Source organism: Antechinus flavipes, chromosome 6 (assembly GCF_016432865.1).
Source record: "Antechinus flavipes isolate AdamAnt ecotype Samford, QLD, Australia chromosome 6, AdamAnt_v2, whole genome shotgun sequence".
NCBI classification, from domain to species: domain Eukaryota; kingdom Metazoa; phylum Chordata; class Mammalia; order Dasyuromorphia; family Dasyuridae; genus Antechinus; species Antechinus flavipes.
In genome coordinates, this window is record NC_067403.1 from 222,400,089 (window position 1) to 222,976,804 (window position 576,716).

General features: G+C 35.9%; 2 protein-coding genes and 1 pseudogene across 7 annotated transcripts; 2 read left to right on the top strand and 1 right to left on the bottom strand.

The window, feature by feature from the left end:
• Positions 1 to 8,960: 8,960 nt before the first annotated feature.
• On the top strand, positions 8,961 to 9,323 carry LOC127539604 (LYR motif-containing protein 1-like; annotated as a pseudogene).
• Positions 9,324 to 185,076: 175,753 nt separating this feature from the next.
• On the bottom strand, positions 185,077 to 284,863 carry KIF18A (kinesin family member 18A). 4 transcript variants are annotated; one of them, XM_051964355.1, is made up of 18 exons: positions 284,748 to 284,863; positions 271,230 to 271,308; positions 268,412 to 268,781; positions 266,115 to 266,272; positions 265,335 to 265,439; positions 264,565 to 264,675; positions 257,551 to 257,748; positions 255,764 to 255,940; positions 252,087 to 252,161; positions 251,753 to 251,865; positions 242,662 to 242,824; positions 237,084 to 237,248; positions 229,712 to 229,833; positions 227,570 to 227,805; positions 195,428 to 195,884; positions 193,945 to 194,052; positions 189,919 to 190,028; positions 185,077 to 185,636 (listed from the first exon to the last, which is right to left on the bottom strand). In XM_051964355.1, exons 3-18 carry the CDS (start codon positions 268,734 to 268,736, stop codon positions 185,485 to 185,487), a joined length of 2,775 nt encoding a protein of 924 aa, XP_051820315.1. In that variant the 5' UTR covers positions 268,737 to 268,781; positions 271,230 to 271,308; positions 284,748 to 284,863; the 3' UTR covers positions 185,077 to 185,484. The 4 variants fall into 4 exon arrangements, with proteins under 4 accessions (XP_051820315.1, XP_051820316.1, XP_051820317.1 ...); XM_051964356.1 differs by lacking the exon at positions 284,748 to 284,863 and adding an exon at positions 277,164 to 279,066; XM_051964357.1 differs by lacking the exon at positions 284,748 to 284,863 and adding an exon at positions 272,875 to 273,024.
• A 171-nt stretch (positions 284,864 to 285,034) lies between these two features.
• On the top strand, positions 285,035 to 465,946 carry METTL15 (methyltransferase like 15). Of its 3 annotated transcripts, none has more exons than XM_051966581.1 (6): positions 285,035 to 285,339; positions 290,210 to 290,497; positions 377,465 to 377,601; positions 433,016 to 433,207; positions 438,457 to 438,635; positions 464,432 to 465,946. In XM_051966581.1, exons 2-6 carry the CDS (start codon positions 290,228 to 290,230, stop codon positions 464,875 to 464,877), a joined length of 1,224 nt encoding a protein of 407 aa, XP_051822541.1. In that variant the 5' UTR covers positions 285,035 to 285,339; positions 290,210 to 290,227; the 3' UTR covers positions 464,878 to 465,946. The 3 variants fall into 3 exon arrangements, with proteins under 3 accessions (XP_051822541.1, XP_051822539.1, XP_051822540.1); XM_051966579.1 differs by lacking the exon at positions 285,035 to 285,339 and adding an exon at positions 285,362 to 287,331; XM_051966580.1 differs by lacking the exon at positions 285,035 to 285,339 and adding an exon at positions 287,643 to 287,733.
• The last annotated feature ends 110,770 nt before the right edge of the window (positions 465,947 to 576,716 follow it).

Sequence of the window (576,716 nt, forward strand, 5' to 3'; positions counted from 1 at the left end):
AACCCCTCAGAGTTTCTGGTCCAAACAGAAACAATTGTTAAGTAGAGTTGCTGCTTATGGGATGGGCTATTTCCCTTGACCATCTGTGGGAGCTTTCCTATAGAGGTAGATGACCAGAGGAAGGGGATACTGTGTAGAGCAGTGGTTCTCAAACTTTTGTTTTCAGTATCTTTATCCTATTAAAAATTATTGAGGATCTCTCCAAAGTGTTTTTGTTTATCTGGATTATATTTATAGACATTTACCATATTGGAAATAAAAACTATTTTTGAATTTGTAGACCCTCTAAAAGGGTTTCAGAGACCCCCAGGATTCTCTAGACCATATTTTGAGAACCACTGGTGTAAGAGTATTCATATAGTCAGTAAGGGATTAAATTAAAGTTACCTCTGAGGAATCTTACTGCTGTAAAAGTCCATGATTCTTATGCCTCGCCACAAGTGGCTTTAGGATCAGAGATAGAGAGCTAGGTGACCATTCGGGTCAATCCTCTGCTGTCCCCACTTTCTCTGCCTCCCCTCCCCGAGGTGACTCCAACTTTTTTCCAGTTGCCTCTCTCTAATCTTCTTCAATTAGATGAGCATCGATTCAGTATCTGCTCTGTATAAAATATTGTATGTACTAGACAGTAAAGATACAAACTAGGTCTCTTTGTGTCCAGTTTCCTTAGATATTATTCTATGTTAGCTAAGTTGATAATTTATCTATATTCCTCAATCTGTATTCCTCTCAGACTAATATTTACTTTTTAAATGTGGGTCTGTTAGAAACAAAAATGTTTTAACCCAAAGGAGGAATGCTAAAGATGAGAATTTCAGAACCCATGGAGGGCCTATGAGAAAGATATTTGGGGGTAAGCCGGTCTTGTGGTCTCCTTCGATTTGAGGACCTGGCTTTCTACATCACCAGGGGCAGCTCTAGGAAAAGAGGCCCAAACTCCTTCCCTTGTTCCATCCATGGCCCCCGTGGCTGATGGAAGCTTGGCAGATATCCCTGGGTGAGCAGATAAAAAATGGGCTGGTGAGCCAGTGAGGAGGCGGATGGACAGATGGTATCCACTTATCTTTACTTATTAAGGTTATGATTCAGGGCCGGAAAGACCCAGTGGGTTTAGACCTGATTAGAGTTTCCCTGGCGAATGTACATTTGTCAACATTCCTGAAAAAGCCACTCTCCAGGTTCTGGGAGGAAGAAGAGCACCCGGTTAGGAATTTACCATCATCACTGTTGGAAAAGACCTACTCCCCCCAATCCCAGGTGTAAGGGAAGCTCAGAAAGACCCAATTAGCCCATCACAAACTCTGTCAGCCCTGGCTAAACTATAAATACTATGAAAGGCCAGGCACTCTTTGGGAGCTGCAACATGAGACAAATCCATCCACATAATCTCAGAGGTCTCTAAATCCCTCCCAGAGGTCACCAGTCACAACCCAGATTCCATGTGGGGGTGGAGAAAGTTGGGGCTGAATGACCTCAGTGAAAAGAATAATAACCCAAACTGCTCTAGATGTTCTGAGAGAACACATTTGGCCATTAAAAAAGATCCAATTTAGATGATTTAGGATACCATCCAAAATGGTGGTGGATTTTGGGACAATGGGACATTTAGAAAAACTAACTAGAAGTTGTAGCAAAATTGGGAGTCAGTGGGAGATAAGGGGGATCTAATATGGATGAATAATTGAACTGTCCTTTGTGACTTTAACCTGTAAATGATTTTAGAATCTGAGTTGGAAGGGAGGCCATCTAATTCAATTGTGACTTAACAACAATTCCCTTCCTAGACTTCCAAATGAATGGTCATCTATGTTCTTGAGCTCTATGGCAAAAGAGAACCCTCTGCCTCCTGAAATAGTAGATTCCACTTTAGAATAGTGCTAATTGTTAGAAACTTTGTTTATTTATTCACTGATCCATAATCTACATATCAGCAGCTTCCAGCCATTATTCTAGTTTAGCCTTTGAAGACCAAGCAGAATAAATTTCTTCTGCTTTCTATAGGACATTCTTTTAAATGCTCAAAGCTATCATGTCTCCTATTAATTCTTCTCTTCTCTGATTAAACATATACAACTTCTACTGATTTTCATGTGCTTTAATCTCAAGGCTCTTCATCCTTCTTTACCCTCTTGATATTTTTCACCTTGACAACGCTCTCTCTAAATTGTGAAACTGAAGATTGAACGAATCCTTCAGATTTTGTCTATTATTGCCTATTATCACCCCAAATCTGGGCACTCTGCCTCTATTTGGATAGTCTAAAATTGATTTCCATACCACATGTTGACTCGTGTGAAATTTGAAATCCATCAAAATTTCCTGTATTGTCTTCAGATGAATTATTGTTTGGTCCTATTTCCTCATCATATACTTGAGAAGTTTTTGTTTTATTTTGGATATAAGGATAAAACTTTATATTTTTTCTCATTTCAGTTGTGGATGACTCTTCATGACCCCATCTGAGGTTTTCTTGATAAAGATACTGGAATGGTTTGCCATTTCCTTCTCCAGCTCATTTTACAGATGAAGAAAGCAAATAGGATTAAGGGACTTGCCCAGGGTCATAGTTAATATGGTGTCTGAGGCTATATTTGAACTCGGGTCTTATTATCTCCAGATCCATAACTCTGTCCACTGAGCTACTGACATTTTCAATGTCTGACCATGTTCTAAGTATTTCTCAGCCACCTTCACGGCCATCAGAACAAATTCTTCTCATCCATCCATTCCCCTGGGGGAATATCTTCACATGCTTGGGGTAAATGGGCTTGAGAGAAGCTTGTTGTGGTTCATTTCAGGGACCACATTATAGGAAAGATATTGATAAGCTAGGAAGTATTTAGAAAAGGACAATCAAGATGTTGAAGGGTTATGACACATTGGGTGATGTGACAGCTGCCTTCAATACTGGAAAAATGTCCTAGAGAAGGGGGATGAGATTTGATCTTCTTGTCTCTGGGGACAGAATTAGGAGAAGTTGTAAAGAACCAGACATGATGGACCTGTAGCCAAGAATAATTTCTTAATCACTGGGGCTATCCCAAAGTGGAATGGGCTATCTGGACAGATGGTGAGTTTGTTCTTAGTAAATATTTCTAACCACAAATTAGATAATTATTTTTTGAAAGGATACTTTCTTATGCAGAGGTAGGATGGGCTATCACATTGTAGACACTAATTGTATATTTGCCTGTTGAGATAAATTCCTTTGAATTGAATGACCTCTTGCTCCCTTCCATTTCTGAGATTCAGTGACTTGATAGTGAAGCTCTAACCTTAAGAGTGACAATACATATGCTGTAGATATTGAACTAGAGTTAGAAAAAAAGTTTTAAAGTGATTTTATCTCTTTGTGCCTCAGTTGCCATTTCCTTCTCCAGCTCATTCTACAGATGAGGAAACTAAAGGAAATAGGGTTAAGGAACTTGCCCAGGGTCATACAGTTAATAAGTGTCTCAGGCTGTGTTTCAATTCAGGTCTTATTAACCGCAGGCCCAGAGCTCTATCCACTGAGCCATCTAGCTGCCTCACAAAATACATAGTTAAATAGGTTCAAAATTTGTTGAATGAATGGGAATATCTACCTTAACATTTCTTCTTGGATTAGTTTTGCTAGAACAGAAGATTGTGAAACTTTGAAAGGAAAAGAATACTATACAGAAGGACAAATATAAGGCAGTGTTGCACAGTGGCAAGATGTGTTTGGAGTTGGGTTCAGATACCATTCTGTTACTTACTTCCTGTGTGACTGTGGGCAAATCCTTTATTTCTTCATCTGCAAAATAAGTGATAAGACTATATTCTGAAAAGTCCTTTTAGTCCCAAGACTCATGATCCAATGTAGTAATGAGAAATGTCATTTTTGCCATTTAACTCTTAGAAAGATGCTATTTCAGGCCAGCCCTTATAAAGAAGGAAGTTATTAGAAGATATCTCCCATTATACTTTAAGATTTGTAAAACACTTTTCTCATCAGAGCCCAGAGTAGTTTAAGTGCCATTTCCCCCATTTTACAAATGAGGAAACTGAGGTTCACAGAGGATTCTTGTTGGTAATTATATAGCTGGTTAAGTTTCAGATTCAGACCTGGCATTTCTGACTTTAAACTCCTTGAGCTGTTAAATTGCTATCCTTGTAACCTCAGGCCTTGGTGCATAGTGTTTGACAAATTCTAATTGACTGGTACAAGTTCAGCACTCTTTCTAATATATCACTAATATGTCTAATCTAATATGTTACTCAAATAGAAAACAATAGGTGGGATGGGTATGAATTGATACTGAAACACCAAAAAAAGGTGTCTGGAAAACCACTTTTTCATCCTTTTCCTTCCTTTCTGTTCGTTCTTCACATATTTTAACTCACTGGATGAATGTAAGCTATCAAGGTAATTCTAGATATCTCTAGATTTAGAGGGAATGTCAAAGGTTATCTGGTCTGATCCCTTTCTTTTCTAATAAGGAACTTATTAGAGAGATATATTACTTGCTGAGGTCACACAGTGGTGAACCATCAGAGAAGAATTTGAACCCAAGTTCCCTGCCTCCAGAGCCAATAGCTTTTTTTGAGTTCTACTGGGGAAATGCAAGTCACTAATGAGTTCCTTGTTTGCTCATTATCAGTCTTGTTTATTGAGCTAAGGAAGAAGACATTCCTCTAAATACTCCCTACCTCCCACATCCTGGGAATCTTACCCAGTCTCAAATGGGTTATGTGATTCAGCTGGACATGTCTAGAAGCACTCATTAGAAAAGACTGATTCCCCCCCACCCTCCAAAAAAAACTAGCTATCATCACTAATAATCCCATAGCCAGTGGCCAAGACCCTCCTAACAAGAGTGTAGGTGACAAAGTCAGACTTGGGTTAGACATGAGATGACTCTGGGGTGAGATAAGGCTGGTGTGTGTGTGTGTGTGTGTGTGTGTGTGTGTGTGTGTGTGTGCTCAGCCACTCTCACCAGCCACTTCAGTGGCTTCCCTGGAAGGCTAATTAAGCAAGCCTACTGCTTTCATCAGGAAACAGTGCCAACGCAGTCCCAGCCTTACAGGAAAAATGCCCCAGTGGTGCAATGGGCTCAAAAGTGAAGGAGAGGCCAGAATCTCGGTGGCATAAAGTGGCCAAGAACTCCATCTCACCCACGCTGGTTGGGTCTTGCCAACAGTGTCTCAGCCGGAGCTTCCGGGACCTCTAACTGGAACGCTGAAAATGTATTAGGGGAAGGCTCAGACTTCCTTGTGATACAGACAGAGATTATTGGAAGGATGTTAGCGCAAACCACCGTGCTTGCTGCCCCAAGCTTCCCCTCAGCTCAATTAAGGCAGAGTTGGGCATTTCCTCATTGCTGAACCCACCCTGTCTCCTTCTCTGCTCTCCTGAGCATTGCTGTATGGTAAAAGGAGATCAGAAGTCTTTCCTCTGGGGTTAGGCTGGGAAGAAAAGGGAGCTAGGCTGGAAAGAGAAATCTGCCTCTCTCGGGCTAATGGGAAGCCTGCTCACCCCAGAAAGTACCCCAGAGTTAGGGGGAATAGCTTGTTCCATGGCAAACAATTCCTCTTCCCCAGAAGCCAAGAGAATCCCGAACTGTTTTCATCAATATCAGTCAACAAACATTTACCAAGCAACTATGATGGACAGATTCTTTTGCTAAGCACTGCGGGGCACAAATTTTTAAAAAATAGTCCCTGCCCTCAAGAAGCTTACTTTTGAATGAGGAAGACAACAAATATATAAACAGGTAAATACAAAATATATACAAAGTAGATATAAGGTAACCTTAGAAGGGAAGGCAACTGATGTGGGGAGGGAGGAGTGTATGAGAGTTAGGGACAGGAAAGGTCTCCCCACAGAAGGTGCCACATGAATTGAAACCTGAAAGAACCCAAGGATTCTAAAAGGAGGAAAGGAGCATTAATGCTAAGGATAGCCAGTACAGAGGCATGGAGTCTGGAAATGCAGAGTTGGGTTTGAGGACTAACAAGTAGTTATTACTATTCGGTATTGCCGATGGCATGCTCTTTACCTAATAAAACTCATTCTAGAGTTTTACAAAAATACTTTTTAGTCTTTTTGGAAGGAAGGAATGGCTTCAGGCCTGTGAGATTTGGGGGTTCTTCCAGTGTGGAAATTCCCTCTATTAACATCCCTTGGCCTTATTAATACATGTTCATAAAATTGTCTTAAAGCATTTCCTAGGAGCAGCATGCCTAATGCAAAGGGGTACAGAGACAATATGTGTTAAGAGGCAAGACTTTAAACCCAGAACTTCCAGGCTGGTCTTTTCTATCCATTCTAACCCTAAACCCATCATCATCATCATAACAGCTTACATATGTATAGCACTTGATAATTTCAAAGCAGAGACAAAATCTCCTTTGATCCACAAAAAATTTGGGAGCTAAGAGAGGAAGACATTTATCCCCATTTTATGGCTGACAAAACTGAAGCTCAGAAAAGTCCAATGTGGTCAAATGGCTAGTGAGTGGTAGGATAGTAGAATAAGTATGGCTTATGGAAAAGAAGGATTACTAGGATTCAGATAAAAGGGACAAAAAGAAGTCCATTATACAGATGAGGAAACTGAAGTTTAGAAAAATTAAATAGCATGGTAGAAGAAATACTAGATTTAGAATCAGGGGTCTGGGTTTGAATTCCAGTTCTACTTGTATAGTTTAATCAAATCATCTCACTTCCCTTAGCCTCACTTCTGACCCCTTTTTTCTGCTTCCCCAACTATCCTTTTAGTTGAGGCCTTCAACATCACTCTCCTAGATTATTGTAGCCACCTTTGAATTGCTTTCCCTGAATCAAGTCTCTCAGTGTTCCAATCCGCTGCTGTTAAAGTCATTCTCCTAAAGTGTTGGCTCGACCGTGTCTCCCCTCCTCAAGAAATTCCAAAGGCTCCCTATTGCCCCTAGGATAAAATATAATTTTCCCTGTTTAGCTATTAAAGTCCTTTACAACTTTAGCTTCAATAACTATTGCTTCTTATGTTCCTCCCACTACTTCTCTATCCCTATGCCTCTGCATGACTAGAATGGATTCCCTCCTTTCTTCCATCATCTCAAAGACCATCTTCTACATGAAGCTTTTTTTGATGATTCTTTCCACCTATTATTGCATTTCCTCTCTAACTATCTGGTATTTACCACCTTTGTTTTAAGTTTCAATAACTTAAAACTGCACTTAAAATTTAGGGACATCATATATTAGTATCAAGTAGATGGTGACATAATGGATAGAGTGCTGGGCCTAGAGTTGGGAAGACTGGATTTCAACCAATCTCAGACATTTACTAGCAGTGGGAGCTTGGGCATGTCACTTAACCTAACAGCATGTACCTTTCAGAATTGCTCTGATGATCAAATGAGATATTTTTAAAAGCACTTAGCACTTATCTTGTTGCTGTTGTCATATTGTACTTTTAACACCTCACACTTTGATTTTCTAAGATAACATCCTTGGACCTGATGAATTGTCCTAAAAATTACCCTGCCTCCTCACTCACAGGTTATCATGAGACTTAATGATGTCTTCTTAGAGAATTTACTACCTGTGTGGACTCAGTTTCCTCACCTGAGATTGAACCTGCTCACCACTAAGATCCTTTTTATCTCCATGAGCTTATGCTTAGAATACAATAAACACTGTAAAATACATATTTTCTCCCTTCCCTTGTTGATATTTATGCTATTTATATATATGTATATACATATATACATATATAATTATACATATCTACACACATATTCATATATATGTACATACACAGTTTGTCATCTCATTTTACACATTAGAAAATTGAGGCAGAGATTAAGTGACATATAGTGTCACACAACTAATAAGCATCTGAGGCTAGATCTGAATGTCAGTTTTCTATCTACTCATTATTCTTAGTTCTAGCATCAAGGCTAAGCAAAATAAGTCTAATCCTTTTTCTACATGACCTTTCAAATGCTTAAGAAGAGCTTTCAGGCTCTCCCCAAAGTCTTCCCTTCTCCAGGCTAAATATCCCTAGTTTCTTCCAACTGTCATTGGTATAATCTTTCCCTTTGTTGCCCTCCTCCAGAGGTTCTCCAGTGTACCAATGTCGTTGCTGTCACTTATTTTATAGATGAGAAAAAGCAGGTTTAGAAGGGAGGAAGAAGCTAGCTCAAATCAATTAGAACCCAAGTTCCAATCCAGTGTCCCTTTCATCATGCTCCTTCCAGCTATTGTTCACCAATTTCCCATATGAATCTGATATCTGGGTTCACGGTACCTCAAGTCCAACTTCAAGCAGTTGACTTAACTCAGTCTAAAGTCCTATTGATCATGATACAAAACCACGACCCCTTTTGACTGGTCACTGGAAATAATAGGATTCCAAGTGAACAGAGTACATTTAAGAGCCAAGATGTCCAGAGAAACACCTGGAAGACTCACTGACACATACTCTTGAGTAATCTTCTGTTACCAAGGATGGTTGAGAGGTACCTGCTTATTTCCTTTCCAAGCAGCAGCTGAGGGAACTGCATTGGTCTTCAAAAACCAAGACCACCACCTGAAGGGTAGAGCTCAGAATATAATTAGTACATACTCTTTGGATCCTGTCCTTACTTATTCAAAGTGTAAACTATATATCCTCAATGTGAAGAGGAGTGTGGGTCTGCTAGGCTCCGTAGCCTTCCAGGTGTAGGAGGTAAGATAAATCCCTCTCATGGAGGAGGGACTAAGATGGCTACTCGCAGCCAATATGAGGGAAGTCAGGTGGGCATAAGATCATGGAGATGGAAGGGACCTTAGTGGTGAGCAGGTTCAATCCCAGGTGAGGAACTGAGTCCACACAGGTAGTAAATTCTCTAAGACATCATTAAGTCTGATGATAACCTGTGAGTGAGAAGGCAGGGTAGCTTTTAGGACAATTCATCAGGTCCAATGATTTATCTTAGAAAATGAAAGTATGAAATGTCATAAATACAATATGACAACAGCAACAAGATAAGAAGTACTTAGCCTGTGTTGCAGAATGTTCAAGCTTCCAAGGAGGTAGAATGTGGAGGACATTGGAGGACACCATCAGAGAAAAGCCATACATTATAGATGAAGCCAGAATATTTTCCAGAAAAACAAAAATTTTACCGATTCAGAACTAATTAAGCAATGTATAGATGAATGCACAGCAAGAATTGAAATAGGATCCTATTATTAGATTCCATATCTATGGTCAATTTACCTGCCTCCAATGACCCTTACTCCCTTACAAAGTCATGGACTTCAAACCCAGTAGAAGTTAAGCAAACTTTCCAAACCATTCTAACTCAGATCTCACAAAGAAGTTTCTTAGTCTGAGAAATAGGCTCTATATATGAACTGTGGGCTAGGCAGGGCTTGAGCACAAACTAGATGATAAATCTTTTCTCCTTGGTTTAAATCCTGGCAAAGCAAAGGAGGACAAAGAATATAGAGTCTTTGATATAATTTTTCTTTTTTTTTTAAATAACTTTTTATTGACAGACCCCATGCCAGGGTAATTTTTTACAGCATTATCCCCTTGCACTCACTTCTGTTCCGATTTTTCCCCTCCCTCCCCTCCCCCCCTCCCCCAGAGGGCAAGCAGTCCTATACATGTTAAATAGGTTACAGTGATATAATTTCTCTTAAACACTCGAAGATTTGGTCCTTAATCTCATAAAACCAATTTATATGTCCTTGAATTTATCAGTCACAGTGTTGCTACTAGATAGGAATATGCTAATTTCCAAAGATCATTCCTAATCATGATCTTAGTAACATCTTAGATGAAAGTCTGAATGTAGCAATAATGGAAGTTAAATTTTAAAAATGATAGCTGGATATACAGAGGAAGCTGGAGAGTAGAGACATGGCAGTACCTGTTAGCAGCTTTTCTTGGAAATTCTTAAAATTATTATGACAATCAGATACTAGCTTGAGACTTGGAAATCTTTTTGAACTTCATTTTGTTTTGTGTTTAAGTTATGGATGCATTTAAAATAAGACTTTTGATGTTTTAGTTGTTCTACTGATAACCCTTTTTGGGGCTCTTTTGACTTTTCAATGATAAAATTTTCAATACTATTCAATAATAGACTAGTTTCTCCTTTATGACTTACCTAAGTAATCATCTATACTCTAGTCCTATAACCCCCTTAATGGCTAGCGGAAAAGATCATAGTTTTTCAGGAAAATTTTGGGGAAGAGGAAAGGATCCCAATCTTTCAGGAACTGATGTAGTATATTTAATTCTGTCCATAAAATGCATATGATGTACAAACAAATTCTAAAACAGGTGATTTATAATTCTGGCTTCAAAGCTTTACTGCAAACATACTCTAATAGGCAAAAGTAATAGCTAGTTCTAATTGACAATACAATTGGAATCTCACAAGCAGAAGAATATGCTGTATAAATTATAAGGCCAGCCTGATCTTAAAATTATGTACAAATGGGAAAAGGATAATCTAGATCAAAGGGAGAAAGCACTATGCCTTTGCTGTAAGACAGGGAAAAAACCCCGCTGAGAGTCCCTGTATATCAGTGTTATCTTTTGTGTTCAAAGATGATTAAAATGTTCAATTAAAAATTGTTTATAAAAAAAGAAAATGAAGGTGTGACTATATAATAAAATCTCCTTTATTCAAAGCTCCAGAATGCTCATATAACTGAAATATGCCTGCAGATGCTCATAGTTCAGAGCACTGACCCTTAAGTCCTACAAAATCCTGTATGATGTGACTGCATGCCTTTGGAATCATCAGAGATTTATACTATCACTATACTAGAGAGTTGAAAGATGATGTCAGATATTGGATTGCTGAACATCCATTTTTGAGCTGAAAGGGACCATGGAACAGGAAATCTAGAACGTTGAGACTGGAGGGGCTCTTAGCAAATAAAATATTGAAACTAGAAGGTAACTTAGAACATTAAATATCAGAGCTGGAAGGACCTATTGGACTTAGAAGGGCTCATTGGAAAAAAGAATATGGATTGTCAAATATAGAAGGAACCAAAAGGATCATTTGTTTCAAATCCTTCAATTTGCAAATGAAGAAAATGAGTCTCAAGCAAAAAAAAAAAAAAAAAGCTGCAGAGAAAGTATATTAGGACTCTCCTACCTTCCAGTCCATTGCTTGTCAAAGATAACATTCTGGCTCTATTCTAGAATGTTTTATTGCCTTTTAATTCTTTGAAAATGAGCAGTTCATACATGACCAATCCAATCCAATAAACATTTATTAAGTACTCGATGACCTTTGAACTCTAAATCTATGATCCTTCAATCCTGCTGTGTGTCTAGTATATGCTAAGTAAAATGAAAACTGGTACTTTTCTCAAGAAATCTCTATTCTACTGGACATAGGTGCCAAATCTTTAATCAACCAGAATATTTAATTAACTAGAGCATTTCCTTCCAGGACCATTCTGCATGAGAGGTTTTATGTGTGCATTTGTATAGGTAGAAAAAAAGGAGGAGGAAAGAGAAAAATCAAAAGGAGAAGGGGAAGGGAAAAATAGAGAGAGAGGGAGAGGGAAAGAGAAGGGGGAGAGAGAACAAGAAAGAGAGAGATAGAGAAGACAAAGAGACAGAGAGAGGGAGACAGAGAGAGGGTGGGGGAGGAAGGAAAGAGGAAAGAGAGACCCACACAGAGATGCAGAGAGAGGCAGAGAGCAGAGAGAGACAGAGAGGGGGAGGAGGGAGAGACAGACAGAGACACAGAGATGCAGAGACACAGAGAGAGAGAGAGATGCAGAGAGAGAGAAATAGAGATGCAGAAACAGAGAGAAAGAGAGAGGGGAGAGGGAGAGACAGAGCAGAGGGAGAGAGAGAGAGAGAGAGAGAGAGAGAGAGAGAGAGAGAGAGAGAGAGAGAGAGCGAGAGCGCAGAGGAGAGGGGGAGAAGAGAAAGAGGGAGAGAGTAAGAAAGGAGGGAGGGAGAAACAGACAGACAGACAGATAGACACACACACACACACACACACACACACACACACACACACACAGAATGGGGAGTGAGGAGAGACAGTCTCTTCCTGCTGGCTTTCTCAATACTTTCTAGATCGTCTAAATATATTTAAGAGAGACAGAATGGTACAGCAGACGGAACGGAGGGCACGTTCTGGGTTCAAGACTCCCGTTGGACACATACTGGCTGTGTGACTCGGCAGGGTTCTGGGCAGCTCTCTAAAACTAGCCAAGAAGGGGACAAATAGCCCTTGGAGGGGCCATTTTCTCACCCTGTAGGCCCCCTTCCCACTGAAAACAAAGACGTAGCCCCTGTGTCACCATGGATCAGCACTGCTTCTTTTGGAGGTCCCTGGGCCTGCAGCCCAGCCCTCCCCTCCTCCAAGAGCTGACCCCAGCTCCCTCCCTCGCAGACCTCCCTCTTCATCCCCTCTTCCCTCAGAGCTCAGAGGCAGCTCGGGGCGAAAGGGCTAATGCACTAATGAAATTAGCCCACGTTGGGTGTCAAGCAGCCAGCCGGCTTGTCTGCTGGGGTCAGCGGCCAGCGGGAGGCCCCGCATCGGATCGTGGCTCACTTCCCGGCACACAGCTGCCGCGCTGGAGGATGTATAAATGTTTCAGTGTTAGTACTGGGAAACCACATGAGGGAGCATTTGGCGAATGGAAATGCTTTCCTTGTATCAGTGTCAGGAAGGTGAGGGAACCAAACCAGAGGCCTCACAGTGGTGGAGAAGGGATCCGAGGCCGGGGAGTCAGAGTCCCGGGGGGAGCTGTCCGCCCAAGACCAGGTCCTGCCTGCTTCTGCTCCCCTTGGGGTCCTGGGGAAAGCCTGAAAGCAGAGCTGCTGGAGAAAATGTAGTGTGTGTGTGTGTGTGTGTGTGTGTGTGTGTGTGTGTGTGTGTATGAGAGAGAGAGAGAGAGAGAGAGAGAGAGAGAGAGAGAGAGAGAGAGAGAGAGAGAGAGAGAGAGAGAGAGATCTCCAAGGACCTATTCCTCTTTGCCCCCCTTTCCAGAGACACCCCCAGAATGGGGGAGGGGAAGAAGTTCAGAATAGATCATCCCCGAGCCTCCTTGTCAGTTCTTAGTCTAAGGAAGTCAGAAGGAACCTGGTTTAGATTTTTGCTTCCCCAGTGAGTCGCACCTTGTGGCCATTCTTCCTTCTCATTCGGCACATCAGAAGTGCTTTGGGCTCTGGAGAACATCACAGAGACCTCAGACTCTCTGGTAAAACATTCACTGGACCAGCTGTCCGAAGTGAGAGTGAGGGTCTCTCTGAAAGCCCTGTGGTGGAGGAAGGAACTGATTAAGAAGGCTCCCCTTTTTAAATAAGGGGAGGGGAGATTATGGTTCATAGATCCCAGCTGGAAAGGACCTTATTTCATTCACTTCCCTCTTTTTACAGATGAGCAAATTGAGACCCAATTAGGTTAAGGAACTTGCTCAAAGTAACACAGATGTTAAATAGGATATTCAGGATCTGAACCTGGATATAGGGCGCTTTCTAGTACCCCGTGGTTGTTCCCCAATTCCTAAAAGGTCCCTTCACTGAAAGACGGAGTTCTAACCATTTCCTTTTCATAAAAAAGATCCAAGTTAGTTAGTTGGTTGATGTTTTCAAAGATGCTGGGAAATAAAAGTCATGGGGGTTAGTAGGAAGAGAAATGGTCAGGTGTAAAAGGAGGAGGCAGATGGGAAGAAAAAGTCAAGGAGAAAGTTCCAAATGAGAGTGGTGGAGATGGCTCCTGTTTTCAGGCTCTCATAGAAATTTGGCCCATCCTGCGTCCTGAGTGGAAGGCAATAAGAAGTCATTTGGGGGACTTGCCCTGGCTCCATATCCTAAAACCACATGTCTCAGAAAGCCTTCGATGCCTGTTGAGAGCCTATCTGGTCAGCTCGCTAGTGGAAAAGGGAGGGATAAATCATGTAGATATTTTAAGGGGCTTGAAGATCCTAGCTTGACTATCCCAACTCATAAACCTGACCACTCCCTTCCCACACAAGAGAAGCAGGATGCACTCACTAGTGAAGTTTATCAATCAGTCTAAATTGTATTGGGTTTCTCCTCCCCCCTCCCTCCACATGTGGGGCAACCAACTTGTTATCTGGAAGTAGGATAGTGGAAATCTGGGGAGACATTTGAAGGGATGCCCTGGGTTTTATTTTTTATTTTTAATTTTTTTAGCAGGGGGGAGGGAGAAGGGATAGATGTGTGGGCATGATGTCTCTGTGAGATTTCTCAGGAAATGTAGCCACTTCATCATTTGGGTTACAATCAAGCCAGCCAAACTAGGCTTGGTGTTTCTCATTATTCCCATCTCCAGAGAGCACGTATCCTTAGGTTGGCTCCAGTAAATTGGACTTTAAAAGGTAAATGTAAATTCTAGTGTTAATTTATTTAAAGTAAATTATTCAAAAAGTCATATGTCAGCAAGCTTCCTTTTGTGGCACTCTATTAATGTCTTCCTTAAATACAGTGAAGCCCTCTCTAAAAGCTGTTTTATGGATCCAGGAAATTATTACGAAGAAGTGCTTATTGTAAAAGACGGCTTAGTAGTTGGGTTCAATTAGGGAGAAAACCAGGGTCAACAGAAGCCCGATGTGTGAAATAATCCTAATAACAGAGATGCTGGAGGAGAGATTGAGGCAAAAGTCCGTGTGAACAATATGGAGATACATGAGCTGGAAGGAAAGAATAGAGAAACGAAGATTATCACGCTAAGTTTCAGTCCTTCAAGAAAACCTGAGGGCAAGATTTAGATGATGACTTGCTTTGGTGGCATCTAGGCTAGGAAAAAAAATATAGGAGTTGGGAAGCCAAAGTCCCAAATTCTAGTATCTGCCTTGATATATAATCTTTGCTGAGTCACCTACCCCTTGTTTCCTGATCTATAATCTTTATCTCTATATTTAAGGATGTCCTTAGCTTTACATAGGGCTAATAATGCTTGCCTTTTGAGGAACATTCAGTGGACATATAGCAAACATGCAAATGAGAAAATGGATGCTTAAGTGTTTTCAGATTTTAAATGAGCTGGGAGAATGTATGATAGGGTTACCATCCGTGCTTTGCTATTTCACAGTTGATATTAAATCTTCATTACTGCTGGGAAGGGAAGAATTGAGAAATGGAATACATTCATCAGACCATTCCTTTGCAAGATTCACCTCCTCCTCTACGAGAAGCATTGGAAGGCTTGAATGAAATGATCCAGAGTGAAATGAGCAGACTATTCACAAAAACTACAATAACATCAATAACAACAAAGTCCAATGTTGTATGATTCTAATGGTCTAAGAGGCTCACTGATTGATTTTCAGCTCTAAATCTATGATTGAAAGTTAGTTTCTTCAAGAGGAAGGCAGATCACTTGCCTTCACTGAGACCTTTCTTCCCTAGTAAAACAGGAATAATAATCCATGTGCTACTCTCCCTTTGGAAGGAAGGCTTAGATGATTTTCTTTTTTTTTTTTTAAATTAAAAAAATTTAGTTGACTTTCAAGAGCCATGAAAGTACAGAGGGCATTGTGACCAGAGAATAGTCCATTTCCACAACCTGAAAATAGCTTTAATGAGCAAAAAGCAGGAATCCCAGGCTTTTTTGCTTTTTTTTTTTTTTTTTTTTTTTTTGCAGGAGGGAACCCCCTTTCTGGGTTTACTGAATCCAAAAGATGATAAATGTCTTTGGCCAGGTGTTTCTTCCTGCAAAGTGATGGGTCAATTCTCATCCTTCATTAAGACACTATCTGGGGTGGGGGGGGTGATAATCAAAAGATCATAGATCGGGAACTTGAAGACTTAAGAGTTTATTGAGTTCAAATCCCACATCTTACATATGAGAAAACTGAGGCTGAGATTAAATAATTCACAGCTAGTAGGAAGGGGATTTGACAAAGAGATGTCCATCAATTGGGGTATGGCTAACTAAATTGTGGTTTATGATGGTAATGGAATATGATTGTGTGATAAGAAAGGAAAAGCAGGATGATTTCAGGAAAATATGGAAAGACTTACATTAACTGATGCATAGTGAAATGAGCAGAACCAGGAAAATGTTGTATACAGAAATAACAATGTTGTTAGATGAAGAATTGTGAATGACTTGACTACTCTCAGCAATACAATAATCCAAGACAGTTCCAAAGGACTAGTGATAAAACATACTATCTGTTTTGAGAGAAAGAATTGATATTGTTGAATACAGAGTGGTGTGCTATTTTTCTACTTTCTTTTATTTTTTTCCCTTTATTCAAGTCTTCTTGATTAATGACTAATATGGAAATGTTTTACATAATTGCACATGTATCTGATCACTGTTTAGGGGAAGGGGAGGAAGCATAATGCTCTAGATGCAGTAGGTGCTTAATAATTGGCAGATGGTGAATGAATATATATATATATATATATATATATATATATATATATATATATATATATATATATATATATATATATTATATATATTTAAAGTTTAGTGTTGGCCCAAAAATATATGGAAAATTTATACATACAAACACACATATGTATACACACACATGTAAAAGTTTAATAAATGAAAACTGCTCTAAGACTTTTGGGATACCCTGTGTGTATACAATTTATTTGCATGTATATTTCTATGTATGTATAATAGATATATTTATCTTATATTTATTTTTATAAATATTTTATTTCTATAAATATCCAAATAGCTTTGTTTTAATTATATGGTTTTACATATAAGCATATATAAACACCTACAATTTAAATATATTCATATAACATAATTATTACTCTAAATGTAAAATTATTTTTATAGTAATTATTTTTATATATATTTTTAATATTTATATTTACATATATTTACATTACATACATTACATTTACATTATATTACATACATATATTTATATTTACATATATATGTAATTTTTATATTACATGTATTATATATTATTATTTGTATCTCTATATTCCTTTGATTTCAGCAATATAGATAACATTTGATGTGGGAACTCCCTTCACCACTCCAGACTGAGGGGTGGCTAGATGGTACAGTGGATAGAGTGCTGGCCCTGGAATCAGGAGGATCTGAATTCAAATATGATCTCAGACACTTAACACTTGACTGTATTAAGCCCCTCTTTGTACCAGGTATATAGGCAATAGAAATACAAATATAAAAAATAAAAGAATCTATATTTTCAATGATATATTAACAGGAGAAAACAAGTATAAAATATTCAGTATTTGTTAATAAGAACTATGAACTGGGAGAGAGGAGTTCAAATCTTGGGTCCAATACTTACTAACTGTGGGAGATGGAACAAGTAGTCTCAGCTCTCTGAATCTCATCTTATGCTCCATGAAATGAGAACAAGAGCAAGTACATTATGTACTTCACAGGATTGTTGTGGGAAAAGCCCTTTGGAAACTTTAAAGTACTTTGTAAATTTGAGTCAACAAACATTTATTAAGTGCTCAGTGTATGCAAAACACTTTGCATGAGCTATTCAAAGATGAAAAAATGCACAGTATCTGCCCTCAAGATTTTTATAGCCCTAGAAGAGAGAATATGGCATGTACACAAATAAATAAATGAGGAAGGATGGGGGCAAAAGAGAGACCAGCAAAGTGAAATTCAAGAAAATTTATTATTTTTGCCTAAAAAGATCAAGGAAAATTTCATGAGGAGGTGGTACTCGAGTAAATATTTGAAAGAAATATGAGTTATTATTATCATTTTAATGATCAAATAAATATGACTAATATCAATTCCTATATAATCCTGGGATAAATTGTAGCATTTAATTCTATGCATAAATTGGCTTCAGTAGATTATAAAATCATCCCTAGACAGATAGGGGCCTATATTCTTTTTAAATACTACTACTAAATATTAATAATTCTTGGGGCCTCTGCCCCAAAGGGATTGAGTCATTTTCTTTTGATGATCTTCCCAGTTGCAAATTTGACAATATCAGTGAATTCACTGAAGGTTCTAAGCTATGTTTGGAAGGTCAATTAGCTAGATGTTGTCAGTATAAAAGTTAGCAGTGAAATGATTAAGAGTTCCTAATATTTACCAGTTTATGGAAGCTGTTTTGCCAGCTTTCACTCCTCTCATATCATATGTAGATGTTTGGGAGAGCAGCAATTTGTGCATAGCCAGAAGAATTCAGATCAGAAGTTACCAGCTCTTCCGTACCCCTATAGTTTTATTAAATGAAGCTCTGTAGTGCTATCTTCCAGAGGTACTATAAAAGTTGAGAGAGAATTACTCACCCTAAACCACATATCAAGTGTCTATGTATGGAAAGGGAAAATATTCCTGGTGCAGAAGCAAACTGCTCAAAAGACATATTTAGATTGAGAGAACCTGCTGTGTTGACTGGGTGCTGTAAATGGATCTGATTCACAAAAAAGCTATAATAACCCGAGGCTATGGACTAGTTTACATTATAATTGGAAACATTTCTTTGAGAGGAAATGACTGCTAAAAAGTTGCAGTTCAATGAATGACAATAATAACTTAGTGAATAAAGCAGCAAAGAAAGGAGGCCAGAACATGACATTAGCAGCTTGCTCCACAACAGATCAGCAGATGATATTAGCAGTAGCCGTGGTGACCAAAAAAAAGGTATTCTATCTGGGACACAACCCTGGGTTATTATGTTTTTTCTTCTATTGATGGCATAGGGATCTGTGGGAGAGTTTGCCCTTATTTATATTAGGAAAAGAGAAAGATATTTTTCTTTGTTGTTTACCTTGATATTCTGTGTAATTAAACACTTTTGCTTGGGTCTGGACAAAAAGAAGTATGAGTGATGGTTTTGAATAGATATTGACCCAGAGTACCTTGAACATTGATTTAGCTTTCAGGTACCCACAATGAGGCAGAATCCAGGGAACAGATAATAAAACAAGGTCAATACGGTATTCACCTGGCAAAAAGAATTAATTACTTTCTATGTACGTGTCATTGTTTTTATAATGTAAAGCTTCCCCAAAGTGGATTGGGCTGCCTTGGAAGAGAGTAAATTGTCCATCTCTAGAGGCCTTCTAGTAGAGACTGAACAACTATACTTGTCCAAAGCATAGCAGAGAGAATTTTTATTCAGGATTAAATGAACCTGCGGTTTTTCAGCCCTGAAATTTTATGATTCACTGATTCTATGACCTCAGTCTTTGTATAATTTGAGATACATATCAGATATACATATCAGAACATAACAGTTTACTTTTGTTTTATCATTTGAATGCTGCTTTGAAGACAGTAATAATAATAGCATTTATATAATTATATTATTAAAGTTTGAAAAAATTTCATTTTACAGATGAGGAAATCGAGGCAGAAGTTAAATTATTTGCTCTGAGTCATATAGCTAGTAATGTCTGAGGCTGGATTTGAATTCTGTCTTCTTGACTCCAAACTCTAACCACTGTGCCTCCTAGTCATTTAGACCTGGACAAATTTGTGAAGCAGGACAAGCCTGTCTTTGGGGTTCTAGGTGGTACCCGCATCCCCAGTCTCAAGGTATCCAGTGGCTTCATGTTGCCAAGGGCTTCCCTTTGTGGCCCTTCCTTCCTCCTTTGTCCCCAAGTCTGCTCTCTGGGACAGGCTGGTCAGAACTTCAGGAGGAAACAGTTAAGATGATAGCATAGAGTGGGATGTAGATAGATTGTTGTTGAATCATTTCAGTTGTGACCTCATTTGGAGTTTCTTTGGCAGAGATAGTGGGATGATTTGCCATTTTCTTTTCCAAATCATTTTGTAGATGAACAAACTGAGGCAAACAGGGTTACGTGACTTGCCCTGGGTCACATAGTTAAGAAGTGTCTGAGAGCAGATTTGAACCCATAGAAATGAGTCTTCCTGACTTCAGACCAGGCACTCTATCCACTATTTCACCACTTGGCTGTTCATTGGATGCATATTAGAAATCAATAATCGAACTTCTTCATTTTATAAGTGAGGAAACTGAAGGCTTAAGGAGTTATTTTTCCCAGTGTTGTGCAATTTGTAATATCAGAGATTTGAACCCATATCCTATGACACCACCATTATTTCTAATGCTACATATTTGAATTGTCAGTATGCCTCAAATCATGATACGTAGACTGCTTCCTTCTCCACTTATGGTGTGGATTTGCAAAATTCTTCGTCACAACAATCCTATGAGGAAAGTATTCTCATTATCATCATCATTAATATTATCGATATGTTATAGTAATGTTATGTAATATCGATATGTTATATATTATATATCATAATGGTAATGTTACATAATAATTATTAATATCACACTGTGGCATTAACTTTAAATTATTATTCAATAATAGTATCTATACCACAGGAATAACATTATAATTATCATAGTATTATATATACCATCAATTATAATGTAATGCTACAGGAAATTATAATTAAATTATTATTAATAATACTATTTTTATCAGGCCTTTTATTTCTTTGGCACTCAGTGAAAACTTATCGTTGCAGACTTACATCTTCTTTCAAATTTATCCTTGGATAATGATACTTAGATTATTGAGAGGCTGGTCAATTGTCAAGGACTGCACAGAAATAGGTGTCCTATATGGGACTTGAATCCAGCTCTTCCTGAGTCATTCACCAGTTCTGAATCTATCTCAAGTGTTTTCATGTCATTCAAGTGTTTTCCTTCGTTATACAAAGGAGCAAACTGAGGCTCTCGAAATTGAATCAGCTTGCCCATGTTCACATAGCTAACAAGAATAAGAGGGAGGATCTGATTCAAAAGTTTTTCTGATCTTAAGTTCTATTGTGTCATCCTACATATCTGTGCCGTAGCTAAGAATCAATCAAAACAACTATCAAGTAATCAACCAGCTCTCATTAAGTTTTTATCATGTTTCTAGCACATTCTAGGCAGAAATCAAATAGCTTCTGCTCTCAATGAGCTTACATAAGAGCAACAAGCACTAAAGGGAAGACCTGAGTTCAAATCCAGCCTCAGATACTAGTTGTATGACCCTGGGTAAGCCATTAATTAGATCTGGTTTTGTTTCTGTTTCTTCAACTATAAATGGGCATCATAATAGTATCTACCTCCACGGATTGTTATGAGAATAAATGAGATATTTGTAAAGTGTTTTGTAAATTTTAAAGGATAAAATTACTATTTACTAATGATGATGATGATAATGATAAATAATAATAATTATTATATCTCAAAGTCTGGTCCTTGGATTCTGTCAACAATTTGCAGAGGACTTTCCAAACAAAATATACCCAGACTTACTCTGTCTGAAACCTTATATATTACCCAATCCCTCACTTTACAGAAGAGCAAACCAAGGCCCAGATTTCTCCCACAAGAGAGAGGTCTCAAGCCAAGTCTCTTTGACTCCTAATCCACTGCTTTTCCTACTTGTTTACTATGCTTTTAAATAAAAAGTCCATTTTCAATCCATAAGAATCTTCCAAAATGAATCTCGTTTGACCTCCCTTGTAGCTACATTCATTACTAGATGAATCATCCACTCTGGTGTTCCCTAAGTTCTAAGTCTGTTTATTGGTCTATCATTCATATGGCTACATAACCCTATTTAAAAAAAAATCCACTTCCTTTTCAGCATTTTTCTCCTCCCTGCAAAAACCCACTTTTCCAGATGGCCTTCACTTTTTGCCATATGTCCACGCTACCTTCAGCTTTTTGATCTTTGCCGACTCCCTTTGCCTCTATTTTTTTCTTAGTATAAATGACACCTTCATGTCTATTGATTCAACCACATTGCCAAAGCTTTTCTCATCTGCTTTCTTTAGGATTCAGGTTTCACACTCACAGGTACCAGTCTTTAAATAGTGATTAACCTGGAGTCATAAACTTGAGGGTCTTGACTATGGCAGAATGGGGCTGAAAGTCTTTGATCTCTTTTTGGTTGCTCCATCCCCCACCTCCAACATAAACCAACTCTTTGAAGTGATGCTCAGCTTTTCTGAAAATGACAAAACGGGACCAGGCTAGGTAGAAGTTTTGAGTAGGGATCATCAGGGAGAGACTAGTTAGAGACAAGAATTTTTCTGGAAGCTTGATTTATAAAGGCTGGTCCTAGTCAATGACGATCAGGTTCAGTGTCTGTAATAGGAGTAGTATCATAGAGTAAATGGTTAGTGGACCAGTCTCCTATTTAACAATACTGGGATTTAAGTCCAGCATTTGACACACATGAACTGCATGACCATGAATGAGTTATATAACCATTTAGCACTTTGAGCATTTTTCAAAGACTAAAAGTTTCCCTAGGAGTTGCCAATATGAAATGGTGAGGGAATTTTTCATATCAATGTTGATAAAAAGCATATAGACACAAACCAAAAAAAGAACTGCCTCCAAACCCCAACCCAAAACCTAGACAATAATTGAAGTTGAAAGCCAGCATTCTCTATTTTGACTGTCAATTTCAAAGTGGCAACCCCAAACCAATGTTTGTTCTTTTCTCTTCCAAAAAAAAAAAAAACAACCAAAAACCAATAACCCCAAAACCAATAACTTTAAAAAAATTTTCCAGACATGATATGAAATGATATTCAGGTTCATTTGGTACAATCCAAAACCAAAAATATCTGCCTTCTTACATTACACCAAGAAGTACTCCTAGGCTCCCAGTTGCTCTGGCCTGAGTCTGGTATGATGTAAAAATCAAACACACACACATCCCTAGCTCAGCATCTATAGCCAATAACCCTGAAATCCCAACCCACACTATGGAATATTTCACACCATGATTTAACAGGGTCCAAAGTTGGGAAAAGTTTGCTTGTTTCCAAGCCTACCGGGGCAGGGATAATGAGAAGGGTGTTTTTTGGTAAGGAGTGACTCAGTTCCCTTTGCCATATAACTCAAACCTCCTCTCCTAGCTAAGTAAACTCTGTATGGATGAGAAGCAGTGAAGCCCTTGTTAATTTCTACAGATAATGGGTGCTCCGTACAGAGGGCAGTCCGCCCAAACTGGTCAGGGGCATTCCCCAATGCCCAGTTTCAGCATCTCAACTTGCCAGTAGGTGGCAGAAAGTCAAAAAATTTTAAATTCTCTTTTGCTTTAAGGAAAGTCCAAATATCAGAAGTCAATCTCCGATACTCTCCCCACATCTGTATGAGATTAGAAACCAGGAGGGAAGGATTTGTGGAGGTGATGGATCACTTACTTGGATTTACCATGTTTTTAAGTCATTTCATCCATTTTCCCCCTGAGGGTGTGAGGGATCCTGGGGTATAAACCATTTGATCCATTTTCTTATTTTTACAACTTGTCATAATAATCGAGGCTGTATTGCTGGGGCTTTCTCTGCCTCCAAGCTTGGGGGAGCCACACCTTTCATCATTGGTCCACAGGCACCGACTTTTTGAACTTGACCATTTCTGAGAAACTAAGGTACAAGTTCTGTCTGTACAAACTATGATGTGTTGACTAGCAGATGTTTGATTTCTTTCTTTTTTAAGGTTTCTTTAAAGAGAGATTTATTTCTCTAAGAGTCTAATTGACAATGTCTTCAAGAAAAGAGACTAGGATGTCTGAAAATTCATATTTCAGGCTGTGGGGGTGGAGGGGGAAGAACTAAAATAAAGTGTTCAAAATAAATGAAGTCCTAGAAGATGTGAATTGTATGTTCCCAAATGGGATCAGTCTACAGAACAGGAATATTGGCAACATGCAAACTATGATTTTAAGAAATGATAAAAATTAAAACAGTTTTTCTCTTCCTGTGTGATCTGAAGGAAAAGAATACCCTTTCTGTGCTTTATTTTCTGTAAGACAAATACAATACTAGCCAGTGGATTTTCTGAACCCAAGAGAGAGAAAATGAATTGGTTCTGTGTAACTTCAAATTTCTCCAGTAAAGATAGCAATATAAAATTTTTTTATCATAATCTCAGTGTTATCCTTGACTCTTCACTCACATTTCTCATCCCCAATCTGTTGCCAAGTTTTATATTCACCTTGACAACTTTCCTAGAAGTTCCCTTTTCTCCATTCATACAGATGCCACAATGGTACAGATCCCCATCACCTCATGCCCAGATGATTGCAATTCTAGACCATCTTCTGCTCTACCAAAAACTGCCAAAGCAATTTTCCTAATGCATATGTGAAGTCATGTCATCACACCCCAACTCGGTAAACTCCAGAGGCTCCCTATTACCTCCAGGATCAAATATTTGAGGCATCTGAAGCTACGTTTCTAGTTTTTTATACTTTGCTGTCCTCCACATAGTCCATAATCCAGCTTCATTGGTCTTTCTTTTATTCTTCATACAGGACATTCCTTCTCTTCCACTTAGAACCATAGGTCTTTTGACTGTCACCTGTCCCCTGTGCTTGAAATATACTTCCTCCTCATCTCTAACTCCTGGTTTTCCTGATTTTGTTCAAGACTCATTCAAATTCTACTTTCTGCAGGAAATTCTGGTATTTCCATATCACCTCCACACCTACAAAATATACTTATAGTAGCTTTTTTTTATAGTGGCAAAGAATTGGAAACCAAAGTGGAAGGAGTAAGTTCCCATAAATGAGGGAACAGATGAACAGTTAATTCATGTTCGTGTAATAGCATAAGAAATGACGAAGAGAATGTTTCAGAGAATCCTGGGAAGACAGATGTGAACTGATACAGAATGAAGTGAGCAAAACTAAGAGGACAATTTATGTAAAAACAAAAAGCTTATTAAAAAAAGAAGTAACTCTGAATCACTTAAGAACTCTGATCAATGCAATGACTAATAGTGATTCATAGCACTAATAATGAAACATGCTAGCCATTGCTTGACAGAGCTGGCTCAGGATGTAGAAGGAAACATACACATGACCAGTGTAGAAATTAGTTTTGCTTGATGATGAATATTTATTACAGGACTTTTCTTCTTCAGTTTGTATGTGGGGAGGAGGAGAAATTAAATGTCTGTTAATAAAAAAAAAGAATAAAATAAAAGTTGGAAAGAAATGACAACAACAACAAATGATTATTTGTTGAGCCCTTGTTAGTTTGAGGTTTGAGGCTTACAGAAAACTATGTCATATGTAGTCCCTGCCTTAAAGAAGCTTACAATGTAATTGGGGTGACAAGATATAAAAGACAGACTTAGTAGTTCAAGACAAATGAAACAGAATGTGATGAATTGTATAGTTAGGAAATTCTATAGGAATTCAGAAGGGGGAGAAATCATTTTCAGGGAGAGAAGAAGGGAATAGTATTCATGAAGAAGGCAGAATTTCAGCTGATCTCTGTAAGATAATTGGCATTTTGAGAGGCTATGAGAGGTAGACTTTATAGGTAGATGAAACAGGAAAAGGTAGAAAAGCCAGAGTACATCTGGGGAATAGTGAAGAAACCAGTTTAGCTCAGACAAGACTGGCTCAGTGGATACATTTTTCATTTGTACAAAAGGGGTTTTCTCTTTATAGAAAATTCCCTATCAGATTCCTTTAGGGTTTTTATAATCACATTTAAAGTATATTAACCAGGGGTCTTCTAGTAAATGTTTAATAACTTGATGTCCAGAAGAAAAAAAATATATGACACACTTATAAATCTAATCTGCTTATTATTTGATCCATCATTTTTAGGAATATAAATCAGCAAAACAATAAGTCATACTTGGATGTGTAAGATTTTCTTATGAGGATCATGATTGCCCAATCTGCAAGAAAATGCCTTATCTGCCATTGAGGCAGAGCTCTGAGCCATGTCACTTTCTTAAAGAATACATGGTTCTCTCTAATCAAATGGACCTCAGATCTTCCTCATGATCTGAGATGCATCCTTCTTCCAGGGCCTTATTTTTATAAGACTTAATACCAGATTTGATACTTGAATATTTTAGAGGAGTGACACAAAATTCAGAATCCCATTGGGTGATAGACATTGCTTCAAGGACTAAAAATGATGCATCAGTTAGATATGTTATCTTAGCAGAATGGTCATAAGCTGTTGACCTGCTCATGTTGGACAAGGCTGTGATCCAAAGGTACAAAAATAAATTGGGGGACTTTCCAAAGAATCAAAGTATCCCACCCATACTAGATTTAGACATGGAATTTGAGCAAAATAAGATGGAAATCTTTGTCAGTATTCTTGTGGTTGCATAAGGGAGTCTTATTGTAAACATTATAATGGTCTTCTACAGGAACCAATTTTATCTAATTATCCCTGTATGATTTATGTAAAATATCATACTGATTAATATTGATTGTAATAGAGGACTCCAAATTAATTATTTCCCATGTTCTGATTTCTGAGGTATAAATGATAATTACACTACAAATTTAACAATTGCCTTTTAGGTAGCAGACCAAGCAGCCTCAGCAGACCATTGGATTAACACACAAATTCAGGATCACTTGAATATTTGATTGTGTCTAGAGAAGTACTGAGGGGGAATTTCAGATGGGAAGGGTTGGTCAACCTGAGTTTGGGAGAGTTGAGCCAAAAGGGTATCTTGTTGCCAATGGGGAGCCCAACCAGATGTGTTGGGGTGGAGATAGGAGCTGGTAGCTAGGGCAGGGTAACCAGGCCTTTGGCCCTTAAGTGTTAACATCACTTGCAGTACTCCTGAAGCTTAGAAACAACAGAGATGAGTACCTGCTTGGCAAGAAAAATTAATGAGAAAATAAAGCCACCAGTTGGTCCACAGTTTTTCCATTTCTTAGAACTGACATCATTGGAGAGTTCCTCCCAGACCCCCAGACTCAACCCTACCCTATTTTTCTCCACTCCTTAGAATGACTTCCTCTGAATGATTTTGGCCATTTTCCCCTAATTATTGCTCTGCCATTTTCCCCTAATTATGGCTCTGCAATAATTCCCACATTAGCTGGGCAAGAGCAGAGCCCAGCAAAGCTTCAAGACAAGAGGGTCCAGCTTCTCTTCATCCATTTCCCTAAAATCCTTTGTCTTTGTCTTTATCATAGTCTATGTCCTATGATATTTATTTTGTAGACTATACTGTATTCTCCCTCATTAGATTGTAAGCTTCCCAGGGACAGAATCTGTTTGTTTTTTTTTTTTTCCTTTTGCAACCCCAGTTTTTGAACATTGCCTTGGGCACAGTATAAGAACATAATCAACATGTGTTGAATTAGGGTGACATGAGTGTCCCTGGTCTAATGTAAACTGGCACCCTTCCTTCATGTACCATTATTTGCCAAACACTTCATCTTCTCCTGGATCCCTTTGTCTCCTTTGCCATCTGGGACCCTGTCCTAGACTGTTCATTAAATTTCAGTAGATGGAGACCCGAGCAGGTGTGTCTCCTTGGCAACATGCTGACCCATCCATTCTACATGATTCCATGATGGATGTGAAGCTGAGAATTAGCATGGCTAGTATTAATTAGGAAGAACAGAGGATAACCCTAGTCTGAGCATGTTCTGCTGATTTTGAAGACTCTTGTCAATCTTCACAGTGCCCTCCTTTAAATGCTTGATCTTCTGACCAACTGGACTGCTAGCAGTGTTAATCTCATCCCATACTCTCCCCTCCATGTTTTTACATGCTACTCCCCATTCCTGGGGCACACTCCTTTAGTCCCAGATCAGATGTCGTTTTTGAAATAATTCTCTTTCTTTAAGGCCCAGTTTTGGTGCTATTTCTCTAATGAAGTTATCCCTGATTCTCCACAGCTAAAAATGACCTCTTCTCACCTTACCTTTCTGGATGCTCTATGAAAGAACACCGAATCTGGAGTCTCACGACAATAGTTCAAATCCTCCTTCTGCCTTCTCCCTATACCCCTTTACCATATTACATGTATGACTTTGGGAAAGTAACTACTGCCTCTGAGACTCAGTTTCCTCATCTGCAAAATGAGAGGATTCTGCCTGTATGATTCCTCAGGTCCTCTCTAAATCTAGGGTATTCTTACCTTATATTATATTTATCTGTGGACTTGTTGAAATCTTCTCCACTCTCTTCAACAATGAGATGATTCAGAGCAGTTCCAATGATCTTGTGATGAAGATCTACACCCAGAGAGAAGACTATGGGAACTGAGTGTGGTTTACAACATTTTCATTCTTTTTGTTGTTGTTTGCTTGCATTTTATTTTCTTTCTCATTTTTCCTGTTTGATCTGATTTTACTTGTGCAGCAAGAGAATTATATAAACATGTATGCACATATTGGATTTAGCATATATTCATAGCATATTTAACATATATTGGATTACGGGCCATCTAGGGGAGGGGAGGGAAAATTGGAACTCAAGGTTTTGCAAGGATTAATGTTGAAAAATTATCCATGCATATGTTTTGAAAATAAAAAGCTTTAATTTAAAAAAAGAAAAAAAAAGAAATCTTTCCCACTTTCATAAATATAAGCCTCTTGAGCAAGGACTATTCCCTTTTTCAAGCTTTAGATTCCCAATGCTTTAATTGACTATATCAATAACCAAACAAATAAAAACCATATGATCATCTCAATAGATGCAGAAAAAGCATTTGATAAAATCCAACATCCATTCCTAATAAAAACACTTGAGAGCATAGGAATAAATGGACTTTTCCTTAAAATAGTCAGGAGCATATATTTAAAACCATCAGTAAGCATCATATGCAATGGGGAAAAACTGGAACCTTTCCCAGTAAGATCTGGAGTGAAGCAAGGTTGCCCACTATCACCATTATTATTTAATATCATATTAGAAACACTAGCCTCAGCAATAAGAGTCGAGAAAGATATTAAAGGAATTAGAGTAGGCAATGAGGAAACCAAACTATCACTCTTTGCAGATGATATGATGGTATACCTAGAGAACCCCAGAGATTCTACTAAAAAGCTATTAGAAATAATTCATAATTTTAGCAAATTAGCTGGCTACAAAATAAATCCCCATAAATCCTCAGCATTTTTATACATCACCAACATAACCCAACAGCAAGAGATGCAAAGAGAAATTCCATTCAGAATAACTGTTGATACCATAAAATATTTGGGAATCTATCTACCAAAGGAAAGTCAGGAATTATATGAGCAAAATTATAAAAAAGTCTCCACACAAATAAAGTCAGACTTAAATAATTGGAAAAATATTAAGTGCTCTTGGATCGGCCGAGCGAACATAATAAAGATGGCAATACTCCCTAAACTAATCTATTTATTTAGTGCTATACCAATCAGACTTCCAAGAAAATATTTTAATGATCTAGAAAAAATAACAACAAAATTCATATGGAACAATAAAAAGTCGAGAATCTCAAGGGAATTAATGAAAAAAAAATCAAATGAAGGTGGCCTAGCTGTACCTGATCTAAAATTATATTATAAAGCAGCAGTCACCAAAACCATTTGGTATTGGCTAAGAAATAGATTAGTGGATCAGTGGAAAAGGTTAGGTTCACAAGACAGAATAGTCAACTATAGCAATCTAGTGTTTGACAAACCCAAAGCCCCTAACTTCTGGGAAAAGAATTCATTATTTGATAAAAACTGCTGGGATAATTGGAAATTAGTATGGCAGAAATTAGGCATGGACCCACACTTAACACCATATACCAAGATAAGATCAAAATGGGTCCATAACCTAGGCATAAAGAACGAGATTATAAATAAATTAGAGGAACATAGAATAGTTTATCTCTCAGACTTGTGGAAGAGAAAGAAATTTGTGACCAAAGATGAACTAGAGACCATTACTGATCACAAAATAGAAAATTTTGATTACATCAAATTAAAAAGCCTTTGTACAACCAAAACTAATGCGAACAAGATTAGAAGGGAAGGAACAAACTGGGAAAACATCTTCACAGTTAAAGGTTCTGATAAAGGCCTCATTTCCAAAATATATAGAGAACTGACTCAAATTTATAAGAAATCAAGCCATTCTCCAATTGATAAATGGTCAAAGGATATGAACAGACAGTTTTCAGAGGATGAAATTGAAACTATTACCACTCATATGAAAGAGTGTTCCAAATCATTATTGATCAGAGAAATGCAAATTAAGACAACTCTGAGATACCACTACACACCTGTCAGATTGGCTAAGATGACAGGAAAAAATAATGATGAATGTTGGAGGGGATGCGGGAAAACGGGGACACTGATGCATTGTTGGTGGAGTTGTGAACGAATCCAACCATTCTGGAGAGCAATTTGGAATTATGCCCAAAAAGTTATCAAATTGTGCATACCCTTTGATCCAGCAGTGTTTCTATTGGGCTTATATCCCAAAGAAATACTAAAGAAGGGAAAGGAACCTGTATGTGCCAAAATGTTTGTAGCAGCCCTGTTTGTAGTGGCTAGAAACTGAAAAGGAATGGATGCCCATCAATTGGAGAATGGCTGGGTAAATTGTGGTATATGAATGTTATGGAATATTATTGTTCTGTAAGAAATGACCAGCAGGATGAATACAGAGAGGACTGGCGAGACTTACATGAACTGATGCTGAGTGAAATGAGCAGAACTAGGAGATCATTATACACTTCAACAACGATATTGTACGAGGATGTATTCTGATGGAAGTGGATTTCCTTGACAAAGAGACCTGAGTTTCAATTGATAAATGACGGACAGAAGCAGCTACACCCAAAGAAAGAACACTGGGAAACGAATGTGAACTATCTGCATTTTTGTTTTTCTTCCTGGGTTATTTCTACCTTCTGAATCCTATTCTCCCTGTGCAACAAGAGAACTGTTCGGTTCTGCAAACATATATTGTATCTAGGATATACTGCAACATATCCAACATATATAGGACTGCTTGCCATCTAGGGGAGGGGGTGGAGGGAAGGAGGGGGAAAATCGGAACAGAAATGAGTGCAAGGGATAATGTTGTAAAAAAATTACCCTGGCATGGATTCTGTCAATATAAAGTAATTATTAAATAAAAATTAAAAAAAAAAAAAGATTCCCAATGCTTAATGCCTTACACAGGTTTTTTTTTCCTTTTATGGGGAACCCCAAGTAAGGAATTCTCTCCATGGATGCTGACTGGCAGCTAATTTGTAATAACTAGTCTTGAAGAATTGCGGGGCCATTGAGAAATTATGCAAAGTCTAAAAGTCAGTATGCATCAGAGGAGAGATTTGAACTCAGATCTCCTTGACTCCAAGGTGTATTGTCTAACTACTTACTCTCACTGTTCACATAGCAGATACTTAATATGTGCCTGCTGAATTTGGTATTTTTTTTTCAGTGTAGATTTATTTATCATTTTCGTTTCTGAAATGATCTAATTTTAGAGATGTGACCAGTGTTCAGGGCTGCCTATATTCAGACTAACTGAGGGAATTATCAGCTAATGGGCAAAAATGACTCAGTTGGAGGGAACAACAATTTAGAAACAAGTTTACTTCCAAACACTCCTAAATATTAGAGTGACCTCAAGGAATGGGTGATGCAAGCTGTGCTTTTAACTGCAGGACAATGCTGTATCATTCCCCTCAGTGAATAGGCTCTTGTTTTCCCAACCTTTTTCTTTTGAAATCTTCCAAGATAGTAAACGTCATGTGTTTTCCCTCTGGATGAGGAAGATTAATTCATTCTTTATTTTTATTAAGAGTTTGCTCATTGCTGAAGATAGTGTTTGGTTAAAAAAAAAAAAGCCCAGTACATAGTCATTCTAGTGTCTTTTTAGCTATGTTAACCTCCCTAATCAAGTCACTTAACTCTGTTTGCTTCAGTTTGCTCAACTATAAAATGAGCTGGAGAAGGAAATGGCAAACCACTCCAGTATTTTTGCCAAGAAAATCCCAAATGGGGTCCCAAAGAGTTAGATACAACTAAACAACAATAACTAGCTAGTAAGACTTTGGAAGGGATTGTTTGATAAGCTAAATATATCTGTTATATAATAGGTTTAGGTGTAGAGATAGTACTGATCTTGGAATTTAGGAAGACTTACATTAAAATGTTATTCCTGACACTTTTTTTTTTTTACTATGTGATTGTAGCCAAGTCACTGAATTTATCTAAGCCTCAGTTTCCTCATCTAAAAAATGGTTACAAAAATAATTAGTACTTGGCTCACTGGGTTATTGTGAGGGTTAAATGAGATAAATTGTGTAATGTACTTTGCCAAATTTAAAACATTGTATAAATCTGTTGCTATGTTTTTAAATACTGTATCATTTTGAATTTAGTTTATACTTCTCCCAAAACCTAATATAAAAAATCTAAGTGCAGCTTTTAATTTGTCTTCTAGTCAATAGTACATATTTTTAAATATGGCAATTTTTTGTCATCATCTTTCAGTGACCACCAGATATCTGTGATACTCTCTGTGTGTCTGTGTCTCTATATGTAGACGTAGATACAAACACATTTATGAGCACATGTATACATAATATGTATATGTATACATGTGTTTACTGGCTCTCATATATCCTTCCAAAATGGGTCTTATTTTAGGGGTGTCATCTATATTTGAAGATGGCTTATATTTGGACTGCTATGGTAGGCAAAAATGGGACAAATGAAGATGACTGTTGCCTTTGCACCAAACAGGAACCAAGTTAACATCTGCATTGGAGAGATAAGCAGAAGCTCATTCACTGCAAACCCATTCATCTTCAGGCGCCCTGTGGGAAAGGCAAAAGAAGGAGCAGACATAGTTCTTGCTCTCGAGGAACTTCCGTTCTAAGTTGGGAAGATGATATATACATGTGCAATTGCTAGAAAATGAGACAAAGTAAAAAAGAATTCGGCACCAGATTGTACCTGATGGAGACTGTCAATGCTCTAGGAATTATTGAAAAGCAATTCTCTGCAGCTGTTGGAGTCTCTCTGCAGTGAAGAAAGAGGATTTGCTTCTATTCTCCTACTTTTAACTCTGTTCCACCAGCATGCACATTTGGGTAAATCATGGGTTTGAGGAGGCTGTGTACTATCTACCTCTGAATTATACCGAGTCTTTTTTTTTTTTTTTTTTTTACTTTTGCAGAACAAAGTTCCTTTCTAATATAGAGCACGGTACTATGTATATAGTAGGTGTTCAATAAATGTCCCAGAATGGAATTGTTTATTGAGTACCTATAGTGCTTGAGCCAGAATTCATCAAATTCACACAATATGCTCCACCCCACTGTAAGAACATGGCATTGGTACAATTCCTGAACCACTATCTACTGATTCTGTAATAACTTTAATCATGAATCTTCTCACTTTCTGTTTGAATTACAATTTATTTTTCATGGAGAAGTCATTGTATCCACAGTCTGGATGCGAGTAAAATTAGTAGCAAACTGGAAGTGCTGAAATGGGAAGAAGGGGAGGAAGAGGAGAATCCAAATACCAGGTAAGGGCTTGGGCTATCCCTGCTTTTATCAACTATCTCAGTGTAAAAAGACATGTGCTCTTCATAGGTCTACTAGCAACAGCTGCTTTTCTGCCCCATAGCTCAACTGGTAAGAAGCATCATAGCTTCTGTCATTGGTAATAGGTTTCTGTTCCCTTTCAAACAATATTTAATCCAGATGAGAGAAAATGAAAGATTTTTCATGCTTTTTAACATTATTTTATCTGAGACCATTAAAAATCACAATGCTACTTACTGCTTCAAGGGACAGCCTTATTTTTGCTGAATTCATCTGATTTTATTTTCTGGTTTTCAGATTTTTTTTCTTTCTTATTTTTGTTGATTTCATCTGATTTTATTTTCTAGCCTCCAGATTTTTTCTTTCTTATTTTTTCTTCTTGTGAACACATGATATTCTCATCAAGTTTCCCTCTGACAGTCTTCACACTCTAAATTTTTTTTTACCTATAGATGTGGGTATGGGGAGGAACTACAAGGGAAAGTATATCAGTCCTCTTAATTAGGCACATGACTTGGTTTTCACATGTGTGCTCCATCATATCTCATACAGATTTATTCCAGATTAATGCAACTGGGATAGATATGAGATCTGGTCTAATTTGTTCCACTGTGTGAGTTAGTCTCATATCTGAAATGAGTGTTGGTCAGTGATATCAAACTCAAGTAAAAATAGGAGCCACTAAACAAGCCTAATAGCTATATATTGACTTAGAAAATTATATATTAACATTTACATTCTACCATATTTTTATTTATTTTCTTAAATATTTTCCAATTACATTTTAACCTGGTTCCAGTAACATTCTGGAAATGTTGTGGACCATGTGCCTGTCTGACACCTTTGGACTCAATGATCTCACATGGCTAACATTGTATGTTTCTAAGAATACACTTTTGAAAATTAATCTGCATTATTAACATGAACTCCGCAAAATATTTTTAAACACAAAAACATAGGAAAAAGGATACAGGCTGAGAAAACATAATATGAGCCAAAAAATACTTCCTCAACTAGTTTTATCTTTTTAGAAATTTACAGAATTGAGAGGTCGGGTGCCACAAACAATAGAATCTATAGGATTTTACAACTAGAAACAATCTTCAGGGTTATGTTGGCCAAAAATGAATATGTACGATAATTTCTTCAACAGGTGGTCATCTAGCTTTTGTTAGTGAGGGGAAATTTATAAATGTCCTGAGGCATCCCATTCCTCTTTGGGACTGCTCTCAGTGGAAGTTTTTCCTGACCTCTTTTAAACAAATATCCCTAAACTGTAAACTTAATCTCTTTTCCATTTGACATTTCATTCAATACTTAAAGACAGCTCTAGTGTCTTGAGTGTCATCTTTTTTTGGCTAAAAATCCTTAGCTTCTTCAATCAGTCCTCATGTGGCAAGAACTTCCCATCCTCCTCAGGATGATCACCAGCTGAGAAGTGTCCTTCCTAAATATGGCATCCAGAACCGATCCAAATATTCCACATGTGGTCTGAAATGCTATTCTTTTGTAAATCTAGAAAATCATTCCGATTCAAATATCAAACCAAAGAACAATTATATTCATCTCCATTTTAAAAGAAAATGTCCCGAGTGGTAGAATCCTGAAGATGAATATACCATATTACCTAATTTTATTTCAAAAATTAAAAAAAAAAAAGAAAATCTCATGCTTACTCTCTCTCTCAACCAGACAAGACTTGAGTTGTTCTGAGTAAGATGTCCATGTTCTCTGTAGCATGAGCTGCTATTGGCTTAAGTCCAGGTGCTGGACTCAGCGCTTGTGGCCAAGCTGTCGAGCTGAGCAAGTTAAAAAGGAAAACCATGGCCCCGTGACTTTAGAGAGCTGCTATTCCTGTCAGAGTCCAAGTCATTGTGCTGTTTATGATGGGGAATGAATTATTTAAAGTTCAGTGTCAACTCACAAGTCTGTGGGCTCTGTGGTAGCTAAAATTAAGTACTGTGTGCTGAATTCTGGACCTGGGACTCCTGATTTCCATCTACATTGATTACTTTCAGAAAAGAACAGGGAGTCAGGTTAAATTTCACATCATTTCCCCTTTCCTTCCAAGCTCTTCTCTCAAACGTGAGCTCATGGGTTGTGACGTTTGGAACAGGAATTAAAACAAGAGGGTTAAAATCCGTTCTGTCATTCAAGACCAACTAAAAGGAAGAATTATAATTAAGGCGGGAAAACAGGGTCTTTGTATCAGGATGCCAATATTTAGAAGAGAAAGAAAATTGGAAGGCTCTCACCTGTTAGGCTCTCAGGAGAAAAAACAATATCTAGTAGCTTCCCATTTTAACTAATTATTCTTGCTCAGCTTAGCTAAGTGTTTTTATGTTGCTGAAGGACTTCAAAGGCTATTAGGACCCTCCAAATATCGATACCTTGAGACAAAGTCCAAGTAACCTCATCTTAGTTATGGTTCTACTCTCCCTTATTGGCTAGATGGGAGTGGCCAAGTGGAGGCAGTCAATGGCTGAGCTACTAATATAGAGAGGAAAAAGAGCTCTATGCTGAAACAAGGAAGCTCAGGAAAAAAAAATATCAATTACAAAGAGAAGGCCAAGGATCAGACCATAGATTTGAGCAAAGGGAGTTGCCCGTGACTGAGACAGGAAAAAAACAAGTAAGTACATTTAGGTTGGTTTTAAATAGCTGGGAGGGATGAGACAACTTCTGAAACTAAAAGAAGACAAGTCTTTATCTGAAAGGTTAGTAACCCCAGAGACCCAGAATGTGGGTGCTTTCAATGCTCTGGGTTTCTCCTAAAAAAAAAAAAAAAAGAAAGAAAGAAATTCATTTTTGAACACAATATCCAAATCCAGTGACATTGTTGGTCTACAGGCTTTAGCAGAGATGTAATGGACCAGAGTTAGGTTAAAGGATGGTGTCTATGAACTCTGACCCAGCCAGTTTGGATTTGTGTGTTTGGTTCTGGAGCTCAAACTTTTTTGAAGGACATTGGCAAGTTGAATAATATCAGGAGGACGACAGCTGAGCTGGTGAAGAGTCTTGAGATAATTCGCTTCAAATAGCTGGCCCTCTAAACCAATGTACCTGCTTATAGCTCCCCTCTTCGACATCCCCAACAAGAGGCTGTCCAGTTGGCCTGGAAAGACCTCAAGAAAAGGCCCCTGGTTGCCCTCTATGGCTAGTATCTGAGGACCATTTAGAAAGCAGAAAATGATCATGAAGTAGACAGAAGTAACCATTGGATTAGTTATAGAAGATCTGTCATACTTGCCTCCCATAATGACAAAATCACAAATTCCTGCAGTACAGAAGAAAGTTATATATACCCACCATCATCACTTGACCATGAATTCCATGATTCCCCTATTTATAGGTACTTTCTGCCTCAAATTAACTTGCATTTACTTGTCAGAGTAAATGCAGTCTCCTCCCCTGGAATATCAGCTCTTTGAGTATGGGGAGCATTGTTGGGATTAGTGGGGTCAGAGCTCGCAGAAGTAGGCAGGGCCTAGACTATTGAACACCCAAACTAAGGAGTCTTGATCTTGAATTTATAGGCAAGGGGGAGCTAACAGTGTTTAAGCAGGGGAGAGATAAAAGAGACATTTCACAAAGATTAAGTGGAAATGGGATGGGGGAAGAGGGGAGAGATGGGAGACCAGTACTTGGTACCAATTGCAATAATGTGATTGGATCAGCTGATGATTCCTGAAGAAGAAGAAAAAACACCGGAGCCTTTGGATAATATTGAGAATGGACCCCTGAACCTTCCTTACCCTGTCACAATGAGGAGATAGAAACATTATCTGCTTAGCAAGGCTCTAACTAGCTTTCAAGTACCCCCCAACCTAGGTAAGAAAGTCTATATGGTGAATCTGTATGACACCAGAGATATTGATAGGGTCCCTTTCAGGGGAAGAGAAAAATTTGATCTGGGATTCACCTGTGGCTGTCAGAGGGGAAAGTGTTAGCTCATGAATAATTCAGAGTGAATTAAGAAACTGAGAGTGTCCTCTGCCCTGAAGAGACTTGGTAGGGACATATCAAACTCCAGATGCAACAGAGCCAGGCTGGAGTGTCATGCCCCCTGAAGCTGGCCCCAGGCCACCTCACCCTGCCCATAGCAGCGATTCTGAAAGTAGAAAGTCAGTGGAAAGTTGAGGGGTAAGAAGCAAGAAAGAGTGCTGGGAAATGAAATTTCCTGGTGGGAAAAGACCTTGCTCAGCATTGGGCAATTTTGCCAAGCCCAATTTCAGCCCCCAGAAACTCTTCTTCTGTTCCTAATCACTTCAGTTTATGAACACAACAGATGGTCATTTCCCAGGGCCTGGTTTTCCAGACAAAGGCCCTGCTTGTTCATGAAGAAATAACTCAGTTACAAATAATACTTCCCTTTCGAATGTCCAGAGCTCTTTCCAATGAGGTCCCCCTCCCTTCATTTTGCAAGCTTTTAGGCATTATAAAACCCAGAGACACGTCGAGATGACCAGACTCAGAATCCTAGGTTTGAATGCATGGCTTAACTTCTGAGAGCCTCAATTTCCTTGTCCGTAAAATGACCTCACAGGACCAGTGCCTGAAATGCTTCCTTCTCATGGAAGCCCTAGCTCACTTATAGACTTGGCTCTAGGGCTTCCCTTTGTTATCAGTCTCCTAACTCTGTTATCCTGTAAGAGTGGACTCTTACATTCTATCCTTCATAAGATAGGTTCCAGCCTCATTTCATAAGACTTCCTATTCACAGACTGCATTCCCAACAAAACGGCCTCCGTGATGCTCCCCACGTATCCCCCTCTTGCTTCTGCTCATTTGTTCAGATGACGGCACTCCTCTCCTGCTGTGCCCCTCTTAATATCTTTTGCATCGTCCAAGCTCGGCTCAAAGATGATACTTTTATTTTTCCTAGATGTTAAAACTCTTTCCTTCTTCAAACTGTCTTGAATTTATTTATGTATTTGTATGTTGTATTCCCCAGGAGGAGGTAGGCTCTTGGAAGCTAGAATTTGATTCATTTTTATCTTTGAATCATCCCTAGCATTTACCATGTTGCCTGGATCATAGAAAGTACTTAATGAATGCTTGTTTATTTGAACTCACTTGAGGAATTTGTTTGTAGACATTAAAGCACTTTATAAATGTTATAATTTTAGTACTGGTATAGTAGAGGATGTTCTCAAAATGAGTTAGAATCAAGGCCATTTCTAAAATGATTATAAGCTCTTTGAGACCAGAAACTGAGACTTATTTTTCTTTGCCTCTCTCAATGTACATCTCAGGGCCTTTCAGATGATAGATTCCCTCCCAACCATTCCTACTTACTTAATAGTATTTCCCCCAATTACAGGTAAAGACAGTTTTCAACATTCATTTTTATAAGATTTTGAGTTCCAGATGCCCAAAGGGCTATCAAACTATGCATACCCTTTGATCCAGCAGTGCTACTACTGGGCTTATATCCTAAAGAGAGCTTAAATAAGGGAAAGGGACTCACATGTGCAAAAATGTTTGTAACAGCCCTTTTTGTAGTGGCAAGGAACTGAATGAGTGGATGCCCATCATTGGGGAATGGCTGAATAAATTATGGAATATTATTGTTCTGTAAGAAATAACCAACAGCATGATTTCAGAGAGGCCTGGAGAAACTTATATGAACTGATACTAAGTGAAATGAGCAGAACCAGGAGATCATTATACATGGCAACTACAAGATTATATGATGATCTATTCTGATGGATATGGCTCTCTTCAATAGTGAGGTGATTCAGGCTAGTTCCAAGGGTCTTGTGATGAAGAGAGCCATCTATACTCAGAAAGAGGACTGTGGGAACTGAGTGTGGACCACAATATAGCATTTTCACTCTTTTTGTTGTGGTTTTCTTGTATTTTATTTTCTTTCTCACTTTTTTAAACTTTATGATTTGATTTTTCTTGTGCAGCAAATTAGTTATACAAATATGTATGCCTATATCAGATTTAACATATTTTTTTGCCATGTTTAATATATATTGGATTACTTGTCATCTAAGGGTGGAAGTAGGGGAAGGAGGGGAAATTGGAACACAAAATTTTGCAAGGGTTAATGTTGAAAAACTATCCGTGTATATGTTTTGAAAATAAAAAGCTTTAATTAAAAAATAAAGATTTTTTAATTCCAAATTTTTCTTTTTCCCTTCCTTCCCTCCTCCTTTCCCAAGACAGCAAACAATCCAATATAGACTATACATCATATACAGTCATGTTCAACATACTTTCATATTAATTTTGTTGTGAAAGGAGAATCAGAACAAAAGGAAAAAAAAACAAGAAAGAAAAAAAAATCAAATTTTTAAAAGTGAAAATAGTATATTTCAATCTGCATTGAGATACTAGATTACAATGTTCATTTATTGCTGTTTTGCATATCAAATCTATTCTACTTGATCCACCAGTCTTTATCTTAGCCAATATCAGATAGTTTTGATAATTATTGCTTTGTAATCTAGTTTGAAATCTGGTACAGCTAGACCATCTTCCTTCATGGTTTTTTTTTCCCATTGATTCCTTTTGTCCTTCCAGGTGAATTCTGTCATTTTTTCTAGCCCTAGAAATTTTTGTCTGTGGTAGTTTGATTAGTGTGGCAGTAAGCTGCTGTAGTTGCTGTTACTGTTCATTCTTCCTTCTTGAAGAAGACTAATGATATCAGGAACATGATTATCTTGACTTGAGGTTGTGTGGGATTTGAGTGAGGGCGAGCTGCAGAATGTCATCAGCCTCACTCCCTCCTCCAGAATCATGAGTCCAGTGGCAAGAAATTAATTTAGGTAGAAGTGTTATTTTTATTATATTTGCTCAGTCTTCTCACGAGCAATTGATATTACTCCAACCAGCTTTATTTGTTTGAAAAGTGCTTGCTAATTGTGTTCACATAGTTCAGGATTTGTCTCGACCAGTAAATTCCCAAGCATTTTATATTGTCTACTGTTATTTTAAATGAGATTTTTCTTTTTGGATTTTATTGGTAATATATTTACAAAGAGTTGTTAAGAAAAAGTGGACATAAATCTTCTGAAACAAAAACCAGGGCAATCTCTAACCAGGGCTTCCAAGGGCTTTGCATATAATAACTCATTCAATACTTGTAAAGTATTTTACAAGGTCTTAGGGTAAAAGGGAAAGTATAGAACTTACTTGGAAAGTATAACTCCTCAGTTTTATTTTCATTATACTCCTCTCAACTTTTTTCACACATCCTAAGGTCTTCCCACCGTGTTGCTAATGAAGCTGCCCAGCTGTGTTTTGAGAACCGCTATTATAGATCAGATTGAGTCATTTGATGATTATGTAGTTGGAATGAGAATGTATGGACTCTTGTCTTTTTATACCGAGGCAAGAGCTTGGTTCTGGATAGTCCTATGTAACCATTCTGGGAGTCAGAGACTTTTTAATATCATTCTTGTGTAGGCAGTTTTGTATAGTGGCTAGGATGCTGAAACTGGAGTTAACGTGTGAATCCTGACTCAAACTAGCTATGTAATCCTGTACTAATCACTTAACCACCCAGCCTCAGTTTCTGTGTATATAAAATGGGAATACTAATAGCATAAGTCTCAGAGGGTTGTTAGAAGGAGCAAGTGAAATGTTTTCTTGTAAAACTTAAAACACCACCAATTTTTAGTGGAAAAGCTGTTTATCTAATTGCATCAAGTTTATTGAACAGAAGTTAAAATTTTGATCTTGTAGTTTGGATCGAATTAAAGCCATTCAGTGTTGTGTAGAATAGGTACCCATGTTTCTATCTCACAGTTCAGGACCAGTCCCATAAATATTATGCTCATTCCCCACTCCACATCTCTGCTCATTATATTCTATCTACCTAGAAACTTGCCCATTCCTTATTTGATCAATGATTTAGAGTCAAAATTGATCTTTGACCTCATTAGTTTATACATTCTACTCTCTTATTTTTATAGATCAATTTTAAGTAAATATTTATTGAGTGTTTACTATACGAGTTGGACACTGGTCCTCTTGGAGAGTATAAGAGAGTATGTAACTAAGTAAGGTAGTATAATGGATATAGTGTTGCTCTAGAGTCAGGAGGACCTGAATTCAAATGTGAGCTTAGAATTTACCTGGGCAAATCATTTAACTTTGTTTGCCTCAGTTTCCTTATTTGTAAAATGAGCTGGAGAAGGAAATGGCACATCACTGCAGTATTTTTTGCCAAGAAAAATCCAAATGGGGTCATAGAGAATCAGCCATGACTGAAACAATTCAAGACCAACAAAATAAAGTGATTTTTACAAACTTTAAATAGCAGACCCCAAGTCATCTAACTCTAATTCTTGGGTTCCTGTACTCTTTCTTGTCCTTCAAGCCTCATGTCAGACCCCAAGAGGAGCAGCATGATAGAATAGGCTTCACTTGGAGTAAAAATACTTGGGTTTATATCTTGACTCTGCCACTTAATTTATTGGGTAACTCAGATAACTCTGTGTACCTCAGTTTCCTCATGTAAAATCATGGGGCTTAACAATTCTAAATCTACGATCCTGTGACTTACTTACCCTCTCCAATTTGGAAGCAACCAAGTTCTCAAATAATACATCTATAATCTTGGAGTCAGTCCCTGCCCTGGCTGGAAGTATATGAATAATAGAACCCAGATCTTGTCTATGAATCAGGTTCCCATCAGCCACTAACCCACTTAGCCTCAGCTTTCTTAGATATAAAAATGAGAATAATAATAATAATTATTATTACAACTTCATAGGGTTATTGTAAAGATCCAATGATTCCTTATGGATCTAAACTAGCTTCTTTCAGGTTTTTCCTCCATGCCGTGCCTTCTGGCTACCTTAACCTGTAGGTTACCCACTGAGTTACATCAGTACTGGTTCCTATTGTTAAATACTGCTAACTACAGATCCCCATCCCCATGCCTGGTTCTCCTAATCGCAGACTCTGTGTGATGACCAGCTCTTCCACCACCCACAAGCCTAGCATGACACCCCACCCCCTCCAAGAAGCCTTTGCCAAGGACTCAGGCCCACACTGATCTCTCCCATAGCACTTAGCAGCTCCAGCACACAATTTAGCATAATTTATAACCCACATACCGTCTTACATTCTTTCCCTAATTGTTTTGTGTGTTTGTCTTGTCTCCCTGGCCAGACTGAAAATGCTTCAGAAATAAGGATGGTGTGCCTTCTCTGTCTCTTGCATTCCCTGCTCTCAGAAACTAGCAGAGTTCTGAGCACACAGTAGGAGCTTATTAAATACTTGCTAACTCCCTTCCTATCTCCTTCCCCCATCAGACAGTTGTTCGGAAGCCTCTCCATGGCTGAACATCAAATGGATCATAAAGCAGAACTCCCTTGGCAAGACAGATTTGGTTGTGGTTTTGTGTTTTGTGTTTTGTGTTGTTTTTTAAATACAGAAGGATGGGGAGAGAGAAAGGAAAGAGACTTGGTTTTACTGGAAGTAAGGGGGATTAGCCAGGTTGCATCACTCAGTACAGCTGACCACTCCCAGAAGGGAGACATCCAAAATGTAAGATATAGAACATTAAATATTGAAAATCAAAGTTAAATATTAAACTTTATATGAAATATTAATTCCAATAAACAAATCCAATGGGGGGGTGCTTTAAAAAATTAGGACCAGGACACAGCGAAGGAAGGTAGCTCTAGAGAGTGTTGACCATTGCCCCTTCTTTCCCAGTGCTATTCATCTGCAAGGGGTCCACCCATCACATGATGGTGCAGAAAAGTCCCAGAGAAAGAAAACCTTTTATAACTCTTGATCATAAAACTCAAGTCTTTCCTGCAAAACAAAATACAGTGGAGTATTTCAGAACTGCCACAACTTAGCCACTCATGGCAAGTGAGAAGCAAAAATAGAGTGAACAGGAGGAAAAAATGAGATCTCTGAGCCCCTGGGGTAGGAACTGAATCTTTGTTTGCACTGTGTAGGGCTTCTCCAGCAGAAATAAATAACAAGGAATATAAAAGGAGCTAAAACAATGGACTCCCTTCTGCTGATGTCAATGGATACTTTGCCAAAGTAAAGATCAAAAATCAGGCACATGAAATAGAACTAGGGGAGCAGAGAACTGGAATTTTTGAATTTAAGAGGTCATCTTACTAAGGTTTGGTGATTCATGCAATATGCAGAGCCTAAGTACCCAGTCATATAATGACTTAAGCCTTATAGGATTCCAAATCATTCTCAATCATATAAATGGAGAACTGATTATAGTCACAAAATTTGGGATTGTCAGAGTACTTTGAGGACCAATTAGTCCTAAAAGAGCTTGAATAAGATTCCCCTCTATGATATTCCCAACAAGTAGTCATTTAGCTTTATCATGAAGACCTTCTATGAAGGGGAAGGTATTCCCTCCCAAAACAATCTTTTGGAAAGATCAATTGAAAAAAATTGTTAATTACTCACTGTATGCTAGACATTGTGCTAATTGCTAGATATCCAAAGATTTAAAAAAAATGAAACAATGTCTGCTTTTGAGCTTACATTATATTTTCCTTGTTCAACTCATCTTTCTTATATCAAAATTTATTTCATTTATTTATGTGTTTGACTTGTCCATCAAACCAGCTCTGTCTGTATCTCTATGTTTCTAACTCTCTATGGTTTATGCCCCATATTGGATTGCAGTCATAGAATCACTAAATCAAAGATTTAAGGGGGCCATTTAGTTCAGTCCTTGTTATTTTATAGATATGAAAACCCAGATGAGGTTATGAAAAGTCAGCCACAACTGCAAAATGATAGAATATTGACTGCTGTCTTAGTTCTCAAGCTAAAATCTTGATTGTATTTTTATTTCACTTCCCAAACTTAGCATAATGGACATTATCATTATAAATGGTATTATATATCATATAATGGGTATAAATGTAGATCAGCATATATTTAATTAAGGTTTGTAGAATAAATAAAAGAAAAAATGGTACTCATTGGTAAACTTTAATAATCTATTGAGTTATCATTTAAGATTTCAAAGGTCTTTAGATGAGTTGTGGATTTTAGTTTCAGGATCTTAACAAATTCATCAATATGTTATTTTCCTTGGCTTATGGGAAACTGTTTTTCTAAACTGAGAGGTAAAAATCAGAGTGAAGCCAGATTCTTTTTGGTAACTGCATTAAATGCTAAGAACCTAGATTTGTGACCTCTGGAAGGAAGCTTTTAGCTGAGTTGGCTCTCAGGTCATGACATTATAAAAGACCAATTTGTCTCTCTTTAAGCTTTGGGGATGAAGCAAGACCTAGAGAGTTAGAAAGTAAGTGCCCTCTCTCTTCCCTCCCCAATCCCCAACACACATAAGGTACATAACTTAAGGTCCAGGAGAAAACCAGCACCTGGGTTAGTTCCAAGGTGAAGGGTCAGTAAATTTAAAACGTGTGCTCCCTGTCATTCTTTTGCAAAATATGTGAAAAGCTGAATAGGTTTGGAACAGGTCAGGGCATAGGAAGTATTGAGATAAGACACCCAAGTCTATATTAGCCCTTGAGGCAGCCAGGGTAAAATACCAGAAGATGATGAAGGAACAAGAATAATTTAGCTGGAAGGACGATCTTCACATGAAATTAGCAAATATGAATGGAGAAATGAGTGCCGATGGGTAGCATAATTCTAACCACATGGAAGGATTAGCTGATAGAGGATATCAGGTAACTACCTCAAGTACTAGTCAATCAGAAGATAGCTTGGAGCAAAATATGATTTAAGGTAAACAAGGTAAGATGGAACCGCAGATGAATAAAGCAAACTCCACTTCACTCAAACCATTTTTTCTTTCTTTCTCCTGTGTCACTCCCATTTTCATGATGACACAATTGTTTTTCCTTCCCTACAGTTCTATTCTATTACTTTGTCAAGGTATAAAGATGACCCTGGGTTTTTGAAAGTGACTTCTAGCTCTGGTTGGTCCTACTAAGTTGGAAAGGTTTTGATGACAGATTCAGTGAAGGACTCTGTGTTTGTTACTGTAGGACTAGAGTAATGGAGTTTAGAGAAGCTGATCAACAAATTGACCATAATGAAATGACTTCTTTTTAGCCATGACAAATCAGGAACTGTTTACCAACTCTTAGAGCAGTTGTGATACATATTGGTGGAATGAGCCCCATATTATTAACTGAGACTTTAATATATTGAAATATTTTGTATTGGATTTTCTTTCAAATGTGTTTGTGTTTCTGTTGGGATTTGTTTGAAAATATCCTATTTTCACTTTTTTTTCCTCTTTTTGTTCTGATTTTTCTCTCCCAACATGATACATGTGGAAACATGTAAAAATGAAGTACAAGTATAGTAAAAAAAAAAAAGTTTTTACATGTAATTGGGGAAAATAAAAATAATTAATTAATTGAATGATTAAAAAGAAACACAGAGACTAACATGACTAAGAAATCAAACAAAAATTAGGGGGGGAATCTCCAATTTTTAATTGTTATAATTCCATACTTGACAAAAAAGGGCTCCTAGAAACCATATAGCATAGTCCCTTTATTGTACAGATAAAAATATAACTAAAGACCATATACCTTGTTAATGGCAGATGGGGGATTACAACTGATATTTCATGACTCCTACTCCAGTTGGCTTTCCAATGGGCAATGTTTTCTCTCCTGCTAAGGAATACTATAACCTGTTGAGATATACCATCCCACATCCTATTGATCATTCTCAATCATGTATAGTGCATGGGATTGAAATTACCCAGAAATATCTTAACTATAGAAAAATGTGTCTTCCCTAATAAATCACAAATAGGCCATAGACAAAGTGCTAAAAGGACTCTGATCATTTCACAATAATCATGCATACAAAGAGGCTGAAAAACTTGATCACATGTTTCTATCTTTATAACACCTCCTATGTATACCCTCATTTCTCCTCTGATGCACCTTCATGCAGGCCCTTCTCACCTCCTACCTAGACTATTGCAATAGTGAGTCTCCTTATCTCAAACTACTCCCCATATTGAAAGCTGTCCTTCACTCTGCTGTCAAATTGATCTTCCTAAAGAGCAGGTCTGACCCTTCAATCAAATCCAATATCTCCAGAATCAATATGAAATCCTCTGCCATTTAAAGTCTTCCACGACCTGGTTCCTTCCTATCTTTCCAGGCTCCTTACCTTGTTCACTATCTCCTCAATCCCATGTACTCTTGGAACCATCAATACTAACATCCTGGCTGTTCCTTGCACCAGCCCCTCCATCTCCTGAAATGGTTCTCACCATTTTCATCGACTGTTCATCATATCTGGAATTCTCCTTTTCCTTCTTTCTGCCTTTTAGCTTCCTTGGCTTCTGTCAAGTCTCAGCCAAAATCCCATCTTTGACAAAAAAAAATTTAGCCATTTTTCCTTAATTTTAGTGTCTGAGACTACTCTCGATTTATTGTGTAGGTATCTTATTCATAATTATTTGCTTTCTGTGTCTGTCTTTTTTATCTCCAAAGATTGGCACAGAACAGACACTTGAGAAGAGCTAGTTGATTGACTTGACACACACAAGAATTGTCTATAAATTATTAGGTGAGGTGAAAAGAGAATAATTTTTAGACACTGGAGAAAATGGGACTTTTCTGCACATCCCTGAGGAGGAAATGCCTGGGGAGGAAGGAGAGGCTTCTCTGGGTCCTTTCCCTGTCTCTATCTTAATCAGAAGAAAGCCTTCCAGATCCCAAGAGTCCAGAGGATACTTGACTTCCCAGCAGTGCCTAAAGGTCTTTCTGGACACAGTTAATAGGAGTGGCTGCAACTGGAGCCAAGAATAAAGATAAATGCAGATTTATATGCTTAAAGAGTACTTCCTGCACACCCTATGAATGAGAGAACAAGTAAGAGTTGTCAATGATCCTTCTGCCACATTCACTCTCTAAGCTGAGGCTCTGAACTTGCTCTAGATTCTCTTTATGTACTTGTGAGAGTGTTTCTCAGACTTTTTTTTGGGGGGAAGGGTATTTTTGTACCAACTGTTTTAATTGAATCATCCTACTAAATACCCATTTTCTAAAAAACTACTTAAGGATATTCACAGCTAATAAACTTTTGGGGAAACATAACAGTGAGGGCTTAAACTGATGGCCCTAGAGATTGTCCCCTCTAGAATCTTGGAAGGGGTGTTGGGGCGGGATAGGGAGAGATATAGTTAGCATAGCTCTGGGGTCTCAACTTATCAGCAGGAATGAGACTTGAGAAAAGATTCCTAAGGAAAAAAATAAAGGGTCTCTCTGTGAAATCTCCATCAACCACACCGCCTATATATGCAAGACACTTTCCTTAGCATGTGCAAAATATAGACTTACTCCCAGGGGACCCAGTTTCCAAGCAGACTATATTGTGTGAATGTGGTCATTCACAGACATGACCCAAGATAGAAAATACCTAGGAAACAGTACAACAAGCTAAAAAATACATATTCTGCAGATTAGCAGAAAGGATCTTATATACTATGTAGAAAAAAGACTGAAGGAAGACTATGGTAAAGAAACAAGATCACTATTCTACTGGATCTCCCTTTGCCAACATATTATGGGAACAAGGTCATAATTTTCTTTATTTGTAAAATGAGATTTTTATGTGATTAATAATGAATCAATAAGCATTTTAAAGTGCCTAATATGTGCCAGGCTTCATATGTCAGACAAATATAAAACCTTTCTCCAGGAACTTATAAATTCTATCCTATGGCCCTTCCCACATGGAGATTAGCTGAATCTTTCTCTTGTCCTCAATGACAAAGGCCAAAGTTCTTTCCAACCCTAATGGATTTCCAGTCTATGACTGTACTTGGTTTCCTTGCTTGTGTTGGTGAGAAGGCAAAGAATAAAATGGGTGGGGGTGGGAAGCAAAGATTCTTTTATTTTGCTTTATCCTGAAAAGAATGTATATTTCATAGAGATGGTTCAAGCCAAAGTATCCCAGGTGTGGACTCCAGCTCCAGGAAGGCATAGTGTGGGTAACTTGGTAAGCTCACCAGGTGCTCTTTCTTAACCACAAACATTTATTAAATATGTGCCATGTTGGGGAATGGCTGAATAAGTCATGGTTTATTAAGGTAATGGATTAATATTATTCTATAAAAAATGATGAACAAGCTGATTTTAAAAAGGCCTGGAAAGATTTATGTGAATTGATGCTGAGTTAAGCAAGAAGGACCAGGAATACATTGTATACAGTAACAGTAAGATTGTGTGATGATGAACTATGAAAGACAGTTCTTCTCAGTGACTCAGTAATCCAAGGCAATCCCAATCAACTTTGAATAGAAAATGCCATCTGCATTTTTCTCTCCTAACAAGATTTGAGTATTTAAAAAGTTAATATACACGTATAACCAGAAAAAACCCAATTAATAAAGGGAGGCAATGTCTACCATGTGTAAAGTGAGACTCGGCATAGTACAACAGTTAGAGAGCTGGTTGACCAGAGTCAGGAACAGGTACAGATTCTACCTGACATAGATTTGTTGGATCCTTGGTAAGTCAGCCTCTGAGTGTAATGAAGCAATTCTCTAAAGCTACAGGAAGTTGCTGATCTGGTCTGGTAGAAGGAGTTTCCTCTCTGTCAGTCAATAAGCATTTATTAAACATTTACTGTGCTCTTCATGTCAGGGACACAAATACAGAGAGAAAGATAATGCCTTCCCTGAGGGATCTTGCATTTTAACATGGGGAAGGCACCCTTACAGGAGACATGATGGTGAAGTTTGGGAAATGACTACTCTTAGCACTTTATCAAAATGGACATTCTAGGAGGGATTCACAAGTGGGAGAAGAGCAGAGGGAAAGAAAGTGCCACATGCTGCTGACCCCCAGTGAAATCATAGATTTAGGCTCTCCCTCCCCCCAAAAAAAAATTTATGCTAGGCACTGGGACTATAAAGAAGAAAAAAATGCCTGGAAAGAAATTATACTCTGTAAGGGGATGTTCTTCAATCGTTTCAGTCCCCCATTTGGGGTTTTCTTGGCAAAGATATGGAGTGGTTCACCATTGCTTTCTCCAGCTCATTTTACAGATGAGGAACCGAGCCGGGTGGGCGGGTGATGAGGATGTGCATATGGCAAGATAAATAAATAGAAAACATATAGAAAATAATTGAAAATGAGAACATTGTCTGGGAGAAACCTGGAAAGTCCAGGATAGAAGGTAATAGTTGAGCCATACTTTGAAGAAAGCTGGAGATTCCAATTAGGTTAAAGTATTTTCTCTAGCAAATATGCCTATGAGGACAGCAGCACATTATTAACCAAGTAGAATTCATAGGGATGGGACTCCTTATTTGACCCTTACGGGAGACCAAGATGGAAAGAATGGGCTACAGGACAGAGGGAACAATGATCCAATAGGATCTTCCCTTAGAGCTGTTCTACTTACATCCCAATGGAGTGTAAGCTCCTAGTAGGTGCTTAATAAATGCTTGTTGAATTGAATTTTTTAAAGCATCAGCTCTGACACCAGAGAGACTTTGTTCAGATTCTGCCTCTGATATTAACTGCCTACATGATTTGAGGCAAGTTTCCTCCCCATCTTCTGCCTACGTTTCCTCAACTTATTATTTTTTTGTCTTTTTTTCCTTTCTTTCTTTTTTGGAGGCAATGAGCTAGTAAGTATCTGAGGTAGGATTTGAACTCAACTCCTATTTCAGGACCAGTGCTCTATCCCATTGCACCACCTAGCTTCCCTACTTTAAAGTGAAAGTCTTTAGACTAGCTCAAGAGTTTTAATCCTTTTTGTGTCATGGACCCTTTTGGCAGTCAGGTAATACCTGTGTACCCTTCTCAGAACGATGTTTTTAAAGAATTGATTTATTAATTTATATCATATTTTTACTTAATATTAATTTAATTATATCATATCTATATATTTATTTATAATGAAATAAAATAATCTATAATTACTTATAAAATATATATTTATTATAAAATAATATATATTTTCTTATAAAATCTATATCTAATTATATTATTTTTATATTTATTTAATAGAAAATAAATATGTATTTACTCATAAAATATATATTTAATTATATTGTTATTTATATATTTATTATAAAATATTATATTTATTCATTATAAAATCTATATATAATTATATTATTATTTATTATAAAATAAAATAATATATTTTTATAAAATATACATATAATTATTATTTATTTTAAAATACTTATAAAATCTATATCTAATTATACTATTATCTATTTTAAAATAAAATAATATATTTACTTATAAAATATATATCTAATTATTATTTATTTTAAAATAAAATATTTGTTTATAAAATATATGATTATATTATTTATATATATTTTTAAAATAATAAAATAATATATTTAATTATTATAAAACGTAGATTTAATTATATTATGATTTAAATAATTCCATTTGAAGTCAATGGGAAAAAAAAAGATTTAATTTGTTTTTCCCCTCCACAGTCCCCCTGGTATCTATCCATTAGCCTCTTCAGTGTCCATGAACTTTTGGAGTACATGAGCTTTGGGTTCTTCCTGCTGAAGATGTGTATACATGGGAACTATCTGATGAACTCAAGTAAGTGCCCACCCGATCCAGAGCGGGCACAGTGAGAAACCTGCCTGTGGCAAAGTGTCCCCTCTCGGATCAAGGTCAGCCTGGGTAACATGGAACAATGACTCCCTCATCTCTGGTACTTGGGAAACAGGATGTTCTTGGCCAGAGGGTAATAGGGCCAGCCTTTCTCCCATCCCTCTTAAGCCTCTGCTCAGGTCCAGTCATTCCTGGAAAACCGGCTTGGCAGTGATTAAAGCTCTCGTTTAAGGCAGATCTCTTCAGGTGGAACAAATGCGTGGTCCAGGAGCCCGGGCTGGGGGGCTGGACAGGGGGCGGGCAGAGGCCCAGGGCCGGGCGAGCCTGGCGTCTCATTGGCAGCGGCGGCAGCGGCAGCAATGGGCCATAAATCGCGGAGGCCTTCAGCCGTGATAAATAACCGCCGATGTACTGCCTTGCCAATGGAGGTGTCAGCCAGTCAATTAGCCGGAGAAATAACATTCTTTCCCCAAGGGTGGATGCTCCAGCCTTTCAGCACCACTAACTCAAATGTCAAACAAGCTGTAACTGCCGCGGAGAACAGGAGCCAACTTTAGGGCAGCACCCGCCCAGAGCAGCCTTTACTTTGGCTGGCACTGGGTCCCGGGGCGTGTGAACTGAGGGCTGAGGTTGAAAGTCGCCCCACACACACACACCCTCTCACCAGGCTGCCGAGGGTACCTGGCTCCAAATGACCCAGCTGGGCTGCAGCCAGCTCCTACCTTTGCCCACCACCGCCAGAGCCAGTTGGAAGGCCTTCCCGGTATCTTAAAGGCAGCACATCAACTGTCAACAGCAATGAAATGAAGCCGTACTTATTAGTATTTTGAGCCCTGCCAGGAAGCAATTAATTAGGCCTTTCAGATTCTCCTCCTCACTCTCCCTCACACCCCCTTTAACTCTGGAATGCGGATCGGTGCCCTCTGCAACATTCCAGGACCTGTCGGGGGCCCCACCAGGTGTTTGCCTCCCAGAGCCATTTGTACTCAATGCCAGTTGGGGCAGTTCCCTTGGCAAGAGCCACTGGGCTATGGGAACTGACCACCTCAGGGAAAGTTCGTTGCCAAGAGATTCAGTGGGTCCATTCAAGAAGACGGGTCCGTGGGTTTTTATATATTTTGAGGGTCATGGATCCCTTTGGCAGTCTGGTGAAGCTCATGGACCACTTCTCACAATATCATTTTTAACTGCTTTGATTATAAAGTAAATCAATTGTATTGAAATATAGGTATTGAAATATTTGGAAAATTAGTTAATCGTCTCTGGGTTAAGAGTCTCTGACATATACCATCTTCCGAGTGGTCTTTGATTGCAGCTAGGAAGGGTCAGTTGGTTTTTTTTTTAACAAAGGAAACCAACTACATTGGTTTCAATATATCAAATCTTGATATTTTGTCAAATTTATCAAAATAAAAAAAACCTACCAAATTCAAGGTCTCCTGGATTAAAAACCCTACATATATGATCATGGACTCTTTGAAACTGAGGATCAGAGCTCCTGACATGCTAGGTATAGTAGGGCTGGATTCATAGGTAGAGTGGAAATTAAGGCTGTTGATGAGAAACTTGCCAATGATGAAGGAGCCATGGAGTCAGAGAGATAGAGTGTCTTAGGTGATGGTTGGTATCAGAGCTCAGGAGCCTTTCCAAGATGGCACATCCCTCCTTCATGATGGCGTGGGGAAAGTTGTGGCAACTTTCTCTCATGCACGGGGTGGTGGCAGCTGGCCTTGGGGAACACACCCAACCAGCCCAGCAAATCCTGTCAGTATTGTTGCATGCCCTTGCCTGTCCCTTTCTACAACCTCACCTGCTGTGTCACTGGAAATCATCCCTCATACAATCTCTGACAACAAAGGTTGCCAACCTTTATTCTAAAACATTCTCTTCTTTTATCAAACATCTTGCTAGGAAGCTGGCCCAGTGGTCAATCCTCCTGAAGAGAGGCATTTAGTGCAGCATTGGACCCAAAGACCAAAGACTTGGGTTTTGAGTTCCACTCCACCTAAGTGAAACATTGAACCTGAATTTGCCTATCTGTGAAAAGGGATCAGTAATACATTATTTGTATGACCTGCCTCAGAGCAATCTTGCTAGGAAAAGGTTTGTAATATGGTTTTGAAAAATGAGCTACATAAATGGCAATATTGTAATTCTACTGTTCTCTATCCAGGTAGAATATCTAGAGTACTGGACTTACTTTTAGGTTTCCTATCATAGGGAGGATATTAACGAGAGAGAGAGAGAGAGAGAGAGAGAGAGAGAGAGAGAGAGAGAGAGAAAGAGAGAGAGAGAGAGAGAGAGAGAGAGAGAGAGAGAGAGAGAGGAGAGACAGAGAGAGATCATAATCTTAGTATCATAAATTCAGAGCTGAAAGAAACCCACAGGCCATCAAGTCTACCTACCCTTTCCCTCATATAGATGGGGAAAATGAGGCACAAAAAGTGACTTTTCTAGAGCCATCCCACTATTAAGTATCTGAGAGAGAATTTGAACCCAAGAGTTCCTGATTTCAAGTCCAGTGCTCTATTATTTCCAACTGCTTCTGTGATGGTTGAGTGCCTCTAGATTATGCTATTTAGAGATTGATTAAAGAAATTAGAATTATTTAATTTGGCTCTCTAGGGAAGCTGGATGGCATAATGGATAAAGTGCCAGGCTTGGAGTCAGGAGGATCTGAGTTAAAATCTGGCCTTAGATACTTAATAACTGTATGACCCTAGGCAGATCACTTTACCCTATTTATCTCAGTTTCCTTCTCTGTAAAATGAACTGGAAAAGGATCTGGTAAACCAGATTAGTATCTTTGCCAAGAAAACCCCAAATAGGGTCATGGAGAGTGTGACAAGACTAAAAAATGACTCACACAGGAGAAGAGAAGACTTGGGGAAAGGAGGGGTGTGTGGAAGGGGAGAATAAGTGGAAGATGATAGTTGTCTTTAGGAGTTATTATATAGAAGGTTTTGATTTTTTTTTCTGCTTGACCCCTGAGATCATAACTAAGATTCATGGTTAGAAGTGGCAGAGGAACTTTGGCTTGATATAAAAAAATGTCCTACCAATTAGAGTAATCAAAAATGGAGAAGTTTTCTTCGGGAAGTCAGTCAAATTATTATTAAATTATTAATTTAATTATTAAATGCTTGCTGTGGGCCAGATAACAGTTTTCCCCCCCTTCAAGGTAAAAACTTCTGAGGGATGCTAGAGCAAGGATTCTTAATAGTGTGGATTTGAGAAGGTACAATCTCTTCACATGTGTTAACTCATATGCAAAGAAAATCCCTCTAATTTTTATGGCATAGAACATTCAGCCAACGTCTTTATACTCTTCTATTTCTTCTTTCTGGATTAATTTTGCTCACTCAGTCTGTACTCACACTGGCAAGTCTACAGTTCCCATAAGAAATATTCATACCACTACAACACATTTTTATTGTTATAGGGATAAATCTGGCGAGGATAATATATTCTTATTTCTTACAGCTATAGGTCCTGAGCCTCCATTAGTGCATTTCCCACTTAACAAATCAACCAAAAGAAGACCATTTAAAAAATTTCTTAATATCTTTTTATATCACCTCAATTTTCCCCCATATCATTCCTCCTCCCTCTTTCCAAAAGGCCATCCTTTATAACAAAAAAACTTTAAAGAAAAAAGAAAAGAAGGAAGCAGAGGAAAAAATCAATACCACTGATTAATACATTTAAAAAAATCTGACAAATACAATATTCCATATCCATTGACTTCCCACCTATACAATTACCTCTGAGTCATGAATATTCAATAAATAGAAGACAAAACAAAATGATCAAAACAACATTCTATCTGCAATTTTTTAAAAAGGAGGCAAAGTAAAAATGATCAAGACAAAAATTAAACACAAGGCATATTCTCCCACCAGTGTACATAGTATTGGGAGTAAGGACCCAAACTATGTAGAATGCATAAGAGACATGTAATCTACAACAACTTCCAACTCTGGGATTTAGACTTGATGTGCTTGGTTTCAGGAACAAGCTGAAGCACAGGTTACTGCTAGGTGGAATCACTGGGACTCTTTACTTTTTGAAGGCACCAGCTGCAGCATTCCTTATCTGAGCTGCTAAGTTAGTGTTATGTTTTTTAAGTCAAAATAGAAACTCTAAGCCTGACACTGCAGAGCTTTTCTGGTTCTACTCCTTCGAGTGGATTTTGACAGGCTCCCATCACTCATGTAGTAGATGGCAATTCAGGGAAAGGAAAAGGTAGAACTTAACTCCCAATAGTTAGCTCTTCCAAACACCAAAATTTTCTTCCAATCAGCTCTTTTTTAAGAAGCAAATCTTTTCCTCTAATCAATTCTACTGAAAATCAGACGCCAGTTCGCTCCTTAAGGTCTTGACATGAAGCAGCTCCGAGACACCTTCTTGGATCCAATTCTGATAACCTATCAGATCATTCAGAAGTTTGTCCTTGAAGAACCTATTACTCCAAAGGAGAGTCTTTTGTGTAAAATGATTTATTTCTATCTTAAATTGAGAAAGTCACTCTTCTGTTAGCCAAGCCATAAACTGGAAATATACCCGTAGCCATTAAATAGGTTCCAATTTTTAATCTCTGCTTTTGTCAATTGCATGTAAATTCGATACAGAGAAAGAGGACACTTTAGTTGTCTTTATTCTGAATGAATGTCTTTTTTTTTTTTGGTAGTCTGCAAACTCAATAGAAATCAACAGTGTGGGGGACTTCTGGCCAAGATGGCAGAGAGGAAATACACTGCTGTGTAACCTCCGTGTTTTTCTCTCACTATCCATTTCATTTCATGCCTCTGAATTAATGCTCGACTGAAAAAAAACATACAATTACTTACCAAGAGAAACCATCCTTGAGACTCGTCAAGAAAGGTCTGTTTTGCACGAGGGCGGGACGGTATTTAAATCGGAAGCAGTCTGCGGGCAGCAGCTGCAGCGAGAGCACAGATAGCAGTGCAGAGCCGAGTAGAGCGGAGAGGGGGTGGGGTGTGATCGCAGCCGTCTCTGCGGGGAGAGCTTTGCTACAGGATTAGATACTTTGCTCCGGCAGCAAGTCAGCAGCCCAGCAGAGAAGCTAAAAACACCGGGGGTGAAGAATACAGCCCCAAACAGCTGGAGTCTCTCGGGACCTGGCCACCCCTCCCCCACAGTGTCTCAGCACGCTGGGATCTCAGAGCGCAGGTGCCAGCACAGTAGGACCCGTGCCTCACGAATACCCTGCCCCTCCCCCAAAGAAAGCAGCCTCCATTCAAGGATTTTTTTTCTTCTGTTTCTTTGATAGTTTGTCTTTGATTATTAGACAGAATGAGCAAGAAGCTGAAAAAGAATTTAACCCTTGACAGCTTCTATACAGAAAAAGAGCAGACTCCAAATCCTGAGGAGACTAAAAACAAACAGTCCCCAGGTGAATCCCCAAAGGAGATCATATGTTCCTCAGTACAGATGAATCTCATGGAGGAAATTAAAAAGGCTCTCACAAGGGAGCTAGAAGAAAAATGGGAAAAGGAGAGGGAGACTTGGCAAAAGCAGAGTGAGGCTCTGCAAAAGGAGAGGGAGGCTTGGCAAAAGAGCCTGGAGAAGTCAGTTAAAGAGAGAGTGGATAAAGAAACCAAATCCTTGAAAAATAGGATTGGTGAACTGGAAAACAAAATTGGCGAAATGGAAAAAAATTCCACAGAACAAAAGAACTCAATTGGACAATTAGAAAAAGATCTTAAAAAAGTGAGTGAAGAAAATACCTCACTGAAAATCAGGGTCGAACAATTGGAATTGAATGACTCGAGGAGACAAGAAGAATCAGTCAAGCAAATCCAAAAAAATCAAACAATGGAAAAGAATGTGAAATACCTTCTGGGGAAGACAACAGACCTGGAAAACTGATCCAGGAGAGACAACCTGAGAATCATCGGACTTCCAGAAAAGTATGATGCCTGGACACTATTTTCCAGGAAATTATCAAAGAGAACTGCCCAGAAGTCATAGAAACAGAAGGTAAAATAGACATTGAAAGGATTCATCGATCACCCACTGAAAGGGATCCTAAAATCAAAACACCAAGGAATATAGTGGCCAAATGCCAGAACCCTCAGGCGAAGGAAAAAATACTGCAAGCGGCTAGAAAAACCCAATTCAAGTATCAAGGAGCCACAATAAGGATCACCCAGGAGTTCCTGATTTCAAGTCCAGTGCTCTATTATTTCCAACTGCTTCTGTGATGGTTGAGTGCCTCTAGATTATGCTATTTAGAGATTGATTAAAGAAATTAGAATTATTTAATTTGGCTCTCTAGGGAAGCTGGATGGCATAATGGATAAAGTGCCAGGCTTGGAGTCAGGAGGATCTGAGTTAAAATCTGGCCTTAGATACTTAATAACTGTATGACCCTAGGCAGATCACTTTACCCTATTTATCTCAGTTTCCTTCTCTGTAAAATGAACTGGAAAAGGATCTGGTAAACCAGATTAGTATCTTTGCCAAGAAAACCCCAAATAGGGTCATGGAGAGTGTGACAAGACTAAAAAATGACTCACACAGGAGAAGAGAAGACTTGGGGAAAGGAGGGGTGTGTGGAAGGGGAGAATAAGTGGAAGATGATAGTTGTCTTTAGGAGTTATTATATAGAAGGTTTTGATTTTTTTTTCTGCTTGACCCCTGAGATCATAACTAAGATTCATGGTTAGAAGTGGCAGAGGAACTTTGGCTTGATATAAAAAAATGTCCTACCAATTAGAGTAATCAAAAATGGAGAAGTTTTCTTCGGGAAGTCAGTCAAATTATTATTAAATTATTAATTTAATTATTAAATGCTTGCTGTGGGCCAGATAACAGTTTTCCCCCCCTTCAAGGTAAAAACTTCTGAGGGATGCTAGAGCAAGGATTCTTAATAGTGTGGATTTGAGAAGGTACAATCTCTTCACATGTGTTAACTCATATGCAAAGAAAATCCCTCTAATTTTTATGGCATAGAACATTCAGCCAACGTCTTTATACTCTTCTATTTCTTCTTTCTGGATTAATTTTGCTCACTCAGTCTGTACTCACACTGGCAAGTCCACAGTTCCCATAAGAAATATTCATACCACTACAACACATTTTTATTGTTATAGGGATAAATCTGGCGAGGATAATATATTCTTATTTCTTACAGCTATAGGTCCTGAGCCTCCATTAGTGCATTTCCCACTTAACAAATCAACCAAAAGAAGACCATTTAAAAAATTTCTTAATATCTTTTTATATCACCTCAATTTTCCCCCATATCATTCCTCCTCCCTCTTTCCAAAAAGCCATCCTTTATAACAAAAAAAATTTTAAAGAAAAAAGAAAAGAAGGAAGCAGAGGAAAAAATCAATACCACTGATTAATACATTTAATAAAATCTGACAAATACAATATTCCATATCCATTGACTTCCCACCTATACAATTACCTCTTAGTCATGAATATTCAATAAATAGAAGACAAAACAAAATGATCAAAACAACATTCTATCTGCAATTTTTTTTAAAAGGAGGCAAAGTAAAAATGATCAAGACAAAAATTAAACACAAGGCATATTCTCCCACCAGTGTACATAGTATTGGGAGTAAGGACCCAAACTATGTAGAATGCATAAGAGACATGTAATCTACAACAACTTCCAACTCTGGGATTTAGACTTGATGTGCTTGGTTTCAGGAACAAGCTGAAGCACAGGTTACTGCTAGGTGGAATCACTGGGACTCTTTACTTTTTGAAGGCACCAGCTGCAGCATTCCTTATCTGAGCTGCTAAGTTAGTGTTATGTTTTTTTAAGTCAAAATAGAAACTCTAAGCCTGACACTGCAGAGTTTTTCTGGTTCTACTCCTTCGAGTGGATTTTGACAGGCTCCCATCACTCATGTAGTAGATGGCAATTCAGGGAAAGGAAAAGGTAGAACTTAACTCCCAATAGTTAGCTCTTCCAAACACCAAAATTTTCTTCCAATCAGCTCTTTTTTAAGAAGCAAATCTTTTCCTCTAATCAATTCTACTGAAAATCAGACGCCAGTTCGCTCCTTAAGGTCTTGACATGAAGCAGCTCCGAGGCACCTTCTTGGATCCAATTCTGATAACCTATCAGATCATTCAGAAGTTTGTCCTTGAAGAACCTATTACTCCAAAGGAGAGTCTTTTGTGTAAAATGATTTATTTCTATCTTAAATTGAGAAAGTCACTCTTCTGTTAGCCAAGCCATAAACTGGAAATATACCCGTAGCCATTAAATAGGTTCCAATTTTTAATCTCTGCTTTTGTCAATTGCATGTAAATTCGATACAGAGAAAGAGGACACTTTAGCTGTCTTTATTCTGAATGAATGTCTTTTTTTTTTGGTAGTCTGCAAACTCAATAGAAATCAACAGTGTATGATATAGTAGACCAAAATTCTAATTGATTTAGATTATGTTGAGTCTTGATCTGAGTGGGTAGTAATGCCTCCAAAAAATGGGGGTAATAATAACACATCTATTGGTGAAGTTATTGTAAAGATAAAATAATATTTGTAAAGTAGTCTGCAAACCATAGAGATTGATCAATGTCATCTCCTTTGTATTCTACTTGTCACCTCCTTCCATAGTGTAATGTTCAGTTCTATTGATGACAAAACAAGAATATCCATTGGAAAGTGATCTGGTTGGTGAAAAGCCTTGAGTGTGTGCTCTGAAGATTGGTTGAATAAATAGGGATGCTTCATTTAGAGAAGAGAAGTCTTAGGGGAAGCATGGAAGTATTTGAAAAGTTATCCCTGGGATTAGACTTGCTCTGGTTGGCCCCAGAGGGCAAAGTCAAGAGTTTGGAGGGCTGGGGAAGTGGGGTGGGAAGGAGGGGAAGATTTTGGCTTGATGGAAGGAAAAACTTCTTAACAATGAAAGCTGTCTAATTATGGAATCGAAAAATGCCTCCGGAGGCAGTGGATTTCCCCTCAGTAGGAGTTTTCAAATAAATGATAACTAACCATTGGGTACACATATTATAGTAAGGGTTCCTATCCAGGAAAGGGTGGACTAGGCAGCCTTTGAGTTACTTTCAATCCTGAAACTGGGTTATTTTGTGATTCTAAGGTTTGGAGAAGTTAAATGATTTGCTCCATCCATGACAGGAAGGGACATTGAAGATCACCTAGTCCGATACTTCATTTTACAAATGAGAAAATTTAAGCCAAGAGAAAGGGATTTTTTTTTCAAAGTCATACTACTAGTAAATATTAGGAGAACTCAAAACTAAATGAATCGACAGAGATTGAATGTTTTTCACCATACAAGGCAGCTTTCTGGATAGGGATAATTCTTGAACTTCCCCCTACACACACACACACACACACACACACACACACACACACACACACACACAGAGTCAACTAACAAGTATTTCTTAAGCATCTAACATATTTCAAGCACTGTACTATACTGGTATTGAAAGACAAAAATGATAAAATCACTGCCCTCAAAGAGTTTTTAAGTTCTCTCTGAGGAGACAACGTATACATAGTTAAAAGTAGATTTAAAGTGCACATTAAGTAAATATAAAATAAAACATGGGAATCACTGGCTGGGCCCCAATACTGCTCACTCATGAATTATGTGGGAACAAGTGAATCAATCTTTCAGCTTCTCTCTAGATCAAAGCTAAACAATCACCACCCCCTCAGTCTGTCCCTAGGCTGGTCAAGACTCTTATAGGGACTTTGGTAAGATGAAGATAAAGAGAAGAATTGGAATGATGAGGATCAAGGAACCGTTTCCCTTCCTGATCCCTCTATCCCCAGTCTCACACATGAAAGCTTTCCTGATCTTTCTAGCTATGGGTGCAGGAGTCAGGGAGATATGGATTCAAATCATACTTAATAGTTATGTGACACTGGGCAAGTCACTTTATCTCTCTCCTTCAGTTTCCTTATCTATAAAGTGGAGATAATAAATGCACCTACTTCCAAGGGTTGCTATGAGGACCACATAACATCTCTACATAGCTATATAGATATATATAAGTACTAGATATAGTACTTTGCAAACCATAAAGCATTATATAAATGCTATCTATTATTGTGTTCCCCCAAATTATTTTGCATTTACTTTGTTTTTATTTTGCACATACAAAACTTCTCCTCCAACAGTTATTTTGTATATTTTTAATTTATTCTTTATTAACGTTTTTTTTCAAAACATACGCATAGATAATTTTTGACATTCACGCCTGCAAAACCTTGTGTTCTAAAAATTTTCCCTCCCTTCCCCATCCCTTCTCCTAGACAACAAGTAATCCAATATATGTTAAACACGTGTAATTCTTCTATGTTTTATATATGTTGTATAAGTGCATTTTGTCTTCCTTTTAGATTGTAAGCTTCTCGAGGGCAGGCACTATTTCACTTTTTCCCTGGCTCCCCTAGTACTTATCACAGTGATTGGTTCATCATAGGAACTTGATGAATGTTGATTTGACAGATCAGGGTCAAGTCATGTTTTCCCTTTTTCTTGTTTCTGAAGATGAGGCCTTATATCCTAGACATCTCACTTTGAAAGGCTTTTGAGGATGGGAGGTGACCAGGAAGTCCCATAGATATATGGGGCCCAAGTAAACAATGTCTCATCTCTTTGACACATGGTGCTTTTATGCTTTCAATTCCAAGACATTTTCTGAGAAACTTGGAGACCTGTTCAATAAAGTCTTTGTGGTATGTAAATAGGGAAGACAGAATCAGAGATAACAATCAACCAATAGAAAGCGAGATAGTAGAAAAGGGTCTCCATTCTGCTGGCAAGAGAGAGAAGAGAGGAAAGGAGAGAGGAGGAATGAAAGAAAGAGAAAGGAGAGAGACACAGAAAGACAAAAACAGAGATAGAAAGAAATATAGATATTTACTAAATATAAATATAGACATATTCATAGATATTTACTAGAGATAAAAACTAATTTTGAATTTGTGGATCCTCTGAAAGTATTTCAAAGACCCCCACAATTATCTGGACCCTACTATATATAATTCTTATTAATATTCACAAGTGAGAAGTCCATGTCTCAGGGAGAGGAAGGGGATTTGTCCATGCTCACAAAGTTCAGTTTCAGAGGCAGATCTGACCTCAGCTCACTACAGACTGGATATCAGTTAACTTTCCCATAGATTCTTTTCCTCTTCCCACTTTCTCCATGTTTATGTTCACAACTAGCATCCTCATCCAGACCTCCATGACCTCAAGTAGCATTTATACAATGCTTTAGGATTTGAAAGGTACCATATCTCTGTACATATATACATCTACATAGCCATCTAGAAGTGTTATATGGACCTCAGGAGGCATCTATTTCTCTGAGGTTACAAGGAAAAAAGAGGAAAGCCCTTCCCTTACAAAGTGCCTTTTGTAAGCAGGAGAGAAATTGGAGAAAAAAGAGAGAAAAGGAACAGACTCCTGTCGACTCCCCACTCCCTAACACCTCGACACCCTCCTGCTGGGAACAGCTCCCAGGCGAACTCGGAGAGGGGAAACAAGAGAGGGGAGCCTGTCTGCTTGCCTCTCCCAGAGTCAGGGAGGGATGTAAAATAATCAGATGCCAGTGGGTCGGTATCGCTTTGCAATGATTGCTTTGTGGGGTTGTGTCAATAGGTGAGGAAGTTGAGTTTCAGCCATGAAACTTTAGCACGCTGACACAGTGGCCCTGAACAGACATCAGTCTCTGGTTACAGCCAGGGATGACCTCCGACCTGATCTTCTCCCTACCATATACCCCTCCCCTGCTTCTAGCTTTTAAGAAATATTACTGGAGACATCCCCTGAATTTGGGGGTTACAGCTCAGGAAAGAAAGACCATTGAGGGTAGTCCAATTTTACCCTTCTCTGCAGTGAACATTGGTTTGGTTGACTGACTGTTGCTTTATTGGGAGAGATCTTATTACATTATCACATGTTCTTAATCTGTGAATTTAGGTTAAAAATTTTTGATAAGTATATTTTAATATAATTGGTTTTCTTTGTCATTCGCTGTATTTTATTTTTAATATAAAGAGACTAATCTGAGAAGGGCCCATAAGTTTCCCCTAACTGCCAAAGAAAGGGTCCGTGTCATCAAGATTAAGACTTTTGCAGGAGACGGAACTCAGTTTGATGGTGGTGGTAATGAAATAGTGGTTTGAAATAAGTTAGCTTTGAATAACCCATTGAGCATTACAGAGCAATTTCCTTACCAATCCCGACAAGTGGGGCAAGCATTATAACCCCCATTTTAAAGATGAAGACATAGGTTAAATAGGAAGTTATCCACTTGGGAAGGGGGGATGTGGGATTCTACATCTCAGTCTTTTGATGTGAAGAAGGAAGGAGCTCATAATCATTGGGATGCTCTCCCTCCTGCTCTGGTAAACATCTTGACTCACTAGAATCTCTTGATAGCCCCAAGATCATCCTACTGGGTACTCTAGATAAAACAAAGGAGAGATTAACAGGCTGTATGACCAGTCAGTGGGAAAGGTACAATGAGTAGCTCAGGAGAAAGAACACTGCATTTGGAGCCTGGATTAGAGCCCTAGTTTGGAACCCGTGTGGTCTCAGTTTCTCCACCTGTAAATGAGGGGTTGACCCTCATTTGTGACGCCTTTTAGCTCTAAATGTCCGATCCTCCTCCACCAGCTCAGCCCTTTCTCTCCCCAGCTGCTCTTTCCATATTCAGCTGTCCACGTCATCCACATTTTGGCAGAAACTGGAGAAACAGGGAGTGAGGGGCAGAGATGACTGATCTCTCAGGTAGGTGTGTGTGCACATGGAAGATGCCATCTTGATAAACATCATCTCACAGCTGTGCACATGATCTGTCAGCAGGTCTGTTTGGAGATTTCTTCACCACCTGGGGATTTCCTAAACTCCCAGAACTCAAGAAAAAATTTCTCCTAGCTCACCTTCCTAATATCATTACTGGGCTAAAATAATATCTTTTCTTACTTATGAGGTGGCTCATTCTCTGGATCATAAAGTACATGACCCTGAACAAGACCCTAGATATAATCTGGTACAACTCTCTCATTTTATAGAGGTCAATTTACTAGCCTCTGATCACCCAGCTAGTCGGTAATTGAGCCAGGATTCAACCTCTGTCTCTAAATACAGTCTTCTTTCCACTATATCATTTTGCTTTTTTTTTTTTTTTGTCCAAAGTCTCAATTTTCTTTAAAATATCTCCTTCAAAGAGTACTAATGGCAATTTCCCTTCCCCATGGGCCATCTTTGTTAACTTGACCATTGAACAGAGTAGCTGATAAAGAAGAAATCTATCTCAGGTATGGCCCCCCTCTCTTCCTCTTTCCCCAAATCCACAATAGATATTCACTGAGTTTTGAACAGTTCCTTATGATAGTAGTAAATTTATGAGCCATTCTTTGCCCTACACACAAATACACAGACACACACACTGGATTCCAAGTACAAGTGACAACTGCCAGCCCGTCAGAGCCAAATATCTCAAAATAAAATTCAAAATTTCCTTTATGTCTTTGTGTTCTTCCAGATTTTGTAGGTATATAACCTGCTAGGATGAGTATTGGATAGAGTAATGAACTTGAAGTTCTTAAGATCTGTGATCAAATATTTACTTGCTATATGATTCTGGACAAGTCCCTTAATCTGAAGTTTTCCTATCTGTAAAATGTGTGCCTTAAAAATTCCTACCTCCCAGAGTTGTTGTAAAGATCATATGAGATAATATATGTAAAGCGCTCTGCAAACTTTAAGTGCTATATAAACGCTTACTGATTGTATGTGTATATGTGTGTGTGTTTGTGTGTAGAGAGATATATCATTGTGCCTTTATGATTTGTACTTATTTGTTAAAATACAGGTGATCCAGGGAACTCTGAAGCATCTTTCTTACCCCACATGTTCCGTGTCTTTTTCCTGTTTCATAATCAGTGATTTTACCAAGCTGACAGTTCCTTCTGCTCCCCCCCTTAATCCCAGCAAGAAGATGGATGGTTACCGCCCGTCCTACAGCATTGTGAGTGTTTTCAATATATGAATCAACACAGACAAACAGCAGGCCCGCCCAGATCAAAGGTCCCTTTCTTCCTCTTGTTATCCTCTGCAGCCAGGTATTTTTGGAGGCAGCTGGGAGAACTATTACCACTTGGAGTGATGGGGGGGTGGGGATGGGGGAAAACACCAAAGTCCTGAATAAGTCATGTCTCTTAAGTCCAGAAGCCATGTTGGAGCCTTCCAGGCTCCTGGGCTCCTGTGATCACGACTCGTGGCTTCTAAGCAATTGTAGAGGTACTAGGAAAATAATATGAATATTGATGCTATTTCTCCGATATCTGAGAGGCTCCGAACTGCACTTACAACTTAGATTATTGTTCTCATACTGTCTTTAATGGAGGATAATCAGCCACTGGGTCGGCACAATAGATATTCACTGAGTTTTGAACAGTTCTTTACGACAGCAGAAAATTTATGAGCCATTCTTTGCCCTACTATTCCCTCCCCCCTCACTTTAGCCCCCCATCATGTTCATTCATTGTCAGTGTGACAGCAAAGTGCCTGACTGAGGAGCAATTACCCAGAGCAAATGGATTCGCAGCAGATTCAAAGAGATTGATAACAATGAGTGCAGACGTACATTATTAGGAAATTAAAGTGGAAATCAAGCAAGAATTAGAAGGGGAAACCTTTGAGTCTAAAATATTTAATTGACATAATTACCTATTAAAAATATTTTTGAACATTCCCTTCCTGTCCTGATATTGGAACAATTCCATTGACCAGTAGGCAATTAGAAGAATGATATGACCATTGACCCCTTAAGATGTTCACCCAGAAAGAAAAGTTAGGATGATTTGTTAATCCCCGTGCTAGGATTTCCATTTATTAGAATTACAAACGTTTTTTGACAATCTTTCTGTTGGGGTCTTGGGTACCATTTAGTCTGATTAGGAAACCTTTAACTCTATCATTCAACTCAACACTTAGTAGACACTATATGTCAGGGAAGCAAAGATTAAAAAAGAAAGAAAGAACTAGTCTCTTCCATCAAGGACCTTATAATCTATTAGAGGAGACATGATAAATTCACAGATAGGTAGGACCTAACTATATGTTCCACAAATGAGATGCTCCATTTTTCGACTCTGGGCTGGGTATTTTCTCTGTCCCCCATCCTGGGAATTCTCGCCCTGCCTGGCTTCCTTTAAGCCATCTATAATTCCCACTTCCTCAAGAAACCTTCCCCAACCTTTCTTGCCTTTGCTCTGTTAATGATTTCCTATTGATCCTACAAATAGCATGCTTTGTATATATTTGTTTGTTGTTCCTTCTCTCCTCCACCCTCATTAGATTACAGGGTTCTTATAGAGAGGGACAGTCTTTTATCTTTTTTTTTTTTTAATCCCCTGCACTTAGCACAATGTCTGGCACACAGTAGGTCCTTAATAAATGTTCATTGATAGGTAGAGAGTAGGGAAGGCTATAGTGAACTCCCCCACAAAATTTTGAGGAGGAAGAAAGTACTCTCAGTTGGATTTTTATCAGGGGAGGCTTTATAGAAGGATGATTCTTGGAGGAGCCTTGAAAGAAAAGCAGACTTCAAATAAATGCATCATGTGCCTTTTATATGTGGTATACTGTGCTGGATGGTACCCCTCTCAGAGCTCATAGAATCTGGCTGGGGGAGATGGGACACAGACAACCTCAAGGGCAGGAACTATTTAATTTTTATCTTTTTTTTTCTTTTCAAGGCAATTAAGGTTAACACAGGATCACACAGCTAGTGAATGTCAAGAATCAAGCCAGATTTGAATTCACATCCTCCTGACTCCAGGGCCAGTGCTCTATCCACTGTGCCATTTGGCTCCCCCCTTGTCTTTGGGTTCTTGCTAAAACTTAGTGCTATTCTTTGTAAATAAAATGTACTTTGGTTTTTTTTGGATTGAATAAAAAATTAGTTGACCAATGTGATAAGTGTCAAAGGAGCAGAATGGACAGTAAAAGATAAACAGAATAGACAGATAGGTAGATAGATAGGTAGACAGACAGAAAAACAGAATAGATAGACAGACAGACAGATGCAGGGGATGGATAGACAGATAGAAAGATAGATAGATAGAAAAATAGGATAGATGTTCAGCTATTTTTAGTTGTAGATGGCTCTTCGTGACCCCATTTGGGGTTTTCTTGACAGAAAGTGGAGTAGTTTGCAATTTTCTTCTCCAAAGTATTTTGTAAGTGAGGAAACTGACACAAACGGTTAACCCTATTGACTTGCTCTGGATTACACAGCTAATAAGTGTCTAAATTCAAGAAAATAAGTCTTCCTGACTCCAGGCTGGAGAAAGAGGCAAGGAAGACTCCATCAGCAGCATGGCCTGGCTTAACCCAAAATAGAAAGATAAGACAAATGAGATATATGGATAGATAAGAGAGAGAGATAACTGATAACATACATGAGTATGTATGTATTCAGAATTTACTTAGCCACCTGCTAAGTTCTGGGCAAACAAGTAAAAGCAAGAATATAGTCGTTGTATTCAGGTAGCTTACATTTTAATGAGGAAAGACAAAATCTAACAGGGAATTGGAAAGAAAGGTTATTGAAGCTTTAGCAGAAAGTTATCAGAAAGGCTTCATGGAGGGGGTAGAGTTTGAGCAGGGGTTTGAAAGATGAATAGGATTTGGATACCGAGGTTGTATAATGCTAAGTAAAAGGCTTGAAGTGGGATGTCCAAGGTGTGTGTAGCTGGGTCTGGAATGAAATTCCCATCTCTCCAGGGTTTTACTTAAGGTTTCCTCATGTTTTTGCTCACAATAACCCTTTGATTTAAACAGTCTAGATTTATTATCCTTATTTTCCAGAAGAGGAAAAACAAAGCTAAGTGACTTGATCATGTTCAACTCTCAATTTCGAAACCAAGTTTCCAGGCTCTAGATAACATGGGCTTCCCTGTATTACCTCTTTAAAATTTAAAGCCTGTCAGGAGAGAATAGAGAATTGAAAAAAGAGATCTAGAACCCTTTGCAACATGTAAACATTTCCCTTTTTCCATTCCCAGAGCCACCAATTTGTTTTTATTTGACTAGAGCATGGACTCATTTTATCCTTACTTTGAAAGTGAAATCTCCTTGGTAGCTGACAAAGTTATGTGGGTGTTGACAGCTCCAGTCCTTTGGATTTTATTGGGATCGGTGAATTACTATCTCTATTTATTGAAAAAGATAACTTTCTACGAAGGGACTTTAAGGTGGGAGAGTGGAGGACTAGGCTAGGTGAGTGGAAAGGAAAGGGGACAAGCATACTCAAAGGGAGGACATCTGACAATTCTGACAAATTCAGATTTTTTTCTTTTCTGTTCACCTAAATCACAAGTGTATACCTTTCCTTAATTTCACACAAAAAGCTGTAAGCCAATAACCTCAGACAAAAGCAGAATCAGGAACAGAAGATAAAAAGAGGCTTGGGGTCAGGAAAAACTTCCCAACAATAAGAGGTGTCTAGAAGTGAAATAAACTATCCTAGAAGGTAATGGGGGTTCCAGGCAGAGGTTGGATGACCACTTGTCAGATTCATCATTGTAGGGATTCTTTTTGGGGTGTGAATTACCTTCAAAACTCAAAATTTCTCTGAGTCTGTGATTACTGAAAGTAATTGTGAGAGAATTTCTCCAAATGCTTGAGTAAAGTAGAATAAGAAACCAGTCTCCAACAAAGGAACCAGGATGATTTTTTTTAAAGCAGATACGGAGATGCTTAATTATTTACTGTATTATAGTATTAGACATAACGCTTGAAAGCTTCAATAAATAAGCATAATGGGCTCCCTTTAAAAATGTATTGGTTGACAATTTATTTACGTATGTATATGAACATTAGGTTATACTATAGCTTGTCTGTCTTCTCTTGGAGGAAAAGTACTTGATGGGAGACCTTAATTAGAGCAGGCAGTTAAAAGTATGCCTTTCTCTTTGCTCACTAAATACAGATCTTTTTTCCCCCTCACACATTGTATGGTCTGTACTTTCTATAATTATGCTGACCACATAGCTATTTCTTATTTGTAAAATAGTTGATGTTGAGAGACTGTTTTTTTAAGGGTCAGAAACAATGAAAATGAGAATTAACAATGTAAAGATATAAAGTAGAATTGCTTCTCTGTGGTTGTGGGGGATCTGTTTTTACTGTTAGGGAAAAGGCTCCAACCTGTGCTAAATATATGGCTTGCATCTCTCTTATAATTAATGATTTAGAGCCATCTTTGACATGGTTGTTTATGGTCTGAAATTCTTCTTTTAAGAACGGTTTATATACAGCTTTGACTACTTGTCCATTGGGGAATGGTACTTGGTTTTATACATTTTCAGGTCCTTATATATCTTGGCTATTGGGATCTTATCAGAAGTATTTGATATAAAGATTCTTCACTCCCCAAACCCCAAACTGACAGTATTCCTTCTTATCCCAGTTGCATTGATTTTATTCATGCAAAAACTTTTCAATTTCATGTAATTGAAATTATCTATTTTATCTTTTGTGATTGCCTCTATGACTTATTGTCAAGAATTATCTTCCTAAATGATCAGAACCAGGAGATCATTATATACCTCAACAATGATACTGTTTGAGGATGTATTCTGATGGAAGTGGATCTCTTCGATAAAGAGAGCTAATTCAGTTTCAATTGATCAAAGATGGGCAGAAGCAGCTACACCCAAAGAAAGAACACTGGGAAATGAATATAAACTGCTTGCATTTTTGTTTTTCTTCCTGGGTTATTTATACCTTCTGAATTCAATTCTCCCTATGCAACAAGAAAACTGTTCGGTTCTGCACACGTATATTGTATCTAGGATATACTGTAACCTATTCAACATGTAAAGGACTGCTTGCCATCTGGGGGAGGGGTGGAGGGAGAGTGGGGAAAAATCGGAACAGAAGTGAATGCAAGGGATAATGCTGTAAAAAATTACCCTGAATTGGTAATTACCAATAGAATTACCATGAATTCTATCAATAAAAAATTATTAAAAAAAAGAATTATCTTCCTAGCCAGAGCTATATAAGGTCTGATTTCTTCTGATTTTTATTTTATGGTCAATATCTTAAATTCAGGTTTTATGTCCATTTCCAACTTATTATAGTATATAGTTTAAAGTCTTCTAAATCCAATTTCTGCCAAACTGGTTTCCAGTGTTCCTATGTCTCCCCTCTTTCTTCTCCCTTTCACTCCCCTAGACCCTAGTCCTCTACTCTCTCATCTTCAAATCCCTTCATGTGAAGTTATTTTCTTTTAATAGAGAGATAGCAATTCATTGATCCCAACACAGGTGAAAGTTTCTCTTTAAAAAGGTCAAATCAGAAAAAAAAATTTTTGGCAATACTCAACAATAATTGTTCTGAAATACTACTTTAAGCACAAAATATGTGAGTGATCTAATTGAGTAACAAATCCAAGGTCAGCTACAAGATACTAGGAATTTGATTCAATTCAATTTGATTAAATAATATTCATTAAATGGCCAAGAGAGAAACAGTTTGATATAATGGACCTTGAATGTTATCTAGTTAAGCCCCCTCGTTTTTTCAAATGAGAAAAAATAGGTCAGAATAAATTAAATGACCCCTTTAGTCAGCCAGGTAATAAGTGGCAGATATGAATTTGAACCAAGCTACTCTCATTCATGAGAGTCAGGACTCTCCTCTCCATCCCTCTCCTATCTCTCCTTTTGCTGACCCTCACTTTACCTCCTCTAAAAAATGGGGGTGTAAATAGCACCTTACTCTCAGGTTGTAAAGATTGAAGGAAATAATATCTGGAATGTACTTTAGAAACTTTAAAATACTTTATTGTCATCTCTGTCCTCAAGAAGCCTACAGTGGCGAGGGAGAAGAGAGGCATATTAGTCATAAAGACACTTATCTAGATAATGCTGCTTAGAGAGCTAGTGAATGAAATACACAGGGGAAAGGGAAATAAACATTCTAATAGCACCCACTAAATACCATGCACTATTTTATCTCTTTTGATCCTCACAAAAATCCTGGAAGTAGGTAGGTGCTATTATTACCCCCATTTTTCAGTTGAGAAAAGTGAGACAAACAGAAATTAAACTTGTTTGGGGTCACATAGCTAGTCAGTACCTGGGACTGGATTTGAACTCAGGGTGTTCTTTACTCTATGTCAAGGCTCTCTCTCTTGTATCACCAGTTGCTTCCTATAAAATATTACCTGTAGAACCTACCTCACTATTTTTTTAAAATAAATGTCAAATGAGAACATGAATATAAAGCATTTTGAGAACACAAATCTAGCCATCATTAGCTGAGTTAGTTGTTACTTTTATAGAATGACATGGGAAAGGAAGGTTTATATATAAATACATAATATATGAACTCCTACTTACAATGGTATTTTCCTCACAACAATGTTATAATGCAGACAGTGCAATTATTAACATTCTCCTTTCACAGACTGGGATCCAGAGAGGTCAGTACACATTGGAGATGGGATTTAAACTTGGTTTTCCAATTCCAAGTCCAGTATTCTTTCAATCCTACAAAGAGTTTACTCCCAATTAATAATCATTTATTGAGCATTTAATGTGTGCTAGGTACTGTGGAAAGCACTTGAGACATAAATACAACGAATGAAATGATCCTTACTTGCAAGTTTTACATTTGAACAGGGGAGACAATAAGGAAATATATGAGCATGTACAGAAAAGGAGGACAAAACCGAAGTTAGTTTGACAAGGTATTAGCAGTTGAGGAGATTAAGAAATTTATTAAATAGAGCTGCATCTTGAAGGACAAGAGGGGAGGTCAGCCATTCCAGAAATGGGGTACAGCCAGTATAAATATTTGGAGAAAAAAGATAGAGTATTTGGTGGAAGGAACAGAGAGGAAGTCAGTTTAAATAGATCAAAAAGGATATGGAAGGGAGAGTGATTTTATATAGATAGATAGATAAATAGATACACACACACAAATGTATAAGATAGTGGGGAAGGGTTTTAAAAGCCAAATAGGTGAGTTTGTATTTTTTCCTAGAGACAATAGGGGCTCACTGCTGTTCATTGAGCAGAGGAGTGACAGACAGGGTCAGATCTGAGCTTAAGGAAAATCACTGGCAGCGACATAGAGGAGGGACTGGAGTCGGGGCAAGGAAGCCAATTAGGAGGTGATTGCAATAATCTAGGCAAGAGGTAATGAAGGCCTGACCTAAGCTGTGTGAGTAGAAATAAGGAGGCAGATGGACAAGATGCTATAGAGATACAAATGGAAAAATTTAACAACTGGCTGATTATATGGATTTAGAGACAGTGGGAGGGTCTAAAACGATGCCAAAGTTACTAATCTGAGAGACTGGAAAAAGTTGGTGCCTTCAAGAGAAATAGGGAAATTTGGGAGATGGACAGGTTAGGGGTGGGGTGGGGTACGAAGGTAGTAAGTTCTGTTTTGAACAGGTTGAGCTTGAGATGTCTCCTGAACATCCACTCTGAAAATGTCCAACAGGCATCTGGTGATGTGGAAGTAAAACTAAGGAAAGAAATTGGGGTGGTAGACCTGTGAGTTGCTGGCATAGAAATGATAATTAAACCAATGGAGGCTGATGGGATCACCAGGAGAGAAGAAGGAGGTCTAAGACCCAGCTGTGAAGAACACTTACAATTAGGGGGATTAAACGTGATAACAATTCAGCAAAAAAGACTGAAGAGGAATGGAAAGATAGGTGGGAAGAGAAACAGGAAAAAGTAGAAACAAGAGAGAATATACAGGAGTGCCATATGCTACAGAGGTTGGGAAGTATGAGGGCTGAGAAAAGACCATCAGATTTGGCAAATAAAGGATCATTGGTGACTTGAGAGAAGGCATTTTCAGTCTAAAGATGACATCAAATATGATATTCTATTGATGAGTGAATAAGAGGAGGGGAAACATCCAAAGTATGTAACTTTTTAAAAGAGTTTGGCTGAGAAAAGGAGAACTAGAAGATGATAACTTGATGGGATGGTAAAATCTAGTGAAATGTTTTTGGTTTTGTTTTTAAAGCATAGGAGATTGGTCTATTTAAAGGAGTAAGGAAGGAATAAAACCCAGCAAAGAAAAGCTGCTATGTAGGTACACGGCTCGGTGCTCCAAGATCTAATGTAACCTGGTAGTCAGGCTAAGATCAGTGTGATTAATTGCTTTCAACATGATGTAACTGCCTATGGGCTTGTAGCCTATGTTACACAGTCAATTAACTACAAGACATAATCATTGGTGATGTTATTTATCGCTGGCTATGGCCAAGTCATCTAAAAAGTGAGGCACAGAAAAGGCAGGGAGATCCATCATGTTCTGTCCCTTAGGGCAGAGAAAACAGAAATACGATGGAGACCACCAGTTCTTACTTTGTCCCTGTGCCAAAATGGTATATGGGGCTAATGGCCCTTCATTTCAGAGGGGTTAAAAGGACTCCAAGCTTTCACAATTCATATTCAAGGTCAACTCAACAAAAAAATTATATCATTATCACCACCACTACCATCCTCATTATTATAGCTAGCATTTCTATAGCACTGAAAGGGTTGCCAAGCACTTTCCAAATAGCATGTCATTTTATCCTTACAGCTACCTGGAAGGGAGATGCTATTGTTATCCCCATTTTACAGATATGGAAACTGAGGCAGACAGAGGTTAAGTTGGAAAGGACCTAAATGTAGTTAAATGTAGTTAAAGCTACATTTAAACTCCTTTATCCTGAGTTTACTCTTCACAGGATTCTACATTGGATGCCTGAAAGCCTAGTCTTACTGAAAAATCTGGTTCTCTTCCCTCCATGAACTTACAATCATGCTGGCAAGATGAGCCATGAAGTTGTACAAAGGAGTTCCTGGAAATTTGGGGGATTTATTCAAAACCATTAATTCACTGGAGATCCTCCAATCAGGTGCACAAATAAATATGTGACATCTTAGAAAGGTAATACTTGCAACAAAGGGCAAGTTAAACAACAAAGGGTTAAATTAACCACAGGCTCATCTCTACTCCTGTCTTGCCTCATTCCTGAATTTCTATTTTAGCTAGGAAGCCCAAAGTATGTCAGTGATTTATCTGGTGGATAACTATTCTAGCCTCAGTGCCCAAAGTACTGTATTTCAGCCTGGGAGGGCTGGCCGTGAGTCTTGCTACTTCCTTTTAGGATAAGGTAAGGAGAAACATCCACTGTTGATGTGCTGGTACCCTCCCAGGCAGATGCTTCATATCTCTAGCATTGCTCTTAGGTCGGTGTAACTCCCCGTGTTCTATTCTCTATTTCTGACTATTATTTTTTATAATTTATCCTCCCTATTGTCAAATAACTCTTAAGAGAACCTCCCAATAATTAAAAATAATTCTTGTGCAAGAAGCATTCATCACTTAGTGACATCCAAAGCATTAGCTTCTGGAGATGTAGTTTTGAAAGAAAAGGTGGAGTAGATGTGACCCCTCTTCCACTTCAATGTCTTAACAACCTACAATTTCATTGGTATGGCTATTTTCCCCCACTAACACAGTTGCTAACTCTTGTATAACTTAACAGAAAGCATTTGAAAGCTGCTGTGGATGAAAAAATTTTCATAATTATGAACATTTTCATAAATAATTCAAGGCCATAACAGAAGAAATGCAACGAGATTTTATATGATCCATCTCTATGATACAAACAATAATTGCTATAAGACCTCAAAAAAAGGGAGATATCAATTTGGTCTGGGGCAGCCAGGAGCAGATTGATGGAAGAAGAGGGATTTCAGCTGGGCCTTGAAGAATGAACAAAATTTAGATAAACAGGCAGGGGGTTGGGGTCGTTAGGAAGGGCTTTCTTAGTGGCACACTGCAGGATTAGCAAAGATTTGGAGGTAGGAAAACACTGGAGCAGACCAGTTTGAGCTGGTGGTTCCATTGGGAAATAATGGGAAATCATCTTGAAATATTAAATTGGAATCATTTTGGAGAGCCTTGAATATCAGGCAGGGGAATCTGGCCTTTATTTTGTAATATTTTGTAAGGTAAAGAGAAGTTCTTGAAGATTTTTGAGCAAGATCTAAAGATCCTGTGTCAGAAGATTTGTGTGGGGGGGCAGAAAAGATCAAGATTGATCAAGAATCAAGGAGATTCTTGTCTTGCTTAAAGTGATAAAGGTGGGAAGGAGCTGGATAATCATACCAGGTGTCAGATTGAACTTTTTCAGGGTCACATTACTTGGCAGAGACTGAACAATCAATAACCATTGCCTCCATTACTGTCTTCTGTGTTCAATCGTGGGCCTTGCAGTAGAGGGAATCCATAAGAGATGATTACTAATACTCTGGGAAGATAAGGGGTCTCTTCGTTAAGGGCTGGCATCTTATTATATATTTGACAGTCCCCCCCTTGACCAGAGTACCTAGAGGCAAACATTCAATTAATATGCTTCTGGGCTCCAAAATATGGTCTATTCCAACTATCCAGAAGCTCTTCTCTCTCCTTCCCTTTCCTACCCTATTCACAGAACCAAGATTCTTCTTTCCTTTACCCAGTACTGACAAGTAGACAGATGTGTATGTCAACTCTAATTTCATGTCAATCAATACTTGAGCTAAAGAAAAAATGAAGCGTTTCAGAATTGCCCAAGGAATACCTCTTTCCAATGAGAGGAAAAAATTTCTTCATCCTCCTTCAGCAGGAATTAGGGAAAGGCAACTGAGATTTAACTTGAGGGCACTAAAATTTAATGGGGGTACTATTAAACAACATAGAAACAACAGAGGTTAGTATTTACTTACAAAGAACAGTTAAAAATAGGAAATTTTTTAAATGACAGCTTTTCCCCCTAACCACCCTAAGTTGAAGAAGGGGGTATGCTGGTAAATGTTTAAAACTTGCTCTTTGCGGGGACAAATATAAACAGGACACACTTTTAAGTTTAATACATATTATAAACATTTTCTCCATCCCTTTTTTTAAGTCTTGACAATCAACAAAACAATAAACAAGCCTTGATTTTTAGCATTTGCACATTTCTAAGGCACCGGTGCTTTCATGGAAAATTGGACAATCCCTGCTGTCCTGTTTGAGCTGGCTCCAGCACATGCCTTTGTGGAGCCCTCCCCAGGGTGACCTCAAGATGTCCTTGAGCGTTGGCAGGACATCTCCCTCCCCTACCACATTGAATAAGGGGCATTTTACAGCACTTATAAAAATCACTGTTTCCAAAAAAAAAAAAAGTCAAGAAAACCAGGAAAGTGAGATCAATATCCCTGGGAACAATCCCCTTGAGGAAAAAATAAATAGTAGCAGTCCCCAAGTATTTCCCCAGGGGCTGTGTTTGCTGTTTGACCACTTCATTTTTCTTGGTTGATGTCCAATCTTCCCCTCAGACTAACACAAACAGGCCAGGTGTTTTCTCTCCGTACCAAATGACCTATAAGTGTTTTTTGCATGTGTTAGTTCAGCTCAACTGGGGTTACTGATGAGGAGGAGAACCAGAGTGGGGGTGGAAGAAGGGAGGGCTATTCTTGGCCCCTTAAAAAGCCTCAGGAGGAAGCCCTGATTTTTTCCATCTTTGGGCACATCTGGTCTGGTCCACGGAGATTTTTACTTTGGAGCTGGCCTGAACAAATCACCCTGCCTCGCCCCTCACCTGTCCCCCTCTCCCTTGAGCTCCCAGGATATCTGTATCCAGGTGAAATCAGGTTAAAGAGAATAGCAAGGGCAGCCTCGAAAGGAATAAGACAGAAAAAGGAAGCCAGTGTAAACGTGGAGAGGATCAGAGACAAATAGTGGCAGATTGGTTTATGGGCTGCTTTTCATACCAGCTGATAGAAGCAGCCTTCCTGCCCCAGTCACCTGAAGCAAGATCAATGTCCTTACTTCTGACCTTGACTTACATGAGGCAAAACTCAATTTTTCAGCATGAAACCCCTTAAATGAAGAGAAAGGTTGGACAGAAAAGCCAGTGAGATGGGATCTGCGTCTCAGACAATATTTCAGAAGACTCTTGCCATGTCAAACCACTCACCTCTCTTGCTTTTGACAAACCCTTTGATTTGACCCCTCACCACCTTATTTCCCCACTAATTTCAAGCCAGGAACATCCCACAAAGGCAGCGGGAAGGAGAAAGGGTAGAGAGAAAAAGAAGGGTCTAAGATATTTATGATCTCACTTTCAAGATCCCACCAATAAATTTCTGAAAATGTTGTTGTTTCCTAAGTCTGAATATAAACTAAAAACATGCCTTCCTGGTTTTCTTTTTAATGACTATTTCACTGAGATTTTGAAATGGCCTCGAGCAAATTTTTAAAGCAAGTCAAATTCCTATTCCCTGCCTTCCTGCTCCCCTCTCTGCACCTTGCACTCTTATGACTGCTATTAATCCTCCTGGTTATTTGGAAGTAGAAGCATCCCAAGAAAGGCTGCCCTTTCCTACAGGCTCTAGACTCCGAATTCTCAATTTCTTCTCCTTTGCCCCATTCTAAAGTCCTCCAATTTTACTGCTCTAACAGCTTGGAAATATCTAATATCAATCATTTATACCTTAGTATGAATTACTACATTTCATAGCAATGATAGTAGTTGTGGATTCTCCATAGAGGTTCCTTGATGATGACATGATGATTAATTTATCAATTCCATGAGTTCCTCTTCTTTCATGGTTCTGAAATCAGTGTGAAAGATTAACCCTGTCCCAACAATTAAATCCCCAACAAGTCGCTACCTAAATCCAAAGTCCAAATAGTTGTTTCTTATCAGAATCCAAAAAAACAAAAATAAAAACCATACAGACCCAGAATAGATACAAGCCACAGCAAATTTTAATAGGAAAAACTACCTCCTGTCGTAGGCTTCTTTGCATTTTGCTGCAAATTTGCATTGGCTTTTTCCAAAACAGTTTCTCTTGCAGGCTAAGGCAAGATGACCAAGTGTTGATTTAATTTGGACATTCTTAGCTGTAGAATTTTTTTATCTCTTCATCTTTTACAACTGATAACAGCGCCGCATTAGTCATTGGAAAGCAGATTCAGTGTTTGTGTGTGAATGTATGTGTGTTTTTGTTTTTTATTTGGCTTTGCCAGGATCATAATCAAAGCCTTCCCAGAATTACAGAACACTCCAGGGATAGAAGGACCAAGAATGTGCTGGGCTAAGCGAGAGCCAATAACCTTACCCCTGGAACTTAGTTGGGTCCCTGAGCCTTTCCATCTGCAAAAAAGAACAAAAGATTTTTGGAGGCAAGAAACCGAGGGATTATAAACCTTAAAAACCCTTGGCAACTTTGCTAGAAGGGTACTGATCCAAATGGAAACTGATTGAAAGCAGTTAAGTATGTGGAAATTAAGCCTCCAGCTTTACAGTGTCTTGGATCTTAATTAGGTCACTAATAGAGATGTATCCCTCACTGATCAGGAAATATGGTTCAAAACACATATTTAAGCCTGAGGCCTTTGCTAGCTGGGACAACAAGAGTTTGGCACCTGGGCAAGGAATTTCTTCTGCAGAAGAAATGTTTGTCCAACTAATACAGAGCTGGAAGGTACCTCAGTGACCATCTTTTGGGTTCTGTTTGCAAATGTGATTCTGACTATAAAATATCCCCATGAGTAGTCATCTAGCCTCTCTTTGAAGATTCCCAATGAAAGAGAGCCCATCATCTCCCAATTTTAAAATTGGTTCTAATTGTTGGGAAGAATTTCCTGATGTCAAACTTAACTTGACTTTTTATAACTTGCACCCAAATATTTGAAGACGGTTATTATGGCACTTCTGAGTCTTCTTTAAGTAAAAAAGTACCATTTCCTTCAACTGATCCTTATATATTATAGACTCAAGATCCTTCACCATCTTCATTACCCTTCTTTGGATCCTCTTTGGATAACTTATCAGTGTTCTTTCTTAAACTGGACCATTTAGAACTGAATATAATAATCCAAACATGGTCTAAGAGCAGGTAGGGTAGAAAAGATATATTATTTCCTCATTCCTGGAAACCACAGCTCTTGATACAGTTCAAGATTGCACTAAAGTTTTGTTTGTCGCTGCTGCTGATTTCTACTGAATTTGCAGTCTACTAAAAAAACAAAAAACCCAGTTCTTTTCCAGCCAAATTATTGCCTAACTATATCTTCCCCATTCTGTATTTATGAAGGTGACATTTTGAACTCAAGTATAAGATTTTATATTCAACACCATTTCATAATATTCAGCCCAATGCTCTAGCTTGCTAAGATGCTTTTGGATACTAATTCAGTCATCCGGGGGGTTTGTTATCCCTTCTCCTTTTGTTTCCTATGTGAATTTGAGGAGCATATTACTGTAAGCATATCACTATAAGCATAAACATACCAAATGCTATTATTGAAAAATTTATGAGAATGTGAAACATGGCTTCAGAAATTTAGGAACAGAAAGGTAACGGAGGGCTAAATAAAGGGCAGCTATTAGAGACCCTTTATCAAGCTAACATTGATCCACTAGAGACTATTCTTTAGAATCTAGTCCATTCAACCAGTTCTAAATCCATCTAATGGCATCATCATTTAATTCAATTTTTAAATATATTTTATAAAAATAGGTTGAAAAACTTCATCGAATGCTTTGCTAAAATCTAGAGAACTATATCATTAGTATTTTCCTAATCTGTTAGTTTAAAAGCCTTGTCAAAAAAAAAAGAAATAAGATGTATCTGAAATGGCCTATTCTTGATCAAGCTGTGCTGTCTCTTTGCAGTCACTGTTTCCTTTTCTTTCTCTTTAATTATCCATTCTAGAAATTTCTTATGATGGAAAGTCTAACTCATTGACTCAATATATTTTTAAAAGATTTGAACAGAAGATGAAAGTAAGTGCAAATACAGAACATAATTGTTCTGTATGTTGCCAAATCAGTAGACTCAATTCTGTTCCTCCCTTTCGAAATAAGGACAATATTTGCCTTCCTTAATGTCTCTCCCATTTCTTAGAATATTTCAGATATCACTGATAAAAGTACAACTATGCAGGACACCATTCCTCTGAGCTATTGACTTGAATTTACCAAGATCCTCTCCTATTACTAATTTGTCTTGTGAATGAATGAAGAGGAAGAAGGAAAATAAGCATTTATTCAGCACTTTCTCTGTGCCAAGGACTGTTATAAGTACTTCACAAGTATTATTTAATTTGAGTCTCCAATAATCTTGGGAAGGAGTTATTATTATTTTATAGTTGGAAAACCAAGGCAAACAGAAGTTAAATGCCTTAGGGTCACACAAACGTTTGAAGCTGGATTTGAATTCTAGTCTCTTTGTTCCCCCTTTTTTTCTAAGCCTCTTTGTTCCCCCTTTTTTTTCCTAAGACAATTGGGGTTAAGTGACTTGCCTATGGTCACCCAGCTAGGAAGTGTTAAGTGTCTGAGGTCATATTTGAACTCAGGTCCTGTTGACTTCAGGGCTGGTGCTCTATCTACTGAGCCATCTCGCTGCCCCAAATTCAAGTCTTTCTTAATCCAGACCCAGCCTTCCATTCCCTATGTCATCTGGCTATCTCTACTTTTTCTTTGCTGTAAGGTATCCTTATCCTATCCACCCTAAATAGCAGTCCTGCCTTTTTTTGTCTTTTCCTCCAACATAGCATAGAAAAATATTTACCTTTTTGTCTTGTCTTTTTTTTATCTTACTCTTTCTTACCAGTCTCAGTGAACTTGTGAACTTTTAACACTTTTCATATTATTTTTATAGAACTATGCCATAATCTTATAATTAAGTTCTGTATTTGCACTTAATTCCATCTTTTGTTCAAATCTTTTAAAAATATAAGTTGGATTCTCAGTCTTTTTATTGTTCACTTGGATTTTGGTTTTTTACTCATTTACTTTCTTTTTCGATCTGATTTCTCATGTGCAGCATGAGAACTGTATAAATATGTTTATACATATTGGATTTGACATATATTTTAACATGTTTAACATATATTGAATTTAAGGGAGGGGGTGGGAGGAAGGAGGAGAAAATCTGAAACAAGGCTATGCAAGGGTCAATGTCAAATTATCTGTGCATATATTTTGAAAATAAAAAGCTTTATTAAAAATAAATAATATTTATAAGTTGGTTGGGGAATACCCTGTCCATTCTTATTAATCTTTTTGGACAATTTCTCTTTTTCTTCTCACTGGAAATGTTTCCCTTTGTGTCTTCAGAATTTTTGAGAATTTACCATTTCTCTTAGGCTGACTTCCCTTATATAATTTTAGTCCATGGCACATACCATATCTTACTTCTGAACTTTTAAAAACCTATTCCATGAAAATCTAGGATGCATGTAAATTTATGCCTGGATTCTCTCTCTTTTTGCATCACAAATTCCACAAGCAGGGGGGTCACTTTCACCCAAGGTACCCATCATTTCCACCCCATACACAGTTACTCTTTGCAAGTGAAAATCAGATCCCGAATAGAATTTCTCCTTGTTCCTCCATCTTTTTGCAGAACAAAGTGATCACTAAGACAAGTCAGGAAAATTATTAGTTGCTTTACTTTTGGCAGAAAGAGAACTTGAACAGATGTCCAAATAATTGAAGTCTCTTGTCACTCCTATATCATGTACCAGGCTTGTGATGTTTGCTGAACTTCTCATCTATTTCCTCTTTCTGCCCAGGTGGTCTGTATTGCATTCTAGGGACAAAGTCAATTCTGCTTCTCCCTCCCTTGATCTTGATCCCACTGCACTACACTGCGTTCCCTTCTCGGTTGTCTGGTTCCTGGATTTCCTCACAGGAATATACTGTGATATATACAATGCTGCTCCCTTTTCCAGCTTATCCTTCACTCAGTTGCCAAAACAATCTTCCTTCTGTACACATAAGACAGAGAATCAGAGCTAGGAGGGACTTTACAGGCTATCTTTCAATTTAAGGATGTCTGATCATGTTACACCTTGCCATGAGTGTTCTAGAGAACAGCTCCGCTGTGCTCAGACATGCTAACACACTCACTTCACAGCGAGTATTTACCACTCAAAAACTGCTAGTGGCTCCATGTTGATTTTTCAGTCATATTTCAAGACCCCCTTTGGAGTTTTCTTGGCAAAGATACTGGAAGGGTTTGTCTTTTCCTTCTCCAGCTTATTTTACAGAGGAGGAAACTGAGGCAAACAGGATTAAGTGACTTGCCCAGGGTGGGTCACACAACTAGTAAGTATCTGAGGCAGCAATTGAATTCACATATTTTCTGAATCCTGGGCTACCTATTCATTATAGAATAAAAAACAAACCACAAACAACAAATAAAAACAAATCAAAAAAGCACTTACATTCAAGGCTGTCTAGAATCTGACTCCAGCCCACTTTTCCTGCTATCTTGCTTAGACACAATGCTCCAGCAATTATTATTAATTCTTGCCAAACTTGTCCTTTGTTTTTTCCCCTCCAAATATGAAAAGCAATCTGTCCTTTCATGCCTGAAATCCCTCTTCTATGGTTCAGCCATAGAGCTTAGAGATCCATCCTCCTTCTCAACCCAGCTCAAGTATCATCTCTTTTGGGAAGCTTCCCTTGGAGCCCCAGCTGAAAGGAATTGCTCCCTCTTCAGATTTCCCTGGAATACTTTGGATTACACTCTATGGGGGAGTGTCATATCCATTTGCCTCAATGGACTATCAACTCCTTGAGAGCAGAGTCTTTGTATCCTAGCACTTTGTATCCCAGAGTAAATGCCTGTTCAAATGAATTTCTTGATGACATTAGGGTTGCTGAGTTACCTGTGGTACCCACCTCAGCCATCGGGTGATATGGACAGTATGATGTGGATATACTTGGGAGGGGATTTTCGATCCTGCTACAGGCGGTACCCAGACAGTAACTTGCCTGAGGGTCCGGGGAGGAGGAGTCTGGGAGTTTGCACAGCAGAGGGAGAAAATTAGAATATTGGAAAATAAGATTAGATACAGTTGTGTTGGAGATTGGCCCCATGGTAGACTACGGTATGGGGAGATCCATCTTCCCAGGCTCTGATTGATTGATCCCACAACCCCCTAACATCCCTCAACCCCATATCAACTTGTCCAACTGCTTAGAAACCTTAAAGCACCATATAATGGTGACAATATTAATAGAATGCCTCAGGTACTTTCCAGCTCTTACATTCTAAGAGCTAATGAAATGAACCTGGACTTGACCTGCTTGAATCTTGGAAGAACTCTCCAGAGAGCGTTGAACAAAACAGAAGGGGGTAGGGGATGGGTTTGCAGATAGCACAGAGCCCGATGCATTATTAGGTGACTGATGTATAATTGTTGAATGGAATAAGGTGGACGGAATAGAATTAGTTGAGAAGGAAAGCCTTCTAGACAGAGGCAGAAGAACTCAGAAGGCAGAAGAAGTGCTCTGCTCCTGGGAGGTTGGAAATGCTTAACAGGAGGCAGCTAGAGATTGATTGATGGACTAGCACCTGGGATCCCAGTTGCTAATAGCAACAAGGGCAAAGAAAGGGCTTAGTTCCACTGAACCAGGGAGGAGAAGGCATGCTGAACATGTTAGTAATGAGATATGGCTCTTTAGGAGGGTGTGGAGCAGAGGCGGACTGGAACCACTTGCAATCTTTGGGAGCTGAGAGTCACTGGCCAATAGGCATAGGGAAAAGGAGAAAATAAATTCTCCTTCTCACATTTCCCCTCTTTCTTCAAATATGGCTCCTTTCTGACACATAGGCTTAGGGACAGCTACAGCAAAATAATTAAGATGGGGTATCCCTCCTATTTCCATATTCCTTCTATTTTGGTCCCAAAATCTCATCTCTCAACCTCTAAAACCATTCTCCCTGCTGCAGTGTTTCTCCGGGTATGCTCTATCCTTCCTTTCCCTAATCAAAATTGCCCAGCCTTTGTCTCATTCCTTCAGGGCTACCCACTTTGATGAGCTAACTGGATAAATTTATTCAACATAAGTCAAGAAAAGCTTAATGGGAATGAAGGAGAGTTCAAAGAATCATGGTAATTAGAGCTGTAGAGGACTTTAGAGAACATCCCTTCCATCCTCCTGGTTTTTTAGACAAGATAACAAGGGCTCTTGGGTGGGGAAAGAAATTTGTTCAAAGTCACTGAGGTCATTAATGGAAGAACTGAGAAAGGAGTTCAGGTCTCCTGCCTTCTAGACCAGGGCTTTTCTTACTTGTCAAGACTCTTAGTTCACATGAAGAAGTGAATGAATGGGATTGTGTAGCCAAGTCAGAGGGATGTTTTAGAGAAATCCTATCATGAGTCATTAGGTCAATGGCAGTCTTTCACCACCCACTGCTTGACCCCAACATTCAAAGAGAACCAGAAGCTTGAGAATGGGCCAGAGGGGAAAAAGAGTCTATGAAAAAGGATAAAAGCAATCAGAAAACCCAAGTGACTTACTTAATTCCATTTATCTTTTTTTCTGAGGCCCCTAAAGCTCTAGAATCTGGTGAATTTTCTCTTCACTTAGTCTTGATTTTAGGTTTACAATGATGTGTCTCTGTACCATGGCATCAGCAGCTACCATCTGGATCCTGGCCTTCCAACCCTATAACCCTGTATTCTATCTAATGAACTTTCTCCTTGTCTAGTCAAGATCTTAGATCCACTGTGCCATTCCACTTTCTGGTCATTTCAATGTCATTCCATTGCACAGATACTATCTTTCCACTTCTAATTCTAGCTAAATGTATTTTCTTCCCATTTAGAATATAAGGTCTTTGAGGGTAAGAACTGTCTTGTATGCTTGCATTTGTATCTCCAGCATTTACCATTGTGCTAGTATATTGTAAATGTTTAATGAATATGTTTTTCATTCATTAGTCCACTGTCAATATCTATTTTAAAAAAGAGTTTAGATTACATAACCTCAAAGACCTCTTTCTGCTTTGAATTTCAATGATCTAGGCCATTGGATCTAAAGTAAGAGTTCTTAACCAGGAGTCTGAATCTTGTGTTGTCATTTTTTTAATATTGTAATTGTATTTTAATATAATTGGTTTCCCTTGTAATCCTATGTCCTTTATAATATATATATATATTATACACACACACACACACACACACACACACATATAACTGCATTATTCTGAAGAGTTATAGAACTAGTATTTATTAGACTATCACAGGAGTCCATGACACAAAAAAGGTAAAGGACTCCAGATTTGAGGAAACAGTTTTACTCCCTCCTTTTAGTAATTTTTAAATCCATTTTATTTATTTGTTATCTCTCCTGTTAGATTATAAATCTAACCATTTTTACCCTTTCTTTGTATTCCCAGGGATACAAAATGCCTGGTCCATAATAAGCATTTAATAAATACTTATTGATTGATTGACTCCTGGGAAGATGGGTCTCAACTATTTTCCATCTTTCTCAAAGCAAATTTGCATTAGGAGAGATATGACCTAGATGAAGAATCAAAGAATAACTTTCTCACTGAAATAGTTGTTATGGGTTCTTCTATTCATCATCATGAAGAGATGCTAGTTATGTTACTGGACCTTTTGTGTGCATATTTAAAGCCCAAATGGATAGCCATCTGTCAGGATGGTTGAGGAGGTCTCTGATGGCAAGAGGAAACAACATTAGAGACAGACCATGACAAGCATCTCCCAACTATAAAAGGAAGATGGGAAGGAAGAGTTCAAATTTGAGAATGATAAAAGCTAAAAAATCCTTGGCCAAAACCAAAAATGAACAAACAAAAAACTGAGAGGAAAAGCTAACAATTCATTGGTGGCAAGTTTATGGAAAGAGTTTCTCCTTTGAAATTATTTAATGAAGGGAATGAATGACACGTCACTCTGGGGGAGGCTGAGAACACTATACTCCTTAGTCAATGAGAGCTTCTGATATTGGACTTTGAAGCTCAATGGTGGGCCAGTCAAGTCACAGCAGTCATCCGTTGGTCTGCACGTGTTTTTGTAATTATCCTGTCCAGCTACCACATGCATTTCCTTCTTGTGGCTATAACCACAATGGAAACAAAGGCCCAGGGATCCAATGAGTCAGCTCTGTGAAGGGCCAGAAGGGGAACAATGAGGGATAGCCAAGGGGGATTTGATATAATCTAAAATCCATCTAGAATCTCCTTACTTTATAATGTGTACCTATCCAGTGGGTTCTTTGGTTTATTGTTTCTCCAAGGGGGTTGGGGGCAGGGAGGAAGAAGGCAAAGGAAATGAGGAACATTCTCAGATGAAAGAGAAGTGGTTTCTTCTTGTGTATTTATAAAGATAAGTTTTTTAAAGTGAGATTTGTTTGATGGTGAGTCATCCTCAACATTTGATGGATATGAATCAGATGACCTTCCCTGGCAGCAGATACTGAAGAAAAAAAACAAACAAAAAACTATGGACTAAAGTTTTCTGATTGTTCAGAAGCCTTCAAAGAGTTCTCAAAGGCAATATCATTAGCTATATCATCATCTATCCTCAGTGGTAGCTTTTTAATCAACTGTTAAAAAATAGCAGCAATATGACCAAACTCTCTGGGAAGGACAGACTTGAAAAGTAAGGGGAGGGAATAGCTACCTGAAGACTTACCCTGACTGAACCTCAACTTAAATGGGATATTGGTCTTTCCATCCTTCCTTTCTTCCATTTTGGCTTCAGCTCTTCAATGATTCTCCTTTACTCTCACTTAGTCAAGATAGGGAAGTTTCTCTCAAGGTATTCAACTTACCAAGAGATAAACATGCAGACCCAGCATCATCATTCTTAGAGTCCAAATAAATTTGCTAAGACAAAATATATAACCTCGTTACTCATCCTGCTTCCCCCCAGCCTACTTCAGGTACTTATAACTTCATGCCCAGAAGTATTAGGATAGTCTCCTGTATTCCACCTGTGACTGGCTTGCTTTTTCCCTATGAACAGCATCTCTCAGAAGGTTTTCACATTATCTAGTTCATGAGTCATGGCTCGTGAGGGAGAGGGTTGGAGTTTCTCCAAGGATCCCATGAATAACCAGTGGAAGTCTTTGAGTTTGAGATTTCCAAAAACAAATGTTAGTGACATGAAGCTATAGAGACCATCTTTGTCTTGGCTTGCTCATGTACTTGGTAAAGAAATATCCCTTTTGGCTATCATACTCTTTGACCCAGCAGTGTTTCTGAAGAGCTTATACCCCCAAGAGATCATAAAGAAGGGAAAGGGACCTGTATGTGCAAAAATGTTTGTGGCAGCCCTCTTTGTAGTGGCCAGGAACTGGAAACTGAGTAGATGCTCATCAATTGGGGAATGGCTGAATAAATTATGGTATGTGAATGTTATGGAATATTACTGTTCTATAAGAAACAATCAGCAGAATGATTTCAGAGAGGCCTGGAGAGAATTACATGAACTGATGCTGAGTGAAGTGACAAGGACCAGGAGATCATTGTACATGGCAACAAGAAGATTATATGAGGATCAATTCTGATGGATGTGGCTCTCCTCACCAATGACATGATTCAGGCCTGTTCCAATGATCTTGTGATGAAAAGAGCTATCTACACACACAAAGAGACCATGGAAACTGAGTGGGGTTCACAACATAGTATTTTTACTCTTTTTGTTGTTACTTTCTTGCTTTTTGTTTTCTTTCTCATTTTTTCCTTTTTGATCTGATTTTTCTTGTGCAGCAAGATAATTGTATAAATATATATACATATATTGTGTTTAACATATATTTTAAAAATGTTTAACATATATTGGATTACTTGCAATCTAGGAGAGGGGTAGGGGGAAGGGGGAAAATTTGGAACACAAGGCTATGCAATGTTAAAAAATTATTCATGCATATGTTTTGAAAATAAAAAAGCTTTAATAAAAAAATAAAAAAGAAAAAGAAAAAAATAATCCTTTTCATTAGCAGAGAAGCCAAATGAAATGAACAGTGAAATGAGGGAAGAATCATCCAACGGAGCTTAGGAAGAGTATAGTAGAACAGCAATAGGACCTTACAGGTGTGAGACCATGAATAAGAATATCAACACCCAGTACTGGTAGACCATAGAAATCTTTCAAAGCTCTAACTGCAGGAGTTAATGAGTTTGGCATTTAGCCTCTGAACTTTCTAGTTCTTTCTTCCTGGAGAATCTTCCTGAGATGAAGTTCTACTCTATTGAAGGAAAAGGGAAGAACTGAGATAATTATATTTCTAAAATGCATGAGTTTTTCCCCCTACATTCTATTACCCTTTAATATAATTAAATGAAACTGTTTATTAAGATGCTTTGCTTTTTACTGACAGCTATGAAAGGAAGATGGGAATGGCTAAGTAGGTGGGCACTGAGCAGAGAAATTTTGATTGGTGGATACACAAATATACTTATAGACATCATGTTAAATCTAGAAAGGTTATGATGGAATAGAACTAATGGGTGAGTGATTAATTGTCCTGAGAGGACAAAGCAAGTCGATTGATGCTCACAGCATTCCCAGATGGTGGTCACACCCCTAACTCAATAACTCAATATACATGTATATGTGTGTGTGTATATGTGTATGTATATATATATGTATATATATATATATATACATATATATATAATTTAATATATATTTTTAAAATGTTTAACATGTATTGGATTACTTGCAATCTAGGAGAGGGGTAGGGAGAAGGGAAAAAATTTGGAACACAAGGCTATGCAAGGGTCAATGTTAAAAAATTATTCATGCATATGTTTTGAAAATAAAAAAGCTTTAATAAAAAAATAAAAAAGAAAAAGAAAAAAACTCCTTTTCATTAGCAAAGAAGCCAACTGAAATGAACAGTTAAATGAACTGGAATATATATATATATTCCTACTACTAGTAGTACTAATATTAGTACTACTATTACCTCTGCTACAACTATTAACTATGACTACTACTATTACTACCACTACTATCACTACCATCACTATTACTGCCCTTAGTTTTAGGACTTCTATTCCTACCATTATACCACTATAGATGTAGGGATGCACTACTATTGCTTTCCTAAGGTCATATAAAAGAGAGCTAATATAATTTTTTGGCTTTAAGGATCTGTTTTCCATCTTTGACATGTACAAATTTGCATTTTGCCTTTTAATTGATGGGGGTTTTTTTTGCCTGGGATTGATCTTGCTCATCATGTCACTCTCTTCTTCAAAATGTTCAGTATTCTTTAGGGACTACTGGGGAATAAAAGCCAAACCCCTTGGGGACCATGTATGCTCATGATATTTGAGGCTATCCAATTTACAAATGAAAAAAATTGAGGCAGGTTAGGTAAAATCTTCTGTAAATCTTAATCTATAAAATAGGGATTTGAACTCACGCTATCCTTCCAAGATCCTTTATGAATCTAAATCTATGATTCTTTAAAATATGACCCCAAAGAGGGAATGGGCTGTTTTAGGAGAGAGTTGGTCCAGCAAGGGATGGATGGTGACTTGTCACAGCAGGAGCAAAGATCTCATGTCACAAGCATTCTGGGTTATCCATTAGTCCCTTCTTGTGCTTAGATCCTGTGCTTTTGTATACAGGTCTGCCCTGATAGACCCAAAATAAATGTTAATTCCAAATTGGATGACTTGACGAAAAGTTCTAATTCAGTCCCATCCCAAGTCATCATTAGTTGAGAGCCAATGTATATTAAGTCCAATTTACAGGCTTATAGGATTTGGGAGCTGGATGAGAGTTCATTTAGCACAGTTCCCATCACTGTTATTCAAAGTGAAAGCATCCATCCAGGATCCCAGAGCTAGTTAGTGACAAACAGGAAGAATCTGTAGAACTAATGTTTTCCTGCCCAACGTTATCACGTTATAGCACTAAGTAGTATGGAGTATTACACATCTATAATATGAATGCAGCGATATGTACACATCCGTGTGATCTTACCCCAGAATAAGTGTTCAGGGATCCCTTGCTGCTTCTAGGAGCGCCCTAGAGTGGATGAATCAGAACCTCCGAACTCACTTTGGAGACATCTCTTTAGACCAGAGGAGGCTTTTGTTTGATCCTTTTCCTGGCAAAGATAGAGCTAGCCTCAACACTTGAGGTAGATGGGAGGAATATGGGAGGGCTCTTGTCCTAGGAGTGCAGCAATCAATATTTCACTCTGATGTTTACAAGCAACCAAGCATGGTGAGCTAACATGGGTTAAAATATTTTTCTCAATGAACTCCTCTCTTCCCTCTCTATCCCAAACTCTCCCCTCCTCTGGTCTAACACAGGTAAAAAAACATCATCAATGAACACTTTTAATTGTTTCAATTACCGCTCCTAGAAAGCCCAGACTGTCTCTTGTAGTAACCCTTCCCACTGGCTCCATTCAGGAGGTCTGGAGGCAGGTTGCTAGTAACTGATGAGATCTCACAGGAACCTCAGGAATTGAAGTTAATAAAAGAGGGGGAAACACAGATAAATAATTTACCACCTGAGCAACATCAAGAGATTTCTGGGATTAAGATTCAGGAAATTCAAAAGATACAATTTAGACAATAAAGATAATATATTACACAATTATCATCCAATTGGCTTCAGCCTCATTCCAGACCCTAGAGCCTACTTTTCACATCATTACCCGGCTGCTCTCTCTGCCTCTCTGGCTTAATCAGAGAGCAAATAGGCCCGTATTTCCTTCCACCCACTGCAGCAGAAATGATGTCTTCCGTGAAACCTGAATTCCCTCTTAAAACAAAGCAAAACAAAAAACAAAAACAAAATCTCATTGATTCTTCTACATTGGGAGGGAAGGGAGAACAGAAGCAAAAAAGAAGAAGGGGGGGCAGAGAAGAAAAGACTAGAACTTTTCATATTATTTTAAATTTTATTTATTTAAAAAGAAAAAAAACTAGAAAGAAAACCCAATAAACAGAGTAGCATCATCTTCTGCTCAGTACCCCCTACTATTCAAGCCTTTGGGAAATGTACATGTCATCATTGTTGCCAACTTAATGGGAGCTTAGACTGGGATTGGCCAAAAGACCACCCAAATTTCCGAAAACCTTAAATCTCATTTTCTTTCCATCTAGAAGAGATAATGTTCTTAAACAGCTCCGTGCAGGGGGAGACAACGGAAGAGGAACATTTATAATGGGACTGAGTGGGCTTGAGGCTCATAGCTCCTACTGACTTTAATAAGAATCTCACAGCCAAAATCCCACACACTGTGAATGAGAAGTTAAAGGCCATAGGCAGTAACGACACAGAATAGAACTCAATCCGGTGGAACAAACTGCAGGGAAGTAATATTAAGACTGTATATCTGGGATCGTGGGATTTAAAGCAGAGAGAGACCTTTGAGATCCACTTGTCCAAGTCCCTCCTTTTCCTATTAGGAAATTCGAGAGGTCTCAGTAAGGTTTGGTCCCTGGGAATGACCTTTCATGGCTCAGAGGGTAGAGCAAAAAGAGCTGTCTGGATTTGGGGTCAGGGAATCTCGGTCGCATCCCAACTCTGTTGTTTACAATTAAGTAAAATGGAACAAAACATTTTATCTGCAAAATGATGGGGTTCCATTAGATCAAGGGTTCTTAAGTTGAGGTGCATGAAAAAATTTCAGGGAAGGAATGAGAGATCTGAAATTCAGAATGTTAAAGTGGCTCATCTATGGAATATATTTGAGAGATAGGATCCCACATCAAGTCTTGACTCAAAGTCCAGTGTTCCTTCCATTACATAATGATAACAATAAGATGAGGAAATTGGCTGTGCCCCATTTGTGAACTCCTTTGATTTGTCTTTCTGAGCCCTGTCAGCACGATAAAGTAGAAAACATGGCTAACCCAAAGGGTTGTAAAATTGTGCATACTCTTTCATCCAGCAGTCTCACTACTGGTCTGTGTTCCAAAGAGAACATAAAAGAAGGGAAAGGACCTACATGTGTAAAAATGTTTGTAGCAACTCTTTTTGTGGTGGCAAGGAATTGGGAAATGAATAGATGACTTTCAGTTGAAGACTGGCAGGATAAGTTATGGTATATGAATGTAATGTAATATTATTGTTCTATAAGAAATGATCACCAGTCTGATTTCAAAAAAGCCCAGAAAGACTTGCATGAACTGATGCTAAGTGAAGTGAGCAGAGCCAGGAGAACACTGTACACAGCAACAAGATTAGTGATGATCAACTCATTTAAACAATGAGATGATTCAGGACAATTCCAATATACTTGAGATGGAAAATGCCATCAACATCCAGAGAGAGAACAAAGAAGACTGAATGTGGATTTCATCTTTGTTTGTTCATTTTTTCTTTCTCGTGGTTTTTTCCCCTTTTGTTCTGATTTTTCTTATACAGCATTATAAATATGGAAATATGTGTAAAACAATTATGCACATTTAATTTATATCAGATTGTTTGCTGTCTTGGGAAGGGGAGGTAAGGGATGGAGGGAGAAAAAATTGGAACAAAAAGTCTTATAAAAATGAATATTGAAAACTATCTTTATATGTATTTGGAAAAATAAAATACTACTAAAAAAAAAAGAAAAAATATGACAAGTAATAGTGAGTGTGGTCCTAAAGGCCTGAATTCAAATATTGTCTCTGAACATAGCCACATCATTTACCCTCCATGAACTTCACCATCCCTAACTACAAACTGGGAATAATATTACCTGTACCTCTCCAATTAATTTTGAGGATGATTACTCAATGATGCTTCTAACACATCTTAAAGTGACATATAAATGTCAGATATTACTATGAAGCTCCCACCTTCATCCTCATGTACTGACTGTGTTCCATGTATGGAATGTATTCCCTTTTTCCTCTCTGTCTCTTAGAATCTCTCCAGTTTCCTTCAAAGCTCAGCTTATGCCTTACCTTCTGCAGGAAGCTTTTCTTGACCTCCCATATACTCATCTACTTACATGTAGCATGTAAAGCTCTTTGAGGACAGCAATTATTTTTATTTTATCCTCTTATTCTCATTAGACATTAGTACAATCAATGAATCAACAAATGAATATAAGGGGATGACTGCCGTACACTATGGTAGATGCGAGAGATAAGATGAAAAAGTGAGATAGTGTTTACCCTCAAAGACCTTATATAACAGTTCTAAACAAATAATTTTAATTATAATGGATTGGATTCTCCTTTTGGATTATTTTCTTAGCTGACTTCTTGGTTACTTGACCTGAGGATGAAAGCTAAGTATTTTCCTAGGTTAGAAGGGGGAAAAAAGTAGATTATCAAAGGCTAAGTCTTGCAGCCAGGTAAAGAGTTTTCTGAATCCTGCCCAATTTGGAAATCTGAACTTCAACAAAGAACATAGAAGAAATGTCAAGGAGGCAGATGGAAGCCAAGACCATTCTTTCTTCACCCCCAAATCCCAAGGGATTAGTTTCATCATCATATCATGGCCCCTTATAGGAAAAGCCAAAACATAAATCCTCAGAGCTGTAAAAAGACTGGGGAAGTTAAGCTGGCCTGTATTTGAAAGTTTCATTCATGGAATCTCTCTGATCCTGAGCAGCTTCAGTCAACATCTTGATCCCTCACACTTCCCCACCTATAAAAATAAGACTCGTGCCTACATTCTGCTGTTTACCTCCAAGAGAGAACAAGGAAGTTGTGGGGGTTACCCTCAGCAAGCATTTATTAAGTCCCTGTTGTGTCAGACATGTGCCAAGGGCTGAGGATTCAAAATCAAAAGTAAGGAGTTTGTAGTTTGGGGATGAGTCCCAAAGTGACCATGAACATACATAGAGATCTATAGAGGAAATGGACCCAAGATTAGCTCCAAGCCCTTAAGAGAATGTTGCTGTGAAGCAATAGGATGACCTTTGGCTAAAATAACCTTACTGATGAACCTTACTATCTGGCTCCCTACTCCCATCATCACCAATTGCCTCGCCATGATTCTTTTGATTCTGGAACTACAATCAAGTCAACTCTACCATATTTGGGAGGGAGTGTAGCTATTGATGACCCTGTGGTCCCACTCACCATTCCTGTGATGGTACCAAATTATTCCTCCTTGACTACTATTCTTCTATGACATCCACAATGGAATGGAAGCTCCTTAAGATTAGTCATTGTTGTGATTTTATAAGACTATATTTTTCCCAGTACATTTTGATGTGTTGGGTTTCCTCTGTTCTTTTTTCCTGCTTGGAATAGCTGTGCTGTCTTCCCACTGCTTATATATGCATGTTGTTATTTTTCAATTGTTTTGTCATGTCCAATTTTTCATGGCCCCATTTGGGGTTTTCTTGGCAAAGACACTGGAAAGATTCTCTAGCTCAGTTTACAGATGAGAAAACTGAGGCAAACAGGATTAAATGGCTTGCCTAACTGGGATCAGATAGCCAGATTTGAACTCCGGAAGATGAGTCTTTCTGACTCCAGACCCAGTACTCTATCTACAATATGTGTATACATACACAGAGAGATAGATGTAGATATATTGATATAAATAGCTATATAGATAAAGATAATTATTTCACTATATTGTTTTCCTTTATATTCCTATGTATTTTATCTTTTTAACAACCTCTTTCTGAAAAAGAAACCACTGGACAAAAAGTAGCAGAGTCTTCTCCCTCACAGCAGAAACGTTTGATGGTAAAAAATTGGCATTCAGGTCTTGTTTTCTCAGAGCAGAACTTGTAACTTAAAACCTCTTATTTCAGAATTCTTCAACCTTCTACTTAAACATTCCCTTCTACATTAAATTTTATCTTTCTCTCCCTTTGTCCTACACCACCCCCAAAAATAAAAAACAAGCAAAACTAGGTGGTATATTTTATTTTAACCAGACCTATGACTTTATTTTGAGAGCTCTCAGGAAGGAACTTCTAATAATTCAGATTCCTACCTAAGTGTTGTCTGGGTGACTGAGAGGTTAAATGTCCTATTCAAGGAGCCCCATCAACAATGTGTTTAAGACAGGACTTTTATCCAGTTCTCCCAATTGGAATCAGCTCTCAAGCTACTAGATATTTACTTATTTATGGATTTATTGTTTCCCCCCAAAGAAGTAGAAACATCTTAAGGGTAGGAATGGTTTCATTCTACTCACTGGTTCTCTACATGTATTTAACAAAGTGATTGGCACATGGAGCTTAAGAAATGCTTGTTCATTGACTAATGAATTCATTTCAGCACCATCAAAGAATGAGTGTTCGTACAATCTGGGTCTCCTCTGTTTGGGGAGAGATGAGAGAGGGAGAGACATAATTCCATAATGCCCTACTTGGAATAGTCATAACTGCTTCTAGTCCTGGGAGAACCAGTGTTCTGCCCCCACTGAGTTCAGAGGAGTGGATTCCACACATTTCAACTTTCAGAGTCCTTTTCTAAACACCTCCATCCTTCAATGAATAACTGAAGGAACTTATATTGAGGGTCTCATGTTGTAACAAAAATGTCCCATCAAGAATCTAGACACTTTGGAAGGTGCCTTAGGCATGGTCTCAAAGACTTGGAGGTCCTGTAGTGGACTCTGTTCTATAGTTTGACAATGGTCATGATAAGACATCTTTAGAAATACATGCTATTGAATGCACACTCTCTTTGCTGAGCTAGGTTCTGAGATCTTGCTCCCAGCCCCATCTATAGTAAAAGGAGCTCCTCAAAGCCCAATTATAGCCATGAACCATTCTACTTCCTACTAAGGGCACTCCCCAGAGATGTGGTCATCCTCCTTCCCTCCCCCTTCCCACCATCCTTCTAAATCCTTTTACAAATAGTCCGTTCATTGGCAGAGGGAGAAAATAGTTGGGGATGTTTCTCCTGCTCTTTCTTCTTGTTTTTCCTTTTAGATAAAGGGCCTTCTCCAGTATCTCTTATCTTAGGTGCCAAGAAATAAAAAATGTACTCTTGACAGCACTTGGTTGATGATGGCTCTTGCTTGGGGACCAGAGCCAGGACCTGGACCATTAACCTCCTTGTTCAGGCCCACTGTCACTACCACCCCACAGGAGAGGCTACAGCTTTATTGCCTACTTCCTGAAAATGGCTCAGCACTTAGGCATTTTTCTGTTGCACCAAGGTTAAAGTTAAATTAATTTCCATTACCTCCAGTCATAAATCACCAGCAGCCATCCATGGATGAAATTCCATTCAGGAGACTAAAGTCCTTCTTGGATCCCACATTCAGACACTCTAGCTTGCCCTTAGTCAACTTCCCTGCTTAGTGTTCAATGGGCAGGTCCCCAAATCAATAGGTTCAGGTTCAAGGATGGCCTATGAAATAGGAAACAGCTCCATAAGCCTGAAACAGGAAGCTAGGATGACTGTCATTGAGTTTAGAGGGGGTCTCCTTCCTCTCCTTCCAGTCTCAGACCCTGTTTAGTTTCTTAATAGGGCTCCCCTTGACAGAGTGATTTAAGAGACTTATCCCCAAGTAATTAATCCCTGATACCATTTACTAATCTCCAAACTTAGATCTGGAAGAAAGCTTTTATAATTTTTGTGTGTCTGTGATTTTCATAGCTAATGATTCTGATTTTTCCCCCAAATCTTGAATTATTATCAATTCAGAGATACAGGCCAAGATAATGAAGAAAGGAAACAGCAAAGTACAGAGTCATAGAAACAAATCTGAGGAGAGTTTAAAGTTCTGTGATGACTCATATTTAGCAGAGTAATGTGTAAAGAATTTCAATCAGAGAAGCAAATGGAAAGAATGGAGAAGGAGAAAAGAGAAGAGGTATGAGGGGGAGGCAGACAAGGGAGGGGAGAGCACAATCACAGAATATTCAATTCAATTCAACAAAGTATTAACTAATTCTTGTGTGCCTGGTCCAATGCAGAGGATTAGGGATACTCAAGATACTCCCATGTATCCATAATTTCAACTATATAATGATTCTCTCCAAAGATGTAGATCGTGTACTGGCTGAATGATTTTTGTCCATATCCTCTCATAAATTTATTCCTAAGAGATCCACTCAACATGTTGGGATCTTTCTTGCTTCCTTTTGATATGGAACACATGGGATGTCCACCTGTTATCCTTTATTCCTGCCAAATGACTAATCTTCTTTTTCAATCATGCATTTCCTTTATGACATCCTTTATTTCTATTCTTCTTTGATACCTTTTCATCATCACATGTTACAGCCTATTCACACTCATCCCCTCCTGCATTTAATTTTGAATTCTTTGGAAACTGTGATGTTTTATGACCTACAGCCACATTTCTAACAAGTTAAAAACATGAGCCTTTGTATCTGGGATAAGTTAGGTATCATTAAAGAAACTTTGTAATTTCCTAAAGATAATGTATCATATTTCCCTTCTGTTTAACTTTAGGACTAGATTGTTATCCATTTTTCAGGTCTGTCCCAGACAGATATGCAAAAGGACAAATTATAGATTTTCCATCTGATTGTGTGTCATAATTTGGATGATAAGCATTTTTCATCCATTTGGTTTTCCTTGTGTGGATGATCACACCACACTCTTTTGAATAATGGTGGATTTCATCTGAAAAACTCTGCAGTGTTCCAGGACTTTATGTCATTGTTATATAGGGACATGAAGATGTGATTATCCCCCATAGAAGGTATGAGGCAAATTATTAAAAGTTTATTTGAATTTGGACAGAGAATATGTGGAACGATGGAATATAGAATAATTCCTGAAAAGATAGGTGGGAACCATATTGTTAGGGTGAGTATTTTGTATTTTATTTTAGAGGCATGAAGATTTTGGAGTAGAGGGGTAACATGTTTAAATTTATGCATTAGGAATATGAATTTAGTAAATCAGTGGAGAATTAATTTGAAGGGAAGGGTGTGGAATTTTCTAATGATAACTGACATTTATGTAGCTTTTTTTGTTGCTTATTTGTTTTCAGTTGTGTCTGACTCTCTGTGACTCCATTGGGGGTTTTCTTGGTAAAGACATTGGAGCGATTTGCTATTTCTTTCTTCAGTTCATTTTACAAAGGAGAAAACCGAGGCAAACAGAGTCAAGTGATTGCTCAGGATCATAGTTAGTAAGTGTTTGAGGTCAGATTTGAACTCAGGAAAATGGGTTGGACTGACTCTAGGTCCAGTGCTCTGTGCACTATGGCACCACCTAGCTACCCGTGTTTGCTAAGCACCTTACATACATTCTCATTTGATCATCACAATAACCCTGGAAGGCTGATACTTGCAGAGATGAAAGCTGGAAGGGACCGTGATGATGAACCAGGATAATGCTTCATTTCACATATAAAGAAAGAGGCTGAGTCCTAGGAGGAGAAAGAGTTTTCCTGCTGGTCAGACCAGTACTTGATGGCAGATTCATGATCGTCCTCTCTCTCCTGCCCCCTCTTTCTCTTCCTTCCTTTTTCTTTCCTTCCTCCCTCTTTCCTTCCTCTCTTCCATCTTTCCACCACCCTGAAAAACAGAAGGGATGAAGAGCAACCATTTCAAACTATCCCAGTTATCAGTAGCCTTCAGAGCCTAGCACTTTTAAGAATCTGGGAATCCTACATACGAGTGATGAAAATGGACATACTCTGGTTATTAAATCCGTTCCCTAGTTCCTTGTTATTTGTGTACCAGGAAAGTCAGCAGGCTACAGTGAGTAGAGGACCTGTATTGAAGTCAAGAAGACCTGATTAAAATGCAACTTCTGACTCAGCTGTGAGTCTATGGTCAGGTTAGTCTCTTCCAGGAAATCCTTTAAAACTAAGTTACAAATGAGTTGCTGATCTATATTGATGGAAGGCATTGTCATACCAGGAATAAGCTACTCAGGTGAAATCATAGGTCCTGTTTCTTTTTCTTTGTTTCTCTTTTTCTTTCTTCCTTCTTTCTTTTTCTTCCTTCCTTCTTTCTTTTTATTTCTCTTCCTTCCTCCCTCTTTTCTTTCTTTTTCTTCCTTCCTTTCTCTTTCTTTCTTTTTCTTCCTTCCTTCCTCTTTTCCTCTCTCTCTCTTTTCTTTCTTTTTTCTCTTTCTTTCTTTCTTTTTCTTTCCTTATTTCTTTCTTTCTTTCTTTTTCTTCCTTCCTTTCTCTTTTCCTCTCTCTCTTTCTTTTTCTCTCTTTCTTTTTCTCTTCTTTTCCCTTCTTCCTTCCTTCCTTCCTTTCTTTCTTTCTTCCTTCCTTCCTTTCTTTCTTTCTTCCTTCCTTCCTTTTTCTTTCCTTCCTTCCTTCCTCTTTTCCTCTCTCTTTCTTTTCTCTTTCTCTTTTTCTCTTCCTTCCTTTGTTTTTTTCTTTCTTTCTTCCTCCCTCCCTTCTCCCTCCCTCTCTTCCTCCCTCCCTTTTTTCTTCCTCCCTCCCTCCCTCCTTTCCTCCTTCCTCTCTTCCTCCCTCTCTTCTTCTTTTCCTCCCTCCCTCCCTTCTTTCCTGCCTTTTTCCCTTTTCCCTTTCTCCCTCCCTCTATCCCTCCCTTCTTCTTTTCTTTCCTTCCTTCCTTCCTTTCTTCCTTCCTTCTTCCTTCCTTTCTTCCCTCCTCCCCCCTCCCTCCTTCCTTTCTCTTTCTTTCATTTTTATTGATTGTTATTTTGTTTGGGTTGCACTTTCATAGGAATGAGGTTCTGGAGATGGATAATTTCCTTTTTGCTAATGAGCTAGGTATCAAACTGAATCCATTTTTGCTTCTAAGGTTTCCTACATTCAAGTCTCCATCTCTGAGCAATAATGCATCCCGTTATCCTTGCATTCTAGCCTCCATTCAACTTCTCATCTTATACAGACACAGAGTCTAATCTTAAATATAAACATTCTATTCTTAAGTACAAATCTCAATTCCAACTACCTGGGTGGGAGAAGGCCAGTCTGAATATTTTTAAATAAATGAAGTTTTATTATTTTCAAGTTAGCCCTCCTTCCCCCACTCCTTTAACTGCCAACAAAGTGTTTCCAAGTAGAACTCCCTGGGGGCCTGCTTTAATGAATAGTTAAAACTTGCAATTAGCAGCATTCAAACAAAGGATATTGAGGAGTCCTTTAAAAGTTTGCCCTCCTAAACAGAGGAAAGATATTCCATCAATCTTGTTGGCCCTATTCAATTGCTTAGCCAGCCCTATTTTCAGTATTAGCAGTACCAGGGTCACTTCGGTCCAGGCCAAATGATTACAGTTTCCCAATAAATGGAGTTCAGATTAATGAGGCTTGACTAGATTGCTACAGAAGGAGAATCTATAACTTCCTACAGTAAAAAAAAAATCATTACTATAGGGGTTTAATATTTAGAAAAGACCTTACACATGTTACCTTATTTATTCCTCCCAACAATCCTGTGGAGACAGGGGTAATTTTTTCCCCCTCATTTTACATAAGAGAAATTTGGGACACAGAAATTTGGATTAGTGACTAGACAAAATTCGAACTCAAGATCTCTTGGACTCCAAATTGAGTACTCTATGCTCTGGACCAAGTCAGCTAAGCAGTGTAGTGTATGGGTCTACAGTCCCATAGATCTGAATTCCTTCCTCTGACCAGCTGTGTGATCTTGGGCCAATCAATTAATTCCCTCAGTTTCTTCATCTGTAAAAGGAGCTGGAGAAGAAAATGTCAAACCACTTCAGTGTCTTTGCCAAGAGAACCCCAAAATGAGTCATGAAGAGTCAGACAAGCTTGAAACAAGTGAACAACAAAACAACATCTATGAATATACCTTGGTCCCTAATTGGGTTCAATGTTTGTGGAAACTTTTCCTAATTCTAACTTAAATTCCCTTAATAGATATCAAAGCCTATTTTATCAGGGAAGTGGAATTCCACCACACCCTCAAACTACCATGTATTTATTATATCTAAAAATATCTATATATCTATATACATTTATTTAATATGTATATATATCTATATTACCACGTATTTATTATTTCTTCCTTCTTCTTCTTCCTCTTCCTTCTTCTTCTTCCTCCTCCTCCTCCTTCTTCTTCTTCCTCTTTCTTCTTTTTCCTCTTCCTTCTTCTTCCTCCTCCTCCTTGTCCTTCTTCTTCTTGTTCCTTCTTCTTGTTCTTCCTCCTCCTCCTTCTTCTTCCTCCTTCTTTTTCCTCTTCCTTCTTCTTTTTCCTCTTCCTTCTTCTCCTCCTCCTCCTCCTTCTCCTCCTTCTTTTTCTTCTTCTTTCTTCTTTCTTCTTTCTTCTTCTTCTTCTTTTTTTTTGAATTAAGTGACTTGCCCAGAGCTACACAGCTAGTAAGTGCCAAGCTTACATTTGAACTTCAGTCCTTCTGCTTTCAGGGCCAACACTCTCTCCACTGCACCATTTATCTGCTCCTTTTTAAAAAAATTTTGTACTCATTTCTATGCTTAATTTTGTTTCCTTGATAAGAAGTAAACTCCTTGAGACCATTGGCAATTTCATTTTCTTCTCTGGATCTTTCCAGCACCTAGGACAGTGTTGACACATTAGTGGGGTTTTTAAAAAATGCTTTTTGATTAATTGAATGATTGATTTATTTGCCCCTCAGGACTAGAGAAAAACTTCAGGAAACATCATTACACTCAATTAAGGCAATGAAACACAGAAAAGAAGCATGTCAGGGCCATTTGAGAGGTCTAGTAAGACTCCAAAATGACTTCCCAGTGGAAGTGGCCCTTAAACTGCAAATAATTAGTAGACTAGCTAGCATTTTTATAGAGCTTTAACATCGATAAAGCACTTTACACGTATGATTAAGTGAGGTAGGTGCCATTTTATAGGTGAGGAAGTTAGATGATTCTCCCAGTCCAAAGTCGAGAAGCCAGTGTCTAAGGAGAAATTGGAATTGAGCTCTCTCTGATTGCTTCTCGAAAGAAATAGAAATGTAGAATATCTTGGTGCAAGAAATGGCCTGAGCACAGACTGCCAAACAGTGAGAAATCCAAGTTGGCAGAAAGTGGAATTCTGTAAGACAAGACTGGAAAGGCAATTGGAGCCCTCTGTGCATGAAAGGAGATTAGCTCCCTAAGTGGGAGAACTGGGTACAAACCTTTGTCACTTACTAGTTGTGGGACATTGGACAAATTATTTAATCTTCTGGGCTTTAGTTCCTTCTCTGTAAAATGGAGAGTCTGAAGTGGATGATCTCTACTGAAGAGTTTATGTCACATTAAGGAATTGGTATTCCCCCTGCCCTCATTAAATAATAGGGAGCCAACAGAAAGTTTTTGAAGATAGTACTGATTCAGAAAGATCAACCTCTGAAGAATATGACTGATGACAGCTGAAAATGCAAAAATAGATGTGCTGTGATGAAAAATGGATCCCCTCCAACCACAACATGCCCATCGGCTCACTTTTATTTATTGTTAGAGAGGCAGACATATTGTAGTGAAATCAGACAGTCGATAAACATTTATTAAGTGCCTACTGTATGTCACAAGTATTGTGCTGAATACCGAAGTTGGAGTCCTGTGTATAACCTGACTACTTTAGGCCTCAGTTTCCCATCTTTAAAATGGTTGGAATTAGATGATCTATGACCCTAAAAATTAGCACTTGAAAGTGTACTTTCATATATTATTTAACATTCTTGATTGAATAAGTCAATCAACTTCTCTCTTAAAAGGATCTCATGCATAATAATTTAATTGTATAATTTAATTATTTATTTAATATTTAATAATGAAGGAGAGAATGCAAGTATTATCCTTTGGGCCAAGGGTGTGCTTATTTTTAGTGTAAGCATTTACATCCTGGAATCAGCAAACACTACAGATCAGGACTGATTCATCTTCCTCATTGTTTGGAGACAATTGGAGTTAAGTGATTTAACAATACACAGTTAGTAAAAGACTGAGCCTTTATTTGAACTCGGATCCTCCTAACTCCAGAACTAGCAATCTATCCACTGTGCCATGTCACTGCCTAGACGTTAGAAAATGATGAGAAACTTAAAAGTGTGGACTGTCCGTCTGGTTGTTAAACATTTTATCATCACTATCACTTTAAAGATGGGGAAACTGAGGCTCAGGGAGATTTAAGTGACTTACTTGCACAGCCAGAGAAGAGGCAGAACTAGAGACTTCCAAGTCTAAATCTATCTCTTCTCTTTACCATTATTGTAAAAGTTGGAACACTCAGAATGAAATGACCATATAAGCTGTTGCAGTGATGAAAATCCTGGATTCCAAGGAGCATGTGGACATTAGACCAAAATGAATGGCTGAAGGTAGAGAACAGAGGAAGTTGGGGAAGGCAAAAGGCAGGGCAATGCATATCCGCAGGGACCCTTAGAATAGGCAAGCCTTTAGTTTTTGAGTCTTTTCTTAGTTTTCTTAATGTAAACCAAGAATGGCAGGGGAAAGGAGGGCAAACTTTAGTAGAAGGGGCAGGGAAAACAAATTCATAGCCTGGAGCTCAGTGCAACATAGGTTAAATAAAGAAATGGAGAACTAGAATTCTGGGAAATCCCCTAGGAGGTCAGGGAGCTCTCATTCTCCCTCCCCACACCATGCCTAGAGAAGAGCACTATTTAATTCTGTAGTGAAGAGGAGGGAGAGCATTTATATAGTAGTTAACCATATAAATACTTTTATAGTAGGGAACATCTATAGAAAATTCTTGGAGATGAGAGATGGAGGATCTCATTTGGAGAACAACCAGGAGGTTAGTGTCACTGGACTAAAAATGATGTGTCATGGATTAAGATGTAAGAAGACTGGAAAGATTGGAGGGGCTGAGTTATGAAGGATTTTGAATGACAACAGAACATTTTGCATTTGCTCTTGGAGGACATTGAAAACCCCTGGAATTTATTGAGTAGGAGAGTGACTTGATTGGACCTTCTTTCTGGGGGAAATCACTTTAATGACTGAGTGAAGGATGGATTGGAGTGGGGAGAGATTTGAGGCAAGCAGACCCCCCAACTCCAGCAGGCTATTGCAGTAGTCCAGGAATGAGATGATGAGGGTCTGTACTAGAGTAGCAGCAATGTCAGAGAAGAGAAAGGGATAAAGAGATGTAGCAAAGCTGAAATCAATGGACCTATAGAGGATAACAGAAAGAGAGACAGAGAGACAAGAGAGGGAGAGAGAGAGAGAGAAAGAGAGGAGACAGAGAGAGAGAAGAGAGAAAAAGAGAGGAGAGAGAGAGAGAGAGAGAGAGAGAGAGAGAGAGAGAGAGAGAGAGAGAGAGAGAGAGAGAGAGGAATCCAGAATAACTGCTACCCGATAGTATGAAATTCAAATTCCTGCTCCAGCATGTTGACTTATAAAACCACAAACTAGCATTGTCTATGTTGTAGTATATTTTTGTGTATTTTATTAAACAGATTTGGAAGTTTTGTGGACAGCAAGTACGAGTTTCACATCTCGGTACATTGTTGATTAAATAACCATCCCTAAAAATGGCTCTGATCACATCACTTCTCTTAAAAAACAAAAGACAAAAAACAAAAAACCCCTTCCCTTTTGTACAAAAGAAAAGCCTCCTAAAGAAAGAATCAATTCTTGACCCTGTCATTCTGAGACCTTCCACAATAGGAAGATCTCATATTACCCACCTTTCCTTCACATTTTCTGTTTTAGCCAAACTGGACTGATTCCTCCCTCTTCTTACAGGCCACTCTCCCACCTCCAGTCCTTTGCTCTCACTGTTCCCCTTTTTCGGAATAGTGTGCCCCAGCCCCACCCTGGCCCCACTTCCCTCCTCCTTTCTCCACCTCTCCCTTCAAGCCCCAGTTCAGATGCCTTCTCTGACCTTCCCAGGTAAAAATGATCTCTCCCTCCTCCAATTTCTCAGAGCCCTCTGGCCAGCTCTTGGTGACCTATCACATTCTGTTTTGTACCAGACTGATCTGTTTATGAAAAGATGTTATCCCTTCTCCTTCTTCCTTCCCCTCACATTAGACTGGAAGCTTTTCACCTGTCAAGACTGTCATTTTTTTTTAACCTTTGTATCTCTATATTCAATAGTCCATGTTTGCTGAATGAATGGAATGAATCAGCTAATTAAGGTTGTTCATAACAAGAGTTAACCTTGATGTGGTTTGCGAAATGCTTCACATGTGCTACCTCATTTTTAACACCGTGATTCTCTTTGCTTTGCCATGATAGATACTAACCAAACTGGACCTGAGAAAGTCAAGATTTCTTCAGGTCTGTAATTTTATCAGTGTGAGAACTCCACTGATGCAAAAGTGCCTTTTTATCCTGTGCTGCTGCACTTCTTCATGAACTACAGATCTTTTCAGGTCATCCACCTAACATGGTTGGAGTCTTCGGCTGCATTCTTGATATCAAATAAATAATAATGGTAGAAGTAATAACATTGTAATAACATGTTTGAACAGCACTTTACAAATACTTCCTTTTATTCTCATAACCTAGTATTAACCTATTAATATTATTATATATTATATATACTTATCATACATAGTAATATTAATAGGTTATATGTGATATGTTAATATTATTATAGATTATATACACTTATCATATATAGTAATATTAATAGGTTATATGTGATATATTAATAAGTTAATACTAGGTTATGAGAATAACCTATGAGAATAGGTTAATTGTATCTATTAACCTATTATGTTAGTATATATTATACATTATGTATATTAAGATGTTAGCATAGATTATACCTTATGTATATTAATCTATTATTCATTATCCTCATTTTACAGATGGAGAAATTGAGGAAGACAGTTTAAATGACTTACCCAGAGTTACACAGCTAGCATCTAAGATGGGATTTGAGCTTAGCAGTTAGGTGGCTCAGTGGATAGAGGGCACTGGGACTAGAGACAGGAAAACCTGGGTTCAAAATCAGCCCCAGATACTTACTGGTTCCGTGGTCCTCTCACTGTTTGCCTTAAGCCACCCAGAAGGAAATGGCAAATCACTGCAGTAAATTTGCCAAGAAAGTCCCATGGACAATATTGGTGTTCTGTGGTCCGTGATCATAAAGAGCTGGACGTGACTTGTGGGAAAAGGGGACTTTCCATTAGTTCCTGTCCCTCCTTCTCTGTACCTGATTGGACAGTCACCTCTCATGTGCACCTAACTCACACTTGTATGAATCAAGGGACTCCTGCCTTTCTCCCCACTGGTGTTAGGAGACATAGAAAGGTTCTTCCCAAAAGAAGCTATTGGACTAAGCCTCATTACTTGGTTATAAAGTGGATTGGCAAGAGTTTCAATTTCCTCACCTACCAAGGACTGTCTGTAAGGTAGCTTCATGGGAGAGGAGAAAAGAGAAGGGAGAAAAGACATTGATTTTTAAAACCACCGACCTCAGACAGGGGAACCTTCAAAATGCCCCCCAAAGGGTTCCCCTTCCCCAAGGATGCTCTGTGAGCCCCAGATCTTCCCAGGTCCCCTTCCCCATTTTCCAAAGTTTCTACCCAAGGCTCCAAAACACACTGCGGATAGTTGGGGCCTGGAGGGGGACATCCCCTCAGGCAGAGTGGAGCTCAGAACCAAAACAACGGGGAAAACAAATATTCCCTCTCTAGTCTTTCTGTGGAGGGATTTTCCTTCCTTCCACTGCACCTAGTCTGTCCTTTGTTTCTGCTCCTTCTGGGGAACCCACCCTCCCTTTGAGCTGCCTCTATGGGACCCCAGGACGCCTGATGAAATGAAACCCACACCAGCAGAAGCGAGCACCAGGCGCCTGGCTCTCTGGCCCTTTTAATCTAATCACTGGCCTATTAATATAATAGCTCCCCTCCTATCTTTTCAGCAACCCAGGACTTCTGAAGCCATTCAACAAATGCTCCAGACCAATAACACTCACCCCACTGTCTGGGGGTTGAAATCTGATAGCAGCCCAATGGGTCTATTTTACAACTTGGTTTACATCTCAACAAGGTCCTTCAGGCTCAGGTTTACAGGGACAGTTGCCTGTCAGGGACAATCTGTGACATCCCCCTAACCTTTATCCCACTTTTCACGTCCCAGGGCTGCTAAAGCCAGGATAGGATCACAGGATTACTTTTCAGGTGGAGAACAGGATCTGCAAAGCCTGACTTCCAAATGAGACCAGCTTTGTTTCCCTCCAGAGCAGAAAGCGGCTGCCTCTTGACCCCTCAGAGGCCACTGGTTCATGTCCTCCCTGGGTGAAAGTGGGGAGCCAGATGGATGTTTCAGCTAATTGGTCAGCCCAGCTCTGGGTTCCAGTTGGCAAACACAGGGGAGCCTCCCAAAGTCAAGCTTCCATGGCCCCTGGGATCTGTCAGGCCCAGGGGAAAAGAGGGATCCAACAGAAAAGTGGACAGACTTGAAGTCCTGTCAGCCAGGGGGCAAGGGCCTAAAGCAAACCAGCCCACAGGGACATTCCAGAAGAAGGAGGGCTCACTCTAGCTGGGGAACTAGCCCAGATGCCAGCCATGGTACTACGGAAGTAGTACGGAAGGGAATTGGACCGAGTCAGAGAACCCGGCTAGAAATCTTGTCTGCTGCCTGTGAGACTTGAGCCTCTCTGGGCCTCAGTATTGCCATCTGTAAAATAAAGCCAGACTTTATGCTCTCTGGGGTCTAAATCTGTGGTCCTATGTTTCTTTCAGTGATGCATGATGGAGAAAGCCCATTGGGAGGGGGGGCTGGTCCTGAAGCTTAGTATATTGGTACTCAATACTGATCATAGAATTTTAGGTTGAAAGGGAAACAATACTACTGATTTCTGCCCTTGGGGCAAGAGGCAGAAAGGAGTCCAAGGCAAGAGGCCTGAAATCATCCTCAGTTAATTCAATTAAGATGGATCCAATCAATCGAAATCAGTCGAGGCATCCAGGTGGTATAGTGGATTGAGCTCTAGGCCTGAAGTCACTAAGATCTGAGTTCATAACTGACCTTAGATACTTATCTAGTTGTATTATTATTATTAGTTTTATTAGAATTAATTAGATTAGTATTATTAGAAATAGAAAGGTGGCCAGTTTGGCTGGATTAATGATTCATGAAAGTGAAAAATGGAGCAAGGAGGATACAAGAAAAGCTCTTGACTGGAGGAAAAGGCCAGGGATGCAGAATGGCTTCCCTAGGAGAAGCAAGAGGGATTTGGGTAGCTTCCTTTATTCAATTACTTATTCTTGCTAAGGAGAAGTAAGGAAAGTCAGGATAACCAAGGCACAAGTTCTACCTCTGATATATAGTAATTGGCTGAGCCAATTAACATTTAATTTCCTAAAATGCAGAGAAAGCACCATTTGCATTGGTAAAGGAAAACTGACACCTCAAGCTTCTTAAAAGGATGAAATCACAGGCCTGGTCCCTCCTCCTCCCCTTCCCCCTAAACTTTCTAAATAGATATTTTTGAATTTATTCGATTAATATTTTAATAAAACAAAATTCCCGACCATTACTACATGACAATGATTCCAAACAGAAATTTCCTTCTGAATAAATAATAATGCATGATGAATAACATAAACGTAGAATCTATATGCCCATAAAAAGTTAATATCTGTCAATAATATAAAAACTATGAGAGCACCATTTGCAAAGCACAGTTTTCAGGGTTTCCATGCTACAAAAAGGCTGCAATTTCTGTCAATGTCCTTTAAATTTCAGAGCTCTGTGGCAAGGCCCTAAGTGTCTCATTTTACTTATGGCTTTTTAAAAATCTTAACTCTAATTTGACCAGGAATTCTCTTCTACAACATCCTGGACATTCTTTTCTTGAAGACTAACAGCAATGGGGAATCTGCTAATATTTCTTCCATGATAGATATCAGAACCTACTTTGTCTTATAGGCCCCATTTGATCCAGTCAGTCTCTGATGAAAAGGCAGCCCTTTTTCTTGACAAGACCCATCTACATATATCCTTTGCCTTCTCCAAGGTCCTTTACAGATTGTCATGACAATGAACATCTCAAATTTTAGCTACCTACTGGCTCCTTCTTTGCTCCTTATAAACCTGCCTAGATCTCCCCCATTTTTAAAAAGCCCTCACTAAATCCAATCCATCTCTCAAGTTATCATCCTATATTCCGTTTCTTTCTATAGCCAAACTCTATAAACTGCTATCTACATTCACTGCCTGTACTTCTCTCTCTTCTCAACTCTTTGCAATTTAATTTACAATCTCATTGCTCAACTGAAATGATTATTTCTAAAGTCATCAATGATCTCTTAAGTGCAAAATCAATGGATTTTTCTCCATTGTTATCCTTCTTGACCTCTCTATAGCATTTAACACAGTTGCCCACTCCCTCTTCCTGGACAATCTCTCTTTTTTGGGTTATTGAACCCTTTCCTGTTTGCCTTCTTTGAACATCAAGAGTTTAATTCTGGTCCTTCTTAGAATTATGCCATCCGACTCCTCGTAGCCCAAATCCTAGTCGTGACTCTTGAGAACCTGACCTGGTTGTCATACCACTTGAATCTATGTATGACAGTGATTTAAATTACTCTGAAAAATGCCCAAGGCAGACTAGTCAGAGATAATTCAAAAGACAAACTAAGAATCAAATATGATCAGAGAATCATACATTCAGAGCCATAAGGGATTTTAAAGATCATAGAGTCCAGTCCTGCATTTTGTAGTATTCTTCTGACACCTTCCCACTTTGTATCCAATAGAGGAACATTGTTTTCCACAGTGATTTCCCTTCCTCTATCATCGAGTCTCAGCTATCATGAATAACAAAATAAAGGTACCACTGGAATGTTTAGGGAACACTAGCACCTCTGGTGGGAGGGCTTGCTGAGATCCAAAAAGGGCCCCTTTTTGATGATTACCTTTTACCCAATTCGGTATTTAAGGATTTAAAAGCTTATCATATGGAACTGATATTAAATAATCTAATTGGTTCTTTTTAGTCCCAAAGGACAAAATTAGGAAAAAGATAAAATTTTCAAAGAGGTAATTTTGGCTTGATATCAGTAAAAAAAACTTTCTAATAATTAGAATGGTCAAAATATGAGATGCTTTAGAAGAATTCCCCTCTTTAGAGGTCTTTTAAGTAGAGTAGGTGACCACTTGTTGGATATATTTTAATTGAGGCTCCTTCCAGCTCAAAATATTGTTAAAGTTCTATGATCTGTGGTTCTCCCCAGGGACATAAACAGAAGGATGAAATTATGACTTTCCTAGTCCATTTGATTCCTATCAGCAGCACTAGAAGGGAACAAAGGCAAAACCAGTGACAAAAGTAAGATTTCACATTATTTGTATCTTACTCCAATGCCTTCCTTTGCTGAACACAGACCATCTGGTGCAGAGAAATAAGAGGCAAGTCCCAGGTCATCCTGATCACCATCCATCACCATAGTTTTCAGGACCCCAGGAACATTCCTGACATGAAAGAGGCAGCCTGAAATCTATCAGCTGACAAAGAATGAGTCCATTCATTCATTCCGCCATGGTTTGAGCCTCAGCCTTGAATCTCTCTACTTTATTCCTGGATGTTATCTGCAGAAACTAGCCAGTTGGCTTCCCTGAATTAACCCCAATGTCTTTGTGGCTAGAATGCTCTCTGAGTTGAGGGACTTGCAATAATTATTCTCCTTTTTCCCAACTGTTGCTTTATTGCAAACTCAATCTCCTTATTAACAGATTTTATTAAATGAAAAATTTTAAGGGATTAAAATAAAAACTTCCATCAGAAATTCTGTAGGTGAAAAAACTTTTTGGTGACAATATCAAGTGCCAATAAAGCTAAATTATTTGATATTAACTAGCTTCAATAAACATTAAGTAATTAGGCACTTGGACATATAAAGACAAAAATGAAAATTATTCTTGTTCTCAAAGAGTTGATATTCTCTTTGGGAAAATATTATGTATAAATTTTTATGTATTCATTTTGTGTTTATGCTGAATATATTTTATTGTTATATAAGCAGACGAGTTGTTCTGAGGAGGTTGAGGAGGCTTTTTGGAACAATGGAAAGAGCTGAAGATAGAGGGCACAAGTCTGAACTGCTGGTTCTTCTCATTAGCTATGATTCTGAATAAGGATCTTGAATAAGTTGCTTCCTCTTAGTGGGACCAAGATTGCTCATTTATAAAATGAAGGAATTGACCTTTGTAATATCTTCTGCTTCTATGAATATATGAATGAGGTTTTTTTTTTAAGAAGAGGAAGAGAACATTAAAAACTTTTTATTAAGAACCTACCCTTGAGACAGCTAGATGGCATAGAGGATAGAGCACTGGTCCTGAAGTCAGGAGGACCTGAGCTCAAATCTGGCCTCAGACACTTAATAATTCCTAGCTGTGTGACCCTGGGCAAGTCACTTAATTTCAGTTGCCTAAGCAAAAAAAAAATTGCTTTATATTTAAAGGGACCTGTATGAGCAAGAATGTTTGTGGCAGCCTTCTTTGTAGTGGCCAGAAACTAAAAACTGAGTGGATGCCCATCAATTGGAGAATGGTGGGTAAATTGTGGTATATGAATGTTACGGAATATTATTGTTCGGTAAGAAATGACCAGCAGGATGATTTCAGAAAGGCCTGGAGAGACTTACAGATTGATGCTGAGTGAAATGAGCAGGACCAGGAGATCATTATATATTTCAGCAATCATTTCTGATGGACATGGCTCTCTTCAACAATGAGATGAAACAAATCAGTTCCAGTAGAGCAGTAATAAACTGAACCAGCTACACTCAGCGAAAGAACTCTGGGAAATGAGTGTGAACCACTATGTAGAATTCCCAATCCCTCTATTTTTGTCCACCTGCATTTTTGATTTCCTTCACAGGTTAATTGTACACTATTACAAAGTCTGATTCTTCTTGTGCAGCAAAATAACTGTTTGAACATGTATACATCTATTGTATTTAACATATACTTTAACATATTTAATTTATATTGGTCAACCTGCCATCTGGGGAGGGGGTGGGGGGAAAGAGGGAAAAAATTGGAACAAAAGGTTTTGCAATTATCAATGCTGAAAAATTACCCATGCATATATCTAGTAAATAAAAAACTATAATAATAATAATAATAAAAGAACCTACCCTGTTAAAGGCAGAGAATGTTACTAGTTGCTATAAAGTTTAGATAATAAATGGACCCTGCCCTCATTGAGCTTATAGTCTAACAAAGGGATATCACCAGGGTGTGCTGGTAAATACTGAATTCTCTAAAAAATCCCAATGCTTTTCAATTTTAATTTATAATATTAACATTTTCTCCATCACCTTCTGAAGTTTAGATAATCAATAAAATGATCAAACCCTGATTTGTTGTGCTTGCCAGTTTTTTTTTTGGGGGGGTTGTAAACATTCTTACTGAAAATATAATAATTGGAATGTTCTTGCACACAAATATTGTGGAAAGGAGGGAGTAATGAGTATTCCCATGTGACTTAAGCAGATAATAGAAGAAGAATAACATAAATATGGAAAAATAGAGAGAGAATAGATTGTAGAGAACTTTGAACTCCAGGCAGAGAAGTAAGCCTCATTCAATAGTAATAGGGAACTACTGAAGTATTTTAAACAGAGAAGTAATGATATATTAAGATCCATGGAAAGGAAGATTAGAATGACAACAGCCCCCCTAATCCTCTAAAGTGTATTCCTTCTCAACTTTGTGAATACTGACACTTCACAATGGATCCAGTCATCCAAGGGTCTTTGGAATTATTCCCTCACACTCACTCATCTCATAGAATGACAGAGATTCAGAGAGGTAATTTATAGATTCAGTTTGGAATGACTCCTGTTATTCAGTCATTTTTAGTCATATTTGACTCTCTGTGACCCCATCTGAGTTACACTGGAATAGTTTGCCACTTCCTTCTCCATTTCATTTTATGGAAGAGGAAACTGAGACAAATGGGGTGAAATAACTTGCCTAGTGTTACCCAGCTAGTAAAAGTCTGAGGTCAGGTTTGAACTCAGGAAGATGAGTCTTTCTGACTCCAAGCTCAGCATTCAGTCCACTGTGGAGCCACGTAGATGTCCCTGGAATGAATCTTAGAGATCATTAAGTCTAACTCCGCCATTTTGCAAAACAAGATAGTAAGTTCCCAGGAAGAGAACACAGCTTGTTTGGAGAAACGAGAATCTGAGAATTAGAAGGGACTTCAGATATCATTTTTATCTATTTAAGGATTTAAAGGCTTATCGTATGGAACTGATAATAATCTAATTTGTTCTTTTTAGTCCTAAAGGACAAAATTAGGAAAAACAGATAAAATTTGCAAAGAGATAATTTTGGCTTGATTTTGATAAAAAATTTTCTAATAATTAGAATGGACCAAATACGAGATGCTTTAAAAGAGTTCCCCTCTTTAGAGGTCCTTAAGTAGAATGGGTGACCACTTGTTAGATATATTTTAACCACCAGATGAAGGAATCTGCTTCTTCAGTGTCACTACTGGTTGTCTCTAGTCCAGTCTTTAGATGATTTGAGATGTCACCATTAGGGTACTCATTAATTGGCCAATCCATGATCATCAGACTCATAGGAGGTCAGTGATTTGCCCAATATTACAGGCATTAAAGGAGCTAAGCAGGGCTTGGGCCTGGGTATTCTAATTCCAAATCCCATGCCCTTTCTTTTTCTTTTTTTTCCCCTAATCCCATGCTATCATAAAGATGATTTTTTTCCTCTCCCTTTCTTTGTGTATCTAGCAATTAGCACAGTGCCTGGCATAAAACAAGCTCTCAATAAATGCTTATTGCCTGACTAACTGAAATTGGTGTTAGATTGGCTGGTTTCTGAAGTCTCTCAGATCTCAAGGATTTTATGATTGAGGCAGGGCATGTGTTTCCACACTCATAGCCAGAGAGAGTGTTGCATTTGCCCCCACAAACAGTGACACACAGACTCAGCATACGTACCCTGTGAGGATGCCAAGAGGTGAGGGACCAATGGCAATGTTTTAAAGGAGATAACCCAAGTGGAGCACCAACACTATGCAATAGTAGCTGCTATCTCCATCATTATCATCCCTCGTCATTATTGTTCCCAGACTCGGGGACCCAGCCCTCCCCTGGCAATCTCTGTCCTGATTGAAATCTGTCTGTTGTCTGATCAGCTCCAGGGGTGGGAGGACAAAGAGAATGAATGATCAGTGAGATATTGTTAGTCATTCCCCAGCAGTTCTGGTAAATGTTGGGTAGGGAAGATATCCTATTAAAAAAAGGCAACAGAACCATCCCAGACCTTGTGGCTTTTAGAAAATCTCTCCAAATCCTTCACTGGAGGAAACCGAGGACCAGAGAGACAACAATGGCTTGCTCTGAGTCGCCTCAGCAGCAATAGCAGAGTTGGGATTTGACCCAGTTTCTTTGACTTTTTCTCTCTAGTCTACCTCAGTAGGAGTTGGAATTCTGATTACAGAATTCTATCCTCCAAGAGCTGAAGTTCACTGGTAAGCTTCAGGCACAGATCCACTGTTGGATTCACCATAGATGGTGAATTGGGAGGGATTCCCAGAGGGAATTCAGTTGCCTGAGGTCATCACACAGATTTTCTAACTTCACATCCAGTCTCATATTGGGTCCCATGATGAAAGACTTTGCTTTATAAATACATCTAATAGGCAACACCAGTTGCTAAAAGTCAAGGAGATCTAGTTTCTGATCTTGACTCTGCCATTAACTTATTGTAATATTGGATATATCAATTTCCTATTGCCTTGTTTTCTTTATCTGTAAATTGGGAAAAAATAATGACTTCTTAATCTATCTCAATGAGTGAAAGTTCTTGCAGAGATCTATTTCAGAACAATGGTAGAGCCTGAAATCATGTTGAAAGAAGTTGAGGAGGGAATACCAAGTGAGGAGATCAAGTCAATGAGTCTAAACCATTTTTAATAAGAGTTTTGGCAGGGAGGAGAAAGAATGAGTGAATGAATGAAATTAAAAAAAAAAAACACTTAGTAAGCATTTACTATGATATGTCAAGCACTCTGTTGTATGCTAAAGAAACAAATAGAAAGTTGAGATTGTCTCTAATGTTAAGAACATTACATTCTACTGGGGAAAACCACATGAATAGGAGGATTCACCTACAAAGTAGATGGCAATGTCTGAGGTCTAGAGAGCATAGAAGCAGGATAGATGTCAAAGCTTTGGAGTTCTTTAGAGTTCAGTAGCAGGGTGGATGGTAAAGCCTGTTGGTCTGCCATGTTTCTGGAAGACTTGTAGACAATGACTCTGCATTCATCAAAGAGATATGGATGCCTGTAGTGTCCTTCTGGAGGCCCCATGTTTGGCGCCAAAATGTAATGTTGGGGCTAGCTTTCTCAAGAATCTCTCTGGAGTCTGTGGTCTGAGATCGAGCTCAATTACACTCTCACTTAAGTCTCTTTTGAGTCTCCTTATTTCAAGTCCTCTCAGCCCTTGTATACCTTAGTACAATTACATACTAATCATGTGCCAACTATAGAACTATTACATCACCATATTAAATATATGTGAACTAGAGAATCATCATCTCATCAATCAAACTGAGTTAACACCCTGTTGTAAGTGTCTTTGTAAGTATACTTTTCTTAGAGTTCCCCAATATCTACGGTCCTCTACAGATACCATGTCCAGCATCCTAGTATGGGGTCTGACACCATTCCAGAAGGTGAGATTTGGAGGAGTGGGAAGAAGAAATAGGCTGGAGTCCCCAATAAGGTCTCTAGTAGGATATGATCAGCTCTGCTCTCTGGTGCCTGGAGATAGATGGGCAGAATAAGGCTCTGGGGCAACATTCTAACATTGGAAACATTTTGGGAAAAAAAAACTATAAAAAGAGAGGCTCAATAGTCCAGCCATTCTGGAAAATAATTTGGAATTATTCCAGAAAAGTCACTAAATTGTTCATAACCTTTCACCTAGAGATTTCACTACTGGGCATATAGTGCAAGGAAGTAAAAGACAGAAAGGCTCCTAATATACCCAAATTTTCATAGTAGTACTTTTTTGTGATATCGAAAAACAGGAAACAAAGTGAGTACCCATTGGTTGGGCCACAGCTGAACAAATTGTAATATGCAAATATAATGGAGTATTCCTGCCCTGTAAGAATCAATGAATATAAGAGAGTCAAAGAAACATGGGGAACACTTACAACATCTGATGCAGAATGAAGTGAAAAGAACCAGGAAAGCAACATGTAAAATGTCTACAATAATACAAACAGAATGCTAATGCAAAGGGAAATTGAACGATTGTATGACTAATCTTGATGATAATAAAACACACAGCCCATACTTTTCAGTAGAAATAGAGGATACTACAGGTGTGAAATGTTATCTGCACTAGGAGGCTGGGGTTGGGCTTGTTATTTTTACAACAGGGGTGGTTAATGTCTTATTATAGGGGTGGTAAGTATAGATCCAGATATAAGCCTGACATAAAACCAAAAATCATTAATAAAAATGATTTTTTGCAATACAATTTGATGGAGGTAGGATGTCATCAAGGGAAAGATTTTTATTTGTTTGTTGGGATGGAAGATGCATAAGCATGTTTATAGACTAAAAGAACCCAGTGTAGAGGAAAAGATTGAAAGTGAATTTAAGTAGATGGCTGATGGAGAAAGTCCCAGTTTATTACTATATTCAGTAAGTATCTTTTAACTGTTGACAATATGTAAATCCATATGCTAAGTACTTTAAATGCAAAGATGAATAAAAATACAATTCCTATCTTTGAGGAAAAAATCAAGGAAACAATGCAATTATCACACACATACGTTCCATATCTTATGATTCAAAGGAGCACATAAATGCTTTAAAAAGGTGGAGAAAAAAGTACATTGAAAGACACAGAAGAAGTTTCATAGAGAAAGTGGCAAGTGAAGTAGGGACTTTAGGAATGGGAAGGATTTCAATTGTTTGAAGGATGTTCAATTGATAGAAAGATGCAGAGGGAAGAAAGGGAAAACATTCCCGGGTCTGAAGAGGGTGTGAATAAAAGCATGGAAGTAGGAGTCGGTGGGTGTGGAACATTGCATAGGTTGTCAGATTTTTTTTCAATGTGTTGATCAATTTTGCTGAATTTTCTTTCTTTTCTTCTTCCTATATTTTTAAAATCTTCATTACAAGGGGTAGCTTTCTGGGAAAGGAGAGAGAAAGATATAGAGAAATTTAGGCAGTGTAAAGATAAAATAAATCAATAATGATCTCTTTTTTAGAAGCCTGGAGGTGGGAAAGAGAAAGGAAAAAAAATGGAATGGCAAGTAACCTGATTTGACTACTGCACAGAGTGGAGTAATATTAGGTAAGAATGGGATGGTAGACTTCAGCTAAATTGTTAAGAGCCTTGAATATGAGGATATCTGCAAGTATTTATTAAATACCTACTATGTGCTGGGAATTGTGCTAGGCTCTCAAGATACAAAGAAAGACAAAAAATAATCCCTGCTCTCAAAGAACCCCAATTCTAATGGAGAACCTCATAGTGTAATGGAGGAATGCACAGTTTAATGGTTAAAAACTAATTTCTTTTTTAAAAATTTCTCAATAGTATTTTATTTTCCAAATATATGTAAAGATAATTTTCAGTATTTGTTTTTTAAGACTTTATGTTTCAATTTTTTGTCCCTTCTCCCCCTTCCCAAGATAGCAAGCCAAATATGTGCAATTCTTTTAAACATCTTTCCATATTTGTCATATTGTGCAAGAAAATAAAACCAAAAGGGAAAAAGCCATGAGAAAGAGAAAAAAAACAAATAAACAAAAAGTAAAAATACTATGCTTTTATTCATGTTCATCCTCTCTAGTTCTCTCTCTCTGCATGTAGATGGCATTTTCTATCCCAAGTCTATTGGAATTGCCTTGAATACCATTTTGATGAGAAGAATCAAGTCCATCACAACTGATCATCACATAATCTTTTTTTAAAAATATATTTCTTTCACTTTCTTCCTTTTTTTTTTTCTTAGCTGAGGCAATTGGGGTTAAGTGACTTGCCCAGGATCACACAGCTAGGAAGTTTTACGTGTTTGAGGTTAGATTTGAACTCAGGTCCTCCTGACTTCAGGGCTGGTGCTCTATCCACTGCAGCCACCTAGCTGCTCCCTGATCATTACATAATCTTGTTGCTACTATATACAATGTTCTCTTGGTTCTTCTTGCTTCACTTAGCATCATGTTATCAAAGTCTTTTCAGATTTTTATGAAATCAGCCTGCTCATCATTTTTTATAGAATAAAAATATTTCATTACATTCATATACTATAACATTTTTAGTCATTCCCCAATTGTTGGATATCCATTCAGTTTCCAGTTCTTTGCCACTATAAAAAGGGCTGCTACAAACATTTTTGCACACATGGGTCCTTTTCTCTCTAAAAGCTCATTTCCAACAGTTCTCAGGCCTTATAAGACTCAATGACTTTAGGAAACCACTGAAGGATTTTTAAAATCAGAATAAGTGAGGTGGGGATAGAACAATGGAATGGGGGGAACAACATGAATCAATCATGAGGCTATTTGTAGTGGTCTGGGGTATGGGCTAAGATGATAACAATGGGATGAATGGAAAAGTTAGGATAGGAGACATGAAAGACATAATATATCAAGGTTGAATAAATAAAACCTTGTAGCTAATTGCCTGTGAAGAGTGAGTTCATTTGAGAGTTACATTTTTAACTCATCCTTTTGGTTTAGTCTTCACATCCAATTCTAATGTATAACTGATCATCCTTTATGCAAGCACTGAGAACTACCTGAGGGAAAAAGTTCCTCAGTTCTTCAGCATCTGTCTTCCTTCACCAAGAAGAACTTTTCAACAAAAATTATAGAAAAGACCCAGAGGAACCTTATTTTCTTTCAGGCAAGGAATGCTACCATAATGCATAAACACACACATACATACATACATATACATATACATGTATGTGTGTGTGTGTGTATATATATATATATATATATATATATATATATATATATGTAATATGCTACCATAGACCTAGTAGACTTAGAGCTGGAAGAGAATTTGGTGATTGCATAATTCTATTTCCTTTATTCTCCAGAAGGAGAAAATGAGGCCCAGGGAGGTTATAATTTGTCCAAATGTCTATAGGCAAAATGGCATTGGGATCTAAACCCATGATTGGACTACAAATCTAGAACTCTTTTCGTTATAGATCCTTTGATCACAAAGCCTTGGTATCAGATTTTTTTTTTTTGTCTCTTTCTACTTCACCTTCTTCACTTCACTTCTTAATTAGGTATTCCAACTAGTGATTCCTACTTAAGCCTCCAGCATGTCAAAATAACATCTCAGGAAAGAAAGATCACAGATTTTAAATGTTCTGAAAAAATGGAGAGGAGACGATGTAGAAACTACTAAACTAATAAATTTCTATTTTGGCAGCCTTAGTAATATCAAATGGGCGATGATCTGGGGGCATCTCCTAGTGGAGGACTGTATGAAAATTCCTTCTTGGGAAAGGGCAATAAGAGACCACCAGTGGACCCAGATACAAACATATACTAAGATTCTTCCTTTATGCCTACTGATAGAACATCCAACTCAAAGACAATATTTGCAAAAACATTAGCAACTTTCCTTTCAAGAATTAAGACTTTCCTAAGTCCTAAGAGTGGTCAATCCATTTTTAGTTCATCTGAGATGCAAATGGTAAGAAAATAATTTTGCTATGGAATGTTAATCCCTTTCCTGCCTCCCCTCACTTGTCCCCCAAAGAAATGAGATAGTGCCTATTTAGAACATCTTAAGAGTATCATATGCTAAGGTGTAGTAACTTGCAATCAATACCTGTAATTTGATGATTGTGTAATGAAATCCACCCACCTGAATCTGATCATATTTTTTTCAGGGTAGACTAGACTAAAAACAAACAGAGTTCTTAAGGTTTGGACAGTACGGGAGACAATATTCAGCCAGCTGAGACAAATGATTAATTTTTTGATGGGTGATCAACATACCCAAACAATGTTTGAATGGTGAGTGGATACTGTCAGATTCGCTACTGAGCTGAGAAATGGAAATTCACTCATTCAACAAGTGTATTTTTTTTTAATTTTTGTTTTTGACATGGCTCCTATGTGCAAGCACTTATTATGAGTTCCAGAGTCAGTAAGGCAAAATGAGCTATGCACAGAGTCAAGGAAACATGACATAGATTGCTACAAGTATTGCTACAAATATGTCTGAATATAGAGGACTTTCTACTTTGCCGTTTAACATTGTGCTGGTGATACAATGGATAGAGTGCTGTGTCTATGATTCAAATTTAACCTCAGATATCTTCTAGCTGAACCTGGGCAAGTCACTTAACCCCTGTCTGCCTCAGTTTCCATGACTGTAAAATGGGGATAATAATTGTACCTACTTTTCAAAGTTTGTGAGAGGGTTTGATGAGATAAAATCTGTAAAAAATTGAGTGGCACAAAATAGGTACTATATAAATGTCTATTCACTTTTCCTCTTTTCCCCTCCTTGACCCTACAATTTGAGCATATTCCTAGTAGTTGAGAAGTTGATTTTTCTAGACTCAAATATTTTGATCTTCCTAGCTAGTAAACATAGTAGCTTTTTATGGTCAGAATCTTTTTCTATTGTTTATTCATTTTTCAGCCTATTACATTAGTTTTTAATTTTTTGTTAAAGTAGAGCTGTTTCCAAGATGGAGGGTGCAATGTCCCAAACTTCAGGATTTTGTGCTACTGTTTTCAGAGATACTTCAAGGGACTTGTACTGTGAGTCAGCATTGCTACCCAGATCTGAGTATGGGCAAAGCAACAGTCCTGCCACAGTGCCAGCAGAGAGGCTCCTGCCATGTCCCCCTGACCAGCTGTTCCGGTCACCCACCTGGGTGCTAACATCTCCAGAATCTGCCAATTGCTGCCACGGGTAGTTACCATGGCACTCCTGCCTTGGCTGTTGATTCAATGGCTCCTAAAACCCCCTCCTGGGCTGGGATTTCCCCCATGTCCCAGTACATCAAACCTTTCCTGCTTTGTGGGCCGACAGGTCTCAAGATTGCTGCCAGTGCCATTAATTTAGAGACCCTATGCTCTGTTCCTGGTTTTGTGGGGCCCAGGCTATGCTGGTGTGGGCCCCCCACACTCCACGATAGAGCTCCAGATCCATCCCAATGTCACAGACCCCTCCTGCTGACCTTCCAAGCCGCCTTCGACTGGAAAATTGTCCCACTCCATCTTTCTGTGGGCTCTGCTGCTCTAAAATTTGTTTAGAGTCATTATTTAAAGGTATTTGGAGGGATCTGGGAGAATTCCAACAAGTCCCTACCTTCACTCTGCCATATTGGCAGAGTGAAGTATTTAAATTTTACATTTTTCCTGTTCTAATTCTTTTTACTAAGTTTGGCCCAATGTTCTAATCTAAAATACTGACTCTCTTATCCTGTGGGTTAGCTATTTTTTTTCCCCCAGTTTTGTGTGATCTGCAATTGTGATAAGCACGTCATCTGCATAGCTGTAGGAGTCATTGATAAAAATGCAAAATTTCAAGGGACCAAACACAAATCCCTAAGGTCCTTCATTAGAGATATCCTTCCAGATATCATTAGTGATTATTCTTGGATTTGTGTAGCTATGTCTAGGGCAGCTAGGTGGTACAATGCATAAAATTGTCCAGAAAATCTGAGTTAGAATTGTTCCTTAGATACTTGTTGTGTAACCTAAACTTTCTCTTCCTCAGTTTCCTCATCTGTAAAAATAGAAATATTAACAATAGCAGTCATCTCACAGAGCTGTTGTGAGGTTTAAATGAGTTAACATATGTAAAACACTTTGTGTCAAATGCTATATAAATGCTACCCACAAATGCTAACTAGTTATTAGTAGTATAGATATTGTTTTCTCCTGATCTACTAGCTTAGTAAACTTGGTGATCATTGCTTCCTTTTCTAAAAGCTTACCAACTAAATCTTAAATGCTATATTTTAGAATCTTGCAGAAAGTTAAAGATAAACTCACTCTCTTATAGTTTCCGAATTCCACTCTTTCCCCCTTCCCCTCTTTTTTTCTGAAAGCTGGAAAGAAGGAAACAAGTATTTATTAATGATCTACTATGTGTCAATCACTATGCTAAACATTTGACAAATATTATTTTATTAGATTCTGACAATACTAGAAGGCAGATGCTATTATTATCATAATCACTATTCTACAATTGAGGAAACTGAAGTAAACAGAGGTTAAGTGACTTGACCAGTGGCATTCAGCTAGTAAGTTTCTGAGATTATATTTGAACTTGAGTTTGATTTCAGACCCAGGACTCTATCCACTGCTCCATGCAGCTGCTTCCTGATATCTTTCTTCAATTCTGTAGCACCGTTTTTATTCTCCAAAATCTTTAAAAAATCAAGGGCTTTGACTATATAACATTTACCTGTGTCTTCAGTGCCTAAGAACATAATTTGTTTGTATTTAATTCTTACATCATCCCCTTCACTAGGGTGAATCTACACTAAATAAAAAATGCATTTGGAGGATATAAAATGGCATTTTTTTTCAACCCCAACCAATTTCCTTGTTAAAGTTTAATTGGGACTCAGAGCTCAAAATGATTAACTCTACATGCATTTCTATAAATTGGCTCTTAGTTACATTGCAGTCCAAAGAGCTCTGATATAGGAAGACTTATTCATCTCCGAGGTTCCTTTCAGCCCTATCATGCTGAGGATTCTTAGTGGGAAGAGGTAGCATATGCTATAGAGTATGTGACGTCTCCAGTTTATAAAATCTGTTTTGATAGAAATTGTTGTGTAAATGGTAGCCAGACATTGGATGCAAAAAAATCATTTTTAAATTAAATGCATATGGTTGAACCCTAAATCCTTCTCCTTGCCTAATGAAGACAAGGTTTAAAAGATTTCTCTTCTCATTTCTCATATTGGAGACAGACTTTCTTTTCTATTTCCTCCCTCCCCTGGCTACTAGAGAATGTAAAATACTATGTAAAGTCAGGTATCTTTTCTTTAGCTTTGCCATTTCTTCTGAAAATTGAAAAGTTTTGATGCAAGTTTCAATAACATCAGAAACCAGAACAGATGTTAACATTTAATATTAAACTTCAATGTGATCCCTTCTGGTATCACTAATGATTCTTAGTTGTCTCAAATTTTATAGTCAAGCAAAATCATTCTGACATATTTTGAAATAATAGAACATATTGAAATTATATATTATTATTTCAAAAGAGAATATAGCAGGGAGAGATACACAAAGACAGTGAGATGAGTCTTCTGTTATCTCTTGTCAGTCATTTTAATCATAAAGAGTATATCCTTGGGTGAAACCTCATTTATTCTTCCTCATTGATCAGAATCATAATGATTTTTTAAAAAGCTCATATATTGATATACTTACCAGAGCAAAAAATATAAACTTTATATGGACCATAGGATTCTAGGAAGATAGTAGAATATTTCCTTCTAAAACAATTTAAAATAATGCCTCAGAGTGAACTTTTGAGTGACAGAAATAATTAAAAGTTGAAGTAAAGCAGTTCTCCACCTAAAACAACTTGGAAAGACTTTTGGAAAGACCCAATTTTCTGGGGATGTGGGTCTGGCCTGAGTGAAGTGCAGATACCTCTGGGTAAATGAGCAAAAAAAAAAGTGGGATGGGGGAGCTGGGTCCAAAGGCAACCTCAGCTTCAGGAACCTTCATTCCACAGTATGGGGATCAGACAGATGATCAGGGAAGATTGTAGGGTCCTCCATGGCATGCAGGACCCAGATGCATTGACTAAACATGGTCCTGGACTGTGGCTATAGGGGAGGAGGAATGAGCACATGCCAGTGAGTTCTGTGTTCACAGAGGCAGGGACTCTGCTGGCTGTGACCACTCATGGTCTCACTAGTTTTGATTCCAGGATAGAAGAGTGAACCAAAGTTTGCAGCCATGGGAATGACCACAGAGAGCAGGAGCATTTGCAGCAACAGCTATCCTGGGAGATCTGGTTGTGGCTCAGCAGTAGAGAGGAGTACCTGAAGTGAGACCCCTACATAGAGTTCAGAAAATAACACAAAAAACCTGGAAGTTTGAGACATTATCCCTCATATCTTGGAACTAAGGCCCTACTCTAACACAAAGTTAATAGTTAAATAAGCTGCTAAGAAAAAAAAAAAGAACAGTGAAGTCAAAAAATTATTTCTACTTCAAAGAAAAATGTAAAATGGTCAAAAGCTCAAAAATAATTTTTGGAAAAGCGTAAAAAGTACTTTTGAAATCAAGTAAGAGAAGTTGAAGACAAATTAGGAAAAAAAATAAGAGTAATACAAGAAAATTATGGAAAAAATCAAACAATTAGAAAAGGAGATACAAAAATTTACAGAAGAAAATGATTTATTAAAATTAGAATTTGGGAAGGAGAAGCTAATGACTTCATAAGGCACCAAGAAATAATAAAACAAATTCTAAATAATGAAAAAGTAGGAAGAAATGTGAAAAATCACATTAGAAAAATTAACTGAGACAATACAATAATTTATTTGACTACTTTCAGGTTATGATAAAAATAATCTAGACATTATTTTTCCAGAAATTATTAAGGAAAAATGTCCTGAAGCTTTAGATCTAGAGGGTAAAATAGAAATGGAAAAAAAAATCAGTCACCACCTAAAAGAGATCGAAAGATGAAAACTTACAGGAATATCATGACTAAAGTTTGAAGCTACCAGGTCAAGGAGAAAATACTATAAGCAACAAAATAGAAATAATTTAAATACTATAGAGCTACAATAATGATAACACAAAATTTAGCAGCATCTGTATTAAAAGACCAAGGGCACAGAACAGGACATTCAGAAGAGCAAAGGAGTTGGCTTTGTAACCAAGAGTAATTTATGCAGCAAAACTGAGTATTATACTGTGTGGAAATACATACTGAATAAAAGAACCTTCAGATTCATGGGGAAAAAACCAGAACTGAATGGAAAATTTGACCTACAAGAATCAGGAGAAATATAAGAAAGTAAAAAAGAAAGACCAATTAAAAGGGATTTAATTAGATCAAACTGTTTACTTTTTATATGGGAAAATGTTATCTATCATTTTTAAGGATGTTATCATTACTAGTGTAGTTTGAAAAAGCATATATATAGATAAAAGGCTTGGGTTAAATTGAGTATGATGAGATGATCTTAAAAATATAATTAGGTAGAGAAAGGTAAAATAGAGTAATTATCTTATATAAACAAGGTATAAATGGAAGAACTATTACAGGGAACAGCAGGAGGGAGTGGATAGCTGATAATGCTAGAACCTTATTTTCTTCAGAACTGGGCTAAAGTAGGAATAATATATTTAGAAAGTTCCAAAAATCTTCTTAACTTACAGAGAAATAAGAGTATAGGGAATAGGATAAGGAAGGGACTCTGAGAAGAGGTGCAGATTAGGGAAGTGGTAGTCAGAAATAAATTAGACATCTGAAGAGAGATAGCATAAAAAGAAAGAGAGAGTGAGGAAAAATAGGATGTAGAGAAATACACATCTAGTAATTATAACTGAATGTGAATGGGTGAATCCCCCCATAAAATGGAAATAGTAGAACAGAAACCAGAATCTAACAATGTCTTGTTCACCAGAAACACATATAAAATTGAGAGATACACATAGGGTCAAAATAAAGTGCTAGCATAGAATTTATTATGATTCAGCTGATGAAAAAAAAAAAAAGGCAGGGGTAGCAATGATGATCCTAGAGAAAGTAGAACTAAAGTAGATTTAATTAAAAGAGACAAATAGAGATACTACATTAAGATAAAAGGTAACATAGAAAATGAAGTATTATCAATACTAAACCTCTAAGCATCAAATGCCATAGTATTTCAAATTTTTAAAAAGAAAAGCAAAATGAATTACAAGAGGAAATAGAGAACAAAACTATAATAGTGATTTAATGCTTTAATCTTTCCCTCTCAAAACTAGATGAATTTAAGTGAAAAATAAATATTAAAAAAGTCAAGGAGATGAATAGAATCTTAGATTATCTAGATATGATAGATATCTGGAGAGAACTGAATAGGAATAGAAAGGAATATACTTTTTTTTTTAGTAGTACATTGTATTTTTACAAAATTTAGCTATATATAAGGGCTTTATATTTTATAGTTAAATGTAGAAAAATAAAAGTACTAAATGCATCCTTTTTATATTATAATGCAATAAAATTATATTTATTAATATGTTAATTATATTATTATATTATATTAATTTAAAATAAACATACTAGAAATTTATTCTATCTAAGAAGTAAAATGGAAATGTTTGTTGTTTATTTTTCATCCTAAATCTATAAAATTAACTCCAATATGGGACAAATCAGGCAAATTAAATGATAGTCAGAACATGCTGCAACTAAGAGTATGAGATTGAAATCAGAAGCTTTAGGGTTCAAATCCCAGTGTGGCTATGTCATTTTGTTTTAAGTTGTTTTCTCTTTGGGGGCCTCAATTTTCTTTCTAAGATTTCTTCCAGTTCTAAATCAGTGCTCCAAATACCTTTACTCATGCCATTGTTCTCTTCTTTCTTCCATTTCACATGGAGAATATTTTGTTTTATCACTTTGGAATCATAAGTACATTATCTTTTCCCTTCACCAACATTTTTTCTTTGCTCAGAGATATTTACACATTCAAAAATCTATGATTTTACCAATAAGGTTACTCCCTTGAATAGTGTGAACTATTTCCAATTCATGCATTGCAGGATGCCGGATTTTCAACAAGAAGCAACCTCAGCAGCCTTTGATTCCAACCCATTCATTTTACCAATGATGAAGTGTATTCACTGCACCAAACTGCCTTTCAACCTATCCAACACTTGAATGCTCCCTCCTATCAATCCTCCATCAGGGATTAACCCAGGGAGGTGCTATAGTCAACTTAATACCAAATCTTAGACTTGCTAGGTAAAATTTCAGTGCAAGCATTTATACCTCAGAGATTGATAAACTTTAGAAATCAAATTTTGATTTATTGTTTTTTACTATCTCCACTTAATAAAAGTAATGGAGAAAATGTTAATAGCATGAATTAAACATTAAAATGTGTCATTTTTTTTCAGAGTGTTGGTTGTTAAACATTTATGAGCATACCCTTGAATTCACTTCATGTCTTTTTCTTGAACTGTTGACATTGCATGGAACACTTTCTACTGGTCATCTCTTGCTCTCCCAAACTCATATCCTTTGCTAATCATATATTCCTTTGATGATATCTTTTGCCTGTATCTTTTGAAACTCTTCATTAGTCATACATTGCAGTCTGTTCACACCCCTCATGGATCCCTTCATTGTCTTTTTTGGTGACCTGAAAATTTAAATCCATGGAGTCTTCCATATTGTTCATTTCCCAACCACATAAAATCAAGATGAGCTTTTGTTTCAGGAAGAAGCTTGGGGTTATTAAAAAGTATTATGTCATTTCCCAAGAAGTAGATAAAGAAATGTTTCAATCAGATGAAAACCTCGGCCCAGAGTCATAAGAAAGCAGACAACACCCTGGTTTCACATGAACCTAGGTTAAATCTTGAAGGTTTATGAATAATTAATACATTTTATGACTCATTTTACCCCTATTGGGACAATCACACTGGGAACCTTTGAATTTAGCTTATTTCCATGACATTGGAGCCTGCTTTTTTACTAACAACCAAAATTCCTAATCAGCATTCAAGCCTAAAAGGACTTGAGAGGTCATTTCATGTTTTGCCTTTCTTTATCTATAGTGAGTTCTAATTACATATTTAGAACTAGACTCTTCAAAACATTAAGACAGGATTGAAATACTTTCTCTAGTGGGTAAGAGAAGGAACAAATCCTTTTATAAATATTATTCATTACTATAGGAAAATACCAGATGAAGAAATCCCCCCTCCCAATGCAAGTTGGCTCAATTTATGCAATATTTTGCCTGAGAAAGTTAACTAGACCAACTTGAAGCCAAATGAGTTGCCCAAGAACACAGCCAGTACATATTGGTAGTAATCTTTGAATTCAGGTCTTTCTAGTTTTCAGGTCAGTACATTATGTCCAAGATGTCAAGCACAAAACCCACAATACTCCTGAGTGAGAGTAGAACTAGATTAAAATATAATTGGGAAACACTTAACACAACAAATATAAATTTAATAAAAGACATAATATTATTTGGATTGGGGTGTTTTTTGGTACGTATTTTTCTTATGTATAGTCCAGTTTCTACTTGAGTTTGGCAATGTCCACTGTTATATTACCTCTCCATTTTTAAAGAAATGCAAATATTATGTATTTCTTAAATAGCCTGCCCCAGCTTTCTAGTTGTATTTAATACTCTTCACCTTTGAGCTCTCCACACAAGCTTCACTATTCATCAACTTTCCATTCTTCCAAAAGTCCTTGACATTGTCCAGTAATTCAGTATCAGAAAATATCATTTAATCAGAGGAAATGACATTAAAGAAGAGGTATTGACTTAAGATTTGCCAGTTGCTATGCCCTAAGGACCATGGGACTTTCCCATTTGACTTGCAACTGAAACCTTGTCCCTTTCCTCCCACTGAAGTGGGAGTTTTTTGGGAGCTACTGGATACTTTTCATTTTGTATCTGAGCATATAGATCAATGCTTTGCATATAATTAAATCATTAAGCCCATAGCTTAATGAATATTTATTTCATTCATTTTCTTAAACTCCTCGTTTTTGATCACCCAAGTCCTTATCGAAGCCTTACCCATCATGTAAAGGACAATTCATATATCATCTTTTCCAGAGAGTCTTCTCTGATTCAACCAGGTTAGGTATTGACCTTTCCAGTCTTTATAGGGCACTTTGCTTGTGCCTGTCTTTGGCACTGACCACATATTAGTTTGTATTAGTGATTGTTTGTGTGTGAATGTCTTATTGACTGTAATATCATTGAGAAGAAGTAATGTGGCTCCTGTAAATTCTCTCTGTCCCGTGACTAACAGGTCTGCACAGGCTTTATCCAAGTTACTTTAGCCTATGTGATTAAAGAGGTTGATCAGATAATTTCAACATGATGTCCATCTAGCTATATACCTGGATTCTTATTGTGCTATATAACTATAGGTCTTTGATCATTCTTATGTGTCAACTTTACTGTTGATTTTTTATTTGCTTTTGTGCTTTAACCACTTTCCAAACCCGATCTCTCTGTTTCCTTTTCTTGCTAGCATGATCCGCTAGATCATAACCTATAAGCACCCTTAGATCATTTTTGTTCTAATGATCATTATTAGGAAGAGCAATCCTTTGGCTAGGGAGTAACCAAGTATGAGAAATGTGCAAAAGCATTGCCCCCCAAGTTGACTCTTAGTCCATGAAGACAGAGAAGGAAGGAACCTGAGAATTCACCTGTTCTAACTCCTTCGTTTGACAGATGAGGGAACTGAGGCTGAGAGTAGGGAAAGGATGTTGATCCAAAAAGGTACAAATCCTAAGAAATCCTAAGGTCCCTAGATTCCCAGATTGTCACCAGTTTCATAGCACTGCCCTTACCTGAGCTTCATTTCCCTAGTTCTAGTGATTTACCTAGGTTCATTTATCCTAGGCATTTTATTCTCTGATGATAAATTCTATTATGTCCTTTATGGAAAAACCAAAGGAGATGGAAAGCTGCCTGCTGCTTCCAATGGCTTACCTTATGAGCCTGTATTCCACCTCTGCCCAAAGTGATCTTTCTGCTTTGACCAATCTTAGGATTCTCATGATCTATACATGAGAATAAATTACTCATTTGGGGCAAATGTTTTGTCTCCCTTGGGCCTATAGGATTAGCATTAAGTTTATAAGTCTCCAAATGGTCACAGGTAAGACCCTGAATAAGTCACCTTCTCTCTGGAAGTTTGTCTTTTATTTCTCTAGAAAAAAATAAGGGGCTCATGAATGCCAAGAGTTCCTCTGTAATCTGAGCATCTGGTTTCAGCTAAGCTATTCACATGTGTCCTTACATACAAGTCATTTTACTCTATTCAATTTCCAAAACTATGTGATGAGAGGGATTGATCAAATAATTTTGAAACTTCCTTCTAGCTATATACTTGTGCTCCTACTATGTTATATAGCTGTAAACCTATATATAAATGAGGCTGTAGGTCTTTTCCTATGATCATACAAAATGCATTCTAGAAAAGAATAAGCAATTTCTTCTTTAGGCAACCCTTTGAGATCCCTTCCAGTTTTGACATTCTAAGCTTCAATGGTAAGAACATGTCTCACTCCACTGGCTTTTGTATATTAGCTCTTGCTGTGTTTTTTGCCCCAGATATGATTCAAAGTTCATCCCACCTTTTTTTTTTTTAATGGCTCTGATAACCTCATGAAAGGGTAATGAACTTTCAAGTGTCTTGGCAGGCAAGGAAAGCAGACTTCTTCATATGTATATAGGCAGGCAATGGGGAGGGGAAAAATGTAATGGGGGACTTGTGTGTATGCACATAGCATCTGGAACCAATGTCCTATATTACAAATGTATATTTCATGAGGAAATTTGTTTTTCGTGACTATACATCTTTGTTATGAGTTTTGTTTTTCTTGCCTTCTCAATACAAATTGAGATCTAAAAATAAAATTGAATTTTAAAATTTTTTAGAAAAGGAATTAATTTTTAAAATGTTTATTTCATTAGCCTGATCATGGACAGCATAGTGAAACAGAAAGAATTAAAACAAGAGTGAGGGACATCTAGGCCCAAATTCTAATCCTTTGAGTATGGAAAAATCACTGCCCAGTTCAGGGCTCCCTATTTTCTCCAGAATCAAAGGAAAATTGATGGGTTCTAGAGAATAGTTGATCTCCACAGTCTTTTCTACTTCTAACTTTATGAGTTTAAGGAATATTTTAGACTAATAAGCTACAATTGGAATTGTATGTTTATTTTCAATATAGTGCTAAGAGTTTCACTCATACCCAAAATGAATATGATCACAGAAAGTCTGGACATACCGATTTTACCAATTAACAGAGTATTAAGTCTAAAAGAATTTTCCTAAGTCAGTTAAAGAGGATTATGAGACTTTGGGACATTGGGGGAAGGCTGATGATGCCATGATATAATACAGGAAGTGTCTTGGGATACTTTCTGGCCATCAGAGAAAGACAGGGGCAAGTCAGGGAATGAGTCTACTGGTGGAAATCTACAAGTATGGAAGCTGAAAAATAATTGCGTGAGCAAGAATTGGTCCTTAGGGGAATACAATTTCTCTAATCTAGCTAATCTTCAATTTCCTCATCTATAAAATGAGGGGTAGTAAGGTAATTGGTGTCTGAGGGCTCTCTAAGCTCTCTATGAGAGTCTATGATCTATTTTTTATTTTTATTTTTATTTTTTTTTGCTACTGCTACCTATTATCTTCTTTCCGTTCTGCAAGATTTATTAATCTGATAGCACAAAGTAGACAACTCTATTCACTACAGATACCTGCAATCAATTTTTGGCTCTGATATTTGCTACCTGGGAATCCTTAATAAGTTATTTAATCAAACCATGTTTCAGTTTCCTCACCTGAAAAATGGCCTCTTAGGATGCTCTGAATTCTAAATATGATTTTATGAAAATATGGGTGACAACACTTCACTTTCTCAGGAAAGAAGAAAACCACAATATAGAGTAAATGTGAGCTGTTAGTTTATCATTATTTATTTCAGCAGAACGAAGGGACAGAGGGCTGGGTAATATATGTAAAGCGAAGGGGGAAGTGAGATAAGCTGATCTGTGTGAGCTAGAGGAGTTTGAGATCTTTGTTACATACAATCACAACTAGTTCTTGAGAAAACTGTGACTGGAGTTTATCACTTTCTTTTCTTTTTTTTTAATTTCATGTAGTTATTTTTTTTAACATTCATTTAAAAACTTTTGAGTGCCAAATTTTCTCCCTCCAACCAACCCCTACTCCACCCATAGAAAACAGAAGAATATGATACTGATTATACATGTGAAATCATGTACAACATATTTTTGTATTTGCCATCTGTTTTTAAAAAAAAGCCAGGAAAATAAAGGAAAAAAGCACTTCCTTTCTTGCCAAAGTTCATCTCAAAGTGTCATAACTTCTTTCCATTTCTTAGTCACCTTCTCCACCTTTCAGATACCAAGGATCCCAGGAATCTCCTCTCCCCATGATCCATCTTCTCATGGCAGGCTGTCCTGTTGGAAAGAACATTTCAGCCATAAAAACTCATCCTAGGGAAGTGTAGACTCATAGATTTTCCCAATCAGAAGAGACAACAGAGGCTACACCTGTCTGAACAGGAATCCCCTTATTAACATCCCCAGGAAGAGGTCACCTGGCTTCAACTTGAAGCCTTCCTAGGATCTGGAGGCTCAATACCTCCTGAAGGGCTCCCACTGCATCTCAGTGGTTCTGATCCATATCTAGCCACTGCACCCGTACAGCTCTGGAGGGGAAAGTGAGGCAGATGACCTTGCTCAGCCCTCCCTCCCTCAAATCCAACTCACTTGCATGTCATGGTGTCACCTCCCTGATGTCATTATCTTAGAGAATGAAGGACTAACAATCATGTGTTAATCGTTGTGTGATTAGCTTCCCATTTGGGGACCCAACTACCAACACAGATCTTCTTTTCCTTCTTCCTTCTTCCTTCTCTTCCTTCTCTTTCTTTCTTTCTTTCTTTCTTTCTTTCTTTCTTTCTTTCTTTCTTTCTTTCTTTCTTTCTTTCTTTCTTTCTTTCTTTCTTTCTTTCTTCTTCTTCCTTCCTTTTCCTTCCTTCTTCTCTTTTTCTCTTTTCTCTATCTTTCTTTTTCTCTCTTTCTCTTTATTTTTTTTCTCTTTTCTCTTTTCTCTTTCTTTCTCTTTTCTCTCTTTCCTTCCTCTCTCTCTCCCTTCCTTCCTTCCTCTTGTCTCTCTCTGTCTCTCTGTCTCTCTCTCTCTCTCTGTCTCTCTCTGTCTCTCTCTCTCTCTCTCTCTCTCTCTCTCTCTCCTCTCTCTCTCTCTCTCTCTCTCTCTCCCTGTCTATCTCCCTTTCCCTCTTCCTCTCATTTCCCCCTTCCCTCCCCATCCCCCCCTCCAATTATCCTGATCTATATATTGCCACTGGATCCAGATGAAAAAATGATGTAGGGGACCTTGCCCAGCCCTCCCTCCCTCAACCCAGTTCATTTGCACATCATGGCATCCCCTTCCTGACATGTTTTAGAAAGGACAAACAGACAGTAACCACCACCTCCTGAAGCAGCTCATTCTGTACTTGAAGATCTCTGTTGATAGAGAGTGACTGAATGATCTCTTGACTCCCAGAGAACAATGTTTTAATGGATCCTGAGGTGAAAGGGGTCTGAGATCATTTAGTCAAACCTCATTCTACATATGAGGAAAGCGAGGTGACATGACATCACATAGACAGTAATTATCACAATATCATACACCTTGAACCGGAAAGGACTTCAGCACTTATCTAACCTGACATCCCTCATCCTCCCCCCATTTTACTGATGGGAAAACAATCCTGGGAGAGAGAGTGCCTTGTCACTCTATATACACAAGTGTAATGGGCTGAGGCTGTTAATATATATGCTATATATTAATAGTGTATGATCCAATTACTATTTAGCCTCACGTGCTTGGGACCTCAGTGCATCAACTCAAGCCTCAGCCCATTACACACAAATATCAGAAGTGGGTTTTGAACCAGATCCTCACCTGTACACTGTCCACCATGCTCTGCATTCACCATCTCACTCCTCAGTTTCCCCATAGTAAGAATAAAGATAAAAATCCTTCCCCATCTGCTTCAAAGAATTCCGTGATAGGAAGGGTGAGGGCCAACACTTGTGAGTTTCTCAGTAAGAGGAACTCCCAGGTGAAAAAACTCCCTTCATCAGTGTTTATTGGCACTCTCAACAATCTGTAGTTGCACAGAAGAATCAAAGAAAGGAAGCCCACAGCCTCCCAAGCGCAGCCAAGCCAGATTAAAATGTAATTGGAAATATTTAACAAAACAAATAAAAATACAAGAAAAGAATAAAGTTACAGCTTAGAACTAAATCAGCATGCAGTTTTTGTGTTCCCATTAGTGGTCTCCATTTCTATTTGAATTTGACATCACTGACTCTAGTGCTGAAAGGTTAAGGAACTTGTAGGAGATCACAGAGGCAAGTATCAGGGTCAGAATTTGAACTCAAACGTTCCTGAGTCTGAGCAGCAGCATTCGTGACGTAGTAGACAGAAAATCTGGCTGGGAGTCGAGAAGATCTGGATTCAAGTCTTGCCTCTCTTACAATGGCTGTGCGACCTCTGGCAAAGCACTTGATTTCTGTTTTCTAGATAACTATGTTGAACATTATAGGATCTAGACCCTGGAGGGACCTTAAAGACCATGTCACCCAAGCTTCCCATTTTACATATGATGAATTTAAAGCTAAATGATTTGCCCAATGATCCACAGTTGGTGGGTGAAAGAGGCAAGATTCAAACCAGGCAGCTAGATGGTGCCATAATGGATGGAGTGCCTAGTCTCGAGTCAGGAAAACTCAGCTTCACAAGTTCAAATCCAGCCTTATACATTTATTAGCTATGAGACCTTGGGCTCTTCACCCTGTTTGCCTCAGTTTCCTTATCTGTAAAATGATAGGAAATGTAAAATGAGAAGGAAATGGCCAACATCTCCAGTGCCTTTGTCAAGAAAACTCCAAATGGGGTTATCAAGGGTTGGACAGGACTGAAAAATGACTCAAGAACAACCAAAGGACCACTTCAAACCCTCAGTTCAATATTCTCGACTGTACCTTTCTGTCTCCTGTTTGAGTCGGACCAAATTTAAGGCTGCTTCTGAAGCTCCACCATCGCTCCCCCTCCCGCTACCCCTCCCACATGTGTTTTCACTAAAGCATACTTTATAGATAATGAGTTTACAATGAGCCCATTATTTATCCCCACAACCTTGAAATGAGAAGAACCCTGACTATACACCAATAACAAGCATCTGCTCGGCGTGTACAGTGTATTCTCACTCCGGAGCGTAGCCACCACACTGTTAGCTGTTAGCTCTCCATAATTACACACTGTAGACACATAATTACATGGAATTACACTAATTACATAAATACACTATGATTATCTGAAAGTTAACATTTAAGGAACACACAAAAACGATGTGATGGTCGGGAGGTAAACCTGATTTGGGCAAGGGAGGGGGGGAATGTAGAGAAATTTGAGTAATATTATTAAACTGAAGCTAACACCAGGGATTCTGGGAGCCTCATTCCAAGACAGACATGAAGCATCCTAGAAGGTAGAAGGTGACCTTTCTATCTCTTCCTTACACAGGTCTCACTTGTGATGACCTCAGAGGATCCAATTATGTTCACTTTCTCTGTTAACACAACGGATTAGAAAGGACATTTGGTTTGGAAACAATATCTCTGTTTTATCCCAACACCCACAGACACATGACATTTACAGACTGACTGATAGTGGATGCAGGATATGGCTCAGGGAGTTAGTGACACACTTGCCACTCCATGGGGGCAAGGTCAAAGCAATCCAGAAGACATGTCAATGGCAGAATTGTAGTATTGCTTCCCTCACTCACCCCAGAACCATAGCTGTAACTAAGAATCGTGGCAAGTGAGGGAAAACACCCTAAAACATGTTCTCCAATCAGTTTTAAAGAACAAATTAATCTGGAGGTGTTGGGGAGAAAAATCCAGGGACAAGGTCCTTGGAAACCTCAAGGCTACTGCTAGAGGAGCACATCTTGGTGGGGTGGAATAGGAAGCTTGCTAACGGGTTTGCTTCCAACAAATCATTCTTGTTAACTAACTTGCTAAGCTTAGTGGTTTCTACCTGGTCAAAGTATTATAAACCATTGATAAATTTTGGTATACCCAAGCACAGCCTTGATCACCCAACTCTGATTATAGCTCAGCTAAAGGGGAAATTTCAGAAACCATATATTTTATTCTACACATTGGGATTCAGCTTACTTTGAGTGCTGGTCTCAAGCTTAATGTTTCAAACACATGCATTTGGAATAGAATGAAATAAAAGAAGTTTTATAAAAGAGTATACAAAAAAGGAAGATTTGCTTCACTCCAGAGAAGCCAAGAATCTCAATGTGTAAAATAATCCTTTTTGGTTGCAGAAATCTGCATGGACAGAGCTGTAACTACGTGGAGTGATCCAGGGTGCCAAAATTTAGCAGAGGCTATATAGGATGGTGGAAGGCATACTGGACTGGAATTAAAGAAGCATTACAATCTACTTTGTTGCCTCCCTCTGAGAACCATGAGAACTAAGGACCATCTGACTTGCTGCCAAAGCCTTCCACCTGGTATCTCCCCCATTAGAAAAGGGGGCTCTCTGAGAACAGGATTGTCCCGCTCATTTATTTTATTCCTCATGCTTAACACAGTGCTTTGCTCAAAGTTAACACTTAAATGTATTTTCATTCATTCATTCAACAATTTATTCATCCATCCATCCGTTTATTTGATAGATGAGGAAGCCATAGTTCAGAATGATTTGTCTAAGGTCATTTCACAAAAGAAATGCAGAACTAGAATTAGAAACAAGCCTTTTTAAATTCTACCTTCCATGTATATAGAAATTTAATTAGACAACAAGGATTCCTGATCCAGAAGAATTCATCCAAATTTCTCTTAAATTTGGAGCATTTCTCATGCATTTTGGGAGTTGGTTTATAGACCATTAATCACCGGACAGAGCTCTGGCAGAGAAAACCCAAGCTCAAACGTTAAAAGCAATTGCCAATTGAAGATTCATCAAATGGTGATAATACATCTCTGTTAGTTTAATGTAAGTCAATAGGAAAATGGGATTCAATTTATAACAGCTCTAGGAAATGAAGCATTTCAGGAATGGATATGTCGTTTGGAACACGATACATCTGGGTGGTATCATTAAATTAAATCCCATCTGATGGACAGGGAGGAACATTGGATGATGTCGTGGGTAGAATGCTGCATTTATAGCATCAAGAAGATCGAGTTCAAATCCTATCTCACTCACTGTGTAACTTTGGGCAGGTCACGTATCTCAGCCTGTTTCCTCATCTATAAAATTAAAATGATTATATATCTCAGAGGATAAGTGTGAGGATTGAATAAGATAACATGTAAAATCACTGTGCAAACCTTAAAGTGCTATAAATTGCTGCTGCTACTACTGTTTCTACTACTATTATTGCTGCTGCTGCTACTATTACTATTACTATTATTGTTGCTGCTCTTCCTCCTCCTATTACTATTACAATTACCATTATTGCTGCTGCTACTAATAGTAATATTATTTGCTAATAATTGCTGCTGCTGCTACTATTGTTACTATATGTTGTTACTATTATTGTTGCTGCTACTATTACTATTATAACTATTATTATTGCTGTTGCTGCTAATATTACTACTGTTGCTATTATTGCTATTACTGCTGCTCCTCCTTCTATTACTTTTACAACTATTATTATCACAGCTGCTACTAATATCACAATTATTGCTGCTGCTAATATTACTACTACTATTGCTGCTGCTGCTGCTGCTATTGCTACTATTACTATTATTGCTGCTGCTACTATTACTATTATTTCTATTACAATTATTATTATTGCTGCTGCTAATATTACTACTATTACTATTGCTACTACTGCTGCTCCTAATACTTTCACAACTACTATTATTGCAGCTGCTATTATATTGCTGCTGTTATTATTACTACTAGTAGTATTACTAGTATTCTGCTACTATTACTATTATTGCTGTTCCTACTACTATTAATATTATTGCTGCTGCTATTATTGCTGCTGCTACTAATATTACTATTATTAGTGCTGCTGTTCCTCCTTCTACTACTATTACAACTACTATTAATGCAGTTGCTACTAATATTGTTATATTGCAGCTACTATTATTACTACTACTACTATAGCTTCTGCCACTACTACTATTACTACTACTATTATTGCTGTTCCTACTACTATCATTATTGCTGCTGCACTGTTCCTCCTCCTATTACTATTACAACTGCTATTATTGCTGCTACTACTCATATTACTAATATATTGCTGCTGCTGCTACAAAAATTCCTCCTCCTCCTCCTTTTACTACTACTACTAGAAAAGGAAAGAGGAAAATGATATTTTATCAGGTACCATCACTGATGTCAGATAGATTTTTAAAGGACATTAGAACCAGAAGAAATCTTGGAGATCATCCAGACCGTCCCTCTCATTTTCAGGTGAGGAAACTTGAGATCTGGACAAGAAGCTGGGGCTCTTGGCAAAACTTTGTGGCAAGACTTCAAGCCAGATCTCCTGATTTCCAGGACAAAATCGGCTCTCTAAAACCAAGCTTCCCTCCCAAAAGCCTCTGTGGAAAAAAGACGAAGTGATAAAAGTGTCATTATCCTTAATTGGCATAGGAGAAAGATGAGTTGGTTACCTCAAAGCTACAGAGTTATGAGATGTCAGAGCCAAGATTTGAACCCGGCTCTTGTGACTTCCATCTGTGCATTTCTTCTGCACTTGGGCAGGGTGACACAATTCTTTCTGCCACATTTCTCATTATCCCAGTCAGCAAATGTCACAAAGCTATGGGGCTTTTCTTTTCTTGATAAAACAAAGCAATGAAACTCCCAGTGGAGTTATAGCCCCAACAAACTATGTCATCTCTTCGAGTCTCAGTGTTTTCATCCGTAAAATGGGGACAGTAATAGTTGTCTTACCTATTTGCCAGGCTTGTGGTGAGTTTGCTCTCTGGATTGTAAGGAAGCTCATTTCCTCTCTGTTTTTGAGGCCTCCTTCTAAAGTCAGGCATTCTCAGACTGACAGATGGAAACCCCTCTGGACTAGGGAGGTGGACTTCATTACTGAGACATCTATTTCATTATGAATAGTTGTCTAGACATAAAAGAGATCACAGGGCAAATTTTAGGCCTGGATCAGTGAGCTCCATGACAATAGCAGGTCTCAGAACAATTGTCACCCAGAAACCACATGCTTTCTGGATCCGATAATTATCCGAGTGTTCTTGGGATGTTTTCAGGCCAGTGGATTTCACTGGTTTGGGCTCCAGTTGCCATCACAGATTATCCTTAATAGGGCCTTCACTCAATCAGCACTCAGTTAACTCATTCCCCCCCCCCCCCCCAAATTCAATCATGTCCAACTCTTCCTGATTTATCTGAGATTTTCTTGTCACAGATATTGGAGTGGTTTGCCTTTTTCTTCTCATTTTACAGATAAGGAAAATGAGGTAAATAGAGTTAAGTGACTTGCCCAGAGTCACCCAACTAGTTAAGTATCTGAGACTGGTTTTGAACTCAGGTCTTTTGTCCAATGGGCCACCTAGCAGTAGATCATAGACCACGGCTAATTCTGAACTGAAAGCCTGTCTCTCTTGGTAGGTCCCCCCATAGTTTATCTTCCACTGAAAGGCTTTCTGAAAATGCAGCCATATCTGTGTCACAAGGAAGAAATCCTAATGGGACCCAGTGGCGGTACCACTTAGGACTATGGGAGTTAGGATATGAAGGGAGTTTACAAACTGTCAAGCTGAGAGATTTTTTAATTTTTTTGTATCATGGATCCCTTTTTTTGCCTAGTGAAATCTATCAGTCTTTTTATAGACCAACATTTTTAAATAATTGAAAGAAATGCTAAATTTCAGTTAAAGATAAGAAGGAAAAGAGAAGCAATATTTTTTCCCACTCAAATTCACAGATACCTTCTATATACCACCCTGCCCAGAAATCTGTCCCTAAATCCCAAGTTAATAATCATTGGCTTAGTCCAATTATCTCAGGTGTACAAATCTGAGGAATACAGAGGGGCTTGTTTAAAGTTACATTGCTAATAAATAGTAGGGCCAGGATTTGAACAAAGAACAGAGATTTCCTGATTCCAATTTATTTTTTCTTTTTTTTCCCTCTTCTTCCCTCTCTCTCCCTCCTTCCCTCCCTCCCTCCCTCCCTCCCTTCCTTCCTTCCTTCTTTCCTTCCTTCCTTCCTTCCTTCCTTCCTTCCTTCCTTCCTTCCTTCCTTCCTTTTCCTCCCTCATCCTAGAAGTATGATGTTGATTTTTTCTCTTTCTTTCCATCCTATCTGATGTTTTTCTTTAATTTAATTGTACTGTGGTTTGTACAATGATTAGAGACCTGGATTTAGATTTAGTAAGACCTAAATTCAAATCCAGCCTAGCTGTGTAGCCCTGGACAAATTATTTAACTTCTGCTTCTGTTTTCCTCATTTGTAAAATAGGGATTGTTATGAGAATCAAATGATGTAATATATGTAAAGCATTTTATAAATCTCAAAGTATATTTAAATCTATTATTATTATTTTGCTTTCAGCTCAATTAATTAAAATATAAGCAAACACTAAAAAGATTAGACAGTATGCTTCCCCAAAACAAGGAAAATAATAGAGAGATGATTGTTTGTCCTTTATTCTCCAAGAGGACCTGTGGCATCTATTGCTATGGCACGCAAATGAATTGGATTAAAGTTGAGGGAAGGCTGTAAGTCAATAGTCTCACTTTCTCCTCTGGAACCATGTGGTTCCAGTGGCAAGATATAGAGCAGGATGACTGAAGATGACCTTTAACAGAAATGGTATTTTATGATGGATAATGGAAATTACACAATGTCTTGCACATCATAGGTATTATATAAATGCTATTTTTATTTTTATTTATTCTATTTTAAAAAATTATGGCTTGTTAAAATGGCAGAGAGGTGGTGCAGTGGATAGAGCACGAGCCTAAAATTAGGAAAAACTGAGTTCAAATCTGGCCTTAGACACTTACTAGCTGCGTGTTGCAGAGCAAGTACTTTACCTCTATTTGCTTCAGTTTTCTCAACTGTGAAATGGGACTAATAATACCTCGAGGGGCTGTTGTGAGGATCAAATGAGATAATCAAATGAAATAATATTTTTAAATTACTTGGCATAGTACTAGGTACGTAGTAGCCATTCTATCTATCTATCTATCTATACTAGCTAATATTTTTTTAATTAATATTTTTAAAGGAATAGAAGGCTGATATCTGGAGGGGCTATTGTGAGAACCTAATGATATAATCAAATGAGATAATATTTGTAAAGTACTTAGTATAGTGCCTGGTACATAGTAGGCACACACACACACACACACACACACACACACGTATATACTAGCTAGTATTTTTTAAAATTAACATTTTTAAAAGAATAGAAGGCTGATTGTTCTAATTTGAACAAGATAATGTCAATACTATAAATTGCATTTAGGCAATATTAGTTTGATTTTACTTATATAAACTGTCAGTATTCCCAGGCACAGACCTGTTCACTGATGATACTGTGGAAATCCATGAATTTCTGGTAGCCATGATTCTGGTAAAAACAGTTCTCATGGCCCTAGGAATCAAAACACAGAATTAGTCTCAACTCTTTCATTTCTTAGCCATATGATTTAGGGAAAAACTCTTTACTCCTTTCTTTCATTACCTCATCTTCCCAATGGGTCAGTCCATTGGATTGTAGTCCATCTTACAGAGCATGTGTAGAGATAAACTGAGCTACTTCAACTTTAAGGGATGGAATTTTCCTTGGAAGCAAGGGATTAGATGAAAAAAATTTTTTTACCACTATGATTCATTATTCCATTCCATTATCATAAACATTAAAAAAATCTGCCTCCAATATTGCTGTTCTTGCAAAGGACATGAAAAGAAGGATCAATTATGAGAGAGAGGACTGTAGGAACTGAGGGTGGATCACAACATTGCATTTTCATTCTTTTTGTTGTTGTTTGCTTGCGTTTTATTTTCTTTCTTATTTTTCCAGTTTGATTTGATTTTTCTTGTGCAACAAGCATATGTATGCATATATTGGATTTAACATATATTTCTATCATGTTTAGTGGATTACTTGCCATGTAGGGGAGGAATAAATATATATATATATATATATTTTTATATATATATAATATATATATATATATATATATATATATATATATATATATATATATATATAAAAAATTGGTCTTGGTCACATTAAACAAGCAGTAAAGATTTCCAATTTTGAATGGATTCATCCATCACTTAGTATCCACCACGTCTGTCTGTCCATCTTTCTTTCTTTCTTTCTTTCTTTCTTTCTTTCTTTCTTTCTTTCTTTCTTTCTTTCTTTCTTTCTTTCTTTCTTTCTTTTTTCTTTCTTTCTTTCTTGTAATAAATCCAAGGGCTTAATGAGGTTGAACATATTTAATTTTCAAAAGAAAAGAAAAGAAGCAAACTCATGCTCATTCTTATCCTGCCATTCTCTTGGAACGAAGGAATATTGCCTCTAGAAACTTTCAAGTCTTTTCATTGTTGCTTGTACTCATAAAGAGAATGAGTCTCTCTTAGTGGAAAACACTAGATCAGGAAGCATATCCAAAAGAATAATTTACATATAACTATGTCTAACTTTTGGCTCAGAACCACAAACTCTGAGTTTATACAGACTTGGTTCAATCTTGAGGTTGAAATGAGATAACATATGTGAAATGCTTTACAAACCTTAAAGCCATATATAAATGCCAGCTTTGTGAATATTATTTGAAATTGTTTTTCCCCCTTCATACGATGTATGAACCCAGAGTTTTACCTAGTAACAGGAGAATTTGTCTCCTTTTGCTCCCCACTCAAGGTTTTCTCTAAAAACATTAGGAGTTAGTCTATATCTAAATCTTCACCAAAAAAGGGTAAAGGTCTCAGAGCTCCCATGCAAGCATTCAGGCTAATAAAACATTTAACATAGGAAGGGCTCTTTTTGACTTAACAAAAAAATCCAAAGACTGATACCTGAGTCCACAAATAGTAAAGAAATTTCCCTTCTCTCTGCAGTGAGTATCGAGAAACCTATATAGAATTCCATACTTATAGTACAACTGGTATATTATAAACATACTTCTCCCCAAAGAAAAAGCACTGAGTTTCTAGAGAGCCTACCATTTCCTCTAGCAATATTCTTACCATCTGGTAGAGATCATACCTACAGGACTTTATTTTATCCTTTTCATCTCTGTAAATTCCTCTCTGGAGCTCATCATCCTGAATGGTGATTATCCCATCTGCCCACCATTTCAGGCATTTCATGCCATAAGCATGCTTCTTTTAACTCTCTTTTTTCACCTTCTCAACTATGTCTTTATACTATCACTATTCTCTACTACCACAATATTTTCTAGGTCTTAAATGAGCAAGTCAAGTCTAGAGCAAAGAGCCCCATCTTGTCCACCATATTCCCTTTTTCCATTTCTTTCTTATTAGAATGTAAGCTTCTTGAGGGAAGGAGCTATTTGCTTTTCTATTTTGCATTCCCAGTGTTTAGTACAATGCTTGGCAAGCACTTAGGACTTAATAAGTCCTTTCCCGTTCATTTCACAAAATTGAATAAACCATGGAACTCATGATAACAATGAAAAACAAAGTTTTGTTTTTGTTTTTGTTTTTCTTAATGTCTTGGTTTTTGACTCTCCTTGGTTCTGGAATATTTCCCCTCTACTGCTTCTGGCTCACAGAGTTAAAGTTCCTGGACTGGCCCAAGAATCTCTTCCTGTTCAGTCATTTCCCCATTTTGACTCTGACCTCTGAAGTTATGTATTTCTCTAAAATATATAGTTCCCTTGGGGGCCAGGTATTTGTTGTTGTTTAGTAGATTCAATCATGGACATGGCTCCCTTCAACAATGAGGTGATTCAGGCCAATTTCAATGATCTTGTGATAAAGAGCACCAAGGAAGAGAGAGAGGACTGTAGGAACTGAGGGTGGATCACAACATTGCATTTTCATTCTTTTTGTTGTTGTTTGCTTGCGTTTTATTTTCTTTCTTATTTTTCCAGTTTGATTTGATTTTTCTTGTGCAACAAGCATATGTATGCATATATTGGATTTAACATATATTTCTACAATGTTTAGTGGATTACTTGCCATGTAGGGGAGGAACTGGGGTAAGGGGGGAAATTGGAACACAAGGTTTTGCAAGGGTTAATGTTGAAGAATTATCCGTGCATATATTTTGAAAATAAAAAAGCTTTAATTAAAAAAAAAGAAATACATACATTTTAATCATACAAAAAATAGTTTCAATCATGTCTCACTCTTTTTGACTTATCTTTTTCTTTTTTTGTTAGTGGTGGTGGGATCTTGGTAGAGTTACTGGTGTAGTTTGGTATTTTCTTCTCCAGTTCACTTTACACTTTACAGGAAACCGATAGATTTTGCCCAGGCTCACACAGCTAGTAAGTGAGTCTGGATTTGAACTCAGACATTCCTGACTTCAGGCCCAGATCTCTACCCAATGTACCACCTAGTCATCATAATTGTGTTAAGTACCAAGGATTCAAAGAAAGACAAAAATAGTCCCTGCTTTCAACAGTCTAACAGCAGGGGAACAATGTGAAAGTAATGATGTATAAACAAGATAAAGGCATTGGAGAGCATCCCTGAGGGAAGGTTTCAAATACAACTTGCTCCTGGCACTCTCTCATGGGTAAATGGTCATCAAACTCCATCCCTGACACTTCTTCAGATACTTGTGGATAGTTATCAGGTACCCTTAAGTCTTCTTACCTCTACATAAAGCATTCCAATCACCTTTCAGGATGGTTTCTACCCTTCTTGTCCATGCTCTTCTGGATTGTTCTGGATTCTGAATTAAATCAGAGTATATAGAACAATGTTATCTCTCTGCACCGTCTCTGCAACTCAAGAACATGTCAACCATTTGGGGCTATTTCAAATCGTTGACTTTTATTGAGTTTTGTTTTCATGTGAACTGTTATATGGCCACTCCTCCCTCAGACTATATGTATGATGTTCGTTTTTTAAATTGTAAGTGAAGGATTTCTTGTTTATACCTATTAAATTTCATCTTACTTTAAGTCAACTGATTGTCTGGTCTGTTGAGATCTGGACTCTGTTATCCGTCATGTTAGTTATTTCTTCCAGATTCATGACCTCAGTAAACCTGATGAATATACTATCTCTGCCTTCATCCTAATCATTAATGAAAATATTCAACTGTAGACCAAGAATGTAAGAATAAATACTTATGGCACTCCAGTAGAGGTCTACCTCCAAGTCAAAACTTTTTAAACTGTGGGATCACATAACTGAATGTGGAAATCATAAAATTATGATTTATTACCAATAAATGTTTGATTTGTATACCTATTTTATATACCTGGGGTTACAAAAAAATTCTTACAAAAAGGGATTGATGAGTAGAAAAATCTTAAGAAGTCCTGCTCCAAGACAGATATTAATTTATTAATGATTCTTCTTTGAGTCTAGTCATCCAATAATTTCCAAATCTACCTAATCATACTATCATCTATTAGTATCCATCAATCTCATCTTATAGTGGGAGAGACTGTTAAATTCTTTAGTGATATTTCAATATACAGTGTCTACAGCATTCCTCTGACTTTCTGACCCTATCAAAAGATGAAATGAGATTATGATGACTGTTCTTGATTAGCTCATGGAGAGCTTGGTGATCACTCATCCTCTTTGTTAATGTTCAGAAACTATCCCTCATCAATATATTGTAAAATTTTGTTAAGAACTAAAGTAAAGTTCATTGGTCTATATCAATCTAATCATTTTTAGTCACATGTTTAAAAAATTAAAAATGTTATTCCCTAGCCTCTTTCCCACTTTATTTACCAGATTTAGTTCTGAATCACTTTCAGATGTTTATAAAAAAAAATCAAGCCCACTCATAAAAGAATAAACATTTGTCACCATCAAGATTATTCAAAAGATTTTGTTTTGGACCTTGGCTGTTCCTCAGGAAGAATCCAAACAGGCTTTGAACAGCATTTCTCAGAAATGGATAGGCTCCCAAGGGTACATCTTTGAAGGTCAACTCTCTGGATAATGTAAGTGATGTGTTTGTTAAAACCTCAGACACATTACCTTGTAGTCACATCTCAAGGAATCCAGGTTGTACAAAGCCAAATGTAGTTTAGATGAAGGATTAGAGATAAATTATTCATCATTTTAGCCTAAATCCCATGGAATCACAACCAGCAAAGGCACAAAACTCAGTGGGATCAATAAGTTGGAAAAAAAGGAAGCATGAAGTATGGAACTGTTGATTACAGTATTTGGTCTATGTGTACTCTCATTAGGTTGAGTGTTTAAGGACATGAATGAATAAATGAATGAAAATATTTCCTTTTCTAAAACTTAAAGTATGGTTCACTACAGAAAGATTGTGAAATTCTCGAGTTTTCTCCAAGAGATTGGTTTTATTCCATCTGAATTGCTGAAATATGACTTTTTCATTGTTAGCTGCTTAGAATTATATTTAAGAAGCAGACTAATATCATGGAAAGAAAGGAAAGTATAAAAGTATCTGTATGTGTGTGTGTGTGTGTGTGTGTATACATAAACACACACACACGCGCCCACATATATTTTTTTTACTGTCATGCTGTAATTTATATTCAGCAGCCCTATTTTTCTGGAGTTGAGTTAGAGTATCTTTCCTGAACACAAAGTGTTTGTAAGAAATTTAAATTACAAACTTCAGATGTTGTAGAAGTTTTGGACATTGAAATTATCATTCTGTAGCCTTTTTATAAGCTAGATAGCTTGTGCTGTAGAATATTAGCCAGATTAAGGGAAACGATAGGTACTCCTTCAAAATCAACAGGTTTAAAGAATTGGTCATTGGCCCCACTTACTGGTCATACTCACAGGTCACATTAATCACTATTTGGTTTCATGGCAGATGTGGAGGAAGTGGAGTATCTAGATTCCAAAAGAGCACCAGAACACAGAGAAGGATCACATTTCACATACATTCAACTTTAAGACAAACAAAAAAGAGATTTATGTAGATCTGAAAGCAATAAGGATGAAAAATACAGTGCTAGCTATCAAAACCACTGGTGTGAAACCAGATTTGAAATTTTTCCTACAGTTTTCTTAATTAAATTTCAACATTACAAAGCCGGCCATGCAAGGGATTCCTCTCAGAATACCACTGCATAATTTAGTGTAATGCTGTTTGAGCGTGAACATTTAAAACATTCACATGTACCCACACCCACCATTTTTACTCCCCCTTAAAACATTAAAAGCAAATCTAGGTCTAGGATCCCCTCATAGTCTTCTCATCACAGAGATTCTGAGCCCCTGGCTGCAGAAATGAATAATCCTATCAACCCATTCCCCTATTCTGATATTCATCAACCCAACTCCCAAAAAATCCCACTCCAGATCTACCCAAACCTCTCTTCCATTGTGCTCTTTGGCATACCTGTTCCATAGCAAAAAAAAAAAAAAAAAAAAACACAAAATAAAACCTTCCTTTTATCTCAAACTTTTCCCTTTCTCACTTCTTCCATCTTCTGACTTCCTCTCCTTAGCACTACATCCTCAGCCTCCTTTCTAGTTCTCATGGCCCTTTCACTCATACCCCTCATCAGGGAAGGAGCCTGAATACTCTTTGCTTCCCATTGCTCTTCCTTTTCTATCATCACTCAGCAACTTCTCCTTTGAGGGTGCTATTCTAATTTATAATTTAATACATATCCTAGGAGTCATTATCAATTGACCCTCAGAACATAATCTTGAGTCGCAGTCTTTCTCTCCTTCTCAACCACTGCCCTCATATTAAGGGACTTCAACATACATACTAGTATTTTCCTCAAAAATCCCAACTTCCCCATTCCTTAATTTTCTCATTTCTCATGGTCTGCTCCTTTACTCTACCAGAAGAGATAGTAATAACATTGATTTTCCCATAAATCATAGATTTTCTACACATCATAACATTTTATCATTCCATCTTTCCCTTTGCCTTTTAACATGCCAAAGAACATCTTTGTTCTGTTTTCTCATTTCTCCACTCAATTCTTTCTTAGTCTATTCTCCTCCCTTCTCTATCTCAGCCTCTTAGTGAATTGGTTTGATGTTACCTTATTCTCTACCTTCAAAGGCCTTGCCCCCTTCCCTATCAGCTGAGCAAGTCTTGCCAAATCTAAGAGCCATTATTAAATTTTCCTGGTGAATATTTATGCCTCAGAAATTGGCAGATCCTACAATCAGGTGTTGATTTACTATTTTTTTTTTGATTGTCTACATTTAAGGAAGTGATGGAAAAAAGTGTTAATGATGCCGATTAAACCTTTTTTATTATGAGTATTCATTATGATGATATCTAGTAAAAATTTCATTCCCAAATTTAAAATAAATACATAATTTTATTTTCCCTCAAATTATATGTAAAAGCAATTTTCAACATTTGTGATTTTTAAGTTTTGAGTTCCCAATTCTATTTCTTTTTTCTCACCTCCCTTTTTCCTGAGACAATAAACAATGTGATATAGTTATACATGTGCAGTTATGTAAAACACTTTTACATTAGCAATTATGTTCAAGAAACTTGAGAAAAAGAAAGGAAAAAAGCAAGGAGGGAGGGAGGAAGAGAGAAAGAAAGAAAGATAAAGAAAAAGAAAGAAAGAAAGAAAAGAAGGAAGGAAGAAAAAAAGAAGGAAGGAAGGAAGGAAGGAAGAATGGAAGGAAGCAAGGAAGGAAGAGAGAAGAAAGCAAGCAAGCAAGAAAGGAAGAAAGGAAAAAAAACATGTTTCAGTCTGTATTCAGATGATTTTAGTTTTTTCTCTGGAAGTGAATAGCATTTTTCACCATGAGTCCTTTGGGATTGTCTTGAATCATTGTATTGCTGAGAATAGCCAAGTCATTCATAGTTGATCATTATACAATATTGCTGTTACTGTGTACTATCCTGGTTCTGATCACTTCACTTTGTTTCAGTTCACACAAATCTTTTCAGGTTTTTCAATGCAGATTAAACTTTAAAAAATTCCCGTTTTCTGAGAGCCCATTGTGAAACATTGATTACCACACCACTGGATAACTCCCATCATCGATTATTACTTTTTTTTTTTTTTCTATTCACATGATGGAGAATATCATTAACCCATGCCGATTGGGTCCGCAACAACTTTATTTTATGAAATCTCAACTGTGTCCAGCAAGAAAATCCTTTTAACCTCTCTAATTAATTTATTCTTTCACTTGCCACAGCAGCTTTGCTAAACTTATTTCCCCCATTAGAGTGTAAGCTCCTTGAGGAGGAGTTTTTTTTTTCTCTTTTCTTTCTACCCTTAGTGCTTAGCATGGTACCTGGCATGATAATCAGTGTTTGCTGAGTTTGATTGATTCATTTGAAACAAGATCATGCCCTTTACATCCAGGATGATGTTCCAGGAGAAGGGACCATTTTGACTTTTGTCTTTATGTCCCCCAAAACTTGCATGGTACTTGACACATAGAAAACACACGATAAATATTTTGTAAATTGAATGTGAAGCAATCCACAAAGGATGTTGAAAAACCTTGTATGGAACTTTGAGACTGGATAGGGCAAAGAATCTTAGCATGGAAAGATCTGAGAATTAGAAGATCCATATTTGAGTTTTTCCAATGACACTAACTGTATGATCTTGGACAAATCATTTTACTTCACTAAGCCTCAGTTGTAAAGTAAGAGAATAGTGGAAGGCTTCCTGATTTTAAAATTGTAAAATTTAGGTTTAAATTCCAGTTTGCTTTTTATTTCCTATATTCCTTGGGCAAGGTTCTTCTCTGTGTTTCCTTTCCTCATATTGATATCAAGGGTGACTTTTAGGGTTCCTTTTAGTTCTAAATCCAAGGATTAGACTATTGCTAGATGGGTCTCCTCCAACTCTTACACCTCTCCCACCTGAGACAGTTACTGAATTTCAGAGTAAATTATCAGCAAAAACTACAAATTTGATTTATTATTATTTAAATAATTGTCTAAATTTAAGGAAGTGATGAAGAAAATGTCACTAATGCAGATTAATAAAAGAGTATCCCGTGTGCATTATTCCCTCCCCCCCCCACAAAAAATGGTTATTAAATGTTAATCAGCAATCAATGAGGTTTTTTCCTCTTTCTTACCATCAAGTCATTGATTCAACCTTCTTTCCTAACATGCTGCTTGCCTTTGGTGCTGGACTATATAGATCCTAAGAGCAGCCATTCATCTTTCCAAATGCTCTAAAGATGAAAAGCAATTACAGATTTTTCTACCAATAATTTGTGCGTTGTTTCCCTTTGTACTTATTTTAGTGTCTGACCAGCACTGCTTCTGGCAGAAAAGAAAAACAGGAAATGAACTGAAATCGTTATTAGTGTTGGAAATAACAAGTTTTTAAGGTGTTGGTTCCCAGGTTTAATAGACCTTAGCTGCTCCAAATGAGATGAAGGGAGACTTGCCAACGGAAGGAAGTGACTGAAAGAATTTCCTCACATTTGGTTTGAGCATCATGGGAAAAAAAATTCTCAGAGTACTTGTGTTTTATTTGTTTGTTCTGATTGATATGTTTTGTTTTACCTGACCCGATGGCAAGAGTCTCAGGAATAGTCATCCCCTAGTCCTTACCAACTCTGCTTCCAATCCTGTCCAACCCAGAAGTCCATGCAAAGTTCTGTCTTTGTGTGCAGGGATCCACCATCCCTGCAACCATTAATGCCACCTGCCAACCAACTGCAACCAAGAGAAAAGGCAAATCAACCTAACCAGAGCAGCTGCCTGAGGCAGAGTCAAGAGCCGGCATGTGGCAGGCAAGCTGAACTTCCACCGCCTTGACCATCAGATCATCATTTCCCTCAGATATCAGTGGAAACATCTCAGGACCTCATATCCAAGGGTCCCAGACCCCTGCTTCTGGGCAGATAGACAATGGATGGGTAGATAGATGATTGATAAAGAGATAGAAAGATGAGTAGAGGAATGGATAATTAATGAATAGATGAGAGATGGACAGATAGGTGGATAAAAGGATGGATAGATAAAAAGGTAGAAGATAGATATATGTGAATATACACAAAGAACATGAGAGCAAGCATTTATTGAGTGTTTATTATAGGTAGGAGCTTTGCCAAGCTCTGAGCAAAAATATAAGCTAGAAAGATAATGCTTACCTTAAGGGGCTTATCTTATAATGGGAGGAGGTAGAAAAGTTCAGAGAATAAAGAGTATAGTGGAAAGTAAAGTAAACTTGGATGACACAAGAAGAAAATGAAATGATGATATTCAAGAAATTTCCTCAAAAAGAGCCTCACTAACCCATCATTTCTCTATATTCTTTAAGGGCAATGAATAGTGTGGAAAAATGGAAGGGCCACTAGTTTAGGAAGCAGAAGATCTCAGTTCCAATATCTTTTCACTTACTATTTTGTGGATTCACCAATGAAATATTGTCAATCAATCAATATGGATTTATTAAGTGTCTACTATAAAGCAAGCACCGTGCTAAGGGCAGTGGGATAAAAGGCAAAATAAAGTCCCTGCTCTCAAGGAGCTTCTTAGCCTACGGAGAGATGCCAAGTGAACAACCATGTACAAACAAACCCTATGCACTATAACAATGGAAGGAAGGCACTGGCATTAAGGGGGATTGATGTTGCTCTGGATTTACATCTTCCACATGGCCTTCCATTGCCTTTTGTGATATGGCAATTTTGGCTTCTGAGCGTTTTATGGTTTGTACATAATCTTCATAGAGTGTTCTGGGTGCCTGTAGTAAAGTTACTCCCCTGGTTCCAGGGGGAAATGTTACTTAATTTCCTATGCTATCAATCTTTCCAGATGGAGGTTCCAGTTATATATCCCTGGGAAGATTGTATAATCTCTCTGAATGTATTTTCTTACCTGCCAAACAATTATACCATATACCTCATGAGGTTTTGGTGACAAAAGAGCTTTGCAGAGTTTTAAGTCCTATTGAAATATAAACTAGTGATAGTATGTCCCAGTGCATACAGAGGTGCCAGGATACAAACCCACTGAGTATGGCAAGCTCTTTCACTATTCAGTCTTTTGAGCAACTCTTTAAGTCTAGGATTTGCTGAGGAGTCAGCCTGCCTTGGTAAGAGAGTGTCTCACCGGAAGTTTCCTATATCAACAAGCCAGAAGTTCACCAAGTAGACCATCAAAGGTCTTCCACTTATAAGACGGAGAAGGCTTTCCAACTTACATTATTTATCAGATCACATCAGATCTAGAAATCAAGAACCCAATTGTATTTAGTCCTCAAGATCTAAACACAAGAAACCTATCATCACTCAAGTGTTAATGAATGTTAAATCTTGGCTTTTAATGTTGTCATTGCACAGTAAAAGGGGGAAAAGCAAAGAAAACAAAACAAAACAAAAAAAAACAACTTAGATCTCTGACTGAAGATCCTTTCAGGAAAGATATGGAAGAGCTCACATTTTCCAACTCTGATTTTTTTTTTTTGAGGCAATTGTGATTAGCTAGTAAGTGTGTAAGGCTGGTTTTAAACTTAGGTCCTCCTGACTCCTGTTTTTCTATGATTGGTTGAAAACCCAGGGCTTCTTAAATCTCTTCTGCTAATTTTGTTTTCATTAGAAAATGCATGGTTCTCCCCTAATAAACCTCAGTTTCCTCATTTATAAAGTAGGATAACATTACTTTTAAGATCTATCTGACACAGTTGTTGTAATGGTGTTTTTAATTCAATTGAATTATGGGTTCTTGTATAATAGAAAAGTGTGGAAGGCTCTAAGTTCTCCTTCCTATCTCCAAATCTGATCCTTCTCCATGATGGCGAGCAAGCCGCAATACAAGAATTTAGAAAAGAAGTCCTATGGCCAGAAGTACTTGATTAAAGCCAGCTTTCCTCTCATAGCCACTGTCAAGATTATTGATGGATAAGGTTTGGTGTGGTTTTCATTGGGGCAATTAATTTCTAAGTTCCTGAAAATCTCTCCACCTTACCTGTCATTGATTACTATGCACAGCTGGGGCAGTCGTCCCCAGTGAACTCACCAAAAGAACCATTTTGGTCTCCAGCAGAGGCATATGTGGATGTGTTTCTCTGCTGCATTAGCACGAATTAAAAAGTGGTAGAGATGTTTTTTTCACTTCTTAATCCGATTCAGATAATGAAAGGAGGTTTTTAAGGAGATCCATGGGGAAAAAAAAGCAATAAGAGGAATAAATTGGTTTATTTCTTGGGTAGAGATGTAGGCCAGTTTTTAAAACTATTTGTTTCTAGAATATAGTGGAAAGAGTAGATTTAGTGGTAAGCAATATAGATTTGAATATCTCAACTTGACTTCTACCATATCTGTGACTTTGTTATTAAAAAGCTCAGCTTTCCCATCTGCAAAACAGAGATGAGAATTTCCATACTTACCATCCTTGATTGCTGTGAGCATCAGTTCAATTCAACAGACATTCATTAAATGGTGATTATGTGTAGGGCACTGTCTAGCCATTTAGGATATAAAGATAAAAAAAAATCTTCCTTCCAAGAGTTTACATTTTAGAGCTGGAGTTCTTAAAATTGGAATGGGGTTTATTAGGTCAGAGTCCATGAAGTTGATTACATCTTTATTTTCATTAACCTCTGAGTGAAATTGAGCATTTCTTTCAATTATGAGTGAGCAACAAACTATGGCAGTATTGAGTTTCATCAGGTTGCCAAAGGGGTCCAAGAATAGGTTAATAAGCCTTTATCTGGAAGGAATCACAGAATTTTAGAGCAAAAAATGACCTTCACAGATATTTATTTCAACCCAGACTTGAATAAGCCTTTCTATTGTAGTAACAGTAGTAGTAGTAATAGTAGTAGTGGTAGTAGTAGTAATACTAACAGTAGTAGTAGTAATAGTAGTAGTTGTAATAGTAATAGTAGTAGCAGTAGTAGTAGTGGTGGTAGTAATAATGGTAGGGATAGTAGTAGTAGTAGTAGTAGTAGGGTATTGGTAGTAATAATAGTAATAGTGGTAGTGTAGTGGTAGTGGTATTGGTGTTGGTGGTGGAAATAGTAGTAGTAGTAATAGTGGTAATAGTAGTAATAATTATTGCTCATTCCTGCCCAACTCTTCATGACCCCATTTGGGATTTCTTTGGCAAAAATACTAAATACTAAATACATAGTCATCTGATCTCTGCTGGAAGACTTTTAGTGAGAAAGAAATCACTACTTCCTAAGGCAGTCCATTCCTCTTTTGAATAGTTCTAATTGTTGGAAAGTTTTTCCTTATATCAGACCTAAACCTGCCTCTCTGCAACTTTCTCTTACCAGTACTGTCAAATGCCCACTGAGTTTTCCTTTCTCTAGGCCAACCTGGCCTACTTCCTCCAGCTAATTCTCAACTCAACATGGCATGGACTCAAGACTTTTTGCTATCATAGTTGCTCTTCTCTGGACATTTTCCAACTTATCAATATTCTTCTCAGATTATGGCACCCAGAACCTAACACACTTCTCCAGGTGTGGCCCTACTAGGGCATACCAGAGGGTGAATATTACTTTATTATTCTTGGAAACTATGACACTACTTTTAGCATAGTCCAAGATTAAATGACCAGATTTAGCTGCCATATCTACTCTTGACTCATAGGGAACTCTTGGTCCACTAAAACAAAAACAAAACCCCTTAGAACTTTTTCAGAGATTGTTTAAGCATGTCTCTTCCACCTAGTACTTGTAAGAGAGAAATGACATATGTACACAAATCACCCTAAGGCAAATGAGAAAATGATTAAGTCTGTGGAAAGAGGGGATTGACAGCTTTTAAGGAAGGAAGAACCACTTCTGGCCCAGGGGATCAGAGAGTCATCATGAAGGTTACTTTTTTTTAAGCTTCTTTTTTTGGTAGGTTTTTATTTTCAAAATATTTGCAAAGATAGTTTTCAGCATTTCATCCTTGCAAAACCTTGGGTTCTAAAATTTTCTCCCTCTATTCCTCCACCCAATCCCCTAGACATCAAGTAAGCCAATATATGTTAAAGATGTACAATTATTCTATGGAAATATGTATATGTATATGGAAAACATTATGTTGTACAAGAAAAATCAGATCAAAAAGGGAAAAAATAACAAACAAAAAGCAAGCAAAAAAATGGTGAAAAAATTATCTTGTGATCCATATCCCTCTCCCTGGGTACAGATGGCTTTCTCCATCACAAGACCATTGGAACTGGCCTGAATCACTTCATTGTCAAAAAGAGCCACATCCATCATAATTGATCATTGCATAATCTTGAAGTTTCTGTGTACAATTTTCTCCTCTTCTACTTACTTCTTGCAAGTCTCTCCAGGCCTTTCTGAAATCCTCCTGCTGGTCAATTTTTTACAGAACAATAATATTCCATAACATTCCTATACCAAAAATTATTTAACCATTCCCCAACAGAGGGACATCCACTCAGTTTCCAGTTCCTTGCCACTACAGAAAAAGCTGCTACAAACATTTGTGCACATGTCGGTCCTTTTCCCTTACTAATGATCTCTTTGGGATACAGACACTGCTGGATCAAAGAGTATACACAGTTTGATAACTCTTTGGGTAAAATGCTCTTCAGAATGGTTGGATCAGTTCACAACTCTACCAACAATGTATTAGAGTCCCAGTTTTCCCACATTTCCTCCAACATTTAATATTATCTTTTCCTGTCATCTTAGCCAATCTAAGAGGTATGTAGTGGTACCTCAGAGTTATCTTAATTTGCATTTTTCTGATCAATAGTGATTTAGAGCATTTTTTTTTCATATGACTAGAGAAGACTTTAATTACTTCATCTGAAGAGTCTGGTCATATCCTTTATCCATTTATCAATTGGTAAATGGCTTGTATTCTTATAAATTTGAGTCAATTCTCTATATATTTTAGAAATGAGGTCTTATAAGAATCCTTGGATGTTAAATTTTTTTTCTCAGTTTTCTGCTCCCCTTTTAATCTTGTCTGCTTGGTTTTGTTTGTACAAAACTTTTAAATCTAATATAATCAAAATTGTCCATTTTTCACTTCATACTGTACTCTAGTTCTTCTTTGGCCATAAATTCCTTTCTTCTCCACAGATCTGAGAAATAGACTATCCTTTGTTCTAATTTGTTTATAATATAACTTTTTATGTCTAAATCATGAACCATTTTGACTTTATTTTGGTATATGGTATTAGGTGTTGATCAATGCCGAGTTTCTGCTTTATTTTTCAATTTTTCCCAAAAGTTTGTCAAATAGTGAGTTTTTATCCCAGAAGCTGAGTCTTTGGGTTTATCAAACACTAAATCACTATAATCATTGACAATTGTGTCTTATGAACCTAACCTATTCCACGGATCAACTACTCTATTTTTTAGGCAGTACCAAATGGTTTTGATGACCACTGCTTTAGTATATAGTTTTAGGTCTGGTGCAGCTAGGCCACCTTAATTTACATTTTTTCATTAATTCCATTGAAATTTTTGACTTTTGTTCTTCCAGATGAACTTTGTTATTTTTTTCTACATCTTTAAAGTAATTTTTTTGGCAGTTTGATTGGTATGGCACTGAACAATTAGATTAATTTAGATAGAATTGCCATTTTTATTATATTAACTCAGTGTACCCATAAGCCCTTGATATCCTTCCAATTGTTTAGATTTGTCTTTATTTTTGTAGAAAGTGCTTTGTAATTGTGTTCATATGTTCCTGACTTTGTCTTGGAAGGTAGATTCCCAAATATTTTATATTTTCTACAGTTATTTTAAATGAGATTTCTCTTTGTATCTCTTGCTGCTGGACTTTGTTGGTAACATATAGAAATGCTGATGATTTGTGTGGATTTATTTTATATCCTGTAACTGTGCCAGGATCGTGAATTGTTTTTAGTAGTTTTTTAGTTGATTCTCTAGGATTCTCTAAGCATACCATCATATCATCTTTAAAGAATGATAATTTGGTTTCCTCATTACCTACTCCAATTCTTTTAATTTCTTTTTCTTCTCTTTTTGCTAAAGCTAATATTTCCAATACAATATTGAATAGTAATAGTTATAGTAAGCAATCTTATTTCATCCTTGATCTTATTGGGAATGCTTCAAGTTTATCCCCATTATATAAGATGTTTGTGGATGGTTTTAAATGGATGCTACTGATCATTTTAAGGAAAACTCCATTTATTCCTATGCTCTCTGTGTTTTTAATAGGACTGGGTATTGGATTTTGTCAAGTGCTTTTCTACATGTATTGAGATAATCATATGATTTCTGTTAGTTTGGTTATTGACATAGTGAATTATGCTAACAGTTTTCCTAATATTGAACCATTCCTGCATTCCTGATATAAATCCTACTTGGTCATGGTATATTATCCTGGGAATGACTTTCAGTAATCTCTTTTCTAATATTTTATATAAGATTTTTGCATCAACATTCATTAGGGAAATTGGTCTATAATTTTCTTTCTCTGGTTTCATCCTGCCTAGTTTAAGTAATCTGGAAAATCTGTATATTTGTAAGTATCCATCTACTTCACTTAGATTATCAGAGTTATTGGCATATAATTGAGCAAAATAGCTCCTAATTATTACTCTAATTTAATTTTCATTGATGGAAAGTTCATTCTTTTCATTTTTGATGCAAGTAATTTGATTTTCTTTTTTCCTTTTTCTAATCAAATTAACTAAAGGTTTATCTATTTTGTTGGTTTCTTCCATAAAACCATCTCTTAGTTTTGTTTATTAGTTCAATAGTTTTCTTACTTTCAATTTTATTAATCTCCCTTTTGTTTTCAGAATTTCAAATCTGTTATTCAATTGGGGGTTTTTAATTTGTTCTTTTTTTTAGCTTTTTTAGTTGCATGCCCAATTCCTTGATTTTCTCTTTCTCTATTCTATTCAAGTAAGCATCTAGAGATATAAAATTTCCCATAAGAACTACTTTGGCTGGATCCCATAAAATTTGGTATGTTGTCTCATTCTCTTGGATAAAATTATTTGGATTTTGAAGGGGAGCGAAAGATATCAAAACTCAGCTGTGGCCATTCACAAGGCTCTTCCTGCTTTTTAATGTATCTCTAGTATATGGAGGAACTGATCCTTAACCCAAACCTGTTGAAGACATTGCTTAAATCATTTGTCCAAAACTAGTCTGGTCACACTTAAAGAAAAACCTAGTCTTTTTATACAGGGTTGCTCTAAAACTAATCATTGATACCCAGCTGGAAATCATTGACAGTTACAGCTTACATTTATATCCTTGTGGTTTACAATACTCTTTCCTTTAAATATCCAGTGAGGAAGGTATTGAAAACATCATTATGGTCAAGTCTGGATTAGTGTGAATAATGAATCCCATGAAGTGGATATATGGGATTGAACTGCACTACTCAAAGTTATAATTATACAAATCTTAGTGAGTGACTTCAATCTATTGGAAATACAGAATTCAAATATTAAAACTACTTTGTAAAATTATCATTCACATCAATCAGGACCTAGCTGCATTCCCATTTAATGAATAAGCAAACTGAAACTCAGATTAGATGCTTTGGTCACCCAGGTCTTAAGTTTTGTCAGGAATAGGATTAGAAGCCAAGTTTTCTTCATATGATATTTTGAATGATATTGTAGTATTTTACCCCATACCCTTTGCTTACATATATATATATATACATATATGTGTGTGTGTGTTATAAATAGGTAGATACAATTTTTATTTATTTGTCCATTTATTTATTAATTTGCTTATTTATTGTTTACCTATTTATTATTTGTTGAAGAACTTTTGGGGCTTTGATCAAAGTCAGTTAGCCTAAAAGACATTTATACTTGAGCAAAAAGTAAATGAATGAACATTGAAAGATAGGTTTGAATTCTCTTCCTACTGGAGGATTTTCTCAGCAATCTCTTTGGGGAGATCATTTCCTGATGATCCCAATGTCTTATTGTTAACATCTGTCTGAAGGAGACAATAACATGTGCAGAACCTTTTAGCTCATGCTGAAAATGTAATAATCAGCTCTGGGAGTCAGCACCTCTGCCACTGTATGCCAGCCACCATTCTAAGCATTCAAAAAAAGGCAAAAACCAATCCTTTTCAAGGAGTTCCCAGTCTAATGGCAGGAGTAGATATTCAAGTAACATGTGTTGAATAAATGGATGAATGTGTGAATTTAATTCTCAGTTTTCCTGTCGGGTGCAATTCCAACATCATCATTTCAGTTTGCTCTTCAGTTAGTCTCTGAGAAGCAGGATTTCCCAGAATTACATTTAAGAAATGTAATTTCAAGAAGGAAGGATAAACAACAAACCTCTGGAATACCAGTGGATTAGGATTCTCTCTCTTTACCCCATTCTTAGCTCCTTTGTGTTTGACAGGAACATGCTGAAGAAACACAAAAGACTCTTTTTTTGGTTCATTTCAAACAAGGAAGAACAATCTTCTCACCTCACCAAGAAGGGCATAGAGGAGCCTGGGGCAAGGGATTCCTTGTGGAAGCTGTAACTTTTTAAACATGCTTCTCCATCACATACATCCCACCCTTCACCCCCTGCCGAGTTTGCTTGCTCCCTCCTGGTTTTGATAAAGCTAAGCATTGCCTTGGCTGCATAATTGATAACAGTAACCATTTCAGATTGAAATGACAAAATGTGGCAGTTTTTACACTGATCTGTTAGTTTGTGTCAAGTGAAGGATGGGAAATTCAAACAATCAATGAAAAATTCTCCTGACTAATGAAAATTTGTGAATAGGGCTGGCAGATAAGTGAATTCCTGTTGAAGAACAGAATTTTATATATGTATATATACACACAAATACACACACACACACATATATATAAAACTATACACACATATGTATGTATATGTTAAAGAACATCATTGTGGGAAGGAACTTTAGAACAAAGACTATCAGAGTTAGAAAGGATTTTAAAACAGAAAATACATATTTTTTTTCAGGTTCTCATTTCCAGGAAGTGAACAGGGAGCTTGGACTGGTTTCCAAGAGCAGACTATTAAAATTTCAGTGTGAGAATTTGCACCTCAGAAATTACTGTCAACCTGAAAATCAGAACTTAATTTATTATTTTGCTAATTATCTCAACTTAAAGTGATTGAGAAAATGTCAATAATATATATTAAATTTAGAAGTATGTCATTTGTATATATATATTGGAGAGCTGGTTGTTAAGTATTTCCTTTTGCCCCTTTGAGTTTCTAGCTAGAACGCACCTAAGAATCTAGACTGAAGAATAGAGAATATCAGAGCTAGAAAATGTTAAGGGACTTTGGAGGTGATTGAGTCTAATACTATCATTTTATAAATGGTGAAAGGGAAGAGCAGACAAGAGAGCAGATTTTTGCCAGAGAGCAAGTGGTAGAGTTTGAACTTGAATCCAAGTCATTTGATTGACACAATCCAGGGCTACTTTCACCACATCACTCACATCTCCATTAAGTAGAAATCTGTGGTATCTCTAAAGGATGAAGCAGCTCTAAAGATCACAAATACAAACAGCTTAAAAAGAACTTCCAGAGAAGAGAACTCAACGTGAAGAAACTTAAATTTGCATGGTAAATGGGCAACTTGAATGTACAGGTAGTAACACTCTATGGGTAATAGCTTATCAACAGAAACCAATTGCTCCCAGGTGCAACATCAAGATAACATTTCATATCAGCATCAAGATAAGGAGTAGAAATTAAACAGGTGAGTTGATAAGAGGACGACTGTCATTGAGCCACCTAGAATTTGTTTTTTTTTTACTCACTAGGGAGTTTGGCCTATGGGTCATATTCTATTTTTTGAGAAATAGATGTATGTAGAAGTATTAGAACTTGAAGAGATCCTAAAGATTACATAGTCCAAGGTATTCATTCTACAAAGGGGAAGACAGAGAAAAAGTGACTTACATTTACAAAGATTAAAAAAAATGGAAAATGACAAATGTTGGAGAGTCTATGAAAGGACAGGCACACTAAGGCAGGGATGGATGGAGGAACTAGGAAATATTCCAGTCATTCTGAAAAATAGTTAGGAGTTATATTTCCAAAGTCCCTAAAATATGTATACCTTTTGACTCAGTGATATCTAGGCCCATACCTGAAAGAGATCAAAAAGAGAGGAAAAGAACCTTATGCACAAAAAATTTTATAGGATCTCTTTGTTATGTCAAAGAATTGGAAACTAAGGGAAAATGACGGCCATCCTATTAGTTGGGGAATGGCTGACTAAATTAAGAAATATAAATGTAAGAGAATATTATTGCCCAGTGTGAAATGATAAAAAAATTTCAGAGAAAAAAAAAGTTTCAGAGAAACCTAGGAAGAGTTTATGAAGGGTGAAAGGAGCAGAACTAAGAGAATAATTTAATAACACTATAAAGATAAACTTAGAAAAGCTTAAGAACTCACATCATTACATGACCAACCATGATTCCAAAGGACTGATAAGAAAGAAAACTACTCCCCTCTTTAGAAAGGTTAGTGGTCCATTGGTCAATAGAGTTTTCTCTCCTCGAGTGACTTTGTCTACATGGATAGACAAATATGACCCAACTGGAGGAATACACACACACACACACACACACACACACAGAACTTAAATGCCATCCTCCAAATAAATGAATCTATAAACAGCTGGATCCATAGCAGAGTCACAGAAAGAAAGGCACTAGGTGAAGGGGATTGCAGTGTCCATGTGTCTAAGGTGGTTTACCACATAGGAAATCCCTTTCCATTCCTATTAATTTGCCCACCCTCTTCCAGCAGAGTGACAGGACCTGATCAGAAACACCAAACACTTCTCATTCTGTCTCCTTTTTTCAAACAAGGAGGGCAGGGATACCTTCTAGAAGGCTCAGAGTGTGGGTGAGTATCTCTGAATAGTAACTTCTTTCTCCCTACATTCAACTTATAATAATAAACAAAGGCATGAAATAAAGTATTAAATATCAAGTGAATATTAAACAACAAACCAAATTACATGCTCTACCTTTGGGGGAAGAGGCAAAGAAATTGTTTCAGAAAGGCATGTATCAGCATCGCCTAAAATGGAGTCCAACTTTTGTAAGGAGTCCAAACTTTACTTTAATCTCTCAGTCTCTTATCAGAGGGGAGGGGGGGGGAGAACAGATTAAAAAGCACATTTGGGAAGGGAAAAAACAGGGAGGAGCTGGGCAGAGACCCCAGTTGAGACTATTTGTGTATATATGGGGGAGGCTGGCACCATAAGGGGACAAGTAGAGGCAAGCTGGGGGTGGGGAAGAAATAGGCTATGGAAGCAGGGGAAACTAATGAATATGTTGGCTGTCTAGGTTGGCAAGGAGGAAAAGGGGAGAAAACTAGAGCACCATTTCTCTCATCCCACTGAATACTCTAATTACTTGTCTCCCATTGAATTGTGGCCAAAAAGGAAAGAGAATGAACAATGCTCTTAAAATTATTACATTCATTGAAATACAAGGCAGTGTAAGTCCAAAGAATAAGGATAATATTCATTTATCAAAAAGTAGAATTTTAGGTAAAATAATAAGATAAAAAATAGAATGAAATGCTCTGATATGTGCCTTTTTATCAATGAGAGGAAGCATGGTGGAATGGAAGTAAGCCAGTGGCCCTGGGTTTGATTCTAAACTCTACTGTCAGTGAGCCATGTGACCTGTGCAAGTCTTTCTTCAGTTTCCTTTCCATTCAATGGGAATAATGATGATGATGATAATTAACTTTGCTTAACTCAGATGTTTGAAAATTCAGATAAAATAATACGTAAGCTCTCTCTTTAAATTTTGACTAGATGATTTTTGAAGTCTCCTTCTTGGTGTGTCTAAACATTTAGGTTAAAGTACTTTCCATGGTGCTTATTTTAGTACTTCAAAAAATCTTTGCCTTGATCCATATGGTTAATCCCAATATTCCAGACTTTTAGTACATAGTTATCATGAGTTGTTATGGCCTGAAATTTTTTAAAAAGCTCACTAACTTTAGTATAAACTTCATTTGGGCAGATTGGAAAACACACAAAATCTACCAAATCTTCCTACTTCAAATAACTTTCATTAACAGCATTTCTTAAATACTTACTATATCTTATTCCCCGTGTGAAGTACTAGAAGTATGTGTCCTGAAGGTGCTCACATACAATTGGAGAATTTATGTAAATAGATTAATCAAGTAGGGAATGGACACTAAGATCAAGGCATAATAAGGAAAGTTAGGGTAGAGTAATTGAGCCTTGAAAGAAGTAATAGGTTCTAAGAGGAGAATAGGAAGAAAAACATTCCAAGTTTGGGGGACAATCTTTACAAAAGGACAGATGTAGAGATGAAACACTGAATTTGGGGTAAAGTTAGCAGGCTGATTTGGCTACATTCTATCATTCAGTCTGTGAAGGGGAGGAATATGTACTAAATCTGGAAATGTAGGATGGAGAAAGATTGTGAAGGGAAGAGTGACTCCAAAGCTAGGGATGGAATGGAGAACAGAGTAGAGTATAGAGAGACCAGAGTTCATGGGGATGTGGAGGGAGAGATGGAAAGATCACAAAGGAACTTCAGAGAACTTGATTTTGAGGTAGAATAGCAATGAATAGAAGTGATTGATTGTCAAAGAGGTACTTGTTAGTTAATGATGAAATCAATGGATTAGATGAATGAATGAGAAAGCATTTTTTATGCACTTATTACATGCAAAACACTATGCTGCTGGGGTGCTACGCTGGGGGTACAAATGGGGAAATTAAGACAGTCCCTGCTCTGAAGGAGCAGTCTCATAAGGTTCATATGAAAAGGACCAGTAGGAAGTTGCAAAAGTGGTTGGGAATGCATCATCTTTAATGCTTTTAATGTCAATAAAACCTCTTAGGTTTCTGAAATTGGAACTTATGACAATGACTTTCATAATGAGAACTTTCTTTTCCAGGTTTCTAGCGGCTTTTCAGGAAGTGGGAGCTCCAGCAGCTCTAGAGACAGTTGCTATGCCCCATCTCCATAAGAGTTGCTTCTTTGGATGATGGGAGCAGATTTACAGGCCTGAGGATAACAAGGGTGTGACTATCCCCGGGGCTGTTGGGCTGTGTCAGTGTCAGTGGGGCAGTGGTAGGTATTTGAGAAATACCTGTGCCCATTCTCCCCAAGGATTGCTCTGGCACATGATGGCTTCCAGGGCCAAGCTGGAATCTGTGTCTGAGAACCTGGTGAGGTGAAAAGAGCTGCTATTGTGAGGATAGATATCAGGATGCTAGGATAGATCCATTAAGGTCTAGAGAAAGTTCATCACTTTTCCAATTGTAATTGAATGTCATATTCGTCATCAGTCCTCTGGAATTAGGGCTGACCAGTTGATCAGTTGGAGGTCTTTCAAAGTCATTTGTTTTCACAAATGTATTTTTATATACATTGTTCACCTGGAACAAGAGGAGGTAGTGTATTTCTTGTGGCTGTGGTCCATGTTTTGGATGCTCTTCCTCCTAATCTCTGTTCTTTAGAATCCTGATCTATCACTGTTTAACTCAAATGCACCCACTGTTTATATTGGGTCCTTCTTGATCTCTGTTCCTACAGTGCCCCAATAATTAATTTGGTTTTACTTTGCAAACAATTTAAAGTTACTGTTGAGTATTTAGGCTATTCCTTCCTTCCTTCCTTCCTCTCTTCCTTCCTTCCTTCCTTCCTTCCTTCCTTCCTTCCTTCCTTGCTTCCTTCCTTCCTTCCTTCCTCCCTCCTTCCTTCCTTCTTCCTTCCTTCCTCCCTCCTTCCTTCCTTCCTCCTTCCCTCCCTCCCTCCCTCCCTTCCTCCCTCCCTCCCTTCCTTCCTCCCTCCCTTCCTTCCTTCCTTCCTTCCTTCCTTCCTTCCTTCCTTCCTTCCTTCCTTCCTTCCTTCCTTCCTTCCTTCCTTCCTTCCTTTTTTTCTTCTTTCTTTTTGTTTTTATTTTCTTTTGCAGAAGATATCTTGGGGCTTTACTGGCTATATTTCTTTCTTAAGGACCATGCCTTAAACCAAAATCAATCTGATTCTCATTGGTCACCAATTCTAGGCCAAATCCCCTTTAGTCATTTTTTGGGTACCAATTGACTCAGATTGAACATAAATAGCAGTCACTTTTGCTTTGGCCAGAAACCCTGAGTGAGGACCTTCTCTTTCCAGATTTATTTATTTTTGACTACATGAAAGACGAAAATCTTTGACTCAATTGTTATTCAGTCTTAATCACTGAAGGGGTGCGGCCACAAACAAACTGAGACCTGTTGAAGATCTTAGCTTAAAAAGCCCTAGGTCTCCCATTTCATCCAGGGGCCATCTCTTTTGAATTTTAGTCTGGTGTTATCAGCTCTGTGTTGCCTATCTCTCTTTATAATCATCTCATCTGAACATTTCTGAGGTGGAATGTAAATCTCCCCCACCTTCCCAATTTCTGTTGAGGTCACCCCGACTCTGAATCATGCTTAACTCTTCCCTATTTACCCAGAGTCCTGACAGTGGGGAAGTGGCTTCTCCTCTGAGCCTCAGCATCTAACTGACAAGGATTCTGTGAGTATCCAACAAGATCACGTCTGTAACAGGACTTTGTAAACCGTAAAGCTCTCTATAAACATTAACTGCTTTTTATCCTTAAGCGTCTCACTTTCAGTTATATCAGGCAATGAAAAGAAGAAAGGAAGGAAAGATAGAAGGCAGGAAGGAAGAAAGGAATGAAGGAAAGAAGGAGGAAGGGAGGTAGGAAGAAAGAAGAAAAAGAAAGGAAGGAAGGAAGGAGAGAAGGAGGGAAAGGAGGGAGGAAGGAAGGAAGGAAGAAAGGAAGAAAGGAAGAGAAGGTGAGAAGGAGGGAAAGAGGAAGGAAGGAAAAAAGGAAGGAAAGAAAGAAGGAAGGAGGGAAGGAAGGAAGGGAGAGAGGGAAAGAGAGAGGGAAGGAGGAGAGAAGGAAAGAAAGAAGGGGAGAAAAGAAGGAAGGAAAGAAGGAAGAAGGAGGAAGAAAGAAGGAAGAAAGAGAAAGAAAGATGAAAGGGAAAGAAATAAGCATTTACTAGATGCTTGGTATGTGCCAAGCACTGCTTTGATAACTATTATTTCATTTGACATTCACCATTTGAGAAGTAATTACTATTAATATCATCCCTATTTTATAGTTGAGGAAATGAGACAACTAGTGCTTGAGATTTGCCCCAAACCACACAGCTAGGTAAGTGTCTAAGATCACATTTGAACTCAGATCTTGACTGCAGGCCCTGTTCTCCATCCACTGCATCCTCAGTGGATGCTACCCTTGGGACAAGATGCAGAGGCTGTGTTTGAGCACGCTGGGGTAGGTGATTTCTGGCTTACCTAAGAACACTCTGTGCTACTTTACCATCGCACCCAGTCCCTGGGAAAGTTTCTCAAGCCGATCACAGACACTCAAGTGGCCCAGCCTGCAGGCATTTTGTGCTCAGGGTGAGATTGCCCCGTGTGGTCCTGGGCAAATCCAGAGAGTAGCCATGACATGTGTGGGAAGCAGCTCCCACTGGACTCTGGGCTGGAGAGGCTGATGCCCAGTGACCTCCCTGGCATTGCTCAGACCTCAAAGGGGTGGCTGAGCGGGGGAGAGGAAGGACTCACTCCCCCCTGACTCCAGGTCTGCCCCAAGCTGGAACTATCTTCTCCTTTAAAAGGGAGAGGAGAGCCCTGGGGAGGAGCAGACAAAGGGAGAGGTGAGGAAGACTATAAGTAAGCAGAGAGAGCTTACCAGACCTGAAGAGCAGGGGGAACCAGACGGGGTTCTTTTGGTTTCACAATGAGCTGGACTCACTTCCCATGGATATCTTCCACTCCCCCTCCCTGTGCCCCGTCCCATAGGAGAAGCAGACATAGAGTAAAAGGTAGGTAGAGTATGGGATGGGGCACAGGGTGAGATGAATCTAGATTGGAATCAGATAGTTGAATAGCTTTAGATTGTAAACTCTTTGAAGGCAGTAACAGTCTTTCTTTTGTTAATTGTTTCCTCAGCACTGAGCTTGGCCTGTCATAGGTGCTTGATAAATGTTCATCCAATTAGAGAGCCTTGAATGCCAAAATGTATTTGGTAGGCGTTGAGGAGCTATGGAAGACTTTTTTTTTTTTTTTTTTTTACTTAAAACTTAAATAGAAAAAAAATAGAAAAAAGAAAAAAAGAAAAAGAAAAAACATTGTTATGTGCATAGCAAAACATAAGAAAGGATTCACAACAGGTAATAATTTCTCTTTCAAGAAGAGCATATAATAATAAAACATATTGTATTCAAAATTATGAATCTTTTCTTTGCTTCCTTATAGGTTTTCTTCTGTTTTCTGCTGTGCACTTTTTACCTTATTCATTTTTCCCCTTTCTTCCGCTCTTCTGACCCAAACAGGCTATAGTTAAACTTAGATATATTTATGTTTATATATTTTAAATATACATATATACATACCTATATTATGGAAGACTCAAGCAGAAGAATAATATGATTAGAGCAATGCATTAGGAAGATTATGTGGGCACCTGGGAGAAGGATAGACTGGGGAAGGGAAAGAACAAAGCCAGGAAGTCTACTTAGGTAATTATTATAAAACTCTAGAGTAGAGGTGATTAATTAAGAGCAGAAATAGTAGAGTTGGAAAGGAAGAGTGATTGATTATGGGAGGAATCAATCGTTGGATTCTAGATCTAGAACTGGAAGAGACTTCAGAAGTCATTTAGCTCTCTCTTTCCATATAGATGAGATAGCTGAGGCCTAAGTCAGTTAAGAGTCACATAGATGCTAGTAATAAGAGAGAGGAATCTGAGGTGGTCAGATTGGGCGAGTGGGAGGAAGGTGGAATCATCAGAATAGATAAGGAGTCAGTCAGAAAGTATTGAACAAGCCCTTCCTATGAGTCATATAGTAAGTGCTATATTAGTCTTTTCTTCTTCCTTCTTCCTTCTTCTTCGTCTTCTTCTTCCTTCTTCTTCTTCTTCTTCTTCCTTCTTCTTCTTCTTCTTTTTCTTCTTCTTTTCTTCTTCTTCTTCTTCTTCTTCTTCTTCTTCTTCTTCTTCTTCTTTTTCTTCCTTCTTCTTCCTTCTTCTTCTTCTTCTTTTTCTTCTTCTTCTTCTTCTTCTTCTTCTTCTTCTTCTTCTTCTTCTTCCTTCTTCTTCTTCTTCTTCTTCCTTCTTCTTCTTCTTCTTCTTCTTCTTCTTCTTCCTTCTTCTTCTTCTTCCTGTCATTCTTGTTGTAGTTGTTTTTCTTCGCTGCAAGATTATTATTTATCATCTGTCCTGGCACAGTGTTATGCATTTATAACATTTATAAGATGCTTTATAATATTTTTTGAAGTTAAAGATTTGTTAGGGAAGGTGAATTCAATTTTTCATATTCTAGGTTTGTCACACTTTGCCTCATTGGACCCTAGTTTCCACATTTGCAAGGTGAGTTTAGGAGGTGAAAAAGAGTTAGACTGGTTGATATATGTTCCTTGAGAACAAATAGTTTTATTTTTGGTCTATGCATCTCTAATATTTGCCTAGTACACAGCAAGTATTTAATGAATGTTGAACTGAGTTCTAGCTCTATGAGATTCAATTAGAAAAACTTGGGGGGGGGTACACACACACACACACATTTGTAGCTCTTAGGATCAACCAATAAACATTTTTAAAGAACCTACTTTATGCTAGCACTAGAATACGAAGACTAAAAAAATGGAGTGGTTCCCATACTTCTTACATTCAATAGGAGAAAAATACATAATAAAATAATATGCAGAAAACAAGAACAGAGCATAAGCATAAAGTGAGTAGAAAGGGAGTGCTATCAGTTGGAAGAAATCAAGAAAGCTTTCATGTTTTAAAAAAAAGTAATGATGGTGAAGAAAGTGAAGATGAAGGTGAGAAGGAGTGAATTCCAGGCATTAATATATTGGTAAATGTTTACCAAAGAGACTTCTAAAAATATATCCATAACACACTTTTAAGCTTATTCTGCATTATATATTCTTTCTCTATCACTTCCTTAAATCTAGACAATTAATAAAATAATAAATCAAGCCCTGATTTGTGGAGTTTCCTGATCTCCAACATATAAATACCCATACTGATGACAATGGGCTAGCCAGCCAGTTTGAGCTTTCCCCAGGCTGTCCCTCATTCTAGGCATGGAAGACAGTCACAGTAAAGTCATAGAGATGGATGTTGGAGTATTTGAAAGAATACTTTTTGGTAGGACCAAAAAGTATGAGAAGAGGAGGGAAATCCTCCTACTCTCCATAGTATTCCACTAAGCAGTAACTCCTAAAATTATTTAACAAAATTCTTGTCTCAGTATCTCAGTTGTCAGTTGCTCAAGGGCTTGAGTCTGTTGACTGTATATTCTACATAAGACTTCCCCCTCCCTCCTCCTTCCTCCTGCACCTCCAGCAGTGCTAAGTGATGAGCAGATGGTTAATAAATACTTGTTGATTTGATTTCTCCTGGGGAGGAGGGCAACACTTATCGGAACAGACACAAATGCATTGTCCATCTAGTCAAGTCAACCTGAGCTCTTAATAAGTATGGAAATGGCTTTACAGATTGACCTTGGGTCCAACTTCCATTAATAAGTAAAACCAGATTTAAAAACAATTACTGCCTTTTTTTAAATGGGTAATGCCCACCTACATGCCTAAAAGAGAATTAAGTAGCTCTCCCACTCCATTTTTTTCTAACGACATCTGGAAAAAAGTCATTTCACAAGGTAGTGTGTTCTGGTGAGTAGAGAACACTTGCAGAGAGTTAGGTTTGTGTTCTACTCTCAACTCCACCAACTCAAAATCTCCTTTCTGTCTCAGGCTCACTGTCTGCAAAATGACAGAATGGATACCCATCTTTACCTCAGGATATACATTCCTTACTGCAAAGGATTTTTACTTTTATATTTTATCTTGGGCATTTTGAACATTGGTACATCTTTTTCCAAATGATTGTTATTTTTTTTTAAACTTGGAAAATAAAATGACATTTAAAAAAAATTAGGTGTGGCTTGATGAATATTTTTCAAACCCCAGTCAAGGCAGACTTGGTGTGGGGGGGAAGGAGCTCAGGATCAGAAATCAGGAGATTGGCTGCTCCTCATGGGTGGTATATTCTCTTATTTTTTCTTCTTTTCATCCCTCATTTCCTTCACCTCTCAGATGTATAATACCCCTCCAATTTATCCTATATGTTTCTTGTTTGTAGATAATTGTTTACCTATTAGGCTGTGAGCTCAGAGCAAGGACTGTTCTTTGTGTTTGTTTTTTGCTTTTTGGGGGTAGGGTATCCTCAGTGCTTAGAACAGTGCCTCACATAGAGCAGATACTTAATAAATGCTTTTTTACTTGAGACTTTTTCTAATTCCCACTGTCTCCCCTTCAAAGGTACCTTATATTGCTTTATATGTATCTTGTAAATAGTGGTATATAACATCCCCTCTGGGGCCAGTCCACCAGTCTATACTAGAAACACCCAGTTGGGGTGGCTGACTACTTCTACTTTCAGGGTTCTATTAAACAACACGGAAGGACTGTCTTTTTTTTTTTTTTTAAACACTGTCACTCCTGAACCTCCTTGATAATCAGCCAAACTTATTAGCTTTTCAGCAAAAGGTATTTACTAAAGTGATATAGCAAAAGTGATTGGTACCAAACATTTCATCCCCGAAGTCTGTGGATGTTCTCCTCCATAAATATATATAGAGTTAGGGGGAAAAGTAGACTTAAATTTAGAATACTAGTAGGGTGGTGAGGTAGACGTGTAGAAAATACACAATGAGTAACTTCCCAGTTTCTGGTTACTTTTCTCTCTTGGTGTAGTTCCTATAAAAGTGCTTTTTTTTCTTTTTAAACATCAAGTAGAAATCTGCCTCTTTGATTTTTATTTTTTGTTTCTACCCTATGGGGTCAAGCCTAAAATATCTACCTTTTCCACATGATCCATACTTGGAGGTAACTATCTCATCTCCCTGGAGTTCTCCTTTCTTGGAGAACATTCTGAATTCTTTTAGTCACTGACAGTCCATTTATAATTGTTTCTGTGGAATTAACTGCCCCATGGAACAACATTTTGCCCAAAGGTGGGTTTTCATGAAACAAAATAATGACCTAAGGTAGGATCTGGTTTTCTACCTCTAGTTAGCCCATGTCACTCTTCTGCAGATTCTCTGAAGACTGAATGGAGGGAAAATAGTGAGATGGGGGAGGGAAATGGAGGAAACTTATGTAGCAGCAAATTTTATCAGGGACTTTCATTGTAACATAATATGTCATGATGAGATCTGTTCAACAGGAGTAGAATTAGATTTGTTCTGTGACTCCACATGGCAGAATCAGGAGTAACAGGTTAGATGCAAGTAAAAACAGGGCAAATACAAGAAACATAATCTTCTTAAAAGTTGTCCAATGGTGGAAAGAACTGCTTTAAGTAGTAAATTTCCCTATCACTGTTTCCATTTGAAAGATTAAAAGGGTACCACGAAAACAGATAAAAAGACACAGAAAAAGGAGAATGGCATCAAATATCCAAGAACTGGTTCTATAGAGAATTGAATTAGAAGGTATGGGACCTTGGCTGTACCTCTGATCAGCTGCAGATGTTAGACCAATCTCTTCTACTTGTTAAGGATTCAATTTCCTTCTCCTTAAAATGAGAGGATTGTATTAGCTGTCTCTGAGGTCTTTTCCAGTCATAATAGTCTATGATTGACTAAATTTTCAAGCAGAAATCAATGACAACTTTTTAGAAATGTGGTAGAAAAAATTCCTGAATTAAAAGGGAACTGGAATAAATGTCTTAAATCATTTTATCATTAGGGTTCTATCAACTAAGCTGTCTTTCAATCATTTTGTCATTAAGGTTTTGAAATCCTGAGATGTGAATATTGACTTTGAATAAGAATTGAACTCCAAAGGCTTTTCCCAATTAAATCCTTTAGTAAGCTAGCTGTTTCATTGAGGTTTTGTAGCAGGTTGAGGCAGAAAGAACATTAGCTTGCCATATGCCTCATGGATATCATTGGATCTCTTTGGGAAGAACCCAAAACAACAATATTGTCAACAATAATGATAACAATATCCTTGTGCTTGGTGCTGGCTCAAAATGAAACAGTCCCTGCCCTCAAGGAGCTCCTATTCTAACAGGGGAGACAACATTCATATTTATAATCTAGGGAGAGGAACTGGACTTGTGGTTTCATTGCTATGGGGAAATCCCAGATAAGAATGCCAGTGTATACCTTTTTTTCAATGTGGAATCTTTTCTCTGGAATACTGAGAGATTAAATGATTTGTCCAGAGTCCTTTGGAAATTATGTGTCCGAGGTATGACTTGAAGCCAGGACTTAGTGATTGTAGGGCTAATTCTTTATCTGTTACACCATGCTACCTTATACTTTCTCTGAGTATTAAAATCAAATCAATATGACCATTGTCTCTGGAAGGGATAATTAGTGATTCCCCTTCTCTGGCAACCATAAATTTGTCTGCATTACCATTCCTATTAGACTGCAAGCTCCGTAAAGGCAGGAATTGTTTTGCTTTTAAATTTGAATTCCCAGTACTTAGTACTGTACCTGGTACATAGTAAGTACTTATGAAATGCATTTCATTTAGTCATTCATTCATTCATTCTTTTGATCTTGCTTGAATTTAGCTTGCTACTTATATGACATGGGGCAAGTAGTTGTGGGTACTCATTCTGTTCAACCAACATCTGTATCAATAAATTACATGAAGACATACATTGCATGTTTATTTGTTTGTTAAGGTTCTGAAACTGGAAGGATCCCCAAAGATCTCTGAAGGCTCAGAATGTTAGACTGAATAAGGTAAAGTGGAATTTAATAGGAATGGCTGTAAAGTCCTTTTTTTGTTGTCATTTTTCAGTTGTGTCTGACTCTTTGTGATCCCATTTGGGGCGGATATATGCTGGGATATCTTTCTATTCACTTTACCACTTGGCCATCCCGTGTAAAATCTCGTGTTTGGATTTTAAAAATGCACAAGTTCAGGGCCGGGGAGGTATGGGTTGCATGGGAGCATATGCATAGAATTCTAGTTACTGAGGATTGAGGCTGGGGGCTCTGTGAGTTCAGGAGTTCTGAGCTGCAGAAGGCTATAGACACATTTGCAATCTGTATACTGAGCTCCAGGAGCAGAAAGCTATGATATTCTTCTTCAAATATATGAAAACTTATATGGAAAAGGATTTGGATTTATTTGGCCCAGAAGAAAAGCCTGAAAGCAGTGGATGAGGATTGCATGTACAGATACTGTTTTCAGCTCAAGAGAAGGGGGAGAAATGGCTTTCTGGTGGTGTTGTTCTGGTGGGGGACTAGGAGGTCTTCCCTATCTTTGGGGGGGTTCTTCAAGTGGAGGATTAATGACCAAATGTTGAACACATCGTATAGGGTTCCTTGCATGGAGCAAGTGCTAGATTATGAGGATCTTTTCATCTCTGAGATTGTGTTATTCTGTGAGCAAATGTATATGGAGATATTGGATTACAGCATAAACCTCAATCTATAAATAAATTTATCCAAAGGTTGAATTTACATGGAACAGATAAATGAAGTAAAATTGCTTGTTTGTGTGATAGAGTAGACTAATACGTGTTGTTACCAATTAAATTGTGACCAAGTAACCATTATTCTAGGTCATTATTGTATTATCTTGACATTATTGGAAACTGCAAAGTGTAAAGTTACACATTTTTTAATTAAACAAATTGAATGATTAGAAAACAATTCAGCATTTAAGGGGAAAGAGGGGAGCTTTGCCAAGAACAGCTTAGCCATATATTCCTCTGCCCACTCAGGGAGAAATAAATGGCACGTACCTCTCCAGTTATATGACTCACTCGTTACCTGTGAGATAGAGAACATATGACCCAGACCACTCTGGGGGTGTCAGAGCATATTTTCCAAAGCTAATTGCTAGAAATAAGTCAACCTCCTTATTGTCAGCAATAATCAAAAAGAAATACATGGCAGTCTTGCCATTTGTAGAGCCTCTGAAATTTGTTCTCCTGAGTTGTTATTCTCCTGGTCATAACTGGGCAATGCTAAGCAACAATGGAACTTGACTTCTGATATTTCAGTGATGGGGTTCATCCCTCGTGTCCAATCAGTTTCCAAGTCTTGTCAATTCAATCAGCCACGTTTCTCAAATTGGTCCCCTTCTTTTCACTTACAGGACTGCCTTGTTAATTCAAGCTCTCATTACCTCTCATCTGGACCACAATAATAGTCTCTTAATTGGTCTCTCTTCCATTCACTCCATCTCCAATCTTTCCTCCATATAGCAGGCAAAATAATCTTCCTAAATGATGTCTGACCAGTCACTTCTGTGCTCCCTATTGCCTTTAGGATAAATCATAAACTCCTTGGCGTGCCATTGAAAGTTTGTGCCAATCTGGAGACAGTCTAAGTTTTCAACACTCTAACAAACCTCATGGTTTTAGGTGGTATTTGCCAAAGCAAGGTCTTCAAATGAAGAAGGGGACGGTACCAGAGTACTGTGTGCTAATGGGATCACACGTGGAAATTTGTACTCAGGTTTGGAGATTGCATTTTGAAAAAGACATTGAAAAATCTAGATGTTCAGACAAAGGAGAGCAGGAATGAGGTCAGAAGTAATGTTTTTGTTTGGGAAGTTTGGGAAGTCACAGAGATGGTCTTACTGGAAACAATGGGAGTGTTGGTTTAGTTCCCTGATAAAATAAGTGGAAGAAGGAAAGAGAAAGGGTAATTCTGAGGCAGCAGGGCAGATGAGGTGGAAAGATGGTAGTATTTTAGCATGGTTTCATTTGACCCTGGTGAGTTAATGGACTTCAAGGCTCAGCTCAGAGGTATCACCTGCTCCTTAAATTTTACCCTGATCCCCAATTCCCAGTTAATGCTCTCTCATTTTTTCTTTTGTTTATAGACTTGTATCCCTTCTCTACCTTCTCCCAAATACAAGCTTGAGTTGGCGACTGGATTTGTATCCTCAGTGCCTAAGGGAGAATAGGAGGAATGTAATATATTTATGTGCAATTGGGCTGTTGAATTCTACACTATTCACATGGCTAAGTAGAACATGCTACACAGAAAAGTAATTTTATTATGCTGCATGAAGATATGTTGAGTTTCTAAAATCCCATACAGGCAGGCCACTGAACCACATAAAAATCAAGTGATGTCATTTAAAAAAAAACAAAACAAAACACTCATAGGATCATCAATTTAGAGTTGGAAGGGAACTGAGTCACATTCTAGTTTGTCCACCTTCATTTTATATAATTGTAACAATAATTAGCATTTACATAACACTTAGATGTTAGCAAACACTTTATAATTATATTTTTTCCTCAGAGCAAGCCGTAAGGTAGGTGCTATTCCTAATTGAAATCTTGCCCCTGGACCCAGATGGCTCTGGAGGAAAAAGTGAGGCCGGTGACCTTGCACAGCCCTCCCTCCCTCGGATCCAGTCTACGTACATGCCATGACAAATCTACCTCCATAATGTCATGGTCCTCTTCAAGAACAAAGGACAGACAATGTCTGTGAGGAGGAGTAGAAGCTGCCCAGTTGAGGAGCCAAATGGAATTGGTCAATTGGACATCACAGCTTTTTCTATTTTTCCTTTCCTTTCTCTTTCCCTTACCTTCCCCCATATAAGAAAGTTATACATTTTTAAATTAAACAAATTGAATAATTAGAAAACAATTCAGCATTTAAGAGGAAGAAGGGAGTTTTTCCAAGAATAGCTTAGCCACATAGTCCTTTGCCCATTCAAGGAGAAATAAATGGCACGTTCTCCAGTTTTTGACCTTATTTATACCTTTATCTATGGGTGCTCTGCCCAAAGCTGTGTAAATTTGGATCACTGAAACCTTTTAAGGTATCTTGAAGTTATAGGCTAGAACTGTGCCATAAACCCAAATCATTCTGGCTCTCATGACAATAGATCCCAGGCCAAGCCATTGTTTAGGCCCTGACTGGCTCAGAGTGAATTTAAATAGTAATTATTTCTGTTTTGGCCAGAAACCCCAAAGGTCTTCCCCTGAGTGTGTATGCATATATGTATGTATGTGTGTGTATATATATATATATATATATTAGGTAAAAGAAGCCTTTCTCTGCCTCATTTCTTACCTAGCCTTAATCACTGATTGGACATTGTCTCAGTCAAACTGAGACCTATTAAAAACCTTCATTTAAAAAGGCAAAGGTCATTCACTGCATCCAGAGTCATCTCCACTGATCCTGATCTATATTTGGCTACTGGATCCAGATGGTTCTGGAGGGGAAAGTGAGGCAGGTGACCTTGCCCAGCCTCCCTCACTTAAATTCACTTCCTCGTACATCATGGCATCCCCTTCCTGATTTCAAGGTTCTCTTAAAGAACAAAGGACAAACACCACCCTCTGTGAGTAGGAGCAGCTGCTCCACTGGAGAAGATATCATATATCCCCATTTTATATATGAAGAAATAGGGTGAGTGACTTGCCCAGGATCACACAAGGAGGAAGTGTCTGGGACTATATCTGAACTCGGGTTTTCCCCACTCAGAGCTAAAGCTACTAAGCTAGCTAGAAGCCTCAATATACACCAAAATATTTTAGGGAAACAAAGGAAAAATGGAGACAAAGCATCCATTAATCAGGCAATGGATAACAAAGTGTAGAATTTGAATGTAATAGAATATTATTACTGTGCCAAAAAAAATGACAGGTATGAGGAAGAATTGTATGAACTGGAATCATGGAGAACAGAACCAGGATAGATACCCAAGGGACTGTAATAGAAATTAAAACAACACAAAAATGCAGCTGATCTAATGGACTGACCAATGCTAGTCCCAGAGGATGAATGAAACAGTGCTAGAGGAAGGACTTCAGCTACCCAGAAATGTCAAATTTGATCACATAGTTGGTTGGTTGGTTTTCTGCATTAAGAAGGGCAGTATGGGGATAGAGGGATGGGAAGGACATCAAGCAATAACTGTGGTATCACAACAGAAATCACTGACTTTTTCTAAACCATCATTTTCATTTGGTTGAGTTCTGAGTAATGTCTTTATATATCTGATTAGCCCCTTTACAGAAACTTTTTGTGGAATCTGGTCCCTTTTTTAGATAATGGAGAGTCTTGAAACCTATATAAATCATCAATATGACTATTATGATGATCAATAGTTAAAGGTCTAGCTTTCCTCATCTGACTTTTTTTTTTTTGCCAAGTTTGCCATTTGCCAAGGATGATTCATGCCGTGTATTTTGTGTAGTTCAATTACACTAAACAGGACATTCTGTCACTGTTTCCCCACCTGTAAAATGAGGATTAGGTTACCTGAGGTCTCTCCTAAACATGATTTTATGAAATTAAGATCTACGTTCAGTAATAGCATGCCATCAATGGTTTTTTTCACACATTTCTTTTTAATGATGCTTCCTTTTAATTGAAAAATATTCAAAATCCAAGCCACCTGCATGGCTGAGTCATATTATGTTGTGCAATATTATGTTACATCCCATCTGGTATAATGTAACATGAGAGGGCACAGTGTTCTGGGATTCCATTTAAACATGGGTTCCAAGTATAGATCATCTCTAGATGTTATCATTCAAGTTACCTCGGAAAGGTGGCTCAGCAGTGACCTTTAATATTGCCACCTCAAAGGTAAACATTTATAAAAATACATATTAGATTGAAAATGCTTTCCCCTTCCAAATGTTAAAAAATTATTGGCATTCATTTGAGGAACTTGTTAAACATCTCGAAATTCACTACTAGTATTTGGAATAAGCCTTAAGGCAACTTCTGTTTACAGACAAAGTCTGTACGATATCCAAATACCACTGTGATGTGTTTATAGTTTGCAAAAGAATTAAATATCAAGCCCTGCCTGTTGGGTGCCTTTCTAAATGAATATTAAATATATGTGCATGTATATGCATATGTACATGGACATATGTTTGTGTACACACACACACACTCATTTCCAAAAGATTTTCATATCTAGTGGGTTTTCTTTCTAACTCACTTTTAGCTGATGAGGGACCCTCTAACGGTCCTAAGGTCATTGCTGGAAGTGCTTGTTTTTGCAAATGAATTTGACCTGAAAATATCTTTGAAAATTAACTAGCTCAGCTTAGGCTTTTGATCCGTGATGTTCAACCACTGACAGATGGAGAATTTTGAAGTGAGTTCCAGCTAGTTCTGACAGCCATCACTTCCCACCATCTCTTAGTGAAAAATTAACTTCCAATAGTAGCGAGGTTGGGATAGGGGGAGGAAAGCATTGATGAAACATATCCAGTACCTACAGAAGATGTTTAATATCACGAACTTATTATCACGAGCATCAAGAACTATGTTCTTTTTTTGGGAGGATGAGTTGAGTTGAGACAAGTGCTATATAAATCCAGAGGCTCCCTTGCGAGTTGAGACTTTAAGAACTAGAAAGCAGTATTGTAGAGCATGTCATCATTTACAAGCTTAAAGAAGTCATTCTAACAAAAGGAGTCCAGTAAACCCCGGCCCCCCCCCCCCCCCCTCCTCCCCCGTCAGAGAATCTGCTTCTCTGGTTCAGGTCCATTTAAAGGTAAAACTTTGAAAGGTTCCTTTGGAATGGGACCCTGAATGTACATTTCTTGATGTACTTACCTGTTAGGGCTGAAAGTCGGGACATGAAATATCCTCCTGTCCATTGAGAGAGGTGGGAGAGGAAATGGCTTGTCAAAAGTGAGCAGATGGGTCTCATTTCACTCATTTGAGCTGAATTTATCAGTTACTCATTAAGTACCTACTGTGTGCAGGCGGCTACATTGTGCACAGGGGACGATGCCTTTTAGAAAGGGCATGTTCCCTGATCTCGAAGTGTGGTCTAGGAGATGTTAATCATGCTTCCATCTGCATAGCATTATAGAGCTTATAAAGCACTTTTTTCCACAGCAATCTTGTGAGGTGAGATCCTGGGATTACGCTAGAAAGGTCCAGTGAAAACATCAGATCCAATTCTTGGATTTTACAGATGAGGAAACTGAGACTGAGAGCAGGTAAGTGGGAGTTCAACATCACATTGTGAAGTATCGGCCTCTGGCCTAGAACTCATACCTTCTGGCTGCCTACTTAATCAGATTTGAAAACCACAGAAAGGTTTGCTTATTTAGTTGGTTTGCCAGGAGAGGCTATCAGATGTACCTAAGTAAAATTTTAACAATTTTGAAGGAGAAGAGTCATAGGATTTGGAATGGATAGATTCCTTAGTCCATCAGCTCCTTATTCTATAAAAGATATACAAGGTTAAATGACGTTATTGTTCAGTCATTTCAGTCACATCCAACTCTTTGGGACCCCTCTGGGGTTTTCCTGCCAAAGATAGATACTAGATCTCTACAGCAACTTCTCCAATTTATTTGACAGATGACAAAACTGAAGTAAACAAGCCTTAGTGACTTGCCCAGGGTCCCACATTCAGGTCTTCTGGATTCCACATCTGTCACTATATGCACTGCACCACCTACCTACCCCAGTAATTTAGGTTATTATAGGGAAAATAGCTATACCAAGTTTTGAACCCAAGCCTTTTCACAGACGTCCAGTGTTCTTTTTACTATATCCATGGTCTAGACCAGTAGTTCTCAAACTTTTGTTTCCAATATCTTTATCCTATTAAAAATTGAGGATCTCTCCAAAGCATTTTTGTTTATTTGGATTATATTTATAGACATTTACCATAGTGGAAATAAAAACTATTTTTGAATTTGTAGACCCTCTAAAAGGGTTTCAGAGATCCCCAGGATTCTCTCCAGGGGTCCTCAAACTTTTTAAATAGGGGGCCAGTTCACTGTCCCTCAGACTGTTGGAGGGCCGGACTATAGTAAAAACAAAAACTTTTTTTTGTGGGCCTTTAAATAAAGAAACTTCATAGCTCTGGGTGAGGGGGATAATCGTCCCCAGCTGCTGCATCTGGCCCGCAGGCCATACTTTGAGGACTCCTGCTCTAGACCATACTTTGAGCACCACTGGTCTAGGAAATGAATATAGTGAATATAATTTACAACTTGCTGTATAGAAAAGGGAGATATTTGAAAACAAATGTAAGATAGAAAAGATTTAATTTTAAAAAGAGGCATTTAAAAAAATGGCTAGCCATCCATTAAAAAATCCCCCCAAATTTCTTTGACAAAGAGACCTGAGTTTCAATTGATAAATGACGGACAAAAGCAGCTACACCCAAAAAAAGAACACTGGGAAACGAATGTAAATTATCTGCATTTTTGTTTTTCTTCCCGGATTATTTATACCTTCTGAATCCAATTCTCCCTACGCAACAAGAGAACTGTTCGGTTCTGCAAACATATATTGTATCTAGGATATACTGCAACATATCCAACATATAAAGGACTGCTTGCCATCTAGGGGAGGGGGTGGAGGGAGGGAGGGGGAAAAAAATCGGAACAGAAACGAGTGTCAATATAATGTAATTATTAAATAAAAAATTAAAAAAAAAAAATCCCCCCAAACTTGACATATAAGCTCAACTTCAGAAGATGCTTCCCCATTCTCTTTTCTCTTCTATTTGAGAATAGGGATAATTTTGATTTTTTTTTTTTTTTTTTGTATTTACATTCCTAGTGCTTAGTACAATGCCTGTACAAGTGCCTAGTGCAAAGGCACTTTATAAATGCTTGTCAACTGACTCCCAATTTTAAGCTTCTGCTAACTTGGCCTTCTCTCTGGTCCTCACAGAATTCCCCTTCCCCTTCTTCTATCTTCTATCTATCCCCTGTACCTGGAACACACTCACTCTCTTCTCTACTTCAAGGAGCTATTACTTCCTTCTTCATGACTATAGCACTACCTTTGACATGAAACCTTTCTTAATCCTTCTAACTATTGGAGCTATCTCTTCAGGGATATGTGAATAAAAGGTCAATACTTAGTTTCTTTGGGGAAAACAACATATAACAAGCTTTTAAAGGCTGAATCTGCATCAACATTTTTCTCTATTACCTTAAGTCTAGACAATCAACAAAATTATAAATCAAGTCCTGATGTGTAGTATTTGCTGATTTCTAAGGTATAAATGCTCACACCAATAATTTCATAATCAGAAATTCCCAAGTGACAAGACTTGGTTCTAGTATACTCCTGACACTCTCCCAGGCTAATTTGAATTACCAACTATCCTGTGTCAATTAAAAAATTCATTCTGTATATATTTATATATGTACATGCTAAAGTTCACAACTGAATATAAGATTTTTAAGAAAAAAAATTTTTTTTTTGGTATTTGTAGCCCTGTGTGCCTGACATTTAATAAGCATTAACATTAGGGTAGTCCTATTATTTTCCCTCTCCCTTTTCTTTCTTCACTTAAGATTACCTAAATAAGAAAAAAAAAAGCCCATAATATCCTCTTCCATCTTATTGAACTTCCTCTATGATGGATGAAAAATTGGATTATGGGATATTTATTTCTTCTTCTCTATTAGAATGTGAATATTTCTTCTTCATATGATTCCTTTCAGTTGGTTCAAAAATATTTATCTAAGTGTTTCTTGACTCTCATGTTTGCACTGTAGAGATTCTATTCAGCTTTGGCCTTTTTTCTAGAAATGCTTAGAAGCCCTCTATTGGCTTAAAGTTCCATTCTCCAGTTATCTTTGGTTATAAACTTTTACCTTTTGTATGATCACATTCCAAGTTCTCTTCTCCTTTTAAAATGGTAGCTGCTGACTACTGATTTATTTTTGTACATTACTTTTTTCATATGCTGTATTCCAGACAAACTAGACTATTACTTTCCTCCATATATATCCATTTCCCCTATCTATAGCTTTGGAGAAGACTGTACTCACTGATTACTTTCACTTAATAGAATTATTAGCATAATTCTGATCCTGATAGCTGCTAGCATATTCTCCCCTGCAAAATTCTTTGCATCATTTACTATTCTACATACATGTGGCTTATTCCCAATATAAGTTCTCCGCGGATGACAGTTTTGTTTTTGTCCTTGTATCATTAGGAAAGTAATATTAAGTAACTAATATTGTTACTTTAATGTTTGCAAAACCTTTTATCTTTTTTATCTTATATACATTTATCTTCCCATATTTTTATAGTAGGTCCTTAAATAAATATTTGAGTTGATTAAAGGATGAAAAAAAGGCTAAATTATATTATTATTCTTATTTATTAAGTTAGAATAGCTATGGCTACATTCATAATTTCCACCAATTTATGTTGAGGGGAATACTTCATTTTGCAACACATTTTGTATGGCAAATATTTGCCAACTTTAGTTGCTGAAAAGCTTATTTGCTGGCAACCACTCCAAATAAGGTATATTGAGAAAAATTATTATTGGTCCTAAATACCTTTAGGTGAACAAATATATGTCTCTAGCTAAAGACATTCAAGAATAAGGGTTCTTAACATTTTCTGGTAGATCCCTTTGGGAGTCTGGTAAAACCTATGGACCCCTTTTCTCAGGATAATTTGAAGGAAGAGGTAGAGTCAGGATGTCAGAGTAAAGAAGATTTGGCTGAGCTCTCCTTCAAAGCTCCAAATAAACACCTTTGAATAATGACTCTAAACTAATTCAAGAATGGCATAACCCATAAAAAGACAAAGTGAAATCATTTTCCAGCCCAAGACAACTTAGAAGGTTGGCAGGAAAGGTCTGTTGTACCAGGGGAAGAAGAAGCACAGTCAGTATAGACTGGCTTCAGCCCGCCAGGAGCAGACCTCAAGATGACCGAATCAATGGCAGCAGTGGTGCTTTCCAGACCTTTCAGCCTACAGATGCTAAGGGAAGACAAATCAGATTTACAGGAGTCCCTTTGGTGGTACCAAGACAGGTCTCTGTTGCATTTTCTATACTTGGATATAAGTCAGTGTCAAGGTAAGCTTGCAGGCTCAGGAGAGGTGGAACCCTAGTTCCAGGGTTGAAAAGAGAGCTTGGGGGTCATCAGAAACCAGTGTCCAATACCAGAGAATAGTAAATATGCCTCTCTCTAGATCATACCACCTTGGAAAAGTCAAAATTTACAGGTCCCCAGAATTACTTCTCAACAGCTACATAAGAAAATCTGAAGTTTGGGACAATGCCTCTTCCCCTTGGGAAGCTTAGCCCCACTTTAGCAAAGAGTTAAACGCTTAGAAAGAGACTAGAAAATGAACAAACAACAGAAAAAATTTGTCACTATAGTGACAAGGAAGATCCAAACACACAAGATGACATATAAAGTCAAAATTCTTGCATCCAGAGCCTCAAAAAAGATATGAATTGTTCTTAGGCCGTTGAAGAGCTCAAAAACATTTTAAAAATTAAGAGAAGTGGAAGAAAAATCGGGAAGGTGAGCGACGCAAAAACAAACAAACAAATAAATAAATAAAAAGGAGCAACAGTTTGATAAAGCCTGAAAAATATGAATAAAATAACACCTTAAAAAACAGAGTAAACCAAAATGGTTAAACAAAACAAAAAAACCACAGAAATCTACCGGGAAGAACTCCTTAAAAAGCAGATAGAAAAAAGAGGTACAAAACTCCACTAAAGAAAATAATTTCTTTAAAGTCAGAATTGGGGTAAGTGGAAGCCAATGATTTAGTAAGACACCGAGAAACAATACAACACTATTAAAGGAATGAAAAAAAAAATGAAAAAAAAAGTGAAATATTTCATTGGAAAAAACAACTGAGAGAATAATGGAGACTGAATGTGGATCATAATATAGCATTTTCACACCTTTTTTGTTATTTGCTTTTTATTTTTTTTTATTTTTTTTTTCATTTTTTCCCTCCTTTGATCCAATTTTTCTTGTGCAGCATGATAATGTGGATATATAGTTAGAAGAATTGCACATGTTTAACTTATACCAGATTACATGCTGTCTAAGGAAGGAGTAGGAAGGGACAAAGATTTGGAATAAAACGTTTTGCAAGGGGGAAGGTTAAAAATGATCTTTGCATGTATTTAAAAAAATAAAAAAAAAACTATTAATATTAAAAAAGAAAACAATTAAAATATTATGAAACCATAGTCAGGACAACATAAAAGTTAGCAGCTTCAACAGCTTTGGAGTGCTTAGAATATTATATTTGAGAGGGTTAAGGAGCTAGGATTCCAACCAAGAATCACCTACTCAGCAAAACTGAATAAAATCCTTCAGAGGGAAAAATGGAAATTCAATGAAATAGAGGATTTTCAAGCATTCTTGATGAAAAGATCAGTGCTGAAGATAAAAAAATCTGATTTTTAAATACAAGATTCAAATAAAAGTTTCAAGAGAAGCATAAAAAAAACCAAACAACAACAACAACAGAGGTTTGATAAGATGAAACTGTTTATATTCCTACATGGGAAAATGCCAATTATAACTCCTAAAGATTTTCTCATTCTTAGTGCAATTAGAAGTATACATAAACAGAAGAGGTGTGAGTTGAATGTGATAGTAGATTATCTAAAAAAAATAAAATTAAATGATGAGGGGAAAGAAAGGTAAAATGAGATAAATTCTGTGACATATAAGAGGCTTGAAAGAGATTTTAAGTGGAGGTGAAAATGGGAGAAGGGGATAGAGAAGCACTTGATCCTTACTTATTGGAATTGTCTCAGGCAGAGAATATACACACTCAGTTGGGTATAGAAGAAATTTATCTTACCATACAGGAAAGTAAGGAGAGGAAGGGGAAAAGAAAAAGAGGTGAGGAGCTGAGAGAAGAGGACAGTTTGGGGGAGGTTAAGTCAGAAGATGGAAATCAAGCTGAACTATTTAAAATTCTAAAAGATGATGCTGTTAAAGTGCTGCACTCAAGATGCCAGCAAATTTGGAAAACAACAGGAGCCAATGGACTGGAAATATCAGTTTATCTCCCAATCATAAAGAAGGGCAATGCCAAAGAATGTTCAAATTAGCCAAAAATTGGGCTCATTCTATAAGCCAGCAAGGCTATGTTTAAGATTCTGTAAGCTTAGCTTCAGCAATATGTGAATGAAGAATTACCAGAAAAACAGGCTGGTTTTCAGAGGCACAGGAACAAGAGACTACATTGCCAACATTTGCTGAATACTAGAGAAAGCAAGGGAGTTCCAGAAAAAAGACGTCTACTTCTTCTTTATTGACTCCATTAGAGCCTTTCACGGTATGGATCACAACAAAATGTGGCAAGTCCTCAAAGAGAGAGGAGTGCCCAGATCATCTTACTCGTCTTCTGAGGAACCTGTATGCAGGCCAAGAAGTGACAGTCAAAACCTAACATGGAACCACTGCTGAATTTAAGACTGGGAAAGGACAAGGTTGAATATTGCCATTTTATTGACTTATATGCAGAGTATATGATGTGAAATGCCAGGCTGGATGAACCAAAAGCCAGAATTAAGGTTTCTGGGAGAAATAGCAATAATCTTAGATATGCAGATGGTACTCCTCTGATAGACTGCCATAGAAGCAACAAACACGAGCTTGGACATCCTTTGGGAAAGAGTAGAGAACAGATTTGACCTGCCATGCGTATGGTCCTTGAGGTCATGAAGAATTGGACAAGACTGAATGACTAAACAAAAATGACAAATTTAAGAAATATTAAATAAAAATGAATGAATGCAAATAATTTGAGTCTTCATTGTTATCAGAGATATATAAATTACTTTCAGCTCTTAGTTTAGGTATCAAAAAGGTGAACCTAATTTGAATTATGACAAAGCCCCCAAAAAAGAGTTGTGGATGGTACAACAGAAGTCTAAAATACAAATCAAATATTGTTTTTACTATGAAACAAAAACCATATTCAAACTCAGTTGTAAAAGCTGCATTTTAAACATACCAAATAGCAGAGAAAAGAATTAGTGCATTTTAATCACAAAAATTATTTAGACAATCTATTTACAACTCGATAGGCTTACAAGCTATTAGTATATAAAAAAATATTTAGGGAAAAGGAGACCATGAATACAGAAATTTTAATTTAAATGGTCCTACAATAAAAAAATGCAAAAACAAAAAACATATTAAAATGATATAGTGATAAGAAATAGACTATCAAAACATGTTAAAAGTATCAAAAATTTACATCTAGTTTTGCTGCTGAAATTTACATTTATTTAAAACAACACATGCAAGGGAAAAGAGTATTTTCTCCTTCTATTCTAGGATGTTTTTATGGGATTGAGGAAACCTATAGAGTCTATTTGTCAAAAGCTTCTTCAAAAGTACCAAGGACATACAAAAGGTCTACTTTAATCCTTCTTAGGAAAGCATTTTAGAAAATTAGGCTTGATAAAAGTGGATGACTTTGATTTTGAATTGAGTGCTATGTTTCCTTCTGAAATACTTCTCCCAAATTTTCTCTGCACGCCTGGATTTAGTTCATGGATACTTCTTTTATGTGCTGGAAAAGAAAGATAAGTAGAATAATGGGACAAATGTCATTCAAGCAATTATTCATTGAACTAATATTTATAAGAATTCTAAACTCAAGAAGGAAAACATATCGTTTAAAATTCAAACAAACATACAAAAAACAGAATGAAATAAATACCAATCTCCTTTTGGCAAAAATGAGATTGATAAAGTCCTATCTAGAGATGTGAAAGACCAATTTTTGTAAATAATATGTGATGATTTCACTAAGTCCTCATGGAACAGAATTCTCCAGAATGCTAAATAACCTTTCTATGTTATTTCATCTTAGCTAATTAAAGATCTTATTTTCACTGTCATTCTCTCGCCTTTTTTAGCTCATCAACATTTTCCCATCTCTTCTCTGTCTTAAATTCTCTCTCTTTTTTGGTAAGAAAAAAACATTTGATCTCATTTTTTCCCCCCAATTTTATAGACTTAAAAGAGGTATTTTTTTTATTTATTTGTTTTGTTAAAACTTAAACTGGAACTGAAATTTTGTCAAAATTTAAACTTCATTTCCAAATGTATCCTTATTCACCCCCTATTCAGTGGACCATCTTTTCTAACAAAAATTTTTAAAAAAGCGGTCCTATACAACTAACCAACAAATAAATCTGATAGTATATATTCTACACCCGTAGTCTTCCATCTCTCTGCAAAGGAAAGAGGAAGGTATATTTCATCTCTTTTTCAGGAATAACCTTGGTTATTCATTGTACAGCATTCAATTTCATTTTGGTTTAGTTCTTTCCATTTATGTTACTATAATCATTGGATATATTATTATTTTTCTGTTCCTTCTTACTCTGCCCCGCAGCAGCTCACATAAGCATTAACATTTCTCTGAATTAATACTCATTTCTTTAGATGTAGTAATATTCTATTACATTAATTTACTATAATTTGGTTAGTCATCTCCAGGGGATGAGCATCTACTTGGTTTTCAGTTCTTTGCCAGCCCCCAAAGTGCTGCTCAAGCATTGTTCTGAACAGTTTAATATACAGGGGCTTTTCTGGTTTTGATCTCTTTGAGGTATGTGCCCAATAGTAGGATCTGAGGGTCAAAGAATAGTTTATTCACCTTTCCAGCATGATTAATTCCAAAATGTTTCCCAGAATCTAATCATATATATTTAAAGTTTATTTTACTTGCACATTTTTCCCTTACTATCTTCCTTTGCAAACTAACCCTTTACCAAATTCATTATTCTCAATTATGAGTTTACATGAAATCTTGATTAGGGAGAACAGGGAATTAGAAGAAAGGTTGATGAGGAAATAGATGAAAGATGAAAGTACAATTGCAAGAGGCAAAGGGATCAATGATATCTTCTCCAGAAATCAGGAAATGTAAGGAGATTGATCTAAGAAAAAGAAGAAATCTTTTTAAAAATAGTCATTCATTACATCAGGGGTACTTTTTGCATTTAGAGCTTAAGTTTTCTTTCTTTATAAATTATAATTATCAAAATAATTTCTCTCCAGTTTTATATGCCAAATTAGTTTGAATACAGGTGACAGCTTCCCCTTGAACCTGACATGTTAAAAAACCTAAATGCAGCTTAGGTTTGGATTATTTTTCAGTGTGTGTCTTCTTTCCAAAGACATCTAATTTTAGGGGAATGTAGACTTAAACTACTATGATACAATCTGTTACTTGTCTGCAAAATTATAATGAACTTAAGGATTCCTGAATGTACACATATATAGAACTATCACTAAATACAATGTAAGAAGTTAAATAATGAAACTTTAATTCTTAAGATTTTCCTTTCTTTCTAAAAGATATCTATGAATTTCTTTTCACTTGTTACAGCTCCATCAGAGCACAAAAACATTTACCAATTAAGTCTAGTAATATTGTTAAGAACTTTAAAATGAAAATACAACACTGATGAAAGGCAGCAAAATTAAGAACTTTAACATGCACCTCAAAAACAGCCTTCATTAAAGCTTGGAGGAAAACAGAACATTTTCTTCCAAAGTATGTTAACTGTCTTCTACTAATGCTGTTTGCAATGATACTACCCAAAAGGGTCTAGAAAGCCTGATTGCTCTGGCTCTGGGGTAAATCTTCTGTCATTGAGCCTCTCTCTCTTGGAATTTTGCTATCTAAAGAAGAGATGAGCTGAAAGAATCCGTTTCAGAGTTTGTAATTGTGAATGCTGTCCACATAGATGAGATCCACCTGAACCCCTACACCACCATCATATTTGGAATCATCTCCTGTTAAAGATGGCAGGCAGGACACATAAAATAGAGAATGATATTTTTATTTATTCAATAAATATTTTTGTGATTCAATGAAATTATTTTCTTTCCTGTAATCCCGTGTATTTTATTTCATGCATCTAAAAACATTGTTCTACTTAGGCTATATTGACTATATTGCCCATGAGATCCTTGGCTTTGGAGGCTTATTCCCATTTTTGGATTCCACAGTTCTAATTTGAAAATTTGAGGGCTAGAATTTATCTTATTCGCCTTTTCATTTTCTATTGTAACTAAAAAATTATCATATCTATTTCAAGCAAGGAAAATCAATGAGATGAATGAAAATAAAATCCAGATCGGAAAATTCAGATAATAAAATCTTAAAAGGAGAAAGGCCTCAGATGGGCCTTTTGTAATTTGCAACAGCTATAATTATTTTCTGATAGTATGCTCACTTTCTACATTGGGACTTCAGGATATTCAGAGAAGGAATTTTCATGAATGTTGGTAGCAGACTGGCCAACAGGTTGGGTGGTAAGGATGGAGGAGATGGAAAGATGGCTACTGTGCAAAACTGTGAGTGGGTAGCTGCTTCCCCAAATGACTCTGTGTCACACTCTACTGTATATAAATTGTATCCCAAAGGAGAATACATCTAGTGCAGACTTCAAAATTTACATCTAGTTCTGCTCTGCTTTGCAGAGCATGCATTTAGGGAACAGTTTGCTTATTTGAACTCTGACAATATCTTTTGATTTCTCTTAGTTGCTTTTACAATCTGGTAGGTCATAGAAGTTTGAAGGGGGGCTCAGTAATCACACAGAGAGCGTAAGGATGGGCAGCAGGTACAGAAGCAGTTTCTTCAAGGTGCTTTAACATGTGCAGAGTTTTGTTTTAATCAGTCTAGTCCTGTGCAGAGAATCCCTACTGTAGAAATTCCTTGCAATATAATGCAGAACAGCAGCTCCTCTACGATTCCAAAGGTGAAAGAACTGGCTGGGGCTTGGTGCACTGGGATAAGGAACTTGCCTGGGACCAATGCACAAAGCCAGCTTGTGCCAAAGAGCAGGACTGGAACTCAGGTTCTTCCGATTCCCAGCCCAGTCTTCTTGGTGCTAGACTTGCCTAAATCAAAAGCTTTAAGTGGACATAACCTCTTAAAAATTAATCCAAGAACTATGCTCAAAAAGTTATCAAACTTTTTGATGAATAACTTTTGACCCAGCAGTATTTCTACTGGACTTATATCCTAAAGACATCTTAAAGGAGAGAAAGGGACCCATGTGTGCAAAAATGTTTGTGGTAGGTCTCTTTGTAGTGGCTAGAAACTGGAAACCGAGTGGATACCCATCAGTTGGAGAATGGCTGAATAAGTTATGGTATACGAATGTTATGGAATATTATTGTTCTGTAAGAAACGACCATCAGGATGAATATAGAGAGGCCTGAAGAGACTTACATGAACTGATACTAAGTGAAATGAGCAGAACCAGAAGATGACTATACATGGCAAAAACAAGACTATACGATGATCAATTCTGACGGATGTGGCTCTCTTCAACAATGAGATGATTCAAACCAGTTTCACTTGTTCATTGAAGAGAGCCATCTACACCCAGAGAGAGGAATGTGTTAACAGTGTGGAACACAACATAGCATTCTCATTCTCACTCTGTTGTTATTTGCTTGCATTTTGTTTTCTTTCTCAGTATTTTTCCTTCCTCCTTGATCAGATTTTTCTTGTGCATCAAGATAATTGTATAAATATGTATATATATATTGGATCTCACATGTATTTCAACATATTTAACATGTAGTGGACTACTTGCCAGCTAGGGGAGGGGATAGGGTGAAGGAGGGGAAAATTTGCAACAAAAGATTACGCAAGGGTCAATGTTGGAAAAATTACCCATGCATATGCTTTGTAAATAAAAAGTTTTAACAACAACAAAAAAAATTAATCCAAGAAATAGCTTGCTGACTTGTCTCATTCTGTCTTACACATCAATAACCATACTTACTCTCCAATTCTGAGCTCAGGAGCTACAACTTACCCTTTGCTGGTCTGTTTATCCTAGAATGTTCATGACCTGAAAGATCCTTTCGAACACGCTTCATAGCTACTGGATCTTGTGTAGTCCTTAACGAACTGCTGGGTGTAGGACTTGAAAAGAATAGATAGAAAAAATGTTGCTATATTTACAATAGAATAAGTACATATAACTGAAAGAAGTAGAATGTTTTCTGGTTACCACGGGCTTTAACTATATTCTCTTGGCCCTCACAACAGGCAGGCACAGGAGGGAAAGACTCCTTGTTCTAGAGGAGGATAAAGGGACCTCAATAGCCCCACTTTCCCAAGGCTGGTGTAAGGAAGGATAGAAGGGTGAGAGGAGTGCTGGATGGGAAGTGTTTCTGTAACCACAGGGATTTATGGTAAAGCTTTATCTCAGGAAGGAAAGTACTCTGTAAACTGTCAAGTGAAAGTAAGAGGTAAATGACCACTAGCTAGCTGTCTCAACAACACTGAACCCAGCCAAGAGTGAGGAAGGGAATCAAAAAGGTCCTTGTGACAGAGAGTGTTACAAAGTCCTTGCAACTGAAGCTTCTATGTTTTAATTATCAGAAATAAGACCTAATGAGATTGTGTGCATAAAAGAGTCCAGAAAACCATATACAGTTCTATGGTTGACTATTGTTGCTAAGGAGATCCACAGGGCATTTACTGTTTATTTTGAATGTTAACAAGCTTAATTATGAATAGTTTCCTAGCTTAAATCACAAACAGCAAACAACAGGACAAGAGAGAAAAAACTGTGGAAAGCAGATACAAGAATTCAAAAGCATAGCTGTCTGGGGACATTTATTGTAGGGGTAAAGAGTCACACATATCTCAATAAGTCCTGAGAGCATTCACTTTATTGCAGTCTTAAAAAACTAATGGATGTTTATAATGATGACTTTGAATCATCGAGGTAAGGTTTCGTGTTGAAGAAGTCAAGGGACAGTTCAGAAAAATTTCCAACCAAAATTGGGAAAATAATGATTTTAGTATTTAACGGCGTAAATTTCAAGTTCTTATAAAAAGACACCTATGTGAAACAACTCAAGTCTTGAACATGTCATTTTATCACGTACATCTTTAAATTACTATATTTGCTTCACTTAATCATTAGATTTCCTCCCCCAAGAAACAGAGCATCCTGTAAACAAAAGATTGTCATTGGCTCTCTTGGATGAATGTTTATTCTCACATCTAATTTCCTGATCATTTTGGAACATGTCAAGAATACAAACATTACCTATAGCATTCTTCCTATGGGAATTTGAGGTTTGAATACTTGACCTAAAACTCACATTTCCAGGAATGTAATTCCAGTATAATCAAATAAGTAGAATGTGTATGTCAAACACATATCTGATTTAATAAATTTTGTAGCTTCACTTTAAAAAAAGTCTTAAGATTTAGTTAAATATTTCATTGATGAAACATGCTAAATATTCATGTCACAAGATAGCTTTGTGTTCTGATTTTGAGGGTAGAGCCATAAAGAGAAAGACAAAATTTATAGGCAGGCAGAAGTACAAAATCAAAATGACAAAATTAATGGACACCAAAAGAAGGGTTTTTCCTTTTTCACTAATCCATTGCTAGATGCTTCTCTAAAATTATCTTTCTCTTTAGAATAGGTAGATATTACTATCGATAGGTGACCCCTGAATTATATAAAAATCAAAAGTTTCAATTATGAAATTATAATTTGTTTATAGAATTCATTATTTAATAACTATAATTATTTCAATTAACAGAAGTTATTTAAAACTGTTTCTTATGTGGAATCACATATTCTCTCAGTCAATCTGACCTTAATGGAAGAAGGTCATTATTTAATGTGTTGAAAAATTTAAACTTTGCATATCTGATAAACATAAGCTAAGCATAGCTGAATTATATTGTGAATTGGATTATAATTGGTAAACATATTCTCAGTCAGGTAATTCTGTTGTTATGCTCTATTAACTTATGAGACTAAAATTTTATTATTTCCAAATGAGGCAGTGAATCAATGTGAAGAGTTTAGTATTTTGTTGGAATTACTAGTACTTTTGGACTGTTTTAATATCTGGATAGGAAATAAAATGGACACACCACAAATATACAAGCACATATAGGTTAAGGCTTGTGGATAAGTGGAAAATACCAGGGTTTATTACTATCACGCTCATGTAGATTTAATTAAGGAAAAGGAGGATCAAAAAAAAGTAATTATGTACATTTCTAGCATTAATCTCTCTTAACCTTAGTTAATGACAGGATCTAATTACTGGTTCCAGAGGAACTTAACAGAAGCAATTCTTATGCTTGGAAAAATCAACTTATTTTCTTTATATGTCTTGTAACTGAATCACCATAATATTAGTTACTTTGTAGAATCATATAACTTTATTTCTAAATCACCAAACACAATGATTCTTACAATGATGGCAATTTCAAAGTACCAAAAGTAACTGGGGACTCTAAGAACTCTTTCTTTAACATCTTATCTACTGTGTGTGAGCTTGCTTTTGACGATTGTACAAAACAAAGCAGGCTATCAACCATGGGTTGAGGATGGGGATGTGGGGAATCAACTAACGATGAGGAAGAAGGAGGTAAGGTATAAAATTGTACTTATTACGTTAGTATTATCAAAATTATCCAAGTTAAAAAATAACACCTGTAGTTTAAAAAAAAAAAAGTGAAAACATCTATAAAGCTGTACATTAAAAAAAAAAAAGTACATCATTTCAATTTGGAGCAAGTATGAATATTGGTTTGATCAGGGAAAAAGTAAGGAATGACTTTAATACTAATAGTAACACATTGCATTTTGTATATAACTTAAAAAGTGAAATTAAGATACATGATCTAATTTGAGGTGATTTAAGCATCATCCCCATTTCATGAAAATTAAGACTCAAAGAAAGAATGAGTTGACAAAGTTCTATCAGCTGGCTAAGGACTGGCTGACTGAGAAGAGTATAACTCCCAGATGTGACTTCAAATTTAGGTGCTTTTTTTTTTTTAAACTAAAAATGCTTTTTAGTGCTTTTTGTGCTTTTTTAGTAAAACAAATAGGAAAGATTTATCAATGAGGACTAAAAAAAATCTCTCATTTGTAGTACTTCAAGTTTTAAAAAGTACTTTTTTTATAATATCCTTATGAGATGAGTAGTAGAACTAAAAAACAATCTAATTTTCCTTTTTTGCTGAGGCAATTGGGGTTAAATGACTTGTCCTAGTCACACAGCTAGGAAGTGTTAAATGTTTGAGACCAAATTTGTACTCAGGTCTTCCTGACTTCAGGGTGGTGCTCTAATCACTGCACCTATTTTTCATATTTAAACCAGGTGTTATCAGAGAGGGACCTCTTTATCCCTTTCTGATCACTTATGGGAGTAGAAATCTGGGATCATTCACTTTTTCATTCATTTGAAAAATTTGTGTCCTGGAATTTATAGGCGAATACAGTGTTTTCAGAGTTTGAAGAATTTTCTAATCACTTTTAAATGTTTAAAAAAAAAAAAAAGACCAAAAACAACAAATTGGAGGTTTTACTAAAAAAAAAAAAAGACCAAAAACAACAAATTGGAGGTTTTACTAAACTGGACTTTTCTGGACTAATTTAATTTAGGTAAATTAATAATAACACACCCTGTGGATTCAGAACATTTTACAAATATTCTCAAAGGGTCTACTATGCTGCTATGTCCAGATGCCTCATCCTTGTGAGTACCAGCTTTCATTTCTGGTCTTTTATTTTACTTTTGTGCTTTTCTTCATACCTCATTATTATTCCCTGTGTATAAAAAGAAGAGCTGAGAGCCAGGGAGGATCCTCCAGAATGTCAAGAATGAAGCCAGGATTTGAAGCTAAGTTTTCTGGCTCACTTATCACCACGGGCTATTATCGATAGACTGTAAGTTCAAACAGCTATCAAAAAATGAGACCATTAGGACATAAACCGTAGGGAGAGACTATGGCGTGACGGACGAGTCTTACACCGGTCCCGCAATGGGCCTGTTTTCTGGAATCTTACCTTGTTAATTTCCGTTTTCTCTTGGCAGCAGCAGTCATTGCCATGTAGGATGGGGTTTCATTTGTTAAGTGGACAGATGTTTTAGTCAACAATGAAGGGAGGCTAAGCCTACAGTTTATAAGTGAAAAAAAAAAAAAAGATATCCTTATTTTTTTCTTTTTAGTGAAAAACCATTTTTATGATGGCAATATTTTCAATGAAGCAGAAATATTACAGGTATTTCAGACATCATTTCTAGTCCAATCCCTTATGTATTCATGAGGAACTTGTGGCCTAGGGAGGTAAAGGTATCTAAGGAAGCTGCAATAAGTAACAAGTTATCCCCTGATGAATGGCACTCGGTAAAGAGACTGTATATATACACTAAGTTATGGGGACAAATAAATAGTCTTCTATGAGGTCCTTACTTCACTTACCATTTATTAACAACCTACTCTGTGCAAGAGATTTCCTGGTAGGAGCTATTAGAGTTGTGCTTTGCTTGAATCTACAGAGAAACACTTTCACACCATGATGATACACTGGAGTAAGATTTTAGTAAAGAATTTCTAAACTTACATGTTAATAATTTTAAAAGGGTACAGACATATCTCTATATACATATTCCATTTATCCATCTATCTACAGAAACCATTGCTATCATAAAACTGTTATGCTACCAGTAGCAAGAAAATACTTGGATACCTTTCCTCACATAAATATGCACAGGATATGACAGATGAAATGTGAACTCAACAGGTAAAGTATGAAAGCATACACATGTTGTCTTGGATGAAATGCAGTGAAAATTGGTTTAGGTTTAGGAATATTTTACATCATCTAAGGGTTGCTGGAGTACCAAGAGTTGTCAGACACCATGAGAAATTGTGGAATTTCCTTCAGAGGAAATTTTAAAAACTATAACATATACAGTAATCCTTTTCAGATGGTTTGGGTTGTCTAGCTAGAAAACTAACAGATAAAATAGTTCAGTCAACCTAATCACTCTGTTAAAATATATTTATTTGAGATGCCAAATATGAGGCGTGAGGTATGAAATATGAGGAAAGGTTTTAAAGATGAAATGGAAGAAAAATAAAGCGTATTTTGTTAAAAGTTGGTCTTAATACATTTCCTATTGAAAACTAAATAATATATGTATTAAAAAACCAAATCTAAACCAAAAAAATACATTTCATAGTGTTAATGCTGAGAGGGTACTTTCCTTGTATAATTAATTTAGTCTAATGCTCTCCTTTTACACATGAGGAAATAGAAGAACAAAGAAGTTAGGGAATGTTTGTAGGGTCATACAGCTGGCTACTGACAGACTGGGTGTAGTAACTCAGGTCTGCTGAGCCCCAGGTACTGGCTTTTTCAAACATGAATAAATCTCCAAACTAAACCTTAACCAGGAAATGGAAAAAAAAAATGAAATCTATCTAAAGAATCCTGAGTTAACATATTTGGGAAATTCCACTGATAGAAATGCTGCATGCCATACCTTGGTAAAATGGTATCATTTTCATTTGGTTCCAATCCCTTTTCAGAGAATATGCCAGTGTCATTGGTGTCTTCGTGTATAACAAACGTAGATTCTAAATTCTCTTTGACACACTCTATCCTTCTGTCAAGAGGTATACAACTTTTTGAAAAGGGAGCATAAAAGGGATTACTGTTTGTTTTCAAACTGTTGACTTCCTGAAAACTGGATCCATATGACGACTGTGAACTGGGATTTTGAATTGATTTTCTACAATTTTCTGGTGTATATACAATAGCTTGGAGTTCCTGTGTGAAAGAATCATTGAGTCGAGTTTTACTAGACAGTTTAGGTCCTCTGGAATGTTCGGTCATCGAGGGAGACTGGATTAATTTCCTCCGAGTTCTTTTTTGTGAAGGAGTTTTCTGTTGATTAATTGCCAGCTGCATTTTTTCACTGGATTCGCCTGAAGGAATACCTGTTCCACAAATTAAAATAAAACTTAATAGTTTTATCTAAACTTTTCTCATATCAATCACAGCACTACAATCTCTTGAAAGGGGAAACTAATTTTTAGTAGTTGATTTAAAAAAAAATTAACAGAAAATAATAAGGGTAATAAATTTAAATTTAAAACTAAGAATCAATTTTCAAAAACTTCAAAAGAAGTCCTGGAAACTGGTCACATACAATCTGTCCAACACACAAATAATTACCATTGAGACTATATCAGAGTTATCATCAATGTGGAGCCCTGGTATGTCAAACATAAACCAAAACCAAAAACAAACTATGATTAATCTTTGGCTTTACAAAGATCTCAAGGGAATGTCTCATATTTATATGTTCTTTAGGAGTAAGCTTTAAAATAAATTAACAACAACTAAAACAATTTGTAGATATAACAATCAGTAACTTTTAAACTACAGAAAAGCATACTTTGGCATTACTGAGCAAAAGGCCAATTTGAATTTGGAAAAAAATACAGTTTTTCATAGGGCCAAGAAGATTTTGCTTATTCAAACATTTAAAGGGTATAATAGAGAAATGCTCTAAATCCTTTTGATTGATAAAAGTAAACAAATTAGTATATCATAGTATTAAGGATTTAAAGGTCGAACCTGATATTTTTAAAGAAATTTTTAGTAGCTATAGTTAAATCATTTTATGATAATTATTTATGTATTTCATTTTTTGCACTTAAAAAACATTATTCTAAGAAGACGTCCATAGGACTCACCAGACTGTGAAAAGGTTTTGGGGACAAAAAGCGAAGAATTCCTGCTCAAGTCCAACTCCCTCATTTGCTGGATGAGGAGACAGAGAGGATTGGAGGGAAAGTGACTTGTGTAAAGTTACACAGATAAGAAATGGTTAAGCTAGGAGCCAGATCCATGCCTGCTGATTCTAAACCCAACATTAATTCCACTGTGTTCAGTCAGTACATACCTTTGTAGTTACTGCTGAACTTATAACTAAATGTTTTTTTCTATATAAGAGCCTAAATGGATTATAATTGTCCTGACAGACCCCAAATCTGGTACAGAGATGAGAAGTATAAATTTATACAGTGAAGGGAAGAAATGAGAAGTGAGAATTTATACAGTAGAGGGAGTGGGCAAATTCTGAGAGAGAAAGATGGATCTAGTTGTGTTGATCACAAGCTCCAACACTGCTGGGTTATCATAGGGAGAGGGAGAATGCGGCCCACCCTTCCATTCTGTAATTGATGGGTTGATCACACACCATTTGGGATTAGAATACTCAACTTGGAGACTACTAGTTCAGATTCCTAGGAAGTTGGAAAATAACTGGATCTTTGATGACTTGATTATGCCAAAAATCAGTGCCTTCACTGTTTGTCATTTTAACATAGGGTAAAACCTCTAAATTTGACACAAAAAATTTTCTTCTCTCTCAAATACTGAAATTCTATCATTAAACCTTCAAATGCTATAAAATCTTTTCTATTTCTTCTCTTCATTCTCATTGCTATTATCCTGGTTTGTCCTCTTAATATAATACATCTTCCCTAGAAGATAGTTATTGGTTGGTCATGCAATCGATTATGGACCAGGTGGAAAGCCAAGTGGCTGGGCCAGAGGCAGGAGGAATCCTCTTCTTGAGTTCAAATCTGGCCTCAGACACTTCTAGCTGTTGTGACAACCCTCAGTTTCTTCATTTGTAAAATGAGCTGAAGAAGGAAATGAAGAACTTCTCCAGTATTTCTAGAAAGAAAGCCCCACAAAAGAGCTAGACATTACTGAAAACAACTGAACAATTAACATGAAGCAGGTGCCATGACGGATCCTGGGGATATAAAAACAAAATGAAAATATCCTTGCTCTTAAAGCTCTTACTTTCTAAGTTCTAAAGGGGACAGATAATGTGCACCTAGAAGTGTGTATACAGAACATCGCGGAAATTGAGAACACCTCACTTGGTAGGCGAGGGGCAGCTTGAGGAACCAGGAGGAGCCTCGTGCAGAAGGCGCTGGGCTGGATATGGAAGGATATGTGAACAGGGCAAGAAGTGCAGGCATAGGGACAGCTGGAGACCAATCAGGGAGCAGGGAGGGAAGGCCTTGTGCGAGGAAAGCAAAGACAATCAGTGTGGCTGGCCAGGAGAATGCAAGGATTGAAATGTGTGCAATTCTTCTAAACATGTTTCCACATTGAAAATGAATTCTTGTTAAGTTTATTTTCCACATCCCTTATATTTCCCAACGTATTCTTCCTCTTCCTTCCCCCATGCAGAACAATCCCCCATAACAAGGGATTAAAAAAGGAATAAAAGTTCAGCAAAATTATAAATAATATATGGAAAAAAGTTGCCATTTATATGCACTGTTACACAACCATGGGCCTTCACTTCTGCAAAACAGAGGGAAACCAAATGTTAAATACCAAATATGATTTAAATTAGATCACAGAAGTAATATATACTCAGGATTAATAGGAAGCCACAATAAATTATTGGAGACAGTGGGGACCACTGGCAGGTATAACACGGTCAGCCTGACGGGAGTTTGCTGCCAACAGTTCAGGTGGGGGGGGGGGGGCTGAGGGCCTGACCTAAGAGCAGGGGACCCATGTGAGGAGGGGAGAGGAAGGGAGGAAGTGAGAGTCTGGTAAGGAGAAGAAGCATCCAGGTGACATCAAGGTGACTGGAAGAGGGCAAGCTCATCCACAGAAATGGAGAAGCTGGAAAGAGGAGGTGATTTGAGGGGAGTGGAGATGCGCACCAAGTAGGAGAACACACATACAGGCGAGAGGAGCGGGCTCCAGAACTTGCCTGGGGGGAGGAGGAAGCCGTAGTCAGAGGCTAAAAAGAAAGTTCCTGGGAAGAGATGGTGAGCTAGAGAGAGGAAGGGAGAGGACCAGGATAAGGCCCTCAGACCTGGCAGAGGCTGATGCTGATTAATTGAGTGAGAATGCAAGAGCATTCTCATGCAAGGGGCAATGGGAGGCTTCATCTAACCTCCCAACAAATTGCCCAGAAAATAATCTGTCCCCTTAGCCCCCAATTCATACTATACTCTATGGATAAATGTAATTATACTCCTGGTTATTTCAATTCAATTAAAAAAAAAAAAAACTTCAATAGTTACTGGTTATCACTACCTACAAAAAGAAGTCCAAGTTTTTTCGACTGTTGAGCAAAATGTGACCCGGGTTTACCTTTCAATCTTTCTCTTCCATTATTCCTTTCCTGAAAAGAACCCACCATAATATTTCTGCCCTATCTGCCTACCTATTCTTCAAGGCCTTGCTTTTATTCCCCTTTCCTTCCTGAAGCTATCTCTTTCTCCTCTGAATGGCTATGGAACTTGGAATCTATATATATTTTTTCATATATGAATCTTACTCCCCTGCTCTCTCTAGCACAGTATTTTACACATAGTAGACATCTATAAAACATCTGCTGAATGATACTAGATATTTGACTATATCAAAACCACTTTCATTTTCAACCATTACTTTTAAATAACAAATTTCTAAAACTAATCAGCATACTTCTGCCTCAACTAAGTCAAACAAATCATTTTTATTCCTCCATTGTGACTCTGTGTTTTGAACATGAATTTTCACAATCTAGTACTACAGAAATAAAGATTATGCTAGATTAGAGATATTCCATGGCCATTTTTTGGACGTTTTTCCTCTCCACTTTTATTTCCCCAAAGGCTGAGCAAAGGAAAAAAATGAAGCTTTGGCTCATCTAACTAATTATAATTAGTTAACTGAAGATTTGTTGAATGAACATAAAATATTTTTCTACAAAATCAAATGAACTTTGTTTTTCACTTCTTGGCTAAGGAATAATGTTTCCAGCTCTCCAAGTGATGTACTTGTATTATGCCATGGCTGGTACTTCTTGTGGTATTCTCCTCAATTGACAGATGAGGAAAGAAATCCAGAAGGAAAGTGACACTTTCAAAGTCACATAGTTGGTTTCCACTAGGGGTTTGTGAAAACATGGAATGCTTTGTGCCTGAGTCCAAGAGTTCAACTACGGAGCTTTGAAACTATACTAGTGACTTGAAAATTCATAGTTGTAAATCAGACGTGAGAAGAGGGAAATAAATTGGAAAATAAACAACCCAAAAACTATGTACAAATGAAAACCTTGATGGAGTCCCTTTCCCAATTTAACTCCATTTTAGTTATTTATTAACTGTAAAAAAAAAAAAAAAGCCTTGGAGTTTCACATTCATGTTATCATAAATACCTACCAACTACCATGAAGTGATAGTATGTCTTTTTCTTCTTTCAAACACTTTCTCTATATTAGGTAATATCTTTGTTGGGGTGAACAAGCAAAAGAAGAATAAGAAAATTCAATTCAAGACACTACTACTCTCAGAAGTAAAATTCCCAGACGATCTTTAAATATTTAGAGATTGAAATGACTAGTTTTGAAAAGTTATTTTGTTTTATTTAAATTTATGATTTTAATGATTTTTGAACATCAGTGCTTGCTACGAGAAAATTTATCAAGCAAAGAAATACTTTGGCTTAAACTTCCCTCATTAACTTGTTAAGAAGTCTCATTCCAAAAGTTACCCAAATTTATAGTCTCAAAAGATATTACTAATGAAATGTTTAATATTTATATACTAAGTTAATGCATTTTGGCTTTGGATAGGTCAGACATAATATAGAGGTATTTTAATGTACTTTACATGTAATTTGTGGTAAATTAAGATCTTTTTGTGATCTGATAATCATTAGATAATACATGGTAATACATTTATGCTCATTTTGTAGGACAGATAACAGTTTTGTTGTTTTAAATTTGCAAAACTTTATAGTTACAGTTCATTGTATATATTAACCTGGAGAAGTGCAACCAAGATTTATATGATATTGACTAGTTAAAGAAAATGGTATTTCAAAAGTCCAGTTATACAAAAGGAAAAAGGCAAAGGTATCCAATGTTGAAACAACTTATGGCATAGTAGAAAGTAGAACTGGAATTGTAAATCAAGGTTGGCATCTTGGAGCTGTTATCTGCTACCTTCATTTGTCTTTTTCTCATTTTTCTTATTTATAAAATGAGGGATTTGGACCAGATAACCTCTTAAAGGTTCTTCTAATTATATTATCGCATCTATGCAATCTTCCATTCTAATTAAGTTGGACAACATTGATAAAATACTTGTTTTATGCAGAATACTTTGGTAGATGATGGAGGAGATACCAATGTAGGGATAAAATCCCTATCCTTATAGAACTTAATTTAGTAGGGAAGATGATGCATATGCATAAAGCAATCTACAAACAAATGTCTTAGGGAATTTATAACTTAAGCTCTGTTGAAATTTGGAGGAAAGCTTCTTGGATCAGATTTTCTTTGGATTTTAAAAAGTGAGTAGGCTATTCTAATAGGGAATAGGGTGATTAATGGTAGAAAGCTCCAGGGTTATTTGGGGGACAGTTAGTAGTAGTCCAGTTTGGTTGAAACATAAAATGTGTAGTGAAAAACAATAGGAGATACAACAGGAATTGTATGATGGCACCAGATTATGGAGAGATCTGAGAGTAAGCAAAAGAATAGGAAATCTATCTAGTAGACAATGGAATGGAAGGGAAACTTCTAGTGAATACTAAGGTCATATTTGTGCACATGGAAAGTTAAATCTGGGAGTAACTCAAAGTATAATTATTGGCAAGGAGAGCAGAAGTGAACAGACTTGTAGGGTTAATATCTGTATACTAGAATTCAGACAGAAAAGGATGAATTCTGGAGGTACTGGAGAAGCAGAAATAATAGAACTTGGAAACTGAGTGGCTATGAGAAGTAAGGGAGAGGGAAGAGTCGAAAATAATGTCCAAGTTGTAAATGTGGGAACCTGGGTGAATAAAGAGGACTATAGCAGATAGCAAAGCTAGGATCAGAAAGGAGAACAAATTAAGGGAAAACCTTATAATTGATTTTGGTCATGTGTCTGAAATGAGAAATGCAGGAAGTGATTTCTCGTTGGGCCATTGGAACTTAGAAATAAGATCAAAATTGGTCATTGATCTTCAGTCCTAGGAATCCCTAAGGGAAACCTGATGTTGCAAGAGCAAATAACATGGCCAAGAATGAGACTAGAGAAAGAGAAAAAAGATCAGAGCCTTGGGGAACAGTCTCTTAAAGGAATCTTGAAAAGACCTGAGTCAGTGAAGAGATAGAATAAAGAATCTACTGTAGTCCATCCTCCAACTGCAGCTCTTCTGAATTTCAGCTTCATGGAAGAAGTCCGCCCATGGTATCTCCACATGCTCCAAAGCTCCCCCCTCTCCCACTTTCCAACTTTCTTTTTCTTGTGTTGTCTTCACTCATTAGGTTATATGCTCCTTGAGGGCAGGGGCCTTCTTTCTTTTCTTACTTGTATCTCTAGAGCTTAGCACAAGGCTGGGTACAGAGCAGGGGCTTTACAAATGTTTATTGAATTGAGTTGAAAATATGGAAGTATGAGAATAACCAGGAGAGTGTGTTAACTCAAAAGTATAGAAGGAGGATAGAATGGTTAATATTGTCAAATTCTGCAGCAAAAGGGTAAACAAAGATTTTTAAAAAGGGGGGCAGCTTGAGTCAGTTTGAATCACTGCTAAGCTCTAAAGAACATTCAGTATAAAAATGGAATAAATTGTATTGCAAGGAGTTGAGGAGAGAGTGTAGATACTGGGTATAGCAGAGCTGGTAAAAAGAGAGGAGACAGTTTCTGAATGGAATAGAAGAAGAAAGGTGAGGAATTTTGGGATTGAGAAACAAATACGAAAGAAGATATTAAAGATGCAAGAAAAAGAGACTAATTGTAGATCTAGATCTAGAGATCTAGGTTCCCCTTCTGGAGATGGGAACAAGGCAAAAAAATACAGAAATTAGCTCCCTAGAAAGAAGGGAGGGGGAGTTCAGTGGTGGGTTAGAAGGCCAGTTCCTACCAGCTGAAGAAAGGTGATTTGTTAAATTTTCAATGTGAACATTTACATCTTGGAAATTGGCAAATGCTACAAACCAGGATTTGATTTATTGCTTTGTTGATTGTCTAGACTTAAGTGATGGGGGAAAATATTAATACTGCAGATTAAACTTAAAAATGTGGCTTGCTTACATATTTTTGGGGAGCAGAGTTGGGGTTAAAAATTTACCAGAACGTCACTTGGACAGTTTATCTTCTCCTTTGAGGAAATGAGGGCAGTATATAGAATTATTATGAGAGTTAAAAGAAGAGAATTGAGAGAGGTATTGTTGAATGGTATTGATCTTTTTCAGTGAAGTAACACTATTCCTTTGGGGATAAGGTGGGGTAGTGCTCTATTTTTTGTAGTGACTTCTAAGAGGGTATGGTGGCAAAAAGTAGGGTTTTTAAATAAAGACTACACAAATAAAACAGAAAAAAGGACAAATAAGTGCTATAGTGAGCTAAGAAGGGGATAATTACTATTGAATAATAATATTCTGTAGTATCTTGATTTTGTTTAAATGAGCAGGAACTCAGAACAAAAAAGATGTTCAGATGCAAAGTTGGTAAGTACAAATATATATTCCCAAATTTTATTCACTACTAGGAGTAACTTAAACTCCTGAAGATAATTAAAATTTAACTATATAAATAAAAATATTATCTGTTATTTTCTAGCATTTTTAAAAATAAGTATTGACTGACTTTTTTTTCTCTTTTTTTTTCCTGTTGGCTTGGAGGTAATTTAATGTGAAAGCCTGAAGACCCAGAATTCTTTGACAATCTTGCAAAAACAAAGCCATGTAGGAGATACACAATTCAAGACAAATAACAAAGGATTGCTATAGCTTCATGACTAAAAATTCTCTGAAACCATCCTCCATTTCACTATTAAAGCTGTCCTTTGTGCTATAGTTAAAAAAAAATGTAAGAAACTGAAAGATAAAAACATGAATTTTCAATATACTGACTAAAACTTTAGCCAAGTTAGAAAATACAGTCACCATAAGTTACCACTAAACTCACAAGCATATGCTTTATTCTTAAAGTTTGTCGACAATGTGTTATGCAATGGCTAAGTGCACAATTAACGTCTAGGAAATGAAATTTAAAAACAGAAAAAAGATATCTCTGATCCCTCTGCTACCAGGGAATTTTACTTTTCTGAGAACTAGATAAATGAGATCCAGATCTTAAAATAATTTTCCACTCCCTTTTACATGACATTTGTCAAATTTTCCATTACCAGATATTTTTATACTAAGGCTGCCGTGTAAAGACAGTGACTTTTCTCCACTGTGCTGCTACCACCAATTTGGTGGCTATTAATAGCTGGAAGATTAACTTCTTTTCCCATGAGAGGCAGCAGGGGTATAGAGGATAGAAAACTATATAGAGGATAGAGAACTGAATTGGGAGTCAGGAGACTTGGCTTCTATTTCTGTCTCTACCAATGACTTGCTAAGCGACCTTGGGCAACTCACTTAAGAAGCCATAGCCTTAATATCCTGTGATTAAAAAGGCTAATATCCTATCACCTGGCCATTTAAAGATGTTGTAAGGGAATTTTCTAGGACTGGACATCTATAAAATACTCGAGTTCAGACAGATGCTATATAGATATAAGTAACATTACTCTACCTGCACAGGGAAAATCATCCTCTTTTTCTAATAATTCTACCAGGCATTTAAAAAATATTTTTAATTTTGGATTAATATCCCATTTGTTTTCTTACGTTTCAATCTGTGAAGTGCCCCATTACAGTGGGTAAAAAAAAAAAAAAAAAAGTGCATATCTTATCATGGATTACAAATGGAGCTTACTAACGACCCATGTCATGGAACCATCTTTAAAAAAAGGAGACTGAATGGTTCTTTAGTGCTCTAAAATTCAATGGTCCTTGTCAATTCCCTAATTCTTAGAACCCCTGCCCTAGGCCTAGCTGTCTGGACTAGGGATGGCTGCATGAGGGGCAACATTCAAACTAGACCACATTTCACCTTCACAACCCATCCCTTCCTCCACCCCAGCAACTTGGACATTTGCCTGTTGCTTTGTGTATATTTTTTCACTTTCTACTTTTGCTCTGGGAAAAGTAATCAAGATAATAGTGCCAATAGCATCTTGTGTATAAAATATTTTCCCCCACAATAGCAGTGGAATCAGGGTATTTGAACTCCAGTAGAGAGAATTTAACATGCTTCAATAGTTATGAAATCAGTAGTTTCAACTGTAAAATATTAGAATGTGAAACTGTAGAGGAAAAGTTGGTTTAGTAATTGAGCACTTACCTTGAATGAGCCAGCAGAAAGAAAACAAAAGGCGTAAAAAAACAATGGAAAAGTACAAACATAAATGGAATCTGGGCTAATATGGACACAATTCTTAGGATACTGGATAATAATGGATAAATATACTTACTTTTTAATTTTTACACACTCTTTCAGAGGATAATATACACAAGTACCAAGGACATCTTTGTTAAAGGTATGATTACAGATTTTTGCAAATAATATGTTACAGAAGATTAGATTTTCATAGTTACATAGTTTGTTATAAGGGGCCACCTAAGATGCCACTATATTTGCTTAACAACTATTAAAAAAATTTGATCTAGAAGCATGACATGCTACCTTAGTGGCTTTCCTCCAACAAAATGTTTCCCATTCACATGTATTTTTAAATGCTCTTTCATTCCTTTGCACATGAGAGGTGGTTAATAAATGTTAGTTGAATTGAAGCTTCCCTGACAGGCTCATAAGAATTAACTATGAAGAGCCACTGATTATTGATATCTTAGGAGGCATAAAACAGGGAAATATGTGCTCACCAAAGGTATCTGCAGTGGCCATATACTTGCAAATGTCACATAGTCAATTATCTCTTTTTTGCTAAATCTAATGATCTTTCCTCAATCCACATCCTACTTCTCCTTTCAGCAGTTTTGGACACAGTTTTCATTTTCTTCTCCTTGATATTGCCTTCTCTCAAGTTTTTGTAACACTGCTTTTTCCTGTTTTTCCTCCTACTCACATGACTGCTCCTTCTCTGTTGGCTCTGTTCAAGGATCTTCTTCCAGGTCATGCTTGATATTGTTTTGCTTAATATTTCTATCAGTGACTTTGAATAAAAGCATGGGTAGCAAATTCACAGATGACACAAAGTTAGGATGACTGGCTAACATGCAAGTTAAACTATGACACTAAACTATGATGGGAGCAGTGGAAGCTAAAAGAATAGGATGGATATTATAGGAAAGAAATTGAGGAGACACTTTCTAAGACCTGGTAACTGAAAGTATGTGGGAAGTAAAAGCTTTCACATAGTCAAAGGTAAAGTAGAGATTTTGAATCCTGGGCCCCGGTAGAATGGCAATACCATAAGGAAGTTGAAAGGATTGGAGGAAGTTATTAAGTTTGGTTTTATACAAGTTGGGTTTGAAGTGTTGGCAGGATATTAGAAACACGTAAGTAGAACCCAGGGGGGAAGTTAGAATGGATATAGAGATTTAGGCATAATCTACACTCAACACATAACAGAGACCATGGGAAGAGATGACATCATTAAAAGGTAGAGGACAGAGAGAGAGGAGAATATAGATTTTATTTGTCAGAAAATACCCACACTTAGGAAATAGGAAATGAAAAAAAAGAAAAAAAAGAAAGACCAGAAAAGTATGATCTGAGAGATAAAAGAACCAGGAAAGAGAGATGGAATCTGAGAATATCAAGAACAGAGAAGTAGAAAAGGAAGGATGATGGAGGTATTTTTTTTTTTTTTTGGCTAAATTGAAAAGCTAAAAACTGCCTTAAAATTAAAGATATACTTTGTTCGCTTCTTCATAAATGGTTGACAGTCTCTATAAGGCTTGATGGCACAGCATAAGAGAACACCATAATACCACACAATGAATACCATACCCAGAAATTGTCACCATGAAAAATTACTGTTAACATCTTTATAGACTCACAGATATCTTAAAGATTCAATCAAGGAGCATTTCAAATTCTAATGCTTATAAAACAAAAGGTCAACACAACACTAAGAGAAGTAATAATTTAGCAAGTGCTATACCAACCATAGGACTCTATAGATTGGCTTCATCAAAAAGCACTTAATTTTTTGAGAGGGAGGGGAAGACTAGGGCTGAAGTGAGGGTGGGGAATATGATGAACCATCAGCATCACAGAGTACTTCTGTACTACAAGGGAAATACAGGTTTAAAAGCTGTCAGGTGTACACACTGAAAGGTTTTGAAGAGCTTCTTTCCCTACCCAAACAATACGCTTTGCTCAATGAATCCAATTCTGATTTGAGTAACTCTTATCCATTAACATTTCAGGAAACATTTTAAAATATTTATATGATACTTTAAAGGAACTTATATGCAACTGAAAATGTGCATTTCGTGGAAAAGTGGTTAGTGTTCTATTAATCTATTTCTTTATTATCACCAGAAGTTCCCGCTTCAGAAAAATACTGGGTTTACTGTAAGATGCTGGTGGTTCTACAATGCCCTCAGAAAAGCTCTGACAAAAATATTTTGGTGAGATCTCCAAGATTGTGAAGTTTCTTAAAAGACTTAACATTAACAGCAAAATAATGGTTTGGACATGTATACTTATTTTGTATTTAATTTATACTCTACTATAGTTAACATGTATTGATCACATGTATATTTATTTTGTATTTAATTTATACTCTAATATATTTAACATGTATTGGTCATCTTGCCATCTAGGGGAGGGAGTGGGGGGAAGAAGGGGAAAAATTGGAACAAAAGGTTTGGCAATTGTCAATGCTGTAAAATTACCCATGCATATAACTTGTAAATAAAAAGCTATTAAAAAAAAAAAAAACAAAAACAAAAAAAAAAGACAACATTATATCCACTTGCAAAATAAACTGTAAATGTATACAATGAAACCACGAAACAGGTAGGAATTATTTCCAGAATAAATAATTTGTTGAAATTATGCAATTTAGAAGTCTGTCATTATTATAAACAAAAATTGGGGAGGGAGGGGAAGAAACTACTTTGCAAAATAAGATTCATAATACAGAATTAAGTATTATATGGTTTTTCTAACTCATGAAGATGATGTTTTTAGAAAAATAGCTAGATGATAGGACTACAAAGGAGAGAAAATCTCTCACAAAACTTTTGGACAAGATGAATTCAGAGAATTCTATCAAACTTTAAAAGAAAAATTAGTATTATTACTATAAAAATTATTATTTGAAATTGAGAACATAGTTTACCCAAATTCCTTTTGAGAAAAAGACTCCTAATACCTAATTTAGAAAGGATAAAGCACATCTGGAGAATTAAGATAGCAATAGCATTATAAATAAATAAATAAAAATACTGCCAAATTGAAGCATTCATTCAAGAAGTCATTCATTGTGACCAAGTTAAAGTTATACTAAGGATGCAAGAATTGTTTCAACATTAAGAAAACAATAAACACAATCATTAAAAACCAAAACATCCAAATCCACATGATTATCTCAACAGGCATGGAAAAAACCACAGATAAAGCACAACATACATTTAACTTAATTACATAATTTGGGCTGAAAAACTTATCATGTTAAGAAGAGAGGGACTCATTTTAATATCATAAAAAATACATATCTGAAACCAAAGGCAAGCATCCCATTCAATGCTGACACACTAAAAACTTTCCCAGTTAGATACAGGAAGAAATAAAGAAAAGATGCCTACTCAGTTCACTATTATTTGAAAAAATTCTGAAAAAACGGTAAATAATAGGACAGGAGAATTTGAAGGCATAAAGATGAGTTAAAATGATCTCTAGCTGCTCATGATATGATGATTTATTTACTTAGAAAATCCTAGGGAATCAAAAAACAAAGAAACAAAAAACCCTAACCCTAATTCAGATAAATTAATAGCTTATGCAAAGTGGCAGGCCACAAAATAAACTTCAAAAATCAAGAGACTTTCTATTCAGTGTTTATGACTGGACTAAGCCAATAAAAGTTAACTTAATTTAATTTAATGCTAAATTAGACCACCTTTCAAAGGGATAGCTCAATGAAATAATAACAAAATTCATCTGAAAGGATAAAAGATCTCTAATATCAAGGAAAATAATGAAAAGAGGAAAAGATGAAGAAGAGATACCATTTCCAGATCTCCAAAGTGGATTATTAAGTAACAATCATCAAAACCATTTGGAATTGGTTAAATTAGAGACAAATCAATGAGAGCAGACTAGACAAGGGAGAATAAAAAACAACAGAACTCAGTAATCCAGTGTTTGATATACATTAATTTAAGAGGTACTTATATGATAATGGGAAAAAGCATTCTAGATAAAATCAGGCACAATCAACATATTACATCATGTTCTCTCTATTTTAAATGGATATGGGATCTTAATATCAAAGATTACACCATCAAATAAAAGCCTCTCATAAGTACACTTAAAAGATATATTCTTAAACAAGGAATAGAGGCAATTATAGAAGATAAAATTGATGGCCTTGAAGACATGAAAATGAAAAACTCCAACACAAACAAAATCAGTTGACCAGCATTTATTTTGTGCCTATTATGTAACATAAGTCCCTACTGGTCAAGAAAGGTGTTTAAAGTCTAATGGGAGAAACCCACATATAAGTAACTATGTACAAACAAGATATTTATAGGATAAATTAGAGTAATCAATAAAGTGAAGACACATTAAAAGAGAAATTAAAGCACTTTTTGTGAGAAAAGATAAGTAGAAACATTGTAGATGTCCACTGATCAGGGACCTTTGTCTATGAACAAAATGATATACTAGAAGAAGCAAACTATATCCATATTCATATTCTTAATATAAATGAAATTAAAATAATACAACATGATGGCCAAACAGAAAATGGCTTACAAGTCCTCCTGGCAGAAGTTAATAAAAAGAGTTAGTAGAATTGCTTTTGTCTTGCATTTCAAAGCAATAAGGAATATAATTTCATAGAATAATAGCTAATAACCAACACTTATAGAGTAAATTAAGTTTTGCAAAGTACATTAAAATATATCATCTAATTTGATCCTAACAACAACCCTATGAAGTACATGTTAATATTATTTCCATTTCAGAGAAAGGGAAAATGGGGCTAACAGATGTTAAGGGTTATACAGTTATAAACTTCAGTGGCTCCCTATTATCTTTAGGATTAAATACAAAATTCTCTATTTGGTATTCAGAGCCCTTCACAACCCCATATTCATACTATATGCTTGATCCAAGCATTCCATGCTTCAATGAGAATGGCTTCCTGGATGATAAACAAGACCCTCAACTCCTGGTTACAGACATTTTCTCTAGTTGCTCCCCCTTCCTTTCCTGGAATGCTTTCCTTCCTCATTTTCTCACTACTTTAAGGCCTAACTAAAATCTCATCTTCTATAGCAAGCCTTCCATGATTCCCCTTAATGCTAAGCAACTTCCTCATCTTCAATTTATCCTGGATATTTGTATACAGTAGAGTTTGCATGTTATTTTGTGAAGTAGACTGTGAGCTCCTTTAGAACTGGCTACATATTTTGTATTTCTTTATTAGAAATGTAAGCTTCTTAACTAAGGAGTATTAAGACCCCTCAGGAAGGGCCAGCCACTTAAATGTCATAACCTTTCTAGGACCAAGAGAAGACCAATAGATGTTAGTTTTTGTTCTCAGGTACTCAACTGCATTAATATGTTGATGAAAGGGAAACTTGGGATAGTTTCAATGGTTCTAATAGGAATTAATCTGAGTAGGTACATTAAAAATTCTTTCATAGAGATTTGAATTATGCAAAATGCTTTTTAGTACTAATTGAGGAAATATGAAAAGAATGAAACAATCTCTCCCTTCCTTGCACTCCATTCTGAAATCACTGCAGGTAAATCAATGAACAAGCATATTTTAGATTTTGCCTCTCAGCCCTCTTTACTAAGCAGGGGGGATACCAATCAACATCAAAGCTAATTCAGAAGGAGATTCATAAAACACCCATTACCTGGAAAGATGCATGGTACAGTGTGAAAAAGTGCTGGATATGGAGTTAGCAATCAGCTCTACAAATTTCTTACTTGGAAAAAGTGGGCTCCAGGACTCCATTTGTTTCCTTGTAAAGAGGGGAGGGTGGATGAGATGATTCCTGAGTTTCCTTTCCAACTCCTAAGTCACATGGATACCTGGGTCATGTGTTAGGTCAGTGATGGTACTGAGAGGGTTGTTAGTATTGGGGGGAGTTGGTTTAAAAAATACAAAGTTTAATAAGACAGTTTTTGTTATCAATGACCTAACAGTTCTGTCCAGCCATTCCTTAACTTTTTAACACTGAGAAAATATGCTAGCTATAGAACCTGAAATAGAACATTTGTCTCTTGGAAGAAACTTTAAACTTGAGTTTTAAAAAGAGATTCACTCTGATAGCCTGAGGAAGAGCCTAACAAAAAACTGGAAAATTTATTTAGATCAGATTATACATACTCAAAAAGAAAACATACCCATTTTTTGATGTTATGTTGTAGGAGAAGAACAAACTGAATGAGACTAAACTGAATTAAAGAATATTATTCACTTTTTTTTTAAGTAGACCTTATTATCAAACACAATTATATACTGACTTTTTTGAAAAAAAAAATACTAGGTCACTATACTTTCTAAGATGAGGGATATTAACATTTATTTTTGAGCTTTAGAAAAAAAAAGTTTTCTACAGATGGTTCATTTAAGGGAATGGACTATAGAATGTATTAATGAGTCTAAGTTAAAAATCTTGCTCTCTTAAAAAAAAAATGACAACAAAAACCAGGCAGGTCTTTTGAGGTCATTTTGTGGTATGCCATATCAACTGTCCAGAATGTCTTTACTCAGAGGAACTAATTTATCAAAAAATGACACTTAGAAACTTGAAGAGATTTACAGAGCTGGAAATTACCATGGAAAGCAGAATGGAGTATTTAACAAACATGAGTCACAGAGTCTGCAAAGTAGGATCCATGACAGGGAGACATTGATGAATGGGATCAAAGCTAATTGAGGTTTGGGAAAGAATGATGACAAGGGTTTTTCTTCTTCTTGCTTGATTGTTAATATGAACATGAGAAGATATTTCAGGAAATTGTGCTAAATTAAAATTAGTTGGCAAAGTTCAGCTAAAGTAAAACCATGTATTAATATATGTATTTGAATAAACATTTTGAAGCTAAAAAAGACCGATACAATTACTGTACTAATCATAAAGATGGGTTCCTAATCACTTTCTGACTCATGGAATTCACAATCGCAAATGATACAATATATTATAGTGATATAATACAACACAATTTGAATGAATTTTAACTATTTTAACATTCAGTGAGGAGCAATGAAATCAGAAGTCATAATACTACCTAAACTAATCTATTTATTTAGAGCTATACCAATCAGACTCCCAAAAAACTACTTTGATGAACTAGAAAAAATAACAACAAAGTTCATATGGAAAAACAAAGGGTCAAGAATTTCAAGGGAATTAATGAAAAAAATTAATGAAAAAAATCAAATGAAGGTGGCCTAGCTATACCAGATCTAAAATTATATTATAAAGCAGCAGTTACTAAAACCATCTGGTATTGGCTAAGAAATAGACTAGTTGGTCAATGGAATAGGTTAGGTTCAAAGGACAAAATAGCCAATAACTTTAATAATATAGTATTTAATAATAATAAAATAATAATAGTAAAGTAAAAAAATAATATAGTATAATAATATAGTAATAATATAGTAAATCCCAGTTTTTGGGATAAGAACGCATTATTTGACAAAAATTGCTGGGAAAATTGGAAATCAGTAGGCAAAAACTAGGCACTGACCCTCACTTAACACCAAATCAAACACTTAGATCAAAATGGGTTCATGACCTAGGCATAAAGAATGAGATTATAAATAAATTGGAAGAGCATAGGATAGTTTACCTCTCAGACCTGTGGAAGAAGGAGGAATTTATGACCAAAAAAGAACTAGAGATTACTATTGACCACAAAATAGAAAATTTTGATTATATCAAATTGAAAAGTTTTTGTACAAACAAAACAAATGCAGACAAGATTAGAAGGAAAACAATAAACTGGGAAAACATTTTTACAGTCAAAGGTTCTGATAAAGGCCTCATTTCCAAAATATATAGAGAATTGACTCTAATTTATAAGAAACCAAGCCATTCTCCAATTGATAAATGGTCAAAGGATACGAACAGACAATTCTCAGACGAGGAAATTGAAACTATTTATAGACATATGAAAATATGCTCCAAATCATTATTAATCAGAGAAATGCAAATTAAGACAACTCTGAGATACCACTACACACCTGTCAGATTGGCTAGAGTGACAGGGAAAGATAATGCGGAATGTTGAAGGGGATGTGGGAAAACAGGGACACTGATACATTGTTGGTGGAATTGTGAACACATCCAGCCATTCTGGAGAGCAATTTGGAACTATGCTCAAAAAGTTATCAAACTGTGCATACCCTTTGATCCTGCAGTGTTTCTACTGGGCTTATACCCCAAAGAGATACTAAAGAAGGGAAAGGGACCTGTATGTGCCAAAATGTTTGTGGCAGCCCTATTTGTAGTGGCTAAAAGCTGGAAAATGAATGGATGCCCATCGATTGGAGAATGGTTGGGTAAATTGTGGTATATGAATGTTATGGAATATTATTGTTCTGTAAGGAACGACCAGCAGGATGAATACAGAGAGGCTTGGAGAGACCTACATGGACTGATGCTAAGTGAGATGAGCAGAACCAGGAGATCATTGTATACCTCAACAACGATACACTGTTTGAGGATGTATTCTGATGGAAATGGATCTCTTCGAGAAAGAGAGCTAATTCAGTTTCAATTGATCAAGGATGGACAGAAGCAGCTACACCCAAAGAAAGAACACTGGGAAATGAATATAAACTGCTTGCATTTTTATTTTTCTTCCCGGGTTATTTATACCTTCTGAATCCAATTCTCCCTGTGCAACAAGAGAACTGTTCGGTTCTGCAAGCATATATTGTATCTAGGATATACTGTAACCTATTTAACATGTAAAGGACTGCTTGTCATGTAGGGGAGGGGGTGGAGGAAGGAAGGGGAAAAATCAGAACAGAAGTGGGTGCAAGGGATAATGCTGTAAAAAATTACCCTGGCGTGGGTTCTATCAATAAAAAGTTATTTTAAAAAAATAGAAATCAGAAGTCATGCATTCCAAGTCACTTCTTTCTTAGGCAGATGAGAAAACCAACAGGCAAAGAGGTTAAGATAAGGAACTTGTCCAAGGTAAGGTCTTTTGATTCTAGATTCTAAATACTTTCCTGCTATATCATTCCATCTATGTAATTCCAAGGCAAGGGTTGGCAAACTAGGGCTCCCATATTAAGAAAGGTTTTATTCTTAAAATACTCTAATTAAAAGATGTTAAAAAAATGATTTTAATTCATGGGCTGGGCCATTAATTAAAGGCAGTGGGTCAGATCCGGACCACAGCTTGCCAAGTCATACTCTTAAGATAACATTTTCTTAAGCAATTTGATATTGTTCTTAAAATAACTTCTGTGGGAAAAAGTGATGAAAAGTGATGCATTTATTAGACATATTACTATGGTCATTAGTTGTACTCATGTGAACATAAAAGACATCAGTCTTGTGTAAACACTGTAAAGAGAACCCTAAACATTCCTCCATAATAACGCATTATCTTAGTCATATAAATTAATCCATTACTTTCAGCAATAAATCATACATAGTCTTTTGATACTGGACTCTGGTATTGAAATAGCAAATGGTATATGAGCCTCTAATTTAAGTCTCAAATTCCCTACCAACCTCCAGTCAAGATAGGAAATGACAGTACTCAGAACCATCTTTTTCACATACAATCTTTATTCCCAGCCCTTCCCACTTCCCCATGTATTTGACATTCCCATTAAGCTAGATGACCTATGGCTGCCAGAAACTTGGATTCCTTCTCAGTTCTGTGGGGCCTGGCATCTACTCCCGTTCTATCTCCTGAAATCCTTTATTTTCACTGGGATTCAGCTCAGGTATCAGAGGACCTTTCCTGCCATCTTCACATCACCCTGCATTTATGGGAAATGGTGGCATGGTGCAGGAAGACCCAGCCTTGGAGCTAAGGTGGACAAGGTTTAAGTCTCACTTTGGAATTATAAGAGCTGTGTAACTTTGGGCAACCATGGAGAAGGAGCTGGCCTTATCCCAGGAAATCCTAGGCCTAGTCTGGATCCATCTTCTTCAACGACTAGCTCAATGATAGCCCTGTAATCCATAGTCTGTGGCCATACTAGCCTAAGCATGTCCAGTCTTGTCTCATGATCTCATCTCATCTTAGAAGCTAAGCAAGGAAAGGCCTGCTTAGTACTTGAATGGAAGATGACACTTACTAGCTGTAGGATCCTAGACAAGTCACTTAGCCTGTTTTTCTTAATCTATTGGAAAAGCAAATGGCAAACCAGTCCAGTATCCTTGCTAAGAAGAAAATATGATCCCAAGAATCTTAAAGAATCTGAGAGGACTTAACAGTAGCAACAAGAAGTGTGTGATAAATTTCTTAAAGGTAAGGAGATTTTTGTTTTTGAATTTCAAGCAGTTTTTCACAGAATCTTGACTATCGCGGATATTTAGTAAATGTCTGAATTGAACAAATAAGTAAAATGCCAGCACATGTCAATAGGGACGGTTCTATTTGATGGATTTAAAGTCAGAATTATAAATTTTCTTAGTAAAGTTTATCAAATGGAGGGGAAAAAAAGGCCCATCTCAATGGAAAATTTTGCAGCTATGAAGCATTTTAACTCAAATAGCTCTGCAAATTCATTGATTTGCATGTTCCTCCTCAAAAAAGACTGCAGCGCACTTATGGATTCCTATCCTGTGTGACCTATACATGTCTTTCTAAGAATTCAACGTAAGACATCCACCAAACACACTGGACAAATTCCTTACTTTTTTGTGACATCATTAGTAGACGACTTGGACAGCCCATGACATAGCTCACAGTCATAATACATCTAATGAATTTTCCCTTACTAGAACATATTTCTTCCTTGATAATACCTCTTATTTTTATCCTTTGAAATTCTACACTGGTTATATATTACAGCCTGATCAAGCCCATTATACATCTCACAACTAACCTCTATGTATCATTTTTTTTTTTAATTTGTTGGAGACCATTTCGTGTCTTCTAATGAAACATGACTGTTGGTAGAATGATGAAATTAAAAAGATGAGCCTCTGCTTCTGGGAGAAACTAAGGATTGTTAAAACAATTCTACAGTTTCTGAAGGAAATTCAGTCTGTTCTTTTCCTTCTTTTTAATTCTAGGCACAAACCATCGTATACTTGTGAAATGTCATATTTGTATGTATGTGCGTATAGGTATGTGCCACACTGATAAGCCTATGATTGCACTTTCTTTTTCTTTCTTTCTTTTTTTTTTTTTTTTGCTGAGGCAATTGGGGTTAAGTGACTTGCCCAGGGTCACACAGCTAGACAGTGTCTGAGACCAGATTTGAACTCAGGTCCTCCTGACTTCAGGGCCGGTGCTCTATCCACTGCGCCACCTAGCTGCCCCTCGATTGCACTTTCTAATATAATCAAGGCATAGGCAATTCTGCAATCATTTGGTCTTTCCTACTATGTGACTGAACAGGCAGAATAATTCTTTGTCATGGATGAAGAGAGAAGATTTGACTTCATTTCTCTTACACAGTCCCACCCTGTAGGGAGCTTTAGGGGAAAAAGAATCTCCATTTGTACGTTATATTTATATCTGTAACTTAGGACACTAATTCTGTCAATGACATCACTGAAATGGGATGAATAATAAAAAGAAAGATGGCAGTGGGAGAACAATATTAGCCACTAAAAACACAGAAAGAAATGGTGACGGTCAATATGATTGATGCATTTTTAGTCTTAAAGGTGCTCAAATGGAACCAGAAGAACCAGTCTGTCACTCACTAGCGAGATGAACTTGCTAGTGACAAAGTTATTTTTCTTTCTTTCTTTTTTTTTAAATAACTTTTTATTGACAGAACTCATGCCAGGGTAATTTTTTTTAACAACATTATCCTTTGCATTCACTTCTGTTCCGATTTTTCCCCTCCCTCCCTCCACCTCCTGCCCCAGATGGCAAGCAATCCTTTACATGTTGAATAGGTTACAGTATATTCTGGATACAATATACGTGTGCAGAACCGAACAGTTTTCTTGTTGCACAGGAAGAATTGGATTCGGAAGGTATAAATAATCCGGGAAGAAAAACAAAAATGCAAGCAGTTCATATTCATCTCCCAGTGTTCTTTCTTTGGGTGTGACAAAGTTATTTTTCTCTGGGCATCAGTTTCTTCTTTTGTAAAATGAGAGATGGAATAAATCATCTGTACTTTCTTTTTCATCTCTAACATTCTGTAACACAGTGCCAAGAGATCAAATTGGAACTCCATAATCCCTTCCCTTCCCAAAGCCCTAACACCCAAAGAGAATGAAATTGAATGCTCCTTTCCTGGTCAGAAAGATAAGACTCAAAAAAGTATCTATGTAATTCCCCCTCTCTCCCCAGATTTAAAATTCTATCACATTTGAATATCCTCAGACCATATTATAAATCCATCTCATTGTCAAATTTAAAGACAACAAACTTATTAAATTATTGAATATAGTGTGCCTTTTTAATAACATAATCAACTTTCTAAAAACATGATTACTTAGTCAAGTTCAAAGGCTATAACAATCAGCTGATTTTCTAGAAATCTTTTAACAAGGCTCAAGGCTGTTTCAGTGAAAGCAATCAGTTCAATACTATTGTAGTATGTACTGTAATCTTGTAAAAGCATTTACTCTAAAATGCTGAATACCAAAGAATATTCTTATCAATCTTTCCAGCAGAGAGTCCATAAACATTGGTCCAGAAAATATGGAATAATACAGGGAAAAAGGGACATTAAAGACATGCCAAAGTAAAACAGAAGATATCCAGCCTATCTCATATGTAAAATATCAGTGTTCTTTCCACAGAATATTTGTAGATTAATTTACACAGTGTTTCAGGATTTCTCTTTTAATATTTAAAAACATCATAAGTAACTAAGCTATAACATTATAAAATATTCTTTGCTGTGTGATTTTAATGACTTGGTACTTCAAGGGATCTATGACCTCACCACCATGGGTAAAGTTGTCTGATAATTCATTTATGCATTCTCCTTCTGTGGGACTTCTAGCTTGACAATGTGGGCTATCAATGGAGCAAGCAATGTGCTCAAAGGTCACCAATAATAATTGGTCTTATTATATGACCAATTTATCTCCTTTTTCAGTCCTGAGTTTTTCTGATGCTATTGTTACATTTCTAGTAAATATTTAGCAAATATTTATAACTCCCTCCTCCATTCTTCCTTTTCTTTCTTGCTCTCTCTCTCCCTCCTTCCCTCCCTCTTCTTTTGTACTAAACTTTGTAGAGGATCTGTTATTTTCTTATCCTGAGGACTCTCTCCACCAATAGGTCTAGACTTAATGATTTAAAACAGAGGAATGAATTAATGACCATACAAATTAAGTAACTTGTCCAAGATCATCAAGATACTACATATCAGAAACAAGATTTGAACTCAAGGTTTCTAGTATGTACCTACTAAAATCATAATGCCTGTTTATATGAAGACACTAATTCACTATAGTGAATTAAAATGCATTGTGGTATATTTTAAAGGTACCTTTGAAAGTTGAAATCAGATTGCTGGGAAACAATATAAAGAAAGAGCTTGCATACTTCTCAGTAGAAAAGTAAACCAGTTATTCTCAACCCTATGACAGTGGACAATTATATATTTATTCAATCTGGACTTTCAGTTTATTCTTGAATAAAATTAAACATTTGTACTAAAATATATTTAAAATCCTTATATTTAAAATCAGAACTAGATTCTACACTCATACTGCTTTGTCTGGACAATGCTTCATTGGCAATAACATATAGATTATTTATTCTCAACATATCCCTGTTCATTACTCTCTGACTGAAGTACAATCTTAAGTTTTCAGAAACAGCTATCTTCCAAGACAGGAAATTCTATATATTCATCAGAGAAAGAGTACTATTAAAATATGGTCTTTTTCATGGAAAAGTTTGTATTTATTAAATGAAATATGTAATTTACCAAAAGTCATCTGGACAGTTCTCTTCTTATTCAGTATTAGCTCCATCAATTGCTATTGGGTAACATCTAAGATATATGTCCCAATGTGTGTGTGTGTGTGTGTGTGTATGTGTGTGTGTGTGTGTGTATATACAGATTATCTCATGAACCTTTTGTGCATTTCCCCCTATACTGAATAATCTATTCAAGATGTGAAAAAGGAAATGGGATTTTACACCATGATCGAAAATAAACTGACCACTGTTACACAGTGGTCATTATTCCTTATTTTAAAATCCATATTTCAAATACAACAAAATTGCATGGACTATACTTGTTGACAATATAGTAAAATAGGTTTTTTTTGGCCCCAAATTCTTTTTCATAGTGATGCCAAATTGTAAGAACACTGCCTTGAAGACTTACAATATGTCATACTTAAGTATTCCCTTTTGGGAACGTGCCAGAAGATTGTTTTGGGGGATTTAAAACATTTTCTTTAATTGTTTTTTGGAAATCATTTAAGATATTAAAATCCAGTTATTGCTATATGAATTACAGGTACAATGGACATTGTTAATAAAGAGTCAAGGGAATGTTACAGGAAAATACATTAAGTCATCTCATATAAAAATATCAATTACTTTCAAGTCTCTCTATAGAGGTATTTCAAAGAAAAAATATAAGATATTTTAACTTCTAAATCTATTTCAAAAAAAAAATTAAGCAATTCTTACAAATGCTGACTATATACCCAAATTGGCCAAGATATTATTCTCCCATAGAGAAATATATATAATAGGGTAGTATAATAAAGGCCCTGGGGCTAGACTGCTATTCTATAACTCACTAGCAATTCAATACTTTTGAATACCTCCCATATGTAAGACTCTGTGCTAGGAACCAAGGATATAGGACAAAAATGAAATTATCCCTGCCATTTGGAAGGCCAAGTTCTGAAAGCAGCCAAAAGTCCAATTTGGCCGGCTGGAACCTAGAGTGCATGAAGAAGACCAATTCGATATACAGCTGGAAAGATAGAATGGATTTGCAGGTGTAGTAAGAAGAAAAAACTAAGAGGAAATCAGAGAAACATGGGAAGATTTGTATAAATAGATGCAGAGAAAAATAAATTGAACTAAGAGAACAAAATACACAGTAACTAAAATAATGTCAATGGAAAGGTCATCAAGAGGTGCTCAATCTCCTTTGTCACTAAAATATAACTTATTGAAAAACCAATGAATGTTCTGGAGAAGAGAGCATGGAATATCTCTTCCCTCCTTACAACAGAGGCAAGGAAAGTATCTGAACTGAATATTATACATATCATCATATGTATTGTCTGTACTACCAACTGTTTTTAGTTATTTTCTTTTTCATAAAGGAGGGTCTGATGAAGAGAGGAATAGTAGTAAGGCTAGGATATAAATATACAAGGCATAACACTAAAGTAATTTTTTTTCAGAAAAAGGAAATCTGGAGTCAGAATGTAGGAGGCCTCAATTGCTAGGAAAAGAAGTATATATTTGTATATTAGAGGCAATAAGGAGCCACTCATGACTCAAAAACGGAAATCAGCAGGGTCACACCTGTGCTTAAGGAAGATGACTTGGAAGTGAGAGGAACTCAGCAAGACAAGTTAGAAGGCCATAATAATAGTATGGGTATTGTATTGGCAGCTGTTTGATTTAGAATGTTGGCCATATATGTGGAGTAATACAATTTCTAGCAATGTATTCCGTTCCCTGAAATTGTCACAAACAGATGTTTAAGTTTCAATTCAGTGAACCATGGAACTCACTGTTGTTGTAAGTCCTCAAATCCAGAAAAATCTTTATCAAATTAACTAAGACTCATACATACATGCATTATTATTCTCCGATGTATATAGATATTGTTGTAGATAATTAAATGCAATTCATAAGCATGCATTGCTAAATTCGTAGCAATCTTTTGTCATTATATGTCACAAATTCTATTGTGTGAATTTTTTAAATCTTCATTTTAAAAAAAGGCAAAAAAGAAACCAGATACTGCCAAACTGCTAAGTTTTATGTGATAAAGGGAATTTACCTATATTGAAAGAGATAATTATGGTTTAAATCTTTTGTAAAAACTTGGAAAAAGTCAGAGAACCAGTAAGAAACAGTTTTGTAGAATGTTACTGTCCATTTGTCCAATACACATACATTTTACAAATCTAAAGGATGGAAATATAAATGTGGTTGATATAATACATCAGTGATTAAAGATTAGAAAAACTCAATCTTAGTGAAAGCAAATGAGTTCCTAGTGTTTTACCACATATATTCTATACCCAAACAATAGCAAAATTCTTTGGTTCTGTTCATTGCTTAAGCACTCCTAGAATGCACTGGATATCCAGCGTGATTTAGAAAACAAAGATAATCAATCTTCAAGCAAAGAACTGACAATTATAGTGCAATACAGGCAGTAGACAAGATATTTGGGAAGAGTTTACCTATCAAGAAAAACCCAGGAACTATATAAACACAATTACAAAATGCTTTCCAAATAAAATCAACTCTAAATAACTGGAACAATATTAAATTTATCAGTTCCTCATGGATAGGCTGAGCATAATAATATAAATGATATAATAATAACTCATAATAAAAATGACAATTCTACCTAAATAAACTGATTTATTTATTCAGTGCCATACCAAAATGTCCAAAAATTATTTTATAGAAATAGAAAAAGTAATATAGGTTTTTATGATGAAAATTCAATCACTTAAATATTTATTAAGTAACCTACTATGGGAGGAACAATACAAAAAAACAAAAACAAAACAAACAAACAAAAAAAAAAAAAACAATGATAAAAAGTATTCTAAAACTTCTGTGAATAAAATGCTAGGTACTTGCTAATCATTACAGCAAAATTTATCTGCTTTCTTTCAATCCACCATCTAATTAAATTGGAAATAAAATTAAATTTAATGAACAATTTAATGGGAAAAAGGAATGGGACCTGGGATTTTAAAAGACTTAAAAAAAATTTAATTTCACTTAGCTTGAGAAATCATCTGGAACAGGGGTGCTGAACTTTTTTAGTGTCATGGACTCATAGTAGCCTGGTGAAATCTATGGATACCTCAGAACTTTTAAAAATACATAAATTTTCAAGAGAAACTGTTATCAAAATATGACAATAACACAAAACAGTTCAGATCCCAGATTAAGAACTTTAAATCTTAAATATGATTTAAAACAACCATCCCATTAAATCCTACTGAAATGGAAATCATTTAGTAAATCAGTGCTTTTATTAAGCCCCTCCTTCTATGTCAGGTCCTGAGCTTTGTGCTAGAGTACAAAGACAAAAATTAAATGACCCTGAGTCCACACTCTTATCACAGAGAAAATAGCGCACAAAGGTAGATAGAAAATAATTCCATGATGGCGGTGGTGGTGGTGGAGCTCGGCAATTAGGTCTATTAGGAAAGGCCTAACAGAGGAGGGGTCAGTTGAGCTAAGTCCCTAAGAGGTGGATAGAGAAAGGACCACAGTTCAAGCATGGATGGATGGTAGCTTGTACCAGTGATCAGCGATGGCAGGTGGAATAATATGTGTGAAGAAGCAGAAAACTAGTTTAAACAGATGGGAGTGTATGAAATCAGTTTATACACATTGAGTCTGGAAAGGTGTGGCTTCAAGTACTAAGACTACTAGTGTGACTGATCTCTGAGGTAAGAGGAAGCTATGGGAGCTTGCTGAGCTGGAAAGGGACGTGGTTAAACCCTCACTTTGGAGGATGAATCCAGGAAAGACCTGGTAAAGGAAACCACTCAGATGCCCACACCATGGCCTGGCTAACTGGGAACAAGGCCCAGACTGGGGAATGGATGGGAGAAAGGTGGAGGGAGAACACAGAACATGAAGCCACTGAGGTTCTTCCCCTGAGCTCTGCAATCTTTTAAAAATGTTATTTTGTGACAGTATTTCAGGATGATTGGTTTTCTTTGTAGTCCCATGCAAGTATGTCTGAGTGCCAATGGAGTCCAAGAAACAAGAAGTCATGAGCTCTTCTGCTAAAGTGACAGTTAACAACACAGCTAGAACTGTGCTGCAGAACAACTGTATTGTTAATGGCTGGAGGGAGAGGGGAATCTGAAAAAGGAGAGAGGAGTACTCCAGGCTCACCATGTACTGTAAGGGATGTGATTCTGGAAATGAATGGCATTTAAAAGTGCTTAAAGGCTAATAAAGGTCTTTACATGCCGATTTTACAGATAAAGAAAGAGAGGCAGGGAAAATTCAGCAACTTGCTGAAGGTCCAGGAAAAAGTAGCAGAAGGCAGATCAGTGCCTCTGAATTCAGGGCCTGTCCCACTATTTCAAAACACCCTATGACATTTATGTAACCTGGAGTATGTACAAAGAAATAATATCTGATTAGGAAGTTTGGGCCAAGTTGAAGAAAAGGCAAGAGAAAAACTTGTCAAGGACATAAATATTTATGCGTCTTTAAAAATAGTCAAATTATCCAAATATTGTGGATAACAAATCCTGTTAATGATTTTGCTTCTTGAAAAAGCTATTAAAAATCAACCTGAATAACTTGGTTAGAGATGCATTGAATCCAGGGATGTAGATATAGGTTAAGCCTTACAAATGAATGATTACCCTCGCAGTTGAAATGTGAATTGGCAACATCTAGATTTGCTCAATAATGAATATATATTATTCATTAGTTAAAAATGATTTTGCCAGATAGTTTCAGAATACCTAAAATAGAAGAAAAAGTCAATAAATACGACTTTGGGTGGCTCCTTTTAGAAACCATTAAATTATATCTCATCCATAAAGCCAGAGAATATCTTGTCTACATGGGGTTCCAATAAATTGTAATCTAAGTGAATTAAAATGCAAAAGCACGTTTATATATGTAAACAAACACAGATATATTTGCATTATCAGTTGATTCAAAAAATTGTAGGTTTGTTCAATTTAAAAATAAATTTTTATTTTACATTCAGGGATTGTGTTAAAAGCTACTCACAAATCCTTTCCAAGGAAAAGTGTGGCTATCAAGCTACTATTTAGATCAATATTGGCTAACTCTGTTGTTAACTTTAGGAACTCTGGTAGTAAAGTAAGTTAAAAGGAGTCAAACAGGTTCCAAAAGTCTAGAAAGAAATGAGGGATAAAGCCACTCTTGTAGGAATTCAGAAATTACTTGTTGATTAATAAATTTAATTTATAGAAGATAATTTAATGATCAATAATACTTAACAACATAATGGGATTAAATGTAAAGTCTTCTTACCTGAGTTAAAAAATGTGATTATATAAGTATAATGTGGGAAAGATCTGATGTAATTCATGTGAACAAGATGAGAGTTTTATTTTATTTTATTTATGTTTTTTTTCCAAGATGAGAATTTTAGTGAATTGCAAACATGAGCCAGAAGTGCCAAGTAGAAGCAGCTTACACAAACTAATATGATCTTAAGTGATATTAATAGAAGTATTATCAAAAGCCAAAAAGAAAAGTTGTTCTGAACTCTGTTCTGAGACAAATTGCATTTGTCTAAAATTCGTCTAAAATCCATCTTAAGGATTTTAAGAAAATTATATCTCCTCTGAGCTTCTCTCCCCATCTTATTTTCTTCTTTAAATAATAAAATACAATAGAGGATTAGCATAAATGACTTAGGACATATTAAGTAATGTTATGATGTTCAAGAAGAATTTTTGTTTTTTCAAACAGTAGCAAAACAATTATCCAATTAAGGAGTTTATGACTGTTAGTTACATTAGAAAGTAACAGGGATTTCCTTTTTAGAGAGAGCTTACAGAACGAGGAAACTTCTTTAATAGGGCACAACAGCATTCTCTCTAACCTCTGTAAAGTGAACCACCTACAATACTGAGAAGTCAAGTGACTTATTCAGTCTCAAACAGTCAGCATGTGTTAGAGATAGGACTTGAACCCAGCTCTTCTTGGCTCTGAGGTCAGCTGTCCATTGTAAGGAATCACAAGCATTTTTTGTCATGCTATCTCATTGTTCGAATATGGTGCTAAGGAGGAAAATGTTTTGTTCACTCTCTAGATGCACAACTCTTTACAAAAAAGATCAGAATGATAAAATCTTTAAGAGTTGGAAAGGATCCAAGAAGTCATCTCATACAACTTATACATTAATTTACAAATAAGGAAATTAAGGCTCAGGGACATTAAGGGATGTGCTCTGAACAGTCAGTAGCACTACTTGGATGTGAACTTGTTTCGCATTCTTACAAACTGATTTCCAGTTAGTCTATGCCCTTCCATGATGTCACAGACAAGAGAAGCAAATCAGAATATAAACACCTGGAAGACCTCACTTCACTGAGAGATGGCCACAAAGCTTTCAGAATTAGGTTCTTTCCCAAAGGCCAATGAGCAGATGAAAGGCACACCACAAAGTCCAGACACTAAAGCTTAGGCGTTCTAATCATAAGGAAAGGCGCTCATCCTCTTACTCATTACTTACCCTTACTCTTACTTTACTTTTATTTCAAACCTAATATGAACTTCATTATGTGATTACAGCCTCAAGAAAAGCAACAGAATGCCAGCAGGGGAGTAGCCTTTGAGGAGCAGATATAATAATAGCTACAAGAAGTGAAAGGAATAAAAAAATATAAGATAATTTAATTTGTATGAAATTGAAAAGCTTTGTACCAATGGAATCAATGCAGCTATTGTAAAAAGGAAAAATATGAATTGAATTTTATTTGATGACTTCATAGTCAATCTATGAATGGAATTAATCTAAGACTAAGAGTAATTTTCTCAATGGATAAGTATCCAGGAGCTCTTAAAGAAAGTATGGATTTTTAAATAAGCGTAAGACTGCCTCAAATCACTGAAAACAAGAGAAATGCAATTCAAAACAACTTAAGAAGTTCTGTTTGCTGCCTACCAGATTGGCCAAGAAAACACAAGATGAGAATAATCAATGATGAAAGAATTGGAAATAATAGACACATTAAGTGCATGGTTGTGAAATCTATGGAAAACTACGGAATCTATGGAAAACCTATGGAAATCTATTTTGAATTAGCTTAAAAATATTGTTGATAATCACATTATTAATCTATAGAACTTCCTGCTAGGCATATGATCCAAGGAGTAGTAATAGTAGGAGTAAATAGTAAGAAAATTCCTTTCTGCATCAAAATATTCATCATAGCAATTCTTTTTTGGTGACAGCAAAGTAGAAGAACAGCTGTCCACTGATTGGAGAATGATGACACACTTTTTAGTACAGGAATTAACCACATGGGACATTACTGCAACATAACAAATTGCAAATATGAATTCTGAGAAGTATGGAAAGATTATTAACTTGCATTATTTCAGAGGAAAGCAAGCATATTTAGAGAAGTAACAAATCCAATTATTATAACATAAATGGAAAGAAAAAAAAACAAATAAAATAAAACCCTGAATGCCCAAAGTTCTCAATGTCTCAAAGTTCTCCCTTGAGAAGAGTTAAGAAAATTAATATCCCTCTATTTTTTGCAGTGGCTGAATTCTATGCATGTGGAATATTGCAGATGTCAAAAACAATTAATAGGTTATTTAATTTTATTTGAATGTTTTTTATCTTTTTTTTTTTTTTTACTCTTTGGAACAAAGAACGGCTCAGGGATATGTTCAGAAGTGCAGGTAATGGAAAAACAAAGATATCAATAATCAACCATTATGAATTAAGCGACTCCTATGTATGAGAAACTATCTTAGGCCCTGGATTACCAAAACAAGGAATGAGATAATGCTTGTTCTTAAGAATATTATATGTTCATTGGCCAGTAGATAGAGCACAGGCCCTGAAGTCAGGAAGACCTGAGTTCAAATCTGGCCTCAGACACTTAACACTTTCTAGCTGTGTGATCCTGGGCACACCATTTAACTCCAATTGCCTCAACAACAAAAGAATATTATGTACCAGAAGTGGAAAGCCAACACAAAGCAAACAAATCACAAGGAGAAAACAATTTTAAAAATCTTAAAGAGTCTGACACAAGAATTCCCATACAGCACAATAATACAGGGCCACAATAATACAGGACCACTAATAGAGATAAATAGTATGTTCCTTCTTTCTGGGTCAGGGTGGAGGCCATCAAGGGATTACAGTGAAATGGGAGATTTCTTAATGATGAATTTGAGTCATCAAAAAAGGGCTGAATTCTCTTTGGTATATATGCTATTTAAGAAATTAGAGAATTGCATAATATATATTAGAACTAATGTTCATAAAATAGTCTTAAGATATTTTAAAAATTAGTGATTAAAAAACCTTTTAATTTCAAAAATTCACTCATATGCAATACTCACACCCTGTGAAATGCTGAAAACATGTAGTATGTCAACAAATTGTAATTTTTTTCCTTTTAGCCTTTAACAAAACAATTCTAGTCCATTAGAAATATAACAACATATAGGCAAAGTAAAATATTAATAATGATACAAAAACCAAGTCTACTTACACCTTGGAAGGGATTGCACTGGTTCTAATTCTGGAAAGGCCATGAGAGCAGTGATCTCTGGCAGGTCAGCTTGCTTTGAGTCTTCAAGAGTTTGGTCTGCCCAAACTACTGTTTTCTTTCTTTCCACTAAATGTTCAATTTCCTTAAAGTCGGATTCAAAAGCAGTACTTGTCAGCCCAGCTTCTTTTAATATTCCATGCTGCTTTCTTAGGACTGGGAGCAAAGCGTTCAGCAGACTACAGCAAGCAAGGAAAATACACCTTATAATTAAATCTTAGGAAACAGGTCAATCACAATTTCACCCAAAGTATGAGAGAGACTTGTTAAAACAGGAAAACCACTATGACATTTTTGGGGGAACAAATGATAAAAGCAATCAAATATTTCAGCATTTTCATTATTAAATAATACATTAACAAATCATAACAACAGGTATATAAAATAATGAGAGATTTTACAGAGTCTTAAAATTTGCTTCTTTTCCAAAATAGCTGTGTAACTGGCTAAGCAATTTTATGTCTCTGGGCCATTCTTTCCCCTTTTATAAATGCAGAGGTAGCAATGAAACTTACGCTGCCATTTCCACAAGGTTAAATAAGATAACAGATGTGGAAGGATTTATTACTAAGTCAACATGTACATGTTAAGTATTATTAATGTTCTTGCAATTAGCAACAGTGGATTCAACTTATTTCATAATAAATGATGATACCTAGATCCTTAGATTTAATGAAATTTAAAAGGCTGAATTATACATTACTTTATATTGGGATGGGGAATCTTTTTTCTGCCAAGAGCCATTTAGATATTTATATCATCATCCAAAGGCCATATAAAATTATCAACTTCTAGAACTCAAGCAGTGGGAGATTCTTGTACCTAGTTTTCAGCTCATCATTGCCTGCGGTTGCTTTACCAAATGATTTCACAGACCTTATCTATGGTCCGCTGACTTTATATAAATGAGTTGAATGAAATCAATGTTTAAGACTGTATGAGGGATCAGAATAATTTTGATACCTTGAACTTGTTTCCTATATACGTAATACTGTCTTAGACAATTTAAAAACTCATGTTTAATTTGTTAATTCAAATTTTTTGTCAATGCATTTTAAAATATGTAATATTTTACCTGCTAAAATGGGAAAACAGATGAATGTGAATTATATGTAAATATTTTCAAAATTAAATCAAGTCAAGAAAAATTCAATGAGTAGCTAGTAAATGCAAAAACTGTGTGAAGTGTTGTAGGGATATAAAAGAGTTTAAGATATGGCTACTATCCTTCAAGCAGACTTAGAATCTTACTGGGGAAGGGCAAAAACATGAAAGTTAAATATGGAAAAAAAAATTCAATTATGACATGTCAAGAGCAAAACAATTCTGTAAAGCCAATAGCAAAAGGAGTTTACTGGGGAAATCACTGCCTGCTGTGATGCCCAGCTGAGATTTGGGGGAAGACCCTGACTGCTTAGTCAGAGGAAAGAAGATATGAAGGGAGGGCAATTCAGGAGCAAACTGTGAACAAAAGAAGGCAAGAGTCTTAAGGGTTGAGGAAGCAACTTGTCACCTGCTGATCTCAGGGATGAAGGCAACTCTGAGGGAAAGCTGTGGTGGAAACAATGAAGGAGGGAAAGAGGAAATACTCTGATGAAAACCGCAACGTTTGTGCTTGTGGTTGGATAAATAAACTGTTCCTCAGCCAGCAGGAGGACAGAAATGGAGGAAGAGCTGAAGAGGTGTTTAAAAGGAAGAACAAAGGAGTGGTTATCACGATGTTACCATATCAAGCTCTTTTTGGAATATGAATTTCATATTCTAAGTAAAATTAGAATGGAAAAAGATTATTTTTCAAAATGTTATCGTTTTAATTTCTAATTGGTGTTCTAATAGCAGACAGCTGTGAATATGCTACTTGAAGATTTAGAATAGCCACAGCAGAGGCAGGCCACAGTGGCCGGATACTAACTGGCTGGGTGCCCTGGCTCAGATAACTGCCCCTCTCTGATCCTCGGCTTCCCCCTGTCCAAAGGAAGGGGATTAGTGTGGTGACTGTTGAGATGCCTTCCGTTTCCCAGTCTCTGTGGGATAAAGTGAGAACATTAAAACAATATACCAGGAGCTTCTTAGGATAAAACTTACTTTTCTGTCTGTTTATGCTGCTGCTCTTGAAGAGAGGCAAGATTCATCACATGTCTGATTTGCATTTTTAAGTCTTTTATTTCAAGTTTCAAGTGGAAGTCCTGGACATCTTTACTAAGCTCCTTGAAAAGAGAAAGGTCAAACATGAAATGGAATAGTATACAAAGGTGCTTAATGTCAAACTTTAAAATGATCAGTTAAAAGCTTTATTATCCCCAAAGCAGAATCTTTTCATTAATATTGGTTAATATGTGCTTAATTCATTTTTATGCCAACTATTCATTCCATGAAACATTCTCCATCAAAGACTGACCCAGCCTCGGGCAGATCTTTCTCTAAGGGCCTGCCCAATTTGTGGGTGCCAACAAAGTACTAGTCTTTCTCTTTGCTAATCCATGCTCTAGCTACTGGTCAGCCCACAAACCTTTCTGACCACACACTATGTACACATACACAGACAGCTTCTGCTTAATTCTTGATTTATTCTCCTGGCCACCTAGGCCAGTGAATAAGGTGGCTCTGTCTTTCTAACTATATGCTTCCCAATGCCTCTTACTGCACCAGCCCTAGGGAATCCAATGTCCCCAGATGCTGCTTCCAATTGTGTGGTAGAGCTATATCTCTTAGATGTGGAAAGAAAGGAAAATAGTTTGGTAGTTTCTGTCTTGCTTTTATTCTAATTTTGTTTTTTGTTTTAAGAAAACTTTTGGAATGTGCATAACTGACATCTCTTTTCCAACCTGAAAGGAAATGAAGTTCTATTGCAGTTTTCAAGAGGAAAAAACGATTAAGATATACAAAAAAGAAATGGTAAAGAGTTAAAACAATAGTGTGAAAGTCTTATTTGACATATAAAGTCAGGATGAACCTCTAGCTTTGTTACTTCTAGTTACAAATACTATTCTCTCCACCCTGAAAATTTCTGTATATCACTAAGAAAATACAATCAATATCTTACCCAAATAATTAAAATTCTCAATTTCAAGAAAATAAAAGGAAAATAAATCAACAACATGATTAAGTTTTAAGAGGGAATGAAAGAGCAGTGAAAATGGTCTCCTAAAATGGATATTTCAAATAAAACAGGATACCTTATTGTGCCATGATGGGTTCATGCCAGTGGAATAAAGGACTAAGAAAGGTCCACCAAACTGGAAGACCTAAAGTGTTCATTGTCCAAGGGCAAGGTTATAGTTCATGACAAGTCATTTCTCCCCACTGAATTGGTAGCAAAAAGTTTTGGCCCAAGGAACTAATTAAAGTTATTTCCTGAGATGTGGAGGAATTGTGATTTGTGTCAGTAAAGGGAACAATTGTTATTGAATGATTTTGCAGAATTGTGTGCTTCCTCTGAGTCATCATTATAGTTCATTTATAATATTATACACAGTGACAAAGTTATGTTTAAGAAAATTCAAGAAGATTAAATACTATATAAATAGGCCTTTAAAAAAGTTTATTGTGTTTGCTGTCTGTAGATCATCAGTCTAGCTAAGTATAGAGAGGCTCAAAAGAAAAGTGGACATTAGATAATAAATTGTTTGGTTATGACAATCCACAAGACAAATAAAAACACAAAATATTCCCTAATTGTATCTACTTCAAGTGGAGAATGATAGGAAAGAGGTAGAGGGTGCAAAGAATTAGATTCTAGATCTCCCAACATTATTTTAACTATTAGGACCAATACTAAACCATATCAATATGGATATTCTCATTACAAATGAAACCTCAATTTATACAATAGTTAAATAGAAGGTTCTCTTTTATAGAAGCAAATAAAGGAGCTGATAGAGTAGATTTCATTATGTAATTTAAAGCAAAAGGCAATAATTTCAAGAAATAGAGCAAGAGGTGAGGATAGAATATATTACAGGCATGGACAATGGCTTGCTTTGGAAGGAGGGAGGAAAAATATAACTGAGTTTAAATACTAGCTAATAATTTAATGTGCCTGGAATGTAAAACTTATGAATAATAACAACAACAATAATAAAGAACTACTAGTGTTGATACAGCACTTTAACATTTGTGAAGTACTTTATATGCTGCCACTTGATCCTCACAACAACCTGTTATTTATTTTTAATAGATGAGGAAACTAAGGCACAGGTCACACAGCTACCATCTGAGCTCGGGCCCTCCTAATTCCAAGTCCGGCGCTCTGCCCAGGCTGCCCCAAAGCTGATCTGCGGCTGGAGCTAGTTTTTGGAGGGCCACAAACACCAGTCTGAGGAGTTTGTATTTGACCCTAGAGACCACTGAAATCTCACCAAGGGGAGGAGTGGTACGAACAGGCCTGGTTTTGAGGAAACGCCTCTTGGAGCTACCTGGAGGATGGCTCGAAGTAGAGATCTATGGGGAGCCTGCTGTAACCTCCAAGAAGTAGATGGAGGCAGAATGGGCAAAACTGCACAACTGATTGAATGGGTGTGGGGGAGGTGAAATGGGGAAGAAAGGAAAAATGACAATGCAAAGATGACTCCACTCCTGTGAACAACCTATATGAACAGGATGTGTCACTCAGATGGGACAAATGGTAGTTCACTCAATAACAACGTGGAAATTTGGAGGTAGGATGAATTTAAAGTGATGGACTATCAATTATGTTTCAAATACGGTCAAGGGATCAGTCTATGTACCCCTACAGTAGTAGGAATTAGCAACTAACTTTTTGCTGAGATACTAGTAATTCCAACTAAGCCTGAAACAAGTTCCTAGTTCTGTGACCCTTGGTTTTGACAGGTGGGACATATCTATCTCACCCTTAATTTCATGTCCACCAAAGTCACTATAGGCCTTTTACATGCCTTTCATGCAAACCTATCTTCCCAGTGTATAGCATTTTTCTTTGACAGAACTTTCTTATCCTTTACATACATATTTCCTTTATAACTCCAGCCAAAAAAACAGTCAAATCAACAATAATGCTCCTAGGAAGGATGGATTAATGATTTCTTCTGGGTTGCCAGTTACCATTCCCTTCGACTCCCCTGTATAAAATACTTTTCTTTGGTGACCACTCACCTATGTATGTTTTCTTCCCCATCAAGAATATAGGCTTTTGAATATGGGCAATACTACATTTCCCTCTATCTCCTCATAAAATGAGATACTAAAACAATAGTCCCAAACAAAGATAAACCAAGGAAAAATATAGTTGTCAAAATACTCCATTAAGTGGGTTCCATGGGAATAACACTCATTCACATTAGAGGAGGAGTGGTATTTCTGGCACCATGAATATAAAGATTTGTTTCACAGTTCTGAAAACATTTTCCTTGAGGATCCCAACAAGTTGCCCCTTGCAAACCAAGATAATCAGCTAGGTCAGATCAACAATATTTAGATTTCATTGATTCCTTGTCATCATGAAGAAAACATTAGCAGACTGACTTTCACAGAATTTCATAGTTGAAAGGGCCATTGGAAAAGGATATCTCTTCCAAATCAAACTTGTAGAAAAATCCCTTCTTCTACATCCCATTTAACAAATGATAATCCAGCTAAGCTGAGACAATCTCTAAGGCAGCCCAGTTCACTTTTGATTATTTCTCATTGTTAGGTAGATTTTCTTATGTCAAGCCTAAATTTGTGCTTTTGTATCTTCCAACTATTGTTCTGAATTCTCTACCTTCTCTCCCTCATATCATGACTGCTTCCCATTTTCCTAACAGGTCTACACATTGCCTTGATTCCTAAGTCAAAGTTTTAATATAAGTGGTTCTACTGTACATCACTGGGTGACCATTTGAGGCTATTTGAATGGTTCATTACTGACAATTAAAACCGTAATGGACAAGACACTGTGTGCTAGACACACAAAAAGTTGCCATACAGTGAAAATATAACAAGTAGCATAGAATCTGTGCTATGATAAGTTCAGAGGAGATCATAACCTATGGTCTATGGGTAGATTGAAAAAAGCTCTCTCCTTTGAGAAATAAAGGACTAGAGCTAGATCCTGAAAGAGTAGTGATTTAATGAAGGAATGAGAGAAGACAATTTCAAGCAGAAGTAAAAGTGGGAACTTTTGCTTACCTGGTTTAAGAAGAATACACTAGTAGGCTTTTTGAGAGGATGCTATTTAGAAAAGAATGGTTCAATTTCAAAATGATTGCTCACAGATTTTTTTCCATATATGAAATCTGAGCTGATGTACAGAAAGCTTTTTAGGTAAAAACCTAGTTCATGAAACCAATTACACTAAAGAAATAATTTATCTTATTTTCCAGGAGTTTGTTCAGCATGTTTTCACAAAATCTGTTTCAAATATGAAACTCTGACTATTTTGACATTCCAGCAATCACTTAAGATCTTCTTATTTCATGACACTTAAAATGAATTTCCCCTGATTCTATTTAGTTGACTGGAATTTTTTGACATGATGGGCATAAAAGTTGAGACTGAAAACAGATTATACAAGATTTGGATCACCCTAGAAATAACCCACAAAGACTGAGCATATGCTGTGTCCTATCCTGGTTCACATGATTTTCCTGTATTCTATGTACAAGCTAACACATCTACTGCAACTCCCAGATGTCTTTCTTTCAATATAATTTGTTTTTTCTGCCTCTGTACATTTGTGTTCTTTCTTTCCCCCTGCACCTGGAGAGAAATCCTGTCTTACTTCCATTTTTCAGATCCTTTCTCTTTCTACCAGGCTTACTCAGTTGTTAAGTCTTCCATAAAAGAGTCCCTAAGTTCTCCTTTCAAGTTTTTGGTGCTCCAACCTTCCTCAACCGTCACAGAATTTTTAGTTTCTTGAACTTTCCTTCTCCTGACTGCTTTATATCATACTTATCTCAGAACATGTTGTATTTCTGTCTCCTTAACCAATCAAAACAAATGTTTTTGATGAAAGGGGTGAGTCATATTTAAACCTTAGGATCTCAACAGCTATCACACTGGTACTTAATGATTGACTGCTGAACTGAATTAATATCAGTAAAGTACTAATGGGGGATGGGAAAATGGCCACTATGTTCCTGATATTAATGTCTTAAGTGAGCTCTAGAAAAGCCTAGTTATACCATCCTCAATTAAGTATGTGGTTCTAAAAGGATCTTTCACTAAAGGTAGAAAAGCAACATAAAATCAGCCGGAATATCATCTTTGTCCATTCCTTGAATATACTGAAAGTCACCAGATATCACCATAACCTCTTCATGTTATGGAGAAATGGAGTGATACCTGGAAAGCTGAATGACTTTAAGATCACCAGTCATGAAGACCAGGGAAAGAAGTTGACTTTTACTTTGCCAACACTAAAGCTGGGGCTCTTTTCTGGGAACCCTATTATGTGTAATCATTTGGAAAGCACCAATAGTCATGATAACATTTTGTGCTCACCAGAGGTACTTTTTCACAGAAATTTAAAGCATCAACACATGTAACAATTTAAGAATAGATGATATTTCTAATTGAAAACAAGGACAATTATTTCAACAGCACAGGACCTAATCATAGCAAGAAGGCATCATCAAAACAGAATAATTTCATTGGAATGATAAATTTACTCAACGGAGAGATTATGAATAAGATCAGTGAGTCCTTTCTCATAGAAGGTTACACATTTAGTCTTAGAATATACCACATTTTAGTTTAAAATACTTTCATTCCTATATATTTATTAAAGTAAAGAGAAAGATACAGATATGTATTTGGGTACTTTCAGGGAAATCTTCATTAGATTTAGGTGTTTTAAAATGTCATATGGTTGTAACCTCATCTTTAGAAGACTCAACATAAAAAGATATTTTCAATAGCTGCTCTTTTGAGGTATTAATAGTCTAAACATAGAAGCCTCAGATCAGAAGAATCCATCAATAATTTTCTGTTTTCCCTTTTTAGATTAAGCATGTTTCACATTTTTTTTAAGGGGGGAAAAAAACCTTTTTACATCTGATTTTTGCTTTTTATTAGAGACTAGAAGTAGAACCTAGGCCAGTATAATGTCAGCTTCTTGAAAGCAAGGGCCGTTGTAACATCAATATCTAGTTCAGTCCTTTGCACATTTATGAATCATATAGTTTTGTGTTTTCCCCTGCTTTACCTTTCTCTATTTCTTTCTCTTCCCCCTCACTTTATATTTCTTCTCTCTTCCCCTTTTCTTCTGTCTCTTTCTCCATCATTTTCTCTCTCCTCGTCGTTTCTTCTCTTCTCACTCCTGCTTAGGTCACAGGGCAATTCTACATCTTCTGCTGACGGGGACTGGCTTTCTTTTTGATTATCCAGTGCTTCTCATCAGTTCTCTTCCTGAGCTAGTTGCTGTTTCTAATTGCTCTTTCTACTCCTGGCACTGCCCTCCTTGCCCTTTCTCTTCTTTCCTGTCCACTTTCCTTTAGGATAAAGCCTATCACTATGCCCCACAGCTCATTCCTAACTAGAAGTCTTGATTCTCTCTGGCCTCGTTTATTTTGGATGAAGTTTTTTTGAAATTTTTTTTTGCTTTTTCCCCTAGCTACTTTTGGTTCTACAGCTGTTCTGGAAACCTGAGGATCCAGAAGGTTGGATTCCAGAAGGCTCAAGTTTTAAAATAAGCAAAATAGTTGGTTTTTCTTACTGCTGAGTTATATTGAAAGATGGAGGAAACAGTATAATGGAGAAAAAAAATCATTGGATATTGAGTCAGAAGATTTGGTTTTGTGTTCTGGTTGTACCTTATAATTTATTAATCTGTGTAAATATTGTGTAATATAGGGCAAATCCCTTAGTGTCTCTGGGTCCTAATTTCCACATTAGTAAAATGAAAGGGATAGATGAGATGAATTCTTACTATTCTGAGTCAAATTCTGTGATTCTCTAGAGTCTGAAAAAAATTTTTTAAAATAGTTCTTCCTTATTAAGTATTGCCTAAGGAACATAAAGTTGTAATAAAAGTTGCTACTTCTAACATTGATACAGGGCTATCCCTTCTTGCTTGATCATTTGAGGTGGAATTTCCTAGTTTTAGATTTATACTTTATTATCCTAAAAAGCCAAAGACATTGAAAGGCATTTCTTATATATTAAATAGAAAGAGCAAGAATAAATATTTTATTACTTTAGCATTTAGAGCCAGATTAAAATTAACAAGAAGATTAACCCAAAAATCAAATTTGAAATAAGTTACTCCCAGTCTAATACAGGAATCAATCTATATAAGTTTCTCATTACTGAAGTGTAATAAGAAGCATACAGATACCTGAAATCTTTTGTACTACAGAAATGGCAAAGCTTTAGATTAGGGGTCTGTCTACTTTGTATTGAAGGCAAATAAATGAGGCATGGAAAAAAATCACTGGAGTAAAAGATATTTGCTTAAAAATGACAATTCAGAGAACTCAGCTTTGATGAAGTGAACTTGAATGTAAAAAGCACTCCATACCTTTGAAACAGGCCCATTTTTGCTCAGGAGACACATCTCATTTTCAACCTGATGAAGCCAGTGAGTATTTTCACGAAATCGCTTCATTTCTTCTTCTCTTTTCTTCCCCAGGTGAAAACGACGAGTCTGAAGCATTGCGAGCTTATGATCCCGCTTGCAAGTAGCCTGAAAAACAACATATTTAATGGGAAGTCATGGGGCAGAGATGCCGAGGAGCCTATCAAATGAAACATGTCTTCATGTTTCATAATGAAAAAGTCAAGGTTAGTCGAATGCTCTTTGATCTGTAGAAGGTTAGAAAGTAATGTACTCTGTAGGCAGGCCACTTAGCCAATTAAGTTAGGTTATGCTTTCATATTTAGAACTATTTTCTTTTTGAAATCTTTACAATTGCTGGCAGGAAAACAGGAAATTGAATCACTTTTATAAAAATTTCATTTAAAGTGTTTATGGCTTTAAGAAACATGATGGCTACATTAAAGATTGAAATTATTTCTACTAAAATACAATCCATTTAAATAGTCCAACAAATGAAAGCATCTTTCAGATTCTCGCTGTGGTGCTTAAATCACCTCATATGATACTGAAACAATCCTGGAATCAATGATTAAACAATTTTAAAGTTGGAAAAAGCCTCAGAAGTCATCTGGAGTAAGTTCCATTCACTCCATATCTGATAAATAACATCCAACAAGTTGTCAATCCTTCAGACTGTCTGAATTACTTCTAGTGACAGGGAGCTCAGAACAACAGGGACATTCCAAGAGATATGTTAATTAATACATGGGGGATAGGGATGATTTTTTATCCTTCAATTACCACGAATGAAAGACCTTAGAGATTATCATTATCTAGCTCACCCAGTCACTTCTACAGATGAAGAATTTGAAGACTACATTTACCTAATATCACAGAATCTTATTGGAATCTCCTTTACAACCTTCATGACATGTTTATCTAGCCTTTTTTCAAAGACTCCCAAGAGGGAGGGTCCCACTTCTTAGTAGCCAACACCCATTTTACATAATTCTAATTATTAGGAAGGTTTTTTTGAACAAAGGCTAAATCTGCCATTCCTGATTCTGTCTCTTTGGTCCCAAGCAGAACAAAGGGTCTGTCTCTTCCGTGTGGCTGGACTTCAGATATTTGAGGTCATCTCTTAAGATCTCACACAAAGTCCTTGTTCCGTCACCTCTAATTCGACAGACCCACAGTTTTGTGTGTGAAGCAAGAACTCAAGGCCCTTGACCCCCTTATCTGTTCTTTCAGGTGCTCTAACACAAAAGGCAGTCACATAGGAGGAGCTAGAACCCAAATCTTTTCTTGACACTACTTCCTTCAGATAGTCTAAGTTGGACATGTTTCTAACTCCATGATAATAAAATACATTTCTGGTGACAGCAGAATGGGAGCTCTTTTCCAAGCAGGGACAGTCTATGTTCTCTCTCTGTCTCATGGTGTCTGACACATGATAGGTTATTTAGTGAATGGCTATTGATTGAGGGCTTCATTCTTGGTCACTCCATTTTGAACACTTATTCACTTGTTCAAAGTTTCTTCTTAAACTTAGAGCTCAGACCACACTATTTCCCACAGGATCTGATTATATCCAAATATAGTGGGACTACCATCTCTTTTTTTGAGCACTATATTTCTACTTCTTTGGCCCAATTCAACAATGTGCTATCAATTCTGTAGAAGGCTGTGCTGTATTGGTAGAAGCAATGCAAAACTAATTAAGAAGCAACAGATCCCATTCTTCAAACGATTCATAATCAAGATAGACAGTAATAACTTTTTTTTTGGCTGCCACACCACAGAACTCATCTGGAGAATATACTTCACTTAGAACTCAGCATGTACTGTTCTTAGGTACAGTTCTATCCTATAACAAATGATTTTTGGAAATGTGCAAGAATTTACAGTGATCTTTAGGAAATCCATTTTGTTAGATTTAGGTCATCATTCCATCTCATTGAAATCTTTCTGGGTCCCAATTTTGTCATCTGTCAAATTAGTTATTCCCTTCTAGCTTTGGGTCACTGTCAAGTTTCCAGGCTTTTTCTCCAGTTTGAATTTACCTTCTTTGTTGGCCTTGCAAGTGATGAGATGTACCAGTCTACAAACACAATTTCTTGGTTTTTGGCATTTCCACTGGCTAACTCCATGTCTGGCACGCAGTCCCTCCTCATCTCTACCTCCTAACTTCCCTAGCTTAATAAATGCTAGCTGATAGCCTGACTATAGAAATCCTATTTAAAAAAAAAGTAGGTTTGACTCTATTTAAGGACTGGCTTCTGATTCATACTTATACCTAGTTCTTGACTCTGATTTATGATAATTGATCCAGACCTCAAAATAGATCAGCCTTGCCCTTTAATTTGGTCAGTAGGGTATCTTCTCAGGAAAATAGTATCTGGGACCAAGATGTCTACCCTCTTTTGGCCAATGAACCAGATCTCATAAGTAAACCTGGCATAACAATTAACTATATACATTTTCAGATTTGGTTCAAAAAGCAGCTACTGACAAACAAGCAGCAGCTAGGTGCAGTTGGGTAGCTGAAAAAGGAAATTTGGAAAAAATGAATTCTCTGTTAAGGGTCAAGGAAGAAATCAAGATTTTTATTTCCTTTGGTGTGCAAGGAAAGGAGGGACAAATCAGAAAAAAACAATTAAAAGAATCCTAGAACGCTAGAATTTGGAGTTGAAAGGGTCCATAAACCTCTTTAGTCATATCTATCTGATTTTAGAGCAGAAGCTTCTGAGATGAAGACCAATTAGGAAATGAAAATCCTACACACAGCTAGAGAAAAGGAGAGTAGTGATTACACAGGACTGGCATGGTAGCTTCATTAAGGACAGACAGATTTAACCTTATTTCATTTTTTGAGAGGATTATTAAACTAGTAGATGAGGGGAATACTATGAATATATGGATTAATCTGGATTTTAACAAAGCAGTAAAAACAACAAAATATCTTATTATTCTTTTAGGCAGGATGGGAAAATGTGGACTAATTGATAAAAACAATTACATAGGCTTGGAACTAGTTGAAAAGCCAGACTCAAAAAAGTAGTAATCAATGAATAAATGCCAGTGGAATGCTCCAGGAGTAGGAGCTTGACACCAAGGTATTTGAATTTTTTTATCACTGACTTGGACTAAAGGATAAATGATAAATTTATCAAATCTGCAGATGACACCAATTTCATGAGCCCAGCAACACTCTCAAGTATGGCTCAAATTAGGTTAAAATATAATTGAGAAATATTTAACGAGAGACAGAAAAAAAATAAAGCAGATAATGTAATTATGTGGTTCTCTATGTTCTCCATGAGTACAACTACTTAGAACATTTAAGAATTTAGTATGAAAAATCCTGAAATAAACACAATGTTCATTATTATTATCTTTCTAAGAAAAATCCTGCAAAAAGTATTTAGATATATGCATGAACTAAACTTTAAATGCTTAGATTCTATGATAAATTCCTATAAAATAAAACATAAAAGTGACTTGTATTGGAACTTTCCTTTAATAATGTTTTTCAGGGTAAGTTCAGGCTCTATTACTGATGTCTATCAGTTGCTTGAGGGCAGAGATGGTTTAATTTCCATCTTTGTATCCCCAGGTCTAGCAACCTGACACATGATAAAAGTGTTTAATGAGGGATTTTTCATTGATTATAACTGAATATCACTGACATTCGATTCTTTTTGGTAACTTTATGGAGGATGTAAAATAAATCCCAAATTTTGGATTATAGTACATAAGTAGTAACAAAGTTCTAATATATTTATGGCTAGAACACTTCCAAGTCAAAGGTAATTTCCAAATTTTCCTCCCTCTTTTCTTAAGTAATAAAAATGAACAATTTCCTCTCTTGTCCACTTTTGAGAATTGGGTAAGGTAAGATGAGAGGGAAAGCTATTATCACCAAAGTTACGAAAATGATCCTAGGAGTCAAGTTTTCTTCATGAAAGTTCAGCACCTACTAGAGGTACAGGATAAAATAAAATACTGACTAATTGGACAAATATAGGATTAAATGAATCATATACTTGTTCTTAACTGAATTGTTAAAAATGACATTCTTATTAAAGATATAATTATTAATGATAACTCCACTCTGATAGTATCCTTTGAGTAAATCATGTGATTCTCTTATACAAAAATCTATAGGATAATAATAAATAGTTTCTGCTCCTGACTCTTGGCCCAGTAATCCCTCTTGCTCATAAGTCTTTTGGCCTCACAGTACTTAATGTGGCTTTGAAAACCATCTACAATCTAACTTCCCAAATACAGAAGTGATTCTCTACAAAAATGATCTATTCCAACCAAACTGATTTAAAAAATATTACTGACATCTCCCATTGCTTCATTTCTGTAAATATTGAAAACCCCTTTATTTCAAGAAACAGTTTAAATAGTACCACTTGAATGTTTAAATATAGGTTTCTATACTTCCTCTAAAATGTAAGAAAGTGTTTTTGTAAATAATAGAAAATAAAATATCTATAGAGTGATTAAAGAAAGTACCTAAAAGCTGAATTACACAGGGAGAAAGAAAGATCAGCCTCCTATGATCCACTTTCTTGCCTTCGGGGGGAAAAATGACCTAGAAAGCTGGTCATTCATGACTTACATATAGTTAATAGCCATTCTACACTAGGTTAAGGAAAAATGGGAACTTAGTATTATGCATTCAAAATTAAACTACACAACAGATTAGAAAACATATAAAAATATGAGTCTTGGAAACATATCAAAGTTTTATTCAAGATTTCCATTTTACCACTGATGTGAAATAACACAAAATTAAATATTAGTTATTTTAAAAATGTCAGTTGGGAAATATAAAAGTTGTGAAAAATGTAGCCAAAATATGTTCAGTGTTTAAGCTGAGAATTTGTTAGCAGTTTAAAATAAGATATTAGTTTTACTATCTTCAAGTCTAGTCTTTCCTCCACCCTGCCCATCCCCCACTTTAAAGATACTTTAATACTATATATGTAACAAATATAGAGTAGGTCCATCTGATGGGGCAAAAGTGGCAGAGGACAGAGGAAGTAATAGAGGTAAGCAAAAATTTGATTTCATGGATACAGGAAATTCCCTTCCCCATACAGAGTGGAGGTGGGTTTGTTATTTATTTACTTGCCAGGAGGACTAGGAGTGAAAGACTGCCCATGCATCATCCTCAGCTAGTAGGCATCAGAGAAAGGACTTGAATTCAGATTTTCTATGTAAATTCTAAGTTTTAATTCTCTACCAAGCTAAATTTCCTCACCTTTAGACTGCATTATTAAATTGTGACCATTATTCCTAAAACCTTGGTTCTCCTGATTTTCATTCTGCTCTCTTCAAATTTAGGTTAATTTCATAGACTACAATGTCAGATTAATTTTAAAAGATCTAGTTTTTTAAAAATGGAGATGTATCAATAGATACAGGCAACCAGAGCCAAATTTCGATAAACAAAAAAAGATGCTCTTCCCTTGCCTCATGGTGACCAAGACAAGGAAAGCTCCTTAAGGCAGTCACAGAACAGAGTTATAAAAGGCCAAACTACCTTTTCGACTTTCTCTTCAGAACACATCATTTCTATCTGCTTATGGTATTGCTGCTGGTAGAATGTTTTTAGTTCATTTTCCTTAATCAGCATCTCCAAATTCAGATATTCTTGTCGGATTTCTTCACGGCTCCGGAACAAACAACTTAAAATCTCACGAAACCTACCAAAAACAACATAGCACATTGCATATTAAACTACAAGAAAATGAAAGGACTCATGGAGAATAGCACACACCAAAATAACCCCACATGACTCTAATGAATTGTGCCCCTTAGTTTATGTCATTGACTCCTAATATATTTGCTTCTAGAACACAAATGTACTCCAAAGAAGGCAAAAGAGTTTCCCTTAGCTAAAATTTAAAACAAGTGCAAGTAAAATTGTCTTTCTCAAATTTTATAGTAATAACATGGAATTATTAGGAATCCAGAGATACTTTCTTAGGGTTATTTTGAAGTATGTTATGAAACGCGATAGTTTGGAACATTATACATTTATGTTTATAAAAGGAAAAAAAAAGGGATGTGATATTCTCTTTGAAATTCTTCTACCGACTCCAATCATCAATCATATATGTCAGCAGGTTTGAAAAATACTTGGTGGGTTTTTTTTTTTTATGTGTCTATAATAAAGGAGTAATAAAAATATCTAAATGACACCATCTTCTCTAGTCTGTATCATCATAAGGCCTATTTTGTCTTTAACATTTGCAATGCAGCAAGGAAGGTGGGTATTCTCAATAGTCTCCCCAGAGATTGGAGACCTTTCCTCTGGAGCCCAGTAACCTACCACAGCCCATCGATTCAAAGTCAGCCCTCTTCCAGACACCCAAAAAGGGCTTGGTTGATGTAGACCCCTCACTGTTACCCAGATTCCCTTGAAGCAGGTTAGGACTCTTAGAGAAACCCTGAAATGAACCTGTACTTTCATATTCTTCCAGGGTCAGCAAAGAACAAGCCTCAAAGATGTTCTAATTGTTTAAAAATACAATCTGTGCTTTAGGTCACAGAAGAGTCAGGCGCCAGCTGCAGTAATAATGTAAACAGTCACGCACAAGCACAATCATTTAAGAGGAGAATTTTAAAGTGAAAGGCCTTCAAAAAAAAAAAAAAAAGCCTTTGGACTGGAGAGTGTACATTTTGAAACAAGTGTCCTCTGGTCAGATTCAAAGATGTATGGATCAGGTTCAGGGGTAAAAACACTGTGGTCTTGCGTCAACAATTCTCAATGAAAATCTGCTGGGAATGAGTACAAACCGCAGCCTGCTGACTTCACTGCAGTTCTGTCAAACTGATGATAAATAATTAATGGAACAAGACAGAGACACCAAAGTTTCACTGTATGATGTCACAGCAAGAGTAATGCCAGTAAGTGAAATGGATGAGTTTTCTTTAGGTTCCCCCAGGGATGGGGCCTTATTTTCCAGGCAACAGTTTTTTCTGAGGTCAAAGACGTGGTGGGGTCTCCTGTCAATCTGGCAAGTTTGTGGTCAACTTTTGGACTGGATTTGTGGTGGGGAGGAAGACAAAAAAAGTAGGATAGCAACAACAGAAAAACTTTTTTTGGTACTTCTTTTTAAAGTGGCAATAAAATCACAATATTTGTAATTTCTTCAAGGAGTGTAATATCACTGGAGGTGACATGGGCAGTGGTCCTACAAAGTCAGCAGGGATCAGAGAGCACAAAAGTCCCAGAAGAAGCTGAAAATTTAACTTTGGAGAGAGGGAAGTACCTGCCATGTGCCAGGCACCATGCTACGTACTTTGGAGACAGGTGCTAAAAATCACCCCCATTTTACAATTAAGTGAGGTAGACAGTGGTTGCCCAGGGTCACATAGGTGCTAGGTGTCTGAGGCCAGATTTGGACTTGGTCTTCTGGACTCCAGACCCAGAGTGCTATACCCTTTATCACCTAACTGCATACACAGACATTCATGAAATAACTGATCCTTAAAAGAAGAGAAATACTCTGATCATGAAAAAGAGCTTTAAAAAATTAAGTCATTTATAAAAAAAATAAGTTTTAGTTAGTTCTTTATGAATTTAACAATATAATAATTGTTGGTACATAAAATATTGAATTCTAATTTAAGGAATATTTCTTGTTCTTGTAGAACTAATACTTTTGCAATAAGCCTTTTAAAAGCAATACTAACACCCATAAAATGATCTCTACAAATGAGGAATATACCCAAACTGGGGCAAAGCAAAAAAAAAAAAAAAATGCTAATTATTTGGGAGAATATGAAGCAACATATTGGAAAATGTAAATGATGTAAGAACAAAAAATATCAATAAAAGATTATTTTAGAAATATTCATGGAAAATATTTTTAAAAACAGATTTGGAGAGAATGATAAAAAAAGAGCAGAGGAAATAGAAAACCAGATGCAAAAAAATATATATACCTGGAAAAACCTGGATTGTACAGAGAAAATAATAGACATAAAAGAAGAGAGACAAAATGAAAGAATTATAAGACTTCCATTAAGCTAAAGAAAAGAAACTGATGGTTTTATTTTAGGAATTGGTATAACAACATTTCCCAGAAGTAATGAAACTGAAGGATCATAAGCAAATCAACAGAATTTAAAATATGTTACAAAAGGTGAATTCAGTTTAACTGGATTCAACAATAAGCCTTTGTTGAATTATTGTAGAGCTCCAAGAATACAATGACAAGGAGAATATTTTTTACCAGCAGGAATGCAGAGAAACATTATACCAAAAATACTTTAAATTGCAGAAGAACTTTCTACAAAGAGATGTTAGCATATGGTATATGTTGAAACCAAGATAAAAAGGGAAATTCCCAAATTTGCTTGTCAGCAAAATGAAGTATTCTTTACAAAGACCAAAAATGTTTAATTAAAAATTCCTGAGTAAAACCAGTTTTTGTACAGTAGGGCCAATGCTGAGATATTTTTTAATACAAAAAAAGGAATGAGAGGAAACAATGAGGTGCTCCATCAAGACAGATATTAAAATAAATCGGCACTTATATAATTACCACAAGGAATAAGAAAAAATATATAGTGTTGTACTGAACAAAATAAAAATTATTAAAAAAAAAAAAAAGGAGAAAAATAATTTGGATATCACAGGTAAAGAGAGAGAGAAAGAAAGAGAAAAAGGGGGGGGGAGGGAGGAAGGGAGGGGCAGGCTACAAGGATCACTACTATTTTCACCTCAAATTTTACAAACAGAAAGGAAACAGCCCTTCAAGATCTAGGAAGAACAAATCAGCATGGCATAGAATTATTTCTTTATTAGAAAAAGTTACATCAAAATTGGAAAATGATATTCCAAAGAGTAAAGAACTTGATAGCATCCCAAAATAACATATTTTACAAAAGTCAAAAGACAATAATTAAATATTTTTGGGAATGAATACTGATGAGTCCTTCAAAAGAAACCAGAAGTGAATGGGGTATTAAACACAGAAGCTGAACAGAGAGCAATTAGCTAAATACTTGAGATAATTTCCTATTACCACGAACACCAATTGCTGACCAATGTCACTGTGTATATAGAACCTTGGAAATAGCTACCTGACAAGAGGTGTTGCTCTACTTTCAGATACCAATAACATCTGTTAATGGGAATGGCATTAAGGAGCTGAAGCACTTTACTGGTAAAGAATGTAGGGGCACTTGGGAAGCTGTGACCTCCTATGGTGGTGTTCCTCTCTAGTAAAAGAGGAATTGTTTTACTCTCCTGTGGTGTTTTTCTTCTTTAATATAACAATATAATGGTTCTCTCTGAGAGCAGGTTTCTTGGGGAGGTTTTCTGGAGGCAGCCTTAGTTTCAGTTAAAAGTAATAATCACTTCAAATGCAGCCAGGTGATAAAAGTTCAGATCTTTATTTCTTATCCCTTTCCTTGGGCCCAGTTAGCTCAGAGGCCTTTCTGCTTGGCTCCAAGAGCTCTTGCAGCTTTGTCTTTTGCTTCTGCCTCTGCTTTCTTCAGCCTCCAATTCAGCTGAACTCTCTTGACTGGCTCAATGAAGCTCTATTTATGCTCCTTCTCCAAGAGAGGGATTGTGGGATACGAGAGAGTGGGATTATGGGTTTCTTCGCAGAGTGCTCTCTGGCCCTAAGAGCTTCAAGGGAGGTATGAATTCGGATATCTCATACTAAACCCTGAAATCTCCCAAACATGTGAACTCCAAAGAATAAAGGTGTGAACACAAGCATTGTTTCTCAGTTCCACTTAGTACCTTGTTTCAAGTTCTGGCCCATAACATCTTCTTGTAGGATCAGATCAATCATACTGAACCATGCTAAATTAGATAATTATTGTCTCTATCAACTCTAATGACTTTACACTTTGTAAAGATTTCAACACTCTCCTTTTTCTGTCTCCAGCATTTAGCACAGTACCTGGCATATAAGTGCTTAATAAATACTCCATTCATAGTAATGAAATTCTAAGAAATAAAACATCTGTTTTCATGTGGCTAAGATTAGACATGGATATGGTCATTGCATGGGGAATTTTTGGTTGTTTATCCTAAAACAAAGAAATAAACAAAACCTAGAAAAGCTGAGAATCAATGAAAAAGCAAAGGGAACACCAATGAGCCAAAGAATCTAAGTGGCAAAAGATAGCACGAGAAGAATTAAGTGGAGAGTTCACAAGTATTTAAGAAATACAAAATCAAACAAAAAAATTCCAAGTAATAGAGATTTGAAGGAAATAAATTTCAGAAAGACATTGAGCAAGTCATGCCATGACAAAAAAAAATATATATATATATAGCCCTAGTCAGGAGGTTATAAAAGTGAATCCTATCAAACACATAAAGGACTGACACTATAAAGTTAGTCTCAAAAATGAAGCCAATTCTCTCTCTCTCTCTCTCTCTCTGAGGGAAGAATTCATAATATGGCCATGACATCAAAACTAGGGGGAGACAAAATAAGAAAACTATATACCATTCTCATTAATGAACAATGATAATTATTTCAAAAGATGCAAGGAAAAAAAAATCTTTGAAAATATTGTTCAATGATGCTAAGTGAAATGAGCAGAACCAGGAGATCATTATATACCTCAACAATGATACTATTTGAGGATGTATTCTGATGGAAGTGGATCTCTTTGTTAAAGAGAGCTAATTCAGTTTCAATTGATCAAGGATGGACAGAAGCAGCTACACCCAAAGAAAGAACACTGGGAAATGAATACAAACTGCTTGCATTTTTGTTTTTCTTCCTGGGTTATTTATATCTTCTGATCCAATTCTCCCTGTGCAACAAGAAAACTGTTCAGTTCTGCACACACATATTGTTTCTAGGATATACTGTAATCTATTCAACATGTAAAGGACTGCTTGCCATCTTGGGGAGGGGGTGAAGGGAGGGAAGGGAAAAATCGGAACAGAAGTGAGTGCAAGGAATAATGCTGTAAAAAATTATCCTGGCATGGGTTCTATCAATAAAAAGTTATTAAAAAAATATTGTTCAAAAAAGCTACAAATCAATAGATGGCAATCTACCATATGTATACATGAGCTCATGATGGATGTTAATAGTCCAGTAACGCCTAAAGCCTATGGAGTAGCTGGTTGGCTTTGTGGGGAAAGTCCTGAATCTAGAGTTTGGAAAACCTGAGTTCAAATCCAATCTCAGATACCATGTGATCCTGGTCAAGTCACTTAACTTTGCCCCAGTTTCCTTACCTTTTACCCAGTTTCATTACCTTAAAACGAGCTGGAGAAGGCAATGGGAAACCATTCCAGTATCTTTGCCAGGAAAATCCCAAATGAGATCACAAAGAGTTGGACATGACTGAAATGACTAAACAATAATCTACCAAGACACACATTAAGACTCACAAAATAACCACAAAACATCTTTAGCCCACACCAACAAAAACAAAGGGAGACAAAGAATTGGAAGAGGTATGCACTGTTCAAAGTTAACCCAAGCCAATGTTACTTGGGCTATTTTGCAGATTTAGTGCTATGTCAACCTACTAAGGTAATATATTTAACACTAAAAAAGATAATAAAATATATTAGGGGGGGAAAAAAGGTCTAACATCCCAAAGCAAAAAAAAAAGTGAGCAAATTTCTAAGGAAGAGAGCATGGCTCAACCAGAGTTGAAATTACATTATAGAACAGAAGAAATCAAACCTGTCTGTTACTGGTTAAAATATAGTGATCAATGGTGCACATTATTTAGCGGCAAAGAATCAAAACACAGTGGCACAGGATTCAATCAAACCAGCTACATATATTATTGGGGGAAAAAGCCTGTGTTTGACAAGAACTTCAGATAAAATTAGAAAACATTTTGGCAAGAATCAGGATTAGACCAATATATTACACAAGATACTAAGGAGATTACAAGAGGATGACATTAGATATACTTTACACTTATGGAGAGGATAAAATTTCTTAACCAAACAAGATAAAAGAATATATTATAACATGTATGATGGTTAAAAAGATTTGTGTGAATAAAATCAATGTAGACAGAATTATAAAACTAAACAAAACTAAACACCAGACGAGGAAAATGAATTGCATCAAGTATTGGTATAGTCAACATACAGGGAACTGACACAAATATCTACCACAAAGAATCATTTCCCAGTATATAAGTGGTAGAAGCATATGAAGTTTTCAAAATATGAGCTGCCTATTATAAATGACTACAGGAAAATGAGCTTCTGAATCAGTAACAAGAGAAATGTAAATGTTGAAACAACTTAGAGGTTTCTTCCTACATTATAAAAAGTGGCAAAGAAAAGACAGTCAATAGTGATGCTTGGAAAGACAGCACATTGATACACTGTTCGTAGAGCTGTGAAATGAGATGACCATTTTTGATTCATTGTTAAATTAAGGAAAGAAGAGGTATAACAAAAAGATAGGCTATTTTTAAAAAAAAAAGAAAGGAATTTCAACTGCCAAAGATATGGAAAATTAAAAAATAGAAGAAATTACAGGAAATAAATGAATTATATCGTATATACCTTTTGCATAATAAAAAAGAAATGCACCCAGAGTGAAATAAGGGAAACTGGAGGAAAATAAAACTTTGATATAACCATTTCTAATAAAAGTACTGACATTCAGAACTGAGGAGTCAGCAAACTTATAAAAGGTTCAAAAAAAATAGTCAAAGAATATGAACTAGCAGTTCATTAAATTAAAAATGCAAATGATCAAAGAGCCACTAAAAAACTGTGCAAACTCTTTTAGAGAATGTCCATAAAAGAACGCAGAGTTGTATATCCACTGAAGTGGATATTTAATTTAAAGACGATAAAGAGCAATGGTGTTGTAGAAAAATAGGTTCACTATTGAACTCCTAGTAGAATTCTGAATTGGTGCGATCTCTTTGGAAAACAATATGGCGTTTAAGAAGAGTTTTACAACTTTTCATCTCTTTTGATCCAATGATTTCAGTGCTAAGGATATACTTTTAGGATATTATTAATGAAAAAAAAGAGAGCTAGTAGCACAAAAATATTCCTAATAGGATCTTAAATAGTAATTACTTGGACAGGATTGATGTGTCCAACAATGGGAAAACAGATGAACAATGTGACATTAGAATATTTACTGTTCCTTCACAAATATAAAATTCAGCAAGACATGAAATGATGCTCAGTGAAGAAAACAAAACCCAAACGATTAAATACAACCATTGCTACTTTATAACAACCATAAAATCCAGGGGAAAAATATGGGAAAAAAAATTTCAAAAGAAACAAAAAGAATTATTTTGCTACTAACTCGTCAAAACTTTATATGCACATTAGCAAATTTCTCAGTAAGTAGCAAATAATTGAAATGTAGTTTTATATACAATCTTTTAAAAAATTATTCTGAAAAAAAAAAAAAAATTATTCTGTAATTGTGAAAGACCAAGTTATTCTGAGTTATTATAGATACTCAAATCAAATATACTATCTCCCTCCAGAGAAAGAACTGAAAAATAGTCCGGTTTTAAATAAATCAGTGTCAAATGATGGCCTTCTCTAATGTGGAAGGGAGATAGTAAAAAAGAAATTAAAAAATAAAAATAAACCTTTCTATGTATTTGAATCTGCTTGGTGATAGTTTTATAAACAAGTCGATAAAAAAATAATGATTTACATTACATCTTTGTAAGTCTCTTCTATTACCTTTCTAAACAACAGCCACTGATACTTATATTGATACTTATAAAATAATTTAAGAATCACAAAGCATTCATTAAGTCCCAAAGAATCCAAAAGAGTAAAGATAAGAGTTCACAGATGAGAAAACCACTACAGATATTTTAAGTGACCAGTGTCTGGCACAAAGGAGGTACTTAATAACCACTTGTTGACTGTCTTGTCCAATGTCATAGAGATAGAAAGTATTGGAAACAGGATTCAAAGGTTGTCACTCTTTATTATAAAGGCATTTCTTTCCACTATATCATACTCATAAGTCCCAATATTTTTCAATATTTTTATTACTGGTCATCAGTGAAAGATCAGTCACTAAGACTATATTCGAACTTAGGCTTTAGCTATGAGGAAACTATGGTACCAATTAAAGAACAAGCAAAAAAAGAGCAAATGCCGTATTTCATAAGAAAGCAAATTAACTCAATAAAAGTGAATAAGTGAAACAAGTAATTCTTTTTTTTTTTTTAATTTAATTTTATTTAATAATAACTTTGTATTGACAGAATCCATGCCAGGATAATTTTTACACAGCATTATCCCTTGCAATCACTTATGTTTCGTGAAACAAGTAATTCAATGAAGATTTATAAAAAATAGTATAGAGAAGGTAAATAAACCTGTGTTTCTAGCAGAAAAGTTAATGACAACTGAAAAATTTTAAAATAAAGCAGGTATTTTGTGGCTAATGGAATAGTTTCTATTGTTCTACTGTAATAAAATGACAGCTTATGGATTATTTTCTTATTGCTAAGCAATTTTTATAATATGAACAGATGATGTAGGTATTAGATACCATATTGCTGCAAAGAATTAAATAAAGTATAAAGAAATGGAAAAATGGCTAAAGAATTCTCAGCAAAATCTGCAAAATGAGGCTTCATACCTTTAAAATTCAATACTTCAACAAGCCTACCTTTGTATTTCTGTTTCTTCTTTGTTGGAAAGCTCAAGGCTTCCTTTGCTATTTTCATGAATAACAATTTTCTGTTCTTCATAGGCTTTCAGTTTTTCTTTTAACATCATAATCTAAATAAGAGAAAAAACTTCAGTTATATAAAACAAAACTAGCTCTTTTATTCCTCAAACACTGTAATATGTCAACTATAAAAAACCAAAGTAGAATCAATAAGCAAGATATGAATGAACTAGAGAAAGAACTAGTTAAAAGGAAGAGACAGCTACTGGCATGGCAAACTGTTACAACTAAGACAACTGCTGAGTAAAAATAATGCATGGTTGATACATACCTCTTTCTTTTGCTCATTACAAATCTTGACATATTGTGTTATATGATTATCCAGACTAACAACATTACTCTTCAACTGTTAAAAGATGAAATAGATAATATTAACAAGAGTTATGCAGACCTCGTCAAAGTTGTATGATCATCATGCCCTAGTTGGTCCAAAAAAAAGGGGCAAATAAGTTAAAAACCTTTTAAATAGGATTTTTAAGAAATCTGTTGCTAAAGCCTTTTCACAAAGGAAAGCCTTTTATTTCTTTGCTGGGAAAGAAATAAAAATGGAACCTAATGATTTGTATCATTTCAAAAACTTGTAGATCCATATTTGATTTTGGAATGATAGTAGTGTAGATGACAATGGAATATGGGAAAGAAACTAAAATATTTGTTGAATGGACAAGTCCTTTGGCTGGTAGTGATGTTAATGGAACCAGGAAAGAGTTTATGGAGAGAATACCTGAGTTGAACCTTGAAGAAAGTTCTAGAAAGCAGAGATGAAGAAAAAGTATATTCTGGGCCTGGGTATACACAAGTTTCAATATGGACAAAGGTGGGAAATGGCGGGGGAACATGAAACTCTGAGTGTCTTTAATTCCAATTAGTTTTACCAATTTTCCCTCACAGATCATTGATTAAGTATACGTAGAGGCCTGACAAAGGCTTTGTTTTATTTAATCCTATTCCCAATAAAAACCATGACTCGGTCATGATGAGAATGATGATGGCAAATGAAAATGTCCCTCTCTGCTAAGTAATAAACGTTCCTCTTAAGGTCCAACTAATGAAGATGAACCTCTCTGGTCTCCAGATGACACCTTTGGGCAAGGCTCTCTAGAGGTCTTCATATCAGCTTCTGTCTGCCAGGATTTCCTTTCTGCTAGCAGTCTATTCAGCACAAAGAGTTCTAAGATTTAATGCCTCAGAGAATAAAAACATACTAAAAAAGTAATCTGGAAAAAACCTTTTTGCTCATTCTTGGACTAGGGCTTTAGTAGCTGAGTCTGCTCTAAACCACCTCTAAAAAAAGTTTTATATGAAAATTATTTTCAAGTTCAAATCCCTGACACTTCTTTTTTTTATTTCTCAAGTGATTTACATTCTATCTTCCAAGTAGCTTGGAACAAATTTTAAAATAAATCTTGATTATTATCTTTAGTCCTAATGATTCGATGATTCTCATTTGATGATCCCATGACATGGACACGACACAAGCCATTCTTGTATAATGTATTATCTACATGAATTCCCTCCCAGAATCAGCACAGAACTAGCTCAGAGCTCTTTAAGGATTTGACAATAGACAACCTGTATCCACAAAAGGAGGTTAAACATCCTCAGTCCCTTGAAAGAGTCCTCACAGGGTTTGGCCTCCTAGGCCTTTACTTTCACATCTATGGTGACAGTTGTCTCTGTAGCTTTCCGAGATCTTTTTCAGAACGGAACCCAAGAGTCTAGGAGTGGCCCAACAGGGCATTATAATAAGGTTATCACCTTAGTCTAGGAGTAGTAGGACCCCAAAACTGTAGTCTGGGGCCACTGGGGCCAACCAGTAGGGCTGGGGGAGAGGATGTGAATGGGGCCTAAGGGCCTTCAAGCCCACAGCTCACCCACAAGGCAGCATGCTTCTTCAGCTAGGCCAAGGTGGACTTTCCCGAGATTCCAAGCCTTTGGAACCCTGTGGTTTTGCCATTCTTTCTCCATCATGCCCGGATAAAGCCCATTTTAAAAAACTTACAGATAAGGCTTTAACCTCTCTCACAGATAAGGCTTTACCTCTCTCCTAAGTCTCTGTTCAGTTACTTCAGTTTGTGTCTGACTCTTTTTGATCCCATCTCATCTGGGGTTTTCTTGGCAGAGACACTTAAGCAGTTGGCCATTTCCTTCTCCAGCTCATTTTACAGATGAGGAAACTGAGGCAACAGGGTGAAGTGACTTGCCCAGGGTCACATAGCTAGTCCATCCCAGACACCAGATTTGAAGTCAGGTTTTCCTGACTCCAGGCCCTAGCACTCCATTCCTGGTGCCCCTTAGCCGCCCTTCTCCTCATTCACTTAGATACAACTGGATTGATCTCTCCTGACATGATTGTTTTGGAGTCAGCCATCCACTGCTGGCTCTGTCTCCCACCACTGCAAGGCTGATGAGAATGCTATTTGTATTCCCATCTATTGTTAGACTGAAGTAAATGTGAAGGGGCCAAGCAGAGAGGTTAGGGACACTTCTCAGAGACCTTTTCCCAAGCGGATATTAAAACTTTAGTTATTATTCTGGGACCTGGACACTGAATCACTTTATAATCCAGTCATCATACAATCCATAGCTATTTATCTTTCCATAATAGTGTGAATTGTCAAATAATTTGCCAAAATAAGGTGAACAATTATATCTGCTAATTTACATATTGTTGTCAAAAAAGAAAATGAGGTTTGATTTAAGATCTGTTCTTGATGAAATTCTTCCTTTTCTTTCTAAAATCATCACTTCCTTCCTAGTCCTGAGCCATTATTATGTTTTAATCAGTGAGTGGCCTACAGTCTAAAGGGTCCATTTCTACTCTTTTACTATTTTATTTTTCTCCAAAAGTTCTTCCTACTTAACTTACCTGCTCTAAAGTTGTGCTTGTGCACCATGTAACTTGGGGGAGAGGGGGCAAGTGATCGAGGCACAATCCTGGTTCAAACCTGGCTGTGACTTAATATCTATGTTTTTTAGAAGTCATACCCTCTTCAGTGGACCTCAGATTGCTTAAGGTTAAATTGAGAAGATGAGAACAGTGCCTTTTAACTCTGGAGTCTATGATTTTAATAAATTATCCAAATATCTCTGGTGATAGGTCCATATCAAGAATTACATTCCTAATTAGAGATGTGGAATCGAGTTGTTTTACAATCCATTTGGGAGCTTACTGCTTTAGATCTGTGAATTCATCAATGATCAGTACGTATTGGCAGGTTCCCAAGTTCACAGGGTTGGAGATGGGAAGGACCTTCATGGCTATAGAACTTCATTTTAAAGATGAGGAAACTGAGGTGAAGAAACCATAAGAATCTTGCTCAAGATGAAAACAGGTACTAAGAGATAGAGGCAGGAGGTAGTCACCAAGGTCAGGGTTCATTTTATTGCTAAGAAAGCTGGGGAGATAACCCTAAGTTCTCAGGATCTACCAGGCTGAAAAGGCTTTTTGAAAACCCATCTGGTAACAAACTTTGGCTGTCAGAAGATAGTCAGCAGCAGGAGGGGAGACTTAGGTAATGATCTTTATTTGAAGAATGGTGGCCCATGAAACAGATGAAAAGTACCCCATGTCTTTCCATCTTAAGGGGATATTTCCCCTTTTGCTGTGGTAATAGGGAAGTCTCAGAAAATGGCCAAAGAGGGCTAAGATTCAAGTAATAATGATAGTTAAAAGATTTTAAATACATACATTCATAGATTTCTATAACTAAAAGTTAGAGAAAAATAACTTGCTAGCAATGCTACTCAAAATAGCCTAACTTATTATTTCTTCAGGTTTCCTTATGGATAAATAAAACCAAATAGCTACTCAAGGGTGAAGCAAAATGAAGACAATCTCTCCAACTAGTTCTTGGCCCTCTGACATTCCCCCTAAATAAGATTCTCTATAGATTAACAAGTACGTTGGTAATCCTTTCACGAGTGTAGTAGTGTAAATTTACTTACAGAAGACTTAATGTCTTTTGCACGGTTGGCATACTTGAGAGTGTTATACGTGTCATCATAGAACATAGCAGAAGGACTAACAGCAGCTATCATGATAGTTTGACAGTTTCCTCCGAGGGAATCCTTTAACAAGCGAGTTAGCTTGCTATTTCTGTAAGGAATATGCTGATTTTTTTTCTGAAAGAACAAAAATGTGTCACTTTTCACATTCAAAAGTAATCTACTTGCCAAATCATTGAGGCTTTCAGCCCTACTCAACTTGCCCACACTTATCACCCCAGAACAAAGGGTGGTCAATGAAGTTGAGGGGAAAAGAATTCAGAAAGGGAAGAAGCAAAACATCAATTTTTATGTATGTATAACGGTTCTTCATGGACAGTTTCCCTTCTCTTTCTCAAGGATTCCTATGCCTCTCTTTTTAGGTTGCAAAGGAAAACCAAATAAACAATGAAAACAAACAAAATATGCCCCCTTTCACTAGAGGTCCACCTACTATATAAACTAATAAAAGCTTTGCAAGTTCACCCCCCTGTTTCCTCATAGAGTTACCACAACTTTAAAGATATCCCATTTACAGGGCTTCCTACTATGAGTGAGGAGGGCCTCTAAATGTAAACATCTGGGCAGTTAACTTGTAATTCACATGAAGGTTATCAAAAAGAAAAAAAAAAGTATTAAAATAAGACTCAAGACCTAAAATTTTAATTCTAAGGCCTGAAAAATTGACCTGAACTGATGCTGCGTGAAACAAGCAGAACCAAGAAAGCATTGTTCACAGCAACAAGATTATGTAATGTTCAACCATGATAGACTCAGCTCTTTTCAGCAATTCAGTCATCCAAGGCAATCCAATAAACTTTGGATGAAAAACGTCAGCTACATCCAAAAGAAGAACTATGTAGACTGAATGTAAATCAACACATGCTATGGAGACTAAATTAAATCAACACATGCTATGTTTACTTTTTTTTCCTTCTGTTTTTTTCCTTTTGTTCTGATTTTTCCCTCCCAATATGATTCATATGGAAATATGTACATATGTAAAAAAATGAATGTACATATATAACAAAAAAAAAAGCTTCACATGTAACTGGGGAAAATTAAAAAATAAAAATAAAATAAAATAATAAAAATTTAATTCTAAATTAAAACAGAAGAAAGCACAGAATATACTATTAGCACTTCTGCAGCAATCTAGTCTAACCCATAGTGCCTTAGGTTATTTGCTTTTTCTTCTTGGGAAAACATATTGCTCCTTCAAAACATTTATAGTGAATAAGAAAGCTCTAATCTAGCAATCAAGTGAAACTTTTAAAATAACTTTAAAATATATAAGAAGCAGGTCATAAGCACATTAGGCATATAAACGCCAACATTATGTATGTGTTAAATGTAGTAACTTAAAATCAGATAAAATGTTAACAAATATCACTCTCTTTCAAAGTTTTATTGCTCCAAAATTAACCAATTCTGGCCTTTTTTATGAATGTGAAGTATTTTATATATTTTAGCTAGTTTCTCCCCGGATGAAGATAAGAAACATATATTGATATTTACTCCTTTGAATTAAATAAATGCCTATTATAAGACAATGCAAAATTAAAAACATCTATGATTATAGATTATAATATGAGGGAACAGACTACATATAAAATGCTGCTTATCCTCTTGAAAGTTTGTTGGGAATAAAGTGGTGTACTTTGTAGTTGATAGACCATCGTTTTCATGTGGAATTTGTAACGTAATATAATATAACTTTGTATAAGACACATGTCCACAGTACCAACCTTTCCATCTGCTAAGGCATTGATGACATTTCCAAGGGCTAAAAGGGATTGATTGATGTTTGCACCTTCTCTAAAACGGCTTCCTCTGGTATTTGTGGCCCTGGCACGTTCAGATCCCGCCAGGTCAATAAGACACATTTTGGCAACACGGACATTCTGATTTATACTTGCTGTTTTGTCTTGTTGTCTTAAGTAAATCTTTTATAAAATACAGGGGGGAAAAAATCACACAAAATTAAAAGTGTAACATGATAAATGAAAAAGTCATATGTCAGTAAATTAACATTAAGTATCTACTTTGTGACAGGCACTCTACTAAGTGCTAAGGGTATAAAGAAAAGCAAAACACAGGACCTGCCATTGAAGAGCTTACAATCTAATGCAGGAGATAATATATAAACAACTATGTACAAACTACAAACAGAATAAATTGGAAATAATCCACAGATGGAAGGTACTAAAAGAAGGAATCGGTATTATGGTAAACTTAGAGAACATCAGCGATTCTACTAAAAATCTATTAGAAATAATTCATAACTTTAGCAAAGTTGCAGGATATAAATAAATCCTCATAAATCCTCAGCATTTTTATACATCACCAGCAAAATTCAACAGCAAGAGATACAAAAAGAAATTCTATTCAAAATTAACTGTCGATAGCATAAAATATTTGGGAATCTATCTACCAAAGGAAAGTCAGGAATTATATGAGTAAGATAACAAAAATCTTTCCACACAAATAAAGTCAGATTTAAATAACTGGAAAAATATTAAGTGCTCTTGGAGAGGCCGAGCGAATATAATAAAGATGACAATATTCCCTAATCTATTTATTTAGTGCTATACCAATCAGACTTCCAAGAAAATATTTTAATGATCTAGAAAAAATAACAACAAAATTTGTATAGAAGAACAAAAGGTCGAGAATCTCAAGGGAATTAATGAAAAAAAAAATCAAATGAAGGTGGCCTAGCTGTACCTGATCTAAAACTATATTATAAAGCAGCAGTCACCAAAACCATCTGGTATTGGCTAAGAAACAGATTAGTTGATCAGTGGAAAAGGTTAGGTTCACAAGACAAAATAGTCAACTATAGCAATCCAATGTTTGACAAAGTCAAAGATCCTAATTTTTGGGATAAGAATTCATTATTTGATAAAAACTGCTGGGATAACTGGAAATTATTATGGCAGAAATTAGGCATAGACCCACACTTAACACCATATACCAAGATAAGATCAAAATGGGTCCATGATTTAGGCATAAAGAACGAGATTATAAATAAATCAGAGGAACATAGGATAGTTTATCTCTCAGACTTGTGGAGGAGGAAGAAATTTGTGACCAAAGATGAACTAGAGACCATTATTGATCACAAAATAGAAAATTTTGATTACATCAAATTAAAAAGCCTTTGTACAAACAAAACTAATGCAAACAAGATTAGAAGGGAAGCAACAAACTGGGAAAACATAGTTTTCTTCATAGTTAAAGGTTCTGATAAAAGCCTCATTTCCAAAATATATAGAGAACTGACTCTAATTTATAAGAAATCAAGCCATTTTCCAATTGATAAATGGTCAAAAGATATGAACGGACAGTTTTCAGATGATGAAATTGAATATTTCCACTCATATGAAAGGGTGTTCCAAATCACTATTGATCAGAGAAATGCAAAGTAAGGCAACTCTGAGATACCATTACACACCTGTCAGATTGGCTAAGATGACAGGAAAAAATAATGATGAATGTTGGAGGGGATGCAGGAAAATTGGGACACTGATGCATTGTTGGTGGAGTTGTGAACGAATCCAACCATTCTGAAGAGCAATCTGGAATTATGCCCAAAAAGTTATCAAACTGTGCATACTCAGCAGTGCTACTACTGGGCTTATACCCCAAAGAGATATTAAAGAAGGGGAAAGGACCTGTATATGCCAAAATGTTTATGGTAGCCCTGTTTATAGCAGCTAGAAACTGGAAAATGAATGGATGCCCATCAATTGGAAAATGGTTGGGTAAATTGTGGTATATGAATGTTATGGAATATTATTGTTCTGTAAGAAATGACCAGCAGGATGAATACAGAGAGGCTTGGAGAGACTTACATGAACTGATGCTGAGTGAAATGAGCAGAACCAGGAGATCATTATATATACAGCAACAACGATACTGTATGAGGATGTATTCTAATGGAAGTGGGATTTCTTTGACAAAGAGAAGATCTAACTCAGTTTCAATTGATCAACAAGAGACAGAAGCAGCTACACCCAAAGAAAGAACACTGGGAAATGAATGTAAACTGTTTGCATTTTGGTTTTTCTTGTCAAGTTATTTTTACCTTCTAGATCCAATTCTTCCTGTGCAACAAGAGAATTGTTCGGTACTGCACACATATATTATATCTAGGATATACTGTGACATATTTAACATGTATAGGACTGCTTACCATCTGGGGGAGGGGGTAGAGAGAGGGAGGGGAAAAATCAGAACAGACGTGAGTGCAAGGGATAATGTAAAAAATTACTCTGGCATGGGTTATGTCAATAAAAAGTTATATTAAAAAAAAAAAAGGAAGGAATGGGAAAGATATCCTTTAGAAGGTGGAATTTTAGTTGAGTCTTCAAGTCTGCTTCGGGAAGCAAAGATGAGGAATGAATACATTTTAGGCAGGGGAGACAGCCAATGAAAATGTCTGGAGTTAGGTGATGAAGTATAGCATTTGAGGAAATAGCTCAGAGGACAATATTACTGGATCACAGAGTACATAAGAGAGTATATGTTTAATAAAAATACAATGCATTTTTCCAGTGTTAAGAAAATGTACAAAAATAGAAAAAAAAAAAGCCTCATTGGTGATAGTGTGAAAATAACTTTATGCAAATGTACTATATATCAAATGGTACAAATGACCATAAGATCTCAAATAAGAGGCCAAATAACTGCTATTCACCTTACTGGTACTTTTGGACTAGAATTCAACAAACACTTATTAAGTATTTACTAAATGCATGACTCTGGGCTAGAGTGACCGAAGTTGCAAAGATAAGAGCCAATCTCTGTCCTAAAGGAGCGTTTCATTCTATTTAGGGATTGTGGGTGTGAAGGGGAAATATTACACTAGACAGATAAAAATGATTTAAAGAGAAAGTACTTCACAAGCTTTATAACAATCTTGTGAGTTGAGCCTAGAATATAAGGCTTCTATGATGAACAGGTGAAGAGGGAATCCTTTGGAGACAATGCAGATAAGTTGTGTGAATGCAGAAAGTGGGGTGGCAGCATGCTAAATGAGAGAATAGTTCAGGTTTAGCTGGAAAAGTACCGTATGCAAAACGGAAGGATAAAAATATCAATCTGTAAGGATAGGCTGATGCCAGAAGTTACATGACCTCTCATAAAAGGGCAACCTGAAGGTTTTTTAGTAGAAAAGTGATATTTTTGTGTCACAAACTGAGCCTTAGAAAAGTAATATTTGCTGTTGTGTAGAAGATGGAGTGGAGAGGAAAGATGCTGAAAAGAGAGACAGGGGTACAGCAAGAAGTAAGGGTTGTGATTTGAGTGTAGAAAAGGGCATTGGTACAAGATGTTATCACAACTTTATAAGACTTTGGCAATGGCAGAAGAACAAAGGTGAAAAAGATTGGAGAAGGAAAGTCTACCAATCTGCAAGGATTAACTATGGCTAAGATTTATAAAAATTAAAAAAAAAAGTTCAGACTAGGAATAATAGATTGAGAGCATATGTAGAAGATTAAAGTCTGAACATCATGGTGGGACTAAGAATCTGATAAAGACCATCGATTTTTAGACTCAAGATTTCAAAGTATTCAGAGGAAGGGGGAGGAGGAATCTCATGGGTTAAAATTCTGTAGAGGCCAAAGAGAGCTGGAAAGAATGAAATTCTGAAGATAAAAAAGGAACATAATTCCAAAGATAAAGAAAATGGAAAGTGTTTAACAAGGTTACTATGGTGAGCAGGAAACTCACTAACAAATTTAAGTTTTAAAAAGGCATGCATGGAAGATGGAATCAAAGATAGGTAACAGAAGATTAACGGTATGGTTCTACATTAATCATGTCATTCATACAAAAGCTCAGAAAGAGCTAGGTTGGCTTCTGAAATATAACAAAAAGGATCAAAGTTTTATAGGGAAAAGCAGAAGGTTCAAATAAGGGATAGTACCTGCTCAGGGAGGAGAAGCCGATTCTAACCAATAAGGATAAGAAAAAAGACAAAGCTGCTCAATACTTGTATTTTGCTCTCTTGTCTCTCCTAATAACTTTAGGATTGGAAAAAATAAAACAGAAAAGTTAATGGGACAATTAAAATCAATCAATTATCATTTTAAAAGTAAATGATCTAGTAACAGAGCTAGGTATCTTTTGCTGAGTTCAAGTCATCAGGACCAGGTGAAGACATTTAGGGTGCTGAAAACTGGCGAATATGACAACTGTCAGTAATCTCAGTGAGATCATGGAAAACAAGAAATATCCCACAGGATTGGAGAAAGGGAAATGGAAAGAAGCACATGAAGCCCGAAAACAATAATTCAGTTATTTTGACTTTAATTCTTGGCAAAACTCTTGAGAGTTTTTATGAAGGGGCCAGTTAGTGAACATTTAGAAAAGGGAAGGGCAATGAAAAAGTTGGTGTGGCTTTATTATCAACATTTCATGCCAGAATAACCTCATTTCTTTTATACTGAGCTGATTGATCACGGGACTATAAGAGATATATTTTATCTAGATTCTCATAAAGAAAATGGCAAAGCTTCTTTTGGTAACAAGACAGAAGTATCAGCAGATGATAATATAAAATAGGTTATGAATCAGTTGAATGGCTAGATCCAAAATATAGTCATTGATGTCATCCTGCACTCTCTGTTTGGTCCTGTGTCTACCAATATTTTTATCAATGATTTAGAAAAAAGATTTAGATGAGATATTTGACAATTCTGTAGATGACACAACAATAAGGGAGAATATATAACACATTAGATGACCCCAATCTAAAAAAAACAGCTTAGGATATGATCCATAAACTGAATAAAGTGAAACTTAAGAGGTATGAGTGTAAAGTGTTGTATTTAAGTTAAATAATCAGTTGTAGTTAGTGTAGAAAAGATAGGCAATTTTTTGTGACCTGAAAGATCTATATAAGTGAACATTATGATACAGCAGTCAATCAATGAACATTTCTTAAACACTCACTAGGTATGTGCTAAGTATCACGGATGCAAAGAAAGGCAAAACCCAGCTCCTTCCTTCAAGGTGTAGACATTTCAATGGGGAGATAACTCATACAGAATCATGCAAATGAAAAACTAATGTAATGTTGGTCTGTGCTATGATATACCAAAGGGCTGAGAAAATGGCAATTCAATCATTAAGTTATGGAAAAGTTGAAGTGTTTGGAGGGAAATCAGAAGGGTAAAAGACAAGAGTTCGTGACACATAAAACTGTTTGAAGGAATGAAGACTTTTTAGCTAGGGATAAGAGCAATGGAACAACAGCTATATTAAAGATTTTGAAGGACTGTGATTTAAAGAAAACCAGATTTATTTGATCCCAGATAGAATAGAAAACACAACAATCCTGAGAGGAACTTATAAAGACACACATTTAGTTTTAATGTCAGGACATACTTCCTAATGCTTAGAACTATTCAACAGTGAAATAGACTATCTCAGGAGGCAATGGGTTCTATCTCATTGGAGGTTTTCAAGAAAACATTTCTAAGCTGGCCATTTCTAAGGTATGTGTCTCCCTACTAACTTCAAAAAGCTGAGACTCTGAGGAGAGACATAGAAAAAACTCAGAGATGATAATGAGATAGGGAAATATCAGGGTTCATAACCAGAGAATTTAAGCCCATTTTACTCAGCCAGCGACTAACCAAAGAATCCCTTTTGTGCCACACCTGAAAAGAGTTCTTCTAGGAACTGTGTGAAGAACAACAGAAAAAGAGAATGCCATTGTTTTCAAGGCAGTCCACTCTACCTTTGGCAGTGCTAAGCGTAAAGAAGCATTTGCTCATATAAATTGAAAACTATTAAGAGACCCTAAGAATAGGGACTGTCTGGCTTATCTGCCTATATCCCCAAAGCTTGATATCTTCCTCTGCATAGATGCTTCCAAGGAAAAGAAATCTGGTAGCAAATCTAAAAGTCAATACAAGCAAAGGTACACCCATGAGGACAAAATAATCTTTCCTTATTAAACTTTATGTTAAGTTTTCACAAGAATGTATATGAGGCATATATTATAGCCAATGAGAGCCTTAGCATTACATGTACATTTTTTTCTTCTTTGTTAAGCCAAACAGAAAGGAATAAAAGTGTAAATGATGAAATGATTATTTTGAATTCTATAAACTGTTTTAATGTTGGCTGTAGGTAAAGAGTTACTTATCAACAATTAGTATCTTTCTTTTTAAGTATGATATAGAAATCAAATATTTAGTATAATTTCATTAGATATCAACCTATGTTTATAAATGCAATAATAGAAATAATTGTAAGCATCAGCTTTTACTTTTTTTTCTGAAAAGTGATGTTGACTTAATTATATTTTAATAGCAGTAGACAATCTCACCACCTAAAGGGATCATATGAGCAATATATTATAAAACAAAGTGAATAATCACTCTAATTGTAGGGTGGATTTCCTTCAAATGTGAAGCTGTAACATCAATTGTTTATTATAGACTTCAAATATCTTTCATCAATTAAAGATGCCAAAGAAAATCAAACACTAACATTGGCGTCTGACAGAGACACAAATCAGAACCTCTCTGTCACACCATATCAGTATTTACAATAATATCTACTAATTGTTATAGGACACATTAAATTACAAGTGGAAAAGGATTTAAATAAACAAATTTCCTTTGTGCATAAAAACTATATTCTATTAACCCATTAACTTGAAAGTTTAATTCCTATGTTTGAAAGAATCTAAACACAGCATTTTAAATAGTCAAAACCTTGACATCTTGGTCTCACCTTACCTGGAAAACAGCGTGAGAACGAGAGGAAGTTGCATTCACATCAGTGGGATGCTGGGTCCTGTTTTTGTTTCCATCATCCAACAACTGCAGAATTTCTTCAGAAGTTTTAGGCTAGAGAGTTTTGGGAAAGAAGCATTTGTAAATTAGCTCTCCTCATTACTGAATCTCCAAATATATGATGTGAGTTTGGGAAAGTGGTTTATCCTCATTTTGCTTCCATTTCATCTATAAAATGAATCCGCAGCACTTTATTTGCTTTTTTTCACCTGTAAATATATAATGCTAAGTGGAAAAAAATCCTAAATTTAAATGAAGTTGCTGAGTAGTGCCTTAGGGTCTATAGGTGATGGGGAGATACAAGAGAAAACTTGAGGTACCTAGTGTAGAAGATAACTGACTGTATCTTAAAATGTAAAAGGAATATGGGGGTTAATTTTTTCCATTGCACTCATATTTTATATGATATGTAAACTTGTCTAAAGTCACAAAGAAAATTGTTTACAGATCAGAACCTCTTCCCTTTTCAAAGAATTTGCAGACCTCATTTTGGAACAAGAAATATTATTGTGTGCAGTTTTAGAACTCAATTGTATTTTAAGTGTGGCAATATGAAAAATAAAGTATACTTCACTAATAAAAATTTTTATATTTCATTTTTTGAAATTAAGTTCTTTTGTCTTGGAAAACAGATAAAAAACAAAAAGGAACCAGTGGACAATGCTTTAAAAATTACACATACTATCATTCTAATTAAAGTCTACTCTACATACCTCATGTAATGTTAATCCCTGAACTACCACCCCTCTTTGGGCATCTTCACGGACAGCTAGTGGTCCTGAATTTGTGAGGAGATCACGTATCTGTTCATTGTATACCTTAGAATAAAACCAGAAATAAGTTTTTAGACTGATTAAAACATATTGATAATTTAGGTGACTTCTCAAATTAGAAATATCACCACTCTTTAACACATTTTTGTACCTAAGCACAGAACTTGATCTTTAAGCACAAAAAGATCCCAAAAGATTTTTTTTACTTCAGATTGAGGTCCATTTACTTGCTCCCATTCTCCCACTGTTGGTGAAAAATCTCATTTCCATTCATCCCACTTTTATGGCTTTTTACCGACACCTTTCGGTGTCCCCATCCCTGATGGGGATGACAACAAAATCCAAAAAGTCTCAACACTAATTCATATCCCCAAAGTCATTATCACTATGGTTTCCAGGAATAAGTGAGGATCTAAAACCTTGGCACATTTGAGAGTTTTTTTTTTTTCTTCTTCTATTTTTAGGTACATAGTATACTTAGTATAGTACCTGGCATGCCATAGGTACTCATTAAATGTTTGCTGATTATTGTTTATTATGTCAATGTACAATGTTGTGCAAATGTTATTTAAAAAAGAAATACATCCAAAATATGCCAAGCTTTACAGGGCTCACTCTCACAAAATTTCACTATGAAAAAAGGGGGTGCTCCACAAAACTTTTTCTAGACAATTTACAAGCAATCTGAATTATTCTAAAAAGTCATAATTTCCAACTTACCTCTAAGTAAGAAACTGTAATGCTACATAATTTCTCATCTTTAATCTGATCCATGGATTTATAAAGGCCTAACATTGTCAGATACATCACTCCAGGCTCTTCAGGTGATCCAAGCATTGTGTGTGTCTTCCCAGCTCCGGTTGCACCATATGCAAGCACTAAGTTTTCAGGAAACGGTTTTGGGAATAAAAGGTCAGTGATAATAATAAAGCACAACTTCAGGGAAGAACAGTTTAAAGTGTTTTGTTTGGGGAGGGGGGGAAAGTAAGAAAAGGGAATGAGAGACAAAGAGGAGAAAGAAGATGCAGAACACCACCATAAAATTAAATGTATTATATTGTTATGAATTTGGTTGGTTGTTAAAATACAATATAGGAAAAAATTCAGTTTTGAATAAATTAAGGTGGAAAGTATTTTTTAAAAATGCATATCCATTGTTTAAAGCAGACTAAGAAAAGCTTTTCAAATAAAAAATTATATAAAATAGAAATTTCATAGAACTAGACCTGGAAGGGAACTCAGAAATCACTTGCTTATTTTAGAGATGAAGTGAGTATGGGGGAAGTGAAAATTCTCAAGCTTTCAGTATAGTAAATCTAGTATCTTTTCTACTACAGGAAGCTCTTTAAGTAATGAAAGCAAATATAAAAGTGGACTTTAACGACAAATTTTAGTAAAGCTGGAAGATGCCATGTCTTAAAAATATTTATATTATACTTATTACTGACCTAGATTTGTCCTCTGGCAAAACAGGAATTAAGAGAATTTTTAGAAGCAGTGCCTAACTATTGAAAGAGGAAATGTATATCTGTTCTAAAGTAAGGAGTATGGGATTTCTGGATGATTAGAGACTAAGGAAAAAATGAAATATATTGTTAATTGAGACAAGATATCCCTAATGAAACCTCTCCATTGTAGCTTTGAGCCCCAGAATGATAAGGTGAGGCTGTTGAAGTTAACTGGCAAAAAGTCCAGATGTTAGATTCTATGGGGCCTTACATCCAGATGTGGAGATGTAACAGGGGATTAAAATATGAAATTAGAAAGATAGGGTATGATAGGTTAGACAAGCTCAATGCCATTGTGAAGCCAGTGGGCTCAGAAGGATAGAAGAGGGAATACATGTAACGGTCCAATAAATATGCTTGTCTGGTCCAAAGTAGGAGGAGTGATCTCTTTGCTTCCCTATGTAAATTTTCCTTGGAAGGTTTGATTCTGTCTTCCAAGTAGTAGCTTGTTCTCTATCACTTTAAGATATATGTAATTACAATCACTACAATACAGTCAATAAAGAATGGATTAATTCAGCTCTTTCTCTCTTGATATTTATACTGTCTTTGTATCTTCATTAAATGTTTTTGTATAACTGATAGCCCAAAACCACCAAAATGAACCTTGGAAAGCTATAAGGCACTTTCTGAAACAGGATTCTTGGATAGGATGGAGACTCTATTCTTGCTCTAATAATGCAGTCCTTAAAACAACAGAAAATTAATTAAGATTAGGTGTGTCATAAAGAAGCCCTAGGGGAGATATGAGTATAAATAATGAAAAAATGAAAAATGAGAGAAAATTAAAATACTATATGGCAGCTTCTTTGTTCTACAAAAGGTAGTTATCATGGAATTTTCTCATTCCAGGCAACCAATAGGGCTTTACTTAAGCAAACAGCAATTATGTTTTTACTGTATGCCAATATTCATCAATACAAACAGTTGCAAAAATATGATCCATGCTCTCAAGAAGGTCACATTCTAATGGGGAGAAGACATTTCAAAAACTACATAGATAAAAGGCACAGAGAGTGTAAGGAGAAGGTAATCTGAGCAGTTTAGGAGTGATGTGGGAAGTCTTCCTCTGGAAGGCAGAATTTGAGCCAAGTCTTGAAGGAAGTCAGGATTTGGAGAATGCTCCCACTTTGTGGGCGACAGCCAAGTTTTAAATGCAGAGTTGGGAGATGGAGTGCCTTGTATGAGACTAGCAAGGTTAGCTACCAAAATATCAACTCAGGAGGGTTCTCTGAAATCAATGACTACATAAAAACGTTTACTAAATATAAGCTATGAGAATGTGAATGTTTCACATTCAGATATGAAACTGATAATATCGTAAACTAACATTTCAGCAAGCTACTATCATTCAGAAATACAGTCTAAAATCTATAGATTAAACCAACTATGCTATTTTAGCATATAGGCATTTTTCTATTGATTATATTTGGAAGAAAGGCTAATAGGTAATTGAAAGCATACAAGTGAGAATGAAAGAAAAAAATGAAGCCCAAACTTTTAGATTACCTGTGCAATTATACCCATTTAAAAAGCCATCAAGCACAGGCTTTGTGGTATGCTCAAAAACTTGAGACTGAGTAGAACTTTCATCAAAAACAGCATCAAACACAAACTTAAGGTCCTTTCTTTTTCTTTTTGTAATGTCTCGATTCATAGTTTTCTTCCCATGAAAGAAATTGTCGTCTTCCTCTTTTGGATCAAAGACCAACAAGTGCTCATCCACAACATGGACCACTTTATAAAAGCCAATAGCTTTTTCTTTCTGATTTTCAGGACGTACACGAACTACCACTTTCATGTGATTACACACATCTTCTTCGGGGACTGACATTTTACTTTATCTTGCTCCTTTTGATCAACTGAATGCCTGATTTCTCTGAAATTTAACAACAAAAACAGTAACACAGGAAGATTCTGATCAGTAAACAAGATATTTTATTTCTTTACATATTAATTCAAACATTTAAGTACATATTTAATGCAGAGAGCTATGGTAGTAATAGGTGAGTAAGATAAAAAAAATCAGATAAAATATGTATACTATTCTGTGCAAAGAAATTATGGTGAATACACAGAATCATTTTTCTTCAAGTGAAATTCCATAATAATCATTTCTTTGCCTATTAATTTCATTGTAAGAATCAAATAAAAAGTCATTTAAGACTTGTTTTTTAGCACCACTTAATGTACAAAATAATTGGACTTTCTTTGATAAGCCTAGCCTATGGGTCAATATTCAAACAATAGCTTAGATTTTAATAGTTAAAAAAAAAAAAAAAGTTAAAAAAGGGCAATCCATGACACTTTAAATTGTATTCATATGTGCAATTTTATATCATACCACTTCTATCCCATAGTACTTAACAATAGTTATAATTAGGTGAACCCTTAATAGCTTAGTTTCAATTTGAATTCAAGACATTCTACATCTGGGAACTATGAATTTTTTATTTGTTCTTAATATTTTGATAAAACTATTTCAACATAACTGATTTCCTTTATAATCCTATGCTTTTGTTTTGGTATATAATCTTATTTCTTTGTAGTTCATGCATCTACAAACATTCTAAGATAAGAGTATCTAAGTTTCACAATGAGGCTCTAAGGGGTCCTTGACAGAAGATAAAGAATCTCTGGTTAAAAGTCTAGAAAATCATGGATAAGCCAGTTTTAAAAGTCCTTGTCATTTCTTTTCATCACCCAAACAATAGCAGTACTTGACTTTGAGATCAAGGTATGTATAGAAACTTTCAGTCAGGGCTGATTTGAAAGGAACAAAAGAAGTGCCTCAGTTTCTTGATGTTTTAAGTAGGTTAAAAGCATCTCACTGGGTGATCTCTAGATATCAGACAAGGGACATGGCCAAACTGTCCCTACCTGGCTCTGTCAGATACAAACAGTTCCAAAAAGGACTTTACTGGCTAGAATTTGGAGAGTAACACCAGAATCTCAAAATCACTGATAACAGAACTATCATGGTGTAGCCCTTCATTTCCTATGGAGTTCTGACACATAAATTTATTTTAAGTCCTCCATAAATACTGCTCATCTATTAACAATGCCATCAGGCGGATCAGCTTCATGAGGAGACCAGAACTTTGAATCTAAGTTCTTAAACTGAACTCCATCTTTGCCACTTACAAACTATATGACTTGGAGCCATTAACCTTTGTGAGCCTGAGAGCTCCTCCTCTGAAAACTAAGGGTTAGACTAGATACTAGGAAAAGGCAAGGGAGGCCACAGTAGAACAAAACTTCACCTCACCTCAGAATAACATATTTCCCTTTTTTGAGCCAAGAACCTCATATATTACTGCTATAAGCACTTATAGGCACCATTTTACAGATCTCTGCATCTCCCCCAATGCCTAGCACACCACATTCACACAGTAAGTGCTCAATAGATATTTGTCAAATCAAATGATCTAGAAAATGGCTGAATATTAGAAAGTAAATAAAAAAAGGCTTCTGAATAGACCATGCAGGATGTTCAACGACCTTGCAATAAAACATGCTTTTTTATTCACAAGGAAAAACCTTGTATCTTTCACTTAGAGAGACTATTATTACCTAAGATAATAATAAATTGAATAAGCTAAGGTTTTTTGGAGTTCCATCCATAAAAGATTTTTGTGTCTTTTAAAAGATCACAGTCAAAAGCCTTAAGGCTCCAGGAACTAGAAACTAGGTTTTTTTGTTTGTTTATTTATTAAGCCAAGGGTAACTGATGAAAGCCACGTGGATTCACAACGACAGGCAAGCTGAGAGGAGAGTGAGAATGAGGTCCAGCTCATGCACATGCCAGCAAGTTCTCATGGCTTGGTCTAAGAAAGGCCAAAGACCAAGGAATTTTCTTTGGCTGCAGGGTTCAGACACAAGGAGGGCTGATCCTGTCTGTCTGTTCCCGGGACAGAGAAAACCCTACATAGGTAGGGCTACTGGGTTGGCCAATCCCTAAGGGTTAAATGAGGAAGTTGGCACTACAAGTTCCCAGACTTGACTATCTCAGCAGGTATCAGGATCCTTCAGCTTTTAGTTTTGAAATATAAATGCCTGCATGAGACAGCAGTAGCCTCTTTGGAAGAGAGGAGGCGAGTGAATGGGGTTACTTTGCTTCTAAGAGCCAGATTCTAGGGGAGTTTGGGTTTTCGTCAGTTTTTGGAAAAGCCCTCTTTGCCCCAATACAGACACATTTCCTTCCTTTGCTTTTTAACACTTTTTCATTCTTCCAAAACCCAACTAGGGATTTAAATTTCAATTCTCATCCAGGAGATTAAGATCAGTTTGTAAATAATAAACATCAGAAGGGAAGCTTCCCACTTACCAAGTACTTTTTAATCAATGTCCTCTTTTCCAGTGAGGATTTATTCAACCCTACAGTATACTCATCACGATGTTAGGTTCTGTGGGGGGAGTGAGAAGAAGGAAGGACAGCAGGAAGGGAAGAATAGAAAAGAATTATTAATAACACCATTGCTACTCCCAAAGGGGCTGATAATTTTAACAGGGAGTCAAAGAATAGACAAATGAAATAAATAGAATACCAAAACATCCATGATTAAACTCCAATATAAGTTATACTAGAGGATAGAGACTGGGGTAATTTGATGAGTATTGAAGATAGGCTCAGACATATAAAACTTTTTTTAGACTTTTCCTTGGAAGCAAAAAGTTTTTGATAAAGGGACCAATGGGATGAAATTATATCTCTGGGGCTGGAAAGCTGGAATGCATGAAATAATAAAGGATTACTAGGTTGGTTTAGATAAGGCCTTACAACATGTAAACTGATACTGAATCTTGAATAATGTGAAATAGTGAAAAAAAAAAAGTCCAAGTACTGTTATTGTTCTGTCAGGAACATGAACGAATTCACAAAATTTCACTCAAATGAAGTATCCCTAACAATGGTATTAAGATCTACTTTGTGCTAAAAAGATAATTTCTTTTGCAAAAAAAAAAAAAAAAAAAAAAATCCCTTATCATCTCAGATTGTAAATTATTGCTCTTTTGTTGAAAAATCCTTCTTTACACTTTCTTAGACAAGGACAGCTTTGGAGGAAAAAGACCACTAGCATTTATGTAGCACCCTCCATGTGCCAAATACTTATACAAGGTTTTCTCATGTAATCTTTCCAACAACCCAGGGATACCATCATACAATTTGCTATGAAACTAAGACAAGCAAGGTGACTCTTAAATAACTCTTACCCTGAACTCAGGTTTCCTTGTCACTAGACTATGCCACTTAGCTATCATGCTAGTTAATTAAATATAATATTATAAGAAATTTAAAAATATTTGTTCATATTAATATCTATTTAGAGTGGAAAGGGACCTTACAGGACTCTAATGCTTTCATTTCAGAGATGAGCAAACAGGCACATTCTCCTGAAGTAACTTGCCTGGGGTCATAGAACTACAAAGTGCCTGAGGTAGGTCTTCCTTATACCAAGCCCAGTACTGCAGCCAGCAACATTCTGCCCACCTTCTCTTCTTTCTGAGATGGTGGAAGTGGAAGGGGGAGATCCAGAGGCCATCATCAAACCTACCTGGTGCCTGAACAATAATGCCCTCCAAAACACCCTACTCCAGCCTCCACTTACATTTATCCCACTTATATCTTATCTCAATAGAGTCTGCCCCAAGTCCTATCTTGTTCAAAACTCTTGGTGTCTGGTCAGCTGATAGGCTAGCTGTCTCACTCAGCTCTGAGCCACCTGCAAGTGGCATAAGGAAGCCATCAACAAAGATGTTGGGAGTCCAGAGCTATGCCCAGACCATCAGCTAGACTTCTCCTTTGGAAATGCTTGTTCTTGGAGGTCAGCCATTGAACCAGCTCCATAATCACCTAACTATCCTATCCCATAGCTGATAGCTCTCTATCTCGTGCACAAGAACAAGAAAAGAAATTTTGTCAAATTCTAGGCTGAAATCTGAATAATGAATTTGTGTGATATTTTTCTTACCAATGAGTCCAGTTAGCAATCTTGCTCCCAAAAAAGGAAGTTTACACAACCTGTCTTCCATCACAGTCACAGAATCCTCCCTTGTAACAATGAATAACTGACCAACACAGTGGAGTGTCTCAGGACATGTCAGTTACAGTCTGAACATATATGAGTTGCTGTTGCTGAATTTCATGATGAAACCACCCAGTTCTGCTTCATTTAGTGCCAATGCACTTGCAAGTCTTGATCATCCCCGAGAACAAAGGACAAACAACAACGATGTTGATGCTTATGATCACTGCTTCTTTTTTTAATGTTTACATATAATACCTAAAACTTTATTTCTTATAATTTTGCCAAAAATAAAATTAAAAGTCAAGATGATTGTCCAACAGAATGCAATCTTCCTCCTTCCTTTTCCTGAAACAAGGTTAAACTTTGCCCATGTTCAGTGCAGTATTTTTTCATTTGTGGAGAATGACTCAGGAATCATATCTAGCAACTCTAACAGGTAACTTTTTGACTTAAAAACTATTAAAAGCCATCAGATGTTCTCTTACTATCTCCCTAATTATTTTTGGTGATTTTTTTAAATCAAATTTTACTTCAATATATTCTGATTTTTTTATTAATCATTTTTGTTGAATACTTTTCTAATCAGGTCAAGCCAACAAGCATTTATGAAGATCTACTTTGTGCTAAAAAGATAATTTCTTTTGCAAAAAAAAAAATCATAATAGGAATTGAGTAATTCAAACTTCTCATCACTGTTTTTTAACATCCTACTAACTGCCTTGAGAATCAGTCCAATACTTTCTTTTATGCCACTCCTGCAATATACAATATATCTTAACATTTTTTAAACTTATCCTTAACATTTTTCCTCACTTTAGCTTATTTGAGCTTTAGCCTTCCTGTTTTTACTCTACTAGATCATGTTGTAATTTTTTATTCATTCATTCATCAAAAATCTACTTAGCACTTACTATAGGAAATGTACCGTTCTGGTCACTAGTTTTAAAAAGAGTACAATACAATAACTCCTTACCCAAAGAAATTTGGACTGGAAAGACACAATATGCATACAGATTCATAAGTGCAAAGGAACTCCCCTATCCCCACTTAGGTGAAGGGAAATAATTAAGGGGGTGGTAAAGGGGAGAGAAGAAATCAGAAAAGACAGGAGAGCTTGCACTTGTTAAGATTTCCAGAAGGTGAAGCTAAGAAGGAAGAGCATTCTTTAAGTAGAGAGAATACTTGTATGTGTTAAAAAGCATAAAGACAGTAGATGGAATACTGCTCATGGGAAACAAGTTGACCAGTTTTTATGTATGTACATGTTCGCAGAGAGCCTAAGTAGAAGGTGCATGTAAAGGGTTTTAATGCCAAATAAAGGAATTTCGACACACCAGGAGCTAATGAAAACTCTGGGGGAAGGGTAGAGAGGATAATTATTTGAGAAAAATCAGTTTGTCAGAGCAAAGCTGGTTGTGGGAAGAGGAACACGTTAATGAAAGAGTAATGAGTCCAGGATGACACCTAGGTTTCAAAACTAGATAAGAAGGTGGTTTCCTCTACAGGAAAAGAGAAGTTTAGGGAAAAGGGTGGATCTTTAACAACCAAGAATTGTTTCAGATAGATTGTGGCTTAGATGCCAGTGGGATTGCCAGGAGCTAGTTTGTGATGAGAAGAGAGATGAGAAGAGAGAGGAGGACTGGATATAAAGATTTGGGAATCCATTAGTCAGAGATGATAATGGAGCTCACTGTGAACAGAAGGAGGAAGGGCAAATTTAGTGAGAAATATGAAATCATATGCTAAGTCTGAGGTGTCAACAGGATGTCTAGTACTCATAGGAAAGGGGAAATGTTTGGGCTGGAAATGGAAATTTGAGAATGATTCACAAAGAAGAAATAAAGCAATGAGAAAAGATCTCCAAAGGATAAAGTATAGAAAAAAAGTACAAACCCTTTGCACATGCCCACATGTGGTCATGGAGATGGTGAGGAGTACATGTAGAAAAAACAATCAAGACACCAAGGAAAAGCTAGAATCAGGAAAAACCGAATGAGAGAATGGAGAGGAAGAGAGAACATCAGTACGGCATTTGTGGAACAACAGTGTCAAATCCTGCTAGTAGATGGTCCAAGAATGAGGAATTTTAAAATATTATTTAACAAAGATTATGTTACCTGTGGCTTCTGAGAAAACAATTTCAGGAGAAAGATAGGGTCAGAAGCCTGATCAAGCTGTGTTTATTGAATAAACAGTGATGATAAGTACAGACTATTCCTCCTAAAAGTCTAGTTCTGAAGAGAGAAGAAAATGAGAGCTGTAGCTTGAGAGGTCAGAGGAACTATTTTATTGAAAGGACATGTGTGTGAGGATGGGGTGGGGATGTGTGTGAGGAAATTGTCTGAATATTTATTGACAAATGGAGAGGTGAAAGATGCTGAAGAAGAAATATAGCTGGGAAAAATCAATACAGTACCAAGGACAGAAGGCTGGGATCAAGAGTAGATGATTGCTTAGTTCTGGCAAGGAAAGACTACTTTTTATCACTAAGATAAACAGGTATGCAAGAATAGATCAGCATATTATTGCTCTATAAGAAACAATCAGTAGGATGATTTCAGAAAGACCTGGAGAGGTTTACATGAACTGATACTAAGTGAACTGAGTAGAACCAAGAGAAACAAGAAGATTATACAATGATCAATTCTGATGGATGTGATTCTTTTCAACAGTGAGATGATTCAGGCCAGATACAATGGACTTGTGATGAAGAGAGCCATCTGAACCCACAGAGAGAGGACTATGGGGACCAAGTATGGATCACAACATATTATTTACACTTTTTTTTGTTGTTGTTTGCTTGCAGTTTGTTTTCTTTCTCAATTTTACCCCCTTTTCTGATCTAATTTTTCTTGTGCAGCATGATCATGGTGGAAATATGTATAGAAAAATTTAATATATACTGGATTCCTTGCTATTTAGGGGAGGAATTGGGGGAAGGAGAGAGAAAAAAATTTGGAACACAAAGTTTTGCAAAGATCAATGTTGAAAACTATGCATGTTTTGGAAATAAAAAGCTTTTTTAAAAAGGCAGATCAGAGACTATGAAAAAGTTTTGAGATCTTCAGGAAGGGAGAATAAAAAGTTCAGTCAATCAACACACATTTTCTCATCATCTGTTTCAGAAACTTGGTAGAATGACAAATTAATTGAAGCTATTCTTAAGTTCCATGTTTCTATCACAGGTGACACACAAATTAAACATAAGGTATCCTGGATGGGAAGGCACTAGCATGCAAGGAAATCCTGCAGAAAATAGTTCTTGAAGTCCTGAAGGAAGCCATTAATTCATGTGTCAAATGCTGAAAGAAGTCATCGACTTCAAGAGTCAAGATGTGATAAGGAAGAGCATTCCAGGCTTGAAGAATATCAACTGCTAAAGCACAGAGCATTGAATGTGGATGGGGATGGAGCTCTGTATCATCTTTGAGGAAAAAAAGCCCAGGATGATTAGAGACTAAAAGTGCAGAAAGGAGGAAGAATATGAAAGTTAACAGGTGAGGTGGATGGGGCACAAAGAACTTTAAATGTCAAGAAAACACTGGAGTTTTCTGAATAGGAGTAAAGGAAATATGGTCAGAACTATGTTTTAGGAAAATCACTGTTGTGCCTGTGTGGAAGACATACTAGGAAGGGGAAGGCAAGAAAACCAATTAGGAAGCAGCTGCAATTCTGCATGGGAAAGATAATAAAGTCCTGAACTAGGAAGTGGTTTGTGAATGGGGGGGAAAAAAGGGACTGTATTCCAGATGTACTAGAGAAGTAGAATTGACCAGATTTGGCCTAAAATAATTAGATATTTTTATTGAATGACTTACAGGAGGGAGATGACAATGACACTTGAATGACTGTAAGAAAGGGAGTATCCTCAACAATAAGATGAAAAGTTGGAAGGTGGGGTAAGATTGTTGTCAGAAAGAAAGGAAGATAAATGAATTCTGCTTTGGACATATTGAATCTGAGACATCTATGGATATCCAGTCCTAAATATTCAATAGGCAATTGCTAATGTGAGATTGGAAATGAGGGTTTGTTAGAGAGAACTGGGAGTCATCTGGATGGTCCTCTTCAAGAAATTAAGACAAAAAACTCCAATGAAATAAGTAGGGGCTGTTCCCCTGGGAACCTAACTGGAACTGGACAACTGAACAACAAAGCTCCTTTCCTTATTTTTCTTTCTTTTTTCCCTTCCCTTCCCTTCCCTCTGTCTACACAGTGTATCATATCTTTACCTGCAGATGTCTGCCCAAAGGAAGGTCAATTTTGATCCCTGAAACGTCCTAAAATACCTTGGTGCATTCAGGTTAGATTTCTTTCTCAAGGGGCATGTCATAAACCCAAATCACTCTGACTCTCATTGATTGGCCAACAATAGGTCCCAGGCCAAGCCCCACTGGTCATTGTTTGAGCCCTGATTGGCTTAGAGTGAAAACTTGGGCCAGAAACCTTTTAGGGTCTTCTCCCAAATGTTTTGTGTGTGTGTGTGTGTGTGTGTGTGTGTCTTACTAGGTAAAGAGGCTATTCTTAGCCTCAAATCTTATCAAGTCAATCAATGTATTGGAGTTGCCTCAGTCAAACTAAGACCAGCTTAGTTAAAAAGGCAATGGTAGATCCATTGCATCCAGGGCCAACTTCAGTCATCCTGATGTATAATCTTGCTACTGGATCCAGATGATTACAAGAGAGAAAGTGAAGCTGGTAACTTTGCACAGCCCTCCCTCACTTAAATCAAACTCACTTGCATGTCATGGTATCACCTCCCTAATGCCATGGTTGTCTTCAAGAATGAAAGTCAAACAACTGCATGGTGATGGAAAACGAAACCATGGGAACAGAATTGAATCCATGTGAAAGCATAGAGAAGAGAGAAGAGGGCCCAGGACAGGGCCTTGGAGTACAGCTACATTTATGGGTTTCACGAATGTTAAATAAGGAAAAGGAGACTGATGGAGAACTCCAGCAAGATGCTCCCCCCAGGATAAACTGATCACCAATCATCTTAAGGATAGAGCATGCAACCCTATCCAGAGCTTTAAGAAACTAAAGCTGGATTTGCAGGTAGTCCACTTCCGATCTGCAGCCTTACAGGATATTGTATTGGGGGACCTCCCCTGCCAGTCCTCTCCTTTTTAGCTTCCTTTTTTAAGATTTTCCCCATTAGATTGTAAGATTTCCTGAAGGCAGGGATTATTTTTTTCTTATTTGTATCCCCAGCATTTAACACAGGGCTTAGTCCAAATCAGGTATTTAATAAATTGAACTGAAGGAGAATTAGGAGAGAGCATACCCAAAGAAGAGAACCCTGGAGGATAGTACAAATAGCAGTGTCAAATGTCGCAGAGAGGGTTAAAAAGGATGAGGATTGAGAAAAAGTTATTTGTCAATTAAGAAATCATTTAAAGACATTTCAATTGAATAATGAAGCTGAAAGCCTTAGAGGGTTAAGAAGAAAGCACAAGGAAGAAATGTAGACACTCCATACAAATGGTTTTGGGTTTTTTTGTTTAAGTTTGGTTGGAAAATAAAGAATAGAGGATGAGGGTAAGAACTACTAGGTTTTTTAAGGGTCAACATGCCTTGGATAAGTCTGTATGGAGGAGGAAAGGAGTCTACAAGGGGATGAAGAGAAGGATGACTGGATAGAGAATAATTCTGTTACAGAAGAGCAGATGGGGTCAAGGGTCCATGCAGAAAGCCTGGCTTTGATAAGGGCTACTTCACCAAAGCTTGCAGGAAAGAAGGGGGACCGAGGTGGGGGGAAGAGGGGGAGTAAGGGCTGTGGAAGGAGGAAGCAGAGGCAATCACTTTTCTGTTGCTTGTAATTTTGGGGGGAGAGAGTTGAAAATAAGAGGAGACTCATGAGTATTTGGAAAAGCTGCTGTAGGTTGTATACTTTGTGATTTTATGATCTTATAATATGATTTCTATTTTTTCCCCTAGAAAACAATGATTCAGACTAAGTTATAGGGAAAAGAGGTGTTAATCTTTCATCTTTATAAAATAATTAGTTCCAGATTTCCTTTTAAAGGGGAAATTAAGTAACTATGATCAGGACAGTATGGCCTAAATGTGTGAGTCATGCTTAACAGTGGTCACAAAGTGTATTCTCCAGAATTACTACAATTCTAAACAGGGCTTCACAGTACAGACAATATGCTATCATATGGGCTAGCATCTATCCAGCAACATTTTTCTTAGGCCATGGCCAATTTTTATTTTACTGACAGCAAATGAGCTCTTAATAAGTAGATTTTCCTTCTCAGCTCTGCTACCATTATCAATAAAAACAGGTTGTGGGAGGTGAGTTGTGAGAAACTGACTGGATTAAGGTAGCAAAGTACACAAACTTCGGCCAAGCAATCCCTGCTATTAATCCAGGGGAAAGCTGGTGATTGCCATCCTTGCCACCCCTCACCCCCTACAATCCTCAGGAAAGAACAGGCAGGTAGAACTATAGAAGACATTCTTACCAGCTGTCAGGGATGCCCAAACTTGTGGCTCAGGTGTATACACATGGCAGAAGGCAAGTAGACTTTTTATAGAGCAGAATGTCTCCAGATAGAAACAAAGTGAGCTTTGTATCAGAGGGGTCGAAGAGCACTGGATTTGAAGCCAACAGCTCCAGTCTGGAGCCCTAACTTTGAAACTTACTGTTTTTGTGATCTTGAGCAGAGGAGGACATTAAGCTGCTATCTAAATTGTTCAGTCATTTTGGTTGTGTCCAACTCTTTAGGACCCCATTTGGGTGTTCTTGACAAAGACCCCAGAATGATCTGCCATTTCCTTCTCCAGTTTATTTTACAGATGAGGAAACTGAGTCAAATAGGGTAAAATTTCTTGCCCACAGTCACAAAGGTCACATAGGCTGCATTTAAACTCAGATCTTCCTCCAAATTACTTCCCTGGTAGAAATCCTATGATTTCTTATGATATAAGGTTGGTTATTTGAGAGTCGATTAGTTATTAAGATCTTTTTTTTTTTTCAAAGCCCATATTCACTGAAATATTTTTCAATGGTAAAACTAACAACCTTTTCTCAGCTGTCATTCTATTACATAGCTTTTAAAAGTAGCACTTTTAGGAGCTTTAGGACTCTGGGCCTGTAGACAACACCTGAGTTCAAATACTGCCTCAGACACCAGTTGAGGGTAACCTTCAACTGCAAACTGGGGATCATTAGCACACACCTCCCAGGACTGTCCTAAGTCATTAGTGCTTAAGGCTTATGTCCTGCCTGCCCTACCCAGTTCTGCCTCACCTTCTCTCTGACACTGAAATCTCTTAGCTTTCTTCCTACCTTTTGAGATTCTACATTCTCAGTCTCCTTTGCAGGATTGTCCTGTATCCATCTCATTAAATGGGAATATTTCCTAAAGTACCACCTTGGGCCTTCCCCTCTTCCCTTTTCTCTATCAATCTTAATCCTTTAATCTTTTAATATCAGCATACCCAATTGCTTATAGTACAGCATCATCAGGATGTTTAACATAAAGCTGTTACTTTCCTCAAAACTCTTCCAAATTTCTTTTATTGGAGGGCAAGAGTGTGTTGTTGAGGACACTGTTGTTATAATTCTGAGATTTGCCTCCTTGAGGTCATCTTTGACTCTTTGCCATACTGATCATTTGCCAAGTCCTATTAATTCTCCCTCTGCATCTCTACCACCTGTTCCATTTTCTCTCTCCATGTAATCTCTACTCTAGTTCAGACCTCATTACCAGGCACCTGGAAATTTACAAGGCCTTCTTATTAGGTGCCCCTGTTTGTAGTCATTCCTCTTCAGTACATGCTCCATTATAGAGTTGCTAAAATGCTATTTCTAAAACATCTATTTGGTCATATCATGTGACTCACCAGTTTTCAGTGCCTCCCTATTGTGTTCAAAATGAAAGATAAAATCCTCAGGCTGTCAATCAAAATTCTTTCCAATATGGCTCCCACTTACTTTTCAAGTATTATTCTTATTAGCCCCTTTTCAGTACTACTTCTAAAATGACCTCTTAGCTGCTCCCCATCCATGACATCCTATTTTTCAGCCCTCTACCTTCCTCCCTAGTATAAGCTCAGACCTTGCCTTATCATGTCCTTTTTTTTTTTTTTTAAGTTTCGGTTTAAAGAATTTCCACTGGCTTTTATCTGGGTAACCAATTCAATTCTATGAAAAACATGACATGCTTATTTTTGGCAAAGACCGGAAGATACAAAGACAAAATCTGCTGTTAAGGAGCTTTGATTCAGGAAAAAGAGGGCAGGAAGGATGGCAACATAGACACAAACAAGAGGCCATGACACAAGTTCAGGAAGCACACCTTCCACATTAGCCAGTTATGAATTGCACTGAATGAGACAAAGCTGACAAAAGCAACCAGTTGGCCCATGCCAAGCTGACAACTTTGGGCTAGAGCACCTATTAAAGACTCATCATGTCCTTAGGAACTCTTGTGTATCTAAGCAGATGTCTAATTGTGCAAACTTTTATACCTATAAAAAATAAAAGGAAGTTATACTCAGGCTTCTAAGAGACAATCAAGCCTGCTCTTCCCGATGTTGGGCTAAGGAGAATGTCCTTTAAACACCAAGCTATATGGAGTGGTAGAAAGGGCACTGGCCCAGGAGAGCTTCTCAGATGTTCTGTCTCCAGTCTCTTTCTACTCTGGTTCCTCTATTCAGCTGACACCATTTTCCTCAAGTACAGATCTGATTATTTCACTCTTCTGCTTGAAAAGTGGGCCACTTGAAAACACAGCTCCTTACCCATTCATGTAAGTTTGTCTATAGCCTTGCTCCAGCTTATCTTTCCAAATAAACTAGACTCTGAGACAGTCATTTTATCAATCCTTGATTCCACAGCCGCTGTGATAACCCCTTTGGTTTCCTATTAGCAGAATACTTACAGAGGGATAACATGACTGCAGAGAAATGAGCTAGTCCTCAGCTTGTGGAATGTATTTGTTCCTACAAACAGAGTAAAACATCTCAGATGTTATCTCTTCAAGACAGGCAAGCAAGGCACAGTGGGGAGAGTAGAAAGGGAAGTCAATTTGAAAGACACCTGGGTTCCAATCTTCTTGTGCTTCTTGCTGTGTGACATTGGAAAAGTCACATCATTCAGTGGAGCCTCCAATTAGCCAGAGAATGAGAAGACTGGGAACTAGATGACTTTTGAGATCTCTTCAGTCAAAAGCTATGATAATAAATACAGCTAACATGTACATAGCACTTACTACATGCCAGGCACGGGCACCTTACAATTAATATCTCCTCTGTCCCTCACCACAATTCTGGAAAAGAACCATTCTTATTCCATTATGGAGAAGAGGAAACTGAGTCAAACAGCAGTTAAGTAACTTGCCCAGGGTCAGTCATGTAGTGGATATCCGGGGCTGGCTTTAATTCAGATCTTCCTGATCCCAGGCCAGAAGCTTTATTCACTGAGCCACCTATGATCTTCCCATATTCTCTGCGCTGTATTCTCTCTTCATTTCCCCCCAAACAGAACAAAAACAAACAAAAAATCTCTTTCAAAAAACAACCAAAGAACCAAGTCGAAACAAAAGCCAAACACAGTTTAAATGCTTCCCTTGCCACTATTATTTGTATGACATTGTAGACAGAAAAGTGAATGTTAAATCTTTGTCAGAAGTCAAACAACTGTGGTAAAACACCTCTGGAAAGGTTACAATGAGCCCCACATTATCTGTGCACGACCAAGTTTACCATCATCATAGTCCAACACATAATGATATTTTTGAGGGAACTTTAGGAATCCCATTTGTAATATGGGAATGATAACACAGTGACCCAAAGCTACTAGAGTTTAAAACTGCACTTTTGGGACACTTTGTTTAACAATCATATACCTCATTAGGCCAACACAAAGAAAATGCTGTCTAAAAGATAAATACACTTTTTAAGGACTTAAAAATCCATTTTTAACAATAATGTTGCTGACACATTCCAGTCCAGTTTCTTAGAGTAAACTCCAGAGAGGATCCAACATCTGGTACATCAGTGAAAGTTGCATAGCACAGTTTCAGGAGAATAAGCAAGTTAAGAGCTCCAGGCAAGATATCAGCACACAGTAAGTTTGCCCGTGCCCCCAAGTTGGAACTTGGATCAGCAAGAAAGTGGTCAGCACTGAACACATCAACAGCTCCCAGAAGGAGGGAAAACACTATTCTGGATTACCTCACATCCAACAACAATTTCAAAATACACATACACACACAAATAGGTAATGGAAAGGAACTTAGCATCTATGTGAATGAGACCTGTCCTCATCTGTAGAATGGGCATATGAATGCCTATCAGGGCCAATTTTGCAAGATTGCCGTGAGGCTTCTACCAGGACAATTGACAATAGGGTGCTTTGGCACAGCTCATACACAGGTAAGTGTCAACTGCCTTACTTATTCTACTCCAGAAGAATGTAAGCTCCTTGAAGGAATGGTCCTTTCTCCGGCTACAGAACACTCCACACACTAAGCACTTTGACTGAATGAGGCGTTTTTAGAGGCCACATTAAAATCTACCGCTGCACTTTATTATTGTTGTTGCTATTATATTAGAATGTAACCACCTAGAGGGGGGAGACTATCTTAATTACTTATATCTAAACCCTCAACCAGAAGACACTTTGCATTTCACTTGTCATGCAGGTCCCACTTAATAACTGTATGTTATATATATTCTGCAATGTATGCAAATGCATTATTGTGGTGTTCTTTTCTAAAACATGATCATTCTTTGGGAGCAGGTTTCTTAGGGAGGTTTCTGGAGGCAGCTTTAGTTTCAGTTCAGAGTAATAATCACCCCAAATGCAGCCAGCTTTTAAAATCCAAACGTTTCTTTTCTCCTTCCAAGTCTTGTCTCTTTCCTTGGGCCCGGATAGCTTTCTTAGAGGCCTCTCTCCATCCTTGGTTCCAAGAGCTCTTGCAGCTTGTCTTTATGTGGCCTCCAGCTCCTTCTGAATCTTGGTTCTCCTCCTCTCCACCGACTCCAGGAGCTCCTTCTACATGATCTCTTAAAGGTGTGAACGCAAAGGTTGACTCCTCCTCTGAGAGAGTGGGGTTGTGGGTTTCTGACTTGTGAATCTCCCGAACTTGTGAACTCTAATGTGTCAACTCTTAAAGGTTTAAACATTGTTTCTATCGATTCTAATGACTTAACACTTTGTAAGGATTCTAAGACATTACCATACCTCTAGTGTTCAATATACACCCTCAGTTGTTCCATGGCATTGACACCATGTCTCTCTATCAATGGGGAAAGAGAACAAGCATTTATTTAGTACCTACCGTATGCAGGGAACTGTGCTGGGTGCTTTACAAATGTAGTCTCATTAGATCCTCAAAAGGCCCTCCCTTTGCATTAACTTCCTCCAATAAGAACTCCCACATCTATGCAGCCCCTCCTCAGATCCTCATACTACCCCCATGTTAATTGAAGTTCGGAGAGGAACCAGCTAGCGTTTAGAAGGGGACTTGAACTCGGGTCCGCAGCGAAACTCTACGAGGTAACTCTACAGGTGTGTGGAGGGGTCTGCAGAAGAGGGTGGGGGGGTGGGGGGCTGTACAGGCATTTTTCCCTCCTAGAGAGAATCCGTTCTGATTCTCAGGGCCCCGCCCCCAGCCCGCAGTGGGAGAAGGCCGCAGGGGGGCAGGAGCTACTCGGTGCCCACTGCCAGAAGGGGCAGGACGCTGCCTCCTCCCGCGGGACAAGTCGCGGCACCGTTGCCGGGCCCGACAAGTGGAGGAAAGCAGCGACAGCCCCAGGCCTCCTCGGCCACGGCCCATCCGCTTCTACCCCTCACTCACCCCACTGTCGCCCGTGCTCCCCAAGGCCGCGCCCGACCCCGTGGACTCCGCTGCCGCGCCGGCTCCTGACACGGGCCTGCTCCGCACTCCAGATTCAAACCCACGCCAGTCTCTCCTCCGGCAAACCTCATTGGCTGCCATATGCTTGACGTCATCACGCCTGCCGAGCGAAGCCGCGCGCGCCCTTACTCGAGGTAGAATGGCCCGAGCGGGAGCCCGTCGGCCCGTCGCGGTTGGGCTGGCCTGGCGGTGGCCGTTGGAGGCGGAGCTGCGACTGAAAAGCTACTGGGGAGCCGAAGGAAAACATCCCTGGGAGGAGTCAGGGGGGCTGCCATTGATCCAGACTTTGAGTTGTTTGTACGTAGTTGTGTGCGTTTAGTTTCAGCGTCGAACTGTGAGCTTCTCTAGGACAGGGCCTGACTTGTAAAGCGCCTGGCATACAGCAGGCTCTCAATAAATAAGTGCTCATTGACCTACTCGGGCTCAGCCTGAGCCAGCATCTCCCCGGGCCTGGCCCTCTCCAGCTTTTGGTGGTCCAAACTGGCCTCATAACCCTAAACCGATTAAGAAAAAAACGGTAAAAATTAACTGGGTGAGTTTGAAGCGGCTGCTTGAGTATTAGGTCAGATAACAGATGACCTCATAGTGGGGTTGAAACGGATACTAAGCGAATAAAGTGTTCTTCCAAATTTGTAAGAATTTTGTAAAATATCGAAAGGGTAAACTGGGAAGCATTTCCTTTGTATGATAATCATTTTGAAAAAGTGCTTTTTATGAGTAACTTGCTTTCCTTACCATATGTTCCGTTTATTTTTTTTATTAGGGTTTATAAATAGCTAAGCAGCCATCCTGGCCTCTATTAATTAATGTTTTTGTATTATTAGGGTATTTTAGAAGCAATCCTTTTTTGTGTATTTTACTTTTCTAGTAATCTGTGTGAGTGGTCAAATAGGCATCCTTTTCTTTCTCGGTTTGCTAAGATGTATTTATTATTAGGGACTATAAGTAACAAAACAGCCACAATAAAGTCATATGAATGAAAGGCTTATTATTAGGTTGGGTTTTTTCCTACATAGCAAATCGTGTCCTAATAGGACACATATTAAATTATTTTTTCTTCTTGATCTGCACCTATGATTTCACTAAACTAAACTAAGATGAGTAACTTTTGCTAATTATAGTCAGAATTGGGGGTGGGAAGATAGGTCAGAACTAGACTACTGCCCATGGTCACAATTCGTGCTAGAAAGAAGCAGAATTTAACCCAACTCTTAATAGGAAATATGTCTCTTTTGTATATTCATACACAATAATACTGGCTAGCTATCTAAGTGAAATAATGTGTAAAATGCTTTGTAAGCATTAAAATGCTATAGAACTACGGGCCATTCTTCTCTTAAATTATGTGAATTGACCCCTTCAATTAGGTTACATTCCTTACACAAGAAAACCAAGCCTGATTCAACTTGTCATTTAACAACATTTTTAAGCACTTTGTGCCAAGCACAGAACTTTAAGTACTGGGGATTAAAAAAGAAAAAAAAGATGCCTGACTCTCAAGGAGCTCACAGTCGAAAGGACAAGATAAACAAGATATGTATATGATATATTGAAGATAATGGGAAGGCGTTGGAATCAAGGGAAATAAAAAGACTCCTATGATAAGAGGGTGGGATTTTGTCTAAAACTTTTATAAAGGAAACCCCTGGGCAGAGATGAGAAAGCAAGGTGTGTGGAAGTAGCAGGGATTAAATATTTTTAAACAAATGTCTGGAGAAACTATTTTCTAACACTAGGACATTATGGAAGAAAATCCTAAAAATAATTTGCATGCATTTGCACTAACCATACATAGATGAGTCACTTGGTTTTATGAGACTCTGAGATTAAATGAGAGGTTTGGTAGCATTTGGTAGGGATAATATAGAAATCATTTAGCCGGGAAACTGGTGCATTTATATCCTTTTAATGCACTGGCCGGTTTAAAAAGTAAAATATAAGAGGTCATAATCTGCATTTGTTAATTTTGGACAATTCACAGGGGTCTGGGGTTGTTTTGCAGGATTTATAATCAAACGCATAGGTTCTTTGCCAGACTATGGCAGTGTGGTCCCAAATGGCGTGCTCAGAAGAGCATGGGTTGCTAGCCTGGGAGATTTTTTGTCGCGCGACTGTCCTCAAACATTTTCCGGATCCCGAAGCCAACTTTATTGTCATCCCATTTTGGTTCCGGCCTCTCGCCCTTCTAATTTGGCAAGAGCCCCCAAAACTGTGAAAAGAGTATATGAGAGCCTTCGGTCAGCCGAAGTGACCGACTGTGGGGAAAACGGGACCGTGCGAGTGTGGAGAATGTCCCGGGGACCTCGGGCTTGCCAAGTGCGCGGCCGCCCCTAGGCTCTGGCGCCAAGCCCCCGGAACCAAAGGCGACGCGGCTGGTTGCCGGGGGAGCCGGGCCCGCGCGTCCGTGCGCGTCGCCTTCCCCTCCCGGCGGGCCGCATCGGGTTGCTGCTCTGCTCGGCCTTCAGAGCCCCAGCCAAAGCCAATTAAAATCCGAGCTCAAAATAAGTCCTCGTGTCCTACCCAGGTGAGGAAGGCCCCAGCCCGCGAGGTTTCCCTCCCCTAGGGAACCACCTTCCTTGAGAACGGCAGCCCCCGGGTCGAGCCCAGAGGCCGTGAGGCAAGGGAGGAGGCCGGGCCGCGTCCCCCTCCTCCCGAGTGCGCCCGCTCTGAAAGCTGCTTTCCGAGAATTTAAAGCCCCGCGTCTGTTCCTCGTGTTTCCCCTAGGGCGGATGGCTGCAACCCACGTTCCGCCCGGTGACGGGGCCCCACGGGAGTCTGTGAGGCGGAGGAAGGGAGAGAAGGGGCCAGCCCCCCGCAAAGGGCGAGGTTCGCGGGTCCGGCGCTCAGAGTGGGAAGTCCTTTCTTCAGGTCTGGACCTCTCGCCTGCGGCTCCATGGGGACGAGAAACTGACCAGCCAGCGACTGGGTCAGTGTCCTCGTGAAATGTGTGCAAGACTCACCAAGGCTGGCCCCTAAAATAGAAAAAAAAGAACAAAACCAGGAACTTAATAAGATCAGGCTGCCCTTTCATCTCCGTCTTTCTACACTTTTTTTTTTTTCTCACAGTCGTTCTATAATGGTACCTTTCAGCCCTGTGATAAGCGATAGTTCAGTGACTTTACAAAAAATGATTTTTTAAGGCACTGGAAAGGTCGATGATGTGTTAGTGCAGCTTTTTCAGAATTTCCAATATTGCTTCCATTTTTATTTTCTCACTACTGTGGAGTCTTGTTTGATCCCCATATTGAACTCGGTGCTCCCTGTTTTTAAAATCTAGATGAATGGAATCTGCTTCTATTCACATCCTTCCTTGGCCAATGGACCAAAACCAAGCTTGCCCGAGTGTTTAATTGTCTAAATAGAATATTTCTTTTTTTGAAGATGACATCTTAGAATTAACCAAAAACTAAATGATCATGGTGGGATGGGTATGGTCTTTATTCTCAGATATCGATTGGACTAGATCCTTCTGATTCTGACTATACATACATACATACACATATATACATACATATATACACACACATATATATGTATGTATGTATACACATTTGTAGGTACAGAGTATTAAATAGGAAAGTTTGATAGGAATTTTACTGTCCGGAGTTGTTATTAACAAGCATTCTGGAAAATAGAAGGCATTATTTTATATTTAAATTGTCCTTGAGCTACCCATCCATGTCTATTACAGCCTTGCCAGTTTCTAGGTTTTACTATGTTATTATGTTGACTCTTATCAGTATTTACTATGTTAACATAGGATTTTATCATGTCCGTGTTTATTTTTATTTACTTTTATTTGAATAATCTACGTTTTTATTGATTTGCAGTTTAGATTTGTTTCTCTTTGGGCATAGCTAAGTCAAATCTTTTCCCCAGGTAACTTAACTTGTACCAAATTTTTTCGGGTTAAAGTTTTTTTTGCAAATTTTAGATGAATTATCTTTTCAATATCCATCATTTTTTCTTCTAAAAGGAATTTTTTTTAGGCAAGATTATATGAATCTTTTTGGATTGTTTTGGAAGTAGAATGAATTATGAATTCTTGTTAGGATATTGAGGTCCCACAAATTGTATTTTAGGAAGTTTTGCTTCTCCTAATTTGGCTATTTCCATTGAAAAAGTTGAAAAAAAGTTTTTGAAATACGGTGTTTTGCAATTATGCTTATTCTAGGTAGTTGATTGTTTTGGGGAAAATGAGGGAGTAGTTATCTCAAATGATGTTTAACATCATTTGGCAAAATAGTTACACTACATGAAGAATTTTACCTAGGACATACATTTTATGTTTGTTCTATACCAATTGTATTTTTTTAAACCAAACAATATTTTTGTCCTATGATGCTATAATCTGCAGATTAAAAAGGAAAAAATGGACAAATATAAGAAAACATGAATTGAAGTATGATTAAAAGAAGTTGAGGAGTGAGTTGGCTGTGAAGAAGTAGAAAGAAGGAAAAAGAAGTTTGGTTCTGAAAGGGCGAAGAGTTGAGAAAACAGCAGTGCCACAGAAACATTTTTTAAAGAATAGAAAAACTTAAGAAAGTTTGTAGGTGTCGAGGAAGGCACACACAGGGATAGAACTCATTCACAAATTAATTTTGCTACTTTGTATTTCAAAAGTATGTCACATTTAATTGCTAATAAATTAGTGAAATATTGATATGTAAATAATTATAAAAAGAAATGATTGAAAAACTTTATAAACATACAATCTGTTAATATTGAGATGATAATGAGTTGCTGGTCTTTTTAAAATAAAATTGATCTTTGCAAATAAAGAAGTTAGCTCCTTCCAAATAAACAAGCAAACAAACAAAAAAATGAAGAACCCACCCTTAATTTCAAAACTTTTATAGATAATTAAAGCAGTTAAGCTCATATGATAATTATATATTTGACATTTCTCAAACAAATGATTTAAATCAAAGCTGATAATATAATGATCAGGATTTTTAAAAAAAAATACATCTACAAATAGAATTCTTTATATAAACTGAGAGACTTGTGGAACCTGACCATCTCATTTTTTTCTTCCACTAGAAATCCATTATTTTTTGGCTATAGATTACACCTTTCTTAAAGCATATTTCTTATGCTATTGCATTCAAGTGCTTTATACTCATATATTTGATTAACATTCCAAAACTATTCTTCAGAAAAAAAGATTAGGTAATTAATTTTCAGATCTTTAATTGTTAGAGAATATCTAGCAGTTTTAATAGCTTACCAGACAAGCCAACACCTGCATTTTTAGATGTTCAAATGAATGTTGACATAATCATTTTTTTTGATAGTTTTTAATATGATTGGAAGATACAGCAATTGACAGGATTCTAAACTTTGTTCTGCAAGTATTATTTAAATTACAATTTTAATTTGGATCATTTTTCCCCCCCCAGATCATATGAACTTTCAATATGCTTCGATATCAGTATCTTTGCAGAATCTACAGAGGATTCTTCCCATACAATTTTGGAACTGGCATATTTAATATAGGCAGATGCCCCAAAGAAATGCATTCTTCAGTCAGCAAGTACAATGAACTTAAAGATGAAGAGCATGCAAGTGTTTCCAAAGATCAGGAAATGCATCATTCTCAAAGTGGAAATCTTGAAACTATGAAACAATTACACACACCAGTGATGGTCAACGAAGTTATTGATTGCTTAGCACCACAACCAGGGCAGGTGAGTTAACTGGTTTCCTTGTAAAGTTGAAAATTTTGAGTATGTCCAAATTGTGTTTGAAAGACAAATGTTAGAATTTGTATCATATATAAACATTTGTTTTAGAACAGCAAGTTTAATATAACTTTTTTCTAGAAAGTTCTTTGATAATTTCTATACCTTTCCTGATAATTTTCTCTTTCCTTTTGGAAAGTTGGCTTTTTACAATAGACACAACTATTTTCAGCTAAAGATGACTTGTTTTAAATTTTGGCATATATAGCCCAAGCTAAGTTTACTCATTATTCTTTTTCATATGTCAGCTACGGTAAAGAAGCCATCCAATTTTAATTTTATTTAATATTTAGAGAGTCAATTTTTTAGTCAAACTTTGTTGATTGTTGATCAGAAAAATTTATGAACTGCTTGCTAGCATAAAATGTATGCAATGAAATGATTAATGTTTCTAAAATTTGACCAACTCAAGCACAATAATTTGCCTTATTTTTCTCTCCTTATATGTAAATAACATAATTTTATATTCTTTACTCCAATATTCACCTAGAAACAAGCTTTACTCTTTATCTATAAGTATAGATGCAAATGTAAAAATGTCAGAATTTGAGTTGATGATTTTGCAAAAGATATTTGGAACAATGGAATTGTTCTTAAAGTACTCTTTAGTCTTCATTAAAACTCAATGACAGTATAGTTCTTTATACTTTTAGAAAATCTATACAGTTGAAGTAATGAAAGGTGAGATCTTCTCAAGACTTTGGACTCTGCATGTAATTATTGAATGAAGTTACTGTGAATATTTTCATAACCTAATTGTAATCCTTTTGACAAAATGTTAGCTACTACTTTTGGTGTTAATTTTAGAGCTTCATTAGCTTACAAAGAACTTAAAAATAGTAAACGTATTCTCATTTTGATCCTATAAAGATCCTTTTCCTTTGCTTAAAAATTGAACTAATGGAAATCTTGGTTGAGTTTTCATTTTGTCATCATGGGAGTTTGAGGCCCTGCCAGCTTCAATAACTCTCCATGGAGGCAAATTAAATCTGAATCAGACCTTATCTTGTATGATTTTTGTCCCTATTTTATTCTAAATTCTCTCCAAAGAATCAGCATGCTAGAGACCTCATTCTTTGTTCTTTTCCTCTCTTGGTAATATTCTCCCATCTCTGAGATGACATATAATGTCTCCAACTTGGCTTGAGGCCTTGCTCTTCTGTTATGAATAAGTATATATCTCTGGAATAATAAGGGAAAGTCATGTAATAAAAGTAATAGCTGCTTTTTGGATGCAATACCTTATAAATCTTGATACATTTGGTCCTTAAATGGTGGAGGAATATGGGCAGAAATTATTATTCCATTTTACAGATGAGGGAAGTAAAGATCAAAGACTTTAAGGTACTTTCCCTTGGTCACACTTAACTTTTTTCTTTTTTTTCTTTTCTTTTTTTTTTTTTTAGCCTCTATTAAGGTATTTTGTAAACCTTAAAGTGAGATAAGCTTTCATTAAGTGCCTACAATATAATATACTAGATAGATATTGGGCTCAATTCAGAGGAAACAAAGAGTGGCAAAAACACAGAAAACATTTTCTGCCCTTAAGGAACTTAATGTTCTTTTCTCCCTAAACTTTTTTGTTAATATTGCGGTAATTTCCCCCAGATCCGTTTCCAATTCCTTCCCAGAGAGCTGTCTTTTATAATAAATAATAATTTTAAAGAAAAAAAAAAGAAAATAGGAAAAAAATCAGCATAACTCATCAATATCCTTATCAATGTATTGAAAAATCTAAAATTATTTGCACTGTAAAAATCCTTATGAACTTAGCACTTCTGCAAAGAGTTTAAGTGGGAGTGTTCTCATATTTCTTTCAAGCTGTGGATTGTTCTTTGTAATTTCACAACATTCATGTTTCATTTCTTTTATGGGTCTTTTCATTTACATTGTTGCAGTCATTGTAAATATGTCTTCTTGACTAATTTATGTAAATTTTTCTCTGTTTCTCTGTATTCATCACTTCTTAGAGCATGGTAATATTTCATTACATTCATGTACCACAATTTGTTTAGGCATTCCTGAATTGAACAACATATACTTTATGTCCAGTTCTTTACTGTCACAAAAAAAGTGTTGCTATAAATATTTAAGTGTGTATGGAGATTGTCTTCTTATCAATGACTTCTTTCATGATAAGACTTGTGAAATTATTGGGTCATTTATTTGCATAATTCTAAATTGCTCTACAAAACAGTTGTATTAATTCTCATCTTCACTAGCAATATACAAGAGTGTCTTGTCTTCTCACAACTTCTTCAACATTGACCATTCCCATCTATTTTTATCTTTGCCCATTGGTCTGTAATTGGGTCTACAAAGAAAGGCAAAAATGATTTTTTACTTTCAGGGAGCTTTCTTTCTAATAGGGAAGACAATATGTAAATGAGAAAGTCTTAACAAACTAGAGACTGGATGGAGAAGGAAGATCACCTTAGAGGGAGAAGGCTCAGGTGGTTTTGCCAGGGGACTGGGAATGCCTTCTATAGCAGGTAAGTCATGAGAAAAATCGGAGGTGGCAGGAAGGGACATATACAGTATAAATGTAAGGTAATAGAAAAAAAATTACTAATCATGGGATGGGCTAGGAAAAGTCTCTTTCTGAAGGTGGTATTTGCAATGAGCCTTGAGGGAGCAGGGAAGCCTGGAGTTAGAAGTGAGGAAGGAGAATATTCTAGGCCTGGAGACTCCCAATAAAAAGATTTTCTCTTGGTGACCCCAGTTCCCATGGGTTCAGTGATCATCATCATGAAGATGATTGCCAGATGTATATATCCAGCCCTAACCTCTCTCATTAAATATCTCTAAGAGAGCATGTTCCAAACGGGGACCCCAAATCTTCCCTTTTTGTGAACTTCCCTACTTACCCATCACCAGGTATTAAAACTGTGTAGTCATCCTTGAATGCTCACGTGCCCTGAGCCCTCCTTTCATTCTGGTGGTCTTGTCATTTCTACCTTCATGGCTTCTCCAGAATGTGGCTCAGATCTCTCCTATGTTCATTTCATCCTCCACTCAGCTGTGAAAAGGAATTTAAAGAACAGGGTGCTGCCTTTTGTTTTGGTTTGGTTTTTATTGACATGGTGTTTCTAGCCAAAAGTGCTAAAAAACATCACCATGGCATTTGGAGCATAAGAGATTGTGCCTCTGGGGGTCAGTCCCCCTGGTCTTACAACTGTGTAGACAAAGTGTCCTTGAGGATTCACTTCTTCTTGAAACAATGAGAAGCCTGGACTTTGTCCCCTCTCCCCCCCAACCACTCTTTGCCATTTAACTAGTTGTCCCCATGCCTAGAATACCGTCTTTCCTCACTTCTGCCTCCTGGCTTCAAGATTCACCTCTCCAAGAGTCATTTCCTGGTTAACCTCAGTACTAGTACCTTCTTTCTATTACCTTCCTTATATGATATATATCACTGTACACAGTTGTTTACACTTGTCTCCTGCATTAGGCTATGAACTGCTCAAGGGCAAACACTGATTTTGTTTATTTTTGTGTCCCTTGCTATTCTCACACCGGTATTTTCACAACGCCCCCAAGAAATATTCATTAACTGTTAATTTATAGAACTCCAAGAAAATTCAGATAGTTAATTTTTCTGAAATTTTAGAAGAGCAGTAATATACTAAATATGGTGGTAAAGACCTGGGCTTGAAATTGGGCTCTTTTGCATATACCTGAATGATTTTGGTCAACTTCTCTTGTTATGCCAAAGTTCCCTTTTAATGTTGTGACCCAGTTTCTCCAATTGTCCTATTTAGTTATTCTGCCTTAGGTTATAACCTTTCCCTCTTAATGTTTGAGATAAAGGTTTTATAGACATTCCTTCTTAATGTTTGACAAGATAAAGATATATCCATTTTAGATGTCATTAGAATGTCAATAACCTCCCTCCATTAGGTTATCCCCACTTAGGTACCTCCACTGTGTATGGCATTGTTTTTGTTATTCTATAAAAAGCTTGCTGTCCTGCTACGATTCTCGGAGTTAGACTCTTTGAGATGATAGTCTCCGCTAGCCCTGGGATCAACCATAGATCCATTGGTTCCAGTATTTCTTTCCATTTAATAAACTATTGAATTGGTCTCTAATCTCTTGTCTTGCTCAGTTTCTTCAGCATTACACTCTGAGCCCCAGTTTCTTTATAAAATGAAAGATTTGGAGTATTAAAATAATAATTAATGCTTTGGACTCTTAACTGTTTGATTTTTCATCAACTTCTTAACCTAGTGTGGTGGTTTTTAATATTGTGATATTATAAACCCCTTTTGGGATTTGATGAGACCTATTGTTTTGAAATGTACAAAATATATATAATAATATATATAATGCAATTGCATAGCACTATAAAGGAAAAAATATGGAATTTTAAAATCAAAATATTAAAAAATAAGCTCACTGAATGCATGTTAAGAATCCTTGGTGTAGTAATTTAGCTCAAAATAGGACTGAGGAGCTATTCAAATGGACTTTTACTGTATTAGAGATTCATTAGGTTATATCATGCTGGAAAGGCTTCAGATTCAGACTTGATCAAAGGCTATCTTTCCTGTCCAAGAACTAGTCAAAATTGAGAGAGAAAGTCTAACCCCTAAAATATAAGCCATCATTTTCCTCTAAGGTACAGAATTGTTAGAGTGTTACAATTCTCTATTAATAGCAGGGGAGAGGAGGACTGGGCTGAAGGATTAAATCATTTAAATTCTTCTGGAAAATGATAATCAAAGTATTACTCTCTTGTTATGGGCCAGTCTGAAACAAGGATTCTTACAAGGTGCTTATTCAGTGGAATTGATGAGACAATGGTTATCTAGTTTAGCATGGTGATTAATAGTTCTCTAAGTTCAGCATGATTGATTTAATCTTACAACAAATAATGGTTTCCTAGTGATATAATGTTTGGTTTATACTCAGTGTAGAGCATATAAACTGGGAGCCTCAGCCAGATTCAAAGAGCTTGAGAAGACAAAGGACTGGGGGCGGGAGCTCAACCTTCATTCCACCTTCAGTCAGGCTCCTGGTGGCTCTCCTGGGGAATGGAGAGACAGATTCATTCATCCCATCTCACACCCTATGGTGGCAGACTCTCTTCTTTAGCTTCTCCACTGAAACCAAGATCTGGAAGGCCTTTAAGAAAGCTAACTGAGGCCCAGGAAAGGAGACAAGATTTTGAGAGAGGTAATAAAGGATTTGGACTTTAACACCTGGCTATTCTTGTGGTGATTAGTGAACTGAAATGAAGGCTGCTCCCAGAGACCTCCAGAAAACCAAAAAGAACATTACATTCTCTAACATATTTCATTCATGTACATTTTGTAAAAGATATGTCATTTGTTATCTTCGTTAATAGCCATGATTTGTGACTCAGATTGGCCTTCTCGGTTAATATATAAGTCTTATTTTAAAATTTTCATCCTAAACCTTTTGTATTGGGTACAGGTATGGATACATATGGTTTCACTATGTTTCAATTCAGCCTTGGGCAAGTTGTATGATTCTGGACCAGACATATCTAGGTCTGATGTCGTTTCTTCATCTATAAAATGAGGATAACAGCACCCATCTTCTAGGGTTATTGTGAGGATAAAATGAGATATTTATAAAGTATTTTGCACATCTTAAATACTATATAAAAGCTATTACTGTAGTATATTTGTGACATATTGCAATACTGTATTATATGAAATTATATTGTATATAACAAAGTATTGTGATACATGCAAAAAAAAGCAAACAAAAAAATGTTGTTATTTGTGGCACAGGCAGCTTAATTTATCAGTTTTTAAATTTTCTAATGCAATAAAGAGTCATTGCAATCCTTAGAGTAGGAAAGCTTCCATGTAATTCAGAAGTCATGATTTTGCTTCTTTTCTTTCTAATCTCTTTTTTCTATTCTCTCCCATATTCCTATTTCTCCCATAAACTATGAGTTATAATGCTTCACTTATCTATCACCCATTTAATTACTGTTTTCAGCATTACTATCAACACTGTTGTTACAAATGAGAATTTTGCTAACTTAGCAAATAATTTCAAAATAGTAACATAGTTTTTAAAAAAAATTCAATTGTGCAACTCCCAAAATGAACTACAAAAGAAAGTAAATAAAATGAGCACTTTTTCCACTTAACAAAATATTTTGTTTAATGACCACTTGTTGAATATAGTTGAGTAACAATTAGTAAGGTTCGACAGAATTTCAAACTGCATGAAATAGAATTAAACCTATCATAAAGCTATCATATTAGAGTGTACAAGAATTCTGATATCCCATGTCTATCAGCAGTTTCACTTATTTTTGAAATGTTTTACCTTCTAGGCATTTTTGGATGAAATGCCAAGAGAATTCATGATCATAAAAAACTGGAGATGCATGTGGGTGACTTTTCAAGAGTCTTTACATTTCATTTTTCTCTGTTTTGCTCTATCTGGCTATGCATGTAGGAGTATCTTATCCGAGGCTCATCAATGATCAGCTTTCTTTGTTGGGAATTTTACCCTCCTTGGATTCTGTTTTCTTGTGGGAGAAGGCAAGGAAAAAGCTAGAGGCAAATATTTGGTTACTTCCAAACATCCTACTACTTTAAAAGTCTTAAGAAACTGAACAGGGTTTTTTTTTTTTTTTTTTTTTTTTTTTTTTTTTTTTTTTATCATTACTTAGTGAATGAGTTCATTAAATAGTTCAACTGAAAGAAATTATGTAAGAAATTTGGGGAAAAGGAAAAAAAAAGGAGTAGGAACTAAACTGAGAAACTTTATTAGGAACTATCTAAACATTGTACTTAATTCGGATTCATCTTGAAGATAGCTCCAGCTTACTTAGAGTTTTTCCTAAACACTGCATTAGTGCTTGATTTTCATTGTAAGGAGAGTCAATAATGCCTGAAACTCTTTGGATACTTTCAAAAGAAGTGTTAGTCTGAATTTTGTACTGTAGCTAAACATGTTTTGTGAAAAAACTATAATGTTTTAGCATATTGTTATAAAGAAAAGTAAGAAAGCAAGCTGTTTAAAAAAAAAAAAAAAGGTAGTGCTTTCCTTATACTATAAGTTTCTAGAAGTACAGGTAAAGGTTATGATAATTTGATAACAGTTAAACATAAATTCCTATTTATGATTTTATGTAACTTTTCATGTGTAGTCTGAAAAATCTTTTGATATTTAAAAAGGAAATTTTTCTATGAATGTTGAAGTACATAATTTTTGTAATAAAGTATGTCTTAAGTACTGGCCAAGTGCCTATCACTTGTAGATACTGTAAGAGATCCAAAAAAATATAAGATGTGATTTTTAATCATAGTTTATGGTTTAGTTTTATTAAGTAGATTATTAATTAATTATTAATCAACTAATTATTAATTGGAGAATAACAAAATTCAAAACTTTTAATTATTAAAATGTATTTCTTTAGCATTTAGAATTTGAAGAGGTCAATAAAGGTAAAAAAATAATTGGGCTCATATCATGGCTGTGCCACTCAATTCCCGGTTCACCATACACAAGTCTCTCACACACACACACACACACACACACACACACACACACACACACACACGTATATTTTATAACAGCCAGGAAAGTAAAATGGACAGAACTTGGAAACAGATTGGATATTGAGGTGATGAGATGGGGTGAAGAGTCACACATGGGTTGTGAATGAGTGATTGTCAGGTTGATGAGGCCTCCAGTATCAACAGTAGGAAAATAGGGAAAGGGTAGGGTTTTAAAGGAAAGACAAGTCGAGTTTTAGATATATTGAGTTTAAGATATTTACAGGACATCCAGTTCAGAATGTTCAGTGGGTAAAGCTGAAGGACTAGAATCACCAGAGAGGTTAAGACTGGATATAAAGATTTGAGAGGAGATAATTAAATTCATGCAAGTTGATGAGATCACCAAGTCAGGAAGTGTGGAAGGAAAAGAAAAGGGCCAGAATAAAGCCCTGAGAGAAATAGTAGAATTAGGCTCATGAAGACCTAGAAGAGTATAGGATTAGGGAGAAGAGAGTGATCAACTGCTGAGAACTGCAGAGAGAGAGAGGATGAAGACTGAGAAAAGGTCATTTGATGTGATCTGTAAGAGATCATCTTTGATGAGAGCAATTTCAATTGAATGATGAGTTGAATAAAATATAGACAGTTTAGAGAGTTCAAGGAGAAGAAATAGAGATGGCTATTATGGACTCTTTTCTCAAAGAGTTTAGCCACAAAAAAGAGAGATGAAATGATACCAAGTGGAGATGGATGGATAAAGTTAGGATTTTTTGAGGATGGGGACTACCTGGGAATATTTTGTGCACAGTAGAAAAGCAACCAGTAAACAAGGAGAAATTGAAGATAATTGAGAGAAAAATCTGCTGGAAAAGGTGGGATGGAGTGGAATTGGCTTGTTCATGGTCTTCAGAGGAGAGTTTTGTAATTTTATTCACAAGGATAGTATTTCTACCAGAATAGATAACTTTGTGTTAGTAAAAGGTTCCAAGAGGTGTTGTGGCCAAAGAAATTTATCACTGCATAGCCAGACTTCTTGTAAGAATTCTCTCCAAACTAATTTATCTCTGTCTTTAGACAATCTACAAGTGTCTATTGTCAGATCTTTCTAGACAGAAAGGACCAGCTAGAGCTGAGGCCTTACTACCTTTATGGCACAATGAAGTATTCAACTAGTGCCTGAATACAAAGTCCTTATTGCTAATTATTTTTATTATTGTGACAAAAAAATCTAGTTGCCATGAAAATATCCTTGATATTCTGGCAGTTTTCTTATAACTCTTCTTTATTACAGTTTCCCTCATTAAGTTTTTATAGGGTAAAACTTAAAAGGAGGTGAGACACTATGTGACTATCATTTTGTTTCACATATTTGGGTTATTTGAGTATATTTGCATTTCTTTTCTCTAGTTTGAATTTTTCGTTGGGAAGCTTGAAAGAATATAAACTTCTTCCTCCTCCCCCCCCCCCCCATTCATTTTGTTTAGAAAATAAAGAAAAGCAGTGGATTGAATATATTAAAAAGCCTGAATTTTAATAGTATTACAGTTTATAAAGATTTAGCTTTCCCATATTTAAAGGTATGCTATTTACATATACTATTTAAAATACTTAGAAATAACTTCTGGTTTAGGAAATAAATATCTCAGGAGAAAAATAAGGTCCATTTTATGAGAAAAACAAATAGAAATAAAAAGAAGAAAAGCAAATGCTGTTTTCCTATTCAAAAGGCACATTCACATGAGTCATGCTAGGTACTAGTTACTTTCTTTTTAGGTCAGCACTAGTCTCTGATCAATAGTCTAATCATAGCTCCTGCCAGGGTCTTGATAAATTGCTGTTGCCTTTTACCATCATTCTTCCAACAGCCATACTGTTTTTGTAAAGGATAGTAGGAAGTATACTTTGACCTCATTTGTTGTTTTTGTTGTTGTTTTGTTTTCAAAACATTGCATTTTTATTACGTCATTATTTTGCTACTACCTTTTAATAAAAAATAGGCAGAATCAATCAGGTTGCTTGGGAAAAGAATTTCTTGGAGCAAGTAGATTCTTAGTCAAGACAGATTTTATTGCAAGTACTGAGGTGGGTTTAATTCTTAAGGGATCAGCAGCAAGCTAGACAGACAAAGAGTCCCATATTTATACCAGTTTTTGAGTTGGTTGAGTTAGTTTTTATGTAGGAATAGAAAAAGCAGGATGTGTTTGTCCACCCAACCAGATGCAGGGGGCTTGGGTTGTGTTGCATGTTTCAAAGTTTAGGGGTTGTAAACAATGTTAGTCACATATAACCAGAGTTCTAAAAGAATATCTTTACTGAGCAAAGTTTCTTGTTGCTGGGCAAATTTTCCACAGGGCAGTGAATGAGGCAAGAGCTAAAGCCAATTCCATCATTTTCTTATAAATATTAGAGAGTTTCAGTAGCATCCTTATGTTACAATAAGCTAAGATTCAGAGCTTTTGGTTACTCATCTTTTAGTAATGTTTTGTGAACTCCTTTTTTGTCTTATATTAATCTTTGTCCCCTTTGTGGGGGAGGTAGTATACATTTTTTTTAAAAAGACTTTTCTTGCTGAGAACTAAGTGAATAGAAAGATTGTTAATTGTTATTGCTACGCATTTCCTTTCATGTCTACTTTTATGTGTACTGTTTGTTCACTTAAGTATTTGAGATGCTAGAAAAAACACTTGTTTGGAGATACATTTTATTTGTTGTCCTATTTCTCTACCCATTTTGAGTATAGTAAATTATTATTAAAAATTCACAACCCGATTTGCACAAAAATCCCATTTCTCATGTTTATTCTTATTGTCTTTCACAATAGAGAATTTTGCGCTCATTGGGCTTAGAAAGGCATATGTCAAAGTGGAGGATTCCCATTTAAATCAAAGACTTTGAGCTCAGTAACATGTTTGGAGTGTTATGTTCACTTCAGGGAACCAAATTTTATGAAGAGCATTGAGAAAAGTATATCATGAGAACTATAACAAGAATTGTGAAGAGTTTTGAAACTGTCATATGAGCAATGCTTGAGGAAACTGGACTTGCTTGACTTGGAATTACTTTGGTTGTAGATCATAACAACACTTCAAATATTTGAAGGGTTATCTTATAAAATTAGAAAAATAGAGACATTAGACTTAACTCTGTATAGTTCTAGAAGATAGTGATAACGAGTAGAAGTTAACAAGAGTTAGATTTCCACTCAATTTATGAAAGAAGTATAGTAATCAAAACTGTAACAATACTATGGAATGACATACATCTATAGAAACTATGTTAAAACAAACAGTTGGTCTTTTATATGATAAATACTGGGTTAAGAACCCAGGATGGAAGAAATATACTCCAAATAGTATGATTGACCTAATTAACACAGTTTAATTTCTAGTGATTATAATTACTTATTTGTTTTATCTTTGGTAAAATAACCATATCTTTGTTGAATTCTTAAAGAAGGTAATGAAATCAACCTGAAAAGGTAACAAAAATAGCTCTTTATTTCAAATCTTATAAGGGTAGACCTTGTAAAAGTGAAGCTTAACATTTATCTCTGAATTATGCAGACTATGTATTAAGAATGTCTTTGTTGGAAAAAATAAACTATTTTCAGGTGGTTAAAATCAAATTAATCCCACACAAAGTCTCTAGTTGTAACAAATTGCAACATGAAAGGAGAAATAGCAATTTGCCTCTCCCCCCATTTAAAAAATTGAAAGGAAAAATTATCTAATAAGCATTAACAAGCAAAATTAATTCATACAGCAATGGTATTAAAAACTATATCTATTTCTGCATTCTTAATCCATCACCTCCCATTTAGGAAGTAGGTTACATGCGTGATCATAGATCTTCTGGAGACATTTAATTGATATTGATCATTTCATTGATCATAATTCTAATTTTTGTTTATATTTTTATTGTTTTTGTTCAGATTGGTTTGCTGGTTCTATTCCCTTTATTCCTTGTCTTTTATACTAACCAGGAGTCTCTGAAATTGTCTCATTGTTTCTTACAGCATAATGATAATCCATTACATTCCGATACCATAATTTTTTTAGTCATTCCCAATTCATTGATGCCCCCTTACATTTTAATCCTATTTTCCCCCTTTAATTCTTTGTTGATCACTTGGGGGTGAATTTTAATTTAACTATGATGAAACATAGAACAATGTAAAATGACTTTCTATGATAAATAGCAGAAAATAAGGAATGGAGTATTTAGAATAACCTAGAAACTTGATGATTGATGTTTTAAATGTGATATTCTTGTCTGATGAAGGTTGAGTCTTTTTAGCCTTGACAATCTTGGTACAAACAATACCAGAAGAAGGAAATTGAAACTAAATTGGTAAATGGCCCAGAGATAATTCTTGGAGACTCAAAGAAAGGTAAAAGAAAAGCATTGGGATTGGTTTTTATCATGTTCTTGAAGGAAAGGAAAAACGTTTCTTGACATGTTGACCATTGCCCATTGTGGTACTCAAATGAAAATAATTGTAGGAAGAAACTAGTCAACTAGCATTAAATGAACATCTCTTAAGATCCAGGCCTTGTGCTGAGCACTAAGGATACAAAGAAAGGGGGAAAAAAAAGAGTCCTTGCTCTCAGACTGCTGATAGTCTACAGGGAGAACAACATGCAAACAGCTATTTGCAAACAAAATATAAATATAGAATGAAGAGGAGATAATATTTTTTATACAATTCTGACCAAAGACTGTAGCTGCAGGTTCTTTCCTGGGGAGTAAAGTGTGTAAATTTTATAGCTATTTTCATCACTGCTCAGAGGCCTTTGTGTTTTTTTTTTCCCTTTGCTTCCCTTACTATTTTATGAATGATTGGAGTTGCAAGAAATAAATCTTTCTAAGAAGCACTGTGTTTAGTTAGATGTAACATTCAATAAAAGTTGTTCAATATCTGATGCAGAGAGATGATTATAGATGTAGTTTTGAAATGTGTATCTTTAAAATAAATAAAATATTTGCATTTTTACATTTTTGTTCAGGTTTGGAGTCAAACATTAAAAATTTACATGTAATAGATTTCTTAATTTATTTACTGTAGCATTATTGCTTTTTGGATTGTTAATTTTATAAATATGATCCACTGATGAACTATTATTTATAAACTTTAAAATATAAGAAGAAATTTTATTCCTGTTGAAAGTATAGATTCAGTTAAATTCAAGACAGTAGCTATGTATTGTGAAAATCTATGAGTTTAAATTTATTCAATTTTCTGACAAACATCCTGAGCATATTTTATTTAAAGATGAATAGCCTCCAGTGAAGTGGTATATTTTATACACCAAGATTTCATGTTTTGATTTGATATGAAATGGAGTATGAATGAGCTGCCAAAGTAAATTGGATGTTGGTTTACATTAAATAGTCAGGGTAATTTGTTTTATTCCAATGTTTAAATAAATGTTGGTAAGCTTTTTAGCTTGTTATTTATTGAGTTGGTATATTTTGTGGGTAAATATTTTTTTCTTTAAGGTGAAAATATACTTCAGTTTTGTCTGTGTATTCTCTTATTCAGTGATACCAGTCAAGAAGTCTATGTGACATGTTGTGCTAAGGCCTTCTTATGTCACCAGAATATATAGCATTGGAATGTTTATCTGTATACATAAATAATGTACTCTAAAAGTCTAGGTAATTCACTGGGTGTCCTTTCCAGAATTTTTAAATGAGAGGGGTTGGATTGGATAAACTCTTGAGGTTCCTTCTAACTCTCGATTTAGGCTATTATGATCTAGAAAGCATTGAGAAAGAACAAATGAAGACTCTGAATGTTGAGAGAAATGAGAGCATTTGAGCAATTGCCATCATTTTTTCAGAGAATAGGATGAGCTATTTACTTTGAACATGGGATATGGGGAGGGGGAGATGCTTGAGGATTTGAAGACAGAGAAAAGTTGGAAAAACCTCTGTGGAAAATTTGTGATATGTCTTTAAGGATTAATTTTAGTTTGAAATCTAAAACTTTTGGGGAAGTATTTTCTGTGCCCAGCATCCCTTTGATGTTCATGATCCTTAAAGGACTTTGCCTTCATTCCATTTCTGTCCCTGTGCCTTAGTTGAGACTTTGTTCTGTGTTTTATTTGACCAATAAGTATGAAGTGTAAAATTGGAAATTGAAAAAAAAAAGTGAAAGAGTACATCCCTGATTTTATTTATTTTAATTATTTATTTAAATAGTATTGTTACATTATTATTCCAAAACATTAAAATATTACTAAATATTTATTTACCCCATTAAAGTAAATTATTTAGTAGGAGGACAACATCTACTTAAATAAATTCATATTGATTACATGGCTGATGTATTGTTTCCTCACCTCTTTCCAAAGCTTTGAAAGTTTAGAAATACAGACTGGAAGATTAGCCAGCATAGAGCATTGGTCCTAAGATCAGGAGAACTTGAGTTCAAATCTGTTCTCAGACTCTTAACACTTAGTAGCTCTGAGACCCTATCTAGGTCACTTTACTCCAATTGCTTCAGAAAGAAATACAGAATGGAAATATTGGGTGATGAGCTTTAAAAGAGCAGGATAGCTGATAGGGTAAAAAAAATTAATTATTTGGAATCAAGAAACTTACATTCTTCATTCACTGCAAGGAATTCCAGGACTTGAATAGTGCATCTCAGAAGCTCCAAATTGTCATCAGAAGTCCTTCATTATTTGCCTTCAACCCACTTTTTCTAACAGCAGCTCTATAATAGTATAAGAGGATAAAATGATACATTTTCTGAACTTACTAATTGTTTTTCCTTCAGATATTAAGTCTTCAGTCTAACATATACATCTCCCACATTCTTTATATCCCTCCAAAAAATATCTTTAAAATTATGGAAAATATTTAACATAAAAAAGAAGATAAATCTTTAAATCCCTTAATGTCTGTATAACATCTCTTCCTTCTCCACGCCCTTAAATTTTTTTTAATTTCTTTTTTTTTTTTGTAAAGTACTTAACATAGTGCCTGGCACATAGTAAGCATCATATATATGTTAGCTGTTATTATCATTATACCACAGTCACTTTCCAAAGAAAAACATCTAGGAAAAATAACTAGTACTGTTATTGCTGATAGTCCTTCACTGATGGCATCTAAAATACTCTACACTTGTAGTCTATTATGTCTCCCCAGAAAGGAAGGAAACACTTCATCAATATTTCTTTATAACCATTATCATAGTTGTTCAATTTTTATTTTTTTATTTGCTCTTTAATCTATTTCTCTTAATTGATCACATTCAAAATTTCTTACATTAAATTCCATAATGCTTTTATTTATAACTGTTTGTTTAGCCATTTCATAACTGTGAAGCACCCACTTTTTTCAAGGTTGGTTTGTTTTTGTTTTATTATTATAATAAGTAGAATGGTTTACATAATTTGCCAAATAGAAAACCTTTCTGTGATTTACATCTTTTGGTTATATGTCAAAAAATGGTATTTTAGGGCCTAATTAATAGTATAGCAACTTTTTTCCCTCAATAAATTCAAAATGATTTCCAGAATAACTGACTCAATTCAGTACTCTTCTAGCAGTACCTTGTATGCTGCACCTTTTTCCCCATGGCGCCAACAATATTGGCTATTTCCATTTTTTAAAAAAAATCATTTTTGCCAAAATAATGGGAATGAGGTTAATACGTAAGAATTGTTTTAATAAACATTTCTTTTTGATTTATTTGGAGAAATCTTACAAATGACGTTTTTGATAGCTCATAGTTTTTCTTATGAAAGTGGTTCATCTTTTTAGTCTGCATATTTCTTATGTTATTTCATTTTTATCCTCGTATCTCCAGCTCCTAGCACAGTGCATAAAATTATAGCTTATTGAATTGAATTGTTGAATTATCCATTGGGGGAATTGCTATCTAATATGTTTTTATAAATTCCTTATATAACAGCTTGGATATCATACTTTTTATCTCATATACTAAATGCAATGATTTTTCCCACTTGACAACTACACTTCTACTAACTTTGATTCTGTTCATGCAGAAGCTATTAAATTTTATATAATCAGATTGTCAATTTCCCTTTTTCCAATCTTGTATATCCCTTCTGACTTGAAAATTTTTCCCTTAACTATAACTATGAAAAATACTTTCTGATATATTTTTCCTGGTTCACTAAATCTTATATGGTTATTAAGGGTTTGATATTGTGTTAAAGGTTGTAGGAATAAGGGCTTGATGTTATATTAAAGGCTGTAGAAAATATTAAAAGTACATGTGAATATATGGATAATTTGTTTTTTTAATAAAAGCAATCTATTATTTATTTCTTCTTGGTTACTTATTGAATTCTCTGAGGCATGTCACTATTACAATGTAAAGAATGAAGAATTTTCTGTAGTTCACTGTAATGTAAAAATCATCATTAAATTAAACTGTAAAATCAGAAGAAGAGATAGTCTCTTTATGTAATGAGAGTGAAAGAAATAAAGTAGAACCCTGAGCATTGGGCAAATACTCAAGAAATATGGAAAGAATCAGAAGACTGCCACAATATTTGATATGATGCTTGGTAGATGCAAAAGAGCCTGGAGGGATTGAGGTCTGCACTGAATGAGGGAACACTCACATTTATGAGATCATGGGTTGATTGAACATTCATACACTTTGAGTCCAGTTCTCTTCCTGAAAGAAGAATTAATAGTCAGGAAGTAGAGGAAAACTACAGGGGAGGTCCTTTTTTCCCATGCAATTTACTTTTCTCTACAACCTGGATTCTGTTTCTAAGATTGACTGTTTTTATAATATAAGTACACCACTTTTCATTCCATTGATCTCAGCTTCAAGGGTCTCCTTTTATAACATAATCTGAATAGCTCTTAAGTTCATCTATTATCAGCCAACACTGTAATTACTAGTTAAGGCAACTACTTCTGTACTTTAGGAATGGAGACTAGATCTTGGGATTTTTCTGTATTCTTGAGTGAGTTATACATAATAGTTTTTCATATGGATTTGCTAATTTTATTGAGCACTTTAACATTTAGCTGAGATGTTTTTCAACCACCTGAGAAGAGTAGGTTAAAGGAGGTGGTGGGATACCAATGACACAGTCATATTGTTTACTTCACAATTGATGTCATCTAGAGTCATCTCTCTCATTATTCTTGCTAACCATTGATCCTGATTTAGATAGCTAAGGTTTTTATTTTCATTGCTAAGATATATTATTTGCTGAGTATTTTGTATACAGCCAACTTAATGGCTTAACCTACAAGAATGTGTCAGTGTTGTCCATTAAATGTCCTGCTCTTTAAATTACAGGGATTGGCATATTTTTATGCCCTAAAAAGTTACAAATAGGTTTATTCCTGTCCTTAATTAAATTTATCAATTTATTACCTATCATACTAATCTATATGTAGCAGGCTTACATTAAATGTTTTAAGAATGACTTCATCATAATTTAATATATTAGGTATAATTTTCTTAATTTTGTTTCTCTAAAACTTAGCTTTTCTCTTCCACATTAGTATGCTCTGAGTTTTTCTTCCCTACTCATCAATTAAAGCTAAACATTTACATGTATAGTTACATAAGCACACAGTTAAATGGTAAATATATGGACATATAGACAATCACATTTAAATGATAAATTTACAGCTTAAATTGATAAGTAGAAGAGATAATTCTAGAGTACTGCAATATAAATAAATATTTTGTGTATATGAGTATATATATTTTGTATGTAATCTTGTACAAATATTTTGTATTATATATTATATATTAATACTGTGTATTATTATATGTACAACATATTTTAAAACCATAAAACTATAATATATACATGTTTAATATACACAATAGATATGTTTTAATATGTGCATAAAATATATACATGCATACACACACACACATATGTGTATATATATATTTCTTCCAAAACACAGGTTGGCAAAGCAGTTTCCTTTCTGAACAATTAATAATAGTTGTAATAATTTTATTATTTATCATAAATAGCATTTATTTAGTATCTTAAGGCTTACAAATTACTTTAAAATTTTTAATTCATTTTTATCCTTATAATAGCTCTTAGGAGGTAGTTGCTATTATTATCCTTATTTTATTTATAGTAAAAATAAGGCAGAGAGATTAAGTCACTTATTTAAGGTTACACAGAGCTGTCTGATATATAGGATTTCAACTCATTTCTTTCTGTCCGGTGATTTTTCTCAAATACTTTGTGTATCATGCTCATGCTCTTAATTCTCCAAAAGTAGAAATCAGTATAGAATCTCTATTTGTCCTCTTAAAAATCTTAATACATTTCTAATAGTCTGTCTTAAGGCAATTTACATATACACAATATGTAAATGTGAACTACTTTTATTTTGTCCTAGAACTCTGTGTGAGTTTTAGTAAGCTAGTATTCTACCAAATATTATGGGACTGCAGTATTTATTTCAAACTCAGGCCTCCTTAATCTGATTCTAGTTGATCTAGAAGGAGCAAACATTGGGATATTTTTACTATAATTAAATGTTTTATTTGTACCTCAAATTTTGATGAATTTTTAGATTATAGTTCTGTTTCTAATATGTTTTGTTCATTTTTATTCCCACTTTGTCTATTAGCCTTCAAAATTTTATATCTTGTAACAAGATAAGAAATATTTATTTTGTGCTTATTATATACAAGGCATATTTTAGATACCAAATGATTATTATCTGTGCCTGATAAGCCAACTGTTCTTTGTAAAGACCTGAACATACTTAAAAAGTCCATAGGATCATAGATTTAGAACTGGAAATTCTTCAGTGGTCTTTTAATCCAACTCCCTCCTTTTACAGTTGAATCAGAGAGATTAATAAGTAACTTGCCAAGCTTGCCCAGGTAGCAGTAACTGGGAGAATCAGGAGTTAATTGCACTTACTTCATTCTCTCCATGCTTCAATACGGTACTGACTGTAGAATGTGAAGGAGAAGAGATCATGGAGTTCAGCATATCTCACAAAGGCCCTTTAGACTGGGGAGTACCTAGGATCAGTGTGAGATGAACAACCATGTCATTCTAAACTAATGTTTTGCAATTTTTTCATGAAATAACTAAATTAATAGGTGAGGAGATTCCTTGGCAGTATTTCATAGTGTCTCTGTAAATAAGATTGAAATGTGGATTGAAAGATTAGGAAATTGTTGTATACTGCTAGTGAAGAAAGAATCAGCAATGTGAATTTGCTACAAATATACTCATACTTTTTCAGTCCCTATCTTGAAAATGTTTACTCTGCCTACAGGGTAAAAATGGCCAATAGCCAACAGCCATAGCCATAATAAACATTAGATAGGTAGGTGATGCAGTGGATAGCGCTGGGCCTGGAGTCAGGAGAACCTGAGTTCAAATTTGACCCCAGATACTTGCTAGCTGTGGGATTCTGGGCAAATCACTTACTCCATTTATCTCTGTTTTCCCATTTATAAGCAGGAGAAGGGAATGACAAATTATTTAAGGATCTTTGCCACAAAAATCCTTAATGGGTCACAAAGAATAAGACACAACTCAAAGGACTAAACAGTTTTCATCTACTATGTTATCATATATCAGGGATCCTCAAACTACGGCCCGTGGGTCAGATGCTGCAGCTGAGGATGTTTATCCCCCTCACCCAAGGCTATGAGATTTCTTTATTTAAAGGCCCACAAAACAAAGTTTTTGTTTTTACTATAGTCCGGCCCTCCAACAGTCTGAGGGACAGTGAACTGGCCCCCTATTTAAAAAGTTTGAGGACCCCTGATGTATATTTATGTATATTAATATTTATACATATGCATGCACATTTACAATGTACATACATGTGTCATGTCTGTGTATATGCTGATCTACACATACATATTAATCTCCATTTTAATGTAGTTTTCTTGAGGGCAGGACCTGGCTTTGCTTTTGGTTTGTTTTTGTATCCTAATATTTAGTATATCTAACACATAGTAAGCACTTGCTAAATGCTTATTGGTTGAGTCCATGTTGATGATATTCAGGACTGCACTCAGGTGGTAGTAGTGGGAATAGAGAAGAAAAGATAGATTACTGAAACCAATCAAAGACAGAAAACATAAAACCAGGCTATTAGATGAATGGAGAGAGAGAGAGAGAGAGAGAGAGGCAGGCACACACACAAAGGGAAAACAGAGAAAGATAGAAGGACAGAGAGAGAGGGAGAAGAAAGCTAGTTCATATGAGTGTGCATATAAGAACCAACCAAGTGGGTCTTTATTTAAATTTTCCATTAAAATGCATCTGAGAAACCTTTTACTGTAGAAGTATTCAGAGTAACTCTAACAAAAAGTGTTGTTGCCTCAGGGAATGATTATACCATCAACAGATACTATAAAATCTTTCTCTAATGAGCCTGGTTATAGATATGTCAAATTGGAGTTCTTGCTGGAGTTTTCTAGTGAAAAGTGGTATGATGTGTTGAAAAGAGAGATTACTCTTGAGTAATCTGAATAATCTTTAAGTATCTGAATTCAAACTCTGCTTCTGACATTTATTAACAGGGTGATCGGGGCAAGTTATCCTGCTTCCCTGGGCCCTGAGTATTGCTACCTGTAAAATGAAAGACTCTGAAAAGCTGGCATTTGGAGTCCTTCTAGCTCTCAATTGCTGATCCTGCAATTCAAGTGAAACTATCATATGGGGAGCTGGAGAAACAGGTCTGAAATTTAGAAGGAAAATCTAGATGAGAGAGTTCTTTTGAGGTTTTTTAAATTCAACATATGTAAAAAAGACCTTATTATTTCTCTTTTCCCCCCTAAAACTCAATCCTCTTTAGAACTGCCTTTTTTTTTTTTTTTTTTTTTGGTGATTGCATCATTATTCTTCCCTTCTTTTTGCTTCACAACCATAGATTTATCCCTGATTCCTTATTAGATTTTACTAACATATCTAGTTAGTTGCCACATTTCTTTTGAGAAAGATCAGGCTTTTGTGCAATACAGAGTTGTGAAGAGATTGAGTAGTAGTGAAATGGAACAGTATGAATGCTTTAGAGAGATTGAAGAGCCATAAGTATGTAGTGTTTTCATGTCAAAGATGTAGGAGAATATCTGGTGAAAATGAAGGTCTATAGAGGGATTAAAGAGAATGAACTTGCAAAATGGCAGTGGAATTTTCAGATTAGGTGTTTCTTGTTGGTCTCTGAAAAACACTTTTGTGGGCATCATGGGGGGCTATTATGAAGCTTTTAGGAGAGGAGTGAGGAAATAAAGGTATCTGGTATATACAACTCAAAGAATATTAGCATAAAGGGGAGTAGAATTAAATTGGTAATAATTGGATTGGATAGAATATGTTTTGAATTCACTCCCCTCTGTATTCTATGTCTGTTATTTCATCAGCTGACATGGACTCAGATATCTTCTGATTAGAAATCAATCTCAGATCTATATATCTAGCCCTCATCTTTTTCCTCAGCTGGAATCTACACCTGTATATTTTATAGCCTTATCAAAGTCATCAAGACTCATGTTCTTTCCCTTTATATGTGGTTTTCTTATTTCTGAGTATAGATTATCTATTCCATTTACCCAGTTTTGCCATATAGGAATCATCCTGAACTTTAAATTTTCTCTCAGTCACCTTGTGCAATTACTTGTCAAATGCTGATTTTACCTTCATTTCTCTTGTATCCAATTTTTTATCTATTCATACCTTAACTATTCTAATTTGAGATCACAATATATTTTGTTGTAATAATTGCAGCTGTTGTTTAATTGATTTCCCTTCACCTCACTAATCCATGTTTTATGAGATTACCAAATTGATATTACTAAAATCTTTATCTGACCATGTTCCCTGCTTAGGAATCTTCAGGACCCTCCCATTCATAGCCTCTAGAACACTGGTTCTTCACTGTCACGAATTCCTTTGGTAGTCTGGTGAAACCTGCCTACCCCTTCCCAGGATAATGTTTTAAAATGAAGAAAGTTAAATACAGGGCTTTCAAAAGAAGTCAATTATATTGAAATTGAAATATTAAGGTATGTCTTTTTAAAAGTACATAGACCCCAGATTAAGAGCAGATTAACATTTCTCAGTTTGCCATTTAAAGAATCTTGTAATTTAGCTCCATCTCTCCTTTACAGATTGCATATCACTCCCCCTCATGGATTCTGTGTTGTCCCCAAACTTGATTCCTTGTTATTCCTCTCATACAGCATTTTATTCCTGCTTCTGTGCCTTTGTGTATGTTATCTTAAATATCTGAAAGGTTCTTCTTCCTCTCTCCTGCTTATTAAAACTCCTGGTTCTTTTCTCTTAATTGGTAGTAATATTTAGAAGAAATCTTAGATTTCATAATCCCTCCTTCTCACTGACAGGGTTTTGTTTGTTTGTTTGTTTGTTTGATTAATTGATTTATTTTTTTAACATTCATTTAGAATTTTTTTGAGTTCCCAATTCTCTTCCTCCTGCCCACCCCATCGTCATCTACTGAGAAGGCAAGGAATCTGGTATCATATATATGCTTTCATGCAAAACATATTCCCATATTAGCTGTGTTACAAAAAAAGGAAAAGAACAATAAAACTCAAGAAACAGAGAGTGGAAGAAAAAGAGTCTTCAGGCATATTGTTTAGATCAACAAGCATTTATTAAGCGCTCACTAGTGGTACAAAGCATTATGCCAAATACAAATATGCAAAAGAAAAAGTGGGCTCTGCCCTCCATTCTGATATTTCTGATAGAAAAGACCATACCTGGAAGGGAATTGAAAAGGGAAAGGAAGAGAGAAAGTACTTGCTTTGCTGGTGGAGAAAGTTCAGAGGGTGTGGGGGAGCCACCCCAGGAGAGTAATGAAGATAGTGAATTTAATAGTCTTACTATAGAAGCACATTCTTCCCAAAAGGAATTTGGGCAGAAAACATTTTTATACATGGAATATATTTGAAGAACCCACAAATGCTTTGTGAGTGATTATTAAATATTTCCTCGATAAAGATTAGGGAAATTCTGGTGCAAAACAAGAGAAAATTAATTGGGTAGTTTTATTGAAAAATTGTCAGATTTAGATTCTGTCAATATAAAGTTATAAAATAAAATAAAATATTAAAAAAAAGAAATATATAATATATAAATATATATATATATTTCACATGTAGTATTTAGGGGAGAAAATATCACTAGCAGTGCCATTTTCTTGTAGAACATTAATATGTGGGCCCTACAATTTTAGAATTTCCTAGGGCAGTGTTTGAGGAATAGAACTAAAAAATTTCCTTACAATTCAAAATAATTTAAAAGATTTTAGTGCTTAGCAATTAGGTCTTTAATGTGGATATTTTAATTTGTTTTATCTTTATTTAAGTGAAAGCATTTATTACTGATTTTTTACTGTTTATTTTTTTATTTACTTTTATTTTATGCTTACTACTTTTAGTTGAAACTAGCAGGTAGTAATATTAGCCAAAGAAAAACAAATTTGAAGGTAAATATTTAACTATTGAGAGCATTAATAGAGTGGAAGTTGGGGACTAAGAATAGTTTATGTTGCTAACAGATGTTGAGGTGAAACTGAGAATTTTATTTTAGGAATATATTATTAGAGAACAAAACCTTCAGTCAACATCTTTGTTTTCACATCAGCATGAAAAGAAATCCTGTGCTCTTGATATTTTTCATTCTACAAACTTGTGTTCCTTCCATTATGATAAAGAAACGAAGATGGTAGGCAAAGACAAAGTTTATCACAGACATCTTACTATTTCTAAAATATTCATAGGTACTTTTCAAGGGATTTGACTGAGTAGTCAACCTTTGGTTGTATTTACAACTGCTATATGTCTTTGACTTTTCAGCAAAACAAATGTGAACTGAGCTTAGTTAAAAATCCATGAATAGCAGCGTAAACATTCTGAAAAAATTGGCTTTCATTTTTTATATTTGCTTCGTAGCCATCTACATATTTTGCTACTTGTTCCTGCAATGAATAGATGCTTGTTTCACAATTTGTGGGTTTATTGAAAATTGTTTTGTGTAATGCATTGCACTTGGTAGTTCATTTTTCATTCATTCCTTTTCCTAATTAGAACCCCAAAGGAGGTCAGTGATGTAGTCATTGTTACATATATATAAAAACTGGGAAAGAGCTCTGGTCCCACAATCAGCACCTAGGTATGAATTCTCAATCTGAATTAGCACCTGTGGGACATTGGGTAAAAAATATGCCATTTTCTGAGTCCTGAGAATGAGAGAAATGAGGGGGTCAGAGGAGATGACTTCTGGGATCTTTTGTATCTCCAAATAGATGATCTCAAGGAACTTAACAATGAGTATAGTATAAGAGTTAAAGTGAAAGGTAGGTAGTTCCTTGTCAGTAGAGATCTTTAAACTGAAAACAAGTAACTGTTTTTGCAGAGAATGTAGAATAGTTTCATGAGCTAGATAATGGTTGTACTAGATCAGTGTTTTCAAAATAGACTGTATTATAGATGAATATAACACCTAAATTTTCTACTTCCAACTTCTCTAATTGGATTTTGGAGTCAGGGGATCTGTGCTTATTTCTGGGGACTTTATTTTCCCTGTCTGTAAGAACCAGCTTGGTAAACTAGATTATATCTACTCTAAGTTGATGATCCCTTATTTTCATTGGGTTAGGTCTTAACTTACTAACCCAATTTACTACTTTGGGGGGGTGGGGGTGGGAGGGATTTGCACTAATAAGTCATGAAATACCATCCTTAGAGCAAGAGTTAAAAGACATAAAAATTCCTATCAGAGAAAAATCCATGTTTTTAAAAGATGAAGGCATTTTTAAAAGTTGCTGGACCTTGATTTAAGAATTAGCTATTCATATAGGCTACTTTTCAACTGCCATTCAGTCATGTACTAAATCCCGGGAATACAAAGGAAAGCAAAGACAGATCCTGCTCTTACAGAATTTACATCCTAATGAAAGAGTCTATAGTTAGTAACTAGATGAAGATAATAGATTTAAAGTGGATAGAAGGTAATTATTTTTTGTAGAAAGCATCACTAGCTCTTGGGGACTAGTTCAGGCCTTCTTCAGAAGGTGGGCTTTGTGTTTGTTTTGAAGAAAGAAAGAGGAACTGTCTTTCACCTAAAAGGTGAAGATGAAAAGGAGTAGCATTCTAGACATGAAGGACAGTCAGGTGCAAAAGTTGATGTTCAAGGATAGCAAATGGCCAGTAAGCTAAATCTCAGAGATTGTGGAAGGGAACAAAATGTAAGAAGCCTAGAAAAATAGAAAAGATCCAGGATTTGAAGAGCTTTAAAAACTATTATTTGATGTAGAGGCAATAGGGAATGAACTGTTGGAGTTTATTGAATTATTAGGGAGAGGTGGCAGTGTCAGACTTACACTTGACAGAAATCACCTTGGCAATGGAGGATGGATTGTTGTAGGAAAAGATGTGAGATAAGGAAATCAATTATGATTTCTCTCAAGATGATACTCTCAGTACTGAGTAGGAGGTAATGAGGAACTGAACTAGTTTCTGAGTAGAGAGAAAGAAACAGATAAGACAGGCATCGTGAAGGTAGAAATACTAAGGTCTAGCTCTGCTTTCAGTGTATGAAATGAATGAGAGAAAGAAGTTAAGGATGACAACTGAACTTGCAATCCCAGGTGACTGAGATCATGGTGCACTCAGTAGTAATAAGGAAATTGTAATGAAAGAAGGGTTTGGGGGGAAAGGTAGTCAGTTCTGTTTTAGATATAAGAGCATAGATTTAGATTGAAAAGGGATTGTAGATTCCCTTGAATCTAATATTCTTACTTTACAGGTGGGGAAACAGAAGCTTACAGAAAGCTAAGTTTCTTGACCAGGTCTCAAAGCTGGTTAACATTGGAGGCAGGATTGGGATTTTATGATGCATTTATGTGCTTAATGTGGGAGAGAAAATAGAACTGAATATACAGATTTGGAAATTACTTGTACATTTATTAGTCACTTAATATCTAGCAGGAATTGTGCTAAGCATTAGGGATACAAATAAAACAAGACAGTCCCTTCCTTCAATGATCTCAGGTGGAGGAAGACAACACATCAAGAAGAGCTGGAAAAATATGAGGGTGTATGTGACTTGAATGGCATGGAAATGATAAGGGAATGCCTTGAAAGCTTGGGTTATGGCAAAATAAGGTACAAGCTCAACTATCAGAGGTAAGCATGGTTCATTCCTAGGTTAAATCCTGGCTGTGGGGGGGGGTGATGGGTGCAGGGGAGGATCCTTTGAAAACTGATGAGATCACCAAGAGTGATAGTACAGAGTCAAAAGAAAGTCCAGCAAAGAACACTGAAGGGGAACACCCACAGTGAGGGAGCATGACCTGGTAAGAACTAGTAAAGAGGACCGAGAATGAATTATTAGATAGATGGAATGTGAACCATGTGAACCATGTGAGAACAGTGTCCAGAAAATGTAGAGAAGAGAAGGGGTCCAGGAGAAAAAGATAATCAATGGTTTCAAATCCTGCAGAAAGGTAAAGAAATAAGAAGACAGAAAAAAAAAATTAGGTTTGTCAATTAAACATTGACAATATGTTTAATATTGAAATATTGGAATATTAATCATAATTTAATAATTTACACTTAAAAGCAATGAATGCTTTTATAAATGAAATACCTTTAGCCTGCTGGAGTATCTTTTCAAAATCTATAACTTTTAGCTCCTCTTCTGAGTTCCTCCTCACTGATGAAGTCCCTTCACTCTAAATCTCAGTAGCTACATGTAGGAGCTTTGGGCAGAGAGTCTCTGATGTTAGGGTCAGGGGAGATATATTTCTGCCACTCCAAATTGATACATAGTCCATCTAATTTATTTTAGTTATCATCTTTTCCCTTTGAATTTTTTAAGAATTTAGAAAGAATTTGGGTATTTTAAAAAATTATGCAGAGATAGATACAAGTTCATTACATTATCAAAACTTTGTTTTATGTGTATGTATGTATATATATATATATATATACACACACACACACACACACACACACACACACACAGAAACACACAGATACACACACATTATCACTTACATCCTCCATGGTTTATTTTATTTGTAACCAGGATTCTTAGTTACAATTGTTTTAAGATATACTTTTTTCAAAACTGATATTGAATTATTTTTGTTAATGAATCCAGAAATCAAATTTTTCTAACTTTCTGACTATTAAACCTTTTTGGAAGGTTGTTCCCTATTCTTCCGGTCATCTAAATTTATCACAAGTCTCTTAACTAAGAAGGTTGGTGAACCTTCTTTCTTTTTGATCTTGCATCCTGGCGGGTGCTTGGATATTTCTTCTGTAAAAAAAGTTTTGCTGAATGAGTCAGCACCCTGAGTCATCGGCAGCATGAAGCCTCTAGTGTTCTAGACTAACTAATTGGAAACAGTTTCAAAATTAATTAAGGCACAGCTGTCAGCCCACTGTTACTGATTGACATCCCACCAAACTATTTTGTTTTTTGGCAACTTGCTTTAATTGTTCTTGGGTATTTGGGTTTTTGTTTTGCATCTTTGCCTTCAGATCTTAAAAAAACAAAACCAAACAATATTGTAGTGAATTTTCATAAAGCTTTTTTATGAACCCTATGCCATTTATGTTAGATTTTTCTTTCTTAGATCTTTTTTCCCCTCAGATATTATAATACTTCATTGTCTCTTAATTTATTAGATTCCTAGGAGGGAAATCTTTCCTAATTTTTGAAATCATAATTATATTGATTTGTAAAATTTGACCCCTTTCTGTAACCATTGTATATGTGTACTTATTGAAAAGCCAACCTGTATTATTTTTATAACCCTCTGTGAAGTGTATTTGAATACAGAGAATGAATTTAAGTTGGCATGTTTATGCAAGTCCTTTTTTCTTTATAAATTTTTTTATTTGTATATTCTATTAATATTAATTTTGAAAAATGAATATTTCCTGCCTGCATGAAAATGAAAAGGAAATTGTCTTTGTCTAAAGAAAACTGGATATGAGGAGAATTAGGTTGAAATATTTTGATTGGGTAGAAGGAATAACTTAGGACATGCTTCTTGGGAACTCTTTAAAAGGCTGGAAAAACAGATGTTCCTAATGTTTGAGACATATATCTACTTCAAGGTAAGAGGTATTAAATGTCACACTTTGAATATTAATAAGTTTTATTCTCTTGCAACTTTTACATACTTTAGACTTCTTGAATAACCAGAGTATGGTCATAATAGTGTGAACAATGATCAATTTATGCTTTTTCTTTTCAGTCCATGGTTTTTAGGGAAAATTGTGATGTTTGAAAATTATTGCCAAGAGATTTTGGGTTTATTAAGATTTCTAAGGAGCTGGAGACTTCTGTGTAAGGTGTGAATCATAAGGTAGAAATCTGTCATGCTGAATAAAGCTAACTTTTTTTTTATGATGTAGAATTATTGTTTTGGGACTACTGGCTTTAATGTTTTCTGCATCTCAGTCTTTTAACATCTTTGCTAACTTTGGGGCTTACGTACCACCCCAGAGTTATTTTAATTATAATTTCTTAAAGTATTTGTGATTTTGAACATTTTTTTTAGGGAGTTGTTGATTTTCTTTTGAAATATTTTTATATCTTTTGACTGTTTTTATGGTTACATGTGAAATGACTTCGGGGTTTTTTTAAACACCAATTTGCTATACAGTTGAATGATGGATTTTTTTTTTAAGTAAGAGAAATCTATTACAAGAATATTTTCCCCAATTTACATTTTTCTTTTAATTGTAATTACATGTGTTTTATTTGTATACAATCTTTAAAAATTTTACATAATCATTATTAGAATTACATTCTAATTTTGTCTTTAGTGAACTTTTATCCTTCATCTAGTTATAACATTTCCTTAATTCACAATTATATATGCCATAATCCTCCATTCTTCTCCATTTTTGATAACTTTTTTCTTTAGATTGTACATTTTAAATTTATTATAACATATACAGTAAGATGCTCTTCTGTCCTGACTTTTCATTAAACTACTCACTAATTTGTCTAGTAATTCTTGTTGAATAAAGGAATCACTTCTCTTCTATTTTATGTTCTCCTTTTTGTCAAACTAAAATTCATTGTGAATTTGTTTTTAGGTCTTACTTGTCTGTTTTTTCCCCAGTTTTGCTTTTCTATTTTTTATTTACTTCCAGATAGCTTTGATGATAATTCATTTAGAATATAGTTTTGCAAATGAATTTACTTCCTAATTAAGCAAAACCCAGGATTTTAAACATTTTACATTTTTTATTAATACTTACGTATGTATATTTTTGACTTTTTGTTCCTTTAATTAAATGTGTTTTGTTTCTATAAGAATGTCTTTGGTAATTATATACTGTTTGCTATTTTTAACATACTAGTATAGCACAGGTATGCACATAGACTAAACCTCTATCAAAGTCTTGAGTTTGAGTTTTTAAAAATTTTGGAATTGTATTTATATAAGTCCTTTGGGTGTCCTTGTAGATTGATTATCATATATTTCATGACTTTTAAATTATCCTAAATGTAATTTGTTTTACTACTGATTCTCCTCTAATTATTTAATAGTGTGTTGACAACTGATGATTCTCATGGATGTATTTATTTTTTAATCATATTATTTCATTGAAACTATTGTCATTGATTCTTTAGGATTTACAAAGTAAACCCATGCATTATTTGTAGAAAGATCTACTTTTGCCTCTTTGTGCATAATTTTCAGTTACTGTTTCTTATTAAATAGATAGCAATTTCAGCACAGTGTCAAATCATAGTGGAAAGATGTATTGTCATTACTTTACTCCTGTTCTTATTGTGAAAGCTTCCAGTATTTTTCCATTAAAAATAATGCTAGATCTTTTATTTTAGCAAGATACTTTTGACTATAAAGAACCATAAGGTTCTTTTATTCTTGTACTTTAATTTAATCTCACAACTTCTAAAAGAAAAACTTTTAAAATAGATATTTGATATAGTCTAGATAGTAGTTTTTGCTGTATTTCTTCTCCCCTTCCAGAGATCTATCCCTTATTTCAGCAACAAGAAAAAAAGAGAAAAAGAAAAAAAATGTATATCAAAAGAAAACCAGGAAAACTGATCAATACACCCTAAAAATGTGTCATTATATGCAGTATTGTATACTTGTTAAACACTTCTTCTCCTATAAACCAGACATTTCTGTAAAGGAGGGGAGGAGATGTCTTTTCTTTGGGGACAAAGACATCTTTTAAATTTTACCAACAGTCTTTTTAAGAATTACTACTTCACAATAATTGTTCTTTCTAGTTACTTTGTTGTAGTCATGAATTTTGCTTTCTTTTCTCTGCAAGTCTTTGCAAGGAAACCTTCTGAGTAACATCTTGTAGCATTTGAGTTTTTGACATATCAGTGGGAGGAATTTCTGTAACAGGATTTCCCCAAACTGGTAAGTTATAGATCTAAGGGAGGAGTAAAATCTCCATGCCCCCAACAGAGAAAAATTTTGATATTTGGTGATGTTAATCCCAAGGTAGAAATGGGAAGTTAGTAAATAACATGGTTCGTAAGTAAAGAATGAGAGGGCCCCAAAACTTATTGCCTTAACTCAAGTTGTAAGAGCAAATTTTTTAAAAAGTGTGTATGTATGTATGTATCTAAGTGTCCCTTATATGTATGAAAGAGTTATGGAAGCAAGTATTAATAATGTATTCGAAAAAGAAAGTGACATAGAAGATATATTATTTTATTCTTTAGCCAGTTTTGCTCCAAAGATCTTCATTTATTAAATTTATGACAAAACTCTTTCATATTTTATTAGTGCAGTGATTGCTTTTATTATGGTCATGCTACATATTAAAAAAAAAAGTTGAATAGTATTCCAAGAGAATAAAAGGAAAAATTTTTATTTGGGATATTGTTTAAGAATTGCTCACTTTCTTTGGGATTTTTTTTTTTATTATAGCTTTTTATTTACAAGTTATATGCATGGGTAATTTTACAACATTGACAATTGCCAAACCTTTTGTTCCAATTTTTCCCCTCCATCCCCTCCTCTCGATGGCAGGTTGACCCCAATACACGTTAAATATGTTAAAGTATAAATTAAATACAATGTAAGTATACATGTTCTAACAGTTATTTTGCTGTACAAAAAGAATCGGACTTTGAAATAGGGTACTATAGCCTGTGAAGGAAATAAAAAATGCAGGCGGACAAAAATATAGGGATTGGGAATTTTATGTAATGGTTCATAGTCATCTCTCAGAGTTCTTGGGCTGGGTGTAGCTGGTTCTTTTCATTACTGCTCTATTGGAACTGATTTGAATTCATCTCATTGTCAGAGATGTCCACGTCCATCAGAATTAATCATCACATAGTATTGTTGTTGAAGTATATAATGATTCTCCTGGTCCTGCTCATTTCATTCAGCATCAGTTCATGTAAGTCTCTCCAGGCCTTTCTGAAATCATCCTGCTGATCATTTCTTACCGAACAATAATATTCCATAATATTCATATACCACAATTTATTCAGACGTTCTCCAGTTGTTGGGTATCCACTCACTTTCCAGTGGGAATTTGTTTTTGTTTTTGTTTTTAAATAACTTTTTATTGACAGAACCCATGCCAGGGTAATTTTTTACAACATTATCCCTTGCACTCACTTCTGTTCCGATTTTTCCCCTCCCTCCCTTCACCCCCTCCCCCAGATGGCAAGCAGTCCTTTACATGTTAAATAGGTTACAGTATATCCTAGATACAATATATGTGTGCAGAACCAAACAGTTTTCTTGTTGCACAGGGAGAATTGAATTCAGAAGGTAGAGATAACTCAGGAAGAAAAACAAAAATGCAAGCAGTTTATATTCATTTCCCAGTGTTCTTTCTTTGGGTGTAGCTGCCATCCTTGATCAATTGAAACTGAATTAGATCTATTTATTGAAGAGATCTACTTCCATCAGAATACATCCTCATACAGTATCATTGTTGAGGTATATAATGATCTCCTGGTTCTGCTCATTTTACTTAGCATCAGTTCATGTAAATCTCGCCAGTCCTCTCTGTATTCATCCCGCTGGTCATTTCTTACAGTACAATAATAGGGAATTTGTTTTTAAGTTTGGAAAATAGCTTTAAAAATGTGGTAAAATGCAATTTGTGTAATTCTCTCAAAAGGACAAGAAAAATTAAATTATATAGTGAAAAAACCTGCCAAGGAATGTTTTTGGTCCATGTAAGAGAGACTAAGTAAAGAATCAAGAAACTTCTTTTCATTAAGTGTTAGCCTAAAGGTTTATCTTGGTGACCCAGGCTATTGAGTGGGCAAGAATAAATGCTCAAAACATGATGGAACTGGCATTTAGAAAATTCAGTAGATAAAATTTAACACCCACTGACTCATGAAAAGAAACAATTAAGGTACCAATTTAGAATGATTCTGGACAGACGCTCTAACAGTTTAGGAAGTAGTTCTTGTGGAACTTAGGATTGGAAACATGAGCTAAGCATGATAATTACTTGTGTTTGTGAAGGTTCTTGTTTCATTTTTGAACCTCTGTTTATCTCCAAAGTTAACCCCTTCATATTTTTATGCAAACAACTATATATTATTAATATAACTAATTGAATAGTCAAAGTAATGCTATTTATAAAATATTTTTATTGCTTTTATCTTCAATTTTATGTGCAAAGTGGGTTTCTAATTAGTCAACATTGGATATCTATTTAATTTACTTAAATAGATTTGACTTTATCAAATTCAGTGGTCTCTGTAACATACAGAATACCTACCAGTCCTGTCTGACTCTTGTTTATATTTGCCCATAAGTTTGTAATAGAGAATCTAGCCAATGTTGTTGATGTCTTCAGGCCTTTGTGAGATACAGCCAAGTCATTGAGAGTTTTGAGTCTCTCATTGATTATTCTGCTTATTCTGCTAGGCTGGTCCAAACCTAATATTTGCCAGACTGTTTCCCAATTTTCCCAGCAATTTTTGTTGAATAGTGAGTCCTTACCCTAGTAATTGGGAGTCCTTGAGTTCTTGAAATCCTGCTTTATTTGCTTGCCCTCTGTAAGCTTATATTCTATTGATCAACTTTTTCTTTTTAAGCAGTATCAAATAGTTTTGATGTTACTGTTTTGTAGTAAAGTTTAATAATTTTTACTACTAGTATCTTCCTTTTCCTTTTTTCCCCTTGTAATTACTGACTTTTTCTTTCTCAAGATGAACTTTATTATTATAAAGCTATAATTGAATTTAGGCGTTGTTGTCCTATGTTGGTTCTACCTACTAATAAGCAATTAATATATCTCCAGTTATTTAAATCTTTATTTCTTAAAATTATTTAGTAATTATATATAATATATGCATATGTATATATATGTATAATTTCCATGTGTCTTCATAATAATAATAATAGTATTTTAGCAAAGGACTTTACACATATTATCCAACTTAAGCTTCACAAAAACTTTTAAAGTAAGTACTGTTATCTCCATATAAGGATGAGAAAAAAATCTGAGAGAAGTTGAATAACTTCCTCTGAGTTATTATTATTTATTTGTTATTTGAGACAGGATATTCTGTCTCTTTTAAACTATAAATCTAGTGCTCTAACTTTTGTTTCATTTGGATTCCCAAATAATTTTACACATTCTAAAGTCATTTTTGAATGAAATTTCTATTTTTAGATCTTCTTTCTGGGATTTGTTGGTGATAAATAGAAAGGGTGATGTTTTCTGTGGGTTTGTTTTATAGCTTGCTATTTTACTGAAGTTTCAGTTATATGGGATCTTCTAAATAAAATATATCTTGCAAAACCCAATACTTTTATTACCTCTTTGTTTATATTTATTCCTTCAATTTTTCTTATCTTACTGTTTTAACTAGATTATTTAAAACTATAGCAAATAATAATGGGGACAGTGGAAGTATATTTTATGTAAACCTTACTAGAAAGACTTCTGATTATTTCTCCCTTACCTAGAATGCTATATACTCTTGGTTTTGGCTAGCTATTATTTACCAAATTGAAGAAAGTTCCATTATTTCTTTTCTTTTTAATACTTTCATAAAATTGATGTATTTTCATAAAAGGTTTTTTTTTTTTTTTTTGCCCTATCATTTCTTTATTTTGGATCATTAAAAAAAGTATTATGTTCATAGTTTTAAAAATATTGAACCAATCCTTCATCATTGTGTAAATCTCATGTGGTTATAATCTATTTTCTTTTTAGATATTGTAGCCTATTGTGTACATAGTAATGCTACCTAGCATTATATAATGTTTTCTTCATTATTATTATGTCAAGATTAGGTAATAATATTATAGTTTTCTTATTCTGTTTTATCTTTTTGTGGTTTAGCTATTATTATCCCTTTTTTGTCTCATAAAAGCAGTTGGCCACACTTTATATCTATTTTTGCAAGGAATGTTGGAATTAACTGTTTTTTGAATATTTGATAGAATTCTATTGTAAATCCAACTGTTCATGTATTTTTTCTCTTTAGGAATCCCCATATATCTTGTTTTAATTTCTTTTTCTGTAATTGGGTCATTTAAATTCTCTCTTAATCTATGATTTTATTTTATTTTTTACAATTATTTCTTTTTAAGTTATAAGTTTTTGCTGGGATAAAATGTACAGGAAATGGTTTCTTACAATTTAATTTCCTTTTGACATATTTTGGTTGTCCTTTGAATTTGGTTTTTTTTTTAATATGGTAACTTTCTTTTTTTAAGGTCACATTAATAGTTTGCCTACATTGAAGGTTATTTTAAAGCAAACTGATTCTTTTAAATTTATGAATTTATGAATAACCACTCAATATTGGGTTTTATATTTTCACTTTTGTTATCTTTTTTTTTTTTTTTTAGAATTTTTTTTATTCAGTTAAGCTTTCTGTGTATTTTAAATTTCAGGTTTGTTTTAGGAAATGACCCCTATATTTTTTTCTATTTTTACTTTATCCTTTGGTTTCAATAATTTAATAATAATAATAAATAAAATTTAATCCATCTTGTGGATGGTTTTCTTTACTGAGTTTTTAAAATATATTGCTTTAAAAAAAAGTTGGCCATTGGTCATGTATTTCAAATGGTACAGCAATTTTAAAAGTATTTCTCCTTGATGTTGTTTTCCATCATATTTATTTTTGATTATGATCATGCATGCTGTTTTTTTCTTCTGTTTTTTCATTTTGTCCTTATACTTACTTTTGTCTTATAGAATCACATAATTCTTTTTACTCCATATTATTTTTCAAAGACCACTATTTTGGTTAAAATTTACAACTTTCTATTAGTCTATTTATTAACCTTTTTAAGAATAAAATTTTAAAAAATTTCAGTGAACAAAATTTTATTTTTTTCTCTCTTCCACTCACCTCTCCCTAAATTGAGAATAAATAGAAAAAATTCCTTTACCACATGTTCACATCAAGCAAAATAAATTCCTACATTGGCCATGTCCCAAAAAGATATCTCATTATGCATCTTGAGTTTATCCCTTTTTTCAGGAGGTGTGAGTAGCATGTATGATCATTGATTCTCTGGAATTATTTGGTTGATCATTTCATTATTCATAGTTCTTAATTCTTTCAAAGTTGTTTGTCTTTATAATGTTAACTATTATTATATACATTTGTTCTTATGGTTCAATTCACTTCATTCTGCATCAGTACAGGCAGGTCTTCCAAGGTTTTTGTGAAACCATCCCTTTTGTCATTTCTTATAGCACAGTTGCATTCCTTTATATTTATATACTATAATTTGCTTTGATGTTCCCCAGGTGATGGTCATCATAATTCTTTTAGAGTTGTTTTCAACAGGTAATCATTCTCTTGGAGTGTCAGGTGTAGTATCTCAGAAAAACATAGATCAAATCCCACTTCTGACATTTAATAGGAATGTGCATATTGGAAAGTCCCTGATCTTTTAGACTTCATTTCCTCATCTGCAAAATGGAGACAATAATACCAATATTGCCTATTTCAGATAAATCAAATGGGATTTTATACTTAAAAAATAATTTAAAACACTACTTAAATGTCAATCATAATTTTCTTCATAATTTCAAAAAGAAGAAATTGACATATTATTTATTGGTAGTTAATGCCAATTTTGCATTTAGCAAATCTGTAACGTTTTCATTTACAGCTGTTATTTTTATTCTTATTAAAATTTCTTTCAGTGATCTTGGATAATAGCTTCACATTCATTTGTGTTATTGTGTATGAAATTAACTTTTTTACTTTTTACATTATTTTGTACAAAAAAGACCTAAAGTAGATTCACAGTGCAACCTAGCTGACCTGGACTACTGTGTGTCAGTCTGTAGCTAACAGTTTCACAAAATGAGCTCAAGACCTTAGTTTTCCAGGCTTATCAGCTTACTTTATAAATTCTGTGAACTTTTTCTCCTCATTGCTGGTTAATTACCAGAAATATGCTAATCACTAGTGATCATATCTAATCTTAGGAATTCAAGGCTCCTACTTTTGGGCTATCGTTTTTTCTAGGTGTACATGGCTCTTAGCTTTCTGTGAAAGGGCAGTGTAGTGAACCCCAGAGAAAGTATATTTGAAAGTATATCACCCTCTTTGGAATTCCAGATGTCCCATTTAAAAGCATAAATGTAAGGATTTTAAGGCTCCACAGATGATTTCTCTTGTATTCAAAGCGTGTCTGATACTTGCTTTCTATGGGACTAAGGACAAGTTCTGAAGTGATTCTCTGAGGTTTTTGTCATCTCACGGGACTTCATAGGACTTAAATAAGATAAGATATAGAAAGCATTTTATCATATTTGTGATTTTATGTAAAGGTTAGATATTTTTATAATTTATTACCTTACAATAAGAGCTATGTTCAATAAGAATTACAATTATAGCAGTAGTAATTATTATAGCTGTCATTTATATGGACCTCCAGGACTGTGCCTTTTATATAAATCTGCTAATCTGAATATGATTTAAAAAAGGCCCAATGTAAAGGTACTTAGTGCCTGGAGTACATAAATTATGCCCAAATAGTACCCATTGTGTCATTTAGTTGCCTATTTTAAAAGTGTAAAAACCATGATATTCAATTTAATACATGTTCAAAACAGAACTCACTTTTTCCATATGCCCTCTATTCTCCCCTTTCCCTCTACAACCTTCTGATGACTGTTAAGGGCATTCTAAGTGTCATGCAGGCTCACAACCATAATATCATCCTTAACTTTTCAATTATATTCACCCCACATATTCAATTCATTATAGAGGTTTATTATTTCTTATCTTCTCAACATCTTTTTTTCCCATCACACAACCAGCCATTATTACCTGTTGCTTGGCTTGTTGCAATACACTTTTCTTCTTGAAAATAAATTTTAATTGACACCTTTTATTTTTTGCTTTGCTTAAATTTATCCCTGTGTTCTTCTTCTCCCAGAATCAGCCCCATAGCAATTTTCTCAAATTTTTTAATAGCAATTCTTTTTCAAGAAAAAGAGGAAGAATAAATGAGTGAACTTATTAGTACATTGGAAAATGTTTGACACCATATATATTTCACACATATGTGTCTCCATCTCTGCAAAATGTTGATGGTGTAGTCATATATCAGACATTTCATAACTATTGGTTCCTGTTCTTGCTAGCATCAGATATAAATGTGTTCTTGCGTGCATGCCATGATCCTGCAACAATGGCCCACTTTCTGCTCCTTGGGCGGATCCTGTCTCTTGATTGCACTGTGAGTGATCGCTGTTCATGCCTGGAATACGCTGTCCTCTCACATCCACTTTTCATATCACCAGCTGGATGGAAAGCTCAGCTCAGATCTGCTCTCTGTGGAGGACTTTCTTTTCTTCCCTTCTCACATATAAATATGTATATATTTACATAATATCACAAATATGATAAAATGCTTTCCATATCTTATCTTATTTAAGTCCTGTGAAGCTCCCGTGAGGTGACAAAAACCTCAGAGAATCACTTCAGAACTTGCCCCTAGTCCCACAGAAAGCAAGTATCAGACATGCTTTGAATACAAGAGAAATCATCTGTGGAGCCTTAAAATCCTTACATTTATCTTTTAAATGGGACATCTGGAATTCCAAAGAGGGTGATATACTTTCAAATATACTTTCTCTGGGGTTCACTACACTGCCCTTTCACAGAAAGGCTAAGAGCCATGTGGGAGCTTCCCCTTCTCACTCAGGCCTATCTTCTTACATGGGATTTTAATGAACATTTTGTTGTTGGGTTGTTCCTAGTTCTGTGAGTCCAAAGACCATACTGTCAGTATGACAGAGACCTTGCAGTGGTTCACCATTTCCTTCTCCAGTAGATTAAGGCAAAGAGAGGTCAGTGACTTGCCCTGAGTCACACATCTTGTAAGTGTCTGAGGCCAGATTGGAGGCCTGGCCTTCCTGGGGCCTCAACTTTAATAGGCATAGTTGTCTATGTGTTTATCATCTCCACTAGAACAATACAAACTTCCTAAAAACAAGCTCTATGAGTTTTACTTTTTTCTAGCCCCAGGGCTACCCTGTCTACACTAGAGAAAGAACTTGGCAATTTGACTTCCAGAAAACAACTCCTGATAAACTGTTAACTAAGAAATGAGGATTCAGGAACCAAATTTACTTCCCTCAGTGCTAAAGACTTTGTCCCTGAATCATTTATGTCAGGTAACAAAACCTAGATATTGCCTTTTTTGAATGACATCTATTTCCTTTGAATACATTGTTTCAGTTGTACGACATTCAATATAAGAGTTCTTCAGAATGTATCCTTTTGTATATTTTCTTTTCTCTTATTTAGTAGTTACATATCAGGGCCATCTCCAGTTGTCCTGATCTATACTTTGTGACTGGATCCTGCATAGTCCTCCATCACTCAAATCCAATTCATCTGTTTACCATGGCGTCTCCTCCCTGATGGTCAGGGTCCCCTACCAGAACAAAGGACAAACAACCACCATAACAACTAGTTTCATATGGAGATTTGTAAGCTTTATTTTCAAGAACTGCATTTTCATTTTTCTGTTATTGTATATTCCAAGCATTTGCCAGAATATTTAAGAGGATTTTAAAACTATTGCAAAATCTTATATATTGAAATGCTATCATAGAATACTTTTCTACAGTTCACATTTCCATATAGTAAAATGTACTTTGTACATGGAAAGGAAAAAGTCTAAAAAACTTTTAGTCACTGGTATAATGTCAAGTCACTGGTATAATGATAAAATATCATACCTTATCAAACTAAAATATTCCTTTTCTTTGAAATTTGTTTTTGTGAAGGCCAGCTAGTTTGTCTGCTGCTATATTGCATTTTGTTTCTATTACTGAGACTGCCGCTGCTATTCCAGATTTCCTTTACATGATGGTAAACTATTTTCCCTCTGATCTCCCTTGTCCTTTTCAGCAGTCTAATGTGTTTAGGTATAGAAATTATTATCTTCATTGAACAAATGATTGAGAATTCTTAAGTGATATTAGAGAGCAAATACTACTACATTTTTAAGTGATAGGTGCTTTATTCTCTACTAAAGTGTTATTTCTATGCTTAGATCATTGATTACTGTACTCTCTAGGCAGCCTTACAGAGCTGGAAAGGCTTGGAGGAAGGGCCAATCTATGGGCTGCCATATCATGACCAATCTTAGTTCAGGGAGGGTAATCGTTAGATTGGTCTGCAAGTGACATTTTTTCCCCCAGCTATAACAGCTCAGTATTGCCATCCATTAAGAAAGATAGAAAGCCATTTCAGTGGGGAGAATACATACAGTGTAAAAAATCATAAATCCTTGAAATGGTAAATTAATTCATGTGAGAATGTAATATGTCTATCTATACTAACAATTTTAGTTTCTTCCATTTAGTACGAATATACTAAAAGCACAATTTAGGACTGATTAAGAAAATTACTGAGTAAATGAATGCTAATTCATGATCTAGTTATTTCTTTCTCATCCTTATATGAGAACCTCATATCAGATGAGCATCTATATATATATCTGTCTCTCTCTCTGAATATATATATACACATACACATACAATGCAAATAAAATTTTACTTCCTGGAATAGTATATGCATAACTTACAAATGTTTTGGGAAAACTTTTTTTACTGAAAAATCTGCATATTTTATATGAAGACTCATGTACCTTTCTTATATACCAACCATATTGTTAGAAATGTATTCATACATTCTATAAAAGGGAGTATCCCCACAGCAAAAGTAATAGACTGATTTAATTTTTTTTCCCCAAATACTTGGAAGTAACCCAAAGAAAATGCTGATTTCTCCAAATATGATTGAAACAAATGTTTGAGGATTTGAAACATTTGCTGGTAAAGCAGATGTTTTATTTGTCGGCAAATGTTCTAGATACTATGATGGGTTTGAGTTAAATATTTTCTGTGCAGAAAAAATTACACACACACACACACACACACAAACACACACACACACACACCTCCCTCTGTAATTTAGAGCCTTAGAGATTTGCCTGAGTGATTAGCCTATGGTGCTACAGTATGTCAAAGGAAGAATTAAATTTAGGGCTTCTTGATTCCAGGGTTTACACTCTACCCTCTCTCTTCCTCGAAGATCTATAGTACCATGATACATATACATATATCCACACATATATACATTTATATGTATATATAATCAATTATACACTTATGTGGATATTGTTACAACACTGAGACAATCAGTTGTAAAGCAAGTCTTGATTTGCATGGGAAGAGTTATCACAGATCTAAATTGAAAAGGCCATCTAGTCCAATTTTCTCATTTTATAAATAAGGAAAATTGGACTGAAAGAAGCTGTGTCTTGTCCTAGGTTAACTTATTCTTAATGAGCTCTGGATATGAGGCTATTGCAGTAGTCTAACATAAAAGTATAATGTCATCCTGAACTATGTTATGGCTATTAAATCAAGAACAGAGGACAGATGAAAGAAATATTATGGAAATATAAATGAAAGGATTTGAAATTTAATTACATTTATTTAATGACAATAAGAAATGAAGGAAGGATGACACTAAAATTGCTAACCTAGGTGGAACAATGGTACTGACATACTCAATAGAAATAGGCATATTAAGTAGAAGAGTAGAGTTAAGGAAAAGATAATGGGTTCTTATTTTCAATTTGTAGAATTTGAGATAGTAGTTTGAATTGTCCAATAGACATTTTGTGATGCATCAGAATGGAATTCAGGAGAAATGAAATCTGGATTTATTGATCTGGGAATCATTGGCATAGGATTAGTAATTGAAGCCGTGAGAACGAATGACATTACCAAGAAAAGAAGATCCAAGACAGAGACCTGGGGCAGTAGTGCAGCAGAGCAACAGTAACCATGACAGAGCAATCAGACGAGGAAGAGAACCAGCAGAGAGCACTATCAAGAAAACTCAGAGAGAAGAGAATGTTTAGAAGGAAAGGGTGATCAAGAGTTCCAAACACTATGGAGAAATCAAGAAAGATCTGAACCAAGAAAAGACCCATTAAATCTAGCAACTAATATATCATGAGTAACTTTAGAGAGAGCAGGTTCAGTTGAGTTTCTGTAAAAAATTTGTAAGTGAGGGAGAAGGAGATGTGGAGGCATTTAGAATAGATGGCTTTTTCAAGGATTTTGGCAAAGAAATGGAGGAAAGAGGTAGGATAGTAAATAGCATGAATGTGAACTCTTTTTAAGGATAAACAAAAGATAAACAGACAGATAAATAGACATGAGACATGATAATGGGGTATGGTAAAGCAAGCCACTGAAAAATGTGAAAGTGGATGGGATCAAGGGTGCAAATAAAGAATTTGTGAAGAATGCCTTACATTAAAAAAATCACAAATTTGAGTATACATATATATGTAAGTATTTATTTGCTAGGATGTTACATTTTATTTATATTAATGATATATGTATATAAATATAATATATGATGGAATTGTGAGATTTTAAAAATCTTTAATTGAGAATATAAAGTAATTATAATGCCCTATATTTTTATTATAAGCAAGAAATATGTTTTACACATATTTTGGTTGGAAGGGTTTCCCTCCTCACTTAAATTTTCAGCATTCTTACTTTTATTTATAAAACTATAGTAAGAATTTTTATTTCAATCCAGTTCTTGAAGACTGTTAAAGGAATGAAGGATCATCTTGAAGAAGTGAGTTTTAGAAAGAAAGAAAAAAACAACTTTTTGCTACATTTGGAAGATAGTATATTATTTTATTAAGATTTGCTTTGCTGCTAGATTTCATATTTGGTATTTAAGCAATATTTTATCCCTAGAAAGAAGAATTTGCTTATTGTCTTTCCTTTTTTTGACCTAATCAAATGGTAATCTCCTCATTGTTATTAAACTTTTGTGTAACTAGAAAAAATTAAACTTATTTCACTTTATAGGAACTACTTTGGCAATCTAATTACTACTTTAAACTGGGGGGGAAATAATCAGGCAGATTTTTGGAGGAAAATTTTCAAATGAAGAAATTGTAGTTTATTTTAGACTTCACTTAAAGTAATATTGAATATCAATCATCATCATAGATTTTAATTTGAGAACATACATACGTGTATATATAATTGTACCCAGAAAGGAACAGATATATATGGCGATTTGTTTGGTTGTGTGGTTTTTATCCCTGTGGGTGTTTGAACATAAAAAAAAGAAAATTCATGATGTATTTTTACTTTAAAAACCTAAGTGCTTCTCAGGATTCATTAATTTCCAGGATTTGTACTAGATGTTCAAAACAATAAGAGACATATAAAGGATACCATGAGAATACACCTTTAGGGTAAATATGTGAAAGATGGCAGTTGTAAGAAGCAAAACAATGAAGGGCCTGAAATGGAGTTTCTACTTTTCTTGGTTATCAAAACCTGTTTTCTCTCAAAAATGTAGTCTTGCTTTTTCCTCTTCATTTTTCTTGAAGGACAGAAATCTAGAGCTATATGAGCAATTCAGCAGCAAGAGATAAAGACCAAGAAGCATTTCTAAGAAATGAATCATCAGGTATAAATTAGAAGCTTGTGTGGGGAGTTATTATGAACCTAATCTTGTTACAGGGAACTTAGTGTTATGTTAATTTGATGGTAGGAGTAGGACAAATGGTGAAGAAAAGTACATTGATTGAGAAGGAGAGAGAAGATAAGTAAGGAAATTTAAGAAGTGATGGTTTTATGAATACCAGTATTCATATTTTCTCCCCATATTCTGTATACTCTGGTCTCAGGTAGTTGTTTCCTACTCTGTCTTTTTAGTGTTTCCATTCACTAAGTATAAGAAATGTATACTATTTTCCAAATTCTTTTATAACTAATTCCTATTCTGATTTTGAGAGGCTATTGTTTTCAGGCAGAAGATATGAACCTTATCAATCTAGGTATTCTTGCTTTATGTAAACAAGAGTAAAGAAGGAAATTAGTTCACAGGTCCTCCTTGGGGAGATGATGAAAAGATCAGAGGGAATACATTTTGTTGTCCTCAGAATAACCAGAAACATCATTTCATGTTATTTTGTTAGCATATATTGCATTTCTAATGACAAGTATTTGTAAAGAAGCTAGTGTGAAAATAACTAGAGATCAGGTATCAATGTCAGTGACTGAGTATGAAAAAGTAAAAAAAAATTGAAGAACCTTGATAGAATTCCACCAAATTTAAATTAACATACAGTCTAATATTTGGTGAATTTATTGTAAAAGTGGACAAAAGTAAGAATGGGGATAAATAATAGAAAAGCATGATTTAAAAAGAACTAAATTAGAGAGGCCTTAGATTTATAGATTACACGTAATTTTGATTCACTAATATTTTGAGCAATATCTGTGTAAAAGCAACTTGCAGTCATTGGGCAGGACAAGTATGAAGTAACATATAAAGTTTTTTTAATCCCAACTTCTTTGAGTTCAAGGAATTTCAAAATACATGTCTCTTAGAAATCCCTAACTTCCTAGTTCCTGAATCTCTTAGTCCATATTAATTTTTAATCTACAAGACTTCTTGAATCAGTGCCCTATGTCATATGTAGAATTAATTATATGCCTAGCAAAATGCTGGATCTCTTGAGTCACTATAGTCCAAAATCCACATTCTAAATAATTATTCCTTTTGCAGAAATGAATATTGTCAAGGTAGTTCATTAGATAATTTATCCTTCTATAGTACACTATCATATCATTAATAATTATATATTAACCTATTCAATCAGTGACCAACTATTTAACATCTACTAAGTGTCAGTGGATTAGGTGCTATACAAAAAATAAAACGAGCCCTGTGTAAGAAACATCCAATCAAATGGGAAAGTTAACAGACACACACACACACACACACACACACACACACACACACACACACAGCATTACTGTATAATGGATAAATGCAAATGTGTAACAAATAGTTACGCATAAAGTAGTTTGGGAGGAAGGGCACTAGTACTTGGGCAGGGGTCAGAAAATTTCTTTCAGAAGTTGGCTCACCACAACTGTGGCATAGGAAGAGAAGTGTTCTATGAGGTAGAGTTAAGGAGGAAATGCATTTTAGGGATATGAGATAACTTAATATTTGTAGAAGCTTTAGTCATAATTAAAGTCATGAAAATTACAATAAGCCAAATATATTCTTGAAATTTTTTGCAAAGAATTTTGAATACTTTATAAATTGAAGCTGTTAAATCAATTTTTAGCTTTAAGCTGAAGGCACAGTAATACACTGTTAATAGTGTTGTGAATTGGTTCCATCCATTTTGGGGTGCTAAAAAATACTTAAAATGTACCTTTTGAGCCAAAGTTCTTTTTATCTGAAGACAGAAAAAAATGATCTATATGCACCAAAACATTTATAGCGGTGCTTCTTGTGGTAGGGGAAAAAAATGGCAAAAAGATACTCATTGATTGTGGAAATTGTTAGCACTTTGTTATACATAGAGGAAATAGAATATTACAAGTAAAAAGTGATGAATATGAATAATTCAGAGACTCTTGGAAGACTTAGATTAACTGATAGTATGAAGAAAACAGAATCAGATAAAGATACTCATTCACTATAAAAATGTAAATGGAAAGTATAACAGTGAAGCAACTGAACATCATTGGGATAATTACAGTATTCAAGCTGGTCCTAAAGAAGACATAAGAAAATATTTCTATTTCTGAGCATTCACACTGTGGAAGACTCTAGCCATAGAAATCACCTTGAATGTTAGATTGAATTAATGTATGGATGATTTGCTGAACCACTTTCTTTTTTTATTTTTTATGTTTTTGTTAAACATTAGGACTCAGTAGGAAGGCAAATTCAGAAATTATGGTGATGTAAAACAAAAGGTATTGGAAAAATGAAATGAAACAATGCTATGCAAACCCAAGTTTTGGCTCCTGAATGGATATGTGAGAGAGGAAAATCAGAAGGAATTTCAAAATTTCAAAAACATTAGAATATTAGCAAGAAGAATTGAATGGGAAAAAATAGAAAAGCTTCCTTTTAGGTTTGAAATTTGAGTTTGAAATGACAGAGAAATAGTCACTTTAGATTCTATAGGCAACTTGCCACATAGATCCGGAGCTTCATTGCTGGGGATTGGAGGGGCGAGGGGAGGACCTGTTTTTGTAAATTAACAGTATAAAATGTCTTTTGACCAGATATAGTAAAGAATGAATTGCCAGTTATTGAGCAATTTACCACTAATTTTTGAATATGAAAATCATGTGAAAGTAAAATCTCATTTAATCTGAAACCTTTGTTTCAACTTTCTACTCAAACTTTTTGGTAATGGCTAAATATAATGTGATAAATTGAGGTATCATTTCTTTCTTTTTAAATTTTTTTATTATCTGCCTTCTTTTTGAATGAGATGGGGAAAATAAAATATTTGGGTAATGAGACTGCTAGATAACTGTACTCTGTGTAGTACAGATACGTCTGTATTCTATTTTCATTAATGATAGAATGGCCAGTTAGCTACAAGGTGGGTTTGTTAAGAGTAAAACCAGCTATAGTGTTATAAGTTTTCCCCAGCCAATATCATTTCAAAAACATTAAATGCCTACTATATGCAAAGCCTTTGGCATTGGGGATGTAGACAAAAATGAACAGTCTTGGTCCTCTGTGGTGAGCTTTTTCTTCTCAAAACACAGCCAGGTGATAAAAGTTCAGATCTTTTATTATCTCCAATATAGCCCGGTTAGCTTAGAGGCCTATCTCCCTGCTTGGTTCCAAGAGCTCCCTCCGAATGTCGCCAAATCCAAAGGTCTGGTCCTTCAGCCTCTGCCTCTGCTTTCTTCAGCCTCCAGCCAGCTCCACTCTTCATGTCATTCCAGTGAAATCCCGACTTGTAGCTTCTTCACTCTGAAGAACTTCTTTGACTGGCCCATTGAAGCTCTATTTATGCTCCTTCAAGAGAGGGATTGTGGGTTTTCTCCCATAGTGCTCTCTGGCCCAAAGAGCTTCAAGGGAGGTGTGAACTCATTGAACTCCAATGAGTAAAGGTGTGAACACAAGCCTTGTATTAATTAGTTCTACTTAGTACCTTGTTTCAGGTTCTGCCTAAAACATCTTCTTGTAAGATTAGATCAACTCTTAATTAGTTAGCAGTTAGTAAGGATTCCAACAGTCCTCAAAGAACTTCTCTACATCCCATTATAAAGTCATGTGCCTCTGCTTTAATGATGTTCTACTTATTGCCCTTTATGGTATTTTTCTGGAAGTAATGGTTCTTTGAAATTAACATCATTTTTTTCTTCCTTCCATTTAAGAACAGTAGGTTTGTACATAATTATAGTTAACATTCTCTGTTATATTGTAAACAGATTTTTAATATTTGCATTGTTTGTTAGTCCACCATATACATTCCACTGAAAAGAACATATAATGATCAAAATAATTGAAAAATAATTGAGCAGGAATAAAATATCATTCTCTAAGATTGACTTGGCCAATTACTTTTAAAAATTGTTCATATCTTTATCCAATTAATTACTTTGTTCCTTAAAGTGCTCCTAGCTAAAAAAAAAAAAAAAAAAATCTCTTGTTCTGCTATATTCTAAATCCTAGAACTGACTTAAATTTTACTTTAATAGATAATGGAATAAGAAAATAAACAATCAATTTTGTTGATTTCCTATATTTTTTTTAAAAAGGATTTTACAAATCTTTTGAAATGGACATAGCAAAATGAAATTTTATGATTCATATTTATTTGAGACATTTATTCTTTTTATACTTTAACAAGTTTTCATTGTTATTTACTTATTTTTGTTTCACTTCATTTATATTGTTTACTGATATGATATTTTTAGCAATTTGAACTTCATATTTGTGGCAAGAAATTAATCTTAGTTTAATTGCCCCTTGAGTCTAAAGCATGTTGCTTTGTAAAGCTGACCTCACATAAATATAAATCACCATAACTGCTTGTTCTTTAATTATGTATTAGTGTATTGTACTTGTATGCCAGATGAGAATATGAGTATCTTAAGTTACAGTGTACTGGAGGTCATTTAACCCTCCCAGTACAAAGATATTTCATTGGGTTGTATTACTCTATGAATGACTAAAATAAAGTATATTGACCTTGATTGACTTAAAGTACATTTACTTATAAATACATACTGACATAAAAGTTATTTGGCATAATTGGAAAAGAAAATGTCATGATTACTGAGAATTCTGTCATACAATGAAAATTGCTCTGGGAAGGAATTTTCCTTTTTTTGAATATATAAAGTTAATTTTAAACAATTGTTTTCATTCATCTCTCTCCTGTGTGTTTTTAGAAATAAGGCACTTTTTTATTCAGAGATCTTCACTTTAATTACTAGACTTGTCAACTATAGTTTCAATCAACTTTGAGAAAAATCAATGTTTAATGACATTAGAATAAATTGAGAATAGATAAAACTGTTTCCCCAGAATTTCATATATTTAATAGTATTTTATTTTTATAATACATGTAAAGATAATTTTCAACTTTTATCTTTGCAAAACTTTGTGTTAGAATTTTTCTGCCTCTCCCTCTCTTCCCAACCCTGCTCCCAAGAAAAAGCAAGTACTAAAAATGTACAATTCTTTTAAATGTATTTTCATATTTGTCATGCTGTGGAAGAAAAATCAGAACAAAAAAAAAAAAAACATGAAAAAACACAAGCAAACAAAAAAAAAGTGAAAATGTTGTGGTTTTATCCACATTCAGTCTCCATAGTTATCTCTTTGGATGCAAATGACACTTTCCAATACAAATTTATTGACTTGAATCACCTCATTGTTGAAAAGAGCTAATTTACTATGTCCAGTGTTCTCTTGGTTCTGCTCGCTTGACTTAGTATCAGTTCATGCTAGTTGTTCCAGGTCTTTCTGAAATCAGCCTTCTTATCATTACTTATGGAACAATAGTATTGCATTACATTCATATATCATAACTTATTCAGCCATTCTCCAACTGATGGTTATCCCCACTCAGTTTTTAGTTCCTTGCCACTACCAAAAAGGGCTGCTGCAAACATTTTTGCACATATGGGTCTTTTGTCCTTTTTTATGATCTCTTTGGGATACAGGACCAGTAGTATGATTGCTAGATCAAAGGGTAATCACAATTTGATAGCCCTTTGGGCATAAGAGCTTCATATTCTTAAGAAATCTTAGTTTCCAAAGTCCTTGGAAAATCATAGTCATTATAAACTTTGGTAGAAAACATGTAAGAAGTTAGAAATAATTCAGAAAAAGTGAGGCAGATAGAATGACATGTAGTGATAATGGGTATATTAATCTATTTGCCTCAAGCTCTCTTACATGGATTAATAAAATCTAAGCAAAAAAGGCTTTGTTATGTGATTTTGTATTTGGGCTCACTTAGATTCAGAATGTTAGAGCAGAAAGAGATCATAGAGTTTTCAGCATCAACATTTTTCCGAGGATACTGATAAGTTAAATAATAGCTCTCAATTTGTGACAAATTTAGACTAGTACTCAGGTCACTTTTTTACACTGCTTCTCATTTGCTCTCATTACTGTCTAGAATTAGGCTAGGAGTCTTGTTTTGACTCAGGGCTTTATTGTGTGCTAGTAGCTTGAAAGGTCCCTTTTACTGATGCTAATTACCTGGCATTTTATTGTATTTGATCAAATGTTATGTATTTGCTCAAATAGGCCTTTAACATATTTTACAAGTAAATAATGTTGATTTTGACATATTATATTTAGTATTATGAAATGATTGTGCCCTTGATCTCATTTCTTCTGTTTTCTACAGGTCCCTGGTTTCACAGTTTTTAAGTTCTCTTTCTCTCCCTCGCTCCCTCTCCCTCCTTCTTCCATTTCCTCCTCTTTCTGCCTCCTTTAATTTTATTTAATCTTACAATCTCCTCAAGCTATTCTTTCCTCTTCTTTTAACAGCCAAATTTCTAAAACAGCTGTGTTGACAGTTTTAGTTTGTTTCTTTTCCTTGATTAATTTTTATCTGGAATTTAACTATCAAATAGAGAATTTTATGTTAAAAATTTTTTATGGATTTCTGCGATATACAACTTGTTTTTCTAGTATAGAATAAACTCTTAATGTAATTTTAAAAGCTCTCTTGCCTTTCTCTGATTCCTTCTGATGCTTGATCTTTCCTATTCTTCCCTTCCCCTTCCTTTTCCCCTTTCTTCCTGTTTTTTTTTTTTTTTGTTTTTTGAGGATTTGTTGTTAGATTTTATGGAGTTATATGTTGTTTGAGAGTTTGTGCCTTGGGTGTCTCTGGTTTTACTTATCTGTAGTATCTGTTTTGTTTTTTCATTCTTCCAGACTTACTTAATTCGAATTTCATGTTAGGACTTGATTTTGTGTACTTCTAGAGGGAATATTGAGGTCATGTTTGTTTCTGATCTGTATTCAGTGTGTTGCCCCTGCTTTCTCCATGTAGTCAGTGCCATATTCTTTTAGGGTCTCAGGGATAGGTAGGGCTAAGGAACTACAAGATTTTAGCAGGCCATAGGAATCTGTTCTAGGGTATTGTCTGATTATTGCTCTTCTGGTACAAGCTTTGTGATTTCAATTTGAATCTGGAAAATAAAACTACAGATTTTCCCCTGTTTGGAGCTCCAGTGGACAGTTGTTAGCTCTAATCTTTTTCAGCTAGTTTTTAAGCTTTCCTAATTCAGACCAAAACAACTGTAGAGGCTGTCATACTAATCTTAATGTAATTTTAAACATAATTAATTTTTATACTGCAAAATTTCACCTGGTTAATATTTACTGAATATCCTATTACTGTGGAACTAATCCTAGTGGAGTCAGCCCATGGCTATTATTTGGTAAACAAATAGCATGATATGTGAAACATATAGTTAGGCTTTTTGAAAAAGTTTTCAAATGACTTAGTGAAAAGATAACCCTAATATTCTACATACCATATTATTAATATTCTAAAATATTAGTACTTTAAAATCATACAAGTAACATTTAGGACTTAATATACAATCTGGTGGTATATATAGGTTTTAATGTCTGTTTCATGTTCATTGGGTTTTTTTTTTTTAAATTTATTATGATGTTTTATTCTATCATTGAACCTTATAGAATAGAATGGCTGGTCTTGATGCCTTAGCTATAGAGTGTGTTAAAGCAGGAAGGAAGCTTAATGACTCTCTTATTTTTATTGATGAGAAAACATTGGAAGACTAGAGAAGTTGTCACTTGTTTTATGTCACACAACAGGTTTGTAGTATGGCTGGCACTACACCTGAAGGTCCTGACTCACTGCCCTGCCCTTCCCATTAACCATGCTTCTTTTCTTCCTATTGTGCCTTCTGCCTGGATTTGGTTCAGATTTGTGAAAGAAGAAGGGATGAGATTTTGTTCAGATTTTTGAAAAAGCTATTTTCCAAATTGCTCTCCAGAATGGTTGAATCCTTTCACAGTTCCACCAACAATGTACCAGTGACCCAGTTTTCTCACATCCCCTCCAACATTCGTCATTATCTTTTCCTGTCATCTTAGCCAATCTGACAGGTGTGTAGTGTGGTGTCTCAGAATTGTCTTACTTTGCATTTCTCTGATCAATAGAGATTTGGAGCATCTTTTCATATGATTAGAAATAGTTTCAATTTCATCATCTGAAAATTGTCTGTTCATATCCTTTGACCATTTATCGATTGGAGAATGGCTTGAATTCTTAAAAAATTTGAATGAATTCTCAATATATTTTAGAAATGAGGCTTTTATCAGAACCTTTGAATGTAAAAGTGTTTTCCCAGTTCATTGCTTCTCTTCTAATCTTGTCTGTATTAGTTTTGTTTGTACAAAAAGTTTTAAATTTGATATAATCAAAATTTTTTATTTTGTGATCAAAAATGACCTCTAGTTTCTCTTTGGTCACAAATTCTTCCTTCCTCCTCAGGTCTGAGAGGTATACTATCCTATGTTCTTCTAATTTGTTTATAATACCATTAGTTATGTCTAGATCATGAACCCATTTAGATCTTATCTTGGTGTACGGTGTTAGGTGTGGGTTAATGCCTAATTTCTGCCATATTAGTTTCCAATTTTCTCAGCAGTTTTTGTCAAATAGTGAATTCTTATCCCAAAATCTGGGGCCTTTAGGTTTGTCAAATACTAGATTACTATAGTCATTGACTATTTTGTTCTGTGAACCTAACCTATTCTACTGATCAACTTCTCTGTTTCTTAGCCAGTACCAAATGGTTTTAATGACTCCTGCCAGATCTGGCGCCTATATTTGCTTTCTTTTTTTCCATTAATTCCCTAGAAATTCTTGACCTTTTGTTCTTCCAGATGAATTTTGTAGTTATTTTTTCTAGGTCAGTAAAATAGTTTCTTGGGAGTATGATTGGTATAGCCCTGAATAAATAGATTAGTTTAGGTAGTATTATCATCTTTATTATATTTGCTTGATCTATCCAAGAGTACTTTGATATTTTTCCATTTATTTAGATCTGACTTTATTTGTATGGAAAGTGTTTTTGTAGTTTTGCTCATATAATTCCTGACTTTCCCATGGCAGTTAGATTCCCAAAATTTTAAACTATCAACAATTATTTTAAATGGAATTTCTCTTTGTATCTTTTGCTATTGGATTTTGTTAGTGATATATAAAAATGCTAATGATTTATATGGATTTATTTTGTATCCTGCAACTTTCCTAAACTTGTGGATTATTTCTAATAGTTTCTTAGTTGATTCTCTAGGGTTCTCTAAGTATAGCGTCATATCATCTGCAAAAAGTGATAATATGGGTTTCTTCATTACTTAATCTAATTCCTTTAACCTCTTTTTTTTTTCTCTTATTGCCAAAAGTGGCATTTCTAATACAATATTGAATAGTAATGGTGATAGTGGGCAACCTTGTTCACCCCTGATCTTATTGGGAATGGTTCTAGTTTATCCCCATTACATATAGTGCTACTGATGGTTTTAAATAGATGCTATTGACTATTTTAAGGAAAAGTCCATTTATTACCATACACTCTAGTGTTTTTAATAGGAATGGGTGTTGGATTTTATCAAATGCTTTTTTTTTGCATCTATTGAGGTAATCATATGTTTTTTGATAATTTGGATATTGATAGAGTCAGTTATGCGAATAGTTTTCCTAATATTGAACCGCCCCTGTATTCCTGGTATAAATCCTACTTGGTCATGGTATATTATCCTAGGGATGATTTTCTGTAATTTCTTTGCTAACATTTTATTTAAGATTTTTGCATCAATAGTCATTAGAGAGATTGGTCTATAATTTTCTTTTTGTTTTTGTCCTACCTGGTTTAGGTATCAGTAGCATGTTTGTGTCATAAAATTAATTTGGTAGCGTTCCCTATTTTTTCAAATAGTTTATATAGTATTAGAGTTAATTGTTTTTTATGTGTTTGGTAGAATTCACATGTAAATCAATCTAATCCTGGGTATTTTTTCTTAGGGAGTTGACTAATAATTTGTTCTATTTCTTTTTCTAAAATGGGACTATTTAATTTTTTAAAATAACTTTTTATTGACAGAACCCATGTCAGGGTAATTTTTTACAGCATTATCCCTTGCACTCACTTCTGTTCCAATTTTTCCCCTTCCTCCTTCCACCCCCTCCCCCAGATGGCAAGCAGTCTTTACATGTTAAATAGGTTACAGTATATCCTAGATACAATATAGAACCAAACATTTTTCTTGTTGTAAAATGAGACTATTTAAGTAATTTTTTTCCTCTTCTGTTAATCTGGGCAATCTATATTTTTGTATTTTTCCATTTCATTTAGGCTATCAAAATTTATTGGCATAAAGTTGGGCAAAGTAACTCCTAATTATTGCTCTAATTTTTTCTTCATTAGTGGCAAGTTCTTCCTTTTCATTTTTAAGACTAACAATTTGATTTTCCTCTTTGCTTTTTCTAATCAAATTAACTAAAGGTTTATCAATTTTGTCGCTTTTTTTTCATAAAACCAACTTTTAGTTTTATTTATTCAATCTCTTTTTGGCTTTCAATTTTATTAATTTCTCCTGTTATTTTTAGAATTTCAAATTTGGTATTTGATTGGGGTTTTTAATTTGTTCTTTTTCTAGCTTTTTTAATTGCAAGCCCAATTCATTGATTTTCTCTATTTTATGCAAGTAAGCATCTAAGAATGTCAAATATTTTTAAAGACTAACCAGAATATTAAATGTAGATTTATTCTTAGAACTTACCTGAATTTTTATTCTCTTGCTTAGCTACAAAGTGTTATTATATATTCCATGTTTTCATTGTGGGTATGTTGTAATTTAAAACAAATAAACCAAAATAACTTGCAGCATGGTTATTGTATTATGTCCTTTTATCATTTTTTCTTGTTTTTTGCTGATGATTTATATTAGATTATACAGGTTATATCTGAGACTGGCACTCTGAGAGTTGTTCATCAAGCTGGTTTGCACAGACTTTCTAAACTTATGGAACTATCACATTTTTGAATTAGCATTATAGAATCTGGCTGAAGGGCCTCTGGAGATCATTTAGCATCATCTCCTTATGTGTTGAAGAAAAACTGTCATTGAGTTTTGCAATTGCTGTCCTCTGCCATACCAACCTTCAGAAATCCAAGATCATGCCCATACCAAGATGAGACATTAGAATAGGACTTCAGTGGTGTTATCTAAGATTAATATTAAAGAAGGAAATAATGAGATAACTTTCCTTTCTACAGATGCTAGGTTAGACTGCATAAAACATTTTTTTTGTTCCTTCATTTTGATTTTTTAAAATGCAACTTGAATTTGTATAAACATATATACCTACCTTATATGTACAAAAATATTTTTTCTGTCTTACAAATAATAGATTGTCATAGATAGAATGTCATATGGAAATAAAAGAGAAAAGTATCTTAGTATCTTCTGTTTCCATTGGACTGCCGATATGTATTATGATTTCTTTTGTTTGATTGAAGACATCACACATATTGTGTCGTTGTTTGTTTAGGTTAATTTGTAATAAGATAAGTATGGCTCTACCAAGATAATGATTTAAAGAACTAATAGTGTATATTGATTACAAACATACAATTTATTTTTGAAATCAACAGTTTCACTGTAGTTGAATGACCTCACCATTTAGCTGAAATTGCTCTCTCCAGTTACCAGTGATCTCTTGGCCAAATCTAATTGCCTTTTACTAATGCTAATCCCTTCTTGACCTCTTTACAACCCTCTCAGGGTTTCGGTGACTCTGCTTTCTCCTGATTTTCCAGAGCCTGCCACATCACCCTGTTAGATCTTTTTCAGTTGTGGTTTTTTGAGGGATCTTCACACGGGTCATATCCATTCACTGGGTTCCCTGAGGCTCTTCTAGTCCCTCTTCACTTCTTCCTCCTCCCTCTCTCACTTGGTGACCTCATCAGTCCCGTGGATTGTTTTCCCTTTTCCCTTCAGATGACTCCCCCCCCCCCCAATTATGTGTCCGGCTCAGTCTCTGTCCTGAGGCCACATGGCCAACTCTGTTTGTGACATCTCAAACTTGAAGTCCCGGAGGCATCCTAGAGTGTCTCGGACAAAACCTCTCCCTTATCCCTTCTCCCTTTTCCCCCATACCCCAGACTGCTCCCAGGCGGCTCCCCCAGTCTCACATTTCCTCACTCACAAGCCCACCTGTCTCTCATGCCAGGCCTGCTGCCCAGATACTGCTATACCCTTCTACTGCGCATCTCTCCCTCGTCTGTTCCTCCTTTAAAGACTAGGTTTGTCCTGGAGCTCATGCCTAGTGAAATGTGCTGTGTACAGAGTATTAGCGATGTTGTGGGATGATCTGCTGGGAAGACGTCTTTGTAGGATCAAGGGAAAGAAACTGATGGTGCCTGAGGGCGAATTAAAACACTTTAAAAAAAACAAAAAACTTTATTTTGGCAGGGTTTGGAGGGGACTGGAGGGAGATTTGTGTTTTCTTTTGCAGCATGAATTTTATGGATATAATTTCACAGGTGCCTTCTCAATGGAGGGAAGATGGGAACAGAGGGAGGGAGAGAATCTGAAAGTTTTAAGAACAAATGTTAAAAGTTTTTTTTTATATGTGACTGGGAAAATGAAATATTAAATAAAAAACTAGTTTTGTAATCTGACTATTACATCTCATCCCACATAGACACACACTTAGTAAACTCCAGTGTCTTTCTATTATTTTCAGAATCAAATAAAAATGTCCTTTTTAGCATTTAAAGCATTTCACAACCCAGATTCCCTCCTTTTCCACATGTTCTGTGATCTACTTGCTGTTTCTCATGTAAGATCTTCTGTCTCCCAAGTGTCTTTTCCTGTCTCTGGGACATTTTTCCTCCTCACCTTTACCACTGGGCTAGCCTGGCTTCTTTGAAGACATATCTCAAAGCCCTGCAAGAGCTGTTTCCAAATTTGGTTTCTCACTTTAGAGGTAGAGTAGGGGAGACACCTGCCCACAGTCCAGACCTAAGCAGGTTGCAAAAATAGGTATTCAAACCCAAGGCTATTGACTTTAGGTGCAGTGCTCTGTCTAGCATTCCTACTTGCTTTTTACTTAGGAAACTATCGTGTTGAAGTCCTCTTGAAACTATATTTGTAATTGTTGTGATTGGTAAAATTCTCCTTTTAGGGCCCCATGAAAATTTTGCTTTAGAATCCTTTCTCCTGTTTGAGATGATAAAAACTGATCTCTTCCTAGATGTATATTATTTTGTTGATTAAAAATCATAAGTAAAACAAAATATAGTTTACACTGATACTTTTCTTTTTTTTTTCCTGCAAGACAATTGAGGTTTAAATGACTTGCTCAGGGCTACCCAGCTAGCAAGTGTTAAGAGTGTGTGATCAGATTTGAATTTAGGTCCTTTCTTCAGAACTATACATTTATGGAATACTTTTAGAATGACATATTCTCTCTTTAGAATGACCCTTTGAGGTAGGGCAGCACATTTTCATTTGGGCTTTGTTTAAAGCCATCTTTAAAAGGTGAACCTCATACAGGGAACTTCCTAGTAGTCCTTCCAGCTCTAGATCTGAATTGTCATATGAAGTTTACATAATGTCATGTTGTTGTGCCAATGTTGAATCCCAAGCTTGGTGACTTTTTTCTAATGGGTAATCTTGGTGTAAGACCGGAGAAATTCTTGCTCAGTTTTTGTCAGGTATTTGTTTCCTGCAGCTTGTGCAAGGAGAGATCCGAGTCCAGAGTAGCAGTGATGAGCATCATCTTGAGTGCCATGCCCATTGTATACCAAAATGTGTTGTAAACTGAGTCCAACAGTGAACTTCAGTTGACAGAAAAGAGACTCCATATGTTTTACAGAAGAAAAGTGATCCTGCTTTCAGTAGCTCTTTTTAATAGATTGTTTGTTACCACAATAAGGTATTCCAAAGTCAACCTGGACATTTCAGATTGCCAAGTGTAACTGAGCTTGCATAAATTACTTTGTTCAGTATTAGCTGTGCAATCACCACAGAAGTGGCGGGGCTTTTCCTCTTCCATTAATTAACATCATTTTTCTTAATTTAGTTTAAATTCATTTCTAAAATTTTAGCTAAAAATTGTTCTCTATAATTACTAAGTTTATAAATATTGGGAATTGACAAATTGTTCTTTCTTTTTGTGTTCTAGATGTGGGATTTTATATGATGAAAAGATCATATACACATATACATATATAGATATAGATTTAGATTTAGACATAAAAAGATTAAAAATAAAATATGGAAAGTATAAGATGAATTGAAAATAAAGATTTCAGTATTTATTGAAATTTATTTATAATTGTATAAATTCTTAATTTTTTTTAAACTAGGAGAATTTCTCTTTCTAGAATTATGATTTTTCCTAATCAGTTTTTTGGGTATGATTCTTTGTAAACCAGGAATAGCCTCTTAAAATCCCACTCCTTTTTGTAAAGATAGTATATGGACAAAATTCTGTGGTGTATTACAGGTTATGTCAGAGATATTGCCAGTTCTAATTATGAATTTCAGATGTAAACAAGATATGGTATTATATTATCGAATAATTTTTGACACAGAAACATTTAAAGAAATAACTACATGTCTGAAATTAATTTACATAAGACAAAGTTGGTTTATTTTAAAATAACTTATTAAAAGTTAATAGGCAGTAAATAGGTATGCATTCTTTTCTGAAACATCTTTGTTAATTAACAGAAAATGAATCTACTATTAGGATATTTGTTCCAGGAACTGTTATTCTTTGCCTAACAAATAATAATCCCGACTTTTCCCTTCTGGCATCCATAAAACATAAGAAAAATATTACAGAAAGATTATTTTTAAAGATTTATGAGAACTTAACCTGTCTCATGTGTCTAAAATTGTAGTTAAAATTTTTTATGTACTTAAAGAACATTATAGTGATTAACCAGTTAAGTATAGTATTACCTCAGTATTACCCTTAATTCAAAAATGAAATAATTTAGCATTTCCTAAAATATGCTCATATATTACTTTGCAAAAACTAAATCAGTTTGTTTGCTTAGACTACACCTTTTATGTTATTTGACTCACATCCCTATAAAGTAAACAATATGTACTCAATTAGTTCTTGATTCAAAATTTCAGTCTTTCAATAATTAAATCCTTGTTGCTAGCTTGCATTTCTTCTTTTGAAGACTGTTTCAGCAGTTTGTTTCTTGGGATATGGCTCTTATTTATGTTCTGTTTATATTGACTCCCTGTATATCTCAGATATCTGATCTTTTATTGTTGCAAAATTGGCCATATTATTTTAACTACTGTGATATTTTGTTCATGCAATTATTTATTTTAAAAAATAAATATAAAATTGCTGGATGATAATAACTTAATGAAATTAAATAAATAATTTTGGAAATTAAAATGTATTCAATAAATTAAATTTTACAAATAAATTATATTTGTCTTATTCCTAAATATTCATATTTGATTCCCCTATGTATCCTGGATATATGACTTTTATAAGAGAAATTTGCTATGAAGATTTTTTTCCTCCAGTTAATTCTTTGCTTATAATGGGCTGAGGCTTGAGTTGATGCACTGAGGTCCCAAGCACATGAGGCTAAATAGTAATTGGACCATACTCTATTAATATATAAGCTTGGAGAAAGAATGGGCCCCGCCTACTCTTTGTGCAAGTCCTGATGTGTTGTATAGGAAATGACAATTTTGGTGGGTGGAGGCAGGGGAGTAGAAAAGGAAGGGGAAGGAGAGACTGATTGCATTGCCATTGCGACAGCCCTTTCAGCTCAGATCCCCCTCTGTTAGCTGGCTTGCTGTCGCAGCTGCCCATATTGCTATCGCAATCTTTCTTGCCCATATTGCTATCGCAATCTTTATTCACCTCTTCACTTCAATAAAGATTGAAGATTTTTCCCTTAACCTGAATTCCTGACTCCGGCTGATTTTAAATACGCGGTCATTACATTTGCTTTCTAATTTTAACTACATTCCTTTTTGTTCATGCAAAATCTTTTCAGTTTCATGTAATGAAAATTATTCATTTTGTGTCCTTTGCATTCTTTGCTTAACAATTCTTTCTCTATCCATAGTTGTGAAAGACCCCTCTTTCTCTATTCCAATCTGTTTATAATTTAACTTTTTATATCTTGATCATGCGTTTATTTGGGCTTATGGTATGTTATGTTACATGGTATGAAATGTTGATCTATACAATTTCTGACAGTCTGTTTTCCAATTATCTTTGTAGAAGAAAGAATTTAGGAATTAAAATAGGAAGCCATATTGACTAATGCATGACTAGGTACACTTATTTTAATTGAAGTTTTTTTTTTTCTATTTTCAAAACATATGCAAGGATAACTTTTTCAATTTGGCCTTTGAAAAACCTTGTGTTCCAAATTTCCCCCTTCTTCCCCTCCTGCTCCCCTAGATGGGATGTAATCCATTATATGTTAAACATAGTAAAAATATATGCTTACATATTTATACAGTTATCTTGTTGCACAAGAAAAATCCTATCAAAAAAAGAAAAAAAAATGAGAAAGAAAAGAAAATGCAAACAAAACAACAACAAAAAGAGTGAGAATGCTATGTTGTGATCCACGCTCAGTTCTCACTGTCCTCTCTTTGGGGATAGATGGCTCTCTTCATCATAAGATCATTGAAACTGGCAGAAATCATTTTATTGTTGGAAAGTCATGTCCATCAGAATTGATCGTTGTATAATATTGATGGTGCCATGTACAGTGATTTCCTGTTTCTGCTCATTTCACTTAGCATCAGTTCATGTAAGTCTCTTCAGGCCTCTCTGAAATCATTTTGCTGATCGTTTCTTACAGAACAACAATATTCTGTAACATTCATATACCATAACTTATTCAGCCATTCTCCAATTGATGGGCACCACTCAGTTTCCAGTTTCTTGCCACTACAAAAAGGGCTGCCATAAACATTTTTGCACATGTGGGTCCCTTTTCCTTAAAATCTCTTTGGGATATAGGCCCAGTAGAATATTGCTGGGTCAAAGGGTATGCATAGTTTGATAACTTTTTTTTTTCATAGTTTGATAACTTTTCGAGCATAGTTCCAAATTGCTCTCCAAAATGGTTGAATCCATTAGGTATGGGTCAGTGCCTCGTTTCAGCCATGCCAATTTCCATTTTCCCAGTAGTTTTTGTCAAATAATGAATTAAATTTTTTCTTTCTGCTTTTCAAACATTTGTTTCTATTTTTTGCAAATCCATAGAATCAGTTTACATGATATAGGAAGAATATTTTCACATATTTGATGATAATAATCTTGTCTTTGCCAATTTTTTTCCTTTTCCAGTTTCTATAAATAATTCACCTGTATTGTGGTTTTAAATTCTTTCAATACCTTGATCACCATCCTATTATGAACTATAAGTTATTGATGTCGCTTCTAAAAAGTGATGCCTAGAGCAGTAATCATGTTGTAGTCTAAGCAAAACAGAGACTAGTGGGATGGTCAACTTTCTGCTGTACCTGTACAAAGGCAATTTATGATTGCATCATCTTTTTTGACTGCTGCATCACTTATTACTTATGGAACTTTTATGTCATTCAAAACATTTTTCTTGTGAAGTGTTTTTACCTCATTCTGTATTAGTGCATTTTAAGTTTTAAATCTCAAAAGCAGGATGTCACACATTTCAATTAAATTTAATTTTTTGAAGCTTTAGCTCACTGTGTTAACCTCTCAGGATTTTATTAGGTTCTGATTATATTATCACTTATGTAGTCAAGAAATCTGAGAAATTTATAGCCTGTGCTATTATCTAAATTGATAAAAATGTTATCCAGAACTTGTTCTAAGCAAGAGACATGTTACTCTCTTCATGTTGATATGGATTCATTAATCAATTCTTTGAGGTCTTATCAGTTTAACTACCAGCAGGTCCACCTAACTATGCTATCATGCAGTATCTAAGTTTCTAGAACATAAGAATAGCATAAGAACATTTTTCATATGTCTTGCCAAAATCAATGTATAATCTATGTATTATATCTCCCCAGTCTACCAGCCTAGTAAGTCTTAAGGGGGAAAAAGGATATGAAATTAGTCTATTATGATTTGATTGTTAAGGAACACAGATTGGCTTATATTAATGAGTTTCTCCTTTTCTTTGTCGTTAACACACTTTTAATAATTTATTAATATAATTTTATCATCATTTCATATGATATATCACCTCCATTTTTTAAAAACCAAAATATTATTTGCTTCTTTCTAAGACTTTGGTAAATCTTCCATTAATTCTGTTGCCTCAAGAATTATAAATGTTAATATAATGATTCAACAATCAAATCAGATAATCCAAACTAAAACAAGAGAAATAAGTACTTACCACCCTTTTTGCTTATTGCCATCAGCATATTCTAGGCCAACACAGAACTCTCATGCTGCTCTGCCCACTTCTCCCAATACCTGCTTCCCTCCCACTCTGATTTTCTCTTTTAATTTTGGGATTAGTAATCAAAGCAACACAGCCATTCCTACAAAAATAGGTATCAATTAGTTGCACTATGGTCACTTCCAGATATTCTGGTCATCACTCCCTTTTATATCTTATTTTTCTATATTAGAATAGACGTTTTTTTAAAACAAGGAGTGTCTTGTTTTTTGTATTTGTATCTTTAATGTTTTGTACTAAAATAATAAGCCAAATAGTAAGCATTAAAAATACTTTTCAATAATTTTTTAAAAATAAATTATACTTAAAACTATTTACTAACACATGGAAGACTATGCCTTTTGTTATCTACCAGGTGACATAAAGCAAAGAGCACTGGATTTGGCAACAAGAGGACATGAGTTTGAACCTTAGCTACTAGAAATATTAGGCACAAGAAAGTAATTCGATCTTTCTAACTCCTAAATTTCTTATCTGCAAAAAGTAAACTCACAGGGTTGCAGTGAGGTAAGTGCATTGTGAACTCTGAAACATGACAAAGATGTCAATTGTTTTTATTAGTGAAGAATTTACCTATACTAGAGAAATCCTATATTTTTTAAAGTACTAAATAAGAACCTTAAGGATTTTCATCCCATTAGAGATTCACATTGTAGGCTTTTAAGGTTACAATATAAACTCCTAATTTTTAAAGTCCTTATTTAAAACCAATGGGACATAATTGTTCCATTCTGATTTACAGAATGGCAGCATATTAAGAAGAGCCTTTCCACTTTGTCTTGTAAATTCTCTGAGACAGTTGGTTATGCATCTGGTTGCCTCTGGAGAGTTGATCTGTTGCTGTCACAAGTATGATCTTAGCTGAACAGGGGCCAAGTAGAACCTTCCCTAAAGCACTGAAAATCACCTTATTGAAAACCATTATCCTGAAGTGTGAGAGCCAGCACACAGCCTTTTAGGGGGCCATGAGACACCCCATCCTTCTTTGTCTCTGCTGTGCTTTAGTACCAAAATATACTTTTGGGATAAAGTCCAAAGGTTGCCGAGCATAGTGCATATAATGGGGAAATAAGTTCCTCCTCACCCCCTAATCAGCCTATGAGGATGCGGCCTAGGAGAAAATGATTTTTTTCCTTTTCCATGACAGACATCTTGTTTGCACCTTCATAAAGTTCAGGCTCAGAGGACCATTACATATATTACAAGAATGACTGACAACATATCATTATTAAAGTCTGGTTGTATGCCAGATACTGTGTTAAGTGCTAGAGTTACAAATACAAAAGTGACAAAGTCTCTTCTCTCATAGGGTAGTATTGTCCAGGGAAGGAAGTTTTTGGTTTCTTTCTTTATTTATTTATTTATTTTGTTTTAGCAAAGAAGAAAGAGATTGTGAATAGAGCTACAGGATGCTCTATTGTGATGCCTTAGTCAGTTGCCATGCCCTTTCCAGAAACTGGTAGTATTGACTTAATTATTGTCCCTAAAACAAGAAGCAGAAAATCATTATGGGGGAGAGTGTGGCAAAGAGAATGTCAAGCTATTCAAAGGTGTCCAGGGTACATGTATGTCAAATGTGCTTATCGGCCTCTGAGATGGAGTCCCTTAAGAAAATTTGCACTCACCTACTTGGCAGCAAAGCTCAGTCCCATGGCTCTGTTCCAGAAATAAATAGTTATTCAGGTAGGGAGGAAAGCAGGGTCTCTAGTTGTGAATATGGTGCCACTGATTTCTGTGCTTAATATAAAAAAAAAAAAAAAAGAAAAAAAAAGAAAGAAAGAAAGAAAATGGAATAGTTTTTAAAATTGATACACTAATTTTACTTAAAGAACAATTTACCCTAAAAATTAGCCATTTTAATTGCTTTTTACTCAGATATCACGGATAAAAAGTGTTAATTTTTTAACATATAAAAAGTATTCTAATTTCTTAAAACTTAAATAATTATATTTCACTAGTATTTTTTTGACATTGAGACATTTCTTAACCATAAAGACCTTCCCGTGGGTGCTAAAATAAGAGGCAATTATTAGGAAAACTTACTTAGATCATTTTAATTTGATTTGTTGATGAATTATCATTATTTGTCTTCAAGGTATTTCATAATACTTTGTTTAAGATGGAAAAAGAAATGTTAACTTCAGGAAAATAATGTTTCAGTTTTTTCTGCTGAATAAAAATTCTTGAAAGAAACACTTGAGAAACATGGAAGAAAAAAAAGATAAACTAGAAGAGGTCTTGGGCCCTTTTTTACTTTATGGCAGCTTTCGTTGGCTTTGCAAAAAATGACTTATTTTTCTTGGAAACTTTATAGAAAGAAAAGTGATCTTTTTAGAAGAAGCAATTTTATAATATGCAGGTAGCAATGAACTTTCTATTAAATTCTGAACAACTAACAGTAATAATCTTAAATTGTTTCAAGCAGTTCCTTGTGTATATGTGTGTGTGTTTTTTCCCCCTAACCTGATAAATATGTATATTTGTTAAGAAAAAGTACAGGAACTGAATGACTTTCATTCAAAGAACACCCTTAATTTTTTTGCAAAGTCAGAAGCAGAGCAACACTATTGTACACTAATGTACTATTGTAGATTTACTCATGTGTGGGATTGTACTAATAAAATATTAGAATCTGCAGTTAAACTTCTTAGAAGAGATTATATAAAACCTAAAATGATAGAATGTTACATATAGAGGAAAAAATCTTGATTTTTCTTTTTTTTTTAACATTTATAATTTTATAGATAAGAATTATAAAGTTGAAAGCAGTCACCAAAGCCACTTATTCCAGCTGAGATTCAGAAAAAAAAAAAAAGGGAACAGCAATCCCATGGTAGAATGGGATCAAAATTCATACCTCCTTATCTAGTATCAGATATCACTGATTTCTTATGATATAGAATGTTCATATATAATCAAGATTGAAGGATAAAACCAATTTACCAATACAGTTTTAAAAAATGCTTTGATTTGCATTCAGACTTCCTCAATTTTTTCTCTAGAGGTGGATAACATTTTTCATCATGAGTTCTTTGGATCAATATATTGTTCAAAATAGCTAAGTCAGTCACAGCTGATAAGTATAAAATATTACTGTGACTGTGTGCAACTTTTTCTTGGTTTTTCTCACTTTATATTGGCTCATGTAAATCTCAGGTTTTTCTGAAAACATTCTATTCATTATTTCTTATTTCACAATAATATTCTATTATACTCATTTGTACAACTTGTTCAGCCATTCCACAGGTGAAGGACATCCCCTCAATTTCTAGTTCTTTACTACCACAAAAAAAGCTGCTATAACTATTTTTATTCTTTTACTTTTTTAAAAAACATTTTCTTTGTGATATAAACTTTGGTATTGCTTGGTGAAAGGATGTACATGATTTCTTAGCTCTTTGGGAATAGTTCCAAATTGCTTTTCTGAATATTTGAATCAGTTTACAACTCTGCCAGCAGTGCTTTAGTGTCCTGGTTTTTCTGTTCCTTCAGCATTTGTTATTTTCCTTTTATATCATATTAGCCAAATTGATAGCAGTGTGAGGTGCCACCTCTGACTTGATTTAATTTTCTTTTCCCTTTTGTTCTGATTTTTTTTCTCCTAACATGACTTATACACTAAATACACTAAATGATGTTTATCATTTACACTAAATGATACACTACACTAAATGTGTACACTAAATACACTACACTAAAATATACTAAATGAACACATTACCAATAAATAAATAAAATTTTAAAAATGTTTTTAAAATTGCTGAAATACAGTGTAGAACATGAAATATATATATATATTATTTTTTACAAATTATGTCTCCTCAACCTGTTTTCCAGATCATTTGTTTTTCCAGTGAGATACTTTACATTTTTTCTTCTTTTGATTTTATTTTGTTGTATCATGTATGTATCATGGAATTTTTAGATTCCATTTGCCCAGTTCTAATTTTTAAGTGGATTTTTCCAGTGAACTTTTCTCACTCCTTTTCCATTTGTCCAATTCTGCTTTTTAAGGAGTTCTTTTCTTTGGTGGATTTTTGTGCTACTTTTACCATTTGGCTTATTCTCTTTTTTTCTTATCCATCTATCTGTCTGTCTTGTCTATCTATTGATCTTTCTAGCTAATGTTTTCCCTCAGATACATTCAAAAAAAACAAAAAAAGTTTACATTGTTTTTAAAATTTTTGAGTTCTAGATTTTCTCATTTGTCCCTATCCACAATTGAGAAGCCACATGTGAAGTTATGCAAAACATTCTCTTAAAGTCAAGTTATGGAAAAAAAATAACATACATCTTTTACTCTAATGAAAATAAAAATCCTAAGAAAAATGAAAGGAGAGACAGAGACAGAGAGTGACAGACAAAGAACGCGGTAATCTGGATTCAGACACAATTAGTTCCTTCTCTGGGTATGGATAGCATTTTTCATCATAAGTCTATGAGAGTTGTTGTGACTACAGAGAATAGCAAAGTCATTCACAGCTGGTCATCTCAGAACATTGCTATTACTTTGTATGTACATTTTATTTTGCTTGAGTTCATGGAGGATTTTCTGAGTTTGCCCCCCCCCAAAAAAAAAAGAAAAAGAAAAAGCATAGAACAACAATATTTCCATCATAAACACTTATTGAGCCATTCCCTACTTGATGGGCATCCCCTTAATTTCCAATTTTCCTCCCCCTTTCCCCCCCAGATCTCTTTTGGTATTCATGTCAAATAGTGGTGTAAGGTCAAAGGATATGCATGAATTTATAGTTCTTTGAGCATAAATAATATCTTTTGATCAATTATCAGTTGGGGCATATCTCTTATTTTGTTTTTAAATTTGATTTCTTTCCCTTTAGGTTTTATCAGGAAACTTGCTTTGAAATTCTTTTTACAATTGCTATTGCTAATTGTATTTCCCATTTATTCTCTCTCCCCTTTTACCCTGTTCCTTCTCAAAAGTGCTTTGCTCTACTGACCACTCCTTCCCCCAATACTCCCTTTCTTTTATCACCCTTCCCCCTCCCCATATCCTATTCCCTTCCTATTTTCCTGTAAGGCAAGATAGATTTCTATACTCCTATTGAGAATATATGTTATTTTCTCTTTGAGAAGGTTTCTACTAAAGTTCTTTCACTCATCCTCTTCTCCCCCTCTTCTGTTACATTGTAAAGGATTTTTCTCACCTCTTTTTTATGGTAGATAATTTTCACCATTTCCTTTTCCCTTTCCCTTTCTCCTAGTACATTCCTGTCTTATCCCTTAATTTCATCAATTTAAAAAATATATATTATTCCTTCATATTCAACTTACATCTCCGCCCTCTGTCTATATAAATTCCTTCTAACTGCCATGATAATGAGAACGTTCTTAGTTACAAGTATCATCCTTCTATTTATGATTGTAAAGAAATAGACCTTACTAAATTCCTTATGATATCACATATTTTTCCTCAGTGACATTTTTGTACCTCCTTTCCCAATTGGCTAATTTTGCTTTTTAAGACATTTTTCTCCTCATTAATTTTTTTGCATTTCCTTTTGTATCTTTCTCAATTCTTTCCCTCATTTTTCCTCTTTTTCTCTTACTTCATTTTCAAAGTCCCTTCTGAGCTTTTCCAGGTTGAGTCCAATTCTTTTGTTTTCTTGGAGGATTTGGATGTAGGAGCTTTGACTTTGTTATCATTTTTTGAATTTGTGTTTTAATCCCTTGTCACCACAGTAACTTTCAAAGATCAGATTTTTTTTTTGATCTTTGCTCATTGTCTTAGATTATTACTCTGCTTTTAAAATATGACTCTGTTTCCAGGGTGGAGGTGCAACTTTCAGGGGTTTTGTGCCTCTATTTTCAAAAATCCTTCTAGAAATCTGACTGCAGGCATTCTTTTTCTGCCCTGGAGCTGTCAGGTGTGTCTCTACCCTTCTCCCCAACACTGTAAACTGTAAGTGTAAGATCTAGATTACTAGCTGGGACTGGTGTTCCACTGACCGGGGCTGCACTGGGACTGCACAGACTCCCACCTCGTTGCCATAGACAGCTCTACAAATAAAATAAATATGTTACTTTATAATAAGATGAGGACCTTTGAGATCAGTGGGTGTAAAATTATGTCCAGTTGAAGAGAGCAGGAATACAAGATTTATCCTAATTTAAAGATGAGGAAATTTAGACCACTTTATAAATTAAATTTTATTTATAGAAAAGACATGTCAGATTAAAGTCATATAAGCAAGGAGATTTCCCTGACAGCCACTCATGGAACAACACTTCTGGCCTTTTGTGTTGAATGGACCCTTGTGCCTGTGGAATTTTGAAAAGGCTGTTGTAGAAAGGATAATAGTATACTGCAGATTAAACAACACTCTATTAACTGTAAATCAAGGAACCATCCCAGGTACAAGTTACAAGGCAGATTGTCTCCTCTATGACATTTAATATTGTTTTATTCATTCAGAAGAAAAAAATAAGTTGTGAAAAATGACAGTTTCTTTGTGAATAAGAGTGAAAGCAAGATGAAATGTTTTCAGAAAGGCAGGATGAGTAAGACCAATACTGTTAATAAAATAGAAATGTAATATAGTAGTAATGTAGTGTAATGCATTGTTTGTTTGTTTTTATGATATAGCTTTAATGTGCTTTGATGATTGTGGTCACCCCTGCCCACAACATAAGCTCATGTTAATAGTTACAAATAAAACAAAATAAGTATTTAGCAGACAGTTATTCAGCCAGGCTTATCCTTACAATAATAAATCAAGTGCTCTGATTGCAAAATTGTTGGTTCACAGCACTATTGAGTTGACCTTCTGTGTTCACAGATACATGTTGTAAATCATTTCAAATATAGAAATGCATCAGAATGACAAATGTTTCCTTGTCCATGTAATAGACAAGAAATATAGATAAAACCTGAGAAAAGTCAGTGAACTATTTCTGAGTGATTCAATTTGTACTTGTGATTGTTTGGCTTAGCAAATGTAAGTATGTTGGTAGTATGGCAGGGCAGAATTGTACCACTGAATTTTCTTGACCAGAATTACCCAGCACAATCATGTCAGAACAGATCATCTTTCCCCTAACTTTTGTTGTATTAATTGCATCAAAAAGATCGCCTTTGGTTATTTTCAGGGAAGATATGCTAAGTAGATACTAGTTGCACTCCAAATTTCTACAAGTTTATAAAATATATTGTTAGTGTTGAATAAAAGCCCTTTTTTCAGATTTTGACATTTGTCAACATATGGGTCCAAGGTTAAGATAAAATTAACGTTTAACATGCAGGATAAACTAATTATGAACATCTGACATAATGAAAATTCAGCTTTAATGAAGATGGTGTGAAATTTTACCCAGTATAGTAGAAGTTCTTTGAAAGTCTTTAAAAAAGAGAGAGATCATTAATCAGTGTATATAGGACCTTCTACATAATATGCAATTTTAGTTTGTGAATTGAATTGATAGCTGAAATTAAATTTTAGTATAAATATTTGGTAACAAAATTCCCCAGAAGTTGACTTGTGTATCTGCTTTTATATTCTAAAAGCAACTCTTTAAAAAAAATCCTAATTTTTAAAAATTGAACACAATATAGTATTAATAATCGATTATTACTGATTATATATAGGGAATCTTTAAGTTTTATTGTTATATTATTAAAGTATTGTTCCATTCAGTGGTAAAGTGATATTTTTTTTTGATTTATAGAAAATGCAATCAGGTATTCTTGTATGAGTTTTTCAATAGAAACATGTTGCCCCAATTACTGATTTTTAGACTGGCCATTTGTATTTATTTGAGTCTAATCAATCCTGAACCATTTTTTTTTTTTGTTAATAAAGCCATGATCCTAATAGAGTTGGGTATTCATTTCATTATGGGTAATTATAATTCACCCATGCCTTCTCATCTTTTATCATTTTCTGGAGAGTATTGGGCCCCAGGGCAGTGAAGGGCCTTAACTTCAGTTGATACAAAGTTTGACTAAGTAAGAAACTGAACATCCTTGAGGTGGGCAGCCCACAAAGAAAAGAGAGGTAGAAGACCTTGATAGCTGTCATATGTAAAGATATCACATGGCAGAGGGAGTGTGCATGACATCAGAAGGCACAATCTCGCGCAATAAGGAGAAATTTCTAAGAGACCAATTTAGACAATTTTGGGGAAAATTATATATAATTATAGTTGTTCAAAAGTTTTCCATGGGGGAAATGGTTTATTTCCTCTCACTAGTTTTCTTCAAACAAAAAATAGATGGTAATCATTTATAAGAAACTAGAAACAACAATAACAGTGAGACATATCACTACTGATAGGAACATTTTATTGCCAGAATTATGTCAGAAGTTTGCTATCATTAATATACTGGACCTGGAGCATTATTATAGACAAATTTCTTTTCCACAATTGTGTGTGTGTGTGTGTGTGTGTGTGTGTGTGTGTCTCATCCCCATTCTTCTGTCTGCTTCTAGAGTAGTATTCAAGGATGTTTTCAGCGAACCTTCCCAATATAAAGTTTCAAATCAACACTATTTAGTTACAAAAAGCATTTAAAGATACAAAAGAATAATAGGACAATGATCTGCCCCAGACTATTTCAATCTACCATCAAATAAGAATAAGAACAAGATAAAAATAGGAATTAGCATTTATGTAGTTCATACAAGGGAGGTAATATATAGATTGTTAACCTCATTTTTTAGATTAACTGAGGCTCTTAGTGGTTAAGCTTTGTGCTCCTAACAACATAGCTAGTAAGTAGTTGAAGGAGCTAGGAATAAGATTGAACCTATAATATCACTCTCTTAAGGTACTCCTCAATGTAGGTTGGAATCATCTCTATAGTTTATAACTATCTTTCTTTTTTAGATTAATGCTTAGGATCTAAGTAGATCTCCCCATAGTCATGCACTTGTCAATGGAGCTCAATCTCTGGTTTTGAGTATGGTCCCTGATAAAGATTCTCTTTGCATTCCATTGACCAGCCTCACAAAGTCCAGAGTACAGCACCAATAGGCTGCCCTTAGTTAATTTCTGGTTTTATGGCAACCCATGAAATAATGAAAAATTCAAAAGGCTCTTCAATCATATGTAACCCTTAGGTTTTTTCAGTGATAGTGCAGAAAGTTCTAAAAACCACATGGTTTTCAAAACATATGAACATTAATCTAACTGTTGATAAATTAATTCTGGGATTTTTTTTTATTTGAAAAATAAATGGACATGCTCTCAGAAGGGCTAAATTGTGTCAATTTTGTCATTTTAACCATAGATAAAGTTAGAAAGAAGTTGGAGCTGAATAGAGAGATTATTCATTTTTAACAACTTTTTCTTTAAGAGGCAAATAAAGGAGGAGTTTTATCATAGAGTGAATTTTATACAAATTTAGAAAATTCATTCATCTGCTACCACGGTATCAGTATTTCTACTTTTTTTTTTTTGCATAATTTCTTAATTTGATCACTCTTTTAAGTGAGAATTATCTCTGGAACCAGTATGGATTTTGGTTTTCACAGACCTATTTGTCAAAAAGATATTATGCAGCAGTTAGTTTTGATATGTAGCATGGCGTTATTTCTTAATGTAGAGTTTTAAACCTGTAAAACTATGTAAGTATATGTGCACATATTTATATATAATTTAAACTTTCCTATAAGTGCCTAGTAACTTTTATAATAATTTTTGTAGCACTTTCTCTTATATTTTTAAAAAAATATCATTTTACAGGCCTTTGTGGACAGTAAAGATTGTGTTTCAGAATTTGACCCTATCAAAAATAATGTTTCATTTACATAGATGAGTGTTAGAATGAAAAACTATTTTACAACTATTTTATATCAATTAAAATTTGTTTTTTCTAGTAATGTAACACCCAGAGGCAAGAGCTCAAACTGATACTTTATCTTCTTTAAAAGATACTTTAAAAATTTTATATTTTATCTTCTTTAAAAATAAAGTTTTCTTTTTAAAAAAAAAGAATGGTTTTATCATATGTATAAAATCAACAACATTTTATGTGGCGTTTGATCTTCTTAAAATATAGTACTCATTATAATTACTATCAAAAAGACTTCCAGGAAAATAATTTTAGCTTAATCTGTTGCAGGGGATAAAGAGGTAAAGAAAATCTACAACAAACTCAATAAGGGCTCTACAAATTAAAACAATATATACATACATTAAGATTTACATATATGTTTATGAATTATGCACACATCCATGCGTATGAGCACATTTTGTTTTTGTTTCCATTAATGCAAAGGTGAGAATAAACAAGGATGATGAAATATATATAATTAAGGAGAAGGAAATGGGGAAAGGTCAAGAACTTGTGAACTAGACAAAAGTTTATGAATACTTTTTTTGAAAAAATATCAGAAAGTCTGACATATGATGAGTACCAAATAACATTATAAAAAATTTGAAATCAATACTAACAGGCAGGAAATGATTCATTACTGATGTAGGAGTCATTCATGAACCAGCTGTCTGTGTGCATTCAGATCACTGACTTATTGGAGCAAAGATCAAAATTAATACAAAGCTAGAAGAAAAAAAAAAGTGAGACAAAGATAAGGCATATAATTAAAATAACTCCATTTTGACCTATTTAAACAAGATATTGATGTGAAAAATAAGAAGCAGATTCTGAAAGCATATAGAAACTATACTTTCATGTAAAATTTTGACTCATACAAATCATCTGTCATAAGCAGGAGACTATCACAGCTTAAAAAGTTCCTTAGCAAACATGTGCTTAACTTACCTGACAGGTAGACAAGAATGATAGTCAAGGGCAATGTCAATTTAATATATAAATTGTATATTCCAAATATTGTGGAGTAAGGTCATGAAAGATTATAAGTAGCATTTTCTTAAAAGACCACAAAAAATGTAACAAGAAAAAGACATTTTAAAGAAAACTTACCAAGATAGAAATGTGAGCAAAATATCCTTAGAACATTAAAAGAAGACACAAGAAAGAAAATAATAAACAGAAAAAGGCTAAGGTCTACAAAGATTTTTTGTAACAAAAACTTTTTACCATTGAGAACATTGGAGCCATGATATTTGGATTCAACACAGTCCTGGATTGTTTCTAGAGATGAAAAGATACACTGAAGAAAACAGATAAGAAAAGCAGTCTAACTATGCCAGATATACTAAAAGATACACTTATGTTGGAAGTGACATAATTTTGAAGTCATGGTAAATAGAAAGTATTTGAAAAAAAATAAAAAAGATGCCAAAGTAAGGAAAAATTCTTAGGCATTGTAGATTTTTCCCAAGAGGTAAGCCAATGAATAAGTCTACAACTACCAGCACTTATGCTTACTTCCTCATTTGTATTTAGATTATGATGAAAATGATTTACATGCACATGTGGGACTTTGGAGGAGCCAGGCTTTCACAAAAGATATTCCATTGGAAAATCCACCTCGACCATTATATAATTGACTTAAAGATACAGAGAATGCAAGGTCCTACTCAGCTCATTGATTGATGATAAGAAAAAACAACAACAACAAAAAAACTTTTGATTCAGTAGATCCAAATGCCTCCTTAAAACTTCTTCCATTATAAATGGTTCCTGTGCATGTATCAGATTTATAGATAATTCCTTGAAATAGATAACAACCTAGATTTTTTAATTTAATGACCATCTAATTGTTAATATCAAGACAGGCAAAAATTTCAAGCCATATGCTTACTAAAAAATGCTTGTAACTGTTGTGAAGGAGATCTAGCTCAGAAGCAAGTTGATCCTCTGTTTTATAGAAGATTATGTATTTCATCTTTTATAGAAGATTGATGTATTTCAGATCTAAAATGTTATATAGAGGCTCCTAAATGAATTCCATAATCACTTTAGACAGTTGGGCCCATCAGGAAATATTCATCAAATGAACAAGGCCCCATGTCTATATGATGATATATAGTCTGAAAGAATGAACAAAAGATTTTATCTCTCAGTGTATGTGCTACAAATTTCAATTAAAATTCATGAATTTGTTAAGTACCTCTGTGTTAGGATTGGAAAGATAAAGACAAAAGCAAAATAGTTATCCTCAAGGAGCTAATAATCGATTGGAGGAACAGCATGTGAGAAAATTATAAATATAAAATGTCTAGATAGTGATTGTATTGAACAGAAGTAAAGAAGATTGGATTGTCTTTGGGAAATTGCATGTTTTAATGATTCTAACCTTTCTCCTGGAGCTAATATCAATATTCTAACATATTACTCTATGGCTACAAGTCATGGAACCTCTGAAGGACAATGAAGAAATGCATGGTAATAAATGGAAGAATATGAAGAAATAGAATTAAGCTTCCCAACATAACTCTTCTATAAAGATCGGGAAAACACAGTGAACAAAATTCTGATTAGAAATTAAACAAAAATATCTCAGCAAGTAACATTCCTAACTCAGGTCAATAGAGAATGAAATCTATAGAGGCCTATGAACACTAGAGAACAGAATTTAGATAACAATTTTCTTTGAATAGCATTCCAGCAGTTGAGAAGATCAAGGCTATGTATTAAGACAAGGAGAGGTCTTATTTAATAAAAGAAGGTCCAAATCTTGTGCAGGGTATTGGAATAAATGCCAACTGGAAGCTCTGTTATTCTTTACCCATTTCTGGTTCATACATACCATATGGGACTGAGGTGAAGACTTGACTATCTGCTAAGCAAAGAGCCAGTTCAGAAGTAAAAATTAGTTGCATGGTTCAGACGCCAAGGGTGCCATAGAAATTGAACATTTTAAGGGAAACTTTAATGACTTTTGGGAGAAAAATGGTGAATGGTGAATGGTGAATGGCCTCAGTTTGCCCCTCTTTAGTCCTAGACAAATCTAACCCCAAAAAATTAATAATTAAAGAGTGAAGGACATAATAGAATTTGAGAAAAGTTAGATATGCTTGACTTCTGCAAATTATTGAATGAGCATAGAAAGGAGTAATATTTTTTCAGCTGTGGATAGTTCCTTTTAAGTGTTTGTTAGGGTCTATAAGCCTCATGATTGCTAAAAGCAGAAATATTAAACATGTCTTTTACAGACCACAATGAAATATAAATCATCTACATACAGTAAAAGCATACTGAATAAATGATCAAAAATTAATTGTGACTAAATTAATCCTAATGAAGTCAAAGAACAAATCAGAGAGAAAAAATTGATAATTTCTTTTCAAGTCAAAGTGGTCTTTAGGGAAAAAAAATTGACATCTGTAAATACTTTTCATCAATAAAAGTTAAAAGAGCAGATCAATGAATTGAGCATGCAATTAAAAAAAAGAAACTAGAAAACCAACAAATTATTAAATTCAGTATGAAAACTAAAATCCTGAAAATCAGTTAATTAAAATAAGAAGCTATTTTTAAGAATAAAACAATAAAAACTATTAGCTAATTTATTTTTAGAAAAGAGAAGAAAACCAAGTTATTAGTATAAAAATGAAAGAGATTAATTCATGACCAAATGAAGAAAAAAAATAAATTATTAGGAAATACTTTACCAAATTATATCAGCAAAACATACCATTTAAATTAAGTGGATCAAGATTTCCAAAAATATAAAATGTGCAGATTAACTGAAAAAGGCAGAATCTTTAAGTAACTCAGTCTTAGAAAAAGAAATTGAGTAAGTCATAAATGTGCTTCCAAAGTATGGAGCAGGGAGGAGAAGGATGACTTAGGACCAGATGGATTTCTGGGTGAATTCTATTACATATTTAAAAGATAATACCAAAGTTACAAGACCTGTCTAAAAATAATAGGAAATGGAATCCACTTGTTTCTATGATATAAATATAGCATTGATAAATATACACCAGTGAAAATAAAAAAGAAAAAATGAAACAATATCTTTAATAACTTTATTGCAAATTTTAAAAATGTATTTATCAGGCAGACTATAGCAGCATATCAAAAAGTTTGCACTTTAACCAAGTTGAACTTACAACAGGAATTAATTAGCTATTTCAGTTTTAGGAAAATTATAAACTAATTGACCATATTAATAACAAGGAAAAAAATCATAATTATGTCAATGGATGCAGAAAAAGCTTTTGGCAAGATTCAACCTTGTCAGCAACAACAGTAGGAAACAATAATTTGTATCTCAAAACCAGGACCAGCATCTGTGATTTGGATAAATTACTGACCTTTCCTATAAGATTGGGGTAAAGCAAGTATGTCCATTACTATTCAATTCATTGCTAAAAAGGCAAGCTATAGCAGAAAAAAAAAAAAAAAAAAGAATGAGGGCATAAACATAGGCAAAAGGGAAATAAGACAATGCAAGTGGCCTGTTTTGAGCATCTTAGTAATTTTCAATTGAGACAACTTCAGCAAACTTGTAGGATATGAAGTAAAATCACATCATCATTTCTGGATATTAACATCATAGTCCATAAGAAAGAGATAGAGAAATTCTATATAAAATAGTTACTAAAAAAAAAAAAATACTTGCAATTTCTATCTTCCCAGAAACACAGAGAACTAGGTGCTGGGATGGATAGAGTGCTGGTCCAGGGGTCAGAAAGACCTACATTTCGATCCACCCTCACATACATACTAGTGTGTTGCTGGGCAGGTCTCAATCTCTCTTTTCCCCAGTTTCCTGAACTATAAAATGGGGATAACAGCAGTATCTTTCCCAGCGTCGTCATGAGGGTTAAATGTGGTGATATTTGTGAAATGCTTGGCACAATTTCTGGCGTAAAATAGATATTGTATAAATGCTAGCTCTCCTCATTATCATTGTTGTTATAATTACTAGTTATATGAAGACAGCAATTAGACAAGTTACACCAATAAAACCAGATGTGAATAACTGGAAAAATATAATTTTTCATGACTGAGCCAAGCCATCATAAGATATGTGCTCTGCCCTCTGTAGTGTCTTGTTTCTGAAGAGCAGCAGGGCTGCACTGGGCTCACTTCTGAAGAGGGGAGGTGTGCATTTGGTTTTGTTGGGGCCACATCCGTACGGATGAAACCAGTGGGGTCTCTAACAAGTGCATAAAGAGTACTGTGGATTGAATTGAATGTAAATATTGGGGCTTTACTCATCAATTGTTTATTCTGTATTTCCAAGTAGAGAACACTCAAGCATATCAACGCAACATGATGGAAATATGCCTCATTATCTTATCCCTCCTCCAAACTTAGCTATTTCTGTCAAGAATACCATCCTTTATCACTCGATTTAATTTTCCTTATATGCAATTCTATTTCTTACCTCTATGCAATGAAGTTTCAACCCTTCTTTCCCTCTAATAATATAGTTATAGCTTCCTTCAAAGCTCAAGGTTACTGCCATCATTTACCTTTACACATGCAGTCTTTCATCATTTGATTGTTTGTGATCTCTCAGGAAAATACCTTTTGTTTATATTGTTTGTTAATATGTGTACATTTTGTTTCCCCTCTAGACAGTAGACTTCTTAAGTTTGGGGACTATGTTTTTGTTATTTTTAGCTTTCTATCCCTAATGTCTTGCATATTACCTGTCACGTAGTAGGTATTTAATAAATGAAGATTGAATTAAAAAATTTATGTTAAAGAAAAAGTTAAATCTTGCACTCAAGTTTAAATATATTCATATATGCTTTGCCTCTAGTTTCACAGACTGGTCCAGATTACTCCCTCCTAGATTACTATGATCCTACAATAACTGCCCTATTTTCTATTCCTCACATATACATTAAATCTTTTGTCTCAGTGCCTTTACACCTGTCTCCCATGCCTACAATGGTTTTCTTCCTCATTTCTGCCTTTTAGAAGCCTTATCTTCCTTTAAAACTGCTCAAACACCACTTTTTTAGGGGGGTTGAGGGAAAACAATTGAAGTTAAATGATTTACCCTGGATGACACAGCTAATAAGTGTCAAGAGTCTGAAGTTAGTTTGAACTCATGTCTTCTAATTCCAGGACCAGTGGTCTATCCACTGCACCACCTTGCTATCCCCAAACAACATTTTTCATCAAACTTTTCCTGGTTCTTAGGTTCCTAGTTCCCTCTCTTTCTAAATTACCTTTTATTCACTTTCTATATTCTGTCTGTGTGTGTGTATGTGTGTGTACACAAAAACTATGTAGAATAAGTATTATTCAATTAGCTTATTTTTGAACCAATTCAGTAATACATAGGATTAATCAATCAGAATTAGCCACATGTTCTCTTCATTAAAATAGAAGTTTTTTGAAAGTGGTCTTGTTTCACTTTTGTCTTTTTATTCACAATGCTTAACAAGGTTCCTGGCAAATACTACATAATAAATAAATGCTTAATAAATACTTATTGATTCATACTGTGTATATTTCCAAATTGATCCAAAAATAAGCTATTTGAAATAAAAACTATGTTGCTAATATTTGATCTCTTAACAGAAAAAATAACTAAACACTGAAAAATAAGTCTGAAAGCTAATTTTAAATCTTAAGTGAAAACTGCCCACATATCTTAGAACTAGAGGGCAAAGTGGAAATAGAAGGAATCCATCAGTCACTTCCTGAAAGAAAACCCAAAATGAAAATATCCCAGAAATATCATACCTAAAATCTGGAGTTTCCAATTAAAAAAAATACTTCAGGCATCTAGAAAGAAAGAATTCAAATATACAGTCAGAATTGCACATGATTTAGCAACCTCAATTGTATAGAAACAGGGAACTTAGATAATATTAAAAGGCAAAGGGTATAGGCTTCTATATAAATCTTAAACCAAACAAATTCTAAGGATGTATGAAAATTTTGATAGCTCTTTTGGAGGTGAAAAAGAAAGAATTTAAAGGGGTACCCATCAGTTTGGAAATGGTTAAACAAAGTTGTGGTAGAGAAATGTGTCAGAATAATGTGTGCTCTAAGGAAAGATGGAGTTGGCTTCTGGAAACCTGCGTGAAGTGGTAGAGAGTGAAGTAAACAATCAGGTGAATGATTAGTAAGAAAGACAGTAATTTGGTAATGACAAATAACTGTGAAAGAATTAAAAACTTTTGGGAGCATAACAACTTTATCATAATTTCAGAAGACTAATTATGAAACCTTTTTTAGAGATGTGAAGAAATTTTCCCCCTATATAGAATATACAATGTAGAAATTTGTTTGGCTTGACATGAGTTTTGAAATGTTTTGCATGTTGCTAACAGGTTTTGGTTTACCTGTACTCAATTTTGTGTGGGTAGAGTTTTTGTTAAAAGGATGAGAAGATGGATTTTTGCTGATTGAAAAAAATATTTTTAAAAGTAAAAAGAAACCTAGAAATTAATCTTGCATTCAAGTTTTAGAAAAATTCAGTTTATTAGAAAACTATGGTTTATATTCTGACCAATGCTGAATGTGTATGTATTTGTGTTCAATGTTTATTAAACAAATGTTGAAATTTTCTAATAAATGATGTCTCATTGGTTTTAGTTAGGGTTCTTTCAGAAATGCAGCCTTTCATTTAATTACATATCTGTTCAATTTTACCTGAAATGAATTCAAGATTGCAAATACGTAAATTCAAAGGAAAAAAAGTTAAAATACTTTATTTTATAACACCAGGAATTAGTAATTAGCAAAAAAGTAAAATTTATTCATAAGAGGAAAACTTAAAATGAAATAAGGCCATATTGTTTCCAAAATGGGAGGAGGACTTACTAATTAAAAATCTCGCACAGATTGGAAATGACTAATCAACATTAGGGAAATAAAAAAGGAAAATCTGTACTGGTGTTGCTCATGTCTAAAAATGGTTCCATGTCCAATTTTAACAATATTTTCTAGCATGTCACTAGCAATTGTGTTTTAACTACTGGATTGAAAAGAAGTATTTTGTCATCTAGTATGTAAAAAAAAACGTTTTTAACTTAAGATCAATTTAAATACATGTGTTATTATGGAAAGTATCTGTCTTATTGCAGATAAGTAATGGTGGTTGCACTGTATTTGATTCCAAGTACTAAGTATTTAACAATTACATCTTCAGTATGAAGATTTAGAATTCAATAATAGTACAGAATCTCAAAGCTAGAAGTTACCTCAAAGATCTATCTAAAATGGTCAAAGGATATGAACAGACAATTTTCAGATGAAGAAATTAAAACCATATTCTAGTCATATGAAAAAATGCTCTAAATCATTGTTGATCAAAGAAATGCAAATTAAGACAATTCTGAGGTACCACTATACTCTTCTCCATTTGGCTAAGATGACAGGAAAAGAGAATGATAAATGTTGGAAGGGATGTGGGAAAGCTGGGACACTAATAGATTGTTGGTGGAGTTGTGAATTGATCCAACCATTCTGGAGAACAATTTGGAACTATGCCCAAAGGACTGTCAGACTGTGCATACCCTTTGAGCTAGCATTATTTCTACTGGGCTTATATCCCCAAGAGATCATAAAAGAGGGAAAGGGACCCATAAGTGCAGAAATGTTTGTGGCAGCTCATTTTGTAGAGGCAAGAAACTGGAAACTGAATGGAGGCCCATCAGTTAGAGAATGGCTGAACAAGTTATGGTATATGAATGTTATAGAATATTATTGTTCGAAGTGAGTGCAAGGGATAATGCTGTAAAAAATTACCCTAGCATGGGGTTTTGTCAATAAAAATTTATTTAAGAAAATAGAATATTATTGTTCTATAAGAAACAATCAGCAGGATGATTTCAGAAAGGCCTGAAGAGACTTACATGAACTGATGCTAAGTGAAGTGAGAAGAACCATGAGATCATTGTACACGGCAACAAGAAGATTACACAATGATCAATTCTGATGGACATGGCTTTTTTCCACAGTGAAATAATTCAGGCCAGTTCCAATGTACTTGGGATAGAGAGAATCATGTACACCCAGAGAATGAACTGTGGAGACTTAGTGTGGATCACAATGTAGTATTTTCACCCTTTTTGTTGTTGTTTGCTTGCATTTTGTTTTCTTTCTTTTTTTTTTTCCTTTTTGATCTGGGTTTTCTTGTTCAGCATGGTAAGTGTGGAAATAAGTATAGAAGAACTATACATGTTTAGCATATATTGGATTACTTGCTGTCTAGGGAAGGCGGGGTAGAGGAAGGGAGGAAGAAAAAATAAAGGACACAAGGTTCTGCAAGAGTGAATCTTGAAAACTATTTTGAAAATAAAAAGCTAAAACAAATTGAAGTTTGAAACACTAAAATAATAATAATAATAAAACCAGGTCATTATAGTCCAAACTGCCCTTGAAGAGAAATCCTGATGTCTCTTCATCTGACATTTTTGGAAAGAATTCCAAGGAATTTATTGATTTTTACAAAGCAAATAGTCTTGTGCACTTTTCTCTGTATTTGACTTTTCTGTTCAATAAAACAAATGTGCCTTTCTGAAACTATGACCCCTTAATCCTATTTTGCTGTTATAGGGCCATTTAGAACAATTATATTCTCTCCGTTATGCTTAAAATATTTGGAGATAAATATCGTATTTCGACTCTGCATTCTATTTTATAGGGTAGGTATCACTCATTTCTTCAATTTCTTTTTATATCTCAAGGTTTCTGGTCCCCTCAGCTTCCAAATTACCGTCCTCTGGCTACATTTCAATATGATAAAAATATATTCTGATTCCCAAATGGAACCTGATATTCTAGTTTTCTTACTATTATAAAGTACTCAAGCTCATTTTCTTTATAGTTTAATCAAATTAGTCTATATGCATTAAAAATGCAAAGCTGTTTTATTTTAAAAACTATGGTCGTTTTTTAAAAGTTAATTTATTATTTATTTTTAACATTCATTTAAAAAAAAAATTGAATTCCAGATCTCCTCCTTCCTGTAGTTCCTTCTGATCCCATTGAGAAGACAAGCAGTATATCAGTTATATATGTGAAATCATTTAAAATTTATTTTTAATTAGTCATGTCACCAAAAAAAGGAAGAAAAACATTCTAAAATACATACTATGATAATGTATTCAGACGATTCATACAATAGTATTCACAATCATAATACCACAATTTGTTCATCCATTTCCTAATTGACGGGTATCCCCTTAATTTCCAATTACTTGCCACCACAAAAAGAACTGCTATAAATATTTTTGTAATATATCTATTTCCCTTTTTCTTTAATGTTTTTTGGGGTACATACTAGTTGTAGTATTGCTGGATCAAAGGGTATGCAATTTTTCAGCCCTTTAGTAGTAGTGGCAAATTGTTCTCCTGGATGGTTCAACCAGTTCCCCAACTTAAGGCCAAGTGCCAGTTTTTCCATAACCCCTTCAGCATTTGCCATTTTTCATTTCTATCATGTTAATTACTTTGATAGATATGAGGTGGTATCTCAATGTTGTTTTATGTTGTATTTCTTTAATTAGTAGTGATTTAGAGCATTTTTTCATGTGATTCTTTATACTTTTGATTTCTTTTTCTGAAAATTCCTTATTCATATGTATTGATCATTTATCAACTAGGGAATGAAAGGTATTAAAATATTTGAGATTGAGGCCTTTATTAGAGAAAGTTGGTGTAAAATGTTTTTCCCCAATTTCCTGCTTTCCTTCAAATCTTGGATGCATTAATTTAGTTTGTGTGAAATCTTTTAAATTTAACATAATCAAAAATTTTACTTCCTTTGATACTCATATTTGATCATAAATTCTTCCCTTATTCTCATATGACAGGTGAAATTTTCCATCCTCTCCTACTTTGCTTATGATACTGCCCTTTATGTCTCTCTTATCTAACTTTTCAAAAATTTTAACCATTTCCTTAACTGCTTATTTTAATATTAGACATATTAAATTCTGAGAAGGTAAAGTTGAATTTAGGGTGCTGCCTCACACAAATCACTTTTCCCCTCCATACTTCCATTCCCTTATAATCAGATGTAAAGGTATTGGACCAGACTGCCAGTAAAATTTCTCTAGTTATACTATATAATATAATAATATATAATACAGTATGATAGTGTATTACATGAAAAGCAGTGCAGTATAAACACAATGGAGTGAGAGTTGGAGGTGGAATGTCTGAGTTTCAAGTTATGGTTCTGTCACTAACTCATTTCATTATCCATCAAGTCATTTTTTCTTTATGGGATTCTAATGATAAAAATGAGGAGGTTGTAGGAAAGAATCTCTAAGGAGATTGTCACCTTAAGCAATCTGATGATTTTATGGTAAGCAAGCATAGCTTCTATCAAAATATGATTCAAAAGTATAGATTTTATCACTATATTGTAGTTATAAAACCATCAGAGTAAAATAATTTATATAAATGCATATGCATATGAAAAATCACAAAAAATTAAATTTAAGAAATGGGGAAAAAAAGAAGCATCACAAGATCTTAGATATAGAGCTAAAGGGCTTATAGGGACAGAAATATTATGTTTTTTCATTTGAAATGTAAAGAAAGTTTGAATAGTGAATAAAATACTCTGCTGTTGAAATTGTAAGATATTATAATTAATTTCAACTCATGGTAATATTCCCAAAAAAGCTTGTTCATCAAGAAGGCCATATTTATCATTAGGAATGTTAACATTAATATTTAGTCAAATTAATGAACTTATGTAGGTCACACTCAGTAGCTGAGCAGCTTTTATTTATTTATTATAGCTATTTATTTACAAGATATATGCATGGGTAATTTTTCAGCATTGACAATTGCAAAACCTTTTGTTCCAATTTTTCCCTTTCTTCCCCTCCACCCACTCCCCCAGATGGCAGGTTGACCAATACATGTTAAATATGTTAAAATATATGTTAAATACAATATATGTATACATGTCCATACAGTTATTTGTTTTACTGTACAAAAAGAATCGGACTTTGAAATAGTGTATAATTAATCTGTGAAGGAAATCAAAAATGAAGGCAGACAAAAACAGAAGGATTGGGAATTCTGTGTAAGGGTTCATACTCATTTCCCAGAGTTCTTTCGCTGGGTATAGCTGGTTCAATTCATTACTGCTCTATTGGAACTGATTTGGTCCATCTCATTGTTCAAGAGGGCCTTCCTTATCCATCAGAACTGATCATCATATAGTATTGTTGAAGTGTATAATGATCTCCTGGTCCTGCTCATTTCACTCAGCATCAGTTCATGTAAATCTCTCCAGACCTTTCTGAAATCATCCTCTTGGTCATTTCTTACAGAATAATAATATTCCATAACATTCATATATCACAATTTATTCAGCCATTCTCCAACTGATGGACATCCACCCAGTTTCCGGTTTCTGGCTACTACAAACAGGGCTGCCACAAACATTTTGGCACATACAGGTCCCTTTCCTTTCTTTAGTATCTCTTTGGGGTATAAGCCCAGTACTGCTGGATCAAAAGGTGTGCACAGTTTGATAACTTTTCGAGCATAGTTCCAAATTGCTCTCCAGAATGGCTGGATGTGTTCACAATTCCACCAACAATGTATCAGTGTCCCTGTTTTCCCACATCCCCTCCAGCATTCCACATTATCTTTCCCTGTCATTCTAGCCAATCTGACAGGTGTGTAGTGGTATCTCAGAGTTGTCTTAATTTCTGAGCATCTTTTTAATAGAACTTTTTGCACACACTTATCACTCAATAGTGATTATATGCTAATGACACAGATTAAAAAAAAAAAAACAAACAGAATTTATTTGTATCTCCATAATAAATGCTATACCCGAAAGAGCATAAGAATCTAATTTTCATTATAGATTTAGAGCTAAAAAGATCATGATCATGCAAGCTTCTTATGTGAAAGAGAAAAATAACATGAGCTATTTAAGGTCATACAGGTATGGTAAGTGATAGAACTGGAATTTAAATCCAGGCACTCTGGGCTCTTTCCACTGCACCATATTACTTACCAAATCAACTTGAGATGCTTTTGCAGTGATGCTTTTGTTTCTTAGAACTAGGTTTAATGATGATTGAAGTTAGTCTTCATGAGTTGCCTTCAGAGATTGTGTCATCTTCTTTTGAATAATCTCAGTGATTATCGATATTTACATTTGAGGGTCTGTTTTATACCGATCCAAAAGTCATTTGGATACATGACATAAAAATTGCTAGTAAAGAGAATGATTTTCTTATGTACTTATACATCACTTGACTACAGAGGTCATTGTCAAAAATTTCCAACATAGTTTGAATAGTTTACACATTATAAAAATTATTGCATATCTTTTTATCATTTTGAAGAGCCCTACTCTTGTAAAATTCTGGTGTAGAATGTCAGCTCTTGGATGGCAGGAGTTTTTGTGTCTCTGATGCCTAATACAATGTTTTAGCTATAGTTGGTATGTAATAAATAATTGTTCAAAATAGTTGTTATGTTTTTTATTCCTTCTTGGTTGCCATTTAGGTCTACTGTATTTTAGATAACTGAAGGATTTCCTCTTAAACTTGATAAATTAAACATGAATTGAAAATGGAGATGAATTTTTTCTTTGGATAATCCCAGAACTTGGATGGTGGTCTCCATTTGGTAAATGGCATTTGATAAATGATCCTTCTCTACCCTTTGAGTTGTTAAACTTGACTGGAAATGCTAGATTTTTATTCCCTCTGGATACTTATTTGATTATCAATATAGTTCCACAGATATAATCATGATATAATAAAAATAATCATGTAAATTATAATCTTTTATATCTCCCATTTCCCAGAAAAGTTTTAAAGAAAAATTTTCATTTTGATTAGGATTTCTCTGACTTGGGTGATAAAACAAGCAATTTCAGGAAAATTATTCTTTTTTTTTTTTTTTTTTTTTTAATGTACACCTTGTTTAAGTTCACTGGGTAAGTTTAGAATTGGTATTCAAAAGAAAATAGCTTTCTAGCATGACCCAGGGTAAATGTCTCCTTATAGTTTAGTTAAGCATTCTGTGGTCTTAAAATGGAGAGGGGAAAGAAATTCAACAGGGATTTTAATATTTCAGTTCAAGAAATTACACAAAACTACAAGAGATTATACAAGTTAGAAAGGAAATCCTTAGGTGTTAATATTACCATAGGATTTAAAGGATCATGGAATGACCACACACCTCTACAGAGGTGTCTTATGTTTAAATAGGGTCAGAAAAAATTAAGGGGTCTTCCATAGCCCCCTGCAGTGCTTAGTACATATCTGTTAACACTGACACTTTATCATATTTACACCCACATTCACCCTTTTCGTCACTCTTTCTTCTTCCTCATGTAAACCTTTTTCAGGAGGAAATGATATAGGGAAAGATTTTCCTCATTACTCTTCTCCCCATCTAGGGCACTTGGATGGACTCAGGTTGCTGAAAGCATGGGCAGGTTGTGGTTTCTGCTGACAAAAATTAAATGGAAAATTAGCAACACAATCACTGTCCCCTTTCTTCCTTTTGGTGGAGAATGTTGCCAGTAATAATTGTCAAGGGACACAACTACATTTGTTGGTATGCTTTCATTTATGCAGAAAATTATATGGCATTACACATGAATCTATGCCTTTATGTACTTTTAAAGGAGTTTGTCACATTTACCACTCAATATTATTAAATATTCTTATTTTTTATGGGAAAAAGTAAAGCCCTCCTTTTTTGAAGTTGAAGAACACCAACAATAGGAACATTTCTAATGGGAAGCATTTTATCTTGTAGCATATATAGTCTCTAAATGACTTTTGAATCAGATCCTTTAAAGTTAGTGATTACCTAAGAAGAGATCTGTAGGGTATTCTTTGTCTCTCCATAAATCATTCAGGTGTAGGATTTGAGCTGTGAGGAATCTCAGAGGCCACTTAGTATATATCCTTGTACACCTGATTTACAGTTGACAGAATTAAGACTTGCCTGAGGTTAAACAAGAAACAAGTGTCATTTAATTTACTCTCCAACAATGATCTGCCAACAATGAGGCACTGGGATAAGATGCAAAGAAAAGTAACCTTGGAGCACAAGAATGCTTTTAGAGTGAAAGGACCTGAATTCAGCTCCCTGTTTCCTCATTTAGTGCCTTCCTGACCCCTTGGCCAAGTCACTCTCTAACCTTTACTTTTCTCATCTATGACATGAGGCATTTGGAATGGATAACCTCCAACATCTCTTTCATCTCCTAACTTTGATCATTCTCTTAGCACATTGCCTTGTACATAAGAAGTGCTTATGAAAGCATAATGCTTGTTGAATTGTTGACTTTGTATTTTGGACATTAAAAAGTAGACAAGGACTCAATATCTTCATCAACTCACCATTTTAAATTTATACTATCTCAATAGGATTTTGTGGATTATTTGTTTTGTGTTTTCCTTTACTTTAAAAAAAATTACAGAAAAGTTGGATGGATCTGGAGATATGGAGTTATTTTCGTGTTCTCGAATATTTTTCTCATTTGTATGCAACATTTTTGAACATTGAGATGAAATGGCCCACACAGAAAGCTGTTCACAAACAGTGGGAGTATGGGTTCTGATCCCCAGCTTTTCTACTGATTGCCTCAACTAGTCACTTAAGTCTCAATTTCCTTATGTGTAAAACTGAATGCATTGGACTTGATGACTTCTTTCAGATCTTTCCTGAATTTAAATTCTGGCATCTTACAAAGATATGATTAAAGATGGATAATCTCACAAAACAAAATAATTTGAACTCAATATATATTAGACAGTTGTTTTGGTTTAGAACTGAATCTGATTCCAGTGATCTTGTGATGAAGAGAACCATCTACACCCACAGAGAGGATTACAGGGACTGACTGTGGATCACAACATAGCATTTTCACTTTTTTTGTTGTTGTTTGCTTGAATTTCACTTTCTTTCTCATTTTTTTCTTTTTGATCTGATTTTTTTTTTTTTTTTGTGCAACAAGATAATTGTTTAAACATGTATGCCTATATATATGCCCCACTATAAAGAGTGGGGAATTGATCAGAATACAAGGTTTTGCAAGGGTCAAATAAATTAATTAAAAAATAAATAAAACTGAGCCTGAATTCATGTATATAGCAAATCAGATCCTGGTTACATAACCCTATTAATACCTGTTACTGTTATGGGGAAAATTGATATACATATTTAAGAATTAACTACCTGTTTGAAGGAGAAATCATTGAAAACTTAAAATTTATCTTTAAATAATTTGTTTTTGCTTTTTTTATGTTCACTAGAATATTCTTGATATGACATTTGGTTCAGGAGGCCACTCAAGAGCCATTCTGCAGAAAGAAGTGGATGTTACATTATATGTTTTAGATAGAGATCCAACAGCTTATGCCATAGCTCAACAGCTTTCAGAGTTATATCCGTAAGTATTGTGCTTTTTATGTAGTTTAAATACTTCAATTCTCATGAAATTCTCTGATTTGAATTCTATTATCCTGTATATAGTGACAATTTTGCTCTCTCTGCTATTAAGTACTCTTCTTCTTTTCCCCACTGCAGTTACCTGTAATTACAGTGCTATCTCACTGAAATCCAGTTTATCTGATTATCCTCCCTGATATTGTGGTCCTTTTTGACAAAGAAGGACAAATAGCAATAATATTAGGTCTATGCTGTTTTTTTGTACTGTATTTTTCCTCTTACTGCCACCACATATCCACAAATAACGATAACTGGTTCTGGCCACTACATCAAAGAAATATGCATAGATACACATTTAACACACAAATAGTGATTTGCTAAACTTGTTTCTTAAAAAAAAAGTAAGAATATTAGTTGTTTTAGATTCTAGAAATATGCTAGAACTCCCATACTATTTATTGGAGAGAAACAAATACAAGAAAATATACTTAAACTTACAAAATTGTATTTCAGTTGTATGTATTTTAGAGTAATATCACTGATAATTAATTTTGTTTCTGATATGCAGATAAACTTTCTTCTAAATAATCTAAATCAATGCCATCTTAGTAGTACAGTGTTGGAGTTGGGGACAATGTTGTCCTTGATGAAAATGGGGTGGTAACATTTACCCTTTTGGAAAAAAGTTGATTGAGGGATAATTTGGGTTTATAGATTAAACCAAAATTAAAAGATATTAGCACAAAATAAAAATAAAAAAACAACAATGAGGAAATGAGCTTGTTTCCAGATATTTGAAGAGCCAGCTTTTATACATAAAAGATACTTTTTTTTTCTCTAGAGTAGAAGTAGAATATATAAGTAGAAATTACATAGAAACTCAGTAGGCAGAATGACTTTATCAAAGATGGAATTGTTGAACAATGGAATGGACAACTTTGTGAAACAGTGTTTAGTTCCCATGATGGGAAATGCCAGGATGGACTATAATATGTTATATATATTTTAGAAAATTGAATATTGTTTTGAAAATTGTACTAAATGGTGAATTCCATGTGTTCTTCTAGATGTCAGTTATATGAACAATATAGACATATAATGAATGATTGTTGAATCAACGGATCATTCTTAGTATCAGGAATCATAGTGATGCAAATTCTAGCCCCAAACATGGAACTTGAAATATCCTAAGTTTATTTGTATACTTTTACCTAGGAATTTGTAATTGCAGTTACTGTTACTTATAAATAAATTTAGACAATCCAATTTTTCTGGGATTCTGATTTTTAATCTAAAATTGTAATTGTTTCATTTTCAAGAGCATTTTGTGATTTTTTAAAGATTTATAAAACAACAATTAAAATGCTGTGCTCCCTGCAGTGTTCCAAATTCTCTCACTTCAATGTTTTTTCCAACTATCTTAAGAGTTATTTTTGGAAACAATAAATTGCATCCTGTCTCTCAGTTCTTTGAAGACTATTTCCTAGTTCTTTTGATCCATCTTATCTCTTATTCTTACCACTCTTAAGGCTTGAACCTCATAGAATATGGACTTAATTAGAACTGGAAAAGATCTTAGAAACCCTTAACAACTCAGTCAATAACCTTTTCCCCTCCTCTGCCACCCCTCACCCCCACTTTTTTTTTTTTTTTTTTTTTTTTTTTTTTTTTTTTTTACGAGTGAAGAATCTTAGATCCAAGAGTTTTAAGTGCTTTGTATAAAACCACACACCTAAATATTGGAGACTCTTTTGTCTTCTAAACTAGTATTGTTTTCTTTATATTTGATATCTTCTCAATTAATAAAACTTTTGAGCCATTTATTTATTTTTCTACTGGATTGGATGATATTTTCTCATTGTAAATTAATTCAATGTTTATGTTTTAGTTTGAGTTCACCATCAGAGAACTTATCTTCTTCCCATTTTTAATCAATAGTCATTGAACATCACTGTGATCAAAAAAAATTGATCTTATGGTGACTAAATCTCTGGTGATCATTCTTTCCTCATTGATATAGGTTTGTCATATAACAACAGATGCACAGTTTGTCAGAAGACTCATATTTGAAGCCTTTCTAGCTTGACATAATCTGCCAGAGACTTGAATTGTCCCAATCTTTAAGTAACCCATATCTCCCATAATCCAGGGATTGAAATTTCAGTAAAAATTTTTGTAATTATTTTATCAAAAAACTAAATGATATGAAATAATTTGAGAAAATGTTGTGACATAATTTTTTGAAGTTTCCTTTTTTTTAATGGTACTTACAACTTCCTTCGAAAAAGTATAATTTTGGACTTTTATAGAGAATCACAAATCAATGATGTTAACAAAACTAAGTAATTACAAGATGAGGCTGAAGTTTAAACTCATGCTTGACATGCTTGGCAATTACAAATAAAATCATATGTTGTCAGAAACCATAAAGTCATTCTCATATGTGGACAAAAGGAAACAAAATATAAATTAGAACAATAGGGAGTTTGATTTATTTTTAATTATAAGAAAGAAAATATCAAATGGTTTACCTTCTTAGTGAGGTGGGAAGGAGAGAGAGAGAGAGGAAGAAAATTTAAAAATCAAAAATTATTGGGGAAAAGAATGTTAAAATTCTGTGTAATTGGGGAGAAATAAAATATTAAAATTTCAAAATAATAAAAGACAAAGTAATTGCCTTACTAAAAGGAGTAATAGAACTTGGAGACATATATAGCATCACACACACACACACACACACACACACACACAAAATAGTTATTCATAATGGAATATGTGCAGGGGGCATGCATGTAGGTGTATATGAAGTATAAATTGATGACACATGCATTTCCTTCTAATTTCCTTATGTCTTTTTGGACTGTTCTCTATGGTACAATATATTCCTTAATAATTTTTTACTTAATTTATTAGCTCTACCCTTAAAGTTTTTCTTTCTTATTTTTGCCTTATCTGTTATATGCTCCATTTCATTGACTCAGATCCTCTAAAATTAATGTATACAGACAGTAGAGGAAGAAAAAAAGAGGAATGATGAGGATTGTTAAAAAATGTAGATTTGCTGAAGGTCCAAAGGCCACAGTTTAGAAAAGTGTATTGTTTTACATATATATATATATATATATATATATATATATATATATATATATACATACACACACACACACATGTATATACACACATATGTATGTGTATATACATGTATATATCACATATATGTCTGTGTGTGTGTATACACACACACAGACATATATGTGATATATGGATTTCTTTTAAATTTCCATCAGAAAAATGTTTATTGCTCCCATCATATTCTTTATGCTTCATTCTGACGTGGAAATATTCCCCAATTTCTGAAGGCAAAGCAGGTCCTACTAGGCTGGAAGAATTTCCACCATGGCCCTGCTAAGTCCTTTTGCATCTTTGGTGTTTTGATGTTGTTGTTGTTTAGTTGTGTCTGACTTTTTGGGACTTCCTTTGGGTTTTCTTGGAAAAGATACTAGAATTGTTTGTCTTTTCCTTGTCTAGCTTATTTTAAAAATGAAGAAATTGAGGCAAACAGGGAGAAGTGACTTGCTCAGGGTCACACAGCCAGTAAAGTATCTGAGGCTGGATTTGAACTCAGGTCTTCCTGACCTCCAGGCCTAGCCCTCTATTTACTGTTTTAACCCAGCTTGGGTAGAGAACAAGCTTGATCATTTCTGGTTTTTTCATCAGGTTCTGATTTCTTCACCTAGGTTCTTCATCAGGCAGGATGATGGATTTTTTTCTCCCTCTAACTCCCCCCTCCTCCATTCTATCCTTAGAAACCATTTAACTCTGATTTAGAGAGGCTCCTTTAGGGAGCCTAGGTGAAGATCCACATTGATTCAATTATAGATCCTTGTGGTATTGCAGAATATCCAATATAATCTCCATTTTAACAATACTGAAAAAACAGGTAAGTGCTTTCCAGTTATACTCAATTTTAGTATTTCTCCTTTCAACAACTCTGCTTTAGAGAAAGTGGTGAAACAAGTTTTACCACCTAAAGTTAAAAGGGCATACCATAAATCTTTGTATATTCACATCATTCATGTATTTTGCCTCTTCCTTTCCACTTCCTCCATTATTTGAGGACATTTTTTTTTCCATCTGTATACCTTATTTCTTTTTTGACAAGCTGTTTTAAATTGTTCCTAAAGTTTTGTTGGGAGCAGTCAAAGGAGCATGAATAACCCTATTTCCTGTAAGTAGAGTTGTAATTCTCAAAGAAGTGATAGCAAAATTTATCTGCTCTGACAAAAATTTCAGGAATTTTAATTGCTGGAGAAATACACTTCCCTTTTCAACAGCTAACTTCCAAATTTACCTTTACCCTAGATGGGGAAAGAGGAAGAAAAGCAATTTATTCTAGCAGCTCCCCAATTTCCCTCCCAGCACCTTTTATTGTTAAATTATCTGCTAAACATGTGTGTGTGTGTGTGTGTGTGTGTGTGTGTGTGTGTGTGTGTAGGGTACTATTGATAAACTATATCAAACATTTCTTCTTTGTCAAAATTCAGGTTTCTGGGTAAATATTCATATACTTTTCCTTTGTAAGAGACATACCTGCTATAAATTTCACTTGCTATTGGGGGTCATTTATGCTATGTGACATTAAAATGTATGAATTTCTATAAACATATCCACATTAAAAAAAAAAACAAATTACAAACAAATTATGAGTCATTTTAACTATTGATAATAGTCTTTTACCTTTTTATTATCATGAAAATATTAAAAAGTGACATTATAGTTTTTCCTGTTTGAATATTAAATGCTACTTGGAACCAATGGCCATCAGACATTATTTATCTTGAGAAAGAAACCAGCTAGCTCACTACTATGTTGAGCGTTTTTTTCCATTTTTAGGGAAGAATTTTCTTCTCATCTTGTTGAAAGGTGCTAAATTTGGAAAGCAATAGTATTAATATTGCCAAATTTAGAAAAGAATAGTCTTAAGATTTCTATTTTAATGATATTTCTTTTGTATAATTCTTTTTGTTTTAATTCTTTTTGAGATATAAGGCAAATTGGAACTCATATGTGTGCAATTTAAGAGAGTTTTTAAAATTGACCTGTAAGAGTCCCAGTCTCCTTTTTCCCAGGTATTGGTCCTCTGCCAGGACTTTATCAAGTAGGAAAGAAATTGACCCAAATCCCTGCCATATACTAAGGTCTAAAAGTCTAAACTCTGAGGAAAAAAAAAATAATGTTCATGAAAACTAATTTCTTTTCTACTTTTTGGTTATAGATTCCAAGTTCTCAAAAGTCTTAGAAAAGATCAAAGGCAATATTTTCCTACCCTAGACTTTGGTCATTAGCATTGATGAATTTAGCATGGTATCAACAAGAATTTATTAAAAACATATCATATATGGTAGATATTCTAAAAGAGAAAAGGTAGGAGCATGGTAATACAAAAGAATTAAAAGATGTCATTCTTGGTCTTAAAGAATTTGCATTCTAAATATGGAGATAAATCTACAATACATAAAACAAAATTAATGTATTCAATTGAGTGGTACTGACTAGAATGGCAATAGAATTTCACAGATGGAAAGATCAGTGTGGGTTGGAGTTAGTAAGGCATAAAAATCTCTATCTGGCCATATACATGCACTGCTTTTCTGGAATTTTTCAGATAAACTTAGTAATGCCCTAATGTCCACATTTATGATGAGCCTTTTCCTAGCCAGGAATTCTTAATTTCAGATAGGAAATGATATGGCTGTTTTTGAATATATAGAAAAGAAAGTAAAATCACAAAGAAGAGTGTCTGAATTAGTAAAAATGTTACTAGATTAGTAAAACAGAAGCTGTTATAAATATGTCTTGATTTTAACAAAACCTCTTTTGTTATGCTTGTGAAAATGATGATGGGATAGATTAGTTAGAGGGATTTAGAATTGATTGATTGATATGTCCAAGAATAATCATTAATGGCCATTGGTAACTAGGATGGAGGTATTTGGGAATAACCATTAGAGATTTATGCTTTTTACCATTTTTTTATCAACAATTTGGTTAAAGGTATAAATGATATATATATACTTGTCAGATTTGTAAATGGCCCAAACAAAGTTAGAAAGAACTGAATGAATGATACAGTAGAGAGCAAAAATCAACGGAATTGAATAAGATGGAATTTAACAGGAATCCATTTGGATTTCTCAAGTTAACTTTATAACTATAAGATGAATGAGCTTAGTGAGAATCATTTTGAAAAAAAAAAGATCTATAAGCTTAAGATAAGTTCAATTTAGAAACTAAAAAAGTGCTACTATAAATTATGCCACATTAAGAGAAAGTGTTCAGAAGTCTTGCAGGTTGCCTTGGTCAGAACACATCTGAAGTTTTGTGTTTGATTATGGAAAATATTGACAAATTGGCAATCATCGGAAGAAAGTGATTGAGTGAAGAACCTCAAGTTCATGATATAGAAAGATTGTGAAAGGCATTGGGGCTGTTTAGCCTGAAAATGACTTGGAATTGAAAAATGATAATCTTCAAATATTTGCAAAGGATACTATATGGCAAAAAGCTTTATAGACTTGTGCTTTTCCCAAAGATCAGATTCAGAAACAATGAACTAATATAAAGAAGAGATTCAAAATCATAGGAATGAGACCCATTCTCCAATTGACACATGGTCACAAGATGGTAACAGGCAGTTCTCAGTAGAAGAAAATCAAACTGTCAATATCTGTATTAATTTTTTTTTAATCCCTAGATTACTGACAGGGAAATGCTTGTTAAAACAACTCTGGCATTCCACTTGACACTCCTTTTACATCAAGGTTAACATAAAAAAGAGAATGACAAATGCTAGAGGGGTTGTGGGCAAACAGGTACATTAATACACTGAAGGTGGACTTGTCAGTTGGATGTTCTAGAAAATATTTTGGAATTATTGCCACCTCTCCTCCCCTTAAGCTATTAAACTCTGAATTCCCTTTAAATCAGCAGTGTTATTCCTGGATTTATATTCCAAAGATATCAGAGAAGAAGTAAAGGAATCCATATGTACAAAGATATTTGTGTCCATTTTTTTTTAATAATAGTAAAGATTTAGAGGCTCAAAATGGTGTCCTTTAGTTGAAGAATGTTTGAACAAGTGATGGTGTATGAATAAGATGAAATACTATTGTGGTATAGGAGAGATGAGAGAGACAGTTTCAGAGAAATATGGAAAGAAAGAGTTGTGTGACCTGATGCAGCATGAGGTGAGCTTCTAGAACCTAGGAGAACAATTTCTATAAGAAAATCACATATTAAATACAAATAATTTTGAAGACTTAGACATCTTTTTTATTTCTTGATTTCTTATTGGTTTGGGGAAGGAGAGAAGTGGAAAATGAGATGAAAGGGAAAGAATATAAGTAGTTTGAAAATAAAATTTAATTAAAAAAACAATGAATGAAGGTTACAGAAGGAAATTTCCTTTAATTTGAGGAAAAAGTTATTAACAATTAGAGTTAACAAAGTAATGGGCTGCCTTGTGAGATTAGTAGACCTAATTAAAGATACTGAAGTGAAATTTATTGTTATAGATATTGTAGAAAGTATTAATTTTCAGTCATCTATAGTTTGGCTGCCTCTGAGGACTCATCAAACTCTAAAATATTATGATTCTATAGTGTCACAAAAATATTTTTGGAAGAAAAAGATGTTGGAATATGTTCAATTACAAAATTAAAATCATGTTTATATATGTGGGTTATATTTTTGTACAGTTTGGTATTTTGATTTCCTTTATAATATAGTCATATAGTATCTTTATTCTTATTGAATCATTTTTTTATGTTCTTAATACTGAGTTATTTAACCCTTAAGTAATATATCCTGTTGCCCCCCAAGGCATAGGAAGAAAGATGTGTGGCTGATTTTTCAGTACATTCTGTTTTCAAGATTAAAATGCATTTCTTCTCATGGTTACAAATGTAATTTTTAAAAAATTCAATAATAAAACTGTTGAAAACAGATGCTATTCCTTGATTAAGAGTAGAATTTTAGATTATCATCTACTATATACCAGAAATAAAATATAGCCAAAATAAAGTTCTCCCTTTGGTTCCTTACTTGATAATTTTTCTCTTGCTTAAAGTTCAGACTAGCTTTAATCCCCACCCAATTCTCAGCCCCTATGTTGTGTATACTGGTGCATTAATAAGGCAAAAAATAGGTCAATTCCTATTTAGATATTCAGTGTGTAGGTGGAAATCCTTTGACGGGTTTTCTGGGAAAACCTCTAACATGGGAATTGCTGCTGAGATTCCAAGAGAATAAAATAAATTCTGTCAGCAGCAATATGTATTACAAATAAACACTTTCACACCCACTAAAAAAAAGGAGAGGTAGAATGAAAAGGTTATTAAAATCTAGCAATTAAATAATGTCATTCTAACTTTTAATGTTGTGAATATACTCCGAATCTTCACATTCCACTCAGTATGTTCATTTGACATTTCCTCATATGGGAGATGATGTAGAATAAGATAAAATAATTGTTATGATTCTATATCATCATTTTATGACAGTTTAATAGCAACATTATTAATGAGTATATACTCCTTTGCAAAGTAGGAAAAATGGTACAAGATTATAAAAATTTTCATTTCACAAAAGAGTGAGTTTTAGGAGGAAGTAGTTAAATCTATAGAATACTTAATATGAAATTATATAAAGCCAGATCATTTTAATATCATTTAATAAAGAAATGGAAGGGACAGCAAATAGACGTCAAATGGACAATATCTGTAATTTTTTAATAGCTATGTTTTTTTAAATGCTATCAAAACCACCAGATTTAGACTGCCTTACTCCTGTACTTGTACTATATTAGGACATGAAAATAAAGCCAAAGAAGATAAAATTAGGGGATCTATACAGGAAATTTTACTAAGCTCTTTGACTTAGTGATTTGACTTCTGGGAATATATCCTGCAGTAATTTTTGATAACAACAACAACAACAAAAACAAACCTTTATGTGTTCACAGGCTTGGATGCGTGCATACACACAATATACATTGTGTATTTGAGATTATTTGAGATAGCAAAAAGAAAAAAATATGTAAAACAAAATATGTTTCTGATGATTCAGAATAATTGAAAAATATTTGGCATTGATAGTATGATAGATTTTTACTGAGCTACAAGAAATGATGAATATGTAGACTTCCTACCTACATTAATGAGCAAAGCTGAAATAAATCATCTTCCAAGCCTTCTGTTTCTTTCTGTTGGTGGCTACTACTAAATCTTGACTGTGGGTCCACAGTATTTGGAATTAAGCATAATATTCCTGGCAATTTTCATTTTTTTAATTTCTTTCAGGAGGTGACCAGTAAATTTTTTTAAATTCTCCTTGACCCTCTGTTCTAAGATATCTGGACAATTTTCTTTTATAATTTCTTGAAATATTATATCAAAGCTCTTTTTTGATCATAGTTTTTCATTACTTCTATAATTCTTTAATTACCTTTTCTTAATATGTTTTCCAGGTCACATTCCCTAATGAGATATTTTGCATTTTCTTATATTTTTCAGTCTTTGAATTTGTTTGATTGTTTCTTGATGTGTCATGGAGTCATTATCTTCCAGTTGATCACTTCTAATTTTAAGGCATTGAGTTTTTGTATCCTTTTTTCCATTTGGCCAATTTTGATTTTTAAGAGTGATTTTCCTATAACATTTTTGTGTCTTTTAAAAAATAAACTATTAATTCATTTTTTCATAATTTTGCATTATTTTCATTCCTCCTTTTTCTTTTGCCACTTTGATTTAATTTTTTTTTCTTTTTAAAAGTTTCTTTCTTTAGCTCTTATAGGAATTCACATTGGATTTATATCGTATCTGCTTTTTATCTTGAGGCTTTGCTCATTTTTGTATATTTCCAAGATGTTGTCTTTTTCTTAGTTTGGTCTTCTCTGTCACCATAGCAGCCTTTTAGGATCTTGACCTTCCCCCTCCTTTCCTTTGGCTCATTTGTCCAATATGTTTTTTGCACTTGGACTTTATGCTAGAGTTAGGCTCTGCTCACCTCACAAGGGTGAGAAGAGGAATTACATATTTGAGTTTTTTAGTCTTTTATGTTCTTCTTGCTACATTCACAGCTCTAGGGCTAGAGGTCTACACGTCTACACTCTAAAACCTAAATATCCAAGGAGCTTACATTTTAGTGAGGAGAAAGCTCATTTCCCCCCAGGGATCTGGTGCTTTGAGATTTTATTCTATTTTGATTATTATGTTTAGCCATGGGACTGTAATGATTAAATCTTTGTTTCCTAACTAATACATTGGGACACTTTGCTGCATTATGAGGTAATGATTGTGTAACAACATATTTAATTTATTCACAGTAATTGCCAGTTTTTTATACTTTATGTGATACACATTATAATAATCATAAATAGTTGGAATGTTAGTGTTTAATGGGACAGATGGAAAGAGATGACTGTCTGGCTTTTCTGGTGAATGGAGGATAGAGATGAGGGAGTTTCTGTTTATCAGCCGCTGAAAAAAGTTTGGGAATCATTAAACTGCCTTAGGTATTAGAATAACACAATTGTCAGATACAATCAAAGCTGTTCTTTCAGGGTGGTAAACAAACGTTGATAGTCATGTTTTAGTTCTACCCGAAGCAAGTCACTTAATATGTGCAGTGCATACTCTTATCTGTAAAATGGGTATTGGTTTTTCTTGTCCTACTAACCTCTTACAGTTGTTGGGAGGAAAACAGTTGACAAACATTAAAGCTGTCAGATCCCCCAAAGTAATCAAATACTTTTGACTTGTTATAGGGAATAACTATTTTAAAAATAATTTTGATTTTTTAATTTCTTTGACAGTATTATTTTTCTTTTGACTATTGAATAAAGGTTGATAGTAGTTGGGAAATTTGAGATATTGTAGCAAAAGAAAAATGTATCAGGGAGAGAAAGTTAAGAAAATCAGAAGCATTAACAATTCTTTTTAGAGGATTTTTTTTCTGGTCATTTAAATCTACAGTTCTATATATAGCAGAGCTGCTATATAATTTGTATGTTGAAAATCTGAAGGTAAATGAGTGATTGTCTTTGAGCATCTTGATGTAGAAATCAGAATAGAGTTTTTTAATGGAGTGAATGTGTAATGGTTTATCTTATAGTGATGTCACCTGATAGTGTGCCTTATGTTGTATAAAACCAGATATATGAATTTTCTACCATCCATAAAATTCTCCTAATTTCTTTCAATTGATTCTAAAAAGCATTTAGAACCCCAATTTGCAGATATAAATTCTGAAATTCTATGAACTCAACTTTAGATTTGTCCTACTCTATGACCTGAACTGTTCTGCAGAAATGAACATTTGGAACTTACACAAATTGCCTTTAAGAATATTAATAAAAATTCATATTTTAAGATGATGTCTTTTTGAATCTCAGATCATAGGAGGTTGACATAGGATTCACAGACATGGTTGCTTATGATTAGTACATAATTGTGTGTTGTATTAGAGAGGGACCTTAATTCCAGTACTTCCTTGTTTTCTTCTATCAAATACCCATAATGTCGACCCTTTTGCTGGCACCTATTAGATAAATAATCAAACAAGGAGGAAAATAGCATATTTCTACCCTAAAGCTGAAAGATGAGAAAGGAGAATATATAACTTGTCTTATTTCTCCCTGGCCATATCTTGTGCATTTTAAACTCTTATGATATTTGGTGGTCACTTGGGATCAAAATAAAGCAAGCATTTAAAAATATATGGAAAAACATCTTTTATGTATATGGTGTACAGTTTTCTGCTTTGTTGTCTTTATTTGGCCTTTGTGACGTCTTATGATTTTATAGCAACTTGGAATTTGGTTTTTTTTTTTTTAATTGAAGAAAAAGATTTTTAAAAAATATTCTTCTTAGCAACAGATTTACTTTTTTCAAATATCAAATTGAAAAATGTTCATAGCAGTACACTTGTAGTATCCTTGGATTGGTTATCTTTGATACATAAAACATGAGTGACCAAACAGAAAGGAAAACTCATACTTCATATTAATTCTTAATACTTTCTTTCCTGATGGGCCACCTAACATAATAAGAGTGTTGTTGAATACCTTTTTATAAAAGCAACAAATGATTTCTTATAAGTGAATCTTACATTCCACCTTTGGTAAATAGGATCAAATTAGATCCTATTTCAAATGGTAATTTGTTATTGTTGGCCCATACCTGTAATTTTATCCATGAAGCATATTCCTTGTATCTTTCCTCACTGAAAATTAGTGATTTTTCTGTAATTCATATCTTTAGTGTGTTGCCTAGGAAGCTGAGAGGTTAAAAGTCACTTTTTATGCTTTAAAACCAGAACATTGCAAAAGGCTGGATTTGAATTCTGTTTTGCTGCCTTTTTTTCCCCTATACCATACAGCTTTTTAAAAATAAAACATTAAATACTGAAAATATTAGCAATACTCAAGAAATTAAGAAGATGTAATCATATTTTTTAAATGTTATAAAATGGAAACATTGAGAATGACAACATAGTTCTTTTGACATTTCAGACACTTAATAAATGATTCTTTGGTTGTGGTTCTAGAAGCTCTTAACATGTGATTTTCTGCTTTGCCCCATTTATATTTAAAATATCACTATCTTTTTACAGATCACATCTCAGTTAAGTAAAATGTGTTTTCTCTGTTATGGTGTCTTCAGATGTTATATGGTAGGAACAACTAAGAAGACTGAAATGCCCTTTCCCTAGTTTGCCGAAAAGGAATATTCTGATGTATGCTGGGACATGGAGTTGTCTAGCAACTAGCTAATTTCTGAAGATGATCAGCAAATGAATGGTGAATGCCTGTGTCAAATCTGTGTTTCCACCTTAGTTTTCTTTATCTTACTGATAATGTCCTCCTCTTGAGCTATCTTCTTAACTTAAATTTGGAATAGTGTTACAACATATACAATTGGGAAATCTTGTGGCTATAGTATCGAGCAGAGACAAGATATTTACAAAATAACAATGCTGGATCTGCTTTATTATTTAATGGCATCCCCTACCAGTAAATATTTGTATCTCAAAGCCTCAGCCTGACAAGGTGCCAAACCAGCATCCATATCACCCCTTCTGTCATGTACTTCCTCCTCCTCTTATTGGTCCCATGCACCATAACTAGAATACCAGGAAATATATAGATATGTCCAGTCTTAGATCTAGCTTTGCTCCCAAATCTCTGGTGAAGAACTGCACTCCACTTTCCTCCATTCTCATCAGGGATCTTAAATTTTTTTGGGGGGGTGGGGGGAGGAGAGGAGAGAATGCATTTCCTAAAACAGGCTGGGGTCATCATCTATTTAGGGATTCTGTGAAGGAAATCCATTTTGAATGTGGAAGTTGTACCAGATAATCTTTGCATTTCTTTTTGGTGCTGAGTGTCTGTGATTTTCTGATCCTTGTTCCCTGAATTCAATGTATTAACTCTCTGAATTCTGCTTTCTACTTAGTAGATTTAGTTTAAAAGAACAAAGCCCGTTTTTCTGGAGACCACATTTCCCCAAACTTGAGTGTTTTAGTACAGTGTCCTAAGTGCTAATTCTAAGTTTAAATTTATTGCACTCCCTTATTTGTACTCCTATTAGGATTTCTAGTCTTGGGCTAGACACTAAAGAACCTTAGAAATATACCTAGTATTATCCTTACTGTATCATTCAAAGGTATGTCAAATTTGAGCAGAGAAGGCACCTTTGAGAAATAAACAACTGGTTAAGAATATGGTGTCCAAGGATGGAATCCAAACTTATTTCAAAAGATAGGAATTATGGATTCCTGGCCAAAAATGGAGTGTGGCTAAAGAGGGCTGTTCAGAACATAGCTGCCTCAAGCCCTACAAATATCATCCAAACAAGTTGACCAAAAAGCAAGAAAGAGGAAAACTACCTATATATGAAAACTGCCTATATTTATCAAGCTATCTACTGTCACAAAGTGTGGTTCCATGTTGGAAGCATTATAGCAGCAGAGAGAGTCAGAAATTTACAGGAGATAAAATATAACAAAAGATCAAATAAAACTCATGAGCTTCTCTGACTACAAACAAAAACATGTTAAAGAATTGTTTCAGAAAGACAATAAAAGTTTTCAACATTCAGAGGAAAAACACATTCTTAGGAAAAGAAAACTGAAACAATTTTGAAGTTTCATAATCAACAAATAGCCAAAGATAACCAAAAAAATTCAGAAATAGCCATTCTTGAAAGGTCTGTGGGAATGTAAACATGCTTATAAACCTTTGGTTATAAACCCTACATTTGTTGGGATGTTCTAGAAAAAAATTGTATTTATGAAGAAAAATTAACTAAGTTTTCACCATGTGATTCCACTATTGGACTTAGAGTATAAGGAAATTCTGGGAATTTTTAAAAGAACATATGCATGCCAAAATATTCAGAATACTCTTTGTGATAGCAAAGAATTGTAAAGAGGATGGCCATCAATTGTGGAATAGTTGAACACCTTTCGGATGCTAATGTAATCAAATATTATTATACAGTTAGCTGAATGTAAAAGTAACAACAGCAGCATGATAGGACTTAGCTGGACTTGATGACTTCTGAAGACCCTTATTGCTCTAAATGACCTCTTGGCTCTTCTCCTAAGCTTGGGGCCAATAACTGCTTTTGCAGCTGTATCCCTGAGACATGATGGCAAAGTTCATAGCCAATGGATTTGGCCATATTGGATACCAAATATAATACACTCATGAAAGAGATGAAACAAGCATTAGAAATGTCTTTAAAGAGAGTCTTTAGGCTACACAAAGAGCTAGCTTTATTATTTGGCTTTATCAGTGATAACTCACTCTTATACTTTTGATTCTATCCCTGACATTGCCCTTAAATACTATTTTGTCAAGCTTATTTCTTTTTGTGGCAAAATGTATGGCTATAGAACCATATAATAGAACTCATAGTTTATATGGCCTCCAAGGGATAGAGTAAAAAATCTTTTTCAGCTGAAAGAAGACTGACCACTGGGAAGCCCACATCCCAAATCAGTTTCTCTACCTAATGAATCTTGTACCCCACACCATAGGATATCCCTGTAGTTGGGAGCCAAGCCTAGTCTTATGTTCAGTACCACCAACAAAATCAAACAAAAACCTGTGATTTGTGATGTACAATTGAGTCATCAGAATCAATAAAACAATGTACCCACTATGGTAGCTGAAATGAAAAGAACATTAAGTGAAAGCCATTCTCTAAGTAACTGTAATCTCTGTCCTGGAAAGTGGGTAATAAACTATACCTCCCTTCTGTTAGTAAGTTGATGGGGCATTGAATATACATAATGTATGCAATGTCTGACATGATCACTGTTTTAGTTATTTTTAGTTAAACAACTGATCTCTTATAAATGACTCATCTTTTTAATCAGGATTTAATGACCTGTGTTATAATGCATAATATTATTCAACGGTTGTTGTTTATTTTCATTTGTTAACCAGAATATATGATTTTATATTTTACTACTGAATTTAAACTATAAATATGTTTTATACATTTTCAAATAAAAACAATTCCAGCAAGGAGGAAAATGAAAGATTGTTCAAAAACAAATTCTTCCCAAAGCTTTTATTAAAAGAGGGATCCCAGAAAGGGACCTGTATGTGCCAAAATGTTTGTAGCAGCCCTATTTGTAGTGGCTAGAAACTGGAAAATGAATGGATGCCCATCAATTGGAGAATGGCTGGGTAAATTATGGTATATGAATGTTATGGAATATTATTGTTCTGTAAGAAATGACCAGCAGGATGAATACAGAGAGGACTGGCGAGACTTACATGAACTGATGCTAAGTGAAATGAGCAGAACCAGGAGATCATTATACACTTCGACAACGATATTGTATGAGGACATATTTTGATGGAAGTGGATTTCTTTGACAAAGAGACCTAACTGAGTTTCAATTGATAAATGACGGACAGAAGCAGCTACATCCAAAGAAAGAACACTGGGAAACAAATGTGAACTATCTGCATTTTTGTTTTTCTTCCCGGGTTATTTCTACCTTCTGAATCCAATTCTCCCTGTGCAACAAAAGAACTGTTCGATTCTGCAAACATATATTGTATCTAGGATATACTGCAACATATCCAACATATATAGGACTGCTTGCCATCTAGGGGAGGGGCTGGAGGGAGGGAGGGGAAAAATCGGAACAGAAATGAGTGCAAGGGATAATGTTGTAAAAAAATTACCCTGGCATGGATTCTGTCAATATAAAGGAATTATTAAATAAAAACTAAAAAAAAATAAAAAATAAAAAAATAAAGAGAGAGAAGAGGGGGAGGAATTAGCAATATTGTTACACAAAAAATGTCCATTGAAACATTTTTAAATGCACAAAAGAGATCAGATAATTTATTATATACTTTTTGAAAAGTGGTATGACTTTTTTAAAAGTTTCTTGTATAATTCTCTTGTTTTCTGCTGCTTATAATAAAATCATCTCTGTTTCCCTTTTTAACATTCAAGTTCAAAATAAGATAAAATAACAAGATTTAGAAACAAAAACAAAAACAAAAAAAAAAAAAAAAAAAAAAGAGGGATCCCAGGACAGCCTCCTATTCTTCCTTTTCCAGATGGCCACACTCCTTTGGACTGTGTTACCTCATGATCATCTCCACTATGGATCCTTTTTTTTTTCTACCCCTTCCTTGATAATGTATTGTCTTCCTCTATTAAATGGGGAATTCCTTAAGGTCAGTGATAAAACAAAAATGATTTTTGGGGAGTATAAAACCAAGATAAATAAAAGACCAATACAAGAATAGTGCCTCATTACTAATGGGTTTAAATCACCAATTCCAGAAGAGTCCTCAATCTTTCCCATTTCCAGACTTTTTTACTCAACTCATCATTCCTGCTTCTTCCCACATGGTCTCCATTCCTAGGTCTCCTGATTCTGATAGATGTTGGATGTAAGAAAATGAAATTGGGTAGAATTCTGTAAAAAAAAACCTTCCCCCTTATATTCTTACCTGACTATATTCATAGTCATATATTCATTCAGTATATACCTGATACTATATTCATATTTCTCCCTGCCCCTCTCACCTTCCCTTCTAATGCATAGATTTCCCCCATTACAACATACGTAAACTCTTTCTTGGCTGAGACTCTCTTATCTATTTCTATTTTATCTCTATCTCTTAGCATGGTGCCTGTCACAGAACTAACGCTTACTATCTAGCTAACTAGTTATCTGTCAGACCGTGTAGTAGTTGGTAGATGTAATTGTTGATCCATGACCAGTGATCTTTACAGGATTGTGCTTGAAGCTATCCAATTCCACAATGCCACTGATATTCGTTAAGAAACAAGGGTTTATTAAGTACTTAGCATGAGCTAGATACCATACTGAGTGCTGAGAATATCAAGATTTTTTATAAAAATAAAAAGGAGCTCATAGCCTTTCACAGAAGATAATATGTAAAAAACAAAACAAACAAATGAAACAAAAGAACAACTATACATAAAATTGATCCAGGATAAATTGAAGATAATTTTAGGATTAGCATTAGCAGAGAGACTTTTTGTGGATGGAATTTTAGTTGGGATCTTGTGGCAGCCAGAGAAGCTAGGAGGGAGAGAATTCAAACAAAGGTTAGTGAGCTGGCTTCACAGCCTAGAAGGCCTGGATAAAAGCTCCACCTCAAACATATTCATATGTAGTCGGATGCACACCATAGGCAAGGGAGTAAATAGCTCAATGTGTAAGAAATTCTTGAAAATTACAGGTTGTAAAAAAGGTGCCATCTTGCAGAGGTAGAAGTTTCCTTACCTAAGAGTTGCCTGTGCTAGTACATCACAAGTCCTATAAAATAGCTTTTTCAGCTTTTTCAATTTTATCTTTATTTGAAATAATTGTTTCTGAGAATGAATTCCTTGGTTTTGTAGGAGAAAAAAAAATGGTACTTCCTTTTAAGTAGATCCTGGAGGAAGAATTAGTAATAATAATCCTTAATGTCAGAGTTGTTCACCAAAATACATTATATCTCATGAAAAAATTTAAGTTTAAACAACTTGGATTCATAAACTCAGAATCGCCCCAACCTTCCCTCACTCTTATCCACATATCAAAGAAGTTGCCAAGTCTTGTTCATTCTACCTCCAGCAGGCTCATGGAACTCATTCCACTTGACTTCCATGGAAGTCATTCCACTGCCTCTTAAGAATTTTTAGTTTCTTTCAAAACTTATCTTACCCACCCTACATCTGATCTTTTCTGTTGCTCCTGGAGATTGATGCCTGTCCTCTCTCTCTGTATTTATTTTCCATGCATTCTGTGTATGCATATAGTGTACACCTTGTCTCCAGTGTTAACTCTTCAAGGACAGAACCAGTTTCACATTTGTTTCTGTATCTTTAGTGCCCAGATTTAGAATGTATTAAGCATTTAGCCAATGTTAATTACTTGGAGTGCATGACAAAGTGATTCCTAAGAATCCCATAAAAGCAGAAGAATGTATCTATATAGCTCATATAAATTTAAAGATATGTTTAGTATTCAATCTCATACAAAGGGTCTATAGAAAAATAGTTACATTAACGCCCTTTGAATGGAACTGTGAACTGGTCTAATCATTCTGGAAAGCAATTTGAAACTATTTCTTCAAAAAGTTTTAAAGTGTTCATACCTTCATACCTTTTGACCTAACAATACTCTTACTAGATTTAAACCTCAGGGATCAAAGAAAGAGAAAAATAACCCACATGTTGAAAAATATTTAGAGTAGCTCTTTTCATGATGGCAAAGAATTAGAAATTGTGGTAGTGTTCATCAATTCGGGATTGGCTAAAGAAGCTCTATAATATATATACACAAGTATTTTTATTTACGTGTATATATATTAATGTGTATGTGTTAATATACTTATTTATTTTAGTCTATATTAATTTGAATGTTGTTTCCTCCATTACACTGTAAGCCTCTTGAGGACAAAGACTGTTTTTTTCCACTCTTTTTATATATTTACTGCTTAGCATATTGCCTGGCACATAGTAGGCAATTAACTAATATTTGACTGAATAATAACAAACAGTATATAATGTTATATTTTTGTGAAATTATTCATGATATTGAAGAAAGATACCATATTTTACATAATAAATTATTTAAAGTCTTTCTTGGATTTACCCTACATTCAAACTTTCATTTCCATGACAGAAAATCTTTGTATTTTTAAAAAATTCATCTTGAGTTGTTTATTTCTTTATCTTTCCAGACTTCAGTGTAGCACAACAGCAATATTTTCAGGGACTAATTTAATGCTATATGATGTAGCACAGGTCGTATTTGGATATAACACTAAGCATTCCTCAGAAATTTGAAAAATCTACTTAATTTGTTTCAAAAAGCAAAACCAACTTTTTAGTAAAAAAAAAAAAAACTTTTTAAAATGAGTATCAATTGTGAAGAACTACATATAAGGTATCATTGAAACCAGTATCTTTTAAAAATGCATACTGTTTAACTAGATCCATCTTTTGAATACCATTGAATTATATATTTAAAAAAACCCTACAACAATATCTTTTATCTGAGTCATTACATATTCTTTATATAATTTGCTTCCTAATATTTTGACCATCTTGTCAAGGCTCTGACCATTCTACATGTGTTTAAGACTTATTTATATATGAAATTGAATCATATCATACTTGAACTTAATTATCAGTAGAAGTAATGTTATGCAGTGAGTCTACCTGGATATTTTTCTGTTTTCATAACTGGTTAAAAATAAATATTTTATAAGCCAGTTACCAGATACTAGTTTTCTAAGTCTTCTGAGCTGCTTTCTGCTAAATGATTGACTTTTCAAAATAAGGAGTTCACTGCTATATATGTTTGGATGGTGGGTGGATTGTTTTTTTCTACATTTAACTGTTGTCAGTCTATTAGTAGTTGTTATAGTTTGACGCACATATCAAGCCATAAGGTCAGAATCAGGGCACATTTTAAACTTCAGTGGCAATTTAAAAAGAGCTTCCTGAAATAATGCATCATGCTGCTATCCGGAACTAAACACACTTTTTCTTCTTATTGGCCTTCTGACGTCTTTTGCCCCATAATCAACTTTTAGAGGTACAGCAGGTGGCTTGAAGGTAGACTGAGTTAACGATTAATATGGCTTTATACAGCTTTTTGCGTCACTTTTTATTTCCAAATCATTTGCTAACAAGTCTCCCAAGGGTTTGAAATCGACCAGGAAAATAACCAAAGGGAACCTGTGAAAGAACTGATAGTGAAGAAAATTAAGTGGAAAACACTGGAGCCAGAATAGGGATGCCATGTTAGTTGTTGAGCTTCATTTTATAAAACCACATTTGAGACTTTGAGCATGGTTAGTCTCACTTAATTTTGGATAATCATTTTATAAATAGACAAATCTATCATAGCCTTTCAAACATAATCCCTACACATGAGTAATCCAACATGGTTGGAGAATTTCACCCTGATTTAGAAGTAACTGAAAGTTTTACCCAACTTAATTTATTGATCTATGATCCACTTTTTTTTCTCCTTACTCAATAGCACTTTATTTTTTTTCCAATTACATGTAAAGATAATTTTCAACATTTATTTTTATAAGATTTTGATTTCTATTTTTTTCTCCTTCCCTTCATCCCTCCCATTTCCCTAAGATGACAAGCAGTTTGATATAGCTTATGCATGTACAATTATATTAAACATTTCCACATTAGTCATGTTGTGAAAGAAGAATCATAACAAAAGAGAAAAACCTTTAGAAAGAAAAAAAAAAAGAAAAGAAAATGAAAGTAGTTCTTTCTTTGGGTGTTAATAGCATTTTCCATCATGATCTTATGGAATTGTCTTAGGTCATTGTGTTGCTAAGAAGAGCTAAGTCAATCATAATTGATCATCACATAATATTGCTGTTACTGTGTACAATGTTTTTCTGGTTTTGCTCACTTCACTCAGCATTAGTGATGAACTTCTTTCTAAAGTGTTTTATAAGACACTTGGATGACCCATTAATCCTTGAAGATCAATGTGTCAAAGATCCATTTCTTTTTCTCTTTGACTTCTTTTCCTCTGAAGCAGCTTCTCTTAAAAATTTCTTAGATTTTGGTCAATAGTATCATTTTTGGCCATACTTCTAGTCATCTCTTCATTGTGTTACCTACACTTTGGCCATTTTCCTTTTCTACCCCTTCCTGTGACCTTGCTCTGATAGGGAATCTTTCACCATAATGTGTCAAGAACCACTTCCTGACTCTTTTTACAATGTGCCACCCCACTTTTCCAGCTCCCCTTTATGTGTGTCTTCTCCTAATAGAATATAAACTCCATGAGAGAAGGGACTGTTTTTCTTAGTTTTATCTGTATCCCCAGCTCTTGCTATACTTGGTAATACACTAAGAATTCAATGAGTACTCAGTCTATCTGTTATTTATCACCAGAGCTTGAAACAAGAAGTGAAACCTTAGACTCCTTCATCTTGACTTCACTACAACAAATGTTTAAGTACCTATTGTGTATGTAAGGTAGGCTACTCTGAGGTTATAAAGATGAAAATAAAACAGTGAACCAGACCTTGACCTCAAGGAGCTTATATTTTGCCCATTTTTCCCTTTTTCTTACTAATAAATCACTAACACCTATTTATTCTTCTCTTGTTAGAATCTTTACAAAGTGTTAACTCACTGGAATTGATAGAAACAGTATTTAATTTTACACCTTTGAGAGTTCACACATTAGCTCACACATTAAAGTTCACAAGTCCTGGAGATTCACAAAGTTACACCTCCCATAATCCCACCCTCTGAGGAGGAGTCAACCTTTGGGTTCATACTTTTAAGAGATCATTTATAAGAAGCTCTTAGAGCCTCAGTCAGAAATGAGTCAGTGGAGAAGTAAGTTCAGTTAGGAAGATTGACAGAGCCAGAATTCAATCGGGAGATTGAGAACCAAGATTCAGAGAGAGCTGGAGGCTGAAGCTGGCAGAGGCAAAGGACAAGTTGCAAGAGCTCTTGGAACCAAGTAGAGAGACCTCTAAGAAAGCTAATCAGACTATTTTGAAGGAGACAATAAAGGAGTGAACTTTTAACAGCTGGCTGCATTTGAGGTGATTATTATATTGAACTGAAACTAAGGCTGCCTCCAGAACCTCCCCAAGAAACCTGCTCCCAGAAAACCATTATATTTATAGAAAAAAAGAACACTACATTCTCTGAAAATTTATCAGCACAAATAATCAAAATACTCATGGCTCTGGTTATACCTTTTATCAGTACAGATCACAACCCTGCTGTGACTTAGTAAATATGTCCATGATTTCATATAGTTGAAAATATAACTTTACTTTCTGACTGGTCTTTCAAGGATGAGCTTCTCTACACTTAGGTAAATTGATTCACAGAGATCCATAAAATTTGTTTATAGGCCCATACTCCAGATTTTATATTTTGGAATGGGTTTGCATTTCAGTGTTATACCTCCAAGCTACCAAGACCCCCTTTTTGGCATTATGGGCTAGATAAGGTAAGTTGATAGATAGGTAAGAAGCATTTTTATTGTGTCCTATGTACCAGGTATGGTACCAAGTAATAAGGCCACAAATATAAGCAAAAAGAAAGGTAGTCTCTTCCCTCATAAGAAGGATCATAAAAGGGAATTGGAAAGTGTGTGTATGGTTGCAAAGTCTTTCAAAGAGAAATGATAACTAACATTTACATCATCATTGTTTACAGAGACTTTTAAAAACATTATCTTTAAAGTTTATTGGTTGCTTCAAAGTTTACTGGTTGAATGATTTCTTTTGATTCTGATGATAACCTTGTGAGCTAGGCATTGGAAATATCCTAGAGAAATGTGGTTATTCATTCAAGGTCATACAGACCTAGAGTTTAAACCCTTATTTCCTGAATCCAACTCTCTTGCTCTTTTCATTATATCAGCCTGCCTTTATTTTTACAAAACTACACTTCTTCTTTCCCATCACCAGTATCACTATCCCATACAGAATATGTCCACCAAGCACCGGGATATTACTGTTGTCACCTAACAAAAGAAGTAAAATGTATGAAAATTTAAAGCCAGCTGATTTAAAAATAGTAACTTTTTTTTAATAGGTGTAATGACATAACAATGGAATTGGAGAAAAAAATAAGATGAATACATATGATACGTGTTTTTAAAGTACCCTTACAGATGCAAAGGATCTTTTTTTGCTTTGAGCATTAAAATGTATTATATATAATTTTTTTTGCTTATCAAATGGTCATATTTAGTATTTTAAATGTAAAAGAAAACTTTATTTAAAAAATCATAAATATAATAGTAATACCTCTCATTTATAAAGTACTTTGAAGATTTGAAATGTGTTTTCTCCATATTGTCTTTGAATTAAATATATGTTAAATGTTTTAAATTTGTGTTTTATGTGGATTCAAGGATTCTGTCACTTTTTTGTTTTGAAAAAACAATCAGAAACTGAGGACAGAAGACATATCAACATTATTCGACAAAAAAGATCATTGTTTCCTAAGTTAATAATGATAAAATTTCCAGAATATTATATGCCTTATCTTTTTTTTAATTTTCATAATAACTGTTGTATTTATTTCTAGTTTGTAATTGATCTAGTAAGTTAAAAAAAAATGAAGAAGAAAATGGTGAAATTTAAGCCCAGATCTCTCCTGACTATAAGTCTAGTACTGATTAAACTAATTATTCTCTACCATCTTTCAAGTCAGTATAAACAACATGCAGTGACTAGCTGATAGCATGCATAAATTAACAACAATCTACTTTCTGTGGCAACTTTCCCTTTATATTTAGTCTCTCTAAGTTGGCCTCTCATTCCCTTTTACTTAACTAACTTTTAACCATTTTTTAACGCCCAGCTAATACCTCAACTTGTTTATGGAACCTTCTGAACTACTGAAGAGGACTTAGGTTTCTTCTATAACACTACTTCTAATAGGGAGTTGGCAAGATTATTTAGACATAAGAAAGACAACAGAAGGAACTTGGAGCTTTTGAGAGTATAGTTTTTATTTCTACTCTCTGTGGAAAGTAGGAACCTTAAAAGGGAAAGTCATATTTGGGAAGTGAATTGCTGACTGAAAATATTTAGAGATTGTAGAACAGAACAGTAACTGTTTTTCAAGAACCTTGGCTTAAGATGGAAGAATGAGGGGCTTTGGGCCAGGAGAAAATACATTTAATGAGGTCTAGGAAAAATGTATGTGCTTAGAGACTGAATGGGCTGCTTCTGAAGATTTCAAACCGAATGGAAGAGGAGGAAGAAGATCCTAACCAGATTCTCCTTGGTAATGGAGACCCTTACAGAGAATAGTAGGAGTAAACTAGAAAGAAACATAGCAGTAGAGTTAGTAAGTAATCTGTAATCATAGTAGACTGTGACAAGGAAGAAGTAGAAGCAGAAGCACTAACTATAGGCACAGTTCTCTGTATCAGTGAACAGAATGTGGAGAAGTAAACAAACTAGATCTTAACATGAGGAAGTGCATATGGCTTCCTAATTATCACTGAGTCTTGGTGTGACGTGGCTCATGGCTGCAATATGTCAATAGAAGAGTACACCTTGTTCAGAGAGAACAAATTAGAAGAGGCAGCAGGGGCATTGTACGTCAAATGTGGAAGTCCATGGTAATGAGCACGTGGAGCACACTCAGGTCATCTGGAGGAGGCTCACATGGCTTGGGGGGGAGTGGTAAGACATGGTCCTGCCCGCCCAGGGGTTGGATGAATTTTTGTCTGATCACAAGGCTGTTACGAAGCCAGGATAAACCCATGAAATGACTTTGACATTTAGAGACTTCTTTCTTTTTTGTTCTTTCTTTTAAGACTTCTTTTAAATAATACACATAGTAGGGAAAGCATTGACCTCAATGCCAAAAAGATCTGAGTTCAACACTTGCCTCAGAACATATAGAAATCTGTGACCCTGATTAACCTCTGACCTTCTCTAAAACTATTAAGTGGCAAAGAGGTTACCAAACTGCATGGTAGAATAGTTTCCTCATCTGAGAGTACCTTGTACAAATGAAATCACACATCTATTCCCTGTCCCTATGTTTTTTAAGTTTTATAGTTTAATTTTGTTTCTGTACCACAATCATTTCCTCTGACCCCTCAACAGCAAAAAACTGTTAATCCAACTAACCAAATAAATTTCTATGATACCATATGGTAAGTTTTGCCTCTGTGGTACCTCATTTTTATACAAAGAGGAGAGAAAATTATTTCATTATAAGTTCTACATTATTAGCCCTCAGATGAGTCATTTCAAGTTCAAAGTTCAGTTACCTTGTAGCCTGATTTTTGCTTACATTATTATCGTTATATATTTTCTTCTTATTGTTCATATTGATTTACTCTATTCAAACATTTCCATATTTCTCTGAATTTTTTATGTTTTTCCTTTCTTATTGCACAGTAATAGATTTCATGCATATGCGGGCTTATTCAGCCAGCCGCTCTCCCATTGACAGGCCATCCAATTTGTCATTTTTGAGTTTTTGCTACCACAAAAAAATGTTTATGCTAAACGTGCCCTTCTTCCAGATGAAATTAGTGCCTAATAAGACAAGAATTGATTACTTGCTCTACTTTTAGCAGGAAGAAGCATTTACAACAATTGGTCTAGGATCTTCCCACAGTCCCTTACACACAATTATTTCAATTTTTTAAAGGACTGTTGAGGGGGAGGTTGAACTGAAACCTCATTTTGGATGAGTATTTTCGATGTTCATTTCTTTTATGATTTGGAACAAACTTTCATACTGTGGTTGTTAGTTTGAAGTTCTTTTCAAAACTCTTTATTTCTTTATATTTCTGCTCTACAAGCATTTATAAAACACTTGCTATGTGCTGGGACACTATGCTGGATGTGAAAACGAAAATGGTCCCTGGTTAGGGAGCTTGTTGTTGTTTAGTGGTCTCTACATGACCCCATTCAAGATTTTGTTGACAGAGATACTGGAGGGATTTGCCATTTCACTTCACAGATGAAAAAACTGAGGCAAACAGGATTAAATGACTTTCCCAGGGTCATATAGCAGTGTCTAAGGGTACTCAGGTCTTCCAGATTCCAGGCCCTCTGGTCTATCCACTGTATCATTTACTTATCCTTTCCATGAATAAGAGATGGAGCATTTGGGAGTACAACAGTTATTACTTTGATGAATGCATAGTTGGCATGTCTATCAAACTTGTTGTTTTTAAGTAATTTGGGAAATACATGTAAATATAATTCTGGATAGATTGGAGCAGTGGTATAAAGCTCTATGGATGATGTTTTAACAGGGATATATATCAGGTAAAATCTGAATAATTCTAGGATTGAAAAATATGACTGGAAATCAATTCATGTTTTAAAAAAAAGAAAGGGGGAGAACTTGAGTGTTTTGGTGTATTATTTTTATAGAATATTATTTTTATAGAATTAATGAATTATGTAACAGCATTCCCTTTTTCAGATTAATCTCCCATTCTTTGACCTCTATTATATTTTTTAAGATATAAATGAAGATTAGCCCTCCTATTAATAAGAGGTAGTAATAATTAGGTGTTAAATAACTATTATAGATAAGTCACAAAATCATAGAATGATTCTATATGTTCCAAAATTTGAACACACTCCCTAGGTCATCTAGAGCATCCCCAAGAAGTGATAAATTAGCTACCACTTGTGCTGCCTTAGACTAAACATGATTCTTTTCTATTAATCAAGTTCTATCAGACTCTTTTCTGTCAATATACCCTAAGACTATATTAACGATTTTGTCTGTCAAAAGTTAAAATTAGACTCATATTGAGCATGTAGTACACTAAAACCCTCAAGTTCTCCTCCTTCCCTTTTTTAGATGGTTAATGTGTGGAGAACTATTGAGGTTTGTAGGGCCCTTTCACTAAATGGCCCCATACCACTTTGCTGTTGGGTTTCAATCTTCTCCTTGTTCATGGGTCTTTAGACTTTCAATGATTTTTCTTCCTTTCTCATCGGTACCATATTTGAGCTTCCAGCACCCTCTGCAATCTGCCACTTCAGCTATTTTGATGTGTTCTTTTTCATTTCATCTTTTTGCCTTAAAGAAAACAAAAATAGAAATAACATTTGTTCTCTCTTCTTTTTCTCTTCCTTCTCCTAAGCCTTGAGATTTGGGCATTTTGGCATGTTGGTGTTTAAAGTTTCCAGTTATCAACTACCAATAAGAGTAATAATAATAAAATTTCCAATTTGATCAGTTATCTAAATAGATCCATCATGACATTTAGTATCTATTCATCTGTATCTCTTTAATACACTTGGAGGTATTTTTAAAATTAATTTATTATTATTATTAATTGTTATTTATGTACAGCTCTGAAGTTTATAAAATATTTTATTTACATCATCTAGTTTACAATTTGGGACACAGTAAAAAGCAGATGTTGGAGCACTAAATAAGGAGGAATCTTATCCTATAGAGCAAAACTTCTGGACATTTTGTATATAACTTGTGTACACCTAAGGTCCAGTGAGCCAGATTTTCTTAGTGCTTAAACTATTCTCTGCTAGTTTGCTAAGCATTTTGAATAATTCATCTACTTTTCTGGGTCATGGATGACCAACTTAAAATAAGATTAAATAGACATTTCAGCAGACATTTATTAATAAATATTAAGCTTTTTTGAAGAGTGAAAGTCCTATACAAATATGTAAGGTCTTATTTTTTTCTTTTTTACTAAAGTAATAATTTAATGTTGGGATTGTTGCAATTTATGAAGATACTTACTTTGTTCTCAAAAAGTTGTTTGAGCATTGAGAAAATCTGGCTCCATAAGAAGGAACACTGAACTTAATGTTCCATATAGAATGACATTATTAATAATGTTTTGATTTGCCTACTTGAAGTAGATACTTCACACCCCCATCCACCCACATTTCACTGGGAAGGATACAAGCAGAATCATAACCTTATTTAATCCAGCCTTTAACATAGTACAAGAAAATTTCATTTATAATATCCTTTTCTAAATTATCATTAAAGTTTAATTTGAATGATTTCAGCATCAGAGATCTTACTACCATATAAGGGAAAATACTTTATTATTAGAAAGTTCTTAATTAATATCAGATTTGAAATTGTCTCTTTATATCTCCTATCCATTGGCACCAACTCTGTACTCTGCAGTTACAAAGAAAAGAGTAAATTGAATCTGTCTTCCAGATAGGATGGCCTTCCCCCTTTCAGATGTAGCACTCAATGTTAGCCTTACATTTTCTCTGTTGTATCTTTCCACTCTCCTCCTGCCATCTGAAATTTTGATTTCTCTGAGCTTATGGTGTGCCATGATTCAAACCCATGTTATTATATGTTTTTTACATGTTCGTTTGTTTTAAATTGGCTTTAAGGACAGGCAGCAGCTTGGGATGACCAAACATACTACTAAGTTTCCAAAATGGTACCTCAGAGAGTCCAGTTCTCTTCTGGGCTAGGTTAGCATTCATGTGCCCACACTTCATATACACAGTCTTCTGCCAGGTAATATCATTTCTGTGTCCACAGTATTTCCTGTGCGCTTGTCTTCTCTCCACTTATTGCCACCACCCTTATCAAGCTCTCATCATCTCCCCCCTGGGCCATTTCAATGGTTTTCCAAGAGATTTGTGACTTCACTTAAATTATGGAAGGCATCTGGTAGTGTGCTGGACAGCACTGGAGCCAGGAAGACATTGATTCAGATACTAACTCTGTGACCCTGGACAGCTTCCTCTTCTGTACAATGGGAATAATAGTAGTACTTAGCTTAAAGAGTTGTTACAAAAATTAAATGAAATAATTTTTGTAAATTGTGTTTAGCAGAGTACCCAACACATAAGAATAGGCCTTGGAAATGTTTATTTCAATCTTCCATCTATCATTCATTCAGCTAGCTGCTACAGTTCTTTTCTTAAAGTCCAGATCTGATCTTGTCTCCAGTGGTCCCGTATTACTTCTGGAATCAAGTGTAAAATTCTCTATTGGGCATTGAAAGCTTTGTACAGCCGGGCCCCTTCTTACCTCTTCAGTTTTCTTAGACTTTTCTTTCCCCTTTCCCGCCCCCCCTCCCATATTCTATGATCTGGGAACACTGGCCTCCATGCTCTTGCTCCCACAGGACACTCTTTCCTGATTGTCCTGTGTTTCTTTTAGGAAGCCCTTCCGAAGTGTTTATTGACTGTCTTGTCTAAGCTAGAGGGAGTCTGATCACTGGGCTGCCCATCCAACTATGTGGGATCGGCTGGACAATAGGCATTCTCAGTCTAGGTGCTGTCAATACATTAGTACATTGGGCTGATTTCCTTCAAGTTTGCGTGACAACTCGATAGTGTTCCAGAGTTGGTTCAATCAAATAAGACACACCTGAAGAACTTTATAAGAAAACTTTTTTCTATTTGGATTTAGTGCATTTTTTTAATTAACTGGCAAAATATGCTTTTTATGCCTAACTTTGATGGTCATACTCCAAAGATTCTTCAGCAAATATGTCTCTAGTTGTATCTTTAAAGGAATATCTTTTCTTATCTTAAAATATGTTTGGAATACACTTTGTGGGGAAATACTACATTGAGCACAAGTTTTACCCTACTCAGTCAAATACTTTTTTGTAATCCACAATTCACAGAAAAATCTTGTGTGCCATTCAGTCTGCTATAAAACTATAAATATATGGTCTGTTATAGAAAATTAGGGATATAAGCCATTTTCTTTCCTGCCTATATTTTAATCAAGTATACATTTTATCTGGGCATCTAAATAAGGCTGATAAATTTTAGAGAAATGAGAAATTGTATATATAGGTCAATAGTTTAGAACAGAAATAAGCAAACTAAAGTTGTTTTGACCTGCACCAGCTGTTTTTGTGTGGACGATGAGCTAAGAATGGTTTTTGCATTTTAAAATAAAGTTTTATTATATTTACATCAGGTACACCTGTAGATGGGGAATGCCTTTTTATTTATTTTTTTTTGTACTGACAATAAAGCTTTAGTTAAAAATGTTAAAACCATTCTTAGTTCATAGACCACACAGAAACAGCTAGTGTGAGCCATGTTCTGTTGATCCCTGGTTTTAAGTATTCCTCTCAGTTGCTTTATTTTGGTGCAGATAATACTGCATATGATTTTTTTTCCTCTTAGAAATATCTTAAATTGATTCCTGGGTGATTTAAAATTATGTCACCTCTCACATAATTTTCTTCAATATGTATGTTTAATATTAACCATGACCATACCTATTTATATAGCACTTATAATAGATTTTGCAAGTATGATATACTTTTTATTCATGAGGAAAACAGGTTCAAGTGCCTTGGGGGAATATTTATATTACATCTTCACATATTATTTAAAAGAAAATATATTAAAGGTTTTTCTCCATATGCAACATTTCATTTCCACTTTCCATGCCTTTGTAGAGGCTATGGAAATTTGTGCCTTCCTCCTCTCCACCTTAGAGAAGGACTACATCCTAGAGGAGACGTTTTCTTATCTTTCCAGCTGTTCTTTTCCTCCCAGATTCTTGAAGTTATTTTGTATATATCTTGTAGTAATGTTATGTTTGTGCACATCTTGTTCTCTTATAGACTGTGAGCTTCTTGACAAAAAGAACTTTTTTAAATGAGCATTTTGGGTATATTTATCATATGGTAGGTACAATGCTAAAGACTACAAAAGCAAACGGAAGCATTCTGGGCCCAAAGATAGAGGGAGAAGTACCAGGAGGGAACTATGGGAGAGAAGTCAAGAAAGGAACAAAGGAGTGGACTTGCTAGACTGGTCACTTCCAGAGGAGCTCATCAATCAGGGAGGGGGGATCCAGGAGGTAAAAGGATGTTCTAGGATTAGAAGGCAGCTGAAATGGGGTAGAAAACTCCAGAGAGTCAGTGGCAAGCAGAGAGAGGACTAAAGTGGCAAATGCCTTAGTTTATTTTAGGGCTTTTCAAAATAAAATGTTCACATTTTGCTAAATTCTGAAGGGGACAGTCATATTGAGTAGATGCACAGAATTCTGATAGCTCTAAACATTTAGAAAAAAGCTTTAAATATTTCTCATACTACTTAAGATGACAGTCTGTATTAGAAATTTTCAATTGTGACTAGAGAAAAAGTAAGTTTGAAAGAACTATCAATGTATTTGCATTTTATGATCATAAAACTTTTAAGCATCTCAGAGGTGATGTTCTCTTGCTTTTATCTAAAGCTTAGTTCCCACTTACAGCATCCAAAATTTGCTTGAAGACCTCCAGTGTTGGAGGCAGCCCATTCGATTTCTGGATCACAGTAATGGTTAGGAGGGTTTCCCTTATTTTGTTTGGTGAGTCCAAGATTTTACAAGAATGTGAGGTCATACTACAATAAGGGCAAAAGCAATTTCATTCAGAATGAGTTTGAAAAAAAAATTTCTTAAGGAAAATGGTGTAGGTTAGAAATCATGTTCTTGTTCTTGAGCAAGACTAACCCATAGCTACAGCAATCCCAGTGATTGTCTAGGTGGTAGTTCACATATTTTGGTACCACAGTTACCATTTGGTACCATTGGTAGTGCTCACAGAAAACCTGAGGAGCTCATTGCCTTGAGGGAGTTTGGAGTGGGGATTTTGCTCATGGTTTTTCCTAGAACTCAAGTATCTATAACCAAAACACTAAGTGGTGGCTAGATGATGGAGGACTTGGTAGAATGTCAGTAAACTCTTTAAAGAAGACCTTTTTAAAGACAATGTTTCAAACTTTATCCTTTCTACTGATTTTTATATGATTGACTTTTTATAGTTGTTTATTATACTTAATGTATAGTACATAATATTAATACATTTCTTTTCAAGCCCAAATTAACTCTTCTGTGAGAAACTTCATTAGCATCTCATAAAAAAACTCCCCATTTTCCCCACTGATTTTGGTGAGGACTTTTCATATCCACAGATGAACAGAGGTGACCCTTACACCCTCTAGCAGTCTGGAGAACAAAATATTAATAATAATAATAATAACAGTAGCTCATGTCTGCATAGGACATTCAAAGCTTTTTTTTTCCTTCTTTTTCTTTCTTTTTTTTTTTTTAACAATTTTTATCTCATTTCATCATCACAATAAATTTGTGAAATTATGTAATGCAAATATCAAATCATCTTGCTTGTTTTAACAACGATATCAAAGATCACACTTATTGGTATGATTCTTTTTAATATGTGGTGAAAGTGTTGTTCAGAGCCAGGTCTTTAGCCTCTAACTCCAATATCTTTTTTCCTCGAACCATGTTGCTTCCAAGCTTTAGGATGCATACCCCTAGATGAGAGGTTCTTAACCTTGTGTGTGCCATAGGCCCCTTGGGCAGCAGTCTGACAAAGCTTGTCGACCCCTTCTTAGAATCAATCAAGTGCATAAAATAAAAAACATCAGATTTTAAAGAAAAGCAGTTACATCTAAATATTTATCAGAATTTTTTTTAAGTTGACAGACTTTCAGGGAAGAATCCCAGCCCTAGAAGATAATCTGGCATTAAGCTTCCTTCCCTTGCAGGAAAAGAAATAAGATAAAAGTATTCAGCACTGTGCCTGGCACCTAGTGGGATTTATATAAAAGATCATTCCATCTCTTTTGCCTTTCCTAAGGAGGGTACTCCTACTCAAGGACACCCAAGTACCTTCCACCAAACAGCAGCAAAACATATTATGTGCCAGTGTGTCCTCACAGAGCAACATGTGTTCTAGGGTCAAGGTGGAGAATTGGTGAAAGTTTAATAAGCAGGACAAAACTAGAGCAAATAAAAAACAAGCCAAACCAAACAACTTTGAGTACTCATTTTGTCTTTCTCTCTATTCCTTCCCTTTCTAAATATCTTCTGTTACTCTAGAATCTAGGAAGCATGTCAGTATTGGAGTCATGTCCCACTTGTGTAAAATTATGCGATTGGACTTATTTCTTATTTGTCCAAGCAAATGGATAGATGGAATGTTCTCTAAAAATTTTCTGCAAAAATCATCATCTTTTCCTTCAAAAATTTTAATTCAATTTAGTTGAATATGTTTGTATTTTATATTCATATAAAAATCCAAACCCATCTTTGCTCTATATGCAAGTATAGTGTTATACTTGCTGGTGTCACAGAAGTTTTAAAAGCCTAATTCTAAGGTATACTGAGTACAGCCTGTATAGAAAAGTTTATGAGTAGACTTGAATAAATGTTTTATAGAATAAAAAAGTATGGGTAAGTTGTGATGTATACATATGCATATATAATTTATATATGTATATATGTTATATATGTGTATATATACACACATGTAAGGTCATGGTAAAGTGCCTTCTGGGTTCCTTCCAGCCTCAAAAATTCTGTATCTCATAAACTTCCACAGGCTGATGATTTCATTATTGTGGGTCCACTCTCTACTAAACCAAATCACAACTCCCATGCCTTCTCATCTTTTTTTGTAAATTCTCTAGAGGCTTGACCTAATCTGCCTGTGGAAACAGGCCTTTGCTTATTCCCTTTCCTTCTTCCCTGATTTGCATTTACTACATAATCAATGTAGGTATCCATATTGAGCAAATCAATACACTAAATGATTCCCCTTCCCCATTCATCCCTATTCTGTAACAAGGCACTGATATAAAAGTATCCTTAAAATTACATATTTTGCTTGAGAATTGTTCAAGCATTCCATTTTCTCAATTGTGTATCCTTTTAAGTAAAATGTTATAGAATAGTTATTGCTTAATGAGAGTACTACTTTTGGATGTATGTTTGGAATAAATATTCAATTTCTTTTTTTCATCTAGTTCAAGAATAAGAAGGTAAATGAAATTTGTTGAACTTTGGTTGTAAGGCAGTCTGTTAATTATTTTTTCCTCTCTGTAAAGAATTACTACTTTAACTGCTTGAACCATCTTTATGAAGAATACTTCCTCTTTTATCATTCTTTATGGCTAGTTAGTACACTGTTGTAGACCATAAGGGGATTTTGAGAATATGTAAATATTCTCAAATACTTTTGAATTGATAGTCCTTATAACAATATATAACTCATTTGTATTTTTTTAGGAGAGAGTTGGAATAAAATAAAATATTTTATTTTTCTATCTAAAATCTAAGAAGCTGGAACATCCTTAAGCCACCAGATACTATTTTGGTATCATCTATCACCTTTGTTAACATTTTATTGGATATAAATCATATCGTATCAGGTTGCATAGCGACAATATGATTTGCCAGGCATTCTATTTTTATAACTTTATTTAAAACTGACATGTAACTTGCTGTACCTGAAGCCCCAAGTGAGCCAGTTATTGGAGTGTAACAAAGTTTTGACGTCAAAGTAGCTATTTATTCCACTGGAAACCATTAGCGATGCATTACCCTTTGGCACTGCTGTTTTTCAGAAACATGGTTAAAATTTTATGACTAGTTTTGACCAATTAGAATTCTTCTCTCCCAGAAATAAGTTATGTTTGTATAGCCATGTGTTTATGTTCAAGAAAGAGTTCATATCTATATGCTTACATATCTGAGCATATAAAATATAAAGACAACATATACCTATCCTTTTAATTATTCTGATATTAATATACAGCTAGAATATAAATGAGCATATATGTATATGTCTTTTTAACATGAGCCTTTTCAGAAATTGTTGTAAGGTTTCCTTCTTGAACTTCACAAGTCACATTTGTCTAGATTGGAATTAGGTGGATTTTTCTTTTTTTATCCTCTTAAATTTGGCTTACTGTCAGTGGTACATATGGGTGGAAATTAAGGAGGGAAATGCCATTGTGTACAAATGTAATCTAATCTGTTACAGACAGGTTTTCCTCCTGCTTAGCTTTCACTGACCTTCTCCCCAGGGGATTGAATCTGCACTGGGCATCCATGCGTGAAGCCCAAGTCCCTTAACACCTGAGCCAGCAGTGGGGCCAGCAAAGAGACAGAGCTCTGCTGGAGTGATTCAGGCTGAATATAAAGAAAAGACTGTTTGGAATAAGGAGAGAGGAAGACTTTAGTTTTTTATTTAGTGTTTGGGCTTCTTTTAAAACTATACAAGAAAACATTGCCAGACTTTTGGTTGTGAAATAATTTTGTTGTGTACTGGTTAAGGAGGTTCATGCATTTAATCTTCTTTAAGATGAGAAAATTTGTCTATTTTTTTGTTAAATTTTACAAATTACTCCATCAAAAAGTTTCTCACAAGAATGTTTGAGCAACTTTATTTGGTATAAAATATAAAAGAATAATTTCTATTTTAAAATTTCCAATCTTCATATCATAAGTTATCCCCATAATGCATCAAAATAATATCAGCTAATTCATTCTAAAAATCCAAGACTCATTTCAACTCAACAAGTATTTATTAATCACTTAATGTATGGCAGGCACTATTCTATATGGACAAAGACAAAAAGAAATTAGTCCCTGACTATAAGCTCACATTTGTTAAATCCACTATATGTATTCATATGTAAGAGTTTTTCTTGCCTCTTTTTATGGCAGATAATTTGCACCATTCCACTTATCCCTTTGCTTTCTCCCAGTACAATCCTTTCTCACGCCTTAATTTCATAATTAAAAAAAAAAGATATTTTTCGCTTCATGTTTAAGTCACCTGTGCCCTATATCTATATATGCTCCTAATTGCCATAATAATGAGAAAGTTCTAATAAGTTAGAAGTATCATTCTCATCTATAGGAATGTAAACAAATAAAAATTTGTTGAGTTCCTTTAAAAAAAAAAAAAGAAACTCACATTTTACTGGATCATCATTAATTACTCTATTGTTTGCAATTGCTTTATGTATGGATTTATGTCTTGGGTTTCCAGCTAAGCTGTAGTGTCCTAAAGGGAATGAACTATGTTTTTTTTTTTTTTTTTTTTTTTCCTTTTGTCTCCTCCTCTCCCCTTCATAACATAGTTCTGAACATATGGCATGTATTCAATTAATTATTGTTACTTGGTAATTTTCCTGGACAGTGAGATCCTTATGGTCATTTTCTGTAAGATTAACATCAATGTATCTTGGCTTTCTGCTTCTCATTTGATCTTATCTCTTCCAAGGAGAATACTTTTAAACAGCATGATACTATATAGTAATGACATTATTATATCAGGTGATGTCTTCTGTCTGGTCATTAATGAAACAAAACTTTTGTAAGTACTTACTTGATACTCAGCAAAGATATCTAAATGAAATATAAGATGAGGGGTGCAAATGCAAAAAAAAAAAAAAAAAGGCTTCCCTCATGGACAAAATTTAATGCTTAGATTGATGTTTTTAAAAGAATTCTTTTTTCCTTTTTTTTTTTTTTTTTTATCAGAAGGCATTCATCTTTTAAGAAACAAACCTGCTTAATTGTGACTGTCATTAGTTTAATTTTAAACTGGAGAATTCTTTCTTGGATTTTGTCTTGTATGAACTTGTGAGCTTTTCAACTGATGCTATTCCTTCAGTTTAGGTCTTCTCTATCATTTCTAGTAGATATGTAAATTTTTCTCCTTCCCTTTGTCATTGTAAGTAGCTTAAGGCCTCTTTGATTAGCTTTTCAAAACTTTAGTAAATACATTCTTACTAGAGTTCCTAGGTTCATGCTATCCTTGGTCAAGAACCCATTTTGGAAATCTAAATCCCATTTTCAAACACCATTTTATTTTAGCCGACTATTTGTTTTTAAGTCTTCTTTTTCTTTTGTATCCCTTGATTCTAGTATAACATAGTTTTCCATAACCTCTGCATTTTGCTCAAACTCTGAGGTCTAGTGTTTAGAATTAATAGCTTTGAAACAAAAAATCAGAGGTCTAAAAACTGAAATTTATTCTATATTCCTATTTTTAAAGCAAAACAGTTTTCAGAAGGGAATATTAATAATCAATAAATACAGATAATCAAATAAAATTTAACATATTACATACTTTACTAGGTCACATTGGTACTTCATTTATTTATTTATTTTTTTAATTCGGATAATTTAGCTTTGTGGGCCTATGGTTAGTTCATGCACTCATTTTAACAAATTAACAAAACTTCCCTAACATAATGAAGTTCCATAACAAAATATTGCTAATAGTCTTTCCTCAGTTCCTCCTATTCCTCCCAGTGGCTACCTTTTTAAAGGACATAAGTGTCTCCCTGTGGCATGTGAAACTCAAGAGTTTGTTCCATGGCATAAACATTTTTACTAATTTCTGAGTTTATTAATTGTAGATATGCTATTGGTAGTATTCCTGGAAGGGATAGCTTTGTTCGAATACCACTGGAAAGAATGGGCCAAGCTATAGTAGATAAGACTTTCTTGTGCTAGATACCGCTAGACTATTACTTAGATTCTGATTGCTCACTTACAGGTGCCATTCCATTTACTTTGACACCTTAATGGGGTAAACTCCACAAAAATCAGCATGTTTCAATGGAAAGAAAGCATTCCTGGAAATCAGGAAATTTGAATTCTTATCTTTTTTTTGTCACTGTCTTTGGCAAATTTTCTTTATGTATAAAATTAGGGCATTGGATTAGATGACCCCTGACTTCAGCTCAAACATACAATAAGCCTATAGTACTAATTTCTCATTTGTTGTGCTGTTCAGTTTTAAAATGCTTAGTTATTGCTCTCACAACTGTTGATCTTGCCTTCAGGGAGTTGTTGCCATTAATAGGCATTCATAAGCTTCCTTTTAGACCATTTTAACTTCAGAAAAACATCTAATCAGTTAAAAATTTATTATTACACAAGTGCATTGGTTCATTTTTTTCTATGAATTTTCTGAATTATTGATATAATTGTCTAAATATTTTGGTATTAGATGAAAATGATTATGTGGTAATTTACATTTATTGGTATGAACTTCTTGGTTCTGTTCTGCACTGATGCTTGATGTACTTTGTTCTGCTTATTTAAATACAAATTTTGAAAAATATGAGAAGTTGTGATGGAGAGAGCCATCTACATCCAGAAAGAGGATTGTGGGAACTCGAATGTGGATCACAACACAGTATTTTACTTTATTTGTTTTTGCTTGCTTTGCTTTTTGTTTTTTTTTTTTCCCTTTTTGATCTGATTTTTCTTGTCCAGCATGATAATTGTGGAAATATGTATAGAATCGCACATGTTTAATTTATATTGGATAACTTACTATCTAGAGGAAAGGGGTGAGAGAAAGGAGAGAGAACATGTTTGGGACATGGGGTTTTGCAGGGATGAATGTTGAAGGCTATTTACACACATGTATTTTGAAAATAAAAAGCTAAAAAAAAGGGAACTTTTTAAAGTTTCTTCTTTAAAAAAAAAAAAGGAAAAGAAAAGAATATTTGAGAAGTCGGGGAGGAAGAAAAGGTGATTATTAAGCATATAGGTTCCCAGCACATGAACATTAGGGCATTTTAAAATGGATTTTGCATAAAGTTCTATGATAATTATAATTCAGAGATGATAAGAATAAAGATGAATAAGTCTTTCTGAGAATTAAATGAAATGAATTGTGATTCTGTGACTTTTTTAATGCCCCAGAAAAGCAAAGAAAAAAGGAAGCCAAAAAAGGAATTTTGCTTAAATAGCATTGTGATTGTGATACAAACCTTCAAAGCTAAGAACTTCAAAGTTTTTTCTACACTCTGTGAGTTAAAGATGGAGTGTCAGCCTTAACTGAATTTCCTGGCTTCAGTTGGTCTAAGTCGTGAATGTTATTCTCTTTGTTATTAGAACATGCACTAGCTTTTTGTCTCTGAATTTATTTAAGTTCTGCTGTGATATTATATGTGGCAGGGTTCCACGAAGAAAAAAAAAAAAACTTTAGTTAAAAAACTTTTAAATTGATCTCCTGCAGTTGAACAGTGACTCTATATAGCTTCTTACAGCCATTATACATATAAAAATAAGTACTTAAAACTTTGCCCTTGTCCTATTATTCAGTCATGCTTATGAAGCGTACTTTATAAAGTCACAGGAACACATTTTTCTTCTTCCAACCTCACATACCATGAACATTTACTGCTATCTAACCTTTTCTTCCATTTTCTTAATATGAAGGATTATAAATTACATCATTTGGAAATTCTACCTTTGAAGTCAGAGGACAAAGGTTCAAATACAGGTCTCATCATTTCTGACTTTGGAGCAGTCAATTCATTGATCTGATTTCATTTTTGTAATTTTGGAAATGGTGACTTTGGAATAAATTCTCTTTTCCAGGTCCAAGATCTAACTTGATACATATAAATTTTTATTATAAGTCCCTTACATGGTCTACATCTTTTTACCTTTAAAACCATCAATAAACATTTATTGAGCTCTTACCATGAATTACCAGGATATAATGATATGAGGAAGGCCTTACATTTTAGCTGGAAGAACTTGGATTAAACTTTATTTATAACCTATTCTTGGTCAAATGTTACAACCCTTAATTCTTTTGTAGAATTCTGTGATTTTATATACATTCATCCATCCATACACACATATATATCTAAAACAGAGCTTCCAAGAGGAAGGGGAAAGTATTCAAATCAGGGCATGGTGGAGAATATCTGTAGAATAAATGTAGCCTGGAGAAATATGAAGACTTGTTTAACTTTCTTAACATGAAGGTTTTGGTCAGGGGTGAAACAAGGTTGCCCACTATCACCATTATTATTCAGTATTGTATTAGAAATATTAGCTTTGTCAATAAGAGAAGAAAAAAGAGATTAAAGGAATTAGAATAGGTAATGAGGAAATAATTCTAAAGATAGAGACACATAAACATTAATTCACATAGAATGAATTAGAGGTTAAGTTTTAGCTTGGGTGCATTGAAGGGGGAAAGGGGACACAGAAAAAAGAAGAAGTGAGATACATAAAGAAAAATTACAAAAGTTGTGACTCTTGATATGACCAGACAAAATGAAGGGCAATATTGGCAGACCTCTAATAATAAAGAGATCTACAATCTGCTGCTCTGGCCACTAAGGCAGAAGCTCCTAAAGAGAGTAGAAGTCCTCCATGTCTGCTTCCTGACATCCTTCTTACCGCTTCTCTTATAGCCAAATTCCATCTCCTTTTCCTAGACTCTATAGTGTTAATTCCTTTGTACCTCCTAAGGCTTAGAGGCAAAATAGCATGTACTTCATTCAACTTCTGTGCCAAATTTGGCATTTGTTTTGCGTACAGGGAAGGGTGGGGAGATAGCAAAAGGAGTCATTCCACCATTTTTAGGAAGAGATTATATTTGGTCCAAGAAAATCCAGCTGTTAAGAGAAAAAGAAAGTCACTTTGTCCTTCGGTGCTCATTTTTCCAGGATTTATCATTCTGCTGAAGGTGAGGGGTTAGGTATCATGTTTTCATGTTTCCCCTTCCACATGCCTCAAAGGTTGTAATTTTTCAATTGAGAGTGACAGCGTTACAAAGCATGAATGAGCAGACAATGTTTTCACACAGTAAGAAAGCTTATGACACTTATCTAAGCATTGGTGTCTTTATCTGGAAAGGAGACTAATAATGCTTGAACTTTCTATCTCGAGGAATTTTTGAAAAGAGAAAAAGGAAAGAGAAAGACAGAGACTGAAAGACCTACCTTGTTTAAGATACAATCTCATTTTTGAGAATTCTTGAGTTGGAAGTTACTATATATTTTCAGGTAAATTACTATCTGAAGCCAAAAAGTGTTTCAGCTACTTTTTAAATGGGAAAAAAAAAAAGACAGAAACAGAGGCAGAGAGATACATAGTTGGAGACACAGAGAGAGGTCATTCAAATTTTAAGTATTTACTATGTACCAGGCATTATGCTAAGAGCTAAGTATACAAATAGAAGATCAACCCTACACTCAAATAGCTTACATTATAATTGGAATATTGGAAAGTTGGGGTAAGGAGGTTGACAAAAAATCCAAAGAGTGGACTGGTTTAGCTAGTTAGCAAGCAGAAGATGGGGCCTGATGACAGAGCTTAGTCCAAAGTGGGAAAGATCATATGTATATAGAAAATTTAAGAACATTTAACATTATGTTTAATTGAAAAGTTTACCTACACTTAGATTATTTAAGAGAAAAAAAACTGTTTTGCTTCCTTATCTCAAATGATCTGTATATCAAATACATACATTATTTACAGATCAAGTATGCTTTTCATTATTAAAATAAAATAACATTATATACTTACCTTGGTTTGAGATACAATCTCATTTTTGAGAATTCTTGAGTTGGAAGTTGCTATATATTTTCAGGGAAATTACTATCTGAAGCCAGAAAGTATTTCAGCTATTTTTTAAATTTGTAATTTCTGTAATTTGTAAAATCTATAATTATTTTGTAATTATGTTTTAGCCATATAGAAAAGGTAAAACCAGCAGTTTGCTAGGAAAAGTTAAAGCATGCCTACTTAAATGCAAGTATTTTTCAAATTTATATTGGCTCTATTCATTAGCTCCATTCTTCATAACTTAAGTTGCTTCTCTCTTTGGAAGGTAACATTTACCTACCCTCATTTGTAGTACTTTAAATTCAGCAATTCTGAAATCAAACTCACCATCTTTCCACATAAATTATCCTTTTCACTTACATTTCCCTCACATAGTAGTCTCAGGAGTTTTTCCTTCACTGAGCTAAACTTGCTATTCCAACCCTGTCTCTAGCCAAAAGAGAAAAGCCTTTAATGGGTTTGGATGGCAATGGAATGCCCTGAACTTCGCAGAATGGGAGGGGAGAAATGGGGAATGACTTCCACTTTGTACAGGATCTATGCAATGTAGTGTTTTCTTGAGATCCTGTCAATCTTTTAATTGCATCTGATAGTCTAAAAATAAATAGATGACTTATGGTTGTGATTGGTGAGTACCTGTTAGCAGCTGAGGAAAACTAACTTTGAGGGATTTTTAATCATAAATAACTTAAAGCTCTGGAGCTGTGTGCTACTTGAGGGATTATACTGCAAGATGAGATTCATAGGCAATTAAAAAGGAAAAATCTATTCAAATGATAGGTCACAATCAGTCAACAAAACATTTATGAATATTACTTTTATCTTCATTAGACAGTAGTGAGAAACTTAGGTTTATGGAAGGCATAAATATGGATAACTGTAGTGGCCAATCTTACAAAAATTCCACTGAAGAATTTTAAAACAAAGTGTTTTGCGAGTTTAAAGGGAGGTTATCAGTTCAGAACATCGAGGAAGGAATCCTTTGGAGGTGGACTCAAAAGAGTTAGTAACAATTTACCCAGCAAAGTTGGAGATATAAGGCATTTCAGTCCTGAGAAAAGGTATTGGAGAGACCAGCCAATGGTGGAATGGAAAGAAGCAGTATAGTCCATCTCTATCACATATTTATGTTGTAAAAGATCTAAGAACATCTTACAGAATGAGGACCAAAAAAATCCAAGGAGAAGACAGGAATCCTTTATTTATTCCATCAGCCTGGAGCAGGAGTCGGTGAGCAAATTTTGTCTTCTTGACCTCTGAGTTGCAACAACATCATCAGTGAAAAATGCTCATCATAATAAAGAGTTTGGCCACAAGGTCATCTGAAATTCTTGGGAAGCAAGAGTTTAAGAATGTTAAAAATAATGTTGTAAATTAAATGACAGGACTAGCAAATAAGGGAAAGAAATGAAAGCATTGGAGAAAAGACTTGGAAGAAGATTTAAAAGTTTAGGACAACACCTTATAATGAGTAATAATTTCCAGAAAATTAGAATGGATCAAACAATCAGTCAATAAGCAGTTATTAAGAATCATTCTATCCCAGGGTGCATTTATTGCTCTAAGCATTAGGGATAATTGGAAACTATATAATCTGATCCTAAAGAATGGATATCAAACAACAAATCATAGAAATGTTAAATAATTTCATTAGAGAGAATGACAACAATGAGACAATATACCAAAATTTGTGGAATGCAACCAAAGCAGTACTCAGACTAAAACTTTTCTTTAATTTTAATTTTTAATAGCATTTTATTTTTCCAAATACATGCAAAGCTAGTTTTCAAAATTCACCTTTGCAGAACTTTGTGTTCCAGATTTTTCTTTCCTTTCCCAACCCTCCCCCCCCCAAGACAGCAAGAAATCTGATATAGGTTAAACATGTGCAATTGTTCAAAACATATTTCCATATTTCTTATGTAGCATTTGTCATGCTACATAAGAAAAACCAGCTCTAAAGGGGAAAAGCTATGTTTATGGGGGGAAAAAACCCAAGCAAGCAAAAATAACAACAAAAAGGTGAAAATACTATGCTTTGACCCACATTCAATCTCCATAGTTCTCTCTCTGAATGTAGTTTCACCTTTCCATTACAACTGTATTGGAATTCAGCCTAAAATTTATATTATCTAAATGCTTTCTTCATTTAATTAGAAAAAGAGCAGATCTATGAATTGGATTGGTTGGTGGTTGTTCTTCGTTCTTGAAGAATACTAAAATGACATCACTGTTAGAATCGAGTTATGTTATGTCCAGTTGCATCTGATTAGACTCAGAATGCTCTGTCACATCAGACAAAAATAGTCTTTATGAACATTTGGGGTGGCTTAAGCATACAACTAAAAAAAAAACTAACATAAAAATAAACCTAGAAAAAAAGAACAAATTAAAATTTTCCAAGTAACACTAGATTGGAAATCCTGAAATCCAAGATAAGATGAATAAAATTGAAATTAAGAAAACCATTGAACTAAAAAATAAAAATAAGAGATGGTTTTTTTGGGGGGAAACCCCCAATAAAATAAATAAACTATTAATTAATCTGATTAAAAAGAAGAAAACCAAATTATCAGTATAAAAAATGAGAAGGTGAATATACCAACGATTTTGCCCAATTATATGCCAATAAATCCAACAACCTAATATTTACAAAAATGTAATTTTCCCAGATTAACAAAAGAAGAAATAAAATGCAAAAAACCCCCTGTCTTAGAAAAAGAAATTGTATAAGTAATAAATAAACTCCCTAAGAAAAAATCCTCAGGACCTGATAGATTCACAAGAGAAGAACAATGAATTCCAATGCTACATATATGATTTGGAAAAAATGGTAAAGAGAGAATCTACTAAATTCTTACCACACAAATAGAGTGCTAATACCTAAACCAGGAAGAACAAAAACAAGAAGAAAACTATTAGACTAATTTCCCTAATAAATATTGATGCTAAAATTTTAAATAAAATATTAGCAAAGCGATTACAGTAATATATCAGAAAGATCACAAAATATGACTGGGGGATTTATATCAGAAATGCAAGACTGGTTCAATATTAGGAAAACTATCAGTATAATTGATCATATCAATAACAAAACCAAGGGGAAAAAACATGATTATTTCTATAGATGGAGAAAAAGCTGTTGATAAAATACAGCACTCATTCCTTTTAAAAACTCAAGAAAACAGGAATAAATAGAAGTTTCTATAAAATGTTAAGTAGTAACTATCTGAAACTATCAACAATCATTTTATGTGACAGGGAGAAACTACAAGCTTTCCAATAAAATTAGGGGGTAAAGCAAGAATGTCTTTTATCACCATTTTTATTCAATATTGTACTAGAAAATCCTAACTATAGCAATAAACCAATGATACATGCTGAGCTTTTCTTTTTTTCCCTCCATTAATGTCTCTTCATAATGTCGAAATGACCCAGGGTTCTAAAGGTTATACTAACATAATGAAGTCTTTGTCAAGTTCTATCATGCTAGAAAAATTTCAAAAGGAGGGCCCTGACAACAGAGTGAAGAATGACCCAGCTAACACAGAATGGCTGGACATCAGTAGCTGGCCACTGTAAAGGTGATTTTTTTTTTTTTTTTTTTTTTTTTGCCACGTGAATCCATGAAACAACAATATGGAATGATATTCAGTTCTGCATAGTGCCCTTCTGTAGTCATAGTGGATGTGAAGTCTTTGCTTAGTGATCAATGAGAAGACATACTACTTGGAAACTAAAAACATATCAATCTTGACTTCCTTGCTATCACTGGAATAAGAAAGAAAGACATTACGGATGAATGGAAAGAATAGTCATAAGTCTTCCTTGGAGAAATAAGAGGTAGCTGAGAATGAAGAGGTAAAAAAATTCTAAGAATAACTGGAAATGGTTCCCCATACTAAGTCAGTATACATTGTTATAGTTTGTGACTTCAGTTGAAAGATGAAAAATAATGAGGATGATGAGAAATGTGGGAAAGCATGTTTCCAAAAAAAGAAATGGGGAAGACTAAAGATTTAAAGAGTACAGAGGGCTCAAGTCTTTATATCATAAACACTTTCACTGAGAAAAGAATTGGTAAATGTACATAAACATTATTAGCACCAGAATAGATTACCTTTTAACAAGTGCAAAAAGTCTTATTATTGATTTTATTTAGTTATTCCTGAAGCACCCATTGGTATTCCGTCATACCCATGGATTGTGAGGGCACAGATTAGAATTACTAAAAAGGATTATATCTTTAATCTTTTTTTTTTTTTACTATCTTTAATCTTTAATTACTATCTTGTAATGAGAAAAAGTTATGAGTTAACTGTCCTAAACAAGTTGTATCAGTAGTGAAAACTGGGAAATGGATATCAGAAGTGATAACATTGATATTGATTAGATTAATTTTGTATTGAATTTTAATCACCCATTTCTTCCCAGCAGTACCAGAGCCCTTACATTGGAGTTACCCTTGTAAACTAGTACTGGTAGGAAGGTTCAAGTTGGCTGCAGGAAGATGGTAGTATGGTCTGAGTACACATTGTTCCCTCTCTTAGACTGTGAGTTCCTTGAGGGTAGGGATGATGTTTTTGCCTTTCTTTGTATTCCTTGAATAGACTTACATGAACTGATTCTAAGTGAAACAAGCAGAACCAAGAGATCATTGTACACAACAATATCAATATTATATTGACGGATGTGGCTCTCTTCAACACTGAGATGATTCAAACCAGTTCCACTTGTGTAGTGATTAAGAGAGCCATCTACACCCAGAGAGAAGACTATGCGAACATATTGTGGACCACAACATAGCATTCTCACTCTCTCTGTTGTTATTTGCTTGCATTTTGTTTACTTTCTCAGTTTTTCTTTTTTCTTGATCTGATTTTTCTTGTGCAGCAAGATAATTGTATAAATATGTACACATATATTGGATTTAACATGTATTTTAACATATTTAACATGTGTTGATCTACTTGCCAGCTAGGGAAGGGGGTGGGGAAAATTTGGAACAAAAGGTTTTGCAAGGGTCAATGTTGAAAAAATTACCCATGCATATGTTTTCTAAATAAAAAGCTTTATTAAAGGAAAAAAAAAATAGAAGGAAGCCAGAAAGTCAGACTTAGAACATCTACAAGTGTTGTAGACAGACTAAAAGCTGTGATTCTTAGAATCCTCTGCCCTTTTTCTACAATCTTGCAACTGTCATAGATAACCATGGTTAAAGAGCACATAGCCCAGTGGTCAACCTACTAGTGTTAAATTTGTTTATTCTTAGCTGGTTCTTTTGTAGGATAACAGACTCATATTTTTACAGATATTTCTGAGGAAAAAAGTGACAAATAATGATGATAATTTGAGTAAATTATATTCATAGTCATTATTGCTGTCTTGGTTTGACTATTATGAATGCATCTAATATAATTTAAAATCGTACCCTTTACATTGACTTTGATTGATACATTATTGTTCTAGTTTGGAGAAGTTAGAATCTTCGAGGAAGATAACATAGATTTTTTTCTTTTAATAGTGAAGAAGATTCTGATAACTAAGGGAAATGTTTTTTCATTATCACAATATTTGGTAATTTGTTTTTTAGATGTCAAGAATAAGAATATTTGACTACACTTATTCCTGAGATAATTTTCAGCAGTCACTTACGTAGAGTGAAAAGATTAGCAAATTACAATCATTTCATAAAATTGAAAATAACTACTGTGGTTGTAGTAAGAAAAGTCCTAAGGAGTTAGCATTGTATTAATCTAGTGTTAGGATTTATGAATGAGATCTGTAGGTATGCAAACATTCAAATGGAGTCATGTTCTCATTAATTCAAGTTGTTATCTCCAATGATACAGATCACATCTATCCTTGTCACCTATCCTCGGTAACTTGTGGCCATGTTCTTCTGTAAGTTTGCCTCAGGGAATCCATCAAATATGCTGCAGGCCCTCCTTGCTCTTATGGAGCGCTATGGCTATCCACCTGTAGTTCTTTATCATGTGATCAGCCCTTCTTTTCTTCCTGTCATATAATTTCTTGAAGACATGTTTTATTGCTGCTCTTTGCCATTTCATGTGGATTATATATTGCTACCTGCTCACACCCATTGTGACTATCTTTCCATTGCCCTCTGTGTGATATTCATTTTTAGCTTTTTGGAGATAAATGGAAGCACTGATTAAAATGTTATGTTGAAAAGACTGGCCTTTACTTTCATAAGCTTTAAGTCAGTGAAAGGGTTTAACAGTGTCCCCAAAGCTAACTCGGGGAACTCTCCACCTTTTCAGTTCTGGGCCTAGATCATCCCAGAAATTCAGACACGCTTGAAAAATGTGTTTCCTAATTTGAGATAAATGGACCCTATAGGAATCCATGGATAGATTTCAGTGTATCTGTAAATTTAGATAGGAAAAATTACCTTTTTCTTTTCATTAACCTCTAACTAAAATTTAAAATTTCCTTCAATTGTGCTTTTTTTTTTTTTTTTTTTCCTGAAGAGGCCCATAGACTTCACCAGACTGCCAAAGGGATCCATGACATGAAAAAAGATTGACTATTTCTGCTCTTCATAAAAATTCACATTGAAATATGGGAAATATTCTGAATTTATTTAGTCTTTCTTGTTTGGATGGATGGGCCAGTTGTTTTTGAGTATTTAGATATCTCTTCTGGAAGTCTCTGAATCTTGGGGCTTGATGCTGTCAGGAAAACAGGAACATTTAAAGAATTTCTCCATCTATAGAAATCTGTCAATACTTGGCATTGATACTAGTTATTAGTCATTGCTTCAGTCATTGCATTAATAGGAAATTTGGTATAGAGCATTCATAGGAGATAATGGGTAGAGCTTTAGACAGATTCTCTCTTCTTTCTACCATTGAGATAACTTCTCTGGGTGTCTGTTTTCTCATGTGTAAAACTAAAGACATTTTGTAAAATTAGAAGATCAGATTAAATATTATTGTAAAGTTTCTATAAACTTTAACATTTTCTTAATTCACTTTTTCATATGAGTTTTAAAATAGTTTTTTCCTTGAGTCTTTAAACCTCACTAAATAAAATTCTAAAATAGTCAATTTCCGAATGCAGCTCCTAAAATCCCCACTTACTCCACCCACCTACTGGAAGGAGAGAATGAGGTCCTGAAAGAGCTATACTTGACTCTTCTTGCTCCACATTCATTCCCCTTTGGAAAGATATGCCTGTTGCCCTGAGGCTTCTGAGAAACTGTGAAGAGAACATTCCCCTCTGAGAAAGAATTAATACAGATGCTGAGCGATTTGTGTCTCCCTGTATGTTCTGTTAATTCTAAATGCTTCATTCTCTTCAAAATTCCTACTCACAGCTCACTGCACAGCTCTGCAAGGAAGCAATTATTAAATGTAGGTTTCATTCTTAAATAGCTACCCTCTTTATATACCCTAGGAAAACTATGGAGAAAACAAGTTTATTCTAACATCATGCAACAGATGCATCAAGCCAAGTTTTACTAAATTTTTTTTTTTAAGAAGTAAAACAAAAAATATTGTTTCCTCACTCTCATTTTCAATGTGGAATTATCTGGCAATCAGGAATATATTATCACTTGCAACATTTGGGACATACTTGGTGTACATGAAAGGGTTTTAAGGCTATGATTTTTATAATTAAATCCTAAGTTTACAAAAATTCCCCAAGTATGTACTTTTTTTTTTTTTTGATCAAAGAGTGTTTTGGACTTTTTTTGATTAAAGCTTTTTATTTTCAAAGCATATGCATAGATAATTTTCAGCATTCACCTTTGCAAAACTTTTGTGTTCCAAATTTTATTCCTTCCCTTCTCCCTATTCCACTCCCCTAGACAGCAAGTAATCTAATAGGTTAAACATGTGCAATTCTTGTATATATATTCTCATAATTATTATATTTCACAAGAAAAATCAGATCAAAGGAAAAAAATGAGAAAGAAAACAAAAAGCAAGCAAAAAACAGTTAAAAAAAAAAAAAAAAGATGAAATGCTATGTTGTGATCCACCCTCAGTCCCCAGTCCTTTCTCTGGGTGTAGATAGGCTCTCTCCATCAAAAGTCCATTGGAACTGGCCAGAATCACCTTCCTGTTGAAAAGAACTACGTCCATCAGAGTTGAGCATCATCTTATAATCTTGGTGTTGCTGTGTACAAGGTTTTCTTGGTTCTACTCACCTTCACTTAGTGTCAGTTCATTCAGGTTTCTCCAGACTTCTATGAAATTAACCTGCTCATCATTTCTTATAGAACAAAAATATTCCATAACATTCATATACCATAAATTTTCAGCCATTCCCCAACTGATGGGCAGCTCCTCATTTTCCAGTTTTCCTGCCACTACAAAAAGGGCTGCTACAAACATTCTTGCACACATAATTCTTTTTCCCTTTTTTATGATCACTTTGGGATACAGGTCCAGTAGAGACACCCTGGATCAAAGGGTATGCACAGTTTGATAATCCTTTGGGCATAATTCCAAAACACTCTCTAGAGGCCTGGATAGGAATCCTTCTCTGCTGACCAAGGGATTCAACAACTTAATCCTTCCCTGGACCGTAATAGTCTCATCTGTATCATGAGGGAAATGAAGCTGGATAGTTCTAAGATTCTTTGAGTTCTAAGATCCAGAATCCTATGACATAGGACAAAACATCAAAGGAAAGGGTACCAGTAGGGAATGGAGTTGATTTTCCCCACCATAAAAAGAAAATCATCATGTCTGATATCACTCTGAACAATCTTCCCCTAACAAGGTTTCTGAAAATTGTGTGGTCATTGTTATCCCCAACACCATCACTGTCATCATCATTATGAACAATCATAAACTCAATTATTGAGAGATAATAGAAGGGTGACATATTGTTCTTTTGGCCCACAATTTTAATTTCCCCCTCATTTGAAGATTTTCATTTTTCTTAAGATAATAAATGCTGACTTGAATAAAGGTAATGCAGTACATCTGGATAAGTTATTCAATTTTAATGAAGAAAAAATGTCTAATTCTACTACCCAATTCTTTCTAAATGTCTAAAATTTATGGTATCATCTTACTTTTAAAAATATGAAAAAAAAGAATGGGTGGGGTAGGGAAAGCATTCTTTTAAGTCTTTGGGAATGAATGTGCTTAGAGGTTTCAGTACAGTCAAGGAACTTAAAATACTAAAATTATTTTTAGGTTTCCATCTATTCTAATTCTATTATTTTACAGAAGAGGAAACTGAGGAGAGATCAGATGATGTGTTCAGAGATGCACAACTAGTATCTGAAAAAGATTTCAAGTTCAGATCATCCTGATTTTAAATGCCAGAGCTAGAGTCCTTTCCTCTATATTACACAAAATCTCCAAAGATAATTTTTTTCTTAATAGTATTTTATTTTTTTACAATAACATGTAAAGATAACTTGCAATTTTTTTCCCTACTTTTTACCCTTCTCCCTCCTCAATAAACAACCCGATATAGGTTACACATATGTGTACAGTCACTTTAAACAAATTTCCATATTTGTCATGTTGTAGAAGGAAAAAAAAGTGAAAATAGTATTCTTTGATTTGCATTCAGTTTCCATAGTTCTTTGGATGTGGATGTCATTTTTCATCCTAAATCTATTGGAATTGTTTTTCATCCTAAATCTTTTGGAATTGTCTTGGATTACTATACGGCTGAGAAGAGCTTAGTCTGTCATGGCTGATCATTACACAATGATCTGTTACTGGGTAAAGTGTTCTCCTGGATCTACTCACTTAAGTTAACATCAGTTCATTTAAATCTTTTCAGGTTTTTCTGAAATTTACCTACTCCTTTCTTATTGCACAGTAGCGTTCCATTACATTCAAATGCCATAACTATTCAGTCATTCCCCAGTTAGTTGATGGATATCCACTCAATTTCCCATTTCCTGTCACAAAAAAGCTGCTTTTTGTACATTTGTACATGTACAATTGTACATGTGAGTCCATTTTTCTCTTTTATGATCAAATTATTCTCTAGAATGTCTGGATCAGTTCATAACTCTACCAACAATGCAGTAGTTTCTCAGTTTTCCCACACCTCCTCCAACATTTATCATTATCTTTTCTTGTCAGGTAACCAATCCTTCTAAATTTTAAAAACTAGGGTATCACCTTACTTTTAAAAAATAGGAATAAAGAGAATGGGGTTGGATCGGGAAAGCATTATTTCATTCTTTGGGAATGAATGAGCCTAGAGATTTCAGTATGGCCAAGAAACTTAAACAATAGACAATTTGATTGTTTTCATTTGCATTTCTCTAATCAATAGTGGTTTAGAGCTTTTTTTTAATATGACTATAGATGGCTTTAATTTCTTCATCTGAAAATTGTCCATTCATATCCTTTGGCCATTTACGAGTTGCGGAGTGACTTGTATTCTTATAAATTTGACTCAGTTCTCCTGTGAACAAATCCAACTATTCTGGAGCGCAATTTGGAACTATGCTCAAAATATCATCAAACTGTGCATACCCTTCGATCCAGCAGTGTTACTACTGGGCTTATATCCCAAAGAGATTTTAAAGAAGGGAAAGGGACCTGTATGTACAAAAATGTTTGTGGCAGCCCTCCTTGTATTGGCAAAAAAACTAGAAACTGAGTGGATGCCCATCAATTGGAGAATGGCTGAATAAATTGTGATATATAAATGTTGTGAAGTATTATTTTTCTGTAAGAAAAGATCAGGAAGATGATTTCAGAGATGCTTGGAGAGACTTATGTGAATTGATGCTGAGTGAAATGAGCAGAATCAGGAGATCATTGTACATGGCAACATGGTCAATTCTGATGGATGTGGCTCTCTTCAACAATGAGAGGATTCAAACCAGTTCCAATTGTTCAGTAATGAAGAGTGATCTACACCCAGAGAGATCACTTGGGAAATGAGTGTGGACTACAACATAGCATTTTCTTTTTTTTTCTGTTATTATTTCCTTCTCAGGTTTTTTTCTTTCTTTCTAGATCCAATTTTCTTGTGCAGCAAGATAATTATATAAATATGTATGCATATATTGGATTTAACATATACTTTAACATATTTAACATGTATTGGACTACCTGCCAGTTAGTGGAGGGAATGGGGGGAAGGAGGAGAAAATTCGGAACAGAAGGTTTTGCAAGGGTCAGTGTTGAAAAATTACCCATACATATGTTTTGTAAATAAAAAGCAATAATAAAATTTTTTTTAAATAAAAATAAAAATTTGACTCTGTTCTCTATATATTTTAGAAATTAGGCTTTTGCCAGAAACTTTGACTGTAAAAATTATTTCCTAACTTTCTGCTTACCTTTTCTAATCTTGAATACATTTGTTTTGTTTGTTCAAAATCTTTTTAATGTAATCAAACTTTTTTATATTTCATAATGTTCTATATTTCTTGTTTGGTCATAAATTTCTCCTTTTCCCAAATAACTAAAAGGTAAACTATCCCTTGCTATCCTAATTTGCTTATAGTATCATGTATAAAAAAGTATAGTATAAATCATGAACCCATTCAATATTATTTTGGTATAGGGTATGATATTAGAAAGTATATTCTAAAATGTACCCTAATATAGCCACAACTGGAAAGAAATAATATGTCTTTCGATTAGTAAATGACCAAACAAATTGTAATATAGGAATAGCGTGAAATACTATTGTTTTTAAGAAGCAACAAACATGAAGAATTCAGAGAAACATAGAAAGACTTGCATAAAATAAACTGATAGACAGTGAAATGCAGAACCAGGAAAAAAGCTGATCGTTATTACTGCAGTAATATGAATAAAAACAACACCAGAAAAATATCAAATTTTAATTAACTGTAGCAACTACTTGTTCTGGAGAATAGACACAAAATAGATCTCTTTTCTTCTAAGTTCAGAAATAAGGAATTAAAGTGCATAGGATTTTATATACGAAGCTAAATGCAGTTAATGTGTAGGTTGGTATTAACTATTTTTTGTTATAAAGGAGGACTGGGGGCTGATAGAAGGGCATTGTAAGAGGGCAGGGAGTAGGAATTGAAAAATTACTGTTGTGTGAAAATAAAAAGCATCAGTAAAACAGAAAATATCTTAGACACCCAAGGGTAATATATCATAGTGAGTGGGTAGACTGGATGTTCATTGTGAAAATAGAGTGTAGGAAGACCCTTGCATGATGCTTGATCAAGCCTGACTTCAGTAGTAAAATGAAAACACTTCATTTCATCTTTATTTTTTTCTTGTCTCTGAAATATTCCTTTCCTTCATTCCATTCCAAAAACATTGTGATTTCTGTAGGTTTTATTGATTGTTAAATTGTCTTCATTTAATTCCTTTAACCTATTTTCTTACATTTAACAAAGGTGAATATGAAGAGCTGGTAGATTTGTGAACTAAATTAAATTAATCTCTCTAATATATAACTTGAATATTAATTGCAAAAAATTCCATGTATAATTTTTATTTTTTTATTAAAGCTTTTTATTTTTCAAAATATATGCATGGACAATTCTTTAACATTAGCCCTTGCAAAACCTTGTATTCTAGTTTTCTCTCCCTTCCCCATATCCTCCCCTAGATGGCAAGTAGTCCAGTATATGTTAAACATGGTAAAAATATATCTTAAATCCAATATATGCATCATGTATAATTTTTAAAATTTCCTGGATAAAATTTCCTGGTAGTTTTTTAGTACTTGTGTTGTATCTTTCTCCTTTCAAAATCATTCTTACAATTCATGTAATAGTCACCATCCCTACTCAGGGTAGATTTTCTGTTTCATAACATTACAGCTAATCTAATGAACAAGGAATGGAAGGGAAGGAAACTATTTAGGAAGTCCCAGAGGCAAACTCATCTCGTTCATATTGTCCACTCCTTACCTCTACCACAACTGCCTTCTACAAGCTGCATCTTACCTTTGTCATTAGCTTCACTCTTAATCATTTACTTACACAATCCTCTTTTTTACTCCTTCTTTGGGACATGACCTGTTTTCTGCTTTTATTGACCTTATAATTTGCCTCTTTCTAATATTGTTCTGATGATATTATGATTTCCTCACATAAAAATGATGTCATCAGTAATACCTTTGCTTTGAAATAGTTTTCTAGTAGTGAGAATGAATTTGCCAATTCATCTATATATTATCTTGAACGTTGTTTTTTGTATTTGGCGTATTAAGCTTTTGTCATATTTATGAACTATGTGAGTGAATAAGTGATTGAGTGAGTGAGTGACCTTAAACTACAAATCATTTGATATAATGCATACTCCCGTAAAACTATTACCTAAAGTATAAATGTACATTAAATGTACAATTAAATGTTAAAACATTCACTTGAAATGTCTATTAAAATAAAATTTACTTACCTGTTCATTTAAGTTAAAATAGATTGACATTGACATGTAATTTGGTTCACAGATAAAGTTCTACAAGTGGGAATGTACAGAATACTTATTTTAGCTATTTAGAGGGCAAGAAAAATATAAGGAAAAAAGCTACAAATAATAAACATAACAGCTTTTTTTTGGCTTCTGAGTAATGATTTATTAGTCCCAGTAGGATTGTTTTTGATGATATAGTCTTTATTTTTTTTATCATGGTTAAAAATAGAAAAGTCAAAATGACCTTTTTTGTATTAAATTTGTCTTAACATAGTATACAAATCCTTTCAAACTTAAATGTAACTTCCCTTTTTTTTTAAATTGGTGTTTTGTCATGTTTTCAAGGGAATACTTTACCTTCTTAATCTTTAAAATATGGCTAGTATGGGAAGATATTAAAGATGTATTAACTTCTTTCTTTCTTGACTAATCAAGGATTATATAGTTTTTATTCACAATTATTTTATTCACAATTAACAAGGGAACACTCAAAAAATTGATACACTTATGCATAAAGTTTAAGATAGGCAAAGAGATTAAGATGATTTTTTGCAAATTGGACATTTTTCTATTACTATGTTTAGATTTTGTTCTACTTGTTATAGTTGATCATTTAGTAGGGTATGCTGATATTACCTAATAAGTATTGATCCATCTGTAGAGCTGGATTAGTGTACCTCAAAGGCCCTTAGGTTCTAGGATACTTATTTGGATGAGTTTTTATCCATTGATGGTGCCAAGAAAGGAAATGCATTAATATTAACAAAATTATTTCTCTCTGTGTATGGTTTGTTTCCAGAAAACAGATTCGAGCTTTGCTAGGCCAGTTTAGCCAAGCTGAGGCCATGTTAATTAAAGCTGGAGTACAGCCCGGGACTGTTGATGGAGTTCTTCTGGATCTCGGGTGTTCCTCCATGCAACTTGATACTCCTGAAAGAGGTTTTTCCCTTCGAAAAGACGGCCCCTTGGACATGAGGATGGATGGTGGCAGGTGAGTATTGATAAAACACTTCTTCTCACAACAAGAAATCAATTTCTCAACAACACTCTGAATTTAATTTCCTTTTTCGACTGTAGAATTCCCATCACTCACCCATACCTAAACCTACACATATATAATAAATCAATTTTAGGTTTTGGGTGTTTTTTTGGGCGGGGAAGGGCTGTTTGCCATTGTAGATTTCTGTGTTTCTGCGTATTTTGGTCTTTATATTCAAAGTAATCATTTTCTAAAATGAATATTCTTAAATTTTTAAATCTAAGAAAAGTCACTTCTCACTATTGTCACAAACTCAGAAAGGGATTGACTTTCCTACCTTTATCATTGTAGCTATATTAGCCAAAATGAAGTTTCCAATGCATAAAAATCTCTAGTTTCACATTTCCAATTAGTAGTTTTCTGTGACGAAATTGAACTTGTTGAGCTCAACAAAATGTTAGCCTTACTTTGTTTCCAGTGTAACTCTTAAGGAATGGCTCTACTACTGTGAGGTTTGTAGAATAAACAAAGAGAGAAGCCAGTTTGAGAAGCGGGCAAGCACTAAGACCTGGGGAGAAGAGGAAAGGCTCTCTATAGGAAGTAGCACGGGAGAGGAGCCTGGAGGAGGAGCCCCGAGGAAAGCCAGGAGAGTGGTCACAGAGCCAGAGAAGAACAAAGAAGCCATGGGACTAGGAAGCAGAGTGATTGTAGTTATCCGGAAACATGGCAGATGCCTTTCAGCCCAATCCAGGAGTTCACACTGTATCCTAGAAGAAGGGGAGTCAGTTAGCATTGATTAATTGCCCACTCCGTGCTGGCATTGCATGAAGACCTTTCAAACATTACCTGGTTTGGCCCTCACAATAGCCCGGGTTTATAGTTTTGGAAATCAGAAGTGAAGCCACCTGTCCATGACAATGTTGGAAGCCGGGTCTTCCCATCTGGGCCTACCCCTCTGCCCCTGCACCAGATGTGGTCTTCCAGGTGTTCATTTGTTTCGGATTCTCTTGTTCCCCACGGATCTTCCTGGGGTTTTCCTGCCATTTCCTTCTCCAACCAATTTAGTCAAAGAGAGCTGAAGTGGCTTGCTCAGGCTCACCCTGCTGTGCTGTGCCCTCAAGGTAATGGAGATGTCCTAAGGCCTCTTGAGAAGGAAGGAGTATCTTGTGAGGATGGGGCTCTAGCTCTGCTGCTGTCTTTTACATTGAGGCTCCTCCCAGGACTTTCTCCAAGGTCACTCAGGCCCTAAGTCCCAAAGCAGAGACTCCCACTCTGATCCTCAGTCACACATTGGACATGTGTCCTAAGGAACTCCTCAGCTCCTCTTGTAAGCTATGGGGAGGAGGCACTGGAGAGTGGGGGTTGTCCCCCTCCCTTCCCCCCCCCCAGCCCCCGAGGGACCAATGCAGAAGCTGGAGGATAATTTGTACACTAAGGTCAGTGCTGCATGAACAAATCTGTGGGAAGTCTGATCGATGCATTGACTGTGGTCTAGACAAGAGGTCATGAGGGCCTGCCTTGGTGAGGAGCAATGGGGAAGGCAGTGGGCAAGAGCAAGACTGGACAAGTTCCTGTAAGGAAGGGAGGGACAGCTGCAGGGTTTTGAGGCTGGGAGACAAAAAGGAGCTTGACATTAGGAGTATGAGGAAAGAAAGTGTGATTTAATAAGATCAGTTCTGCTTTGGAAATATTAAAATTGAAATGTTTAAGACATCTAGATGGATGTGTCTAGGAGCCAATTAGTGATAGGTACCTGCAGCTCAGGAGAGAGACTAGGGCTTAATATGGAGATTTGGAAGTCAGTGAATAAAGATAGCTTATGAGATCATTGAGAAAGTGTAAAGGGAGGAAAAAAGACATCCCAGAGCAGACATGCCCAGGCAGCAGGACACTGGAAGACACTTCCCAAAGGAGATTGAGAAGAAACCAACAGCTAAGAGGAAGAGAATGTCATGTCATGAAAGCTAAGTTTTTACTTTTGAATGTTATAGATCATTTTCTCCCAGGTAATTAAATGGGACATTTTGTTATTTTTCATGAATATGCATAAATATTCTCATGAAAAGAGTTACCAAATTTTTACGAAGTAACATCAGTGACTCCAAGATTATGAATATAGATGCCTAGGAGGAAGTTGGTTCCCTCAGCACAAATAGAGAAGGGTGCATTGGTGAAAAAAATAGTAAGTTCTAATTTGAATGTGTTGAATTTTAGTTGTCTTTGAAACATCCATTTCAGAATATCCAAAAGGAACTTAGTGATATAGGACTGGAAATATGACAAATTGTCAGGGAATATAAAGAGGAAGAACAATACCTTGAGTGATTAATGGAAAATCACCAATATCTTCTCATGTTTAAAAATTGAGGTTGTTGGGCAACAATCACAAAGTGATGCCCAGAAAATTTCTTCTTTTCAGTTTTTGTACAAGAAGCAGCTTCAGACCTTCCACAATAAACCAAATTTAAATCCTGGTTATCTTTAGCGACCACCAACTTCAAATGAAAAAGTAATGTGTAAACAAAAGAATATGGTGGCTCATGATGTACATTCCTGTGATTCTTTGAAGCAGGCAAGATGAAGAGCATGTATAAATAGGATTTCAATATATTAGAAGGGAAAGTTCTAAGAAGGAAAAAAAATCACACAGATAAGATTTTGGCTCATCTGTAAGGAGTCTTACTTTAACCTATAGTAAATAATAGGCAAACTCCTAGAAAAGCTCTCTGTGTAGTCCCCTCCATTCTCTCAAATCTCATCCATTTCTCACTCCCTTGCAACATGGCTTCTGACTCCATCACTCAACTGAAAGTACTTTCTACAAGATTCTCTATTAAATCTTAATCGCTAAATCCAATGCTCTATTTGAGCCCTTCATTCTTGACTTCTCTAAAACATTCTATAATGTTGACAACAAACCACAACTTTTGGATAAACTCTCCTACTCGAGAATTTATGATGTTGTTCTCTATAAGACCACATAGATAATTCTCCTACATATCTAGTCATTGTTTCTACTCAGCACCCTTCGCTGGACCATTGTTCATGTCTTGTATCCTATGGATAGACTCTGTTTAGAAACCCCTTCTTTTCTCCTTCTTGATGAGGTCATCAGCTTTCATGGGAATCAGTTATAATCTGTAACCAAATGACTGTCAGATCTCCACATCCAGTCATTATCTCCCCCCCTCCCCAACTTTATCAGCTGCCTCCTGGGTATTTCCATTTGAATGTCCCATAGGAATTTCAAATTCATTGTGGCCAAAATAGATGCCATCATTCTTCCCACTAAACCTATTCCTTTTTCCTCCTATTTCTGTCACTCTCCTTCTGGTGATCCAGGTTTTTAACCTAGAAGTAAGCTCAACTCTTCAACTCCTATGCCAAGTTGATTAACAACTTGTAGTCATTCTGACCCACCACATTTCTTGCTATTCACACATTCACGAAACAAATTTAGATTATCATTACCTCTATCCTAGACTGTTCTAGTAGCCTCCTTCCAACCTCTCCCCTCTCAATTCCATCTCCCCTACCCCTCAACAATTGCCCCTGTCATTTCACTGTGAATTAAGCTTTAGCAGCATTTACAGTGATTTTTACAGAAAACAGAATCCTTTTTGGCATTGAAAATCCTTTGCAATCCAGCTGTTATCTTTCCAAGTTGCTTTTGTATTACTCCCCATCATGCCTACTGTGTTCCAAACTGGCTTTCCTTCTTTTCCATATGTGGCATTTCATTACACCCTTTGTGCCATTATCCCAACTGCCTCCCATATCTGCAATACTTTTCTTCATCAACTCTGTCTCTTGAGACCCCCCAAGTTCAAGTCAGATTGACAAACCTCTGGATTTAAATATAAGAAGACCTGGATTTGACTCCTGCTTCATGTGTTTACTAGATGAATGACCCCAAGAAAGCACATAACCATTCTAAGCCTCAGTTATCTTGTCTGTAAAGTGGGGATAGTTACAGCAACTCTCTCTTCACTTACTGTGAAATGCCAATGAGAGAATGTATATGAAGAGCTCTGCTAACTTCAAAGTAATAATATTGGCTTTTATCTCACCTAATACCTTCATTATCATAGCTAGCTCTGTAATTTACTTTGTAAATATTTTATATTTTCTTATCTGTGTATATGTTGTTTCCTTCTCAGGAGAAAGTAAATTCTTTGAAGAAGGGATTTTTCTTTTCATATTCCCAGTACCTATGAAAGTGTCTGGTACATAGTAAGCATGTGATAAATGCCAAATTAACTAAGCTATCCCAGTAAAAAACCAAGTCAGGTCTCAGTTGCCCTCAGGTTTTCATGGCTCTTTTATATAGCATGTTAATTAAGATATTCTGAAATACTGATGTTCCTTTTCCCCTCAACTATACTAATTTCTCTTTAATTTTAGCTAAAAAATGATATTTCTCCTTTTTTCCTGCATTTTAAAGGAAATATATACTGTGTATGTATATACTTTATATGTGTATATGCACACATATATATACACATACAACAACATGTATATAGGATGTGTATATCTATCCATTCATCCATCCATATATGTTGTTTCCTTCAATAAAATGGAAGTCCCTTGAGGGGAGGAAGTATAGTTTTTGTTTTTGTATTTCCAGTGACTAGTGTATTATTATCCAGAATATATATAATAACTACTTGATGATTGAGTTAGCATTTCAGTTTTGTTTCACTATTTTTAGTTCTTAATATTCCTTGTCAGAAAATGACATCATTGTCATTGTGACTCCTCAAGATGTTCTCATGCCCAAAACTGACCAATTGTATCTTTTTTCAGGCCCTTTCAGAATTTTTATTTAGCCCCACTTATAAAGTAGCAAATGCATTTTCTCATTCTCAATATTGTCATATTATTTATCTCTAAATTCTGATGTTCCTGGCAGGTCCTCTACCTGACAAACTGAAAACATTATTCAGAATGACTGACAACATAGATATGATATAGAATTAGAAAGATACTAAATATTTCTCACTGTTTTAGGCTAAAGGAGCCCTTTTAAGACAATTTTCTTATAAGTACTAAGATGGTTTCAATTGTTTTTATATACTTGTTAATATTATAAATAGAACCATTTGATATGGTAGTAAAGGGAACATTCCTCCTATTTTTTACAAAATTCTAATCTCTTATTTTAAAACCTCTAAAGTCCTCTGTGTCTCATAACCCTAAAACTTCACCTCTCGTCAATGAAGGCTGACGTCAATAAACTAATTGGCTCTTCTTGTGCGTAGGTACCCTGACATGCCCACCGCTGCTGATGTTGTGAACGCCTTAGATCAACAGGCACTTGCGTTGATCCTGAGAACATACGGGGAGGAGAAGAGTGCCAAGAAAATCGCCTCAGCAATCGTTCAGGCACGCAGGATCTACCCTATCACCAGAACCCAGCAGCTTGCCAGCATTGTTGCAGGTATCCTCATTAATTCCAAACAGTGTCTGAGAGGGGAGGAGAAAAAATATATTAATCCCCCAAACTCCCAGAGGGATCTATTTGTTCCTGAAATCATGCAGGATCTAATTCTGCTTCTCCCTCTCTGATGTCAGCTTTATTTTTGTTTGGTAAGCTCCCAATTTTTTTTTTCTATCACTGTAGTTTTCTGATTAGTTTAATAATAGATTTTACATGAAGTGATTTATCATTGGTACCTACCAAGGTGTGGAACGTGGAATGACAAGAGCAGAGGCAATTCTTGATCCATTCCTGGAGTTGATAAGCATCCAGTATCAGATATGACATAGCCTTCCTTAGTTTTCAGATTTCTGCATTTTAATATTTTGGGGAAAGTAACATTGCATTGCCCAGCTCCTAAAATAAAATCTGGTGACTCACACCTCTATTCTAAACGACCAGCTAACAAAGGGTATGTGATGTATAGGTTATTTCACTTTGTGAATGCTAACTAAATCAGCCTAAGGGCTTTATTGAAACATTTCATCTCTTTTGCTGTTCCCCATCATAAACCTCCTTTACCAGAATCTAGCTAGGAGGCGCTTTATTATAGTCTTCCTTTTTGAAGCCAAAGTTGTTTCCCAGCTGTGTCCCATGATGAAAGTTTTCCAAGCCAAAAAATACCTCTGCTGTAGTTATTTAATGCCAGTGGAGAGTGAAGATTTTTGGTTGGAACTCTGAAACACATCACTTACTGTTGCCATTTGCCAGAGTCAGAAAAGTAGCCAACCAAACTGTATTATAGTTTCTTTTCATCGTTGCGTCTTAAGTTTCCCAAAGAACTAAAGAACTTGAGAAGGTATATTTGGGTTGTTTATAAATGGAACTTGAGGTTGGCTGCCTCTACCTTAGAATTACTCATCATTTAGGGAACTAAACTTAATTTTAATTTCAACCAGATCATTAAAATGTAGAGATATTTTAGCAGTTTTTTGACATAATTTAATAAGATCATACTGCACACCATTGGGATGATTATGGCTTACCCACAAAAAATGATGAACTACACCTTCAATTTTTTAATTTCTATACCTCATGTTTCTTCTTGCTTAACATGAAGATTATTTTTAGATAAGTAAGTCTTGTGGGTTACGTGGGTATCAGCTATTCCATGATATCTTTCCTAAGTGTTTACTTAAAAGTGTCTGCATTAAGTCAGCCTCAGTTTTGAGTAGTTTTCTCTCTTCCTACTCTGTTCCCACTGACCCTATCCTACTCAGGTCCTTTCTATCATTTTTCAACAAACCATATATTATTCTCTCTTCCAACTCAGAAACAAACATAACCAAGAGTCAAATATTGGCCCCATAAGAAAAACACAGTATTTTATAGGTAGAAAATAATCCTTGGACCCTGAGGAGACATATCTTTATTTCATCTTTGTGTCTATCCCCAGGACCTAGCACACTGTTTTGAATATCGTCAGTGATTAATCAATTCTTTTTATTTAATTTTAAATGATAAAAATGTAAAATGTTAGAAGTGTAAGGGTCCTTAAATTTATGTACTTCATTTCCTTGATTTTATAGATAAAGAAACAGACTCAGAGATTGATTTTCTCAAGGTCAGATATTTAATTAGTGGCAGAATAAGAACTAGGCTTGACAGCAGAAACTCAGAAATTCTAAGCTTAGCTGCTAACTTGTCTTTGAAAAATAATTTGACTTTTCCACTATACAAGTGTGCACATACACATACATACATATATGTTTATGTATGTGTAAACACAATGGAAAAGTTTTTTTTTTTTTTTTATCTACAAGAATATGTGAAGCATGTCCATTAAAGTCCTATTTTTGTGACATGAGAACTACCATAGACTTTCAAAGATTGTGCCATTCTAGTGTCCTACTCTGAAGGACTTTCGTGACATGAGAATGAGCCTGGACTTTTTAGAGATTGTGCCAGGGAATCGTTTTTTGGCAGATTTCAGTAAGCTAGAAAAGCTTCCCAAAGGACATATTCCTAGGGATGGACGATTTGACTTCCACTAGAACTCCAGCTTACTTTTGTTTTGAGAGTCTCATCACTAGATTGACTGAAAAGTAATTAACTTTTCAGCCACAGAAACTTTCAAAGGACACCTGCCAAGTTATCTGGGTAAGATCCTTGTGGGCAAAACTCTGTCCATCTGTGGTAAAACCAGACATGCTCAAAGTACAGCAGTCATGTGAAGGTGCAGAAAGGTGAATACATAGATGTGTTAAAAATAATTTACATACAAACCCAACTAGAATCCTACTTTCAGAAATAATAATCACAGCTGATATTTCTCTAGTATATTACAAAGTACTTTATATTCGGTTTCATTGGACCTTCCAGACACCCTTAAGAAAATCCAGATAAACATAAGAAGGCCTTATTTATGCTGTTGCATCAACCCCTACTTTTGTGGCTTTATGATTTGTAGATGAGAGATTGTGCTGAATGAAAACACCTAAAGAACCCACACTTGCAAGATCCTGCTATTTTTCACAAGAGTGGTAGCCTTGTATGGGGTATGGGGTAACAGAATTCAAATACATATCCTGCCTTATGGGCCAGACACTGTGCTAAGGATGAAAGATACCAAGGAAGAAGTGAAACCAGCCATCCCCTCTGGGGGAACACAGGGGAATTGTGGGAGGGAACAAGAGTATCTGCAGTGAAGGAACGAAGATAGGATTCAGAGGTGGCAACTGGATTAAATCGTAAGTAAAACCAGGGATGTTAAGAGGGAGAGATGAGGGAAAAAGTATCCTGACTAGTCTGTCCATAAAACAAAAATAATATCTGTTCCAGCTTCCTCCATAGAGTTATTTTAAAGATCTTTGACACTTATAAAATATTATTATATTAAAATTAATGAAGACAAATGGGAACCATTATAGTACAGTGGAAAGGAAACTGGATATGGATTTGGGAGACCTGAGTTCAAATACCTATGTAATAGTATAAATCATTTAATCTCTTGACTTTCCTTTTCATTTCCAGACTTTGAAGTCCCTGCTTTCCTTGAGAACCCAGCTCAGGTCTCCTTCTGAAAAAAACCTGTTTCCTGATGCCCCTCAGGTGTTAGCACCTTTCCTCCTTAAACTAACTCATCTTTACTTAGCACAGATTTCACATTTACTTGTCTTGTCATTTGTCCCTAGTTATAAGCTTCTTGAGTACAATGACATTCTTTTTAAATTTATTTTTCTTTAAAACTTCAGAGCCGAGCAGAGTTCTTGGCACATAATGGGCAGATAATAAATCCATGTTGAATGAATCAAGGATTGAATTAACATATGTTTCCTATCTCTCCTATTGCATAACAAGCACAATTAAGATTTATAGAATTTAAAGCATTAAATATTCTATAATTTTCTCTTTTTTAAAAAGTGATCTTTTAATTCTTGTGTGTACAATTCCTCATTGCTTATATGGCTTTATGTCAAAGTATGATGGCCCTTCAATTTCATTGTTTGTGTGAACTTCTTCCACACTTCTGTCATTTAAAGCTTTAGAGGTTGGTGATACAGATAGTAAATATCAGAGGCAGAATTTGAACCCAGTTATTTCTGACTTCATGATCAGGACTCTCTCCACCTTAATCTGTTGTCTCTCAGTGTGAGTTTACCTTCTGAAGATGCCCCTTGTAAAAAAGAAGTTGCCTTTTGCTTTCAGATCTACAGACAATAGCAGAATTGTTAACGGAAAAAAGCACAGAAACAGAACTCTAGGGTAGACAGTGATGATTTTAAATTGAATTGAATTGTAATAATTTCTTGAATATGATTTTTGAGTTACAGATTTAGATCTCCAAAATTTCTGCTTCAGTGCCTCATATTCATGTTGAGGTCAGCCACAGTTCTCATAGTATGGGCAGGATATTACATATTCTAGAAGGTTCTACCCTGCTAGAAAACTTATTAGTATGAGCTTAGTTATAGACAGACCCATTTGCTACTCAAAATCAAGTATCAAAAGATTCTTCACAAGAAGGTTGATAGAAATTTTGTCCAGTAATGTAGATAATAGGTAAAATACAGAATGGCCCCCAGTTCTGCTTTTGCAATGATGGTTATTCTGAATGTGTGATCTTTATTTAGTGAAGAACAAATAGATAGTGAAATCAGCAAACACAAAGAACTAGCAGTTAAATGAAAGTATCGATCACAGTATTTTCTTAAAAAGCTATCGAAGGATTTGTCTGTATATGCACCCAAAAGCAGCATGAAGTATCAGGATGTTATGAGTAAAATCACTTCACAAAACAGTGAAAAGCTAGTGATGGGAAATGAGCCTGCCAAGAGTTTGGTGTGAGACCAAGCTAAATCAGATCATCATGAAAGCAGTTGTAGATTAAACTGGAAAGACAACAAATAGATGTGAAATGAAGCAGATTTGCCAGTATTTCTATAACAGTCTGTTCTTATCTATGATTATAGTAGAACAACAATGTTTGGTTGTCATCCCTATGTTCTGAGATACATGGGAAAAATCTCTGAAGACAACAAGATTTTTAAGGAATTCTGCCATTAATGTTATGTGAGTTCTTATATTAGGGACCCAATTTTAAAGATATTTCAACAAACCTAACTTTAACAGTAATATTCTCCCTACTGTGAATTATGGAACATTTGGTCTCCTTAAAGAAGTTGTTGATTTTAAAAAAAGGGAAATGGATAAAAAGTAAACATATATGATTCATCATTTTTAGAAGACCCATAACCCCACAATTTCAGAATAATCTAAATTTCAAGTGACAAAAGACAATAGAAAGATACATAATAGGTATAAGTAGGATGAACCATCTTACCAGCTATCTTGTGCCTAAGGTATACTATAAGAGAGATCATCAAGGATTGGAAAATCTGGAAATTGGCTTTTTTTTTATGCAGTGTGACTTTAAAGGTGGGGTAGTGGATACAGCGATGGACTTGGAATCAGGAAGCCTGAATTAAAGTTCTGCTCCTTATTCTTATTGAATGAGTGACCCTGAGCAAATTGAGGAATCTTTTTCAGTCTTAGTGTCGTCATCTGAAATATGATGGTCATAAGAATACTAATCTCCCAAAGTTGTTATGAGGATCAGATAAAAAAGTGTATATAGAATACTGCAAAGCTTAAAGCTAGGATAAGTACTAGCTATTACTTTACCAGGGACAGCACACATGCTCTGCAGAGCCACAGAATTTTGAAAGAACCAGATGAAATTCCCCTGTATATTAGCTAGATGCTCTTAGAGGATTTCTAAGAAGACATAAATAAGAATTTTCCTGGTTGAGAAGGTATAGATAGATTGGGTTCTGCACCTTGGAAAAGAGCCATTACAGTGTTATTAGATTTTTCTTAGCTCTGAATCCTATCAATCTTGACATTTAGACTTTGAATGAAATCAGAAGACAAAAGCAAATTGTAGCTAAAGAAAGGATGGCTCACAAGCTTTCTTTTTGGTGAGAGAAATAATAGAATTGGGGGAGTCAGTCTTAATATGCATCCAATAGCAACAAGAAACACAGGTTTATGATTTAGTTATTCACCTCATGTGTTATAGTGCTTATGCTAAGCATTTGCCAAAAAAAAAAAAAAAAGTATCAGGAAAATAAATGCAACTTAAGCTCCACTATCTATTTATTGCAGAGAATTAGGAGGAAAAGAAATGCTACAAAGGATTCCATAAGACCCTTTATCTAAAGAGCATATTAGGATGCAGCCAAAACAGTCCTGAAGGGGGAAAGTAGAGCTCTAAACACTTTAATCAGCAAAAAACGAGAGAAACAATCAATGAACTGGTCACAAAACTAAAATAAATTAGAAAAACAACAAAATTTAAAGCCTCAACTAAACATCAAAATTTAAATAATGTAATAACTAAAGATGAACAAAATTAAAAGTAAAAATAAAATCTGTTAAATTGATTAAAAAGGGGGGGCTTGTTTTTTAAAAAATTAAAAAATCATTTAGTTTGATTAAAGGAAGAGAGAAAGAAAAAAAAATAAGATGCCAGTATGAAAAGAGAGAATCACACCAAATGAAAATGAAAAAATATCATTGGGTCACAGATTTAGAACTGGCCATCTAGTTTGACTCCTCCCCTCTCCTCAAGGTGAAGAAATTAAAAATGATCTACATACTAACTGGCAGAGCTCAGATTTTTTCTGACTCAATTCAGGGATCTTTGAATTCTACCATGCTGATTCCAAAATTATTAGAGAGCATCTTTCCCAATTATATGTTAACAAGGCTGACCATTTAAATGAAATGAATTATTATTTGTAAAATATAAAATTCCCAGAGAAATAGAATAAAGAAAAAGAGAATTTAAATAACCCAACTTCCAAAAAAATTGAATAAGTTATTCATGAAATTCAAAAGGAAACAGCCATTAGACTAGATGACTTTATAAGTCAATGAAAAAATAATTCTAATATTACATAAACTCTTTGAAACACTAGGAAAAAAAGAAAAGATACTACCAAATAACTATGATGAGTCAGAAGTGATCTTGATACTTCAAGTGATGACAGAAACAGAGAAAAAAATTACAAAGCAATATGAATATCAATATGAAAATTACTTAAAAGATCAGTATAATGTCAACATCAGCATATGAAAAATGTTTGCACACTGTGACCAGGTATAGCCTATAAGAATGCAAAATTGATTCAGTATTAGCAAAAACTATAGACATGTTAATAAGAATTAAAATCCGTGGGAATAAATGTATTTTTTTTTAGTATGGTAAACAATATTGATGTAAAACCATGAATCTAACATTATATGTAATGGAGATAAACTAAAGGTCTTTCCAAAAAGATCCTAAGTTGATCAAGATCCTGCCAACATTAAGGCAGTAATGTTCATTATCACAACTATTAGTTGACACAGTTCCAGAAATTTTAGCTATGGCAGTTTTGAAGCTAATATAATGATATACATAGAAAACTAGCCAATTAAAAATTTAATTGAAATGATAACTTCAACAAAGTTGAAGAAAGTAAAATAGCCCCACATAAATTATCAGCCTTTCTACATATTTCCAACAGGAAAAGATAGAGAACTCTTATTTAGAATAATTTTAGAATAAATAAAATATTTGCAAGTCTATTTAGCAAGAATAACAGGAATTAATGTATCAACTGTTTGTGGAAAGAGAAGTGAATCTTTGGCTGATATAAGAAAAATGCAAATTCTATCTTAAATTATTTTATTCATTCAAAATACTGATTAAACTACCAGAGAATCTCTTTAGAAAGCTAGAAAAAAATTCATTTCAAGAAAAAATTATATTGTTGTTGTTATTTATCCTTTATTCTTGAAGACCATGACATTAGGGAGATGATACCATGATATGCAAATATATTAAAGTGAGGGGGGCTGTGCAAGGTTACTTGTGTCACTTTCCCTTCCAGAGATATAAATATAGATATAGATAGGATGGCCGGAGATGGCCTTGGATGCAGTGGGATACCTGTGCCTTTTTAAGCTAAGGTCTTTAGCAAGTCTCAGTTTTGACTGAGGGAGGCCACATTCATTTAGTGATTAAGGCTAAGTAGAAATTGAGGAAAAGAATGGCCTCTTTTGCCCAGTCCAAAAAAAAAAATCTAAATAAATAAATCTGGGAAGAGAAGACTCTTAGGGTTTCTGACAAAAACAGAAATGGCTGCTTTTTGCATTCACCCTGAGTCAACCAGGACCCAGGCAACAACCATTTGGGACTTGGCCTGGGACCCATTTTTAGCCAATCTAAGAGTCAGAAATGCTATGTCTATACCCAAAATAATCTTTTTTGGACCAAAAAAGCTGAAAACCATAAAAATGACCATAAAATGACATAGACCATAAAAAATGACAAGAGAGTTTCAGAAAAACATTGAAAGATTTAATTAAACCGATGCAGAGTAAAGTGTGTGGGACCAGGAGAACAATTTATGTAGAAATAACATTATAAAGTAAAGCAAATTTGAAATATTTAAAAACTGATAAATACCTTAACACCTTCAGAAGGCCAGTAGTGAATCAGATTACACATAACCTAACTCAAGAAGAATGAAACATATTTTTAGACATGGCAAGTATATTTGTTTTACCTTGTTTTACTTTGCTCCGCTTACTTGTTGCAAGGATTGTGTTTTTCTTTTGTTTTTATGGTATGGGGTAAAGGGAAGCTGGAAAGAAGCCAAACAATGTTGCCAAAAAAAGAGTCATTAAAATCATTTTTAAAATGCACAGAAAGGAAATCCAGAAGGAAACACACAAATGACACAGCTTTGAAAATTATATGTTGATTTTATGATGACTTTTTAATAAAAGCAAGCTGTATGTAATGGAGAATCTCATATTGAATCCTCTTTTCTGTTGTATTTTGTAAAGGGGAATATCTCTTTTATGTTTGCAAAGTTCAGAATTTTTAAAAAGAATAATTTACATGTGCGGCTTAGATGAAGAGAAGAGGAAGGAAAAATTTACTAAGTAAGACTTGACTACTGCAGACCACATCTTAATTATCATATAGTTGACTAAAAAGGAAATTCATTATGTTTATCATTTGTTAACTAAATTTTTAATCATGGTAGAGCCAAATTGGTACTGCTACGTGTGCTTTATAGATACAAGTTTCCTTGAAAAGTATAACATTGATAACTTTCTTCAGTATTCCCTCTGATTATTAACATCAAATAAGGTAAAAGGTCAAGGTCACCCTCTCCCTTTGTCAAGACCAAATCAGGTCTCTTTTTTACATGACAAGTATTGGAAGACATGTATTATATTCCCCATAAATCTTCTCAATTCCAGTCTTTTTCAATCATCACTAATTCTTTTAAATACTATGTCTTAATTTCATGTCTTCACTGTACTGGTCATTTTCCCAAGAACATAATCCAACTTGAAATGTGTTGCCCAGAATCGGGCACAGTATTCCAAAAATGGTTTGATTCCATCAGAATATATTGGGATCAGAAGCTTCCTCATTCTCGACAATATATTTCTATTAATGCAGTCTGCAGTTCTTTCTGTTTCCACTTCATAGTTTTGACTCATACTGTCTTCACAGCCCACTAACACTCCCATGTCTTTGGCACTGAAGACTATTTTCTAACTATATCTCACCCATCTTGTACTCGTGCAGTTCATTTATTACCAGATAAAGTTTGTAGTCTCTTCCAATCTATGATGCTATGATTAGAGTTGACTGAAATTACATGGTAGTAAAGTTTATATGAAGTGTGAGGAATTTGTTAAATGCTGGTTGATGCTGTTGCATTGCAATTTATGGTGTGGTTATCACCTGAAAAAAAATTAGGTAAGGTTTATTGTAGCTTGTGTGCTGGATACATAGTCGAAACATAATGTTTGTTGAAGAATAAAACAATGGAAGAGTGAAATTTAATTCATATAAAAACAATCATGTTGAAAGTAGTTACTGACAGTTATAGTCTTTTCTTTACCTTTTTAGTGTGTATCAGCTGTGCATTTTATGAGGTGCAAAAGAAAAATATTCTCTCTCCTTCCCCGCCTCCCCCCCATGCCGTCCATCTCTTTTCCAAGTATTCTTTCCTCTGGCTTCAACTTGGAAGGAAGGACATTTAGACTTATTATTTATTTATTTAGAGGAGGCAATTGGTAGAATGATGGATAGAGTCAGGCCCTTCAGTCAAGAAAGATTGAGTTCAAATACAACTTTACATACTTACTAGCTGTGTGACCCTGAGAAAAGTGCACCCTCAGTCTCCTCATCTATCAGATTGGAATAATAATAGCACGGGGTTGTTATGAGAATCAAATGAGATAATATTTGTAAAAACTTTCAACAGATTACCTGGCACATAATAGGCGCTCTATAAATGCTCATTCCCTTCTCTCCTGGTTCTACAGGGATGTTGGCTGGAGGAAATGAGGAGAACTTAGTCATATGAAAGAAGAAAATAGAAATCAGACTGTTCATAAAACTTTGACAACCATTATTAAAAAGTAATGATTTTCCTCAAATTTTAGAAACTGAATAAACCTCCTATTCTGGGACCCTAATTGATAGAGATTCATCATTTCCATCCTGGACCCAAACCTACCACACTATCTGACCATTTTCATGTTGTACTATGTATACTCTTTCCTCTCCACCTGTCTGCATTTTTAATCTGCCTCTGAGAATAGTCAGTACCCTAATTCCAGTCACCATTTCTGCAACAACACTACTCTCTATCTACCACTCCCTTAATTATGCTATTTTCCCATATTAGAATGCAAGATCTTTGAGGACAAGTACTGTCTCACTTTTTATATTTGGATCTAAAACACTTAGCACAGTGACTAGCACGTAATATATTTAATAAATGCTTTTTTACTCATTACATCTTATTTAACATGATCTTAAGATATATATATCCTTTTAATAAATTTAAACTATTGTGCGATTGTTTATATTCTTTAAGTATATTCTTGCATTCTTTTCAGAAAATTCTGTAATCTCTTTTTTTTAAATTTTTATTTAATAATTACTTTATATTGACGAAAATTCTGTAATCTCAAAAAGTAAAGATCACAAAATTTTTTATACTAATGTTGCCACTATTAAGAAATAAAACTGTCAGGACATTTAATTCTGTGTAAAGTTCGATGACCATACCTACAGCAATATTTGGATGGGTTACCAATGAGTCAGATTTGTAATTGTTGTTGTCTATGATAATGCATTTATTCTTCTGTCATCTCAAGTCTCTTGAGTTCAATCCATTGTATACTGTGCATTTTTTATGTGTGCATCATGCCAAGTAAATTATCAAGTGACATTTCATAAGGAGACTTATTTCTTCCTTTTAATAAGTCTTTTAGGAGACATTCTAAACAAAATGTCCAACACTGAATAAAAAGAAATATAAAAACAATTGAATGTCTACTTTCATTTTAACTCTGGTTTAAATTTCTAAGGATGAAGTTGGGCAGAATAAGTTTGATTTACTATGTGGATTGTCTAATTCCAACCCTAATGGTAGACAGTATTTTAAAATCCAGTCCCAAATTGTGAAGGCAACTCAGGTTAATGATGTGGGCCCAGAAACATCATATTTATTTTATTTACAAAGCATATGCATGGGTAATTTTTCCAACATTGACCCCTGCAAAACTTTTTGTTCTAAATTTTCCCTTTCTTCCTGTCATCTCCTCCCTTAGCTGGCAGGTAGTCCAATACATGTTAAATATTTTGAAATACATGTTAGTTCCAATATATGTGTACATGTTTATACAGTTATCTTGCTGCACAAGAAAAATCAGATCAAGAAGGAAAGAAAAGAAAAACTGAGACAACAAAATGCAAGCAAATAACAATAGAAAGAGTGAGAATGCTATATTGTGGTCCACACTCAGTTCCCATCGGCCTCTCTCTGGGTGTAGATGGCTTGCTCTTCATCACTGAACAATTGGAACTGGTTTGAATCTTTTCATTGTTGTATAGAGCCATGTCCATCAGAATTGATCATCATATAATTGCTGTTGCCATATACAATGATCTCCTGGTTCTGCTTATTTCACTTAGCATCAGTTCATGTAAGTCTCTCCAAGCCTCTCTGTATTCATCCTGCTGGTCATTTCTTACAGAACAATAATATTCCATAACATTCATATATCACAATTTACCCAACCATTCACCAACTGATGGGCATCCACTCAGTTTCCAGTTTCTAGCCACTACAAAAAGGGCTGCCACAAACATTTTTGCACATGTGGGTCTCTTTCCCTCCTTTAAGCATCATATTTATTTTTTAAATCTAATAAACAGTTATTAAATATCGACAATGCATCAATATACTTAACTGCCAAATCCAAGAATCTTCTCAATCCTCTTCTTCACTTTAACATTTAACAGCGTTGATCACCTTTTCCTAGACACCTCATCCACTAACTTTTCAATGGTATTTCAGCATTTCTCCATGGCTCCTCAATTTTGGATTGTCAGATCTTTTCCCTTGCCATATCCATTAACTGTGGGTGACCTCCAAGGCTTTCTCCTGGGCTCTCTAATATTTTTTCTCTAAATTGGTGATCTCATCAGCTCTTATGGATATGTTTAACTTCTTAATGGAGATGATTCCCAGATCTATATATCTATCCCACCCAGTTATTGTCCTGACTCCAGTCCCCCATTACTAGTTACCTTTTGAACATTATTGGACATTTGCCTCACAGACATCTCACCTCGATATGTCAAAAACAAAACACATCTTTCCCCTCTGAAATTTTTTCTTCAATGAATTTCTCTTTTGCCATCAGGGGATCTCACAGTTACTTAGATTTAAAACCTCATCATTGTCATCCTTACTTCCTTGTTCTTATCCCTTATAAATTACCAGATCATGTTCTTTCTACTTAAAAAATATTTACTATATGTGTTTTCTTGTCTCCATTCACACATCTCCAATCCCAGTTCAAGCTATTATCATCTACCTGGCTTTTATAATCTTCTTGCCTTAACTCAACAGCCCTACTCAAGATCATCCTCCACACTACTGCCACAGTTACTTTCCTGGTACAGGTTTGATTTTACCACCTACTTGATAAACTCCTGGGGCTGTCTGATTTTTCTCGAATTGGATGTGACCAACTTCCTTTGTTTGGCCCCTTCTTACCTTTCCAGGATTCTTCCCCTTTATTCACTGCCATATACTCAATGATGTGCCCATATTTTGCTTACTTAGTATTTTCCATCTTCATGCCTTAAGACTCAATTTGAATCGCCACATTCTAAAAGAGGTTTTTCTTAGTCCTTTCTACCCCAAACTCCTAGGACTTTTCTCTCTGAGATTACTTGTCATCCTTTGCCTTTGGAGGGGGAATTCTTTGAGGTGAAAGGACTGTTTTTGCCTTTTTTTTTCTTTAAAATCATCAGCATTTAAACAGAATGCCTGGCAACCTGTAAGATCTTAATAAGAGCTTAGTAAATACTTGGTGTTTGATTGATTACAATCTTAAAATGTAATACTTACCTACTGAGTCACTGTGTATGTCCTTTGTGTACTTACTTATGAACATGTGTCCCTGAGTAGAATATATAAAATCTTTGAAGAAAGAGACTTTAAAGAAAACTTACTTTCATCAGCTACGTAATAAATACTCATTGTGCTGTGATGGACAACACAAACGCAAGTAATTATTTCTCAAAGGAGTTTGAGTCAAGCCCAGAAGAACAAGGTTGACTACTCTGGAGTACTTTAGTCTAGGAATAACCTCCAAATCAGCTCACATAGTACTGCTATGCCTCATAATCAAGGCTCTATGACTTCCCCTGGACTTGGTATGAATTTGAACCTGGCTCCAGGGAATGGAGAATGTTATCCTTCGTTTTGTGCATTTCTCCTGGTGAAAATAAAAATGATGTCTCCAAAATATAAAGTACACGTGGTTTTCACTTTGGTATAGTTTTACAGACTTATTTGCCATTCTGCTTCCTTTTACTTTTTTTGTAAATAAATAATGTCTTGCTATTACTTTGATCAATGATAGAGAAGCCTTCAAGAGGTAGCTAACATGGCAGAGATCAAACAGCCAGTTTGAGAATGAGGACTACCCAAAACTGCATTTTAACAGAACTCTAATTTGCTTTTGCAACTTAGATGCTTCCCATCCTTTCTGTAATAAAGATGATGATGTAATAGAGATGACATACTTCTCCCACAGATACATTGAGAAGACCTATCTTACTATTCCTAGAATAGATGCAGGATAAATGTTGGTTGAATGAATAAGTGAATAAAATAGGTGGTCTGGGTACTTATGGACAAGTCCCCAAGGCAGTGGTTTCAAAGTTTTTGCTCAGACTTTAGCTATTACATTTTTTATATGGAAACACTTTAAAGACAAACATCTGCTTTCATTTTATAAAGTTTAAAATGTTTATTTCATCCCAAAGGAATGTCAAGAGGAGAAAACTCCAATGTTAATGGGGTCACATAGATCAAAGATAGTATTTGGGGGAGGGAGAATGGATGAAAGAGCAGTTTTGATGTCTGAAGTGCTATGGTTACTGTAAGAATCAAGAATAATGTCCCTGAATTGTTCTATATGGTTCCTTTTGTTTTAGAGATGAAGATGAAAAATTATGGGGTATCTGGAAAAGAAACCCCTTAGGAATTATGGATATATTTTTTAAAATTAAAGAATAGAGGTCATTTTTCCATATGTTTTGCTTTCCTTTTATGTAGTTTTTCAAGTATGAACATCTACCCTTTCATATTTCTCAGACTCTTCATCTTGAATCTTCTTTGATTCAAAGAATCTTAGAGATTTTATTTCTAGAAGACATTTCTTATCATTTAGACTCTAACTACGTTATAAACTCTTTCCTGTTTTATCCATAGCCACCTTAGCGCAGTAACTTCTATGTGTTTAAGCACTTAAAGGTTTGTGAAGACTACTCCTCATCATGTGCCTATATGTAGCTTTAAGTTTTATCTCTATTTTATAGATGAGTCTCAGAGAGGTCAAGTGATGTGTACAGGGTCGCACAACTATTAAATGTTGGAGCTGGAACTTGAACCCAGGTCTTCTCACTTCAGGATCCTGAATCTTGGACTGAATTTTTTTTTTTCTTTCAGTGACCTGAAATGGAGGATTTGGTCCAGGAAAGTCCAAAAAAGCAGAGATTTTTGTTTTTCCCCAGCCAGTAAGCTAAGAATCAGTTTTACATTTTTTAATACAACAAAGCTTTATTTTAAAATTTCAAAACCATTCTCATACAGGCAGCCTGCTGGTCTAAAGAGTGAATATTCAACGATATCCAATAACTCAAGAACTCTTGCTTGAGATGGATTCAGATTCAGCTTTTTGGAAGAACATTACTAGTTCCTACCTTACTGTGTTCCTATAGTACAAAAGAGAGAATCAAGTTCAGTGGCTTACAGTGAATACATCTCTAAAAGTAAATGTTTTATTTCTTCATCAGGAAATTGAAGTACTTCCCCTGACTTCCACATATGTCTTGCTAGAAATAGTCACTTCCTACTCTAAAATTCCATTCAGAGAGAGTACCTCTCATTGTCCTTTTGCATTCAGAATACATTTTTTTTGTGTGTGTAAATAGCTTATATTCCCCTTATATATGTATTATTTGCAACATGTAGACCTGTCATCTCTTCTTCCAAACTAAGTTAAGAAGTTGTTATTTTTTTATATATTTTTTAAAAACTTCACAATTCCCTTGTACATATGACAGGTGTTTAATAAAAATCTGTTGAAGAAAGAACTAAAGAACAGATACATGAGCCATTTTCCCCCATTATTTTCTAATGTTTGAAAGATGTGGCTTCCCATTTAAAAATTTTCTTATCATTATTCTTGTCTTTCTACCATCTTTAATTGTAGACTCTTTATTTATTTCTTAATTCTTTCATATCTCTCTTAATGAGTTATGCATAAATATTAACAACAGACCATTTTTCAGAGTGTTCTGTCTCTAACCTGATACTTTCCTATATTATAAAACATTTTCAGGTCTGAATATTTGGTGACCATATTCTGCTACTTTTTGTCTTTTTGATATATTTTTTCTTGGATAAGGGGAGGCCTTTAGAAGAGCAGTCCAAAGTATCCTTGGGACTCTGCTATTGATTTCACATCGTTATTTGAACATTCCATCCTTCCTTCTTTGGGACTTTGCTACTTGCTACACTTTGCTCTGATAAAGGAAATCATTGTCAGATCCTACTGCTATTGAATGAGTGTTTTTTTAATTTTTATACCAGAACTTAAGAACTCCATGCTGATCTGCCAACATAATCATAGTATATCAGTATTAAGGGCTGTCTCTCCTGTTGTTGGTTCCACAGCAGATTGTGAGCTTGCGTTTGAGAGAAGAGAATGTATTGGTAATAAGTAAGAGGAAAAAAAAATCATGATTATTAAAAAGCTGAATAACAATGTTCTCTGTCTAGTTTGTTTTGGTTTTGTAGGTAGCTTTACTGTTTATACCATTTTACTTTTTTTAATTTTTAAAAATTATACAAAATTCTTATGAAATAATTGCATTACCTTTTATCTAATAACTGATAAATATAAATGATAATCAGGTAGGATTCATGAATTACTGATTTTATACATGTTCTGTTTACTTAAGATGGAGTTAGAGGCCAGATTCAGAGCTTACCATACCTATTCTCTATATTGTATTGCCTTTTTCTTTACTATTCCTCTTTAACTTTCCTCCTCCTAACGATCTGATATTTTTTGGAGTATTACCAATCATATTTCATGGTTCAGCTATCTATAGTAAAGGAGGATCTAATCAAAATTATCCATGCAATGTATGCATCTTCCAATAACGGATTCAGAGTCATTCAAAATTTATTTAGACCAATGGCATACCTGCCAAATTTGTTACTGATAATCGATAATATTGATAATGATAAAAAACACCACACTAAGAATCCTTTTGATGAGGGACAACTGGTATAAAAGCCTCCTTTGGGGAACTACAAGACCATGGTGCTAATTCTCAGCAAACAACAGCAGGCATATATTAGACAGATACACACCTATTTATCTACCTTTATTTGACAGCATTTTTTCCCACTGTTAATATGTTCCTTGTTGATTTACCCACTTATATTTAAGGTCTTTGAGTTTTCTTCTTCCTGAGCTCCTTGCTAGTTTTAGGTTTTAGTTTTGGTTTTCCATATATCCCTCTTTTGTCTACTGTCTGATTCTCTTCTCTAAAGGTGGGGAGGGGTTCTTTAGAGGCCGGATCTCAAAATGCCTCAGCCTCCTCATCTGCTAGGCCATTCATGGTTCACCCACTGTGGTCTATTATCTTTTTAGGGAGACAGAATTGGCTCTCCTTGGATGCTGACCTTTCCTTCAGACTTACTAGAGGGCTGCATGGTACACACACTCAGTACCTGCATGGTGCACACACTCAGTACCTTGCTCTTCTTCCCCCATTTCTCAAGTCTCTGACACAGAATTAGCAGATCAAAGCTTTGCAGGGCTGATTCTCCAAGCATGTTGTTGTAGTTTAGGTCTCTTACATACTTGGAATAAGTTAGGTTGGGTTGAAGTGTCCTGCCCCTTTGTTTCTGGGGCTTTGCTGCTTTACAAATCACTGCACCCCTCATCAAACTCTTGACTGGGGCACTGCCAAGGCATGAAATCTCAGCAGGCTTTTGCATCCTAGAATTGGGATCTCCATGACATTGAGGAATATCATCTTCTTTGTTCAAATCTTTCAGTCAACTAAGTTCAGCCTCATTGCTGGTAATGTGGGAGGTGGAAATGGTATGCTAAATGAGGAGTCCAGTTCATGGATTTATCTGTTTTAACCTTCTTTTGAATCCTTCTTTTGAATCTCTATCCTAAATGATAAAAAATAGTTAAAGTTGCTTTATCTTTGGTGCATAATTTCTGTTTTGTCAAAGAGAGAGAGAGAGAGAGAGAGAGAGAGAGAGAGAGAGAGAGAGAGACATCAGAGAAAATATTGAATCTTCTGTGTTGTTCATCACATAGTCCAGAAGTTTGTGGGGAGACTGGAAGGGAACTGACATATTGAAACAACAGTTTCAAGCACATACACACCTTTTGTTGTAAAGCAAGTTTAATCCTGAATTATCCAAGTTTAAAATTTTTAATTAACAGTTTTAGATTTGTTTTATTATTTGAATTTCAGATGGTTAAGACTTTAACACTATGTTCAAGGAACCTAGGCCAAAGAACACAAGTTGCGTCATAGAGACTTATTAAAAGTGCTACAAATTCAACAGATGAATTCCTGCAAACAGGTGCAAGATCTGAATTAATTTTTAAACTCAACTACTTGGGGCATTGCAATATATCACATTGACAGCCACAGCACGTTGCTAATTTCATTCACAACCTTAAAATTTTCAATACATTTTAACATGTGAATCTATTAAATTTTAAGAAGTGTTAAGTAGCATAAGAGTATCCAAGAATCCAAAATGATCATTTCTTTCTGGAATTCAAATCATTTATCTAGCCAAAAGAATGGTACTTTTTATGAATGAAATATATCTTACAGGCTCTTTGTACAAATTGTGTTCTATTATTATATATAGTGCAAACTGTTCCAAGCAAGGTTTTCTTTTATTTTTAATATGTTTCCTTTGTGAATAAGGATGAAACTGAGTATTGGCCATCATATTTTCCACTTCTTCCCATCCACCAAATGAGTATTCAATCAAATTAAATGAGATCATATTTATAAAATACTTAGCACAGTGTTTGGCACAAAGTAATCAGTATGTGTTAACTTATTATCACTTAATTATAATTTAATAATCCCTTAACTTACAATCACTTAATCCCTTAATGCTGTTGAATTAAATGTTTAAATGTTATTCTTGATAGTAAAGTTTCATTGTTTAAAAAAAAAATACGTAAATGAAGGGTTGATTTTTTTAATTTGTTTTCCCAAAATGAGTTAAAAGATGATAAAATGAGAAATGAAACTTTACCAGATCTGCTTGCTCCTCTGTCAATGAGATGTTCATCTTGGCTCTCTGGGCAGGCCCATGGATATCCTTGCACTAACTACAGGTTATATATAGTTTGCAGAGATGGCATTTGTAGAATCTAGACATCCTTCCCTTTTATCCCAGTCACAGTAAGCTGATAATGGCTACAAAATTCCAGCCCATAATATTTTTGTCACTGAGCTTTACTAAGTCATTTATTGAATTGACATAATTGGGTGTTTCAGTGTTACAAACATGATTGTGTATTTACTTAAATCCTGTAAAGAGAAGGGAATGTGCACTACTTCTTGGATGACAATCCCACTATGGGGTAAATGTCTACTTTACAAATCAGTGGTGATGTCGAGACTGTAATTCAGGTTTTCCAACTTAAGATCATTTCCATATAAGGCTCACTTTAAGGACGCAGGGATGTTTAGCCCACAAAAGATTTAGTAGATGTATGGATAATTGTCTTTAGATATTTAAATAGTTGTCATGTAGAAGAAGGAATAGATTTGTTCTACATGGCCCCAGAGTGTAGAAGGAGGAGCAATGGAGATAAGTTATAAAAAGTCAGCTATAGCCTACAAGTAAGGAAGAACCAGTAAAATAATTAAGAGCTGAACAAAAGTGGACTAGGTTCTGCCTTACTGTTGTTCTTATGGCAAAAGCCATCTAACCATGTAATTGATGTTGTGGGAGGGAAGCTTGTTTCAGTTGGGAGAGACTTTCTCACGTCCATTCTGTGATTCTGTGATTCTTGGTAAACACATTCTATTCTTTGACCTTGGGCATAAATACCAGTAATTCATTATCGTTTTGAAATTGATTAAGAAATTTCCATAACTCTTAATGGCTTTTTTGGGGGAAAAAACAAAAACAAATTTCTTACCTATTTGTTTTGAATAAAGAACTGACAATTACTTTTATTTCTTCTACATTCATATTTGCATATGTGTACACATAGATTTATATGTCTACACATACATATATGTATAGATTATCATTGTTCAAATATGTCTGATTCCTGGTGACCCTGTAGTTCATACCATCCCTGGCAATTTCTCAGCAAAAGCAGTGGACTTGTTTGCCATTTCCTTCTCCAGGGGATTAAGGCAAACAGAAACTAAATGACATATCCAGGGTCACACAGGCAATGAGTGAGGCTGAATTTGAAATCAGTTCTTCCCGATTCAAAGATTGCTCTATTCACTGATCCACCTAGCTGCACCTATACATTATTTACATACACAAATACATTTTTGGTTCCTCCATGTAATACATGTAAGATAAGCCTATATAAAACTTTAAAATAAATAACTTTTTAAAAGTGTCCATGTTAGTCACCGTTAGCCAGTAGAGTTTGACCCACTGATAGCCAGTCTCTCTAGATAATTATTTGTTAGCCCAAAGAAAAATAATCATGTTTGGTTCAGGAATAACCTTGAGAAACTTCTCAAAACTTAATAAGATTTGCATGATAATGTTAAAATGTATTGAAATTATTTTTGCTCATGAATGAAATTAGCAACCATTGCAGAAAAAAAAAAATACACTGAGAATTTCATAAAGATCATCTAGTCCTAAGTCCTTATTTTACAGATGAGGAAATTCAGGCCCTTTCAAGAAAGCTGAATAACTTGGCCAAAGCCACAAGTCACTTTTAAAATTTATTTGAATAGAAAATATGAAGAGCTAACTTTTTTTTAGATAAAAGCAAATGAAAAAGAAAGAGAGAGAGAAAGAGAGAGAGTGCATAATAACCTGAGTTTAACAATATGTTATTTTTCAATAGGCCAAAGTACAAAAGACAAGGTATTCATTACAGTTCCCAGGATAAGAGACTAGGAGAGTTGCCTCCTTCACCAGATGCACAGTATTTAAGACTGACAATGTACCCTTCCCCAAGGGAAATGTAGCTAGAAAGCCAAAGTATTGCAACTTGATGCAGAGTGGTTTGGGTTCCATTAAAACATCTATCAATATAGGGCCATTCAGGCATAGCGCTGAGGATTCCACAATCCTTCTTTCTCAAAAAGGACCTGTTGAATAAAATGTCAGAGAAAGTATGATGAAATGATTTGAATATAGCTTATTTAAATGACTGTCTCTTTGTAAGCAACCTTTAGACATCTTTAGTAACTTTAAGGAAGGGGCAAAGTGAGTTATGTCATTCTCAAATAATTTATTTGATCCAAAATATTAGAATGAAAGTGATCTGGACTTTCTAAAGAAGGCCTTGCAGGGCAGACCAACTAGCCATAATCTGAGTGTCTTTTCTTCTGAAGAAAGAAAATTGAATTGAATTTAAAATGAACTTCAAGGTCATCCCCACTTCTCCCCACATTTCACCAGACAATCTTGATACCAGTTTTAATCACAACCACCTTCCAACCTCTCTTCTGAAAGCTATGTCTTTCAACACAACTTATGAATGGACTCAAGTAAACTGCTCCCTAAGGACTGGTAAAGCAAAGGAAATGGTTAAAAGGACTAAAAATATGCATTAATCTTGTGGACCCATGGTTATTAGTAAGATGACACCTGTTCAGATATAGGCAGTCCATGAAAATGAGAGGCAAGGGAATAGAAAACTGAATGTAGTGGCTTAGAATGTCAGAACACAGGTTGTCTGAATTAGAAGGCACAGGGGCTGAATGTGGGGAGGACAAGCAGGAGGGAGATGCCAGAGTGTAATTATGGAAAATGATCTTGTGTCCATGTGATTGTGAGGCAACCTGCAGGATTTAGGTTAATGAAGAGTCATGGTCTGTTCACCACTCAATATCAACTATCTCTACGTAGTCACGATTAAACTAGAAAAATAGTTCCTCATTTGTGCTGTATGTCTCATCTTCTCAAACCTCTCAGAGTTTCACCTCTTGTTTATTCACAAATGAAAAGTTATTTTGTATTCAAATAAATTTGTTGTAATATATAATTATTAGGCATAACACAATTCCTCTTGCATTCCTGCATCTTTTATTTTGATTTTTTTCCCCAGGGGCGTTGTCTTTGTCACTGTGATTTTTCACTGAAAGGACACTCCTTCTAATGATGTGGAAACAGTTTATCTATAATTTATAGTCCCCAAGTTGCTTGGACCTTAATTAAAATAATTTCCCCAGGGTCACAGTTTAGAATTAATCAGAATTGAGATGCTTTTTTTGATACTTACCTGAAGTTCTGACTGATATCAGTAGACCTGAGGTTCTAGTTCCAGTTCTCTCATTATATATTATCGTATGCATGTGTGCATGTATGTATGTATGTATGTGAATATATATGTGTGTGTCTATATGTATATGTCCTTTCGAACATCACTTAACCTCTCCCAACCTCATTTTCCTCATCAGTAAAATGAGAAAGTTGAACTAAATGTTCTCTTAGTTTTCTTCCAGTTATAAAATTGTGGGATCCTATGACTGATTTGTGCTTTACAAATATCCTTATCGGATTCTAATCTTGAAAGTCAATGGATTTTAGAGTACATGTTACATCTGAAAGGGAATTTACAGATCAAGTGATTGCACTCCTCTCATGTTTTTTGGTTTTATCTTATTTTATCAAATTTTGTATTTGCAGTGTGGTCACTTTCTGACATATATTTTCCCTTAGAACAAAGAAAAATTGTTAAACACAATCAGTATACACACCTGGTCATATGTACAACCATTCTATGATCTCCATTTTTCTACAAAAAGGAAGGAGGCAGATTGACCATCTGTTCTCCTGGACCCAAATTGGTCATTATAACAAAAGTTCAGCTGTCTCACTCATTTCATTCTTTTTACAAACTAAGAAACTGAGAGCCAGATGGGTAGGCTGTCTGTAGTCAAATAATTAAGGGGATTGTACTAAAACTCAGATCTTCTAACTTATAGTAAGTGCTATTGTTATTACACTAACATAAAATGGTTTTTCTTAACATTATGTTCTTAAGACATAAAAGTATCTCTTTTATGAATATTTAGATTGATCTAAATAGGAATAACAATGAAATTTTCACTTTTCAATTAAATATTAACTCACCTAAGTCAATAGGAAGCACTTCTTAGTGTTTAATATCACCAGTAGCATATTACTGAAAGAAGGAAGGAGAATAAGTTTTTAATTTTTTCAAAAAGTTCTGTTGGATGCCTAGGTAGCAAATAATATTACCTCTCAATATTTTGGTGATTACATGATAGCACTGTGAAGACTCCCTTCAAAAGAACTTCAGCAGTTCTTACCCATACCCTCCCATAAGTCTTTGGTCAAAGATATCACTCAGTATATTCAATAAAGGCTTTCTTTTAGTTCTTTAAAAAAGGTTCCATGGTAGAGTGAAAGACAACTATGGAAAGTCGGTCTGCTCCTGATACTACCGGTATGGGCAAGGACATATCATCTCTAAAATCAGATCACCAACATCACCTACTACTCAGGGTGGTTGTGAGGACCAACAGAGATAATGTTATGTAAAGGTTTCTGCCAATCTTGAAGGGCCTATATAAAGCTTAGAATGACACGACATTTTCTACATCTATAATAAGGGTAACTAAATGGGAATTTTTTTATCTATCAGCCCTTTATTTTCCACTCAGAATAATACATTTATTTATTTTGTAGACTGTTATGTTTAACTTTAGAAATTCCTTACAGTTAAATGCAAAAATCACAATTAAAAGCTCTTTTCTAATCATTTATGAGGAAAATTTTATAACCTTGAAGTATTGTGACAATTCTTGTGGTGCAGGAGTTTCTAAGTGCTAAGTATGAAATAAAACTTATGTAAATGACTCCTCTAACTAATATTTTACTCTTTCAGGGAATAGAAAAGGAAGGAAATAGTTTTTATAAAGCAATGAATTTCATATCTAAGTGTGATTTGGGTTGAAGCAGAACTTCGACTCAACATCATCATTATTGTTGTCTCTTAGTATTATTGTTATGTAATAATAAGTAATAATAAATGTAATAATAACAATATAATTGTTATATAAAGCAAGCTACTTATGGTCATAGAGTAAAAATAAGGGATACCAACAGACCATCTAGCTGTGACACTGATATCCACAGAAAACTTAAAGACAAGCAAAGGAACACCTCTGGTCCTTTGGGTAGTTGCTTTGTTGAGAATTTTTGATAGAACCTAGACAATTTCTGTAGGCTGAAAATATATAGATAAGTTTGTAACTTGCACCAATGGAGAGAGTATTCAAAACGAATCATCATTATTATCATCCTCATTATTATTATATGAAAGTTCTTATCTTTTCTGTGGAGTTCAGATAGAACCAGTCGCTGTCATACTATCTTTTATATTAAGTGTTTCACTGCTTCAGAAATATATACAGGAACATATATACCTGCTTTTTTATAACATCGCGATATAAACATAATTGTTTAGTGTAGGCTCCTAAAAGCAGCATCAGGACAGCTACAGTAGCACGGAGGACAAGTGAGAGGATTTGTGCCTCATCCCATGCCAAGATTTGCCAAGAGAGTTTGGATTTCTTATCCTAGGTCTCCGTCTTTTGGTATAACTGACCTGCAAGCTGGATTTGTGCTATCAGACTCAGAAAGGACTTTTTGGAATTCCAGTCTAATTATGTTCATCTCTTTTTCAAAATCATTTTAAATATCGGATTCTGCTTCTACCATTGATTTTGATTTTGGGTATATGTGTAGTCTGCATTCCGTGAACATTCTCAGTGACTGCAAAGCCTTGGGTTCTTGATGGGCAGATCAGTCAGTCGTCTCCCCATATCGCACTTGTCCAGTGTTTTGGGGCTCCTGCCAGGTCTTCATGGAGAACTGTACTGGTCTCAGGAAACGGAGTCCCCATCTATGGCATCCTGGCTGGCATTCTCTGATTTGCTGCCATGCCCTGCCCTCTTCCTTCCCTGACATAGATGGATGGGTTGGGATTGGAGGGCAGCAGCAACGGCAATATCACATTTTCACTATGGCCTCCATCCAAGAAAAACATGGGGAATAGGACATCTTTTCTGTTTGCTCCACTGTACTGGGATCCAGTGAATAACTGGGACTCCCAAGAGGGGGCTTTTTTTGAGGTCAGAGTCATTTGCAGGTGCTCTTAATAATGGCAGGTCACTGATTAATCAAGGCTGGACGGAATTTACTGTATGTAGTCAATTGTAAAAAAGAGTAAGTGAGATTGCTAACAAATTTAAGGGCATAATTGCTCTGTGGCCACCCTCAATTGTTTTCAGTCACGTTGGACATAAAATTGGCAAGTATTGGTGGATTTGAAAGGAGCTCTGGATTCGGAATCAGAGGACTTCCCTTTCCATAATTTTCTCCACACTTCTGGTGTTCCCTCTTCTCTCTCTTCCAGTTACTTTTAGTATCTCCTTCTCTCTAGCGGTTCAAGTAACTTTGTCAGCATCATTATTATTTTCATTACTACCACCATCCCCATCACCGCTGCTGCCAGCAGTTGCTGTTTCATTACACTCCTGTCTGACTCTTTGTGAAGCCATTTGGGGTTTTCTTGGCAAGGACACTGGAGCGTTTGCCAATTTTTTCTCCAGTTCATTTTACAGATGGGAAACTGAGGCAGACAGGGCTAAGTGACTTTCCCAAGTTGATGACAGCTAGTCAGTGTCTGATGTCCTATTAAACGAGGGTTTTTCTGACTTCAGGCTCAGCCCTCTAAGCCACTGCATCATCTAGCTCCAAATTAGTCCTAATAGGGATAATAGCTAACTATTGGTTTTGGTGGGAAACTCGGTGGCTCTATACTGGGCAGGGCAATAGGCCCAGAGTCAGGAGGACCCAGACGAAACAGCTTTCAGGTGTTAACTTTTTATACCCATCTTCAGTCCCACTAAAGTAAATGAGTGAGAGAAACCTTTCCTAAAAGGCATGGAGGACCTCTGTTCCAGTAGCTAAGCAAGGGACAACAAAAGGTAACGCTCTCTTCTGCAGACTCTCAGAATGCTGATTCCCACAGATGGGGAAGAGAGTTTCATTCTTCCACTGAACTGCTTAACTTAGGGGAGGGGAGCGGCAGGGAGAAGAGACTGGAGGAAGTGCCTTAGTTGTCAGCATTTTAAATAAGCACAAACAGATTAAGTGAGTCCCATGGAATTGTGGGATAGTCACAAAAAGAGCTCCCAGGAAGGCCTGGTAGAAGTTTCCACCTCCTGTTTTCCCTTAATGATGGGTGCCGAGTTGGGGAAAGACTTTATAAGGGAGCCCTGGCGGTGGGAGTGGGATCCAGTCTTCCTGATGGGCCCAAGGACACCAGAGAGCTGCCGAGTTCATTTTAATTCAATCTTTCTTCTCTTCTCCCCAATCCCCCCAATGTGTCCCCAGGTGCCTTTCCTTCTGGGGCTTTATATGGAAGGAAAGACTTACTCCAGAGGTCCACCCACATCGCTACCAAGACTTTCCAGGCCCTCCGAATATTTGTGAACAACGAGCTGAACGAGCTCTACGTGGGGCTGAAGGCAGCCCAGAAGTTTCTGAGACCCGGGGGCCGCCTCGTCGCCCTTTCCTTCCACTCGCTGGAAGACCGCGTGGTCAAACGCTTCTTGCACGGAGTGGACGTCGCGGAAAAGCCTGCTCCGAGGAGGAGACACAAAGGGCCCCCGGCCTCCGCGCTGTGGCCGAATCCTGAGGCCGGCGAAGAACTCTACGGGGGCTCATCTCCCAAGGAATGGGAAATGATCCACAAGAAAGTGGTGACGCCCGAAGACTCGGAGCTGCTGGCCAACCCCCGGGGGCGCTCGGCCAAGCTGCGGGCCGCGGTCCGGCTGTAGCGCCCGAGGCGGGAGGGGAGGGAGAGGGCCCCCAGGAAGCATCAGCCGGGGACAGGAACCCGGGATCTGGGGCCTCTAGTAGCACGTTTGTGGAAAGTAAGACTCAAGGAACGTAAGCATGGCAAGGAGAATTTGGCCCAAGAGTCTATGTTCCAAGGCTGGGAAACGATTATATTTTAGTGGGAAAACATCATGTGAGGGTTGTTTTTATAAGTTAATCCCCTAATCAAGAGAATGTTAATAAATTGTTAGTATTTATTCTATTTTAAATTGTATTCACTATTTACTATATTTATCTAAATGTGTTGACTTAAACTGTCAGTAGAGTAGAAATCTTTATGTTCTAAATTCTCAATTTAGAAATTCAAATTCTGCAACAGTCTTTTTATGGCTCAATGAATTGGGCCTAACTATAAAAGAAAACTTAATTTCTCTAATTGGGAATAAAGAATTATTACTCTAGCTTTCTCAAATTCAAGCATTAGGCTACATAACAGTCTTCAACTGTCTCTCACTAAGAAATCAACTTATTCTGATGAATTTCATTGTTGAAATTGAAATGATTAATATCTGAAAGGGTTTAATTTAGTTTATATAATGTAAAACTAAAATAACTATTATATCAGTCAACAAGCATCTATTATGTGCCAGTATCATTTCTCTTATACCTGTTTCACAAATGGGGAAAATAAAAATTTGACTAAATCAGTATTCAATATGTATTTTAACAGAGAAAAACATTGTTATAGTATAATAGTGTTTGTTTTTTAAATGTTTCATTTCATAGGTTATATTGGATGGCTTATTGACAGAGTTAGCTACTAGTTAAAGTCAGGAAGAAAGACCAAATTTAAAGTCTTTTATCAGGTATTTACTAACTTTATAACTTATCATTTCATTGCCTCAGTTTCCTTATCTGTGAAATGAGTATAAAATAGTACCTACTTCACAGAGTAGTTGTTAGGATCAAATGAGTAATATACCCAAAATGTTTTTCAATTGTAAACAGCTACATAAATATTACTGTTATAGATCCAAAAAAAATAAAGCTTTAAAATTTTTTTTTAAAGTCTGATTTACAACATGTTATATTCACTTCTTTTTTTTGTTTTTTAATCTCTTCCAGTTTTTCCCTTTTTCTTTGATTTTTTTTCTCTCCCAACATGATTCAAAAAGCAATATGTGTTAAAAAGTTAAATTAAAAAATAAAAAATACAAGGTTGCTTTATAAAATATACAAATACAAGTTATTACTTTCAAAGAAGTATAGTAACTGAAAGTAGACTACTAAAGTGTTGTAAAATAGAACTTCCTTGAATATCTGCTTTACTGAATATTCAAAACTGGTTTATCTTTGTAAACATAATCTTGAGTGATTTTATTTATTTAATTTTTGCTGAGGTGATTAGGGTTAAGTGGGTCACACAGCTAGGTAGTGTTAATTATCTGACACCAAATTTGAACTCAGGTCTTACTGACTTCTGGGCTGATGCTCTTTCTACTGTGCCACCTAGCTGTCCCTTAAGAATGATTTTAAAGGGCTTTCAAAAAATTTTGAATAGAACTGATCTCACTGGCTTATCAGGTCTAATTCATATTGTAACATGACCTCCTCCAATATAAACAAAGCAAGTTACCTAACCCTAGTGAATAGAGAGGAGGAGGCAATTTACCCCTTCCTGAGGCAGTAGTATATTCCCTATTGAGAGAGCTCCTATAAACGATATTAAATTGCTTGCCTCCTTCTTAAAGGGGGGTGGTGAGGGAGGTAAAGAATTTAAAACTCAAAACCTTAAAAACAAATGTTAAAAAAAAAATTTACATATAATTGGGAGAAAATAAAATACTAAATAAATTTTAAAATGAAGGAAAAATCTCCCCTTCCATTAAATTCAATTTGCAATTTCTGCCCGATGATGCCAGTTCTGCCTTCTGAGGACAAGCAGAACTAATTGTTTTTCTATGACTGCCCTCCAGATACATGAAGATTGTTATCATGTCCTATCCAACACCTTGAGGCTTCTCTCCTCCAGAATTTCTTCAGCTGATCTTCATATGACATGAGCTCTTTGAAAACAGTTTCTTTTTAAATTATGTTCCCTGAAATTTTGGTTGGATCATTAATTTGCCAAGTAGATTCCATCTTCACAGTAAACTTCAATTTCTGTAAATAAACAGAGGATAATACCAAACTAAGGAAAGTCCCAAAGAAGGCATTTTTTTTTTTTTTCCGGTGATATGGAAATGTGACAAGAAGGGAATACACTTAGAATAAGCAAGCAGTGCTCCAACCAAGGATGAGGCACAAGAAGGTCCCACCAGGTGATTTTAAAATCTCATTGTAATATTCTTTAGTCAGTGGCGTGAGACATAAAATAGCACGTGAGCAGCTGATAATCCAAAGGAATACTTGAAACCCGGATGATGAGAAGTCCCTTGAACATCAGTTTCATATTGCTTACAGTGTGTTCGCACAGAATCAGAGAAATCTGAAGTCGGAAGGCACCACAATGGGCATGTAGTACAACCCATACCTGGAGAAAAATGCCCTCCATAGTGTTCTCAACACAGGCTCCTCCAACCTTTGCAAAGACACCTCCACTGGGGAGAAAGAGGGAGCTTCCCAGCTCCCCATTCCACTTTGGAGCATCCCTGGTTCTTAGGAAATTTTTCCTTAAATCAACAGAAATTTATTCATTGCTTGATGGCACAGACCCATCAGTACTTGTTTTAGGGACAAAATTATTAATAGCAATTATTATCCTTGTTACTACTCCTAAGGCAGCTAGCCTGAAGTCAGAAAGAAACAGAGTTCTGATGTGTCCTCAAATACTTACTAGCTGTGTGACTCTGGGCTAGTCATTTAATTACGACCTATGATTCTATATTATAGATTAAAAATTTTCCTTATCTGTAAAACAGAGATAATATCCTTTGTCAAGGTGTTTGTGAAGATAAAATGACATATTTGCAAAGTTTTTTGCAACCTTAAAGAGCTATATATTTGTAGCTATTACTATTATTAGTATTGCTGTGACTACTACTAATATTTCATCTTTAAATAGCATTTTAAGGTTTGTAAAGCACTCATACTTTATCTCTTTTGATGTGAATCATATGAAAGGTACTCTTATCCCTGTTGTCCAAATGAAAGTGAGACACAGAAAGGCAAATGTTTAAGGCAGAATTAAAACTCCAGAGCTAATATCCTGTCCATTATTTAATGTGACAGAAAGCAGGGGGTACTTCTGTAGAAAAGCCTCAATATGTTTCATCTTCTGTGATATGTAACTTTGCCTCAGTTCATAAATATATTTTCTTGTGATGTGACACTAGAATCTCTTAAATTGAATAAATAGAAATGTGTGCAGTTGAATCAGAACCAATAGAAGCAAAACTTTGGATAAATGAATCTTTAAATGTTTAAATTTAAATCTCTAAAATTTAAAATTTTTGCATATTTTATTGCATGTGGAATGCTCAACAACTAACAGATTTTAAGTGCATATTATATTCTAAGTCCTAGTGGAGATACAGAAATAAGTAAGACACTTATCCTTCAAGTTTTCTTATTAATATAATCCTTACATCTGAAGTTCATTTAGAATGAGCTCTAAGGTCCCTGCTAACTCAGGAACCTAATATTCATGATTGTTCTTAATTATCTGAGCAACTTTTATAGAGAATATTTTGATTTGCTGATCCTTTTTACACTTGCCTATGGAAAATGAATATGAAGAAGGAAGTGGTTTTTAATCTTAAAATAGAATATGCTTTTTGAACAAATATTTTTTCTTTCTTTTTCTTAAATAATTACAACTTTTTATTAACAGAGCCCATGCCTGGGTAATTTTTTACATTATCCCTTGCACTCACTTCTGTTCCAACTTTTCCCCTCCCTCCCTCCCCCAGATGGCAAGCAGTCCTATACATGTTAAATATGTTACAGTATATCCTAGATAAAATATATGTTTGCAGAACCAAACAGTTCTCTTGTTGCACAGGAAGAATTAGATTCAGAAGGTAAAAATTGCCCAAGAAGAAAAACAAAAATGCAAATAGTTTACATTCATTTCCCAGTGTTCTTTCTTTGGGTCCCTTGTTGATCAATTGAAACTGAGTTAGATCTTCTCTTTATCAAAAAAATCCACTTCCATCAGAATACATCCTCATATAGTATCGTTGTTGAAGTATATAATGATCTCTTGGTTCTGCTCATTTCACTCAACATCAGTTCATGTAAGTCTCTCCAGGACTCTCTATATTCCTCCTGCTGGTCATTTCTTACAGAACAATAATATTCCATAACATTCATGTACCACAATTTACCCAGCCATTCTCCAATTGATGGGCATCCACTCAGTTTTCAGTTTCTAGCCACTACAAACAGAGCTGCCACAAAAATTTTGGCACATATAGGTCCCTTTCCCTTCTTTAGTATTTCTTTGGGGTATAAGCCCAGTAGTAGCACTGCTAGATCAAAGGGTATGCACAGTTTGATAACTTTTGGGGCATAATTCCAGATTGCTCTCCAGAATGGTTGGATTCATTCACAACTCCACCAACAATGCATCAGTGTCCCAGTTTTCCCACATCCTCTCCAATATTAGTCATTATTTTTTCTTGTCATTGAAGAAATATTTTTAAATAGTGTGAGAAAAAAACTTTTTTGAAGAAAATTGACGGGGGTGAAGGGGGGGGGGATCCATTTGGGCATGATAGCAATTGTCTTTAATAAGCCTACTGTTTGTCCCAGTTCATTGTAAGCCTTTGGAGTAAACAATATAATGTTAAATGAAGCAATTTTTAAAAATTCTAAAATCAGTATATTACTGGGACCAAGTCCTGATTTGTAAATTTGTATTTATTATCCTGTGTTAAGAGTGAACCTAATATATGACCAAATTGTTCTGTTCCCATTAATACTTTGGAAGTTATCCAGCTCTCGGCTTGTGAAGAAATGATGAGCTATCATTTCTACAATGTTAATATTTCTGGGTGATACTCTAAATTATAGCTATCATAATAGAAAATTTGCTTCATGGCCATTGGTCAATGGACAGAAGAGTGTGTTTTTAACTTGAAGTTTATATTAATATTTTGAATTTATTTTTTTAAAAACAGAAGTTACTAAATGAATTTATTACACATGCATACAGTGCTTTAAGCCAGATCTCCTTATTTTGTAGTTCTTTTATATAGGCATTTATATTCACTTACAGTTTTACATTATAATTTATTTGATGTTTAATTAGATCTGAAATTAATAAATTCAGTCATAAATTATTTACATCTATATCTCAAAGAAAATTAGAGATACAGCACCCTCTGCCTTTCTTGGGAATACTTTATCCAAGGTTTGGGAAATTCATCTTCAAATCATATTTTATGTAGGGTACCATTCAAGTGCAGGTTGTTTGACTAGTAAACAAAAGACAATGGTGAAATCTTGATGGCACATTATTTGTCTTATTTTTATTCTATCAGAAACTGTTCCCTGAAAATTACAGTTTTTCATATAAAAAACTCCCCAAATCAAATTATTCTAGTACAACTGAAACAAAATTTAAATCACAGAACAGCCAGTATCTTAAGCCTCATGAAATATTATTTTTAAGTGGACTAGGTTCTGGTTAAAATGCTGTGATCCATCTTTAAATTGTTCCACTGTCCCATAGAGTCTTTAAACATTCTTCTTGATATCCCCAGATGATAGTTTAGGGTAGCTAGGTTGTGTGATAGAGTGTTTGTCCTGGAGACAGGAAGACTTGTCTTTTATGAGTTCAAAGCTGGCGTCAGACACTTAATAACTGCGTCACTTCACCAACTATTTGCCTCAGTTTCTTCATCTGGAAAAAAACTCAAATGGGGTCAGTGGAGACAACTGAAATGACTGGAGAACAGAAGGTGATTTAATGATCTTGGACAAAGCATACCCTCACCTTTAGTGTCTCCAGCTACAAAAAGAGAAGTTTAAATGTGATCTTGAAGGTTTTTTAATATCTAAAATTTGGATTGAAGCATATCTAAGAATAATCTAGTTAGTAAATGTTAAACTGAAAAGGTAATTCTGTGAGGTATGTTATAAATAAAACTAATGCTAGAAATCCTGTTCTGAGATAGATTTTGCTCAGTGCTACAATGTCATATGTTGATGTCAAGCAAGACATAGTTGGGGGAGAAAACCAGTGTCCTATTCTAAAGACCCTTGATTATATAATAAATGAAACTTTATTTTATTTTTTGTTTTTTATGTATATATTTTATTGTTTAAAAATTTCATCTATTTCTAACTACTAGCAACTAATGTTGGTAACACGGGAGATCAACAAAAGGGCTAAGAAAAGGAGTTTTTTAAAAAGTAATTTAGTCATAATGAAATTTAAAGATCTTTTTTAAGAAGAATTAGACAAGGTTTGATAGGAATAGCTCCTAAGATCAATCTTCTAGATGATTTCAAAGTTCTCCATAAACGCCAAGATTGACTCAACCTCTTTCTTGAAGGATTTAATGATTCATCTAGATCCTTAGATCATAATAGACTATAATATTCTTAAAAGCAGGGGACTTTTAAAAATCTTTTTACACTCAGTACGGTGACTTACACATGGTAAATATTCGAATTGAACTGAACTGAAAGTGCAGAATCAAATTGAACTGGAATGAAGATGGTAGATGATAATAGTTAACATTTATATAGGACTTATGATGTATCTAGCTATTGTAAAGTGCTTAGAATACTACCTTTATTTTATAGAGATTAAGATATTTGGGTTCTGATTCCATTTTTGACACTTACTGAATGACTTTTGGCAAGACACCTCAACTTCCTTGGGCTCTGTCTATGAAAGAAAAAAGGGCTGTGGTAGATGATCTGTGGGCAGCTAAATGCACTGTGGTGCAGAGAGTGCCAGCCCTGGCATCAATAAGACCTGAGTTCAAAACCTATCTCGTAATAGCTGTGTGACCCTGGGCCAGTCAATTAATGCTGTTTGCCTCAGTTTCCTCATGTGTAAAAATGAGCTGAAGAAGGAAATGGTTAATAATTCTTCGTGTTTCTGCCATGAAAACCCCAAATGGGGTCATGAAGAGTTGTGTATGACTATAAACAACTAAACAACAAAAAGATGATCTCTGAGAGCAGTTTCCCAATCTTCATTTGTAAAATGAGATCAGTATGATCACTTCCAGCTTTAACATCTTAGGATTTTGTAGGTCACTGCATACTTCATTCTTTAACTCTCCTATCACAATTTTCATTTGTTTATTGAATTATTTGAAAAACATTTTCTGGAATCTTAGCTCTGAGACCATGAGGTGGCTCATGCTGCATAAACAATGGTATCCTATTTTTTCATTCTAATTCTTAAGCAATTAAATATGCTTCCAGAAACCACTTGGGTCAGTATGACACATTATTTCACAGATAAGTAAATATCATCAGTGGATTGAATCAGTTTGTCCAACAGTAGAGTATTTTTAATAAGAAAATGAGAAAAATAAAATTAATAGGACAAAGAGACAAAAGGAATCCTAATCACTTCAGCATTACAGAATGATAAGTTAATATCTCCTTGTATTTCCGGCCAGAACCAATATTTGATTTAAAAAGGAGGATAAATAAGTTTTCTTTCTGATTCTACTTGTAGTATTGTTTATGGTACCTCTTTTTTTTTTTTTTTTTTTTTTTTTGATCTCACCTGGTTCTTCAGAATCTGGAAAACAAATAAATGTAACAGAAGCTGCCTTTGATCATGAAGAAAGTGGGTTGGAGGGCAGACCAGATGTTTTTCTCCATTTGTTAATATGTGTGTTATATATGTGTCTATGTATGTATAATATATATGTATATTTGGTCAGGAGAAACAACCCAACCCTGAAATGCTGTGTTGAACATACTTTGCCATTCTACTCTACCATTGTTGCTTTAAAGAAATTCAACATTTGCCTTACAACTACAGAATAAACATCAGCTGCCAGGGAAGGCTATTGAATTTCAAAATCCCTTTGAAATGTCACATTAACCTGTTTAACTTTCGATCAGTCCTTTAAAGCATCAAACATTTTCTGATGACTCCCAGATTTTCCATTTCTTTTCATTTTCCAACTTGAAAGTTTGTTTCTTCTCTAACCCAACCAATTCTGGTGAATGAATCAGCCCTACCTGCTCCCAACAGACATGTCTCAGGGTTGGGTCCATTCTCACATGGCAGATGGAAAGATAAGAATGCATCAAATGTTCCCTCTGGATGATCTGACAACAATTTTTCAAACATAAGAGTGAAAGAAAAACCTATCAGGCCATAATATTGAAAGTGTTTGTAGAGTCAAGGAACTGGGTTCAAATCCTGACTGCCATTTACCACCCATATTAATTTGTGATAAGACATTTAACCTCTCTGGAGCTCAGTTTTCTCATTTGTAAAATGAAAAGCTTGAGCTAGATTAACTTGTAAAGATCCTTCCTATCACTAAATCTATGTGCCCGTGATCCCATTCTGTTAAAAATGACCTACTAGATAGATTGCCAGACTTGAAATCAGGAAGACATGGAAATTCTGCTTCTGCCATTTTCAAATTATATGAGCATAAGAAAATCACCTAACTTTTTTTGAGAGCTTTAATTTCCTCAAATATAAAATGGGCATGGAATACCCATAGGACAAACCTTATAAAGTTGTTTTGAGGCTGAAATGAGATCAAATAGATAAAGAAATGTTCAAGTACTATGTAAATGCTAGTGATGAGTAGTGTCCAAGGGATCATAGATTCGAAGTCATCTAGTCCAAACCCCCTAAGTTTAACGATAAAGAAACTGAATCACTAGAATTTTAGTCACCCAAGTGATGAGTAGCAGAGAAGGAATTCTAACCAAGACCAAGTAAAAATCTACAAGTAAGTCTTACTAACTGGCTTTCTTCCTTTTTGAAAGATAAAAATATTTAAGATCTTATATCTCTATTTAAATGTTAATGAATAGAAGGGCACTTTTATAACCAAAGGACTATGTTGGCATCTTCTTTTACATATGAGTAAGGGACACAAAGCATCTGATAGCTAGTTCATTCTGCTGGGCTGAACTGGTTTCTTTAGTTATCCTTTTTAGATCATTTTAATAGAAATAATCCTTTTGGAGAAATTAAGAAACCTGGGTTCTCATCTTGGGTCTGCAATTAACTAGAAATGTTGTCTTGGGCAAGTTATTTGACTTGTAGAGATCTTAATTTCCTCATCTTTAAAATTAGGGAGTGTGGGAGGAAGGGATCTTTAAGATGCCTTTCAACCTAAACATTGTGATTATATTCTATAGTATGTGGTGCTGAATTCTCACTAGATCAATTTCCTGGGGTACCTAACCAGTAGAGTGTGTGTCCCTATATTCACATGGTCTTGGCACCAGCATGACTTACATTTGATTTTTGTACTTCCTTTTACACTATTTTTAACATTCTTTCCTGCATGTATGTTTGAAATAACAAGCTCAAAACCAGAGATTGACTCTTCTTCAAGAATGTGATATATTTCCCAGAACAACATACTACCCACTATACCACAGGTACTCTTTAGTGTTAACTAGTATGCTTAAAGTACTAGAGAACTATATCATGAATTTATCTTTTCCTCCAAAGAGAAATACATCTATTAATCCCCCAATTGTAGCTCATATTTCCCTGTATCCTGGCCCCTTGCTCCTGAACTGAATGTTCTTACATCCAAATCTGTTATCATAAACTCTTTTAATAAGGTGAAACCCAGGTTAGACTTCAGCATTACTCAGGTTACTTATAACAAATGTTTGTATTAAAAGATGCCAGGATCAAGAATTAATCACTTTTGATCATAATAAACTAGCTTTGAAATACTAGATTCTTTGAATGAGCCGATTAAACCCTTTTTTGTGTACATATTTTATCAAGGAACAATAATGTTTCCTCTGCATTGAACTCTGCCTATGCCCAAAGAGAAACACTCAAGTTCAGGCAGGTATCCCTTATTTCATTGAACCAAACACCACAGTACATTTATTTACATTATCTTATTCCTGGGATATTTTATTTTAAAAAAATAAAAATCTTTTTAAAAATCCAACCTAAAATACCTTTAATTTATTCCTAAATTTTACAACTTTTCTACTGTTCTCACTTAATAAATGTTAATGAGATAAAACACAATAGTTAAGATGCTACAATGTTAATTCTATTACTCACTGAAGGAAGTACAATAAGTCATAGTCTACTGTCAGACCTTTTGATTCAGTTCAGAGAATTTTTCAGACACTAGGCAGAAATGTGTACGTAGGACCCATTCTGCTGCCCCCTCCTTTGGGCAGGCCCACACAAGCCAATCCTCAAGTCTGCCCCCTATTTCTTCTTGGGCATGGAAAAAATCAAAGGAGAGATGCTTGTTATAATGCTTGTTATACCTAGGACAGCAACACGATAGTGCTGTGTGCTGTCACACAGCTCCGCCAGAGAATTGGGGAACAGAATTGGAGCAGGTTGGCGACATGTGGCCTTCTGTAACGGTCTACTGTCCAAGAAAAAGCAATCATTATTTAATCCCGGGACTATTCTGCTTTCCCCTTTGTCCCTCCAGAAGTTGATTGAGGTAGAGACAGAGGCTACTTAACAGAGTAGAAGACAAAGAGGGCTTTGAGGTCCAGCCTTAACATCTACATCCTACATCAAAAAGGAAGGAGTAAGAAATCAGACAAGGGGGAATAGAAGGAAATAAAAACCTGAAATTGTTCAAGATCTCAGGAGGAATACAACTGAGTTAAAGACCTGGAGCATAAAAATATAGATCAGTGGGAAAGATATGACTAACAGGAATATGACCTTCAGAGCAGCTAAAATTGTCCAGATATCTCTGAGTAAATATTGTAAGATAAGAGAAAAAGAATCAACACCTATTGAGACAGAGGACCTTGTGTTTTCTCAAAAGAGCATAGAATCACAGCAAGATATATAGGCAGAAATAATAATTAGCAGAAGCAAAAAGCCAATATTAAAAGAAAATATAACTATGTAAGCAAAAAATACTAATCTTGCAGGCAGAATGCAGAGAAACAAGCATTATAATTAAGTAGAGCAAGACCACTTAAAAAATAAAAAACAAAACTTGACTATTGTAAAACAAGAAATTAAAAAAAAAAAAAAAACTTCCCCAAGCACATAAGAACACAGGAAACAAAATGCCAATTGAAAGAATCCATAGATTGCTTCCAAAAACCACCACCATCATATTGCAAACTCTTAAGACACATAAATTTAATGATTCCAATGATAAACAAATTGTGTAACCAGACCTTCAGATATAAAGGAAAAGAAATTCAAATAACCCAAAATATTCTGTGCTTAACAGAAAACACAATAACAAATGGGATAACACTCTGAAAAAAGCAGAAGAGCTCAAGGTGAGATTCTGAAAATGTGAGCCTAGCCACTAATGAAAAAAAAGATGGACATTCAATAAAAAAGTCATTTGTAATATTCCTAGAAAGAAAATCAGATTAAAGAACAGTCTACAATATATGAAAAGGAAAGTTAAGAGTATAAAGATTCATCTTAGAAAAAAAGAGCAGAAAGTGAACTTTTAATAACTAATGGAAAACAAGTTGAAAGGAAGGAAAAGGAAATTTGTCTATACTTAAGTTTGAGGGGAGAAGATGATGGGGAAGGGAAAAGAGAATTAGCTAATTAGCCAAAAATAAAAGTAATCAATGTGCAAAACTGTGAAGAAGAATAGATAGCACATAGTAGGAGAGGTCCTTGATGGTAAAGGGAAGAAAAATAGTGGTAATGAATTTACCTTAAAGTAGATTAAAATAACTGAAGAGTAAATTACTATGTTTACAGAGAAAGAGAAGTAAAATTCCCATTTGGAAGGAAAGAAAACTATTAGAGACAAATTAAGGAAATAAATCTAACTCTCATAAAAGTAAATGTCAATGGATTCAATGATCCGAAAAAAATGAAAAAAAAAAGTGGATAAAAACAAAACAAAGCCTCATAATCTGTTCCTTAAAAGAAACATACCTAAAAATTGAAGCATATACAGAATAGAAATGGGCTTAGGGAAAATAAAACAAAACTATGTCAGCTAAATCCAAAGTTAAAAGTTGCCATCATACTATTAAACTAAGCAAAAATATTCACAATATCAAAAGACATAAATAAGGAAACTACATTATGTTTAAAGGAACCATAGAAAATTAAAACATCAATATTAAACTTATAAGCTCCATTTTGTCTATCTTGAGAAAAAATAGTAAAATAATAGAAAACTTCAATGTATCTTGCTCAGTTTTAGGAATGTTTAACAGAAAGATAAGCAAAAGAGAAAATAGTCTTCAACAAATTTTTGGGGAAATGAGGCCTTAAATATTCAGTGTCTTCTAAATGAGACTACGAGAACATTTATAAAAATTGACTAAGTCATAAATATTGCCAATTAATGTAAAATATAGCAAAAATGTATATTCTTTATAAATTGTAATACAATCTATAGTAATTACTTTGAAGAGTTCAAACAGTAATCATTTAAGCTTATAAAGTATAGGCACAAAGAAACTTTTTAAACATCATATATATTTAATTTATATATATATTTATTATTATAAACAAATATTTTTATTTATTTTATATATTTATAAATGTAATATATATTATATATATAAATGATGTTAAAAAAGTTTCTTTGTGCATATATATAACCAAAAGTGTCATGTGCCATAAGAATACATAGAAGCTTTTCTGATAAATTAGAAGTAAAGCAAGGAAGTCTACTTTCCTCATCATCATTTGTTGGATTTTGATAGCAATAAGACAAAAATATGAAGCAAAGAGAGAGTGAGAGAGAAAAAGAGAAGAGGAGAAAGAGAGAGTAAACTCCTTATTTACTGATATCATGTCTAAGCTAGAAAATTCTAGGGAATCAGCAAAAATAATTTGAGACAGGAGTTTCAAAAAAATTGCAGACTACAAAATAAAAGCTCTCAAAATCCAATTATTTCTATATAATAAAAATTCAAGAGATAGTAATAAAAAAGGGAAATCGCTTTCCAGATAAATAAAAATACATAAAATATCTAGAGATCAAAATATCAAAGCACACACAATATTTATATAGATTCCATTATAAAGTACTCCTTAAAACAATCAAGAAAACATAAATAGCTAGAGGAATATGGTATATTCATGGCCAATGTAATTAAAATGACAATACTACCAAAGTTTATCATCAAAAGAATGTTATATACAACATGACAAAATAAATTCATTTGGAAAAATCTGCAATATCAAAAAAAATTATGAAAAGAGGTAGAAAACTGGAGAAATATAAGTTCCAGACCTCCAACTAAATTATAAGGCAGCAGTCATCAAAATCATCTGGTATTAGTTAAAAATGGAGAGGTAGATAAATAGAATGAGCTCAGTTAGGGAGAATCCAAAGTAATACAACTCAATAACTCAGGGTTCATTAATTCAGGGAACACAAATGATTTGGGAAATAACTCTTGGTTTAAAAAATACTTCTAAGAAAACCGGCAAGCAATCTGACAGAAATTAGGTTTCAAATATCTTACTTCCACAAGACATTCTAAATGGATACCCAATCTAAATATTAAAGATCATACTATAAAAAAAATTAGAACAGAAGCCCTATCATAGATCTTTCTTAGCTCTAAGTGGGAGATGTACTCTTAACCAAATAAAAAAGGTAGAGACACTTAAAGAAGATAAAATAGATAATTTTCACTATGTAAAATGGAAAAGGTACAACATAAACAAAATTTAAGTACCTAGTATAAGAAGAAAAGTTGGTGAATGGGGGAAAATAATCTTTGTATAAAATTTCTCTCATTGACATTTGGTATTCAAGATTTATTTTTAAAAATAGGATATCTTTATATGTAAATGTATATGCACACCTAAACTTATTCCTCAATAGAAAAACAGGCAAAGCATATGGGCAAACAGTTCTCAAAAGGTGGCTGGGTTGCAAAGGGCATAAAATGCCAGATTTCTTTAAATGCCACAGTGATCCCATTCTATTATATCTTGACTGACAGTTTCCTCCCTCTATCATCCTCACTCTCTCATTTATCTTCAACCTCTTCTTCTCTGGTGACTCTTCTTTACTCCCTATAGACATACTCATGGCTCCTTCCCCACAAAAATTATCATTTGATCTTTTCACCTTTGCTAACATTCTATATCTCTCTTTCCTTTTGTTTCTTGCCTCTGTAGGGAGACTTTCTGCAATCAGTATCTCCACTTCCTATCCTCTCGCTCTTTTCTTAACTCTCTATGATCCACCTTTTGATGTCATCATTCAATCAATACCGTTCTCTCCGAAGTGATCAATGATCTCATTGCCAAATGCAGGGGCCTTTTCTCAATCTTCATTCTTTTCAGTATCTCTTCAGCTTTTGACACTGCTGATCACCCTTGATTCTCTCTTCTCTCTAGGTTTCCAGGACTCTTATTTTTTTTCTCCTCCTATAAGAACCTTCCTTCTCAATCTGCTTTGCTAAATCCTCATCTTACTCAAGCCCACTAACCATAACAGACTCTTCTTTTTTTTCCCTTTATGCTATTTGACTTAGTTATCTCAACAACTTCCATGCTTATTATCACCTTTTTACTGATGATTCTCAAATCCCTAACCTCTCGGCTGACCTCCATTCTCAAATTTTCAACAGTCTTTGAGACATCTCAAACTGAATGTCCAGTAGATAAGTTCAGCATGTCCAAAACTGAACTCATTATCTTTCCTCTAATCTCTCTCTGCTTCCAAACTCTCCTGTTACTGTCAAAGATAACCCTGTCCCCCCAGTCCCTCAGATTTTCAGCCCAGCCGTCCTCCTCGATTTCTGCCTCCTTCTCACCCGTCCAATTTGTTGACAAAAACTGTTGACTTCCCCTTTGCAATGTCTCTCATATATTCCCCTTATGCCTCACTTATATCACCTCACACTCTCAGGTCTCTTTCCATCCCGATTCATACCCCACTCAGCCACCAAAGTCATTTTCCAAAAGTGCCCTTATCACTCCCCTGCTCAATAAACTCCAATGGCTCCCTATCACTTTCAGAATGAAATACAAACCCTTTGTTGGTATTTCAGTCGTGAATACAATCTCCTCATCTTTCCAGTCTCATCTCTTATTTCCCCCAATTTATCCTTTGGTGCAGTACCATTCACCTTCTTGCTATTCCCTTGACACTAGAACAAGTGGGGTTTTTTTGGCTTGTTTTTTCTACTATCCCTGGTCATTAAGACACAATGTATTTTCAGTGATAAAAAAAAAAGGAAAAACAAACAGTTTATCTTCCCATCTAGGCCTCAGCTCTCTTGGCAGGTGTAGCAAACCAATAGTGATAGACAGCATTCTGTAAAGGAAATGAATGGCTGGGTAAACACAATACTTAGAACAAGTACTAAGTGCTTAAGCACCTCTTGGTCTATTCCCTAGACTCCACTCATCACTCGTGGTTCTGACTCAGACATTTAGAATGTAAAGAGTTCACCATGAGGATATTATCTTGCCCTCCAAATATAGTTATTGCTACTACAGAGATATATACCCCTAAAATGTATTTAAACACAATTCAATCCAACAAACTCTTATTGTTAGAAAGAGAAGATAATCATAATGTTATAATGGTAGCTCACCTTTACATAGCAAAGTAAAGTTTGCCAAGAGTGCTGAGCCTGGGATCGAAAAGTCATCTATCTACTTGAATTCAAATCTGTCATCAGACACTTATTAGCAAGTCACTTCACCCTGTTTGCCTCAGTTTCCACATGTGTAAAGTGATTGGAAAAGGAAAAGGCAAACCCCTCCAATATCTTTGCTAAGAAAATCCCAAATAGGGTCAAGAAGAGTCAGATATTACTGAAAAGATGACCAACTGAGTATATATGTATATAACGTGTATACATACATAACATATATGTTATCTCAATTTACAAAACCAACACAAATTCTCTTTCAAGAGTGCTACTATCAACCTGAAATTCAGCAAACACTGAATGTGGTCTGTTATTTCCTTTTCTAGCTCATGTCACAGATGAGAAAATTGAGGCAAACAGGATTAAGTGACTTGCCCAGGGTCTTATAGCTACTAAGTATCTGAAGCCAGATATGAACTCAGGTTTCATTCCTCCAGGCCCATCACTCTATGTACTGCACCAGCTTAGCTGCTCCTCTTGTACAAATAAGTATCGTATGAGAAAAATTGAGGAAAGAATATGGACTGGAGAATCCTAAAAGAGAAGAAGAGGACTGAATGGAGTCTTGAAGGAAGACACGTGGAGATAAGGAAGTAGAATAAACTTGCAGAAAAGCTTATGAAAATGCACGGAAGCAGGTGAAGACATACTGGATGAAGGATTCCGGTGTCCAGTCTGACTGAAGCTCCTAGATGCTAAGGACTATATCATTTATTCTCCATATCCCAACCTCCAGCATAGTGCCTGATACATAATAGGTCTTTAGCAAATGTTTACTGAATTTTAATTTGATCATAGACTTCTTAAAAGGGTACAACAAGGTTTAAAAGTTAAGTGGGATGACGAATATGGAAATATATTTAAAATGATTGCCTACGTATAGTTTCTATCAGATTGTTTGCTATCTCTAGTTTGGGGGAGGTAAGGGAGCAAGGGAGAAAAAATTTGTAATTCAATCTTACAGAAATGAATGTTGAAAACTATCTTTACATGTAATTGGAAAAATAAAATGCTGTTGAAGAACAAAAAGAAAGTTAAATGGAAACCAAAGTACAGAGGGATTTAAATACCAGGATAATGAGATTGTATTTATTCTCTAGGAAATGGGGAGCCCCAACATAGGAACCAAGGGATTAGATAGAAGTAACCATTTTGGACTCAGCAACTCTAGGACTCATTTTCATTGATTCATTTCATTCACTAAGTATTTATTGCAAAGTAAATGACATGGTCTTCACTTTTATTGGAGATAATCATTAAAATCTCATTTACAGGGTTACTATGAGGAATAATTTATTTCATTCTAACCATACAATTATTTGCATCAGAGAATCTAGGGGACCTTTGAGATCATCAATCCCAGACCTCAAGAGTCCTGGATATATTTTCAACAAGGATACTGTAATTACTGCTGATCATGACTCATTCTCAAAGGGCCCACTGTTTATCATGGTCCATCAGTTTGTCTGACAAATTCAGGGCAGAGTTAATGAGCTGCCATCTAAGGGACCCTTATGGGGGCGGGAAGAAAGAGGGAGTTGAATTCTGACTTTACAATTTATGGGTGGGTTTTGATCAATAAAAATGTACAAGTGATTTTTATCTGATTCATCTGTATAAAAGGCCCCCTACCTTCTACTCTTTTAAATTATACTGAAACTGTGCAAATGGGCTGAAACAATTGTCCCACTCAGAATTTTGAAAAAATAGACCAACAATATGGAAAATTGATTGTTCTGGGTTGAAGCTTACTGGCTAAAGGCCTATTTTTTTTCCCTCAAGTACAGTGCACATTCTGTTCTTGTTCCACTTGTTTTTGCTTTCATATTTGCATAGTCGGGAAGTCTACAATAAGGAATAGGCTGCCACATGGAGACAAATGTAAAATCTCCCCCAGTACTGCCTGATACCTGCCTTATTTCTAGATCAATAGTGTCTAGGTTTACTGCTTTGACACCTGGTCCCCAAGTTACATGGGCTCTGACATTAGCTGTGGGACATAAATTCTCTACCAATTGCCTTGACAGAGACCTAATGCTTTTTCTTTCTCCCCTTAATTTCAAAACCCTCCTCGTTTTAGCATTGTATTTCCAAATCTATCTTTGTTCAGTACTCTCCACACTGATTTCCCTGTGATGCTTGTACTTTGGGGGCTTACATCTCACTTCATGTCTGTTCTGAAAATAACATATCCAAGGCCCCACAGCAGACAGGGCACTTAGTGTACAATCCAATTGCCCACGTGAGGTATGTTCTCTTATCATTTTTCACCCAGCTGCCTGCCCCCTTTCTGCTCCTATTTGAGTAGTTTTATTCTAGCAAACACCTTTGTCCAATGTTAATTGCACCATGGTTCTCCCAATTCTGGGCCATATCTTTCATCTGCTCCTATTAACCTCTCAACAGTGCAGGGACCATCTTTTGCTTCTTAGCACAGTTCCTGGTACACAGTAGGTACTTAAGGTTTATAGATTGATCGGTTATCAACAGCCTCCACATCTTAATATTGATTTACTTTATTCTGCCCACCTTAGTTAATTATAAGCAGAACCTGAGCTACATGCATAAGTCATTTGGCTTGCTTTGCTCCCTTATTCCATGTCTCCATGGAAAATATATTGTTCAGGCCTTGGCTGAGCACTTATTTTTAGATTTTTCCAATTAAAGAGAGGCTTTAGCACCACACTCAATAACCCTTTTACAAGATCTAAGAATTCAAGTTCTAAAGAAATCAAAATTCCTTCACCATATCCAACTTTTGACCTTTTTATTTTGTTCTAAGCAGTGATAGAAAAGTGGAATCATCTTTGTCCTTTACTGATCTGTCTTATATTAAATACCACAATTAAGTCCCTCTTTCCTAAATTTACTAGTGCTAATAAGAACATAACACCTGAGAGCATCAAATAATACTTCTCAGGACGAAAGAAAAGGTAAGAACATGTCCTGGATTAAGCCAGGAATAAGGCTGGTGTTTATTAGAAGCTCAATAAATATTTGCTGAATGGATGAATTGAATGAATGAGTTCTAAATAAATACTGATGATATTATAGGATCATAAATCTAAAGCTTGCATCTAGAGATCATCTAGTCCAACTACCTCATCATACAGATAAAAAACTGAGGGCTAGAGAGATTGTCTTGCTCTGGTTCTCAGAGGTACTGATGGCAGAGTCAGGATTTGAATGGAGAGCCAATGATTTCAAGGTCAGCACTTCTAGGTGAACACTTTCTCCTCTGACAATAATTTCATAAATAATGATAATTATTAGCAATTAGAGTTACCCCAAAATAGAATAGACTGTCTCAGGAGAAAAACAGTAAGTAGAAATTCTGGTAATGGAACAACTAGAACAAAATATGTTAAACATAAAAGGTATCCTCAAATCAACTTAGAATGGGTTTAGGGTTGAAGGGGAAAGATGTACTAAGAATATACACAGTATGAGGGACCCAAAGACACTGGCTTCCAGGATATGAATTCACTTTTTTACCCCCTCCCCAGAAAAACCACTGCTGGGTAGACCCTCACAGACTGAGAAAAGATGGCAGGGTAAACATAGCATAGAGGAAGGGGAAAGGACCATTTGGTAGTCTCCCATTTTAAGTAGTTGTTCATGTTAATTCGGTACTAAGGTTAGTTGTTTCTATGTGCTACAGGATTTCAACAGTTATCACCTCCTTCTAAATGTCAAAATACAGGGCAAAATCCAGGTTGCCCTTCCCTAGTTACATTTTATTTGGGAGTTAGTGGGTTCTCCCTGAAGAGACCTTCAAGCAAAAGCTGGATGACCATTTGTTTACTGTCAGGGAGGCTGCCCTTGTGTGCAGATATAAGTTAGTTTGGAGTCTCCAATGTTCTTTCCACCTCTGAAATCATGTGATTTTGTGGTCTACTTAAGATTTGGGTAAAAGTAGAAACCTTTTTAGGGACAGAATATTAATAGTTGTACTGTACCATTATTATTCAGTCTTTTAATAGCATATCAGGGCTGTTTATAGCATTCAGTTCAGCCTGTGTTCTCTTATCTAAAAATTAGATCTCATTTCCAATTTCTGATTTCCATCAATGGTTCCACAATCCTTCCATATGCCCAAATTCAAAACCTCACTCATCTTTGATTCACTGCTCTCTTTTATTCTTTGTATGAAATCAGTAACTAATTCCTTTTAAGTCTTCAAAATATCTCTGGCATCTGTTCCTTCCTCTCTATTCCCAGTGCTCTGATCCTTTTCCAGACCCTCATCATCTCATGCTGGGATGACTGAAATAACTTCTAAATTGTTCTTCTTTCCTCTAGTCTCTCAGTGTTCCAACCCATTGTGCACACTACCATCAGATTAATCCTACTAGAACACTTTCATCCTCACTGCATTGCTATAGCCCCTCATTGACTACAAGGTATCATCTAAATTCTATCTGACATTTAGGGCTTCCCACTCTACCCTCCCACTTTATTTCCCATATTGCCAATATGGGTCCTCTGCTGCAGCCAGACTAGGATCCTCACCATCCCCTAAACATCTTAGTCTCATTTTCTTCCTTTGAAGAAGAAAGCATTGAGTAATATTTTCTACTTCCCATCTTCCCTCCCCCAATTTACATCTCACCCTGCCACTGATGCAATAAGTCTTGCTTTTACTATTAGGCCTTCCTTGACTACTCCAACTCACACATTTATCCTCCTTCTCTGAAATATTATCACTACTACTGCCAGTTTAACTCAGTAGTACAAATATTACTGGTCCTGTAATGATATTTGTAGTAGTTGCTCAATAAAAGCCTGTTGAATAAATGAATGATGTTAATAAGCTTATATTAGTACAGTGCTTTATGTACGGTGCTAACAAATATCAGATTTACAAGGAGCCTTAAAGGTCATAGACTGAACCATCAAAATAATGAAGAAGAACTTCCTGAGGAAGTCCCATTCCTTTTTTAGATAGCTGTAATCAGAAAGTTTTTCCTCATATCAAGACAATATTTTCTGCTCTACAACTTTTACAAAGCAGAACAAGTCCATTCCTTCTCATTTATGAGAGAGGCTTTCAGATATTTGAAGATTAGTTTCTTCATCTGTCAAATGAGCTGGGACGAAATGATAAGCAATTCTAGTACTTTTTCCATGAAAACCTCAAATGGGATCATGAAGAGTCAGACATAACTGAAATCACTAAACATTGTCTAAACTCAATATTGTCTTTTCTGTACTAAATATTCCCATTTTCTCCAGCTAATTTACATATGGCAAGGTCTCTAGGTGGTCACCAGGCAGTCATCGACATAACTTCAGTACGTATTACTTCCAAACATGATAGTTCCTCTATATAACCAGTACAGAGCAGAGTACACTGATAATCCACCCCCCACCCCAACCTGACTACAAGTTACAACCCTAAGAGGGAGATGGAGCAACTTTTATTATTCCCAATTAACTGATAGGTAAACTCATTCTGACGGAAGTAAAGAAACTTGTTCAAGGCTTTGCAACCTGTATCAAAAATAGAAATCTGGTGTTCACCATTATACCACAGTGTGGTGAATGACTGTCTTGTCTTTACAGCTAGATGGCCAGTTCTTAAAGAAGCATATGGTAATGGGCATTGCTTTTGCTAATTATTACATGAATTATTTTATTAAATAATACACAAAATATGGATGCTTTAGAGCTGTCAAGTTTTTATATTAATGCTGGATTTCATCATGTTGCCTTGCCTTACATATCTGAATTTAATTTCAAGTACTGGGCTCCCAATTGCAGTGGGTCTTCTTTTGTTACACTTTCAAAATTCTAGGGAGACTCCCTAGTCTTTAAGGAGCAATGAACATAGGCCATTGGGGAGGAACCCACTTTCTGTTATGACATAGATTTTTAAAAAATTATAATTTAATCCAATATTGGACCATATTATTATTTTATAGGACTGATCCAATTTATTCCTGAAGAAGACTATTCTAAGGTGACAATTCAAACTATATTGCTAGAATCAACCAATCTGTAATGATATTTGCTCAAATCCTGCTCAAAAAGAAGAAATCCCAATTTATACCAGCTATAGAGCCCATTAAACACTCAAATCAGTTTTCCTCAAGAAAAAGAGAAGCTTAATAGAAACTCCCACCTCAAAACTCCTAGATCTAGACCCAGAAGGGACCTGAGAGAATACTGAGTCCAAGCCTTTAATTTCACAGGTGAAGAAATGATGGACAGCCAAGTTTATACCTAGAGAGTCTTCAGAAGTTTAGGGCCCTGATATGATCAATCAGCAGAGAATCAATCTGATGGAAGAAAGAGATTACATGATCAATCAGCTGAAAAGAAATCAGATGGAGAAAGAGATTACAATTGGAAAGAATATAGGTTTTTTAACCTAGCAGAATAGTGTCCAGTGCAAGCATCTCCAATGTAATTGCCAGATGATGTGGAGAGACACAGAAAGTGGTGAATAAGAAGGGAGTGGGTAGTTTAACTGCTTGGGAGAAAAGGTTTGCTTGTATCTCTCCGAGGTTCTGACTCTGGCTGAGTTTGTCACAGCTTTATATGCTCTACATTGAGCATAAACCAATCCTTATATCACTAGGAAACCATTATTTGTTGTAAGAGTAAATCAATCATACTGAACTTAAAGAACTATTAAGCACCATGCTAAACTAGATAACCATTGTCTCATTAATTCCACTGACTTATACCTTGTAAGAATCTTTGTTTCAAGTTCAGAGTTCTGGCCCATTACAAAGAAACTGATTGCAATGGATTCTGATTAAATTATCCAGCATCATTGAGGGAATTAAGCTTATAGGGGTCTCATTTGCACCTGATTTTCCTGATTTCAAATTCAGCACTCTCTTCATTCCTATGCCATGCTGATTCTCTCAAAGTCTCAGGGAAGTAAGGCACATCCTCCAGGTCTTGCAGCTTGTGATGGAACCAGAATTTGAAGCCAGGTGACCTGACTCCTCCATGCCCAGTGCTCTTCCTACTCTGTCATGCCACTTTTTATCAGTAAAAGGACATTCTTAGCTTGGTAACAAATAGAAGTTGTATTAACTAGAACAAAGAGTATTAAAATTTATTTTAATTTTCCAAAGCACATGCAAATACATACATATATATGTATATATATATATATATATGTGCATATATATATATATATATATAGAGAGAGAGAGAGAGAGAGAGAGAGAGAGAGAAAGAGAGAGAGAGAGAGAGAGAGAGAGAGAGAGAGAGAGAGAGAGAGAGAGAGAGTGTGTATTGGGATGAGTGACTTACCCAGGGTCACACAGCTAGCTAGTAAGTGTTAAGTATCTGAGGCTCTATTTGAACTCAGGTCCTCCTAACTTCAGGGCTCTTATCCATTATGCCATTTAGCTATTCCTACAACTATATTTTAAAAGACTTCTATGTAATGAAAGTGGGATCCTTAACAATAATCCTAAATATAATATGTGCCATGACTGATAAATACTTTTCCTCAGCCCAGAACATGAAGCTAAGAAGACTTACTCCTAGTAGAAAGAGGGAAAAAAGGAAGAACACAAAAAGTCTCTGATTTTCTATTCATCCTAGAGATGATAAGCACAATGGGGCCGAGCCAACAGGAGGTTATGTGGAACCCTCAGGGATGTCTGCTTTAGTAATGAGGTTGACACATGGGAGGCTCTGAAGGGAAGTGTGAGAGAGGGGAGGTATTAGACTGACTGCCAAACTGAAGGTCAACAGAGACTGTGCTGATCTTATTGTTGTACGCCTATGAAACTGGATAGTTACCAGCACCATGCCAGGAAACTGAATTGTTTCCATATGAATTGTCTTAAGAAGGTTCTGAAGATCACCTGGCAGGATAAGATCCCAGACACTAGGATCCTTTCTAGAACTAAACGGCCAAGTATTCCAACTATTGCAGAGAGCACAACTCTGCTGGGCTGGCCACATTGTTACAATGCCAAAAATACACTTGCCAAAAAGATTATTTTATGGAGAGGCAAATGGTGGTCAGAAAAACCGAGATAAGGTTTCTCTTAAGAACTTTAGAATCGGTGGTATGATATGGGAGACTGGCACAGGACCACCCAGCACAGAGTGCCTTTATCAGAGAAGGTGCTGGGCCTTATGAGCAAAGAACTGAAAGAGCACATAAGAAACACAGGATCGCAAAGTTAGAGAAGCTCATAAGGACTATTTGTGCCCAACCTGTGGCGGAGCACCCCTCTTTGAGGGGGGAAGACAACAAGAACTCAACAGAGGGAAGAAAGAGAAGAACCAAGTTCACCGGTCAAGATCCAGCCCTGCCGACCCTTCTGAACAAAGAGTGGTCTAAACCTGTGAGATCTCAAGGCCATTAGTCCAACCCACCCATGTTACAGATGAAGAAACTAAGATCCACGAGATGAAGTAATTTGTCCAAGATCACAAAGGGAGTGCGTCAGAGGTAGGATCTGAACCCAGTTCTTCTGACTTTAGACCCTGTGCTCTTTCAAGTGCTCCACCAAGCGTCAGCTTCTAATCATTCTTGGTACTGCTAGCATCCAGATCATGCTTCTGTTTTCCCTGACTGCAGTGGAGCCTCTGCCCCAGCGGCCCTAAGAGGACCCTCCCAGTTCTGTCCACGTGATTCCTCAAAGACCCTGTCTAAAGCAGGAGTCCTGTCCTGTTGGCAAGGTAAGGGAGGGAGGGTCAGTCACCCAGAGGAGGTCTTCGAGGACAGGAAATGATCCATAAACAAAGAATTGGAAAAGGGGTGAAGTCACTGTGGGTGGATGCTCAGGGAAGTCTTGGAGATGGTTCCTTAGGATGGAAGGAAGGGAAGAACATTCTCGGTACCACTGAAGGGAGAAGTTAGTAGAGATCACCAGCAAAAGGCATGTTCATGAGATGGCAAATACAGCAGTCCCGAATCAGCTGACCACACCCAGAGGGAAGAGCAGCCAGAAGACTCCACTTTGGCACCTGTGGGTGCTAGAGAACAAGAACCTTGCAGCCAAAGGGCAACTAAAAGGCACTTCCTATGTTATATTTGGCAAGTGATTCAAGTTCTTCTGTATTCAGGCTCTTCCTATATAAATGGGAAATTATACTCCATGACTGCAATCTTCAAGGAGCTCTCTAGCCAGATCTGAATTTATAACTCTTAAGAATCCATTTGATGACATTTTAGGACCAGGTCTAAATTTTTCAAAAGCAAATTTTTCAAAGCAAAAATGTAAACTGCCAGACTTAATTTCTTGAGTATAGAAAAATTAACAGTCTTAGGACATAGAATGTAGCCCCTTGAGGGCAAGAATGGAATCATTTTTTAATTTTTATATTTCCAGCACTAAGTATAGTGCCTAACACTAGTAGGTTTAACAAATGATAGTTGAATTAAAAGTGATTAATCTTCAAGCAGAGGCTAGCTGACCATTTATTATGCATGTTGTCATGGTGATTCTTTTCCCTATGGGTTGAGATAAATGACTACTATGTTCCTTTCTAATTAAAATTCTGTGAAAAAGTATATATCAGGTACCTCGTAAAACCCAACACAGTACGCCATCTTTTTGGATATATGAGCAGCATATTACTCGACTTGTGTTCTCAGGGAACTTATAATATTATTGGAGAGATTGAAATAATACACACAAAACATTAAGAGTAATACAACTAACCATGATGAAGTATAGACAATAAGTGATCTAAGAATTCAGAGGAGAACGGAGATGAAGGTAGGATGGAATGTTGAAGAAGACTTAAAGAGGAAGTAAAAAATGAACCATGCTGAAAAACAAAAAAGAAAGATTTGCATGGGTAAAACATAATGTGAAAAAAGATTCAGAGATGGAATAAGTTTGGTATGACTAAAAGAAAGGTAAGATATCAATCTTCTAATAATCAGATTATCTTTGGGATTATTACAGATATTCAGACCTAGAAAAGACGTTAGAGTGCTCCTAGTCCAATCTATTCCTGAACAAGAAATTGCCTTGGCAATATACACCCTTGGCTTGAATATATTTAGTGGACAGAAGCCTTCTGCTTCTCAAGGTAGCTCTTTCTACTTTTGAAGAACTTTCATGGTTGGATATGGAAAAAGTCAACAAGTAAATTGTAGTTGGTGGGGGGAAGCTAAGTAAACAGAAATAGCACTGATTAATGGACAGGCTCTAAAACCAACTTGAAAAGATTATATTTAATACAGTAGAAATTAGGAAGCACTAATTAATATGGATGATGATAATGATGATAAAATTTCCTCCGTGAATCTAAGCATTTGAAGCTATAGCACAGGATTATAGGTTATCAATACTCAGAACCATCATGATTGTCCAGACTAATACAGAAGTCATCAAGTGACTCCTAGAATCAAGAATCAAGATAAGAATAAGAGATTTTAATACTCCATCTGGTCCAGTAAATAGTGTCTATGCAGATGGCATTTATTTCCAAAGCATGAATTAACAGGGAATGGTTTGAAGAAAACTTGAATACTTTGTTACTAGTATTACATCATAATCAAATTGGTTACAGATACTATAAATTATATATACAAGAGTCATATCTGTGGTGTCAGCTTAATGTCACATAATAACATAGTGCTGACCAATAAAGAGAAATTATTAAAAAAAAAAAAAACTTCACTTCATTCCTAAGCCTAAACTAGATGAAATAGGAAGTGGAATTGATTAATTAACAAAAAGGGGAAAGTTGAAAAGCCTGCATTTGATGCAGATTCAGAAATTAGATCTAAAAAAATAAAAAAAATCACCAAAATCTCAAATGAATTTGAATAGGGGTAGGATCTACTAAAAGTGGAATTCCATAAAGACCATCTTTACTTTGATTTTGTGAATCCAAATAGCTAATAAGTAATACTAAAAGTAATAGCTGATATCTGTATCCATCATGAAATACATTTTCTACAATATTTGACCGAAAGCATAAAAAACATTTCAGGAAATGCACATAGCAGCTTATACAACAAATGTTGACGTGATAAAGAACCATAGAATAAAAGAAGAAAGTTATCAAGGAATACTCCCTAATACCACCAGGGCAGAAGAGACTTTAAAAAACTATTGAAGATCTGTTAAAAAAAAAAAGATATAGGAAGATTACATTAATATCCAACTGATCTATACCATCAATACCATATTGTACAACTAAAGGCAACAAACATGAGGAAAAGAAATTTAGATAAAAACATCTCATAAGATCTAGGGATTAAATCAGTGACTGAAAGCAAAATTTAAAGGGTTAATGTGGTACATGGAGTCAAAGCAGTGAAAAGAACAAAATCAAAATCTTTATTTGAGAAATAAAGAAATCAAGAGCAAGATGTAACCCCTAAAAGGAGGCTATAAAATATTTCCAGTCATATATATTAAGATGTCAAACACAACAAAAAAGAAGTTTGATCAAAGAGGAAACACAAACATCATTTACCATAAAATAACAATAATAATAATATCTAGGAATTATATAGAGATTAATGTTTGCAAAGAGTAATACATGGTGAAAAGTGACATGTACACAGATACATGTGTATATAATGATGTACATGTATATATGACTTATTTTCTATACATTTCCTTTGATCTTTAAAACCCTATGAGATTGATGCTATTTTTTTTTTCCATTTTACAAGTGAAAAAATTGGGACTCAGAGAGTTAAATGATTTGCCCAGGATCACTTAGTAAGTTCCTATGTAACTGAGTGTCATTAATATAATGATCAACCTAAAAATCCCTAAAGGAGAGTTTTATTTATCAATTCATTTTTTTTAACTTTCAGTTTTATTAATTCCTCTTTTGCTTTTTAGTTTTGTATTTAATTGGTGATTTTTAAATTTGTCTTTTTCAGTTGCATGCCTAACTTGTTAATCCACTCCTTCTTCCTTTTATTGATGTAAGTATTTAGAGATATACATTTTCCTGTAAGTGCTACTTTGATCGCATTCCACAAATTTTGGTATGTTGTCTTATTGCTGTCATTTTCTCTAATGAAATAATTGGTTATTTTATGACTTGTTCTTTGACCTACTCATTCTTTTGGATTGGATTGAACTTTTAGTCTATGATTCCACTTTATTGAATGTTTCCTTTATTGAATGCAATTTTTATTACATTATAGTCTGAAAAGGGTATAGTTCTGCTTTTCTGCATTTGGTGAGGATTTTATGTGCTAACACATAGTCAATTTTTGTGAAGCTGTAATGTTCAGCCAAGAAAAAGGTATTCTTTCCATTTTTAGAAGTTTACCACAGCTAACTTTTCTAAGATCCTGTTCATTTTCTTAACTTCTTATTTATTTTATGGTTAGAATTATATAGCTCTGAAAGGAGACAGTTGAGATTCTCCATGAGTACAGTTTTACTGTTTCCTTTTAAAATTCATTTAATTTTAATTTTGCCTTTAAGAATTCCTTTTAAGAATTTGGGTACCATTATACCATTTGGTGCATATGTTCATAACTGAAATTATGTCATTCTATGATGTCCTTTGACAAGATGTATTTATTTTCCCTGCTTATTTCTTTTAATTAGATCTGTTTTTGCTTTTGCTTTGTCTGAGATCATGATCACTACCCCTGCAATTTTTACAGTGACTGAAGCATAATAGATTCTGCTCTAGTTCCTTATTTTAGCACTTCATGTGTTATTCTGTTTTCAGTCTGTTTCTTGCAAACAACATATTGTTGAATTCTGCTTTCTAATCCATTCTGCTATCTATTTTACTTTTATGGGTGAATTTTTCCCATTCACATTCATTGTTATGATTACTAACTGTGCATTTCCCTCCACTCTTTTTCGTCTGTTTTTGTTTCTCTTTTTCTTTTTATCCTGTCCTTCCTATAAAATCTGTTTTGTTACTGACCACTGCCTTCCTTTATCCATACTAATTCCTCTTTCTCTAATATCTTTCTCCTCCTACTTCTCTGTTGGGTAAGATGGATTTCTATACTCAATTGAGTGTGTATAATATGTGTATGTGTGTGTTATATATACACACATATGCATACACACATTCACATATTTCCTCTTTGAACCAATTTAGATAAGTTATTTTCAAGTGTTGTCTATCCCACTCCCTTTCCCTTCTATTGTAAAAGTTCATCCTTGTATGGCTCTTTTATATGAGATAATTTCCCCCATACTTCCTCTTCTTTTTCCTCTTTCCCAGGGCATCACTCTTTCTTGCCTATCTATTTTTTTACATCATCCCAATATCATCAACTCATTCACTCCTGTGCCTTCTATATTGAATCTTTCTAACTTTTTTTAAACAATGATAAAGGTTTTAGAAGTTACATATATTATCTTTCCACATAGAAATGTAAACAATTTAATCTTATTAAGTCCCTTATGTTTTCTCTTTTTACACTTCTCTTAAGTCTTTTATTTAAAAGTCAAATTTTCTATTCAGCTTTGTTTTTTTTTTTTTTTTAAATCAGAAATACTTGAAATTACTTTATTTCATTAAATATTTACTTTTTTCCCTTGTAATTTTATGGTCAGTTTTGCTGGATAGGTTATTCTTATTTGTGATTCTAGCTATTTTGCCTTCCAGAATATTACCTTCCAAGGCCTCTGCTTCTTTATTGCAGAATCTTCTAAATTTTCTGTGATCCTGACTATGGCACTATTGTATTTGAATGGTTTCTTTCTGCCTCCTTGGATATCTTCTCTTTGACCTAGGAGTTCTGATATTTGAACATAATATGTCTGTGAATTTTCATTTGGGGATCTCAGATAATCATTGGTAAATCCTTTCAATTTCTATTTTAACTTCTGAATCTAAAATATCAGAGCAGTTTTCTGTGATGATTTCTTGAAACAACAAATATCGTTGTTTTTCAAAGGCCTTCTTTGAATATGGTTTTTAGATAGTCTAATAATTCTTAAATTATCTCTTCTCAATATATTTTCCAGGTTAGTTGTTTTTCTGATGAGATAATTCATATTTTCTTCTAGTTTTTCATTCTTTTGACTTTGTTTTATTGTTTCTCTATGTCTACTTGAGTCATTAGTTTCCACTTGCTTAGTTCTAATTTTTAGTGAATTATTTTCTTGATTGAACTTTTTTATGTCTCTATTTCCCATTGGCCAATTTTGTTTTTTTAAGGAATTATTTTCTTTGGTTCATTTTATACCTCTTTTTTTCTATTTAGCCAATTCTAATTTTTAAAAATGTTATTGTTTTCAATATTTTTGTGTGTTCCTCTTTTATTAAGTTGTCAATTGTCTTTTCATAATTTTCTTTCTTTACCTTCATTTTTAATCTAATTTTTCCTCTTCTACTCATTTGATTTTGAAAATATTTTTAGCTCTTTTAGGAATTTACATTTTTCCCCTTTAAGGCTTTGCTTATAGTTGTTTTGACTTTGTTGTCTTCTTCCAAATTTGTATCTTGATCTTTTCTAGTAACCAGATTAGATTCTTATGGTGGGGTTATTTTGCTACTTTATTTATTAATTTTGAGTTTTATATTAAAGTTGAACTCTATTCCTCCTGGGGAAGTACTGTCTTAAATTTCAGACTTTTTTGCAGTGCTGTTTTAAAAGTAAAAATAAAGGGTTTGGGGTTCCATAGTGCTGGGTCATTTGTAGTCACTAATTTCCTGGTTTGTGCTCAAGTCCTTTCCCTAGAAGAGCCTTTAATCCCTTGAAATTATAATTGATACTGTTCCTTAGGCTCCTTTCCTTGGGCCCAGAAGCAGTGCTGTTCTTCAGGGTCCCTGTTTCTTCTTGATTGAAAGTATCCTTCTCCATCCTTCAAACATGGCTCAGAAGTGAATATAGGCAATGGAGCTACAAAACAGCATTTCATCTTGTATTTAGTATTAGTACAAGAGTCTCCTATAATTTCTTTTTGACCAATTTCCAGGTCTTTTTACTGTCTCCCATTTGAAAGTTTCCCAAGCTGCTATTAACAATCCCAAATAATACATCCTTGTGGGATCTGGGTGCCTCTATTACCGCATTATAGATTTCTCCTTCCAACCTCCTAAGTTTTCTTCTGTTAGAAGAATGCCTTACCTTGATGTTTAGTTGATTCTGTGACTCTAGAATCCGATTTGAGATGTGATTTAAAGTTGCTTAGAGGAAAATATTGGGAAAACTCAAATGAGTGCTTTCTTTATTCCCCAATCTTGACTTTACCCCTTAAATTGTATTTCAAGACATCACATATATAATCAAAGGATGAGAACACTAAAGATTCTTATATAGACTAATTATGTTTCTACACTTTATATAAAGTATTCACAACTTATATCATCAAAAAACTATAAGCATAAGCAAACAATATATTGATTGATATACAAGAAGAGTCACATCAATAAATATTCTATGTCTACTATATGCCAGGTACCGTATACAACTTTTCATGAATTTAGTAATTATCAAAGAAGTTAATCTAAAGAACCATAACAAATATACAACTTTTGTTACTTGTTTTACATCCTTTGATTCAATTCTACATTCATGACTTATTCATAGACTGCAAATTTGTAAGATAGACCCACATATAATGAGGAAACTAAAGTATATTTGATATGTATGAAAAGCTTGTTTATTTTATTTTTCTAAAAATATTTGTTTAATATTTTGTTTTTCCCCAATTAATGTAAAAACAATTTTAACATTCGTTTCTAAAATTTTGAGTTCCAAATTCTTTCCCTTTCTCCCTATCCCCCTCATTGAGAAGGCAAAAGCTTGTTTTTTTTTATTAAAAAGCATTACCCAATAATAGCAAGAAACATCTATATAAGACAATATTTTTCAAGGATGCAGCTTAAATCCATTATGATTTTTTCTAACCTTAAATATATTATGACCTTTCTTAAACAGAAGGAGAGATAGCTTATAATGTAAAAACAGAATTGAACCAAAATTTGTCATTCATTTGATGTTCATGAATTATGTTAAGTCATTTGACTCCTCATAAAAACAAATTGATCAGCCTTTTCATCTCATGAAATCTTTCTGTAATAATATAGGAATGTCATTTGGATTCATAAAAGGAAATATTTTAAATATGTAACAATAAATATAGAGACTAAAGACTTTGAACTTGAATATGGAGATCACATTGAATATGGAAGGAGATGATAAAATACATTAGTCCAACAGTCTTTTCTACAACTACTCAATTTCTCTTTGTGTTTGTAGAATTTCATTCTTGAGCCCTTCTAATGACTCCTGCTTTGACTTTCTCTGTAAAATTTTCATCCATTAGATCTTCCCTAGACTGCTATAGGTTATGTATTTGATCTCTCTGCCCTACATGTAACCAATGTTTTAAATGAAATTGGTTTATTCATTGTCTCCAAAAAACATTTTTTCATATTTTTGTCTCTAACTCTACACCATCTACTTTTACCTTTAAATATACTACCCAATTCTTCAAGGGTCATTTCAATTTTTCTCTTTAAAATAATTTTAAGTCTTCTTTAGACTATTCACATGGAAGGATTGATTTTCTGTTTCAAATTCTATGAAATGACTTCAAATAATTTAGTTAAATCATGTGTCTATTCTTATATAGTGCTCATAGAAGGATATACCAAATATAAGAATAACTATAATACAGCACAATACTTTGTTCAAGAGGCCTAAATCAAGTGCCCCAGGTAGCTAAAATGAAGGCTTATTATGGAATTGAGAACTCTAGCAGACTGAGATGGCAGTTAAAAAAACAAAGTATTTGGAAAATTTTAACAGGCAGAAGCTTAATGAATAAGGGCATAGATAAGAGATGACATAACATAAATGTGAAGGGCCCAGCTAATAGCAGTCCTATAAGACTGGTTCATCCCACATGTCTGGTATGATCATAAGCGCCCAGATTCAGAGTGAAAAGGGACACCAGCTAATCCAACTCCCTCATTTTACAGACGAGGGCTTAAAATGAAGTGATCTGCATAAGGTCACACTAATAAGAAGTAGCAGATCTATGAACTGAATCCCAAGATCTCTGAGTCCAAATTTCATCCCCATATTGCATTTCACTGGAGCATGAGATGAACATGGAATGGATGTTGTGAGACTGTAGCAGGCTTGATTACCATGCTAATTAGATTGATTCAGGAGACAAAGGGAGTTTATTCAAGTTTTGAGCAGCATAACATCTTAATAGTTCTTCTACACATAGGAGATTAATCTTACACCCCTGTTGGCTAGGAAATGAAGAGGGAAAAGGATGAAGAAAGCCAAGCAGGAGAATATTGTACCTATTCTAGCAGGGGATAATGGGAACCTGGTCTAAGATGATTATCAGAGGGAACAGGTGAAGTCAGAGGCAAAGAAGGTCCAGAAGGGGGAAACCTCAGGACTTACAGATTCTCTCTTATCTGCAGCAGTCTTGTGCTGAATCTTGCCTCATATTGGTAACTTAAAAGACCATAGATTTAAATCCAGAAAGAAACTTTCAAGGTGTATCTATCTTATTTATTCACTTCAGTTTATATCACCAAGGGACTAGACTGTAAGCTCCATTAAGGTGCTAACAGTACCTTATACTGCTTTATATTTTGTTTTGTATCTAGCACATGTCAGTCTTTAGTATCTTTGTATCTTAGTTCTTTGTATCTAGCATAGTCAGTCCTGGCTGTGGCTAGGACCCTGTTCATAGCAGCAATGTCTGCATCCTTCTTCCCCACTTTTCAATGGGAGCCAGAGGCCATCAGTGGGGGGAGGTATCATGAACAACCCACCTGATAATCTCGGCTCTCCCAGGCACTCAGCATTGGCTACCAGTATGACCAAACCATAGTGGAATGTGAATTTGTCCAGAAGAGAGCCCCCATAACTGGTCGTACTCTGCCGTGGAAAGTATTGGGCTCCTTTCATGTTTGTGGAGAGAAAGTGAATGGTCAGCCAGGTTAAAGATTTTGAAAAGATGAAACAGCAAAGGAAACACTGGAGAAGAAATTGTATCACCACCATTCTTTGGAAGGCACATGTGAGGCAAAAGTCATTGAATGAAAGGCTTGGACGAGCCAACCCCTGGGTGCACTGACTACCTCACACAATGGTCTGCCACTCCATCTCCCCAAAGACAGTTCATTTGAAGCCTTTACACAGATTCTTAGTTGACAAAGGATTTTCAAATAAAATGGAACTAGCCAATATGAGGGCCTGGGAACAGAAATGACATTTGAAAAGGATGTCATTTATAGGGCAATTTGGAACAATTTTGCAGGTTCTCCTGGCCTCTCTTCTTGTGGTGTTTGAAATGAAGTACCCCAAGCCAATCCCTGTTTATCTCACATTAATCAGTGCCCAGGTGGTAGCTCCACTGAATTGAGATGTTTCTTCTTAGGAGAGAGACTCTTTTCTTTGGCTCAACCCTGGTTAATGGGGGCCAAGATCCAAGGGCCCTCAAGGGGCTTTTATGAGGGAATATTCTTTTCTGGCCCCACATTTATGACTGGATCCAAGCATGTTTCAGGGAATTCTGAGCCCCAACATGTGTCTCAGTCCTAGTGTAGCTCTGAATGCCCTGGAGTAGGGCTGCCTTTAATTGTTTTCATTTCCAGGCCCCATTTTATTTTTCTAATTGGAATCTTTCTCTTTAATGCATTTGTGAATTGTTATTTGCTCTAGAGGAGATTTTTGACACATGGAAGGTTTTCATTTAAAGGGAATTCCAAGAACTTGTTACAGAGCTGAAGAGCCCAGGCCTCTTGCTTTGCCTTTGGCAGGGCCACTCCCAGAAGGCAGTGGGAGGTTATGACAAGCAGCGGATTAGTCAGAGTTAAGTAGCTCCATGTCTACTGCCACTTCCAAATTTCTCTACAGCCAAAAAAAGAGCTTCATTTCCCTTTGTCATGAGCTGCCATGTTCCTGGAAGAGAAGCAATAACAGCTAGAAAAGCATCTCTCCCTGAAGCCTTGAAGTCTGCTCAATGATACTCAATAATCCAATCATGAAAACTCAACGGAAGGATACATTCTGTACAACAAACCCAGGTCTACCTCCTAACTCACTGTAAAGAAGTGACTGGAAAACAGGTAGGTGGCAGGACAAGAGGCAAGTTTGAGATGCAGAACTATGGGATTGGGGAGTTTTTGATGGGCAGGACCTTAGGACAAAGTAAATCAGCTCTCTTATCTAGTCCCATTTCCTTATTGAAGAAAGGAGGAAACTCAGGGCCAGACGGGGAAGTGACTCACTTAGGGTCCTGACCGACAGGACTAAAAGTGCGGTTCTCTGAACACAAATCTTGTGGCCAACCCATCCATGTATGTGTGAGGGGTGAGCTTGTTGGAGAAAGAAAGGGATCCTTAAGGCTTTTTTCCAGCCTTTTTCCTGAGTTCCAACTATAGAATATCTACCAAGAACAGGGTCAAGCTCCTTTCTGTAACATTAAAAATCCTAAATCTGTTGCTCATGTCCATTCCCTGCTTCTGCCAAACTGTTCCTCTCCGCCACTGCACGTCAGAAGCCTCCTCTGAAGCTCCCCTGACCCCCGCCAAGTCTTTTCTCACTTTGCCGCACATGCCAGGCCCTCTAAATGTCCTACCTTCTCTCTGACTGTTTAATGCCGACTCAGCATTTAATATCCACCTCATCAGGTGTCACTTAAGCTTTCCCCGATGCCTCTCTGAATGACAGCCTCTCACATCCCAGAGCACTTTGTTTTACATCGCTCTGGTATATTTAACATCTCATATTATACAGTGTAATGAAAGGTGCTTGTTTCTTATCCTTTCACTAAACTACAATCCCACTGAAGCAAGGACAGCATGTTACCTCCATTTTGCAGGTTCTCCAGTTCCTAAAACAGCACTCTGCAAACAAATCTTCCACCCAAAGATCCAGAGACTGAAGAAGAAAACATTGAATGGGGGACAAAACAATTGTCTTAAAATGCAATACGGGCTTTGGCAGGGGACATTTTTGTTTGCTATATGGCTCCCCAAAGCAAAAGCGAGAGCAATGAATGGAAGTTACAGGAAGGCTAATTTTAATTCAATTTAAGGACTGGCTGCAAACCTCTACGTAGATATCCCTCCTACTTTGGGAGTGCAGCCACTCAATCATCCACCTCTTTCATCATCATTAAAACTATTCCTTTCTTTCCCCCCTTCCCCCCCCCCCCGTATGTCATCAGAATGTCATTCTTGAGACTTCCCCATTCCTCCTCGGTTAACTTTTATACAATTTGAGTCTTTGGAATCTTATTGATCATTTCTCTGAACTTTTTGAAATCTATTCTCTCCAAATCTAGAGTACATTTCCAACCTTGTCCAATTTTTCTTTCCTCCATCACAAATCCTAAAAGGTTTTGGTTGGTTCCACCTAAGACATCCTTCTCTTCAGCCACAACAGCATTAGTCCCTCTCTTCTTATTGCCAAGTCTCAGATCCAGAAAATAATTCCCCCTTGTTGATTTTTCCAATTTTATGGAAGGTAATTATCATTAAGCTAAGTCAAGACATTATTCACCTCTCATTTGAGCTGCCAACTGCCAGAATACATCCCCTGGTCCTATTCTTTTTTCTTTAGTCTTCTCTATATATTAGTGTATCCCTTTTCCTAGGAAACTGTTCCCACTAGAAACAAAGTTTGGGCAGGGGTAAACTTGAAAAAGCTGGTAATATAGCAAAATGGAAGAAAAAATGCTAAAACTTACACACACACACAATCATTCAAATTTCTATTTCCTTTCCTAATCAGCTAGCAGCATTTATGTAGGGAACAATGTACTAGAAGCTGTAGGAGGATAAGAAGGGAAGAGCAGAGAGCTCACAATTCAGTAAGTGACAGTAACTTGGGGCTGTCATATCTGTTGCCACTTTCTGCTCAAAACCAGAAGAGACTCACGTGCCTTGGGGCATATCAGGAGAGTTCATGAACATCCTCCCACACTCCCAGCTGCGGCCAGAGCCCAGGTGAGACACCCTCCCCTTCTGAAGCTGCCGTGCTCCAAAGCTTGGAAACCCCAGGACTTGCCGTCACCCAGGACCAGTCTCCTGGTTTGATTACTCTCCAGCTTGGCCATAGGGTTATCTGCGTAGCAACATCCCTGCAGGACAGAACATTAGGGTCAATTTAATGAGAAATTTGGCTCCTGGATTCACTGTGAGAGGTGGGGAACTGAGGCGGCAGGGCTAGGGAGGAATTTTCATTACAGTGTGAATGTATTTTCTTATATACAGAATCTCTGCATTATAGACCATATAGGATCTCTTTGCAAATTATATGCGATTGGTATCTAATTAAAAAGGTTTGACTCTTGCATTGTGCTACAGATATCTGGACATTTGACCTAGTATTGGGCCCACCCTACTGGGAGAGAGATGGCAATTTCCACCTTTGTGGAAAGAAGGAGGGCTCTGACTGCCACTTGTATATCGGATTGGAAAAATACTTCAAATATTGATAGTCCAGGAGTACAATCCTCCAGGGGGCCCAAGATCAATGTCACATTCTCTTATTGCTCTCAAGGGTAGGGTAATATTTAGCCTATCATCACCATTTTAGGGCCCTCCCATCATATGTACACAAAATACTATCACAAATAGCTAATACAGCACTTTAGCAAAGTAAAATAAATTGTAAACAGGGCAATTATACAGATGAGAATAGACCAGAAAATAAAACATCTCTTTGGCTGGGAACAAAATAAGTGCTCAATTAAACCACAGAGAGAATATTCTTATGCAGAGTAAAGGACCTCTTTGACAGAGAACAAAACAAGATTTCAATTGAAGAGAGAAAGAGAGAGAGAGAGAGAGAGAGAGAGAGAGAGAGAGAGAGAGAGAGAGAGAGAGAGAGAAGCAGAGAGAGAGAAAGAAAAAGAGAGAGAGAGACAAAGAGAAAGAGAGAGACAGACAGAGACAGAGAGACAGAGACAAAGAGAGGGAAAGAAAGGAGGAGGAAGGGAGGGAGAGAGGGAATGAAGGAGGAAGGGAGGGAGAGAGGGAGTGAAGAAAAGAGGGAGGAAAAGAGGAAGGGAGGGAAGGAAAATGAAAGGAGGGAAAATGAAGGGAAAGAAGGTGGTTAGCATATTTGATTATGAGTCCTTTGGAATTGTGGTTGGTCATTGTGTTGATCAAAGTTACTAATCTTTCACAGTTGACCAATTTTATAACATTATTGTTTCTGTGTAAATAGATTATTCTGGTTTTGCTCATTCCACTTTGCATCAATTCCTATAGGTCTTCTTGGGTTTTTATGAAACTATTCTCTTTATCAGTTCTTACTGAACAATATATTCCACTACTCTTATATACAATAACTTTTTTGTTATTGATGGACATTTCCTTAGTGTCAGATCCTAAGATATATAGGGAATTGAATCAGTTTTTTAAAGAATTAGAGTCATTCCCCAAATGATAAATAGTCAAAGTATATGAACAGGCAGTTTTCAGGGGAAAAAGAAAATCCAAACTATCAAGAGCCATATGAAAAATGGTCAAAATCACTAGTAATAGTTTAGCTGTTTGGTCATGTTCAGCTCTTTATGGCCCCCATTTGGGGATTTCTTGGGAGAGATACTGGAGTGATTTACATTTCTTTCTCCAGATCATTTTATAGTTGAGGAAACTGAGATGAACAGGATTAAGTGACTTGCCCCGGATCACATAGCTAGTAAGTGCCTGAGACCAGATTTGAACTCAGATTTTCTGACTCCACACCTCTTGCTCTATCCATTCTACCCACTAGGCTATCTAGCTGCCCTAATTCACTAAAATAATTCATAGGTATCACTTCATACTTATCAGATTGGTTAAACTAATAAAAATGAAAAAAAAAAAACCAAACAGAAGAGCAATATAGGAAAACAGGTGCTCGAGTGCACTTTGGTGGAGCTGTGAATTGATCCCACTATTCTGAAAAGCATTTTAGAACTCTACCCCAAAAGCTTGAAGCTGTGCATACCCTATGACCCAGTTATACTGCTAAGTCTATACACAAAAGCTAACCATGAAAGAAGAAAAGAATCCATACGTACCAAAAAATTATGGCAATTGTTCCCCAACAAAGAAAGGACAACTCCTTAATGTAACCGTAGGGTTTTGTGAGTTCAGATATAAATCACTTAACAAAGTAAGTCTGTGGGTTCCAATGAAAGACAGGGTATTTCCCAATGTGTGCTTTCATAGCCTTTTCTAATTTTGCATGGATTTCTAAAGTTCATTCTAGCTCTAAATCTATGGTCCCATGACTTGGATATAAACCATATAATCGCATTACTAGCAACCACACAGACTGTCACAGAGGTACATGTAACAGCAGCCCACTTCAGTTGGTTGTCGGCAGCAACAATTCAGATTTTTTCCTTTTTTCTCGGAAGCAAAAGTGCCAAAAAAAGGTTCCTACTTAAGCCTGCAATCTTTTGCTCAAGCCCATACTTTCATTAAGCTTTGAAAAGAAGCCTAAATGCACCCAAACCTGCATTTGCAGCCTAGAGAGATGTTAGCATCACTTCTACTGATTGCCAAGGGAAAGATGAACCGCAAGCTGGCCTCCATCAAGGTTCCCTTGACTAATTAGCCATCACCTCTGTGAGGTCTGCTGTGGCCAAGGAGGAGCATGGTTCAGAAAAGAACTTGCATTTGACAACAAAAGCTGGGTTCACCCCGGTTGTTTTTTGCCTTGGGGCCTTGATGGTTACAGATTTTCCCAATGGTTCTGAATGTACCTTCATAGTCTTACCAGTCTTGCGGAAACAGCAGGGTTCACATTACTCGGATCAGTCGGGCTTAAAGGAACGTGCCATCCTCTGTCGTGGGTGGGCTTGGGGAGACAAATGAAAATATTTGCTAAATCTGGAGGGATTCTATGATACTCCCTAACCACAAGTATGTGTTTTCAGAACACTTACTTTGGAAAGACAGAACTTTTCTTTTTCTTTTTCCCCCCTTTTTCTCCTAACAAGCTTTCCTCACCGTTGAATGGAACTGAATTGAAAACACTTGGGAGCTGCAACTTATTTGAAATCTTTGTAGCTGAAAGGTTTCCACTGGACCGAGGACGTTAAACCTATGCAAAGACAAGAATTAGTGGGTGTGAACAAATGTCAAGAGGAAGTCATCATTAATCTCGGTTAGTACAATATACAATGAGTTCTCGCCATGCAAGAAATAGACTTTCCCTTGGTGCAATCCTTTACTAATGACATAATATAACCAGTTGTCTGGAGGGAGGGAAGAATGTCTCTTTTTAATTTAACTAAGGTCTTCAGCTCCCAAATGGCAAAGACATTTCCATTTTTCTGGTTTCAATTTAACGAAATATCTCAGGGATTTCCTTACCTGTGTTGTTATCCAGATTCTCCCTTTCTAGAAGTAGTTTTTTTTTTTTTTAAACCCATTAATTAATACACTTCGTATGTTCCTACTGTTTTCCTATTTCAAGTCCCTAATTCACTCCAAAGAGAACTTCTGAAGCAATATTGCATTCCATATACTCCCATTGGTTTGTATTAAGTCTGTATGTATTTCCTGTGTCCTTATTTGTGCACATTTTGTTTCCTCTCAAGAGAGTGTAAGCTCTTTGAGGATAGGAACTCTTTTTGTCATTGTATCCCTATTACCTACAGAGTGCAGGGCACAGAGTAGGCACTTAAAACTTGTAGAACAGACTAGAGTAAAAAACCCAAATCTTAATTTTTTTGTCCTTAACAAAGCATAAATTTATGCAGATAGGGCTGCATATTTACTTACATAGCCTGTGGTAAGTATGGTTGTCTAACTCTGACTGCAATAGCACTCAATCTGGGAGAGTGAAGTGGGGAAAGAGGAAAACAAGTTGGTTATCTCCAGGTTTGGCAGTTTCAAAATCTCTACAAACATAGGGCCTAAGGAAGACTATTAAACTCAGGAAGCTCTACTCTTTGTTCCTGTTATTTGTGGGATTCTGTCCTTGCTTGGGACTTTACACCTGGATCCAGGCCCAATCTACCCTTTGCAGGAAAACTGTTGTCTCCTGAACTGACTCTCCAATGGATTGATGCACCAAAGGGTGCTGCTTGGTCTCTGATGATTGCGATCATTGCTTAATTCCCATACCTTGTACATTTGTATTCTAATCATCTGAGACATGGATATTCTTGCTGGATTTCTTGGCCACAATAGACCCCATCTCGTGGAGATATATTGGATGATGGCTAATTGTCAAAGCAGCCTTGATAAATGGCTGGGAAGTCCAGCTCAGCCTGTGGTTCATCTTGGCAATCAGTAGAAGTGATGATTGGATTAGTTGTCTCTACTGTTCTTCTCATATTGTAGCTATTCTCTATTTGGAGTAGTTGTTGGAAATTCACGGGTCATTTTTCTCTTCCAGTTTAGTTGAAAGTATTTTTATTAAATTTGCAAAAATTTCAGTCTCCTCAGTTCTTGTGAGATGCAAGCCTTCCCTGCCTGGAGATTGCCATTTTGTATTTCAAGTTGTAGTTCAGAACTCTTAAGTATCACCTGACAGCATTGCTGTACGACCTGTTCACTTCCCAGATGTGCTTGTCTATTCTGAATCCATCCTCCGGATGGGGAAGAGTGATGGGCAAACATAGTAGTGGATATGGGTTCAAGTCTTGCCTCAGATACTTTCTTGCTTTATGACTCTGCAGATTGTTTCATTTCTCTTTTTCATCTATAAAATGAAGGGAGTGGCCAAGATGGCCTGTAAAGTTCTTCCATCTCTAACTCTATAATCCAAACATGAGAGAGCTGTTCATAACGTTATTAGGAATTTCTTGCTAAATATTTGGCAATGCTTTCCAGGATTCTATCGGCAGTATCATTTGTGCCCACACAGGTCACTAGAACTTATTATTAGGAGATGGAGACTAGAGTCCCACATACAAGATCGAACAGGCATAGATTGGAAAAAACAGCCTGGGGAACAATACTCAGGTGTGATAGCAAAGAAAAAGAAAGCAAGGGGGCAGAGGAGAATTCCTACCAATGTTGGGAGGCTGGAAAATGCCATGGATTTGTGCCCACATGAATCACCAGAAGTTTTCATCTGGTTTGACCAATTTTGAAAGGTCTATTACTTCTTGAACACAAGCCACCGGAAATTCTCTTGCCTCTCAAACCCCATAGTTCTCAATTGTGTATCAGTAGCTGCCTTTTTAAGCCCTCAGAAAGGAGTAACCCACCACCTTCCGATGGTCTCTTCCTCCTCAACTTTTTCTGGATGATGTCATATCATAGTGATGTGTATCTACAAAATCTTTCTTGAAAGGCAAGTGGCCGTTTCCTCTTCAGACCATCCAGTTCAAATTTCTATGGGAAGAGCCTTATATGAGTTTCCTAGTTAAAGGTGTTCAAGGGTCCTTCCCTACCTTTTGTATGCAACATTTTTCCCATCCTCCAACCTCTGGGCACAAAACTATTCTTTTCTGCCCTCTTGGGAAATTTTTCCTTTGGTTTTTTTGTGTCTAAGTCCTTCTTCCATGTTTTTGTTTTTCCCAATCTATTCCTGGCCTATCTTGTATATGATCCTCCAGTCTCCATTTGTAAATTTGTCAAATGGGAACAAGTTTCTATCCTCATCATTGTTCCTCCCTATAAACAATGCTACATCAGTGTTTTTTCCATTTCTCAGTATTAAATGCTAGGTTTTCTGACAATAACATGCAACAATAATAGGGAAATACTTATTTTCAAGGATTCTAGGAACAAAACACTAATAAGTGGGCAAGTGCTGTCATGTCAATTTTATCAACAGTGACACTTAGAGAGGTTAATGGTTGTTTTCAGAATGTCTCATTAGAGCGAATTCATATATTCTCGTGAAGTTCTTGTTTAGCTGTTCACCCTGGATACCTGGGAGATGGAAGGAAAAAGATCATTCTGACAAGTATTGTGTTTTTTGACCGCCATGGTGTAGCCTGAACTTTGTGGACAAGACCCTTCCTCCCAGATTCTGTCTTTGTCCCTGCCCAAACCCAGCTATCATTCTTCCTGATTCAAGGACTTATAAGGTTTTCTCCAGGAGCACCTTCCCCAGAGCAGAGTTGCTGCCTTTTCCCCTTCTTTCCCTTTCCCCATCCCCCCATTCTGGGTGTAGGTTCAATATCTCTATTTCATGACCTGACTTCTGTATCTGCTTCTGCTCCTGTCTTCGATGGGCATCCAGGTCCTCACAGAATACATTATAAGCTGCCCTGAGGCTGGACTTTGAAGGATGCTCTTAAACAGACTATTCATCTTTCTCTCTCAACCAATCTCAATCACTGATTCTATCTCTGGACTTACTGTTCAATGGTTAGCCTCTTCCTAACCCTTAAGCTTCCCCATGCCAATTTTTCTGAAAATCTTCTGGCCCTCCTGCACTCTGTATAACCTAAGCTCTCCTCAACCCAAGCCCCACAATATTCCACACCACCCTTCTTATCCTAGCCACTCTTTGCCACTGTCAGGGACTGTTTTTCCTATGTCGAGTTAACAAGCCATTCCTAAACAATCCAGAAACAAAGCAATCATTAGTTTAATTGGGCCTCAGCTCAAGCTACCACCTGCCATGCAGGCCTTAATTACAACTTTCACCACAGGGCCTCTTTCCTCTAATTCTGTGGCAATGATGTGTTACCCATTGCTCAGGCACCAAGACTGCCACTGTTTTTATTAGCCCTTTTTCCTGGGAACTCTAATTTTCCCACAGAAGGAGCAGAATTGTGCATATTCATCTGAGGAATTAAAATAGGACTGAAATAGTAAATACCCAACTCATCACTGACATTAAGAGAATGACCAGATCTGCTTATCTTCCTTTCAGGCCCTTCGGATAATTCTTGGAAAACCTTTTAGTTATTATTTGTTTAAAACAGTACTGCTTCTCTTCTCTTTTTTCCCCTTTTCTTCTTTTTCCTTCCCATTTTTTTTTGGTTTCTCTTCCCTGTTCCCTTTCCTCCACTGTCTTTTCTATTTCTTTCCTTTCCTTTCCTTAAAGAGGTAGGAAAGTCAATTGGTCAGTTTTCTCATATGGTTCTATCATGCTACTGATTGATGTTTGACTAAGACCCTAAATAGAGCAAATTCTTCCATGAGATTTTCTTTCCAAATGTTGACAGTGTTGCATGAATTTTCCTAAAATCATTTTCAATGATAGCTTGACTAGCATTATGTAAAGTATGTATGTAGTTTGCTATGATCTAGCTCCAGATTTGAAAGGGGTTTCTCTCAGTTGCTCCAATGAGGCTCTTTTTCTGAACTGTGTTTATGATTTGAGCATCTATAGTGTTGAAAGAACTACACAAACATATGACATGGTAGTTTCTGCCATTAAGAAGTTTTTGATCAATAGAATAAGAGCTGATACTGATATGGTACTTTGTGATTTATTAATCCCTTTACAAAATTATTTCATTTAACCCTCTTTATGGGAGACAGAATAATTCGGTAGATTGAGAATTGGCTTTGAAGCCAGAAAGACCTGGGTCAAGTCTCACCTCTGACTTACTCTGGCAACTGGTAAGCCTCTAAGGCTACTAATTGAAAAGAAAGTACTAACCTGGATTGGCACATGGGAGGTCCCTATACCAATGAAATCACAGGTACAGTTGTTATACCTGTGTTAGTTCACTTTCTATATAATTTGCTCCAGCTCAATACATAAGCATTTATTAAATGACCACTATGTTAAGTGGAAAAAACAGAATAATCTCTGCCTTTATGGACCTGCATTCTCTTCATGTTTCACAGACCTTTGACCAAATGGTGTGGGGACTTTCAACATTAGTTTATCTATAGATCCATCTAGGACTTGGCAGTTCATCTTGGTGTGTAGCTGTCTCTAAAAATATCATCATCCTGTAGCAAGTCTCATGATGGATGCTACTGCCGTAATTCTTTATGATACACAAAAAGGCAGCATGAAATAGTGAAGAGAGTACTGATCTCTAAACCAGGGAGACATGAATTCCAGCTCTATTTCTGATACATACTGTTCAGGTGACCCTGGGCTAGTCACTAAATATGTTTATGGCTTCAATATCAAGATCTGGTTGAGAAGCTCCAGTAATTTTCTGGTCCATCATTGGACCAAGAATAATCTATATAATATGTAAAATTAGTATATATGATCTATAGTAGTATAGCATGACATACTATTATGATCTAGAGCTACTACTGCTGTAATTCTTTATGATACACAAAAAGGCAGCATGAAATAGTGAAGAGAGTACTGATCTCTAAACCAGGGAGACATGAATTCCAGCTCTATTTCTGATACATACTGTTCAGGTGACCCTGGGCTAGTCACTGAATATGTTTATGGCTTCAATATCAAGATCTGGTTGAGAAGCTCCAGTAAGATTATCTCCCAATAAATATGAGAGAAAATGAGGACGTAGACAATGTGACTTGAGAAAAGAATGCATTTTAAATTCAGGAGGGCTCTCTTCCCATTCATTAATTCCCAGGTTTCTGCTTATCTAGAATTAAAGTTTCCCATCCCCGATTAAAACACCCCACAAAACACCTGCTCATTCTATCTCCTTAATTTTAATAATCTGATCTTTTTCCTATTGCATTATCTCAACAGTTTTTTTGCACCTATAAGATCAATGTTCTTTTTTATTCTTTATAACTCAGGACTTGATCATGGAAAAAAGATGAAATGGAATAAAAATCTTAAATAAATAAGAACTATCTACCAAATCCAGCCTCTGTTCTCCTTTTTATCATCTCACTATATCAGACCTTTAATTTCCATGGCCTTCTAGACTGCCAAACAGTATCCAGAGAGCTTTAAGATGTCCCCATTTCTGAGGCCAGTTCTCACAGAAAGCCCATCTTTTCTGTTGCTGCAGGCCACTTGGGTGATAGTCCCTTAATCTGAAAAAAATAATGGAAAGCAAACACAGCTTGTTGTGAAGGCTCTTGAGACACTGATTGCTGAAGGATGGAGTCTAACAGATTCCCAAGGATTCAGAATATCAAGAAAACCCTAGAGGAACTTGCCATTTATATCCTTATCTCCACTCCTAGACTGGATCACCAGATACTACAGAAAATGAATATTTTTTGAAGTGGAGTGTGTGATTAAATCTCAGAGTGGCATGAGTGGGGTATCATAATACTTTATAAGAGTTTGAAGAGTTTAAATAGCTAGTAAAGAAGAAAATGGTTTCTCATAACATAAGGAGGTAGGATCTGAAGTACTGAAATGGAATTGCAAAATGGAAATCTTTGAGTGACTTTCTAGACATATTGCCTAATGGAATCATAAGTTACAGCTTGGGGAATTTGTTGTCCACAGGGAAGTGGTTGAAGAAGTTTTGGGGAAAATAGAGAAAGAATACAGCTGAGCATATGCCATTGGGAATATACCTGTAGCAATTTCTATGGAGAGGAATTTTATAATGAATTTCACAAATCTTAAGGCACTATATAAAGATGAGCCCTTAGAGAAGCAGCATGGGACACTGCATAGACTGCTGGGCTTGGAATCAGAAAAACCTAGCTTCAAACCCTACCTTGGACACTTATCAGCTATATGGTCATGACTAATCCATTTAACCTCACTAATTTCCTCATTAGTAAAATGAAAAATTTTAAGGTCTATCATACCTAATACATAGAATTGTTGTTTTTTAAAATTAATTTTTATTATATCACCAATATTTCCCAAATGTCATTTTCCCTGCCCCTCCAACAAACTCATCCTCCTCAAATAATATTTTTTAAAGGAAAAAAAGAAAAAAAAGGGAGAAAGGAAATAATCAGCAAACCCTATTAATATATTGCAAAAGTCTAAAAAATTTATGTGTGGATCTCCCACATCTGAAAAGTAGTGGACTGGGAGTGTCTTCTCATACCTCCTTCTTGCAGGCCATTCTTATTCTTTTCAATTTTGCAACATTCACTTTTGATTGTATTTTGATTTTGTTTTTCCCATTTATATTCTTATAAACATTGTGCATATAGGTTTTATTGCTCTGCTCACTTTACTCTGCATCAATTTATATAAATCTTTCCATTATTCTCTTTATTCATCATATTTTTAATTTCGTGTGGACAGTAATATTTAATCATATAACATCATAATGTTTTTAGTTATTTTTCAATTGATGGGCATCTATGTTGTTTCTGAGTTCTTTGCTATCACAAAAAGATGCTTTAAATATTATGGTGTAAATGGATATTTTCTTTTTATTTATGGCCTCTTTGGGAAATGAACACAGTAGTAAAATTTCTGGGTCAAATTGTATGGGACATTTTAGTCACTCTATGTGTTTAACTTCTAATTGTTTTCCAAAATAGTTATATCAACAACTATTTTATCATAGCTCTTCCAACACTGGCTGTTTCCATCATTTGTCACCTTTGCCATTTTTCAGTTGTTTTGATCTGCATGCATTTTTTCATATGGTTCTTAATAGCTGGTAATTCTTAAAAGAACTTTTCATGTCTTCTGATCACTTATATATTTCTGAATGATTTTTGGTCTTTTATATAATGTCTATATGTCTGTGCATATCTATACCTATCGGAGTATGTTGTTTATGTATTTTAGAAACCAAATCCCTATTAGAGAAATTTTTCCCTTGCCTCCTTATCATAGGCACATTAATTTTGTTTTCCATTAGCTCTCAAAGTTCAAGTAATCAAGTATATCCATTTTATCTTTTATAATTGCTACTATCCCTTGTTTGGTTCAGAATACATGTCCTACCCAGAGCTGTGAAAGCAATATGCTTCTCTTGTTACTCTTTTTTCTATGATATTTGCTGTTTAGGTTGCACCTCTAGTTTGAATTTATTGTGGAACATGATGTAAAATATTGGTCTAAAACTAATTTCTGATGGATTGATTAAAAGCACTATAACATGGAAAGGAAACAAGTAGTTCTTTCCTAAGAAATTTATGTTTTCTGATTTACTTCCTTGCCTATTGAGCTCTATTGCTTCTAATTCTTCATCTACACTTTTCTGATGAGTTGCCTCTCTATTTTTTAATCAATCACAGATAGTTTTGTTGACTGCTGTTCATGATACAGTTTGAGATCTAAAAGTGTTTTTCCTCCTTTGTGTCTACCCCTTTTCATTTATTTTCCTTCATATTCTAGATATTTTTATTTTTCTAAATAAATTTTTATAATATCATCAAATTCTGCAAAATATCCCTCTGATAATTTTATCGGTATAGCATTAAATCTATAAATTAATTTTAGTTGTTATTGTTATTTTCATTATATTGGAATAGCTCAGCCATAAGCCATGGGCACATTCCTCCAAGTATTTCAACTATTCTTTATTATTTTAAGGAACATCAAATCTATATAAGCATTTTGTATGTTTTGAGATTTATCTCTAAATATTTTATCCATTTTTGTAGTTATTTGCAATGGGATTTCTCTTTATGTTACCATTACTTAGATGTTATTGTTATAGAAAGATTTTATGGATTTGTTTTGTAGTTTGCAACTTTGCTGAAGTTATTGTCTCAATTAGCATTTTTGATGATTTCCTAGGTAAAGGAAATGTTATTAGCAAATAGAAACAATTTCATAACCTCTTTATCTTTTTGCCTTAATTGTTTATCTTTTTACTGCTATTACTATAATTTCTAGAACTATTTCAAATAATAGTAGTGAGAGTGGACATCCTTGCTTCATTTCTATTTCCAATATGAAAGATTCTAATATATCCTCATAGCATAAGCTTGTTTTCAATGTATTCTTTATGTTAATAAAAGATCTCTCTTTGTAGGATTTTTAGCAAGAATGAACACTGTACTTTGTCAAAAGATTTTTCTGAATTTATTAAGATAACCATATGATTTGATATGTTTTTATTTATAATATGATTAATTATGTTGATTATTTTTATTTTGAATCATTTTTGTATCCCTGGCATAAATGCAGTTTAGTCATAAAGAATAATTTATTAAATGAATTGCTATAGCTTGATAGGATTTATATGGCTATGGTGTCATATAAACATCAATTATTGTCATTTTGCTCCAGTTTATAGATACCATCCTCTTAAGGAAAGTAACAATGATATGAATTGATTTGTTGGTCCTATTCAGGATATATTGAAGAAAGAAAACCTTAATTGAAATTGTGGGATCCAGATTATCTGTAAGGATTCATGGGAACCCAAAGCCTCTTTGCAGTAGGTAGGAAGGAAAAGGAACATGAGATGATGTGGTGAATAAAACTAAGAGAAAGGAACTAGTGGCAGGGATTCCCTATTCTGGACTGAAGAACAACTCATAAGAGCCCCATTTTCTCTATGGTGATTGTCACCTTATGTATGCTAAAAATAATGCATCAAAAGGTTTATCATCGTTTATAAACACATTTAAAATTCCAAAGATAAGGACATAGGAGGATATTTATTTTCTCATGGGTTTCATATCTGAAACTCAGACAAACGCCACGAGTTGAGGAGTGAGGCTTAAGCCATAGGCACAGACCAATGAGGCACAGTAGGTTCGTCAGAGGATCTCAGTTTGCATTCTAATTTTGTCATTTGTGACCCTTGTCACTGGGCAAATCATATTCCCTCTCTAGTCTTCAGTTTTGTCATATGTAAAATGATGGATTTGAATTATCAAGATGACCTTCAAATCCTTTCCAGCTCAAAATCCTATTATCATCTTTCAACTCACTGCATCTCCTTTACATCTGGAACTCGAAGATTAGAGTCTGAGGATTTATGCAGGTAAGATGTATTGACTAGAATTTCTAACTTGATCTCTGGCTCTAAGTAGCCATGATTTTCTTAATGTTAATATTTGTAGAAAAAGAGTGGGTTGCTGTTCCATCTTTTTTAATTGTGATGCCATCAGTTCTTTCTATGCTGGGTTTAGGAATTAAGTAGTATTGGGTACCAGTCAGTTGATTCCTTAAGTTTCTGGCTCAAGAGTTTCTAGTTGAATTGGATCACAAAGTGATCTAGCAGTTAGGTGGTCTGCCTACAACCTCATCTACACGCATGCTAATGTGCAACTGTTCATGCTAATTGAAATGAATAGCATTTATATTTGGATGAGAACTGCAGTATTTTATTTACAGAAAATTTGCTTTCTTAATTATGTTGTGCTTGGTATTCACTTTGTATACTCTAACTGGACAATATCGGGAGACTATCCTGGATGAAAACAAACCAAAAACAAAAATACCAGGAAAATTTACTGTCCAGCATTCTCAAGGGTGTGGATAGGGATGCTTTCTAGTACCAAAGGGTTAACATATTAAAATTTTATTTTAATTGCTTTGGAAGAAAATGTAAAATGTACAATTTTTTCCTTCTTAAAGAGAGTATGCTAAATATCACTTAACCTTTTCTTTATGAGCTATATCTTTATGAGATTATAGAGCTAGAGAGATAATCATCTAGTCAGCATCCACATTACAGAAGTAACTTAATTGTTAGTACTATTCTACACTAGCCCATTGGGCCCATTGGGAAAGGAAGGTGAAGTTTTTTGTGGTATTGTATTTTCTATGTAAAACACTTGGATGGTTGAGAATGACATGCTGAAAAAAGAAGCAAATCTCATTAAGCAGATTTAGTATTCTGTATTTGTAGTAAGCATTTCACCAGACACAGGACAAAAGAAGTGGCCCTTCCCCTGAGCAGAAGTCATTCCTGAATGTGCAAGATATGATTTGTTACCACAGAGAAAGGACCTTTCACAGGGGTATGATTTTACTAAGCATTCCAGCTCCCCTCCTCCTCATGATGGCCAGAACCACAGAAGAGGTTGCAGAGGAAGGAAGAGAGTGGAAAGCATCTGTTCAAAGTTATTCAAGTATCAGTGGAGGGGAACGAATGGCTTGTTGGAATCACAAAGAACAATCAGAGACGTAAGTGGACAGAAGTTGGAAAAGGAAAAGGAAGCCACAGTGGCTTGTGATGAACATGGGAAGGAGACACATAAGAAAAATGAGGTAAAACCACTATCAAATGAAAACCAGATATGGTTAGAGGGCATGAGGAGGTCCGCAGGGGTAGTCTGGGTCTCTGAGGGCAGGCTAAAGCTAAGGCCCCAACAAGAGTCTGAGAAGCTGTCAGGCTAGATAGTAAGTAATAAGAGTCGAACCCAGCACCAGGAAAGGTCTGTTCCCTGAATGATCTATGATGAGCCAAAGTCAATCTTCTCCTTAGATTTTGCAGAGTGCCATCCAGAGGAGACATGGGAGAAACTGTGACGGGGGAGGAGAGGAGGGGCTTCTGATCCAAAAAAGAATAATAGAAACTGAGTCCTGTAGATAAAGCTACACTCTTGGCAGGAAGAGCTTCAGATCTGGATGTTGGTCATGACCTCCATGGACTATTGTATTCAGGATATACAATGAAAGGCTGGAGGGATCCTAGATTGTAGGTTCCTTAAGAAATCTCATTCTTGAGGCCCAGTGAGAATGAAGGAACAACCAGATAATACCGGAGTCTGAAAATTGAATTGCAAGGGCTTCCAACCCAAGAACCTTACTGGTTTGGTTTGGGGTATTGGTTTTTTGTTTTGTTTTGGAACTCTCTGGAGTTATGTGTGTCACAACAAAATGCCGAGTCAGATATGTTATTGTTTAGCCAACTTAATGTACACAGAATAAGTATTTTGGGCTTGAGAATGATGAAGAATGAGAAATGGAAAGGGAGACTGATTTGCCTGATATTTTATCTTATACCTGTTTTCCATGGTATTTGCAAAGTCAGAATGGAGATTAATATTTGTTTTTTTAATTGAAATGGAAGACTTTTGGTTATTAGTATACATTCACTTAGCTAAGTCTAGATGAAAGTGACTTTCCCCCATTGGAGAAATTGGAGAAAGGTTATTCAGCTTGAACCTCCCCCTTTGCATTTGGGAACACAGGTAGCAGGGAGCAGGATTTACCCTCTTTTCCTCTGATAGTCTCCCTTTCAAAGAAGGGGACAAAAGCTCTTTCTTTTAGAAGGAACAATTGACCACAGCTGCCAGCTCTATTTCATTTTCTCATGCTTGGCTCAGCTTTTAAAGACCTTCACGGTCTGGTTCTGGGCTTTTTCTAGACTTCTTTCTCATTCCTCCTCATTCCAGGCAGCTCCCAGATTAATTGATTGATTTTTTGGACTGGGTGAGAGAGGACCTTCTTTGCCTCCACTGCTGCCTAGCCTTCTGAATGGATGTTGCCTGGGTCAAACTGAGTCAAACTTTTTAAGCTGAAAAGGCCAAAGTCTCTCACTGCCTCCAAGGGCCTGATCTATCTCGGGACCCAGATGCTCTGGAGGGGACAGTGAGGCAGGTGAGGTCCCTCACTTAAATCCAGCTCACCTGCATGTCATGGCACCCCCTCCCCATGTCATGGTCCTCTTAGAGAAGGAAGGACAAACAACCACAATCATAACCACATCATGGGCAGCTCTGCGGTGTAGTAGAGCTTGTCAGGAAGACTTGAGTTTGAATCTTGCTTCAGATACCTATGATCAATATGACCCTGGGTAAGGGACCCCCTGTTTTTGCTTCAGTTTTCTAATCCATAAAATGGGGGAGATACAGCACCAACTTCCCAGGCTAGTTTTGAGGATCAAAGGAGGTAATACATGTAAATCACCTGGCAGACCACAAAGTATTGCATTTGTTGGTTATTCTTCTTCATGCTCCGTTTTCCCATCAAAATGTACTACTTGTTGCCCCCTGACTAAGGCCTTCCACCTCCTGCATCCCTGGTTGTCCTTGCATGTCTGAAAAGCCCATTCCCAGTCCTGGGCTTCCAGAAGGCTCATCTCAGGGGTCATTTTGTGAAATCTAACTGGATCCCCTGTTGGGTAGTGCCCCCCAAAGCTCCAGCTCCCATTGACTTTACTTAACTGTGAGTTTCTCCTCTATCAGCCGGCCTCTCATCTGAGCCTCCATCCTTCATGCTCAGCATCACTTTGAATCCTCGCTGGAGGCAGCTGGGACCATTCTCTGCAGCATCTTCTTCCAACAGTGGCAACACAATTTCCCTGGCTACCCTCAGTGAGTCCCTGCGAACATCCTCTTCTCATCCTGACCCTCCATTGTCTGTATCCAGGTCCAAACCTGATGGGTTTTTCCTTTTTCATTTGTCCCTTCCTCCTCAAGAATGCCAGGAAGTGTGTGGCTGAGGCCTGAGCGTGGAGGGCTGGGCCGACAGAGCACAAGCTCTGGTAGCTTCTCTCACCCCGAAAAGACTGGGATTAAGGACTTGGTCACCGCCTTCTCAGCATCCCCTTGTCTCCGGTGACTTCAGTTTTCTGGCCAAGGCCCGGCCTAGCTAAGCGTAGAGATGTTTTTGTTTTTGTTTTTAACCAGAAGTCTGGCTGCTCACTAGGATTGTTCTGACCATGAAGATCCATCAACAAGGAAAAAGAAATAGAAAATATCCTCCAGGCCGGTGCAGGCCCCCTTCTGCCTTCTCACGGATCACCATCTGTGGGAGAAAAGAACTTGCTAAAAGTCACGCACAAGACTAGCTCAGACCCTCCCTTCCCCAGGAACTCTTCTTCAGTCTCCCCATTTCTAGTGCCTCCCCCTCTGAGATTGTCACCCATTCACTGAGCATATTTTCATGTATCTAGTTGTTTTCATGTTTGTTTCCTCATCAAATATGAGACTTTTGAGCCAGGGACTGTGTTTTTGTCTTTTTGTGAGTTAGCAATGCATACTGCAGTAGTTGTCATGTAATAATAAGCGCTTAACGTTTGCTTGCTTAGTGATCTATATTAGCCCATCTGCTAAAAGTAACGCACCAATGCTCTAAATGTACAATCTTTGTCCAACTACATGAGTCGAAACCCTTCTGAAGGAAACTTAGCGACATCTGTATTGAATTTTTTGTTTTTGCTATAAATGAAACCAGAAGGCATAAAAATGTTGCCAAAAAGAAGGGGGTGGGTGGGCAAAGGGTCTTTTTGGAGAGGCAAATAAAGACTACGGTGGAATTTACTTCACCTTGAGTCCAGAGGAAACATGAACCATCATTTCATGGTACACTTGGTCAACTCACCTAGAAAGAAACAGGCCAGACCCAAGCAAACAGACCACCATGAAGTTCTTGCAATTCACAAGCCAACATCTGTTAGAAGTAGAGAAGCTGAAGATGAAGAAGAGAATTCACAGAACTTAGCATCTTCTAAAACAAGAAATCTTCTCTTAGAGTCTATGGACCTTTTTTTTTTTTTTTTAGTGGACAAGTGTGTTTAAATATAACTGGTTTCCTTTGTAATCCTCTATATTTTATTTGATGCATTTTAAAAGCATGATTTGGACAAAGGACCCACAGGCTTCACCAGATTGCTAAAGGGGTCCATCACACGGAAAACACTAAGAAGGTGGATCTAGTCTAATCCTTTGAGTTTCTGCACAGATGCAGAAACTGAGCCCCAGCCTTCATTCCCATGATCATGCAGGCAGTAAGTGGAAAAGTATGGAGATAAGCCAGAATTTCCAACAACAAATTCAATACTGTTTCTATTTCCCCATGCTATCATTTAAATTATTAATCAATTCTTCAATATACAGGCAGCTAAAAAATGTGTTAGACAATACATTTCAGGATAAAGAAAAGAAAGCAGCTAAAGTTTCATAGTTTGGATGTAATGAACAGAGACGTCTCGGGTCCATAGATCATGAATACTTTCAGTAGGGAGTCAAGGCATAGAATGTGGTGAGTACCCATTGGAACTCACACATACACGTATACACTCAAATAAAACTGATTATATCTTTTTTTTTTTAATCAATAAGCGTTTATTTATTTATTTATTTGTTTGTTTATTTATTTATTTATTTTAAATAACTTTTTATTGATAGAACGCATGCCAGGGTAATTTTTTACAGCATTATCCCTTGCATTCATTTCTGTTCCGATTTTTCCCCTCCCTCCCTCCACCCCTTCCCCCAGATGGCAAGAGTCCTTTACATGTTGAATGGGTTGCAGTATATCCTAGATACAATATATGTGTGCAGAACCAAACAGTTTTCTTGTTGCACAGGGAGAATTGAATTCAGAAGGTATAAATAACCCGGGAGGAAAAACATAAATGCAAGCAGTTTATATTCATTTCCAGTGTTCTTTCTCTGGGTGTAGCTGCTTCTGCCCATCTTTGATCAATTAAGGCTCTCTTTATCAAAGAGGTCCACTTCCATCAGAATACATCCTCAAACAGTATCATTGTTGAGGTATATAATGATCTCCTGGTTCTGCTCATTTCACTCAGCATCAAAAACTGATTATATCTTAATAGAAAGGCAATAACTGGCTACCGATGCAATAGTAATGTCAGAATCATCCATTTATCATTAATTTGCTGGAAAAGTGCTAAAGTTAATACTCCCTTAGAAGAAAAGATAAAAATGAGAAGGACCTGAGCTCCAATGAAACTTATTTAAACTGCCTAAATGACAGGAGAGTTAAAAGTATAGACATGACAGTCGTCAAGAGAAAGGAAAGTTTAAGTGATGAAAAATAGTCACTTCATACTGCGTGACCTTGGTGACATCACTTAACCAGTACAAGCCTCTCTTTCCTTACCTATATAAAAAATGAGGCTTGTTTATATATCAATCTAGATGACATCAAAGGTCCCTTCCTGCTCTAGACCTATAATCTAGTGATGCTCCTAATTGGCCCAGTCGGCAAAAAGTTGGTTTCCTAGACACAAGAGCCAGGGCAGCACCAGCTTGCACTACAAACCAAAATGCTGTGGAAGAGAATAATGGAAGAATCCAAGCTTTGTTGCCCAAAAAAGAATAACAGAAATAGAAGACATACAAGAGCAGTGAAAGCATGGTATGATTTGTAGAACCCTGGGATGGAAGAGATCTCAGAGATCATTTAGTCCAAAGAGTAACTAAAGAAGTCTTCCTTCTATATCACTGTGAAGCCTTCACTACTCTGTAGGGTGACCCACAACCTCTCAAGCCTTTCAGTCCCCCTTTGGGAAAGCCACAATTATGATGTCTGTCTTATAATGTCCCAAATATGTCCCTTTGCTAAGTGTCCCAGAGCAACTTGTCCCTTCCTCCTGGGGCTGAGCAGAACAACTCTGATAGCACATCTGTCTCTCCCCTGACCTTCTCTTCTTCAGCATCCCTAAGCCTGCAAACTGATCCTCTATGCGATGGACTCAAGGTCTATCACTATCACTACCGGGCTGAACCTTCTCTTCCTAAATTGAGGGGCAGCAGGCCAGGAGTTAGGGAGACCTGAATTCAAATCAGCCTCAAGATACTCATTAGCTGTGTGATCCTGGGCAAGTCACTTTACCCTGCTGCCTCAGTTTCCTCATCTGTAAAAATGAACTGCAGAAGACAGTGGCAGACCATTCCTATATCTCCCAAGGAAACCCAGAAAGGGATCATGAAGAATGGCACATGACTGGAAAAGACCTGACACAACAACAAAAAGATGGTGCTCAAAATAAAACACAAAACAAGTTACAAGATCTGAGGGCTCCCAAATCCTCCACACAATGCTTTTCTTAATGGAGCCCCAGATTTCATTAGCTTTTGGCACTTACCCAGGGGAAGTGAGAAAATTCCCCCAAAGGATAGCAGTCCTTTCATGTGGCTGGGTCCCTGCTACAAATGGTTGCATTTCCCTGTGCTCTCTGCCAATTAGGGAAGTGACTGGGTGGTTCAGTGGTTGGAACGCTGAGGAAGACCTGAATCCAAATGTGACCTTAGACAGTTCCTAGCTGTGTGACTCCAAGCATTTCACTCTGTTGACCTTCATCATTGGAGAAGGAAATGGAGGACCACTCCCAACCCCATCATTCTCCAAAGCTCAATGGGGATGCTTCACAAACCCTTCCTGGTATAACTCCTGTGTTTTCAGACAGGTTTTCATCTATTCTAGAGTATTATTGTTTGGGGTAAAAAACATGGGTAGATGTATAGGGGAAGTTTAACCTGAGGGGTTTGACATCACTGGGATTTCTGGCTGGACACACCAAGGTGGGGCTACCCAAGACCTCCCCAGAGGGTTGGGCCCTAAGGTTAAATTGATGCTCACCAGTGCCCTTCCCTACTTGGGGCCTTAGAGAATAAGTGAGCCCGGGTGTCCAAAGGCCCAGATTCTGGTCCCAAGTCTGACGTCTATTGACCATTTTCCCTTCAGAAAGCCATTTTATGTTTTTAGTTGACAATTTCCTCATATGTAAAATGAGACCAGTATTTCCTGATTACTTTGAGGAAGTAAAATAATGCTGTTTTTAGCTCTCTGACTCCTACATCCTTAGCAACTGCATTGTGATGGTTTGGGGTCAGGACCAGGGGCTAGGGAACAGAAGGAATTGGAAGTGGAAGAAAGGGAACCCCAAGATGAAGGGAAAAGGGAAGGAGCAGTGGAGTTAGCTCTTCATGACAGGTCAAAAAACAGTTTTTTTTTGAAAAACAAATTTTGCAGATTGTTGGATGTTGAATTCAGTGACTTGAACAATTACTGCTTTGTGTTGTCAGAGTCACATCTTTGGCAACTACCTTCCATGTGGGATGCTGAAGGTTGTACCAAATAGGTAGAAAAGTAGGGAGGAGTTTGCAAAAAAGTGAGGAGATTGGCTTAATTGGAGCAGAGAGCATTTGCAAATATGACTCTTGTGTCAGGGACCCCTATCACATGAAAGGGCTGGTATTTTTACGGGGAATTTTCCCGTTTCTTTTAGCTCCTCTTTCATAGAATCACAGAGTTTGAAGGTATGTCAGAGGCTATGAATGAGCCCATACCTAAATAAGAATTCACTCTACAACACGCTTGGTGCTGGTATACAGTGATGTATTCAGGAAGAGCAATTTCAACACCAAATGATGACACTGAGATTCAAGCACCAAAAGTTGGGGTTTGGTCATGTGGAGAATTCATATTGGCCATTCTCTTTGGCAAAAGGTAGGTTTATGTAGAAAATGTTACAGACAAAATGAAGAGATACAATAGGCCCCAGGAATGGTAAATATGAAATAGAGTTGGGAGAGCATAAGGTTAAGCAAGGAAAGGGGTTTTAATAGTTAACAATGGAAAAGACAAGTTCCCTAGTGGCACTCACAATTAACCAGGAAAAAAGGAACACCCCATGAAATTGCAGCGTACCCTTGACTGGCAGGCTAAATCCTAAAAAGGATTTAGTATGTTAAAAGAGATAGTTAGCTACAAGAAGGAGAAAGACACTATGAGACAGAATGCAGAGGGAGTCAGCAAAATGGCAGGAGCCATGGACACGTTTATAGGGGAAATTTAATCTCAGGGGCTGGACATCACTTGGATTTTTGGCTGGACACAGCAAAGTGGGGCTACCTAAGACCTCCATAGAGGATGGAACTATAAGATTAAAATGATGCTCACCAATACCTCTCCCTGCTTGCTTCAGAGAGTAATTTTATCAATATTTCATCCTTTTTCTGCCAACCCCACTTAGTTACTTAGGATATCACCAGTGGAGAGCTGGAGTGAGAATCAGGAAGTCTCGAGTTCAAATATGACTTTCCATCTCTAAACTCTTGTGATTCTTTCAACACCTTTTGAGTATTCAATGAAATAGATCCACTCCTGGTTTTATGGTGTTCAACAACAGCCAGTCTTGTCCAGGTAACTCACCTGTAAACCCTTCAGGAAAAGGAATGATGTCCTGGATACTTCTCCACTGTAGCTCCTCCCCCAATGCTGGACACAGAGTTGATATTCAGTGAATCCTTAAGATCTTAGATCATGACTGTAAATTTAGATCTGGAAAGGAAACTAAATATCCTCTAGCTCAGACCCCTGATTTTCTTGAGTAGGAATCTAAGGTCCAGCAAGATGAATTAAATTTCTTGAAGTCACAAAGTTGGGATCAGAACTTAGGTCATAAGTTCCTAAACATTTTGAGAAGTGAAGACTTCTCAGAAAATGTTTCTTAAATGTATAGAAGCAAAACAATTATATTAAAATAGAATCATCAAAATATTTTAAGTACTATCTTATTTTTCCCCAGTGACATGGAAAGACAATTTTAATATTCATCTTAATAGCATTTTAGTTTTCCAAATACATGCAAGGAGATTTTTCACAATTCACTTTTGCAAAACCTTGTGTTCCAAATCTCTCTCTTTCTTTCCCTCCTTCCACCCCCGCTGTCTCTCTGTCTCTGTCTTTCTTCCCCTTCCCCAGTCAGCAAGCAACCCAATATATAATATTCATTTAAAAAATAACTTTTTAAGTTGCAAATGTTTCTCTCTCCCTCTTTCACCTCTCCCCTCCCTAAAATAGTAAGCAATTTGATATAGGTTATACATGATATCAATTATTTTTTAAAAAGGCCAAGTTCACAGACCCCAGATTAAGAACCTCTGTCCTTGGTTCTCTCCAAATCCAAGTCTCTTTCCACTATGTAACGGACAGCAGGCTTGCCTCTCCCTAGGAACTAGGTATGGTATAATGAATGGAAGCAGATAGAAGCTGCTATGGGTTCCACCCGTGAAAGGAAGTTGCTGGTATGGTTCTATATGGAGCCAGATGAAACCAGAAAGAGAGAATGAGTCCCTGCCATGACTATTTCTAACTGGTATCGCCCTGTGGATCTCACATGGAGGGTGGCTACCCAAGTTGTGACTCTGACAACACAAAGCAATCCTCTTCTGGCTATATGGTTAATTTTCCTTTCTCCCCCAGATACTTGGACCTTTGGAGCCAGGACCTGCCTCTGTAGTAAGTAATAACCAGAATCCAAAGGGACTAAGTTGGAATAGAGATCTCTTGTGAATTCATTAACCAAAGAGGAACCAGAGTGAGAGCCAGGAATGGCTACTAATAGTCTTAGCCATTAATGACTGTCAATGAATTATATGGAAGATCAGATTAAATGACAAGGAGAGAAGCAGTGTGGTCCAGTGGGAAGACTGAGGAGAATGTGAATCCTGCCTCTGCCTCTTCCTGGCGATAACTATGGACCGGTCAGTCTCCTACTCTGTCTCACTTTCCTTACTTGTGAAATGAAAATAATCATTCCTTGAGTACCTTTCTTCCAGGCTTGTGACGCTCAAATGAGATAATGAATGCAAAGTGCTTGGCAAATCTTAATGGACTACAGGATGTTAGTGACTATTATTCATGATTCCAGCTAAGGTCCAGAATGGAGTGATTCTCAGGGGGTTCTGGGGGCTCTGAGCTTACTTTAAAAATCCCTTGCATTTGTGTGTGACGGTTTCAAGTAACCCTCTGGCCTTTATCTGAAGTGATCCCAGCCCAGGACACTCCCCATATCACCTTCTCTATCTCTACATCTAAAGGATTCATCTCTTAAAGATCAATTTAATATTCAGTATCTCTGAAACTGGGCAGCTAGATAGCACAGGGGACAGAGCACTGGATCTAGAATTGGGAAGATGTGAGTTCAATTTCTGCCTCAGACACTTAGTAGCTGAGTGATCCTGGGCAAGTCACTTAATCCTATTTGCCTCAGTTTCCTCATCTGAAAAATGAGCTAGAGAAGAATACAATATACCACTCCAAGAAAAGTCCCATTGAGGTCACAACAATTCAGGAAAGGTCTGAACAACAAATCTCTGAACCTAAGCCTGCCTGCTAGTACCGTGCAGGCCCTGATTTCTGACTATATATATATGGCGGTGAACACATGTCCAAAGGTGCCCTGAGCCTCAAGGAACTGTCATTGAGTTGTTTACTGCTGACTCCCATCACGTTCCTGATTCCCATTACATTTGTCTCCACCCTAGGTTCTCATCTCCTGCCCCTTCTAAGACTCCTGGAAATTGAAATACAGCCTATATCTCTGACTTCCACTCATCTCGTTTGGCACAGGATTTCTGCTTTGATCTTGGGACAGATTTTTCTTACCTTGTTACTTTTTTTTTTATAGGTAGCTCTGATCCCAGTTATTCTTGCTACTCCTGCTCAAGGTCATATTCTTCTTCCCTTCTTGCCCATTTATATGTATCTTTCTGACTAGATCTGATACCTACATATTCACAAACTTCAAGGATCTGAGATATTGTTGGTCCAAGTCCAACTTCCTTCAACAACAGAGATTGCAACCCTTGTTATTTTGATTAAATTCTAGGATCATCATTAAAGACATTAGCTTATAAAGGCCTGTGAATCCCACTGCAGCCACTATCTTGCCACTGGACCCAGATGGCTCTGGAGGGGAAAGTGAGGCGGGTGAACTTGCCCACAGGAACCAAAAGGGGCCTGAGAGGGACCATTTAGTCCACATTCCTCATTTTACAGGAGATGAAACTGATGTCCAGAAAAAGATGCGACTTCCTCGAGATCATAAAGAAGATAAATAGATGGCAAATGTGTTGTAGCCAAAGAGCACACATAATGGCCAACCTGGTGACGAAGCTCTGAACTTAATAGGCACAGAATTGACATTGGTCTCTCTAGCATTTTTCCAATTGGTTAGACCTACCAGAGCTTGTGCTGTGCTGACTTTCCAAACCCCAGTACCACTTGCATACCATGCTGACATGGCAAGAAGGAGGAAGGAAGGAGGACTTTGGAAAAGGGCTGGCTGGGCCCGACACATACCATCAACACTTTCAGGAATAATTACTCTTTAGAATAAATGAGACCATTTTCCTCTTGGTGTGAGAACCAATTATGAATCCTCTCTCTTAACTAATAATTGCAAGTTCCCTCACTGACTACAAAATGAGCTACAGAAAGAATTCTATACCCAATCAAGGCTTTAAGAATGTTAAACCTATTAACCTTTACTGTGAATTTCATGGACACATTAGCTAATTACCAAAGATAATTAAACCAGGCTTCTTCCTGAATTGCCTCTTTGGCCATATCCTGTGGTGACAATTCTAGGTTGCGCTGGGGCGATATCTTTCTGCCTGGGAACGAGGGGCATTTCAAACCAGACTTGGATCCTTGCTGAACCTTTACACTAGACAAAGTAATCTCTTTGTGTTTATCTCTTTGTAAGTGTAGAGCAAAAATAACTGCCTTTGTGGGACATAATTAAAAAGATAAAGATCCGGCCTGGGACAATTCCTTTGAATCACTAGATGAAGTAGCTCCTCCCATGATTTTCATCATGTCTGTTTCACAGAAAGGACTGATGCTCAGGGAGATGAAAGCGCTTTCCATGGTCACAAAGCTGTGAATAGCAGAAGGTGGGATTTAAACCCATCTCTACTTGACATAATCCCAATTTCTTCTAGGCTCAGGAAGGGCTACAAAGAAAAGAGCTAGAGAAGTAAAAGCTAATGGGTTTATCAACCTTTTTTTGGAGGGGGAGGGGCGTGACCTTTTTTGACAGTCTGGCAAAGTCTATGGATGCTTTCTGAGGATAATATTTTAAAGTAAATAAAACACACACAGGACTACATGGAATTACATAGGATTACAATAGAAATCAATTATAAAGTATTAAAATACAAATTTATGAACCCCTAAGTTCAGAACCCTTTCACATAATATCAAGAAAGATAAACTGTGTAACTGGTTACTCTTTTTCAAGTATTATATTAAGTACTGGGAATACAGATATAAGCAACAAGGCAGTCTCCTGCCCTTAAACACTGATTAATTGTTGGCCTTTGTACTTGATGACATCACCTTGTTGGACACAAGGTATAAGGTATCCAACGATCGCTTATGAGATCAAGACCAGCTAGGAAGGCTTTACTGCAGAACAGGCACAATAATAGAGTTGTTTCTAAATTTGCCCATCTCGTTTCTATATTTTGCTCATAGAGGAGCAGACACCATGAGACAGAGGGCTGTAGTGGACTGACCCAAAGGAGGGCAATGAGGATGGCCTGGCCATGAGTAGATTTTATAGGGAAAATTCAAACTCAGAGACATGACTGGGATTTCTGGCAGGACATGGAAAGATGACACTGCCCAAGACCCTTACAGAGGATGGGGCTCAGGGGTTTGACAAGGCTTGGATTTCAGATTGGACAACCAGAGGGTGGGATCAAGGAGCTAAACTGACTTCTTTCAATGTCTTTTTCCTGTATGCCCCAGGGATCAATTTTCTCTATTTTTCCATTTCTCTATGCCCACTAGGCCCACCATTCAGGACCATATAATATGTAATCTGGGCAGTCACTTTCCCCCTCTAAACCTTAATTTTCAAATCTTTCAAATATAGATGATCTCTAAATGTAGAGATTTTTGAATCCTCCAGTTCTAAAGCATCTGATCTTTTGAAATGTACCACTCCCGCCCTTCCCCCTCCCAGTATGGGAATAAAATTCTATCCTTAGATGGAAAGTCTGGTTCAGCTAATAATGGAAAAGAGAAGGGAGGCTCTGGTATGATTTCAGTGATGATAGAAAGTCCTTTATTGTTGTTGTTCAGTCACTTTTCAATTGCGTCTAATTCTTTGTGACCCCATTTGGGATTTCCTTAGCAAAGATGCTGAAGTGGTTAACCATTTCCTTCTCTAGCTCAGTCACACAGTAGTAAATATCTGAGGCCAGATTTTACTCAACAAGATCATTGCTTCTCACTGCACGCCTGAAACTCTATTCTACTGCACTTCTGGCTGTCCTGATAGAAAGTCCTTCTTATCTCCAAATTTTGCATTCCCCAGTGATTGAAATTCTTAATTTTTCTTTCTGTCTGTAGTGCCTAGAAATCAAACACAGAGGGCTTAAGTGATTTAGTAAATACTCTGTTGAGTATGGGATTCCAAGTGATGCTGTAATGTACATTTTACCCTTGATTCAAAGCCCTAAATAGGGTGGCAAAAGTCAGTCAGTCAATCCACAAGCATTTTTAAGCACTTACTATTTACTAGGCATTGTGTTCCATGCTAGGAATCCAAAGACAAGCAAAACAAAGACAATCCCAAATCTCCTAATTTATCACATTCAAATGGAAGATAACAGGAAGCTGACACATGGATGGGGAGGGGAGAGAAGGCACTCAGTGGGAAGGAGTGATGGAAATGGTGGGAAATGGAAAGATGTTTGGCTTGGGGGCCTCCAAAGGAAAGTTCTAGGAGAGTCCTCTATCCTCCAAGCAGAGGGAGAGGCTCTAGAGACACAGGTCACTTTTCAACTGGAAGTTCCATGGCTGAAGTAATCTAGGATGAAGTTCCTGAGGCAGGTGGGAAATGAGTGTGTGGGATACTGAGTCTTGGGGCTCTGAGATACTTGCTGACCTTCAGCATTACCATAGCTCAGCATCTAATTAGGAGAAATCATTAGCTAAAACAAAACTAGGTGCAGGAAGTGAGATGAGCTTTCCTCTACCTGCTGGTCCCCTGCTGGCCCTCTGCTGGCCCCCTCCTGCCTGGGGGCTCTGTCTCATGCTATACACCTTCATTTACTGAGAATCAGCTTAGGTTTAAGGCTGCGTGTCTCAAATACAAAAAATTCTGGTTTGGGCACTATATTAACTTACAGAATGCAGTGCTTAGGGTTCTTAAAATGGATTCTTAGAAATGATTTTTTCCAAACTCATTTTTTATTGACCAATTTTATTTCAACAAGGCATACAAACTCTATCTCACCAACAATTACACCCACCACTATGTACAACCTTGAACACAGTTAAGCAAAACAGCATAAAAGTGACTGCGGACAATAGCAATTCAACTTTAGTCATTGTGATTTATAAATTCTTATAAGAACAGATGTGTGCTTCAAATTTAGTAAAATAATACCAATGTTGTCCATTATTTTTAATCAGATTTTGTTACTAATTACAGTTGTATTTTTTTATCTAGGGCTAGTAGGTACTCGGAACCATAACTAGGATGGGTTGATCAGAGTTTTGACCTGGGGCACCAAAACTTGGAGTATGCTAATAGAACTTAAATTCCTTCAACAATATAGAAACACTTGCACTTAAATTTTTTAGTTAAAATAGGAAGCTTCCAGATGGCATCTCAGGTGGGTGCCTTCTCAGCATGGACTTGTCTTGCTCTGTTTGCATTCCAACCCCCTCAAAATAGCTTCATGTTGTCCCAGAGTTTCAGTTCTCTGGAGCTGCTGTCCTGGGAGATGTCTTCCCTTCATAGGACAATGCTCTAGGATCTTTTCCTAGGACTTCCTTCAACTGTATTATTTTAAATAGTTGATTTGAGGGTACATTTTGACTTGAGTGCCCTGAGGGCAGCACCCAATCCCAATAACAAAATTGTTCCAGTGTGTGAATTGATTTTTGATTTAGTTTTCTTCACTGGATCACTTAATATACATTTCTCCATACATCTTTGTATTCTTTATATCTGATTTTTCCCTAGAGTACAATAATGATTTTCCTTTAAAAAATCATGGATTCATTCCACCCAAACTTTGGGTATGGGAGTTCTTTCCAAATTTTAATTATTACTGGTAGTGCTGTTCATAGATAGCCTCCTACTGTCCTTAGCTTTCATTGGTTATAAATCCAATAATGGGATCTCAGGACTGAAGTAATTCACTCATTCAAAGACAAAAAAACAAGTTCAGAGAGCCAGTGACCTGGCTCAATCACATAGCTGGCTCTAGAAATCACATCCAATCTCAAATTGGCATACAGTACCTTCCCACTAACACACTGTTGCCACCTCTTATTGCAGACATTGAGTAGAAATTTTTTAGGATCTGATCCCCTCTCTTTCAAGAACTACACTTTCTAGAGATATGAAGTGAAATCCTAAAGGACCTTCTGACTAAGAAATGACTTTAGCCCACCAATCTTGCCAAGCTTCCAAGAAGATACAATTGCACATCTAAGAACATTACGTGTCCCCCTATGGTGTGAGGGACAGAAGAATAAAGTCTGTGCATCTTGAGTATTCTCAGGGATATGACAGCAGAGCTGCCGGCCACATTTTAATCAGATTAGCCTCTCATCTCTTAGCTTCCTCATCTGTGCCTCTGAGGGAAGCAGGAGGTGATTGCCATGTAGAAGAACCAGTGCTCTGTGCCAGCGTGGCACACAATGGATGTCTTCTCTGGAACTCTATGGCAAGCAAAGTTGAGCTCTCTAGTTAGAGTCTGTTTTTCCCTCAATCGGAGTGAGCAGCAAAGAGCTGGACACTCATGCGCTGATGGAACAATAGAGACTATCCCTTGTTCGGTGTATGAGGAGATGGTAGAGAATCAGCTTCATCAGGAAGCAACCTGATGGAGAGATTTGGGGAACACTTTTTGGGGGCCTACCATCAATGCTCTGTCCTCATTAATGGCCCATTCTGGGCCAAGCAAAACAAGTCTAATCCTCTGTCTAGAAAATGCCCCTTCCTAAATACTCAGATTGCCATCATGTTCTTCCTGAAAGGTTCCCAAGATTGTCTTTGTCTAGACTGTCTCTAGTTCCTTCAAGGGATCTTCATATGGCTTAAAGCCATGGACTTTGTAATGTTTGCCATCCCCCGGACACTCTCCAGCTCCTCGAAGTCCTGACTGTGCCAACCCACACTGGGCATGATACCCACACATGGCGTGGCACAGTACGGTGAAACAATTGCCTCCCTACCCCTGGGCACTGTCTCTCCTAATGCATCCTGCAGGAGGACCATTGGAGCCGTCTTGGATGCCATAAAAGCCACATAAAAATGAATACTTCAAAGGAAGGTTTGCAGGAGGTAAAGGAGAGAGAAGTGGAGCTTCTTACTGCTCTGTCCTGAGGACTGAGCATTCTCCAGGGAACTGCATCTTCCCTTGCTAGTTTTAGTAAGCTAACAAGGTCGGTCAGTCTACTCTGTTCCAACAAAGCAAAGGGCAAAAAACCCCAGGCTTATTATCGCTGAAAATCAGGTCGATTCAGTTTTCCTAAATACTGTTTGTGTCAGTGGCAAAAACGAATCCTAACTCTTGTATGAAAATATTGAAAACACTATTAAGAAACTTTTTAAATTCTTTTAATTTTCATGTATTCATATTTTAAACAAATGCTTGTAGGCCCCATGCCTATTCTCTCTGACTCCCCTCCTCAGGATTCTTGAGAAGCTTTGAAATCCCACAGCCATTCTTGACCCTTCCCTTTCTAATAGGGGAGATAACCAGCAAATAACTATGTTCACATAAGTTCATTAGAGTAAAAAGCTGTGCTAGCTCTGATGAGCAACTGTTATTGATTCTATCTTTGTCTTTGCTCTGAGTCTCTTTAATTTGCTCCAAATCCTCACCACTTTATGCTTGGGTACTGTAATAATCTCATTATTATCAGGAGATTATTATTATTTTAGTTAATATAATAATTATCATATTATATCATTATAAATGATATAATAAAAATATAAAAATAAAATAATTATTATTTTAGTTAATATAATTATTATATTAATTCTAGGAGAACTAATTGTTCTTCTAGACACTAACCTCCCCCTTCCCATACTTCAAATGGCTATCAGATTAATCTTTCTAAAACATCATTTTCATGTTGTATTCTGCTCAAATCTTCAACATTTCCCAATTTCTTATCATATAAAGTCTAGTCATTATAAACTGGTTCTGATCTCCCTTTCTAAATTTAGCTCCTATCAGTCAGTCAATAAACATTTATTGAATACCTACTATGTGCAGAGAATTGTGCTAAGTACTGGGGATATAAAGAAAGGTGAAAGACATCCCCTATTCTCAGGGGGCTTACCATCTAATAACAAAGACAACATGCAAATAATAACATATGAACAAGATATTTCCAGGATAAATAGGAAATAATCAACAGAGGGAGGACTCTAGAATTAGGAGGGATTAGGAAAAGTTTCTTGTATGTGAGATTTTAGCTGGAACTTGAGGAATTCAGAAAAGTTCTGGGGCAGAGATGGGGAAAAGCATCCAAGGCATGGGGGACAAGCCAGAAAAAAGGCCCCATTTCTAGCAAGGATCCCAGCGCCCCTGACTGAAGAGCAGGTGGGAGCTGTATAATTAGAGATTTTGGATTCTATTCAGAGTATTTTTTATTTGATCCTGGAATTTCTAGAATTTGTGCATTAGAAGAGTTTGAGTGGGGATGGGTGAGATCTGCATTTGGGGAAAATCACTTTGATGATTGAATGGAGGAGGAACTGGAGTGGGGAGAGATTAATGATAGGCAGACCAAGCAGCCCAGGTGAGGTGATAAGGACCATGGGAGATGGGACAAAAAGTAAAACCAATAGACCTTGGTACCAGATTTGAGATAATGAGATGACAATGTTTGCGTTAGGAGCCTGGGTGATGGGGAGGATGGTAGCCGCCTCCATATTAATAATTTTGGAAGGAGGGAAAGTTAGGGGGTTAATTTTTGAACACTGAGTTTCTATCCTTCCACTCTGGCCACACTGTTCCTCCTGTTCCTTGGATATTTCTCCTATCATTTTTATGCTGCTCTTCCCTGCTCATTATATCATTCTTTCTAACCTCTGTGGAGTCTTCTCTTTCTTTATGATCCCAACCCAAGTCCCAAGTTCTGACAAAGATATTCCTCATGAGCTCTTCTTTTTTGGGGTCAAATCACTGGTTGACAAATCAGGCTCATTATCTTTATTGTATTGTATTATAAGCTCCTTGAAGACGAGGGACCAAGTCTTGGTCCGGTGGTATGACCAAGAGAAAATTACCGAATTACTCTAAACTTCATTTTCCTATTCTGCAAAATGGGGCTGTCACTGAAAGTACTTCATGAGGTTGACATAAAAATCCATGAGGTAATCTCTTCCAACTCTTAAATATACAGGTCAGCTGTGACAATTTCTCCACCTCGGGTATACAATCCTGCTTTTCCTCACACGGTTTAGCAGGTTTCCAAGGAAATTCAGGTGTGAGCACTCAGAGCTAGAACGCTACAAGTAACGCAAGTCCTTTGTGTGTATGATGCTGTTGACTCACCACCACTGTCATATCTCCTTAGAACTGTTTTTCCAAGAATGATGATGTCTTTGTCCTGAGCTACCCTTGAGCAGGGATGCTTGTCTCAGGTGGTTGGTTGGGCTCAGCAAGTCTTGCAAAAGAGAGTTTGTTTTTTCTTCTGTGTTAATAATGCATCTTATATTCTCCAAAGTGTTTATGCTCATATTTAATCCTTCCCATGCTCTAGCACAGCACGTGGCTCTTGTAGATTGACTTTCTGACATAGGACTAAGCCAAAGGCAGCCGGATGGCTCAGTGGAGAAGGCGCCGGAGTCAGAAAGATTCATCTTCTCAGCCTCAGAGCTTTCCTAGCTGTGTGACCCTGGGCAAGTCACTTAACCCTGTTTGCCTCAGTTTCCTCATCTATAAAATGAGTTGGAGAAGGAAATAGCAAAACATTCCAGAATCTCTTCCAAGAAAAACTTGAATGGGACCACAAAGAGCCAGACAAGACTAGACTGAATGAACAAGAAGAACATAGACCTACTGGAGAAAAGTGCTAGATCTGAAGTCAGAAAATCTGAGCTCTTTATCTCAGTGACCTTGGACAAGCCATGTTCTTTCTCTCTGCTTCAGTTTACTCATCTGTAAAATGGGGGTAATAACTGCAAACTCATAGGATCTTGGACAAACTACTCATTCTGACCGAGAATCCTAGGTTCTGTCAAGGCATAACAGAAGCACTGGAGGCTTTTCCTGATTCCCCCTCAGCTGCCAGGGTCTGCCTACCTCACACTCCAGTCACTAAAGTTATATCTACTTTATGGATACATGCACATATGTATAATTGCATTGCCAAATACATCCTGCACACTCATCATACTTCTTTTGTCTATATAAGAACATATATGGATCATATATATCTGTATGTACATATGTATGAATGTGTGTATCTAGTATAAATGTATATGCACTATGTGTGTATTTATATATCTATGTATATATCTATACATGTGTGTATATATCTATATGTATTTATTGCGCCATTTTTATATGCATATATCCACAGCTATTCACATGCTTTTGTCAAATGCATTTATACACATGAATGTACACACACATAAATATACATATATTACATACATACATATTGCTTATACACATCTGTATATGTGTATGCATATATATCAATATAATATATGTATCACTCTCTCTCTCTCTCTGCCTTTTGAGTACAGGGTCTACTTTCACTTTTGTCTGGGACCTAGCAGAATGTCGAGTACTAAGCATGTACTAAATAAATCTTTGCTGGTTTATTTATGGATTGATTAATTAAAGCCACAGTTTCCTCAAAAGTGACAGTGTTATATTATGTGATGATCAGTTATAACTGACTTAGCTTTTCTCTGCAATACAATAATCCCAGACAATTCCAAGGGACTCACGATGGAGAATGCCATCCATAGCAAGAGAAAGAACTATGGAACCTGAAACGTGCTATTTTTACTTTCTTTGTGTGTGTTTTCCCTTTTGTTCTGTTAAATTTTTTTTTAACATGACCAATGTGGAAATGTTTTACATGATTGCACAAATATGACCCATATCAGGGGGAAGAAAAGGAGAAAAATTTGGAACTCGCAATCTTATAAAAATGAATGTTGAAAAAATCTTTGAATGTAATTGGAAAAAAATATTATTTAAAAATAAGATTAGGGTTAGCAATGGATGGAAAGATTTTAAAAAAGGAAGGAAGGAAGGAAGAAAGAAGAGAGGAAAGAAGGGTGGGAGGGAGGATGATGGGAGGAAAGAAGAAGGGAAGGAAACAAATGAACAATTATTTAAGTATCTCCGATATGAGGCACTGTGCTAAGAACTTTACAAATAGTCTCATTTGATTCTCACATCAACCCTGTGAGGTAGGTGTTATTATTATCCTCATTTTATAGTTGAGAAATCCAATGCAAAGAGCTTTCTTAGGATCATTCAGCAGTTTTTCTTTTCTTTTTCTTTTTTGTGGCAAGACACAGGTTTTTGGAGTTAAGTGACTTGCTCTGGGTCACACAGCTAGTAGCCAAGTGTCTGAGGCTGGATTTGAACTCAGGTCCTCCTCACTTCAGGACACTGCCCTGTCCACTGTGCCATCCAGCTGCCACAATCCTCCAGCTCTTAAATGACTGAGGCTGTCTTTCCACCTAGGTCTTCCTCACAGACATAAAAGCTTCCAGGACTCTAGCTAAGCTCATAGGCCCACTGGTCTTCGAGTCAGGAAGCACTGAGTTCAAGTCCCAGTGCAGACAGTAGCTCTCTGTACCTCAGTTTCCTTATCTGCAAAATGGTGATAACAATAAACCCCTTCACAGGGTTGTTGGGGAGGTTCAAATGAGACCGCCTGTGCCAAGAGCTTTGCAAGCCTAGAAGTGCCGTCTCAGGGCTCCTGGCCGCACGGTCTCTTCTGTCAGGGCAGCAGCATCGGAGGGCTGCGTGGGGACTGGGATCTGCAGAGACAGTTAGGAATAAGGGCCCATACCTGCAGGGGAGCAGTCAGCCAGCAAGCACACGTTCTCCTCCTACTAGGGCCTGGCTCTGGCCATGGGGAAAGCCCCACATGGGGCCCTGCCTTCAAGGGGCTCCCAGTCTGCAGAAGAGTCTGAACAGGGACTGACCTGGGCATCCAGGAGTGCACCCCGCTCTGCAGGGCTTCCCCGAAGGGTTGTGGATGGAAGCGCAAGGTTTGGGTCAGAGAAGGACCTTGAGAGGCGACCGGGCGCGTCTGCCGGGACCTCAGCAGCCAGGCGGCCTGAGCAGCTCACACAGGCCCGGCCTATTTGTAAAGTCCCCTTGGGAACGGCCTTCGCTCGCTCTCTGCTGACCCATTACAGTGTGCCCTGGGCTTGTTCTCCGGTGCCTTCCTTCCAGCTACCCGCGCCCCTTGAGCTGTCCCTCGTGCCCATTGCTTCCTATCTTCTTCTCCATGGGAACAGCAGCCGCTCTTCAGAATGGGTGAAGAACCACTTTAAATCCCTTGTTTTTCGAGCTTCCAAGTGGAGTCCTACACTGGAAGTCAGGAGACCTGGATTCTGATTCTGTCTCCAGCACTTTTTGGCCACGTGCTCTCTGACACCTCACTTTTCTGAGGCTCAGTTTCCTTTAGAGTAGAATGAAGGGATTCGAGGTCCTTTCCAGCTCCCATATTCTAGGCTGATGTTAAATTCGAAAGTGTCTCTCTTATGGGACTTATTTCCTGATTCCCATCTGCAGAGGGGTAGGGCAGGGAGGGAGTCTCTTCTGAAAGCCTAGAATGTCAGCTACAAACATGAAGCCTCAAACTGAGTAAGAGGCAGCCTGGAGTCAGCCCAATATAGGTCTCTAAGAAATTGTGACCAAGTCCAAGTCTACCCTCCTCCCCCAACTGGAGATTCCCGGCTTCGGACTGGTTAGCCATTGGGATTTCCACACACTGGCCATCCTCTACATCACTTAGGTCCCAGTGTAATGACCACGTATTTAAAATCAGCCGGAATCAGGAATTCAGGTTAAGGGGAAAATCTTCAATCTTTACTGAAGTGAAGAGGTGAATAAGGATTGCGATAGCAATATGGACAAGAAAGATTGCGATAGCAATATGGACAAGAAAGATTGCGATAGCAATATGGGCAGCTGCGACAGGAAGCCAGCTAACAGAGGGGGATCTGAGTTGAAAAGTCGTGGCAATGGCAAAAGCAAGCAGTCTCTCCTCCCTTTCCTTTTCCACTCCCCTGCCTCCACCCACCAAAATCGTCATTTCCTTAACAACACATCAGGACTTGCACAAAGAGTGGGTGGGGGCCAATATTTCTCCAAGCTTATATATTAATAGAATATGGTCCAATTACTATTTAGCCTCATGTGCTTGGACCTCAGTGCATCAACTCAAGCCTCAGCCCATTACATCCCAGGTCTGGACTCCTTCCCCCAGAAGCTAGCTGGGCACTAAAAGCAGCAAGGTGACCCCCACAAAGTAGGTCCCTAGCCCTCATTTCTCAGGGAGCCATGATCCCTCTAAAAGGCACAAAGAGTAGGTCATCCCATGGGACCACTGCCCTGAGGTCGGATTATGCCCTGGGGCAATCTCACTCTGACAGTAGTGGGTAGGCTCTCCTATCACCTTTTGACTGACACAAGGAGATTGCTAAAGATCCTGAGCTTTAGACTCAGATGGGAGACCGGGGATTCGAGTTTCAGCTCTACCACTCACCAGCTGGGTAAACCCCTTATGCTCTAGTCCGCCTGGTTTCCTCATTTGTACAAGGAGAAAATGCATGTGCTCCTGCCAGCTAAAAGTTCTACCATTTTATAAACATGTAAATTATTCTCTGATCCCAGGATTTTTTTCTGTGGTATCCATTCACTTCTAGATTTTTCCCATATTGCTTTTATTCTTAGGTTAAATTAGGTATGGCTTTTGCTGGGTGCCAACGTGATATAAGTTATCACATGTATTTTGCAAAACCAACCAAACTCTAGCCAATGTGTATCCAAATCCCAGAATATCCAAAATAAATATAAAATGTGAATACTTGAGACAGTTTTGTTAAGGGACATCACAATGCAGTCAACCAGGGAAAATCATCTTCAAGCTGGAGGAAATAATTTGAATTTATACTGGGGTTTGCCAAGAATGCCACAACTGAATGCAGAGATTCTGGAACCTGACATTGTGAAGAGAGCTGAATTCTCTCTGGGATTGTTTGAGCTGTGTGGCTCATTGATGCTATTTCTATTTGCTTTCTTGTCTGTCATTTCTGGAATCGCGGAGCTATTTTGGCTCTTACTCAGCTGTACTCCCTCCTGAGAGGTTAAAATATCCAGAAAGCAGTGGTGCTGAATCCTTGCGTCTTTAGTAGGGAGGGGCAACCTGGGCCATTTGGTGATGCTACTTTGGGGCAGAGTAAATTTGTAGCCGTAATGATATTTTGGACTGTGAGATCTCACTGGATCTGGAGAACTTTGAATTACCTTAAATAGTGAGAATATAAACACTCCTAAGTGACCCTTGAGACAAAATAACTGAAGCATGGAAATTAGTTCAGATATGCACCAAAGCTTCATTGAATTTTAATCTAAGGTTATTTTTTTTAATACCAAATTAAATACAGATACTTAGGAAATAGAAGTTATGTCACAATGAAAGATGGATCAAGTGGTTTGCAATAAATTTGAGACCCAAAGTCCTTGACCTTTGTGCTTAGTGAAGCCAGAGGAATTGACTGTTTTGGCCAAAGCCCAAGTTGCCTTTTTTTAGATTCTGAGTGTTATATTGTGCTGACTTGGTGCTTTTTGTAGAGATTTTTTAAACATTGCTTTTCCTTAAAAGCAAAGACATCAATGTTTCAATAAACATTTATGGAGTTAAGCACCTATGTATGGTGAGATGAGGCAATGTACAAGGCATTGTTGAGAATATATGGATAAATAAAACATTATTCTATTCTAAAGGACATACAATCAAACAAAAGAGAGGATTTAGGTACAAATACCTGCAATATAAAAATTCAAATCAAAGACTTGCAGAATCACAAGATATATAAGGAAGCTGAACAGAAATCTCTCCGGATCAAGAGGTCAACAACTTTCTGAGGAAGAAACCATGGTGAGTGAGAAGTCACCACCTTGGGGAGAGAGAGAGAGAGAGATGAATTCCACTTCATTAAAAAGTTGTTTTTTTTTTTAATATTAAGCAGAAATCTCCTTTCCAAAACATCCACCTATTGTGCTAAGTTCTTCCCTCTTTAACCAAGCAGAACAAAACTAATTCTTCTTCTAAAGGACAATTTTATTTATTAATGATTTTCCCTGCTCAAATTACCTGTTATTTACTTATCTTTGTAACTGAGTCATCCCCTTCTCCTCTATACATTCTCAATCCCTCTTTGTCTGTCTCTCTGTCTCTCTCTCTCTCATACACGCAGTAATAACATAAGTTTTTTGAGAGGAAGGAAAATTTCTTTTTGCCTTTGTATCCCTCATGACCTATCTTAGTTCCTTGCATATGTAGGGACATTATAAATGTTTGTTGAATTGAATCATTATACACTTTAAGATACTCATTATATCTCATCCAAGACTTTTTTTCTCCAGGCTAAGCATTCATGATAAATACCCACAAGAAGTTCTGTGAAATTGGAGAAAGAAAAGATAATTTCCAAAAGAAATATTTGAAACCAGAAACTTTGCAGAAAACATGGAACTTGACCTGTATCAAAAACAGGTCATGTCATCCTTCTACCTGGACTTAAACAAAAGACTGAATGGAGTAGTCTCTATGATTCCATCATTTCCCCCGTTTTGAACAATTTCCTCTATCAACGCAGCTGAAAATGTCCTTGGTTTCTTATTATGTCACATTGTGAATTCATTGCATCACATCAAAATTCCCAAGTCTTTTTCACTTGAATTATTGTTTAGCTATACCTTCCCTATATTGTATTTGGCCACTTGATTTAATGAATCAAAAGGAAGACTTTGGATGCATCCCTATCGAATTTCTTCTTACTAGTCATAGCCTGTGTTCTTCCCCATTGAGTTTCTTTTTGGATCCTAATACCACGGTCCAAAATAATAGGCATCATTTTCAACTTTGTGAATTTAAAAAAAACTGATAAGCATTTATGAGTTTTTTTGTACTCAGAAAATATTTATCTTCTTCACTATTCATTTGACACTTAAGTGGAAATGTCTAGCCCACGGCTATATATGAAAATACATCTTGAATAGGAAAGAAGGAAACTGCAAAGGACTTAAAGAAAATAAAAAAGGAAGAAAAATTTAAGACATGAAACAATGAGAGAAGAGATAATATCAATGATGGTAGAATAAGAAAGAAGGAGGGGCTCTGAATTTGAAATTTTAGTTCAAATCCCAGCCCAGGGTTGATTCCCAGTTCTGGATGTTGCAAAAGCAAGCTATTTAGCCTTTCTGAGACTCAGTTTCCTCATCTATAAAATGAGTAGGTTAAACTAGATGGCCTCAAAGGTCCCTTTCAAACCTAAGTTTCTAACCCATAATCTCCTTTTGACAGAGTTACCAGATGGTAGCTCCAGGCAAACTCCTATAAGCAGTTTACAAACAACTCAGAAAAAAAAAATTGACAAAATCTCTCATGCAATCCTTAGCAACAATAAAGATAAATAGTATAAAAGATTAATTAGGAAGATTCAGAATTGGTCACATATCTGTACCCAAATATTGATGGCCCAGTGTTAATGTGGAGGGAGATCTTCAGTGGAGTGCTTTAAGGATTTCTCATTTGTACTCTATTCCTCCATATTTTTATTAATGACTTGAGCACAAGTAGTAATCCTATGGGATTGTCAAATGCTACCAAGCTGGGAGAAATAGGTACAATGCTGTATGACAAAACTGATAGCAAACAGGTCTTGATGGGATAAAATGAGTAGTCAAATCTTAAAAGTTGAAATTTAATTGAAACTTCTAAATATGAGTTTTTTTTTAAATCAATTACCTGAGTATTAGAGGTATAGCTAGATTCATCTGAAAAAGAACCCAGTGGGATGAAGAGTGGGTTTACAGGGCTGCAAACTCGATATAAGCCAACAGTATGATATGTTAGCCAAAATAACAAATCCTATTTTGACAAGTTGTAATAATGAGGCTGACTACAATGGCAAGGGGGCTCAAAACAACACCATACTAATTCAAGGGAACAGGGTATATTTAGCTTGCAGAAGACTGAGAAGGCACATAAATTAGAACCTGTGTTAGCCAGATTCAAGATTTCTGGGCATATAAACAAAGACTCACCCTATCTACCAACCACAGTATTTGCTGAATCACATGTAAAGTCCTGGGGACTTAACCATGCAAAAGAGATGCCAGACATGTGACCACTGCCTCCTCATCCTCCTGGTCCCATGCATCTCTGATTGGAGAAATGAAGATGTGGGTCTATAGAGCTAAAAATAAGGCAAATCACTTGGTCCAAGCTGACCTGGTTCTCTAAGGCCTGCTGTGGGACCGGAGGGGAGAGTGGCACCTGGCCAAAGGCACCAGATGTCCCAAAGGGTTTTGTCCTAGGCCTTCTCTTCTAGACTACTTTCTTTGGTGATCTCATCAGCTCCCACGGATTTAATTATTATCTCTCCGCCAACCTCTAATCTCTTATCTCCTATTGCCTTTTGGACATCTCTATCTAGATGTCCAGAAGACATCTAAAACTCACTGTGTTCTAACCTCCCTTGTCTTTCCCCCTAAATCCTTCTCCATTTCCACCTTCCTTATTATAGCAGAGGATAACCCCATGCTTCCAGTCCCTCAGGTTCACAACTCAGGTGACTGCTCTCTCTCACCCCTATTGCTAAGCTGTTGCCAAGACCCATCGAATTTATCTTTGGGAAGTCTCTCCTCCATGCCCCTTTTCTCTCCTTCCACAATCATCCCTCTGATACAGACCCTCCTCCTCTCAGACTTGGACTATTGCAATATTTGCTGGAGGGTCTGCCTGCTTTAGATCTCTTCCCACTCCAATCCAGCCTTCATTTAGCCAAAAAAGTCATAAAGCATAGATAAAGCACACCCATAAAGCACAGATCTGATTATGTTACTTCCTGCTCAGTTACTCCAATGACTTCCTATTGACTCTAGGATCAAACATAAACTCCTCAGTTTGGAATCCAAAGCCCTTCATCAACAAGGTCCTGCAACTTTCCCAGTCTTCTTACACCTTATTCCCCCACTCTTTGACCCAGTGACACTGGCCTCCTGGCTCTGTCACCAACAAGACTCTCTGTCTCTCAGCTCTGGCCTGAAATACTCTCCCTTCTCTGCTTTGAGTACTGACCTTACTGGCTTCCTTTAAATCATAATTAAAGTCCAATCTGTCATAGGCAGCCTTTCCAAACCCCTCATAATTCTAATACCTTCTTTTTAAAAGTTTCTCCTATTAATTCTTTTAATAGCTTGTTTGTATATATTTGTTTGCAGGTTCTCTCCCCCTTTAGACTGTAAGCTCATTGAAGGCAGGCATTGTCTTTTGCCCCTTTGTATCCCCAATACTTAGCACAGTGATGGGCAGATAGTAGGTGTCTAATAAATGTTTATTGATTGATTAGGAAAATTTCTATTTGTTCACAAACACAGAATGGGCTATACCTGTTCTATCTTGCAGCAAAACCCATGAAATATTTGAAGATAACTAAGTGCTAGCAGGAAATTTGCTAAGAAAATCCCAAATGAGGTGATGAAGAGTTAGATATGACTGAAAAATGGCTGAACAATAATTAAAAAATATGAGGAAGGACTAGACTTGCTTTTCTTGAGCCCAAAGGGCATGATAAGCAATAATTCTAGGAAGGAAGGAATTCTAGTAAACTGCCTTAAAATAGAATGAGTGTTAAATTCCTCCTCATTGGTGATCTCCATGAGAAAGGTATTCACTGGATGCCCATCAATTGGAGAATGGCTGGGTAAATTGTGGTATATGAATGTTATGGAATATTATTGTTCTGTAAGAAATGACCAGCAGGATGAATACAGAGAGGACTGGCGAGACTTACATGAACTGATGCTAAGTGAAATGAGCAGAACCAGGAGATCATTATACACTTCGACAACGATATTGTATGAGGACATATTTTGATGGAAGTGGATTTCTTTGACAAAGAGACCTGAGTTTCAATTGATAAATGACGGACAAAAGCAGCTACACCCAAAGAAAGAACACTGGGAAACGAATGTAAACTATCTGCATTTTTTGTTTTTCTTCCCGGGTTATTTATACCTTCTGAATCCAATTCTCCCTAAGCAACAAGAGAACTGTTCGGTTCTGCAAACATACATTGTATCTAGGATATACTGCAACATATCCAACATATAAAGGACTGCTTGCCATCTAGGGGAGGGGGTGGAGGGAGGGAGGGGAAAAAAAATCGGAACAGAAACGAGTGTCAATATAAAGTAATTATTAAATAAAAAATTAAAAAAAAAAAAAGAGAAAGGTATTCACAGACCAAATATTGTTAGTGCTGTAGAATGGACTCGTATTCTGTGAAGAGGGGCCTGTGTGGCTTCAGAATTCCAGCTCTGATATGTTGGGATTCTGTGAGAGACCTTAATGGAGAGGGAGAGAGTAGATCTCAAGTGGGGATGAGCTGCCTGGAATGGTAAGGGAAGACAAGTTCAGATGGATGGAATAGTGTAGAAGCAAAAGTATTTTTTTTGATGGAAGCACAGGATGTCTATTGGGGATGGTAAGAATAGCAGTTTGGTTAATTATGAAGAATATGTAGGGAATTTTCTTGCAGAAGTAAAGACTCACAAGCGTGGAACATTGTATATATTTTCAGATTTTTTTTCAATATATATCAATATATTTTATAATATAATCATGATATAATAATATAATATAATCAGTTTTGCTGATTTTTTTCCTGTTCCTCTTTTTAAAAAATATTCTTTTATATGAGATGGCTTTCTGGATGGTGTAGAGAGATGGGGAATTTAGAAAACATAAATTCAAAAGATTTCAAATGAAATATTTTTCAAAGAAGGCTAGATGGTGGGAAATAATTCGAAATAAAACTTATAGAGTGACACTTGATTATGAAGGTCTTAAATGAGTTGAATTTTGTAGAGTCAAATTTTGAGCAGAAAATTTACAAAAATCATTTTTCCTTATACTTTAGAATGTACTTGCTGAATGAGCAATGGATAATAATAGTCACATTTATATGGCACTTTAAGATTTGTAAAATATCTTACAGATGTTTTCACATTTCATCCTTACAACAACTTCCAAGGTAGGTACTATATTAATCCCAATTTTATAGGTGAAAAAAATGAAAGAGACCAATTAAGTGACATACCCAGGATATTAAGGCTAGTAAGTATCTGTGGCAATATTTGAACTGAGAGCAGCCTGACTTCAGATGCAGTACTCTAGCTACTATACCCATATCAATAAAATGACAGCTCTATTGGAATTTTTTTTCCTTTCAAAAGGGACATTTATTTAGGGGAAGAGGTTAAAGACAAAATGAAGACATAAAATAGAGACCAGGAGTGGTAAATATGAAACAGACTTAGAAGAGCAATAGGATTACCAAGAAAAAGAGTTTGGAGGAATCCATTAAAGGAATATGTCAGGAAGCCTGAATATGTCATTGACTGGCAGGTTAAATCCATAGAGGAAGGTAGCAGACTAAGCAGAGTTAGCTATAGTAAAGAGAAATCATCACTAAAGTAAAGATACTATGAGGAGGGGAAGGAGAGAGTACCTCCTAGTGACCTTGGTCCTGCAAAGGACTTAGCTGCTCCACTGGAATTTTGAAGTAAACTTCAAATGTGCCAGTCCCTTCCCCCAAGAGTAGAGGCTGTCACATTTAAGTCTTTATGCCTTAGCACTCAGCACAGAGATTTTATACTTATCAGATACTTAATAAATGTCTGTTGCATTAAATTTATTAATAATAGTTAATATTTATATAGCTCTTACTATGTGACAGCACTATGTGAAGTATTTTATAGTTGCCATAGCTGAAGGGAACGAGCAGTTATATAGGCAAAAGTTGTAAGAAGATGGATGACAATTTGTTTTGAGAAATTATAAAAGTATATCATAAGAGATTCATGTTTCTTATATGGGTTGAAATGGATTCTCTTTAGCTCCCTTGTAATGCTGAGATTCCATTAGTTTAAAACTAGAAGGAAACATTCAGGGAATGTAGTAATGACTAAGTATCAGAAATATAAGAAGAAAAACATGGTCAATTGTCTTCTGGGGGGAGTTTTTATTTGAAATAAATTTGTTTTAGATAAATTAATGGTTTAATCAACAATAGTGTCCATACTACGTTGTTTGTATAAATAACATATTGGATAAACCTTGTCATAGAGACATAAGAGAGAAAAAGAGAGGGAAAGAGAATCAGAAGGATTGAGGTTAAGTCTTGGCTCTGCTGCTTATTAGCTTGGATGAACTTGATCACTGTGCCTCTTGATCTCTGAACCTTACTTTCAGCTCATCTGTAAAATGGGCATCATGGCACTTGTATTACCTTCACTTCCTCCCTTCACCCCGTGGTTATTGTGAGGGTTAAATGATCATCTTTGAGTATAAGGTGAAGGGGATTGGTCAAGGAGTTCCCTCAGATTGATTTTTAGCATACCTCTTTTATATTAGTGTTTTGTTAAGAGTAGAATTAATCACTCCCAGTTGGCTTTAAATGAAGGCCCTCAAAATGCCAAACTTGTCGAAGTTATCCCTTTAAAAAGTATTACTTCCACTTCTTTTGGGGACTCTCTTGTTCAACTATTCCACTTTCCCATTTGGGACAAGGAAGGAATTTCTTATTTTCTTATCTCAAGGAGAAATTGATGGTGACTTGTGGCAGAAGCACATGGCAAAGGTAGCATGATGTCTGAAATGAGAGTGAAATGTGAATTTTGTCAGTCCAAGAGATGTCAGCAGCTGGGTGACTGATAGATTTTCTATAGAAGCACATGGTGGAAGAATGTTTGTCCCCAAAATACAAGTTCATGGACAATGATCCTGAATACAACCTTCTGTTCAGAGAAAGGGAAATTTTGACTGTCTACACAGTATGTTTACTGAACCTAGCTTTCTGGCCAGAAAAAGGAGACTTAGAGGCTTGGGGATAGAACCTAAGTTTGAGAGCTCTTAAGTCTTGGATACCTGGCCTTCTAGAGAAAGAACAATTTTGAACATTATATTTCTTGGAAAAAGAATCATGCCCGTGGTCCCCAAGGCTAAAGCAGCATAAAGAGGACCTTCATTGTGACTTGGGAAAACAAAGAATCTAGACCTTGGTGCTTCTATTACAGTAAGTAATATGGATAATGCATGCTCCATACTAAGAAGTGTTTCTGGTCAGCAGCCGATTTACTGAAGAAAAATCAAATTACATTGACTGAAAATCTTGTTTATTTCATTGGGTTTTGGCTTCTCTTTGGAACCTGGCTTGGAGATACAAAATACATAGAATCAAATGATTTATTGGAAGGGATTGTAGCGGTTATTTAAGAATTGGGTCAAAAGATCAAAGATTTAGAGCTGTAAGGGTCCTTCGAAGCTACCAAATTCAATGCTCTAATTTTACATTTAAGTAAACTGAGACTGTGAGAGGGTAAATTATTTACTCATGGTCACCTAACTAGTGAATTTGTGAGGAAGGATTCAAATTCAGGTTCTTCCTGATTCCAAGTACAGTGCTTTATCCACTATTTCCCTGAGCTGCCTGAAGATTATTTACTCTCAATGGTTCTGAATCCAGTCTCTGGTTTAGTAGGCTTATGCCTTTTCCTTTAAGGATATTCCAACTATCTCATTTTACAAATGAGAAGAGTTAAGATCCAGAGAGAGGAAGATATTTACTTAAAGACATGTGGGGATTAAGCAACAGACCCAGAATTTGAATCCAGATTTTCTGACTCCAAATTGCACTGTACTATTAAAGCCTTGGAAAATGCAAGATTATCCCTCTGCAATTATGAAACCTCTGAGGAGATCTTTGGTGGATATTGTTTTCTAATTCATAGCAAAAATATGGGATATGTAACTTTTGCTTTTTGTACCTCCTATTCATTTTCTGTGGAGAGCTGATATTCTGGTTTGGATGCAAGATTATTGGGTCAGCAAGATGCCATTTCTACTAGCCCTTTGATTTCTGAGATGAACATTTTGATGTGTTGCCTGTGTTACATTTGTACCATTTGTAAAATCAGGCTGAGGTTGTGTCAGGGCTTTTTCCCCCCAGCACTGATTTACGTGGCCAACTACCACAGAGGAAGCTCCACTTTGGTTTCTGGTCACCCTAGCAATGCTGCTCATTTGGTGACGTTTTCCATTCATGGAACTGTTGGTCTCCGCTCCCTTGGTCCTGGCAGGAAACAAATGTGTCACCCAGTGGATTGAGCTAAGTATAACCACACTGCAGGCTACAGGTTTGTCCCGTATGCTCTTCGTTGGATGTCATTCAGATGTTGGATGTCACATTGCCAACACACTATTCAGTGGAGTTTTCCATCCATCTGTGGATCCATCTGTGACTAGAAAAATATATTGCTTTTGTCTTAACAACATTGAAACTGTAGAGCATTTGAAGGAATATCAGCAGAGGAGGAAGGGGCTCCACTAAATGGAGTGAAAGGTCAAGCAGAGTATACAGATATTCAGAAAATGACTCATTTCTGTCATCTGTGTTTACTTGAGCCAATCATCCTATCTGCCTATTTTTGTATCAGAGCAGCTCATGTGAATATACCTTTGCTCTGTGGACTATATCCCCTACATTTAAGGTGGCAAGTATTGTTGTTGAGTCATGTCTGACTGTTTGTAGTCCTGTTAGGGGTTTTCTTGGCAAGGATATTGGAGTGGTTTGCCATTTCCTTCTCCGGTTCATTTACAGATGAGGAAACTGAGGCAAATAAGATAGACTTGCAAAGGGTGACACAGCTGTATTTCAGAATCCTGTCTGAGGCAGGATTTAAACTAAAGAAGATGAGTCTCCCTGGCACTCTCCACTTCACCATCTAGTTGCCTTAAGAGTGATTTCCCCTTTTCCTTCTTCAGTGGATTAAGATAAACAGAGCTCAAATGACTTGCTCAGGGTCACACAACTAGTGTTTTAGCATTTAAGGTTGGATTTGAATTCAGGTCTGACTGATTCCAGGCATGTTATTTCCTGCATCACCTCACTCTCTTAACATAGCAAATAAAAGAATATAATTCAGGGCCAATAAAATGAAAAAAAAAATTATGTTTTACATGGCTGCTTGGGTTGCCTTTGGGAGAGGAACTTATCATTGGTTTCTTCTAAAAGCAATCTGCTATGTCAGGTAAGCTTTATGTACTGGAAAGAAATCCTGAATCTTTTGAAGTCAAAAGACACAGATTCAAATCCTGACTTTGCTACTTAGTACTGTGGGACCATGGGCAAGCCACTGAACCTTTACAACTAAGCTGCTTCTTTGACTTGTGAAATGAGGACATTGAATTAGATGACCTTTCCAAATTCCCTTCCAGAGTAAAGTCTATAATTCACAACATATCTGACACAGTTCCTCCTCTGTTCTGTGACTTCAGCATCCTTAGAAATGTGCATTGTTTATATATATATATGTAGTATATGTATATATGCATATATATACATATTTACACATAAATATGAGGAATTATTATTATCTGTAAAATGGGGGCTTGAGCCAGATGCTTTCTAAGTTTCAGTTCTGTTATTCAGCAAGTAACTCCATATGCCATTCTGCCTCACATTATTTTCCAATAGCATCATAAATACGTTACAACCACTCCCATCATAACATTGCAAAGCATTTCTCTAGCACACATGCTTAGGATGTGCAAAAGATTTTGATGACTATATTAGCTAATGCTTGAGCCCTAAAATAACTGGGAGCTTTGGTTGGTTCATCTGACCATTTATGTAGATATTACTTAATGCTATCAATTCACCCAAAGTGGGTCATACAATTTTAGAAGTTCAGATGTCTGTCATTATTCTGATCACCTGTTTTCGCCTTATCCATATTTTTCTTAAACTGATTAAAAATTGGCACTCAGAATCAAAAACTGTACTCCAGATGTGTACAGAGTGCAGAAGGAGGGGAGGAAGGAGAAGAATATACATTTATTAAACATCCACAATGTGCCAATATGCATGATATGTGCCAGGAACTATGTTAAACATTTCAAAAAATATTATCTCATTTGATCTTCATCACCCTGGGAAGTTGGTACCATTATTATCCACATTTTACAATGGAGGAAACTGAGGCAAATGTAAATCAAGTTACTTGCCCAAAATCACACATCTAGGAAGTATCTGATGCCATATTTGAACTCGGGTTTTATGGATTCCAGGCCCAGAGGAAGAAAGGTTATCTTATTCTTGGAAGTTATACCTCTTTAATAAAATCTAAGACTTCATTAGCTTTCTTGACTGTCGTATAACACAAACTGTAATTCAATGAAATCACCAGATCTTTTTAAAATATCTGTTCACATCTCCTCCATATTGAAATTGTGAAGTTATTATTGTCATTTTTAATACAAATGTAAAGTTTGACATCTCTTTTATTTTATATAGAATATTATATGTTTAGAGTAAAGTTTTTCTAGAATATTCTAGAATATAATATTATATGTGATCTTATTTGATCAGGCCCAACAGTTTAGCTAATCTTGTTTCTTTTATAGCCTTCCCATTTTTGTATCTGCAAATTTATTAAGCATGCCATCTATGCTTTTATCCAAGTCATTGAAAAGACTGGGTTAATAAGAGAATACTGCACTGCATTCCAGGCTGATATTGAACTACCAAAGATTACTTTGTCAGCCAAGCCATTCAGCTGGCTCTGAATCCATCTAATTGTACTACAATCTAGCCCACATGTCTCCATTGTCCATAAGAACAGCTTGAAAGACTTTATCAAATGCTTTGCCAAGTAAACTATAGTTACAGCATTCTCTTGATCTACCATTTTAGTAATTCTGTCAAAAAAAAGTAGTCTAGTATGACTTGTTTTTGATGAATCCATGCTGCCTTTGTAATTACTACTTCTTCCTCCATATGTTAACTAACCATCTTTCAAATAACATCTAGAATTTTGTTGAAGATCAAAATCAAATTCATTGGCCAATGTGTATTGCTAACACAACAGAACAATTTATCTTATGTCCCCAGTGTCTGAAATACACTAAGTACTTAATAAGCATTCCCATTTGTGATTTCACTATGCCTCCCCTACTCTTTTCAACTGTCTTTTATATAGTCTTCCTCCATTAGAATAAGTTCTTTGAAAGCTGGAACTTTCTTTTTGCTCATATTAATAACCTCAACATTTAGCATATGGTAAGTGCTTAAGAAACGTGTGTTGACTTGTTGACTTAATACTTCTTGTCTTGGCAATATTGTAGAAAATATTTTTCTATTTATATTTATTAGGGAAATTAGTCTACAATTTTCTATTTGGGAAGAATGTAGGATTTTCTATATTTGAATGCTGTCTTTTTCTCATTAGAAGTAACTTTCCATTTTTTTTCAATATTTATTTTAAAAAATTCTTTTGTTGTTTGATAATTTGAAATAATTCACCAGTGCAATCACCTGTCCCATAATGTGTGTGTGTGCACATGTGTTCATGCATGTATTATTAATTTTATTTCTTACCTAGTTTTCCTCAATGTGATAAAGGCATCATTGAATAAGGTCTTTTATAAGTTTGAAAATACTTATCTGGAAACACATTTGGCCCTGGTAGAGAAAAGTCTCCTCTCTGCAGAATAAATCATTGCTGGCATTTTTTTTTGATACAATAATTCATCGTGATTTTGCTTTTTTCCCCAAATAATCCTCCAATTATATTTGATTTTTTAAAAATGTATTGGTATATAGCTGAATGTAATTAAGCCCTTAATAATATTTTAAATTTATTGTAGTTTTTCATTTTGGTTGATTGTACTTATACTCTGTTTTGGAGAAGATTGCAAACAGTTTGTAATTTTACTTCTCCTAAAAATAATTCTTGTTCTAAAGGATTAATGTTAAATTATTTTAGTTTTTCTGTTCATTTATTTACATTTTTCCTTTATTTCGACTTTGTTGCCTTTCTACCAATTCTGGGTTCTAGTAATTCATTTCTTCCTTTCTTTCTTATTAATAACGTATGTAATTTCTCCTAAGAATCATTTTGTTTACATCCTATAGATTTTTAAATAATTGAGGAACAGTAGAGCAAGGTGTATGAGAGGCTGGCCTCAGTGGGAGTCAGACTTTGGTTCAATACTGAGTTTTTCACATATTGGTTGACTATACAGTCAAAATAAACTCACAACAAATGTTTAACATCAGTTTTTAATTCTTTTTTTTTGTTTGTTTTGTTTCTTCTTTGACAAATTTACTTTTTAATATATTGATTTTAAGTTTCTATGTAAAATTATATCACTAAGCACAGAGCTTGGCACATAAGTAGCACTAAATGAAAAACTTATGTACTGACAAAATGAAGCTATTAACATTCTAAGGTTACTACATTATGGCCTAAAAATAACCACGTATAAGTTCTACCTTTTTGAGTTTTTGTACGTTTTTATTACCTGAGATATGATCATTTTTTGAGGGTACTACATACACTCCAAAAAAGTTTCCTTTTTTCTTCCATTTAGTTTTCCAAATATCTGTTATGCCTGGCTTATTTAATAACTGATTTAAAACAATGGTTTTATACTGTTCCTCTTTTATTTTGCTTTTAGTGTCATATTGATCATAGTGTTTAAGTCCCTTCCCTATTTTGTTTTTGTTTATTAACCTTTTAGAATGCATGTTTGTTAAATATGGTCTCCCACTGAGGCATTTGATCACCTGCTAGTTCAACAATCAAGATAAACATTGGCAAAAAGACTACAAAGAAAGTAATTATAGCTCAGGATCCAACATCTGTGAAAGAGGATACAGGAGGAAAACTCTAGGAAGTCCCCAGTAAGATCCTTCAAATTAAATCAACATAGACGTCGAGACTCGGTTACTGCGATGAAACCGGTGAGTACGAGGAAACTTACATTGGGAAAATTAAGGACGAGAATCCCCGGAGCCTGGAGGCTGCGCAGAAGCCTCGCGCCTCGGTCCCGGAAGTGGAGGAGGCTCGAGGCCCAGGGCGCGGCAAGTTCTCATAATAGCTAAATTAAAAAAAGGGCGGCTGCACTTTAGCCAGGGCAGTTGTTCCTTCCAGACTGTGGAGACCACGGCCTCGTTGGGAGGAGCCCCAAAGGGGTGGGGCGCCAGGAGAAAATGCGCTGGCCCAGGCCTCCTCTACTCCTGCGTTGGGAACATTCTGGCTGGGTTTTTGCATCTCTGATGTATCTGACGTCCTTCCAACTTCATCCTAAAGGGTGACATTCTCCCAGGTCCCCCAAACCTCGAAAAAATCGGACACACCCAAGAAGGTTTCCCAAGTAGAAACCTCCTTGCACGTGCCCAGAAAAGTCTCTACTTGCGCAGTAACGGTTCAGGAAACAGCCGTGCGTGCGCACGCCCAGTAAACCACCCTGCAAGTGCAGTTGAGAAAACCGCCCTGCGCACGCCCAGTAGCCCCCTCGCTCACGCAACCGTCTCTGCACGTGCCGGGAACCATTCCCCTCAGCAACCGCTCAGAAATCACCGGCGCATGCTCAACGCGCCTGCTCAGCTGCAGCCCAGAAACCTCTCCCTCGCTCGGTGGGGAAGCTGCTCAGGGCTGGTGGGCGCAGCCCTGCACCTCGGGACTCTCTCCCCCAGCCTTCATCCTCAAGTGCCTGACCTCTCCGGGGTGGAAGGAATACAAGAGACCAAGGCTAGAAACGCATCTGGGCTCTCAGCCAGTGGCCCTGACTGCGCTAGTGACGGGCCGCAGGCCAAACGGGACCGAAGAGGACGGGGTGCCCTGCCCCAGGGAGGGGGAGGGGGCGTGGCGTCCTCCCGCTCCCAGTGCCGGGCAGAGGGGGTGAGGGGGAAGGGTTGGCCAGGCTGTGGCCCGTGCGGGCACTGGACTCCATCCCTCTGCAGTGTGAGGAGCAGTCCAGGAATGGGTTGCTTGGAAAGGGAGATCATGGTGGTGGCCACGGGGCTTCCTCCTCTAACTCTCCCTCTCTTGTTCTCGAAAGCGGTTGGGCGTTGGAGATGGGGCTCTCCGTTCTCCTCTCGGGGTTCACAGAAGCTACCAGATATCTGGCAGCATTGTTTGAGGGGCACAGGACGTCTTCCTCTTACCCCTCCTGCTGACACAGCGGGGCGGCTCCCTGGGTGGGTGGGGGACCCCCACCACACCCTCCTGAGGCCCCTCCCAGTGCTGCGGGCCCTACCTCGGGCCCTCGTTCCTCTGTCCCAGGTTGGGTGATCCAAGAGTAGGCAAGCGGACCCCGCCCTGGCTGCCCTTGGAGATCCAGCTCCAGCTTGGGCTCCTCCCCAGGCCTTTTCCAAGGCTGCGGCTCTTGTTCGGCTCCATGGTCCGGCTCCTCCTTAGGCTGCAGTCCTGGCTCCAGGGCCAATTTGTCTGGGCCCTCTTAGCCTGTTCTGGCCAGATTTGCCCAGAGTCCTTGGGGGCTGCATTTCCGCAGTTCTGGGCCACACGTGCTTGGGGTCCTCCTGGACCTACGGGTTTTAGGGTTCTCTGGGACTGATGGGCTTTGGGGTCCTCCCAGAATTACGGGTTTAGGGTCTTCTGGGACCAATGGGCTTGGGGTCCTACCGGAATGATGCACTTGCGTCCTCCAGGAACTGCAGGCTTGTGGTTCTCTGGGATCAACGGGCTTGGAGTCCTCCTGGACTGACAGGCTTGGGGTCTTCTCAGAAAATGGGCTTGGGGTCCTCCTGGACTGACAGGCTTGGGGTCCTCTCAGGATGATGGCTTGGGGTCCTCTGGACAGGCACCAGTCTCTGCCTCTGCTGGGACTCTTAGGGGCCGCAGCAAGCGGTCCTCGCTGATGGCCGCAACCCCGCAGCTCCAGCTCCTGGAACTCTGCAGGATCAGGTCCTCACCTAGGAGCCTTGGGCCTCCGCCGGCTGTCCTGAAATCCCTTTTGAAATGGTGGCTTTCTGCTGTGGAGACAGGTCACAATCTCCCCGATGTCTGCCAGGAACCTGTGATCTTCGGGCCACCGCTTGAATGTAGTACGGAGGAAAGAATGCTGGATTTGGAGTCAGAGTACCTGGATTCGAATCCTGGCTCGGCTGCTTATTACCTGTGTGACCTTGGCCAAGTCACTTAACCTCTCTGCACCTCAGTTTCCTCATTTGTAAAATGAAATGGGTTGAACAAAATGAACTGTCTTCATACCTCATATCTATGACTTGAACTCTCAGCCTCAGTTTCCCTGTCAGTAAAATGGTGGTTCTAGCCACCTCAAAAGATTGTAACGAGGTTCAAATATGAAAATATACATAAAGTGCTTTGAAAGCCTTAATATCATTTGTATGTGTCAGTTATTATGTAGGGGTCAACCCTGACACAGGTAGAAAACACTTCTGAGTTAAAGATGCATGGCTAAAAACCGAGATGGTCCCTGATCAGAGGCAAACTCAGGGTCAGAGGAGTCCGGTAGGAAATGGAAATAACCAAGAGTTGGTCAATAAAATGATAAAGGACATCTTCAGATGGAAACTCCACTACTGATCCGCAGGAGGCAACTTGGGCCCCAGGCTTATAATGGAACATTCAAGTGAAAAGCACAGAATAAGTAGACAAAGGTCCAGGGAAAGACTGTTTCAGACAGTAGACTAAACTCAAAATCGGTATTCAGCTTGTCCATCCTTATTCTTGTCCTGTGCTACAGATTCCAACTTAGGAAGTAAAAGCCAGTGTTACAGGTGAAATTTCAATTCTAGCAGCTCCTCTATCTGTCCTAATATGCAGCCCTCTCTATTTCTTTGCCTATTTTTCATTCATAGAACCTAAGAAAGCCATTCCCATTGAAAGTATCTTTGCCCTTGTTCCTCAATTTATTTCAGGTTGATCTGTATTCTGTCCAATCTTCCCATTATAAGCTTGAGACTAGAAAGAACGTTGAGGGACAGTTTAGTTTCTCCATTCCTGCCCTGGTAGATTTCTGTGCTGTGTTCCTTATATTTGAAAGTGTGGAATACTATTCCCATTTGAATATAGGGACATCAGATGATTATTTTCAAGTCTTAATACTTCTGCTCTTGGAAAAAAGTTGGTTACAAATAACAGGAGGGATAATTGATGGCTAACATGTGTGTTCCCTTAGCATCCTCTTTGTAAAACCAGTGAAAAACCCCAGCATACTGAGTGACATCGTAGGAGCAGGAAAAAATAAAAGTGACAAAATGCATTTTACTACCCATTTCAATAGGATCACAGATTTCATCTGAATGGTTGAGAAGAATAGGTCTTAGCTTTTTAAGGAATTTTTTCATTTGATTCTCCAACTTAAAGGAATCTATGTAATTTTTGTTTATACATTTTGAGACAATTTTGGATTTTTTTTTGCCAATGAGTAATATGCAAATTTGTAGGTTACGCAATTTTGGAATCCAACTTAATATTTTCATCTTTGCCCTCTTAAATCTATGATATAATTGATATTTATCATATCCAAAGCTACTCTTTATCCTTTTAAATTGTAAAATCATATGCCTGAGAGACTTGTATTTAGAATTTCCAAATTCCAGGGATTTTTTCCTATTTAGTGTTTTGTTCTTATCCATTCTGGGAAATTTTTTTTAGTTCTTCAAACAGTCGCGCCGCCCCCCCCCCCCCCCCCCCCGCCCTGCCCTATACCATTTGAAATCCCAATTAACCTAAAGTTTGAACTTCTTGCTCTGCTTTCAAAGTCTGTTAGTCTTGTATATATCTTAATTGTGCTTTTAGTTCTGTTATACCTTAGGCTTGCCTTTGATCTTATTTTCATTACCTATTCTTCTCTGATGTATGTACCTTCAATTGTCATTTCTATTAATATTCTTAGTTTTATAGTACTCTACATTTTTGTGTGCTTATTTGTTCATGTGGCTAAATTAATTATTGCTTTTTATTTTATATTTTTTGAATTTCTTCTAGAGATGATCCAGCATGCATATCTGAGGAACTTCTTTATATTTTGCAAGCTTTCAAATATCATGTAAATGTATTTTTAAAATTCCTTGATTCATCTTTCATATTGCTGAGTTGCTTTTTTTGCTTTAGAATTTTTCTTTGATATACTCAATACTTATTGAAGAACCTTTACTTTCATATCTAGGATTTGTATACAGTGTCAAATTTTTGTTTCTGTTCCTGTAGGCTTCCTCCTGTGGATCTTTGTTTTAGCTCCCCTTTATTACTGTCATAAGTCCCTTTTTGTTCCTCCTTCCTCAAAGGACAACAACAGTAACAATGGTGGTTGTTACTTCCTGTATAGTTTCTGGACTTTTGAAATTCTACCTTTTTAATTTGTTCATTTGCCCTATTTATTGTATCTTAAGACCAAAAAGATCTTGACAAGGTGGGAATATTGTCTTGTTGCACTCTAAAGAGGTCCATACACTTATAGTCAGATTGAAAGCAGAAGAGACTATTTATTTCAGACTTTAGATGTTGAAACATACTATGGAGATTCAAGGTCACAAAGGTAGTAAATAGAATTAAAGTCAATCTAAGGCCTTTTTACTCTAGATTTAGTGAGTAGTGGTCTTTCAACTACATTGAGTCAGGTATTCTGAACCAATAGAAAGTAATACAACATTTATTACTAAACAGTGCCTTCTATGTGACAGGCATTAAAGAACATCTTTTTTTCTTCACAAGTCTTGAGAGGTAGATGCTATTATTTCCCATTTGACAGTTGAGGAAACTGAGGTAAACAGGTTTAAATGATTTGTCGAAGATCATACAGCCAGTGACAAGTTCCAATTTGAATTTAGACTCAATACTATTCACTGTGTCCCCTAGCTGACTAGAGAAAAGCTATAACTTCTGATTTGGGGACATAAGTTGCAGTTGCAGGAGCCATGTAGTTTGTGATTAGGACTTCTATAGTCTGAGAGAAAGACTAGTGATTTGAACTGGGAATGAGTTGAGGCAAGCAGAGAACCAGCTAGTTTAGCTACTGTATCTGCTGTACTCCTTTTTAGCCTAGCGGCTGGAGCTGTTGGGTTAGAGGAGTAACACTCTACTGAGTTGCAAGTCAGACTATTGATACTTGAGTGACAACTGAACTGGATCCTACACATTCTTGTCAGTGAATCCAGAAATGGAATCTATATATAGTCCTTTGGGCAGAAAGAGCTGGGTGTAATCTCCATGGGTTAATTTTTTTTTTTTTTTTTTGGAAAGGGAAGCATCTTTGTATTTTGTAGGGATTACAGGCAGATTTGGTTCCACTAGCCTTTAGATGCAGAGGAGAAGAGCAGTTTGCATTCTTCTTGGGGTATATGTGTAGGTATACTTGGTCTCTTAGAATGTAACCTAAACATTGAAGGCAGAATTTGACTTTTGTTTGTCATTGTATCCCCAGTGCTTAGCACAGTACAGAATCAAGAGTAAGCACTTTATAAATGCTTATTGATTGAAGGCAGAAAATGGGGGTTTGAATACTAGCTTTCCAATATAAAATTGATGGGATTGGAACTTAATGTCTTCTAAAGTTCGTTTCACTTCTGTTTTCATCTATGCACATTCCCAAATGCAACACTCATTGCCTTAACTGCAGACCTAGATCACTGTCTTGTCTATAGCCATCCAAGATAAATATAATTCAATGAGCCACCATATTAATCTGTATAGTATCCTTGTTACTGTCAGAAATATCTGAGAGCAAATATGATTTAGAGAACTTGTACTGTGAGGTCTCAAACCCAGGACTTATGATTCCCAAGTCCAGAGATTTTTCCTGCTATGCTCTTCTACTTCCTGTGTCAAATGGAGACATGACAGTGTACATGGAACCAAAAAAATATAAAATACTTAGAATAACTTTATAAATGTATGAATGGAATTGAAAACGTATTTTAAAAAGCAATTGACCTCTTTTCTCTCTTTTCCTCAAACAGAACCAATTGGAGTTTAGTGTACATTTATTCTTAGTTATATTTATAACATGAGTTGCTGGTTGGTTGGGTGCCCTTGGCCTTTCTGTGGCCTTCTGCACACAGTTGCTAGTGTTGAAACTTCATGATGCTTGTGGTGTTAATTTTCCAAGACCATGACTGTTTCCTGGGATAGTGACCAGTAGTGATATCTTCCTTGGTAATGGAGAGGCACTGATGGAAATTTTTTAAATGATGTCAACTTCAGGAGATACCCTTAGAATTAAAATGATAGCTTTGCATCTGAGAAAAGTTGAAAGTGTATACATTTTAGTCTTATTAGATATTCTGCCTTTTTAAATTGGGAAACTGAAGAATCTTAGTGTGGAAAATTCTTACCACCAGTGCACATCATTGAACTGTTAGGTGACACTATGAATAGAGTACTAGGCTAAGAAGGGAAAATAATCCCTACCCTCATGGAATTTAGAGCCAATTTTTACTTGTTAGACCTTGAAGCTCATTCCCCCACCTCAAGTCATCTCTCTCTTGAATTAATTTGAGCAAAATAGACCTACCATTTGGACTTCAACAAAAATGATGACAAACATTAAGCGCTAGTTTTATGCAAATGCTGGTTTGACCCAAAAGGCAGAAGGTGAGACAAAGATGCTTGTCCCCACCGTAAGGTCTACTGTATAAATGGGAACCTAGGTTCACAGATTTAGAGCTAGAGAGGACCTTGTAATAGGCCATATAATCTAATCCCTTCATTTTAGCGATTAAGAAACTGAGGCACAGGGAAGTTAAATGACTTTCCTGAAATCACACAAGTAGCATATGGTAGAGTTAGGAGGCTTAAAATCCAGCATGACTTACCCTGTGCCATGTTCCTCCTTCAGCAATGTGACTCATACATCATTCTGCTATTTGCTTTAAGCTAAAAAAGGGGACACCAAAATCTGTATCTACTAAACAATCAGCTACACACTCCAAGAAAAGATCCAGTAAGATAACTCATAGTCTGAGATGTCTATCCACAAATTCACAAAATATGGACAATTAGCAGGATTAATTGAACCTTAAAAGGCCCCTGAAACTTGGTAGGATGAAATCCACGAATGGAATATGATTCTGGAAATCATACATAATTTTCCAAATGAAGAAAACCATAGTTTTCCAATAAAAAAGTGCCTCCTCTGTTCCAGGTGTCAGACTAATTGCTGAGGATACTAACACAAAAAAAAGATAATCCCCAAGTCCCTAATCTCAAAAATACATCTCATGCGAGAAGACAACATAGAAGAAGTGAGATGGGAAGGGGAGGAAATGAAAGTAAAGCACATAGGGGTATAATGGAGTCCAGTCCAGAGGAGTGAATGCAGGTGGGAAAACTGGCCTGTGAGTCCTAAGGGAAGCTTTGGGAGGAGTTAGTTATTGACTCTGCCCTCTAGCTTTCCTATTTAAGAAGCAAAAGGTAGAGAGGGTACTAATGAAGAGTAATGTCATTGCAGGATAAATTTTTTGTTGCTGAGTTTCCTTAAGCATGACAAAGAATTGTAGTCATGATGGCTACCATTGTCTTCATTATTCTGTTTGTGACAGAGAATTTGATCTCCTGATTCTAGATACAAAGCTGTTGCCTTCCTACCAAGACAGTCATATCATGGATTGAGTGCTAGACATGAAGTCAGAAAAAATTGAATGCAAATCTTGCCTCCAACACAAGTTATCTGATGCTGGCTAACTCATTTGCCATCTCAGACTTGGTTCCTCATTTGCACCAACCTCACAAAGTCATTGTGAGGATCAAATGACATGATACATGTAAAGCACTTAGAAAATTTTATAGCCCATTGCAAATATCAGCTATTGTCATTATGAGACCTCATGGGAAAGTAATCAAAATGTTACTCATTGACCATTTATTCACTGGAGGTATTTTATATTAACATTCCCAAGTTATCAGAGTGGTTTCTAAAGCTTTTGTAACCCCAAATAGTTAATAAAAAAGCCCAGTTTTGATTTGAGATCACTGACTTAGATTTAGAAGCTTAATTGAGATTTAGTTTCTTAAAATAAGCCAAATTGTAATAGATATAAAAGGGATAATAAAACAATCTATTTTAGATATCCCAGCTGAAAACTGTTAGTCACAGCTGAAGTCCCACCTTCTGTAAGTAGCCTTATCCAATTTTCTTCAATCAGAATGCTTTCCCTAAGATTACTCCCATTTTATCCTATATTTATCTCATTTTAGATAGTTTTTTACATATTTCTCCCATTAGACTGTGAACTACTTGTGAACAAGGGCTGTTGTTTTTTTTAAGTTTGTTATTTTTGCCTTCTTATTCTTTTGTACTTACTACAGTGCCTGACACACGTTAAGTATTTAATAAATGCTAGTTGATTGACAAAACTGGCTGGATGTCTCCAGTATAGAAGAGAACAGAGCAGATGAAGAGAAACCAAGACATAAGAAAAAGAAACTAGTTTATCATGGTCTTCTACAATAAATGTAGAAGTTTACATTTCTCAAGTATTTTGCATAAAAAAGGCAGCATTTCAGATTTATAAACTAGTATAGGAAATAATCTGGTGTAATCTGTAGTTTGTCCTGGTCATCAGGGGTTTTAGGATGAGTGATTTAAATTGGCTGCTCTGGAGATGGGCAAGGTAGAATGGATTTCTATTTCCTAGGAGCAGATAAGACACAGCGCTCTGGACCCAGATCAAAACTGACAGGTTGAGAAGGAAACTATACCAACTCATACTAGCAGATTAAGGATTCTATAATCTCTTAACTTCCAGGATCATACATGTTGAGGAAAGGTCGTGATGTCACAGACAGACAGAGCTGCCATTGACTGTGGTGCTAAATTATCATCCCAAACTGCAGACAGATTACCACATCATCCGTGTTCAAGTTGTCCCCAGGAAATGCTGGGTATATAAAAAAAAAAAACCTAAGGTATAAAGAATGCCTTTTGTCAAAACTGTGCTGAGTAGTGGGAGGGTCACTCCTAGAGTTGGTTCATCAGTGTGAAGATCTTTATGCTGTCATAAAAAATATCTAAAGAAATCTATTCAAGGAAATGGGCTTTCTGCTCTGCTCTGCCATAAAGAGGCCTTTCCTGGTCCTCCTGTTCTTGTTAAAATAAAAAAAAATGCCATTAAAACCTAATAAAGCTCTATCACTGTCAGATTTTAGGCCCAACTAAAATACCAGCTCATGAGCTATAATTCTCTCTCTAATTGGCTCTGATCCTTAGGTAGCTTCTGAATGGGAGAATGCGAGTCTCCTGTTTTACTCTCTTTTTCTTTTAAAATGTTGTTGGAGAGGCAGTTGGGGTTGAGTAATTCGCCCAAGGTTATACAGCTAGTAAGTGTTAAGCGTCTGAGGCCAGATTTGAACTCCAGAGCTGATACTCTATCCACTGCACCATTTAGCTGCCCCCTGCTTTACTGTCATTAGGATTATGGCTGCTGTCTTCTTGCTCCAAGATCAGTGAAAGTGAGTTATAATATATCAATCCTATGGAAGGAGCTGTCCATTTAACACTTGTTTGCTTTCTAACATTCATAAAGCTTTTAATCATGGGAGAAGGGAGAAGCCCACTGCTGATTAACTCTCATGGTTGCACAATAATAACTAATTTTCTTTTCCTGTGCCACATCTATGCATCTGCACCTTCTTTATTGTATCTTTATCTTGAAGCTGACTGCTGCGTGTACTTTTGTGGGGTGTATGGCTTTCACCAAGCACCTATGGTTATATTCACCATCTGTCAAACTCCCACAGGTTTACCTTGGTAGGAGCATATTACTGACAATAGGCATCTAGCTGAGCACTCATTTCTTTAATTAACCATTTTTCTGATAATCTTATCCTTAGTCATGAATATATTTAGTAAATGTCGACCTCCCTCAAGATAACTTAGAGACACAATGTGAAAATAATATGAGATGTGGAATTATAAGACCTGGGTTTGAATCTTAATTCTGCCACAACCTATATGATGGTGGATAAGTCACTTTATATAACTGAGATTGAGTTTCCTTATGTATAAAAAGGTAATATTTATATTTGCACTAACAAACCTTATAGAGTTTTTCAAAAATCAAATGAGAAAATGGATTTAAAAAATTTAGCCAGCCCTAACAAAATATATTAATGTGAATTATTATTATTATTAATGGATCCTGAGAGACACTAAGAATAGTGTCATTGTAAAGTTTCTTAAATGAAATCTTTAATCATTAAAAAGGTTCTTTTTCAATTGTTCATACAAAGAAAAATACACAAAGAATGACTTTTTGTTAAAACTATGTCTTGCAGTTGGATAGACAATTCTTATAGCTGGCCCATCAGTATAAATATCTGGGATGGACATTGTTCATGAAAAATGATCTGGGCCCAAAATTCAAAAAAAGAAAGATGGGATACTTGGCTTAGGGAATTAAAAAATGAAGGGCAAAAATCAAATGTAAATAAAAAATTGGTCATTTTCCTTTTCCTTTTCCAGTTTACTTAAATATTCAGAAAAAAGAAGGGTTGCATAAAAATGCAAGTAAGAACAATGATTTTCACATGTTCCTTGGAAAATAAGGATAGATAAATAGTTGTAGTTTAGGCAGATTAGACATAAGAAACAGAGGAAACTGGTCTGAGATAAGGGATTTTGGTTTCTTTTCCCAAGTTCTGCATATCATATTCTGTCCTTCTGATTTAAGGTCCCTTAAAGCAACCATAAAATACCAATTCAACTTTGATGTTGAACAATTCATTTAACTTAGATGTCAGTCTTTTTCTTGTAAGATGAAGAAGTCAGACCAGAGGACTTCTAAAGTTCCTTCCAATTCTAAAATATGTAGTCCTCAAGTAAAATTGTAATAAATTTGTTTTGAAGACCAGCAGGAAAATTACAATCCCTAATTTGTACACTGCCCCCCACCTCCACTTACTAGCATGTATCTTCTTTGTTTTCTTCAAAGAAATATATTACTAGTGATTTACCAAAAGAAACAAAATTTCATTAATTTGCAGAATTCTCTGAACTTCATTCACATTAAGAACTTGATTAAAGATCTCATGTTCTTTGCTTCCTCTTGGTGAGTCTCAGGAGTCAGGGAAAACCTGCTTACTACACAATGATATTCATTGCATAATGGGTCATTGCATTTTTTTGTTATTTTTGCAAAGAGCTGAGAAAGAAGGAGAAAACAGTGTCTAAATGTGAAGCGTCAGTGGAAACAGGAGACAAAAAATGATAAAAGAAGCGGATGTGGGACAGCTATTTTTGCTTTATGTCTCTAATCAATTATGACTTCTAAACTCTATAAAATGTTCCCAAGAGAGAATTTACTAAGGGGATATTGGGAAGATGTTTTTCACATTGCCAAAAGGTTGAAAAATAAGGATCCAAAGAACTATAGCTTGCTTCATTCTCCCTAGGTTTGATCCTAGGAGGTGTGTAATATTCATGGAGACATAAATAATTGAAGAACTATAAATAGGTAAGAAAAATCCCTCAGAGTCTTTATTATTATGTCTCATATGCAATAGTACCACACTTGTCCTGAGGTCACAAATACAGCAGCTTTGTTGTAGCTAAGCAAAAAAAAATAAGGTTTATAAACAATCAAAATAGCTATCACAAAGGTCATGCATGAAAGGTCATGCCCTTTTATCATTGAAGAACCCTTCAGGATTCCATTCAGAATACATTATACTCCACATTTTGCATTTAATTGTAATGGGCATTATTATCCAGAAGCTAGACTTTAGCAATTTTTGTATTTGAAGTGGAGATAGCCATAATGATAGAAGAAGGTGTGATAAATAGCAGCCTGATAGTGAGAGAAACCTTGATTCTTTGATTTGATTAGAAGTGGGATAGGGCTAGTGAGTGGCTACTGCTCTTCCAGCGTGGATGAAATAAGGAAAGAAGGAAGCAAAGAAGAAAGGAAAGAAAAAAGAAAGAGGAGGGAAGAGGGAGAGAGGAAGAAGAAAGAAAGGAAGGAAGAAAGAAAAAGAAAGAAAGGAAAGGAAGGAAGGAAGAAAAAGAAAGGAAGCAAAAAAGAAAGAGAAAGAAGGGAATGAGAAAGAAAAAAAGGATAGAAAGAAGGGGAAAGAAATAATGTATGGTTTTAAGGTTTGTCTGGAAGACAACTTGTCGGATAAAGAAGCTTTAAGGTAGCATTTGGCTATGCTAAAATAAAATGCCTTTTTATAGTCGAGGAACAAAACATAGAGCTGAATCTTATATTTTTGTCACCTATCAATCAACTTTGCAATTCTCAAGATGTGTCTGTTGTAGAGTACCGTTTGCTAAAGCTTGTGTTCTGTGCTCAGACCTTCCTCAAAGCTGTCTTTATTGTCCTTCTATAAAAGACACCTTTATAGAAGGACAATTAGAGAAGACACAGAAAAAGCCTAATAGGAGAACATAAACAGCATGGTAGTCTGGAGCCAATTGGAGTAAGAGTAAGCAGTTCTGTGGAATTCAATAGCCCTTACACGAGTCATCCCTGTAATAGAACAATCAGACAAGATTAAAGTAATAGAAAGAGCACTGAAATCTTTCAGTCATAAGAACTGAGTTCTTTTCCTGGCTTTCTACTAATAAGCCACTTCATCTTAGTTTCCCCATCAGTAAAATGGAGCTCATAGTACCCTATTATCTTATACATAATATAATGGTTGTGAGGATCAGGTGAAAATACACGTTTCATCCATTCACCTATAGAATGGGATCTCCTTCAGTGTCATGGTGGCTAGCCAGTGCCGGACACTTAAAGCAGGCACTTAATAATGTGTATTGATATTATTATGCTGTGTAACTTCTCCTGTGCTCTGTAAAATCTTGGAAAAGCTTTCTTTGATCCATTGTATTTCCTTCATTGATACAGAGCCTAACTAATAACAGCAGCAGACGCAAAACAATTTGAATTTGTGTAGTTCTTTAAGATTTTCAAAGCTCTTTCTCACCAGCCTTGGAAAGCATGTAATGCAGAGAGGGTTGACTCCATTTTGCAGAGGAACCCTTGTTCCCCTGGGCTTTATCGGCTCAAATCCAGGTTGGATTTGAATTGAAGTTTTGCCTTTGAGTCCTGTGTATTCCTCCACCACATTTTGTCTCAGCTTCTCATTAAAATTTCCCATAATTATTTCTTCAAGATCCTGGCATTGGCTCAGTGTGTAATACTGGATGGGAAGGGGGCAACATAATTGTGCCCACGAGGCACAGAAAAGGTCTGAAGAGGAAGATGATATTCATTAAAAGAAAGGCTATCTATTCAAAATGTTAAATAGCTGCCATTTATATGTCATGTTAAGGTTACATCTAGGTATCTCATTTAATCCTCCTAGCAACCTTCTGAGGCAGATGCTACACTGAGGAGGAGAGTCTCTCCACCTTGATGTCTAGCTATCTGAGCCTTGATGTAAGGGGTAAAGCTTCAGTTATGTGAAGGGTTTACAGCATATCATGAGATTTCCCCCTGTAATATCCCAAGAAGTACTCCTTCAGCCTTCCAGCAAGAGGGAATCTGTTACTGTTGGAGGGAGACTGTGTCACTTTGGGGGCTTCTTCAATTGTCAGGAAACTTAAACTTACATCAAGCTGAAATCTGCCTCTCTGTAACTTTTACCCATTCCTCTTTGTTCTGCTCTCCGGGGCCAAGCAATACCAAGCTAACCTCTCTCCCATGGCTACCTTTCAGATACTTGGAGACGGCTATCTTGACCAGCCCATGACAATCAGCCCCTGGTCTTTAAGCAATCCTAAAGTGGCCCAGTGTCCAGCTTTCCTCCCCTTCCTGGTCTCCCAAGGCCCCAATTGTCAGTATCTTTCCTGAGCGTCCCACATGGGGAAATTACTGACAGTATTGAGGGTTGCATTAATGATGCCCTACAAAAGGGATTGAACCAGACCTCTAGCAGGACAAAAGGACCAGGATAAATGTGGTGGGAATTCATTGATGTGAAAGAAAAAAAGGCAGCTTGTGGCTGTTTTTCTCCCCCCATCCATTGTAAGATTAACATTAGTGATTTATTATGAAAAGGCTGCCTTAGCTTCTAAGAGTTTCACAGCCATTTGTGAGTATTCCAGGCTAAGCTTTCCTACTGTTGTTTTCTTGATGGAGATGTGTTTGTTTCCCATCAGGCTACAGAACAGGAAAGACAATGAATGAAAGAATGTTGAGCAAGCTCCCTAAAAACCCTGAGGGAAGTCTCCCCCACTATTTTTGGGTAGTCCTTTCCCAGCTTCTGCTGATCCTTCTCCTGGACAGCTCTATTGCCTCCTAGTCTTACCTTGGTTTGAACAACCTGTGATGGTAGATTACCTCTACTCCTGAAGTGCCCATGTCTCCTGCCTACATCCCTACCCTCTTGGGAAACTCCTCCCTGGATCAAAGTGCTGAAAACCCTGTCTCTTGCTGGACTTAACCACGATCTGGGTTTTTTTCCTGCCTAAAATCTCAAAGAGACACAACCAGTTAAATGCATCTGAGAAAGAACTGACCCCTTTCAGCCCATCATTCCTCTCTAAATTTAAGGGCCCTCTGCTATGTCCCTGAGCAGACGTCATCATACCGGAGTAGAAGGAGTGATATGATATTTTTATTTGTAGTCCTGAGGACCTGAGTTTTAATCTTAAGGATTTGTGCTGTCCTCAGTGGAATGGGCTGCCTAGAGAGATAGTAGATTTGTTCTCCTTAGAAGTAGAGCCTGAATGGCTTATCAGATACATTATAGTGAGGATTCCTTTTCTGTATGGACTAATTGCACTAGATGGACACCAAACGCTCCCCCAACTCTTACATGCTGTGATTCAGTTATAGGACCTCCACTTTGGGCCACTATAAGCTGGCTTCAATACATATCTCCCTTCCCTCTCCTCCTGGAGTTGGGTGACAGCCTGGAGTTTTCTTATAAACTTGACTGAAAAGTCACTTTGAACTGTTTGCTCCAGGAACGTTTTAGGGAAATGTGACCCATATGGTCAACTTGTTAGCCATAGCTCTGATTCTTTCCACAAAATGAACTCAAAGTAAAAAGAAAGTTTCTGGAAATAGGTCACAGACTTCACTGAAAGAAAAATCAGTCCCTCCTCACCACTCAGTGACACTGGGCAAAAGTAACAGAGGATGGATGTGCATGTTACAAACATTACTTCCCAGAGGCATAACTAGGGCAGGGGACTGGGAGTTTGCCCAATTTCTGAATTCAAAGGGCAGCAGAGAAACAACAGCCAAACAATTAATTAGCAAGAAAAATAAGGTAAAATAGAAGGCTACTCAATAGTATATATACTCTAACAGCAGCCTCATGCATTGTGGGATCTCTATCTTGGCCTTTTTATCCCCATGGGGAAATAAATAGATTTTTTTCCTCCTCCCCCTCCAACTCACGGTCTGCTTCCAGGTATAAAGATCCCTGGTTGTAGCTATGCTGCTGCCCCTGCAAAATCTTTAGGATTCATCAGTGAGATTTCAGCACTGGGCAGAGCAAGACTCAACATGAAAATTGTCCTATAATGATGTGTTTGTGTTTTTTAAAGCCAAACCCAATCAAGAGCTGTGTTCTTTCTGCTTGACTAAGGTGCTGTGGCTTTGGGGGCACAGACAGCCATATGGTTCCCTATTGTGTACATATTTCCAGGGTCTCTGGAGCCTTCATCGTTCACCCGAATGCCCTTTGTACAGTGTGCTCTCCCGATGGCTTTCCATTTCGCTTTTCAAGTGGATTCAATTGTGGAATGTGCACATTCAGTTGAGAGTGAGTAGCAGAAGCATCTGGCTTCGATCCCTTGGACTGAGGGGAACCTGAGGCTTGAGTCTGGGCAGAGCTGACTCAGCCTCCCATCTGCTGGAAGAAGGTAACTGGAGAGCCTTCTGGAGCCTTTGTGTGGGAGGGGACCGTACCCCAAATGAGACAGAACAGCTAGGCTCTGTTCTTGCCCAGGATGGTTTTTAAAACCCAGAGACATTTTTTTAAAATAGAGGCTGTACGTAGATGCTTTCCCTCATGCTCTTGGTTTAAACTTTCCTCCTTAGACATCCTATTCCCTACTCCCTGACCTCTTCCATGATCTAACCTGAATCACTATTAGCACATTGCCACTTCACTAGCTGCTGAGGTCACACATAGAAGAGAAACAAAAAATAGTTGAAAGAAATAGAAGAACTGAGATCCAGTCCTGATACCACTAATTGGATTTTTTTGATTTGGTACAAAACCCTTTCCATCTCTGGACCTGAGCTTTCTCTGACATAAAAGCAGGAAGCTGGGCTAGATGATCTTTTCAGTTCTCTCCCAGATTTACCACTATTATTCTGCAGTTCATAGGTAATTCCCAAAACAGAGGAGAGACTTGTAAGAATAGCAATAACCTGTGCTTGTAGATTACTTTAAATTTTACACAGCTCATTTATTTTTCTTTGGGATATAGGAAAGTCAAAAGCTACCTAGCCAAGAAGAGATGGGGTGAAGACTGACCACAGACCCTCTAACATTGGGGCCCATTCTCTCCCCACTATCTCATTCCTTTCTCTGGTACTTTCTATAATACAGTCTTAATCTTTAGCCCTGAGTTCATGGCCCCAAAGCCACCCCTCTAAAAGCCAATGTCTAGGACTTCAATGAATAGGACTTCTCAAGGGCCAGTAAAAACAGGACCTCTCATCAGCACCAGTTTTAAAGAGATGTGTACAGACTGAAAGATAGACACAGATAGATGATAAATAATTAAATAGGAGATGGATAAATAGCTAGATGGGTGGATGGATAGGTAAAGATAGGCAGATGGTCAAACAGACAAATGGATGAGAAATAAAGAAAAATATGTATTAAGAACTCACATTCCAAACACTGTACTAAGCACTATGGAGGCAAATAGAAGGAAGTAAAACCTTTTCCCTGCCCTCAAAGAACTTAAATTCTAAAGGAGGATGTCATTGCATGAAGGGGAACTAAAAGTTGAGGGCCTCAGGGGAAGAAATAGCATGACATGGAAATTGTTGGGAAGTATCGTGGAAACCCTATTCCAAGCAAGATGATGTGAAAGTTCATTTGAAACAATTAAATTTCATTGTAACCTCATTAAGGAGATAGCGCACATATTTGCTGTCACTTTTATGGAAAAGAAAAGTGGGACTCTGACGAGTGGTGGCCATGAGACAGTGTGATATGGTGAGCAATCACAGGACCTACAGTCAGAGATTTGAGGTTGAATCTTGCTTTAGACACTTAGTATCTATGTTACCTTGGGAAAAATCACAATTTCTCTGGGTCTCAGTTAATTAATGTTCATCTGGAAAATGGAGATTAGGGGCAGCAAGGTGGTGCAGTGGATAGAGCACCAGCCCTGAAGTCAGGAGGACCTGAGTTCAAATGTGGCCTCAAACACTTAACATTTCCTAGCCATGTGACCCTGAACAAGTCACTTAACCCCAATTGCCTCAGGGGAAAAAAAAGGAAAATGGAGACTAAATGGTCTCTGAAATTCTTAGAGTCTTCCTTCTTTAATTCTATAACATTTTAAGTATTATATCAATAGTTTAGCAACTATTAACAGAAAGGAAGGCTGAGTCCTTTATTTAATTTATTATTTACTTATTTTAACATTCTTTTCTTTCCAAATTTCGAATTCTAGATTCTTTTCTTTCCTCCCATACTTTCCTCATCCACTGAAAAGGCAAGAAAGAAAGAAAGAAAGAAAGAAAAAAGGACTGCTTGCCATCTAGGGGAGGGGGTGGAGGGAGGGAGGGAAAAAAAATCGGAACAGAAACGAGTGTCAATATAAAGTAATTATTAAATAAAAATTAAAAAAGAAAGAAAGAAAGAAAGAAAGAAAGAAAGATCTATATTCAGATATTCGCCTAGTTCTCTCTCTGGAGCTGGAGAGCATTTTTTTTTTCATCATAAATCCTTTGGAATTGTTTTGGATCACTGGATTCACTTAGGGGACCTCACCCTTTCTGTTGTTGTTTGCATTTTGTTTTCTTTCTCAGTTTTTTTTCTTCTTGATCTGATTTTTCTTGTGCAGCAAGATAACTATAAATATGTATACATATATTGGATTTAACATATATTTTAACATATTTAACACGTATTGGACTACCTTCATCTAGGGCAGGGAAGTGGGGGGACAGAGGGGATAATTTGGAACAGAAGGCTTTGCAAGGTTCAATATTGAAAAATTACTCTTGCATATGTTTGTAAATAAAAAGCTTTAATAAGAAAAAAAACCTGCCTGTTCATATACTTTGACCATTAATCATTTGGGGAATAGCTCTTTTTCCATAAATTTGACTCAGTTCCTTACATATTTGAAAAATAAGATCTTTTATCGGAGAAACATGTTATAAAAATGGCGATTTTTCAGCAAAATATAGTTTCCCTGATTCTCTGTTAATTGGGTCTAATTTTATTTTGTCTGAGAGAATTATCCTGCTTGCTTCAGCATAGCTAAAGCATCCTAGACTCTGCTGCAGTCCTTTATTTAAACTTTTTGTGTGTCTTTGTGTCCCAAGAATGTTTCTTATATACAATATGTTGTTAGATTCTAATATCTAATCAATTCTACTGTTTACTTCTATTCTATGGGTTAATTCATGCTGTTCTCATTCAATTTTGATCACTAACCCCGTGCATTTCTTTCCATACCATTTCTCTCTTATCTTATCTTATTCTCCTCCCTCCTCAAAAGTTTATGTTGCTTCTTCATTGCTTTCTCTGATTCACTCTATTCTTTGTAATTCCCCCTACATTCATATTTCTTATTCTTCTCCTGGATTGCCAACTCAGTGTGTGTGTGTGTATGTATACTTTTCTCTTTGAATCAATTTCAGTGAAAGTGAAGATCAAACATTGCCTGCTATCACCATCCCCATTTTCTTTTTCAGTACAAAAGCTTTCTTGTGTGTCTCCTTTATGTGAGAATATTTGCCCCATTTTATTTTCCCTTTACTGAATGCATCTCTCTTTCTCACTTCTACATTGTTTCGTTTGGAGATTATCCCTCCTTAATCAACTCACACCTATGTCTTCCATCTTGAAGCCTCATAGGGTCAGTAGCTTTCACTTGCATAATTCTAATTTTTAAGGAATTATATTCTGTAGGGAACTTTTGAAACTTTATTTACATTTGGCCAATTTTGCTTTTTAAAGAGTTTTTTTTTGAACCTTCTTTCCCATTTGACCTATTCTGTTAAAAACAAACAAACAAACTCTATCTTCAATGATTTTTTGTGCCACTTTTACCATTAGGGCAATTCTATTTTTTGAAATAGATTTTGTGCTTTTTAATATTTCAATATTTTTGTTCCTCCTTTACCAAACCATTAATTTTTTTTATAGTTTTTTTGCATCACTCTCATTTCTTTTCTCAATTTTTTCTCTATAATTTTTATCTCTTTAATTCTTCCAAGGATTCTTGCTGGCCTTGGATTTAATTAGAATTTTTCTGTGAATCTTTGCTTGTAGTTGTTTTCAGGTTGTTGTCTTCTACATTTATGTCTTGGTCTTCCCTGCCATTATGGTAGCTTTTTATGCCTTGATTTTTGTTGTCTGCTTATTTTCCCAGCCTATTTCATGACTTGGAAGTTTATGTTAAAGGCAGGATCTGCTCATCTTAAGGTAAGGGGGTGCCATGCCAACCTTTAAGCCTTTTAGAGGATGCTGTTTTCAGAGCTATTTCTGTGGGTCTGCATGTTTTCAATACTTTTAAGATGGTATTATCCTAGAATAGATGTGGTCATTGTTCTCCTGTGCTCTGGTTTTACCCAGAAAAAGGCTCTGCTGCCCTGTAATCCTGAGTACTAGTGATCTTCTTGGTTCTGGAACTGTGACCAGGGTCCCTGCTCTCCTACAGCCACAAATGCTAATACTTCCCTTGGCTTTGGAACCGTTACCTGTCCCTCGTGGACCTAACAATCACACCTTTCTGTCTGGGAACTCTAACTCAGAACTGATGATGGAGAATGGAGCTGCCAGTCAGTGCCAGCAAAGGGTCCCTGTAATCTCTTTCTGGTCAGTTGTCTGATGACTTTTCTGTTTCTGGGCTGAGAGCCCCTGAAGCAGCTTCTGCTGTTGCTCCTTCTATCACAGCCAAGTTTAAGGCTTACCTTAAGGTGAGGGGTCTCATTGACATGCTCTGGTCCTGTGCCCTGTTACACATCTCTCCTGAGGACTCCTAAATTGTATTAGGCTGGAAAAATATCTATCTCTTTAGCTCTGATTTGAGGTGTCATTTTAAAAGTTCTTTGGAGAGAATTGACTCTAATTTATAAGAAATCAAACCAGTCTCCAATTGATAAATGGTCAAAGGATATGAACAGACAATTCTCAGAAGAAGAAATTGAAACTATTTATAGACATATGAAAATATTCTCCAAATCATTATTAATCAGAGAAATGCAAATTAAGACAACTCTGAGATACCACTACACACCTGTCAGATTGGCTAGAATGACAGGGAAAGATAATGCAAATGTTGGAGAGGATGTGGGAAAACAGGGACACTGATACATTGTTGGTGGAATTGTGAACACATCCAGGCATTCTGGAGAGCAATTTGGAACTATGCTCAAAAAGTTATCAAACTGTGCATACCCTTTGATCCAGCAGTGTTACTACTGGGCTTGTATCCCAAAGAGATACTAAAGAAGGGAAAGGAACCTGTATGTGCCAAAATGTTTGTGGCAGCCCTGTTTGTAGTGGCTAGAAGCTGGAAAATGAAAGGATCCATCAATTGGAGAATGGTTGAGTAAATTGTGGTATATGAATATTATGGAATATTATTGTTCTGTAAGAAATGACCAGCAGGATGAACATAGAGAGGACTGGCGAGACTTACATGAACTGATGCTGAGTGAAATGAGCAGGACCAGGAGATCATTATATACCTTAACAACGATACTGTTTGAGGATGTATTCTGATGGAAGTGGATCTCTTCGATAAAGAGAGCCTTAATTGATCAAAGATGGACAGAAGCAGCTACACCCAGAGAAAGAACACTGGGAAATGAATATAAACTGCTTGCATTTTTGTTTTTCTTCCAGGGTTATTTATACCTTCTGAATTCAATTCTCCCTGTGCAACAAGAAAACTGTTCGGTTCTGTACACATATATTGTATCCAGGATATACTGTAACCTATTCAACATGTAAAGGACTGCTTGCCATCTGGGGGAAGGGGTGGAGGGAGGGAGGGGAAAAATCAGAACAGAAGTGAGTGCAAGGGATAATGCTGTAAAAAATTACCCTGGCATGCGTTCTATCAATAAAAAGATATTAAAATTAAAAAAAAGAAAGGTATGAGATACAAAAAAAAATAAAATAAAGTTCTTTGGAGGAGCAAAATGGAAGCGTTCACTGGGTCTTGGCTGGTACTCCTCCATCTTGGCTCTGCCCTCTCTCTTGTGTTCTCCTAATTCCCATCTCTTGTACCTGTCTCCATCATCCAGATCCTTCGTCTGCCTCTTTTGTGGATCCTTATGCAGATCAAGATGCCCTCTTTCCATGAATGTCCCATAGGGGGCTGAGTCATTAGACTATTGATTTGGCACTAATATTTACACTTGTCAGTATTTTGTCTCTTCATAGTTGTCTTATAGTTGATTTACAATTGATATCACAGTCTTTATATTTATCATCCTTTGGCCCTTGTTCTCTTCTTTCTTTATAGTTCATACAGTTCTCACATTTCTCTAAATTTATTGTATTCATTATTCCTTACAAAACACTATTATTTCAAAAAATAAAAATATAGTATTTATCATAATTGTCTGGAAGTCATTATCCCATCTTTGGGTACATGTTTTGTTTTCAATTTTTTCTTATCACAAATAATACTGTCATGAACATTTTGGTAAATTTATGTCATCTCTGTTCTTATTATTGATGTCCATTTTCTCAGTGGGCTATAGCATAGGCTTATTCTTTACATTAAATCATTTGAATTTTAGACAAGGTGGTTTGTGGTTGCACATGTAATTTGAACCACAATTTGAATTTAAAATAGGGACTTTCTTTTATAACATAATGTCAGCAGCTATATATATTAACTTAGCAATCATGAGGTAATGAATGTATTTGAAGAATCGGAATCCTGGCTCTAGAAGGGACTTTAGAACATGGAATGAAAGAGCCTGAAGAACCTTAAATTATAGAGCATAAAATGTCAGAACTGAAAGGGACCATAGAATATAGACCAAAGATGTCACAGCTTAAAGAGATCACAAGATATAGAATGTCCCAGATGGAAGGAACTTTAGAAATTCATCTTACAAGGGAAAAAAGTAAAACTTAAAGTCAGATTAAAGTCATGTTTTAACTTTGTGTCCTTAATTTTCTAGCTTCTTGATGCTCTTTCATTATTCACAAAAAAGATAGAAAGAAAGAAGGAAGGAAAAAAGAAAAAAAGAGGGAAAGGAAAGAAAGAAGCAAGGAAGAAAGAAATAAGGAAGAAAAAAAGAAAAAAGAAAGGGAAAAAAGAAAGAAAGAAGGAAGGAAGGAAGGAAGGAAGGAAGGAAGGAAGGAAGGAAGGAAGGAAGGAAGGAAGGAAGGAAGGAAGGAAGGAAGAAAGGAAGGAAGAAAGGAAGGAAATAAAGAAGGAAGGAAGGAAAGGAACATAGGAAGGAACAAAGAAAGAGAAAAAATATGCATTGTGATGTTAGAATAAATACCTTTTTATTGGAAAATAAAACTATGAAAACCAAGCAACCAGAAACATTTTATATTTTTAAATCTTGTAAGAGAATACTTGTCTTTGATTTCTCTTTTAAGAACACTTTAAGAGATCTGTTTAGATTAGGCCCAATTCTGCCCCTATATGTTCCACAGTTATTACAAGGGCCTTTTTCTTAGTTGCATAATGGGGAGTGATTCACCAAAAACATCCACTTTCATAGAACTGTATCCAAAATCCTAGGAAATCACAAGGCTATCATAGAGAATATTTCTTGCCTGAGCCATCCCAAGGATACAGTGAATCAGGATGATTGACCTGGGATACACATTATGAATAGTGAAGCCATGACTCAAGAGTGGCAGTTCATTCAAAAGAAGATAATGCTCTAGCTGGATCCTTAAAAAAGACCCAATGAAAACAATTACTATCATCCCATATATCTGACCCTCAGAACCGAGACAAAGTAGGGGGCTGATCCCTACCTCCTCCCTCTTACATAGCATATCTTCCTGCTTTATAGTTCCTCTGATCTCATTAATTCTAAAGATAATATAAAACCACTGAAAATCATTCACTAATTTATTCATTCATTTATGGTCCAGTGAGGAACTTCACTCTACTAATGCAAATATTCTACAATTTATTTTATGTTACAGAGTTGTCTAAGTTTCTGAATTTGTAGTCATTCTCCTCTCTTTGGGCTCCTCTAAGCATTATTCTGTGTTTATCTAAGAACTTTTCCTCTTGAGGTTCATTATAACCCAATTGCCTCTAGGGCTATGGGGGTAAGAGGGGAAAATGATATCTGGTCTCATTTGCCTTGGTTCATCCTCCCCACTCAGGTACAATTCTGTCTCTTGTTGACCTTTCTAATGACCATACTTAGAAAAACATTTGAATATAACAAATATCAATTGAGAACAATTTTTTTTGTCTAAAAAGCAAAGGAGGGATGGACACAATTACTTGTGAAGGTCAGTAAATACCTGAGTCTCAGTCTCCCAGGATAGGGATGGTGATAGTTACATCTAAGATTAGTAGTATGTCAAAGAAATTTGGGCATACAAATTCAATCTACCAGGCAGTGGAGCTTCTTGGTCCTGTTTTCTACATGTTACTGTTCCTCTCTGTTTTGTCTCAGCCACATTTTTTTCATTGACTCTGTAATTTTTCCTCTGATTTAATATAATTTATCTCAACAAGCACTAATTGAATGCTTACTATGTAGAGGCACTTTGCTGCATATTACGGATACAAAGACAAATACAAAAATAATTCCTGCCTTCATGGAGGTTATTTTAATGCCATACCCCTTACTTGGAGAGGATGATAAGTGCACAGATGAGCAAATACAATATGCATAATCAAAGTAAAACAAGATAATTTTTGTAGGGAGGACAATTCCTGGTACTTGGGAAGATTGAGAAAATCTGTGTAGGAAATACCTCTGAAGCTGAATACTGAATAGAGCTAAGGATTCCAAGAGTTGGAAGTGGCCATTCCAAGCTGAGCATAGCTGGTGATAGTCTGTGCAAAGGCAGGAAGGCAGAAGATGGAGTGCTGCGTTATTGGGGATAGCAACAAGAAGTTTAATTTGGTTGGAATATGGAGTGATAGAAGAAGAACAGTGTGAAATGAGTCGGAGAAGATTGGTTAGTGACAGATTTTAAAGGGTTTTGAGTTGCTTGTACTTGGCCTTTGCTTTTCCACACACAAATCTCATTAATATTTGGACCCCAGTGAGATCCCATCCTAAGGTAACCCCTTTCTCCTAAAATTTGTCCCTCTCCATTTAAAGTTTGTATAATGCCTCAATTCAGTCCATTTTTATTCCTGTGTGTTTTCTCCTGATTATGAAAATTTCTATTTTCCCACAATTTACTTTTCCCCTTGGATTTACTTCATTTCTTATATTGCTAATAAACTGAATTTTCTAGCCCTCTTCCACATGTATACCATATTTGCATTATATTTAATGAAATTTGTAGTCAATCTTCAGCAATCCATGATAAATTATCCATTGCTTTGCAAAGTAGCACATGAAATATGTATATTTTACTATTATTATTCTATATGATGAATACTAAAGGCAAGCTCCCCAAAATATTCCTGGAGTCTTTTGTCTAATCTCTCCTTTATATTCTTTGTGAAGGGATCTTTTCTTGTATTTACCTTTTATCCTCAACCTTGCTTGCATAGTATCCATAATCAACAAGCACTTATTAAGCACTTATGATGTGTTAGGTATTGGAT

What these genes read in the sequence shown, in the direction of transcription:
- METTL15 (XM_051966581.1), top strand. Translation starts at nt 290,228, where the DNA reads ATGCTTCGATATCAGTATCTTTGCAGAATCTACAGAGGATTCTTCCCA. An exon ending in CAGCTTTCAGAGTTATATCC is followed by an intron (nt 377,602 to 433,015) that starts GTAAGTATTGTG and finishes GTTTGTTTCCAG; the next exon opens with AAAACAGATTCGAGCTTTGC. An exon ending in ATGAGGATGGATGGTGGCAG is followed by an intron (nt 433,208 to 438,456) that starts GTGAGTATTGAT and finishes TCTTGTGCGTAG; the next exon opens with GTACCCTGACATGCCCACCG.
- KIF18A (XM_051964355.1), bottom strand. Translation starts at nt 268,736, where the DNA reads ATGTCAGTCCCCGAAGAAGATGTGTGTAATCACATGAAAGTGGTAGTT. An exon ending in CTGAAGAGAAAGTCGAAAAG is followed by an intron (nt 237,249 to 242,661) that starts GTAGTTTGGCCT and finishes GTTGTTTTTCAG; the next exon opens with GCTACTTGCAAGCGGGATCA. An exon ending in AAAATGGGCCTGTTTCAAAG is followed by an intron (nt 229,834 to 237,083) that starts GTATGGAGTGCT and finishes TCTCTTTTCAAG; the next exon opens with GAGCTTAGTAAAGATGTCCA.